Source organism: Meriones unguiculatus, chromosome 1 (genome assembly GCF_030254825.1).
Source record: "Meriones unguiculatus strain TT.TT164.6M chromosome 1, Bangor_MerUng_6.1, whole genome shotgun sequence".
NCBI classification, from domain to species: domain Eukaryota; kingdom Metazoa; phylum Chordata; class Mammalia; order Rodentia; family Muridae; genus Meriones; species Meriones unguiculatus.
The window spans coordinates 63,337,834-63,914,549 of NC_083349.1; the positions used below are offsets into that span (position 1 = coordinate 63,337,834).

The window sequence follows — 576,716 nt, forward strand, 5'->3', positions numbered from 1 at the left end:
ATACATTAGTTTGGCTAGTATAGATATTTTGATAATATTGATCTTGTCAATTAATTATGAACACTAAATATATTCTTAACATTGTTTCCTTCACAATTTCCATCACCAATATAATTTTAGTTTTCACTGTAAAGACATCATCTTAAGTTTTATTATATTAAGTCCTTAAGTTTGTTTCTTTGTTTGTTTTGATATAGGAAATGGGATTGGGTTCTTGGTTCTTGTTTCAGGTAATTTACTGTTGGCATATACAAAGCTGCTGACTTCTCTGCTGATTCTCAGCCATTCTCTAACTTATGATGATAATGGATCCAGTATGGTTAGCATTCTGTTAGAGAACTACACCATTGATAACATATTTCAGGTAAAACAATACTGATTCAATCATATTTGCAGAGACTCTGATACTGGGAATGAGGGATGAGCTCTAACAGTATCAGCCCAATGGTGTTATATGTCACTTCCTCTGGCAGTTTGCAGAGAAGAATTAGTGACTTTGATGTCTTGATTGCAGTAACAGTGGTGAGACATATTACTGACATCTTTCTCAGTTTCTAATATTTTCCAATCAATATCATTGCTATGTGGAACCAGCCCAATGATGAAATAAAATAGAAACTAGTAAATCCAGACTTGTAATGGCCAAGATCAAACACTCAAGTGACAATACACGCTGGAGAGGATGTGGAGAATTTTTTAACAAATAAAAATAATAAAGTACTACCCAGCTGTAATGAGGCTGTAACATCACAGGGCATCCCAAAACATGGCCAAACCAAACAAACAAGATGTGTGATCATGTAGCAATCATGCCCTTCTTGCTCCCTCTTTTTCTATCACTCTGGGTGTGTGTGTCTGTCTGCATGCATCTCTCGTACATCGAGCATAAAATATACTCAGCCACCCTATTTCATATGAGCTTAGAATGAAAAAAAAATAAGCTGAGATCCAATTTTAAGAACTGCCACCGAGTTAATGCTGCTCTTACAGAAACTTATCTACTTGTAGCTTGTAACTTGTCCTGTGAATATCTATGCTAAACAGCAGAAGAAATGGATTATTTAGTTAATTATAAACCGGGAAAATAAAGCCAGACTCAACCTCTTTCTTCATTCAGTAATTGTCTAGGATAATAATGTGTATGTGGCTTGCTAGGTTAATGATAAGCTGTCAAAAGGAATTACAGGCAACCGGCTTCTCTTTGCCATTGGCACCACCTTAAAGAATATTTGGGTCCATGTACAGTTACTTTTAAAAAGAATTTCCAATTCTAAAGTTCATATGAAAGTGGAGTCTGTCCTTACTGAGTGCCACTATGTCACAGGAATTTTACCAAATGATTTGCTTAATTCTTTCTATCAAGTATTACAATAAAACAGTGAGTTTGGTAATATTATTGTTCATTTATGTAAATCAGAACATGGCCAGAGAACTATTTCATAGTTTGGAAAAGACTAGAGAGAATTATAACTCAAGGAATAAAAATCAGTAATTTGTGTGCCAAATTAAGCTGTACACAAGTATGCATACTTTGAATGTTTATCTTAATATCTTTCATGGGTTACAAATTTCATCTGGTAAATGTTTAAAAGTTTTGTGTTTTGATATTAAAAATTAGATTCCAGTTTTAAGATAAAAAGAAAAATAACTGAAAATTGCTAGTTTTTTTTTCTTAGAGTCTTCTGGAAAAAAAAATCTCATAATGAATCCTAATAGTGAGCAAAGTATGAAAAGTAAAAAGGAAATTGGCAAGCCCAGGTAAGAGGTGATAGAGTCTTATGGGTTTGAGCTTGTTTCAGAAGAATTTCCTTGGCATGAGGCTAAGCGCAAGATCTTTTGATGAAATAATGGGAACCTGAATCTCTGCCCACCCACTTCTCTAGCCACAGGACTTTTGGCAAGCTAACATTTTTAATCCTGGCTTTTTCTCACCTCTGAAAGAAAGCAATGATAATGTTAACTGTGTTTGCCCTGTAGGCATATCATGGTTATTAAACAGGATAATCTATGAAAGGTGTGCGAGCCTCTCTAGCATACTATGCGGATTTATGCAATGCTGCTGATCATCACCATTATCATCACCATTCACCATCGTCAGGATTGGCACAGTTGACTGTAAGTACTTCTCACTGAGGCCACTGACTAACTAGGGTCAATGGCCAACTCTGAACATACGTTTTAATTCTTGGACTGAACTATTTTGTCAACTTTTTTTTAGGTTTTCTCTAATTTTGTTATTAAGAAAAAAAACAGTATTCAAAGTTATACTTATGCTAATAGACTATAGTGTATTTTAGCAGGTAGAAGCTCCAGCTTTTTGAGACCTAAGCACAGGATAACTGGGACATTGGTTCAGATTTTGGACAGTGTTGTTGTCAAAGCACATAAACAACAAAGGAGACCAGCACATGATATTTGCCATTAACAGAATGCCATTGAATGTTGTTTACAGGTGGCTTGAAATTTCAGCTTTATTTAACCACAAATCCACTTATTTGCTTGGAGTGAGCAACCAGACAATTAAACTAAAAAGGGAAAAGAAATCAAGATATATCAGTGACATTGTTAACTAAGCAGCTGTGAATCCTCAGGCATAAATCCTGCACAGCAACTAATAAATGATTTCCTTGGAGGTACTCTCTGCTCTGAAGTTAGAGTATCTGGCTTTTCTTTCTATTTGGGAATTGAGATTTGATTTCTTCAACCATTTCATTTTCTTTTCTTCCTCTCTGTCTTTCTTTCCATTATAGTTCAGGGATATCAAATTGCCAGAAAACAATTTCCCTGTCATTTGTAAACAATTACATAGTGAAGTGCATCAGGGTAAACAGCCATGATAGTGTAGATGAGTGTTGTCATGGTATATGCTAGTAAGCATAGTTGTGACCTGGGTTCATGGAGAATGTTTTGTTTTGTTTTTTGAAATTTCATTGCAATTCTTCCATTAACAAAGTTTTCTTTAAGGGTCTGGGCACAGAAATCTGACCATGCTCCAGGAAATATAATTGCACCTTCTTCTTTCTCTTCCTCTTCCTCCTCCTCCTCCTCCTCCTCCTCCTCCTCCTCCTCCTCCTCCTCCTCCTCTTCTTCTTCTTCTTCTTCTTCTTCTTCTTCTTGTCTTCCTTTGGTGACATGGGAGGACTGGGAAGTGAGTGTGATCAAGGTGAACAAGGTGAATAAGGTGAAATTCTCAAATGATCAATATATGTTGTAAAATAAAGTAAGTCATATTGTATACAAAATGCCATGTGACAAAAGAACTAAAATGTATAAGAAGGAGCAAATATCCATCCCAGATAGAAAAGAGACATAACACCATACTCTTACAGTTGGAGTATGAGTTTGGAGGTAATGACAGATGACAGCTAGAGGAGTAAGGGGAATTTTGAACTGCCATACGATTGTAATGGTTGCACATTCTAGAAAGACCATTTTAGCCAGAGTACAAAGACAAATTTGAAGGATATGAAGCAAACTTAACAACAGGCGAACAAATGAATAAACTATTGTAGGAATTCAAGTAATAAATTTGATGGCCTAAGTGAGAGTAAACAAAGTAGGGAAATAAACATGGATTTTATGAAATAATGCCTTAAAATCCAAATAATTTAGTGATTCCTTGTGAGAATATCATGTTTGACTAACACAAACTCAAGGACTCTCCTGATGATTGGCTTCAGAAAAAAAGACAGTCCTCCTTGTGGTGACCATGACCCCACAAGAAGCTGCATTTGTGACAAACATAAAACCTAGAGGACATCCCACAAAAACATGACATAAGGTGAGAATGAACACCAAAGGGTAGGAGATGAAGCAGATAAGCATACTGTCACAACATTTGTGCGAGAAGGCTTTTAGAAAGAAGACTCTTTGTATGTGGATAAATTATTTAAGAGTAAGAGTCTTAAAGGAAGAATCTGCTGAGGAGTCAAAATAATATGTGGAACAGGAAGAGTAGATGTCAATGACTTTTTCCTCTGTTGTGGCAAGGAATAAGGTGAGATGCTTAACAGAACTGAGCCAGATGGAGGGGTGTGTCTTCCCAGATAAACCCAAGGAGGGGGAAAACTATGAAACAAAACTTTTTGGAGAAAAATGAGCTGAGATTATTCACTTCTAGGATCAAAATTCCCATTATTCATACTAATAAATACTCGGGTATGTGTTCAGTGAGAAATAAATAAAGAAGAAAAAGAAAAAAAAACAAAGAAAGAAAGAAAAGAAAAAAGAAAGTAAATAAGAAAAAAGAAAAAAAAAGTAGAATGGACATTTTCCTGTGTTAAGGAGGCGGAGTTGTGAATTCCAGTGAAAATTCTCTTGGTCAAAAGTCTTTTCACTGACATTGCTCTCCCAGTACAGAATTACACCATCAGGCTTGCTACTTTAGGACCTCAGCATCTGGGTTGGCTGAAACAGTTGAAGTGGTGAAGAAAATGTGGAGATAACTGCTCTAGAGAAGTCTGTCATTTTCCCCAAAACTATGCAATGGTGATGATGATAATGATACTCATAGCCCCACTAATCAATTTTAATCATATTTATTAAGTGTGTGACTATAGTTCTATCATGCAAAGGATTTTATACGCATTAGTACCCGATGTTCAAAACTTCCCAAAGATGTAATTACTATCATTAGCCTAATTTTACAGATGAGAAGATAAGATTGAGATTCTGAGATACTAGAGAACTTGCCTGAGCCGGCAGAGCTGATCCATGCTAGAATGAGAGAAGAATCTTGCTTAATCCAAAGCAGACATTTAAAATTATGTAAACTCTGGGTCAACTTTAAGAGACAGCAAAATGAAGGTCCCAGATCAATTTTCATTCCTACTTCTACATTCCTACTGCCTGTCTCTGCAACTTATGACACATGCATTCTTGTACTACATTTTAACTTTGATAAGTGATGGGATGTATGATAAGTGATAAACTTGATTATTCTGATAAAGCTACTATGAGCCAAGTCAGATTGGTAGAGAAGGAATTGCTCTAAATGGCTTATAGCCACCATTCTGTTTAGTAATAGCAGACAAATGAGGCAGGGTCTATGGCATACACATTATATATAGCTTAAATCAGTAAGCAAAGATGACTTGTATATCATGGTAGAATTATGCACTGTACAGTTACATTTGATCTAGATTATCTAACACTGGATCCAATACACCAAACCATCTCTCTGCTTATTACCTGTTAGCTTGTGCTAACTTTGAGTGAAGAATGTGTGGGTCCTGAATTGCACAAAGGCAGGCATTATGTCGCAGTGGAAATGAAGAATTGTGTAGGCGCCTTCAAAATAAGTTGTCTTTTGAAGTTGACCTGAAGTTCTGATTTGTGCTGAAGGGAAACGAAATGTATTCTTATGGGATTTGGGTACCAACTTATGCTATGACCAGTGCTAGACTTTAAGTGATGGAGTCAGAAAGCTACCAGGGAAGGTGACGAAATCCTGTTCCTAGTAGTAGATTCCGAACCACTTTTCCAGTTGAAAGATATTTTGAAGTAAGGTTGTAATTCAGATAGGAGACTGCTAAATAGTCTCCAATTCTACATTTGATCTAGAAAATGAGAGTCTTGATTGGTAATTTGGGTCAAAGAAGGGTCTGAGCCAAGCTTTTGAAGTTTTTATTTTTTTATTTTTTTTATTTTTTATTTTTCTGTCACTGAATTGGCTAAAAGTGGTATAACCATTAATGCTCTTTTAGGGGTGTTTTGATCATAAAGAACTAATCTGCATAGTTCTTCCTGCTAAGGAAAGAGAAAAAGAAGCTAAATTCTTCTAACTTTCTACCTCTTAAGGAAAGCAGTTACAGCTAAGGCTGTGATGTTTCTCATCTAGAAGCTAAAGCCAGGACAAGAAAGCTTTAAAAAAATCATTATCATACAATTTACACTAAATAATAAATGTGGAGGGGATTCTGTCAAGGATGCTTGTAAGAAATACTGTCAATTTGGGTTCTAGGGAGTTCTGCTAATATAGAACAAAGAGGATTCATGGCATATTCTTCTCTGAAAAATAGTAACAGTGACTTTGTATGCCCATTTTGCTATTTCCCTCTCCTATGCTATGCACAAGAGTCAAAATAATGGACAACCACTATCATGCCTGCTAAACTCTCCTTGAACTTTATATAAAGGCCTGTGCAAGGTGCACACGCGTGCGCACACACACACAGAGTCCTAGAAATGGGAAATAAAGACAACAAGAACAACAGCAGGGCATTTTCACACTTTCTTCTGATTTGTTTTCTGTAAGTCAAACGAAATTTATGGAGCACATTATTCTGATCATCCACTCACTAGATATTATGGGCGATAAAACAATGAATAAGATATGGTCCTTAAACTCAAGGAGTTTATAATTTATCGAGGTAGAGTGTACACTTTTTCATAGCACAGAGCAGAATGTGCCAGTTGTTATTCTAATAAAAGCACACGTAAAACACATAGGGAGCTCAGAAGAAGACATAATAAAATTTTAATAGATTAGTAGGTTGTTAAGAGTTTTGACCCTATGCCTCTGCCCATTTAACTAGTCCTTTAACCTTGAACAAGTTCTTAATTGCTTTCATTCTTGATTTTCTAACCTGTAAATGAAGATAATGAAACAAATCGTTTCATCCAAGATGACGTGAAAACTCAGCAGCTAATTAGTATTAGGATACCGAGAAACTTTTTCTTGGAGTACTTATAGCTTGTTTGGTTGACCCCTGAGAGAAACCAGCGTTTTTGATCTGGACATAGGCGTGAACTTGATTTCCCGGGAGAATGTACAGTGTGCATGCCATTTGATATGTGCAGGAAGCTGAAGGTTGGTGTGCCCTTTCTAGACAATGCTCTGCTAGGATTTGACTTTGTCCTCTGGTTCTATGTAAAACAACAACTTCTAGTGACCACAGTCCAATCTGACAGTCAATGTCTAAATGGTGCATAATTCTTTATTTTGAATTGTTTATTGGCAATAAACTTATTTATCACTTTGTTCATGGTTTCAATCTGGAGCTATTGGAAGCAGAATGGGGTGTACGTAAAAATTCTACATATTAGTTGCTTTTCTGCTGTTGTGATAAAACACAAAAAGTAACTCATGGAAGGTTTTATTTTGATTTATGGTTCAAAAGGGGTGAATCTGTCAAGGCAGGCATGAATAGCTGAAGGGAGGCATGACTGCCAGTGTGGGAGGCTGAGAACCTGCACCCTCCAAACAAGCAAACAGTGCACTGGGATTTGAATGAGGCCTTAAAGCCTCAATTTCTTACCCAGTGGTATATTTCCTCCAGAGAAACAGTGCCTTATAACCCTCCTCAAATAGTGCCACCACTCGAGACCCTCTGTATCACCAACCCTATATCTGACAGAGGGCTAATATCCAGTATATATAAAGAACTTAAGAAGTTAAACAGCAACAAATCAAGTAATCCAATTAAAAAATGGGGTACAGAACTAAATAGAGAATTCTCTATAGAGGAATATTGAATGACAAAGAAACAGTTAAAGAAATGCTCAACATCCTTAGCTATCAGGGAAATGCAAATCAAAACAACCCTGAGATTTCACCTTACACCCATCAGAATGGCTAAGATAAAAAACTCAAGGGACAACACATTCTGGAGGAGATGCAGAGAAAGAGGAACCCTCCTCCATGGCTGGTGGGAATGTAAACTTGTACAACTACTTTGGAAATCAATCTGGTGCTTTCTCAGACAATTATAAATAGTGCTACCTTAAATCTAGTTATACCACTGCTAGGCATATATCCAAAAGATGCTCAAATATACAACAAGGACATTTGCTAAACGAGTTTCCTTTGTAATATCTAGAATCTGGAAACAACCCAAATGCCCCTCAATTGAGAATGGATACAGAAATTGTGGTACATTTACACAATAGAATAGTACATAGTGATTAAAAACAAGGATATCAGGAAATTTGCAAGCAAATGGTGGGAACTAGAAAAGATCCTCCTGAGTGAGATATCCTGGAAGCAGAAAGACACACATGGTATATACTCACTTATAAGTGGATATTACACTAAAATCTATACTCCTAAAGAAGCTAAGCAAGAAGGAGGACCCTGGGTAAGATGATCAATCCTCACTCATAAAGGCAAACTGGATGGATATCAGAGGAGGGAGAAAACAGGGAACAGGACAGGAGCCTACCACAGAGAGCCTCTGAAAGACTCTACCTTGCAGGGTATCCAAGCAGAGGATGAGACTTATGGCTAAACTTTGGGCAGAGTGCAGAGAATCTCATGAAAGAAGGAGGAGATAGAAAGACCTGGAGGGGACAGGCACTCCACAAGGAGAAGGAAAAAAAATCCAGTCATAGTGATCTTTTCTGATATTGATTCTCCAACCAAGGACCATTCATGGAGATAACCTAGAACCTCTGCCCATATGTAGCCCTTGGCAGCTCAGTGTCCAAGTGGGTTCCCTAGTAATGGGAAAAGGGACTGTCTCTGGCATGAACTCAGTGGTGTTCTCTTTGATCACCTCCCCCTGATGGGGTGCAGCAGCCACTCCTGATGAGACTTTATAGGCTAGGATCAGATGGAAGGGGAGGAGGACCTCCCCTATTAGTGGAGTTGGGGAGGGGCATTGGTGAAAAAGAGGGAGGGAGGACAGAATTGGGAGGGAACTAAGGAGGGGCCTACAGTTGGGATACAAAGTGAATAAACTGTAATTAATTTAAAAAATAAATTAAAAAAAAAGATTTAGCTAGCTGAGCACCAGAATTCATTGCTCTCTGCTCCCTGACTGTAGTTTTAGTGTAATCAACTGCCTCAACCTCTGGCTGTCTTGACTTCCTTGTTGTAATAAACTGTTGGCTGAACCTGAGAGCCAAAATTAACCCATTCTCCCTTAAGATGCTTTGGTAAGGCTATTTTGCCTAGCAATATCAACAACAAAATAAGTAAGACAACCTGCTTCCAAATCCTATCATGACTGAGTTTTATTTATGCTTATTGACTTTAGCCAGAGGGCACAGGGATTCAAGAAAACTCAAGTATGAGGAGCCTTTCACCAATGGCCACCACAATAACTCTTCATTTCCATTTAATGCTGAACAAGATTTTCAGGTTGATTAAAGCTACTTTTCATGTAATTTTCTGTAATTCCTAATAAAAGTTTTCAGCTGTGGTCCAGTGACTCTATCCTTGATCCTTGGCTTGGGTTTCTTTTCACTTGGATGTACAGTTTTTTTTTTTTTTTTTCATTTATCCAAAAGCAAAACTACATTTATTTTCCTCCAAGGTCTATCTTTACTCACATATATTCCCTTGTCACTTTGTATCTCTTACTTCTGAACTCAATGTTCACACCACTTTTCAGATTAAACAGCCTGTTACCTAGTGGAGAAAAAAATATTGTTTATCTTGGCAGTTCTGTTTCATCTCTCAAATTTGAATCTAATTCCTTTAAGTTCAAATTGTTTGTGTGTTTTGTTTTGTTTTGTTTTGCATTTACAGCACCTAGGCCAGACCCTTGAAGCTTTTCCTAATGAATTTGCAGTAGAATTATTATAGATGCTATAAACACATTTTAAAATGTGGGTGCATGGTGGATTAGGTAATAAGAGTGCTTGAAACAAATCTGTTTCAAATCTGTGTTCAAATCTCCATCATAAACATAAAGTGTGAATGTGGCTATACATGCATATAAACCCAGTATTTGGGGAAAGAGACAGATCCTGGGAGTTTGCTGGCCAATTATCCTAGTCAAAACCAGGAGTTACAGGTTTAACGAGAGACCTTGTTTCAAAAATATAAAGCTGATAATGACAAGGGAAAACACTTGACATCTTTCTCTGATCTTTGTATGTGTATATTTCAGACATACAACACACACACACACACATACACACACAGAAAATCTCCAAATTCTAAAGAAAGGTTTTCCATGGCTAGTTAAACCTATTTGCTTTTGTTTATGAATATTTCCCTTTCTTCTTTCTAAACTGATTTTTCTTACAAAATACGAAAAAGGTAGAAATTAATTACCAAGAAAAGTTCAAGTATAGCTGTATATGTGGATTCTGCTTTTCTTCTGTGTGTAAGAAATTATATGTGATTATCCTGGCTCACTCTTAGAAGCACATAAGCTCCTTTTACTAATACAGATCAAATATCCTCTAATATTCACCACATCCATTTCGGAAGGAAGAAAATTAAGTTAAGAGATGCTAGTTAAATTATCTAAGTAACAAAGACTCAGCCTAGAGGCCAGCCCTCTTCTAGTAGATGCATAGGTTCAACTATTGAACCTCATTATTTCTTTAGAAGAAATTTCAGAACTTAGGAATCTAGTACTGCCATAGGTACCTGCTCTGAAAACAACAACAAACAAACAAAAAACATCCAAAAAACAGTGAAGCTCTCTATTCATCAGGATAAAAAGAAACGGTAAAAAATGAATCAATACTAAAGTCTCAGAATAATTCTTTATCTCTGGCTGTATGACATGCTAGTGAGTGTTCATCCCATTCATCCTTTCTTAAATAGCTTTATTCATATTGAGTGCCAATTAAAACTTTTGTTTCCAACACAGCAGTCAAGACCTAAAATTACCCCTTCACTTCTTATGATGCTAGGGCACCAGGCCAAAGAAATATTTATGACTACTCCAGATCAGTGAACAAAAGTCTGCCATGGCAAAAGATGAGTCAGAAATACTCTTCACTCTGAAAATATGTCTATGTGATGGACACTCCTGATAGAGATGAAAACGTGTTCCTTCCATTTCTATTTTCCACAAGTGGAGGGAAGAAAAGAGTAACTATTGCATATATACCTAACAATAGAATTTCTCGACATATTGTCCTGTGAGTATTAAGCTTGGTATATATTTAATGCTTATAATTAATCAAGCAGTTGTCAAAGCAAAATGTGAAAACAACTCTGTGTTGTTTCTGTTTTCCTGATAAAATAATGCAAAGTTCACAGGTTAAGAGTTGCCTTTGCTAAAGGTCATATAAATCATTAGTGAAGGAATGGAGACAAAATTCAAGGTGCTCATGCAGATGTGTATCTGAAGCCGTGCAAATTTAATGGCCTCTGTGGGAATGAGCAGACGAGACTGGTGTAAAATGTTTGCAAAACAATCTGCATTAATGAAAATCTCTTTGTCTCTCTCTCTGTCTCTTTCTGTCTCTATCTCTCTCTGTGTATCTCTTTTCTCTCTCTCCTTCTTCTTTCCCCCAGCTCTCTCTCACATGCATAAATATGGTTTTATTTCTACTGTGCACACGTTCTTGTGATTTCTAAAATAAAAAATTGCTTTATAGTATTGTTTAAGTTTTGGTAACTCCCTGTCATTTATTTTCCCTGTCAATATCTAAATGTTGAGGAGGTTATCTATAAAATTCTTTTAACATTGTGAAAAAGAGTATATACATAAAATTTGGAAGATATTATCTGAAATATTGAATATTGGTTGCCACAAATAACCAATAGTTCCTTTAGATTGTGACTCTTTAGGTTGTGATTACAGAGAATCCACTCTTTTTGTTATAAAGATAAGAAAGTTATGCTCATTTAAACAAGCAAAAAGTACACAACTCCATCTTTAATTTATTTTTATTTTTTTAATAATTACACTTTATTCACTTTGTATCTCCCCTGTAGCTCCTTCCTTCCTCCTCTCCCAATCCCTCTTTCATCCTCCTTCTCCACTCATGCCCCTCCCCAAGTCCACTGATAGGGGAGGTCTTCTTTTCCTTCCTCCTGATCCTAGTCTATTAGATCTCATCAGGAGTGGCTTCATTGTCTTCCTCTGTGGCCAGCTGGTAAGGCTGCTCCTCCTTCAGGGGGAGGTGATAAAAGAGCAGGCCAATCAGTTCATGTCAGACACAGTCCCTGTTCCCAATACTATGGAACCCACTTGGACTCTGAACTGCCATGTGCTACATCTGTGCAGGTGTTCTAGGTTATCTCCATGCATGATACTTGGTTGGAGTATCAGTCTCAAGAAAGACCCCTATGCTCAGATTTTTTTGGTTCTGTTGCTCTTCTTGTGGAGCTCCTGTCCTCTCTAGATCTTACTATTTCCCACTTCTTTCATAAGATTCCCTGCATTCTGCCCAAAGGTTGGCCATAAGTCTTAGCATCTGCATTGATAGTCTGCAGGGCAAAGCCTTTCAGAGGCCCTCTGTGGCAGGCTCTTGGCTTGTTCCCTGTTTTCTCCTTCTTCTGATGTCCATCCTCTTTGCCTTTCTGGATGGGGATTGAACATTTTGGCCAGAGTTCTCCCTCTTGATTAGTTTCTTTAGGTGTACAGATTTTAGTAGGTTTATCCTATATTATATATCTATATGAGTGAGTATATACAGTGTGTGTCTTTCTGCTTCTGGGATAGCTCACTCAGGATATTTTCCAGTTCCCACCATTTACCTGCAAATTTCATGATTTCCTTGTTTTTTATTGCTAAGTAATATTCCTTTGTGTACATGTACCACAATTTCTGTATCCATTACTCAGTTGAGAGGCATCTAGAATGTTTCCAGCTCTGGCTACAGCACAGGCTCTAAGATCAACAATCAATAAATGGGACCTCATGAACCTGAAAAGCTTCTGTAAAGCAAAAGACACTGTAGTCAAAACAAATGACAGCCTACAGATTAGGAAAGGATCTTCGCCAACCCTATATCTGACAGAGGGCTAATATCCAGAATTTATAAAGAACTCAAGAAGTTAAACAGCAACAAGTCAAGTAATCCAATTAAAAAATGGGGAACAGAGCTAAACAGAGAATTCTCAATAGAGGAATATTGAAAGGCAGAGAAACATTTAAAGAAATGCTCAGTGTCATTAGTCATCAGGAAATACAAATCAAAATGACCCTGAGATTTCACGTTACAACTATCAGAATGGCTAAGTTCAAAAGGTCACATGACAACACATGCTGGAGAGGTTGTGGAGAAAGGGGAACCCTCTTACATTGCTGGTGGGAATAAAACTTGTACAACCACTTTGAAAATCAATCTGGCGCTTTCTCAGACAACTAGGAATAGTGCTTCCTCAAGATCCAGCTATACCACTCCTAGGCATATATCCAAAAGACTCTCAAGTACACAATAAGGACATTAGCTCAACCATATTTGCAGCAGCTTTATTTGTAATAGCCAGAAGCTGGAAACCACCCACATGCCCCTCAGTGGAGGAATGGATACGGAAATTTAATTTATTTTGACTTTGCATTGTATAACAATTTTCTCCAAGTTGAAACATTCCATGCTGGAGGAAATCTCATTCGACTCATAGAAGCCTAAATGGAAATTAAGCTTTTCAAGGGGTAGGATATAAACAACTCAAAAGTCTCAGGAAGTCCCCGATTCTTAACATACATGCCTGCCCTCAGTCCCTAATTATATAACAGAAAGGGCTTCTGAAGACAAGCTCTTCTCTGACCAATTGAGCTGCCTGCAAATCCTGCAGAGAACTCCAGGATCCTAGCTTTCACCTATATTGGGTTGGGCTTTCAGTAATTTAGCTGCTTTTATATTGACCATGCTTTTGTAGGTAGGTAATCTCTCAACTATATTCATGAAAGTAACACCAATAAACTGGTTGATTTAAGAAGTTGGCTTTGATAGTTCTGATAGCATTGTCACTTTAATCTGTCATTGTTTATTGTCTAGGATATTTGTTTCCCTCTCTAGGAATTGTGCCAATAAACCCCTTATTTTTATTTGCTTAGGATAACTCTCTATATTAATTAAAGGTACAAACAAGAGTTTGAAAATCACCACATTCTAAGAAATAACCACTCTCTTAACAAACATAAGTACCCTCATGGAGCTTCCTGCATCTTATGTCCTCTTTTATTTAACTACTGTTGATTTGTCACAGAGATGGCATTCATGCCAATGATAGGAAATTCTAGTGACTGAACAGAAACAAGGCAGCAAACACTTCCTTGTCAGAGCCTGATTTAATGGAAAGAGGCTACACAGTTATAAGATAAATGACAGGAACGAAAATATATAAAGAACTCAAGAAATTTAACACCAACAAACCAAAAAATACAATTTTAAAATGGGGTACAGAGCTAAGCAGAGAATTCTCAACAGAGGAATATCAAATTGCCAAGAAGTACTTAAAGAAATGCTTAATGTCCTCAGTCACCAGGGAAATGCAAATTAAAATGACTCTGAGTTCCATCTTATACCGATTAGAATGGATAAGATCAAAAACTCCAGTGATAGCTCATGCTGGCAAGGTTGGAGAGAAAGGTGAACACTCCTCCATTGCTGGTGGGAGTGCAAAGTCGTGCAACAGCTTTGGAAATCAATATGGCACCTTCTCAGAAAATTGGGATCAACTCTGCCATAAGACCCAGCTACACCACTCTTGGGCATATACTCAAAGATGTTCTACCATACATCAAGGCCATTTGCTCAACCATGCTCACAGTAGCTTTCTTTGTATAGCTAGTAACTGGAAATAACACAGATGCCTCTCAAATGAAGAATGGCTAAAGGAACTGTGGTGCATCTACACAGTGGAATACTATTCAACTATTAAAAACAAAAACATCATCAAATTTGCAGGAAAATGGATGGATATGGAAAAGATACTCCTGAGTGAGATAACCAAGACACAGAAAGACAGGCATGGTATATACTCAAGTATAAGTGGATATTAGATGGCCGGTCACATGGGCTATGATTATGAGGACACGAAGAACTCTCCAGTGTTTCACTGTGAAATAATACAGGATAACCATACTACAATCTAAAGACATCACACACCTAAAGAAGATGAGTAAGAAGTAGGATCCTAGGGATGATGCTTCTCTTTCAGAAGGACAAGCAGAATAGAGACCTGAAGCAGCTGAACAGAGGAAACAGAATGAGAGCCTACCATAGATGTCCTCTGAAAGACTCCAGCCAAGCAGTGGATTGAAGTAGATGCTTAGACTCACAGCCAAACTTTGGGCAGAGCATAGGGAATCTTATGGAATAGTGGGGAAATAGAATGACCCAGAGGGAACAGGAGCTCCACAAGAAGACCAACAGAGCCAACAAATCTGAGCCCAGGGCATCCTGGGAAAACAGATGCACCAACCAAGGTCCATGCAGGGAGAGGGTCTAGGGCCCCCCCTGAGATGCAGCCAATAGGCGGCTCAGTCTCCATGTTAGTAAGGGGAGCAGGGCTGTTTCTAACATGGACTCTATTGCCTGCTCTTCAATTACTTCCCCTTGGTAGGATGGCCTTGTCAGGCCTCAGAGAAAGAGGATGCAGAAAGCCCTGATGACACTTGATATGCTGGGATCAGTTGCTAGAGGAGGAGTGCTCTCCCTTTCTGAGGACTAATGGGGAGTGGAGGAAGAGGGAGGGGCTATGATTGGGATGTAAAAATTTATAACTTTAGAAACTAAATTAATAAATATTTAAACCCATAAATTTAACAAGATTTTCTTCTTCATAAATCTTAAGGTGTTGAAAATATATGAGTAAGATAAATCATTAAAATGTGAGATGATACATAGAATTAAGGGCTGAGAAGTACATGGATGGTGATTCAGTTTTGACAAGATGAGTAGTTAAGGCCTCAGGGAGAAGACATTTGAGTGTAAATTAGAAGAATAAAATATGGCTTTTGAAATAAATGAGATAAGAGCCTCAAGCAGCAAGAAAGGGAAAGATGTCAACATCATGAACAAAACAATTACAATGCAAGATTTTGTCTGTGATGCCAAGTGGTGAAGCGGTGCTGCGAACAGGTGGTGAAAGGCAGAAAGAGATGGCCGGTCACACAGGCTATGGTTACGAGGACACGAAGAACTCGCCAGTGTTTCACTGTGAAAGAGCGAGGGAGCCACTTTATTATTTTCATTTTGAGAAAAAAAAAGGAGTATGATAAAAATATTCTATTTATGTTTTTGCAGTCATTATTTAAAACCTTAGGGTAATGAGAGCTGGTCTTTTGTATTTCAATCCCATTTAACATTCTCTTACCAACGTATCCTTTCTTTTTATCTTATTAACATTTTGATATATAAATGTGCCCAAGTACCTACAGGTGCACCATACGCACGTAGCACTGCAGAGGTCCTGAGAGGGTGTGAGCTCACGCAGAGCTGACGCTCGGGGTGCTGTGAACCACCCGACCTGGGTGCCAGGAACTGAACTCAGGTCCTCTGGAAGAGCAGCCAGCGTTCTCAACCATTGAGCCACCTCTCGAGCCCATGTCAGATTTTGAACTAAAGGAACTGGGAGTAAAGAAGGCTTAACTATATATCAGAACAATTTTTTTCTTTTTTTTCAGTTTGGGCAATGTGTTGAGGTGTGTGTGTGTGTGTGTGTGTGTGTGTGTGTGTGTGTGTGTGTGAAATGTACATCAACACATGTAATGTTTGTAAATGTTCAAACATCACCTCAAGGTAAAAGACTTAAGAGCTAATTTCCATGTATTTATTAACAGTGAGAAATACCATATTTGCAATGACCTCTACAGTTCTTTGACCTCATATTACTCTCCCCTGAAGATTCCTTTAACCCCGAAGCAGAAGGATTGAGCAGGAAACAAATACATTTAAAAGCCAGCAAGTGTTTCTACAGACAGAATCTTTGAACAAGTGGCCACAACATTGCATTATAGAAGTGTAGGTGAATCACAATAAAAACGTACCTCTCTTGGCACTCAAATATCAGAATTTCTTTCTAGAAATGTGTACTTTATCTATTTAAACATTCCTAGGGCTAAAAAGATGGGGTAGTGGTTGCTGTTCTTACAGAACACGTGGGTTAAGTTTCCAGAAATCACATGGCAAATAGAAACTACCTGTAACTCCAGTTCCAGGGGATCTGAAGCCTTCTTCTGGCCACTACTAGCTAAACACATACATGCAGACAAAACACTAAGACACATACAATTAAAAAATTAAATAATTTAGAATCACAGAAGCCATTTCAAATTCCTCTGAGATGCAGTAACCTACTATGGGTAAGATAAGTTATTAAACTGGGTGCATGTTAAATATTGCAAATTAAGGACTCTAAAGGGCTCAGCTGTAAAGCAAAACCCACAACTTCCTAACCAACTCTTTGAAGCACCAACCAATGCATAAACAGGAATTGTATAATACTGATGTGTTCTTATTGACATTGGGGTTAGCTGTCTGAAATCACCTCTGCACCAAAGGATTTGGTAGTTGGTATAAAGTTATGACCCACAATTCCCAAAGTATGCCATGCATGGTAAGTTGGAATGGCTCGGGGACAGTCAATGATTTTGCTTTACAGACAGAAAACTAAGTAAATATTTCGGGATGCATCAGGGGAAGAAAAAGGTTGTGACTCCTGGTGCCTTACTACTTCATCCAATTTGCTACTGCTTCTTCTCTCCTCACCTGGGGTGCTCCACAGGGATGTGTGTGATTTTGAAGAAAACCAGAGGGTAAAATGAATCAAACTAGGCTTTTGCTCCCAGTACCCCAATCCTTGCCAACTGAGTGTCACTAAGGGAACCTAGTCTTATTAAAGTGCACTAGGTCAGGACACAGAATCTACAAGGCTGCCGTCAAGGCCCAGCGTGCTGCCCAGGTATAATTATGGTCAAGAGCATCAGTAAAATAACTGTGCCATAGATCTGTTGTCCAAAACTGTAGTAAGTTGTATTGCTGGAATGTAGAAAGCTTTAAGCATGCAAATAGATCTGGTGCCCTGGTCAAATGCAAGCCCCAAACCTTTCTCTACCATCTTCTAAATTTCACCACACAAGCTGAGCAGGCATAAAGAGTGGTTTAAATGTGTACTGTTCCCTTAAACCCATGCTCAGATAGACACTCCACCTCAACTTGGCACCAATGTCATGAGCGGCAGCATAAATTTTTCTTGTCAAAGGCTGTTCTTTTCCTACAGGATGCTGAGCAGTGTTCATAGATTCTATCCACCAGGTGCCAGTGGTTAGTACTGACCATCAAATGTGCCCCTTGACACTGCCAAATGCTCCCTTGTAGGGGAACATTGCATTAGCAGTTGAAACTGATGGATTGACTAGTGCCCTCTGCAAGACAGTTCATGGTAGTCACCGCTTCAGGCTTTTCCCTTTAGTGTGAAATAAAAAATAACAAAACCTGGACAGTAATCTAACCAGAGAGAATATCATTCACTATTCTTGAACAATGAAACAAAATTATGATTGGTCTTACTTGGGAAACATGAAGTTTGGCAGGTAAGAACTGTTATGCATAACCCATGTTCCTATGAGAAGAGTAGGTGCCACTCACTTGAAAAGTCTGCAGTCTGTTTCCCTGGTTTGTTGGGTGACTTGTAATAATTCCTGGGAATTCATTGTGTCAATGGTTTAAGATGCCTGGTGCCATGTAGTGATTCAAAATCATATTCATAAAAGTGTTTGAGTCCTTGGAATGAGAGTCCTATATCAAAATAAGGTGTCACAAGTGCATTCATGGTTAGCCACTTGGCTTAGCACTTGAGCCTGTCAGCACAAGAGTGAAATGTCTTCTATTGCAGGGGTTTCTGGAAGGGAGCATCTGTTCATTTGTACTAAGAAAAAGTATGTAAGAAAATATTCTAATACTAATACTGCAGCAACACTACTTTACTCTTTGCATATAGTGAGTCGTTTCATTTCCATTTTAACAGGAATAGCATCTTCTATCTTCAATTAAGATCTCTTTTTTTGATGTGTGATTTAGTTTTATTTTTTAAAAATATCATTTATTTATTATGTACACAATGTTCTGTCTGCATGTATACCTGCACACCAGGGGAAGGCACCAGATCTCACTATAGATGGTTGTGAGCTACTATGTAGTTGCTGGGAATTGAATTCAGGACCTCTGGAAGAAGAGGCAGTGCTCTTAACCTCTTAGCCATCTCATATATATATATATATATATATAATGTATACAATGTTCTGTCTGTATGTACACCTGCATGCCAGAAGAGGGCACCAGATCTCATTACAGATGGTTGTGGGCCACCATGTGGTTTCTGGGAATTGAACTCAGTACCTCTGTAAGAGCAGGCAGTGCTCTTAACCTCTGAGCCATCTCTCCAGCTTTTTTTTTTTTTTAATATTAATCACAGGTTATTTACTTTGTATCCCACCCATAGCCCCCTTCCTCATTCCCTCCCAATCTCACCGTCCCTCCCTCATCTCCTTCCTGCCCTTTTCCAATTCCACTGATGGGGAGGACCGCCTCTCCTTCCATCTGACCCTAGCTTATCAGGTCTCTTCAGGACTGGCTGCAATGTCCTCTTCTGTGGCCTACTAAGGCTGGTCTTCCCTCAGGAGTGGGGAAGTCAAAGGGCTCACCATTGAGTTCATGTCAGAAATAGTTCCTGTTCCCCTTACTAGAGAACCCACTTGGATACTGAGCTACCATGAGCTATATCCCAGCAGGGGTTCTAGGTTATATCCATACATGGTCCTTGGTTGGAGAAACAGTGTGATGAAAGACCCCTGTGCCCAGATATATTTGGTCCTTGCAGAGCTCCTGTCCTCTCCAGGTCTTAATAACTCCCCCTTCTTTCATATGATTCTCTGCACTCTGCAGAGAAGGTTTGGTTATGAGTCTTAGTATCTGCTTTGATACACTGCTAGGTAGAGCCTTTCAGAGGCCCTCTGTGGTTGGCTCCTTTCCTGTTACTTCTTTTCTCCTACATCCAATGTCCATCCCATTTGTCTTTCTAAGTGAGGATTGATCATGTTACCCTGGGTCCTCTGTCTTGTTTATCTTCTTTAGGTGTATATATTTCAGTATATTTATCCTAAGATTCAATGCAATTCCCATAAAAATACCAACACAATTCTTTACAGACCTTGAACGAAAAATTCTCAAGTTCAATGGAGAAACAAAAAACCCAGAACTGTTTTCTTCTTCTGATGTCCATCCTCTTTGCCTTTCCGGATGGGGATTGGACATTTTAGTTAGGGTCCTCTCTCTTGCTTAGTTTCTTTAGATGCACAGGTTTTAGTGGGTTTGTCCTATGTTGTATGTCTATATGAGTGAGTATATACCATGTGTGTCTTTTTGCTTCTGGAACAACTCACTCAGGATGATCCTTTCCAGATCCCACCATTTGCCTGCAAATTTCATGATATCCTTATTTTTCATTGCTGAGTAATATTCCTAGGAACCTACCACAGAGGGCCTCTGAAAGCCTCTGCCCTTCAGACTATCAAAGCAGATGCTGAGCCTGATGGGCAACTGTTGGGCAGAGTGAATGGAATTTTAGGTAAGAACTGGGAAATAGTAAGAGCTGGAGAGGACAGGGTCTCCACAAGGAGAGCAACAGAACAAGAAAATTTGAACACAGGGAACTTCCCAGAGACTCATACTCCAACCAAGGACTATTCATGGAGATAACCCAGAACCCCTGCACAGATGTAGCCCAGGGCAGTTCGGAGTCCAATTGGGTTACATAGTAATGTGAAGAGGGACTGCCTTTGACATAATCTGATTGGCCTGCTCTTTGATCACCTCCCTCTGGGGGGGAGCAGCCTTACCAGGCCATAGTAGAGGACAATGCAGCCACTTTTGATGTGAACTGACAGACTAAGATCAGAAAGGAGAGGAGAACCTCCCCTATTAGTGGACTTGGGGAGTGGCATGCAAGCAGAGGGAGGAGGGAGGGTGGGATTGGGAGGGGAGGAGGGAGGGGCTTATGGGGGGATGCAGAATGAATAAAGTGTCATTGATGAAAAAAAGAAAAAACAGAACTTCCAAAACAATCCTGTACAACAACAGATCATCTCCATCCCCGACCTCATACTGTACTACAGAGCAATAGTAATAAAAACTGCATGGTGTTGGCATAGAAACAGAAGGGAGGATCAATGTGACCAACAGAAGACCCAGAAATAAACCCACACATCTATGAATTCTTGATTTTTGACAAAGAAGCCAAAACCATTCAATGGAAAAAAGACAGCATCTTCAACAAATGGTGCTGGTCCAACTGGATGTCTATATGCAGAAAAATGAAAATAGATCCATATTTATCACCCTGCACAAAACTAAAGTCCAATGGATCAAAGATCTCAACATAAAGCCAGACACATTAAATCGGTTAGAAGAAGAAGTGGGGAAAACCTAGAACTCATCGGCACAGGAGACAACAGAATACCAAAAGCACAAGCTCTAAGATCAACAATAAATAAATGGGACCTCATGAAACTGAAACACTTTGGTAAAGCAAAAGACACTGTCATCAAAACAAAATGACAGCCTACAGACCGGGAAAGGATCTTCACCAACCATACATCTGACAGAGGGCTAATATCCAGTATATAAAGAACTCAAGAAGTTAAACAGCAACAAATCAAGTAATCCAGTTAAGATTTCAAGATTGTTGTTTCCACCTTTTCACTAATAAGGAAGCTCATACACAAATTAAATAGCTTAACAAATTGCATATAGCTATTAAGTTGTAAACTTGGGGTGTGCACACTGATCTGTGGATCAAACTACTATAACATATATAAGGACATAAGGTACATGTTGGCCAATTGAAGATGAACAGTTCATGTTTTCTGCTACTAGGGTGACTGGAACCTAGTATAGAATCCACTATGCCAAAGTCATCCCAAGCATCAGAAAAGCAGCACTTCTTGTATGATGCAACAGTGGCTGAAAGAGAAGCAGCTCTTTGCTCAGACTTTGTGGTGCTGGAGTGAATATCTGGGAGAGGCAATGTAAGAGCGGAAGGATGTATTTTGGCCCATGATTTTACAGGTTTCCATCCATGGCTGTCGAGTTCCTTTACTTCCAGGCCTAGGACAACAAAGAAAATCATGGTGAAAAGAGAGATACTGACTACATTACAACCAGGAAGCAAGTTTGTGTGTGGGAGGAAGGGGTGGGGACTTGTCAGGGACTAACAGAGTTTTTAAATCATGGTGTTTTTTACCTGTTTCTTCCAACAAAGCTCAACCTTCTATCACTTTGTCAAAAGATTATTGAATTATGAACTATTAGATGGGCTATGATGAGATCATAGCCCTCATGATACCCTCTCTTCTTGGTTATTTCATCCACCAGCCAAGGACCAAGTCCTCAACATATTAGCCTTTTAGAGAGAGAGAGAGCCTCTCTCTCTCTCTTTTTATCTCTTTCTTTCTCATTCCAAAATATATTAATAACATAAGAAAGGAGGATAGTAAGGAGTTCACAGCAAGGAAGCTCGGCACAGGGCCTGGAGGATAAATATGAATTCATCAGAAAGCCTGAAGTATGAATATGCTGTTGCGGAGGAAGGCATGGCCTGAGCCAAGCTCCATCCATATCCAGTAGTCTATCTATCTCTGGGCTGAATTTTAAGGTTGAATTCATGTGCTGCATACTTTAGGTGAAGTCTTTTAGCTATATATGTGTTTGTTCTTGTTCCAAACGTTGATTTTAGCATGTGCTTCCTTTTGCCTGTGGACATGGTATTCACATCATTCTGCCAGACTGGAGTCTAAAGCTCCCAAAGGGAAGTCCATCTATTCGCATGCCTTGCCTTGGAGTGACAGATACCACATCATGTTAAACAAATTATACGGAACAACTCACTCATTGTATCCTCTGATTTTTTAAGGTGTAGTTTAAGTTAAGTATGTTTTGGGATGCATTTTTATGTCTAGCATCCATGACCCACTGTCAGTCAACTAAAAGAAAAATATAGTTTTAGTCAGTTTATAACCCCATTGGATAATCTCTTGAGTATCCCAAGGGCAGTGAGGAACACTCAAATTCAAGCATACATTTGGTTCAACATATTAAAGTACAAATTCTGTAGATTCTATGCAGGGCTCTGGAATGGTTTCAGCACGAGGGATCATTATTTTCTATGATACTAGAAGAAGGGAAAAATAAAGGCAACATGATGGAAGAAGGTAGAGGCACAAGAAATAGCACCTAAACACTGATTAATTAAATTGTCCTCATACTGGCCAGCTGAAAATATTCATTATGCTATTACAGATTCTAAAATCTCCAAAAGCAGATATTTAAGTCCAGGGTTGACCTTGTGTCTGACAGGTCTCTTATTTTGTCATGGATAGCAAAGAATAACGTACATGAGATGATAATAATCAGCGTTTTTGGCTGAAATCACTGTGTATGGAGGTCTTTGGATTAAAAATGCAAACATCACTGAATGATTCACAGCTTAGTGAACCAAGGTTCTATCAGTGTTAATACATAAGGGTAAACTAAGTTAGTAGCTATTTTGAAGACAGTCAAATGTATCAATTTCCTATAAGAAAAATGGATTTAGATAGGGGAAGTTCAGGTGACCTTGAAAATATTTGTGTCCTGGGACTACCCTCGGATAAAGAAAATGTCCAGAATGAAGTATTTAAAAAGAAGGAAAAAAAAATGTTGGAATGTCAGAAGCAGGCAAGGAAGCTCTGCCAGTATTTTGCTTGAAGCCCAAAGACTACTTAGAAATTGAGTGAAGATGGATGTGTTGTCAGTTGAAGATGGAAACAAGCTAATGGAGAAGTTTGAGAATAGAATTGTTTGTTCTCTGGGAATTATCAGCTTTGGGTAGTAAGCTAAATTCCTGGTGTCATGTTTTTTAGGTCTTTGTGAACCAGGTAAAGGAAAACAGAGTCCTGATTCCTCTCTGAGCGAGAAGACCTGATGCTGTATGAGAAGAGGTGGCGTTCACAGAAGAGAGAGAAGTGCTATCAAGTGAAGATGGCGTACCTGAAGGAGAATCACTGTGGATGTGATTATGACTCTGACTGTAACTACAAAACTGGCTTGTTCTGAGCTGCTATTTGTAGCTAATCACTTCCAAATAACAAATGAATAGCACAGTAAATGTTAGCAGGATAATTTTCTATTAATCAAGAATAATGAGTGAGTGCACTAATTCCCTCTTCAAACACCCCTAATTTTAATGCTGTTGCATGTTGCTTCTTCAGATTGATTACTCAGTGATTTAGAGGGAATTAGATGTAGGGAGACTCAAAATAACAGACAGGATATTATTATTTCCTGCTTCATTCATAGAGAAAGCAACCTCTCATATGTAAATTCTTATAGATGGTGAAGATTGTCTTTCCCAAAATAAGTTTTATCCTGAAAGACAGAGGGAGATAGATGATATATACATAGATAGATAGATAGATAGATAGATAGATAGATAGATAGATAGATAGAGAAAGAGAGAGAGAGATAGGTAGGTAAGTAGGTAGGTAGATAGATAGATAGATAGATAGATAGATAGATAGATAGATAGATGACAAAATGGTAAATAGAAGATAGATGATGGACAGATAGATACAGAGATAGATATAGATACATAGAGGAAATAAGAAGAGAAATTAATGAGTTAAGTCTTTATTGCAAAATTATCTTACAAAATATAAATATGTAAAATTTGGGATGTCTGAGTCTCTGGTGGAGATGTTCAGTGGTTTGTGACCATCACCTGTGATTTCTCCGCATGCCGTCCATGCCATTTTAGTTTCTTTGCTAAGCTTTTCTTGGATTATTGTATTTTGAGAATATTGGAGAATATTGTCACATCCCGTCTGGATTACTAACCATGACACAGACATATGAGAGAATAAAAACAACCTCTATTATGTATTAAATTCCCCATATTTTGCAAAATGTAAGGAACATTAGAATAGTTCACTCTAATGTTAAGTTAAACGCAAATAAGGTGTAAAAGTCACCTGAGTATCATGAAGAAGTTACATTTACACACTTTTCATAGACATGACCTTACTCCATCTGAGTGACATCATAAAGAAGTGACCATTACACAGTTTGCAGAGATGTGATCTCACTTATCTGAGTGACATTGTAAAGAAGTCACCATTACACACTTTTCGTAGACACGACCTCACTTCCTTTGAGTGACATCATAAAGAATTTACAGTTATACAGTTTTCATAGATTTGACCTCATTTCCATTCTGTGTTTTAAAATCAATCAGAAGGGCTCTTATAAAACCTTCCTACTTTAAGCAGCAGTCTGATACAGAATTGGAGGAGGCTAAGAAGACATCTACATAGGAAGGCTTGTTGCCTTGGAAGCTCATGTTCACTTAGAATCACTGAGCAAACCTCTTGAGCCATACTAGAAATGTAAGAATCAGCAGGCATTTGCATGGATGATAGTTGTGGCATGCTTTCCCTTCAGTACTATATTTTGAGGTGAAAAGAGAGGAAAGTGATTTGAGATCCTCCTTATTTGTTGTTGTTGTTGTTTTTTTTTCCATTCATAGTTTTATGCATTCACCTCTATAATTAAGGTGCCAGATCTAACTGCAGTCACATTTGGCAATGGTATTTATTCTCTCAATGGTCGTGAGGGTAATAGAGTCTCTTGTAAACAGTGGCAAGTCCATGCTTTCTTCAAACAGGTCTGAGACATTTGTTTACCTTGATAGACACTTTAAAGTGATAGCTCTGTGTCATCTCTCCCAGCAGTGAGAGACCTTGAGAAGCCCAAGACTGAGAGAGGAGAACCATTGCAGATAGCCAAGCAAATTGGAAAATGTCTGATATTAATTGCATATAGGAAGCCAGTAAGGTCCCCTAAAATTCTCTACCATTCTCTAACATGTTCAGGATATTTTCAAGGTGACGCTTTTTTTTTTCAAGAGTAGAGTTAAATTTACTTTTGGCTAAAAAAATGTTGTGAATATTTTTTTCTCAGCAGTCTTCAAAACCATGGCATACAGATGAAAATATGGACTCTCCTTTGAGTTGGGCAGATTAGAATGCCAGTTTTAAAATATCCCACCTGTAAGGTATCAAGCAAGTTTTATTTCCTCTCTGAAATTAGTTTCTCTTACTTCAGAAACAGGACAATAAAACCACCTTTCAGGCAAGTGCTAAGGTCTAAATTGGTAGAGTTCATAAAGGGCTTATCTAAGGAACGATAGTTTAAAATGCCATTTCAGGGCTGGCTGTGACTAAGTGGTAACATGCTCCCTAGCATGTGTGAGACCTTGGGTTCCATCCCAACATGTTAGGCTGCTACAAAGAGCTATTCATATGCGACTTCTAACAACCTGAGCACAACAGTGCTGACCAACACAGACACAAACCCTAGATGCTGATGGGACCTGTAACGAAATTGCAGTCCCCACACATAGGAGCATCTCTGTACTACTTTGCTCCTGGTGTGTGTGGAAGCTTGAAAGTCACTCATCAAGTGTGGTGGAAATCACTGATGCCATTTGCTTGAAAAGTGACCACAACAACTAAGAAATATCTTGGGTCTAATTGTGGCTATTGGCAAATACAAAATGGTATTTTTAATTTTTTTATTTTTTTAATTTTTTTTAGTACACAGCTTGAAACGTTTATGAAAAGCTATTCCCTTATAACAAATATTTAGCATTTTTTATTCTGATTATTTATTTTATTCACTCCATAGAAGAAAAATAGGCATTCATACACAAGAATGTATCTACCATGTGGCTTGGGAATATATATATATATATATATATATCATATATAATAATTTATAATATATATAATTTAGTTGATTCCTCTTCTATGATCAGATTTTTTCTTGTGTATCTCTTTAAGGGTAAATAACCTCTGAGCTCTGTCCTGTTCCTGCAGGACGTGATTGCTAGGAGCTCAGGGGAAGAGATTTCAGTGTTTGTGTAGGATTAAAGAATATAAATCGACTTTATATAATATTCAAATATCAAGGTTTGGAAAGCAAAGGACCTTCCAGAAAGTGCACTTTGGGCAATACATCTCTATGACTTGCATTTCCAGACTAGCAGACATCACATTAAGATGGAAGAAAATGAGTGTCTTATTCGCGCAATAAATCTTTCTTATGTAACCAGAACTCCTTGAAAGCCAGGCGCTAAGAGACAACACGCCGTATTATTATTATCTGCCTCACAAACAGTGCAGGCTAATTTTAGTGACCTATTTTGCCTGTTTTCATCCTTCATTTGTATACTTGGCCTTGCGAATAAAGTAGTTTGAATACACATTATAGTTATATTTATGTGTATTCTTGCTAAGTGCTTTTCTTGAAGATGCATTATCCGGCATTCAACATAAACCACAGAGATAGAGCCATTTATCCTTGTTAGGCAGGCAAACGGAGAGAAGTTGTTCTTAGCAATATCCTGGGCCTTAGGAGCCTTTATTTAAGGCTAAGGTAATGCAGAGAGAGGAGTCTGTAGCAGATTACCTAGGGTGTTATAGAAAGAAAAAGAAATAATTTTAAATATGCATGCTGGTCATTCAAATGTTGAAAAGAAAGCCATGAAGTGGCAAGGAACTCAGCCCAAGTGCCTAAAATATGCCGGAATCTGCAATAGAGGATTCCCTCATGGTGTAATCTGTAATGCACAGATCTGAGGGGTAGGTGTTATTATTCCTAAATTCCTATTATTCCTATCCTATGTATATCAGGATAAAGGCTAGAAGATTAACAATATGTTTAGCTGCAATGAGTATGTGGTCCATCTGCAATGTGAAATGTGAATAGAATCAAGCTTGTCTCATTGCACCAGCTTCACTTGAAGTGCCAGGCAGGTAAAAAGAGCAATGCTGGGTACAAATAGAGGAATCTCTGTTCCTATATATAGGCAGTCTAGTGTCTACAGAAGGTCTTAGAGCTTTTGTCTGGAACTCTAAAGAAATTTATAAAAGGGAATATATAAACGTAATGGGAAAAATTGATTGTTTACGCATTGAAAGTTCAGACAAAGATGTGGAAACCACCAACATGCAGGTTTTGGAACTACGACAAGAACAAAGACCTTAGTATTTCCCAACATGGTGGAAAAGAATGTAGGGAGAATGAAAGGGATAACGGTATTGAGGTTGAGAAAAAATGGTCACCAAGGGGCCAGGGAAAGGAAAAGGCTCCTCATTTTCCCTCCTTGTGCTTCTATGGCCCGTGTTGCTAACTATTGTCTCTAAGTGATTTTGGTGGTTTTCAACTTTTCACGACTTCTAAGCAATTGAAGAACTTATAAATCAACTATAATATGAGCCATGTATCTTTAGAAGAAGAGAAGAAGAAAAGGGGAAAGAAAGAAGAAGAAAAGAATGGAGGAAAAATAAAGAAAAGAGAGAAAAATTAAGGGTAAAATGAGAGAAGTGGGGTGGGGAAGAAAGGAAGTAATGATCTGAACAAATAGTGATGGTTTCAGTATTGTCAACTTGACAGGATGTAGGATCCTGTGAAGGTATAAGCCATGAGACATGCCAGTGAGGGGTTATCCTGTAACAGCAGCAGTAGCTGTTCCTGTAGAGAGGCCAAGATTGCTCAAACAGGAGAGCATGAGCTGAGCACATGCTTTCATAGAGCATCGCCTCCTTCCTGTGCAAACACTGTGTCCATCCACCTCATTCTTGCTTTCATACTTTTCTTGTCAAGTTGCATTTAATCTCCTGAAACTGTAAGCCAAACTGTATCTTCCTTCCTTCTGTTTCTTTAGTCAACCATGAGATCATTGCCCACTGAATCAACTAAGCAGGGCTCATATGGGCTCACTGAGACTGCAGTGGAAACAAGTCCCCAGTGTGTGTGTGTGTGTGTGTGTGTGTGTGTGTGTGTGTGTGTCTGTGTGTGTGTGTGTATATGCTAAAAAAACACCTTAGCTTGGTATTTTTGGTAGTTCTAACAGTGGGAGATGATACATCTCTGTTTTTGCCTGCTATTGGGACTCTTTTCCTCCTATGGGTTTGACTTGTCCAGCCTTGAAAGGACTTTTGCATTGTATTTATCTTGTTTTGTCTTGTTTGTTGGTAACCTCTTGGAGGCCAGCTTTTTCTGAAGGGAAATGGAGGGATGATCTCCGGGAGAGGAGAGGCATAGTGAGGGCAGAGCTGTGAGGAGGGAGAGGAAACTGTGGTTGAATGTACTGTATGAGAGAAGACTCTATTTTCAATTTTAAAAGCTTATATTATCACAGTAACAAAAAAACTAACAAATAACAGAAAATTAGTACCAAAAAGTGGATCATTTGCTGTGATAAATGATCCATGTGGTTTATAGGCATTTGGAATTGTTTGTCAAAAGGAATGTGGGAAAGCTTACAATTTTGGGCTAGAAACATCTCTACACTTCTACAAGCAGACCTTAACGGACTCTTCTGGTGGGAGCTTGAAAAACAGAATGCTAAGAAAAAGATGGATAGGGGAGACCTGATCCATGAGGATTAAACAAACAGGAAACAATGATCTTATCAGGAACAAGGGCTAGGGGCTGTTTGTATACTTTGGTAAACAAGCTGGCTTCACTCTTCCTGTGTCCTAAAGACCCTAAATGAGGGTGAATTTAAAGGTAACAGACAAATTTGTTCAACAGAACAAGTTTCAAAACTGGAAAGCATTCAGGCTGTGGCATGGGTGTTTCCTGCTGCTGTTATCCAGTAGGAGTCAATTGGAAATAGTTTCTCGGTTAAGGGTGGGACCCATCTCAGTACTCAGACCCCCAACTTGCTAAACCTTCAACAGAGAAGCTCTTCTTGAAGTTGATGGGTCTTAACACAGAGACCCACAACTAAACAATGTTCAGAGAGGGAAAAACTTTGGATCACTCAGTAATAGATGGAAGTCTTCATCAAACTCCTCCACTTGGGCTCAGGGATCTATGCAGAAGAGGAGATAGACAGATGGTAAGAGCCAGAGGTAATAGAGGACTCCAAGAAAACAGTGTCTTCCAGACACAAAAGGGTTGATGAACATATGAACTCACAGAGACAGTGGCAGCATGAACAGAGCATGCAGTGGTTGTAATTATTAATAGTAGGAAAGCTGTCCTACTGACAAGACCTCACCTCGTATCATGGTGGCAAAACTTGGCAGCATCATCCACATGGTACTGATCTTGAAAGCATTGAAGATGCAATATTGTGTGAGTCATGGAGTATGTATCATGGTTTCATAAAGTTGCTGAGGCTAGGAAATCCTTGATGGCAGCTTGCAATCTCTGCAGTGAGGGCCTTGGGAAAACACTATGTAAAGCATGAAGGTGAAGCTTAAGTTAGAGTGGAGACATTAGGATGCTGGAGATGGCAGAACCATGGATAGTTGCTGAGAAAAACTACATGATTGAATACAGCCAGCTAAAGAGAGAGGCCATGTATGTGGCAGGCAGCAGACCTTGAGGGTCATTGTTGTCTGAGACCTTGGGAGTTAAGATGATTCCATCGTGAATAACATGGTTCTGCAGAATTCAATGTTTGTGAGGCTGGGATTTGTTCTTGGCCCATTCTTTGGTCTATTTTTCCCTGCTTTTTCTCAACACTTCACCCTTGGAACTGGAACATTTACTTTGTGCCATTATGTCTTAGAAGTCTAGAGTTTGTTTTCTGATGTTCCAAGGATTCAAAGTTAAGATGAAATTTTAAATAGGGTTAGAATTGTTAAAGACTATAGGGACAAGAATGGAAGGTTATGGCTCAAGAGTGATTTGTTTGGTGTCAAGTTGAAAAGCTGTGGGCTGGTGGTTAATCCTGACTGGCCAGATCTAAAAATTACATAGAGGACAAGCCTCCAAGCTCAACTGAGAGGGATTATCTGAATTACATAGTTGAGGTGAGAAAACCCCTCCAACCCACCTGCAACTTAGTTGGGTAGCACTGCTCTCTGCACTGGTGCCCTTGACTGAATAAACTGGAAACAGTGGGCTGAAAATGAGCTTCCATTAATCATTGCTTTCTGACTGTGGGACTCAGAGGAACCAGTCAACCCCACCCCTTTCCTGCCACAATAAACTGTCTCTCCTGCAACTGGGAGACAAAATTAGCTGTTCTCACCAAGAATATTATCAAAGCAATAAGACAAGTCACTCATATAAGCCTCAAAATACTTTCTATGATATCATCATCGGCTGAAATACCTTGTGCAAACCAATACAGACTCACTCACTAGTTTCTCCACAGTGCCCAAATCAGTCTTTGTGACACACCCATAGGGAGGAGGATTGTTGATCACTGTTTTTCTCCCTCCCACGACAGTAGGCCATTTGTTACCAGATGCCCGTTGTTCATGTCTGCAGTCAGCACCTAATCATGTCTGAGCAGAAAGGAGAAATTCAATTCTGTTGGATCATAATATATTGTCAGTAAAATTGAATATAACTCCAACATCCAAAGAAAAGTAGTCAATAAATCTATGCAAACGCCTTGTAAACTATCTTATGGTTGTTTATTTTCCTGTTAAATAAATACAATTTGATTTCTATAATGACACTAATTCTAATACGTTTTATTTCTTAATTCCATTTATGTTTAGCCATCCTGAGGAATAATCACTTGGCAGGTAGCTTGGGGTTAGATTTCTCATTAGACATTAGTGCATGTTGTGTTCTGTGGTAGCTTAATGCCTCCATCTCCAGGTAATCCACTCAGCCTCCTCAGTTCTCTTTGCGTTCTTGCAAGGCTGCTTGTAGGCATCTGCAGGTTTGCCAGCTCCCTGATCTGAGCATTATTTCAGTTACACTTGGCAGTTGAATGGCTGGTGTGAGACCTAGACCGCCTCGTTAGCAATTTTTCTATTCAAACATATTGTGTTGCAACTTCCATTTAACATTCCAGTGACTTTTGCTTTGGATGTTCATAATCCATTATACTTTGATGCGTTGGCAGGAAGAAGGGTCAACTGATGTTTCTTTGACTTTGATAATGTCCTTTTATAGTTACTTTTTAATATATATATTATTTTTCAATTTATTCACTCTATATCTTGATTGTAGCCCCCTCCTAACCTTCTGGTCGAACCCTCCCTCCTTCCCCACATCACCCTCCCCTAGTCCACTGAAAGGGAGAGTCCTTCTCCTCTACTATCTGACCCTATCCTATCAAGTCTCATCAGGATTACCTGAATCCTCTTCCTCTGTGGGCTGGCAAGGTTGCTCTGCCAGGGGAAAGTGATTAAAGAGAAGGCAACTGAGTTCATGTCAGAGACAGCCCCTGGTTCCCTTACAAGGGAACCTACATAGAGTCTGAGCTGCCTATGGGCTATATCTGAGTAGGGGGTCTAGGTCCTTTCTTTGCATGGTTATTGGTTGATGCATCAGTCTTTGCAGTCCCTCCCTGGGTCCTGCGTTTTTTTTTTTTTTTTTTTTTTGTTTTGTTTTGTTTTGTTTTTTTGTTTTTGTTTTGGCTTTGGCTTTGTTCATCCCCTTGTGTGGCTCCTGTCTCCGCTGGGTCCTTCTGTCTCCCCCTTCTTCCTTCAGACTCCCTGTGCTCTGCCTAAAGTTTGGCTGTGAGTCTCTGCATCTACTTCAATCCCCTGCTGTGTGGGATGTCTTTCAGAGGACATCTATGATAAATTTCCTGTCCTGTTTCCTCTCTTCCACCCTTTCCTGTGTCTATCCTGTTTGCCTTCTGAGAAAGAATTAAGCATCCTCTCTAGGGTCCTCCTTGTTGTTCAGCTTCTTTAGGTCTGTAGATTTCATTATGTTTATCCTATATTATATATGCCTAGTATCTGCTTATAAGTGAGCATATACCATGAATGTCTTTTTGATTCTGGGACTGTCTTTTTGATTCTTTTCTCACTAGGGAAAATCTTTTCTAGTTCCATCCATTTGCCTGCAAATTTCATGATTTCCTTATTTTTAATAGCTGAGTAGTTACTTTTCTAAACAAAAAGTATGTATCATTATTTGTTTCTCTGTGAATACAGTGTCTGTGTGTATGTGTGTTTGTGTCTATCTGTTTATCAGAGGATAACTTCCAGAAGTCACTTTTTCCCTCCCAATGCAAGATCCATGGAATCAAACTTAGGTTATCAGGTTTATTCAGCAAGTTACTACATGTATTGAGTCATCTTGCTTGTCTTTTAAAAACTCATTCATGCAAAGGTTTGCTGTGTTTTATTGATATATTTTTTTCTTTTTCTTTTTGTCCTAGCTTCCACATGACCCCTTGTCTATGTGTTTATGTTGTGACATAATTTCAAAGTCCTTTTAATCTGAGGATTAAACTTAAACTAAACTACTCTAAACTTATTAGAGCTTAATATTGGTTAATTCATTAGAAAATCTTTTTCAGTTTAGTTCTTTTTAAGAGACAGCCCTAAAAGGCTATTATTGTTTTGCTGTGTTGCTGGAGTTATTTAAGAATATTTAAGTCTGAGTCTGTATAGTTAGTAATTTCAAGAACAAATAAACACCAAAATTTCAAGGTTTGTCCAAATAAATGCCTAATATTTTTCACTTCAATAGAAACATCCTAAATTATGGTGTTCTCTCTGTAAAATGTTCTTGGAGACTGTGACTCTGAGATATGTGTTCCTTTCAGTTTACAAATTCTGCATTCTCCCAAGTTCTTAGATTTCTCTACTATCTAAATTAAGTGGAAAGAAGGAAAGCAGAAAGGGAGAAGTGAAAGCAATATTTTATATAAAAGGAAAGTTTAGTAAGAGATGTTTTAGAGGCCATAATTGGAAGAGACACATCATTTACCTTCATATTCTATAACCCACAGCCAATCTACAGCATCATACCACCTTATAAGGAACTTGCAAAGGTATTTACCAATGTGCCCAATGGAAAATGAAAAGGTGTAAAGGGCAGAAAGTGCATGTTTGCTACATTCTTTCCACATGTAAATGACATTTGGCAACATGCAAATACAGCCAGCTCCACATCCTATCAAGCCATGCATCCAGCAAGTTCTCTGATTGGAAATGGGCTTTCTCAGTCTCCTTGGCTAAGACTTCATGGCTTGCTGCCTGTGGTTTAACAAAATAGACAACTTATTTCTCTGCCTCAAACACTTAATTAATATGCCTTAGTAGAACAGAGACAGGGTAATCACAGCCCTGGGAAAACTGAGGAAGAAAGCACAGATGTCCTGGATTTCTCTGAGGTCTTCTCCTATGTATTGGAATGGCTCTCCTTTGTACCTTACTATGAACAAGCGTCTACCCTTCCAGGGTTTACCTGCTAGTACATTGGATTAGGATGACATGATGCCCCTAATTTAACATGATGAGATTTGTAAACACAATTTCTCCAGCACATTCTACAGTGTTGGAAGGCAGGTTTATAAGGAATAGGAAGTTCAGCCCTCACTATTGCATGTGAATTTTTCTTACAGTTACTTCCATGTGCCAAAATACATACCCATATTTTTTTCAAAAACTTTTTTTTTCAAACATCCTATAATTTTGTTTTAAACCTTTGCCCTTTTCTCTGAGGGTAATAATGACTTTCAGAATGCAATTAAATACCATAGACCCAATTTGATGTTTGTTTTTAGACATTTTATTTACTTGGATTTTCCTAAATTAACAGCATTCAAAATTTTAAAAACTTATTTCTCTCACTGTTTTTGTCTAGATGCAGCTGGCTTTTCTAGAAAGAGAGCTACCATTTTCTGTCCCTCTGTTCCTTTTCATTTCTACCTGTAAACGGGCCAATCATTCTCGCGTTATCTCTTTCTTGCAGTGCCTTGTTAAAGCGACTGATAGTATCAAGCACACGGTAGTGTTTTGATGCTTCTAGCTATTTTTACTAGGATTGCTGCTTTAGAGGAGATTTGGACTGCTGTTAACCCCATTACAGGTGAGAGTTACACCAAATATTTGCTGCTGAGGAACATGAGTCCTCTTTTCCAGCTGTCATTTTAAATTTTCTTACTGACTTTTTCAATCTTTGAGTCTTATGTTCATTTTCAGTTCTGCATTATAACATTGTCTCTTTCTCTGGTTACCAGTTGCTATATATTGAATGGATTAAATAAGTCTTCCATTGCAAAGTAACAATGAAATCTTAGTAGCTCAGCATTGTTTCATTTTACTTATTGTTAATGAAAAGTCATTGTTTGGCATAACCACCATTTGCTTTCTTGAATGGGTCCTTTCTATGGAATCCAGGTCCTGAATCCTGGTAAGTCATCTCATTCTTCAAGAAAATCTAGTTAACCAGTGACCTGTGTGTGTGTGAAAGAGAAAGTCAGAGACAGAGACAAAGACAAAGACAGACACAGTGACAGACATAGAGAGAATCAGAGAGACACAGAGATACAGAGACAAAGAGAATATGAAAAGGCATATAGAATATAAAAATGGCATATAGTATACCTGCGAGCATTTCATTGACTACAACTTATTCACATGATCCAAAGTGACTTGAAAGGTGCTAAAAGTGATTTGGTAAGCACATAACTCTAAGACATGGGAAAGCCAAATAAAATAATGTGTAGAACTCCTGGCAGAGTGCCTGACACATAGGCGGTATTAAATAAATATCGCGGACTGATAGAGAAAGCATTTTATGTACTGACTGGTCTCAATAAAATCCTAAAGAATTTTTAGTACTTTCCACATGATTTGATCAAATATATCACTAGAAATAAGATGGCATTTTCAATTATTGAGACTTTGGCAATATATATATATCCCAAACCACAGGATACTTTGCAAAAAGAAGGAAGAAATAATGCATTGCATTCAGTTTTGTATGCAAATAGATGTGTGTATGCTTGAACATATGGATGCATATTCTAAAAAACAATCAAAAATTACTCAAATTTCTTTTAGTATGAGTTAATAGAACACATCTTAGCACATCTAACTATGAAATGTGGATTTCCATAAGTCTAAAGAAAAGATAGATACAATACATGAAATGGTTCTACATTGTCCAAAAAAAAAATATGTGGAGAAAAATGATTTCTTATTCTCCCTTGTTCTAGAATGTAAGTATGAAGTGAAAGCTATTAGTGAAAACAGGCCCCTTTGCCTAGAGGAAGACAGGGGTCCTTGATATCTGACCTACCTTCACTGTTTGTGCATACATTCTATTCTCTTTTGTGTATAAGTTGTGTGTGTGTGTGTGCGTGCAGACGTGTGTATGTAAAGAATTTTGTCTTCAAAACAAATGTCTTTTGATCTTTATAACAGCCAAAAGTAATAATAATGTTAATGAACATAATGGCTTAGGAGTACTTTCTGGAGAATGTCAATCATGAGGAAAAATGTCAAAAAATATAATAATGTCTTTATGCAGAGGAAGCCTTAGATGGAAATGGCATTTGAAAAAGCTAGCAAAGGGCACATTTTCTACAATAACATCCCATTTGAATCAGATTTACTATGGGCACATGGGGACCACCAAAAGGTTTAACTGAGTTTTCTAATGGTTTGCAAACTAAAAATTTTAGTTTGAGAATATTTTAAGCATTCAGCAATATTGCTTACATCTCAAAAAATGAGATGCCCAAGTATAGTGTTTGTGCCAGTATCTTCTCCCATGAAATTATAAAAGCATACCTCTTTCTTACAGGCAATTGTTTCTACTCTAATTGTTTTGTTTCCATCTAATGTACATTATCTCATTCAAGTCAAAATCTTGAATATATGGACAATTTCTGAAATTTCAACATATCTTGATATATGTTTACCATAAAGTTAGGACCTTTAGAAGCAAAAACATGATATCAAATACTGAAAATTTTTATTTCATACTCCAATGTCACTCACATTAGTGATTTCTATATTTAATTGACTCTCCTGGATATCATTTGAGAACAATAAGCTTCCAGACATCAGAAAAAAAAAGAAAAGTTACAGGAGCAGAAATATTTATGGCTAAGTTCAGAAGCTCATATGACAACAAAAGCCAAAGGCATCCATGAAAGAAATCCAAAGAAAATCATAGAAGCAAATGTGAAAAATAAAAACAAATTATAATGAGATGAGGATTAAAATAACAGATGGAAATTGAGGGTGAGGTGAAGATAACCCAAAACTTATAAAGATTAGGTCAATGGAAACAGAGAGATCTCAAGAACATTACAAGATTTTAAAGAAAGATCTATACATCTCACTAACACCTTGCCAACCAAAGAGGATTGTGGGACACTTCCTCAGCGAAAGAAGTTTAAAGTATTGATACCAAAATGAAAGTCTTTCTCTCTTAGGATATTCAACCATGGAAGCAACAATGTTTTGAGCTGACAATCTATAATTTGTTATAGAAATTGATCTCTCTCTGTGTTGTATGATGGTTAGCAATGTCACTGACTGCTACCCATTACAAGCTACAAACACCTCCACATTGATAACAACAAAGGCATCTCCCAACAGGGATAAGTTACCTTTGGTAACAAACATTCTCTTGTACAGAAATACAGATTTAAAAAAAAATCCCATCTTCAATAGAAAGGATAACTAAGCACACCTCTTCAGGTTTTTTAAAGCTCTGTGTGTGTGTGTGTCATGAATCCTCTTTTAGCTAAACAAGTGCTCTTTGATTTTCTTCTGTGTTGTAGGATATTTGATTCCATTGTGAATCAATAAATTGATTGTGAACTGTAAAATCTTGTTTCTTGTTTGGTGTGGTTCAGCCCTAACACACACCTTTAATCCAAGAATTTTCTGTTTATTATAAACAAGTAATTGTGGTTTTGACTTAGCTCTAGCACACACCTTTAATCCAAGAGCTAAATAAAGTTAACCCTGTTTCAAGAGCAGGAAAACCAGCTGACAGGGATCAATCAGAAAGGAGAGATTATGAAATAAGGGTATTTAAGACAGGGTGGGGAGAAGAAGGAGCTTTTGGCTTTTGGCTTTTGGCTTTTGGCTTTTGACTTTTGACTTTTGACTTTTGGCTTTTTCCATCTGGGATGTGAGCTGAGTAGGAAGGTCAGCTGGGTTCTTTCTCTCCCTCTCTGAGCTAGTAGGTTTTCACCCAAGCATCTGGCTCCTGAGTTTTTATTGGGATTTTCATTCTTTCTAACAACACTGTGGTAGCCATTGGAAACATATCAGTGGTTTTCCTGGCTACTTCCTGATACGTTTGTGTATGGTGGGAATTTTTGGTTGTGTTATTTGTTTTTTCACAATTTTGGTAACTTCCTACTCTTCTTTATTTTAAGTCATTAACTTTTTGGGTCAATAGATGTTCCATATTATTTATTTTGTTACATATTTCTAGTCTTTTAGTCATTTTCTACACAACAAAAGTAAGACCAGTAACACATAAGATTTAACACATTTGCTTTGTCTAGGCCAATATAGAAACTGTGAAAATGTTATCACAGAGACACAAATCATTGGATCAGCTGAGGTTCATATTGTTAAATTCGTAGATGCCTTGTTTTATTCACCTTCACATGTATTTCGTTCTTTCTTTTTGTCACAAGGAGTTTGATTGCCTGTTTATGGACCCATTGACATGCAGACAAGTGCAAACATTTTCTATTATTTATAGTTTGTGATTGTCATAGCTGTGAACTGCCCAGAAGGTGATACTTGGCATTCATTCTCCCTATTTTCCGGATGTTACATTATTTCTATCTTTTTAATAATATTACCTGGAGAGATTGCATAAATGTCTTGTTTAGGGCTGAACACTCAGCTGTCAATTATCCTCACCACCCTATGCAGCTGTGAATCTCTTTATTTATCACAGTTCATGGGAAAGAGAGGCTTCTCTGATCAAGACTGAGAGGTAACTACCTCTGTTTATAAATGTGTGTGTGTGTGTGTGTGTGTGTGTGTGTGTGTGTTTAGAAGGCAGTTCAGTCCTATTTGAGGGTAGCTAAACTATAACACTGAGTTGTTTCCTAAAGCCTATGCCCTTCTCTATTAGAGATTTTTCATTTGTGTGTTTGCAGACTTGTTTTATTTTTTCTTTTGTTTTGTTTTTGTCTTAGATTTACAGTGCCAGGTATAGATTCTCTCCATTGGATGGGACCTCAAATCCATTAATAAAGAAATTGGTTACCGCCAGAACAGCTGTGCCACAATTGTGCAAAAAATACCTTTTACCTGGGAGGGTTTTATGTACTTCATAGGGCAGCATCAATGGTCTTATCTCACTGTGAGCCATACCTGCACATTTCTAACAGAATTCATAAGAAATATATAGCTTGGGCTGCTATAGTGAATTTCTCTGACATGAAATAGTTCACATTCCCTGGAACATAGAAGTATCATGTCAACACAAGATGAATGTCATGTTGGTTCATATTTTTCCCCTGAGCACTTTCATAGCTGTCCTTATTAAGCAATAGTAACTGAAAGTGTATGAATGCAGCTGAAGACCTCAGTTTGCTGAGGAAAACAGTATAACAGCCCACGTCCTTTATCTTCCTTCAATTTGGTTTCATGCTTTGGCCTCGTGTTCTAATTGGTCATTTTGCATGATTTGTGTATATCTTATTGTTAACTTGTAAATTTCAAACTGTATGGATACAAGTATTCATCAGTCTTATCGGAAATCCCCTATCTCTTTTTGAATAGTCTTCAAAATACAATTTCTTTGTTCGGAATTTAAATTATTTGCAGCCATGTAGGAATTTTCATTAGCGCTATTCCTTGATCTTATAATTTTGTAGCTCCCTGGCTACAGAATTGCATATGCTATTAGTGAAAAGACCAATGCTGCATTTTCCTGTAAGTTTTGTGATAGTGCTTGATTGTACAGAAAGTAAGGGTATGTTTTCAGGAATGTACATGCCACTTTAGAACAGAGACAGTTGAATTTAGGAATGACCTTATGATGACTGAAGGGCAGTCTTAATTCTACTATCCCTTTTGTGGGTGTGGAAACTGAGACCCTTGGATTGTGACAGCAATGAGTCTCACTTTTGGCTCCATCCTGGCTGTGAAACTTACATCAGCATGTTTCCAGTTTCTCTGAATTCCCTTAGCTTAGATTTGCAACTATAACTTTCTTTGTCTTCTCTGCTTTTTTTTTTTTTTTTATCTGTGTTATTACCTTGTAAAAGAGTTCTGATACATTAGTGGTTTTTATTGAAAGCCACCTCCAATCTGTTTTGGAAATAGACAAGGTATAAACAGTAAATAAATAATGAACTAGGGAAGAGAGAATTTTTATAGTTTGTTGGCAGCAGAGCAGAGACTGGAAGCTCATTTCCAATTCTAGTCCCAATCTTCACTCTTTATTACACCCTGTCTCCCCATGCATTTGTGGGTCTACCATCTTTCATTATTGTTGCCTTGAAGACTCAATGAATATTCACCAATGCTAGATTTGCTGTCAGGTGTTTCATTCACTTATGTGCCTTTTGAGGCCAAGGCTTACCTATAAGAGAGCTTGGTCTTAGATCTTACACAGTTATAGGTTTTCTCACTAACTAGTAGGCATCAAATTGGTTTTTAACACTGGAGTATAAGGTAAACATAGTAATCTCAGTATCTTACACTCCAGTTAAAGAAATATCTTTCTTGGTATTTACTCTTTGGAAGTTCATGTAGAATTAAAGTTTTAGCCTGAGTTTCACTATTATGGTATCATAGCTGGTCCAGGAAAAGGAGATATTTTATTACAGTTTATGCTTCAATCCACAGGCGTTTTCTCTCCAACTACATGCTCATATATTAATTTTCATCCTTGTATTCTCTTTGGCAAAATATTTGCCAGAAATGTATCATTTAAAAATAGCACATATTTAAAAAGTATCAGTGAAGGATTAAAAATAGGACAACAGGTTATAAAACAATAAATTGAATGAAGTAAACTATTTCAGTTCATCCTGAACAAAATTGAGTGCTGTGGTTATTTTTATAAAACTTTGTTTCTCAGTTTCTCTCTCTCTTTTTTAGTATCATTTTGTAACTGTGATTAGTTTATTTTATGTATATCAAGCAATGTGAATTCTGATATTTATTAATACATTTGAATGTTACAAACAACAGATTTTTATATGCTTTTTTCCTTTCATTTTATATTTTTATTTCTATTAATTACAGTTTATTCACTTTGTATCCCCCCTGTAGCTCCCTCACTCCTCCCTGCCCAATCCCACCTTCCTTCTCCCTTCTCCACGCATACCTCTCCCGAAGTCCACTGATAGGGGAGGTCCTCTTCTCCTTCCTTCTGATCCTAATCTATCAGGTCTCATCAGGAGTGGCTGCATTGTCATCTTCTGTGGCCTGGCAAGGTTGCTCCCCCTCAGGGGGAGGTGATCAAAGAGCAGGCCAATCAGATTATGTCAGAGACAGTTCCTGTTCCCATTACTATGGAACCTACTTGGACACTGAACTGCCATGGGCTACATCTGTGCAGGGGTTCTAGGTTATCTCCATGCATGGTCCTTGGTTGGACTATCAGTCTCAGAAAAGACCCCTGTGCCCAGATTTTTTGGTTATGTTGCTCTCCTTATGGAGCTCCTGTGCCCTCCAGGTCTATCTCCCCCTTCTTTCATAAGATTCCCTGAACTCCTCCCCAAGTTTGGGTATAAATAAGTCTCAGCATCTGCTCTGATACCCTACAGTATAGGGCCTTTCAGAGGTCCTCTGAGGTAGGCCTCAGTCCTATTCCCTGTTTTTTCCCCTCTTCTGGTATCAGTCCTCCTTCTTGATTAGTTACAGCGAGGGAAACAGCAGGGCTGAGCTTAGACATTCAGTTTCTCTCTTAACCTGGTTATCACACAACTAATTGAAACTCTATTATATCATTTTAACAAGCTTTACAGCACAATAACTGAACAGTTTCTTAACCCTCTAAGCCAGTCTGGCTTCCAGGGTAAATCCCCCAGATACTTGCTTGCACTTTGTGGCTTCCCCTGCTCCAGATCCTGTCTTGATAGCTCCTGAAAATCTGCCCATGGCTGAATCCCCTACTTCCTCTTTTAACTTCTTCTCTCCTGGATGGGAGGAAGTCCAGTCCCATTTTCTTTTTGCTCGAAGACTGGTTGTAAGTTGCTTTATTGGCATGTCAGGGGACAATTGGGCAGCAGTGTTTAAACAACATTGAGAAAGGAGCTTCTCAGAACAAGGACTGCAAACAGATATGAGGTGTACAGAAATCAACAGTTGAATTACACAATAATCTTATGCCTACAATTAATTATCAAATTCATGGGAGGATGATGATACAAAATGATGAATATTAGGTTTGAAAATATGTGATTCCCAGACAGAATATGGCCAACTGGTGTACATTTCAGTCATAATATTGTCCCACAAAGACTATCAGGAAGAGATTTTACCAATGATACAAATTCGGAATAATTCATAGACTTATTATTTATCGATTTCTGGGTGTCTCTGAAGATATGAAAAGACAAAAAAGCTTGTGCTTAACTTCTGTGACTGTTGGCTTGAATGAAACTTCCGTGGCACCCTGGTTAGGACCACACGACTCAGGTTTGTCGATCTCTCTCACTTATTCACATGCCCAGGTCATCATTGAGCCCATGTCCATTTAACTTCCAAGTGACCATAATTATTTACCGCTCGTATTTGCATGCAGAGCCATAAAGAAGGGTCCCCTTAATTTTCTTAGAGACATGTTGTCTATTTTTTCCTACTTAGACAAGATGCCAAATGTTATCTTGCAATTGTACCTAGAAGTCCAATTTTCAGATATGAAGTCTATAGTTTCAAGATATACTCTGGCTCGTAAGCGTGTTTAAAACTGTTGCCTGCTATTTCCACATATCTTTTTACTTTGTTTTGATAGATTTCTTACTGGCCCAGAGCTAAAATGCATATTATATCATATGGAGGATGGTAATTTTTTTGTCCAAGCAGTAGGCTTCTTCTGAATCTGGCCTAAAGTTCCTGCCTACATCAGTTCCACATCCAGGCTTTCATTTTTCAGTAGACTGTGCAAAATTTGACCCTTGTCTAATGAAATCATCTTTAAAAGTAATGGGAGGAAAAACTATGAAAAATATAATTTTAATGAGGTATGAAAGATAAATTGCTTTCTTTTTTAATTTAACTTTTATTAATTACACTTTATTCATTTTGTATCCCCCCATAAGCCTCTCCCTCCTCCCCTCCCGGTCCCACCCTCCCTTCCCCTTCTTCATGCATACCCCTCCCCAAGTCCACTGATAGGGGAGGTCATCCTCTCCTTCTTTCTGATCTTAGTCTATCAGTTTTCATCAGAAGTGGCTGCATTGTCAGGGTTCTAGGTTATCTCCATGAATAGTCCTTGGTTGGAGTATGAGTCTCTGGGAAGTTCCCTTTGTTCAAATTTTCTTGTTCTGTTGCTCTCCTTGTGGAGACCCTGTCCTCTCCAGCTCTTACTATTTCCTACTTCTTACATAAAATTCAATTCACTCTGCTTGTCAGTTGGCCATCAGGCTCAGCATCTGCTTTCACAGTCTGCATGGCAGAGGCTTTCAGAGGCCCTCTGTGGCAGGTTCCTAGGTTGTTTCCTGTTTTCTTCTTCTGGCTTTCAGAAGCCCTCTGTAGCAGGTTCCTAGGTTGTTTCCTGTTTTTTTTTTTTCTTCTTCTGATGTCCATCCTCTTTGCCTTTCAGGATGGGGATTGAACATTTTAGTTAGGGTCCTCTCTTTTGCTTAGATGTACAGAGTTTAGTGGGTTTATTCTATGTTGTATGTTTATATGAGTGAGTATATACCGTGTGTGTCTTTTTGCTTCTGGGACAACTCACTCAGGATGATCCTTTCCAAGACCCACCATTTACCTGCAAATTTCATGATTTCTTTATTTTTCATTGCTGAGTAATACTCCATTGTATAGATGTACCACAATTTCTGCATCCATTCTTCAGTTCAGGGGCATCTGGGCTGTTTCCAGCTTCTGGCTATTACAAATAAGGCTGCTACAAACATGGTTGAGCAAATGTCCTTTTTGTGTACTTGAGCAAATTTTGGGTATATGCCTAGGAGTGGTATGGCTGGATCTTGAGGAAGCGCTATTCCTAGTTGTCTGAGAAAGCGCCAGATTGATTTCCAGAGTGGTTGTACAAGTTTACACTCCCACCAGCAGTGGAGAAGGGTTCCCCTTTCTCCACAACTTCTCCAGCATGTGTTGCCACTTGAGTTTTTGATCTTGGCCATTCTTATGGGTGTAAGGTGAAATCTCAGGGTTGTTTTGATTTGCATTTCCCTAATGGCTAATGAGGTTGAGCATTTCTTTAAGTGCTTCTCTGCCATTCGATATTCCTCTACAGAGAATTCTCTGTTTAGCTCTGTTCCCCATTTTTTAAGTGGATTACTTGGTTTGCTGCTTTTCAGCTTCTTTAGTTCTTTATTTATACTGGATATGAGTCCTCTGTCAGATAAAGGGTTGTTGAAGATTCTTTCCCAATATGTAGGCAGTTGCTTTGTTTTGATGACTGTGTCCTTTGCTTTACAGAAGCTTTTCAATTTCATGAGGTCCCATTTATTGATTGTTGCTCTTAGAGCCTGTGCTGTTGGTGTTCTGTTCAGGAAGTTTTCTCCTGTACCTATGAGTTCTAGGGTATTCCCCAACTTTTTTTCTAGCCGATTTAATGTGTCTGGTTTTATGTTGAGGTCTTTGATCCACTTGGACTTCAGTTTTGTGCAGGGTGATAAGTATGAATCTATTTTCATTTTTCTACATGTAGACATCCAGTTGGACCAGCACCATTTGTTGACGATGCTATCTTTTTTCCATTGTATGGTTTTGGCATCTTTGTCAAAGATCAGGTGTCCATAAGTGTGTGGGTTTATTTCTGGGTCTTCTGTTCGGTTCCATTGATCCACCATTCTGTTTCTATGCCAGTACCATGCAGTTTTTACAACTGTTGCTCTATAGTACAGCTTGAGATCAGGGATGGAGATACCTCCAGAAGACCTTTTATTGTAGAGGATTGTTTTAGCAATTCTTGGTTTCTTGTTATTCCATACGAAGTTGAGAATTTTTCTTTCCAGGTCTGTAAAGAATGTGTTGGCAATTTGATGGGAATTGCATTAAATCTGTAGATTGCTTTTGGTAAGATGGCCATTTTTACTATGTTAATCCTGCCAAGCCATGAGCATGGGAGATCTTTCCATCTTCTCATATCTTCTTCTAATTCTTTCTTCAGAGACTTGAAATTTTTTTCATACAAGTCTTTGACTTGCTTGGTTAAGGTTACACAAAGGTACTTTATGTCATTTGTAGCTATTGTGAAAGGTGTTGTTTCTCTAATTTCTTTCTCAGCCTGGGGGTGCCGCTCTGGTCTGGAGGCTGAGTGCCTCAGTCTGGAAAAGAAGCTGTGTGTCCCTGTCTGGGATGTTGGCTGCAGGCACTGCTCTGGTCCAGATGCTGTGGGTGCAGCTCTCTTGAAGGACCAGGGGTTCTCACAGTTTTGTCAGTCTAGCTAGGAGTAACTGGTTGATCCTTGGCACAGTATCTGAGAGCTGCTGTAATGGTTCTCTGGCTTTTTGTAGGTCTGAGGATGCAGCTGTGTGCCCCAGTGCCCTAGGTGTACGTAATAATGGCGGCTGAGCACAGCGCTCCTGCCTGCAATAGAAGGCTAGAGCCTAGAGTCTGCGTGAATCCAGAGAGTCTTTTGGTGCTGGGTGTCCTGAGCGTTAGACCTGATGATTCCCCCCCTGGGGGTTTCCTTCTGCCAGGGACACCCAGTTTTTGCTTTGGGGACCGCCGTTCTGTCTGGGGTGGTGGCGAGTAGAACCCACAGGCACAGACACCCGCCCATGGCTCCGCCTTTCTGGCTGTTGTGAGCATGGATGGCTGCCTAAACTGGGTAATTTTCCAGAGACCTTTTTGGGGTGGTGGTATCAGTTGAGTGCTCTGAGATCAGACCAGCCGTTTCCCTCCCTGTGGGTTTGCACCTGACAGTGAAACTCAGTCTCTGGTGCCCTGGGGCCACAGTTCTATCTGAGGTGGCGAATCAGGCACGCAGGCAGGGCTCTGTGCAGGTGCCTGGGTCCCCGGCTCTGGCTCCAGGCTGGCTCCTGGGGCACCCGTGGAACCCGAGTCTCTTCCAGGGGATGCCTGGGTGACCAAAGGTCGGTCCCAATCGTTTCCTGCTCCGTGGGGTTATGTCTCGACTGGAAAATCCAGTCTGTGTTGTTGTGGGCCCACAGTTCAGTCTGGGACAGTGACCAGATCATGCTGGTGTGTAGCTCTGGGCTGGTGACCAAGCGCCTGGCTGAACCAGGGTCTCATCCACGGTTTAGCCGGGTGAGTTAAAGCTGATTGAATCCCCCACCGTGGGGTATCTTCTCACCTGAGAAACACAATCACTTGTGTTTTATGGCTGTGAGTTCTGCTTGCTGGTCACTGTGCCAATCCTGCTGTGCTGCTGTTCAGAATGAGAGTCCTCTGGGTGCCGCCATCTTGCCCCGCCTCGATAAATGCTTTCTTAAAAATATTAAGAAACTTGTGTTTAAATTCCAATTTGCCTTTGCATTGTTAATTCTCTAAAACTGTACTTCCAGTTTTATGAGGTTTTAATTTTTCAAAGCATTTTCTCTCATTGAGTTTGATTTCAAAACTCTTTACTTCCCTGCCATTACAACTTCTTGCTTAAGCCACAGAGGTAATTTATAACTTGGTATGATAATTTGGCTGTTTTTTAATTCATTATTATTATTATTATTACTATTATTATTGCTGGGCTCAAGCCTAACTTTCCTTGTTATGTGCAAATTATTCTGTACAATTTTCATGAATTCATTGATTTATCTGTCTGGACCATTTGGGCCTTTTTGTAAAACCTGGAAGTCATACTTATTTGTCTTTTTAAAGTTTTAATCATGGAAATGTTCAAAAGCACACAAGGGTAGGGAGACTGATGTCATAAACCCCTGTATGTCTGGCATCCAGTTTTAACAACATATGGCTAATCCTGTTTTGACTCATATATTATATTGTTGTAGTCCTCATTCAGTAAATAATTCTATTTGAATTTTTAAAAATAATGACTTTCATTAACCTAATACTATTGCCATAACACAGCCATTTAGGTTATCAATTCTACTAAAGCTAAAGTTTATTTAATATTATTTATTGATGATTTGACCAGAATATTGTTATCTGTTTTCCAAAGTATGTTAAGATACCACTAACTATTCTCTAATTATATTCAAGCGTACCTAGATTGCATAAGAGTTTAAATATCACCCTTGGTTAATTTTAATGTATTATTGTTGTCTTTGATGTTGATTTCAACAACCACAGTCCTAATTCTTTTTTTCCCTCACTTTGTGTTTATTTCTAACTTTACAAACTATTGAGGAAGACTGCAAGTTCTAAATAATTTTCTATAAGAAGCCTATTTGAGTTTCCTACCATCTAGATTTTGATAATTCAGGGAGCTCATTTATTTTTTTGTAAATTATGAAATGGTTATAGGGCCTTGATGAAGTTCTGATATAGTTTTTATCCATTTACACTTGCAAATTGCATGATGTATATTTTTAATACCTGAGTAGTATTCCACTATGTAAATATACCACCTTTTCTTCATCCCTACTTCAATTGAGGTGTATCTAGCTTGTTTCTAGTTTCTGGCTTTTACAAATGAAACTTCTATGAACATAGTTGAGCAAATATCCTTGTAGTATGGTGGCACATCTTTTGGATACATGCCCAGAAGTGGTATAGCAGGGGCTTGAGGTAGAGCTATTTCTAGTTTTCTGAGAAACTGCCAAATTCATTTCCAAAGTGGCTGTAGAAGTTTGAACTCTCACCAGCAATGGAAAAGTGTTCCCTCTGCTCTACATCCTTGCTAGCATATGTTGTCACTTGAGTTTTTGATCTTCACCATTCTGTCAGGTGTAAGATACTTTGATCACCTCCCCCTGAAGGGGGAGCAGCCTTACCAGGCCACAGAAGACAATGCAGCCACTCCTGATGAGATCTGATAGACTAGGGTCAGAGGGAAGGGAAGGAGGACCTCTCTTATCAGTGGACTGGGAGAGGGACATAAGTGGAAAAGAGGGAGGGTGGGACTGGAAGGGGAGTAGGGAGGTACAGGGGAGATACAAAGTGAATAAACTGTAATTAATAAAAATAAAAATAATTGAGCTTCAAAAAAAAAGATAGAATCTTATAGTTGTTGTTTTGATTTGCATTTCCCTGATGCCTAAGGATGTTTAACGTATTTTTAAGTGCTTCTTAGCCATTAGAGTCCTCTGTCGAGAATTCTGGTTAGCTCTATACTCCATTTTTTAATTGGGTTCTTTGGCTTGTTGTTATTTAGTTTCTTTTTTAATATAAATTTATTTATTTATTATGTATACAATATCTGCATATATGCTTTCACATCAGAAGAGGGCACCAGATCTCATTATAGATGGTTGTGAGCCACCATGTGGTTGCTGGGAATTGAACTCAGGACCTCTGGGAGAGCAGCCAGTGCTCTTAACCTCTGAGCCATCTCTCCAGCCCCCGCTATTTAGTTTCTTGAGTTCTTTAAATATTTTGGATATTAGCCCTCTGTTGGATATAGGATTGGTGAAGATCTTTTCCCATTCTGTAGGCTGCCATTCTATCCATTTGATGATGTCGTCATGTTACAGAAGCTTTAGAGTTTCATGAGATCCCATTTATTAGTTGTTGATCTTCGTGCCTGAGCTGGTGGTATTCTGTTCAGGAAGTTGTTTCCTGTGCCAATGTTTTTAAATCTATTCCCCACTTTCTTTTCAGTCAGATTTAATGTATCAAGTTTGATGTTGAGGTCTTTGGTGCACTTTGACTTGAGTTTTGTGAAGAGTGATAGAAATGATCTATGTCTTCTTGTTCATGCAGACATCCAGCTAGTTCAGTACCATTGTTGAAGATTTTTTTTTCCGTTGTATAGTTTTGGTTTATTTGTGAAAACTCAAATGTCCATGGGTGTGTGGGATTATTTCTGGATCTTCAATCTGATTTCATTGTTCAACATTTCTGTTTTTATGCCAATACCATGCTGTTTTTATTCTATTGCTCTTCAGTACAGCTTGAAATAAGGGATGATGATGCCTTCAAATGTTTCTGTTGTTGTTGTACAGGATTGTTTTAGCTATCCTGAGTTATTTGTTTTTCCATATGAAGTTGAGTGCTGTTCTTTCAAGGTCTGTAAAAAATTGCGTTGGAATTTTGCTGGGAATTGTGCTAAATCTGTAGTTGCTTTTGGTAAGATGGCCATTTTTACTTTGTTAATCCTGCTGATCCATTAATATGGAAGATCTTTTCATCTTCTGATTTCTTCTTCAATTCCTTTCTTCAAAGACTTGAAGTTCTTATCATACAGGTCTTTCAGTTGCTTGGTTAGAGTTACACCGAGATATTTTATATTATTTGTATCTATTGTGAAGGATATTGTTTCCCTAATTTCTTTCTCAGCTCTTTTGTCATTCGAATACAGGAGGGCTACTGATTTTTTTAGTTAATTTTCCACCCAGGCACTTTACTCTAGGTGTTTATCAGCTGTGGGAGTTCCCTAGTGGACTTTCTGGTGTCACGTTTGTAGATATCTGTAAGGTTCATTTGATTCATAACATGTTAGTTCCCTTATTTCTCTGTTTAGTTTTTCTCTGATGATCTGTCCATTGGTGAGTGTGGTGTTGAAGTCCGCCAATATTAAAGTGTGGAGTTTGATGTGTGAGATAAGCTTTAGTATTGTTTCATTAATGGATATGGGTGCCTTTGCATTTTGAGCATAGCTATTCAGAAATGAGACATCATCTTGGTGGGTTTTTCCTTTGATGGGTATGCAGTGTCCTTCCCCATCTCTTTTGATTAGCGTTGGTCAACAGACTATTTTATTAGATATTAGAGTGGCTACTCCAGCTTGCTTCTTGCTACTCCATTTGCTTAGAAAATATTTTGCGGCCCTTTACTCTGAGGTAGTGTCTATCTTTGTTGTGAGGCATGTTTCTTGTGTGCAGCAGCATGATGAGTCCTGTTTTCACACCTCTTGTTTAACCTGTGTCTTCTTATTGAGCTTATTGATGTTGACAGATACATTAATGACCAAAGACTGTAAATTCCTGTTATTTTAATACTGGTTTTCTGGTGTAGAATTATTTATTTGCTGTGCTTTCTTGGTTGTATTTAACCTCCCTGGGTTGGAGTTTTTCTTCTAGTATCTTCTGTAGAGCTGGATTTGTGGATAGATAACTGTTTAAATTTGCTTTAGTCATGGTATATCTTCTTTTTCCCTCTATGGTGATTGAAAGTTTTGCTTTGCTGGATAGAGAAGTTTAGTGGTCTTCTAGAGATTTCAAGATATCTGCCCAGGCCTATCTGGCTTTTAGAGTCTCAGTTGAGAAGTCAGGTGTAATTCTGAAGGTATGCCTTTATATGATTTTGTTTTGCAGGCTTTTAATATTCTATCTTTGTTTTGTGAATTTAGTGTTTCCATTACTAACTGGTGGAAGGATTTCTTTCTGGTAAAATGTACTTAGTGTTATGTAAGCTTCTTGTATGTTTATAAGCATCTCTTTAAGTCAGGGAAAATTTTCTCCTACGATTTTTTAAAATTTATTTTAAAAATTTTTGCAACTTATTCACTTTGTATCCCAGCTGTAGTCCCCTCCTTCTTCCCTTCCCAATCCTGCCCTTCCTCCTTCTTCTCCTGAATTCACGGTCTGTAAAGGGAAGGATTTTATTGTTAGAAGACAGATGATAACATTCCAAGGAAGTAACTATTGTAATGAGTAACTATACTCATTAACAATCATTGTCCTCTTTTCAATATGGGGAATTAAAAAAAATGAGAAATGGAAGATGAAGGAAAATGCACAACACAACAGAGGAGAAAAGAAGGAATGCAGAGAATACTACAGAGACGGTTCAGGGGTTATCAGAGTCAAAGGTGGAACAGAGGGCAGGGAGATGTGGAGCAGAAGTGCTGTTAGGTGTTTCTTGTATGGCCCCCATACTACATACTCTACACTTCCTAACTTGTTCTTTTCTACAAAAGAAGATGTCCAGAATCTGCCTAATCTTGTCCAACCTTAAGATATCATCACCGTCATCAATATCACTGTCATTGTCAACAACCTAATCAGCCTCATCAATGTTTTATTCATGCATGTAACACTTTTTTAAGCATCTACTGTATGCCATAAATGGAAATTAATGGATGGAATTAATGACATGATCTCGCTGGTAATATGCCTGACATTTTAGTTAGAGTGGCCAGCAGTAATTAAGCATGCAAATACATATGAATTACAACATATCATATCATGAAGCAAAGGCACACAATACAAAGTTGGAAAGGCCAGTCTAATTGTAGCAGCAAGAGTGGCTCCTGAAGGAATCTGATAACTAAGTTAAGTGGATGGAGAAGAGAAGTGCATGGAACCCAGAGTTGATGACTGTTTGGCTCCTTGACACCTGTGAAGGCCAACTAGGAAGGAGGAATCATAATGGGGAAAAATGCTTCTGTCAGATTTGTCTGCAGGCAACTTTCTGGGGCATCTTCTTTTGGTTGAATGATTGATGTGGGAAGTACCTGCCCACTCTTGGTAGTCCAGACGGTAATCAGTTATTCTGGCTTTAATTAGAAACCATGCTGAGAGAGGCATGAGAAACAAGGTCCTTAGGAATGTACTTCTACGGTCTTTGCTTTGGTCCTGGACCCAGTTCCTTGACTTCCTCAGGTTTCTGCCTTTGTTTCTCTCAGTGATGGGCTGAGAGTGTTAAGGTGTGAAAGTCAAGTAAGCCTCCTTTCTCCCAAGTTATTTTGGGTCAGTGTTTTATCACACTGAATTGAAAGCAAACCAAGGCACCAGGTGTAGGCACTATTGTGTGCCAAGGAGCTGAGCTGGAATGGAACGGTGAACTGAAGGTCCAGTCGGGTGATGATGACAGCAACATTTGAAAAAATAAGAAACAAGTAAAATACTAGTTTTGCATTGGAAAAGGAAGTGACAGCTCATCTTCCTTAGTAAATATCATCTAAGATGTTAAGCAGACACCAGATGGAAGGCCAAATAGGAAGCCTCTGGAAAGCCCTTTGCCTGGGGTAGCATCTTTGAAAAGAGTAATGATTTGTGTGACCAGTAATGAATAAATGCAGACGAGATTGTGATATCCATGTCATAGAGGAAACACTACAGACTTATCAATGAGGTTAATTTGAGTCAATGACAAAAATAGCAGTTCTGAGTTCTGAACTCTTTCTTTCTACAGTGAAAATTGCATTTGTATTCAACTTCTACTTGCCTAACACATTTGAATAAAAACACAAGCCTGTTGCTGGGTGGGGAGACCACGTGTAGAAGGGTGAGACTTCATAGGCTGCTGCTGAGGAGACGCCATTTCACCACACTGCGTTACAGTTTAGGGCTGTGCTCTACAGTGCTGGGTGAGGGAACAAGAGGGAGTGCCCGAGACACTTCTGTGATTCTCAAATAATGTTCTATGGTAGACCTTTGATACCCTTGGTCTTCTCTTTTTTTATAATAATTTTTATTTTTTATATTAATTACAGGTTATTTACTTTGTATCCCAGCTGTAGGCCCCTCCCTCATTCCCTCCCAATCCCTCCTTCATCTCCTCCCTGCCCCTCTGTAAGTCCACTGGTAGGGGAGGTTCTCCTCCCTTTTCATCTGACCCTAGTTTATCAGGTCTCATCAGGACTGGCAGCAATGTCCTCCTCTGTAGCCTTAACTCTTAACTCTTAAATTATTTTTTAATTATTTTTTAAATGATTTCCCCACTGTAACAGTTATGAAGTATAGTGTCTGAATCCATACATACCATATTCCTATTATCTGTTTTACATGATGAATTTCAGTACAGATTTTACTAAAGAAAATTATTTTTAGAGCATGTTTCAAAGTCATTGGCCTTTTACAAGTATCTTTGTTCTGTCATGAGGAAAGTTGAATGCTTCAAACAAAAATTGGTTAAGTTTAGGGAGCCATTTATCCCTTGCAATTTTTCATCTGAGTTCTTTCATCTGTTAGAGGGTCTTGCTTACCTGCTCTGTGGATCTCACAGTTTTTTTTAATAAAAACCCAGAAATATGACATTTTGAAAGTGTTTTTCATGATATGTCTGACACTTCTTTATTCTTCTAAAGTTATAGGCATTATATATAACACAGGGGGTTTAAAATTGTAAGACTCCACTTAGCTATGCAGGCAGACATAAGGCACTATAAGGAAACATGATATTCAGCTCTGAAAAACAGAGTAACACTAAAGCACAACTTATATTCCAAGGCTAGATGCATTGTAGAGACTAATCGCATACTTCCGAGGAAATCTGTTTGTTAGGGATGTCAGGAAATTTAAACTTTGCAGCAGAGAACAGCAACATGTGTCCTTAACTAGGATGGGAACATTGGTAAAATGCCCTGAATCTATACATTTAACATGCTTATAGGAGGAATCTTACAACTGCTGGTATGTGCAAACCCAGAGAGGAGAGACTCAGAGCTTCCTTCCCTATATGCTGTTAGGAATTCAAACATTTCAGTCTCATATCACAGAACAGTTGTATGTACTCCCTGTGGTTTTCTGTTTAATGTCATTATCTTTATCCTTAGCTACTCAGTCACACCACAGTTCCAAACTTCTTATAACATCTTACAATTCATCAAGTGACCTTGTCAGCTTATCTCCCAGGTATTTAAGTATTTAAGTATCCCCTTAGCTAGTCATTGTGTCTCAATGACTCTATGGGTTAAACTTTGTATTTTGTCAACTGTTTTCCTTCTCTAAAACAGAAGCAATTGTAATGAAATGAGTAAAAATCGCCATGATATCTATAGTCATTGTTTACGTAAGTGACTACAAAGACTCACTGAGATCAATTAGTTGCTGGTTTCAGTTGTCACATAGGATAGGCTATATTATGCACTGAATTTGTTTGCGTGCTGTTCTCTTTTGGAAGGTGCTGGGTTTGTGTTTGTAGCTGTTTACTTGACCTGTGTAAAATGCTTATATTAGCATATTCTGTTTTGTGTAGACTAGCTCACTGAAGGGAGAATCCACATGCTGAGGCAAATAGGTATGATAGATGGAAAGTACACAATACAGGAACAAATAATGATGTGTTTTACAGTTTACAGAAATGAGCACTAGACATGCCTTTTGCTCTATTAAGTCAAGGAATGTCTCACAATGAACCGTTGTTTCTCTGATGTCTAGACCTTCATAGATTGGGATAGATTTTTCTCTCCTCTCCTTTATGGATCACATAGCTGCTACACCAAGCCTAGTTTGAAACACCCTGCTGCTGATGGGAATGAGCTCTGGCCTAGCAGAGGGCCTATCCAGACCATAATATTGGCACAGAGCTTATCATGGGTTCAAGTCAAGAGCAACTTGAACTGAAGGAAAGGTGCCTTGGCATTAGGTTGTGTCACCAGGAGCATATAAATACTGAGCTTGTAGAAGTTACACTTCCCTAGAGGGAAGTGAGATGGACACCCAGTGAGAAGGATGAAGGGCAGTCTGGATTCTCATATGACCTTACGCCAGAAAATAGAGCTTGTTCTATTTTCCTCTTACAAAAAAGCTATGAATTCACTTTTATCTTTTGAATGATCTTACAACCATGAATATTAAATAATCAACTTCTGATATATGTTTTATTTCTATATTATATAATGATAACATTCTTACATATTGACACTTTCTATATTTGTGTACATTAATATTTAGTTTGACTTCAAACATCTGTCTTCACTGGTGATAGGAAATGAGAGAGTATGAGGCTTCTTGGCCAGAAAATATGAGTGAATCAAAGGCACCATATATTCACTTTTCTGGTGAGAATTTTAGTCTAGTACTTATCTAGCAAACAAACTGTGTGTACCAAGGTGTGTTATATAGATGTCAAGCAAACTGTTTCTTGAGACTTGTGTCATAGGATGTATTATTATGCTTTGAAGTAAAGAAATATAATTCTTCCTTTGAAATATCTGACATGACATTGTTTCCAGTAGGATTTTCAGATACGGTCTTGATTAGAGATAACATTTGCAGTCTTCATAATTAATTCCCATAAATTGAAACAGGAAAGGATTTGTTAGAAGGTATTAAGTAGCTTATAGCAATTTCCAGGGGTATTAGGGGATTATTCATGAATGATATACTGATGAATCGAACAGGCAAGAAAAATAGGGAAAAATCTGATGATTCAGGCTGCAGCCTGAAAAGCTCTGGACTGTATCATCAGAACTTCCTCCACAGGTACCATTAGAACCAAATGCCAATTCCCTTCCCGTTTGCAATAAGAAACCTTATGCAAGACAGATAGAGCCTTCCTCAAGTCTGAGCCTCACAGAAATAAACATGTACCTCTGAATGCAGAGACAATCAGTAGGCTTAATTGTTTTAGAAAGCTTTTGTATTTTGTAGTCCCTATGACACAGAAATTTAGATAAGAAATACCTGTAATGTGAGTTGCTACTTCGATCTGAATTGTCTGCTACATCTTTTATCTGGATTGTTTCATTTCAGCATCTGGGGTAGACATAATGGTTTTCTAAAGAGAAGACTGGGCCCTGACAATGGTTAGGAATCCTGATCTACATTTCATGTTTCTCTCAAGTTTTTTCCATTTATTTATTTATTTAATTACTCTACAGCCTGAATGCAGATCCCTTCTTATGTCCTCCCTGTCCCACCCACACACTCCCTAACCCCATTGCCTCCATGGGTACCAACCCACCCCAGCATCAAGTCACAGCAGGACTAAATGCATCCTCTCCCACTGAGGCCAGACAAGTCAGCCTAGCTAAGGGAAAGGGATTCAAAGACAGGAAACAGATTACATGTCAGAGACAGTCCCTGCTCCAATAGTTAGGTGATGAACTTGAAGAACAAGCTACACATCTGTTATATATATATATATATATATATATATATATATATATATATATGTGTGTGTGTGTGTGTGTGTGTGTGTGTGTGTGTGTGTGTGTGTAGGGGGCCTAAGTCCAGCTCATTCGCTCATTCATGCTCTTTGGTTGATGGCTCAGTCTCTGTGAGTCCCTATGGGCTCAGATTAGTTTGCTCCATAGGTCTTCTTGTGGTGTCAACCTCTCAGGCTCCCTCTATCCTTCCTCCCACTCTTCCACAAGAATCCTTGAGCTGGGCCTATCATTTGGGTGTGTGTCTCTGCCTCATTTTCCATCAGCTGTTGAATGAATCTGCTCAGAGGACAGTCATGCTAGGCTCCTATGTGCCAGTCATAGCAGAGAATTGTTAATAGTGTCAGAGTCTGGCTCTCTCCCATGGGGTGGGTCTCATGTTAGGCCAGTCATTGGTTGGCCAATCCCTCATTTCTGCTCCATCTTTATCCCTGTGCTACCTGTAGGCAGAACAGGCTTTACAGGTGGTTTGGGGATCCCCTCCCTCCACTGGAAGTCCTACCTGGCTACAGGAGGTGGCAACTTTGCAATCAATATCCTCCTCTGCTAGGAGTCTCATCTATGGTCACTAAAATAGACTCCTCGGAGCCTCTTCTTTCCCAGAGATGCCTTCCAGTCAAGTTCCTTTCTTTCTCCTAGTCCTCCTTTTCGCCTCTCCCCACACATGATCCCTGCTACCATTCCCCTCCTCACCCCTCTCCCAGATCTCTCCTCTGTCAGCTTCAGCTGTCTATTGTAATTCTCCTTCTGAGTGAGATTCAAACATCTTACCTTGGCCCCTCGTTATTACTTAGCTTCTTTAGGTCTGTGGATTGTATTATGACTATCCTGTATTATATGGCTAATATCTGCTGATGAGTGAGTATTAACCATGCGTGTCTTTCTGGATTACCTCACTCAGGATGATATTTTTTAGTTCCATCCATTTGACTGTGAATTTCATGATTTCCTTGTTTTTAATGGTTGAGTAGTGTTCCATTGAGTAAATCTATCACATTTGCTTTATCAGTTCTTTGGTTGAGGGACATCTAGGTTGTTTCCAGTTTCTGGCTATTACGAATAAAGCTGTTACGAACATAGCCGAGCAAGTGTCCTTGTGGGATGGGGGAGCATCTTTTAGGTATATTCCCAGGAGTGGTATATCTGAGTCTTGAGAATCACTACATTTTTTTCCTATCGTTTCTTGACATTAAGGTTATACTTCATTAATATTTCACCCTCTTGTTATTTCTATGTGAATCAGAATGGCTGTCTAATTTGTCATATTTAAAAATACATCACCCACATCAGTAGCTGTTCAGGGAATAACACTTTATGAATGGAATAAAAAACTTTTTGTGGTCTATAATTTGGGGTTTGAAATTCTATGCAAAACACACAGATATACTAAATCATTAAAACTGGTTAAATTTTAATGATTACTGAAATAAATTAGTGGACAAATTGATGTATTGAAGCTCTTCAGCTAGTTTTAGATCTTGCACCAATCACCTTGTAGTTGAAAATTTCTCATGGAATATGGGAAAGAGAACTGTAAAACAAATGCTGCATAAACAAAATTTTAGGAATGATGAACTAGGATAGATTTGACCTAAACCATAGATTTTTGTTGTTGTCGTTTTTTGTTGAATATAATTACAAAACTACCTTTCTCTGTTTTCCTCACTGCAGTCTACTCCATGTCCACCTACTCTCAAATTGATAGCCTCGTTTTTATTATTATTGTTATACACAGAGAGAGAGAGAGACAGACAGACAGACAGACAGAGACAGAGACAAAGAGAGACTGAGAGACAGAGGCAGGCAAAGATAGGCAGACAGACATGTATAAATTTTTGAGTCTTTTTCACTGTTTGTGTATATACGGTTTCAGAGCTAACCACTTAGTACTGAATCAGGGGCCTCATCCTGGGAGAGGCTAACCTGCCCTTTCTTGGCAGTCTTTAGTTGTCTGGTTTTTGTATGGTGGAAGGACTCTGAGAGAATTCCCCTCAACATTAATATGTCTACTAATATTGTCACGACTTAGGTCTTAGTTATGCAGCCATTTATTTCTAAAAGAAGCTGCTGTCTCAGTGCAGACTTCTTGATCGTTTGGCTCTTACAATGTTTTACCCCCTTTTTCTGGGATGTTCCCTAAGCTGTGTAGATGTATTCATTGGGTTGGTCTTCTGCTGATCTCTGCATTGTGTGCATTTGTGGCTTTCTGTGATGGTCTCCTATTTCTGTTAAGAAAAGCTTCTTGGATGAAGAGTGCATTCTAAGATTTAGAATGCAGTTCAGCAACATGCTCTAGCAAACCGGGAGACCTTCTAGCTCCAAGACCTCAATAGCCCCAGGAATGTGTCTGTGTTTCTAGTGCTGTGTATGATTTATCTCCAATTGAGTAGGCCTTAAGTACAGTCAGACAACTGTTGGTTATCATCAGTGAGTGCCACTGATGATGGTTATCATCAGTGAGTACCATGAAGGACATCTTGCCATGATGTCATGTGATTCATGGATTTCCTTGGTTGCCTCTTTGAGATTGAGGGTAATATCCTATTTCTGAAGACACTGCTGATTTAGGCCACAGGACCTGGATTATTTGAGCTGGATCTGACCTGGGGTACTTCTTCCTGTGGTCGAGTTTCCACAGTACTGGAAAGTGCCACCAAGAGAGAGAAACAATAGTGTCCTATCTTGCTATGATCAAAATAATAGCTTTTAACCTTCTTGCAAAGATTTTACAATAAAAAAATTTACTGTTGAGGTGTCTAACCAGTTAAAATTCCTCTATGCAAGTATGAGGATCTGAGTTCAAATCCCCAGAACCCATATAATTCTGTTGTTCTTATGATGAGATGGAGAGTTGAGACAGGAAAATCTATCTGCGTGCTCATAGGCCAGAGCACCTCATGTACACATGGAAAACTACAAAAGAAGCAAATGTTTCTACAATTTAAATTTAATGGCTGTGTGGTAAACTGCAAATTAACCTACATATACTGAAATGCCATTTGTTAAGTAATGGTCAAAAGTAAGAGTGTATCATTAGTATTTCAAGAATATGTTAGGTTTTGTTTTATTATTCTTCTTAGTATCAATACATAATCCATTAAAAAGTAGATTTGGGACCCTGAGTAGCCTAAAAGGTTATGTTGATAGGTATAGCAGGCATGGCAGTAGCAGGAATAGATTTGATACAAGCCTTGTCAAGTTAACTACAGCTTTGTAATTAACCTGAATGAGTTTCAACAGTTACACGCTATGATTCTCAGGGTGTTGTGGAGTTTTAAATCTTATGCCTCATAAACTCATCCTCTACCTTTTGGGTGTCAAATTAACCATTAACCATACACCATACCAGAGAACCTACTTAAGCCAGTTTGCAATAGAACCAAGTTCTCTTAGCCATTACTGAATTAGGGATGGGGCTGTAGGCTTAACTGTCTCATATCATTTTGCATACTACAATGAAAATAAGATACAGAACAAATTCTGAGGGAGACAGTAAGCTTCTGGAGAAGTATCACAGAATCATGAATTATCAGGCCATTTGCAATTGCTCTTAGCTCTAAGGTACTCCTGACAAACCTCTTGCATAAACAGCCCTTTCAAGATGGGTAGAAGTCTCTTGTGAGCATCAATTTACAGTGAAATTTAGTCAAATGGTGGAGTTATAAAGGTTTGTGAGGCCACCAAAGCTCTTGAACTCTTTTGTTAGTTTGATGTTATTGTAATTAGGCTTTTTTTTCCCCAAGCACAATAAAAGCTTATGGAACCTATGCAATCATTATAGACGAGTATTGATTTCCAATATCACCAGGGTAATTAGTTATTTTCCTCAATAAATTTTAATAAAGATGTATAAATTGTTACATAACCACATTTGAGTGTGTAGGCACATGCCAAGGCATATTTCTGTTGGGGTAGGTTGTATGACAGATAAATGCTCTTGGATTATCTTTGAACATATCTTTCTGATAAAAATGATTCAAATTTAAATCCTAGTGGGTTCCCTAACAAGGGGAATAGGGACTGACTGTTTCTGACATGAACTCTGTGGCTGGCTCTTTGATCACCTACCCCTGAGGGGGGAGCAGCCTTACCAGGCCACAGAAGAGGACAATGCAGCCCGTCCTGATGAGACCTGATAGGCTAGGGTCAGATGGAAGGTAAGGAGGACCTCCCCTATCAGTGGACTATGGGAGGGGCATGGGAGGAGATGAGGGAGAAAGAGTGGGGTTGGGAGGGAATGAGGGAGGAGAGTACAGCTAGGATACAAAATGAATAAACTGTAATTAATATAAAAAATAAAAAAACAGACCCAAGGTTGTAGATAATTTAATTTAAATTAATTATACAATTATCTAATCATGTATAAGCATTTCACTATTTTTATATACTTATTTTAAGGTAAATTACCATGAAGACTGTGATGTTGGAACTATGTCATCCTTTATGCCATTTCTACATCTGTTCCTCTGTGCATAAAATGTTTTCTGTTTCCTCAGAGAATAAATGAAATGGAAATTGACACAGTTCACCACTGGGCAGTCCGTCCCTTTGCTCCCAGGCCACAGTTACGTGGTAGCTCTTCCCATGCACACCTGCCGCGGACATTCTGTAGTAGTCACCCCACCCCTTCCTGTGTTTACATCTTATTTCCCCTGTTAGAAGTCAAGAGCTGCCTCCCTCCGGCCTGAGTTCATCTACCGCAGCCTGCATGTGTTGCAGGTGCTCAATAAGTATCTGCTGAATAAATAAATATGCAATGACCTGAAGGAACCATTAAGGGCAACCTCAATATTGCTAGTAGTGCTTCTATACGGGAGAGATATTGCATCTTTTTGACTTTGTGATTCAGAATTCTGAGCCTGAAGAGTCTTACATTTTTTGCCTCTGGAAGCAATATCTTTTGAAGTATTCATTTTGAACATGAACCATGGGTGCCTTAATGTTCCCCAGCTATAGCCCATAAAAATCATCGCCATGGGAAAGCCTGTGGGGACAACACTGGGTAAGCGCATCATGATTCTTGTCATTTTTGTTCTTGTCAAACACACAGACACACACACAAAATGTGTGTGCACACACATGCACATGCACAGAGAGATGTGGAAAGGGGGAAGGAGAGAGAAAGAAAGAGAGAAAGAATTATATCCTGTGTTATTTACTTTGTTGCTTGGTATTTACACAGTGGCAGATGTGCTGTAAATAGACATGCAGCAACAGGGATCGCATACCAAAGGACCCAGAGGTGCAACATCTGGCAGAACAGATGCCACATGGCGGTGGGGTACAGACTGCCCAGCGAGCGCTCATCTGCCGAGATTTGTGCCAAGGATCTGACCAAAGCTTGCTGGGCACCAAGCCTTCCAAGCAGATGGGAGTAGATTTGAATCAGTTTGAATATATGGAGAAAGTGCTTAGATTGCCTCTAAAATGGAGAAATGTCTGCGCCAGGAGTGTCGACTCTGCTCATTTCTGTAAAACTCTGCCTTCCCTGTCACCCGAACACCATAGTGGCATCAAACACTGTCACCCAAACACCACAGTGGCATCAAACACTGTCAAGTCATTTTCACCCCAAGTTTCATCACGGTAGAATGTGCCTTCAAATAGATGCCTCACCTTTCTCACAAAGATGACAGGAGGATTAATTAGTTAATGTTCACTGGGCTCATGCAATAACTATGGCTGAAAGAGCTCACAAAGTGCATTATTAATAATGGAATGAGGTGACACCCCACAGAAACCTTGCAAAATGCTCCATTCTCTATACAAAGAAGTCATTTTGCAGTAGAATCTCACTTTTGCCGAAATATTTAACAAGTATAACACAAGTTTATTTGTGTTAACTATGAAAGAAGAAACATACCAAAAATGTGTGAGGAAAGCGTGTAATCCACACATCTTTTCACTTCTGTGCAGTCTAGGAGATTTTTTTCTTCCTCTAAAAACCATTGTTTGTTCTTATCTCTACTCCTTACTTTTGATTCATAGTATCCTTTCAGCTAACTGTTAAAATGAAAGAAACAGAAGCTAAATATGAGGCGCACTTGAATCCTTGCATATACGTCGAAGTACAGTGTAAAATAATGCCAAAATACTTGAGGAGATTCTCTTATTCTAAGAAACACATGACCTCAGAAAGAGACTAACAATAGCCCTCTGAAGAGTGAGTCTCCAGGGGAACTGCACTCAGCAGCAATAAATGCAAGATAAACAGCAATGAGCCCAGATAATAGGAACTTGGAATTAGCATAATGTTTCCCACCTAAGAATCTTTTAACTTTTAATTCTGACTTTCTAAAATTTCCAAAATTTAACTTCCTAGCAATGCTGCTTAACTTTCACAGTCTTTTATGAGCAAATTAGGTAGTCTTAGCCTAGCAAGACTCTCTTGAACCTTAAATCTGTTACCTTATTTTTTATTTAATACTTGCCATTTCTATTATTATGTATACCCATTTCATTTAAGTAGTCATAATCTCAGATAACACACAGTATTTTATCTTCAATAGTCTCATTTGTGTTATAACATTCTAGTTTCCTAAAGACTTATTTATTGATGCGTCAAATGTTTACTGGTAATACAAAAAAACATATAAACAGTGAATTGAATGTAATAGCTTTTACATTACTTGCTTTAGTAAATTGTCTTTCACTTGTATATACTTTATAAGGTGGTTACTATTATTTTTGGAATTTTAGAAATAAAATACTAACTATTATATAAACTCACTAAGATTTTAAAAAGAAATTAATCTTAGAAGATGGGGGCCTGGGCTTAAACCACAGACTGGCTGATACTAATAATGTATATTTAGAAAATATCTTTCATTACACAGTACTTTATGGATAATCCTAAATTCTTGAATTGAATAAAACATACACTCAGATTATGTTTTATTGTTTGAGTAGTGGATACAATACACTGGACATCACAGATTTTAAAAGAAGTGTAAACTTTCTCTTTAAACATACAGAGCTTCATTCATGTACAAAAGGCACTCAGCTGTCCCTAAGGCCGTTTGTTGCCGCTGCTCCTAAGCAAAGATTCTGTGGGGATTAATTAGGCATTGCTAGCAATGTATAAAGCAATAATATAATTAACAATAGACTATGTAGGAGCTCTTATGCTATTATGAGACCATTTGAGCATAGCCATCTCTATGGTCCAAAAGCAGTAAATAACTCGCAGCCAAATAGCTATGACATTCAGGTTCCAGGCATTTTAATATATGAGGTAATTCAATGTACTGTAATAGGCTGAATTGTAGACTTACTTTCTTGATTGACTCTCTTAATGGTGAATTGCTTAGTTAGTTAACAGGATAACTGCTGGGAAATGTGAAGTAAAATCATAATAGCACATGTTTGCAGAAAATGGCTTTTTTAATCATAAAGATTTATAATTGAACACATTCATCTATTAAATAAATACTGATTCACCATTATCTGAGTATTAGACACCTTTTTCCTGCCACAGAGATTAAGATGAGGAGCACAAATTTTCTAGCCTTGTGGAGCTTATATTCTCTCAAGCAAGACACAACATCTATGTGGTTAATTTTGCCACTGTCATTTAAGATAGTGATAACTGCTATCACTATAGTGAAAAGATGAAATGAAAAGATGAAGTGAAAGTAGACATAACAGAGAGAGAAGGGGTAAATTACCAATGAAGGATTCTATGTAGATAATGTAAGTAAGTGAATACCAAGATGTCAATAATAAAAATCTGAGAGAAGATATTCTAAATAGAGGCACCAGCAAGCAAAATATACCAAAGTAGGAAAGAAATTAATTGTTTTGAAGTCTAGAAGGTCGTAGTGGAATCTAAAGATAAAATCTTCAGACAAAGACATGGGAAATTTGGAGACCCATCTCACACAAGCTTGAAGAACATGTGGAGTTGCGGGAGACCTTGGGGGCAAAGTAGTATCCTGGTTAGAGCTGCTTGTTGGAGCACACAGACTGCAGTGAAGGAATCACTCTACTGGGAGGGAATTGGGCAAATGCCTGTCTAAAGATGTGACAAGCTGGGGAGCAGCAGTTTAAGGATGGAAAAGATGAGAGTCCAGATTCACTTAGAAATGTCGTTTATTGATCTACAATAGAAGACTGAAAGGATTCTGATGTATGAGGATAAGATGATGTTGGAAGGGTAGGAGACTTAAAATGTTGATATAAAAACCAGACTTTACATGGTATTTTATTCTTTTCTGTATTTCATTGGTTTAAAATACTGTATTCTGTGGGAATTTTCAAAGTCTAGAACATAGGCCATTATTATTTTAAAACTCTTGTATAGATATTGAAAACAAGCAAACCCCCATGAGGCCTTTAGATCTTAGAATATGGAACAATCCATGTAGCCCACCTTTCCTGTTACCTACAGCAGGCTTTTCAGCCTCTCTAAACTTCAGTCTCCTCTTTAGAAAAGTGTGAGTGAAAAGAAGGAACTGTCAAATATCTGATCTTCCTTTCCTTGTATTCTTTAAGTGAATGGCTATATTTGATAAGTTGTAAAATTTAATTTTAATATGAATAGATAGTCTAACATGTTTATGTTGAAAATGATCACTGATTAATGATTTTCACACACAAAAATATAGAAGTCGATGTAGTTAGGCAAGTAAATTCAGAGGAAGGCAATAATACCCACCCTTGAATCCTGTTGGGGGGTGGTGTCTAATACCAATGGTTTCTTTATAGAAGTATTCCAATGGCCTCTTCACCCAGCATGTGAACTGTCTCTACTGAAATGGTTTTCATTATCCTCATCTTTCCTCAAAAGAATGAGGTTTTGTTGTTATTGTTGTTGTTAGAAAGACATTTTGACACTAGATGTAATTGTCAAATGATATAGCTTCTGAATAGTATCATTATGCTCAATGCTTTTTCACCAATGTAAAAAATCATAGGCAACTAACAACACAGAGATGAGGAATTCAAATACTCTAAATGAAAGAAAATACATTTTGGACAGAGCATAGTCTTCATAGTCATGACCATGCTACAAATGTGGTCATCTGCACAAGACTAGTACAAGATTAGGCCAGACAACATTTCAGAATGAATGGGAGAGGGACCCATGTTTAACCCTCCCTGAGGGACCATTGCCAGTTACATACTATTGGAGGAGGATGTAATTTCTCTCCAGGAGGGTAGCCACGGAAAAGTTGCCCTTGCTTCACTAAATGACTAAATAATAATGCTCTAGCAAGAAAGCCTAATTTAAAAATCAATGAGTCACAAATAAGTCCTGAAAATAGGATGGCTGGTGGAAAAATGGGTTTCAGGCAGCTAAACAGGAGATGAGATAAAGGAATGTGAGAGAAAAATGACTAAAATTTATTATTTAAATGTATAAAACTGTCAATTAAAAAGCTAATTAGAATCTGTTCAAGTTTTGAATGTTTCAAATCTTAAATAAACATTGAGATAGATAACCACAGTAATTGGTTGTAGAGTGGAGACCAGGAAACCAATGCCTGATCCCAAAGCTTGCACATTACCATTTTATCAATATATAAAATAAGAGATAAGTGGGGTAAATGAGAGGAGAAAGATGCGGCATGTGATAGAACTCTGATACGGGGATGGTTATTGTGCTAACACTGATGAGAATGGCTATTTAATATCAGGAACCATTCTTAGGAAGCCATTAACAATGTGTTTCAAGCAACCAGTGCAGTATGTGGACTAACCCATCAGCACCAACCTGCAGTTGTACAAAATTAACTCTCACATTCTTGGTTTGTACAAATGGAGGTCAGGGGGACCCTTGCAGTGCCCCAGTCCTGACTACCAGTAAAATCTGTGGTAGGAAACAAAATGTAGGGGCTAAGAGAAGAGAGGCTGATGAGTACGTGTATTTTTTAAATATCAACTGTAGGTGGATTGATGTATAAATGTATGGCTGAATTCCTAAGTGGTATAGGGATTTCACATTATTTTTAAACTTGGGTTTTGGTGGACAGTACTGCTCAGAAGTAGCTTCTGCAGCTGTGGCTTGAAGCAATATATGAAGTCTCATATCAGGCACTGACCCCACTAACTTCAGATGCAAGATCGACCTGAGGAAGTGCTTCCTTAGCTGCATGTGTCTTAGGGGATGGAGGCAGCAGGAAAATCTACATGACTGTGTCCTGTGGCTTCAAGGAAAAAGGACACAAAAGGAAAATGTTCTACACCCAGCAGCCCTGACAAAAAGAATCAGCTTAAAACTGTGAGGGTGTGGATACAGTTCTACTCTATGCTAGTTACATTACCAATAGAGCACAGAATGATTTTTTCTTTTTGAAGTGGCCTTTATAATTAGTCAAATTATGGTCATAGTTAAAGGAATGGGGATATTTTTACTTGTAGAACAATGGTAAAATGTGGCAGTCAGTGTATATCTTAATGTATTCAGGCGTCATATAAAAACAGTTGAGAGGTCTCCTTTGGAAACCAGTGGGTGCAAATAATAACACAAGCTTAAAGCTGTAAGCAATGGATGCACTTTCCAGTAGAAGGATGTTCATGTATGGAATGTGTGCCTCCGTATATAATACTATAAATATTAGTACTCAAGAGACACACACAGAAAAAGAGGTTTTTGAGTTTGAGGACATATATTCCCAGCTGGGTAATGACTGATAAATTACCTGTATTTTTATCTCTGATTGAATTTTGGCAATACTCTCAGGGTTAAAGTAAGAATTACAAATGTTATAACTATTTGCATGTGGCTCTCCAGGAGCACTAAACTTACAACTTTATGAACTAGTAAGTTTGAGAGGTATAAAGCGTATATGAAGGGGAGAGGAAGGACTTCTTAGTTTCAAGAGGTGATCTTCACCATCACACACATAGCAAGTATTCTTGGATACAAAAGCAATTTGAGTTCTATGGAGAAAGTCAGTGTTCTCCAGAGCCAACACTAATTCAGTGGCAAAATTGCTGTATTTTAAAATGGGACTCATGTGACTGAAAAGGCTTAAGTTATAATGAGCCTCTGAGGCATCTTGTAAAATTCTCATTAGAAAATAGCATGGCCTCAAGGCTGCAGGGACACTAAATCTAAGAACAAAGAACTTGAATGACATACTAAACATTTAAATCCTGTACAGTTGGCTAAAAAGCATGAATTTAGTTGGTCAGATGCCAAGCTAAATGTAGGAGAGAAAAATACAATATTACCATAGCAAAAAACATTATTCAGAATTAAGCAAATAAATAAACATGCCCCTCTCTGGTGGATCTTTGTACCAAATGTTGATAAATTTTGCAAGCATGTGATATTTTAACAAAGCTTAGCTTTATTTGATGTATAATTGTATGGAGCTCTCGGGTGTTTTGCTCTGAAAATTGAATGGTGCTCTGTCCTTGTTTTTAATGAGAGGCAAGTAAATAATGGAAAACATCAATTTGGTACGCTGATTGTGTTAATGAATGAGCAGAACCAGCTGCCAGCTCTTCTCTGTGGGACAGGTGACACCATGCGTAGCAAGCTGTTCTTTCATTCTGATGAGAGACTGGGCTGTCCAACAGCTTCCATGAAATGCAGACACTCATAGAAGACATGTTTGTAAATGGCCCTCTTGAGAAAAAAATCTTAGTAACCAAAAATAATGGCATTAAAATAAACACAGAATCAGGTTTTCTAGTAGCTGATTGCCTATGGTACTGGAACACCACTGGAAAAAAACAATGAACATATTTATCAACCAATTCAATTACCCTTTCTATTCCAACTACTTTATCAATCAATCAATCTATCTATCTATCTATCTATCTATCCACCCATCCATCCTTTGATGTGGTTATTTACAGCACAATGTTTCTTAAATCTGAGTAGTACAGTTAATCATAGTAACAATGTGCCCTTGAAAAATTATTAATCTTGAGTCATAGCTTTCTAAAGTAGAAAACAGGACTAATACTGTTTACTTACTCCTGTAGATTGATTACTGTGAATTAGGAAGTTAAAGAATTTTAAATGCCTTGTATTGTGTTTGAAATACATTAAGCATTCATTTAGCATTAGATGTAGTGGTTATTTCATTATAATTGTGTGTCTGTTGACACTAAAATTCAGCAATGTGTCTAGTATTCTGCTGATAGGTTTTCTTCATTAACTACTATCAATATTATAGACATCAGAGGAAGCAATCTTAAAATTAGCTAATTCTTACCTCTTTGAATACAGCCAGTTTTTTAAAAGTCCCTGAGTCCCTGTAATTACCTGTAACTTACCAACTGTTTCTTTGACTAGGTTGTTTATTTTTAGAACTTTTAGGCTTACTTTCTAAACTTTGTCTAGAATTCAAGATATCCTACCTCAGATAGGACAATCAAGAAGAGGCAGAAAATAGGCTGTGTCTAAACTTCTTTGGCATGCTTCCTTTCAAATGAGCATCACTCTGAAGGTGCTACCTGCTGCCTCTCACCAAACTGCCCTGAAAACAAACATGCTTTCCCAAGAGACCCAAATAATAGAAAAGTCTCTGGACCAGCCCTCACTATGAACATGTTTATAAAACATGCTTACAGTTTGAATCAGTTTTCATTTTCTTTACTTGAAAACTCTTCTGCACTGTTCATTCTGTGACAGAAAGACAAGTGTCAAAGCTGGCCCTGTTCTCTAAGATAAATTCTGCAGAATAATTTGGACCTAACTACAGGGAATTAAAGAATGCTAAGAGTAAGAGAAATAGTCTTCTTCAGGAACAAGCATATAAGTTATCTAGTTCCTAATGGTCATCAATAAAAAGATGCATACAATTAACATTATACAGATTAAACAGTTTATATTTAGGAATATATATATATACATATATATATAAGGACATATACATTTATACATGTAATGACATTTTTTAAAGGTCATGAATTTGAAAAAGAGAAATGAGAAGCATATTGGACATTTTGGATGGACAAACATGAAGGGAGAAATGTAAATATATTGTAATCTCAAAAATAAAATCAAAAATTAATGTTGTTACTGTAAACTAAGTAGATAATAAAGGACATAGAAATTTAAACTCTACAGTAAGATTTAGGAAGAATTCAACTGTTTTTAACCACAAGGAAATATAATATGACGTCATCAAGCAGGTGGGGTCTTGAACTTTAAACATCCATAATGAAATGAAGCTTGAGTTCTCCTGTCATGTAGACCACATAAATCCATGCTGATGAAACACTGGAAAGGCACAAAGGCAAAAAAAAAGAAAGAAAAAGAAAAAGGTTTCCCACTGGACTCTGTATAGAAGATAGACTCAGATAAAACTGTGAGAAAGTGTGGTAAATAAGTACGGCACTTCTTGGCATTCTTTTACTAACATTAATAAGGAGAAGTCTATGAGGAGATAAAGATTTGAGCACAGCACCAGCAGTAAAGACTAAAGTTGCTGGGGAGATGGCTCAGCAATCAAGCCTACTTGTTGCAGTTCCAGATGACCTACAATTGCCTATAACTCCAGATGCAGTGCTTCCAATGTCCTCTCTTGGGACTACCACTCATGTGGCATACAATAATGTAGAGACATACATGTATTCATTAATAAAACAAATCTTTCATAAAAGCTATTTCCCACCAGTCTTGGTGGCCCACACCTTTAATTCCAGCACTTGTAGGCAGAAGCAGGTGAATCTCTGAATTCAAGGCCAGATTTCTAAACAGATTCAGTTCCAGGAGAGACACAGCTACATAGAGAAGCCCTGTTTTGATCCACTCCCAAAAATTATTTATCAAACTACAACAAGGAGTTTTCTTTTAACTGGTCCATATTTTGAACATACGTACCAAGTAAGCAAGAAAATCCCAAATACAAGAAGAAAGGTAAGAGCTGGAGCAGGATAGGAGAACATGGGAAAATGAGAGAGAGAGAGAGAGAAAAAAAAACAGCAGGAACCTTTCAGTCATTTGGATTCCAACTTTAGAGTGAGATGTAGATAAGAAATTAGTATGACCTGGAGAAGACAGGAACTCCACAAGGACCAAATATATCAGAACACAGGGGTATTTTATGAGACTGTTTCTCCAACCAAGGACTATGTATGGATATAACTTAGAACCCCTGCTCAGATGTAGCCCATGGTAGCTCAGTATCCAAGTATGTACTCTAGTAAGGGGAATAGGGACTATTTCTGACATGAACTGAATGGCGGGCTCTTTGACCTCCCCATACTCCAGGGAGGAACAGCCTTGCTAGGCCACACAGAGGAGGACATTGTAGCCAATCCTGAAGATATCTGATAAGCTAGGGTCAGATGGAAGGGGAGGAGGAACTCCCCTATCAGTGGACTTGGAAAAGGGCAGGGAGGAAATGAGGAGGGAGGGTGGGATTGGGAGGGGCTAAAGCTTGGATACAAAGTAAATAACCTGTGATTACTATTAAAAAAAAAAATAAAAATTGGGGAGATCCAAGATGGTGGCGCCAGGAGTACACTGCATCTGAGGAGCAGGACAGCAATGTCAGTACAGCAACCAAGAGACAACTCTGGACCCTAAAACAATAGCCATTATATTTCCCAGGTAAGAGGAAACTCCACACTATGGGAATCAATCTGGTCCACTCTCAGGTCGCACAGCCAGAACCTGGAAGAGACCCCGGGTCGTGCAGTCACTTGGTAGCCAGACCAGAGCCACACATTTGCATGTCCTGATCACATTCCCAGGCTGAAAGGTGGGCACAAAAACACCAGATATTGGGAGTCCTAGTCCTGAGAAAAACCCACAGGGAAGGAAGGAAATGGGACTGACCTCAGGTCACCCAGTGTATCGCTGGAAAAGTTCCCACCAGCCCTGAGTGGAGCTCCTGCCGCCAGCACAGAGACATGCTGCATCAGACTATCCTTCACAGACAGAACTGTGCACCCCAGGGCATCAGAGACTGGGAGTTCCTGTCTGGAGAAAACACCACAGGGAGGGAAACAGCTTAGAGCACTCAGCCAACTCCCCACCACCACCAGCACACATGGAAAGTTCTGGGGAAAAGGTCTCAGGTTCCTGCCCAGTCACCAGCTTGGAGCCACCACCCACCAGCACCTGCATACCCTATGCACCAACCCAAACACCACATACTGGGCCTTCCTGTTGGGAGAAAACCCCATGGTGGGGAAAACATCTGGCCCTCCCTCAGGACACCTAGCTCGGGAAAAGTTTCTGACCATCCACAGACTCTTGCCTCTAGTTTCCAGCTGCACGCAAGAGAGCAGAGCTCACCTACCACTGACTACCGCTTAGGTACTGGGGCATAGAGCCCCAACCTCAGACCTGCAGAAGCCTGGGATCCCCGAGATCAACTCCCAGATACTTCTCTAAGGGGCAACAAGTTATCCTTAATAAAACTGACCAAACCCCAGGCACCAAGTTTATAGCAGCAGGTCACTAAATTTACAGCAAGAAACCCAAAAGCAGGGCAGCTGTCTTCAGGACTTCTCTGGGTGAGAGGAGAGCCCTAACAGACATCTAAAGAACCTTACACCCAAACACAAGAGAATTTGCCTTTTTCTCAGCACCTCATGGAACCTTCTCCACAATAGACCGTATGGTTGGTCACAAAACAAGCCTCAACAGATACAAGAAGATTGAAATAATCCCTTGCATCCTAACTGAACACCATGGACTAAAGCTCGACCTCAATAACAACAAAAATAGAAAAAAGACTACACACACATGGAAACTGAACAACTTGCTACTCAATGACAACTGGGTCAGGGAAGAAATAAAGAAATTAAAGTCTTACTAGAATTCAATGAAAATGAAGACACAACATATCAAAACTTATGGGACACAATGAAAGTAGTGCTAAGAGGAAAGTTCATAGCACTAAGTGCCTTCAAGAAGAAATTCAAGACAGCTCATTCAAGCAACTTAATGGCTCAACTAAAAGCCCTGGGGGTTGGTGGGGGGGAAGCAGACATACCAAAAAGGAGTAGATGGCTGGAAATAATCAAACTCAGTGCTAAAATCGATAAATTAGAAACAAATAAAACAATTCAAAGAATCAATGAAACCAAGAGCTGGTTCTTTGAGAAAATCAACAAATTAGACACTTAGCCAAATTAACTAGAAGGCAGAGAGACACTATGCAAATTAATAAGATCAGAAATGAAAAGTGGGACCTAACAACAGACTCTGAGGAAATCCAAACAATCATTATGACTTACTTCAAAAGTCTGTATGCTGCAAAGTCCTCCTCTGTGGCCTAGCAGGACTGCTCCTCCCTTGGGGGGTGGGGAGGTCAAAGAGCCTGCCATTGAGTTCCTGTCAGAAACAGTCTCTGTTCCTTACTATGGAAAACCAATTGGTTACTGAGCTACCACTGAGGGAGGGAGGGTGGGGTTGGGAGGGAATGAGGGAGCAGGATACAGCTGGGATACAGTTAATAAAATGTAACTAATAATAAAAATTAAAAAATAAAAAAAGACTATATGCCACAAAATTGGAAAATCTAAATGAAATGGACAATTTTATTGATCGATTCCACTTGCCAAAGCTGAATCAAGACCAAGTAAATCAATTAAATAGTCCTATGTCACCTAATGAAATAGAAGCAGTCATCGAAAGTCTACCATCCATAAAAAGCCCAGAACCTGATGGTTTCAGTGGAGAATTCTATCAGACCTTCAAAGAAGAGCTAACTCCAGTTCTCTTCAAACGATTCCACAAAATAGAAACAGAAGTAGCACTACCAAACTCATTCTATGAAGCCACAGTCACCTTGGTACCTAAACCTCACAAAGACCCAACAAAGAAAGAGAATTTCAAATCAATCTCCCTTAGGAACATTGATTCAAAAACACTCAACAAAATACTTGCAAACCAAATACAAGAACACATCAAAGATATCATCCACTATGACCAAGTAGGATTCATCCCAGGTATGCAGGGGTGGTTCAGTATACAGAAATCCATCAATGTGATCCACCATATTAACAAACTTTCTGAAAGACAAAAATACACATGATAATCTCCTTAGATACAAAAAAAGCATTTGGCAAAATCCAACATCCATTCATGTTTAAAGTCTTGGAGAAATCAGAGATACAAGGCACATACCTAAACATAGTAAAGGCAATATACAACAAGCCTATAGCCAACATCAAACTCAATGGAGAGAAACTTAAATCACTCCCACTGAAATCAGGGACAAGGCAAGGCTGCCCACTCTCTCCATATCTCTTCAGCATAGTACTTGAAGTCCTAGCTAGAGCAATAAGACAATTGAAGGAGATCAAGGGGATACATATCAGAAAGGAAAAATTCAAAGTATCACTATTTGCAGATAATATGATGGTATACCTGAGTGACCCCAAAAATTCTACCAGGGAACACCTACAGCTGATAAAAAAACCTTTAGCAAAGTGGCTGGATATAAAATTAACTAAAAAAAAAAAAAAAAAAAATCAGTAGCCCTCCTGTATACAAAAGACAAAAGGGCTGAGAAAGAAATTAGGGAAACAACACCCTTCACAATAGCCACAAAGGACATAAAGTACCCAGGCGTGACCCTAACCAAGGAAGTCAAAGACTTGTATGAAAAAAAAAAATTCAAATCTCTGAAGAAAGAATTAGAAGATATCAGAAGATGGAAAGATCTCCCATGCTCATGGCTTGGCAGGATTAACATAGTAAAAATGGCCATCTTACCAAAAGCAATCTACAGATTCAATAAAATTCTCATCAAATTACCAACACAATTCTTTATAGAACTTGAAAGAAAAATTCTCAACTTCATATGGAATAGCAAGAAATTGCCAAACAATCCTCTACAATAAAAGATCTTCTGGAGGTATCTCCATTCCTGATTTCAAGCTGTACTATATAGGAAGAGTAATAAAAACTGCATGGTACTGGCATAGAAACAGACTGGTGGATCAATGGAACTGAATAGAAGACCCAGAAATAAACCCATACAATTATGGACACCTGATTTTTGACAAATATGCAAAAACCATAAAATGGAAAAAAAGATAGCATCTTCAACAAATGGTGCTGGTCTAACTGGATGTCTACATGTAGAAAAATGCAAATAGATCCATACTTATCACTCTGCACAAAACTAAAGTCGATATGGATCAAAGACCTCAATATAAAACCAGACACACTAAACCTGTTAGAAGAAAAAGAGGGGAAAGATCTGGAACTCATTGGCACGGGAGACAACTTCCTGAACAGAACACCAACAACACAGACTCTAAGATCAACAATCAATAAATGGGACCTCATGAAACTGAAAAGCTTCTGTAAAGCAAAAGACACTGTAATTAGAACAAAACAACTACCTACAGATTGGGAAAGGCTCTTCACCTACCCTCTATCTGACAGACAGCTAATATCCAGTATATATAAAGAACTAAAGAAGTTAAAAAGCAACAAATTAAGTAATCCAATTAAAAAATGGGAAACAGAACTAAACAGAGGATTCTTGAAAGAAATATCATATGAATGGCAGAGAAACATTTAAAGAAATGTTCAACGTCATTAGTCATCAGGGAAATGAAAATTAAAACGACACTGAGATTTCACCTTAAACCCATCAGAATGGCTAAGATGAATAACTCAGGTGACAACACATGCTGGAGAGGATGTGGAGAAAGGGGAACAATCCTCCATTGCTGGTGGGAATGTAAACTTGTACAACCACTCTGGAAAACAATCTGGCTCTTTCTCAGACAATTAGGAATTGAGCTTCCTCAAGATCCAGTTATACCACTCCTAGGCATATATACAAAAGATGCTCAAGTATACAAGGACATCTGCTCATCATTGTTTGTAGCAGCTTCATTTGTAATAGCTAGAATTTGGATACAGCCAAGATGCCCCTCAGTTGAGGAATGGATACAGAAATTGTGGTACATCTACACAGTGGAATATTACTCAACGATGAAAAATAGGGAAATCATGCAATTTTTTTTTTTTGCCAGTAAATGGTGGGAACTGAAAAAGATCATCTTGAGTGAGGTATCCCAGATACAGAAAGACACATAGGGTGTATGCTCACTCATAAGTGGATACTAGATATATAATATAGGATAAACATACTAAAATCTGTACACTTAAGAAAGCTAATCAGGAAGGAGGACGCTAGTTAAGATGCTCAATCCCTATTCAGAAAGGCAAAGAGGATGGACATCAGAGGAGGGAAAAAACAGGGAACAGGACAGGAGCCTACCATAGAGGGCCTCTATCCTGCAGTGTATCAAGGCAGATGTTGAGACTCATAGCCAAACTTTGGGCAGAGGATGGGGAATATTATGAAAAATATGAGATAGTAAGACCTGGAGATGACAGGAGTTCCACAAGGACAGTGACAGATCCTAAGAGTCTGAGCACAGGGGTCTTTTCTGAAAGTGATACTCAAGCCAAGCACCACTCATGGAGATGGCCTGGAACCCCTGCACAGAGGTAGCCTATGGCAGTTCAGTATCCAAGTGGGTTCCACAGTAATGGGGACAGAGACTGTCTTTGACATGAACTGATTGGCCTGCTCTTTGATCACCATCTCCTGAGGGGGGAGCAGCCTTATCAGGATACAGAGAAAGACAATGCAGCCACTTTTGATGAGACCTGATAGACTAGGATCACAGGGAAGGGGAGGATGTCCTCCCTTTTCAGTGGACTAGGAGAGGGACATAGGTGGGGAAGAGGTAGGGTTGAAATTGGGAAGGGAAGAGGAAAGAAGGTACAAGTGGATAAAAGGTGAATAAAGTGTAATTAATAAAAATAAAAATTATAAAAAGAAAATGAGGTAAGATATATATATATATATATTCATCCATTCAATATATTTATTATACAGTCTTTAATGTGTCCTCAGCAGTCTAAGAAGCATTGAGAGAAACAGTGGCCCCTTATTCAGAGAATTTTGTTTTAAATGATGAAAACAGATAACGCAGACATAAATTGACTTTATTTCAGATGACACTAAATGCTTTGAAAACTAGAAAATAATCATGTGACAGGGCCAATTTCCGAAGTACTCTCTGAGGGCTACAGTTGGAGCGAGGTCTCAGAAGCAGTGATCTGCAGCAGGCAGCAGGTGCCAGGGTGTGAGGGTGAAGTCACTAGAGCTTTGCAGCAAAAGGGAGAAAAAGAAAGGAGTGCAGGTAAGCAGAAATGGGCCACTCAAAGCTTCATGAGACAATGGCTTTTATTTAAGTTAAATGGAGGAAAATTGGAAGTTTTGGGCTTTCACATTTTTCTTCTTATTTTTAATTGTTCATGTAACATTTATTTTTAATTACTACATATTAGTCCAAATGTGGGCCTCATTGAGCTCCAAGTAACAAAATGATATAGGCCATTTCTCTTTTTCACAATGCTATGAAAGAAGTTATTAATAATAAAAAAATACAGAAAAATAAACCAAAACCTGGGTGATTTTGGAAAAAAAAATCTCTCATATAAATCCATTAACTCATGAGAGTCAAAAGTATAATTTTTAACTAATAAAATAATAAAAATTTTAAAAATATTTCATTTTAGTTAAGGGTTAGACTTGGTACCATGTTCAACTCTTCTCAAACAAGTAAAACTCCTGTGTAAGATTTGTGGTAACCGCTCGGTATATGTTCACTCTCTGTTTGATCCAACTAAGCTGTGCTTAAGTATCCAACTAAGTTTCCAACTAAGCCGTGTTTCTTTGCACTCCTAAGTTTAGCAATGTAGATTTTACCTATGGAACAAAAATGGCAGTAACTGTTGCTTCTAGTCATTTGAATCCAAAAGTTTAAAACCTATTTGGTTTGTGTTTTCTTAACTCTCTGTGTTTTCAAATTCTCCACTCACCTGTCTTTACACATATTGAGTGAAGCACATCAGGGTGATTTGATCCCACCCCCACCCCCAGAAGGAGGAGCAGCTTTGCCAGGCCACAGAGGAGGACATTGCAGCCATTCCTGAAGAGACCTGATAAGCTAGGGTCAGATGGAAGGGGAGGAGGAACTCCCCTATCAGTGGACTTGGAAAGGGGCAGGGAGGAGATGAGGGAGGGAGGATAGGATTTGGAAGGAATGAGGGAGTAGGATACAGCTGGGATACAAAGTAAATAAGCGCGATTAATATAAAAAATAAAACTTATTTTTAAAAAGGTGTCAGTAAAAAATGACAGAGCTCTTTCTCAGACAGTTAGGAATAGTGCTACCTCAAGATCCTGCTATACCACTTCTAGGCATATATCCAAAATATGCTCAAGTATACAACAAGGATATTTGCTCAACCATGTTCATGTCATCTTTATTTGTAATCGCCAGAATCTGGAAACAACCCAGATGTCCCTCAGTTGAGGAATGGATACAGAAATTGGGGAATATTTACACAATGGAATACTACTCAACAATTAACAACAAGGAAATCATGAAATTTGTACGCAAATGGTGGTATCTAGAAAAGATCCTCCTGGGTGAGGTACCCCAGAGGCAAAAGGATACACATGGTATGTACTCACTTATATTTGGATATTAGACATATAATATAGGATAAACATACTAAAATCTGTACACCTAAGAAAGCTAATCAAGAAGGAGGACCCTGGGTAAGATGCTCAATCTTCATTCAGAAAGGCAAACAGGATGGACATTGGAAGAGGGATAAAACAGGAAAAAAGACAGGAGCTTACCACAGAGGGCCCTTGAAAGACTCTACCCATCAAGGTATCAAAACATACACTGAGATTCATAACCAAACTTTGTGCAGAATGCAGGGAATCTTATGAAAGAAGGGGGAGATAGAAAGACCTAGAGGGACCAGCATTGCCACAAGGAGAGCAACAGAACAAAAAAAAATTGTGCACAGGGGTCTTTTTTGAGACTGATACTCCAAACAAGGACCATACGTGGAGATAACTTAGAACCCTTGTACAGATGTAGCCCATGGCAGCTCAGTGTTCAAGTGAGTTCCCCAATAATGGGAACAGGGACTGTTTCTGACATGAACTCTGTGGCTGGCTCTTTGATCACCTCCACCTGAGGGGGGAGCGGCCTTTCCAGTCCACAGAGGAAGAAAAAGAAGCCAGTCCTGATGAGACCTGATAGACTAGGGTCAGATGTCCCCTATCATTGGACTGGGGATGGGGCATAGGAGAAGAAGAGGGAGAAAGGGTGGGATTAGGAGGGGAGGGGCTATACAAATTAAATAAACTTTAATTAATAAAAATAAAATAAAAATAAAAAATATATGTACTTCAAAAAATGACAGCTTCAGCATAAAAGGGCCTTGAATAATTGAGTGAAGTTATCTATTTTCCATTGACCTACATGACACTGATATAAGAGATAAATAAGCCTTTCTGTGTTTATCTATAGAGATAAAGGAATGACTCATTTTAGTATCTGCTATTAGTTACACTCTCTAAAATTTGGATACTTAGGGGTAGTTTATTGAGCATGGCAAAAATGGCAGTAGAGGTATTAAAGTAGCAATAACAGATTCTTTTCTAACTGTCCATGGCGTCACTAGGCCCAGGGAACTGACCCGGTTTCTAGTACCGAGTGTGGTTTTCCTCTTCTAAGTAAATTTTTATTCCAAGTACACAACTCTTTCATGAGCTTTCCTTTTCCAAAGAGAAGGGTGTGAGACTTACACAGGCTTTGCACCACCCTATATTTTGACTCTATACCAGTCTATGTTTTCACTCTGAATCAAGCTGTATATTCAGCTTGTATCATGCTATATACATTTATTCTATACCATACAAAGCAGCTTGTTCCACCTACATAACAACTCTGCACCACCATAAGTGTTAAACCTGCTCCACACTACAGGTTGAGTATGTCAATTTCCAGAATGATCGAACACAATGAAAATGACAGTATATCTCTGGTAATATTTGAGATGCATGAATACAGTGGTAGGAAAACAACTCTGGATAGAGTTGGGTAATTAGGATCTTCATAGCTGCATTGTTGTTTTCCTTATGCTTTATGTCAAAGGGTAGAACTCAGTCTCCTTTTCCTGAATTTGAGCTGAACTGAATGCCATTCTTGACCAGAAGAACATGGTAGAGAGTAGTGTATTTGACCCTCTGAAACCAGACCACTGGATGCTTAGATGTTCTTCTGATGCTTCTTAGAGCACTTAAGCATAGAGATGTCAGATGTATAACTATTCTAACATTGAAACTACCATGCATATGGAGAAAACCTAGAACCCCTACACAGATGTAGCTCAAGGCAGCTCAGTCTCCAACTGGACTCCCTAGTAATGGGAAAGGGGACTGTCTCTGACATGAACTCAGTGGTCTGCTCTTTGATCACCTCCCCCTGATGAGGAAGCAGCTTTACCAGGTCACAGAGGAAGACAATGCAGCCAGTCCTGATGAGACCTGATAGGCTAGGGTCAGATAGAAGGGGAGAAGGACCTCCCTTATCAGTGGACTTTGAAAGGGGCAGGGGAAGAGATGAGGGAGGGAGGGTAAGATAGGAAAGGGATGAGGGAGGGGGGCTACAGCTGGAATACAAAGTGAATAAACTGTAATTTATTAATAAATTAATCAATTAAAAGAAAAAAAAAACTACCTTGCCTAGAGAAACCAGAGTCTCCCAGAGGCATCGCTTAGAGTCTGCAACTATGTGGAAATGGAAAAACATCCCACCAAACAGACTTCCAGACATGCCACAGAATACACATTGTCTTATATCCTCCACTCTAGCCCAAGCATCCCATAATGCTAGTCGATACCATTATGGCAAAAACTGCACCGTGAGCTACTTTTCAATTGCTTATTCATCAAAATGTTTTTGTAAAGGTAATTATAGCTATTCATCAGTGAAGAATACTAATAAAAATAGTAAATACTGTAAAATATGAAATTTAAAGTAATGCTTTCTAAATAATTTATATCTGAAGAAAAATACAATTTAGAAAACTTAGAAATAATTAATAGCAAAATGCTTTATTTACAAAATATTATAGTATGAAATGAAAACAATAGTCAGAAGAAAACCTGTAGGTTGAAATACTTAAGTTTTTTTATTTAGAAATGAAAGGTAAGTTAAAATTTACAAACCTAAGCACCAAATCTAGGAAGTAAAGGGGGAAAAAGCTGAAATAAAGAAAAATAAATCAAGTAGCAATGGCAATAGAAATTAACAAATAAAACATGTATGTTTTTATTTATTAGTGCAGAAAAATATTTAAAAGTAAGCTTTCTCTTCTACCCTTTCTTCCTCCCACACTTCCTCCCACTCTCCCTCCCTTTCTTCCTCCCTTCTACTTTTTATTTTCTTCTCTTGTTGTCTTTTCACGGAATTGACACTTTGTAGGACTTAGCAACCAAAAATGTAAAGGGGCGAGGGGATGTAGCTCAGTGTCAGAGTGTTTATCTGGCAAGTGCAAAACCCTGGGTTCAATCACCTATATTTTCAATACTCTAAACAGCAACCAAAAACCTGCAAAGAGAATAAAACGACACTAGAAAAAGTGCTGCAGACACAGGGATTGGTCTCTGAATAAAAGGATATATAAGGTATTTTTTAGGATAATTTTATTCCAAACTTGGAAAATCAGCTAATTACTAAGAAACAACCAAAACCGTCTTAATAATTTATCAAAATGTAATCAAGAAATAATAAAAAATAAAAACACCTCTCAGATAGGTATATAAATTGAAATACTTAACATAATTTAACATTGTTTAGAAGGGATAGATTGACCATGCTTTCCAGTTTTCACAGAATGGTTCCAATTCATGTACAATTTGCTTCCATATATTGGTTATCAATAAAATAACAAAAAATTGTGCTAGCAAGCGCACTAACATTTATTAAGTTATTCTCTCTGAGAAATATTATTATTAGGACTGCTATAGCTGAAAACAAGATTTAAATTATCATCACAACTGTGGCAGGGAGCTGATGTTCCTTCTCTTAAAGCTCAATAGCCAGTCTGTTCACAAAGATGTCCCCTGAGCTGTAGGGTTAACCCACTTACAACTAGGAATATCAGGTACCACTTGACCTCCATGCTTCCCCCATTCTCAGAGCTCTCAAGTTTCCATTCATTTGACAATTCTCTCTCTCTCATATATATATATATAATGATATATATATATAATTCATATGCAAAAGAATGCACATATACAACAATATTCAGACCAGCTTCTGCTGGAGTTCTTACAAAGTTTGAATTTGTTTAGACTAAATTAAGAATGTTTTAATGTCTGACTGAGAGAATTTGGGGGCACATTAACAACTTGGAGTGAAATGCTATTTACATTGAGCTTTCAATTTTAAAAGTATGTTGCCATAAGCCTTCATAAGTGCCTAATAAAGTAGGTTTATACCATCATTTGCATTTTTATGGATAAAAGGGATGGTCATGTGACTGCCTCAGTTTCACGTAGGAAGGAGTCATCACCATGGATACAGACATTTTATCTTTTTCTCTCAGTCATAGGTATTCACACCAGCAGTGTCATACTTTCCAGACTTTTTTTCTTCATAATGAAAGCAAAGTATGGCCTATTGAAAAGACCGTATTAACTGACAATGTCACTCTTCCTTGAGATACTGGTTTTAAGTCAATGATGACCAGTGAAGAGAAAAAGTGATCATGTTTAGTGGTTAAAAGGGATAGGCATGTCAAAGAAAACAACGTATTGATAAAACTGTAATTTCATATGAATTTCTTCTTCCCATAGTGCTGTATTTGGCACTGAAACTCAGGAAACCTTCTGTGGTTTAAAAAAGACACATTGTAAATTTGAAAGTTCACCTTGTATGATCTCCTTCCTCCTTTTAATTTCTTCTGTTGTTCTTAATTACACATTCCTTTGCTTTTGACTGCATGGTCCCATTGCACTTTGTCACTGCTCCTGCCTCAGTCACTCCTTCAATCGGCTGGCATTTTTAAGCATTGACAACTGGCGATCTGGGCACACTGGTTTGATAGCATGTTGGTAGGAAGTCATAAGACTTCAGTTTGGGGCTCAATTCTGCTAACTGATAAAGAAATGAATATTACATCTTTTTCTCTCAAACTTTTTTCCAGCTCTTTAATGTGGAGAGGGATGAACCAGACAGAGTAAAGGGAGTGGGGAGTGTGGATATTTCCAGAGTCTAACACTTGTGTTTCTACTTCTACAGTATATAATTAGAAATTTTCCTAAGTTCTCACTTTTGCCAGGGTCATCTACAAGTGTAATGAAAAGACTTCACAATTTCCTCATGTTATTCATTTCTTTATATCCTGTAATTGACTGAAACAGATTTTCCTTACATCAATGGCCCTCTTCATCCCTCTATTTTACATATTATGATAAAAATGAATTCTTTTACTACTGACTCTTCTATCGTACTTCCACACAGGTTCCTCCATGGTAACAATGTACTTAACTCAAGATATCAATGGGGAAGTGGTCAAATGGAACAATACAGACAGAGCCAAGGATTATAGTATATATAATTGACAGTGAATGACCCAGTCAATGATAACTACAACATTACAAATTTGTTGGTAATTCCAGTATGTTATTTTTACTGTTAATCCAATTTTAAAGGCATCTCTTACCTGCTTCTAATGCACCTTCCCATTTTAAACTCCAGTAATTCATTCCCTAAGGTACCACGGGGCACCTGAAGGCTTGATGGTAAGGTCTACTGACACACTTGTTCTATTTGTGTCCATTTTGTATGTTTGACTCATTTGATAATGTAGTAAGACTGTAAAAAGTTTTAAAGTGCCCATTTCCTTGTCTCGTCCTCAGTTCAACAAGGATTTTCTCATATTGATATTCCTTTAAATTGATTTATACTAAGCCTAATATATTTCTTCCCAATAGTGGCATGGTTTCCATTCTTATGAAAATCCAGTCTGTACCTACAACACTGTTCATCATTGTTCAATAACCCACCAGTACCCTTATAAGTTGGCAGTTACAATCCTCTGCACTCTAGTTCCAAACTAGGCTTAACTGCATGCAGTATGAAATAGACTCCTTGTCATTATCGCTCTTCAATCATTCCCTTACCCTAATTCTACAAACATTAGTTAGGATTAGTCACTTTTATCACTTGCTTGGTCCTATGAGTGGTATGAATTTCTAAAAATTTGCGATGATTAATTAAACAATTTAAACATGCATTGGCCTAAACAATTTTAGAACAATTGCAAATTATTTCTCCGTGCATATTTTCTCATAATTGCTGCTCTCATCATTTATATGCATGCCTTTGCTTACATGCTTTCTAGAATGTGCAATTTGACTTCTCCTTCTACATACTGAGATTTTTCTCATCTTTTAAAGGTCAGATAAAATGCTACAAATCTGTGCAGTCTTCTGTGAAAATCATGGTCAGAATTAAGTGTTCCCTTTTGTGCCTTATCATAAAGCTTTAGTTATGTTTTGGTTTTAACTCATATTAAGATTATTTATTTCAGTCTCAATAATTAGATAGTAAGGTTAATGAGGGCAGAGACCAAGGACCATTTCTTACTCATCCTCATGATCCCAGAGTGCCTATGACTGATTATTTAAGCCAGAAATACCTTTAAGGTGAACTTGGGACTTAGTCAGGCCACTGACTATAATGCAGACACATGAGCATTTCAAAACGTTTTGAATCTGTGGCCCTCAATGAGAGTTAACTTGATTTCTATGGTGACATACACAAGGTCGCTACGTCATTTTTTTTCTGTCTTAGCAAAACCTTGCAAAATTAAAGAAAGCCACATCAGAAAAGGAGTTATATATACTTATGCCTGTGTAGTTATAATAAATTAACATATTATGTACGTAATTGTGTCTGTGTCTGTTTGAAAAAACTGAGTAGTCAGCTTATCCTGAATACAATGGAATAGTTGGGTATTATACATTATAAATTACATATTACATATTACATGCTATATGTTATATATTATATATTACATATTATATATTATACATTATATTACATATTGAATATTACATATTGTATTACATATTACACATTACATATTACACATTACATATTACACATTACATATTACATATTATATATTATATATTATATATTATATATTATGTCTACCCTCAAGAAAATTGTTAGCCCAAATCAAGGACAGGCACATGCACATGTATTATAATAAAAAATTAAGGGCGGTAATGATTTTTCTTAGTGCTAATAATTGCTAATATTTATTAAATTACTACTCTATAGATTTTATACTTAGAACTTCATGTAAATTAACTCCTCACGCTGAACTGCATCAATCAGGAGGTAGGGCTCATTGGTAGAAAACATTGTGACAGGATAGGTGAGGAAAATGTTGATTCATTTATAAACTGTATGTCAGTACTTTTACCCAAAGAATAAAGTGTGGGAGAGAAAAAGAGGAGCTTCCCAGTGGAAAATCTAACAAATGATCTTTTGGCCAGGGGATAAGTTATGCTTATGATACTATGTGTGTTAGAATTTAAATTGTCTCCTCTGACATTTATATGTCAAAACCTTGATCACGGTCCTCTGGGACTACTGGGAATTGGTGGGACCTTTAGGAAGGAAAGCCGTAGAAGGAATTTAGGTCTTTGTGGGCATAATGTTGAAAAATGTTTTGGAATCTTGCCCTCTGTCTTCTCTTTCCTTCCACGGGCCCTGTGAAGTGAGCAGAATTCTTTGACCATGGCCCTGCAATAATGGATCCTCCCTCTATAGGCTCAAACCAACAATGTGTGAATCTCCTGGAACTATTCACCGAGCCAAGCTATTTCTTCTCATAAGTTAATTTTCTCACAGCAATGCGAATATGTTGTCAGAGCAACGTAAAGCTGACTAACATGAGTGTGTGACCTCATGAGTGTGTTATGTAATGCATAACAATCACAAATCCATAACATTACAAATCATGAAAAAAATCAGGTAAATTCCAAGGTGGTTGACCATCTTGAGCAAAACAACTGCTCAGCAGTTATCAAAACTATCAAGGTCATTAAAAGTAAAGAATGTTGAGAGGAAACTGCTAAGCCAAGAACAGCGGACGTGAACAAGAGTAGGTATGAGGTGGTGTCATGATAGGATACAAGAGCAAAACAATACATTAAGTAAAATCTAATGACATCTGACTGAACTTTGGACCTAAGTTAACAGTCACTATTATTAATATTAATGCAGCAATATTCATTCATTAATTAAAAATGTGGGCTGAAGTTTGTCCCACGGAAGATATGATGAAATTCTAATATGAGAAATAATAAATGTGACTTTCTTTTTTTTTTAAAGAGTGTTAGTAGATGTAATTAAGATGAAGTTATGTTGGATTGGGATGCGCCTGATACAAGGACTGACATCATTATGAATAAAAGCTGTAAGAGAAGCAGTCACACTTAAAATGGAGATGACCAGGTGTACATAAAAAAGCAGAAACTGGAGCAAGCAGCCACAGGCTAAGAGAATCTAAGAACCACTGCCAACTACCAGGAGCTAGAGATAGACAAAGGAAGATCTACCTCTTCAGAGCCATCAAAAGGCTCTCGACTGTGAGACCATTTTGTTTACAAAGGCCTCAGAACCGTAGGAGGATAGGTTTCTCCTAGGTAAGCCCAACTAATTTGCTGTAATTTTATAGTGACCCCAGGAAGCTAATATATTACTGTAGTAACGTACGACGTTTATAGCAGAAAACGCTGCACCTATGTGTTGGGTTAAAGGTGGGAGACGGATGCTTTCTGTACTATATACTGTTTCTTCTGTCAACATGACCTGCCTAAAATATGTAGTTTAGCAAGTAGAACCAAGTCGAGCAAACAAAGGAAAAAGACCATGAAATACCATGTCTTTAATAAGTATTACAATAAAAAACAAAACAAAACACGTGAGCATGAATGTTAGTGAGAATGTAGAGAGAGTTAAATTTAATACACTGCTGGTGGGAATGAAAAATGATGTTTTTGAGGTTGAAAACGATGTGGATTCTGAACCTAAACATAACATTTGATCTAGCATTTCCATTCCTATCTGTGTGGGCAAGAAAAATGAAAATATATCCACACAAAAACTCACAAATGTGCATAAAAGAATTATTTATAAGCCACAAAATAGAAACAATCCAAATGTCTACCAATTCACGAATTGCCAAAATAATACAATATACTCATAAAATAATATAGTATTCATCATCATAAAAACGTATACTTAATGCACTAATATAGAGGGGTTTTAAGAGCACAGACACAGGTCCAGGTATTACTTTATGTTTGTATTCATGTGAAATATCCAGAAGAGCAAAATCCATAGAGAAAGAAAATGGAATAATCATTGTCTGTTGTGGAGAATGGCTGCTAATGGGTACAGGTCTTTGGGGAGGTGACATTTTTTAAAATTTGTTATAGTGAGGGTTGCACAACACTGCACCTCAACCATAAACTGTGGGGTATGTGGACATACCTTATATCCTTACATAACTTATATCTCAATAAGGTTTTTGTTTGTTTGTTGGTTTTAAGTGACTCAGATGGAACATGTAGCTTGTTCCAGGTCACATGGCTATTAAGTGACAGAGGCAGAATCATCACGAGAGCAGCCCAATTCTCTGGTTTTCACCCTCAGCCACTTTACATAGTATATCCTTTCTAAAATGCACATGAAAGCACCAAGGCAGAGCAAGCTCAACAGAAGAAGGCAACAGTCAGAGTTGCTCCTGGTAACAGACAAGGATAGGCTGTGAAGGGGAAAATGTCATTAAATCCCTGATTACACTCACAACCTTCTGGGGGGAAGGAGACATTTTTTTTCTCCTTTTGCAATTCTGAGAAGGGTTATATTTAGGGGGACAAGAAAAAAAAAACATATTCAAAGCAATATGATAAACAAATTCCTGGTACCTACTTGAGTTATTTAGATGCATGACAAAGCATCATTTAAAAGTAACTTAAAATTAACTCTAATGAGGAAGCATTGCCTTCCATTTCACAGTCTGTCAAACTTCTGCTTCTCTTTCTTGAGAGGTGCTGCATGTCTGTCAAGCAAAATCAAGATTTTTTTCCCCCGAGTGGCTAAAATGTTTGTACATCTAGGAAGGAATTGTCGGGGTAGGTTCTGTTCAACAGTGATGCTTTTGCAAATGATAGCAACTAGACTCCACAGTCTGAATGAACCTCAGTGCCAGTATAGTCTCCCTCAGGCTTATAGAGTAGAAAGAGGAGTGAAGAGGGGCTTTCTTCTGAACCATGATGCTGAATTAACTGCCCAGCCACTGAGGCTAGGGCAAGCCCCGTAGGTAAGAGAATGCGGGGGAAACAGGATCTTATAAGGCATGTTTAGGAGTGTGTAGCTACAAGCAGGCTTTACATCAAGAAATGCTGTATAGGTCATCCCAAGGATCCAGGACATGCCCTAGCAGGCCAGGGAGGTCAATCTGTGACTTTTGAACAGAGAGAAACTATTTAATATTGGAAAATTATTAATGAGTGATTTCACAATGTTAATTTGAGGAAAAGATGGGGCTGCATTACATGGATATCACTTTTGTTTATTGAGTAACTATATAGATTTCCATATGCAGAGTTGTGTTCAAGTTATATTCTGCTCCTGACAAGCTATACATGTTCAGAAAATAGAAGTTTATGATCTATAATCACTGTTTTAATTCTCTTAGTTTAATTCTCTTACTATAATAACTGTATTCTCTTTCTAGGATTTGAATGAAAGAAAAAATAAGATAAAGTACACAAAAATTTATTCTACATATATAAACAAGATGATTAGGAATTGTGAGCTGGCTCTTTTTAAAAAATATATATTGACTTTAAATTGTCTGTAAGCATGTGGTTACAGGCACGTGAGTGCAGATGTCCATGGAACCAGAAGATGTCCGTTGCCTTGGGGCTAAAGTTACAATCGGTGGTCAATCATCTCATGTGGAGTTTAGAAAATGAACTTATGGCTTCTGTGAAAACAGGAAGTACTATTAAGAGCTGAGTCCCGCTCTCTAGCCCACTAAGAATGGTTCTCAGTGCATTCTCAGGGAGCTCAGTGATGGAGAATGCAATGATTCATTGACCCACAAATAATAAGATGGACTTCATCCTGGTAGTCATTGCAATGTCATTGAAGAATTTGTCAGATATTTGTGTCACAGAAGTGTAAGATTTTGTGTTGTTAAGGAATGAACTCTGAATTCCCAAAATTTCAAAAATTCATAGAATAGTAAGAAATTACATTGATAATAGGAACCAATTAGTTAATCAACCAATTAAGTATAAGTATCTTATTTTCTTTTCAATTTGACATCTGGAAATTTCCTGTTAGTACTAGATGGTAGCACTGATGAAAAGCACAAATGGCCTTTGTTTTAGGCAGCAGAGCTGCCAGGAAAACGCAACAAGGCAACTCACACTGAGAACTTAGGGCCCTTCTCAATGAGGATCCCCTGAACAAAGACCTTAATATAGGAAAGTGTGGGAGCTATTCGTGAAGGAGGTGGAGAGCTGACTGGTGTGTAAAGGTTCAGCAGTCTACACAGGCAAGTCTCAGCCTCAACTACAAATTTTGGATTTTATGTATGATACAGATCTGTTGTGATAGAAAAATGGGGTTCTAATGAAGGAGCTAGCTTCCTCTATTATTTCTGACAATCTCTTGCAGGATTCTAAGAGTCAGAGGCAGAGCCAGAAAGTGTGAAACATATACAGTGTCCTAGGAGCAAGGCAGCAGGGACCCTGGATTATTGCAACAGAACGAAAAGGAGAGCATATGAAGCAGAACACGACAGAAATGATGATTTATTGCTGTGAGAAAAGGAGGTGGCAGGATAGCAGGAACTTCACCTTTGTATTATAAGTGATAACAATTTCTTTGTAAACTAGAAAACGTTATGCAAATGAATGAATATCCACACACTTTCATTTTGTTTTAAAGAACAAAACATACAGATACACAAAAGAGAATAAAACAAAATGATACAGATACAATTCATTGGGTTTTTTTAGATTTTGAGGAAACCTCCCAGAGAGAAATTGATGTCTTCAAAGCTCTAATGTGAAAAGGCAAAGTTGAACCAGGATAAACTCCACTTTAGAACACAGTTTTACACACACCAGTGCACCTATTTCAAGTATGACTGCAAAACAACCTCCGAGTTGAAGTCAGTGAACACCAGTGAGGTTCATTTTGCAATTGTAAGTTTCCTCTGAGCACACCTTAAGCCTATTGATAGACACATTGCAATGGTAAAAAACATCTCTTTTCTCACGGGAATAGTCTTTTACAAAGTTACTTAAGATATTGACCATTTGCAGGCAAGTGGTGGAACCTGGAAAAGATCATCCTGAGTGAGGTATCCCAAAAGCAGAAATACACACATGGTATATACTCACTTATATAGACCTATAAGATAGGATAAACATGCTGAAATCTATACACCTAAAGAATATAAACAAGAAAGAGGCCCCAAGGTAAGATGATCATTCCTCACTTAGGAAGACAAATGGGAAGGACATTGGATGTAGGAGAAAACAAGTAACAGGACAGGAGCCTACCTCAGAGGGCCTCTGAAAGACTCTGGCAAGCAGTGTATCAAAGTAGATACTAAGACTCATAACTAAACCTTTGTCAGAGTGCAGGGAATCATAAGAAAGAAGGGGAAGTTAACATGACCTGGAGAGGACAGGAGCTTCACAAGAACCAAATATATCTGGGCACAGGGGTCTTTTATGAGACTGTTTCTCCAACCAAGGACCATGTATAGTTATAACCTAGAACCTCTGCTCGGATGTAGCCCATGGCAGCTCAGTATCCAAGTGGGATTCCCTAGTAAGGGGAACAGGGACTATTTCTGACATGAACTCAATGAGGGCTCTTTGATCCCTACCCCCCAGGAAGAGCAGCCCTACTAGGCCACAGAGGAGGACTTTTCAGCCAGTCCTGGAGATACCTTATAAAACAGGGTCAGATAGAAGGGAAGGAGGTCCTCCCCAATCAGTGGACTTGGAAGAGGCAGGGAGGAGATAAGGGAGGGAGCCACAGGACATGTTTGCTGTTCTTTTCTTCATGTTGAAAACTCGAACTTAACTATGGCGTGCTTGTTACTTTAAAGCAGTGATTCTCGATATTCCTAATGCTTAAATACAGTTCAGTACAGTTTAATACCCTTACAGTCCCTTAAATACTATTCCTCATATTGTAATGACCCCTACCATAAAATTAATTTTGTTGCTATCTCATAACTTTAACTTTTACTACTGTTAGTTATTGTAATGTAAATATCTGTGTTTTCTGATGGTCTTAAGCAACTCCTGAGAAAGGATCCTTAGGCCCCCAAAGTGGTCACAATACACAGATTGAGACCCACTGTTAAAGTCTCCTGAAGGATTTCTAGTTTCTTGGGATTCATGTGCATTTGACAAAATAACCTCATTTAATGTAGATATCTCTTATTTTACTTGATAGCTTATTTTAAGTGCTAGTTTGTCAGTAAAAATACAAAGGTTAATTCTCATGCTTTGTATGTATGTCACTTTCTTCCTGATCACAAAGGTGAAGATATGTGGCCCTAGACAACCATGAACTATCAGGAAACACAGTGCCTACAGTCCCTTTCTGTCCAGTACTTCAACTAAGACAAGTTCTTCATTGCTGAACTTCATAAGCACAAAAGAACTGCAAGTCCTTTACTAGTGTGCTCTCTGGAGCTGTTTTTATTTGTTATTTTATTTTTAAAGAGTCTACACTAGAAAACAGGTCAACCTAGGTGTACAATAAGCAGAAGAATGCCTAGTCTACTATGTGGGAAGTTCAGCTCTTTTCCTTTCCTTCCTCTCATTCTCAGCAGCCTGGATGATTTGCAGGGGAAGGGAAGTTGTGATGGAAAAAATGAGAGGACTTGAAAAAATATTTGCATCCTAACCAACTAGTTTCTAAGTGTGTAACACAGAGAAATTACTTTATATCTCTGAATCTGTCTACACCATCCTCTTCTATGAAATGGACAGACTGTATTATTATCACTATATATTAATACTGTAAGAATTAAAGAGAAAACATAAAGATGTTGGCATGTGATTTTTACCTTTCCACATTTTGTTTTTCCATTTCCTGGATATCTTTGAAGGTAAGGTTGAAAGTTAATCAAGAAGAAGTAATCATGAACCAACACTTGAGGACTTCTGTAACCCCTTAAGGACCATGTATAGTTATAACCTAGAACCTCTGCTCAGATGTAGCCCATAGTAGCTCTAAGGTAAATGTCTGAGTACACAGAACCACCTTTAGCATCTGTTTGAGACCATTTAGTGAGACCTGCACAGGGAAACTTGAAACTGGTTTCCTGTTCATTAATACCCAATAGTGTGTGAAATACAAAGTAGGGTTTAACTGTTGAAATCTAATTTTTAAAATAGTATCTGCTCTGTTTTTCCCCAGGGACCATTGTCTTGAGAATACATAGCCTGTTTCAGGGTTGCCTGCTGTTGGGGAGAGAGGCTGTCACTGACTTCTTGTCAAATCCATTGCTTAGCATTTACTCCGGAGGGACCTACTCTTGGGAGAATCACAACAGAGAGGAGCTAAATAGACCATACTGGCTTCTTAGCCCCATGGTTGGCCCACACAGGCCCAGTGGGATCCTTCCCTCCCTAGACCACTCAGGTGATGTTCTGTACTCCTGGCTGCATCCTTCACAGCCTCTGCCTTAATGGCCACTGGGTTTCCCTAATGTTTAAATAATGACCTCTCTCAGCTAAGTTCTGTACGTGTTCTGTCATTGGCCCTTAGAATTATCTACTGAGGGATCAATGAGTAATTTGAATATAAACAAGAAATTCAGGTTTTAGAAGTTGAATAACTTGTGCAATCACCTGTAATAACTTTGCAAAACAGAATTCAGGCTCACACCAACATATAACACTTTGAGACGAATTTTGTGGTTTAAGAGCTCTGAATCTTGCCAAGTTGGGACTCTGTCTTAATGTTAATGATATCCACCCTTAATTTTCTACTAACCTCTGGAAAATACATCCTTGTTAACTTTTCTGTCTACTTTTCATTAATTTGATAAGTTTTATTTTGACTTAACTTTGAAAGATGCTTTGAGTACCAAGTGATACAAAAGCAGAGAAACAATGTATTTCTTCTTTGCCCACTTATGGGATAATGATAGGTGACTTTTCAACAACTCCCTGCTTGATACTGTTCAGATTTATTTGTGAATAAGAATTCATTGAAACCTCATAACTTCTCTAGGAGTTAGATCTTGCTATATTGTAGTTAAAGATTTAAAAGCAGGAGCAGCAGGAGGAGAAGAAGAGGAGGAGGAGGAGGAGGAAGAGGAGGAGGAGGAGGAAGAGAAGGAGGAGGAGGAGGAGAAACGGAGAGTAAGCAACTTCTTAGCTCAAAAAAATTCTGCTGATAACCATCAGAAACATGATTTGAACCAGCGAGTTTGATTCTAGGAGTTTGTCTAACTGTGTGGCTCCTGTCTTCTCTGGGTCCTTTTATTTTCTCTTTCTTCCATTAGACTCCCTGTGCTCTGTCCAAAGTTTGGCTGTGAGTGTAAGCATCTACGTCAATCCACTGATGGTTGGAGTCTTTTGAAGGACATCTGTGGTAGGTCCCAGTTCTCTTCCCTCCCTTCCACTGCTTCTAGTATCTATCCTGTTTTCTCTTCTGAATGAGAAGTAAGCATCTTCCCTAGGGTCCTCCTTGTAGTTTAGCTTCTTTAAGTTTGCAAGGAGACCAACAAAGGCAAAAAAAAAAAGGAATTGCAGAGACTGATGCATCAACCAAAGGCCATACATAGAGAAAGAGGACCTAGACCCCCTGCTCAGATGTAGCCCATAGACAGCTCGATCTTTATGTGGGTTCCTTATTAAGAAGAGAAGAAACAGGTTCTGACATGAACTCAGTCGCCTGCTCCTTGATCCTGGTGATATGACCTAGCCAGCCCACAGATGAAGAGAATACAGGCAATCCTCATGGGACCTGATAGACTAGGGTCAGACAGTAGGGGAGGAAGACTTTCTCTATCAGTGGACTAGGGAAGACAGATAGGGGAAGAAAAGGGAGTGAGCATAAAACCTGGAAGAAATGAGGGAGAAGTCTACAATTGGGATACAAAAATAAATAAACTGTAAATAATAATAATTATTATTAATAAGAAGTGAAAAAAGAACCTGTCGACCCCTCAACACCTCAACCCCCGGAGAGTTGGGAGAAGAAGTAAATGGGCCTCTCTCTCCACTAGCCTTCTCTCTCCTATGTTGGGTTGTGAGGTTGGAAGGGAGATTGAGACCTAAACACCACAAATAAAGTAGAGTTTTAAAAATGAGTTGCTACATACAACATTAGAGGGAGAAATGAATTTGAAGAGATAGTACCCTTTCTTTTGTGTAATTTTATAGCTTCTTAATTTTTTATTGTTCTCTTAAAGAGGATAGGGCAAGCAAAGACAAGAGAAAGGAAATATCTCAGAAGCCCATTTAGACGATGGAATGCCTGCCAACGAAAGGTTACTGAGGCAACATTGCTGGAAATAATTTTAAAACAGATTAGCCAAGCGCATTAGGGGAAAGACATGAAAAGGGTTACGGGAGCTGCCAAGAGTCGTATTTGATTAGTTTTGGAACCTTCCCTTTCTAGGGGTTAGGATACACTGAGAGTTGTCCCTCTATCTCTGCCATTGACTGTTTGCCAGGGGAAAGGGGCATAAAGATCAAAATCATAGACCTGGTGTTCACTGGAGATACTAAACAAAAATGTTATGTTCTCAGAGAGTCTTCTTGAAAATCAGGCCCTTCCCTTTGACTACATACGTAGAGATCAGGGAATGGGGTCCAGATGTGAAGCATGAGTGGATCGTAATATTTGCTGTGTATCCACTTTGTTTCTCTTTCAAATCACACTACTCACGGCTGCATGTGGTACAGAGAGAAGAAATCCACAGTCAGTATGAAAGGTCATGACCCTTTATCTGCTTGGCTTTTGGAAAAATTAATACATTCCTGAGAGCCTGAGGTTAGCTTCACTGCTTTAAGACAGTAGTTTGCAGTATAAAGACCAGGAGGAACTTGTTAAAAGGCATATTATCAATCTCATATTCTGAGATTGATATATGGAAGGGTCTTAGAGAATTAAGTTAAAAGACCCAATTAAAGAATTTCTGCTCATGAAGTCTTCAGAACTCATTTTAGGAAGAAAACCCTGTTAATGGGTTTTCAACTATAAGCTTCAGGATTTTCCTACCTCCTCAGACGTACTGTCCTCAGAGTTCTATAGAAAGCTGCCAGTTTAGCACAGAAGAACAATGTGTATTAAGCAGAGGTATATCAAGAAGGCACCTGTGATAGTCACCCAAAGGGATAGAGAAAGATGAGCTGTGAAGAAAGCCCACCCAATCCTGCAGCCACTCACAGGGACAAATAGGGTGTTCTTACAGAGCAGCATGTCACTACGGTGAAGGAACTGCCCTCCTAGCCTTATGTGCACAGGAATGGCATGCCAGCCTGGAAGAAAACGAGGCCCTAGTCTCCAGCCATGGTGATCCACACAGAGCTGTACAGTTCATGGATCTTTGCTAGCAGCCCAAGATGGACTTCTGCAGAGTTCTCCCAGCATGCACCCCCCTGCATATGCATTTTTTGCTGCTTTGATTTTTTAGTCTCATTCTTGCATGCACCCAGGCAGTGAAGCAAAAGTGCAGATATGACATGGTTATAAAGAAAAGAAAGGATGTTTTCCCAAGGGCCAATCCTAGCTCTAACTTCCACAGAACTCCCACACATTCCATGGAGCACAGATTTGTCCCAAAATCTCTCTGCAGACGTTTATGATACTCATCTCATTGCACAATTATTTATTTTTGAGGCTGTCTCTCTTCAATTGAAACCTCCATTGGTGTGCCTCTCTTAGCTCCTAGTAGGTTTATTTTGTAAGGATCTTGTCCAATTAATTGCTGTATCCCAACATCTAAAAGGTCTACCCATAGTGTTTTCAGCATGAATGAATGAATAAATAATGAATGAATGACTCATTTCCTGGCTGCTGCAGGATTCGGAGAGAGGAACACTCAAGATAATCTTCATAGGCACATAGCCTCTTCTGTAGCCTAGAGAAAGATTTGTGTAAGAAAAGGTATTTCAAAACAACTACCTTAAACAAGGTAGTTAAACACAGGGATCCTTGTATCCCATTCATGGTCATTTGACTTAAAATTGTGGCCAGGAAGATGGAAAACTTGTGTTTTCTAGCAATTATACTGTCAGCATACTTCTCAGTTTATTCAGGAACAGGTGGCGATTGAAGAAAACTACCTAAATTCTAGAAACGTTTTTAGGAAAAAAAAAATCTTTTCGAAGAGCCTCAAATTACAGAGTTCCTTTCTACTCTCCTTCTCTAAGAGCAGTACCTGCCATGCCGACTTCCTGCTGTGAAAGTATTGGTTTTCCAAAGAAAGACGTGAAATGGTGAACAAGCAAGCTGGTAGTAGAATTGGCAAAGGTCCGTCTAGTGATTTTAGCAAACTAAAACTTCCCCTACTTTCCAAGTAATATAAATTCTGTCCCCAAAGTTCCCAAGCCATGCAGTGTACTCATGACCTGTATTACTAAGCCCGGCCATACATATGAATTCCCAGCTAGTTGTCTTTCCTTTATTATGCTACAGCCTCTGCTCTCCCTCCAATCACTTGCATGAGCAACCCCAAGACAGAACAACCAGTGATCAACTGCAATAGCAGGACACTGAACATGTAGAGAAGGGAATGCGATGAGTCACACAAGTTCCTTATCCTTCCTTAGAAATGCTTGGCGATGCCATTTCTCTTAGAGGCTGCTGCCATTGCAGGCTCCTGACAGTTTATTGTAGATGTGTCTTAAGGGAGTGAGTATCAAAATTTCCTACTGATGGCTTGTATAGGTGAGTAATGCTGCTGTTTGTTCAAGCAGAAAAGAAGAGCTTACAATCATAATGAGGACATTGGCTTCCCCTCCAGGGTATCTATTATGTAAAGTCTACAGAGCCTGAAACCTTCAGGAGGCAGTAGAGGGGAGAGAGAGGACTCAGACTTCTGGCATCCACTATTATGCCTTGCTTCACCTTGAATGACTGTTTCACTACAAACCACTGTTTAACATAGAGATTTACCAAGGAGAAAACTAACTCCTCTTGAAAGTTATTACTACTTTATAAAATCAATAAGAATTCCTATTGTTTAAACATTGACCACTACAAAGACAGTAAAGGAGAAACTTATCAATGTTGAGTGAAATAGTGTATGTGGTGTGTGTGTGTGTGTGTGTGCGCATGTGTGTGTATGAGTTCTTGGGTGTGTTTGCCCCGTGTGTGTGTGTATGTGTGTGTGTGTGTGTGTGTGTGTGTGTGCATTAAGGTGTACTTCACAGGACAAGAGACAAAGCTGACACATGAAAAAAAGCGAGCTAATATCCCCAAATGTCTGATCCTACATTTGAACACATCTCTTCACTTCTCTCAGTAGCAGAAATTCCCTCTGCCTACCAGGGACTTAAGGCTCACTGATTTAACTCATTTATAGAGGGAAATCTTCATATTCCTACTCAGCCTTTCCTATGTGATTCATCCAAATGTGGGGGTGAAAAGAGCTACAAGTGGGAAAGAAGAGGATACATGATGGAGGTAGTAAAATGAACTGCTAAGTTTTATTCCAGGATAGTGATTTGAGAACTCCTTCGACATTGCTATATCATGTCCTGTTTCAGCCTGTATGGTTTACAACACACCAATTCAAAATGTAATGTCGTAACATGGAAACAGGCTGTTGTTTTCTCAAAAATCTGAAAGCTGACCAGGAAGTCCTGAGTCGAGGGAAGTTGTCAAAGGTACTGGGAAATTGGAAACTTCTCCAAAGGTCTCCCAGATGGAGCGTTGTTGCTAGCCACCAGCTCCACTGTGGCTATCAGCTCCTACTACTGTTCTCCCTGTAGGCACCTCCACACCGCTACTAGGGTCTTCTCACAATTGTGTGTTGCCTTCCTCGTGGGAACGTCTTCAGGTGACAAGGCCTCAGCAGTTAAGCATGGCTGAAGTCTTTGTTTCACATAAATGCCCAATTACTCTAGGGCATTCTGGTGGATAGCCCCAGAGTCAGCCTGAGGGGACTCCACAAGAGCACTGATGATGGAAGCTGTGATTTCTGGGGCCTGCCTGATGCTGAGTCAGGCTCTGTCTCTTCCTCTGGGTCTGCTGCACGGAAGTCTTCAGAGCCTGGATACAGACTATCTCCAGTTTTAACAGCATTTTATAGCATCACTCAGTCCCTTACTCCCCATTGTTGGCTTCTGACTTTTCCCCTTTAAAACTTGCCTCATGCTGAAAAGAAAAATCTTGGTTAATTTGTTAATCATCAAGGCAATAGGTTTATTGATTATGAGAAAGAAAGAAATTCATTGATCTAAAGAGAAAACAACAGTATTAACAACCACAAAATTCCACTAAGAAAGCTTTTTGTGGTTACCAGTGACCTCTTTGTCACTATTAAATAAGCATTTTTAGTCCAAGCCTTAGTTGATTTCTCACAAGCACTCAGTATTGTTGATTACAAAAGTGGTTTTGCTCACTGTGATATCTCTCTCTGTCTCTCTTTCTCTAACACACACACACACACACACACACACACACACACACACACTAGGTTTTTTGTTTGATTGGTTTTGGTTCTTTCCTCAGTTGTCTCAAAGGAATTCAGACATGAACTGTCAAATTGAACTCAAGCCACCTTCTATCCAGTTTGAAACTCTTCTTTCAGGGTTTGTTGTTCTCATCAATCGAACCATCATCGTTCATGGAGTTCTTCAATGAAAGGCCAAGGACAGTTGTTCTTTCATGTCTGTCCTCATCAACTGCTCCCACAACTCATCCGTCCGTTCCAAGGGACTTGGGCTTTTTGCCCTTTCTTATTGCAGCACAATAATCCAGGCCCCTCACTTCTCACCTGCAGTACAGAGACAGTTTTACAAGCAGTTTCTCCATTTTGTCCCACACTTCTGTCCTCCTGTGACCTTTCCTTTGATTTCAGTCAAAGTAACTATTTAAAAGCATACCAAAATTAGTCATCATTTCATTTAAAACATTCAGTATCTTTCTTTTGATTTCAGAATAAAGACTCAAATTCAAAAGATCTTGTATGACCTAGTTTCTACTTCCTCTTTGGCTTCTTTGCCAGTTTCCCTCTTGTTTTCTGTGATCCACTTGCCCTAGTCTTTTCATTCCTCTGAAATATAACTGTTTTCCATTTTAGGCTTCCCATGCAGGATCTCTTTTAAGATTTTATTTCTCATTTTCTTGCTGACTCTGCAGATCTCAGTTTACAGGTATCTTCCGTAGGGAGGTGAGTCTTCATTGTATCCCTCAAGCTTCTTCAGGACCTCTTGCTTTTGTGCTCAGAGTCCTGTGAAAATTTGGTTTGTAGAATTATCAACTAAGAGACATACAATACATACATAGACCATATATTTTTTATTTTATATGTACACACATCTGTATATTTTTACATGTGCTTGTTGTTTATGACACTACAAAAGGGAGGGATTCTACTTTTCACTTGCTGTGATAAAGCAGCATGGCCTAAAGCAGCATAAAAAAGAGAAAGTTTGCTTGGGGTTACGGTGGCAGCGGGATAAGACTGTATCAGAGTGGGGTGACATAGCAGGAGGCAGGCAGGACAGCTAAAGCAGGAAGCTGAGAGACGATGGCATCCGTAAACGTGATCATGAAGCATCCAGAATGATCTGGAAGTGCTGTGGGCTGTACAGCACTCCTACAGTGATGTGATCAAGGCTGTGCCTCCTCCGAACTTCTCGTGGCAGAGCCGCAGCCAGGCATCACATATTCAAATGCCCGGGCCTTAGGAGGCCATTTCTCAGTCAAACTACCAAAGTAATGGAATACATACAGTAGAAAAGAAGAGAAGAAGCAGCAGCAGAAGCAAATCAGCTAGAGTGGAGGAGGAAGCATCATTGAAGACAGGGGGAGAGAGAGAGATGAGAACCATGAATGACACATATGTGTGAAGATGCCATGATGGAACACATTAAGTCATACAGTATTTTAGGTTAAAAGCCAGGTAAAACATAATCAAACCCTTGAATGCTAAAGTTGAATAGAATGAAACTACTAATACATGTATTAAACTGTAGATGTAGGCCTTGGAGCTCATTGTTAGAGGAGAGAATTTCATTAAAGTGAACTGGCATTATTACTATTGAGAGATTTATTCGGATAATTATAAATATTAGGATACTTCATTGTTTGAAATCTCAATGGGATCATCTTTCTGGTTCCAAACAAAGCTTGCCCTTGAGAAGCATAAGTGTGTTTGGTTTTGTCAGGATGTGAATTGAATTCCTGCCAAGATAGCCTTCTGCTTAGCCAACCTCGAGAGGCTGCGCTGACACTTGGGGGTGTCTGAAGCATAGTGAGGGCAATTGATCAGCCCACGTCGTTGTTCATTCACCTTGATGAAGCCTTTTGGCCTCTGCCTCTGCCAGGGAGGATTACTGAGGAATTTGCTTGGTGCCACTTCTGAAGGTGGAGCTTATGCAGCTCCTGATCATTACTGCACTCTGCACTTTCAATGGATGTGTGCTGTCTTGGCAGTCTCCTTTTCTTCCCCTTTGCTCACACCCTGAATTGATTTGTGTATAGATGGGCTTTACATCTGATGAATTGGAAAAACAGTGCTCAGGAGTTTTGCATCAGGGAAGCTAATCTATATTTTATTAAGAGTGAAGTAGTTATTTACAAGTGAAAATTCTCAAAGTGATTTTACGGGGTCCTCTGTGAAATTGCTTGTTTTATTTGATAAGTTAACCTAGTGAGGCTTCTTTTAGTTATGTTTCACCATCAACTTGATAGTGATATGGAGTGCTCACCAATGAAGACAGGGCTTTTAGCAATTCATGGGCTATATGTTAGGGAAAAAACCCTCAAACATATTGTTTTAATATTTGCCAACTAAAATGATTAAAATTTAACAACAGAATGTATAAAATCCAGCCACCCATTTTCTCCATTTATTCACCTTTTATTCATGCAATGTACACTGAGCACGTACTCTGCCCCACGCACAAACTTTAACGTAAGACATATAAATGCTGAATAAGCAAACACAGTTCCCAAATTGTATGCTGAAATGGCATAAATCAAAAATATGCAAGAAATGTAAATTTATGGTTGCAATCTCTGAAATTAATGAGAGATATACTTTCATATGAGAAAATATAGCAGGGCAATCTCACCTCAGATAATAACGGCAAGAGAGAGAGAGAAAGTTTCAAGTTTTGCACACAGTCCTAATGTTTTTCTAGTAGAGTTTTGAAATGGAGAGAAACTTCCTTTATAATTACTCTCTTGGGTTATAAAACTTTTGTTTCTTCCCAAATGTTGTCCTAGCCCTTCATATTACCACCTGAGGTCCTCAATACCTTCCCTTACCTCTTTGAATACTCTCTAATAATATACAACTCTAAAAATATACTTATTCAGAACTGCATATCTTTAATCCCACCACTCAGGGAGTCAGAGGCAGGATGGTCGAGTTTGAGGCTAGCCTGATCTACAAAGTGAGTCCAGGAGAGCCGAGGCCATACAGAGAAACCCTGTCTCAAAAAATCAAGAAACAACACCCTCCAAAAAAAAAAAAAAAAAAGAGAAGAGAGAAAGAAAGAAATTTATGATGTCATATATTTCCTTGTTTTCTCATGTTCCAAATGTCAGAAGGTGAAGACACACAAACCTCTCCCTTCTCTTTTTTCTTTTATACATATGAAAAAAGAAATCTGCTATTTGTAGAAAAGCAAAATTTTAGGAGTCCTCACTGCAGTTTGAACAGAAACACTAAGGTTGATAACAAGATTCATTACCAAAAGACCAGGGTTCACACTGAAAAAAAAAACAAAAAAAAAACATGTCAACTGTTAAGATAGAAATAAAGATAATACTGAGAAGTCAATAATAATAATAATAAAATGTTTCATTAATTACAGAATATTTATTATATCTAGGTAATGTTCTAATAATGTGACATTTTTATTTTATTTAAGAAATTTGGACTGGAAAGATGGCTCTTCTTCCGGAAGATCCAGCTTCAATTCCCACCACCCATATCACAGCTCATAACCGCCTATAACTCCAAGGAATCCAATACCTTCTTCTGACCTCTGTGATATGCAGCTATGCACATGGTGCACATACATACATACAAACATTCATACATACATTCATATATGCTACATACATACATGCAGGCAATGAGCTTACACAGATATAAACAAACAAACAAAGAAACAACTCTTTTTAAAAGGAGAAAATTAAAAGTCAGAAGCTCCACTTTACCAGGTCAGTGATGCATTAATGTAGCACACACACACAAAGATAGGGGGATGGAGGGAGAAAGAGAGATGCAACTGGAAGTGTTTCTAAAGGAACAGTTGGATGGGAGGAAACCACAGATTTAAGAATATTTGCAAGTCTGTCGTGTTTGAACTTTGTCTCTTCTTCCTCCCCTCCCACACTGTGAGAGAGTATAGAAGGAATATCTTGTCAATTGTATGGATGTGGCACCTGTCCATAGTAAATCTGATGGCCTATAGATAAGGCAGGAAATAGGAAGTGGGACGTCTGGTAGGCAGAGAGGATTCTGAGAGAGAAACAGGTGCACAAGATTCACTCATCAAGATGTGAAGAGGACAGATGCATGGTACCTGAGTACAGATGACCAGCCAGGTGACAAAATGTAGATTAGTATAATAGGTTATTTTAAGTTATGAGCTAATCAGAGAAGAGCCTAGCTATATTTTCTAGGTGTATGTAAAATAGTATTTTGAGTCTCATGAGATATTCCAGGAGATAGGGGTTGGGAAAAATGCTTCTACCACGACAGGACAGAGGCTCCCCTCCAGACTCAGGGCTCCACCTCCACACAGGGCTCACCCCCCAGTCGACATGCTCCCATAGCTCCAGAGGTATAGGTAACTTTTAAGAATATCAGAACTTCAACATCTTTCATTCTGATGCAAACATCCTCTTGTCAAAGCCAAATTATGGGAAGTGCTACTGATATGACAGTTTCTTTTCCAGATCATGGAGATGCTTTCTGAGGTTCACAATATTGAAAATCCTAGGGCTGTGTTGACCACGTCTTTACTTGTGAGGTGAAGTTTAGATATTTTTCCTTGGTGAGAAACAGCTAACTGAAGATAGCTCTTATTTTTTTCCTTCAAATAACTGAGTTTCCTAGTGCAGAAAAGTCCAGTCCCTTCAGTCCTACACAAAGTAAAGTTTATAACAAAAGGTGTATACATCAGGTCTCTACACTACAGGACCCAGATAACAACCTGCACACACTACACGGCCTAGCTGACATGCTATATTGGTTAACGCTGCCTGCTAGCAACAGATTCTCATCTGGGAATATCTGCCTTTTACCTTTGATTTTGAAAGAGAGCTTTGCTAGATACAGGTTTTGTTTTGTAGTTGGAAAAAAAAAAACAAAACTTCCAAAATTTACTACTAATAAAATATTCAACAACATACAGAAGGAATTCAATGAACTCCAAATAAGATAAACACAACAATATTGTCCACAGACACAGGAAAAAATGCTGGAACTCGCAGATAAGAAGAAACCCTTGAAAAGCAGCAAGTGAAATATGACCGGTCACTTACCAATGATCTTCAACAGGTAAAAACTTACTTCTCAGCAGAAGCCATAGAGCCAGAATGAAGCAGTACAGCACATTCAATGTGTCCAGAGAAAAGCACTCTACCAACAACAGCCTAGAAGATGTTGGGAAAAGTAAATCTCTATTAGACTAAGGAAATAAGAATAATGAGGTATTAATTAGAATAATGTGCTATCAAGTTTGGGATACTAAATATGTTGTATTAGTGATCTTGGATTGGAATAACACAAGACCATTACTAGACAGCTCAAACAACAGAAATTTATTTCCTCAAAACTCTGGAGGTTGGATTGATAAAAATAATGGCTGTCCAAGTTGCTTTCTTGTAAGCTCCTTTTTCCTCTTCTATAAGTAGTCCCATTATCCTGTGTCCTTAAATGATCTATCTGTTGTTGCTTGTTCATCTGAAGGGTAGGTAGAGGAAAATGAGGTATTTCTCCCTCTTATTTTAAATGTCTCTGGTCCTGAGCATCAGGACCTGAGATGATGTGTAGAGCATCATCTCTGTGACATCACTTAATGTTAACTATCCCTTTAATATTTCTGTTTTCAAATACAGTCATATTTGGGGGTACAGATAGCGACACTCATGACATTTTCCTGACCCTAGGAGCTATCCAGAAAATTAGCCAAGTTGCAAAAGTAATTAGAGCCCTCAAATCTGTGGTTGATTGGTCAGACCTGGGGGTGCCTTGCCATGATGAAGGTCTTTGAGAGGACTATGCCCTTAATGCGAGAGTCTGTGTTATTAGACTGAAACTTAAAGCAGTCACAGAATTGCATTCCTGTGTCCGGTGAATGTTGTTAGAGCCAGAATGGCAACATAAGGAAAACTTACATGGCTTGCCAGAACCACTGCTGGGGGTTTTCCTCGATCATCTGATTTCTCAGTGACATCCACTGACATAGTTTTCTTTACATGTCACTGTACCTGGATCATGGACTCTACAGATATTTTACTAAACATTATTTTGGGTGTGTCTCAGAGGGTGCGTCTGCATGAGATTAGTGCTTGAGTTAATAGACTGAATACAGCAAATTTCTATTCATCAAGTGGGTGGGTATCATCCAGTCTGAGGTCCTGTTGGAACAAAAGACGAAGCAGTGAAGAGTTCTTTGTCTCTGCCCACAGGCTCTGTAAGTGAGACATTGGACCTTCTCCTGGAATGTGAAGTCCAACCCGAATTTACACTATTGAATCTCTTGTCCCGCACACTGCCCTGGAGGTAGATGGAAAAGTCTCAGTTTCTTTAAAGGCATGAACCAATTTCTCACAATAAATTTCATGTCTCTTTTTCTACCTTTATCTCTATCCTGTTTATCCTCTAACAAGCCACTGTGACTAATGCAACCTTTCTGAGGTACTAATTCTCAGAGTGTAAAACTGATAATGTCACCTTTTATTTTTAAATATCTACGTATCCATCCATGCATCTATCTAATTAGCTTATCTCATTTATGTTAATAAGCCTTATTAAAGTGACTTTATGTGAATTTACTACCTAGTATGACTAACTTATAATTCTATATCCTATAAACAAAAGCTCTGTAAAATGTATTTTGGCACTTTCATAGTAAATTCCATAATCAGGCATAAAGTGTAAGTTGCATGATCTTATACTCTCTGATCTTAATAGTCCTCATATCAAGCTATTTCAAATGGAAGGTACATTTTGTATCATTTTGGGTAATTGGGCCAAAAGCTTTTTGTTTTACAAATTGTCAGGTTGAGTACCCCTTAGTTCATAAGAAATTCTCTTTAAACAAATCCAAGGTTCACAAACAGTGTTGAATTTGTTTTTAAATTATAGAGTTAATATAACTTGATTTTCTTTAGTAGCAGGGAGCACAAAACCACTCAATGAGCTTTCAGAATTAAATTATATCTGACAAGATATGATGGAATGCATAATGTTACCTATATTACATACATGAGGTTATTAGCATCAGTTATAGAAAGAACAGAGTGGCTTCTCTGAAAATAGGATTATAGGAACAGTACAAATGCCCCTAATGAAGCACATTTATTTTGGCATGTTCTTTCCTTAAAGGAAATATTGTCTCTAGTTCAAAATAACCTTCTCTAAGTTAAGGATCCCTAGGGTCTCAGTGTTATATTTCATAATTTGAATTTGATTAAACCTGAATGTTTCCACTGCACATGCTCATTTTTCAAGCACTGAATAAATATATCAGTATCTTTCCTTTCTCTTATGTCACATGAAATGTCCTTCCCTCACTCTCTAATGAAATTATTCTGCATTTATACACACTCATTTGACCCCTTATAAGTGTATGTGTGCATAAATTAAATATGAGTAGATAACAGTTATAATATAATAAACAAAATAAAACAAAAGACCCCAAACTTTTTTGAAAAAAAAAAAAGTTTTCTTGTGGGTCCCATAATAGTCTGCTCCTTAGGTCTTCCTTTGATGACTTTGCATTCTTCTCTAATACTGTGATCCAACACAGATTTCTCATATGTGGCTAAGATTACAGTGACAATAATGTTAATTCTTGACTGAACTAAAAATCCAGATATATTGTGGAAATATACTTTAAGCACCTATCTTTCTTCTTTCTCTTTCTTCTTCCTTCCCTCCTTCCTTCCTTTTCCCCCTTCCTTGTCTTTTCCTGCTTTTTTCGCTCTCTTTTCTCTCCCTTCCCACCTCCCTTCTCTATCCTTTTCTCCTACTCTTTTCTTTACCTCCCTTCCTCTCCCCTTCCCTTCCCTTCCTTTTAAATATTTAAAATCATTATTTTTATTTTTTGTGTATGGGTAATTTGGTCTTATATATCTTTTTTCACATGTGTTCAGTGTCTGAAGAATCCAGAAAAGGGCATTGGATGCTCTGAGACTGAAGTTACACATGGTTGTGAGTTATGTGGGTGATGGGAATCAAACACGGGTCCTCTCAGTGAGCAAAGAATGCTTGTAACCATTGAGTCATTTCTCCAGTTCCTGAAGAAGAATTCTTAGTTACTTTAGTTACAGCAAAGAAATATAAGAAATTTCTAACAACTGTTAGTTCTTTTATTAGAGAATAACTTTATAGACTTCAATCACATTAAGGTTCGGGTCTCATTTGTCAATCTGCCACATGTCCTGTCTATGCGAGTGAGTCATGACCACATACCAAGCACAGACTCAAGGAATACATGTGAATCATGATGAACAGACATTTACTGTTTGTTTAAAATTAGGTGGCTTTTTTCTCCTATGCCCCTTCAGAGGAGAAGAGGGAGGGATGGTGGCTCTAAGATTGGATGAGGGAGGGGGCTACAGCTGGTATACAAAGTGAATAAATTGTAATAAAAATAAATAAATAAATGAAAAAATAAACTAACAAAAAACATCAGGTGTTTTAACTTGGATGCGTGTGAGTCTATATATTTGGCAATACTGAAAATTGTCAGTAAGTTTCTCTATAGGATTAAACTACTTTTGCCTCTATTAGAAGCACAGTACCTACCATGGACCTTCATTTTCCTGCTTATCGCAAATCTCAGTCATTCCATTCTGCTGAGTGTGAGAACCCTCACATTCAATTCCACCACTGCTTTTTCTGCATCCTCCTCTCAGAATCTGAACTTGTCTGTCTGGATATTTGGCTTTCTGGATCTTTCTAGGCGTGGTTAAGTTCTGCTGGGTAGACAAAACTGGAATTGTCTCCTTTGCTGGGCTCACCGTAGATTCTTGTCAGTGAGAAGTAGTGCCTGGGTTAAGAGAGGAACTGCAACTCAAAGTCATATTAAAGCAGAGTGCAAGAAGACTGGGTGGTAGTTGGAAGCTTCAAAGTGGTAGTATATGAAATAGGCGCCATGTTAAAAAGGCACGATACATCGCAACTGCAATCAGATGTACTTGCTGTTGATAATTTTGATTAAGGAAGTTGTTAATAGAGTTGTGTATTCAGGAAGGATATCATGACTTTATTTTTAGAAGCACAAACTCTTGAATTTACAAGTCATATGAATTAAATGAATCAAATGATCTACATGTAATTGAAAGCCATCTTTCCAGTGCCAGAGAATAATTTTAATTGCAAATGCTATTAAACTGTCCTTGCAAATGTGCTTATGTGAGTAAATTTCCCTAACAGTCGTAGTATTTCGTTGTTTCAGTGCATGTCAGAAAGCTATTAAAAGCCACCAGAACTTAAAGCACTTTGTCTTTCATTTATTTCCTAAAATATTCACTTCAAATTAGTCTTTTGATATCAGGCAATGTGGGCTTTCCATGCATGGCTCTGCCCCTGCATTATCATCAGTTAAGGCCCAATTTTTCAATATAAAGAAAGCTTAGAGCTGAAAAAGAAATATGAGTCACCCATCTCATGGCAACTATGTGTAAACAAAGTCAAGAATTGGTTTGGGGATGTAGACATATCTCTGCAATATAAGTGCTTTGCACAAAAGAACACAATCTTTACTTCAAAGGATTCAGACAGTATCTGGCAAAATTTGAAGGTTATAGGTTATATCTACTCAGCTATGTGTGAAATCATTTGACCTTCTGGAGAGGTCAGATATCAACTAAGGTCATAACTTAGAATTGTATCAACCAGTTGAGTATTTATCCAAGTGTTAATTTACTTTATTTAAATTTCATGGCTTCAACAAAAATGTCTTACCCCTTTGAAATGGAAATTTCTGGTTTCTCTGAAGACTCAGTTTTATCATGTGATGTTTTGCTGCTGGTTGGCTTGTGAGAGGTCACATGTTGTTTTGCTTTGAGTTATTATTTGTGAGGGACATGACTTTGGTCAGCTGAGAATATCCCTGGGTGGACTCTGAGGAGAGTAGATACAGAGAGGCCTACACAAAATGAGAAAATGTTTTGTGGATCCTCATTGCTGCACTGATCTTTGTGCTTCCACAGCTGACTTCAAAGAGAGAGACTTTCCAGAGAACTTCTCATGGCAATCCACTGAGTTTTGCAGCTTTCCCTGACTTCAAGTTGCTGCTTGGTGGTAGCCTTTGGACTGGACTGCTGGTACCCAGAGGACTAGTTTGGTAATCCCCTAATGATGCATCAGCTCTAATCAGCAGGAAGTATATAAAAGAGGTCTATAGCCTTTCGGCCTACTAATCTTCTACCTAAGGCCTGGGGATTGGAAGGGAGGTAAAGGTTTAAAAAAAGACCCTGAATAAACCGTGTATGTCATTCTGCTTCTGGGATACATCACTCAGGATGATCTTTTCTAGTTCCCACCATTTACCTGCAAATTTCATGATTTTCTTGTTTTAAATTGCTGAGTAGTTTTTCACTGTGTAAATATTCCACAATTTCTGTATCCATTCCTCCATTGAGGGACATCTGGGCTGTTTCCAGCTTCTGGCTATTACAAATAAAGCTACTAAGAACATGGTTTAGCAAATGTCCTTTTTGTATATTTAAGCATATTTTGGATATATGCCTAGGAGTGGTATTGCTGGATCTTGAGGTAGCGTTATTCCTAATTTTATGAGAAAGCACCAGAATGATTTACAAAGTGGCTGTATAAGTTTGCATTCCCACCAGCAGTGGAGGAGTGTACCCCTTTCTCCACATTCTCTCCAGCATGTGTTTTCACTAGAGTTTTTGATTTTAGTCCTTCTGATGGATGTAAGGTGAAATCCTAGTGTCGTCTTGATTTGTATTTTCCTGATGACTAAGGACGCTGAGCATTTCTCTGTGATTCTCTGCCATTCAATATTCCTCTATTGATAATTCTCTGTTTAGCTCTATATCCCATTTTTTAAATTGGATTACTTGACTTGTTGCTGTTCAACTTCTTGAGTTCTTTATATATTCTGGATATTAGCCCTCTGTCAAATATAGAGTTGGTGAAATCCTTTATCAGTCAGTAGGCTGTCCTTTTGTTCTAATGACAGTATCCTTTGCTTTACAGAAGCTTTTCAGTTCCATGAGGTCCCATATATTGATTGTTGATCTTAGAGCCTGTGCTATTTTTGTTCTTTTCAGGAAGTTGTCTCCTCACTTATAAGTGAATATTAGACCTATAATATAGGATAATCATACTAAAATCTGTACACATAAAGAAGCCAAGCAAGGAGGACCCTGGGTAAGATGATCAATCCCCACTCAGAAAAAACAAACAGGATAGACACTGGAAGAGGGAGAAAACAGGGAAGAGGACAGGAGCCTACCACAGAGGGCCTCTGAAAGACTCTACCCAGCAGGGTATCAAAGCAGATGCTGAGACTCTTAGCCAAACTTTGGGCAGAGTGCAGGGAATCTTGTGAAAAAAGGGGGAAATAGAAAGACCTGGAAGGGACAGGATCTCCACTAGGATTGCAATAGAAGCAAAAAGTCTGGGCCCAGGTGTCTTTTCTGAGACTGATACTCTAACCAAGAACCATGCATGGAGATAACCTAGAACCCCTGCACAGACATAGCCCATGGCAGCTCAGTCTCCAAGTGGTTTTCTTAGTAAGGGGAACAGGGACTGTCTCTGACATGAACTCAGTGGCTGGCTCTTTGATCACCTCCCACTGAGCATGTGGGGGGCAGCTTTACCAGGCCACAGAAAAAGATAATGCAGCCAGTCCTGATGAGACCTGTTTGGCTAGGGTCAGATGAAAGGGGAGGAAGACTTCCCTATCAGTGGACTGGTGGAGAGACAGGGAAGCAGAAGAGGGAGGGAGGGTGAGATTGGGAGGGACTGAGGGTAGGGCTAGAGCTAGGATACAAAGTGTATAAATTTTAATAAATAGAAAAAAATTAAAAATGCTGGGAAAGGAAAGAAAGAAAGAAAGAAAGAAAGAAAGAAAGAAAGAAAGAAAGAAAGAAAGAAAGAAAGAAAGAAAAAAGAATCCTGAATAAAGTAGGTTTGGTGAAAAATCTAAGCCTGCACCTCTACATCCTTCAGGCACCTTCCTCCTTAAACTTTCACCTCCAAGACCAATATTCCCCTTCTTCAGTGGATGTAGAGCTAACTACCAGAAACTTCGGGAAAGTCACTGGACCCTTGAGCTGACTAAAATCATTAAAGCCAGACACAACTGAGACAGTTTACTGTTTTTTTTTCCCTTTTGTTTTCTCTTTACACAGAAATCTGTCTTATCTATAATCTGTCTATGTGTGGGCAAGGAAGATATTAGCTTACATTTTTTCAGGTTCCCTTTTCTGCCACCTGTCCAGTCTCCCACTCTGGTACCTCTTTCTATGTGGCTTAGCATCTCCTTTCTTTTGAGAACTGTGATTAATATTATATTTAACAATGAAATTAATGAAAATTGTTCATTAATTTTCTTTGTGTTGCCATATATGAATAATATATGCCTTTCACTTATTTCCTAAAATATTCATTTCAAATCAGTTCTCTTATATCAGGCTCTACAGGCTTCCCATGCATGGCTCTATCCCACCATCATCATCACTTACCTGTGGAAGCATTCAATTTTTCAATAGAAAGAAAGCTTAGAGCTGAAGAAGGAATGTTAATCACACAGCTTAGGGAGGGAACCACAGGGGGGATACAAAGTGAATAAAGCATAATTAGTAAAGAATTAAAAAAAATCACACAGCTTATGGCATCTACCTGTAAACAAAGTCAAAAAAGTCTGGTTTTAACATTTTAAACATTTAAAACACTCTACATGACCTGTTTTCCTAAAGACTGATGGATTTATATTTTGAATCAATGAGACCTGGTCCCATTTTTGCTGTGGCTTCTTGATTGGACGTAGAAAATTTTTATGTTCCAAGGAAAGAAAAACTGATCAAGTATATGAGCACTTCCTCCATTACCTCAATAGTTGTCTTTGGGGTTTTAGTATAAAGAAATTTACAGACAGTGCTCATTAGCCGTCTTACATCTTACAGGACTTAGGTCAGGATCTAAACTTATACGTGCATGAGTTTCCCGCATAGCATTTGTAAAATACAAAGAACCATGTTCACAATTAAGTTAAAATAAATGCCACAGGGAAACAGAAAGACTTAGAAATCTAGCTATTTTGTAATAATGACTAAAGACAAATATCCATAATGTATCTGCTCTTGTGAACTGTTACAAAGAACTCACGAAGTCTGATAAGCACATTATATGATATGCAAGTCAAAATATAAGCATTCAAACACCCACAGCACACAGACACACAGACACACACAAACACAGAGACATACATATACAGACACATACACACCAGCACACACAGACACACTCACACACACCAACACCCCCCTTACACATACACACACAATGTGGAAGAGACAACTTTGAGGCAGACATGCTCAGATTTTTTTTCTTATATTATAGGCTTTAGAATATTCTTCCTTCTAATTTTGGGAAATTAAAGTGGTTAAATCATATACACATGCATAAATGTGCTCAGTGTAAATGAACACGTGTAGCATTATTAATGTCTTTGTTTGTGAAAGGCAGAAGAAGCGTCTGCTTCCATCAGCCTATGGAATGCAAATATCCTACCTCAATCCAAACAAGAATGTTGTAAGCAAATATACACCCTAGGGAAATCATTAAAAATCAATGACCCAGAGCTACAGTGGCATGTGTTTTTTAAAGTGTTGTTTATCTGCCCTCATTAAAAAATATCTTTACACAAAGCAGTAATCCTCGCAGTGTGAATTAATAACTATGTTCCTTTTGAGTTCTATTGTTGTCTTACTCACGGTTTACTGCTTCCTGGGCCCGTTTTGTGTACCATGCTATTTACATAGGCGCTGGTTTATTATCTGCCTTCTGAAGTGACAGGAAAAAAATCTGGGGCTTCTGGGAACAGTGGGAAATTGCTTGTATAGAAGAATGTGTGCTTTTTTTTTTTTTTTTTTTTTTGGAAAACAGCTATCCAGCCAGTATAAAAATAAGCATTGTGAAGCAACAAGGACAAAAGTATTTATAAAAAGGTAGACAATAGAGAGGAAAGGACACTTGTTTCTTCCCTTAAGTACGACTGTGAGACACAAACAAGTATGAGATTATTTCACTGAAGCCCCTTAAATTCTCAAAAGGCTGGTTGCATATTTAATAACACACACCCATTGGCTTCCCTGCCACACAGGAGATGAGTTCTAAGCCCGCCAGGGATGACTGGAATCATGGATAGGACTACACTCTATGAGTACTATATTGTTTTAATACTTAGTATAAAAAGCAATTGGTAAATTAAGCAATGCAAGAGACTCATTCTTTCCATGTGCTTTTAAAATGTCGGTTTTACAGTGAATTGTTTCACATTTTCACTCAGAAGAAACACTTTACATCTTCTCATTGTTAGGGTCCTAATTTCAGTTATTACCCTTGCACTGTGGAGCTATTTTTAAAAAAATATATGGGCTACCTTAACACAGCATTATAATACCCCCAGTTAGATATGAGACTCTCAGGTGGGCATGAGTCAGAGATGTACACTGTGTGCGGGTGCTGAACTGGGGTGATGGACATCCCATGCTAGGAAGGTCAAGATGGAGAGATTCCATTGTGATATTCAGAATGGCACATAATTTAAAATATGAGTTGTTTATTTCTGGAATTATCTGATTAATATTTTCCAACCACAAATGGCATGTGGGTTACTAAAACTATGAAAAACAAGACCACAGAGAAGGCATAATGGCTGTACTCTGTGAGGCAACTCGACCCTGGGGATGGAAAAGAAAAGTGAGGTCCCCGTGACTGAGGAAAAATCCCTGTGCTGGCAATGCATTCAGCAGGCTTACCCTGACTCAGCCATTTCCCTGCTTCCTCGTAAGCATGTGAGGACCACTCTTGTTCTGAAGTGTTATTGTAACTAAGAATCAGATAAATGTGAAACGAAAGAATACAGCTCCAGGGACCCGTGAAGCCCCTGTTCTAAATGACAAGTGATTTGAGCCCAGCCAGTGCATTTAAAGCATTCTTGGTTTTATAAACTATTACCATCATTGTGTCCACAGGAACAGGAAAGTGTAGTGGTGGCTTTTTAAGCCAGGCTCCACTTTAAGCAGCTTTTTTTTTTTTCTTAAGTCAATTGAAAAGTTAAGTTTAAAATAAATAATTCATAAGAAGGAAGCTTTTGGACAAATCTTTCTGGAAGGCAAAAATTGTACAGCTGTAGAACTTTGAATATAGAAGGCTTTTATTTTATTTTAGTAAAGTCACGGAGAAACTATCCTCCCATAAATATATGAAAAATGACCGGAAATTCCCTAAGTTTTACTTTTGACTTTCTGAGTTCTGAAAAACATGGAGGACACCTTTTGTCACAGCTACCTTTCTTTTCTTTTTTCTTTCCTCTATTCTTTTCTTCTTTTGGTTCCTGTACAGTCGACAGGGTAATGGCCTCATTGTCAGTTCAGATCTCACTGCTCTGAGATGTACTTTTTCTGGGAGAGAACAACACTGGGGCATATGCATAAAACTTTAAAGGATAATTGTGTAATCACATCTGATTTTTCCTGGGTCACTTGAAGCCATAGCTGGCACCAGATTTTTCTTAGCTGCTGCAAATTAGCGGCTTCATAGCAATTCTAAATTATATGGTTTGTGAAGGCAACGAGTCTAAAGTTTTCAAATGTAAATCACCTATGTAATAACTACCTTTAAATTATCTACACACATGTGTGGTTGTGTGTGCATATATAAAAACACATATTCTTCAGTTACTTTCAAAATTCACAGTCTGTTGTTCTCATAATGTATAATATAATTTTTAAAACACATGCTGAAAGTCAGAAATATCTTCACTGAAATGGTGAAGAATGGTGAGGAAACTCACATGTTGACTGGAATAAAAAATGATACATTAGGATTGTAAGACTCAATCAAGTCTTAAAAAGCAGTAAAAATATGCAAACAAAACTAAATGATCAGACCTTTACCTCTATATACAAGGTGGAAGACAAGAAAACTGTGCTTCCCAGTGCTGCTTTGTGAGACGGATTCCAATACTGGGAAGATTCTGTTTAGATGAGCAGTTAGTTGAAACGCCATGTCTATTGGCTATTTCCCTCATCACAATGATACGCTAAGTGACACGTCTGAGAAGGAGAGATGTATTTGGGCTCATGGCATCAGAGGGCTTTACCACATCATGGTGGCGCAGGCTGTGTGGAGTGGCAAAGTCACAGAAAGGTAAGCTAGGAGGCAAAGCAAGGGGGTGTTGGCACTTAGCTTTCTCCCTTTTCTCCTTATTCTGTACAGTCCTCGAACCCTGAGACAGTGCCTCCGCCATTCAAAATGAGTCTTTTCCCTTTATTTAGTCTTTGGAGGTTCTCCCTCAAACACACAGCAGGACTCTCCACTCAAACATTTCAGTCAATTTGGCAATGAAAATTAATGAGTACCTCATGTCACTTGATTGAGTTTTGACCTACATACTTTTTAATAACTGAGACAAAATACATGACCAAAACAACCTACAGTTTGGGTTTACCACTCAGAGGACGAGTCTGTGGCAATCCCGTTAGGGAGTGTGACAATAGGGAGACAAGCATGGCACTGTTTCAGCAGCTGAAAGTTTACATCTAATCTGTAAACACCAGGCAGAGAGAGCTAACTGGTAATGTGCGGGCTTTGAGGCCTCAGGTCTGGCCATCAAGACTCAAATATCTGAGCCTAGAGTGGCCATTCTCATTCCAATCACCACACCAGGTTCATATAAAATTCTAGTTCTTACATTAAGGGCTATAAAATACGCACACTGTAAGTCAGGCTCTAATGCAGAGATTCCCTTTTTCACTCCAAGAGGATGAAGACAAAAGGATTGTCACTGAGAACCAACTAAGCCCCCGGGTTCCCTGATGTTTAAAAGATGAACCTAACGTTATACTTAATGCATGCTCAAGGATGTGTCTGATTTATGACACTTAATGTGTGCTTAAGACATATCTGATTTACAAAGCTTTCTTGATCAGAAGGGAGTTTTTTTTCTTGGTCTATTATGATTGGATTGTAAAACCCAGACTACGTACTAAAAGCAGCCTTTCTACTTAAAAAAGGTTGCTGCATAGAGCTTAAGGGCCCAGCCTCAAACATCATTGTCTTCTCCTTTACCAGCTATGTGCTCTCAGGAATCCCCTAAGCCCTATAAGACTCAGATTTTCTCATTTGTAATATGCAGATAACATGAATAACTCCCTAATAGGTGTTCTGACACAATTAAGTGGAACATTGATTCTAAAGCCCTTAGCAGAGTTCCTGAGACATATTGCAAGCTCACAAATTCTCATGTTTTTTCTACTATTACTATAGTAGTACATTTCATATAACAATCATAGGCCCCTTTAAGAAAAGAGCTAGATGATAACCTCCCAACCTTAATTGTCTATGCAGTTAATTTCAGACATCGACACTGGATTTTCACTCCTTTTACTTACTTTGTAATCTCTAGAACTCACATGATAAATGGAGAGAGCCCATTTCTTCAGATTGTCTCCTAACTTCCATAGGAATACTGGGGCTTGCACTTCCCAACACACATAATACAAACAAACAAACAAAAACTGGTTTTAATTAGGCTTTCTCTTCTGTTATTCAGTTGGACTTCTTGTGATGGCATTAGCTGAGAGAACTGGGCTGCTGACCACATCCCCTCTCATTGGGCCCTAAGGGTAGAACTGACTTGCCAAAATAATGATTTGATAAACCTGGAGGACCAGAGAAGCCTATGATACTTGATGGGTTCTTGGTATGTAACTGAGCATGTCCTATCCCCTGGTTTCTATTGACCAAGACAAGACACACCACCCATCTTCAAAGAGTAGGGAAAGAATATCCATAACTGAAACAATGAAGTTCAAATCCCAAGGGCAAATCTGTAAGTATGAGCAGGTGTGTGTGTGTGTGTGTGTGTGTGTGTGTGTGTGTGAATGTTTTTGCAGTCAGTTCTTCACAGCAGCTGTTTGATACCTTTGTTCTGCTTCTGTGATTTGAGTGCTTACCTATGCTCATTCTCCCAAAGTTTCAAGAGCTTGACAGAATATCAAAATGCTTACTTACTTGTCCTGGTCAAAGCAAAGGACAACAACTGACTCTATAAAGAGTAAAATATTAACGACAAAAATTCCCATTTAGGATGAGTTTAGCTGAGTGTCTTCGACAGTGCATTGCAGTAATAGGAAGAAAAGCTTTGGAATTACTTCCTAGCCATCTGTCTTTGTTTTGCTAAACTACTATGCTGACTTCCCCAAGAAAGCTATGCATGAGGTAGCATTGGGGGAAAAAATCTACACAATAATTTGCAAACACACATTTTTGTGCTTTTTATGGTCAAAAGAGGAATTGAGCTTGGGCTGCACAGCCCTATGGCAACTCTGCAAAACCATTGCAGGTACCTACTTCCAAATTTATCTTTGCCTAGAGCCTCATCTGATTTATTTTAAAGTGTATTTCTCCAAGATGCCCAAAGTCAAAACATTATTTACAACGTGGGCAGAGAAACACAGCATATTGCATCTATTTTCCAGAACAAAAGGGGGAAGGAAATTCATTCTTATGAAGGCAAGAAAATATAGCTCCTAATTTATTTATTTAGAACTTTCTTCCACTTTGAATGAGTAGCTTGCACAATTGGCAGCAAGTTAAGCCACACATGTTCAAAATGGAAAATCAATCCTTTGTATTAGTGTTTCCCTTGATTGAGCAGCACCTGTATGTTTAGGGAGAAGAAGGAGAGAAAATCTGCAGATATTGATCTCAAAGTCATTATCACCCATGTTCAGTGATAGCAAATCAACTTTTGTTTCCACTCAACATTTGTTTGAGTTACTAGCAAGGTATAAGGAGGCAAAACACAGCAGTTGTCTTTATGGGGAATGACAGACATTGACTTTAGACCATTGAATCTGTTCCTCTGAGAATCAATGGTTTTTCTCTGAATTTCCCGGCGACCCATGTAGACACACTTGACCACAGACATTCTCATCACTGTGAGTGATTGGAGTTACTTGCTAGAGGAATATCATTTTTCTCACAGGAAACTCTGAAACTTCATAAGCCCAAATCTGAACACCAGTCCTTAATTTTCTCATTTTTATTATATATCCACTGTATGTTGACTGAATTCCAACAAATGCCTCATATAATTTTTATTGCCCACAAAAGGTGCATATAATGAATATTCTAAATTGTTACTAGGAAATTTGCGCACAGAGGAAGACATCAGGAAAATATTCTCTATTGTATTTCTTCAGTCCCATTCTAAAGAACTGATTATTAATGTAAATTCAATAAATGCCTATTGGCCACCAGAATGCCCTAGACATCCTCCAAACTACCTTTGATAATATGAAGATGTAGAACAAAATATTTTCTGAACTCAAAGAGATTATGGAGTGGCACAGTAGAGAGTCAGTACAATGAAATTTCTGGTGATACCATTTAAGAAATAGAATTAAGTGAATCCGAATCAGCAGTCTGAAAGTTTGCCTTGAGTTAGGAATAATGACCAGGTGCTCCATGACAAAGGTGGTATTTGACTGGTGGTCCTCTGATGATTTAGAGCCGCTGCCATCTTATTCACTTCATATTGGGCTATACCTCATTCTGTCCTCAGCTCACCTACACTATGTGGTGTGGATACTGTCACTGTCTTGTTTTGCATTGACATTTTTCTAGACTGTGCACTCTTGCTGTGTGTCCCTTCTGTTTATAAAGAATGCCTCAGCAGAAATGTGCTCAAGTTATACCTATCTTAAAACCAATGAGGCTTTTAGTGGAGGGAGTAAAATAACATTTCTCTGCCTTTATGTTTCTTCACTCACTTGCAGCTGTCCCCCTCAACTTTTCTGTCCTTAGGGCTATAAATAGAACATTCTCTAGACTTATTCCTTCTATACTGGCAAGAGGACAAATGTGTTTTCTTCTGCTGTATAAAGCATTGTTTGGGATGGTAGTTTTGTTTCGTTTTCTGTAGTTTTCTTTACACAAGTAATAGCTCAAGCTCAGAGTCCCGAATAATATAAGAGAATCGGGAAAATAAAATGTAGCTATGCATTAACAATAATTTCTGATCATAAGAAGGTAAAACAAATTGTTAAAATATGTTCTTCTACATGTATTCATATTCTTCACACAACTCTTTCTACGAAGTCTATCTAAGTAAACTTCGTACACCACATCTGCTAATCAGGATGAATTGCATATGTGTAATTCCTGATTGATATATTTAGCTAAAGTAGAGTAGGCTGGCTATAGATCAATTGGCTCTCACCCAGGAGAGTGTTTATCAATGTCAGAACATACTAGAAGGGAGCTTTAGTAAACTATAGTCTTATCTCATAATTTACAAAATCATCATCACTAGATGTGTGTTCCATGCCAGATGGAACGCTCAATAAAACACAGAAAAGCAATTAAACTGGTTGAATTTGCTTCATGTGATTTATCTCCAGTTGCATCCATTTTCCTTTTAATGACATAATTGTGTGTGTGTGTGTGTGTGTGTATGCAAGAGTACATGTATATGAACGCCATTTTTTCATGACTGAAAGGAATTGTATTGTGTGTGTATATGCTACAGTTTCTTTAGCCATCTCATTGTTTCTAGATACCTAGCTTGGTTCTACAACTCAGCTATTGTGAAGAGTGCTACAATAAACATATTAACATGCAAATATCTTTTTGCTGTGTTGACTTGGAGTCCTTTTGGTAGACATCCAAAGTCAGAAACACAAGCATTATATGTTTTCTCTCATTTATGGTTTCTAGGTTCTAGGGATACATTAAATCATGCAAGTTTGTGTGAAATAAAAGTAGAAGTAAAATTGTGTGTAGGACAAAGAAGTGTAACAGAGTGTGAAAGCAAAGTGGAAGGCAGCCACATAGCATTCCAAGGGAAGTATGAGTTCTACTATATCAGACATGATGGCGGAAGAATCTAGGGCTGGGAACTAATGCAGCATCTGATTCAGCAATGCTGAAGTTGAGTTAATGAAATCATTAAATGAATGTTTGCAAAAATTTGTAAAAAAGTAGAATTAGAAACTGGTACTCCATGCTGACTAAGGTAATGGCAGCTTAGTGAATATCCATACTGGAGAGTGGCCAGGATTGAAGGAGGGACAGGATAGATTTAGAATCTCTAGGAAAGACAGGACTGTGGAAGGCAAAGCCAAGTGCAAGGATCAAGGATGGAAAGAATTTGAGGAAGCACAGTGCGGGCAAAGAGATCAAAGGCAACAGAAAGACTAGGTAGCACTGAGTTGACTAAAAATATATCGGGGTCTGAGGGCTTAAGATCAGTAACTCTGCTCTGGTGGCCTGTGAAGGCTACAGCGGAGTGAGGTGGTTTAACCAGGGGGACGTCAATGCTCCTCAGCCATCAGGGGCATAAAGTTGCCTCTGACACCTCTGCTGTCCAGTGCTACGGTGCTGTCCCTTCTTTCAGAGACTGTGGGAAAAGCCATTGTACGAGGGACTGGCCAGGAGGTTTCTCAGGAATGAAAATGAAATCCCGCACATTTCCATCAGGCAGCTCCCACTCCCACGGACTCCTCTAACTCTTTCCTGAAACACAGCCCCGACAGCAAGAGCGGAATTCCTGAACACAAAGCTGGATCTGCCGTGGATGTTCACACATTCAGGAGTCCCATAAAAACACGAAGCTGGAAGCCGTGTGTACAGTCTTACCGGCCCCATGCATGCTGTCTCAGTCTCTGTGAGTCTCATACGAGTTTTGATAATGTGGATTTTGAGGATCTTGTTTTCTTGGTGTCCTACATTACCTCTGGCTCTTAGACTCTTTCTGCTTCCTCTTCTGCGGAGTTTGCTGAGCCCTGAGGGGAAGGATTTGATGGAGACATCCCATTTAGGACTGAGTGCTCTAACGTCTCTCACTTCTCCACATTTTCTCAATCTCGATCTCTGTATTTGCTTCTCTCTGCTGCAGGAGGAAGCATCTCTGATGATGGCTGAAGAAGGCACTGATTTATGAGTACAGCAGAATAAGGTTAACAGTCGTTTTACTGGTACATTGTCTCTTTTGTGTTTGTTTTAGAACAATAGTATTTGTTTTTTTTTTAATTTTTATTAATTACACTTTATTCACTTTGTATCCTCCCTGTATTTCCCTTCCTCCACCCTCTGCATGCATGCCACTCCCCAAGTCCACTGATAGGGGAGGTCTTCTTTTCCTTCCTGCTGACCCTAGTCTATTAGGTCTCATCAGGAGTGACTTCATTGTCTTCATCTGTGGCCTGGTAAGGCTGCTCCCCCACTCAGGGGGAGGTGATCAAAGAGCAATCCAATCTTTCATGTCAGAGACAGTCCCTGTTCCCATTACTATGGAACGACTTGGACACTGAACTGCCATGGGCTACATCTGTGCAGGGGTCTTAGGTTATCTCCATGCATGGTCCTTGGTTGGAGTATCAGTCTCAGGAAAGACCCCTGTGCTCAGATTTTTTGGTTCTGTTGCTCTCCTTGTGGAGCTCCTGTCCTCTCCAGGTCTTAATATTTCCCACTTCTTTCATAAGATTCCTTGCACTCTGCCCAAAGGTTGCCCATAAGTCTCAGCATCTGCATTGATAGTCTGCAAGGCAGAGCTTTTCAGAGGTCCTCTGTGGCAGGCTCCTGGCTTGTTCCCTATTTTCTCCTTCTTCTGGTGTCCATCCTCTTTGCCTTTCTGGATGGGGTTGGAGCATTTTAGCCAGAGTCCTCACTTTTGATTAGTTTCTTTAGGTGTACAGATTTTAGTAGGTTTAACCTATATTATATGTCTATATGAGTGAGTATATACAGTATGTGTCTTTCTGCTTCTGGGATAGCTCACTCAGGATGATCTTTTCCAGTTCCTACCATTTACCTGCAAATTTCATGATTTCCTTGTTTTTCATTGCTGAGTAATATTCCATTGTGTAGATGGACCACAATTTCTGTATCCATTCCTTAGTTGAGGGCCATATGGTTTGTTTCCAGCTTCTGGCTATTACAAATAAAGCTGCTACAAACATGGTTGAGCAAATGTCCTTATTGTGTACTTGAGCCTCTTTTGGATATATGCCTATGAGTGGTATAGATGGATCTCAAGGAAGCACTATGCCTAGTTGTCTGAGAAAGCGCCAGATTGATTTCCAGAGTGGTTGTACAAGTTTACATTCCCACCAGCAGTGGAAGAGGGTTCCCCTTTCTCCACAACCTCTCCAGCCTGTGTTGTCACTTGAGTTTTTGATCTTAGCCATTCAGATGGGTGTAAGGTGAAATCTCAGGGTCCTTTCAATTTGCATTTCCCTGATGACTAATGACGTTGAGCATTTCTTTAGGTGTTTCCCTGCCATTCGATATTCCTCTATTGAGAATTCTCTGTTTAGCTCTGTTCCCCATTTTTTTAATTGGATTACTTGATTTGTTGTTTTTAACTTCTTTAGATCTTTATATATACTGGATATTAGCTCTCTGTCAGATATAGAGTTGGTGAAGATCCTTTCCCAATCTGTAGGTAATTGTTTTGTTCTGATGACAGTGTCCTTTGCTTTACAGAAACTTTTCAGTTTCATGAGGTCCCATTTATTGATTGTTGCTCTTAGAGCCTGTGTTGTTGGTGTTCTGTTCAGGAAGTTGTCTCTTGTGCCAATGAGTTCCAGGCTCTTCACCTTGTTTTCTTCTAACAGGTTTAGTGTGTCTGGTTTTATATTGAGGTCTTTGATCCACTTGGACTTTAGTTTTGTGCAGGGTGATAAGTATGGATCTATTTGCATTTTTGTACATGTAGATATCAGTTAGACCAGCAGCATTTGTTGAAAATGCTATCTTTTTTCCATTGTATGGTTTTGGTATCTTTGTCAAAGATTGGGTGTCTGTAGTGTGTGGGTGTATTTCAGGGTCTTCTGTTCAATTCCATTGATCCACCAGTCTGTTTCTATGCCAGTACCATGCAGTTTTTTTATTACTGTTGCTCTATAGTACAGCTTGAGATGAGGGATGGAGATACCTCCAGAAGATCTTTTATTGTAGAATATTGTTTGGCAATTTCTTGTTATTCCATATGAAGTTGAGAATTTTTCTTTCAAGGCCTGTAAATAATTGTGTTGGTAATTTGATGGGAATTTCATTGAATCTGTAGATTGCTTTTGGTAAGATGGGCATTTTTACTATGTTAATCTTGCCAAGCCATGAGCATGGGAGATCTTTCCATCTTCTGATATCTTCTTCTAAATCTTTCTTCAAAGACTGGAATTTTTTTTCATACAAGTCTTTGACTTTCTTGGTTAGGGTCACACCAAGGTACTTTATGTCCTTTGTGGCTATTGTGAATGGTGTTGTTTCCCTAATTTCTTTCTCATCCCTTTGTCTTTTGTATACTGTAGGGCTACTGATTTTTTTGAGTTAATTTTGTATCCAGCCACTTTGTTGAAGTTTTTTTATCAGATGTAGGAGCTCTCTGGTAGAGTTTTTGGGGTCACTCAGATATACTATCATATCACCTGCGAACAGTGATACTTTGTCTCCATACCTCTTCAACATAGTTCTTGAAGTCCTAGCTAGAGCAATAAGACAATTAAAAGAAATCAAGGGGATACAAATTGGAACGGAAGAAGTCAAAATAGTATTTAGTTTTACTATATGTTCCTAGGCTGTTTATTCTCGGGGTCTTAATCACCCAACTAGTATTGGGTCTGGGCTCTAATTCTGGGGTGGGCCTTAGTTCAGATCAGATTTTGGTTGATTACTCCCATAAGTTTTGTACCACTATTGCTTTAGCATATCTTGCAGGCAGGACACTATTGTACATTAAACGGCTTGTGCCTTGGTGTTTCTGTTCTCTTTGGGTAGTGTATATAGTTCCTTCCTGTACCAAAACTGTTAGAATGTAGGGGTGAAGGTTCTATGTAGGAACCACCTCAACTTCCCCATAGTCGATGAGTTGTGTAGCTGTTGTCTTCAGCAACGGAAACTTGCTGTCAACTTGTAGAGAGCAACTTATAGTCTTAGCCACAGCCTGGCTTGTTTAAGGATTCCCATTGGGCCCTTTGGCCAATAACTCCATTAGAAATAACCCAAACCTGGGCATGCATGCAGAAAGGGGAGGAAGGGTGGGATCGGGAGGAGAGGAGGGAGGGGCTTATGGGGGGATACAAAATGAATAAAGTGTAATTAATAATAATTAAAAAAAAACAAAAACAAAGAAAGAAAAGAAATAACCCAAACCTGGTACTGGCAACTTCATTTGGTGACAAGAGATGACAGGTTGGAGCTTTGCCTCCCCCATTGTTTGGTGATTTCATTTTAATTGATGTCATAAGTATGCATTTTATGAAGTGTCTGCTGTCTTATGTGTCCATGCTACTCCTCAAATGGCCCTTAATATTAGCTGTCTTTTCCCATATTCCCTCCCTCTTTTTTCCTCTCCTTTCTTCCACTTAATCCTCCCATCCATCCATCCGTCCATCCATCCATCAATCTGTTCATAATAATCTATCCTATTTTCTTTTCCTAATGAGATCTATATTTTCCTTTTAGTCCCTTAATCTATGCATAACCTCTATGGTTCTATCAAATGTAGCTTGTGTTATTGATTTAATAGCTAATATACACATATAAGAAATATATACCATATTTATCTTTCTGGGTCTGGGATAGTTCACTCAGAATAATTTTTCTAGCTTCATTCATAGGCATGTGAATTCTTTCTTTCTTATTTTAATTGCTGAGTAATTCTCCATTGTAGAAACGTACCACATTTTCTTTATCTGTTCTTCTGTTGAGAGACATCTAGGTCATTTCCAATTTCTTGTTATTGTGAATAGAGTAACTATGAATATTTGAGTGAACTGTGGTAGGAAGAAGCATCTGATGGATATATTCCCAAAAGCAGTATAGCTGGATCCTTAGGTAGTTCAATTTCCATCTTCCTGAGGAACTAGGACTCTAATTTCCATAGAGGCTGTACCAATTTGCAACCCCCAATGAGTGAGTGTTCTCTTACAACACATCCTTGTCAGCATGAACTGTCACTTGCTTTTGTTGATCTAAGCCATTCTGACAGGAGTAAGATGAAATCTCTCATTAGAAACACCAAGAAACAGCAACAAGGCTTTGATACCATCTGCCTTCTGATTTGGAGGAAAACATTCACAGTAGTTTGTTGGACTTGATGCCACACACAGTGGGGTCTCCTCCTAAAGTAGGATTACATGATATTTGAAGAAATTAGAGGTAGAGAGAAACAAAATATAAAACCACAAATAAGTATTATTAAGGTACTCTCTACAAAAAAAAGTTGTGAGGATAACCTAAATCTCTTAGATAGTAGTTATGCAGACACAGGCTGGGGAGCACATTTGAGCATCAACTAGGAATCTGAAAGTGGCAGTGATGGAGCAGGCAGAGAGTGTAATTGCCTCTCTCTCTCTCTCTGATTATGGCCAACAAATATGAATGTTTTGGGGTTCTACAAGGCACTAGCACCTGGGAGAATGTGGCTATGGTGGTAAAGATTCTAAATTGAGCAAATAGTCATTGAGGAAGTGAAAAAAGTCATTAGAAAAAAAAAGGATTTCATGCATAGTAAGTATAATTGGATATAACTTTTATGGGATGGAGGATTAAAGATTTCAAATCTAGGGCCAACAGAATGGCTCAGTGGGTAAATCCACTTGTCCTGCAATACAGAGACTAAATTATGTCCTAGAATATGTGTAAAAGTGGAAGAAGAAAACTGGCTTTAAAGATGTCCTCTATCCATGTATCCTGCCTCCAGTGCAATCTGCCTCAAAAATAATAACAAACTACAATTCCAAAAATATGACCACAGAATCAATCACAAGGCTTCCCAATGGGACAGTCTGAGAAATTCAGCAATGGAAACAGATGCCCAGACAAGCAACAAGTTCCAATAAAAATTGAAGGAGGCTACATAACACTATGGAATGATACCTACAGAATGTGTTGAACTCAAGAGATATGGATCTGACAAAGAATTGTCATGGAAGAGGTCTACATTATCTGATACCTTCACCACAAACAGGACAACCAACAGTTTATAGCAAAACAAAACAAAACAAAACAAAAAGACATGGTACTGTTGTTGAGCAGAAGTATTATGTTTACTTGTAAAGGAGAATAAGCAAGCCTGTGAAAGCCCATTTGTCAGTCTTCTACAGACATTTCCATTCCAAATACAAAAATCTAAACTAAGCATTACTTTATATCATCAGAATGAAACAATGCAGATGTAGAAGGGGACATGAATTTAATTTCTAACCAAAGTAAATGAACTTAGTTTTACAGAGACAAATAAAATTAAATCAAGGTCTAGAGAAAATTAATAGAAGCTTCAAATGTTAATCCTATCAATGCTCTTTGAGAGGGTTTGCAGAGAGAAGAGACATCCCCAAACTGAAAGTATTCATTATTTTCTTTTCTTGTACTGCATGTCTTGCCATTTCTTTTCATGCCATGCCATGACTTCCTGTCTTTCTGTCTGTCGGTCTGTCTGTCTTTCTAGCCCCTTGTATGCGTGTGTGTGTATGTGTGTATGAATGTGATTTGCATCTACATGTTTTTGCACAGGTATGTGATTTCTACAGTTGTACAAGTGTCAAGAAGCGAAAAAACTTGGGTATCCATTATTGCCTCCCATTGTGTTTGAGATAGTTATCTTTCTTTTCTCTCTTGTTGGCTGTTGTACATGCCAAACTAGCTGGCATACAAGTTTCTTCAGAGTCTGTCTGCCTCTCTTTTCTTACTTTGGGTCTGCTGAGATTACAGATACATGCTACTCAGCTTTAGTGAGTTCTGGGGAACTGAATGCAGGTGTTCACACTTGCCTGATATGTGCTTCCCTGCAGAGCCATCCCCCAGCCCAAGATGTTCATTTTTAAAGGGCAAAAAATACATTGTGGTAAAGAAATATTCATCAGTCAGCTTGCTAACAGTCTACTGCCAAATTTCAGACTGTATAAACAGATGTCTGTATGCATTTGGAGAAGTTCTCTGTAGTCATTTTGATGTAACAGAAATCTATGAAGGACAGTATTGCCAAACCATCTCTACCCAGATGATATTGACAATTATTATGGTTGAAAAATAAGGCAGAGGAGGCAATGTTCACATATGTGGAGAATATGTTTAATTTTGATGTCATCATAAAATAAAACATTAATAAAACAAGGCATTAAATATTTTTTCTTTTTTAAAATTTTAATTTTTATTAATTACAGTTTGTTCACTTTTTATCCCCCCTTAGTGCTCTCCCTCTTCCCCTCCCAATCCCACCATCCTTTCCTCTTCTCCACCCATGTCCCTCCCCAAGTCCATTGATAGGGGAGCTCTCATCAGGAGTGGCTGCATTGTCCTCCTCTGTGGCCTGGCAAAGCTGTTACCCCTTCAGGGGGAGGTGATCAAAGAGCAGGCCAATCAGTTCATGTCAGAAACACCTAAAGAAACTAATCAAGAAGGAAGACTCTGGCTAAGATGCTCAATCCCCATTCAGAAAGGCAAAGAAGATGGACATCAGAAGAGGAAGAAAACAGGGGACAGGACAGGAGCCTACCACAGAGGGCCCCTGAAAGGCTCTACCCTGCAGGGTATCAGAGCAGATGCTGAGACTCATAGCCAAACTTTGGGTAGAGTGCAGGGAATCTTATGAAAGAAGTGGGAGATAGTAAGACCTGGAGAGGACAGGAGCTACACAGGGAGAACAACAGAACCAAACAATATTTTTATAAATAAGAGACATGCTGATAACTCTAGACTTCCATTTACCAGGACTAGTTCAGTTTTCTTCTGTTCTCCCTTAAAAATGGACAATGCTCTGATTTTTTCATATGATTTTCCTGTTTATGAACACATACATATACTAATTAGTAGGCAAAATAAATGCTAATATTTGGAATATTTTCACAAAGTACAATTTAAAACATTTAACTATTCCATTGTTTTAAAATACACATATTTTGGGACTCATAAGGACTTCATCGTCCATCCTGTAAAATACCACCACTTGTTTAGTTGAGACAACTGAAAGCACATTTTGTTCCTTTGTGAATGAATCAATGATTAGATTATTTTCTTCACACAAAGTCCTCCAGCATCGCACTGCTCATTGCTGTATGCAGGCTTCCCATCTCCTTCTACCACTATTCAGTTACTCTGCAATGTGTTTGCTAAGACTTATGCTCAGAGCACTTCATTATTTATCATCTTGATGGTCCTAGCTATGAACATGGAGTTAACTTGCTATTTCTAATCAGTCATGAAAATTATATTCTGGGCCAGATTCAGGAACATGAACATCTTTGCATCCATGAGGTCCAAACTGAGTGATCAGTTTTCAAAATTCAAAATCTGAAAACATGCCTTGATATCTCTGCACAGAAATACTCAATATCGGACATAACGCTTTAGTGCATGCATTTTCATTACACTGTGCTTTACTTGACATTGTGGAGAATTTACCAAGTGCCAGATGATATTCCTGGCCAGATATATGCAGTTATATAAACAAACATTCCCTCCTGGCACTTACTGACAGTTTGAGGCTTACCAAAATATCAGCAAGTAAAACAATGAGCTGTGATTTGAGATAGCAATGATATTATAAAGAATAATTTAAAATATGTGAGAAAGATTATGAGGAAAGAATGAAGTGTTTCAGATTATAGCATCAGCAATAGCAATAATAGTTTAGGATGCAAACATGCTGTTCTAAGTTAATTATATGTTAAACCTTCTTATCACAAAAGCTCAGAGAGTGAAGTTGCATTTAAGATTTTCCTTTGATAGAAGAGAAAACAGAAATCCAGAAAGTGTAGGTAGCTTGCTGAGGTCTCACAGCTTGTAAGGGGTTGAGATAGGCTGGTCGGAACAAAATCGTGAAGAGGACACACTTGAAGGAAGGGCAGGCTGCAAAGCATCCCATGGAGTCAGGGAAAAGATCAAGTACAGATGTGTTGCAAGCAAAATACTTGATCTATTCCTGGAAAAGAGAGGCCAGTATGGAGAAGTTTCTGGAAAATTCCTTATCACAATATCCTATTAAACAACTTTGAGGCATCATGTATTTTATCTGAATTAGTGCTAGAAAATGTGTGGTCTCTAAATTTAAAAAAAAATGCTGTACATTTTAATGTCATTAATGTCATACTTCTGGGCTCTATCCCTGCCCTTAGTTTAATCAACTTTCACCAGTTCCTTGAATAAAAATATATTATTTTACTATTGAACTTGTGGGTAACATGTGATGAAATACTAATAGAGAATAACAGAAACAAATTTAATATGAAATAAATAGCCTGAAATTGGATATTACATTTACAAACACTTTAAACTGTAACAGTAAAACTCTAAAGTTTTATATTGAGTTTAAGTACATGTATACATGTGAATGTATGTGTTCCTGTGTGTGTGTGTGTGTGTGTGTGTAGGTGTGTGTGTGTGTGTGTGTGTGTGTGTGTGTGTGTAGGTATGTGTGGGGGAGGATTATTTGTGAGGTGTGTGAATGTGTGCCTATACTAATAATTATATATCCAAAGAAGGGAGTGTCTCCTGACTTAACAGAAAGGTGTCAGGTGCAAGTTAAGTTTTTCATTATCAGTTGAATGGAATAATTTAAGAAGGCAAAAATCAAAGAAGGTCTCCTATGGAGCTACCTCTTATCCCTGATCCCTGATATGTCATGGTATATGGAGACAAGAACATTTAAAATACTTTGCATGTAAAAAGCTTCTAGTCATCTTAAATGGTCATGCACTCTAAGAGATTTATGTTTCTAAATTTGGTCTTTATACTTAGTAAGATAGACATTTACATGTAGTAAATGTCCTTGGGTATGAAAGTAAATGCCTTTAACCCAGGACTTGGGAGGCAGAGACAGGAGGATCTCTCTGAATTTGAGGCCTACCTAATTATAGAAGGAGTCAAGATGAGCCTTGGCTACATAGTAAGACCCTGCCTGAAATAAACAAACCAAAAACTAAACAGAAAAAAACAACCAACCAACCAAACAAACACTCAGCTCTCAATTATTTCCCATTAGTAGATTACAAGTCAGATCTGTCAGTAGTATACACACTTTCTGATATCATTTTGAGGTGCTATGGCCAAGAAGAAAGACTAAAGTAAGCCACAGTGAAAATGAAAGTTTACATGTCTTTCTGGGTTTGGGTTACCTTACTCAGCATGATCTTTTCTAGTTCCATCCATTTGCTTGCAAATTTCATGATTTCCTTGTTTTTGATAGCTGAGTAGTATTCCATTGTGTAAATGTATTTATACGTCCATTCTTCAGTTGAGGGACATTTAGGTTGTTTCCAGATTCTGTCTATTACCAATAAAGCTGCTATGAACATAGTTAAGCAAATGTCCTTTTTGTATGGTGGAGTATCTTTTGGATATATGCCCAGAAATGGTATAGCTGAGTCTTGAAGTAGAACTATACCCAATTTTCTGAGAAAGCACCAGGTTGGTTTCCAGAGAGGCTGTAAAGTTTACACTCCCACCTGCAATGAAAGAGGGCTCCCCTTTGTCTATATCCTGGCCAGCACTTGTTGTCTCTTGAGTTTTACAGTATATATTCACTTATAAGTGGATATTAGCCATAAAATACAGGATAATCATAATATAATCAGAAACCTAAAGAAGCTAAATAACAAGTAGGACCCTAGACAGGATGCTTAATTCTCATTTAGAAGGGCAAATAGAATACACATTGGAAGCAATTGAACAGAGAGAACAGGATAAGGGCCTCCCACAGATGTCCTCTGAAAGTCTCCATCCAGCAGGGGATCAAAGCAGATGCTCAGACTCACAGCCAAACTTTGGGAGGAGTTTCAGAAGTCTTATGGAAAAGTATGGGGGGGCACAAGGGGATAGAAGGACCAGGAGGAGACAGGAGCTCCACAAGGAAACCAACAGAGCTAACAAATGGGCCTCTTGAGCCTTACAAAGACTGATGCACCAACCAAAGACAACACATGGGAGGACTTAACCACCCTATTCAGACATAGTAGATGGGTGCTCAGTCTCTGTGTGGGTCACCTAGTAAGGGGAGAAGGGACTGGCTCTGACATGGACTATTTCAGGCTCTTTGATCACTTCTCCCTGACAGGGCAGCCTTGACAGGCCACAGAGGAAGAGGATGCAGGCAGTCCTGATGAGAGTTGATAGACTTGGGTCAGATGGTAGGGGAGGAGGGCATTCCCTTTCTAAGGACTAGGGGAAGGGAAAGAGGTAGTAGGAGTAAGAGTGTGACTGGGATGAAACAGAGAGGGAGCTACAATCAAGATGTAAAGTTAATTAAATTATTAAAAAGATTTAAATACGAAAAAAAATAAAAGTGTGGTTGGTTGGATGAACAGTGTTCCCCATAGGCTCAAATATTTGAACACTTAGTCCCTGGATTGCAAAGCTATTTTTGGAGGTTGTAGAACCTTGATGAAAGAAGTGTGTTGCTAGGGTTTGTCTTAGGGAGGGAGTATATAGCTTCACATCACTTGCAGTCTGCTTTCTCTGTTTTCTGATTTGATCTCTTGGCTTCCTGCTCTGGCCACCTGCTGCCATAGCCTCCTCCATTATTAACTCTCCTCTCTGGAGCTGTAACCCAGAACAAGGTCTTTCTTCTGTAAATTGCTTTTGGTTATGGTGTTTTATCACAACAACACAAAGTATCTAATGTAAATGATTATGGAAATGAGATAACTTGTGCATAACCTGAAGAGACAGAGAGAAATTTAGAATGATTATAGAAGTTGGAGTTGAAAACCTGCCTTTACAAATGTTTGCCAACTGTTGGGTCAGATAAGGTGCAATGTATACCACAAACAGCAGTGGTTAAAGCCTGGGATCACTGTAATTATCTTAGAGCAAGATCTTTGCATTTATCTTGTACCTAACCAAATCATTTATACAGTTAATTATCTTCCTAACATCTAATATCTATAGAGCTGAACCAAGGTGAACCTTAGAGCTTGGTGAGCCATAGTTCTATTTAACATACACACACAAAAATTAGTTTTGCCCAACAGTAGATTTAGATGCCTTAGAAGTAAGCAAGTTCTCTTACACTAGAAATACTATGGAATAACTGGGAAATGGACCCTTGAAATGGGTTGGTAATTTGGCCAGGTGATCAAGGTAGCCCTTCCCCATGTTCTATTCTCATACTCAACATCAGAAATAAAGGTGGCAGGAAGAGGTTTAAAAAATGTTGGGAAAAGAATTTGGGGAGTGTGTTTATAAGCTGCCAGGACATAAGAAGAAAAGTAAACAAAGTAAATAAGAATTTCGAGGAATGCCCAGGAGACAATTGGAATAAATGAAGATACAAATGATAGCCCTCCATTTCCGAGACAGTCATAAACATATCTTCAACAATTGCAATCAAATGAGGTGTAACCCGAGCATCTGTCTTGATGAATTAGGTGGCCACCTAGAAAAATAAAAGCATATTTTCTTCCTGGTTAAAACACCAACACCAGCTCCTGAAAGGATGACTTCCCCAGGGTCTCAAATCAATATAGTAGAGGTATTTCCAAAACATGATTGTCAAATCATTTGTGGCCCAGGGTAGATTAAGTCTGATCTGGTTTTAATCATTGTAATTACCAAACTGTTTGCACACTGTATATTCTCCTTAATCACAAAAGCAACCAGACATGCTGACAAATAGATTCAATTTGACTGTGTTCCCTTCTTTTATGTCTTAGCTTTAGCCATTTTAGAACTCTTGTTCCAGGTCCTTACTTTCACCAAATATGGTTCATACATCATGCTTAGAGGAAGGGAAGAATGCAATGGCTCTTTTTACAGGTTATGAGATCATGCCAATCTATGCAAATTCACAGAACAGTGAGAGGAAAACAGGATGAAAAGACAATTCTCAAAGAGGACATTTCATTTTGCTGTTTCATATTGTGTATGTACTGTGGAAAAGTTTTGGACTTCAAACCAATGGGTAGTCATCTTGTTCAAATCTTCTTTTACTTTCTTTAAAATAAATATGAAACAGTGAGAAAAAATATTGAAATGTTCTCCTGACATACCAAAATTATAGATAAGATATATATATTTTTTTACATTTCCATTACATTTTATAGAAAGCACTACCAGCAGAACATGTGAAAAATACAATTTTCTGGGCACCTCTTTAGACCCTGACAGCAGATTCCTAGACAAGAGTGGCCTGGATATGCATATTTTAAGAGTCTGTTGCATAAAGATTCATGACAATTACTAATTGTAAAGCTGCCCCTTATTTAGAAAATGTTCCACATTTCTGTTAATGGTTTGGGGATCATCAGAATCAACAATATAGGTTGTATGTGAAGTGTTTCTGTGCTTTGTTATAGATGCTGAAAGCTTTCAGAGAAATTCAGTTTTTAAAAAAATCTTGATGAAGTGATTGTAATGTATTGGGGGAGGGGAACAAGTGAATATATAAATGGTTTTACCTTTAATAGACTATCTTGATGCCATGGTGCTTTGCTAACTGCCTACCTGTGTTATATATGTGTCCTAAAATCTTCCTTTGAGCCTACCCAAAGGATGACCTGGGCAAAGCCTGTAGCGTCTCTAGTCTTGCTATTTACAGAAGAAGAGAAATGTATATAGGCTGTTTCATTTCCTGGGAAGGGAATTGAGTACCATTCAGTGGTACTGAAAATAAGAAAGAATTATGATCCAGGTAGTAAAGCTTGATAGATGGCTTGGGGAAGGCCAGTTGGCATTTTTATTTACCCTCTCCCATAACAGAACAACAGGAGGGTACTCATTCAATTGGAGGAATCAAACAGCAGGCACATTCAGAACAAATGACAGGAAACTTCACAGTCCATAATGAACTGAAAACATTGGCTACTGATTGTCAGGAGAGATGATTTCTGAAGCAATTAAACATTTGTGGGCACATAATGATAGTATTTTACAACCCAAATAGGTAAAAGAATAAGTTTGACAATTTTGGCTAAGGAGGTTGACTTATTTTTCTTTAAGAAGTATCTGTCTTCCAAAAAAAAAAAAAAAAAAAAAAGAAAGAAAGGAAAGAAAAAAAAAAAAGATCCTTAAATACAAAAAGCATTGGTCGCACTCAAATAGATGATGGAGCACTCTTACCGAGAATCATTAAATCTATGAGACAGATGAGGGGTTCTCCAAGACCTGGTCACCCTCACATTTGAAGATTGGCTGCAAAGGGCTCTTGGGATACTGCAGATTATTGTATTTGCAGCTAAGATTTATTACCACCGCATAACAGTAAAGATACACACCTGTATTGGAAAAGGAAAGCCACGCACAGAATCTGGGTGGGTTCCTTGGGCAGGGTTCCTTATGCTTTTTTCTTTCCAGGGAGGATTTCACAGAACATGGTTTTGTCTCTGAAGTGAGAATGAAGAAACACACAGGCAACGCTTTTGTCCAGGAATGTCTGTTAGAGAGTGAGTGTCTCCATGGTCTCCTGGAGGCTGGCCTCAAGACTCTCCCAGTAGACTCCAATAAATAACATTGGTGTTGGATGTAAATAATACGGTGTGCACAAACAGCCCAGCAGGGTGATTCTCCCTTCTCAGTGAGCACAACCTTGAAAGCCACTCTTTGTAGGGCTTACAGTCCCAAAGCTCCTGTGGCAGCTCCTTTCTGTGCAAGTGTGGTTAAAAGAAAAAGCTGTTGAGATTTGGGGATTAAAAGGACTTTCAGTTGTAGCAGAAATCAATGTTCATCCCTCTATATATCACATTATGGGAAACTGAGTTGCTGAAGAGTGTAAGAGAACAAATCATTCCAATTGCTTTACAGCAAAGACAAATATGCATCATCCATTTCTGGAAAACTTGGTTTTCCTAAGTTTCTCTTTATCAGTTGCCTTATCCACTTCTCACAATGATGTATGTGCGACCTGAATCTTGACATTAATTAAACTCTGAGTGAGAATAATTCGGGATCTTCAGAGATGTAACCATAATATTTGTTCACTTACTTTGTTGCTTCGTTACATTAGAACAAATATGCTTTCTGTGAAAGGTGACCTTTTAACAGCATTTGATAAACTACCACCATAAACACAGAAGAAGAGAAATGTATATAGGCTAGATATACATCTATGTATATCTATATATACATAGAATACAAATGATTCCTAAATTTCCAGTTTTTAAATGTATCGTGAATCTCCAGATCCCAGTATTGAAATACAACACTGGATCTATTTCGAGGGTGAAGAAGGAAGGCAGGTGGACTGGGGTGAAGACAGTAACACACCTGCAGCTCTGATTAGAAGAGGCTCAGCATTCTGAGGGAATAAGGGTGGACACATCTTTTTAAGATAGTTGGCTCTCCACACATTTAATAATTGAATTTATGGGTCTGAAACCAAGAGCTCAGCTTGTAGAGCACCGGTGGCTTGTACCGTTTTTGTATGTGTTCAGCTGTGTCTGTACATACATGCATGCATGTGAATGTGAGTGTGGAGGCCAGAGTGAGACCTCAGCTGTCATTTCCCAGACACTAACCACCTTTATTTAAGTATCCCTTGCAGGTTTGGAGTCAACAATTAGGCTAATGTGGGTAGCCTGAAAGCCCCAGGAGTCCTTACTTCTGCCTCTAACACAGTGATTACCAGTGTGCAGGACCACCTCTGGCTTTTTTACCCAGCTTTTGGTATTTAACTTAAATCTTCATACTTGTAAGGCAAATGCTTTACCAACTGATCTATCTCCCAAAGCCCTTGTATCATCTCTTACATCTAGTTATAATTCATTGTAAAGTGATTTATTTAAAATAATTGCATAGAGTTTTAAATTGTATTTATTTATTTTTATTAATTATAGTTTATTCACTTTGTATCCCAGCTGTATCCCTCTCCCTCATCCTTTCCCAGTCTCCCCCTTCATCTCCTCCCATGCTCCTCCCCAAGTCCACTAATAGGGGAGGTCCTCCTCCGTTTCCCTCCGACCCTGCCTATCAGGTCTCATCAGGACTGGCTGCATTGGATTCCTCTGTGGCCTGGTAGGGCTTCTCCCCACTCAAGGGGAGGTGATCAAAGAGCCAGCCACTGAGTTCATGTCAGAGACAGTCCCTGTTCCCCTTACTAGCAAACCCACATGGAGACTGAGCTGCCATGGGCTACATCTGTGCAGGAGTTCTAGGTACATGAACTTTTTTTAAAAAAAAAGATTTATACTTCCAAATCTGTTTTAGAATTTGGATGTCTTGAGCCTGTGCTATCTAAAAATCAGCAGAATGATTTCTCTATTTATTGAGACCTACTTATTTGAGTACATTTCTTTGCTAACCAATCTTCCCAAACATCCTGCTAATATTAGTCCATGTTTCAAGTTTTTTGAAAGGCTTTTTTTTTTCTTGAAAATAAAGTCCTAAATCGTCATAACTACCATAACACATAATCTGGTCTCAATTTAAGTCTCCAGTTTAAGAGTAAACCAGCTTCATAGCCTACGACAACTGTGTTGGAACTGTAAATTCATTGGTTTATTCCATTGTGTCTCTAAACAAGAGAGAAATAACCAGACTGGCCTACAACCATTACCATATACTGCAAGTTTGCCGATTCTAGGTTTGTAGAACATGGTGTCTCATAGTGAATGCTGTTCTTACCCCACCGAGATCTTCCATATTGCTTTCATGAATATGGGTGATCTTAAATGATTTAGTTAGGTGTTGTTTCCATGGCTCTTGGAGATTTCATCAAAACATTCATACCTCCATGAATCTCCCACTTTTTTGCATGGTGCTTAAGACGCTTCAGTGCCTTAGCTCATCTACAGGGTTAGCCATTACCCTGGCTGTTCCTACTATATTTCTGTTCCGTGGAATCCCACACCATGGAAGGATGTTTCCATGTAATGCTCTTCCCTCATAACTCCCATGATGTACTACCATACTCTCCTTCTGAGGCTTTTCTGAGTACATTAGATAAGCCCTTTGACTATCTTGGCAAGCAAGCTAGTCTTTCTCTATGCAATAGGGAATGTTTTCTTTTCCAGGTAATGGAAATCCTTCCTCAATAATTAATTAGAAGGCCCTAAGCAAAAACCAAATTGAATAAGTGTGGTCTTGAAAGCAAACATCAGGTGTGGTCTTCTGTTGGCCCTCCAGGCAAATGAAAACAGGTTTGCTGCGGCGAAGAGATGAGCGCTGTTTCTGTCAGCTGTTGTCTTTAGGGCCATCTGGGGCTCAATATCCTCCTGCTTGTCAGTTAGATGCCTCAGTTTAGATCACAGTTCCCAAACCCTCACTTAAGAGATCTGATGCAAGACCTTTATTCAGGGTAAGTATTCAGTTTCCTTTGCAATCCCACTAACTTTACAACTAAATCCACTTGGAATTTCAGTCTTATTTATTTGCCTTTTGCTATAGAAAATAAAATGTTTTTAAACGTAGCTGTGCATGCCTTCTGTCAACCCTCCTCCCCCCCCCAACACCAAGCCTGTTTAAAATGAGATTTTGAAAGCAACTGCTTTTGAATAAAGTCAATAATTTCCGAAATCCTTATAATTATTGCTAACTCTCAGAACTGGCTTTCATGAATTACTATATAAACTCTTACTTCAACTTTCCCTATGACTTCACAGCAAGCCATCTCAGGTTAGCATTTTAATGCTTTTATTGCTTCAATATGAGACAGAGGTGGAGAGGGGAACTCACCTCTCCCTGGGACACCTTATATATGATTTGTTTCCATGAGGCGATGGTACTACGTGGCACCACGGTTACTGGTACCTGCTGACTCTTCCTGCTCATTGCTGCCAAACATTGAGGGATGTTGAAGCTGCTACAGGGTGCATTTGAGAAATACAACTAAGACATACATTCCAAGCCTTCCTATGATTTTATTTTTGGAGAGAGCAAAGAAATCCTTGTTCATCTTGTGGCAAGTATGTAGGGAAATGTCATACTTGGTTACTTGAGCACCACTGAAGACATTGTATTTGTTTGAATAATGAATGATATTTCCCTAGAGTCCCACAATTTGATGCAATATATCCCGTAAAAAATGAAAGAACACAGAAAAACGTACTGCAAATTTTTAAAATAATGGACATTTCATCCTTTTTTTTATTTCAAAGTGCTTGACCAACAGAATGTTTGTATTAATCAGCATGGCCTTAAGTATTTTTATTTCTTGACCACTTTGAATGTTCTGGAGAAAACAAAAACTCAATGATATTAATAAAAGATAAGTTTCAAAATAAATGTAAATAGATACAAATGAATCTACATCTCTACAAGACATAGATGCAACACTTCTTCCATGGTCAGTTTTCTGGTAAATATTTTAATGAATATCTACAGTTGTAAGAGATTTTTCTGGAACAAGCAAAGTTAGAAAAACTGTAGGGAATTATTTGCTTCTTTTCTTCATTATTCTGCACAATTTTATTAAATGAGAACCATGTCATATAGAAAACTATACATTCTTGTTTCTGTCCTTCTTAATAACTCCTCCTACACAAGAGGTAAGACTGGGTGTTGAGTAAGATATAGAGAAGGCCTTTGAGATTCATCCACTTCATGTTGTGCTACTGGAAACATGAAGTATAATAACTCTCTCTGAGTAAATACTCATCTTTGCTGTGATAACAATGGCACTGATTTCGGAGGCTTGTCTGGCTGTACAGTTTTCTCCCTTTTGAGTGTATCTGAATAGGTGAATATTATCTTTGCTTAGAAACTATCTAACCAGTTCTCAACTTAAGTGGTTCCTCTCTCTGGAGCACATTGTGTCGAAACAAATTGGAAATTCTATACCCATGCTATTCTGTGGTTAGAGAAGAGGAAAGTATTTATAGCTATATTATCAATTTACAAACACTAAGTAAATTCTTTTTCATATACATTTAACAACTGGTAGTTAACGATGTTGTGGAAATTTTACGACTACTACAGTTTTGGTAAAAAAGAAAGTGATTATTAAATTCTTAGAGAAACAATGAATGTTTTCTTTCATAGCATCAAAAAGTTGTTACACTGGAGCATAAAACTTATACAGGTCAATGGGTACCATGTATTATATAATCTACAAGTCAGGTTAAATATTTCTATCTATCAAATGTTCTGATATATAACATTCAAAAGTATTTTCCTCTAGCTTATAGAGACATACAGTCCATAATTATTGCCTAACTAGCTGATGACCTCAAACAAATTAATTAAATTCTACCACTGAGCTATATCTCTAGCCTTGTAGCAAACTGATTTTTTGGCAAAGATGCTAAAATGCTGGAGTAACATTGGGAAAGAAGAAACCTTTTCAACACGTAGTACTACGGAAAATGGGAATCCTCATTGAAATTGAAATTTCACTGAAAAACGAAACTAGATCCCTGTCTTTTCTCAATCACTAAATGAACTAACATGGATTAACTATTTAAATCTAACACTGGCACTAGAAGAAAAAAGTGCTTTAGGATATTAGGAAAGGCAAAGATTTAGCACAAGAAATGAAATTAAAAAAATAGATGAAATTTCAGCAACCTTAAAATTTTCTATAAAAATATATGAATAAAAGAAAGGCTCAAGGGAGAAATGCATGGATCTCCTTGGGAAGAGGAAATAAAAAAGGGTTTGTGGGTGCTCTGGGGGTGGGAGAATCAGAAGGAAGGAGTATGGAGAGAGACAACTGAAATAGGTAGACATTTAGGGGGCAACGTGGAAAGCTAGCGCAATGAAAACTTCCTGGAACCTACGACAGAGAGCCTAGCATGTCCCCCTGTAATGGAGGAAACAGAGCCTGAAATGGCCACCTTCTGTAAGCAGGCTAAGCTCCCAGTAATGGGAATGGTACCACAACTTAGCCACAAAACTTTCGACTTACAACCTGTCCTGCCTTCAAGATGTGCTGGGCAATGGTGGCGCAAAACTTGTGGGAGCGGCCGACCAATACTGGTCTAACTTGAGTCCCAAGACACAAGAGGAAGCCCAGGCAGAGCATTGCCTAGCTAGCCAGGATCTGGAAGATGAACGGCTCAGAGAGAAAAAAAAAATCAATAAAATGATTCCTAATGATATTTTGCTATACTGATAGTATGTAGCCCAATCATTATCAGAGAGGCTTCCTCTGCTAGCTGATGGAAGGTGATGCAGAGACCCATTGTCAGTTTGGCATGGCTTGGGGAACTTCTAAGAAGAGGGACAGGAAGGATTGTAAGAGCCAGGGGACACAGGGAGAACGCAACCCACAGAATCAACCAAGCAGGACTTACAGGGGATCACAGAGACTGAAGCAGCAACTACAAAGCCTGCATGGGTCTCTGCTAGGTTGTTTATGTGAGACTCCTAACAGGAGATTCAGAGTGTCTGACTCTTTTGTCTGCCCCTGGGACCCTTTTTCTCCTGTTGGGTTGCTTAGATGTCCTTTACTAGGACACCTACATGGAGACTGAGATGCCTATGGGCTACATCTGAGCAAGGATTCTAAGTCCTCTCCATGCGTAGTCCTTGGTTGATTCATCAGTCTCTGCAGGCCCCTCTGGGCCCAGAATTTTTTTAATCATCCAGCTTAGATATGAGGGTTTATGCCTAGTCTTATTGCATCTTGTTAGGCCATGTTTGGTTTACATCACTGGGAGGCTTGCTGTTTTCTGAAGTAGCAGTGTATCTGAGGCAGTGGGGCGGGGGGGGGGGGGGAGGTAGGCAGGCAAATGGGAGGAGGGGAAAGAAGGGAGGCTGCCTTCTGAATGTATTATATGAGAGAATAAAGAAAAAGAAAACTGCAAAAACCCCAAACAACAACAAAACAAAAACCAAAAAGGAAAACACTTTTCTGACTGAAGAGACAAAGTACAGCGACTGAACCACCAACCAAAGAGCTTGAACGGACAGAACCTAGACACCCCTATACGTACATAATGAATGTACAGCTTGGCCATCATGTGGGTCCCCTAACAATAGGAGTAGGGGCTGTCTCTGAATCTGCCACCTATTGCTGAGTCACTTTCCCCCAGCTGGGCTGCCTTGTCACTCCCAGGTGGGAAAGGATGAGCTTAGTCCTGCAGTGACTTGAGATACCAGGGAGGAAGGAGAGGAGAAAAGGCTGGGGGAGGATTTTCAGGGTGGGACTGGGATGAGAGAAGGAAGGGGGCTGGTATCAGATGTAAAGGGATTAAATAAGTAAATGGAGAAAAACTATTTGTATGATATATATTTTAATGATATAAAGGATAAATTTTAATGATATAAAGAATACATGGGAAACTCAGAGTCAATATAAAGGAAAGATAAACCCCAATTTTAAAATGGTCAATTAATTTAAATAAACTTCCTTAAAAGACACAGATAACTGAAAGTAGATGAATATGGTTCAGTGTCATCTGAGAGATAAAAACATTTTAAGTTCCTTTTTTCTTTTTCTTTATTAATATTTATTACAATTTATTCACTTTGTATCCTGGCTGTGTAGCCCCCTCCCTCATCTCTTCCTTGTTTCACCCTCCCTCTCTCTTTTCCTCCTATGTCCCTTCTCTAGTCCACTGATAGGGGAGGTCCTCCTTCCCTACTATCTGACCATAGCCTATCAGGTCTCATCAGAACTATCTGGATCCTCTTTCTCTGTGGCCTAGGAAGGCCATCTTGCCAGGGAGAGGTGATCAAAGAAAAGGCAACCAAGTTCATGCCAGTGCCTGCCCCTGCACCTTTTACTAGGACACCTACATGGAGACTGAGATGCCTATGGGCTACATCTGAGCAAGGATTCTAAGTCCTCTCCATGCATAGTCCTTGGTTGATTCATCAGTCTCTGCAGGCCCCTCTGGGCCCAGAATTTTTGTCTCTGTTGGTCTCCTTGTGGAGCTCCTGTCTCCTCCATGTCTTTCTATCTCCCTTTTCTTTCAAAACATTCCCTGCACTCTGACCAAAATTTGACTATGTGTTTCAGCATCTGCTTCAATACCCTGCTGTGTTCTTCATATTATCAACCTAAGTTTAAGTTTGAAACCCAATAATATTTTCATACATCTCTGTGATTTTTGTTCAACAGAGAAAATCATAACAGATTTATAATACATATAATCAATACACAATTGTCTGAAATTCAATTACAGAATTATTTGGTACAGAAATATTTGGCTACCATTTTTCATTGATCTGTTAAAATAAATGATGTTAGCAGTCTAGGATTAAGTATCTGTGGTAACGTTAATTCCATTATTCCTTCATGGCTTCATTAATACTTCTAAGCCCACGATTAAATATATATCAATGTTATTTTTATATTCATAGCAGAATTTTAAAATACATACTCTGTAAGTTTCAGACCAGCCTGAATCATCAGGAATACAGAAAATTCACCATTAATAAATACTTCATAATTGTAACCAAGACTGATTTGACAAAATTCTCTTTTCTGTCTACCGAAACAGGGCATTATTTTAACTTCTGTGAGCATTTCATTGTTTGGTGACATTTTTTTAGAAGACTGACTCCATATTTTCTACTTTATCTCTCTTTTCTTTTTCCTTCATCACAGTACCATACAGGGGACATCGTCCTCACTTACATTGTTGTTGTCTGGTGATTTAGTCTGTGTCCCTTCTGTCCTCGTGGGAGAAAAGCTTGCAGAAGAAAAAAAATGTCATGACACTATTATATATCACTCTAAGTACCACAGTTTACACAGAAAATTCTCAGAAGTTATAAATGAAGCCAGATAAGCAAAAATGAGACTTTCATATAGACATTTATGAATTGGAAATTGTTTGTTAAAGTTTTAATTTTCTCATGCAGGCAATTAAAAGAATCAAAGAACTTGTTGGGTAGCTCAAGGAGACTCAGAATTGTTTAGGATAACCATCAACTATTGTGTTTTTATATTCATTATTGATACAGAAAAAAAATGGTGCCAATAAGAAACACAGAACTTGGGTAAGAGGATGGTTCAGTGAGTAATGTACTTGCTGCATGAGAGTGAAGGCTCAAATCAGGTTCCCAGAACTAAAGTAAGGCCAGACTCAGTAGCACATCTGTAATCCCATCACACCTCTATTAATAGATAAAAAGCGGTGATACGAGAATCTCCTTGAAGTGTGTGGGTTGGCTAGTCTGATGTACACAGTATTAAACAACAAGAGACCCGTCATAGATGGATGTTAGACTCGAGAGGGATTCGCTACCCCAACTAGTTCCCAAATAATTGAGACAGAGACCTCTTGGATTTATAAAAGATTTATAAAAGTGTTAAAATGGGTATCAACCCTCTAAGCTATTTGGCTCTTTCCCACCTACACACGCCCTTGTTACTTGTTTTGTTTATGTCTGGGCTGCTTCTGTTCAATCAGGACAGCCCTCATGGCCATATGTTCACGCTCCATATTGCTGCATAATGACTTCCTTATGTCTGACTTCCTCTCCTCCTCCACCCTCTTCTTCCTTTCTATCCTTTCCCCAGCCTTATGCTTTCTCTGAGACCCCTTACCAGGGAACCTAAACTCCAACAGCTATTCTTCTGTCCAGGAACAGGCTCCAGCAACTTTGTTAACCATCAGCTATATTAGGCAGAGCAAGGTTTACACAACAGAGAGCAAAGACTGGAGTCTGTAAGAATGAACTCATCTGGGTGGCAACCAGATCTTGGGGGGCGGTAATTAGCATTAGAATACATAGTGCCAGACCAATCCAAACCAATCGTGGCTCAAATGAGAAGTTGTCCTCTGACCTTCACATGTATAAGGTAATATGACAGTGCTCCCTCACATGTTACATCTCCACTCTCACAGAAACTATTATTGACATGATTATTGTGATTAAAGATTTTGTTGTAGGGATTGTTAGTTTATTCATGTTATTGCTGAACTATAACAATGTGAAAATACTACAATTTGTTTATGTCTTCTTCAGTTGGTAGGCATTTTAGCATCATTTGGTTATTTTAATGAAGTGTTGGCGTGAACCTTTTGGAGACATATTTTATCGTTATTGGATAAATACCTAGGGATAAAAGGTTTGGGTAATAAAAGAAACATATTTATTTATGTAAGAAATTGCTGTTTTTAATATATGTTATGGTTATGTAGCTTAGTGTTCCTATGGGACTCCTAACAGTGGGAATGGGGGCTGGCTGTCTCTGACTCTTTTGACTGCTTTTGGTTCCCTTTCTTCCTACAGGTTTGCATCATCCAGCCTTGGTGTGACAATATGCGCCTGGTCTTATTGTAGCTTGTGATGCTGAGTTGGGTTTGGTGTCTCTAGGAGGTCTGGTCCTTTCTGAGGGAAAGGGGTTATTTTAGCCACTTTAATAAATAGCAGATATCTCTCACTGTGATTTTCTTTTGGTTGGCTTGATGACTATGAAAATTGAATATCTTTTATGTGTTTAGTGATCTATATGCTACTGGCCATTCTGCCGAGCTTTTGTTAAATGGATGTCTAATTTTATTTTCAACTTTCAAAATTGTTTTTATCTCCTTATTCAATTGCAAGATTTTTCTTTTATAGATTTTGAAAAATGTTTCTGTAAGATATGTGCATTAGACATGTTTATGCCCAGTGCATACCTTGTCTTATATTTTTTCAAAAAGCCTTTTAATAAACGTGGGTTATTAGAAAAGAGAAGTTTACTTGCAACTTAATACCAGGCATACTCACCTAATGATAAATATTTGAACAGGATTCTTTCAAAAATAATCCCATGAAAAATGTTCTGAATGTGAGTCCAATGAGTTAACTCTTCTGTGACATTATTGCCAAGTGTCATAGGAAACTTTTCAGTGGCTGCTATTCCTAAAGATTGTGAGGATGGACATGGAAGCTGAGAGGAATGCCACTGCAGGTAGCTTTTAGGGATGACTCCATATAGAGGACATTGTGTCTTCAGCTAGAAAATGAGACTCTGGGTAAACTTACACCAAAGGGGATATCATATTAGGGCCTAATTTGACAAAATGCAGGCTTAAAGCAGGGCTGCATCAGGGCTGTATCAGCTTGTAGAGCTGATATTGGGTCTTTGGTGCTGATGTGGTATATGAGACAGGCAGGTTAAAACAAATTCTTATGAAACTCATCCTTGGCTACTCTTCAGGTGTTGGTGACCCCCTACTCCATATAAAGATAGAAAAAGAAGATATTCAAATTAAAGCATTTTGTATCATAATTTCCCACTGCGATTTTCTCCCCTTGTTTACCTTCCCCATTTATCAGTTAATTTGGAGTCTCTTGAGCTATTTTGCAAATTAAGCAAGAAAAGTTAAATTAAAGGTACATTTAATTTCTATTTAATCAGTTGTGTCTTTGGTGTGCACAAGTACCCACAGTTTAACTATGAGGTTGTTAGTTATCTTGGCAAAGGGAAGCCTTCTGGATGTAGTGTTATCATCCAATATATCACTTTCTCTGGTGTTGTGACAGGACAAGGAAGGGCCCAGAGGTTATACAGTGGTGTTACTGTGGTGATATTTTTATTCTACATCCTACTAGCACATGCATAATGAAGAAGAGAGATGATGTGGAGTAGAAATGCCAGAAACTCGCCTGTGAAATAGCAGCTGGTGTTCAGACACGCAAAACTCATAGGTGCTGGATCCAGCTTTCCTCAGTACTAAAAAATTATCTTACACGTGTGAGAACGATGGCCACTAATGTACACAGTAAAAGATTAAAGCAAAGTTTAGTGTTTTCTTTTTCATTGAGATGGTATAAAATATAATAAAAATATATGCTTCTAAGGCACAGGACTGCATAAATCCTACAAAAGTTAATGTTTGCTTTTGTGTGGTTATAGGTTTTATATGTCTCAATATTTGAGACCTTGATTTAAAATATTTTACATTTGAACCTAGGAAATTCGGTCATCCAGCCCAAAGGACAAACAACGCTGCTAAAAAAGAAGAAGAACATGTTTTCAGAAGAAATATGCTGGATACAAATCTCCCAAACACACTCACTCATCAGTGCTAAGTGGATTCATGATAGTGAGAATGACCAAACTCTATAATCTTATGGCTCAGTCCTTTGCAGTGATGTTTTCCACAGATTTGCTTCTCTGGGTAACCTATTTACAGATTTTAATGAATTTTTAGAAAAATAATTAAATCAATAAGGCTTTGAGCTGTTTAATAATCCAGTTAATGGAGAGAAGTGATCATATAAATGCATTGGAAAAGGTTAAATTTTGCACATTTGAAATAAATTGTTCACATAAATAAAGATAACTTAGGCTCATGGAGTATCTGAACAGAATAAACTGACTAATGAACATGATCATTTAAAAATCTATTAAATGTTAGTCATTCATTAGAGTATGTTAAGCACTCTCTAATTCTTTAAATTTGTACTGCATTTGTGTGTGTACGTGTGTGTGTCTCTATATGTATCTGTGTTTGTAGTTGCCTTTCTATGTACTCAGGTAAAATCTGCATTAGAGCCAGCCCTCTCCTATCACTGTTCCACCTCTAGGCTTGGTAGAAGGTTAGGGAGTGTTTTAAGGGTATATCGATCACACTCTAGGACAGGCCCCCATGCTCAGCAGGTAATGAAAATAAATTAAATAGTAACTTTTAGACTTTTTTTTGCTTCTTTTTGCTTTCTTCTGGCTTTATTTTTTTGAGGGGGTGTGAAAGGAGAAGTTGGCTTTTGTTTTTTTGTCTTATTGCTCTTTTGCCTATTTTGAATAGCAGTTTTGAGGTTTTGTGGAGTTTTTTGGGTTTTTTTTTTTTGCTTTATTTTTGTTTTTGTCTCCTTTTCATTTTTTGGGAGAGAGTAAGAAATAAAAGAACATAGTAAAGAGAGTCTCTGAGGAATATTGTAAGGGGTAAACATAATCAAAATATGTTGTATGAAAATAAAATTAATAAATAAAAATATATATATCCCAAATTCTTAAAGTATGTCAATGTCTTGATATAGACACACAAAAATCATTAAAGAAAACTCAAAACATGTGTCAAATAGCCCATTTCTGGTTCTGATTTACAGTAGACGCAGGCAAAAGTACTAAACAGATACCAAATCCAACTGTCAATTAACATCTGTGTTTCTTAAACAGAAATGCGTTTTCAGTGATTGCTTTAGTTTTAATCCTGGGCTCCCTTTTTGTTGATTGTAGTCTTCCCTAAGAGAAAATATTACTCATTTGTTCACCAATAATCTCCTCAGATCTTGGGATAAAACAAGATCTAAGAAGTGTTAGAATATATCTTCCATTTTTGTTGATTATATCCAAATGCTAATCATTTGATAAAATGACAAAGTAGGATAGACAAAGGTTTAAAGTCATAAGACAGAAATAAAAAGCAGTGTGCTTTTTAGAAGGAATCTCTTGTGTATTGTATGTATTACATACCTGTCAGTTAAAAACAAACAAAACAAAACAAAAAACCAAAAAACTCTGGCTTATGGCTGAGTCAGGAAATAGGGGGGACATCCAGCAGGGAGAAGAAACTCTGTGAAACTTTGAGTCTGGTGTGTGAGATTCAGCCTGTGAGTTGTGAGGAGGATGGGCACATAGTACCTGAGCTCAGGTAACCAGCCAAGTGGCAGAATGCAAATTTACATTGTGGGTTATTTTAAGTTATGAGCTAGTCGGAGAAGAGCATATCTATATGGCCTAGAAATTTGTAATAAAATAATTAAGTTTCATGAGTCATTATTCTGGAAGGTTGGGAAGGGAGAAAAAAACCCTCCCTACAATCTCACTTCATAAACTAAATGCATGTGATGTTTCTGAACTATATGAAGTATGGCAGTCATATGGCTCATTGTCTCCAAACCTAGGAGTAGTATCAGTTTAATAAAATTAAAGGTACCTTTTTCCAGCAATATTTTGGATTTAATAAAGTGGTTAATACTAGTAGAGAAAAATAGAATTTGAATAGTGTAAGAGAAAGGAGTGCAAAGAGAATACTGACTGAGGATATGAAATGTTTCCCAATCCCAGAAATTATTTTCTTCTTTCAATTACACAAAAAGACTATCACAAAAAATGTACAAGAAAGAGCCACAGTATAACAGCTTCAAGTAAGACACATAAATTAGAGTAGGTTCTATTGGAGTTGTGGTAGTTACAGCTATAACATTAACTCTCTGTGTGAGGATTTAATAAGTTTCTTAGTGAACTGCTTTCAGTTTTCTATTGATTTACATCCTAGAATTTTGTATAGCTCTAAAATCTGTATGTTTTATAGACGTTTCTCACATTTATCCCTGGATATACTACTGGAGGCTATTCCAAAGTTTGTCTTTACTATGACTGCTTCCCTTTTCCGTTGGTGTCACCCCCATCCCAACCATGGTTATTTCTTTCATAGATTCAAAAAGGATGTGATAAATGGTCCTCTTGTTTCAATTGTGTTTCCACCATAGCACCTAGAGCATTGTTTCTTTTTTTCCATCAATGTAGCACCTAGAGCATTGTTTCTTTTTCTTTTTTTAATTTATTATTATTATTATTATTATTATCAGTTACATTTTATTAACTCTGTATCCCAGCCGTGTCCCGATCCCTCATTCCCTCCCAGTCCCTCCCTCCCTCATCTCCACCGTGCCCCTTTCCAAGTCCACTGATAGGGGGGACCTCCTCTCCATTCATCTGATCCTGTTTTATCAGGTATCTTCAGGACTGGCTGCAAAGCCCTCCTCTGTGGCCTAACAGGACTGCTCCTCCCTTCAGGGGTGGGGAGACCAAAGAGCCAGTCATTGAGTTCCTGTTAGAAATAGTCCTTGTTCCCCTCACTTTGGGAAACCAATTGGTTACTGAGCTACCACAGGCTACATCTGAGTGGAGGTTCTAGATTATATCCATACATGGTCCTTGGTTGAATGTCAGGCTCAGAAAAGACCAATAATAAATGAAACTCTTCAGTGAGTCCAAAACACCATTTGAATGAAATCTACATTCTGTGCCAATAATTAAAAATCCCATGCCTTGTTTTTAACTCATCTCTCTGCATTTGTCCACAGTGCTTCCATGTTTTGCTACACAGAAAACATTTTCTAAACACTGAAAATGATAAGCTCGTTGTATGTCAATGCTACTGCTATTAACATCACTTCTCAATCATTAACCCTATTTTTTTAATTTACTTTAATCATAAACTAAAATCCTATTTGATGTTCTTTTCAGAATCTACCAATATTAGAAAATCATCATCATTATCAGTACACAATATATTCTCTTCTACAAAATATGAAATTCATTAAGAGTATAGAATTTCTTGTTCTCTATTACTGCAGCTCTTGTCCTGGATAAAGCTTGCTTTGAGATTAATGCTTGAGAAATGAAAAGAACAACTGGTGTTGGGGTGCTCAATCCCAACTGATGTAGCTATACTTCAACATCTATACTTAAGATTCTTGGAATCCTAGAAGAGATAAAGAAAGGTTGTAGGAATCAGGGGACCAGGATATTTGCTATGTTATTGTATCTTCTTTAAAGAAAAGAGAAACTGTGATCAAGAAATCTCAATATTATAGTAGCCTACACTTGACAACCTAAGTTGACAGTCAATGTGTATTTAATAAAAAATATCTTAGAAGATCCTGTCTCTAAAATAAAAGCCATAAAAAATTAATGACTTTTTTTTCTTCTTTAGGTGTACAGATTTTAGTATGTTTATCCAATCTTATAGGTCTATTACCTACTTATAAGTGAGTATATACCGTGTGTGTCTTTCTGCTTCTGGGATATCTCACTCAGGATGATCTTTTCTAGATCCTACCATTTACCTGCAAATCTCATGATTTTCTTGTTTTTAATTGCTGAGTAGTATTTCATTGTATAAAAGTACCACAATTTCTGTATCCATTCTAAGGTTGATTGACATCTCTGTTGTTTCTAGGTTTTGGCTATTACAAATAAAGCTGCTGCAAAGAAAGAGGACCCTAGGTAAGATGATCAATCCTCACTTAGAAAGACAAATGGGATGGACATTGAAAGTAGGAGAAAACAACTAATAGGACAGGAGCCTACTGCAGAGGGCCTCTGGAAGACTCTGCCTAGCAGTGTATCAAAGCAGATGCTGAGACTCATAACCAAACCTTCGGCAGAATGCAGGGAATCATATAAAAGAAAGGGGAGTTAGTATGACCTGGAGAGGACAGGAGCTCCATAAGGACCAAATATATCAGGGCACAGGGGTCTTTTATGAGAGTGTTTCTCTAACCAAGGACCATGTATGAATATAACCTAGAACTCCTGCTCAGATGTATCCATGGTAGCTCAGTATCCAAGTGGGTACCCTAGTAAGGGAACAGGGACTATTTCTGACATGAACTCAATGGTTGACTCTTTGACCTCCCCATCCCCAAAGGGAGGAGCAGCCCTGCTAAGCCACAGAGGAGGACATTGCAGCCAGTCCTGAAGAAACCTGATAAGCTAGGGTCAAATTGGAAGGGGAGGAGGTCCTTCCTTATCAGTGGACTTGGAAAGGGGCAGGGAAGAGATGAGAAAGGGAGGATGGAATTGGGAAGAAATGAGGGAGGGGCTAAGGCTGGAATACAAAGTAAACAATCTGTGATTAATATAAAAATAAAAATTATAAAAAAGAATACAAAAAAAGAAATAAGTTAATGACTGATGATCATCTTTTCCGGGGATGATCCCTCTAATCAATTATCAAAATACAAGTGGTCATATACACATAAAAATATATGAGCCATAATAAATGTTTTCAGAATGTTGTATTTATATAATTAGATATGTATATATGTAACAAAATAATTAAAGAGAAAGAAACAAGGGATGGAAGATGAGGGTAGATTGTGAGGAATTGGTGGGAGGTATGGGGTAGAAATGAACATAATCAAAATACATTATATGAAGTTTTTTTCAAAAAGTTAATAATAATAAATATTACATTACATGTGTTTGAAGGAATGAATAATGAATGAATCACAAAAGAAGAACAATAAGAAAATCTCACTTGGCTGGAGATTAAACTACATTTTCTGCATCACTAATAACACTCCGAGATTCTTCTGTTAGCTATCTAACTATAGCATTAATCATGAGAGTCAAGACACTTCTTGTAGATGATTAATCCTACATTTATCATCGGAGAAATATCTTTTGAATTGTTTCTCAACTTCAAAGCATAGACTGTCATTGTCGCCATTTCATTACAGTACAGTAAGAGTAAAGCTCTAATTAGAATAAGTGTCTATAACTAGATACTTGGCTTTATGTAGGGATTACTCAGTTGCTCACACCTGTGTTCCTTTCTTCAGCTTTCAGTGTGGTTTACTCCACTGGCACTCACCAGTGACTCATAACTGACTTTTGTTCCCTGAACCTTTTTAAGGTGCCAATGACTAAGGAAGAAGATGGAACTTATGATCAAGGCTAGGCCACCTCAACACTTTTACTTGACAAAGACCCTTTCTTTATACAATGAATAGAATAAGAATTAGACAAAGATTGCAGAGCAAGGGCAAAGTGACCTAGGATAGAATTGTAACCAGTGATCCTAGATTTAACACTTTCTCAGACAAAGGGTAGAATAAGTTTTAAGAGTCAGAACAAGTAATATCATTTTGGATTTCAATCTCTAAAGCTAACTCTAACTTGAGTGGGCAAGTTATGTACACCAGTCTTGCTACAGCTAGGGCTGTGTTACACTTGGATGTAACACTGTTGTCTGTGTTCCTAAGATTGAGAAGATCATTTCTGTATTGAGCATCTGCTAGCTGAAGATAAAAGAAGTTACACTTCATTGTGCACTAATGTTCTCATTATTCTATTTGTTCCCAGAATAATAGAGCACTTTTCATATGAAAGGGTGGACTGAAAGAGCCAGAATGTCTCACTCACAGAAATGCCAAAATTCAGTGTGCTGTGACAAAGAATTTGCTTCAAAATTAAACCAGAAACTACCAGATCTTGCTTACTTCACTAAGCAGTTTGAAAATGAATGACAGTTTATGCTTATGGCCGAATTGTTCCAGAAACGGTCCTTTGCTACAGCAGATACTTGAATTCTGTTAGAATAAAGTCCATCAGAGGCAAATTTCTCTAAGCATTTGTGCTGTAAGCACCCTTTTTCTCATAACAGCTAAATCTAGAGCTTTTCCACGAAGCTGTTAAGGTTTAGTGAGTAAATAATGCCCACTTTTCCATGCTTTAACTAAGCATTCACTTCACAAACAAGGGGTAGAAAAACAAAGCATTGTAAAGAGCCTCTGAAGATAACATTCTTCCAAGGACAAAACATCCAGACAAATAACTTTTCATATCTTAAGTGCTTATCAGAAATATTGTAAGACACTGGGAATGCATTAAAACAGAAAAAAAAGTTTAAGTTGAGTAAAGTTTGTTTGGTTTCAGTATATGTAGAATGTGGGGACATTATTTGCTTATAATGCTCACTGTTTTGTTGTTGGTTGGTTGGTTTTGTTTTTTAATATTGTATTTCCTGATTAAAATATTCACTCAATATTTTGTCAAATGTATTGTCCCCAGTTAAGCTAAACTTGACCAAAGGAAAACAAAACAAAAAAGAAAAAGAAAGAAATAAAAGAAAATGTTCCTCTTCAATTAAGATTAAAAAGGAATTGTGGAACTAAAGAACTTAAATAGTTAATTATTAACTACATCTTTTTGCTACCTCATGTATGAAACTTGTGATTGGAACCGCAGAGCTTGCGGCCATAATTAATGTTACTTACATGGCTATCACTAATTTTCTGACAATATTTGTGAAGAAAAATTAGTTCTTACTATCTGCTATAAACTGCAAAGCTTATACTGACACAATATCAGGCTGTTTTTCCAATACCGGTTTATACAGAAGTAACTTTATTGCACACAGTCTACAAATACAAGCACATGAATTCATGAACACAGTTGAAGAAGGTTTGGGTGCAGTGAAAACATATGCACAAACACAAAACCATTAAAGCTCCCCTTGTTTTGCCCAAGGGTAGCATGCACGGGCACGCACAGCACAGAGTTATTAGCAGCCACACATCTCCATAGACATTTTGCAAGTCAAATTTCTCATCTGCTTTCAAACCGTGATTGTGTTGCTAGTAATCTTTGGCAACTAGTTGACAATAATGATTTCATTAATTATTGTTCTACGTTTGTAATATTTCCATCTGACTATAGAACTGATAAGAAACATGTCTGATTACAAATACTGTTTAAAATTCTAATAATGGCCATGATTTATTAATGCACTGGTCTGAATTATTAGAGAGAGATTTTGCATGCCTCAGTGGGACTCTCTTTGCTTTGTTGAATGTGAGTGAAGACAAAACAGGCATGTAAATATGATTGCTGCCATTATGCAACACTTATATCTTGTGTTGTGTGGGGGGAGAGAGACTAATATTTTCTTGACCTTATATCAATCTGACCTTTCTATGTAACTTAATTAGTGATCAAATTAGACATTTCTGCTATAACTTAGTTGGGAGAAAATCAAGGCTTAGAGCTTTCGTGTCCAGTCATCTTGATAAATTCATGCGAAGGCTTGTTTTTACAGCAAGATCACTGGTGTAAAGACAACAGCTTTATTTAGACATCTCCCAGTGGGCACATAGTAAGCAAGGGCTGTGGCCCTAGGCTGTGCCAACACTAATTACATCCCCAAATATAGTTGGCTGTCTTCTCTTCCATTTTTTTCACTTAAGTAAAATAATAAATAAATAGACAAATAAATAAATAAGTTTGTATGACAAGGATTACTTGTAAGTAACTTAAACAATAAGGTTGCCAAGTTTTTGCAATATTTAAACATAATAAAAATCAAAACAAAATCCACAACTCTGTACGTTCCTAAAAACAAGGAAACAAGTTTTTAACCACAGTTTCAAAGATATTTATAATGGAAAGTAAATAAAATGCAGATACCTCATTGGAAATATTGAAAAATGTTTTTAAAAGATTTTAAAACTATTCATTTTCACTCAGTATGAAGAGCAACTATCTCAGGAATAAAAATGGAGTGGTTTCTTGTTCATAAATAAGATAACTGAATTATTTTTGAAATGAGCTGTACATGTGGAGTAATGTAAATTATCTATTAAAATACAAAGAGCTTAATTGTTAAGTACAATTCAGTTGCTATGGGAACATCGGCAGCTTTCTAAAATGAGTAACTGATACTTAATTATTTTAGGGGTGTGTGTCTTCAAAATATTTGTCTTTGTCACTTGGAAAATCCGAATCTTGGTGGTAATTGCTTGAAAATGTGATTTCATTGTTTCTGTGGTTGGTACTGTAGTATGCCACCTAGGCCTGACTTTGTGGACCAAAGACTCCCATCTTTTAAATACATGCAGAATGTCTACTAAATAAAGTGGGCTCTCTGAAGAGTGTGCCTTGCGGGTAGTCCATGTCCAGTGGCCACACAATCAGAGGATATAAGCCCACTTCTCTTGTTATACCCAGAACAGCCACAAAAAGAAAGCTTTGCAATCAGAATAGGTATTCCTTGGATATGGTCTAAGATTGTACAGAAGCTCAACTTACTCTCTGCCCAAAACACCTGAAGGACATAAAATTATGGGAATAGTCATAATAAAAATAATAATTGTAATTATTTATTGACAACAGGGCCCAAGATTAAGTTGTTTCATATACCTTGTATTAATTTCTTATTTTTCTCTTAAAACTATTATGTTATAATCAGAAGTAAAGGAATGGCCTGATTTTCAGTGAATAGTTTTAGAGATTGACTAGGATGTGTGAAGCTGAGCAGAGCAGCAAACCTGAGAGAGCATCAACATCTAAAGAGAAATGAGATAAAAGGATTGGCTCAGCCCAGGGCTGTTAACATCACTAGGAAAATCGTTAAAATTATGTGTTTTTATGGATTCAAAGAGTTTCCAGATTTTCAAGAATGTGTTTCTATACGCAGAGTGATTGAATGAGGGACAGAGGACAATAGATAGGAACTGATGCCCTCACAGTTTGAAAATCCAGAACTATCAACCCCAAACCAACAGCTATTCTTTTTCTTTGAGGTTAGACTCTCTTCCAAAGATGTTCTGAGGAAATTATATTCCAAGATCTTTATTTGGAGAAATGAAACAGGGATGGGAAGGAAGTCCAAAAGAATGTGAAATTATGAAGAAAATGACTGGAGTGGAAATTGGAGCTTTCTAGAAAACTGCTGAAAGAGAGGGAAGAAGATATACTGGATGGAAACCAGGCAGTATATTAAGATTACCACAAACATGTTAATTCTCTGATTTCCATCTTGCTATGTACATGAGATTACATGTCTTTGTATGGATATTTAGAGAATGAGTTATTGAGCTTGCTGATAGTCAAGGATTCATGAAAAAAAAAAAGAGTGAATAGCCTGTGTGTATGAATGAAGAATGAAGTCACAGAAACTTCTGCGAACTCTAACCTAATGATCTCATTTCTAGGTGTGTATTTAATAAAGAAGCAAGAAAGTGTGTATTAAGGGCACATGCAATGATCTTAAGAGCAACATTGACGTGAAGAACTATCAACTGAAAATTACAATGTCCATGATTTCATAACAGAACAGAAAACAATAAGGAAGAATGAAGATGCGTAGATGAAATTCAAAAATATCGCATGAAAGGGAGATACGGAAGACATGAGAGTGCTAGAGAGATAGCTGAGTAGTTAAAGCACTTACTGCTCATGTAGAGAACTAGAGTTCAGTTCCTAGCATCTTTGTCAGGAAGCCACAACTACATAACTTAGGCTCCAGAGCATCTCACATCATCTGCTCTGGAGTTTCTGGGAATCCACGTATGTACACAGACAGACAGTCAGACACACACACACACACACACACACACACACACACACACCAAAACAAAGCAAAGCAATGTGTGTGTGTGTGCGCACGCGCGCACAGGTGCGTGTGTGTATGTTTGTCTCTGCGTGTGTGGTAACTGACCAGAGATGTCAGGTAGCATGCTTCAATGTATGAAGGGCTCTATATTTTCACCAGGGTGACGGCGGTTCTTTGTGAAAATCTATTGAGTTATACACTTACTATATAGTCTTTTTCTCTAACTATGTGCTCTTCTAACACAGGACCTATTTTAATTGTATAAGCATAAACCATTTAAAACCTGATAGGAATACTGATTTTATATGCCTTTAGAAGGAGAATTTGTGACTATGCAGAGAGTGAATGGTGCAGCCTTTAATTATACTGTGAAGCAATTGTGTTGGAAAGTATAGATTTCAGGGCGTGGGTCTGTGATGTGATAAGAACACTAGAGAAATGGCTGGGAAATGCCAAATGTTACATCTTCATTATCATATGTTCTCTTTTGAAAGTTTCCTGCTTCTGTTCTATTTTTATGTTTCTTTTAACAGTTCCATAGTTCTGGGCAACTATGGCTGGTTTTAGTGAAATCCACTTTAATGAAACCAAAAGAGAATGTGTTTGTTTCTTCTGCTAAGTTCATTTCGTAGACATCCTTTGTGCAAATGCCATCTCCACACATATACCTTTCATAACATATAAAGCATTTGCTGAGATACTGGTAGGTGGGTGCAATTGCACTTTTCTGGTTTTAGAGATGTGTGATGTGATTTTTGCTAACTATCTTTTAAAAGCATGTGCCTTTCATTATCTTTGTAAGAGGAGTCCTAGACAGGATAAGCAATCATCTGGGTTCATATAGAAATGGAGTCAGAGCCCACGTATCTTTAGAAATATAGTCAAAACCAATGGGAGCTGCTTTAACAATGAAAATGAGAATTTTATTGCCAGAAGGCAGATGTTGTAAGAAAAACAAAAAACAAAAAAAACACCTATGCTATGCAACATGACACCCTGCCAGAGCTCATGGTTGTGATATCCCTTTTCTGATGGGGATAAAAAACTCTCATTAGGACTAGTAAAAGTGCTCTCTCTCTCTCTCTCTTCACCTTCTTCAGTCACTTGAGTTTTGGGGGAGATTCAGCATGGTTACACACATAGCCTTCGTTCATGTTACAGTCTAGAATAGATTTCCACATTCTTTTCAGGACAAAATACAATAAAGAACAAAAAGGTATCCAAATGAAGAAAGGAATATAACAACAAATAACATGAGTTAACTTGGAGTCAGCAGTGTGATGTGTGATAATAGAGCAAACAGAGTGGTGATCAATCCATAGTAACAGTTTCTCTTTAGCAAGGAAGAAAACTGAGCTTGTGTAGAATGAATAACCATTTAGAAAACCTGCCAGAAAGTACTTAGCATTTAATCTTGCACAAAACTGCTAGGAAGAAAGCTGAGTTTTTGAAATAGATACAGCTTTGCAGTTTGTATGCCATAATATGCTAATGAGCATCAGCATTAAACATGAAACTACCTGTTTGTCCTATATGCTGGGGATTGAGATAGAAGAGGGAATCAACTCTTTTGGTGTTACATGGGGAAATGGATAAAGAAAGAGCCCTGGCTTTGTGGAGTAGTTTTTAGTGAAAAGTTGTTGGATTTTCCACCTAATTTTATTTTCTTTGAGATAAGTAGCACTATTGTAACAAGTAAATATTTTATTTACTTTTTAAATAGGTAGCAATATTGGAACTTGAAAAATGGCTCAGAAGTTAAGAGCACGTACTGTTATTCCAGAAAGTGCAAGTTCAAAGCTGGCAGCCGCAGAGTGCCTCATAACCATCTGGAACTCCAGTTCTAGGGAGTTCAATGCCCTCCTCTGGTTTTGGCAAACACAGGCAAAACATTAACACACATAAAAAAAATTAAAAAATATATATACGTGGTGAATCTCTTTTAATTACGACTTAGCCTCACTTTAAATTTATATTTAAATGAATAAAGGAAACAAGGGCTTTTTTGAAGGTGATGTTTAAATATCTATGCAAAAACTAATTCAGGGACAATTGCCAATAACCATTCCTACCCTGGCAATGATGAATGCTGATAGCTCTGTGGAGAACAGAGAGAAACTAACCAGACAGCCTCAGTGGTTCTCCAGGCGTAATGATCCTCTAAAGTTGACTAAAGTTTAGTTAAATTTCATCCTTACTATAATACCCAGCCCCCTCACATATTAGTATCTACCTTAGAAAATTTTCGGCTATCTATCTGCTCTCTGCCCTTTGTGTATGAGAAAAATACAAACTATGAATGCAACTAGGAATCATCCATATAAACTGTAAAAGTCAAGAAACAGCAATTATAAACCTCCTAGACTCTAAGGGCTGGTGGAGGCTGGTTAGTACCAACCAGACAACGCAGAGGGTCTAAAGATGTAGACTTCTCCATAATGTCTCTCAGTATTTTTTCACTAGTCTTTTGTTTGGTTGAGTTGAGGTCAGACTCTGCCCTCTGTTGCCTTAGTTCTTTGTAATGTTTTCATTGTTTTTGATTTGGTCTGGTATAATTTTTCTTTTGTGCACACTTTTTAAAGGTTTCTTATAATTTGAGTGCATTTGAAGAAGCAAAGACTCTGAATTGTACAGGTGTAGTTTATGCTGACATTGGAACATGCCCCCTTCCCTTAGGGCAATGGAAATTCAATATTTAACAACTCTGTAACTCCACGAAGAGATTTCCCTAAAGTTTCATCCAGGGATCTGTCCAGAATTGATCCTTCTGACCTTAAAAGAAAATGAACTAAAAGCACCAAAGAAAATGTGAATGATGGGGGAAGGTAGGGAGCCACTTCTGTGAAGGACTTTTGTTTCTATAAATGGAACCAGTTTCAGAAGTTGATTCTTACAATAAACTCAAACAGCTTCCCTGCTGTGGGCATCGATATTAACAGATTGCATTCTGTTTCCACCTTTCATGTGTGTAGAAAGAAGCAAGACTTCAACCCCATGTTGGCTTCTCCTATAAATAGGGTCCAGCTTAACTTACAACCATTAAAAACATTATCTTTTATAACAGATCAAGAGAATAAAAACATAGGGTTTATTTTGTTTTTTTTTGTACTTTGTATATTATGAACAAATATAATTTGATATACAACTGAATATTTGTTGAATAAATGAATGTATTCTAAATGTAGATGTCCCCTCCTTTGTTTGTAGCTTTTTTATTAGCTAACATGTATTAGGTACCTAAATACCTCATTGTTTAAAGCTTTGAAGTTTAGAAATATAGTTGTGGTTTTCAAATTAGCTGTTATTTATACAAACAAGAAGCTAATTGCTTCACTTGTATTTTTAGTGGAGTGGGGAGGTCTTGTCTGTTCCTATTTGCTTCTCTTCTCCTTCACCGATAAACCACTGCCCAAAAGCAACTTGGAAAGAAAAGGTCTTGTTCCATCTTTCATTTTTAATAATATGTCATGGAGGCAAGCTAAGGCAGGCACTTAAGTCAGGATCTTTAAGCCATGACTGAGACAGAGATCATGGAAGAATGCTGCTTAGTGGATTGCTCCCAGGCTCTTGTTCTGCCCTCCTTTCTCATACAGTCCATCTACATAAGAATGATGTTGTCTACAGTGAGCTGAGCTCTCCTACATGAAATCACAGCAGAAATATTCACTGGCCATTCTCAATTTCTCAATTTTGATTTCACAATTGTTATTTCCTCTTCAAAGATGTGTCGATTTAACAACGAAGATTAGCTATCACATCTTCCAAGTCTTCCATTTTCTCTTTCTCCTTAGTTCGTTGTAGTTATAGGTAGGAAAAGAAAGCAAGCCTTCCAACATTGCTGACTCAGGTTTTCTTTATGAAAGAGGAAGGATTAACAGATTCATTTACTAGATGAAACGCACAGTGATCAAGGACTCTCTCACAGAATGAAACTCGAAAACCATTTATGTTATTTTCTGTTTCTCCTCATTGAGAATACTATGTTATATTAAAGTACATGTGTCACACACACAGTCCACAGCATCAAGCTATGATTCATTGCGTTGATGCACCAGTTGGAGTATGCTAACTGCCAGAAAGTTTTGCTTCAAGATTAAGCAATAGCAACTCTTCATGCCCAACCAGAAGTCTGGAGGTAGGTAGCCTGGTGAGGCCTTAGTGGTTCTGCTTGAACTCTATTTGTCTCCTGTGGAATGACAAGATTGTTTTCCTTCCTCTGTGGTTGGGGTGACTGGATGGCTATTTCCTTGTGTAATAATATAGGCAGGAACAAGTGGAGAGTAAAAGAATAGAGGTCCAAGCCAGCCAATCATATGTTTCTTTTATTAGAGAAAGGGAAATTATCTGAATCCACATTCCAGGACTTTCTATTCTGTGTCGCAGGCCACCCCTTAGCCTCTAGTCCAAGCATTAGGGAAACAGCATAAAGGAGCATCTTGTTTATTTCCAGAGCTACAGAAGAATCCCACCCCCTGGGATCAGAACACTGTACGAACAGGATAAGTATGGATTTGGTTAGAGAGAGAAAAAGAAAATGGTGGTGGAGGGAGGGGGAGTTGGAAGATTTGACTCTGAGAGGACAACGTAAACTCCATTTTGTCTCTATTTTAGTAGGACCAGGCCTGACTTTAAATGAAAACTCATCAGTCCCAGGAATTGGGCCATATGTAACAATGCTAGGAATAAGACTATACCTACCCAAGGAACAGCCTGGAGACAACCTCAAGAATGAGAAAATATGTTATCTCAGGATGGGGCATCTGGGCTGGGCAGTCTAACCTCATCTTGTAGTTAAACATTCATGGCACAAGAATGTAGCCCACCAATGACCTGGTCACAAGCCAATGAGGAATTGACCTTTGTAACTTCCCCAGCACCCACCAATGAGATTACCTGACCATTGCTGGAATTCCCTAGTTTCCTATAAAAACTCCTGCATGCCTTTGTCCATGTCACCATTTTGTAAAATGGTTTGACCCTGCATACAGGTTTTCAAGAAATAGAGCACTCTTGCCAAATGCATATGTGAGTGGTGGTGTCCCATGTGGTGATTTCCGATTTAACAAATCTTATTTGACCAGCGTAAGTTTTCTACCACACTTCTTTTAACAACAAACAGTGGGAGCTTACTATGCATCTCACACTAGAGCTCAGCTGAGCTCCTTTACTCAAGCTGTCCTGCAGTCACAGCCGTGGGTCTCACTCTCCAGATGAGGAAAGTGAAGAATTTGGTACTGCACCAAGCTTCACAGCTAAGGAGGGAAGAGCTTAGACTCCACCCCTCCTTCCAAGGCCCTTCAGTGTTCATCTCCCCCACCCTGTCCCCACCCCGTGCTGGGCTGACTCCTCTTATCCTAAAAGCCTTACTTAAATAAAGTATTTTGCATATTCCAAGCTGGTTTTGATTTCTGAAGCATCTAGTGGAGATAGTGGAGGCCTTTTTTTTTTTTTTTAATGAAATGGGTTTTTTCTTTTCTTTCTTTCTTTCTTAGCTCAAAGTGTTGAAGGCTTCCCCTTCTAACATCGCTCCATTGCTTTAAATTGAATTGTACAACGCTTTATAGGTTGCCTCTCATGTGCCAGAAACCACAATGTGTGTTCTGGATAATAAAATTACTCTAGACAAGGATATAGGCTCATAAACAAATAACTATCATTATGACATGATAAATGTTGTCATAAAAATATCTACAGTAACATACTATTAGGCTGGCAGATTAGCCTAAGGCTAACTATCTGAGTCTGGGGACAGTCTGTGGGAGGTGATAATTGAATTGTTATTTCAAAGAATAAATATATGAAGCCCATTGGAGTCACTAACGATCATCCAGTATTGAAACAGAAATTTGGAAAATTGAAAGCTTTAACAGGATTAGATAGTTTATTTTGTAAAGCATGTATATTCTGCATATAATAATCATTTCCTGTTACTGGTAAGGTCTGGCATGAACATTTTTCTTTACAGATTAATTACGTAAACACATTTTCATTAGTCCATCCAAACTTGGGTGTAAACCCTATTTCTCTAGAGGTTGGAATTCTTACCTTTGAAAAAATGTGTAGTTTGGTGATTAACTTTCAATTACTCTTCTCAGGAAAGCTCTGAAATCCCAGGACACGTAGTTTAACCATGGAGCTCTTGCATTTATGGGACAGTAAGTCCAAACTAACCCAAGAACTAAATCTTTAGCTTTACATATTGGCTTAAGTAAAAATGTGCTGATAAGATAGGGGTAAAATTGTTGATAACTTCCAGCGAAGCAATCATTTCGTTCTTTTGAATGAATTTTCTCAAACACCTGATCTTTCTCTGGATTTTTTTGGACTCAATTTTATGATAAAACTTTTGAGCGAGGCAGAAGGCCATCAGGGCTTACAGTAGAGAACTGCTGAATCACGGCTTCACTGTACCTTATGTTTCCCATTAAGCAAATAAGTTCCCTAGTAATTTAAGCCAACTTGCATTTCTTTGAAGAAGTGAAATTAATATAGTGTAATGTTCAGAGAAAGCGGGTAATGAATGATGGTAGTGTACACTGACAAACAAATCATAATTGCATGTGTATTTGAAACTACTCAAAAGAATAGTAAGACCTCAGCTGTAGGAAATCTTCTCAAAGAAAATAGATATTTCTGACTTAATATAAGAAACTAACAATGTTGGCTTGACAAACTGGCACAGTCGGTCCGGGTACGTGCTAGTAAGTCTAAGGATCCAAGTTCGACCCCTGGAACCCAGATGGTAGAAAGGGCTCATTCCTCCAGGCTGCCACACGGCTTCCATACATGCACCGTGGAATGTGCAAATATGTACACACACACTCAAATAAATAAATGTAAACAAACAAAAAAACTGCTCCTGATTGTTCAAAATGCACTTTTAAAACTTGAAGCACTGTGCAAAGTCTATTTCTAGAGCTTTACACAGCAATAAAAATATTGAAATCAAAACTGGTAATAACTATTTCAGTATACTGTAGAACCTCCTGCTTTATGAGATCACATTTCCATGTTCATATATTATATGCATATATATTATGTAAAATATGTAATAATTATTCATTAATTAGTGGTGAGGCAACTTTGTAATTTTGAGAACATCACAGGAATGTATTCACATGTATCTAAACCCCTGTTGTCTGTCCTACCATGTATAAAACAATTTGTTAGTTTAAAATTTTATCATTTTTGTTGTTGTTCACCATTTATTCACTTTGTAACCTGGTTGCAGCCACTTCGTTATTTCCTCCAGGTTCCATGCTCCCTTTCTCTTCCTCTCCTATCCCTCTCCCCAACTCCACTGAGAGGGGAAGTCCTCCTCCCCTAAGGTCTGACCCCAGCCTATCAGGTCCTATCAGGACTGCTGGGATCCTGTAACTCTGTGGGCTGGCTAGTTCTCCCCACCAGGGAGAAGTGATCAGGGAGCAGGCGACTGAGTTCATGTCAGAGACTGTCTCTTCTCTTATTGGGGAACCCACATGAAGACTGAGCTGTCCATGGGATACATCTGAGCAGGGGGTCCTCTCTATGCTTAGTCCTTGATTGATGCATCAGTCTCTGCAGTACCCTGGACCCATCAATTTTTTGGCTTTGTTGATCACCTTCTGTGACTCCTGTCCCCTCTGTGTCCTTCTATATCCACCTTTTTCTATAAGACTCCCTGTGCTCTGTCCAAAGTTTGGCTATCAGTCTCTGCATCTGCTTCAGTCCCCTGCTGGGTGCAGTCTTTCAGAGGACATCTGTGGCAGACTCCCTTCCTGTTCCGGAGTCTATCATGTTTTCCCTTCTGAATGAGAATTAAGCACCTTCCCTAGGGTCATCCTTGTTTTTTAGCTCCTTTAGGTCTATAGATTTTAGTATGTTTTTGTTATTTTTTAAAATGTATTTAGTTACTTACTTTACATCCCAGCTGTGGCTCCTTCCCTGCTCTTCTCTCATCCCATCCTCCCTCCTTCCCTTTCCCCCCATCCTCTCTTGTTTAGTTGTGTCAGTACAGGCTCCAAGACTCCACAGCTTGTGTAATGATTAGCGATCAACATTGCAAAGTTGATTCTCTCCTTTTACCTGTACATAAATTCCAGATATTGAATGAACTCAGGTTGTCAGGCATGCATAGAAAGTGTCTTTTCCTCTATGCTTTGTTGCAGACCTTTTGTATCAGCTTTAGCATGTGGGTCACAATCTTAGAAGCAGGTTGTAAACATATGTGGGGTTTGTAAAATATCTGATCATGGTAAATGTCTCTGCATGTTCAGTGCCTTGAAATTCAAAATCAAATGTGTCATGAACCTGGAGCAATCGTGGCAAAGCTCATCCTCTTGCACTGTATAACTTCACTCTAGCCCTGATTCTGAACCAGCGTTTGCACTGTGTTCTCGCTGCGTGTTATCATGCTCCACAATGCCAGTCAACCCTGTCTGGCTTCTGACTGTAGATGATCTCTGTCATGTGTTACTCTTACTGTACACACAAAGCTTTCTGCTGTTACAGAAAACTATGATTCAAATGTGTTCTTACTCTCATCCCTCAGCATGTAAATAACCAATTAATACATATTTGAATTGTATTATGTTAGAATGTCTCATTTTAAAAATTGTTGTTTGAGTTACTGATTTGAGTTTAAAAAAAAAAACAAAATCAATAGTAAGTAAATCAAGAATTACTAACAACTTCTGAAACAGCTCCAAACATAATATATACTCTGGCATTTTGTACTGCTCAGTTATACAGAGAAGTATTCTCAGCATGAATTCTGGAAAAACCAACTGATCAACTCTGAAAAACATTAAATATTCTCTATATCAATACAATATCAAATACACAGCCAAGATTTAATCCCTTATATAAAAATAATCACATTAAATTTATTAATATGCAAATGTTTCATCTTTAAGAAATGGTAAAATTATATACACATACAATAATATGTGTATGAAATACTTTATTTTGTAAAGTATTTTTATAACTTACTATCAGTATTTTTTATAATTATTTTATATGATTTTTTATATTTTATTTTTTATTAATTACACTTTATTCACTTATCCCCCCTCTCCCTCCTCCCCTCCCAATCCCACCCTCCTTCTCCCTTCTTCATGCATGCCCCTCCCCAAGTCCACTGATAGGGGAGGTCCTCTTCTCCTTCCTTCTGATCTTAGTCTATCAGATCACATCTGGAGTGGCTGCATTGTCATCTTCTGTGGCCTGGTAAGGCTGTATGAAATTATACTTGGGTCACATAAAAGTTTCACAGGCAAAACAGAGCACAAATGAAAAAAAAATATATAAGAAGACCTGATGTAGATTATACAAATTAGCTTTAATATTATATGAAGCATTTATATGTACAAAATACATTTTAAATTTTTATTTTTTTATATATTAATTACAGTTTATTTATTTTGTATTTCAGATGTAGCCCCCTCCCTCATTCCCTCTCTATCCCACCTTCCCTCCTTCATCTCCTCAAATGCACTTCTCCAAGTCCACTGATAAGGGAGGATTTCCTCCCCTTCCATCTGACCCTAGCCTATCAGGTTTCATCAGGAGTGGTTGCTTTGTCCTCCTCTGTGGCCTGGTAAGGCTGCTCCCCCCTCATGGAGAGGTAATCAAAGAGCCAGCCACTGAGTCCTTCAAAGACAGTCCCTGTTCCCATTACTAGGGAACCCACTTGGATTCTGAGCTGACATGGGCTACATCTGTGCAGGGGTTCTAGGTTATCTCCATCTATGGTCCTTAGCTGGAGTATCAGTCTCAGAAAACACCCCTGGGCCCAGATTTTTTGGTTCTTTTGTTCTCCCTGTGTAGCTCCTGTCTTCTCCAGGTCTTACTATCTCCCCCTTGTTTCATAAGATTTCCTGCACTGTGCCCAAAGTTTTGTTATGAGTCTCAGCATCTGCTTTGATACAGTGCTGGGTAGAGTCTTTCAGAGGCCCTCCGTGGTAGGCTCCTGTCCTGTTTCCTGCTTTCTCCTTCTTCCAATGTCCATCCCATTTGTCTTTCTAAATGAGGATTGAATCTCCTACACAGGGTCCTCCTTCTTGTTCAGCTTCTTTATGTGTACAGATTTTAGTATGATTATCCGATATTATATGTCTAATATCCACTTATAAGTGAATATATAATGTGTATCTTTCTGCTTCTGGGATACCTCGCTCAGGATAATCCTTTCTAGATCCCACCATTTGCCTGCAAATTTCATGATTTCCAAATTACATTTTTGTAGAATCTTTATTATATATTGTGTGTAGGATATGTATATATTCATGTGCGTATCTATGTGTGTGTCTGGGTTTCTGTGTGTTAGGGTCACTTTCTTGGTATATATGTCTATGTTTCAGTGAGTGTGTGTTTGTGTCTGTATTTCTGTGTGTGCAAGTCTATGTGTTTGTATGGAGTGTGTGTGATTGTGTGTATGTGTTTGAGTGTGTATGTGTATATGTGCATGTGTGTGTGTATTGTGCATATCTGTCTCTGTGTGTTTGCATGTGAGTGTGTACGAATGTGTGTATATATGCATGTGTATGTGTGTAGGTGCGCACATGTGACTACACTTGCATGCGAGTATGTTTGCATACCCTACTGGTTCTGGGCTGTGACAGAATAGAAAAAAAGTAAGTCATGCATAGAGGAAATGATCCAATCACTTGACATATGCGTGGGTTGAGAATGGCAACTGACAACCTAATACATCTTGACATGTAAAAAAAAAAAAATATATATATATATATATATATATATATATATATATATATATATATATAATCTTACCCTATATGGTTCAGATGTCACAAGAAATAAGATTTTTAAAATATATTATAAATCTTATGGGACTACTGTCATGTCTACAGTCCAGTATTGACCACAATGGCATTATACAAACCCATCAGTCAATCAATCATCAATCTCTCTCTTTCCCTTCCTCCTTCGCTCCCGTCATCCCCTGTGTCATGCTTGTGCATGTGTATGTGTGTAGTGTGAGTGTGCTCCCTTAACAAAAGTACCAAAAATAGCTTAGGTGATCAAAACATTAATTTTCTCATAGTTCTGAAGGCAGCCACTCTAAGATCAAGATAGCAGGTAGCATTGGGTTGTTTGTTTGTTTGTTTTCCTGTGGAGCTAGGTTACAGGCATGTGGCTTCAGCCGCCTCACATAGCCTTTCCTCTGGACGTGCAGGGAGAAGAACAATTTTCTGGTGTTTCTTGAAAAAACACTACTTCATTAGATGGGGCCACATCCATATGACCTCATCTTGCCCCCATGAAATCTCTCCAAACAGAGTCACTCTGGAAGTAGGATTTTTAGCATTCTAACTTTTGGGGTGTCTTTCAGATCATACATGCACATGTGTGTATTTTTATTTCCATGTTCTATCCTTGGTAATTGTGTGAGCTTCAACTGAAACACTACACAAGGTGAGGGAACCTGGGAACCCACCGTTTTGTTCTTTTTCTCTACCCCACCCCCACTACACAATCACACTAGAAAATAGCTTAAATGCTGTACTGGCGAAAGCTGTATCATGGACAGAGATGCCAAATATAGCAAGGAAAACAAAATGATCCCATTTAAATCTTAATTTTAAATGAAAACAATAATTTCGGAGGAAAATATTCACAGAGTACCTGCTATCCACCTGAAATAGAGTCCTGTGAATGGCAGGACTAATCACGGGTTAGGGACTTTCTGTATATCAGCTTTTTGTAAGCATAATATTTGTCTTGCGTAACAACTTTTGTCACACGCCGTGTCTGACTCCAGTTGAGTCTGCTGCTGATTATAAGGCACTGGAGTCTCATTTTATGTTTAATTTTACTCAGTGTCAAGTGATGTTTGGGCTTCAGAAGGATGGCTATGAGACAGGATATAAAATATCATGTGAGATAAGACACAGGTTCTGCTTGTAATCAGAATCACTTTATAGAAACATGTGGGCACAACACATGCTTAATGCTAAGACCTCTCATGCTGTGGTTATGTGTGTGGACCATGCCATCTTTGCATTGTTACACTTTCACAGTGAAAGCGTATAACTAAATGGCATCTCTTTTTATATACTATGTATTTTATAATTATATATATATATGGTAGTCCTTAAAACCTCATAATGTAGCCTAATTTTGAGTCAAGTCTCTGTAGATGTGAATTAGCTACCCTGATATGAGGTCATTCTAAGGTAGGAGTAGGTCCCTAGTCTAATATAACTGATGTCTGAGATAAGAGGGCATACAGGAACAGAGTAAATAATTGTGACTTAAGCAGTCACGAGCCAAAATAATAATAATAATAATAATAATAATAATAATAATAATGCCAAAGACTGCTCCAGAAGAGAAGAGATATAGGAAGGCTCCAATTTTTTTCTTTTTGGCTGAAAGTCTAGCTTTAAAAAGCAGAAGACAGTTAGTTCTGTTTTCTTAAGCTTTGTAATTTGTAGCTCTTCACAGTTGCAGGCAGCTCCAGGAAACTAATAGGGATGGCTCTACTCACTTATTATCAGTCTCATAAAGGTGACATTGGGGCTACACTTTCATAGGCCATCGCTACAACTTATCAGTCTCATAAAGATGACAGTGGGACTAGACTTTCATAGACCATAGCCACATCTTAGGGTTGTTGGATTTACCAAGAGAACAAAGTAAAACTGCCATTTACATTTCAATTATCAAATAAACTGGTGTGTGTAGTTTTAAGGCATCTCTTTGAATCTACCTACAAGAGTTGGAAAGATTGTTACTTCTTGAGAGGGAAAGCCCAATCTGAAAGAGCACACTAATTTCTAACATCCCAGAACTTCTTAAAAAAAAGGATCAGAATAGGAAGAAAAACTCATTTCCTTGGTGGTACTCCTTATTTCATTTTACTGAAACATTCCAATGAGAAGTGTAAGAAGCTTTTTATCGTCATATCAGATTTACATGGTAAAATTTAATGTACTTCTTGTCAGCTTTAAACACTGGAAATATCAATAAAATGTCAAATTATATTTGACTTCAAACCCAAGTGGTTATAAAAATGCAATACAAATTTACAATCGTTTAGTCTTCCCCCTTTCTCACAATAAAACCCTGTTTTATTCTTTATGGGAAGCTAAAATTATTTTGCTCAAAGCTGGTAATTTATTAGGGCTTACATAAGATCTGAAGTGTGTTTCCCTTAGAAATCAATGGTGAGCCTGGAACTGGGACCGAACTTTTTAATTACGTCTTTGAAGTAATGTAACTGTGGTTTTTAATGCCTCATACATCTGCTTGAAGGGTTATATGTGTTTGTTCAAAGTTCTGGCAGCAATCAAATTAAATCTTTGGACAGTGAGCTAGCAAAGGAATACCAGGGATGCTGGCTGGCAGGTACAACAGAATATCTTCTCGTGCATTTTGTGATTTCACTCACTCAGAGAACACCTCGTCCCGAGTGTTGGCATGGATGACATCAAAGGCAGCTTGGTTAGCCTTCTGTTCAAAACCTTGTAGTTCACTTCTCTTCTCCGTGTTCCTGGTATTGAAACGATTCATTCCCTATGTGAAAGGCTCAGCGGCATGGAGCTGATGCGGCTCACTGCTGATTATGAGCATTTGAGCCTGTTTTCCAGATGAACCAGAACGTCGGCCTTTCCTCTCGAGGGACCACAGCTGAGAGTAAAGAGAACAGAATGGGGGATTTCAGCAGCAGAAGACAGGGGGTAACGGAGGGAACAGATAAGCAGTCATCAGCAGCTTCGGTCCTAAGACCCCTTCTTGGGCTTCCTTAGGGAGTGTCTCTCTGTTATTTCAGAACATTGAGATCTCTGATCCATAAACTTCTCAGAGTAAGACCTAAAATTGATGCCAGAAGCTCTCGTTTTCCATGCCTTCTCAATCTGCCTATATCTATCTTTTGTTTCTTTTATTTTTATAATTATATGACATCATTTTGGTCTCTCAAATGTCAATGAAATTCCTCTTCATTCTCTTTCTCTAGGAAAGTGATGACATATGTTATTTTGATGATATTCTCTTTTTTATGTCCTCTCTCCCTCCCTTCTTCTCTTCCTACCTCTCCCCATCTCTCTGTTCCTTTAGCCCTCCTTTTTCCCTCTCGTTTGTGTGTGTGTACATGTGCATGCATGCGTCTGCGAATGCATGTGTTTCTGGGAATCTACAAACAGTTCACAAAATAAATTTCATACAAGTGTAAGCTTGATCTGTGTTAAAAGTAAATATAAGACAGACTAGAAATGGAGATTCATTAAATAATTCCAGTAGCGATTACTAGTTGTAACAAGTGATTGGGAGAGTCAAATTGTTGCAAATGTTCTCTCTCTCTCTCTTCCTTCTTCTCTTTTTCTCTCCTCCTCCTCCCTTCCATTCACAGCACTAACCTCACATCTTTTCTTCTTGCCCTTTTTCTTCATGAAGTAGAAAAGCCATCAGATAAGAATTTTCTCTCCTTCTGTTGTGTTCTGGGGGCTCTTGATCAAGTTTTGAAAAAAGAGCTTCAATTATCTAATGTATCCCCTTTCTTATAATTTTAACCAATTCTTTTCTGTCAATTGATTGACTTTTCTCTTTTTTGTGTTTTTTTTTTTTTGTTGTTTGTTTGTTGTTGATTTGTTGTTGTCGTTGTTGTTTTTGAGACAGGGTTTCTCTGTGTAGCCTTGACTGTCATTGACCCTGAACACACAACTCACAGTAATCCACCTGCCTCTGCCTCCCTGGTTACTGGGATTACAGGCATGTGCCACCAAGCTCAGCTGATTTTCTATTTTTATATCTAGCACAAAATAATTCTTTTGAATTGGATATTTTAATTTCATTTCCTGTCCTGACAAATGTTCACCTCTTGGTCTCTGGAAACCAAGTACACTAGGATGCATGGTAAAAGCTCTTTGAGTTTAAGGATGGCATTGTAAATGAACTTGCCCTAAAGTACGAAGTTACCCTAAGCTGCTCAGCTAACACAATGCTTACATGTGCTAAGAGAAACCGGATAGACAGCACAGGCTGTGAAGTGCATGGTGTGCAGGCAGAAGGAATGGGTTTGATCTCCACTGTCTATATAAAAAGTTGTATATAGTGTACAAGCCTATAACCTCAGCAAAGGGGAAGCAGAAACAGGATTGTTCTAAGGCTTGTTGGCCTGTTAATCTAGACCAGTGGTTCTCAACCTTAATGCTGAGACTCTTTAATACAGTTCCTCATGTTATGGTGACCCCAAACTACAATATTATTGCTCCTTAATAAATGAAATTTTGCTACTGTTATGAATCATGGTATAAATATCTGATTGCAGAATATCTGATATGCAACCACTGTGAAATGGTGATTTGAATGATTCTACCCCCAAAGGGGTCATGACTCATAGTTTGAGAACCACTGTTTAGTCTGAGAACCACTGGGTTCAGTAAGACAGCCTTTCTCAAAAGTTAGGTAGAGAGTAGACTCTGCACAGCAACCTTTGGCTTCTACACATGATCAAGTGTATCTGTACACACTTGTATACTCTTATGAACACACACAGACATATTCACACATGCATGTGCACATACACACACAAAATAGAAGAACAATGGGTGATATGCTCTAAGGATTCAGTTCATGTTCACTAGCTTTGAGGATGGAGAAAGGGAGCCATGATCCCAGAGACATAGCAACTGAGATGGACAAGAAATTTTTCTTAAAGATCTTCAGAGAAGCAACGCATCCTGAAGACACCTTTATTTTACCTTGAGAGAACTGTGTCTAATGTGTGACCTCCAGAACTTTAGTATAATAAAATTGAGCTGTTTAATCTTGCATTCATTTATTAGTTTAAATTTGTGGGAATTTATTATGACAGAGAACTCAAAGCTAAACAACCATTAACCAAGAAAATGACAAATTTAGTTGACACAAATCAAACAAATATAGTACAAAAATATCTGTTCAGCAAACTTTCACTGCTTGGTCTTCCTGTACCTCCATCAGCATCTTCCTCCTTTCTTCCTCAATCCTTACCTTGTGGTTTGAGTATTAAATACCTGGCCCAGAACCTTGTGTTTGAATTCTTGGCCCCAGCTGATGGCACTGTTAGAAAAAGTTATAGAACCTTTAGTATATGGAGCCACAGTGGAGAACAGGCTCGAGGGCAGATCTCATTGTCTCATATCTCTGCTTTCCTGAGTGTAGAGGCGATGTGGCCAGCCAGCTCCTTGCTCATGTGACAGCGCCTGCCCTGCATGGGGTCAAGTCTTTGTCAACATGATGGAATACATCTCTCTGAAATGGTCAGCCCAAATAAACCCTTTCTTCTTAAGTTATTTTGGTCAGGGCATATTATCAGAGAAACTAACTCTCCTTCCTCTCATATGTAACTCAAAATCACTGTCAGATGATTTCACTGCTCAATAATTACAACATTAAAACCAAACACTTGAGGTTTCCTTTCTCCCTTGCCCTTGATCTTTTTTGGTGTTTTTCTGGCTTTTCTTATTCTGTTTTGCTTTGTGTGAACAGTTCTGTGCTCACAGCTCGACTTTAGGCAGAGCACATCCATAAAAGCAGAAACCACAATAAAGACTTTGAACAAATGTAACTTCAAATATTGGTTTGGTTATACAGGTGATTAAAAGAGTAAATGAGTTATACAGAGACAATCAAGACAATGCAGGGATTTCTAATAGCAGGATTCAGCAGTCACTTGTTTAAGATCCCTGTGGGCTTAAGCCATTATTTAACTTCCATCTTTTCATAATATCATAAGGCAAATAAAAGCAAACAGTTGATTACAAAGTCTCTTTTTTTCTCCCTGTCCTTCTCTACTGGGTCTTCCTCTTGTTAAATGGAACCATTCCTCTGTCACTTAAATGAGAATGCCGCATGCTTTCTTTGATCATAATTTTCGTGATCTCATTTCAAACCATATCTAGTAAAATATTCTCTTATTGTAAACTATCTCTAAATCTGAAAAGTCTTCTGAATCTTTACAGTCAGGTGCCTGGAATAAATCAGCACCATTCTTCACTCTGCAGCAGGAAAAGAAAGGATTTCTTATTCTTTTGTTCATGTACAATATCTAAAGTATGAATCTAAGTATGTTCACCTGTTACTGAACAATTAATTACATTTAATACAGGCCATGAAGTGGACAAATTCTAGTAGGACTTATAACCCTTTCTTGGCCTGGTCTTGTTCTTATTGGCATTTCAAATTTAGTTCATCTTTTATAACAGCATGATTGCCTTTTTTCAGATGGATCTCCTCTTTACATCCATGCTCTCATTTTTCATTCCAGAGAGTGCTACTGTTTCTATCTTCTCTGTAGCCTGGCCTGTGTTGTTTAGGATATGAGGATTTACTTGCCTGATTGGTGAACTTTAGAGAGGCAAAATGATAGTTAAGATTGCTAACTTGACAGGATCTGGAATCACTCAGGAAACAAGCCTCAGTTCATACAAGTGAGGGGTTCTCTAGATTAAGTAAGGCTCTACGTATGCTTGTAAGAGAGTTTGTAGATTAAGGAAACTGAAATAGGAAAAACCTACATTACCTGGGCCCAGGGTTGAGCATATGCTTTCCTGACTCTCTTCTTCCTTACTGGAGATACAACATAACAATGCAGCTGAGGTTCCTGCTGCCATGATTTCTCCACTATGATACATTATGTACCCAAGGACTGTGAGCCAAAATAAACCCTCCCTTCCTGAGGGGAGTTTGGTGAGAATATTTTGTCACAATAACTGGAAAGTAATTGTTACAGACAGCCAGTATAGTTCAACTAGATTTTTATCTGCTGGATTTCTGCGATTTACTATTCCAAAGAGTTATCCAAAGCTCTGCTTCTCCACTGAAATACTAACCTAGTTTTATTAATTATTATTATTATTATTATGTTAATTGTAGGAGTAGCAGTAGTAAATATTATTTTGAAACCATCTGCACACTTTTGCCTCTTCTGTCTCCTATTTCAAGTACAGAAGAGAGCAATTTTTATTTTTTGTCTTCCCTGTCTCCAAATGCATACCATTTTAGCTGAGTTAACCTTCCGTGCCTTACACTCTCAAAGCTTCGCATAGGACACTCCCTCCCATCACTCGCCTCTAATGTTACCTAATTTCACCATTTTGTGTTGCACCTGATATCTACCTTCTTTATCTTCACAACATTGACTTCTGTGAGGGTGATGCAGTGTGTTTTCCACCATTGTGTCTCTCAATGTCTAGGACATACTGTCAGCTCGAACGTGATTTTGACAGAGTATATGGAATAATTATTCATTTTGTAGGAAGCATCAAGGAGATCTCAAGGGGGATCACTGCTTCAGACAAGCAATATCCCAAAAGAATCCCTTGATGAGCTGAGTATGTGAAATAAAATGGATTAAAAAATAAAAAGCCTTGAAGGCATTCTGAAATTTTGACTTACAGTGTGGCAACAACTAGCCTACGAGAGAAGACCAAAGATTTATACGCATGAGGAATCTGAAAAAGCATGAACCCTTAAACCTTTGCTTTCTCCCACTGTATTTGCCAGGATTTCATTGATTGAATGTAGTGCTTAGGATGCATGCTGCCAATCAATGCACATATGTAAGTACCGTCGATATGTAGTAAGTGATGAGAATTATCAAGGATCTAAGTCATAATCAAAATTTCAGTGATTTGTATGAAAATGTCCTTCATACACTCTGGCATTTGAATAATTGATCTCCAATTGGTGGCACTGTTTGGAGAGGGTTAGAACATATGGCCTTGTTATAGTTTCTATGTCATTGAAGGCTGGCTTTGGGAGTTTAAAAGACTTATGCCATTTTCAATTCTCTCTCTCTCTCTGTGTGTGTGTGTGTGCGTCTGTGTTTCCTGTTTTTGGTTTAAGATGTAAGCCCTTGCCCACAGCTTCCAGCTCTAGTGGTATGTCGTCATGCTATGATGTTTCTCTACCATGAAATTTGGAAATAGATTCACAATATTGATCAGTAAGTTGAATTATATACTTTACAAGTTATCTAAACATATGTTCATATGCCTAAGAACATCATAACCTAAAAAAAAAATGATATTTAAAATCTCCAGTTTGTTTTTCTGTGCAAAGCGGTCAGTCTTTCAAACATATATACAAGTAACATTATCTGGACAGAGCAGGTTACATTTCAAAATATGTATGTACACACACATAAATTCATGCAATAGCAATTAGTGGGGAAAGAGACCATGAATTTGAAGGGAGGGGAATGGAAAATTTTGGAGGTAAAAACTGGAAGAAAGAAATGTTTAATGTTGGCTATAGGCTTGCTGTATATTGCCTTTACTATGTTTAGGTATGTGCCTTGTATTCCTGATCTCTCCACGACTTTAACCATGAATGGATGTTGGATTTTGTCAAATGCTTTTTCGGCATCTAAGGAGATGATAATGTGTTTTTTCTCTTTCAGTTTGTTTATATGGTGGATTACATTGATGGATTTCCATATACTGAACCACCTTTGCATGCCTGGGATGAAGCCTACTTGGTCATGGTGGATGATATCTTTGATATGTTCTTTGATTTTGTTTGCAAGTATTTTATTGAGTAGTTTTGCATCAATGTTCATAAGAGAGATAGGTCTGAAGTTCTCTTTTTTTCTTGGTTCTTTGTGTGGTTTAGGCATCAAGGTGACTGTGGCTTTATAGAATGAGTTTGGTAATGTTCCTTCTATTTCTATTTTGTGGAATAGTTTGAAGAGAATTGGAGTTAGCACTTCTTTGAAGGTCTTGTAGAATTCTGTGCTGAAACCATCTGGCCCAGGGCTTTTTTGGAAGGGAAACTGTTGATGACTGCTTCAATTTCCTTGAGAGATATCATGCTGGAGATGTTGTAGAGAAAGGAGAACCCTCCTCCATTGCTGGTGGGAATGTAAACTGGTACAACCACTTTGGAAGTCAATCTGGCGCTTTCTCAGACAATTAGGAATAGTGCTTCCTCAAGACCCAGCTATACCACTCCTAGGCATATATCCAAAAGATGCTCAAGTACACAAGGACATTTGCTCAACCATGTTTGTAGCACCTTTATTCATAATAACCAAAACGTGGAAACAACCCAGATGTTCATCAACAGAGGAATGGATACAGAAATTGTGGTACTTTTACACGATGGAATACTACTCAGCAATTAAAAACAAGGAAATCATGAAATTTGCAGGCAAATGGTGGGACCTAGAAAAGATCATCCTGAGTGAGATATCCCAGGAGTAGAAAGATACACATGGTATATACTCACCTATAAGTGGGTACTAGACCTATAAGATAGGATAAACTTACTAAAATCTGTACACCTAAAGAAGATAAAGAAGAAAGAGGACTAGGAGTTAGATGATCAATCCTCACTTAGAAAGACAAATGGGATGGACATTGGAAGTAGGAGAAAACAAGTAACAGGACAGGAGCCTACTACAGAGGGCCTCTGAAAGACTCTATCTAGCAGTGTATCAAAGATGCTGAGACTCATAACCAAACCTTTGGCAGAGTGCAGGGAATCATATAAAAGAAGGGGGAGTTAGTATGACCTGGAGAGGACAGGAGCTCCATAAGGACCCTGATATATTTATCAGGGAACAGGGATCTTTTATGAGACTTTCTCCAACCAAGGACCATGTATGGATATAACCTAGAACCCCTGCTCGGATACAGTCCATGGTAGCTCAGTATCCAGGTGGGTACCCTAATAAGAGGAACAGGAACTATTTTTGACAATAACTCATTGGTTGACTCTTTGACCTTCCTATCCCCCAAGGGAGGAGCAGCCTTGCTAGGCCACAAAGGAGGACATTGGAGCCAGTCCTGAGGAAACCTGATAAGCTAGGGTCAGATAGAAGGGGAGGAGGACCTCCCCTATCCGTGGAATTGGATAGGGGCAGGGAAGAGATGAGGGAGGGAGGGTGTGATTTGAAGGGAATGAGGGAGGAGGCTATGGCTGGGATATAAAGTAAATAACCTGTGATTAATATAAAAAATAAAAATTCTAAATGAGGATTGATCATCATACCCCATATCTGCTTTCTTGATTATCTTCTTTAGGTGTATAGATTTCATTATGTTTATCATATCTTTTAGGTCTATCTAAGCGAGTATATTCCATGTTTGTCTTTCTCCTTCTGGGATACTTTGCTCAGAATGATCTTTTCTAGATCCCACCATTTGCCTGCAAATTTCATGATTTCCTCTTTTTTGATTGCTGAGTAGTATTCCATTGTGTAAAAATACCACAATTTCTGTACCCATTCCACCGTTGATGAACATCTGGGTTGTTTTCAGGTTCTGGCTATTACAAATAAAGCTGCTACAAACATGGTTGAGCAAATGTCCTTATTGTGTACTTGAGCAAATTTTGGGTATATGCCTAACAGTGGTATAGCTGGGTCTTGAGGAAGCACTATTCCTAATTGTCTGAGAAAGCGTCAGATTTACTTCCAAAGTGGTTGTACCAGTTTACATTCCCACCAGCAATGGAGGAGGGTTCTCCTTTCTCCACAACCTCTCCAGCATGTGTTGTCACTTGAGTTTTTGATCTTGGCCATTCTCATGGGTGTAAGGTGAAATCTCAGGGTCATTTTGATTTGCATTTCCCTAATGGCTAATGATGTTGAGCATTTCTTTAAGTGTTTCTCTGCCATTTGATATTCCTCTACAGAGAATTCTCTGTTTAGCTCTGTTCCCCCTTTTTTAATTGGATTACTTAGTTTGTTGCTTTTCAGCTTCTTTAGTTCTTTATATATACTGGATATTAGCCCTCTGTCAGATAAAGGGTTGGTGAAGATTCTTCCCCAATCCGTAGGCTTTGTTTTGATGACGGTGTCCTTTGCTTTACAGAAGCTTTTCAGTTTCATGAGGTCCCATTTATTGATTGTTGCTCTTAAAGCCTGTGCTGTTGGAGTTCTGTTCAGGAAGTTGTCTCCTGTCCTCATTTAGAAAGACAAATGGGATATGCATTGAATGTATGACAGGAGTCTACCGCAGAAAGCATAGGAAAGACTCTACCTAGCAGTGTTCCAAAGTAGATACTAAGACTCATAACCAAACCCTCGGCAGAGTGCAGGCAATCATATGAAAGAAGCGAAGTTTGATGTGGAAAGGACAGGAGCTCCACAAGGACCAAACATATCTGGGCACAGGGTCTTTTCTGAGATGGACACTCAACCAAAGACCATGAGAGGATAAAACCTAGAACCTCTGCTCGGATGTGACCCGTGATAGCTCAGTAATCAATTGGTTTCCCATAGTAAGGGGAACAAGGACTATTGCTAACAGGAACTCAATGACTGGCTCTTGACCTCCCCACCTCCCAAGGGAGGAGCAGTACTGTTAGGCCACAGAGGAGGACTTTGCAGCCAGTCCTGAAAATACCTGACAAATCGGAGTCATATGAAAGGGGAGGAGGTCCTCCCCTACTAGTGGACTTGGAAAGGGGCAGGGAGGAGATGAGGGAGGGAGGGTGGGATTGGGGAGGGAATGAGGGATACAGCTGGGATACAGAATTAACAAAATGTAACTAATGAGAAAAAAAATAAAAAAAGAACATACTATATGTAGAAAAATCTATTTTTAATTTAAAAGTTCAATTTAATTCATAGTAAAAAAAATACTGATTATTTCAATTACAAATTTAACAAACTCAAAAAAAATAAAATTTATAAAAAAAGAAAAAAGAAATATTCATTTATTATAAGACCATATCTGAAATTAAAAATTCAATCTTTACACAATATTATTTTGTTTTAATTACAGAACACAAAAATAAATTCAGTCACTATCTCCTTGGATCTTCTTTGCCATACTATTTCAGAGGTTTCTTTCTGTTTTGTGACAGAGTGTCAGTTGCTGCCCCTGTCCCCTTTCTCTTCTTCCTTCTAAGAGAACACAGTGGCAGTAAGCTCAACTAACGTCCTCAGTCGCTAGAATCCCTTAGAGCTGAGACTGTCCATATGCGTTCATTGTGGCCAATGTAATACAAGTACAAGGTCCTGGGTGTTGTGACTCAAATTTTTTTTTTTTTAAAAAAAATCAAACTTGGCAGGGTTGTATCTTTTTCCATATTTTAGAATACATTATTTGTGCTCAGGGAATGAAAGTAATGCTGAGATGCATTAGGCATTTTTTGAATTATATGCACTAGTGTGTTTGTAATTCATGTAGACATGCACATTCATTTATATTAGCAAATTTTGTTACAACTCTATTGAGAAATGATTCACACATTGCATTACTGAGCTTTTAAAGTAAAGATTTGTTATTTTTTTATTATTTTAAATTACGTGTGTGTGTGCCTGTGCTTGGGTAGACACATTTCAGTGCAGTTGCCCCATGATTCAGAAAAAGGTATTGGATCCCAGAGCTGAAGTCACAGGTAATCACGAACTGTCTGACATAGGTACTTGTAAACAAACTTTGATTTTCTCTAGTAGCAGTCCCAGTTTTCCAGCTCACTGCTGGTTTTCTAAAAGTAGGAAATTTAGTGGTTGCTAGTATGGTCAGAATTGTGCAACCATCACCACAATTCATTTTGGAGTATCTTCTTTGTCCCTAGATAATCCAATTGACATTAGCAACCACTTCCTGTCCCCTCAGGTCTCCCACAGCTACTGCTCTGGACAATCACTGATATATTTTTTTGCCTGTAGAAATTTGCCTATTTTGGTCATTTCAAGCAAATAAAATCATACGACATATAACTTTATTTTAATTAGATTTTTATTTTTTTATATTAATTATAGTTTATTTATTTGTATCCCAGCTATAGTCCCCTCCTTCATTCCCTTCCAACCCCAACCTCCGTCCCTCATCTCCTCCCTGCCCCTCTCTAAGTCCACTGATAGGGGAGGTCCTTCTCCCCCTCCATCTGACCCTAGTTTATCAGGTCTCATCAGGACTGGCTGCAATGTCCTCCTCTGTGGCATAGCTAGGCTGCTCCTCCCTCGGGGATGGGGAGGGAGGTCAAAGAGCCAGCCAATGAGTTCATGTCAGAGACATGTAACTTTTTACAACTATCTTCTTTCCCTTAGTATACTTCTAAATTCATCTTGTTGGAGTATATATGGAGACTTTATTTCATTTTATGACTGAATAATATTTCATTGGGTAGCCCAGCAACATTTTATTTATTCATAATTCCTTAACATATAGTTGGATGGTTCGTTTCTTAGGACTGTGATAGATATGTTGTTGTGAGCACTTCACCATGTGTGACGTGTGCCTTGCTCTTGAATAGATACCTGGTAGCAGAAACAGTGCATATATTGAGAATAGGAGAACAACAACACTGACAAAACTTTTAAATAGAGCAAGAAGCAGAGGTGGTGGGACTCTGATGACACTCAGAGTCCCTAGATCTCCTCCCTACAAAGGGAAATGAAAACACATTTTTTTTTATATAAATGTCTGGAAAGTTTTCTGCTATGTATGTTTAAGAGAACCTTTACTGAGGCCAAGTCTAACAGGGATTTTGTCAAGCACAGAGTGTTATGTCTGGTACAGAGTAAATTTCACATACGAAGCTAGCAACTCTTCCCGTTCACACTCAGCAATTCTTTTTCAGAACACAATCAACCCTAAATAACATGTCTGCTCTTTCTGCTTTTGTATTCTCAGCCTTCCTCTAAACTCCTTGAGGACAATGTACCATTTATAATGTGGTTTTATTGTGCCTCTTGAGAACCTACCAAGAGCTCTGGTCCACAGTAACCCTGAGGAAATACTTTGAGTTAATTCTACTTTCAGTAAACTCAGGTCTTTTCTTAGCAAGGATCCTATTCTCTGCAAGTGACACTTACCAATGCTTGGAGAAGGCTAATGCCCTACAGAACCAAAACAGTAAATCTCTAGTCGAAATTTCAGAACTGTCGCCACCTGGTATGCTGAAAACAGAATTCACACTGCAAATACCTATTAACTCTCAAGAACATGTGCATGGCTGCTTCGAATTACTCTGTCAAACAGCCCCTTTCTCTTGCCAAATCTAACAGGGAAGATTAATTAGCAATAAGACTAGCAGTAAAGATTGATTAACAAAGACAAACATTAACTTCTCTGTATGCTTATACATTTTAAAACTAGTTCATAAAAACAAAGTGACACATCTGAAAGATAAGTTACAAATAGAATTGTCTATAAAAGGGTTCTTGAGCCTGTCTGTATATTGATTATGTGGGTGGTTGCGTGACTATCCATCTGTTGAAGCTTATAACATAACTAAAAAGGGAAGAGTTAGTTCTATGTAAATTATACCTCAATAAAGATGACCTTACCTTTGATCTTCCCTTGTCCAAACAAACAAATGAACAAATAAAAAGACTGAAATCTTTCTCTATGCAACTTATAAATTAATGAATAAATAAGAAATACTTCTCATATCAAATTGCAAATTAAATGGCACATTGGAAATTAAGTTGGAGAAATCTGAGAGACAGAGCAGGCAACCATGTTCATGCCTGGGACTGTCCCTGCTCCCCTTTGTAGGGATCTTCCTTGGAGACCGAGCTGTCCATGGGCTACATCATAGCAAGTGGTCTAGGTCCTATCCATGCTTGGTCCTTGGTTGATTCATCAGTCTCTGTAGGCTCCATTGGCCCCCAGAATTTTTGGCACTTTTGGTTTTCTTGTGGAGCTCCTGTCTGCTCCAGATCTTTCAGTCTCCCCTTTCTTCCATAAGATTCCATGAACTGTCTTTGATCAACTCACCCTGGCAGGGTGGCCTTACTAAGCCACAGAGAAAGACGATCCAGACAGTCCTGATGAGACCTGATAGGATAGGATCAGATAGTAGGGGAGGAGGACCTCCCCTATCAATGGACAAGGGGAGAGACATAGGAGGGAAAAAAGGAGGGAAGGTGAGACTGGGAGGAGATGAGAGAGGGGTCTACAGCCAGGATACAAAGTGAATAAATTGTAATTAAGAAAAAGAGGAGGAGGAGGAAGAAAGTAAAAGAGAGAGAGAGGAAAATGGAGTGAAGTGTTAAAAGTACATACTGCTCTTGTAAAGAACATGTGCTTGGTTCCTGGTCCCCTCATCAGATGAGTTACAACCTCCTTTAACTCCTTTTCCAGGGCTCCTGGCCTTCTCGTGCTGCCCATGCTCATGTGCATATATCCATCCCCTACATTCACCTTATCAAAAATATTTTAGTAAGTGGCAATATAAAGAAAAAATTTTTAGAAAAAGAAAACATTGAAACTGAATACCCTGTATAAAGCAATGCTTTGTGGAACTTATTTTTATCATACACATTTATTTAAATGTTCAGAGGATTTGCCGTTTAAATCTATGTGTATGCACCATGATTTGGGATAAGCATTCCTCACTTTTCCCAAGACTGTGCTGATTTGGAAAAAAGGTTCCATTTCCTTGGTAATACTTCTTCATCTCTTTTAATGCAAAACAGATAGTCTTTTCATTTCTTACCTACAACTGTAGATGCAAAGATATGGTTGAAAATTGTCATGCTTAATCTGTTTTTATTTTAGGACAAATAAGTAAGTGAAATGACAGAATTGGGGTTGCAGGATTTGTATTCCTCCAATTTGTGCTTAGCTCTCTATATTCTGAGTGTTTATATACTTATCTCAAGTTGTGACAGCTTCAGAGAGGGGTCTTATCACAACTATTGCATGTTTTGACTTGGTAGATGGTGCATTTACACCTGCTCTATACTCAGAGGTGTATAAACCTGATGGCCATTATGGTGTATGTGTTGCCTGCACAATTAGGAAGCAACAAACTGTACCGTGGAATGGAACTGGAAAGTGAGGAAAGGATCAGACCATGCATTGACTTTGAGACAGAAGGAAAGGTTTTCATTTTCATACTAAATGTACTGAGAGATAGAAACAAGCAAACAAAAAACTAACCAACCAACCAAACAATACCAACAACACACACACACACACACACACACACACACACACACAAAAACCAATAATGGAGAATTCAAGTGAGAACATGATCAGATTCACTTTTTTTTCCTTTTCATTTTCTCATTTTACTGTTTGAAGCAAATCTTCACTACCAGAAGGCAACGTCATGTGTTTTCTTAAAATGTCATTGATGTATCCTGATAAGCAATAATGTCTTACTGGCCCAGAGTTCTGTGGGTTGTGCCACAACTATACTACAGAGTTCTCACCTAGGAGACAGCAATATTAAACATGGAGCTATGTCTAATGTGTCTAGAATATAACATGATAATATAATAGTTTCTCAAATACTATTGTGAATAATAGTTACATTACATGAAAAACAGCTTGGATTTAAGCGTGGAGCGGCAAAAAACTAAATGACTGTGGCCATAATATGAATCAGACATTTGGGCCCTTTGTAGTGAAGAAACCTATAAATCCATTAGTTTGTTATTGATGCTGAAGAAATAATTAAGCATAACAAGACAAATTAATTACCTCAGGTTCCTCAAGTCAGCAGAGTAAGCATAGCAAGGTGAGGTTCTCTGCTGCCGTCTCAGAGGCTGAAGTAAAGTAATCACAAGGAGCTGTCATCTCATGTGAAACAGGGTCTTAGTCCAGCCACTGGTTCTTGGTAGAGTTAAGATTCTTGACGTTTTAGGAACAACACCTTCAGCAAATAGAAACCACCCATAGGGTGCCACAGACCCTTCTGAAATCACAAAATTAGTTTAATTCTTAAAAATGTACAGAATTTCTCTCATGTTTCAAAGCAGCTTTCAATTTAGAAAATATGGAGTTCATTTTAAATACTCACCTGAATAGGTCAGGCCCACTCAGTGTAATTACTTCTAATCAAATAACCATGAACTAACTGGGGCCCACAATGACATCTGTCAAGCCTCTGTACCTTTGTTATATAATACAACTTTTTCCCAGTGGGATTGTAAAACAGGGTCTCCTATGCATAGAAAGCTGGCTATTAACTCACGATTCTCTTGCCTCGGCCTGCTGAGTGCTAGAACCGCATGTATATGCATCCAGACCAGCTATATTCTAACTTAATCACAGGATTGAAAACTAAGCATGCATGGCCCTACTCAAACTTATAAGACAGATTACACAAAGCAAGCATACAAAGGGGGAAAGTCTTCTGATTGTGTTAGAACTCCGTCTATTGGCAAAAAATAATTATATCCTCATGTTTCATGAGCCAAAACTATGTTGTTAAATATCCCTCTGGATACGGCATGAAGGAATTAGTGGAGGCTGATTAGGAAATAATAACACAGTGAGAGCGAATGGTCACAGTCAAGGTGGAAACGACAGTAGTTTCTGAATACGATGTACAAGAAAAAATGAGATAGACCTTGGCTGTGTAGATTATGTAGATCTTGCATGAGGAGATGAGTGTATGCCAGTATATTTTATCAATTACTATGTATAGAATACCAAAGTTGCTAATTTGAAAGGAAGAACATGTATCAGGACTTAGATTTTATGTATCAGGACTTTGGATAAGGTTGCTGGACTGCTGTATCTTAACTTATGTGCTCACACGGCTGCTTTGGTGGGCCTCCTTTCTCTACACATAGATCTCTTCATAGAGACATTTTAGCATTCTTGCTGCACATAACAAGGCTTTTCCTGGAACAAGTAACCCAAGGGAAAGAGAAATGCAGATGTCACGGTGTCTTTAATAAACGGATGCAGAAATCATGCTGTCGCTTTTGTTATATTACAAACGTTGAAAATTCAGAAAGTCTGGTACACACCCAAGGGACTGAGAGTTAGGTTTTGAAGAGAAAAATTGTGAAAACAATTGTGGATGCACTTTCAAACTACTACAAGTGTTGTTAAGATCCCATTCTACATACTGATGCTGTTGCCATGTCTAGATCCGCTTTCAGGAGCCTAAGAATCCTTTTAAAGTGACAATTTTTAAAAATAGGTATCAAAAGTTTTTATAACAGTTTAGAAGATTAAGTGTATGTGAACTTGAGTGGGCAAGAGAGGTTTAAGTTGAAGCTAGGATTTAAAGGGTTATGAGGATTTGCTATGGAGACACACAGTGGTTAACCAAGTTTGGGGCACAGCACAGACTAGAGCCCGGAGAGGCACATCAGAGGAAGAAGCTTGTGAAGCTGAACTTTTGATTTGGGGCAATAGGACAGAAGTCAGTGAAAGGAGAGAGCCTCTTCCTAAAGAACCCTAAATAATTTCAAGCTAAAGAATTTTCATTTACTTCAGGAGTTGAGGATTTATGGTGTTTCTTCGTAAAGAATTGCTGACAGAAGGTCAACGTGGCACAGTCTTGGCTCACTCAAGGGGTATTTCTGCTGTTTACTTGTGTTCCAGAGGCAAGGCTTGCTTCTCAAACTTAGCAATACCCAGGAATCTCGCTGTCCTGTGTACTGAAGGGACTGACTGTGAATCAAATTATTCATCAGGTTTGGAAAGATTTATTGAGGAATCCTGAAGGAAAAATCCCCTGTCACCAAAACGAGATTTAAACTGCTTAAGTGCACATAAGTCAAGCAGAAATTATGGTAATTGGAGTTAGGCCTGCTTTCCTCTCTGCATACTGTAAATAAAAAAAGACAGTTTAAACAAAGGAACAAGATGTAAATACAAGAGTGAGATCAAAGCAAATCTGGAATTTAATTCTACACAGAGAAAGCAAAATCGAAGATATATGACCAGCACTTTGTAATGCATTTTGCAGCACTAAAACCTGGCAGCCTAAAATATGATTTGTTCAACTTGTCTAGATAGAGTTTGCAAAACAATTTAGAATTCATCCATTTTGGTGTTTCCCAATTATCCTGCATTTAATGAAGTCGTTTACTAATTCTCCACTGAAATATGCACAATGGTAGCATATTTGCATACAAATGAATTACCCACAATTCACAAACTTTTCTTTATCACTTACCCTACCCGTGTTCATGGTGTACAAATGTCATTTTCTTTAGCAATAATATAATTCTTCTTGAAAACTGATGAACAAAATTAAATGAATAAACAATTTTAGTCACAAAGTTAGGCCGATGATGCAAATTTCAGGTAGAATCACTAATCTTTATAAATTTATTCTAATGAAGAATAATTTAAAAGTGGATCTCTGAGTAGATAAAGCTAAGATCAAAGTTTGAAGCAAGAGCATTCTGAAGATTTAAGAAGCTGATGCTGACAAGCATATGCAGAACAGGGAATCAGATCTTCTGAGAAGAAGGAGAGGGATGAATGGGGTGGGGAAGGGGACCTTAAGGACATGACTGGGAGGAGAATGGGAGGGAGCTGGAATCAGGCTGTAAAGCAATTAAATAAATAAAATTATAAATAAATGAAACTGGGAAGTGGTAGAAAGCCAACATAAACATGCTAGTTTATCATTCTGCATCAAGACAGTGATGAATATAAAGAGTTAACACTCACCTAGTTACTCCAGGTATGAACCCTGGTTAACCATTATCAATAGAATATTCTCTTTCTATCCCATGTCCACACCTTCATGCCCTGCTTTTATAAGGCAAGTAATATTTTTCCAAGTGGAGTTAAAAATGGTTTTGGGGACCTGATAGACTAGGGTCAGATGGAAGGGGAGGAGGACCTCCCTTATCATTGGACTGAGGAAGGAGCATGGGAGAAGAAGAGGGAGGGACCGTGGGATTGGAAGGGATTGTGGGTGGGGCTACATCTGGGATACAAAGTGAATAAACTGTAATTAATAAAAATAAAATAAAAAATGGTTTGTGAATAGCAAACATCTTGCTTTTCTCAGTGTGAAATCAGATATAAATATAATAGCTGAATATACAGCAAGCAGGTACACCTTATATCTGTGACATTAGAATTTTAGGCATAGGCTTATTAGATAAAATACTATGCAAAGGACTTCTGGTAGTACATAAGTGAAAGACTTAAAATAACACTTTAGTAGATATGTTTGTATGTCATATGCTTCTATATCTTATGGAGGTGCGCACTATATTTTAAGTTCCGTAAGGACAATTATTATTTTTTTCTGATTTTGCTTCCCATCCTTGATATATTTTCAGTGGCTAGAAGCAAAATGGGGTGTCTTATTGGTTATTTATTAATTAATCCAATACTTTTGCGATTGAAATAACCGGGCGATGGTGATTGTGGCTTCATAGCATTACTCTTACGCTCCAAGAGAGTGAGCACATGCACTTGGTCAATGTCCTCTGTGATCTAGTCCTTACGTTTTTTCCAGACTCACGTTGTACCAACAACTTTCTTTTGTGGCTTTGAAACACTTACCCTGCCAAATCCTTTCTCTTTCTGTAGCAGAGTCTTTGAACATAATATTCTTTCTATTATAAATTTCCTCTCCTACATTCTGGTCAACCCTAACTCAGATTTTACTCCCACTCCTAAATGACTTACAGGATTCCAGACTTGCATCATTTTTCATTAGAGTAAACACAGGGGTAATAAAACATACAATATTGCTAGTTTTCCTGCCAGACAGTAAGCTCCATCATGTCTGCTTGGCACATTATTTCATCCTTTATAAACAGCACTTATCTTAATACCGAAGTCAGTTAAAATTTCCAAATATTAAAAACATGGATTCCTGAAAACTTCCAGGATTCAATGGATGGAAATGTCTCAGCTGTGCTATCAAGAAATAAGAGGAACCATACTAACTTCAGTTAACCCAAGAAGCAGTTCTTTTCTACCAATTAGTCGTGATGAGCCACTTGGAAATGAAAATGCATTAATCAATGAGTACTAATTGAGAAATTGCCCTGTGTCCAGCATTACACAAGGACTTGTGTTTAATCAGCATTTTAGTAGCTTTAGACCTTAAAATGTGATCTGATCACTTGGCATTCACTCTACCTAGAAAAATTAGATGATGAAGGTTAGAGCAAAACGTAGTTCACTTTCAGACTGTGTAGCGCTGGCTTAACTGAAGTGTGTTACCTACATCAGGCTATCCTCAAGCTCACAGAATTCCTCTTGTCTCTGCCCCTTGAGTTTTCTAATGTGAATTCATATGTAAAACTGAACTGTTGTGTCCAGGGAAGTTTCCTTGTAGTAATCCACTCCCTTTGGTTCTTAACATCTGTATATCTCTTGTTCAGTGATCCCTGAGCCATGGAAAGATTTGATACTATAAGAATAGTCAATTATTCTCCATACATAGAAGAGTAATGGATCTCTATTTATTGATTTGATACTATAAGAATAGTCAATCATTCTCCATACATAGAAGAGTAATGGATCTCTATTTATTGTCATTTCCCGAAAGACAGACAGACAGAGGCTGTAGGCAACTGATACCTACTGGAAAAGAAGAAACAGATTTTCTCCAAGGGAGTGTCCCTGGGTAAATCAACACACTCCAGAGCAAGCCCCACATCCAGTTGTAGGTGGGCAACACAAAACCATCTCGTGTTTGTTTGTTTTCTCTGCTTGTGTATGTGTGCATGCTCTTTGTTTGGTTTGGTTTGGTAGTTTTCATCTTATTGTTTTTGTTTGTTTGCTTCGATTTTGATTTTTTTGAGAGGAGATAACATGAAGTTAAGACAGTGGAAAGGTAGGAAGAACCTTGGAGAAACAGGGAAAAACATAATAAAAATGTAATGTATGAAAAAAAAGAGAGAAATTAAATTAAAAAACAGAAAAATAAGAAAGCTTATCACCACTGTGAAGGTGGTAATTTTTTGTGTGAGCGGGTACGGGTAGGGACTTTGTAAAGATATTAACTACTTCAAAAGGAGAGAGTCCTTGCAAACTATTGCTAGGATGACGTTCGTTCATTTATAAAGCATATTCCCAAAGCCCTTGATTACTCATGGAGCTCTCTTGTATTGCCCTCCACATGAGGATCCGGAATGTGCCATCTATAAACAACAACAACAACAACAACAAAAATCAGTTCATCACATACCAAGTCTACACTCATTGTTTTTTTTTTTTTTTAGACTTTCCAGCTGCCAGATGGTGAGAAATGTATTTCTATTGGCTATACTCTACTTACTTATGATAGATGTTATAGAAGAAACCCTGATTGACTAAGAACATCTGCCAAGATAAAATAGTCTGTACATAAACCAATATGACATTTTTGCTCATTATAGTGATCAATGTAAGAGACATACAATAAGAAAAAAAAAAACAAGTGTTTTTTGACAAAATATGGTTCAATGATATCCTTTTCAGCTCTCAACTCTTTCTTGTTGCTCAGTAGTTGTTATAAATAAATCCAAAACCAATAAATGTGCCGATATTGGCATAACATTACTTGTGGACAGTGGTTTTAAATTTAACACAATTTCTCTTGTTACAAAATATTCTTTGTACTTTTTTCATCCATTCAAGCTGCAAGGCAAAAGTACCTTCTCACAGGAACTGTAGAGAAAATAATCAGTAGGACAGTTTTAATCCATGGACTATAGTTTGCTGAGACTATTCAATTTAGTAACAGTAGTATTGCTATCTATCGTGAACATTTATTGACCTTTAACTATTTTCTAAGTAATTAGTGCCACAGTCCTTAACAGAGTTCAATATTCATTTTCCTTTCTAAAGATAGGCTAACATTCCCACTCTTACTTGCTCCAGATTACATAGCTATGGAAATGAAAGGATCAGGAAAGCAAGGCAAAAATCTACATTTATGAATGAAAGCATATTCATTTAAAGTATAACTATTATTATATAACGGATTCACACAGCATCTAGTATACAGAATAGGAGCTTATGAAGTAGTAATTCCATTACAATGGTAGTAAAAGGCAGAAAAACTGTAAGTCAACTTGGGCTGTCACAGGATTATGAAAGCTTTTTATCTACAGTTAGGAAGGAGGCCGTGGGTGGAGTAGAACCTAGCATAGAAAAACAGAAGAATAAGTACAGCTTAGCCCTCCTACAAAGCTGGTTCTGTGATCTTGCTTGTAGTCATTGGATGTCTGGGGCTTCAAGGTGTGTACTTAGCACTTCAAAAGATTTTGAATGTTGTTTTCCTAGTTTTGACAAATACACTATGATAATGGAGTACATTAAATTAGGGGGAAATTGGGTGACAGGCTTTAAGCAGCCTATTATTTTTGCATTTTATTTCCCTGAGTCTGAAATTATTACAAAATAAGAGGGTTTTTACAAAAATTGCTTTAATAGCCATCATTTCTTAAATGCAAAGTTAAGAAACCTATCTGTTCTATCTCCCAGCCCAAATAAATGATTGTTTTCTCTGTGACTATTTTGAGCTTAATCCAAGGATGTAAGATTCCCAGGGCTATCTCTGATTCATTTCCAGAGGTGGAAGCCTTAGCGTGGTTTAGAAATGAGCCTCTAAGATGTAATACTCCTATTGCTCCTGCTGTCCCTCTGAAACTTTTTGACATCACATCCTTGGCATGGTTGCTTTTTGATGTTGAATCGATGATATAAACAATGATTTTGAGTGACAGCTTAATCAAGTTAAAACTCCAACAACTGTAGTTCAGAGGCACAAAAACATCTGCTGGAGAGCTACTGAGAAGCAAAGGATGAAGCTGAAAGAGCTTGCTGTTATAAAAGAGGCTGCCGAGAGGCCTTCTCTCCAAAGGGTTTCTTTTCTGTTAGGGAAGATTGATGACAAATCAGCAAAAGGGAAGCCCTTTTCTTTGAGCCAGGTGAGTTCAATGCCAGTGAGATTCGATACACCTTTGAAATCACTCCTACCACTGCTCCCTTAAGTTTCTTTGGCACCATAGATAGACACAGTCAATCACTATTACTTTAACTATACTCAGAATGTACTTAACTGCAAAGGAGCAGTTCAGCACATATTGCAAAAGAAATCCATTCCCCAGGACTCAGTTTAAGTAAATAAGGAAACAAGCCATATATCCATTGACTATAAAGGGCACATATTTTTACACATTAATTTTTCTGGAATCTTAAAAATTAGTAGTGTGTTACAGTTGCTGTTTGTTTTGATTAAAATTAGAGAGGACAGAAATGGTTGCTTTCAGTCATGTGGGGTGTTATCCACCTGAGATCACTTTAAATTTAATTGCATTATTTTAGATTTCATTGTTGCTTGCTTGATGAAGTGTGTGTGTGTGTGTGTGTGTGTGTGTGTGTGTGTGTGTGTATCTGTATAAGTAGTTAGGACAGATTTTTCTTGCCCTTCTCTCTACTTGACCTGCATGTTTTCTTAAGCATCTTTTGTGCATAGTAGCGTTGGATTTGGCTTAGCTTTTCAATAGCTAAGCATTTCACAACTATCTTTTCAAAAGCACAACTTTCCCTCTACCTCCCCCACATTGGCTTTTTTGAAATATAGAAATATGAAATATAGAAAACAATGGTTCAGTTATAATAGCTATCAGCTCAATAGTGAACTCCACAGCCAGTGGAGCATAAATGCTTATTTCCATAAGCCACGGCAGTAATAAAGGATGAACTCTGTATCATCACACTTCCTGCAGAACAGCATGAGGACTGTCATTTGGTCTGTGTATAGTCTGTCCTTGAGTGTGAAAGAGCATCATATATGCATGCGTGCTTTCATTGTTATATGTATTACTGTTTGCTCATGTCTAGGTGGTTAAGCTATCAAAAAGAGAGTTAGTAATTTAATCAGGAATCTTTCAACTTTATGGATAATGATTCTAAGCATTTTTGATATTCACCATCAATAGAGACTAAATGCTTCAGTAATTAGCAATTTCAGAAATAGTCTTTATTGATGGAAGCTTGTTAAAAGCATAACAAATGTCAGAAGTGGACTCTTATTAATGCTACAAAAATCTCAATAAATAAAATAGCTACAGTACAGACATTCTCCCTTCTCTTACTGAACAGGACATAAAAGTGTTCTGTGATGCTGGGTTGCCGTCTGGGACTATCTTTAAAGACACTCACGCCGGGTGAGGTGGGTAGCTACCTGTCTTTGTTAGTAGTAAGGAACGCAGCAACATTCTTAAGGAACACTGCTTCTCTGTCTTCCATTTTAAACAAGGCATAGTTAATAACAACTGAGAGACTTTATGCTTATTGCTCTATGTGCTTTCTATGGAATATTTAGTCCATTTCACTTTGTAAAGAAGTTTCCTTTGAGCTGACTTTACATCTCATTAGTGAGTTTGTGACCTTGTATAAGCCTCCTAGATTTGCTTGTATTGTTTGCATGTTGTTTTGGGGCTTTGGAACAATGGAGAACATGGAGGCTCAATACAGACTTACAAAAATCTTGGTCAGTCAGGGCTTCTAGAAGCAACAAGAAACTGCCTAAATTAGCTTCATTTCTCATTAATGTGATTGAATACCTGACAAGAAGCAAGCTAAAGTAAGAAGGATTTATTTTGACTTATAGTTTGGGGCTCATAGCCTATCATAGCATGGACGCCATGATAGTGGGTTCCCAAGGCAGCTGGTCTTAGCATACCAGTAGTTAGGAGGCTGAAAGACACAAATGCTGGTCTCAGCTTTATTATCATTTTTATTCAGGCTAAGACCCTAGCAACAGAATGGTGCTGCCCACATTGAAAGTGAGTATCTGAAAACAGTTTAATAGCAAAATCCAGAGGTCTGTTTCCATGGTGAATCTAAATCCAGTTGAGTTGGCAGTGAAGTTTAAGCATCACAGTATCCATTTCTACATTGTCTACACAGAGATGGAAGGGATGCTTTCCACTCTTTACACAGAGGTGCTATAGATGGGCTAAAATCTTAACCTGTACTTAATATCAAATTTTTCAAAGACTAATTTTGTTTAATAAAAATGACCTAAGGAATATAAATGATACAACAGCAAGATCTGGATTTTTTTTTATTTTACAAAAAAAAAAAAAAAAAAAAAGATGTGAGTGCATTTTTTCAAAGGTTTGCATAAGGTCATGAGCTCAAGATCATGTCCCTCAGGCTCCTGACATTGAGTCCTTAATCAGGTCTCTACTGAGAAATTGATAGCAAACCATCATGAAGATTTTCATGAGTATAACAGACTTTGAAATAAAATAAATAAAATACTTTTATAATTGCTGCCTTATTGGTACAGGCATATTTCACTTTTAGCAGTAGCTATAGTCCTGGAGGGATATGTGTATTCTAATTTCAGCAAATTGTACTTGATTTTGCTCTCTGGCTTATAATAGAATACCAAGAATTGTATCTCCATCCTGTGTTCTCAAAAGATACTTTAGCCTTCTGCTGCATTTCTACACTCTGCATCAAATCTCTCCCCTAAAGAATGGACACCTCTTAATCCTAATTTCAACTGAGTTATGCAAGCCCTTCTATAGGTATTTTAAAACTATATTATTAAAAATTCAAAGAGCATGTCAATGTGCCAAGGCTTTGATTTCTACCAACAGTTAGATGATCCATTGGCATAAAGTGAATGGTTTGTTTGTTTGAGATGAGAATAGCATGCTGGAGGTTAAGTTAGTTTGAAACTCACTCTGGCTATTACAAATAAAGCTGCTACAAGCATGGTTGAGCAAATATCCTTATTGTGTACTTGAGCCTCTTTTGGATATATGCCTAGGAGTGGTATGGCTGGGTCTTGAGGAAGCGCTATTCCTATTTGAGAAAGTGCCAAATTGATTTCCAGAGTATTTGTACAAGTTTACATTCCCACCAGCAGTGGAGGAGGGTTCCCCTTTCTCCATAACCTCTTCAGCATGTGTTGTCACTTGAATTTTTCATCTTGGCCATTCTGATGGGTGTAAGGTGAAATCTCAGGGTCATTTTGGTTTGCATTTCCTTAATGGCTAATGACATTGAGCATTTCTTTAAGTGTTTCTCTGCCATTCGATATTCCTCTACAGAGAGTTCTCTGTTTAGCCCTGTTCTCCATTTTTTAATTGGATTACTTGGTTTGCTACTTTTCAGCTTCTTTAGGTCTCTCTATATACTGGATATTAGCCCTCTGTCAGATAAAGGGTTGGTGAAGATTCTTTCCCAATCTGTAGGTGGTCATTTTGTTTTGATGACAGTGTCCTTGGCTTTCCAGAAGCTTTTCAGTTTCCAGAAGCTGGAAACAGCCCAGGTGCTCCTCAACTGAAGAATGGATGCAGAAATTGTGGTACACCTACACAATGGAGTATTACTCAGCAATGAAAAATAAGGAAATCATGAAATTTGCAGGTAAATGGTGGGACCTGGAAAGGATCATCCAATAGTGAGCTGTCCCAGAAGCAGAAAGACACACACAGTATATACTCACTCATATAGACATATAACATAGGATAAACCTACTAAAATCTGTACATCTAAAGAACCTAATCAACAGGGAGGACTCTGACTAAAATGCTCAATCCCCATCCCAAAAGGCAAACAGAAGAAGAAAACAGGAAACAAGTTAGGAACCTGGAATGCTCAATCCCCATCCTGAAAGGCAAAGAGGATGGACATCAGAAGAAGAAGAAAACAGGAAACAACCTAGGAACCTGCCACAGAGGGCCTCTGAAAGGCTCTGCCCTGCAGACTATCAAAGCAGACGCTGAGACTTATGGCCAACTGTTGGGCAGAGTGCATGGAATCTTATGTAAGAAGTGGGAAATAGAAAGATCTGGAGAGGACAGGAACTCCACAAGGAGAGCAACAGAACCAAAAAATTTGAACACAGGGAACTTCCCAGAGACTCATACTTCAACCAAGTACCAGGCATGCAGATAACCTAGAACTCCTACACAGATGTAGCATATGGCAGTTTAGTGTCCGAGTGGGTTACATAGTAATGGGAAGAGGGACTGCCTCTGACATAATCTGATTGGCCTGCTCTTTGATCACCTCCCCCTGGGGAGGGGGGGAGCAGCCTTACCAGGCCACAGAAGATGACAATGCAGCCACTCCTGATGTGATCTGATAAACTAAGATCAGAAGGAAGGAGAGGAGGACCTCCTCTATCAGTAGACTTGGGGAGGGGCATGCGTGAAGAAGGGGGAGGGAGGGGCTTATGGGGGGACACAAAGTGAATAAGGTATAATTAATAAAATAAAATAAAATTTAAAAATAGAAACTTACTCTGTAGTCTACTCTGAACTTGAGTATGTGACAATCCTATCTCAGCTTCCAGTTGCTGGATTACAGAGTTGAATCAACACACATGGCCAAAATCTAAGTAATCTTGATCAATCAAGATAAGGCATGTTTTCAGAGATTCTGATCTCAGGGATCAAAGATACAGGTTATTACTACAGGCTCATATGAAGAAAAGAGTTTAAAATCTGCCTCTCAAAAGGGAAAACCTTCTTACTATCATTAAAGTTACTCGATAAAATCATTACATAGAAATAAAAGAAACTTTGAAGAACACATTGGCAAATCTTCTCCAGACAGAACTCCTACCTCATTCTTCATAAAATAGTTGATTTGAAGGGAGATGGAAAAACTCTGTAGAGTTGTGTATTTTAAAGTATTTTGGGGCTTGAGGGATAAGGATACTTCCTGCCATGGCTAATGATCTGAACTCAACACATAGAACTCACATGGTTGAAACAAATATCTGACTCCCTCAGGTTGTCATTAGGCAAGACACATATGTGTTCCAGTACACACATGCACACAAAATATAAAATGTGTATTAGCTATGGACTAGATTTTTTTTTTCTCTGATTACATACTGAAGACTTAAATTCTGATAGGATGACCCTTGTAGCTGTGATGAGTTCCAGTGTTGATGATTTGTCTGGCATTCATAAAGCCTTGTTTTTTTAAATTTTTTATTAATTTTACTTTATTCACTTTGTATCCCCCTGTAAACCCCTTCCTCCTCCCCTCCCAATCCCATCTTTCCTTTCCTTTCTCCACTGATAGGGGAGGTCTTCTTCTCCTTCTTTCTGATCCTAGTCTATCAGGTCTCATCAGGAGTGGCTGCACTGTCTTCCTCTGTGGCCTGGTAAGGCTGCTCCCCCCTCAGGGGGAGGTGATCAAAGAGCAAAGCCATGTTTTTTGTTTGTTTGTTTGTTTTGTGTGTGTGTTTTTTTTTTTTTTTTTATCTTTAGCAGTATAAGAAAATAAGTACATAAATAAATATGGAGCTGAGAACTTTGGGAATTAACGTGATTTAGATTAATTCATGAGTGTTTAGCTTTCTCATTAATTTTCTATAGTAAAAGATATTATATGTCCATGCAATAAGGAATAGCTAAATTGATACACACAGATGGTGTAACTATTTTCAAGCCAAAAGAAAAGATCTCACTAGGCTCCAATGGCAATGCCCTAAACTTGGACTTTATAGCCTCCATAATTGTGAAATATTCATTTTTCATAATTTAAGACAACTTTGTTATTTTGTTATGGCATCCTGAAGGGATTGGGATATTTTCCTAAACAAAACCAGGTGGCATGGTTTGATTTGTCTTTTGATGATGTTTCTAAAATACATACTTGATGCTTGAAAATATAAGTACTCAAAAGCTTCCAAGGGAAATCACCTTTTAGTATTAATTATTAATATTTTATGCTTAATTTATACAGAAAGTAAAAGAATATAACAGATTCTGGAACCAGACTCCCTGGAAAACAATCTAGGTTCCACCACACATTATTTGTTTAGTTTGTTGCCTCATCCTAAAATAAACATTAAAATAACATTAATTTCATATGTTTGGGGAGATTAAAGAAGGGAGAACACACATGAGTGAAATGAGGGCATATATGCTCGTCATCATCATCATTAACGTTGTCATCATCATCATCAAAGCAGCAGCAGCAGCAGCACTTTCTTTTAAAGTAAACATGTGTCGCTTTTCCTCCGCTGCCGCCAAGGTGCTCCGTCCTTCCGAGGGAGCTAAGGCCGCTTTGGGGTGAGTCCCTCACTTCCTCCTGCGACTAGCACCATTCCGGCAACCGCAAAATGGCCTCAGTCTCCGAGCTCGCCTGCATCTACTCCGCCTCCGCCCTCATTCTTCACGAGGTGACGGTCACGGAGGATAAGATCAATGCCCTCATCAAAGCAGCCGGTGTCAACGTTGAACCATTCTGGCCTGGCTTGTTTGCAAAGGCCCTGGCCAATGTCAACATTGGGAGCCTCATCTGCAATGTAGGGCCTGGTGGGCCAGCTCCAGCAGCTGGAGCTGCACCTGCAGGAGGTCCTGCCCCAGCCGCTGCTGCTGCCCCAGCTGAGGAGAAGAAAGTGGAAGCGAAGAAGGAAGAATCTGAAGAGTCTGATGATGACATGGGCTTCTTCGGTCTTTTTGACTAAACCTCTTGTTAACATGTCCAATAAAAAAGCTGAACCTGAAAAAAAAAAAAAAAAAAACAGCGTGTCAGACATTTTGAGGGTAAATTTCACTATTTATTCTGTCTTTACCAGGATACACATTAAATAGTTGCGGTAAAAAGAAGCAGAATTTCCTAGCACATTCACCTCACTGCCCAGAAAGATGGAAATGTCCTAAGCTCACAGAAGAACCACTTTGTCACTGTTTGATGTTTACAAAGAAATAAAGTTTATCTATAGGTTTATTAAGAGATCCTGTACACTCTGTATTTTCTATTATGTTCTCCCAAACATTTATCTGTGCCTTTTACTGTATAGAAGGAAACACTAATGAGGTCAAGAAGCTACATGTCTCTATCTCCTCAGTACTCCAATTAGAAATGTGGACCATCATGGCCAGTTTTCCTCAGATGGATTCTGGGTGTTGAATTCAGGTCCTCATGCTTACAAGTCAAGTACCGTATTGACTGAGCTGTCCCCTTAGTCTTCATCACCAATTCTTCATTCTGCTTGTGAAAGCCACATTTTAATTACCCAAAATTGATTGATTCATGGTCAACAGTTATTTATAACTACAGTCTTGGAAGAAAATCGAATATTAATCATTATTTGTAGAAAGCAAAATGGAATCAAACAAATCCAGCTGTATTTTAATATGGGACTGGAAAATAGAATTAAACTATTCTAATCTCAATATTTGGAATATTATTAAAACATTAGAATAATGGTTAGAACTAAGTTTTAGCAAGAAGATATGTTTGACATAAGTGAAAAAGAAACTGTATAAATAATTTTACCTATCTGTAATTAAATCCAATAAATTAAGACTATCCTCATCTTAGATCTACACAGGAACACTGAAAATGATTATGTTTGGAAAATATGGGCATTGATTTATATTTGATTCTTTTGTTGGATATATATATATATATATATACACACACACATACATATGTATATATATGTATATATATGCACATATATATATGTATGTATATATGTATGTTATATATATGTATATATACATATATATATTTGGCTCATATATATATGAGCCAAATGAAAGCAGAGAGAGGAGGGTGGAGAATAATTAGGCCATATACATTTGGAAATATCATTTTTTAAAATTTTTCTTGGTGTATTTATGTGCACACATGTATACATGTATGCATGTGTGTACCACTTACTACCATGCTGTAGTTTATTAAAGCAAGAAAATCTGTTTTCTATCAAGCAGTTCTCTGGACGGATAAAGAGTTCTCTTGACAGATAAACATTTCCCCGATATAATTTTTACTGTAACTTCAGGAGATAGGCATTACTGTGCTTTCATCTGGCTGGTACAAACACTCATGAAAATGAGGTTCTGCATTTACTCAGTACAGACATTTACTCAAGACAGCCTAGCTGCTCTGCAGCAGATCTAGGGTCTGAACTCCAACATTCTGGCAAAACAACCCTTGTGCCCAACACACTGTGCTATTTGTTAGTCATGGCCTGAGCTCGTTGATTTGTCTTGGCAGAAAGATTGCTGGGTTTTGTTGTGTCTTCTCTTTGACCAATCTATACATCCTTAATGCTCCTTGAAGTCACCTCTACTAAATATGAATCATGCTGGTCAAGGACCACAGGTCATCAGGAGATCACGGGGAATGATTGGGGCAATCACATCTTTTTCCCGGACTTGAAGTTCAGATTGAGAATGATCAGACTGCCTCAGTGAGATCGAATGGAAAAAAATTTAGGTCTGTTTGAAGTTTTTGTTTTTGTTTTTTAATTTAACTGTTTGTTGTTTTTTTCATGTATATTCCAGGAGACATGAAACTAATCTGCAGAAAGTGTGAAAAGAATGAAGTCAACATCTCAATACTGCCAACCAAATAATAGCCAACTAACCAACCAAAACAAACAAACCACTTTGAAGTTCCTGCTTCAATGCCAATCTTCAGGACCGAGGTTGGGTTCCTTATACTATCATTTATCCTTAATTTACCATTTTTTTTCTGTTTTTTTTCTCATTAAAATAAAAATAAGCCTAATAATATTTGAGTTAGAATAGGAACAGAGCAGTTAAAATAATATAATTTTGTGGTAATATAGTAATGCAACTTGAAAAATAGAGATCTGGATATTAGATGCAATAAATAACTTGTTGCATGACTAAAGGCACAGATGTTGTAAACCGTGCTCACAGAGATTGAACTGGCAACCATGGAGCTAGGTCCTCTGCATAGACATGCTGTGCTTGTTTAGCTTGTGTTTCAATTGCTCTCCCTAGGAAGGCATGCTCTTAAGGGAAATGGAGGAGGAGTGGATCTGGGAGAGAGGGGAGATAGGAGGTAGAGGCTGTGAAGAAGGGAGGGAGGGCAGGCTGCAATCAGAAAGTATTACATGAGAGAAGAATAAAGAAAACAATGAAAAATTTAACATAAAATTTTTAAATGATCTTTCAAGATTATGATTCCTGAATAAAAGACGTCTTTTCCCAAATTGTTTAGATTGTTTTTGTGATACGTAAACTAAAGCACTGAACTCAAGATTCTACTCATAATATGGTGCATATTATTCTTACTACTTATAACAATTTGTTAGAGGCCATATGGAGTATAATATACCAAAGTCTTAAAGGTTCTGATATTTTATGCAAGACTTCTCAATAATGCCTATTTTGATCACCAAAGTCATGATTTTGAAGAAACTGCTAATGCAGTCGCCGTGACTAAGAATCCAGGCTTTCCCTAAAGGTTTCCGCAGTGCTCCTTCCAAAAGAACTCATAAATGGAATTATAGGCTTGTAGCTGTTTAAGATAGCAAGCATGGAATTTCCAAGAAGAGAATTATATAATAGAGTCAGGGTAAATGTAACAGCAAACTTGGCAGATGTTGTACAAGCAGATATAATTTAGAGGGCTTGGAAATTATCATTTACGTTTAGCAGAACCATGCAGCTTTACAGTTTAGAAGTTTGCTAACAACATCATTGACTTTCTCATATACAGATACCAAATCCCCTTCTATAAAATCTTGGGCAGAAATAGAGTCATCTTTTTCTGAGGCTCATCCCAGTCCATAGCTGGGCAGCTCAAAGCTTAGAATGTTTATTCTTGATTTTTCAATTATTTCTCTTATAAATCCTCATATTTATCCCTTCAGTTCCTGAGGTAAACAAAATACAGTTCTATTCTGTAGGTATGAATGCTCTTATAATAAAATCTTCCATTTCGCCAACATGACTTTGTGTGGTGCTTTTACTGGGAATTTCCAGAGAAGCAGTTAAAGGCAAAATAGGAATGGCATGGGCACAGAACTTGCTGACCTAGCTTGGAGCAATCTTGGCCCATTTTACAGGGTCAATGTGGGAAGTGGATATAAAGTTTATAAAACACTTAGCATAGTATCTCACACATGGCAGATATTAAAAATGCAAACTAGAGTTATTTATAATTCACACCCCCATATCCTACTTTTTGAGTCAAACTATTTAGTCCCTGTCCTACATTTTTATTTGAGGAAAGAAAAACTATAGCATACATTTTCTCATCTCATTTTGGAAATTAGTTGAGAGTTCTCTGCAGTAGAGTGCTATCATCTCCCTGTTTTTGAGAGAGGTAAAAATACTGTTCATCACACTTCTCTTATTTAAGCCTTGATGAAAACTTGGCAGGTAGAAGACTGTTTTCCTGTAGTGAGGAAAAGTTTAACATCACACTTATTCACACAACCACACACACAATAATAAACGTTAAGTACACAAGTCTGAGATTCCATAACACATTAAAAAAAAATCTGTCAGGAAACAACTTAAGGTCTTTCTCAAGATACTGTTTTTAAGGAGGGGGGGAATGAAGCAAGCATCAATGAGAAACTTAAAATGGAGGGACTAGTTTCTGGATACAGATTTTAACCAAATCTTCCTCTAGACATGCCATTTTTTTTATCTTAATAAACATGAAATACTTCAGGCATCACAGGAAGAGAAATGCATAATTTGAATAATCCTAGCAACATTAGATAAGTCATCAGTACCTGTAATATAATACTAATATTTAATCATTGTATTTGTCAGAAAAGAAGTTGGGGGAGCATAAGTGTTGAGGTTTAGATAGAGAACAAATGTTGCTATGAAAGATACACAGGACTTCTGCTAAAGGTAAGGTATGAACACATTATATAGGTATTCTCATATTTTTGTGCAGGTACCAGCTTGCAAAGGATACATGTAGAATGGAATCAACTACCAGACATGGCACCTTGGTTTAAAGGGAGGGTGAGATAAGGGTATTAATGACAAAATAGAGGCAGCCAAGGATGACCTCATGATTTATTTTATTTTTTACCTTATGAAACACTAGAATTTTAACATAATTGTGACAAATCTCTACCTCACTTCCTTCCTTAAAGAATGCTCCCTCTGATGGAAAGAGAAGGACCTTGAGGACGAGCAATAGAAGCAGAGAAAGAGGTGGGGCAGAAGGGAGGTTGTATTATATCTGAAAAGCTGAAACTGGATTAGTCACATGACAACCTCATGATGATATGGTGAAACACTGGAGGTGACACCATTGCCTCTCCAGCAGTGCTTCTGTGTCCTGACTATACAGTCATAAAGTACATCTTTCCCTAAAACCAAATTACAGGTTGAGGATATACTAAGACTCTGGTATCTTCAAGAAATAAATACTTGAAACAAACAAACAAACAAACAAACAAACAAATAAATAAATAAATGTATATATATTTATAAAAAAATAAATATATATCTTACATATATATATGCAAGATAGAAAGAAATCTAAATTTCATCTATGTAGAGATTGTGGCACCCTTTGAGCATCATCTTGACTCTTCAGAAATTTTGATATTATCCTTCCACTTGTTCGTAAGTTGACAAAAACTGTCAATGAATGCTACTCCAAGGAGAAAAGCAAACATGAGGGTTAAGGAGGCTATGGACGGTGGAGATGGGTAATTGGAACCTTGATTGGTATCGTCTTACAGTCATCACAGAATCAAAGGACTCATCGGAGGACAAGCAGCACTGACACCTTTCTGTGCTGCACTGTGTGTGCTGGGAATTCAGAAAGAACAGGATCATAATAGACTGAGCCAGGTAGATGGCTCTTACGTTGTCCCATTCTAGCAGAACTGTCTAGACTGAAGATGAGCATAGTTTTAAATACATGCCACTCTCCTGTTTGTAGCGCCCTTTTAAAACTCTATTTTACTTCTGTTTCTTAAACCAAGATGGTTAGAAGGGGAAAGGGACATAGACCTCTTTAGACTTAGTTTGGGAGAGTAAGGGTCATCAGGTTCTTTGGGGGAAATACCAATCTCAGTCATCAGGATATCCAGCAGTCCAGCAAAACCAGTAGCCTTCTTCTTTCTCCATCAAAGTCTTCTCAAAGTTTCTTTTCTATATCTGAGCTCTGGTATTTATACCCTCTCAGAGTCCTCTGAATTAAACTATCTGCAACTGGCAAAGATCATGCCCCTCTCAGAGTCATGCAAAGCAATTACAAGCTAAACTATCCCATATCCAACACTTGAGATTAAAACAAAAACCTTTACATAACATAACTGAGTTCTAAAAAATACTAAAACTTCTACTACACCTGTTTAGAGCAGGAGATCCTGAAATATGATGATCTGGGTTCACTCTGAAACCATCAGTTTTTTTTTTTTTGTTTTTTTGTTTTTGTTTTTGTTTTTTTTTTAATAATGCCCAAGATAAGGAACTTATTCATTGCATGACACAAATCCAGTGCTTCCACATTGTAACAAACCTTGGAAAAAATTGCTAGTATACATTACTGGAATTGTCAATTATAAGAAGCCTCAAATCTCTGTAATCTAGATTAATAAAAATTTACCTATAAAACTTTCTTACTGTTGAGAATAAGCAATGTTTCCCCTATGTCTATAACCCATTATTATTCTTTTTTTAAATTTTTTATTAATTACACTTTATTCATTTTGTATCCCCCCAAAGCACCTCCCTCCTCCTCTGCCGATCCCACCCTCCCTCCCCTTTCTGCATGCATGCCACTCCCCAAGTCCACTGATAAGGGAAGTTCTCCTTTCCTTTCTGATCTTAGTCTAACAGTTCTCATCAAAAGTGGTTGCATTGTCCTCTACTGTGGCCTGGTAAGGCTACTCCCCCCTCAGGGGGAGGTGGTCAAAGAGCAGACCAATCACATTATGTCAGAGGCAGTCCCTCTTCACATTACTATGTAACCTACTTGGACACTGAACTGCCATAGGCTACATCTGTGCAGGGGTTCTAGGTTATCTCCATGAATAGTCCTTGATTGGAGTATGAGTCTCTGGGAAGTTCCCTGTGTTCAAATTTTCTTGTTCTGTTGCTCTCCTTGTGGAGACCCTGTCCTCTCCAGCTCTTACTATTTCCCACTTCTTACATAAAATTCCATTCTCTCTGCCCAACAGTTGGCAATCAGGCTCAGCATCTGCTTTGATAGTCTGTAGGGCAGAGGCTTTCAGAGGCCCTCTGTGGTAGGTTCCTAGGTTGTTTCCTGTTTTCTTCTTCTTCTGATGTCCATCCTCTTTGCCTTTCAGGATGGGGATTGACCGTTTTAGTTAGGGTCCTCTCTCTTGCTCAGTTTCTTTAGATGCAGATTTTAGTGGGTTTGTCCTGTGGTGTATGTCTATATGAGTGAGTATATACCGTGTGTGTCTTTTTGCTTCTGGGACAACTCACTCAGGATGATCCTTTACAGGTCCTAACATTTACCTGCAAATTTCATGATTTCCTTATTTTTCATTGCTGAGTAATATTCCATTGTGTAGATGTACCACAGTTTCTGCATTCATTCTTCAGTTGAGGGGCATCTGGGTTGTTTCCAGCTTCTGGCTATTACAAATAAAGCTGCTACAAACATGGTTGAGCAAATGTCCTTTTTGTGTACTTGAGCCTCTTTTGGATATATGCCTAGGAGTGGTATGGCTGGATCTTGGGGAAGCGCTATTCCTAGTTGTCTGAGAAAGCGCCAGATTGATTTCCAGAGTGGTTGTACAAGTTTACATTCCCACCAGCAGTGGAGAAGGGTTCCCCTTTCTCCACAACCTCTCCAGCATGTGTTGTCACTTGAGTTTTTGATCTTGGCCGTTCTCATGGGTGTCAGGTGAAATCTCAAGGTTGTTTTGATTTGCATTTCCCTGATCGCTAATGAGGTTGAGCATTTCTTTAAGTGTTTCTCTGCCATTCGATATTCCTCTACAGAGAATTCTCTGTTTAGCTCTGTTCCCCATTTTTTAAGTGGATTACTTGGTTTGCTGCTTTTCAGCTTCTTTAGTTCTTTATATATACTGGATATGAGTCCTCTGTCAGATAAAGGGTTGGTGAAGATTCTTTCCTAATCTGTAGGCAGTCGCTTTGTTTTGATGACAGTGTCCTTTGCTTTGCAGAAGCTTTTCAGTTTCATGAAACCATTTATTGATTGTTGCTCTCAGAGCCTGTGCTGTTGGTGTTCTGTTCAGGAAGTTTTCTCCTGTACCAATGAGTTCTAGGGTATTCTCCATTTTTTTTTTCTAGCCGATTTAATGTGTCTGGTTTTATGTTGAGGTCTTTGATCCACTTGGACTTCAGTTTTGTGTAGGGTGATAAGTATGGATCTATTTTTATTTTTCTACATGTAGACATCCAGTTGGACCAGCGCCATTTGTTGAAGATGCTATCTTTTTTCCATTGTATGGTTTTGGCATCTTTGTCAAAGAACAGGTGTCCATAGGTGTGTGGGTTTATTTCTGGGTCCTCTGTTTGGTTCCATTGATCCACCATTCTGTTTCTATACCAGTACCATGCAGTTTTTATAACTGTTGCTCTATAGTACAACTTAAGATCATGGATGGAGATACCTCCAGAAGACCTTTTATTGTAGAGGATTGTTTTAGCAATTCTGAGTTTCTTGTTATTCCATATGAAGTTGAGAATTTTTTTTTCCAGGTCTGTAAAGAATTGTGTTGGTAATTTGATGGGAATTGCATTGAATCTGTAGATTGCTTTTGGTAAGATAGCCATTTTTACAAGGTTAATCCTGCCAAGCCATGAGCATGGGAGATCTTTCCATCTTCTCATATCTTCTTCTAATTCTTTCTTCAGAGATTTGAAATTTTTTCATACAAGACTTTGACTTCCTTGGATAGGGTTACTCCGAGGTATCTTATGTCATTTGTGGCTCTTGTGAAGGGTGTTGTTTCCCTAATTTCTTTCTCAGCCCTTTTGTCTTTTGTATACAGGAGGGCTACCGTTATTATTCTTATGAATATGAAATGTAAGAGACCGGACAAGTTTCATTCTTCCTCTCTGCTGTTCAATCTTTTTGCCTTTTCTGGAAATAATAAAGAATAGATGACATATGTGATTACTACAGCCCGTTCAGCTCCCAAATTCTATGAGTCTCGCTTCCCTGCAATTCCAACCAAGTCAAATGCTTCTCCATATCTCGGAGCATGAACTCTATTCCCCATTCTTTTCTCATGAATGCAAAGAACTACTTATTAAATATAATCCCTCTAAAGCTCAAAGGCAATACTGCCTCTTTGGAAGGTTTTTATCACTTCCCCCAAACGAGCTATTTAATTTCATGGTTATTATTTGTTTGTCAAAGCCCCACTGTTTATTCAAATTAATTAAAAACAATTGTCCCAGCTGCAGAGTGGTAGTGCTTCTTGTAATAAAAATATCTGCAATCGCACATCCATCAGCTTACATCTGATCCCATTCAACAGTCTTTGACCTTCCTCTGTGAGGCAATATCACTCAAATGGCCCCATACTTGTGTCTGTAGATGAGGAAATTGAATCCTTAGATGTACATCTTTTATTGTTAGGCTCTCACGCTATAAAGCCCTTAGAGATGGCATCCAACATGATATTTCTAAATAGAAAGCCCTCAATCAGGCCAAAATGAGACAACAAGAAGGGAAAGTGAGTTGCTAAATCTTAAAATCATTTAAAAATCATCTTTTAGCAAATGATATTTCTAGAAGTGTTTTGCTGTTTTGATTATCAAGAGCCCTTATATGTTATAGATTAGCAGATGCTATCATTTCCAAATAAATAAAGACAGCTAATAAGAACTAAATAACTATTCGATGAAATAAGCTTTATTTTAGTTTGTGAAATCTGCTGAGTCCAAGTGTCTTAACCTGCAGACAAGTTTCTCCCATACAAAATAATCTCCACATAATGGAAAGCTGCACATTAAAAAGGTGATCAGGTTCACTTCCAAAATATTAAAAATTGGCTTCCAACATATTCTGGAATATGCTGAAGAGAAGAGGATGGAAAGAAAGCTATTTTCTCCCTGAATATAAACTTTTAAATGCACCTTAAAATCTCTAATGTACTTTTCTGTTTCCCAAAAGAACACAAACACTTCAGATAAAGCTAACCCTTCAACATTTCAAGAGTCTTACAAATGTGAAATGTTGTGAAATACTCTGCTAAGTAAGGGGCAAATGACCTCAACCTCTCTCTATCATTACTGCTTCTACACTAACCACTCTTGTTTGTAATGACATCTATAGTGTTATTTGTGAGATATTTACTTCTCAAAGCCAGGTTTGCATTCTATGGTTATTTTTTTTTTCTTTTCAGCTTGACTATTTTAATTGATGCTTTTCTCCTATTCATTAATTTCTTATAATCGTCAGAGCAAAATTATTTTCTCTTCCAAATGATTCAGAAAGTAAAATAGCATAACTGTACCCATGCCTAGAGCAGCACTTGGAGAAACTTCTTCAAAGCAAAGCTCCACCTGTGTTGTAGAGATGGCCAGAAACAGAAACAGGCACACACGGTCAGTCCGTCCTCATTCAGGTCCTAGCTGTCTTCATGTCTGTTTTTTCCAATGCTGTTCCTCTATCGTTTAGTCTCTGGGTCCCCAGCTCATGCTCCACTTCACAGTAGTTTCTCTTCTCAGGACTTAATGCAGTTTTATTTATGGAATTCATTAGGAAACATATCTGCAAAAACAACAGTTTTGGTGAGAAAACATAGATACAGACACAGATACACACACACACACACACACACACACACACACACACACACACACACCAAGCAGCTAAGCTGAGGGCCAGCCTTCTCAGACAATCTTATCTTCTTCTAAGGAACACTCTGAGAAGCCATCGCCATCTTCCATAAAGGTGATTCATTCTGGGGGCTTTAAACGTTTTACCAATAACTCTTCTCCGGGCTGCTTTGTTCCAGTAGCATCTTTTATGTCTTCCTGTAATAAACAAGTACGCTTGTCACATTGCTGTCCCAGCATAGGGGCAGGCCTTCCTCTTCTACCTGGAAATATCCTCATAATATGTGCAAACTTTATTATGGGGAATACAGCAAAGAATCATGGTGAGTCCAGAGCACCTTGCACCGATATTTTTTTTTTTTAACATAGGAAAGTGAAATAAATTTCCTTTATTTATTTTATTTTTTTTTTCAATGCAGTTTATTCAGGAACATTGAAAAGTCCTCGGACCCCGGGGAAAGCCAGCCCACAGCTTAAATAGCCTCTGGGTAGCCAACCCAGGCGTGCCACGGGGGCAATGCAGATAGGTCCACATACATGGAAGCAAGCCAGATCCTCGGCCTTAGCCAAATGTGGAGTTGTTCGTGACAGAGAGCACTCACCATCGGGAAGGTGGAAGGCGGAAACCAGCTCCATCTTTAAGGCATAGCATTCCGCAGCTCTCTACAGTTCCTGAAGAATGGATGCAGAAATTGTGGTACATCTACACAATGGAATATTACTCAGCAATGAAAATTAAGGAAATCATGAAATTTGCAGGTAAATGGTGGGATCTGGAAAGGATCATCCTGAGTGAGTTGTCTCAGAAGCAAAAAGACACACATGGTATATACTCACTCATATAGACATACAACATAGGACAAACCCACTAAAACCTGCGCATCTAAAGAAACTAAGCAAGAGAGAGGACCCTAACTAAAACGTCCAAACCCCATCCAGAAAGGCAAAGAGGATGGACATCAGAAGAAGAAGAAAACAGGAAACAACCTAGGAACCTACCACAGAGGGCCTCTGAAAGCCTCTGCCCTTCAGACTAATTTCCTTTATTTTTAAGAAGTTGTCTTTTAACTCTGACTCCTCTGAATCTGTTAGGGATCATGCCACTTCACAGAGCAGTGGGGACCAGGATCAAGTGTTTGTCCATCTCATGAGGTGACTATTTCACACAGACAACTTTCCCAAGAAAACCATGAAAGCACATCACTGCTGACAGCTGTGCAAACGCCTGGAGGGATGTGCTGCAGAAACTAGACTTCAACATTTCTGCTGGTTTGCCAGGGGCCTGTGTGACTGCTGCATAAGTGAGATGAGTTTGGAGTTTCAGATAATGATGAGGATTGTGTGAGAGGGAGGCAGGATGACAGCAGGAAGCCTGAAAACAGCCTAAACCCTAAAGTGATTTCAGGATGCTCTAAAAGTCCCAGTTTTAGAAAATGCACAAATCTTAACTTACACAAGCACAGACACAGCTTATAGGACCATCACCACCCACAGGAGCCAGCCAGCGTGCTCGCAGAATGTTAGAAGGGTTTCTGGCTTCCAGGATACCATTCCACCTGCAGTCGGTTTAGAGTACTTGACTCTCTGAGAGGCGACCCAGGGTGTCTTTCCTCCAGGCGCCCAAGTGGCACAAGTAGCACTCACATGAAAAAGGAAAATCATTAACGTGGGTTATGGCTTAGCATGCTAAATCTGCTTTCCAATCCAAGACCTCATACTGTATACTCTTGTTATATGGCTAGAGAGGTAGCAACTGCAATTTCAGAGACAGTTACTGCTGTAGTTTTAAATATCTCCTCCCAAGTGCACAGATGCTCAAGGCTTGGCCCACAGTTGGTTGCACTAATATAAGGCATTCTAACCATTGACCACTGACTTTATAAACGGGCATTTAGGAAGTAAAACATGACTGAAAGGAGTAGGCTCTGAGGTCTGTTCTAGATGGGTATAGCTTGTGGTCTCTCTTTTTTTTTCATTTTTAATTAAATTTTTATTTTTTACATTAATTACATTTTATTTGCTTTGCATCCCAGCTGCAGCCCCCTCCTTCATTCCCTCCCAATCCCACCCTCCCTCATCTCCCCCCATGCCCTTCTCTAAGTCCACTGATAGGGGAGGTTCTCCTCTCATTCCATGTGAATTTAGCTTATCAGGTCTCATCACGACTGGCTGCAATGTCCTCCTCTGTGGCTTGGCAAAGCTGCTCCTCTTTTTCTCTCCCCAATTCCCCTTTTCATTCCCTTCCTTCCCTTCAATTCTCCTCTTTTTGCTCATCATTTTCCCTTCCTACCCTCTGGCTGCCGTGAATAAGTGCTTATTGTCCACCCTGACCTGCTACAATTCCCAAACAGGAAAAATAGTTGGGCACAGACTTAAACCTAAGAAACCATGAACCCAAACAAATCTCCCCTTTAAATGGTTTCATTCATGTATTTGTTGCAGCTATGAGGAACTGAGTATTGCTGTAACCTTTGAAAAGTCCTTAGGCAGGGAGATGAGAAGAAAGACGCCTAGAGTTGGCAGTTCTCTGTGATCAACACTAATAAGACCCTTAGCCCTGGGCTCCCACTTCAGCTTCCATCTCTCAAGAGAGACCAGAGAAGGGCAGGTCAGCCTCCAAGTAAAAATCTTAATCACTTTCCTGCAAAGTAGTTATCTGACAAAATGACTTACATTTACCCAAAGATGCTAATTCACTTTCCCAGCTCTGAGAAGCACAGTGGTCGCATCCATACTCTCCTAGGGAACTAAAATAGGACACAGCAGTGCTAACCAAAACAACAAAAATTCTCTCAAGGAAAAAAAACAGGATTATACACATATAGTCCTTTCTTTACTCTCCTTTTCACAAATTGACAGAGTGGCATGTGGGTTGAAGAGGTTGCAGTAGTGAATATTTTATCAGATTTCTGACAAGGCGTCTATCTCACTGTAGGATGAGGCTAGATCTTAAATCACCTCAGACAGCTTTGCTTCTTAATTACACAGTCAATACACTACCAATTGGGAGATCTGGGTTATACTTGGCATCTGAAATGGCTGAAATCATTGGAAAGTTGAATCTGGTCCAATTAATTCTCTTGATAGTTACTATCTCTTCAGTTGTGTTAGACAATTGGGTACTGACACAGCAAACAATATTAATTTTAAATGAGTCAAGACAGAGTAGAAACAGCAGAGGCTGTTTGCAGCCTAAACCAAGCACTGTTTGCTGCCAGAACCAAGACTTCAGTTTAGAATACAATTGAATTGACATATATACTCACTGTAAACATATACATTCTAAGGTCAGTGGAACCCATCCCTTCATTAAGACTAACAAATCCTATTGCCATGCAGCCTTTGCAAGTATTACTTCTGTCAGAACGATTGTCAGTCAGTAAGTTCGTGGCCATGCCTCAGAGTTCCAATTAAATTTGAGATTTTGCTTCTAAAACCAATAGAAAATAGTTTGCTACTGATTATATTTTAGTTAATACCAAATAGCTAGTTTTGTAATGTCTTAAAATGAAAAAGTCAATATTCATAATCTTTTTCAACCACAACTTGATAGAACAAGAGTCATTCCCCCAAAATATTTGAGTCAAGACAGCTACCATATAGTATTCTTTATTTTCTAGAAACATAATTCTTTAGAAAAACAATTAGTAAGAAAAGTTGGAAATAGGTGATATTTTAAAATATGTTAGATCTTAACTTACAGATTACTCAATGTCCTGATATTCATCACATAAGCCTAAAGCAAAGAAACTGAATAATTTGAGCACAAAGTGCAGAATCTCGTGTAATTAAAATAAAATAACGAAATGTCTAAATGTGCTATAGTTCTGGTTAGGCGTGGTGGTTTTGGAAAAACATTTACATGCTTCCAAAGTTTTAGTTTAAAAAGTGGTCACTGGAGAGATGGTTCAGTGAGTCAGACCATTTCCTTTTGCAGAGGAGGAGTTTGGTTTATAGCACCCACATGAGGCTGCTTACAACCTACAGAAACATTTTCCAGGGTTTGGAACCTTCTTCTGGACTCCAAAGGCACGCGTTTCATACACACACACACACACACACACACACACACACACACACACAGACAAAAGTACACACTGACGCACTCGCAAACATATTTACACACACAATTAAAAAACAAAATAAATTTCACAGCTAATATCTACTTATAAATGGTACATAGTATATTTGTCTTTCTGAATCTGGGTTACCTCACACCCAGGATGTTTGTTATTTTTGTTTGTTTGTTTGTTCCTAATTCCATCCATTTGCCTGAAAATTTAATGATGTTATTTTTTTAACAGCTGAGAATATTCCATTAGGTAAATGTACCACATTTTCTTGATCCACTCTTTGGTTGCGTTACATCTAGGTTGTTTGTAGTTTCTGGCTATTACATAAAGCTGCTATGAACAAAGCTGGGCAACTTCCTTGTGGTAAGATTGAGTGTTCTTTGAGTATGTGCCCAAAGGGAATATAGCTGAGACTTGAGATAGATAAATTGCCAGTTTTCTGAGAAACCAACATAATGATTTTCAAAGTGGTTATGCACATTTGCACTCTCACTAGCATTGGAAGAGTGCTCCCCACATCCTTACCAACATGAGCTGTCACTTGTTTGATCTTAGCCCTTCTGACAGGTATAAGATGGAATCTAAGAGTCATTTTGATTTGCATTTCCCTGATGGCTAAGAATTTTGAATATTCCTTGGGGCTGGAGGTTTGGCTCAGCAGTTAAGAGCACTAGCTGCTCTTTCAGATAACCAAGGTTCAAGTCCCAGCACTCACATGGCAACTCACAACTGTCTGTAACTTCATTCCCAGGGATCTGACACCCTTCCCTTCACACAGACATACATGCAATCAAAACAGCAATGTACAAAAAGTAAAACTAAATAAAAATCTAAAAGAAAAAAAAACAGGAAGAAAAAGGATCTTGAACATTTCTTTAAGTGCTTGTCAGCCATTTGAAATTCCTTGGCTGAGAATTTTCTATGTAGATCTGTATCCCATTTTTAATTGGATTAATTTATTTTTGATGTCTAGCTTCTTTAGCTTTGTACACGTTGGAAACTAGCCCTCTGTCAGATGTGGAGTTGGTGAAAATCTTTTCCTATTCTGTAGGCTGCCATTTTGTCCTATTGACATTGTCCTTTGCTATACAGAAGTTTTTCAGTTTCATGCTATCCCACTTATTAATTGTTGATCTCAGTGCTTGTGTTACTGGTGTTTTGTTCAGGCACTTGTCACCTGTGCTAATGTATTAAAGGCTATTCCCCACTTTCTTTCCTATCAGATTCACTGTCCTGGTTTTATGTTGAGGTCTTTGATCTACTTAGACTTGAGTTTTGTGCAGGGTGACAGATATGCATCTATTTGCATTCTTTTACATGCAGACATCCAGTTAGATCCGTATCATTTGTTTTATCCATTGTGTAATTCTAACTGTTTTATCAACAATCATGTGGCCAAAAGATGTGTAGTTTTATGTATAGGTCTTTGATTTGATTACATTGATCAGCTTGTCTGTTTTTTATGCCAAAAGTTTTTATTACTGTAGCTCTGCAGTAGAGTTTGAAATAAGGGATGGTGATGCATCTGAAATTTGTTTTATTTTATCTCAAGGAGGGTTCATGGGGGAACACATGAATCTCCCTGGGAAGAGATAATAGGATATTGTGGCTGGACTGGGGTGAGTGGGGATGTGAATAGGAAGAATCAGGTAGGAGTATGAATGGAGGGAGAGAGTACTTGGAGAGATAATTGGAATTGGGTGGCATTTTGAAGGGAATAACTAGAGAGACCTGGTACAATGGAAACTCCCAGGAAGTCAAGAGGGTGACCTAGCTAGACCTCTAGTAACTGGGTATACGGAGCCTGAACTGGCCATCTCCTATAATCAGGAAAAACTTTCAGAGGAGGGATTTGGAATCCCAACCTAGCCATAAAACCTTCAACCTACAATTTTTCCTGCCTGCAAGATGTGCTGAGGTAAAGTTGGTGCAGAAATTGTGAGAGTGACCAACTGTTGTAAGAAGTTATTAATATTTACTATTGGTTTATCTTCTAGTAAAACTTGCTGCTAATCTTAAACAGCTGTATAACCAAATCAGCACACAGAGACTGGATTTTTAGTTAACCTAGAACACAATGCTGGGCAATATTTACTCCCTCCTAAACCTCCAAGCCTCAGTTTCCCAAGATTTAGATTTCCTACATTATACTTGCTTTTTGTGAAATCTTAAGTCTGTTTCATGCTCCATGTCCTCCAAGATCTCTCTTCCCACTCTGCTCTCCTATCTCTCTTCTTGCCCCTTCTCCTCCCACTCATTTCCTGCCTTCTGTCTCCTCCTCTCTTTCCTGTCCTCTGGCTCCTCCCTGCTCAACATTGTGTCTAGTTGCTTTATTTTGTCCTATTTACACAAGAGTTGAGACAGGATGCTTAGAATGAGTATCACAATGCAATATCCAGATTGAAACCAGAGAGTTGGGGGTGGGGAGGTGGGGAGAAATCAGCATTTGAATGAACAAGGGTGAGGTGTATACATTAAAAAAAACACATTATACCAACATTAACCAATGACTGTTACAGCTACAAGGGAGAGCCCACTCCTGACATTGAGTGGATGGCCAGGAACCAGGGCCTGGATAGCCCAGAAACATAAAATAGAACCAAACAACACTAGCCAAAAAACAAAAACAAAAAACAAACAAAAAAACAAAAAAACAATGAAATGATTCTGTTGTACTCATAGACAGGAGCCCAGCATAATTAGTCATCAGAGAAGTTTCATCCAGCAACTGATAGAAACAGATACAAAGAACCAAACATTAGGCAAAGCTCAAGGGATCCTGCTTAAGAGAAGGAGGAAGGAAAACACAATAAAATGGTCCACAGAATTAACTAACTGGAGCACATAGAGACTCACTGAGACCCAACCAAAAATGCATGGTTTTGACCTAGGCTCTAGGCATATATATTAAGATTGTGTGTTTTGTCTTTTTTGTGGTACTCCTAACAGTAGGAAAGGGGGCTGTTCCAGATGCTTTTGCCTGCTTTGGGGACCCTTGGTCTCCCACTAGGTTGTCAAGTGGAGGCCTATTACATCACCAATAGGCCTACCCTGATGTAGTTGACAACTCATGAAAACTGAATCAGCGAGTTGCATTGCCACTTGATATGTCATGTTTGGTTGATATCCCTGGGAGGCATGCCCTTTTCTGAAGGAAAGCTCAGGAGGAGTCAGTGGGGTTGGGGAAAGAGGAGAACATGGGGCAGGAACTGGGAAATGAGGAAGGAGAGGAAACTGCAGTTAAGATGAAATATATGAGAGAAAAATAAATTTTAAAATTAAAAATAAAATACAAACACAAATATATGAGATGAGGTAATAACAAATAAGAGGTGTAGATGGAGTTTTAAAAAATAAAATGAAAAGAATCAAGTCATTCAAGATAAGACAAGGACTACAGAAGGTGATAAATATTAAGCCATGCAATTGAATTGAGTTGTCCTTGAGTATTCTGAAAAGCTAGATTCACAGAGGTCCCCAGACTTAGAAAACAGAAGTTGAAACATATGTGTTGTCTTCAATTGTATTCCCGAGACCCTCATTCTTATTATATCTTTCAGCTAGCTGATATGATAATCATGTTTTTAGCAACAATTGAACAGAGTGGAGGGCCAAGCTTCACAGGTCAAAACCCGGTATAAAATCTACACTATTCTATGGGCTTCCACAGTCAGAAGGGCCTGCATGGTTATATGCATTAGTGTTTAATGCTCTGCTGCCATAGTTCTCAACAGTTTTAAAGAGGAGCTCCAGATTCCTACTTCCATCTGGAAATTTTTACAGCTTCCTTAGTGTTTGTGAATGGTGAGTAGTGTGGCAGTGTCAGGAACAATGCAGCCATTATGAACAGAATGCAAAGTAAACTCTAAGTCACCCGGTCCTCCTATACTACATGGCTTTTAGAGTAAGGTTTGTGAAATAACTCTTCTGATCATCCAAGGCAGGAGACCTGCCAAGGTAACAAAGCAGAGTAATTTTATAATAAAATGGAATAACTTCATATATATGTCCTATATATCTTATATGCATCACCTATGTGATATATATGATATATCATACATAAAACATGTTTTATATCATATATGTTTTATATCACATACATATATATATATATAAAAGCATTTGCTAAACCTATGATGACAATAAAAGCAGGCATCCACCAAATGTATTCTGAGGACCTCAGAGAGGAAGGTAATGTAGTGACTCAACAGACTATCTGTTACCTTATCCTTATTAAGGATGATCATGTTTTCAGAGATCCTGAGCATGTAGGAAAAAACAAACAAACAAAAAAGTTCAGAGTCATTGATTCAATACAGGGAGAAGAACATAATTTCAAAAAGCGAGGCTACTTTTGATTCTTTCAGAGAATTAAGATAAAATGTTATTGTCATGAAATACAAAATGAAATGCTCTAAAGTCTAGAGGAAGGAGTGGTTAAATGGGAGAAAAAAGTAAAAGTGAACCATTAAAAATTAAAAATATAATAGCATAATGAGAAATAATGCTCATTTACTAAGATAAAATCAGATTATCCTAGAAAGAAATAGCAAACATAAAAGGATCACAAAGAATTATCAAATCAATTGTCAAGAACATTTTTCAGATCGCAGGATATATGTCCACAATATCAAAAGTGATCATTCAGGAGAGCAGGAATTCATCCCAACAGTAACAGGACAACAATGACACTGCACTTCCTTAGTGATTTCAGACATGAACTTTTTGCTCCATTCTGCTGTGCCTTTTCCTAAACAGTCAATTTTCGTTCACCCCAGAGAGGAATGACCGGACAACAAGAAGGAAACAATTTCACCTAATCCAGCTTGGTAAATTAATGAGTTTGAGGGGTCTTGCAGGAACACAACTGACAAAATCAGTTACATCACCAATAGCCCTACCCCCAGGTGGTTGACAACTCATGAAAACTGACCACTGAGTTTTCTGTGCAACTTAACCAGAAGTAAACAAAAACGAAACACTGAGTAAAGAAAAATGATCTTAGTAAATATTATTTATGAAGATGAAACAATGTAGAAGAATGAACAGTTGAAAATGATAACGTTTACTATAGATAGATAAGGGATTATTTTATTTGTCTCTTTGTTTGGAGATGGAGTCTTACTAGGTATTCCTGCCTGTCCCAACACTCATGCTACAGACCACACAAACTTGAACTCAGAGATTTGCCTGTGCCTCCAAGCACTGAAGTAAAGGTGTTCACCCCTATGCTGTTTATGATAAATATCACTTTAAGATTTAAAATTTGGATACTGGGCTACCATGGGCTACATCCAAGCAGAGGTTCTAGGTTATATCCATACATGGTCCTTGGTTGGAGAAACGGTCTCATAAAAGACCCCTGTGCCCAGATATATTTGGTCCTTGTGGAGGTCCTGTCCTCTCCAGGTCATATTAACTCCCCTTTCTTTCTAATGATTCCCTGCACTCTGCTGAAGGTTTGGTTATGAGTCTTAGTATCTGCTTTGATACACTGCTAGGTAGAGTCTTTCAGAGGCCCTCTGTACTAGGCTCCTGTCCTGTTACTTGTTTTCTCCTACTTCCAATGTCTATCCCATTTGTCATTTTAAGTGAAGATTGATCATCTTACCCCAGGTCCTCTTTCTTGTTTATCTTCTTTAGGTGTATAGATTTCATTATGTTTATCCTATCTTATAGGTCTATATAAGTGAGTATATACCATGTGTGTCTTTCTGCTTCTGGGATACCTCACTCAGTATGATCATTTCTAGGTTTCCCACCATTTGCCTGCAAATTTCATGATTTCCTTGTTTTTAATTGCTGAGGAGTATTCCATTGTGTAAAAGTATCACAATTTCTGTATCCATCCCTCGACTGAGGGACATCTGGGTTGTTTCCAGGTTCTGGTTATTACAAGGTACCCTAGTAAGGGGAACAGGCACTATTTTTGACATGAACTCAATGGCGGGCTCTTAGACCTACCCCTCCCCAAGGGAGGAGCAGCCCTGTTAGGCCACAGAGGAGAACTTTGAAGCCAGTCCTGAGGATACCTGATAAACCAGGGTCATATGAAAGGGGACTTGGAAAGGGGCAGGGAGGAGATGAGAGAGGGAGGGTGAGATTGGGAAGGAATGAGGGAACAGGATACAGCTGGGATACAAAGTTAATAAACTGTAACTAAATTAAAAAATAAAAAAGATATTAATTGATAAAGAAAAAATAAATCTCTGAACAATAAAAAAAGATTTAAAATTTACTTTAAAGAAGTTTAATGTTAAGAATATCTTTTTTTATTGACCAGAATTTTTATAGTGCTACTAAGGAAACAGTTGATTACAGAATAAGATTTATGATTTCTTTAAAGTTTTTAATACATGTGTCCTCTGTCTTACAGTGATCATATTGATCTGTTGGGTGGGGTTCAAATGGTCCTAAATAATGTGGCATCAATAATAATGAAAATACTGAAATGTGTGACTCCAATGTTCTATCCTTCCCACAGTTGACCCTCATGAACATGATGACAGTGAATCAAAGAAATAAAGCTGTTTTCTTCATTTCTTAATGGCTGTTTTGTTCTTAAGGAAGTGAAATGAAGGCTTCTGAAACATGAACAACACTCAAAGACTTTTCTCTAGAATGGTCAACTCATGAAGCAGAGTTTGCTTTGATGTGAAATTGAAAACATTAAGTCTGATAGGCAAAGTTCAAAAAAAAATATTCTTGTTTCCACAATCCCTTAGAACCATGTTTACAGCATTGTGTGTTGGATTAAAAGGCTGAAGGAGGACTGCTAGTTAAAATACTATGTAACCACCCAGTGCTATATTCCATAACATCAGAAATAATAAAAGAGATATAGGGATGTTTCTAGAATGAACACCGAAATACATAGCTAAGATAAAACCCTGGAACAGACCAGATAAAGTCACAGAATGACTATATGATTTTCCATCTCACACAGTCCTGTTCTAAAGGGTTATTGGTGATTGCTTTTGTTCACAAGCTCTGAGCCCAGAACTTTGGGGTAGAAGGATAAGATTTGATTTTCCATAATTTTAATGTTTATGATATGTTCAATTTATGTAATGTGCTAACCCTGTTTAGAACATTGATAGTTGCAATCAAAATGCTACATTAATCAAATTTATTAGCAGCCCACATCTTAGTTTTAGAACATTCACTATAATTTAAATTTTATCCTAGGGCTTTGTGTTTAAGAAAGCAAGACAGTAAGATCGAATTTCATAGACTTTGGTTCAGGGATTCTAATTCCTTTCTTCTGTATAAAGGCTGGGCATGTTTTCAATTTTGGTTAAGTGATCTATGAAATGGGAATAATGTTAGCCACTCCTCTGACCTCACAGTTTGATATGATGATGAGCTATTGTAGAGTAGAGGAAAGGACTTTGGGTATTGAGAAGAACCAAGTACTGCTTTATTGTCTTACACAAATTGGCTTTTCCATTGCAGCACACTTTAGGACTGACAATAGCAATAACTGAAAATTTGCTGCTGTTTCCACACACTGACACTACCTGCCCTTAAGGGATGGGAAGTATGAACCCAGGATGCAAAACTATAGAATCCTTAGTGAGTTCCCTTGTGGTCCCTTTTCCAGAAGATGATGCTGAGAACCAGGCAGCTTACAGGAAGTACCCAAGTCACATATCCTTAGTGGAGATCCTGAATCCTCCGCTCCACAGTCTGCTGTGCCTCTGATCTGTTGAGAAGAGCTCACCTCTAATGAAGCTTCTGAAACACTGACAGACTTGCTGGGAAGTAATGTGGGTTTTCTGTCCTTTGTCAAGGCAGAAAGCTTTGTTCTGTTTTTGAAATTGTTCACTCAAGTATTGCCTTTTTTCCTTGCAAGTTTTCTCAAGTTTCTACTCTAATTCCTCTTTAAAATCGCTTCCGCCCGTCACCACTGCTGCACCACATGATCTGCAGGGAATAAATCAGAAAGTTACAAATGTATAAGATGAGGGTAACCAACTCAGAAGCTGCCGACATCTATTTTTGTTCTGCTTCAGCTCCAGCAGATGGCTTCAGAATTAACTCACGTAAGAAATTAACCTGATGCACAGAATAGCAGTATTTCAGGACTGGAAGAACCAGGGTGCTTTCACAACTCTTCAATCCAAGTGAGAAATAGGAGACTGGCATAGAGAAGAGCATAAAGCTAAGTGTGAACGTTGAGGTTTTTGTTTAAGCAGGTAGGATTCTCTAACCTGAGTTTCAGGCTGAAGGCAATGCTGTGAGGACATGACAATGCCACAGTGGACAGAGACGCTGTGGAAGCAGCAGCACCCTTTACTTCTCTGCTAGAATTGCCTTCATGACCTTGGAAAGGTTATTTACATCCTCCAGGTTAAACTTCCAAGTCTGTAAAAGTAAATTGGAGAAAGAAGGCGTTTTATAAAACCTTTTCTAAAGTAGCCGCCCCACCCCCTACCCCAGATCCTGTCAGTGTTGTTCTATCAGTATCTCTACATGAATTATTATCAGCTTGTGTTGGGGATGGGGATAGAAGTAGATCCTGAACAGAGAGTTTCTAGGTAGGAATAAAGACTCATCTGAAAGCTACTTAGGAAACAAAGGCATGAGAAGAGGATTGAGAGCTCAAGACCAGCCTTGGCAACTTAGTAAAAGCCAGCCTCAAAATACACATACACACACACACACACACACACACACACACACACACACGAACACACACACACACACACACACACACACATATAGGAACACACACACACGAACACGCACAAAGTAAAAAGGCTGGAAATATGGCTTTGTGGTAGATCACTTGCTGGAGACCAAAGTATGTAAGGCTATTGGGCTACAGGAAAGATCTAGATGACATATTAGTGCACTTTCAGAAAGAAGTGTCTTCATATTCTTAGCCTCAAGAAGTACCTGCAGGAAAGATACTTCCTAACCTCTTCCTTGCTCAAGTACACTAAGAAGATAGATACAAACTCACAGCTCATTCTTGAAACACGTTCCATTTCTAAGCTCCCCTGCCTGCATTTATACGACATTTCAGGTTTTTGCCACATACAGGCATATGCAGTTTAAAATGATGTTCTGGGATGCTTCAGTGACTTCTAGTAGAATAAATGCAAATAAATGTAGATTTCTGTTATTATCAGCTTCATCAAAACAAACAGGCAGAAGCAAGAACATTATTAGAGTTTGATAAGAGTGTATATTTGAATGATTTCCCCGGAGAACTGGGGAAGAGCTCATCTTGTTCCATTTCCTATTGAAGAGAAGCATCAATTGCTTTTTGTGGAATTACCTGCATACACCACCTGTCAGGCCCACACCCAACCCCCCCCCCTTCAGACTTTTTCTCTCCATAGCTACTCTCTTGGTTTCTCAAATGCAATTTCAATAAATGGTACACTGGAATAAAAGTATTTGGGCATAAAGCGGTAAAAAGAAGGATGGATAACATAATAAAACAGCACCAGAAAAAAAAAGTTTCTAAAAACAGAATTTACAACATGGAAGGTAAAATGAAGAACAATTCAGATAGCTAACATTCCTATTAGAATCAAATGGCAAAGGGAATCTTGAGACCTCTCGTATTTCCATTATGTTCCACATTAGTTAGCCTTAAGTATAGTTTGCTGTACCTCTATTTTGTTCCTTAAGCAACAACAACAAATTCTTTGTGGATAAGAGATGTATTTAATCCAGTCTTCTTGGAAGTCCAGCAACATTCCCTACTAGAAAGAACACTATTAATCAATGAATATTGACTGAGTGATTCCTAATCCAAAGGGAAATGATCATTTGCTAGCAGAACAGTAAATGTGATCAGGGAAATGGTCATTTGATAGTGGGCCAAAATATGTGATCAGATTCATTCTAAACATCTAATTATTCATTCTAGAAACCCATATCCTTTGTTTTGCTGCGATGCAAACAATCAATTAGATGCAAAATCATGTCTCCAAAGTTGCATAAGACTACATTCTTAAGTGCCTATATAAAAAGATATGCCTAAAATAAAATGTAATCGACTTGTACTTCAAAACACTATTGGATTTCAGGGGCAATTCCATACCCAATGTAAAGTTTGGGCTGATTTCTTTCATGTTCACTATTGATAACCTCGGGAAGTCTGGAAGAGCATCATTTCCGTACTGATTGTGTTAGTGTTTCCTTAGTCGCATTAAATCACTGAGAATGAAATGATTAGCTTTAGTTCTGATCTTAATTAACAAATCTGAGGGTCTGGATTCTGGTTTCTGGGTTCTTGGGACTGTGAGGGAAAGTGCTCCTGGGGAGGGGCTCACTCCCTGGGACAGAAGATCTCAATCTTCACAGTGCTTAGAATCCCTTGGAGGAGTGTTAAAGCTGATTGCTGGGCTCCACCCCCAGAGTTCTTGACTCTGAAGTGAAGGTAAAAATTTCATTTCTAATGAGTTCTTAGGTGATGCAAATCTGAGTACAAAGATGAGAATTTCTGCTTCAGTGCCAAAGGCCAACTGGGAACTTGCTGTCTACAAACACTTTTACTGCCTTCTTGCTCAACTCCTTCTCACTGCCAGGTTTACAGAGCTGGATTCTCTCTCAGGCCTACTTCATTGGGGAAGTTCTTGGTGGGTACCACTTCCTTCTACTACTCTTTTTAACGAAACTTCACATTTCTGGAGCATCCTCATACTTCTCTTATCTTTGTGTGTTTTCCACCAAAGATTCAGTGTTCACAGTAAACTGCCAGCCCTCTGCAAAGACTCAGCGTGAAGTTGTCCCATAGCTGATTCATTGCCTCTGGCTCTTCACACAGCTTACCCAGACCCCTCAGTCTGAGCTCCTCAGGGAAGCTCTTTGCTCAGACCTTCCTGCCTGAGGGGATGGAGAGTAACAGGGCTTATTAGTTGTGTAACACATTCAGTCTCAGGGCAATTTCAGCAAGTTGCCCTTTCAAGCTTTGGTGAAGCAGATTTCCCAAGATCTCTGGGAATAGAGTAAGTTTAAAGATGCTGGGAAGAAAGCAGGCTAAATCTTTGTAGAAGGAAAAATGGAGAAGGCAGGAACAAGGCTTCTTGTTAGGATTGGGGAGATCTAGTTTGCCTCTTAAATAATTTAATATGACGTGTTGCAATAAAGCGTTGCAGCATGTGACTTGCCAATGAATGCTTTGGGGATGTTCCCCTTTGGAAGAGAAACAGAATGATAAGAGAAGTGCGCTGCAGGCCTGGATCCTGGCATCCTACTCTTCTTGTTTTTCCCACGTACTGTTAACATTTTCTTTAAGCCTGTAAATTTGTTTTTGATTCTTTAAAAAAAAAACTAGAATTTTTCTATATTATAACCAATAACCTTACTTTATGATTACTCCAGGCTCTATTTTTGTAACTACACCTTAGTGACCCCTGAATGTATGTGACTCCAAATGTATGTGGCTGCAAGCACAATCCCAGCCTCCTGGCTCTCTTCCTGCTCAAGCCTCAATAGAGTCTTTGTAATATTCTAGCTGACCATGTAAATATTCATTTGCTGTGCTAAGATATCATAACCAATGCAACTTGCAGAAGGAAGAATTTATTTGGGCTTTACTGATTTAGAAGGCTAACCTCGGGCCCAGCATTGCAGGAAGCAGGACAACAAGCAAGCAGGCATGGTACTAGAGCAGTAGCTAAGAGCTCACATCTTGTGACATAACAATGAGGCAGAAAGGGGTGGCTAGGAATGGCAGGAGAGGTTTGAAACTTCAGTGCACCTCCTCAAATAGTGCCTTACTTCCTAATCCTTCCCAAACTGTTAAACTTATTTTTTATAAAACTATGTTGTTTCTAGTTTCTATCACCCAAATAATTGAGACTCTAGTATATTAACAAGTTTTACAACACAAGAACTTAGCAGCTCATAATCTGTTCTTAGCCCTCTCTATTAATTTGGCTTCCTCTCAGCATACATCCCAGAGATACTTGTACTTTGTCACTCTCTTTCTTAGTCTCTCCTGGATATCTGCTGATGTTTACTAGATGTTGTGGATGGAAGTTCAGCAGTACCTGTGGGTCTCACATTGTGTTGAGTGTGTTAGGACTGTTGTAAAAGTACCTCTTATTCTCCTGATCTAATTGTCAGTTAGGAGGCTTACTGCCTCGTCTGCTAACCTAAGCCTACTCCTTGGAGCTTTTAACCTCTGTACCATCTTATCTAGGCCTAGAATATTTTCAGGCTCTGGGACTTACTGCTGAATAAGTAAGTCCTTTCTAGCTCTTTTTGAACCCTTGCTGGTTGGTTCAGCTCAGCTGTTCTGGCTCAAACTCCTCTCCATGCTAACTGATTCAAACTGGCTTCTCTTTCTCCTCTGACTGAATTGCTCTGCTTGGCCTCAAACTAACTTTGGCATTATGTTCTAATCTTTGGGCTCCTCATTCCCTGGCTCATTCTGTCTTCACCTGTGTCTAGCTTATTGTCTCTGCAACCTGCCTCTGTACAACTATAAACCTGCCTCCTTCTCTGTCTCTGTGTCTCTCTGTCTGTCTGTCTGTCTTTCTGTGCTGCTCCCTTTTAAGTTACCTCTCCTTCCTCTCTGTTCTTATGAGAGTTGGGCTTATCTTATTCTGTCAAATCTTTAGTTACTATGTCTGCCTCTAACTTAAACATGGCTGCTTTCTTCCACCAACTAACTTTACCTTCATTGTTTGGGATTAATGGTATGTACTAAAGGCATGTTTATATTCCAGCCAAAGTAGCTGTGTTGCTGGATTAAAAATTCTTTTACAAATTTTTATCTTCCTTTTATAAAATTCTTTATGAAACAGGACTTGATCTTTTTTACCTTCCATTTTAATGAAGCTGAGTAAGGTCTTTGGTTTGGTATTTGGTGAGTAGAAAATGTACAATTACAACTTGATGACTTCTTCAGATCACTTTGTCCATATTTCTTCTGCCCATGTACCCATTATGTAATAATTATAATATGTTACTCAAAGTTTCTTTAGAGATCACCATCTTAGTTAGTCCCATACTTGCCTAAATACCATATGAAAAGGTTCAGAGTTGTAGGATACATGGATTAAGTAAGCTGACTTCTAATTGGTGGATTACAATACCCTGTGTTCATCTCACTTCCAAAAGTGTTCCTTCTTATCAAAGCCAGCTGGTTCTGGATTAGATTCTCAGGAAACTTAGAAAATATGGTGTTCCCAAGGTAGCACTGCAAGCAATCTATTGAAGAGATAATTTTTAAAAGTATATTAAATTAATCATTCTTTTATGTTGCATGTAGGTAGCAAAACCCAGAAAATCAATCTTCCTAGCATTTGGGCAGCATTTGTGCTGGTGAATTCCATTCCCAAATTGAGGGCTTGAGCTCTCTGCTGGCTTTTGTTGCTTTTTCACCCCTAACAAAGCCTCTCTCACATGACATATGAGGTGATGATAATTTAGATCTTTTTACTGGCTGAGATGAATCTATTTTAAATGAACAGGGATTTTTATAATGCTATTGCCTTTTGGGTTTGCAAAGGAGAAACTGCCTAGAACACCCTGCTTGCTGCTCCCATGGGAGAGAGGGCCTTGTGATTATTTATGAGAAGTTCCTGCAACTGCTTTAACTAACAACATTTTAATTTAATGCAATTCATATTTCCATAGTTATTGTGCTCCTATCATGTTTTATGAAGAGCGTGAACATGGAAACTAGATGTAACTGATACTTAGTTTGTATGTAAAGCGTATTTTCCTTAAGAAGTTCTCCTGCTGAGTGCAAATATAAAACAAGTGCAAATAAATTCAACTCCATGATAGGCCCCTGGAGTGCCCAGCCCAGCTGGAAACGCTAACCCTTTTTCTCTCCACTCAGAGACTTTTCTCTAGAAGCAATCTGATTATAACCAAATCCCCTTGGAAAAATTTTTCTTTCTTTCAGGCTTCCTAATCTGGCTCAATTCAGAGCCATGGCTCCCTCCAAATAGAACCAAAGGCATGATTCCAATTCTGCTGCATTTCAGGCCGAGAAGAGACTTGGAAGGAAGGAAAATGAGAAGAGAAACATTGTTGTAGGGCCAGCCCATCCATCTTAAAATTGGCACCAGGAAGAAACTGATTTGCAAAGAGGACTATCTTGTATAGCATCCAGGCAGGGACCATTAGAGAGATTGGAAGGAAAAGATGCTTGAGTTTTAGAGACATTCAATGAGACAGAGGATACACCAAGGTAGAGCTACAAATTATCATACCAGTTCTCAGAAAATGGTGATAAATATATACTTCATGCCAGCATAACTGCAGGATAACCTTTTCTATTTATTGTACATGCAAGAATTTTACAGCTATCCCACACTGTGGTTTTCTCCACCTTCAAAATTAAAACTCAATGCTCTTTGCCATTTTCAAAATATAGATACTTCTAGATATGAAATAATAATCTTATTTCCCCTTTATTGAGTATATTTTATACTCAAGAAGAAAACATTCATGGAAAATATATATTCAAAATCATGGAAAGTGAAATATTCTTTAGTTGAACTTGTTATTTTTAAAAATATCATTTCCCACTTAAAGAAATGTTTAATGTCCTTAGTCATTCAGGAAATAGAAATTAAAACCACCCTGACATTTCATTTCACACCCATCAGAATGGCTAAAATAAAAAACTCAAGGGATGATGCATACTGGGGAGGTTGTAGAGAAAGGGGAACCCTCCTTCGTTGCTGGTGGGAATGTAACCTTGTACAACCATTTTGGAAATCAATCTGTCACTTTCTCAGACAATTAGGAATAGTGCTACCTCAAGATCCTGCTATATCACTCATAAGCATACCAAAAAGATGATCTACAATACAAGAAGGACATTTGCTCAACTATGTTAATAGCAACTTTATTTGTTATAGCCAGAATCTGGAAACAACTCTAAGTCTCTCTATGGAGGAATTGATACAGAAATTGTGGTACATTTACACAGTAGAATTCTAGTCAGTAATTAAAAAACTGGAAATTGTGAAATATGCAGGCAAATGGTGGAAACCAGAAAAGATCATCCTCAATGAGGTACTCCAGAAGCAGAAAGACACATATGGTATACTCACTTATAAGTAAATATTAGACATATAATATAGGATAAACATATTAAAATCTATAGTCCTAAAGAAGCTAAACAAGGAGGACCCTAGGGAAGATGCTTGATCCTCATTCAAAAAGGCAAACAGGACAGACATGGGAAATAGGAGAAGACAAAAAACAGGACAGGAACCTTCCACAGAGGACCTTTAAAAAACTCTACCCATCAGGGTATAGAAAGAGATACCGAGACTCAGAGCAAACTTTGGGCAGAGTGCCAGAAACCTTATAGAAGAGGAGGGAGATAGAAAGACCTGGAAGGGACAGGAACTCCACAAGGAGAACAATGTAGCCAAAAATCCTAGGCGCAGGGGGGGTCTGCAGAGACCAATACTCCAACCAAAAGCCTTGCATGGAGAGGACCTAGCCTCCCTGTTCAGAGGAAACTTTTAGACTGCTCAGTTTCCGAGTGGGTTCCCTAGTAAGAGGCTGTCTCTGACATGAACTCAGCGGCTGTCTCTTTGATCACCTCCTCCTGCGGGGTACAAGCCTTACCAGGCCACAGAGGAAAATGATGCAGCCAGCCTTGATGAGACCTGATAAGTTAGGGTCAGATAGAAGGAGAGAAGGACCGCTCTTATCAAGGGACTGGGGAAAGGACATAGGGGGAGAAAAGAGAGGGTGGGTTGGACTGGGAGGAGGAATACAAAGAGAATATATTGCAGCGGGGATACAAAGTGAATATATTGTAATAAATAAATAATTAAATAAATAAATAAATAAATGTCGTTTCCAATATCTTCAAGGTATTTGTTTGAAAGAGTAAACAGATTTCATTATGTTTATCCTATCTTATAGGACTATATAAGTCAGTATATACCATGTGTGTCTTTCTGCTTCTGGGATACCTCACTCAGGATGATCTTTTCTAGGTCCTACCATATGCCTGCAAATTTCATGATTTCCTCGTTTTTAATTGCTGAGTAGTATTCCATTGTGTAAAAGTACCACAATTTCTGTATCCATCCCTCGACTGAGGGACATCTGGGTTGTTTCCAGGTTCTGGCTATTACAAATAAAGCTGCTACAAACATGGTTGAGCAAATGTCCTTGTTGTGTACTTGGGCCTCTTTTGGATATATGCCCAGGAGTGGTATAGCTGGATCTTGAGGAAGCGCTATTCCTAATTGTCTGAGAAAGCGCCAGATTGATTTCCAAAGTGGTTGTACAAGTTTTCATTCCCACCAGCAATGGAGGAGGGTTCCTCTTTCTCCACAACCTCTCCAACATATGTTGTCACTTGAGTTTTTGATCTTAGCTATTCTGGTGAAATCTCAGGGTTGTTTTGATTTGCATCTCTCTGATGGTTAAGGATGTTGAGCATTTCTTTAAGTGTTTCTCTGCTATTCTGTATTCCTCTACTGAGAATTCTCTGTTTAGCTCTGTACCCCATTTTTTAATCAGATTGCTTGATTTGCTGCTTTTTAACTTCTTTCGCTCCTTATATATTCTAGATATCAGCCCTCTGTCAGACATAGGGTTGGTGAAGATCCTTTCCCAGTTACACCTAAAGAAGATAAACAAGAAAGAAGACCCTGGGTAAGATGATCAATCCTCACTTAGAAAGACAAAGGGGATGGACATTGGATGTAGGAGAAAACAAGTAACAGGACAGGAGCCTACCACAGAGGGCCTCTGAAAGACTCTACCTAGCAGTGTATCAAAGCAGATATTAAGACTAATAACCAAACCTTCGGCAGAGTTCAGGGAATCAAAAAAAAAAAAAAGAGGGGGTGGGAAGTTAATATGACCTGGAGAGGACAGGGGTTCCACAAAGAACAAACATACCTGGGCACAGGGGTCTTTTATGAGACTGTTTCTCCAAACAAGGATGATGTATGGATGCAACGCAAAGCCTCTGCTCAAATGTAGCCCTTGGAGGCTCAGTATCCAAGTGGGTACCCTAATAAGGGGAATAGGGACTGTTTCTGACATGAACTCAATGGCGGACTCTTTGACCTCCCCCCCACCCCCAGGGAGGAGCAGCCCTGCTAGGCCACAGAGGAGGACTTTGCAGCCAGTCCTGAAGACACATGATAAACCAGTATCAGATGAAAGGGGAGGAGGTTCTCCTCTATCAGTGGACTTGGAAAGGGGCAGGGAGGAGATGAAGTTGGGAGGGTGGGATTGGGAAAAAGAGAGGGAGTGGGATACAGCAGGGATACAAAGTTAACAAACTGTAACTAATATTAAAAAAAGAAAAATTATAAAAAAAGAAATAAAAGAGTAAACAGAATGAAACATTTCTAATTTACTTAGCTTTCAACATTTTTGACAGAAACTTCAGACATAGTAGCAATGGTAGAAAAAAAGTGTGTCTCTTGGCATTCACCACTGTTAGAGGAAATCCAAGGTCCAAATTTTGAAGGGAGGCTCTTGGAACTGAGCTCAAATCATTATCTTTCCACAAATAAATAAATAAATAAATAAGAGCCTGCAATTATACAAGGGTTGTTACTCAAGGGCTTGATGCCAATGAGGGTATTCCTTGTCGACAAAGATCAACATTTACTACCTACTCAGGCCACATGATAGCATTTTCTAAGTGTCAAATAAGAGGAAGAAAAAGCAGAAGTGAATGTAAGCTGTCTCTCTTGGTCCAGGAACTCCGCTGTAAGGATTTGTTTCTTCCTCCCCACACTGGTGTCATCTTGTCATCCATGTTGCCACAAAACAAAGCTGAGAGGCCACAGGAAACTAAATAAGTGGCAGAAGTGGCACTGAAATCAGGAATGTCTGACTCCGGGCTCTCTCAGCCTCATACTAAAGCACCCAGAGCAAGATATTCAGGGAGAAATGGAGTAGAGGAGGTCAGCAAGATGTCTCAGAACTTCAGGGAGGAGGGGGAACTTGGGTATGAGAGGAAAACAGCAGCCAAGTAACCTAAACAGCAGGCTGGGGGTAACATAGTAGCAGAGGACCCTGGAAAACATGCGCACGCGGCATGTTCAGGGGAAGACCATGTGCTGTGTGGTTGGGGCAGAAACTGTAGAGGAAATGGAAGGCGCGAGAAACTACATTTCAGATTGTATTATTCATATTTGGAGGACTTAGACGTTTACCCTGCGAGGTTAATCATGTTTGTTTGTTTTCACAAGGTTGGTGTCATTGGATGATGCGAAATTTATATCCAGATTGGCAGACCAACATTGGATAACGTCAGGATGTGAGGAATCCCTGAAGATATGACATTTCGCTAACATGCTGAAGAAAACCGTCGTTCACAAAGGCAGCATATGAAAATTCATTCACAGGGAGAAAACATTAGCTAGGTAAAATAATAATAATAATAACTGTGCTTAAATGTGCTGAAGTGTAGTGCATGGGAGGCAAAAATGGAAATGGTAAGTGAGAGACTATACATGGACCCATGGTCTAAGATAAGAACTTTGGTTGTGGAAAAAATTGGAGGAGCCATTGAATGTATGTGAACCAAAATAAGAAATAATACATGCTACCAATGTGCTGAGGAGAGTGTTAAAAACGAATGCCGACTTCATTCTGGTCAATTGAATAAATTAAACCAGGAAAGGATGAAAATGTCCCAGACAAAAGGAGACTGGAGTGAGGACGGAGAAAATGTGTGGGATTTAAGATAAATATCGATGATAGATTGCTTTTTACATACTGATAAATTAACATTGGCAGTAAGGGGGAGGCAGGAATCAGTGAAGATTTTCCTGAATGACTCCAGAGTTCAATTTGCAATAACTCATGTTGAAAACCATAAATAAGGGATGGGGAAAAGAGGGAGGGAGTATGGGACCAGGAAGGAGGGAAGATGAGGGAGGGGCTACAATTGAGATATAAAGTAAATATTTTTATAAAATTATTAAAAATGAGAGGGAAATGGTAAGATATACAGGGAATATTTAGATAAAAGGCAGTTAAATGAGATAGATTCATATTCTATTTATATGCCCCATGCAACACAAACAGAGTATAATACATTTTGCTCCAAATTTAAAGTGAAAAATAAAAAATATGAAGATTACTGTAAAAGAGTCATATTATTTAGGTAAAATATAGCAAATCTGAACATGGAGAAAAAATAGAACTATGAAATAAAATTTTATATTTTCATAGATCCATATAATGGATAAATGCAATTTGAAGTAAAATGTTTAAAAAAGTAGTCCTAAACTCATAGAACAGCAGAGGGAATGATCAATAAAAATGAGTCCATGAAAACTCATTTTTGTGTCTGCTTGGAAATTTTAGATTTTCATCAAATAGACCCTGTGTGTGTGTGTGTTCCATTCCACATGTGCACTTAAAACTGTGTTGTGGTTGGTGTTGATGCTGCTATGTATCTCTTCTTTTTTTTTTTTCCAAATTTTTACAACCAAACTTTTTATTAAAATTTTCTTAGCATTTCCCTGTTATGCTTTTTCTGCTGAGGAGTCAATCAAGAATGACATACTATGGCACATACCATGAGTCACAAGCCTAGGTTCCTTCTGGTGAGCGATTTCTCAGACTTTCCTTATTTATGTTGACCTTGATCTCTGTTCCTTTGTTGAAGCTCAGTGTTCCTCTGAGGGAAAGGCTGAAGTTACATGTCTTTTTAGAAGGAGCACCAGAGAGTGAGGGTGAGTTTTCACCAGGGAACATCAGGAGTTCATGCTATTGCTGACTTGTGCCTCGTGTGCTGAACCTGATCTCTCTGCTGCAGGGGAGTGCTCCAGGATTCTCTAACTGCTAATTCACTTGGGTCGTTCTTCATGTTGTACCAGGGAAGAAAGGCATGATACACAGCCTATCCTTATGAAATGTGGAATTATGTTTTATATTTTATATGAAGTGTTTACATAAGCAAATGCTTTAGATTAGACAATTGATAAACATTGGCTTCTTGTCTCTTTCAGTTCTGGAGGGTAGAAATCTAAGTTCAAGGAAGTGGCAAAACTGTAGCTTTATCCTTAGACATTGATAATATGCAAGGATTAGTTATACTTCCACAGCCTCTTTTATAAGGTACTATTCTACTCATGAATGGGTCACTGTGACACCATCATTTCTTGATGGATTGGATCCTCTACAAGAAGATGCTCAGGTTAGTTACACTCTGCCTGCACATTGCCCTTGTCTCACTATAGATGGGGGCTTTTTGGCCCAAACTCATTTAAACTCAAATAGTTTACTCAGTATAGAAGCTGGTTTACCACAGTTCACCCTGTTCTATATGCAAGATCATCTGTATCTGTGTAATTGAGTTCAATTGATGTCCTTAATCCAAGGTCATTACCATAACAGTTACCGAATTTTTACACTGACCTTCCACTCCATAGTAAACCTGGTTTCCTTCATCCTACAACAAGAATCTCCTTTAATGTATAATATGATTATATATGTCTATCATATTGAAATTGTTTGCATGTGTCCCTGGGGAAAACAATTTTATAATGTAAAGCACAACATTTATACACAGCTTATTTTCTGTTTATTTTCACGGACTCTGTTTCCAAGGTCAGCATTTTCCACTCATCAGTTAGGCTGTACGTTCCAGCTGGCAATCACTCAATGTACTAAATTATATTTTTAATTTGCAAACATTGAAGTTTACTCTGTGAGGTTTAATGTCCTATGGGTTTTCACACAGTCGAATGTCATGCATCTATAATGACAGCAGCAAACAGAAAAGATGCAACACCTTAGGTTTTTTTCTGTGCTTCAGCTATTCTACTTTTTTTGTGTGTGTTCTTCCTCTAAAAGCCTGCCCAATGGTGTATTCACCACCACTATATTTCTGCCTTTTACTCATTACTGTACAATTTCCATCAAAGGTTGACCAGCCTTTCAGATATTTCTTATTTAACAATATTAAGGATCCATCCTTCACTTCTCTTGTGAGTCAATACATTGAATGTTTGAGTGATTAGTGGTCCACTGCATAAACCAACTCTGGCTCTTGGCTGATCATTTAAAAATGCTTAGGTATTCTTCATTGCGTGAGTGTTCTATCATTCATCTATCCACTTACTTAAGCACAACGATCTGTTCCAGTTTGGGACAATTCTGAATAAAACTGAAGTATCTGTGTCCAGGTAGTTGTATGGCTATAAGTTTTCAAATCAGTTGAGTAAATATTGAAGAGTTTGAGTGCTGATAATTTAATATTTCCAACAAATTATTTTCCAAACTTTGACTCAGCAATTTTTCCTTCACAATAGCAGTGATTTGATTTCTGTGGCTTCAAATCCTCACAGCCAACATTATTATAGTTATTAATGTTTTTTTCTGTGCTACTAGGAATATTATTATAATCCTCCTTATATTAATTGTTAATTTCCTAACGACAAGCGATGTCAAACTTATTTGACTCCTGTATATTTCTTTGTTATTTCTTCTTTGGGAGGCCTCCACCCTACACAAACAACTATTGTCAACTGAGGAAAACTTAGAAAAGGAAAGGTGGTCCTCTTCAGGAAAGAGTGTATTAATTGGTTGTCTAGTGCCAAAAGACCAGCCTGTGAAATTATAAAGACTGAATAAGTAATATACATATTATATGTGTGTATACGGTATTATGTGGTCTGTCATATGCCTTATACCCTTCCATATAAACTTAGCAATCAGTTGTTTATAAAGCATTTTGCTGAGGTTGTGTGGAGGCTATAGGTTGACTTAGGGAGAGTTGGCATATTGCTACTGTTGAATTTTCTTGCATCTGAGTACACCGTATTTCCTCTCCTCCTTAGGTCTTTAATTTCTTCCCTCCATCTGTTACAGTTGTTTACATATAGCCACCACACACCTTAGTTTTTCAGATATTTATTTCTTGTTATTCCATGCATACGAGTGCTGTGCCTGCATGTATGCAGTGCATTATGTACATGCCTGGCACCCACAGAGGCCAGAAGACAGTCCTGGAAGCCTTGGAACTGGGTTACCAAAAGTTGTAACTGCTCCTGGGTCCTGGGAACAAAGCTCAAATCCTTTGCCAGAGCAGCAGGTACTCTTAACTGCTGAGCCATTCCTCCAGCCCTGTTACACATTTTACAAGTCAGATTTATACCTACTTTAATTTTCTTTATAATCACATTGTCTTTCTAAAGTTTGAAATTCCAATTATTCATTGCTGATACAAAGAGAACAATTGCTTTGAATATTAACTTTTTGGAAAAATGACTTTTGCATTTTAATATATTTTGCACCTTACAGTGTTCATGTATTAGTTTCGGTAGTCTTTCTTCCTGTCTTGTTCAATCTTTAGACTTCTCTGCATAGACAATCATGTCATCTTTGAACATAAAATAGTTTGCTTCTTCTTTCCATTCCATAGGCACATAAATATTTTCCCCGTTACCCTGTTACTATAGCTGGGTAGGTGATGTTGAAAAAGGGGTGCCCTGATCCAGAACTTGGAAGGATATCACAGTTTCTCATCCTTAAGTGATATGAACTGCAGGGTTTTTTAATTTAAATTTATTTTTTTATAATTTATTCACCTTTCACCCTGATTATAGACCCATCCTTAGTCTTCTCCCAGGCCCACTCATTCTCCCTCCCCACCCCCATTGCCCTCCTCTATTTCTCAGAAAAGAGGAACCCTTCTCCCCTACCATCTGACCCCAGCCTAATCAAGTCTTATTAGGACTTCCCGAATCCTCTGTGACCTGGCAATGCACTCACACACACACACACCATACAGACCAGGGGGAAGTGATCAAAGAGCAGGAAATGTAGTCCATGTCAGAGACAGCCCCCTGCTCCCTTTACTAGGGAACCCAGTGAACACTGACCTGCCTATCAGCTACATCTGAGCAGGGGTTTATGTCCTCTTTATGCATTATTTTTGGTTGGTGTATCAGTTTTTTCAGGCCCCCGTGGGCCCATATTTTTTGGCTTGGTTGGTCTTCTTATGGAGCTCCTGTGCCTGTCTGGGTCTTTCTATTTGTCCACTCTTTCCTAGGACTCCCTTCGTTTTGCTCAAAGTTTCGCTGTGAGTCTTTGCATCAGCTTTGATCCCCTCCTTGGTGGAGTCTTTCAGAGGATATCTATGGTAGGTTCCCATCCTGTTCTCTCTGTTCAGACGCTTCTGGTATCTATTCAGTTTGCTCTTCTGAATGAGAATTAAGCATCCTCCTTAGGGTCCTCCTTGTTATTCAGCTTCTTTAGGGAGTATGGTTATCCCATATTGTATGGCTAATATCTGCTTGTGAGTATATTCTATGTGTGTCTTTCTGGTTCTGGGTTAGCTCACTCAGGATTATCTTTTCTAGTTCCATCCATTTGTCTGCAAATTTCATGATTTCCTTGATTTTAATAGCTAAGTAGTATTCCACTGTGCCCATTCCATTCCATTGATCCATTCTTCAGTTGAGGGACATCTAGGTAGTTTTCAGATTCTGGCCATTATGAATAAGGCTACCATGAGCATTGTTGAGCAAATGTCCTTGCTGTATGGTGGAGCATCCTTTTGGTATATGGCCAAGAGTGGGAACTGCAAGGTTTTTACAGATAATTTTACAAAGCTAAGAGTTTCTATTTTTATTTTGCAAAAGGATATTGAGTAGATGAGTTGTGTCTTATGCTTACTAGTTGAAAGTATCATGTTCTTTCTCTTTTCTTCCTTAGGCCATCGATTTTGCATTTTCTATTTATTTTCCCATATTGAGTCATTCCTCTACATGTAGATTAAACTCTACTTGATTCAACAGTGTGTAACTCATTTTATATCCTTGTACATCATGTTCTGACAGTTTATTGAACACGTTTACATCTATGATCATGACAGAAATCCATGGAGCAGCTGAAGGTTTCCTTATCTTGTAATGTCTTCACCTGGGAACCATTACACTAATAAGAGGGGTTCATAATTACACCCTCGCTTTCCTGTGAAAATGATTATAGATGGTTTGTTTTGTTTCTTCCTTAAGTATTTTTAAACAATTACCAGTTATCTATGAGTTGATATTGCACTGAGGAGTAGGAGAATATTAGCTACTAATTAGGCTTTAATACCTATAAAATTAGTCATATTGTATCAATTGTTCTTTATGTGAGTGTCAATGAATGTATCTTTTAAGAAAAGAATCTATTTCTTTCAATATAAGAAATTTATAAGGTGTGTAGTTGCATGTGTGTGTGTGTGTGTGTGTGTGTGTGTGTTTACTGCTTCTTGTGGCTCAGTATCTGTCATTAAATCCAGAAAAAAATATTTTCTAATGTTACTTTAATTTTCTTCTACCTTGTTTTCTATTCCTTACTATTCCAATTGCATGAGTGACTATATATATATCCAATGGATACCCAGTGTATCCATTGGCACTGGGCTCAAGGTCTCTGCATTTAGATTGGGTGTGGGTTTATGCTATGATCTCCATCTGTTGCAAAGAGATTTCTTAATATTCTCTTAAAATTTCCATCTTGTGTCATAGTTAATCTAAATATAATTATCTACAGTATATGTCTGTTCTTAACATAATAATCACATTATTTTAAATTATTTGCCAGATTCCCAAATCTGTGTGATGTTTGAGAAATCTGACAGCTTTTTTCTTGTCTTCCAGCAAGATCATAATAGCTTGTTTAATGATGGACATAAGGTGTGATGTAACAAAATGTCTTTTTCTTAGCCTTTAGTGTGCAATTCATTTCACTCAGAGCTTTGCTAAGTATTATATTTACTTTAGCTGAGGGTGACAAAAGGCTCCAAATTTGAGATCCCAATTTTCATCTCACTTACAACTTTGAGCCCAGACAAAGCTCCATCCTGCAGCAGTTTCAGCCATGCTCCATTATTTTACTCAAACGCTGACCTGGAGGTAACTGCAGACAGGGAGATCTGTTCTGTAATGTGATTAAATCTATGGTTTTTTTTATTATTATTAGCCTATATTCCAGGCTTGATCTGGTCTGTCGTATTTTGTTTTCTTGCTCAGGTGAAAGAGAAGAGCTAGTGATAGCTAGGATGAGAGAGATGTTCCTCTGATGTAGTGATGTAGGACTCTGGTCATGGTTTTTCCCTGGAGAATGCAGACTTTATTCTGTAGAATACTCTGAATATTTCACAGTTATTACTATTTTTTTCCTTGACAAATCTAAGAACTTATCTTTTGCAGTATTTGTTTTTTTTAATTTTTTTATTTATTCTACATCCAGTTCATAGCCCTCCCTCTCCTCTCCTCCCAGTCCCATCTTTCCTCCCTTTTCCATATCTCCTCTCCCCTTCTCCTCAGAGAAGGTGAGTGCCTCCTACTCACTCACCTCAGTATATCAAGTAGCATCAGGATTGAGTACATGGTTTTCCCCTGTGGCCTGGTGGGGTAGTCCTGCCAGAAGAAAGTGATCAAAAAGCAGGCAACAGAGTCCATGCCAGAGTCAGCCCTATTCCCCTTACTAGGGAACCAATGTGGTCCAAGCTACCCAAAGGCTACACCTGTGTGTGTGTGTGTGTGTGTGTGTGTGTGTGTGAGGGGGAGCGAGTTCTAGCCCATGCACTGTCCTTGGTTGGTGCTTCAATCTCCACAGGCTCCTGGGCCCTGGTTAGCTAGCTTTGTTGGTCTTCTGGTGGAGCTCCTGTCACCTCTGGGTCCTTCTACTTTTCCCCCTACTCTTCCACAGAACTCCCTGCACTCCACCCAATGATTGGCTGTGAGTCTCTGCATCTGTTTCCATCAGCTGCTGGGTGGAGCCACTCAGAGGAGAGCTTTACTAGGCTTCCATCTGCAAGCACGGCAGAATATCATTAATCATGTTAGGAGTTGGCTGTGTCCCATGGGGTGAGTCTCACTCTGGTTAGGTTAGTCATTGGTTGACATTTCCCTCAATCTCTGTTTTATTTTTTGTCCTTGTCCATCTTGTAGGTGGGGTAATTTTAGGTCTAAGGTTTTGTGGGCATGTTGGTATTCCCCTCCCTCTACCAAGAGTCATGTCCAGTTAGAAAGTGGCCTCTTCAGTCTCCATGACCCCTGTTACTAGGAGTCTCAGCTAGAGTCACCATCATTTCCTCAAGATGCCTCCCCTGTGCTAGGTCTCCAGCTTGTCACAGAAAAGTCCCTGCTCAAGGTTTCTCTTTCCTCTGTAAGCCCTCTGCCCTTCCCCTGGTCTCCTCAGGTCTGATATTGACCCTCATTTCTCACCCTTCTCCCTCTTTTCAACCACTTCCACTATATATTTTTACTTCTGAGTGGGAATTAAGCCTGCCTTGGGTCTTCCTTGTTACTTATCTTCTTTGTATCTGTGAGTTGTAGTATGGTTATCCTGTACTCTATGGCTAAAATCTACTTATAAGTGAGTACATACCATGTGTGCCTTTCTGGGTCTGGATTATCTCACTCAGGATGACTTTTTTTAGTTCCATCAATTTGCCTCTAAATTTCATAAATTTCCTTGTTTTTAATAGCTGAGTAGTATTCCATTGTGTAAATGTACCACAATTTCTTCATCCATTCTTCAGGTGAGGGACATCTAGTTTTTTTTTTTTTTTTTTTTTTTTTTTTTTTTTTTTCCAGATTCAGGTTATTACAAATAAAGTTGCTATGAACATATTTGAGTGTGTGTCCTTCTTGTATGGTAGAGCATCTTTTGGGTATATGTCCAAGAGTGGTGTAGCTGGGTCTTGAGGTAGAGCTATTCTGAATCTTCTGAGACAGCACCAGATTGATTTCCAGAGTGATTGTACAAGTTTTCACTCTTACCAAAAATGGATAAAAATGGGGGATATAGACAAACAGGTGTGGGCTTATAGGAAATATTATGAGAAGCCTTAACCCCTCATTGGAACATCCTGCGTCAGTTCTAGAACTAGCAGTGGTGGTGTCCGAGGTCTGAGTAGGTTCAGGAGACCATTGCCCCCAGGGGCGAGACGTGCTCCATGCCAATTGACTAACTCCATGTTTTCCTCCAATTTTGAAAGTCATTTAAGGTTCTTAAATTATTTTTCCCCTTTTTTCTTAAATTTTTCATCAATTACACTTTATTCATTCTCCATCCCCCCATAAGCCCCTCCCTCCTCTCCTCCCAATCCCACCCTCCCTCCTCCCTCTGCTTGCATGCCACTCCCCAAGTCCACTAATAGGGGAGTTTCTCCTCTCCTTTCTGATCTTAGTCTGTCAGTTCACATCAAAAGTGGCTGCATTGTCCTCTACTGTGGCCTGGTAAGACTGCTCCCCCCTCAGGGGGAGGTGATCAAAGAGCAGGCCAATCAGATTATGTTAGAGGCAGTCCCTCTTCACATTACTATGTAACCTACTTGGACACTGAACTGCCATGGGTTATATCTGTGCAGGGGTTCTAGGTTATCTCCATGAATAGTCCTTGGTTGGAGTATTAGTCTCTGGGAAGTTCCCTATGTTCAAATTTTCTTGTTCTGTTGCTCTCCTTGTGGAGACCCTGTCCTCTCCAGCTCTTACTATTTCCCAGTTCTTACCTAAAATTCCGTTCACCTGCCCAACAGTTGCCCATCCGGCTCAGCATCTGCTTTGATAGTCTGAAGGGCAGAGGCTTTCAGAGGCCCTCTGTGGTAGGTTCCTAGGTTGTTTCCTGTTTTCTTCTTCTTCTGATGTCCATCCTCTTTGCCTTTTTGGATGGGGATTGGACGTTTTAGTTAGGGTCCTCTCTCTTGCTTAGGTTCTTTAGATGCACAGGTTTTAGTGGGTTTGTCCTATGTTGTATGTCTATATGAGTGAGTATATACCCTTTACAGCCATTGAAGCAGGACATTCTCCCCAAGCATGGTTGGATACCATAAAAAGCTAAAATGATACGCTCAGGATGCGAGGCTAAGCACTGCACTCAGGGTCAGCCGCTTTGGACCCAGAGAAGAGCATGTCTGATTGCATGCGGGTGGATGCCCCAGGTCCCGCCTCTGAGAAAAAGGTATCGGACGGTCTGATGCTCTTTGGGTGGATGACACCTAAATGAACATCTGTACAAAGTCCCAATTTATTTCTAATATCAGAGATCAGACCTCTACTCTTGCCTGATGCGTCTAAAACAAAAAGGGGGTACTGTAGAGAGCTGCGGAATGCTATGCCTTAAAGATGGAGCTGGTTTCCGCCTTCCACCTTCCCGATGGTGAGTGCTCTCTGTCATGAACAATTCCACATTTGGCTAAGGCTGAGGATCTGGCTTGCTTCCATGTATGTGGACCTATCTGCATTGCCCCCGTGGCACGCCTGGGTTGGCTACCCAGAGGCTATTTAAGTTGTGGGCTGGCTTTCCCCGGGGTCCGAGGATTGTTCAATGTTCCTGAATAAACTGCATTGAAAAAAAAAAAAAATGGAGACATGTTTCCTTTGCCAGCATGTACTATCACTTGTGTTTTTTATCTTAGCCTTTCTGATGGGTGTAAGATGGAATCTCAGAGTCATTTTGATTTGCATTTTCCTAATCACTAGTGACCTGTCTTTCTTTCTTTCTTTCTTTCTTTCTTTCTTTCTTTCTTTCTTTCTTTCTTTCTTTCTTTCTTTCTTTCTTTCTTTTCTTTCTTTCTTTCTTTCTTTTTCTTCTCTCTCTCTCTCTCTCTCCCTTTCTTTCTTTTTCCTTTTCTTTTCCTAATGAAGTTTCTTTAAGTGTTTCTCAGCCATTCAATACTCTCTTGTTGAGATTTCTCTGTTTAGTTTGGTACCCCATTTTTTTTTAAATTGGACTTTGGTTTGTTGATGTTTAATTTCTTGAGTTCTTTATATGTTTTATATATTAGCCTTTTGTCAGTTGTAAGGTTGGTGAAGATGTTTTCCAATTTGTAGATTGCTGTTTAGTTCTATTGACAGTGTCCTTTCTTTTTCAGAAGCTTTTCAATTTCATGAGGTCCCATGTATTAATTATTGATCTTAGAGCCTGAGATTTTGGTGTTATGTTCAGGAAGTTGTCTTCTGTGCTAATGAGTTTTAGGTTCTCCCCCACTTTCTCTTCTAATAGATTTAGTGTTTTTGGTTTTATGTTGAGATCTTTGATCAACTTGTATTTGCATTTTGTTCAGGTTGATAGATATGGATCTATTTGCATTTTTTTCTACATGTAGACATCCAGTTAGAGCAGCACCATTTGTTGAAGGTGCTTTCTTTCTCCCATTATAATGTTTTGGCTTTTGTCAAAAATATGTGGGCTTATTTCTGAGTCTTAAATTCAATTTCATTGATCAACTGGTCTGTTTCTATGCCAGTACCTGAAGTTTTTATTGCTAATGCTCGATAGTACAGCTTGAAATTAGAGATGGAGATACTGCCAGAAGATCTTTTGTTGTAGAGGATTGTTTTAGATATTCTGGGTTTTTTGTTTTTCCATATGAAGTTGTGAATGGTCCTTTCAAGGTCTATAAAGAATTGTGTTGGTATTTTGATGGGAATCACATGGAAACTGTATATTAGTAAGATGGCCATTTTTACTATGTTAACTGTACTCATCCATGAGTGTGAGCGATCTTTTCATCTTCTGTTATTGTTTTTTAAATTTCTTTCTTTAGAGAGTTGAAGTTCTTGTCCTATATGTGTTTGACTTGCTTGGTTAGAGTTACACCAAGATATTTTATATTATTTGTAGCTATTGTGAAGGGTGTTGTTTCCCTAATTTCTTCTCAGCCCATTTATCACTTGTATAAAGAAGAATCACTGTTTTTTCATTATTTTATTATTTTTTTAAGTTACATTTGTATCCAGCCATTTTGACGAAGATATTTATCAGCTGTAGAAGTTCTCTGGTAGAGTTTTTGGGGTCGCTTAGGTATACTATCAGATCATCTGCAAATAGCAATACTTTGGTCTCTTTCTTTTTAATTTATAGTCCCTTAATCTCCTTTAGTTGTTTTTGGTATAATGTTCTTGTGGAATGTATACAATTTACCCTTGTTCATTCAAATGCCAATTTCTCTATCCCCCTCCCATTTGGTTTCAATCTAGACATTGAATTGTGATGTTTATTCATCTGTCTCAAGTTTGTGTAACCATGCCACCATCTATTCTCTGTATTGTCAGAGCTGAGCAATGGAGAGAGTAGGGTAGGACATCCTGGTCTAGAGAGGAGGAAAAAGGAAGCAAGTGGGAGGGATCTGAGAGGAGAGATCAGAAGGTGAAGACTTAGAACCAAGAGGAGAGATTAACTAGAATTAAGATATTACTAAAGCAAATATAATGTGGGAAATCTGAATGGGAGTAAAGTATGTGGGCTTGGAGGTTTAGGATGGAGTAACTATTGCTCAGCATTTTGCTCTAGGTTAATTGAATAAATCCTCGTCTCTGTGTGGTGTTTTAGGTATACAATTGGTTTAGGAATAACCACTGTTTAAATAACAGACAGATCAATAATAAATGTTAATAATCAACGACAAGTCATCTTATTGCTCTGTCTAGGACTTCAAGTACTATATTGAAGAGATATGGCCAATGGAGTAGATGGCAGGAAATAATCAAACTCAGAGCTGAAATTAATAACTTAGAATCAAAGAGAACATCATTTCAGTAACTGACTGATAACAGATCTATTTTATTTTATTTTATTTTAAAGATGAAAACATAGCTGCTACCATCCCTCTAAGATGTGGATTGTAACTAAAAAATTCTTATATTTAATAAAGTTTATTTGTTATCGACATTCCATTAAAAATAATCAAAGAGAACAATACAAACACTCAAAGAAATCAAGAGCTGCTTCTTTGAGAAAATGAACAAGATAGACAAACCCTTAGTCAAACTAGCAGAGAGACAATATCGAAATTAACAAAATCAGAAATGAAAAGGGGGACATAACAACAGACACTGACAAAAATCCCAGGAATCATTAGGTCTTACTTCAAAAGCCTGTACTCCTACAAAATTGGATAATCTAAATGAAATGGATAATTTTCTTGATAAATTCCACTTACCAAAGTTAAATCAAGATCAAGTAAACAAGTTTAGTAGCCCCATAACCCCTAAAGCAATAGAAGTAGCCATTAAAATCTCCAATGCAAAAAAAGCTCAGGACCAGATTGTTTCAATGCAGAATTCTACCAGACTTTCAAATAAGAGCTAATACCAATACTCCTCAAACTATTCCACAAAATAGAAACAAAAAGAGCATTGCCAAACTCATTCTATGAGGTCACAATCACCCTGATGCCTAAACCACACAAAGGCCCAATAGAGAAAGAGAATTTCAGACCAATTTCTCTTATGAACATTGATGAAAAAATACTCAATAAAATATTTGCAAGCCATATTCAAGAACATATCAAAAATATCATCCACCATGATCAAGTAGGCTTCGTCCCACATATACAGGGGTGGTTCAATATATGAAAAATCATCAATATAATCCACAATATAAACAAACTAAAAATAAAAAACACATGATCACCTCACAAGATGCTGTAAAAGCATTTGACAAAATCCAACACTCCATCACGATAAAAGTCTTGGAAAGATCAGGGATACAAGGCACATACCTAAACATAATAAAGGCAATAGCAAGGCTTTTAACAGCTATGCTGCATTGTGTCTTGGGGCAATAATTTAAAAATTACTATAATTATATCACAAACTTAATAGGAATAGCCATTTCTTTGTTTGATATTAAATAATTTATGGAGAAAAAATTTAGAAGGAAAGAGGTGTCTACACTGTGGAGAAAGGAATCTTACTGGATATTTCTAGAATCTCCTTTCTCACTCATTCTTGCTGATGCCAGTGGGTGTGTTAACTGTGCCCTCTGCTAACAGGGCTAATATAATTTCATTTGGTTGTTTGCTACTTTCCTGTTAAGATTTTAATGTTACTCATATACTTCTTTCCCTCATAGACCTAGATGTTTGAATATTTGGCCTCTGTTGACCCTGTTTATGACTTTATAGAACCTTTAGAAGGTGTAGCTTCATTGGAGGAATTCAGTTCCTGATGAGGGAGGAGCTTGAGGTATATAGCTTAGCTATGCTTCTTGTCATTGTTTGGCTTCCTTTTCCATTGAGAGAGTAATGAATCCTTGCCATATGTTCCTGTTGCCATGAGCCTGCCTGCTTCCATTCCTCTTTCCAAGAAGACATCCCTTCAAATCAGGAGCTCAAATAAATTCCTCCTCCCTTAAGATGCTTCTGTTATGTATTCACAATAAAGAAAAAGCAACCAGTGTTCTCCCCTTACAGTGAACCTTGATAGGATTCTTCTGGACCAAGGACAGACACTGTCAGTCCCACCCAACCAGGTCCTGGTCCAGTCTCACTCCATTACTGGGCCAAGAGAGCAGAGGTGTCTACTGTGTCGCGTACAGTGTTTCTCTATCCCGGCTTCTATTCTGCAGGCTGGTGAAGTGGCCCTGATAATCAGAATGCGTGGTCTATGGACTACACGATTCTGAACACATTGAGAGCAGAATGATTTTATGTTGTTGTTTTCTCTGTGCTGAGCATTAAGCACTGGTTGGCATGGATGCTAGACTATTACCTACCACCACAGCTATTCAGTTCCTCGCCTACATAGCTATGAATGGCATTAGGAAACATGTCCGTGTTGCCTTTTAAATGCATGCCATGTGAAATAAATTGTGAACCTACAAAACTGTTTTTGAATAACGCGAGTTTTAAACCACATTTTCTGGTCATTACAAATTTAAGTACTTGAAATATCTATCATATGCTCAGTGCTATGGCAAGTAAATTTTAACCTGTAGTAGGAAGCTTAGACTTGATCATTTGCTTTACATACTTTAAGATTTTAAAAAAAATTAAAAGTCAAGTAACCAAAAATTAAAATGATTATTGTTATTGCAAATTTCATTTTTAAAATTAAACATTTTTAACCTTTGAAAGAAAAAAAAAACAGCAACAACAACAAGAAATATAATCAAGAGATTAAATGTTACTTCTAGGTCTTCTGAAGAATTTTTGAAAACTTTCAATAGTTAAGGGAGTCAAGGCTTATGAAAATATAAATCAACATTGCCAAATACAGGCCATTTATTAAAGGACTGTAATGAAATCTGTTAGGAACAAGAAAAGAGTGGATATCACACCAGTGAAAACAGTGACACTGAATTGGACATGGAGTCCCCCATTTCATCAGTAAGTTAATTTAATTAAATCAGTAAATCTTTTATTTTTTATTTTTTTATTATTAGTTACATTTTATTAACTCTGTATCCCAGCTGTATCCCACTCCCTCAATTCCCTCCCAAACCCTCCCTCCCTCATCTCCTCCCTGCCCCTTTCCAAGTCCACTGATGGGGGAAGACCTCCTCCCCTTTCATCTGATTGCGGTTTATCAGGTATCTTCAGGACTGGCTGCAAAGTCCTCCTCTGTGGCCTAGAAGGACTGCTCCTCCCTTGGGGGTGGGGTGGGGTCAAAGAGCCTGCCATTGAGTTCCTGTCAGATCTTTTAAAGCAAAAAAAAAAAAAAAAAAAAAAAAGTCATTGCAAAAACTTTTTGTTTTTCTATTATAAAGAAACCATTGAAAATGTTTTGAAATAGCCACTCCAACCATGGAAAATTTACAGAGCAAACTGGCTATCTGTCTTTATGGGCTACAGCAACCCAGGAACCAGTGAGAAACAATTTACTATTTCTACATTTTATTTTGGTTATATGTGGCCAGGAAAGATTTGTTTTAAGCACACATAATAACACTTATGGTGACTGGAGTGTGTTTGGTGGTTTCATTGTGAAAATTCCAGCATTTTAAAGTTCTCTCCTGCAGTGGAAGATTGCTGAGCCCTCATTAATTTGTCTGGAGCCATGGCTGTGGTCCAGTTAGAGCTGGTTGTCAGTCTTTGCTCTGCATCTCCCTCTGCCATACTGATTCTCAGATCTCTCCACCATAGATTGTCCAGTCTCCAAGATCCATCCTGATAGACTCTGAGGATTCCCTTGCTGCTGCTTCCTGTGCTGTTCTGACAGAAGAAACATCTCTCCACCATTTAACTACCAAGGAATTCACTAAGAGCTACAGTTAATGCTTTGTTTTCCCATGTCTTTGGAGAACTGAGATTAATGACTCCATTGTGTATAGATCGGAAAAGTTGCTTGTTACAACCAATCAATCTGTTTGAGTACAAATAAGATTTCTGAGCTCATCTCAGTCTCTTAGCACTCTCCTCTGCTAGTCTCCATTGCCTCCTGATTCGTTTGAAGTCTTGATCCCTGGGTCTTGGGTTTGAGAACAAACCGAACAACACTGCGTAGCTCCAGACCTGTGGAAATAGACATGGATGTCAGCTGCTGCTCTGCTACATACCAAGCAAAGGAACCACACACACATGAAGTCAGAACTTTCCAAGTGCTAGGCAAACTTGTTAACAGTACTACGAGGGACATGGAGATTCAGTCATTCTACAATTTTGAGCTTTCTATAAATATTAGAATAGTTTAGGCTTTTGCATAAGGAGATCAAGTGTTTTCCCATTTATGTCTGTTTTTTATTTATATTTTCTGTGTTTTTTTGCTTTATATGTTCTTGAAATTTAATATATCCTTCCCTTTATTCTCCACATCAATCCAATTTTCAAGTCTAATCACAACTGTACATTATACATAGCAGAAGAATATTTTGTGCATACACACACAGATAAGGACACATACACATATATAGACAGATAGATGGTTACACTTTATACTTTTTCTATAGTAAGTGTTTGCTAGTATATAAATAAAAGGAATTGTAAGATTTGCTCAATTTGCATAGTGTGGCACACGGAAATCTTAAGCCTACAGCCCCCTCTGCTGGGTAGATTTTTCTAGATTTATTGTGTATACCTTAAGCATATGCCTTTCCCAACCTTTGACGGCTCTTAATCATGTGCTAAGTAAGAACGCCAAGTATGTTCTGATTTATAAAATGCTGCGTTGACTCAAGTATGTAAAATTTATGGATCCTCCTTCTCAGTAAGTTCCGCCTCTACCTGTTTTGAAGATTTGGTAATGCATCTAAGACACTGTTCACAATAAAGGTACTGTTACCTACACTCCCTCCGCCACACACATCTGGCTCCATTGGATAATGAGGCTGTTTATGTCCAGAGCCTTGGTAATTACCCATTAGGCACAATCTGTTAGGTAAGGGCCATGTATACCATATGCTGAATGACACTTACTGGGAAGTCTAAGTCTATTCACCTCAAGTAAGAAAAGACAGCAGCATACGAAAGGAATGAGTTTGCCCAACCTAGCTTGGAGAACCGCGGAGTTGAATTGGAATTGCTTCCAGGAGCATGGTTGAGTGTTTTATTATAGGGGCATAGAAGAGAGATTACTCTGAGATTACATGGGTGAGGGGTCGCTTACATGACTTGGGCAAGAAATTGTAGTACCATGGATGAGGGGTCTCTTAGCAGGCAGCGCTGAAGATGCGTCATAAACATTTCTTTAGAAGTTGGGCACTACTGCTAAATACATGCTCAGTTAACTCAAAGGTGTTGTGATAAAAATCCTTTTCTGGATTACATTTTCTTAAGTTACTGCCATGTTTTTAGGCACACCAAAATGCCAAAGAAACTCCCTGCCTCACACTTGAAATTGGGCTCCTTATACATGACACTAGCTTCCTTTACCATTTGTTTTCATTCTCCCTGCCAAAAGACACCTTTTAAGAAAGCATTAAAAGGTTACTGTCATGAACATGACAGAGAGAAAGGGATTACAGTTTCCCCTTTACGGTTACTGATGATTTTTGCAATGTTTGAATCAAAAGGACTGGAATGTTTATCCTAGGATTGCATGCCATTTTGGGGTATTTGTGGGCAACATATGTGGAAAGGTTATGGACTCTAGTCATTAATTGTTCTTATTTTTCCCATTCTGACTAAATCTTTATTGTGTAGACACATATCAACACTACAGACACCCAAATCTGACTAATAGTTCAGCCATTTGATAAGAACGTACTCTGGGGCAAATTATTTTGCCTGGCATTGAATATCACATAGCTTATCTATGCAATGAGTAATAACAAAGAAAGTCACATATGACATGTTTTGTCTGACCCCTAATGCTAGGTCTTCAATGTGCTGGATAACCATTTGTTTTCCATCTCTTCTTTGTGACCAAACTAGAACCCTGACACCACCATCCATCCATTCTTCCATGTCCAGATAACAGCTTGAATCTTATATGAATTACTTCTAAACAAAAAAGAATGGCAAGTATTACGTTATGATGTTAAGCCTTTGATATGTTACTTGGAGGACTATTGATAGGTAATATTATAGAAAGAAAATAATTCACTGGGGCCTGGAGAGATGGTAAGATGGTAAGAAGTGGCTAAGAGCACTTGATGCTTATACAGAGATCCTGAGATCAATCCCCAGCACTCAAGTAGGACAGTTTGCAGCTTTCTGTAATTCCAGCTCCAGCGGATTGTAAATGTACTTCTGCTCTTTGAGGGTATACCCCTCCCCAACAGACACATTAAAGAAAAAGTAATTGAGATGTTCAAAATAGATGAAGGAATAAGGTACTAAGCCAGCTGTAAGGAGGGGGCTGGGAGATGGTAAGAAATGAGGGAAGAGCCACATAGGCCACCCAAAGTCACAATTAGCTTTATAGGTGGGTGAGAGGAAGCCGGACTTCTCAGGCTGCTTTAATATTTTGTTTTATATCGGTATGTGCTTAGGTGTGTGTGCATTACATGTCTATGCCTGTTTTCACACTGTGGGCACATGTACAAGGGTACCAGTGTATGGTATGTGCCTGTCATGCCCTCCCAGGACTCTTTGTACCGTCTTTGCTTTCTACCTTATTAATTTAGGCAGGCTCTCTCAACCGAGTCTAGAGCTCACTGATGCAGCTCGTTCAGCTATTCATTTCCCTCTGAGTATTCCCTTCTCTGTCTTCTGCCTTCCCAATGCTGAAACTATTATAGGCGGGCCACCACACACACACACATACACACACACACACACACACACACACACACACAAGCACTCACGCACGTGCACGCACCCAAGCACACACACACAAGGACTGGAGAGCTGAGCTCTTCACAGTTGCATGGAAAGCCTTTTATCTGCTGAGCCATCTCTCCAGCATGGAGCTTAACACTGGAGGCAAGGACTTTCCAGCTGAGGAGATCTTCCTAAAAGAAAAAGGATGCTCATCCATTTCTGCTTGCCCAGCCTCTTCTGAAGACTGCTTTCCAGGCACTTCAGGCTCAGGGTGTGCAGATGCAAAGCAAAGTGACAGAAGTAGCCACACATTTCATTCTGAGAGCACATTTCCGCAGCATAGCACCCAATTGTTTTGATCCAGTATTTTTCTTCCTCTATTTGTTTATTTTTTCCTTGGGCAACTCAGCCAGCTCACAAGAGTGAAGGCTTTCTGTTTGAGAAGGACACATGGCAGGCAGGCAGTTCCTCAAGCTTGCTCTTTGTGTCAACCTTTGTTAGTGGTGATGTGGCTTTTTCTCTGTTTCAAACCCCAAGTTAAAGCTAGGCATCAGCATATTTTGAAAATCATGTCATTTTTTATTTTTCTTGCATTAAACATACAGATAGTGAACCATTTTGACAAGACAGCCATCTCTAGTGTCCTGATTGCCTTCTCATATCATGGTCAGTGCATCAATAAATTATCAGCAATTTGTAATGTAGATAATAAAGTCATTGAAATCTCTGTTTTCTACTCTTTGGCATATGAAAGCTAAGATAATGTAAAACATGTTCTTTAATGACAGCAAGATTGTCTTGGCTTGCGGGTCACGGTTCATTGAAAGACTCAATCAGTAGAGTTAGCAGGGTGTGCTGGTATGCTCTTATTTCAGGGCTAGGTAGGGCTTGATCTATAATGTTGATGTGAATTTTATTCCAGGTGAATCAGGGTGGGGGATGATCAATTTCCATGGAGTTGTCTCCTGAATCATTGTGTTCTTTTGCTTTGGCAGCAATACTCATGACGTTTGTGCCAAGTTATTGAAAGAGACTGTGTGATACCAGCAATAAACAATAACTAAGAAGGAAGCTATTGACATGACAGAAGGTCTTCATGGAGACTTTAGCTATATCTTGATTGTAAAAGATTCCCACTTTCATATAGAGGACATTTTTTTCAAGACCTACATGGTGGGTCTTGTGCAGAAGAAACATTTTTTATTCTAGTGTCCTCTGTAAAAGGAAAACAAAAACCTGTGTCTCAAAGCCAGAGCCTCAGCTTCAAAGCAGCATGTTAGCTGAAATTGGGATGGACTAGATTATTCTCCAAACAGCAGATTGGCATATTGTCATAAGTGGAAATGAAGGAAATCAGTAGCAACAAATTCTCAGATTTTGGGTTGAATTTTCTTCATCAAACCAGAGTTATAGGTAGTCAAAGGAAGTTAGAAAAAAAATTTATGTTCCTTCATCAGGATGTTAGTTTATATTTTCTTGACTTTTGTACCTTTAGTTTAGACAATATTCATTTATGATCTCCTGTATTTGCTTTTCCCAGCTTTTCTCCAGGAGTGTAATGAGTTTGAAATAGATAAACATACCTTATCAGTATCTTGATACTATTTGTATCATGGATGAATTCTAGGCCATATCAACTCTACCTGAATCCCCTCATTGAAAACACAAGAAGACATAAGTGGAATTTACAGATTCAACCAGGATCTGCCACTTTGTTTATTTGTCTCTTCATTGAACAAGTATGCATTAAGATACCAGGGCAAAGGAGAAGGGAGGCTAAGAGACAGCGCTTTATTTATCTTATATAGGTATATGTGAGAGAGACTTCGGGATCATTATAATGGAGAGTAGAGCATGCTGCCTGCTTGGAGGAAACGGCAATCCAGGGAAGTACATAGGAGGGAAACAAGGAGATGGTGAATACACTCATTATTCCAACAGAAGTGTATCTGCAGCTATAAATAGAGAAAAATGTCTGGAAAATTTGCAGAGGCGCTGAGAGGACATTGAGTTTCTTGGCTTTGATCTCTGGTCAGAGGCAATGATGGTGTAGGTCAGAATTTCCAGACCAGAAACAGAAGAAACAGAGACACTAAAGGTCTCATGTACAGTCTTGTACATTACACCATAGCAAGTGAATGAATGAATGAATGAATATCTGCTTTGCATAGCACATTAACTTCCCAATGAGCCTCTATTGCATACACACAGCCATTAGAGAATTCTTTTCAGGGTGTTTCCCTGTTATAGCCATTTGGGGATGTGAGAAATTACATTCAACAGCCTGGAAAACTACCCCCAGAGCTTCCATTAGCATCTGTGTCTCATCTCCTTGTGCTGGTGAATATCTTGATTCGGATCTCCAATCACTCTGCCCCACTTTTAATGCTGGCTAATAAAACCCAAGTACTCATTAGAAAATAAAAATATTTGCCTGGCATACCACCATAAACAAAGCTATTGGAATGGTACATCATTTTTATAACTATGTGCACATGAATATAATGAGATAACAAACGTACTTTATCCCCCAAATAAAGATGCGCTAGTAGTGATTGGAGGAAGAGTGGGGAGCAGCCTTCCTCAGCACAGTGCTGTGGGTATGCTCTGCTGACGCAGTTGAGTATAGTTCTCTGTCTTTACTACATTGGCTGTGTCTAGTTTTAGATAATCTGTTGTGGACTATGTGTGATAATGAACGTTAATTGCGAAATTGGTAGGATCTCACATCTCCTAGCAGACTAACCTCTAGGCATGCTGTGAGGGGTTTCTAGATTGGGTTAGCTGAGATGGAAATACCCACTCTGAATACGGGCAGCACTAGTTCCCGGGCTGAGATGACTGACTGAACAAAAACAAAGCTGCAGAGAGACAACATTTCATCCCTCTTTCTCTGCCTACTGATTGCGAGTGTCATGTGGCCAGCTGCTTCATGTGCCTGTCACTGTGCCTTCCTTGCTGTGATGGACTGTGCCCTTGAAATGCCCTGGAATAAACCCCTTCTCTCGGGTTGCTTTGAGTTGTTTCATCACAGCAGTGAGAAAAGTCACCGATACACAGTTGTCACTGTGCTCAGCACCCCAAAGTTGACCTAGGAGCTAGGTGCTCTCCAGGAGGGAGAAGACGAGGAGTCTTTGGTGCCTTGTGTGTGTATGTGTTTGGGGTGGTGTATGGAGTCTTCTTTCGCTTTTGAAACTTAATTGAACATTGAAGAATGTAAAACAACAAGAACGAAATTAGTTAATTTTGAGCTTTAAAAAAAGCTACAGTTAATCTATGTTCACTGTATTACCAGGATTCTAAGAGTTCTGATGTAGCAAGGGTTTGAGGCTTTTCATGAAAAGGTCGCTTATTACAGCATCTCTTCTAGCCTTTGAATTCCAATTTGCCTTCTTCTAAATAAGCTACACAGTTACAGAACTTCGTGCTTTGATCAATATGGTTTCTGTCTAGGCAAACTCTTACTCATCCACCAAGAACCATGAATCCCAGAGTCAGAGGACAGATGGAGCAGCTGATTCGTAGGGAGTTCCTCTGCCAGTATGCATGCTATGTGTGGCCATAGACCGAATTTGACTTGAAATTCTCCTGACATCGAATAGATGCCATCTGAGTATTTATAGAGTTAATAATCGATGTTAAACTTTATCCAGAGATTGCAAGATTGTTCTTATGGGAAAAAAAAAAGAACAAAAACAAACCAAACCAAATGCCTTGTGCTTTCTGGCTACAGTTAGTGCTTATTCAGAAGCATAGGTGTTAGGTAGCGTTCCCCCAAGCACTAGCTGATTTATTCCCAGCTTCTGATGTATTATGTTTATACTGACTCAGACAGCTGAGCTGGGCTTTCCACCCCTAGCAGATTGCTGAGGTCCAGAAGGACCGTATCACACATGCTACCTGCCTTCTACTGCTGTCTCCACATCTCTAGTCATAGCCATCCTAGTGAGATGGATTGTTGCCACTTTGGAAATCATGAGTGAAGGAACAAAATCTCCACATGATAGATGAAGGTCTTTCCCCACAATATGAGCAACAACAACAGCAAAAACAGAGGCAAGGCTGAACCCTTCATGATCCTTCATGACTCACTAAATAAAACTCTGATAGGTGGCAGGGCATCAGTCCTCCTGGGACTAACCCCTCTCCTGGGCTGTCCGTATCAAAAGCTGTCAAATAGGGAAGAAGAGGGGGAATGGGTCCTTGGCAAAACAAAAGAGATTTCTGGCAGATCTGGACCACAAGCAGAAAAAAGCCTGGGATTAGGAGTGAGAAAAGACGCTGAGGACCAACCCTGTTATGATCCGTGAGAGTCCCCAGAGGAAGGCTGGAGGCACGTGAGCCCTGAAGCAAGGTAGTGGGCAACAAGTTAGAGACAGAGCAGAATCGGAGACCTCGAGGGGAGAGGAACAGTGGGCACCGTGCCTAGCGCGAGTCACACCCAGTGTTCTCTCCTAAGTCCTGCACCGTATCTGAGATGGACTCTCTAATTTCTAGATGCGAATCATTTGAGGAGAGAGACGCAGGAGGTCTTCTTTGGGTGGTTTTTCTCCAAGACTGAGTTCCTTGCATAACAGCAGGAAGCTAGGGCCTTCACTGATGTAGTCAGTAAATATGCTCAATTAAACCTTCACTATGTCAGTTAAAGACGGCGCTCGGTGCTGAAGATCAGTGTTTCTCAACTTTCCTAACACTGCGACCCTTTAATGTGGTTCCTCATGGTGCGGCCCCACCCACAAAATTATTTTCATTGCCACTTTATAACTGTAATTTTTCTACTGTTATGAATCATAAAATAACGTAAATATTTTTGGAAATAGAGGTTTGCCAATGGGGTCGCTCCGCGTAGGTGGAGAACCACCGATCTACACACAACCCACGGTTTTCCTATGCCCATGCCTCTGTGGATCTCAGAGATGACATTGGCAATCTTGGCCTGAGGCCTGAGTCAAGTCTGTTTTTCAAGCCCACTTTTCATGAAAGATTGTTTATTCATTTGAAAGTTATAGAGAGGGAAATTTCAGTGTGACGTCACACTGAAATTCTGGCACCGGCATTCTCAGAATCCCTGTGTGCTAATCTTGGTGGAGCTGAGAAGCACATATGGTATAAAATGTGATCACAAATAAAGGTGTTGTGTGAAATATTATTACGCATATACTATTGCCTCGGTAGTTCTCTGTGGCGTGTCGGCTTAACTATCAGAGAATTTCACAGCATGTTTATAATAATATCAACATGAATCAATACTTTAAGCTTGAGGCTGATTCCTCAATTACTGTAACTACCAGTTGCTAATTGGAATGTTTTTTACAGAGGCTACCCTCCCTTTGGACTGTCCATGCTGCCCATGCGAGTGCACCCAAGGATCACAGATAAATTGAGCGTGAACAATTACACTTTCGGCTTTGGATGATCTGAGAGGGATGTGAAATACTATTTGAATCTGGGGCTGAGGCGTAACTTCAGTTTCCTGTATATCTTAGTTCTGCCAGGAGTGGAAGATGAAATTCTAAAAGACCTGAAGCAATTTTGAGGCATCTGATGCTTTCAAATGGTAATGAAGAGTTTAGCCAAGTTGCTTTACATAGCATCTGACGGATCTATTATCTGTCCTGATGTTACTCACAGAGGCTGCCATTTGAAGCTGCTTCCTTTAGGCTAAGGAGATCTAGCTTTGAATGGTGAAGGGTGCTGAGCCTCCTTTGCTACTGGGAGAGGTCTAACATTGTACTCTAATATATGTAAGTGGCTCTAGCCAGAGGACATGCGGGACTAAATGTGGTTGGGGAAGGAAAAACAAAAAGATTTTAGCTCTCTTTTTCTCCCCTCAGTTTGGCTTTAATCTGAGACTGGTTTGCTGCCCTTTAGGGAGGAGATAAAAATCAGAGTAGCAAAATAACGGGGCTCCAGAGAATAGAAGATATACCTGACAGTTTCCATCGTCTGTAGAAGCAAAACAAATCAGGGATACTTCACTAATAACTAAATATAGCAATGGCTTTCTCCCCCGCCCCCACTCACTATTACTGAGTCAACATTTTCTGGAAGGTCCTAAAACAACTGAGTGCTTACTATATCATCTAGGATTATATAACGGTCCGGGGTGGCATGGAAGGGTTGTAAGGTTTATGATTAACACAATGATCAAGTCTGTGGTTTCTGTTTACTCCTCCTGAGTTTTAAGGTAAAGCAAGCCCAGAGAGAGGGAACTGTCCGCTAAGCCTGCTTCAGGGGTACAGAGCTCACAGTAAACCGGAGTTAGGCTGATGACCATGTCAGTGTCAGGTAGGGCTGGCTACTCAGGCTCTTCTATGCACAAGAGCTGCCTGTTCATATTGTTAATTCCCTATGGCTGCGACTTTCTCCCTCAGAGTTCTGATTGGATAATGGGCCAGGGAATCTGTAGTTCTAATATGCAGACAATGCTGATATGGACTGGTTCCCCACTCTGAGCAATATGAAGCAGGACACAGGCCTGAGAGGACTCGGCCGGGAAAAGAGGTTGGCTTCTTCACATGGAAGGAAACTGATGAAGTCGTTTGAGTTAGGGTGGAATCTTCATTTTCAGGGGGCTCATTTCCCACAATATTCTGTTCACACAGAATAAAACTCATCTAGATATGGTCAGCAAACGACTAGTTTGAGATACTTGACCTTGCTGTGTATAGTATAGGAAGTAAAGATAATTATTTAATTTATCTGTGTAAAACAGATTACAAAATAATAAAACGGCTGCATTTTCAAAGTATGGGAGAAAATTCCCAGAATTAGAGTCTGGTACTTTGAATGTCTAAATGTTTCCTTTTAAACATCAAGTGTGACAAAAGACAGTATAATCTTTTTTTTTTTTTCTTTCAGAAAAAGAACATGGTCTTTCATATAATTTAAGAAGACAGGAATTTGGCATTTTCTGTTTATATCTCAATTAATTATCTTTAGCTGAAAGCCAGGCTCATTATGGGCATGACTGCCTCCTTGAGGGATGTTAGGAAATAAGGTTTTATTTATTCCTTTTTTTTTTTTTTTTTTCTGCTGACAGCAAAGCCAATTAGTGTATCTTGGTTGGATCAGGAAACTGAGCTGAAACGAGAATGACATTCAGAAAGGATTTCTCTTCAAGCTCTCTGTCTTTAGGAAGTCTCGGAGCAGTGACCTTATATTTGGAATTCAGCTTTCAGCCGGTGTATCCAGCATTAGAGGTGACAGGGAAAATAAAAGTCTTCCTTCCAAAGATTGTGTGTGCCTTTGGCAAAGGTTATAGATGTGATGTCTTTGAACATCCTTCTTCATGATGGCTCTGTCGCTGGAAATGGGCAGAGAAGACGGGAAATCTGCAGCTAGCTAACGTTGCTTTCAGGGTAATGATTGTCAAATCCTTTACCTCTTGAATGCAGAACAAGTGTGGGTTTTATATTTACATCTAAATATCTGGTTTGCTTACCATTCTGTTTCTTCCTCCTTCTTTTGCTTCAGATATTCCTAGACACAGATTTAAAATAAATAAATTATATATATATATATATATATATATATATATATGATAATTCTCAGTCTGAGTTGTCCAGTCTTACTCTAATCTAGTACTGTGACTTTTAAGATTAGAAACAAGTCATTAACTCTTGGTAGCCCTGGACTCTTTCCCTGGCTCACCTTGCCGTTTTAGTGGGGACAGCAGAGGGCGGAAGTATAACGTGCCCTTTCCAGTCCACTTTTGAGCACCTGGAGGGATCCAGATGCTCAAAACATGGCAGGGTTATAGGTTATTTTCACTGTGTTCAGGAATTATGTATTCACTATGCAGAGTGTTTTAGGGACTGGAGACAGTGACAAGAAATAACAACAACAACAACCAAAAAAAAAGTTAATTCACATGAACTTTTCTTCAAACTGATTTGCTGCGCTCCAGGACAGGCCACTTCAAGTGTGTAGACCATTCCCAAGGCTCCTGCGATCTACCTCCCAGAATTGTACAGACTTATTCAAGCCATGCCTTCTCTTGGAAGAGTTTTATGGCTTTCCATGCTGGCCTACTCTGGAGTCAGGTTCATCAGTGGAGCAAAGGTTAGAATGTGCCACCCCTGGAACTTCTGCTAAGCCAGTATTGAATGGTGTACCCTTAAGCAGGGTTTGCCTCTTCCGTCACCACAATCATCACATTGCATTTTCTATTGTTAACTTGGCATTAAGACTAGCCCTTTCTACAACTGTCTTCTGTATAGCAGAAGGATAATTCCAAATAATATGATTATAAGACTTTACATGGTTCTGAGGAAGACTTCTCTAGGACTGTGAGATTGAACCCTGGATGAGGTGACAGGTTGTTGCTCTACTGGAATGCGTAGGCTGAAATATGGACTTCCATGTTACAGCAGTGTCTTCAGGTACTTAGAGGATCACTCATACAGGTGATGTGGACAATGGCCTTGTTTGCTGCCTTTTACCAGCGATATTTGCGTCTCCTTGGAAGTGAGCACATTTTATACCTTATGCAGCATCAGTGGTAACTGACGCCTATGGGAAGGTTTTCTGATGTTGGAATCCCACTGGAGACTGATTTTTCTTTCTCCTTCCCAGAAAGCACCCTGTTTCAATATAGGCCTTGAATTTTTTCTTAATGCACGTGTGCTGTTTGGCCTCCCTGCACATTTCCGCAAGATAAGTAGTAGTGTGTGAGCAACTTTGTCTTCCTCATATCCTTTAAGATATAATGGTGATGGAAACAATCTCGACTAAATAAACAGATATCTGTGCCTAGATATTTAAGACTTGAAGAAAGAAAATACAAAGACAACAGTATGGAATCAAAGATTTACTGAGACTATTCTACAAATACTTATGTAGAGTATTCAACAAGATCTTCGATACAGATTTCAAAAGCTTAATGTAGTCAAATCCTTTACAGTGGGTAGGCTTTATATATGAAACAGCCTACAGTCTTTAGGAGAACGTTTGGCCTCTTCTTGTAACTTTGTGGATCAAGTTGGATGGAAGTAAAGTATACCTAAGCCACGATGTTCCTTTCTTCACCATCTACTGGAGAGGATCTGGCTCACATATAAAAATGCAAAATATAAAGCAGAAAACAACTGCTTTAAATTTGGGGAGGGAGAAAGAAATTTGAATGGGTGGTAAGGAAAGCTTCAAGAAAAGTTAGTGTAGAACCTTGAAGCTTTGAATACCACAAGGTAGTGATGCTGATAAAAGAGACAGGGTTGCCTAGCAGAGAGAGATAGAAGGGGGAAGAGTTAAGGGATACATATCCCAACTTCAGGAAATGCATGCATAGGAATAACTGCTGGTTTTTATTATGGTGCACCAACGAGAGAGAGCTAGAATTGAAATGAATTGCTTAAAAACAGGAAACTGCTTATAAACCGTGTTGCTGACGTTGACTTTCCAACTTAATAGTCAAACTGAATAGCTTAGGGGATCTGAGCTCTTGCTTTTCTTATCCCTGTTTCTTATGAGCAGTTATTTCCCTCTTTGTTTCTGGAATGGAACAAATTAAGAATAAAATGCTGCTCTGGATGTGTATTGAATGAAGAAGAACAAATAACTAGAGAATGAATGTGAATCCTTCATGGTGAGAGAGAGAGCAGAATAAAGAAAAGAGAAGATGTCATATGTGACAACCAGTCCCAGCAAAAACATCACAATTAACAATTGCGTGATACTGGGAATCTTCACCCATTGTAAGTATAGAAGGCACCAATTAAGGTCAGAAATATTCTTGGCACAAGCTGATTTTTCAAGGGGCACTAACTATAGATTTATTATTATCATAAAGTACACATATCATTTTATGTAAGTTTTCATACCTGCACTATGAGGTAGATGGTATATCTGTCATGGTTATACAGATGCACAAATGAAAAACTAGAGTAATTAGTTTGCTCAACAGGATGTAGCTAGTGAATGACTGAGCCAAATATTTAAGTCCAGTTAATTGGGAACAGAGCTCAGGATATTCCCATGCTCTTCTGAGCTTGACTTCTTAAGATCTCCATTCTTGAGGATCCAGGGAGTTTATATGAGCCAAATGTGCAGAATATATTTTGTGCATGTGAAAAGAGCCACAAAGATATATGCAGAAGGGACTGACAGATAACAAAGGAAGAAAGAAAAGAGTAAATCTCCATGTGAGAAGAAACATTTTCCCAAAAGATGTAATATTTGGCCTGAACCATGGGGCTAGATAATTCTCAGCAACTGCAGGTATCATAGGGGAATACAATGCCAGGAAAACAAACAAACAAAAACATAAAAGACTGTGCTCTTGCATTTTTGTTAGCAGATTCCATCAGCATCTATCACAGCAGCAATGGGTCAAGCCATTATATTTGTAATTCACTATTAACTATAAAGTTGGCAAAAGAAAAATACACAAATACTAACATGATATATTGTATTTAAGCAGTTAAAAATCAATACTATGAGAATTATCAAAGGTGTGACTTATATGGAGTTGTAGTAAAGGTGAGTGATGATATGACATCACCAAGTAGTAAAGGCAGATAAAAGTTATCAATTGTATATAAATTTATATTTGTTTATGCAATTGACAGAGAAAAATCTGGAAAAATTTACCAAAATGTTAAGAATGTTTACTTCATCTAGGTAAGTGTGAGGTGTTTTGGTTCTTCCCTTTATTTTTCTGAATGGTTTGCAGTTAGACAATAGGTAGGCATCCTCAAATAATCAGTTAGCAAAATCACCAGAAGTGTGGGAGCACAGACAATACAAACCTTAGTTAAAAGAACTACCATATATGTCTGTTAGTTGAAGGCAGAGGAAGTAGAAAAACAAGACAGACAAATGTGACGTCCCCCACATCTTTCTTTCACCACATATGGCAGCAATTGACTTGATGACAGTGTGGCTTCAGGAAATAGAATGATTCCAAGCCAAGAAAGGTCACCTGTGAAGGAGACTCTCAAGCTTTAATCCCAGTGAAACTCTTTATATTGATGTTCTCCTGGGTGTGCCCAGGGACATTGCTGAACATTCTGAGCACAGGTGCTCTTAATCTTCAGAGTGGACGAACACACAGTGGCCAGGGTTGTAGAGCCTGTGCTACTGGAACCACTGACCAAAGGCAAAGGTACAAATTCATGAAAGTAGAAAGAAGAATATTTACAAAAGCAAACAAAAAAAAATCAAAAAGAAAACAGAAGTTTAAAAAAAAAGAACATAAAGGAAATAAAAGAAAAAAAAAGGCAAACAAAAATTACTGACTCAAAAATAGTATGAGAAATATCCCAACATTAACAGAGGACCCCTTGTCCTGAACTCCAGGAACAGACAGCCAGAAAACTTCCTGCTTCCAAATACCCTGTTTTGTGTGTCAGAAATAAAAGGATCAACAGATATGAAATGAATACTGGGAAATGCAAAATCTTAGCAGAGTTCACCAAACCTGGTAGTATATGTTTTCCTTCATCATCTACTCTTTTGTTTTTCCTTCCTAACAGTTTCTATGTAAAGGGTCTTAATCTTCATCATGTTGTCCTCTGCTAAGAAGTTCAATTCTTGCTATTGATTAGGTATTATATTTATGCCCATGTTTGTCTTCTAGAAAGTGGTGGGCTTACTTGGGGCACAGCTGCCAGTAGCTGCACAGATAAGAGCACTCAGAGTTAAGGGAGTTCTGGAGATAAAGGGTTGGCTCTGAGTTGCTTTGTTATGCTTTGTGGAGGCTAATGCCCATTTCCCACTTAATAACACCCATCCTTCCTATGTTAGGTTTTTTTCAAAGCTGGCCTCCTCAAAGTCTTCCTAAAGTTAAACTACACATGGGATGACAGTTCCTTCCTCACCCCACAGTTCACGTGTCTGCTCAGTCCTATGTGCTGGATCACCGGTCACAGGTTTTCCCAGTGTTTCCTTCCCTAGACAAGTGAATACACACGAACTCTCTGTATGCTAGACTGAATAATGACCCACAAAGGTGCCTACATCCTAATCCTCAGTTCCTCCAAATGTTACTGTATATGACTAATAGGATCGGCAAATGCATAAATTAAGGATCCTGATCTATGGAGATTGTTCTAGATTATCTGAGCCAGGAATCAAAACTTAATCACAAGTGTTAACTGGGCAGCAGATAAAAGAAACTATTTCAGAAGTAGGCACACAACAGTGAAAGAAAGTGGTTAGAGCAGTTCAGAGAGGGGCCGTTGTGTAGTGATACAGTCAGCATCCAGAGTGGAGGAAACTGATTCTCCCCAGAGCCCGCAGAGGCAGGAGCCCTGCCAACATCTTGACCTTGCTGAGTGAACCTCATTTTGAATGTCTGACCTCTCAAACTACAAGAAAATACATTTGCAGTGTTTCAAGCCGCTCTATTGGCGGTAATTTTTGTGGCAGCAAGTGGAACAAGCAAATGTCCTTTCTACCCTATTCCCACACAGCTACAAGCTGCCATAAAAGGGTAGTTAGAAGTTATTTCTGTCTGGCAGTGATTCTGCTTATGATGGTTTCTGTAAATTGTCAACTTGACAAAGCCTTGAAACACCTGAGAGGGAGACAGCCTGGACGCATGTCAAGGGGGTATTTTTGTTAGATTAACTGATATGGGAAGACCTAGCTAAATTGTGGGTTGGGCTATTTATCCGGCAAGGGGTTCTTCATAGTAAAGATGGGCAAAGGAATGAATAGCATACCTTCTTCATTCCCTGCTCTCTGACTGAGGACTCAGTGAGACCAGCTCTATCCAGGTCCTGCTGCCATGGACTGTGTCCTGGACCAGCAAGCCAGAATAAACCCTTGCCCTTGAGTTGCTTTTGCAGAGTACCTTACCACAGCAACAGAAAAAAAAACAAACAAACTAAGATACCATATCTGTATTTTCCCCATTTTAATATCTACTATGTTACAAACAAAGAACCGAGACTTAGAAAGTAATGGAAGTTTCTCAGAGAGCACGGTTCACACTGACAGGGAACTCTTTTTCTCTCTCCTTACAAAGCTGAGTTTTTCTAGTTCATTATGTCTTCGCCTGAATTTGATGCCTCCCTTTCACTCTCTATGATGAATGCAAGGCCGGGAGTCCCTTTCCATTTGAGTGTTTCTTGCTGCTTGAAATGTCAATATAACCACGACTCTCATAATGATGAGCTGTTGACTTAGAGATGCTTTGAGATGAGACTTCCTGGAACCTCCCTATTGATTCTGGAGATGGAAATAGAATCTGAGAGACAGAAATACCATCTTAAAAATTATTTTTCTGTGTGACCTCTAAGGTCCGGGGGAACTGGATGAGTAAAAGAATCTGTCGAGAGGTTTGGATCAGTGCCACAGTGTTGATCATCTGCAGGGTCACTTTCATACTGTTTAAATGGACTGTTTTTTCTCTCTCAAGGCTTCTTATCTCCATTATAGTTATTCTCCCTCTCCTATCTCCTTCTCGTCCACTCAGTTGCAATGTTCCTTTGATGCATTATTGTAATGGTTGTCATGTTAATGCTGGGGTCTGGCATTTATTAAATGCTTGCTGTGTGTTAGACCCAAGGCTTAGCTTCTTACACTAATACAGGATTTAATTAACAAAATCACTCTGCAACGAGGGAACTTTTATTATTGATCAGGATTCTGGAACTCAGGTCATGTTGCTTATTCAAGGTTACAATATTAAAGAATGTAAAAATGCATAGGTGATGGAAAGCTATGTCTTTTTAAGACATATGTGCTTGTTTGCAAATTCCTCTCGCTTCTATTTCCCTCTACAATTTGTCTCCCTGTCATCTTGTTTGTGCTTACACTTATGGGACTCTATGTATCAACCCCACTCTAGGCCCCTCCCAGTCTGAGCCACAGCGTAAGTTAATGCTTACAAATAAGCCATTTCAACCTTTTTTTTTTTTTTCCTCACACTTCTCTAGTCCAAGTCTATCAGCATCCCTGCACCCTCAAAGAAGCCAGGTCAATACAGACATGCAAAGGAGTCTCCATCTGCATCCACCTCGAATATGTGTGAAAGCTGTTTATGCAGGCAGAAACAGCCAGAACTGACTCACAGCCTCAGTGGGTGCAGAGGGGAATGGCATCACATGAACAGCTACTGATGACATTTCTTCTTATTTTGTAAATTTTTTCTTTACTGTGATTATGATCTTTTCATAGCATTTCACTAGTCAGTGTTTGGCAGAGGGCCCATTCTCCTCCACCCTTTCTACCAATGGTTAGGAATTACTGGACACAGCAGAATATTTCTAAAGCAGGTACCTGGTGATGGATGCACGGAAGCTGAATCTATTCCCCTTAAAAATCTGGCCAAGTCACAGGACTTCCCAGAAGTGTAATATCACAAAATGCAAACGAGCCTTGGGGAAGAATTTTCTGATGAAGGGGAAGGTCACTGCCCAGTGCTGTTTGTTCACTGAAGGGGTCCTACACACACCATTGTCCTCTCTGGCACATAAAAATGTTCTTTTAATTGAGCTCTGTGTTCACCACCTAGGAGAACGAGTGAAAGATGAGAAATAAAATACCTCCATTCTTTTCCACTGGCTATTACCCCAGTAATGGCACTAATAAATGGGGCATTAGTTAAGAACTGAGTGGGGAAAAATCGCCATTACTCTTGGAGTCCTAAGAAATGAAGATTCAAAAGGTTATTACAGATAATAGATTCACATTCTAACATGTGGAATAGGTCTGGGCTTAGATTGGATGCGTTTGGCTCAGTGATTTTTTTTTTTTTTTTTTTCTGATAGGGGATGGGCTGATTTGAATTGAAGTGGGACCCCAGGCCCTGGGAGTGAGAGTGAGCTCTTTGTTCATACAGGGCTTCATTAAGGAGCCTTTCTGCAATGTGTCTTCCCTGAAAACAATGATGTCTTTCCAAAGCTGCCCTGAGAAGCCTCTCTAAGATCAGTTTCTGTGCTTGGCAGAATCTCAGAGGACATGAAGAGAGATGGTGCCGGATGAAGACAAGGTGAACAAATGAAAACTGTCTAGCCCGAGCGAGAGCATTATGCAAAAGCTATTTCGGTCTTCGGAAAGCAGCCGCTCTCTGGATTGCTGTGTTCACACCTCAACTCCAGCTGATGCATTACCCTTCTGCTAAAAACCGGTTTACCATACCAGGTTCCTAAGTAAGAAAAACGTTCCTCTTCCTACCTTGAAAGGAGGGATCCTGGGTTTGATTTCAACACCACTTCTCATATGCAGCATTTGGTTACGTAGCCCCAATCTATCATCTGTCATGCTTTTTATTCCCCATTCCTTTAGCAAATCATGTGCCATCAATGTTGAGGTGACTATTGTCTTTTCATAAAGTTCCCAGAATGCTCTTTACAAAACTAAATCCCTGTCAGATCACTTTCTGCTCCAGACCCTCAAGTGACAGAGCACAGGCACTGAACAAACCCAGTAACTGTTGATCTCACCTCATTCGGCACCAACTTTACGCTAAGGTCTTGGATTTTAGGGATTCTAAAATGTTTTTTTTATTCTGTGTTGTATAATTGTATAACCCTTATCTTGTTCATTATTCTGTTTTTGATGCATGGTCAAAACACAGTAGCAGAAACAGATTTTGAACAAGAAAAAAAAAATAAAAGTAGACAGGATCAATGTTTTAGAAGAACTTCTCCAGCTCTTTCTGTGTGTAGTTTTGATTTTTTTTTTCCTGATCTTGGGATCCTGGGTTGCTCAGGAATGAATTCTGAAGCATTAGATTTATTTTGTCTCACAATGTTTGAGCTCCTGGCCTGCACAATATCTTCCACACATGGAAGATGGACAATAATCATAATCTCATGGGTAATTTTGAAAACTGAATCAATACAGGTAAATAATTCCAAACATGGACTACCTAAACGCCATGTGGCAAAGACTGAACAGATTGACCACTCCTTGCACTTGGATGCAGTTATAGGCTACTGTAATCTCTGGCCTGCTTGAACAGGACTGTCTCCAGAATTCTTTTCCTTGTCTCCCTAGTGAGCTTTGATGGTCTTGTCTGCAAGGCGATTTGCTCTACATGGTTCAACCATTATCACTAAGATTCAGCACCTAGCAATAGTGATCAAATTTTAGCTAAATTTGAATGTGGCTGAGACAGGCTACAAAGAAGTTTAAATGTTGAATGTTTTGCTCCTGAGCCATGCAACATACGTGTGAAATGATGGCATTTACCAGGAGTAAATGAAGTACTGTTGCCACAACACCATTAGTTTGTATTAAAGGAATTTTGAGAACTTGTGCTAGTCTGTTTTGGCTGAATCCAGGCTTCCATTTTTCTGTCTCTCTCATATCATCTTTCCATTTTCCTTAGACTTACCCTGTAACTACTTAGCATCCTACAAATCAGTTATTCCAAACTAGTTTCTATCCCTCAAATTCTCCATAATTAAGTTTTATCTCTGAGATGGTTTTTTTTCCAGACATAAGATGCTCCCATCTTTTCTATACTCAACTATCTGCTATGTAACTCTAGGGAATCAGATGAGAAGGGGGCATTTTATCTGGGATTTATCATCTGGTCTTTGGGTTTGGCATCCATTTAATCTATTGCCTTGGCAAATTTAAACATTTTAACTACCCTTGTACTTTTTTAAAAACCTAAATTCTCTACCTAAACTTCCCTGTGGGAGGTCAACTGAACCCACATTACCCTTTTTTATCCCCAACCCAATTACAAAGAAATACATTCACAGAATGTGGGTTCACTGTAACTCTACTGAACAAATGTCTCCAAATGCACCACTGTTTTTGGAGAACTATTCATTTCAGCTTAAAAGCCTCTACTTAGGGTCACAATAACGTATCTTTTTACTACACCAAGTCGACTCTAATGGCCAGCAAAGCAGAGCTTGCTACTGATACTAGGGTCTCGGTTTTTAAATTTGTCTTCTGTGTGTTTCGCTTTGTCTGAGCTTTCCCAGGCTTATACAGGAGCCAAATCTATTCTGGAAAAAAAAAAGTGCCTGCTTTCCTGTGAAAATATCTATGGATTCCTCAGCCCTGAGCAAGTCACTATCTTGTCATGCTTCTGGAAAGGTACAGTTAGCCTGTTCTCTCCCTTCTGCAACCTCCTCCATCTCTTTCTTACTCTAGCACAGCTATTAGAGAATTCAAACTTACATATCTTTCCCTATCACAAACATATTTACCATAAATACTAACGTGTGGAGAGACATGGCTTCTGAATGCAACCTCTTTTTTGCCAGTCATTATGGTCAGGATCTCATTCCCAGGGCCTGGTTTATTCTGTGTGCATTTGGGTACAGCAGAAACTTTGTAGAGACCTAAATTTGGTGCTCCTGCCATCTCAACTGCGCTGTTTATCACTGTACTATATCTCCTAAGTAATTTCTCTTTATGTTTGGTTGCCTGCATAGAACTTTGTTTGCTTTATTTTATTTTATTTTTTCTGTAGTACTGATTATTGAATCATCCTCAAAGCTGTCACTTTCTGGTCTTTCTAAATCAACTTCTAACTCTTTTGGGGTCATGGCATGTCAAACTTCATTATAACCACAGAAGGATCATCGTTATCTCTAATATAGAAGACAATCTCAGATGCATAGAAGCCAGCCAATTCTTCAAGCTATATGTGTTTGTAATCACCAGAGAAGAAATCTTGAAAGATATTTGTTATTCAGTTTAGTCTGCTATATCAACTTGCCATAGACTAGAATGGCTTCAACAGCAAAAGTTCAGTTCCCACAGCTCATAGGCTGAGAGGGTCATATCTTCTTGAATCAAGATACTGTCTTAAGAACCGTATTTTGAAGATAGATATCTTCTTAATTGATTGTTTCATGGATGATGGGAAGAGAAAAGAGAAGGGAAAGAAAATTGACATTTGTTTAGATAAGCACAGGTGGTTGATAACTAGGTAGATAGAGAGATAGAAAATAAAAGAACTGTATCTCCATCAGTTTTTAATTGGGCCCTGTCCAATTCTTTTTTTTTTAATTTTTCATCAATTACACTTTATTCATTCTGCATCCCCCATAAGCCCCTCCCTCCTCCCCTCCCAATCCCACCCTCCCTCCTCCCTCTGCTTGCGTGCCACTCCCCAAGTCCACTAATAGGGGAGGTTCTCCTCTCCTTTCTGATCTTAGTCTGTCAGTTCACATCAAAAGTGGCTGTATTGTCCTCTACTATGGCCTGGTAAGGCTGCTCCCCCCCAGAGGGAGGTGATCAAAGAGCAGGCCAATCAGATTATGTCAGAGGCAGTCCCTCTTCACATTACTATGTAACCCAATTGGACTCTGAACTGCCCTGGGCTACATCTGTGCAGGGGTTCTGGGTTATCTCCATGAATAGTCCTTGGTTGGAGTATGAGTCTCTTGGAAGTTCCCTGTGTTCAAATTTTCTTATTCTGTTGCTCTCCTTGTGGAGACCCTGTCCTCTCCAGCTCTTACTATTTCCCAGTTCTTACCTAAAATTCCGTTCACCTGCCCAACAGTTGCCCATCCGGCTCAGCATCTGCTTTGATAGTCTGAAGGGCAGAGGCTTTCAGAGGCCCTCTGTGGTAGGTTCCTAGGTTGTTTCCTGTTTTATTCTTCTTCTGATGTCCATCCTCTTTGCCTTTCTTGATGTCATACTTGCAGGAACTAAAGTAGCCATAATTATTTCACAAAGGTTTTCCCCTTAAATATAATCATGTTGGATGTGGAGAGGAAACTTCCAACATATTGTTTGGTGGAAAACACCATGTAGTTTATGATAGGTGACAGAAAAAAATTCCCAAAACCTTTTTACCTGCTGATGTACTTTGTTGTTCAAACTGCTTATCAAACCAGGGCAAATTTGCAAGATCCTAAGAGTTCTCTTTCTGAAGATGTTGCATGCAACAAAATATGCTCTCTTCTTTTCATCTTTCTCAGCCAGACCTGAGATTTTGCTGTATAGCTGATACGTCTTTGACAAAGGGTTATTCATTCCTTCTGGCCAGTACTTCATGCCCGCATGCCAATTACTGTCAGCTCTTGTGTAGACATGTGTGAAATCCAGGCTTGATGCTAATACACCTGGACATCTCACTGTCTCCAGCCCTTCGCCTAGAGAATGATCATAGGCTGAGATTGACCCCAGAGAACAAGATGATTCTGTTTAACTTGGTGGCTATAAATGGGACTCAGGGACCTATATAATGCTAATGGAAAAAATGCTTTTATTAATTTTTAATTTCTAATCTCTGATTCCATATTATTAGCTCTCTTAACTCACATAAGGTAATAGCAGTTGGAAACAACAAAGAATTCTAAGACAGGTAAACCTTTTAAATTAAATCTTCTTGTTGTTGAGACTTCTTTGTGTATTTATTTTTATTTTCTCCCTCCCCCCTGTTGTGGAATATTTATTATACTCTTATGAGCTATTCTATGTGTTGTATAATGAGGTGGTAGGGGCATCATGGCTGTCTCGTGCCAAGGTATAACCCCCTGAAGAAATACACTCAAGCCACAGATCTTGTATAAAGGAGTGAGGGCTTGGGGAAGGGGTCAGGACAGTGAGTGAGCCATAGGGCAGAAATTGGGAGCAAAAAGAGAGAGAGAGAGAGTGGCAGAAGGAAGAGAGAAGCTGGAACAGAGAGAGGAGGGGAGATAGATAGTTCGAGTGGCAGGGCAGGTCTTTTTGTCCCACCTAGCAGCACCCAGTGATGACATAAGACATTTCTAGGTCCCTGGGACAGGCTAGTGGAATCACCTGTAAACCAATACTATGACCCTACTACCTCCCAATATAAAACAGAGACCTCGTGGTTTATTTAAACAGCTTTAACACAAGACTTGGGCAGGTATGATTTCAACTAGTAATCTGAACTTATCTGGTGACCTTCCACCTGAATTTTCCAAGCTACTTGCTAGTAAGCCATTTTGTCTGGGATGGGTCTGCTCCCATCAGGCCAGCCACATGCTTTTTCGCCATATTTTCCTCTTTTTCTCACTCTCCTGCTTCTCCCAGCCTGTGGCCCCTACCTGAGACCCCCTACTCAGGAATCGAAGCTCTACATACCTCTATTGTACCTAGCTACAGGCTTCAGCCTTTCTTTATTTTAACCATTCACAGAATTTTGGGAATCAAAGTTTACACAACACTGTTACATCATTTGCTGTAAGAGAATGTACTTCTCTGGATCTTGGAGGCCAGTGTTTAGATATTGGGACTGGAGTAATATTTGAAAGTATTTTAGGTTAACACAAAGAAAGCACCAGATCAACACTCCCCCCACTGTATGTTTGTGTGTGAGTGTGTGTGGTTCCTGTAGCTGAATAGGTATAATGTCATGTACCTGTTGATGGTTCTGGGATTTTATAGCAAGCCCATGATATTCAGCCTCAACTACATCTTCTGTAACTGAGTTCTGCCAACTGATTCGTGGTGCCTATCATTTTAAATTTTGTTTTGGTCCTTTCTTGTCCTCCATCCCCCACCCTCTACCCCCAGTTAGGGTTGCAAGACTAGCTTTGAACATGCTATGTAGCTAAGTATTGCCTCGAGCTTCTGGTCTTCCAGCTTCCACCTCCTGAGTGCCTGGCAAGTTCCCCCTTGCCCCAGCACATGAATCTTATTCTCTGTTATCCTTGAACACTTCACTCTACAGCTTTAATACTTACCTCGTCCACAACTGTCTTCCACCGTTTCTGTATTGACTGAAGGAAATAGTGAGTATGCACTATGAAGTAATGGAGTGAAGTGAAGGATCCACAGAATAGGGATAAGCTTTAAAATACAGGCAAACAGTTTGAAAAACCACTACTCTAATGTTAGTCAAACTGTACCCTTTTGGGCATTGCACTCGACTATGAGAAATGAATGATCATTTTCTTCTTCTTGTATTTTTAAATGTAGGGAAAAATATCCTTTTGAGGCATTGTTTAGTTCCTTAAGAAGCATCAGGGAATAAGAGAGGCAAGCACTCTTCTTTGCTGGAAACTTTATAATTGAAAAGAGATAATATCTATTAAAAACAAATATCATAACAAGGTTATTTTAGACAACAAAGAGCATTGTGAAGAAAATAAAGTTCATAAGCAGAGAGGATAAATACATGGTGTCATATTGTTCTGTCAATTATACTGTACCTCTTGACTATTCAATGGCTAAACTAAAAGTTTATCTTTGACTTTTGTTACTTTCATATCCTCTAGCAAAGCTCTCAACATCAGGGCACATATTTTTTCTTAACTGGACAACAGGGAGAAATTTAGCTGTGGATCCAATAATGGGGCAGTCTAGGAAGTGAAAATGTGAAAGGCATTGGGGGTTGTTTCTATTTCCAGTGTGAGGTTTAACAGTGTCATCAGCTGTGGTTGCGAAAGAAAGGAGGAAAAGAAAAAGGGAGATAGAGGAATATATACATATATACATATATTTATATATCTACATGCATATGTAGATATATCTATATATACATATATCTATATATGTATAGTTTTGGAAAATAGAAACACAAGACTGTGGAAGAGAGGTTAAAATCCACCTATACATTTGACACAGTAATTTAAAAGCAGAGAAAGTGGGATTTTAGTAATATTTGAAGGTATTTTAGGTTAACACAAACGAAACACATTGCCCATTGAATGGTATGATAGGTTCCACAAAATTTTAAGTTTTATGAGTAAGAAAATGAGAGTGATGAAGAGAGTGGTCAGTGGACAGAAAACTGCTTGGTTACCAGCCTTTTGCTACTGATAGTTCATATCTTACTATTATATTATTCTCACCAATGTTCTCATCAATGCATTAATTTACTGAGGACTTCATAATATGCCAAAGGATTCATTATGGTCATGTGAAACAATGAGTTAAGACTGTGATGAGTGCAAAGCCAAAAACAGTTATAGCAAAATACTGGTAGAAAGATTTTTTTAAAGCCTTGTTTTTGCATCAGGTGGAGAGCAAGGAGAATATTTTTAAAGTAGCACCCAACTTCAGCAGAGCAACTGCGGATCCTCTATTCAGGAATCCTTTACATAGCATGTCAGGGGCACAGCATTCCTGAGCATTATTACTTTAAGGTCTTAGGTCAGAAAGAAAACGTGGCTGACTCATATTTGGACATGCATGCTCAAACTGTGGATCCCATGTTCAAATGGTTCAAATAACGGCAGGAATACTTTTGGGCATGCCCAGTTTGAATACCATTATAAAATGGTGGTCAGGAACGGCCCTGGACATGATCACTTTGCTTTATATTTGCTGAAAAAAGCAAAGGGCGTTTTAAAGGAAAGTGAAAATGGGAGTTTGTCCCTGGAGTCACCCCTTCATTCAGTGGCTCAGGCCACCACATATTCAGCTTCACTCTGGCCACAAATGCCAAAGCCACTGGGACTTGAATCAAAATGTTTAAATCGTGAGTCAAAATTAGCTTTCCTCTTCTCTTTACATTGCTGTCAAGTATTTTGTTCCAGTGTTTTCTTTCTTTTTTTTAAGCTGACAAATACAGTCGATAATAGTTTGCTTTCTGTGTTTACTGTTCAACCAAACGTAATGCTCATTTGGTTCATCTCTGACAGTTTGGTTTCCTAGCTACCTTTTGGAAATCCCTTTTGATTTATGTCTTTTATTGTCTCCACGGTTCTCCTCAGCTTCTCATCCCACTTGTAAGATTACTTTTACTGTCAAATCTCTTCTTGCATTTCAGATGCAAGGCCCAAAAACTTCTTAAATCAACTAGATAATAATCATCTGACTTCTAGTAAGACCTCTGGATACACAAGAATCTGAGCCTCCTGGTACCTTCAGCAGATTTCCTCCTACCTTCCTTCTACTTTTACATTCTCCTGAATTTAAACTTAAGAGAAAAAGAAAGCCTAGGCTTCATTCTTTTTGTATATGTCAGTAGGATTATTTCTATTCATGATACCCCTCTTTTCTCACTTTGGGCATCAAAATGCCAGTGCAAGCTGTCTCAGTGTGCTTGTGCATGTGCAACTGTGCATGCACACACAAGTACGTGCACATGGAGGCTGGAGGTCGCCCCAGGGGCGTGCAAGTGAGCTGTCACCCTGGCGTTTGCTGATTACCTTAGGCTGGACAAGCCCCAGGGATCCACCTGCTTCCACTGTGCCAGATCAGGGGTTACAAGCATGTGACACTGCTTACCTCACGTCCTCAGGCCTGCCAAACAAGTCCTTTACGAACTCAGCTATCTCCCCTCCTCTCTCATTGTAATTTTTGCTCCTATCTCAAACAATTTTTCTCACCTGCTGTCTTCTGTTGGCCTAACTAATTCACTTGCATGGTCACCAATCAAATTTAGTCACTCAAGAATTCTGCCCTGTTAAGGGGAGAAGAGACAGTCTGTGACATGAACTCAGTTGCCTGCTCCTGCCCACTTCTCCTGGATGTGCAACCTACCAGCCCACTGAGGTAGAGGATCCAGGAAGTCCAGATGGGACCTGATAGGCTAGAGTCAGACAGTAGGGGAGGAGAACTTTCCCTACCAGTGGACTAAGGGAGAGGAATAGGGGAGAAAGAGGGAGGGAGGATGGGATGGGGAGGAGATGAGGGAGGGGGCTACAGCTGGGATACAAAGTGAATAAATTGTAAATAATGAAGAAGAAATAGAAGAGGAAGAGGATGAAGAGGAAGAAGAAAAAAAGAATTCTTCCTGGTCCATTTTTCTGACTGCTTTGTGATCTCTTGGCCTCTAGCTGTTTCTTCTAGTCAGTTGCCAGTGTTGATTTTTTCTGGATTTCTAAGCATGTATATGACCATAGCACCATGACATCTAATACACTAGTGTAGCCTCCTATTACTCAGTTATATATAAATTATTTCTAACTCTTTAGTCAGGTACCGTGTTCTTCCTTACGTAATCCTAGACTCTCTTTTCAAATTGAATTCCCTTTTGTTATGTTTTTGTTAATTTTCAATTTGAACATATCATAGAATCTCTTGAGAGATAGGTCTCTGGTATGCCTGTTGAGGGTTGCCTTTACTGCATTAACTGATGACTGACTGAACAACTACCCACTGTGGGTGGTGCCATTCTTGCTGCTTGGAATCCTTGACTTTGTAAGTACAGAAGAGAGCTAAGCAGCGTGCACTTGTTATTTTCAATTTTCTGGTAATAGATATGATGTATCCAGCTGCTTCACATTTCTGCCATTTTGACTTTCCTGACATGATAGTCTGTGAGTCAGAATAAACCTTTTCTCTTAAGTTGTTTCTGTTGAAGAGTTTTATCACAGCAAGAGGAAAAGGAACTAAAGAACCTTTGTACCAGTAAACTGTAATAACCCATAAACTATTCCTGTTCTTTTACCTTTAGCATCGCTTATGGTTTTGTTCTGCTAACGAATCTTTCTTTTTTATTTTCCAATCAAATAAAGTGCATTTAAGCCCTAACACATTCTCCTGCTCTTTTTAGCCTCTTTAGCTCCTCTTCATGACCCTTTCTCTTATCCCAAAATGATGAGCAAGGAAGAGAACAAACAACAATGCTCAGAGTTTCTTCAGTATTACATGGACAATATGAGCAAACACAGATTATGTGCATGATTTTATTCATTTTCCAGTATAAATAATACATTTCATTTCTGTTTTGTAAACAAAGACACATATTTAGTAATTTGTTTCACTCTCCATAACATTTTTGTCAAAAATCTAGGATTTATTTCTAGGTCTATGTGTCTCTAAAAACCAGTAATTAATCCAGTGCAGACCTCCATGATCTGAAGATGCTCCCAGACCCCTAGGGGGTAACTGATCTGATATGTTATGAAATATTATGTGTAATATATTTTTGCTTTCCATGGATTTTCCTATAGGAAACATTAAGTTACAGTTTAGGCAAGAGCTTAAAGTTCACTTGGAAATCAGAACATTCATACCACTTCAATAGACAGCCTGTGAAAGTCATTTCACTTTTTGAGACAGTTAAGGCCAGTACTGGTTGTTTCCACTTACAATTGTCCATAGTAGATGAACCTGTGTATGTGGGGTGAGCAAACATTGTACAGACATGACTTCATAGGTAGTATTATGTTACTTTGAGTGTTCACAATTCTCTGTCTGAACTCTTAGCATTCTCATCTTCAATATTGCCTAACAAGGAGGTGAGTAGGCATTTCTTTTTCTTTTTTTTTTTTTCCCTTCATGATCCAAATTTTTGGCTCATTTGATTTGAGTCTCCCTGAGCACCTAAATAAAGAGCTCACACATTCAGACTAAAATTTTCAGACCTGATGGAAAGATATGCTTTTGTTGCTTTGCACATCAGTATTGAGCTGAGCTCTAGGTAAGAATTCTTGTTTCAGAGGCAACTACAATGATTGCTATTTCTAAGCATCTCAGCATGAACCTCTGACCTCAGCACAGAAACAGATATCCCTGTGCTTAGGGTCAGAGCCACATAGCTTTGTTGTTGTTGTTGTTTTCTCCTTGTAACATAACAGCTAAATTTTGACCAAGAGGCTTTCTTGGATAGTTTTTTTCCCCCATTGGAAAATTAGACTCATTTACAATGTGGCGCTATCATAGCAAGAAATTATCTACTCTGTCTGAGAGAAAGATCCTGGGCAATATACCAAACACATTGAAAAGAACCTAGAGTCAATTCAAATCTCTTCTTTACTTGTGTTGCCTGAGAAAAGTTTTATGCACACTATCAGGCTCAGTTTAGTTTTCTGTAAAACTATAACTTTTTCTTTTAATATCTACCTCATACACTCACTGGGGAATTGATTGGAAAGCATATAAAATATGTTCCAGAGTAGACAATACAGACTTATAGCTCAACAAATGATAGTTATAATGTTAATGTGGAAGAAAAATTTTATGTGTGGAAAAGAAAGGGAAGTAAATCAAGAAACAGGGGGCCTTCAAATCAAGACTGAGTTTTTACTGGTGATGTTGCCGGGTTCCAGTGGGTAGACTCAATCCAAAAGCCATGGCCTTTTTAAGCTAAATAAGTTGCCAATTAAGATCAGAAGTCATTAATGTGGGAGAGAACAGATAGGAAAGAGGAGGTCAGACAGGGATGGGAGACAGATATGAGAAAATGAGGGAGTGTCTTGGGTACTTTTTGCTTATTGGGAACAAACCTAGACAAACCTGGAAGAAGAAATCTGATTCTAGGAATTGTCTACATCAGATTGGCTCATGGGCATGTTTGGAAGGCATTTTCTTGTTTGCAGGTTGATGTGGAAGGGCCCAGCTCACTATGTGTAGTGGGTGAGGGCAATGGCTTTCAGCAAGCCAAGCCAAACAAACCTGTAAGCAGCATTCTACTTTGGATTTTGTGTCAGTTCTTGCCTACAGGTTACTGCCTTGAGTTGGTAAATTATAATTTGCAAGCCAAATAAACCATTTTCTTTTCACGTTGTTTTGGTCAATGTTTAGCACAGCAACATGAAATGAACTAGGAAAGGGAGTAGGAAGCAGAATGCATTATATACCTGCATGTAATTATAAAAGAGTTAATTTAATTTTTTTAAAAGAGAAAATAAGTAGGTTTTTAATTAAGTCATTTTTGGTCATGCTTTGTTGTTTTGATTATATGTCTGTATCTGTGTATAATCATACTTTTATACTAATTTCTGAAACATATAATAACCATATACCTCAAGTAGTACAGTGTAAACCTCAATCGCACATCAGGAAAAGTTTCTCTCATCAAGTACAATACAATGACATCTGATATGGCTATGAAATTGCTGAAGTGGCCAAACTTTTTCACACTGCTGTACTTTCCCCTTACCTTCTTTTCCTTTTGTTAACCACAGCAATCTGGGTGGATATTTTGAAGTACCTCAACAATGTTGGCAATTATATTTGATAATTTGGCCTAAAACCACTTAAATGTGCTCCTAACTTGTCAGATGATCTATGACTTTGTTTCTTGTGGCAGATGGTAAAATATCCTCATGTTAGGATAATAACCACATTACTCTTAAAATGATCCATTATGGGAACAGCAAGTGTAAAAGTAACTCTTATTCGCTTGTTTCAGATGTTGTCTTTGATTCTAACTTCCTATGTCTGCTAGACTAGGCCTAGTCCTGGAAGCTTCTAGCTTCCATATAATCTAATCAAGGCCTAGAACATTTTCAGCCTCTGAGATATATTGCTGAATAAGATCATGTTTTCTAGTTAATTGCCCTACTTGGCCTCAAACTAACTCCAGTAATCTGTTCTAAACTTCTGGTTCCTTCTCATTCTCTGGCTTATTCCATCTTCACCTATATCTAGCTTATTCTCTCTTTAACCTGTCTCTGTAAAACTTTCGCAGTAAAACTGCTTCAGACTTCCAAGAACAGCATTTCACTGTACTGCCTTTCAAGTCACTGACAAGAACTCAGAGACCTGCATGCCTCTGTCTCCTGAGTGCTGGACTAAAGGCATGTACCAACATGCCTGGCCCTAAGCTTTTTTTCTACTTAAAACTTCCTCTTTACCAGGCTGGCCTTGAACTCAGAGATCCATTTGCCTGTGTCTCCTGGGATTAAAGGCATGTATTGATCAGGATCAAAAGTGTGTGTCATCCCACCTCAAGATCCAGATCAAAAGCCTGTGTCATCCAGTTTCAAGATCTGGATCAAAGGCAGGTCCAGACCAAGGCATGTTGTCTTCCTGCCTCAAGATCCAGATCAGAGGTGTGCCCTCCATTTCTGGATTGAAGCCATCACAATCCACCCCTTGTCAACTTGACACAAATCATATCTCATGTCCAAATGGAAACAATAACCAGGTCATAATAATGCATAACATGGTAGAACTATCCCTCAAACAACTGCAAATTAACAAACAATAAGCTTAGCTGGGTGGGATCTTGCCCCAGGTCACCACTACCTACTGCTATTTAATATCCTTGAACACAGGATTTAGCTCTAGGCTCTGGCTGACTCCACTCCATTGCTGCTATTGTTCTTAGTGGTCCTCTCATGGTACTGGCATCTCCAACACACTGGTGTCTTCCACTGCAACTAGACTGCACTTTCACCAATAGCTTCTCATAGGTTCTCTTCATAGTGCCAAACCTCAATTAAGTAAATACTGAAAAGCCACAACTTAAGAATGATAGTGTTTATGACACAGGAGAAATTTGAGATCTCTTTTGGGGTTCCTAGTCACAGTAATAAAAGAAATTAAAAATCAATTTAAATGGAAGCTGTAGTACAATTTTATAAGCTTAAAAGAAAAATACCATCAGGGGAGACAAACTATGAATATCAGCAATTACCTAGAGAGGAAAACCAAAGGGAAGAAGGAAATAGTCATGAAATTTGAGCCATCATGGAGAGCAGAGGCATAGTAGACAAGCAGCCAGGTGGGAGTTAGGAATGATTTAGAAAAAGAGCAAGGAAGCCTAGAGTGTTGGGGAAGGCATGCTTAGAACAGAATAAAAGAATAAAAGGAAAAGTTACAGTTTTTTGAACAACTCAAGAACTTGAGTAGACTTACACAGCAACATTTTGTGGCTCTGTAAACTATTCCATCAGGATCAGGAATTTTGAGATAGAAAAGCACAGCATCTCATTAAAGGAACACGTGGCCCACCTATCTCTTCAGGTGATCTACCCTAAGCGTGGCTTCTCCTTTTGCAGTAGGTAGAAAGCTAGGTCTCCATCCAGGCCAGTGATTCCATTTTCTTGACCAGAAGGAATTTTCCCTTAAAGGGCCTCAACTGGTATTTGAACAGCTTTGAAGAGGTTAACTCTATCCTCCGTTAGGAAATCAGATCAGGAGTCAGCCACTAAACACCTCTAACCTCTCTGCTTTCTGACCAGGATGAATGTGTCAAGAACACTAAAAACATTTATGGCTTTTGAAGACAAATAAAACTGCTTAGTTTCCTTTGGGGTCTTTTTATTCTTAATTGGGTAGCCAATTTCTGCCTACTGTACTTGTCATCGAGGGCAGCCAGCTTGTGAATGAATCACAAACATGTGGCTTGCAGGAGCCAGAAAGGTAGAGGACACCATGAGAACACAGCCCACAGAATCAACTAAGCAGGACGTGTAGGGATTCATAGATACTCAAAGGACAAACACAGCTCCTGGCTAGATCTGTGATAGGTCCTCTGCATTTGCCTTCTAGTTGTGTAACTTGGTCTCCTTTAGGGCTCCCAACAGCAGGAGTAGGGGTGTTTCTGACTCTTTCGTCTCTTTAAGCTTTGATATGAGAGTTTGTGCCTAGTCTTATTGTAACTTGTTAGGTCATGTTTAGTGGATAACCCTGGGAGACCTGTTTCTTCTTTTTGAAGGGAAATGGAAGAGTGATGGGAAGGGGAGGGAAAAAGAAAGGTTGTGGGGAGGGGCTGGGGAACAGTGGAGAAAAAAGTATTGGTTAGGAGTTAATGTTGTGAGAGAAGAGTAAAAGAAAAAACTTAAAACAAAACAAAAAGAAAAGTGGGGGTGAGGGTGGGATGGAGGTGGGGTAGGGGGTGGGAATGGGGAGATGGCCAATGGCCAAGTGATGGTCAAGGTGATTTAACATTCCAGTGAGAATACTGGAAGAGAAAAGACAAACATTATCAAATTGTTACCACTTTGGAACAAGGATTTATTTTTTAATTTTTATTAATTACATTATATTCACTTTGTATCTCCCCATAAACCCCTCCTAATCCCACCTTCCCTCCTCATTCTTCACGTATGCCCCTCCCCAAGTCCACTGATAGGGGAGTTACCCCTCTCCTTCCTTCTCATCAGGAGTGGCTGCATTGTCATCTTCTGTGGCCTGGTAAGGCTGCTCCCCCCTCAGGGGGAGGTGATCAAAGAGCAGGCCAATCAGTTCATGTCTGAGGCAGTCCCTCTTCCCATTACTATGTAACCCACTTGGACACTAAACTGCCATGGGTTACATCTGTGCAGGGGTTCTAGATTATCTGTATGCCTGGTACTTGGTTGGAGTATGAGTCTCTGGGAAGTTCCCTGTGTTCAAATTTTCTGGTTCTGTTGCTCTCCTTGTGGGGTTCCTGTCCTCTCCAGCTCTTGCTATTTCCCACTTCTTACATAAGATTCCATGCACTCTGCCCAACAGTTGGCCATAAGTCTCAGCATCTGCTTTGATAGTCTGCAGGGCAGAGCCTTTCAGAGGCTCTGTGTGGCAGGTTCCTAGATTGTTTCCTGTTTTCTTCTTCTTCTGATGTCCATCGTCTTTGCCTTTTGGGATGGAGATTGAGCATTTTAGTGAGAGTCCTCCCTGTTGATTAGTTTCTTTAGATGTACAGATTTTAGCAGGTTTATCCTATGTTATATGTCTATATGAGTGAGTATATATTGTGAGTGTCTTTCTGCTTCTGGGACAGCTCACTCAGAATGATCCTAAAGTAACCCAAATCTGTGTTCCTTGGCATGATCATTTATATTTGGTTCCGGCATAAACTGTCTCTTATCCCCCTTGAGGATTTTACATCCACATATGAGTCTTATTTTTAATGACATTGAGCATATGACAATCTCTGCTCAAAATTGAATCCATAAGCTATCATCCCACAGTTTTCCAAAATATGTTTGATGACAGGGCGAGAAGGGGTTGTGGGCTGAGTCTAACAGGAATTGAAGACATTAGTCCAGACTACTGCAGTAGAAGGAGAGTAGAGAGAGGAGAGAAGCAGTAGAGAACTCAGACCTCTGTCTGAATTTGGCTACAATAAAAGTTAGTGAGTTTGTAAGGAAGAGTTGGGAGAATGTGAGGCCATAGGTGCACACTAATTGGCCTTAACTCAAAGAAGTAAGTTTGGTCCTTTCTTCGGAATGTCAGGCACTTTTTCAGTTTTGGGGCAGTGAATCCAAGGAAGGCCTCGGCCTCCTCTTCTCCCACAGAAATTTGGAGACTGGGGCAGGGTTTTTTTTATTATTTTTAAAAATATTTTATGATTGCATTTCAAAGGACTGGTGTCCAGGCTATTAAGAGAGACACTCCTGAACTGTAGAACTGAGGGGAGCTTGCAGAAGATTTACAACACAAAAAGATGGTTAATATTATAATGTGCAATTGCTAGTTTTCTGAAATAAAAAGGATGGCCAGGGAGACAGAGACAAGGGTGAATCTGTCCATTTGGTCAGGCTGATAGAAATGTTCTCTTTAAGTGTTTGACTTTGCCAGAATAGACAGAAAAAAACTTGAAGTAAGCACAACATTTTTCCAAAAACACATTTAAAAAATATTATAGTTATATTACATTTAAAATAACATATTCATCTAATGCAAAGATAGTGCTTTGGTTTCCACTCCATTAATAACAGAGCTAAAGACTAACTCATGCAGGGCTGATTTCATGCTTCTTTTCCTTATGAGAGCTTCTCTCCCTCTCTCTCTCTCTCACACACACATACATGGTAATATTTGCCTTGTTACCCCCCTTTTCTTTCCCTCTGAATTCTGTCTTTTCCTCTAGTCCACCAGTAGCTACACCTTTACAGAAAACGACACCCTGTTTCTAAATGCAGCTATACTCTTAGCTGGAGGGATGAGACTAGACCACAACCTCTCTTTCTCCTGCTCCCAGCACAGTTTGCCCCATTCCAGTCAGTGCTGACTTCCACAATAACCTTCACAGACTGTGTCTGGAGAACTTTCGTTTCTCACACTTCTGGGGCCCCAAGAGTCCAGAGCATGACACCGTCCAATTCTTTTCATGGCAATGGCCCTTTTCTGTTTTTCAAATCACTGTCCAACTGTTGTCCTCCATGACAGAGTAGAAAAGCTAGATCATCTCTGGCATTTCCTCTTGTAAGAACATACTCCATCAGAAGGGTCCCACTCTCGTGAACTAATTACTTCCCAAAGACCCGTGTTGAAATACCATCGAATCAGGAATTTTGACAGAAACACAAAACTCAGGCTACTTTGGCAGCATAACTGCATATTCAAGGCCAAATAACTGAATACATTTGTAACTTTGGGTTCAATGGATTTCTCACTTTGTCTTCTAGTAGACATATTTCTTTCTTGGAAATAAGACTCAGTCCAGTAAAGCATAACATTGTGGAGCCAGAAAGCAACATTTTACAAGTGGTTGCTGGGAATAATGAAAAAAAAAAAAAAAAAGGCCAATTATATCTTCACATCAGTTGCTCTAAGAATATTTTTAAATACAAGTTTATTTTCAAATAACATTAGGTTTGTATTGCATTTAAAATTGTATGTGTTAGAAATATTAAAGATAATGCCGTGACTTGTAGACCACTGTGTCCTAGACCACTGTGACCTTGTCTCCCACTTTTGTGACTTTATTTCTAGTGTTTTTAAAAACCTGAATTATATAGGTCTACCTTTCTGTAGGCTGAGGAAGATCTCCAAGTGTGTGAAACAGAAACAAAAATACACACACAGAGAGACAGACAGACACACCTACAGACAGGTATAAGCAGAGACAGAGACAGAGAACAAGCTCAAGGAATAGAAGTATGATTCTGTAGGGAACCGATGTTGCTGCTGTGCCTGAAATTAGATGAGAACTAGCTAGACATGACGTTGGGCATGAAAAGCACATTCCAGTGGATCTCCCTCAGTCACGTGAAAGCAAGCAGGCAACATCAATGAAATTAACAAGCTAGCTAAGAACCCATTGCATTGTGGAATGATGTATTCAGGCTGTACTGAGTCTCAATGATAACCAAGGTATAGCTGTTCATCACACTTTTGCATGCCCAAGTTTGAAAACCAGAAGTTTAGAGAGACAAGTTTTCCACCAAATACGTATCCTGACTTGGCAAAGGAGTGGCAGTGTTGGATTCCTAGTGTTTCAGGAGGCATGGGCATGGAAGGATTTCCTCTCAAAGAAGTTTCTACAGAAGGCAAAGTATCGGGTAGTGCAGAGGACAGATAGGGAAACATGGTGAGTTCTGTAGGGAGAGAGATGTCAGTCTAGTGTTCAAAGCTTAGGATCTAATGATAGAAGTGTTGAAAGAACCTGGAAAAGGGTGAATTGTCAACTTCAACTGAAGTGGCTACATAAGCAAATTAGGATGTTTCAGGGTGTTTGTCAGTATCAAGTAAATACCAAGTAGTTCTACCACTTCTACCACGGCTGAAACCAAGATGAATTTACTTTTCTTTTTTCTTTTTTTTTTTTTTAAGATTTATTTATTTACCATTTATACAATATCCTGCCTGTATGTGTGCCTGCAGGCCAGAAGAAAGCACCAGATCTCATTATAGATGGTTGTGAGCCACCATGTGGCTGCTGGGAATTGAACTGTGGACCTTTAGGAAGAACAGCCAGTGCTCTTAACCTCTGAGCCACCTCTCCAGTGAATTTACTTTTCAAAATGAGTGGTATGGGAAATATGCACTGCCCACAATGATTTTGTGTGCTGTCTGTAAGTCCTGGTGAGGCATCTTGGTATTAGTTAGTACCAGGGATATCATTCACTGGAGAGCATACAAGTGTGTGTGTGTGTGTGTGTGTGTGAGAGAGAGAGAGAGAGAGAGAGAGAGAGAGAGAGAGAGAGAGCACCAACCGAGAATGCCTGTATTTTGAATTGCATGGACTTAGAAGAAAAGATGAGATCTTCATTTCCCATAATGTCAAGGTCTTTCCAAGGAGATTACAAAACTGGTACAGGCAGCTAGGCAGAACGGTGATTTTTCTCTAATTATTCACTCTTGGAACTTGAGATTTTTCTCAAAGCAGTGCAGAACTGCTCCTTTTAATTTATTTTTCCCCCCAAGGGCTGGGCTGAGGTTTTAACTTTAAAGTCCAGGTGGGCTTTCAAGTTACAGTATAGTGGCTCTCCCTGTTACCAACAACAAAATTTCTTTCATCAGCGTTCCCCGTTCAAAGGGGAGAAAAGCTTCAAATGCATATGTTTTCAAAGGCACTAAAGGGACTGATCATCTATAGAAGTGAGAGCACCTGTGTGCTCAGGCCAGCTTGTCAGTCTATAAACACAGTTGGGAGGGTGGGTCTCTTAAAGGGCAAATCGCTGTTTCTCTGGTTCATCCTAGTGTCTTGCAGGCACTCAGCTCCAAGGTGGAGGTGGAAACCTGGGTCACAAAACCTTTGTATTCTTTATCCTTTTCTTTTAACATTTGTTATTAACATTGTCATTATTTGAGGATGCTGGAGGAAATGAAGGAGACAGCACCAAGGAGAACTGGCAGAGATGTCCCTTCTAATTAGAGGTGTGGCTGCTATGTCAGGCTCAGTTCTGGAACTGAGCCAGTGGAAAACTTTCCTCTCAGTATACCAAATGCGAAACATGGCATCTAACACTGGACTCTATCCCAGAAGCAAGCGTAAGTTCAGCATGAAGCCAATTGGGTCCTGGCCCAATAGATAATGAAGCATCCTCATTAAGATTTTCCCATTAGGTATGTTTCTATCTAATGAAGAAAAGAGGGGAGGCATATTCAGAGCAAGAGAATCTATTGTACTCCATTCTCTGGGTCAGTTTAGGCTACTCTAGCATCCGGGTCTTTCTTGTCATCTTAGGATAAGGCTGTCCTTTGGGGTAGTGAGGAGCATTCCTCCAAGAACTGCTTCTCCAAGAGAAAATTATGGAAAGGCTCTGCTGGAACAGAAAGATTGCAGTAGCATACCATGGAATGCATGAGGCACTATGTCATTTTCTTCACTGACCCTCTTTTTTTCTACACTGAAGAGGGTCTGTGGCATGAATAGAGCCTCCAGCAGGAGTTACATTTGTTTCAATACAGGTTCCCCAATTTTTTGGGAAATCAACACACTAAATATTCAATTTGATTCTTCAGGGCTTCTGGGTTAACTAAATTTAAGTTGAGGGACCATCCTTTAAAATGTTGCTTTTATAACATTCTACAGAACTTTACATGAATAACAATAGGAATTATATGTATGTTAGTTATTCTCTGAGATATGAACATGTTTAAGTACAGAAGGCAGCAGGAAACTGTACTTCAAATATAACTATTATTGTTCTAATTGCTTTCATACTGACTTTGTTTTTATGCCTCGCTTTCCTCTGGATTATAAACAACCAGGAGTTTGAATCTTGTTTAATCAATACGTTGATGTTTTGATTACTTCATCACTATTATTTAAAATAATATTTGACTATAACAATAATAGTGATAACAGTATTTAACTTAATATTTGATATGTACCATCTGACATTTTATGTGTTCTTTATATGTGCTATGCCAAGTGATATACCTAACAGATGAAAAATCTGAAGAACACAATGCAAACATATTTTTTTTTTTACAAAACTCCCACACTTGGTGTACTGAAAATGCATGAACCCTGATATTTTGACTTCAGAACGCTTGCGCTTAATTACCTTACGCTTCAGCCTTTGATTGAGTTCCCTAAGAAGGACAGTCTTAGTTGAATATTTGAATCAAAAGAAGTTTAGTTTGGAACTTATCCCAAAAGCACTGGGGAGACTGATGAATTCAAAAGAAAAGGGGATTCCAGGCATAGGAAGCATCCTTGAGCAAATTACTGTAGGGATGGTTGTTCTTCCTTGCTCTGAACCTTGTATTTGTTGCTCCAGCACAAATCATGCATCATACTCTCCAATTATCAAGCAAGTAGAAACTATTACTTCCAATTTGAGGGATGCTCTTGAGCTGTGAACACTTCAACACAGTCAATCCTAAATGGGGACTGAGTATCAGTCCGTGACCAGAAGGTCACTAACACAAACCCTTTGTAGAAGAATTAAGGCCAAGGAACAATGAATGGAATAGCGGTGTTGTCCATTGCAATGGATGGGAATAGGGTGTTTTTGTACTGAGCACCCTGTTTAGAAATTTAGTGCAAGGTCCTAACGAGAATCTGCAATTGTTCATGGGCAGACAGGCCAATTCTGTGTATTTCAGCCATGTTGTTGGGAGATGGAGGTCTCTCTCTCTCTCTCTCTCTCTCTCTCTCTCTCTCTCTCTCTCTCTCGTGTGTGTGTGTGTGTGTGTGTGTGTGTGTGTGTGTGTGTTTGACATTTAAAAGCTGTTCAGACAATTACACCATGGACATTTTCTCTTTCCAAAGATAGTGAGTCCAGCCTTCCTTGGCACCAATTAAGTAAAGAAAAAAAATGGAAGAGAAAATTTAGAGCTTCCTGTCCTGCTTCATTGCTTTACTTAATTGACTTGTTTGAATGTGTGCCAGAACTGGATATATCTTGTTAAAGTGGCAAAGTTTAAAAATCAACTTGAATTTCAATTCACTGCAGCTTTGGCACAGGGAGATATAGTTGTTGTTGATGGGTGGTGCTAACCGTGTGCTGTGCCCGAGAATGTGTGTTTAGGAAAAGGAAACAAATTAGTAGCTTCATGCTCTGAAGTCTTTAATAATACAGTAATCTAGAGCTGACATTATAAATTCTGAATAAGCGTTGTCTGCTGTTTAAAATTTCCCATGGCTTACTGTCAAATATATTAAAATGGATTTGGAAAGTCTGTAAGCCTTCTAATCATGGATAAAATATATTCTTTTATGGGACTCTAAATTTGTGGTAATTATGTGCCATTTAGTTAATCTTCCTATATTATTTACCAAGCATATTTTGTAGTCAAACACTTGAAGAGTTGACACTGTAATGTTCAATAGCGACCATAAGCAAAAATGAAAAAAAGAAAGAAGTTATGGAGAAAAAGCATCTGGATATAAAATAATCTGTTTTCGTGTTGTTTGTGGATGAAGTCAGTAAGATAGTCAATAGTGTCCTGTATTCCATTAAAACCCCCAGAGAGAGGTGGGGAGGAAGGAAAGGAGAGCAAGAGGGAGAGAATGAGTGGGTGGGTGGATGGATGGATGGATGGATCGGTGAAGCTTAGAAACACAGGGTCTTATCCTGGCTGGGAGCAAAGATAGTAGGAGGTTGAACAACGGGCACCAAAACACAGCTAGATAGAAAAACTAAGTTCCACTCTTTCACAGTGCTGTGGGGGTGACTGTAGTTCACAGTAAACCATCACATACATATTAAGAAAGGAGACACTAAATTTCAAACAGAAATGACAAGGAGAAGGAAATTCTAATTACTCTGGGTGGTCAGTATATACTGTATACACGTGTTGAAATAACACACTATCCCATAAATATTTCTAGTTACTGGGTGCTAATTAAAACAATAGCATCCCACTTATATCCCTGAAACAAAAATCTGGCATAACCCAATTAAATGTTCTAAATCCATTGGAGCACCAGTGCTGGCATTAGGCGTCAGCTGGAGCTGCTTGAGAATGGAGCTGCATAGATATTCTGGAGGCTCCAAGGGATTGATAATGATGAATAGTATTTCTGAAGCGTTTTTCTAAATAATGATTATCAGAAATCCAGAATTCTTCCATGATGTACTTATAACCTTCTATTTCCAGATCTTTCTTCTGCAGGTATAGATGCTAAAACAACGTGGGAACTTTTAAATGTTCTGCTCATGTACAGGTAAGAGGGGAAGATCTATACAGTGTGGAAAGTAACTGGTGTGTATAAATCTAAAGATTATATTAAATGAAATAAGCCAGATTAACAGAGATCAGTATACAATGTCATTTACATATAGTCTGAGAATGTTTATCTAATATAAAACTGGAGTAATAAAAAACAGAGAGATACTGTGGAAGATGGAGTAATGGTGAGATCTTGGTCAAAGATATATTGCATTCTTTAAAAGTGCTAAGACAATGGATATTAATAATGATTATCACAAATGTTAAATATATTGTGCATACATTAACTAGTTAGATTTTTATATTTTATAACATATCTTTCAAAACATCATGCTGTGTTTAATAACGTTGTATACATTCAACTTTATGTATTTATTAAACAACAAATTTGAGAAAAGGATGTTCCAGTGCCTTCATAACAGAACAAAGAAGTGGAAATATGGTTGTAACTGAAATTTATTTTTGAGTCATGAACATTCCCCATGAAATATATCCTTATAGCAGAATTTTAATAGTACAATATAATATTATTAACTATAGTCAAAATTTTATATAAAGGATCTCTAGAACTTGTTCCTTTCACATTAATGAAACTCTGTGCTTGTTAATTGGCAACTTGCCTCCCCTACTTGCCTATTTTTAATATGCCATTTAGATAGAATCATCTGAGCATTTGAACTGAACTAGAAATTTTGAAATGTATGTAACTATTGGTAGACATTCAAAAACATATAGGAATTGTGGGAAACAACATAAAGAAAATTAAAAGTAGAACTATTCTATGCTTCAGCATCCATATGAGGGAAGTTACACAGATGAACTGAAATGTAGATTTCAAGGCAATATTAGTATTCCAGTAGTTACTTTTTATAATAGCCAAATGTAGGAACAATATCCATGTTCATTGACAGATGAATGGATAAGGAAACACACACACAATTTTTGAGATTACAATATAATTATATCATTTTTCTCCTTCTCCTTTCTCACTCCAAATTTTCTCATGCACTCCCCTTTGTTCTGTGTTTAATGCTTGGCCTTGTTTGCTTTAACTGTTATTGTATTCGCACAAACACACACACTCACAGACAGGCAGACATACACATACACACACTCACACACTCACACACACTCACACACACAGGCACATCTCCCCATATACATAAATACACCCCGTTCAGTCCATAACGTTTTACTTGTCTGTATGTTTTCAGGGCTGACCATCGGATAAACAATTGGTGTGCTTTTTCCTGAGGAAAGCTGCTTTCAGCTTTCCTTAGTTGCCTGTAGTTCTTTGTCTAGGATCGAAGCTTCATATGCATGTCCCTTTAACATTAGCTTGAATATAAACTTTGGAAAAACATCTCTAACCAAATACTCAGGAGAATATTTTCCTATTAAAAGGGATATAGGCAATATTAGGATACACTGGGGCCTGAGATGCACTCTCGGGTTTTTCTATGGCATGGCACAAAGTAAACACAAAACCCAAACATGAAAGAAGTAATAGAATATTCCTCTCAACATCTAAAAACTTGCAAAACAAAAAGATTAATGAAAATTATTAGTAAGCTTATCTTTCCCATGGGACTTACTTCATGCCTAACATGAGCTTCGTGTGCCTGCACCTGAGCCTAATTCTCACTCCTTATCTTGAAAGGAAGCTTGGCGAAACTTGCACAGAAGTTGCTACCTTCTCATGTCTTCAAAACAGTTCATCTTGCTCTTTCTGAGCACTTCAGCTTCTGCTTTCAGATGGTCTTCCCACACCTTTAAGGCATCTTACTTATTTTTCAATAGGCTAATGATACTGAAAACCATGACTCTTACTCTGGAAAATGGCTCCCCTCCTGGCTCCCATGAGAGATCTCTGCATGGCTGTGCTTCTTCCTTTTGAATATATTTTTTGAAGAAACAGAGTGAAATTGACTGCCATTTTGGATGGAAAGTCTTACTGAATTTTGTGTATTTCTAAGTACCTGGCACAAGACATTTTTAAGGCTGATGGCAATCAAGTATTGTGGGAATGGATGGAAGCATTATGGACAGACAAATGTTTCATTATTAACAATTAAATGTCTAAACTGTAATTAATAAAATTAATTAATAAAATTAAAAACAAACAAACAAACAAACAAAAAACAATTAAATGCCTACAGGATAGACACCAGAAGAAGCAGAAGAGAGGGAAGAGGAGGGGAGCCTACCACAGATGTCCTATAAAAGACTCCACACAGTAGGGGATCAAAGCAAATGCTGAGACTTGCAGCTAAACTATAGACAGAGTGCAGAGAGTCTTATGGAAGAAGGGGAAGATAGAAAGACCTGAAAGGGACAGGAGCTCTAAAATGAGAACAGAGCCACAAAAACTGAGTCCTTGGGCCCCTGAAGAGAATGATACCCCAAACTAGGACAATACATGGAGAGGACCTAAAATCCACGCTCACATGAAGCCCATGGTTCAGTCTCCAACTGGGGTTCCTCCTAAGGGGAGCAAGGAGAACTTCACATATGTGGCCACATCCTACCTCACCTACAGATCAAACAAGCACATCTTGGATGGGAAATACAAAAGGAACCTAAATGTCTACATTTCATTTTGAATATTCGAAGGCAAAGTGGAATGGATCTTTGTAATGAGTACTTCTGCTGCCTTGTAAGTAATGACAGTGTTTACTAGCCTGTGCAATGTGCTTTATACAAATGGGAGACAGTCCAGAGGCGATAGCTGTATGGGAATTTGTATAATTATATGTGTTGTTTAAACTAGTCAGCTCACTGTTACCAGAGTAAATACTGGGAAGGGATTCAATCTCCCTGTCTTTTATGTATTATTTAAATGCAACATAACTCACTATGGGAAATAAATGGTGATTTTATGGATCATTTATAAGTACTCTAGAATCACAAGTTTTCTTTTCCTTCTCATCTGGACTACTAGCTTTTAAATTTTTAATTAAGAATTGTTACATACATGTGCATTATGCATTGAGCATATTCCTTTACACTGCTAACTCCTCCCACCCTATGTGTCCCATTTGCTCTTCTGGGAAGTTACAACTGTACTTTCATGTCACATACATATATGGCTTTATGTATCTATGTAAAATTGTGGCAACATAAATTAAAGAAAATATAACGTATTCTTTTTGAGAGTATCCCAGCATTTTCCTAATATATTTTCTTCTTGAGTGATATTCATTATGTTGTTTTTAAAGAACATTTTCATTTAATAATAAACACTACTTACAGGGAATAGCCAAAATATTAAATATATATACAGGCACACACAAACACAATATAACGATGTCCACTAGATATCATGTACTATGAAGAAATGATAATTAAGATGGCCTAAAAGAAATTTAATACATTTCATGCAAATTCATTCTTCTCCCCCCTACTCTTTCTGTAATATTTATCTGTCAGCTATCTATCTATCTATCTATCTATCTATCTATCTATCTATCTTCATCATCATCACCTATCACCTATTTGTATTGTATTTCAAGTCTCTGAAGTATAAACAAGGTTAATCTTATAAGGAAGAAAATCTGAATGCACTCTCACCATGTGCCTAAAAACCTGACATGGCATAGATGGCCTTCTTTTAAAAAAACGACAGGTCCAGAGGTCTTATGTACAGCGTGAGAACTATAGATGATATTTCATATTGACTTAGGTATTGTGCTAAATGTGTATATTTTAGAGGCTTGTCTTACTTAAGTTTCTACTACTGTGATATGACACCCTGATTAAAAGCAACTTGAAGAAAAATAAAATTATATTTCAGCTTACATGTCCAGATTGCATGAAGGGAATTCATTGCAGGAATTAAGGCAGAGGCCATGGATAATTATTGCTTACTAGCTCACTCCTCCTGCTTTCTTATATAGCTAGGACCACTTTCCCAGAGGTGGCATGGCCCATAATGGGCTAAGCCTTCCCTCATTAACCACTGAAAAATGACCCAGAGGACTGTCTTATAGAAACATTTTCTCAAAGGTGGCTCCCTCTTCGCAGATAACTCTGGTAGTGTTATCGTGCCACATTCTTACCATAAGCAATGTCCTTATATGAGCTTATAGCTATTCTTTTCATTTTACCATATGTAACTCCTAATATCATTTCACATATATCCAATATATATACATACATATGTATGCATATATATATATGATTGTCCATAGAGAAAGTCAGTGAAACAATAAAAGCTATAAAACTAAAGAACAAGGATGGAATGAGAAAGAAAACATAGTATTACTAAAGAGAAAAACTTTAAAAACTTGCATTCTAACATGTGGTGTACAACTAAAGTAAACCAAAAATGTCTTTTTAAAAATTAAAAAGTAATTAATCAGTTATACTGGCTAGTAATAAAAATATGATAGGAATATGTTAATAAGGATAGACCTAAGAAGCTACACATTAAATAATTTTCTTTACTTGTCATTTGAAAATTTAAAACTATGCAAAAGAGTTACTTTCACAATAACATTAAAACAAGAAGAAATCACTCATAAAATAAAGAGAATAAATGACTTTTTGTGCAAAAGAATAGTAAACTAGAATGCTTCAGCTCAAGTCCATGAGATATTTACTTTCATATTCATATGAAAATACCCTTTTTTTAAAAAATAAAATATACACAAAATTTATCCAAAAAGACTACAAAGTAAGATAGTCAAAGAAGTGATTGAATAATTATTCAGTTGCTGAATAATAATTATTTAGTGTCAAAGGGCACTGAGATTCTGTTAGCTGAGTCTTAGAGACACCCTAGGAATAAACGAGCAAATATTACTTAAGCTCAGTAGAACCTACCAACAAATACTCTACATCTCCATTTTGAAAACTAAAACCGTTAAATAAAGACCATATAGACAACAAGTCACTGAGGAAAAGAAGAACACTTTTTCTTTATGGCCAGAATCAAGACCAGCATTCCACTCTCACCACCTCTACAACATTGCCAGAGGGCCTCACCAAAGAAATGAACAGGATGGGAAATAAAAGGCATCCCTGATAAAGTTATTTTTATAAAACTGTGTTTGTTTCTAGGTTTTCCTCTTAAACAAGTTACTCTTTTAACCCTGCTATTACACAAATAATTGATACTCTTTTATATTGTTTAATAATAAGTTTCACAACACAATAGCTGAGTAATTATTACGCTATTCTTTTTTTATATTTTATTTTATTTTTTAATTCTTTATTAATTACACTTTATTCACTTTGTATCTCTCCTGTGGTTCCCTCCCTCCTCCCATCCTAATCCCTCCCTTCCTCCACCCTCTGCATGCATGCCCCTCCCCAAGTCCACTGATAGGGGAGGACTTCTTTTCCTTCCTTCTGATCCTAGTCAATTAGGTCTCATCAGGCGTGGCTGCAGTGTCTTCTTCTGTGGCCTGGTAATGCTGCTTCCCTCTCAGGGGGAGGTAATTAAAGAGCAGGCCAATCAGTTCATGTCAGAGACAGTCTCTGTTCCTCTTACAATGGAACCCACTTGGACACTGAGCTGTCATGGGCTATTACTCTCTCTATTCTTAACCCTCTAATCTGGTTTTCTCCCAAGATACATTCCAGAGATACTTGCAGTTTGTAGCTTTTCCTGATCCAGCTCCTCTCTTGATGTTTCTCCTCCATGAATCTCCTACTTCCTCCCCTAACTCCTCCATCCCTGACTGGAAGGAATTCCAGCCCTTTTCTCTCTCCTGCTCAGTGATTGGCTATACATTGCTTTATTGGCATATCAAGGGACAATTGTGGAGCTGTGTTTACATGGCATTGAGACAGAAGATTCTCAGAACAAGGACTGCAACCAGATATGAGGGGTACAGAAATCAGCATTTTAATTATTTTAATTATATAGCCATAATTACCTTATGCCTATATATCCAAATTGAAAAACAAGAAGTACATTTGTTTCTGCTTCCAGGTGATATACCCTTACACAAAAAAAGTTCTAAAGGTTACACACACACACACATGTTATGCCCAGATCACAAGACTCCCAAGAGACCACCAGGAACACAAGTCCAATGCAAAAACACAAGGGTCTTTATTCAAGCTCGAGCTTGGGCCATTAATCATCCCTGATGTAGCAGTTCAGAAAGAGTAGCCCCGAGACTAGGGAGGGCAGAAATTTTAAGGGAAAAATTGCAAGGGGGGAATTCCAAGCGTTGTTCTTACAGGATTGGGTAAGAAGGGAGTAGGTAGATTGACCTTTAAGGTGATTGGTTCAGGCCAGTTGGTCAAATAGTAAGGGGGAAACAGGCTATTGAAAAGAGAACACCTTGACCTGGGCAAGACCACAAACTATGTATGTACTTTTATTTCACTGGTTGGCTCCAGGTGCAAGGCCTAATTATTCTTGCCAATTTCCTCAAGTGGGCCTATTTGCTCTTGCCAAGTTCCTCCTGTGATTTTTCACTTGCCAGTTTCCTTCTGCTTTTTAATTGCCAAGTTCCTGGTGGGAGAACTTGGGTCACCTAAAGGACAGAGACATTCAAAATTGTGTCTAAGAAAACATATGGATTTAGTTCTTGCTCTCTCAACACACACACACACACACACACACACACACACACACACACACACACACCATGGTACAGCCATTAAATTTTGTGACACTACAAGATAAAAAATGAGCATACAAAACCAGCTATTTCCTTATAACAATCTGAAAAATAAGTTTTATTCATATTAATATCAAGAATAAGGGTTATTTTGAAAAAAATTAAGAACAGATTTGTGATACACCAGAATTAACTATCTGAAAAATAAAAATTTTAAAGTTCCATTCCTAATAGTGTCAAAATGGGAGCTAAAATTTTATGCTCAGGATGCGAGGCTAAGCACTGCACTCAGGGTCAGCTGCTTTCGACCCAGAGAAGAGCATGTCTGATTGCATGCGGGTTGATGCCCCAGGTCCCGCCTCTGAGAAAAAGGTATTGGACGGGTCTGATGCTCTTTGGGCGGATGACACCTAAATGAACATCGGTACAAAGTCCCAATTTATTTCTAATATCAGAGATCAGACCTCTACTCTTGCCTGATGCGTCTAAAACAAAAAGGGGAAACTGTAGAGAGCTGTGTAATGCCGCACCTTAAAGATGGAACTGGTTTTCGCCTTCCACCTTCCCGATGGTGAGTGCTCTCTGTCACGAACAACTCCACATTTGGCTAAGGCCGAGGATCTGGCTTGCTTCCATGTATGTGGACCTATCTGCATTGCCCACATGGCACGCTGGGGTTGGCTACCAGAGGCTATTTAAGCTGTGGGCTGGCTTTCCCCAGGGTCAGATGATTGTTCAAGGTTCCTGAATAAACTGCTTTAAAAAAAAAAAAGGAAATAAATTTAATAATAGATTTGTGGTACACAAGAAATTAAGGAAAAAAAATTGAGAGCAAAAAAGTGCCACAAACATAAATGACTAGAAATCCTCACTGTGCTTATGAAGTACAACCTTTAGAATGTCCATACTGCTCAAAGCAATTTAAGATTCCATTTAATACCGTTATTACTCCAATGATACTTTGCTTTTTCATAAATAGAAAAATAAAGTCTTAAAGTTAATATTGGACCAAAACAAATGAGAAAAGCCAAGGTAACTTTTGAGCAAGGAAAACAAGCTCGAGGCTTCTGACTTCAGAATTTTACAAAAGTCATGGCAATCAGGGCAGTGCTGCATTAGCATTGTAAACTAGATGTACAGAACCTACATTCACAAAAGAAGAGAATGTGTGCAGGTGCTGACCACTGACTTCAACGATGGTATCAAAACTGCACATGGGAAAAGACAGGCTATTCAATAAGCGATGTTGGAAAACTGGCCATTCACATACAGAGAAGAAAGGGCATCTGTGCCCAACAACATATATAGAAATCAAAACAAATGCATTAAAGACTTAAATGTAAACTCAAAAATGAAAAACACACTGGACAACAACATAAGCATAAAAGCTTTTTGACACCCACCTGAACAGTAATATTGTAGTCACTACACCAAAAGTACATGCAGAAAAATAAGGAAAATAGACAGTAGAGATTGCATTCAACTAAACAAATCTCTGAAGACAAAAGGCAATGTGAATGTGAGGAGACAACCTAGAGATAGGAGCATATATCTGAGAACAGATAACAACCAACAAACCCATGAAATCAAGCAGGCACTAATTCACCCCCAAATAATCTGATACAACTGTGCAAAGGATTTGCTTAAACTTTTCTCTTTAGAAGATATGCACATGATAAATAGGTGAATTCAAAAGTGCACAGTGGCCTTTCTTCTTTGTGTGTGTATTTTTATTTTTTACAATTTATTCATTGTAGCACAGTGGTCTTTCAATCATGAGAGAAATGCAAATTGAAGAGGATATTTATTGCTGCAACTTCTAAGATTTATAAAAATCTGTATCTTGACAATGCAAATTGCAGGTGGATGGTCCATGAAAAGTAGTTTGTTGTGAATATATGTTTTGTCACAAATAAACTTAATATCATAATAAATAACAAGTATTGGCATGAATATTTAGTTACTGACAACAAGTAAACTAGACCTTGAGCCTTAGGAGAGAGAAATGAGAGAAACATACATTTAGTGAAAAGCAACCAGAATGAATACAAATAAAGAAAATTCCACTGCAGCACATCTTAGTTAAATAACAATAACTCAATTGTAAACAATTATCTAATGCTCAACTGTGAGAAAAAAGACCCTTTTAACATACAAATATAGATATAAATAGCAATGTGATCTTCTCAGAAGAAATACATTTCATATGATGATGAAATGTCAGTTATCATGCTACAAAATAAACAACCAAATAATAAATACAAATAAAGAAATCTTAATCCAGAATTCTAACTAGTGAAATAACTTTTGAAATTAAGAGTGAAATAATTTGCTACAGTAATCTTTGACTTATTTGGTATGTAATGCATACAGTTTTTTTTTTGTGTGTGTGTGTGTGTGTGTGTGTGTGTGTCTTGTTTGTTTTGTTTTGCTTTGCTTTGCTTTGTGAAGAAGGAGTTTCTCTATGTAGCCCTGGAGGTCCTGGAACTTTCTTTGTAGACTATGGTGGCCTTGAAATCACAGATATCCACCTGCCTCTGTCTCCCAAGTGCTGGAATTAAAGGTGTGCACCACCACGCTCAGCTGTGAAATTCACATAGTTTAAGCACATCTGATATTAATGAAAATGTTTGTACTTTCAGTAAGTTAAAGCAAAGTCAGCAGCATGTTTCTTCATCAGTCAATGCACTTGAGATGCTCTCTTCCCCCAGATGTATTCTGTTATTTCCAAGCCTCCATCTGCTGGGAAATGCTGACCTTATTGGAAAGCATCAACAGGCTCACTTGCATTCCACCTCCCGTGTGCCTGCAGTTCAAGGAAGGAGCAAGGCACAGGATGGAGGGTGCAAGGAGGGAGTGTGGCTGTTGTTTCCTCTTTGCTTAGCCAAGCCTTACCTGTTGCTTTCTTTCCACATTAGGGGCTAGGATGTATCCATATGCAGCAGCTGCTAACCTCATTCTGATTCCTAGGTCTAGATTTGGCTTCCTTGGAAATGGACAGGGTCCTTAGAGTTTGTTATCATTATCGCTACTTGTTATGTGCCGTGATACCTTTTGTACGTATCTTTTAACATCTTCTACCATGTTTTCAAAAGGGTCTCGTTAAACTAGTTGCAATGACTGTATTGATTTTATGTCATCTGCTTCCTATAAAAATCTGGGCTGATGAAGTCAGAGTTATTACTTGCAAACGGTAAGAAGAAAACACAGGAATTTTGAGGCAAAGGAGGTATTCTTAAAGCACTGAGTTCTAAAAAGCCAGGAACGTTGCTCGCACGTAAGAGCGATGCCAAATGTGCTGTGTCAGATCTAGCCCACATACACTCTAGTGCCATCACACCAGGTCACTATAGTGTGCACTGAGCATGCCCTCAGTGTCAGGGTCTGGACATTAAACACCACTTACCTGGGCCTAAAGTGAAACAGTAACAGGTTTCAGCAGTAATATGTAGCCACTTCCCAATTTATAGTTCTTTTTATTTTTGCAACTCACGTGTTGTCTGACTTTTCCCATTTTTAAATTAAACCCATTAATTGACTAGCTGGGTGTGTTGACAGACACCTTTAATCCCAGCACTTGGGAGGCAGAAGCAGGTAGATTTTTGTGAGTTCAAGGCCAGCCTGGTCTAGAAAGCGGGTTCCAGGATAGTCAGGGCTGTTAAACAGAAAAACGCTTTCTAAAAAACAAATAAAAAAAAATAACCCTCCAAATCTATTTATTGACAACTTCATACACACACACACACACACACACACACACACACACACACACACACATATATATATATAGTAACACTTTCTGATCACACTCCAACTTGTAGTTCAAAGAGACTGACTTTAGGATAAGACAGTTCTTACCTAATTTTGTATATATAATTTCTTAATACCTGGGTAAAACTGTCCATTCTAGAAATATCATTATGACTTCTAATTGTGGGCCCAGAATCTGCCCGATGCTGATGTTTTATTCTTATATTAGATTTTTTTTTCAGTTAGTTTGAAAAGACAAAAACAGCATGGTCCTCTTCTTATGGTTTTATGTATATTCAAATGTCAAGGATAACTTTGTAAGAGATTGCCATGGAAACTCATACAAAAATTGAGGAGAAATCTGGGCGATGCAAAGAGGGTGTGAGGGTGTTAAGGTATGGTAAGAGGCCCCTGTTCATCCAGAATAGTGGTTCTCAACCTGTGGATTGCACTCCTTTGCAGGTCGAACAACCCCTTCACAGGGATTGGCTAAGACCATCTGAAAACACAAATAATTACATTATGATTCATAACAGTAGCAAAATTACAGTTATAAACTAGCAACAAAAATAATTTTATGTTTGGGGATCACCACAACATGAGGAACTGTATTAAAGGTTGCAGCATTAGGAAGGTTGAAATCTACTGATCTAGAATAATGGGAAGAAATGTGTATTCTAAGAACTACAAAGCCTAAGGAAAGTCTGGCAAGACCCTAGAGGCTCTGAACTGAAGGTGTTAGGTAGAAAGCCATGCTTTCTAGGAAAGGGCTTTTTTTGGTGCCACTATTGTACACAGGCACTGGCTTGAGGCAGTCGGAGGAAATGTGTTTTGGATTTCAGAACAGCATCTAGGGACCTAGGTCAATTATATTTCCTGTTGCTGTAAATCTCTGGGCTGATTGCTAGGGCCACTTCAGTGACCCTGTATTAATGTGCTGTAGACTGTGGATTGTACTGTGCTCAGCTGCTGAAACAGTAACATGTATCAACTTGTGTAGCAAAGAAGAATAAGCAAGGAAAAGCAATTACAGGAGACGACTGTGAAAATCGATGAACATACACAAACACACACACAAAAATATAAACACATACACACAAATACATGCAAACACACACCAAGCATTTACTGACACAAACACACAAATACATAGTGATACAAATGAACACTCCTACATACACACATATGCGTAGAGACAGACACATAGATATATTCTAACACACAAACACATGTAGACACACACATAACCACCTACAAACAGGTATGCACACAAACAGATGCAAACACATGTGCATCCAGACACATGCACACAAACACACACATAAAAACACATATACATAAGACTCATGTACACCCAGAGAGACACATACAGACAAACAGTGGTAACCATAGGAAAACTAGCTAATGTATAACCTGACTGTAGAGTTCATTGCAAAGAAAAGTTATCCTAAGTACTAAATATATCTTTGGAGCTAGTTACATAAATTAAGACTATGTTATCTACTGGTCTGTTTTCCTCCCCTTGTTTGTGTGTGTGTGTGTGTGTGTGTGTGTGTGTGTGTTTTCAGGGTTTAAAGGTGAGGTTCTATAAATGCCATTCCATGAAAAGGGGTAGGGGAGAAGATTAAACAGACTTTGCTTAGACATACATGAAAGCAAATTTCATATTCATTTAAGAGAGATTGGAGATTATTCAGGGGGACATTAAAGTAGCAGTTAAATATTTTGTTGATGGGTATTGATATTAGAATTCAGACTCTGTTACTGACTCTATGAACTTGGTAAATAAGCTTTTTAACTTTTCCAAATCTTAGTTTTCAAATCAGTAAATGAGTCCCTGCCTTATAAGAGTGTTGAGAGATGTTTGCAGCCATCTCTACACAGTCTTTTTTTAAAACTTTTTATTGATTCTTTATGAATTTCACATCATGTACCCTAATCCCATTCATCTCACCGTCCTGCCATATCCACACTTCACCCTTGCAACCTCCCCTACAAAAGAAAACAAAATAATAACAATTAAAAAAGCAAAAAATAACGCAAAAATCTCACCATGGAAGCTGTGGAACACTGTGTGTGTGTCACCGTGGAGGCTGTGGAACACTGTGTGTTACTGTGGAGGCTGTGGAACACTGTGTGTCAACGAGGAAGCTGTGGAACACTGTGTGTGTGTGTCACCATGGAGGCTGTGGAACACTGTGTGTTGTGTCACACAATGTACTCTTTTGCCCCAGCAGCTTCACTTGCAAATGCTCATTGCAATGAGTCATTGGTCTGGTGAGAGGCCTCTGGCTTCTGCTACGCCATCAATATTGGATCCTTACTGGGACTCCTCTAGTATATCCTGTTGTTGCCCTGTGTAATTGAGATTCTGCAGCTTTGCTTCTCCAGGACTGACTCCTTCATGTGCTCCAGTAGCTCATATGTGGATTAGATTTTGGGTTGGGCCAGCTCAAAGCCCCGGATCTGAGCCTGAGTGGTGGCTGTGGTGTTCAATTTACCAACACTCCTGTGCTCACACCACCAAGATCAGCTCTCTAAGTCCAGGCGAGGGGTAGGGACAGCTCTCCTGCTTGCAGCAGCAAGGAAGAGGTGGGACTAGCTCTTGATAGTCCACACAACCACTCTAGAGCTCTTTGGAGTGGCTCTACTGTGCCTATAACTCCAGTGTCAGCTCAACCATGCTGCCCAGATGAAGTGTGGAACCCTCTTCTTTCCTGAGTGCTGTAGCCAGGGAGGGGCAGGGACAGCTCACCTGCTCTCATACTCTTGGGCCCTCCCACACTGCCCAGGTGAGGGGTCTGGACCAGCTCTCCTGCCTGCTCCAGTCTGCATAGTTGTTAGTGAGAGACACATTTTAAGGTTTTAATGATGGAACCCTCAATTTCTAAAGAAGTAATACATCCATTTAAAATTTTCACAGCTTAATTAAAAATTAATAAAAAGGATAAGCTTTGAGTAATCCATGGCACATATTCTCTGCTTCCCAAATGTGAATGATATTTTATTTTCTGTAAATTTTCTAATCACTAGAGATTTACACCTAATCTACCAGTTGGCAGACCAGTTCATCAGAATGTTCTATAGTTAAGGCAATATATTTTTCTATAGGAAAATTATAATTTTTTGCCTTCTAAACAATACTCTACAGACCTCTGGATTTTAATTTTAAAGATCAGCAATTCTGAGAACAAGCTTACATCATATGCTTTTCTTTTTATTTACCTTCTCAATCTCTCCACTCCACCTTCTCTTCAATTTTGTAGAAAATTACTTACTAGCAAAATCTAAATTACCTTCACTTATGATTTTCCCCTACCTCCAAACTCTACAACTGAATATAAATGGTGTGTCTTATAGAAAGCATGAAAACTCAAGTTAATCTTTAAAATCAAAAGGGCTCCTGAATTCTGAGATATATCTTGTGTCAAAGGATTGGGGAAGAGTAGTACACAAAATTACAAAATTGGCATTTCAGAGTTCTTGACACTTTATTGAAGTGGTCTGGAAACTATGCCTCATTTAAACAGTCTCCTCACTCAGTCTGTAGAGAAATACCTCAGTTTTCTCACACTCATAGCTCTAACTTTAGGTAGTGCCAAATCCTCATCAGTATGGCTAGCAACATGAACAACAACTCAAGTGTACCATGAATCTTCAGCCCAGGCTTCCCCCTCAAGTCATTCTCTGTATTTTCCTCCATTTCCTGAACAGCAAAGCAATGCCAACAAATACAGGGGATTTTTGGAGGAACAGATTGAAATGCTACATGTCAGATTCCAATTGAAAGTTCAGTGTTCCACCTGCATCAAAATAAGCTCACTCAGCTGTCTTCTTTCTCTTTTACCTAGGCATCCAAACTTATTTCCAGAGTAGAACTTCAGGAATTCCAAAATGTACCATTATAAACTTCAAACAGGTTACACATGCAGTTTAAAATATGCACACATGCTCCTATATTACTTGGCCAAAGCTGAACCAATTCATAGGTCTTTCCAAGCCTATGAACTTTGACTGAAAAGAGGAGGCAAATGAAATAGTAGTAGTTACAATGATAGTGGTTAGTACTAACAGCTCCAGCAGCAGTAGCAGAGATGGTTCCTTGATAGCCTTGATGCAGACACCATCCCTGACTGTGCAACCTAATGAATATTCTGCCTGCTTTACTTAGGATAAAATCATGTTTGAAGACTTATGTAAATTTCTAAAGTTCAAGTGGCTATTAGATAAGACCATGTTTTGAACATACCTGGGTGGAAACAAAACAAAAATATTCAACCTGCCATTTTGTCATGTGTATTTTGTTTTCCTCTGCTTGTCTTATGCAACTTTACTCTTTCATTGGCAACTTTATAATTAATTGTTTTACTGCCATTACTGCTCTTAGATCGCTACCTGCAGGTTAAGCTGCTCAGCCCCTTTCCTTTGTGCCACCTCCTCACCCACAGTTTAACACAGGCCTCTCTACCCAGCAGTACTTAAATAAATATTTGTTAACTAACTTTCCCTTTTCTATTCATGTGAAAGATTCCCCACAGTGTTCGCTGCTCTGCCAATTACCTTGTTTCAAATCTCAAAGCCACTCCATAAATTAAAGCTTAACCAAGGCTGACAGAATCTACAAAGGCTTTGTTCATTTCCCCAATACTATTGGAAAAAGAAAAAAATACAGTGAAGTTCTTAAAGGGAAAAAAAAAAATGAAGAAAAAAGTTTGGGTTAAGTAGGTAAAAAGAAAATTCATAGTGTTCAGTAAGGTAAGTTAAAAAATAGAGCAGTAAAAATAACAAAAGCAAATAAATAAAAGAGTTGGAAATTAAAATATACAAAGAGGCATCAGAACACTTTGACATTGCTCGGAGTGAATTTCCTGTCTAGGCTGAGGGGTGACAGTATATAGGTATTTTTTTCGTTTCTAGTTTTTAGCTAACACTGAGTAATAAAATTCTATTTGCTGAAGAAGCCAGAGATAGATACAAATATTTTCACTTTTGTTACAAACAAGAGAACCTTCCAAAAAGTAAAGATGTTATCTATACTAAAACTTTTCTTCGAGAACTGTAGTTTAAAAACAAAAACAAAACACTAAAGTTCAACAGTTTCTTTTAGAGTTTGAATTCAGTGTTTGATATTTCACACTCAGGTTGAGGTTTACGATGCTTTAGAGAAGCACTAACAAATAACTTACACAACAGCCAACTTTGATTGAAGGGAAGTAAGAGAGACATCAGCCTTGGTGCCTGGTTGCAGGTAATTGAGACATAAAATAATACTTGTGGCTGGCAGTTGATACATTAATCCCAATCTCTTAAAAAAGAAAGGCCATTTCTATAATTAATCCCTCCCCTCCCTTGTCACAGATTGTCTCTTTTCTAAACTAAATAAATTACCTTAAAGGACCCTTTCTATAACACCTAGAATTTCAAAAAGGTTTTATTGTATTTTTAAATTTTATATTTTATTTAATTGCATTATTTGTAGTTTTGTGAATATTTTATTTCCCTCATTTTTTAAATTTACAAAAGCCATGTCCAATTGAGAGAAACAGTTCCTTCATTATTCCAGTTCTTTACTTGAGCCACAGTGATGTCATTTATTGATGTTATTTATTACCCCCTCCAGAACTGGCAGTGAAGTAATGGCAACAAAACAGTAATGACAACGAAGCAAGTTGTTCCTTTAAAGTTGATTGCACACCATTTCTATTGCATAATATTACTCTCTGTCACTTGACTAAAATGACCAAATGAAGTGTTGAAAACATGAATATCAAGGTCTATGGTTAGGTACATATGTATGAAGAGTTAATAAAATGATTGCAAACATCACTGTATGACAGTCAAACATAGAAATGTAAAGAGATAGTTTATTGGTCTGGAGAGATGGCTCAGTGGTGAAGAGCACTGGCTGTTCTTCTAGAGGTACTAAGTGATAGCTCAACAGTGTCTGTAACTCCAGTCTGAGACCCTCACACCAATACATGCAAAATAAGGCAAACAAATTATAAAAAGACATAATTTATCACGAACAAACATATAACATGTCCCCTTTGGCCCATGCACTTATTTGATCTCTGAGAATTGCCTGGAAGTGATTTATAGAGAACTCAAAAGGGAGTATCGCACAATTGCTAATCTATAAAATATGTCCAATATATATTTATTAAAAACTCAGCAGGCTAACTAAGCTTCTTTTCTGTGTTCTTCAATCCTATTCTATAAAAAGGAGAGGACTGAATTGAGTCAGATATTAGTTCATTTTAAAAGATAGCATAGAAAGAGACTGAGCAGAGAGAAATTCCTGATCAGTCACTGTTCTGACTGGCTGTGTTATTGAGTAACTTAGTTCACTTTTACAGTCAGGAACATTGTGGTTGACACGGTAAAATGATATCTTGGTTTATGGATAGTTGTCTTAAATTTAAACTTCAATAATTAGCTATGAGGCACAAGTTAAGCTCAAAGAAATTAGGTATGTTTACATTGACTTCTGAGAAAAAAAAACTAGCATCATGGGAAAGGATTTTACAGTTGACAAACAGTTCAATGATGAGTCACTGTCTTATAGCTCTTCTTACTCCATGGACTCCACTTTCTTCTCCAAGCTACAAATCACATTAATACATAGGGCTGAACCCTAGTCAAAGAGGCATATATGACCCACTGCAGATATAACCCTGTGAAAACCCATGGGGGTGGGAACAATTTTGTCATGTGTTAATACTCAGTAAATATAATAGCAGAGGCAGGGTAGTCTGTCATGTCCAGGAGTAGAAGATGCACAGCACAGGGCTATCAGTTTGGAGAACTAAGATTTTATTCCACTGTGTCATGAACTTGAGGTCTGGTTATATAAGATCATCCATCATTTCTGTTTTCCATTGTCATCTTTTGTCCCATCATAACCAGTTAGGACCAAATAAGCAAACCGCACAACACAAAGTATGACATCCTCTGAATGAAAAATCATCCAACCTGTGAAAAGCATGTCAATAGAAATAAGCGTTGTGCCATAAACCAGGCTTCATATAAATGGTGGTTCTCTACTTTCCTGAGACGATTGGTTTTCGCTATGTAAATTAAACAAGTGATTCTTAAATGAGAATGAGGACATGACCACTCCAATGGATGGTTGAGGAGAAGGGCTTTATTGTAGAATGAAGAAGAGTACGATTACAGGCATCTGAAAGATGTCTGAACTGGGACATGAGGGGAGAGAGAGAAAGAGAGACAGAGAAGAGAGTGGAGGAGGAGAGACAGCAAGCAGACCAAGAGAAGAGCTGAGAACCAGGAGATCACATGGCTAAAATGGCAGGATTTCGTGGGAAGGAGAAACTGGGGGAAGAGAAATGAAGCCCTTGGACTGAGGGAGTTTGAGGTAGGGATTTGGGTGAGCTGTTCTGGGAGAAGCCACGGGTACTGAGTGAGCCTTGCCCTGGCTTTCTTTGGTGCCTGACAGTTCTTAGGTGATACTCTCATCTAGTTGATGGAGACCACGAATATTGGCAAGTGTACTACAAAACATGTAAAAGCTATCCCACCACCTGGAAAAAATTCTGTAGTCCAAACCTCAGGAGTGACAAGATTTGGAAACCTTGGATTAGACAAAAGTACAAATAGGTTGGGAAGAAAATAAAAATGAATCATTGTAGACAGGCAGGATTCATTCACTTCTACCCTTTAGCTCCTCTCTAAGATGGAGCAAAAATTGTGACAATGTTTTGGACGCTAATACAAGAAGATTCAGAAAAACCCACACTCCTTAGATGATGAGTTCAAGGTGTGTATAGTTCAACCCACATGAACATTCTCCAATGAGGCATGGAGTTAGAAAGTACCACAAACACTCCTGAGGCACTAAACCCCCTTTCCTCTGACATTTTTAGGCTTCTTCAGAAAGCAGAGCTTTCTGAGGCTCTAGTCCCTGAGGCTTTGTAATTTATCGAACTGTTTGTTTGGCTATCCACAGGCCTGGGGTTAGGGCATGGCTCTTCTCAGCTTCAAGTGTAGGTGAAGGTTAATCTTCTTAACTAAATTGTACTGAGAAGCACCTAGAAGGCATAAAGCACAACACTGAATATGTCTGGGAGAAGATTCCAGAGAGGATTTACCACAGGCAGGAAAGTCTATCCTGAAGGTTGGCTTCACTATCCCCTATACAGAGGACTGAGAAAGAAACAAAAGGTGGAAAAAGGAGAAAGCCATCGTCTTTGTATGTCTGCATTCTCTTTGTTTCCTGCCTACCAGTGAAATGAGTAATCTGTACCACATGCTCATTCTACCAGGATTTTTGTGTCATCATGGGCTCCGAACCAACAGAAACAAGGACTGTGGACCAACACCTCTAAAATCACAAGCCAAACCAAATTTTTCTTCCCCTAAGTAGTTTCTGTCAGGTATCTTGCCACAGAGATAAAAGTTCTGACTAAGAGATATTTAAAGAGAAGTGTTCAGACTACCAATAACTGAGGCTGTTTACATCCATCCAAGATACACAGAGCCAGGGAGAGAAGAAACACTGAGATGCTGTGGAAAGAAAATCAAGAAAATAACCAAGGGATCCTGGGAGACGGTTACCTTCCGTGGTATGCTCTCTCTAGCTGGGTCCAGGCACTACAACAAGCCTTTATCTTCAGCAAAAATAATAGAGTTGACAAATAATTCTGGGCTTCTGACTTGAGATGTCTTTTCAGTATAAGCAATTAGCTGGCACCCTTTGCTGTGGGGAAGGTTTGCACATTCACTGTGGGAGATTATTGTACTCAGCATACTACACAGTGGGAACACAAGTGTCCTTGACTGTCCTTTGTTCAAATTGAATTCATCAGATTATTTGGGCACAGGTTGGCTTGAGAAGAACTGTCTTAAGACAATAAGTTGCTTTGTTTCATCATCCGTTTCTTCTTCGTTTTCTTTGTATGGGGTGTATGTATGTATACATTTATGTATGCTTGCTATGTGTGTTCAATCTCAGATGTCTTCCTCTATTGCTCTCCAACTTTTCTTCTGATACTGTGTCTCACAAATGTGGAGCTTGGTCTTCCTACTGGACTGGCTCTGCAATAAGTCCTGGGATTCACCTGTTACCTTTTACCCTAGCACTACAGTCAGAGACATTACCTACTGTGTCCAAACTCAACATGGGTAGTGAAATTCTGAACCCAAGTCCCCAAGTTTGTACAGCAATGTTTTTACTGTCTGGTGCCTCTTTCTCATCTTCTGCCACTTTCCCATCTAGAACTGTTGGGATTAGTGGAATCCTAACTATTGGGTTATATTAATATTTCTTCAGTCTCCCTAGCGTTGAAGCCCATTGCTTTAACCTCTACAACTATAATCTGGTAAACTCTCCTTATACATTAATCCTGTTCAAATGGTTTATCCTCCCTTTTCTGCCATTACATCCTGGTTAAAAATGTTCATGGTGATAGATAAATGCTCCATATTGATTAGAAGGAGCCCATTCATTTCCGTGACCAGAACAACCATGCAGTGGCATCCAACATGTGTCCTGGTGGTAAATTTTTTGGCAGGGAGTTTTTTTCAAAGGAGAAACACTCTTAGCGAACTTGACGATTTAGCAACTCACCCTAGGTCAGGGTCTTTATCATTTGGAGAAGCATAAAATTTATAGCCACCCACTTATTTTTTTTTTTTTTTGATCCACAGATTGACAAAATAGATGACTTTTAATATGATATTCTGTGGCAGACTGGAAAGGAAAAAGATGAGACGTGGAAGTGGAAGAATCTTTCTTGGTAATTGTAACAACCTACAATTAAAAACTGAGTGAAAAATTTTCCCTTGAACTCAATGAGAAGGATTATTTAAATATTGCCAGAAACTGTTGGCACTGGACAGAAACCTGAGACTTGCCAGGGGAACTTCCCCTGCAAGGATAAAAGTGTGTTTCCTTCTGGGGGCTGGGACCAATGATGGCTGATATAAGGCCCAATGTCTTCTTGGACTTCAGGCTGTAGAAGGTTAGAGAGAAGCCAAAATGTAGAGCGTGGCCCTGGTTGAGTAACAGAACTGTGTTTCTTATGACTGGTATAATGCTGCTCTTGGCTTCTCATGGAGCAGATGGGATGCTCCAGAGCCAAGGGTAGCATTTCCCAGCAAGGTTTAAATTATAGTGTGCATATTCAGTGCACTTGTGAACAGCTCTGTGGGGGGCTTATACCACATTGTGTATTTGCCACTATGCACCTGTGGCAACACTGCCAAAGCCTGATTTCTGACAAGAAATTAAACACAGATTAAGTTAAAACAAAACATTGTATGAGTTTGTTGTCTGATATTAAATTTTTATGAAAACAGATGAGCAAGCAGAATCTGTCTAGAAACACATCTTAACAGAGGCATGTTCTCCAGGCTGCAGGTGTAGACATTTCAAGCACTCCCTCTGGGTCTACTGAGGAAGAACAGAAGCAAAAGCCCAAATACATCAGAAAATCACACAGTAAGTGGCTTCCTGCACTAGCTCCTATGAAAGTGCCTGAATGAGGGGAGAAACATTATTTTCATATTGCAAAGATAAAACATGCAGATCTACATCTATTTGACACATCCATTCTTCAGATGAATTTATAGACTTTCTTGTTTTAAAATCTGAATTACATTTATATGCTTCTTTATTTATTTGTTCTTTAACTGGTGTGTAAGTGTGTGTGTGTGTGTGTGTGTGTGTGTGTGTGTGTGTGTCCACAAGTGCAACTGTGCACCTGTGGAGGGCTGAGGACATCTTCCAGGAGCTGTTCTTTTTTTCCTCCTTCTGGGTCCTGGTGTTTGAAGTTGTCAGGCTTGGAGATGAATGCCTTTACCCATGGGTTTATCTTGCTCAGTCCCATAGAAGATGGCGATGGTGCAGCAGCAGGCTTAGAAGCCACCAGTGCATGTTCTAAATTATCATGACCCATCAACAGAAGACGTTAATGTCAGTGATTTGTGTATGGTTTTATGTATTATGACCTTCTGCAAACAGAAACAACAAAATACCTCTTAATCATTATGATAGGTAACAATCATAATGTTATCATATATAATAATGATTACATAACAATTTAAAACAGAACAATAATAACCAAATGACTGGTGTACTTTTAGGCACTTAGATATGTTGATGGTATAGTTAGATTAACTAGTATTTAGATGTAAATGTTCAAATGCTGATGTAATTTTGATAAACTGAACGCACAGAGAGAATAATTAACACAGCGAAAAGAGATAACTCACTTTTAAAATAATGGTTCATCCAGTTTTTTAAAACATATTAAGTTATATCAACATATTTTAATTTTTCTCATTGTTGCCTGTTTTACCTAATATATTAACTCCCTGACTTTTATGGCCTAGGAAAATGGAGTATATATTAAACGCTTTACTAAACTGTATTCCTCCCTTGCCCTGACCTAAAGATCACTGTTAATTTATATTAGTTCAGTTAAAATTACAGCACTCTCACGAGTGTGCAATATAATGATGGTTCAAAGTAATAAGACCTGGTCCTTGTCCTAAACAAAAAAAAATTTACAAGGATATATTATTTCTAATATGAGGCAGAATAGAAGTGTTCAGAAACAGAAACCCACTGGGCATGAAAAGAAGGACAAATGACTTTGTCCTGGTGAGATTAAAAATACAGCCTGGAAGATAAGATGACTTTGAAGAAGACAGGAAGGATATACTAGTACACTTTCACAAACAAATTCTCTAGGTATAGACGTCAAAAAGAACAATAAGACTTTAATTTGAAGGTTTCAGTTAGATTGACATAAAGATTGCATTTCAGACCCCCAACCTTAGATTATAACAACTGTGTTTGTGTGAACAGCATTCACATGAGAATAAGTGATGAGAAAACCCTTAAAACCTTTAAAAAAGTGGAAAGTTACCACAGGATATTATAAAGATGAATACAAATCTGGAGATTTGAGTGTTTTGTCACCAAGGATATAATATTTTATACAAGAAGCACTTGAAGCCAGAGCTTTAGGTTAATATATAAAAAAGAAACAGCAGGATGAGAAAAGCACAGTGATTTGATGACTTAGAGAGGATACGGAAATAGTGAGAAAGAAGAGATAATCTTCAAGTCTTAGGAATAGGTGGTTCCTTCTCACCCTTGTGGTCAAGAAGTTGAGAAAAGATACAGCAGCGTAACCGTACAAGTTTAGAGGTGGCAAAAGCACAGCAGTAGCTGAAAAGGAAATGACTGATCACTGGAACACATTATGTTCCTTGTTGGGAGGAAGTCAGGAGAAGGTGTATCAAATAGAGGAGCAGACAATAATACTCAACGCTGGACGGTGACTGAAGACCACAGAGGAAGAGCATCCAGGCAGGCCTGTTGTCTGGCTACCTGCCTACCTACCTCTATGTATATAACGAGGTAAGATGATCAATCCTCACTTAGAAAGACAAATGAGATGTTCATAGGACGTATGACAGGAGTCTACTGCAAAAGGCATCTGAAAGACCCTACCAAGCAGCATTTCAAAACAGATACTAAGACTCATAACCAAACCTTCAGCAGAAGGGGAGTTAGTATGACAGGGAAAGGATAGGAGCCCCACAAGGACCAAATATATCTGGGCACAGTTTTTTTTTTTTTTTTTTTTTCTGAAACTGTTTCTCCAACCAAGGACCATATATGGATATAACCTAGAACCTTTACTCAGAAGAAGCTTGTGGTAGCTCAATAACCAATTGGTTTCCCATAGTAAGGGGAACAGGGACTATCTCTGACAGGAACTCAATGGTAGGCTCTTTGACTCCCCATCCCCCAAGGGAGGAGCAGTTCTGCTAGGCCACAGAAGAGGACTTCCCAGCCAGCCCTGAAGATACCTGATACAACAGGGCCAGACAAAAGGAGAGGAGGTCCTCCCCAATCCATGGACTTGGAAAGGGTCAGGGAGGAGATGAGGGAGGGAGGGTGGGATTGGGAGGGAATAAGGGAGTGGGATACAGCTGGGATACAAAGTTAATAAAATGTAACTAATAATAATAAACAAAAAATATATTTTTCTCATTGTTTTTAGTTGTTTATCTATATGAAATTTATGCTGGTGAGGATAGGGTATTGAAATTTCACACTATGATTGTGTGAGATCAATACATGATCTCAACTGTAATAATGTTTCTTTTATAAACTTGGGTGTCCTTGTGTTTGGAGCATAGATGTTAAGAACTGAAATGTTTTATTGGTGTTCTTTTCTTTTGATGAGTTTGTAGTGCTCTTCCCCATCTCTTTTTATTTGTTTGGTTTGAAGTATTTTTTTTTATTAAAATGGCTACACAAGCTTGCTTCTTAGCTTCATTTGCTTAGAATATCTTTTTCCAACAATTTACCGTGAGGTAATGCAAACCCTTGATGTTGAGGTTTGTTTCTTGAAGGCAGTGAAAAGATCAATCCTGTTTTCGCATCCTTTTTGTTAGTCTGTATCTTTTTATTGGGGAAATAAGACTGTTAATATTGAGAAATATTAATGACCAATGATTGCTAATTCATGTTATTTTATTGGTGATGTTGGTGTTAGTAGTTTTGTTGTTGGTGTTGGTGGTGGAGTGTGTGTGTGTGTGTGTGTGTGTGTGTGTGTGTTTCCTTTCTTTTGGTTTTCTAGTAAGAAATTATTTCTTTCCTGTGTTTTTATATGTATAGTTAACCTCCTGAAGTTGAACTTTTTCTTTTCACACTTTCTGCAGGGCTGGATTTAACTTTCTTGTAGACTATCTTATTTTCTTCATCTATAGTGATTGAAAGTTTTGCTGAGTATATTAGTTTAGGCTGGCATCTGTGACCCCTTACAGGCCACACAGCATTTTTCAGGCTCTTCTGATTTGCTCTTTAGTTTTTTTTTTGTCTGCATTGAGAAATCAGGTGTAATTGTAATAGGTCTGTCTTTATATGTTATTTGGTCCTTTTCCCTTGAATCTTTTAATATTCTTTCTTTGTTGTGCTTGTTTAATGTTGTGATTACTATGTAGTAAAGGAAATTTCTTTTGTGATCCAATCTATTTGTTTGTGTATGCCTTTTGTAATGTTATAGGTATCTCCTTTTGTAGATTAAGAATTTTTTCTTCTATGATTTTGTTCAAAATATTTTCTGGGCCTTTGAGCTGGGATTCTTCTCTATTTCTATTATTCTTAGGTTTGGTCTTTTCATAGTGTTCCAGATATATTGAATGTTTCATGTCAAAAAGTTCTTAGATCTTGCCTTTTTTCTGACCAATGTCTTCATTTCTTCTGTTGTATCTTCAACGCTTGAAAGTTTTTCTTCCATCTCTTATATTATGTGGGTGAAGATTGCCTCTACAGTTCTTGTTCATAATCCTAAAATTTTCATTTCCAGGATTCTCTCAGTTTGTGTTTTCTTTATTGTTTCTATTTTCATTTTTAAGTACTGAAAAATTTTATTTGTTTCCTTCAACTGTTTGTTTATATTTTCTTAGTTATCATTAAGGGATTTATTCATTACTTCCAAGTGTTTGTTCCTATTTCCCTGAATTTCTATAGGGGGTTTATTCATTTCCTCTTTAAGGCCCTCTATCATCTTCATGTATTTGTTTTATGGTCTTCTTGTGCTTCAGTTGTTTTGTAATAATCAGGGCCTGCTGTAGCAGCTGGCCTCTACTGGAGACATATTACACTGGCTGTTATTGATTGTGTCCTTTTGCTGGAGGGTAGGCATTTGGGATGATTATAGTTCTCAGTGACGATTTCTGGGTTTGTGTTTGTTGGTTGGGTGTTTTGTTCTTTGGTTTCTGTTTCCTTTCTGGATTTTTAGAGTGTGATGGCTATGTGTTACCTTTTTTATGGGTTTGCTCAGCTGGTGTGTTTACCAGTTAGTACCAACTGATATTGGTGGCTGAGATGCAGCAATAAGTTGTGTGTATGTGTGAGGGGTAGGTGAGGCTAGCTTGTGGGCTCTCTAGGAGGTGTGGGAGCAGGGAAGAGAAGCTGCATCTGGTGATCTATTGTAATACTGAGGATGAAACTGTGGGATTGGGTTTGAGGGAACACAAAGAGGTCTGCAGTGGTCTCTTTCAATAGAGGCAATAAACAAAAGTCATATTTGACATTCTCTGTTTTTCAGATAGGAAAATTGGCATACCATGCAGTCATCCAAAACAAACAAAATTAGAATGATTTGTGTCATGTCTGTACATTCCTAAAATTAAATGTTTTATCAGTGCAAACAGAAACAAATTGAGGACTTTAGTCATGAATTCTGTGAATTCCTTTTCAGGAAACTCTGGCTAAACTAATTATTGATTGGGACATTAGTCGTGTTAAAAATAGTAGAAATATTTTACCAAAATTTAAGAAACATCATATTGAACCTCATTAAACAAACTTAGGTCCCAAGAGAGAAATGAATTTACAAGTTGCCAATAATAAGCAATCAGATTCTCTAGGCAAATTACTCAAATCTCAGTGACCATGGTCTTAAACTCAAAAGAAATGTAAAACAAAAGAGGATATTTATTTTCATGCCTCTGTGTGACACATATAAATGGGGTAGATTTGTTTATTTTCTATCCTAATCAAAGACAATTTGTTTAGTTTATCAAAAATAAAGAAGTTGAACGAAGTATTAACTTATTTTCTAAAAAGATATAACAGAAGTTCTGTAGTTCAGTGGGTGGTTAAGTTTCCTGGTTCAGTGGGTTGAAAGAGGTAGGTGAGCTTTTGTTTCCGAGAATCGTAATTTTCTGGTCTCTCAATCCAATTCTCAGTAAAAATAATCTCTTTATTACAACTTCTGACAAGCTTGTTTTATACTTTTCCAGTTTCAGTTCAAGTGACTTACAGAGAAAATTAAACCATGCTTTCATTTTCTGCAGTTTAAAAGCTGAGGAGACAAACAAAAATCTGATATTGTTTATTTTTGACCTCTAATAAATTCCACATTAGCCAACACCTCAGATTAACAAGTTTACTATTAGTTTGGCTTTCTGAAATTGAACTAAGCCAGACCCAGATGAAAACTAAAGCATTTTTAAAATTAAGTATCAGAAATCCAGGCAATATTTGAGGAGAAATACTTTACCTTGATTGTTATAGCTGACATATTAAATATGTTTGTTTTCAAACATTTATTCATTCTCAGTTTATTTGTTCTCATTTTCCCTATCAAGTCAAGTAAATGTATTCTCTATGTAGAGTTGAATCTAGAATCCTCCCAGGCAGAGTAGCTAGGAAGAGAGCTCATTGTGGTGACTAACCAACCTCACATACATAAACATACATGATTTAATTTTCAGACAAGATCCCCAAGTAGGGTGCATACTTCCTGTAGTGTATAGTACCAAACCCAGGGTCTTGCGACCCAGCATTACTGTGTAGCTTCGCAGCTTCTTCCACTTTTGTTGTAGGTTATTAATAGTTATTATTGATTTATCTTTTAGTTAAGCAGCAGTTATTCCTAAACCAGCTGTATACCCAAATCACCACACAGAGACTAGGATTTATTTAATTAACCTAGGGCACAATGCTGGACAAAATTTACTCCATCCTTAACCTCCAAGCCTGCATAGCTTCCTACCGTTCAGATTTTACCCATCGTACTTGCTTTTTGTCATATCCTAGGTCCAGTTCATCCCTCTTCTTGGTTCCAAGTCCTCTCCTGACAGATCCCTGCTCTCCTTCCTCCTATCAGCATGTCCCACCCTATTCTCCCCATGGCAAAGCACTGGGTGGTTGTTTTATTGACAACACAGAGAACAAATGGTGGCATGTTTACACAAACTTGAGAGAGGTGATGCTTAGAATAAGCTTCACAGTGCAATGTCCGGATTGAAGCTGAAGTAGAAAATCAGCATTTGAATGAACAAGGGTACATTCCACGAGCATATTATGCCAACACACTTTCTTTATTGGGATATTTTTATTCCATCTCTGAAGAAAAAAAATGCTCCTTTGAGTTTGTGCCTCTTGTACAGTAGAAGAATAGCAAGCACACATGCTCTTGATTTTAATGTTTTGCCAAACAAGGTTATGTGTCCCTGATTTTTAAAAGCACTAGAAAAACACTGAGCTTGTTCTAAATTGATAAGTGACAGATGACTGATTTTAAAGCTTAGGTTAACAATAAAGAGATGTAGCAGAGTATTCAGCAGATTTGTGATTCAGTGTTAGGTCCAGCTAGCCCTAGGCAAGTCTCTTAGCAGCTGTATAGTCATTGGAAAAGTCATTTAATTCTGAGGATCATAGTGTTCAGTTCTGAAAAAGCAAAGCTGAAAGTTCTAGCTTTATGTATATGATCATGTCAAAGAAAAACAATACATTTTTAAGCACTTGAAAGGTTTTAAAGTGCTTTAAATGTTATGCAAATATTTATGACTATAGTGTTCTGCTCCTTCAGCTAGTAAATGCCTTGTAGCATTTGTAACCAGACCACTTGTGGATAGACACCAGGATCACAAGCATAAGGCCACCCTTGAAAACCACCATCAAAAAACCCACAGACAAAAGTGAAAACAGAAACTAAACTCTGAGAGAAATGTTTCCTGCTTTTAAGGAACTCACAACCTGTGTAAAAAGACAGTCTTGAAAAAGAAGAATTAGCTCTGACAGAGAAGATCATTTTGACACTAAGAAAGGAAGAGATACATACTAGAAAAATAATTTGAATGGTTCACTGGGAAGGCAAATTTAAATTACGGTAGGTTAGTACTGTTAGGGTGAATACTTGCCAGGCAAAGAATTTAAGATGTCACCTCTTTTAAATTTCATGTGTATGTGTGTATTTCCAGTGTGACTCTCATATGATATGTGTTTTCTGGAGCCTCTGGAAACCAGCAGAGGGCTCCAAGTGCCCAGGAGTTAGACCTGATGCCAGTTGTCAACTGCCATTGTGAGCTCTGGGAACTGAACCGAGGTCCCTTGTATGGAAAGTAAGTGCTTTTAACTACTGAGGCATCTTTCTGGCCCCAGAAAACTCTACATAGCACAGAGATGCTGCATGGCACATGCTTGTTGACTCACTGAATACATAGAAGTCAGTGTTGACTGTGGCATGGGGTGGGATAAGGAATGGATGGATGAGGTGTTACACCGGGGGCTGCTTCTTGCAGGGGATGCTGTAGGGAATCGGGATGCTGCAGCCCTGCGAGGAGGTTTCACTGGGAGAGCCAGCCCCAGTGGAGGAGAGGGTAGTAGTTCTCACTTAGAAGACCCCTGTCTCCTGGATTACTGTTTTTGTTGTCTGGTGTCTTTGGGGACAGTGATGACTGCTTCATCACTTCCTTGTAGTCTGGTGCTCACTTCCTTATGAGGTTAGTTGGTCTTCTTTCCTTTAACTATGTGCAATTGTGGTCTCTCTCTATGTATGCGCGGACACGAGTGCAAGGACCTGTGGAGTGCGGCTGTCCTTGGGTTTCCTGGAGCTGGAGTTCTGGCCTGTGAGCCACCGGCAGGGCTTGGGAGCTGAACTCAGGTCCTCTGAAAGATCAGCAAGTGTCATTAGCAACTGGGCCATCTGGCCGGCCTGCTAGCTACTAGTTTTAAGACAGATGGTCAAAAGCTAATTCTGCGATTATAATTGATATTCAAGAGATTTATTACAGAAGTGTTCCCTGATGAAACAAGTAACAAGGTGGCAAGAACAAAGAAAGAAGCTGCCAGGCAAGAGAGCGGCCAGCCTTGCACAGATGAAGTCTGTACAGGGATGCCAGGCTATGATCTACATTGCAGACCTTATTATGGGCAAATGGATTTTAATTTCCATGACTCAACAGTCAATTGCTAAGAAATATCCTGGAAAGGGGAGTAAGATGGTAAAATTAGCATCTCTTGCATTCTGAGCTGGCAGACAAAACAGTCCCCATGCAGTCTGCTGAGGAAGACCAGGAGATAGGATTCGGCCCTGGAAGATATGCAAGGATGGCTGGAAGGGATCTTGGGTGAGCTCCGCAATAGAATCTTCCTTAGGACTCTGGTTTCATCAGAGCAAGGTCATCATTTCTCAGTATATTTTTGTATTGGCCTAAACTTGGCATTTCATTCCCACTATAGCCTCTCATCCAAGAATCTGAAGCAGAGAATTGGGAGGTTCCAAGCTTCCAAGACAAACCCTGTGGGGAGAAGTGTTCAAATTTAAACCTGTATCACAGAAAATAATTAGGTCTTTAAAGCCTATAAATTACATTTGTCAGCAGCAGAGAAAATAAATGGAGTTTCTGGTCCTCTGGTGGCAATGATGAATAGCAGTGTTGGGCTTTTGCTCTAAGAAGCTTGTGTGGATCTAAGAGCTTGCTTGTGACTCTTAAGGAAAACGACTATTCATCCAAACCGTCATAGATGGTGGAGGCCAAGCTCCACGCACTGGGGCAAAGGAATCCTACCGGGCTTGGAAGGTCTATGTGGTTGACATCCCTCCAGTGACAAGAGGAAAATGCTGAGCCTCGGTTCTGTGTATAATACGTGACAGAGACATGAATTAGACCACCCATTAACTAAGATTTCTATGTAGCCCACAGTTATTAATAGGACTGATAGTATCTGTGCAGGACATCAATTTCTGGCTACCACACTGATTTGAAGCCTTTCGCTTTTGACTCCAGAGTGTAGTCAGGAAAATTTTTCAATGTTTAAGGTAACATATAATTGATTAAAATAATGCTCCTGGGGATTTGGCATGTATGCTGAGAAGCAAAGCAAGATTCATTCTAATCCTGCACAAAGGCTCCTAAAACCTATATGCACTATTTGTGGTCTCTGAGGACTGCAGGGCCTGGAAGAGCAAACTGCTCAGGGAGGTGAGCAGACAAAGCCTGAGGGTGCTGGGAAAACAGATAGTTTTTGGAATTGCTGAAAATAGATAGAACTTTCCACCCTAGTCTTACCCCGTCAGCATTCATTATCTGAACAGATAAAACTAATTGATCCCGTGCTTCTGATGGACCAGGACACAGCCTATCCTTTCCTCTGGACCACAGAGTGGAACATGAGACCAAGACTATGTTTAGGCACATATATGCCTGGAAGAGTTTTCAGCCAAATTTAATTTTGCATTCTGCAACAGCCTTTGTAGAAATCACATTTTCAGTGTGCCTGTGAAAGGTGGTATTTGATACAACAAACAGAAAGGAAGAGCAGAAGAAAAACAGCCAGGCAACGGGAATCACCCAGGCAGCAACCCTGCATCGCAGCTTGCTTCTAAGCAGTGCCCATAAGCAATCAGCAGTACAGGCTCAGCTCTCATGCAGGATGTTCTCCTGGCTTAATGCTCACACAAAAGGAAAATCCACTCAGACCCTTCCTTGATAGGGTTCAGACAAAAAACCTTGTTGAATTCACATTTCTTCACAATTTTCTAACCCTGTCATACCTAAAAACCTACATTTGCATTCATGCGTTAGGAATATTATAGTAAAATGCCAGAAAAGTCTTGAGATTCTGTGCGCTGTATGAGGGATAAACAAGCTGTAACCCTGTGAATTGATGAAAGGGCGTGATAAAGGAATCTAAAAAGCCTCTTAGGAGCCATATAATTCTTCATCACTCTCTGCACTCTCCAGGGACAGCACTGGTTGAGTCTCAAGCATTTATTCAGCCCTGCACTGTGCAATGGAGGCTGATGCAGCCTATGGAAATCATAGACAGAGGGGCCCTATTTTTATTTTCCTATGAAGCTTGCCTTCAAAGGCAGGGAATCTGAACAAAGAAATAATTGTCAGAGCAGCCATCCTGTAGGAACCAATCCAGACAGCAGCAGTTAACGTGCAAACTACGGAGTGTGCCGGGAACATACCCTGTGTTCACAGGCTGACTGCTATATGTGGACATCCTAGGTAGGCCAGTGAATGAGCTTCTTTACAAACTTCGATTCTCTCATACTTAGGCAGTATTTATAAGTGAGTTTGGGGAAATAACTTTTTATTCAGGAGACAAGTTTATTCTCAATATTTTACAACCACTGGGCAGTAAGAGCTCTGAAAACAATTAGCAAATCAACTGCTTTTATGTAACTTTTATTTTAGCTTCAGTTTTCCTTTCCATGAACTTCTTATGATTCATAATAAAAAATATGTAACATTTATTGAGTGCTTATTGTGTGTCAGGGCCTGTGGTAATTGAGTTATCTTTTCATAAATTTCAAAATGACTTGGTATTGCCAATTATGCCACATTAATGTTAAAAAATAACACCTCCAACTTGTGAGACCTATTAGCTTCATTAAAATAGAAGATCTCAATTGCAGCTAGAAAAATAAAAGAAATTGAATATTCCTGACAAGGAACATTAAGTTGTATATAAACTGCGTATAGTCTCAGCTGTGGTGTATGCAAGCCACAAAAATGAAAAGTTAAATAGATTTTTCCAAATGAAGTAAGTTTCATCCTTCCCATTTCCTTGAAAGAGCTGGATACATCAATGGATCCTAGAACTTGGGTCAATACTCATTTGACAGGGGTGGCCTGACTTTAAATTTGATCTGAAAACATTATATTGACACCCAACATATCCAATTGATTGTTTTTAATCTTGAAATAATTTCCTGATTGATAATTCAGTATTTTAAAATTATTTTTATTTAATTTTTTTATATTAATTACAGTTTGTTCACTTTGTATCCCAGCTGTAGCCTCCTCCCTCAGCCCCTCCCAATCTCATCCTTCCTCCCTCATCTCCTCCTATGCCCCTCTCCAAGTCCATGGATAGGGGAGGACCTCCTTCCCTTCCATCTGACCCTAGTTTATCAGGTCTCATCAGAATTGGCTGCATTGTCTTCCTCTATGGCCTGGCAAGGCTGCTCCCCATTCAGGGGGAGGTGGCCAAAGAGCTAGCCACTGATTTTCTTGTCAGAGACAGTCCTTGTTCCCCTTACTAGGGAACCCACTAATCACAGAGGGCCTCTAAAAGACTCTACCCAGCAGTGTATCAAAGCAGATACTGAGACTCATAAACAAATGTTGGGCAGAGTGTAGGTAATCTTAGGACAGAAGGGGGAGATAGTAAGACCTGGAGAGGACAGGAACTCTACAAGGAAAACAACAGAATCAAAATATCTGGGCACAGGGCTCTTTTCTGAGACTGATACTCCAACTAAGGACCATTCATGGATATAACCTAGAACTCCTGCTCAGATGTAGCCCATGGCAATTCAGTATTTTTTTTTAAATGTGTAACTTCAAATTTCAACTATAATAACCCCAAGCTCTGAAAAAACAAACAAACAAAACCACTTAACTATCGGTAGGATTTGACATTAAGACAGATAAAGAAACAAATTCTGGGCTATATCTGAGCAGAGGTTCTACATTATATCCATACATGGTCCTTGGTTGGAGAAACATTCTCATAAAACATACCTGTGCCCAGATATATTTGGTCCTTGTGGAGCTCCTGTCCTCTCCAAATCTTACTAACTTCCCCTTCTTTCTTACGATTCCCTGCACTCTGCAGGTTTGGTTAAGAGTCTTAGCATCTGCTTTGATACACTTCTAGGTAGAGTCTTTCAGGGGCCCTCTGTGGTAGGCTCCTGTCCTGTTACTTGTTTTCTCCTACATCCAATGCCTATCCCATTTGTCTTTCTAAGTGAAGACTATTCATCTTACCCTGGGTCCTCTTTCTTGTTTATCTTCTTTAGGTGTATAGATTTCAGTACGTTTATCTTATATTATAGATCTATATAAGTGAGTATATACTATGTGTGTCTTTTTGCTTCTGGGATACCTCACTCAGGATAATCTTTTCTAGGTCCCACCATTTGCCTGCAAATTTCATGATTTCCTTGATTTTAATTGCTGAATAATATTCCATTGTATAAAAGTATTGTAACTCAGTATCCAAGTGGGTACCCTAGTAAGGAGAACAGGGACTATTTCTGACATGAACTCAATGGTAGGCTCTTTGACACCCCCCACCCCCCGGGAGGAAGGAGCAGCCCTGCTAGGCCACAGAGGAGGACTTTGCAGCCAGTCCTGAAGATAGCAGGATACAGCTGGGATACAAAGTTAATAAACTGTAACTAATAGTAAAAAAAATAAAAAAAAATTTAAAAAGAAGCAAATTTTGAAAAACTTCTGCACATAATCCAGACCATGAATTACATTCCAACATATCAAGAACTGGCATTGCATTTGCAACATGATTTTTAGGAACAGGGTATTAGGACATATATGCTTTGTAACATATGCACGTTCTATGGCATCCTACAGGACTGTTCTTGCATGGCCAATTTTATTGCTCTCTGTTAGCTAAGACTAGATGCTAAATCTTTTATTTTATTTTATTTTTTTCAGTAACAAATGGCCTGTGGAGGACTATTATTTTATAACATATAAAGAACCTATGGTAGTAAGTGGAGAGGCCAGGTTTCAAACTTGCCATTTTCCACTTATTTTCTCCTAAATATCTACCCTAAATACTTTGATGCTAAGGCCAAATAGCCTATAACATTGTGGACCACATCATGTACAAATGTGTAGCCAGATGCAGGTTTTGAAATAGATACTTCTGTTTTATCAGGTATCTTCAGGACTGGCTGCAAAGTCCTCCTCTGTGGCCTAATAGGACTGCTCCTCCCTTCGGGGGTGGGGAGACCAAAGAGCCAGTCATTGAGTTCCTGTTAGAAATAGTCCTTGTTCCCCTCACTTTGGGAAACCAATTGGTTACTGAGCTACCACAGGCTACATCTGAGCAGAGGTTCTAGGTTATATCCATACATGGTCCTTGGTGGCATGTCAGTCTCAGAAAAGACCCCTGTGCCCAGATATATTTGGTCCTTGTGGAGCTCCTATCCTTTCCCCCACAGACTAACTTCCCTTCTTTCTTATGATTCCCTGTACTCTGCCAAAGGTTTGGTCATGAGTCTTTGCTTTGAAAACACTGCTAGTTAGAGTCTTTCAGATGCGCTCAGTAGACTCCTGTCATACGTTCAATGCACATCCCATCTGTCTTTCTTTTTTTTTTTTTAAATTTTTCATCAATTACACTTTATTCATTCTGCATCCCCCCATAAGCCCCTCCCTCCTCTTCTCCCAATCCCACCCTCCCTCCTCCCTCTTCTTGCATGCCACTCCCCAAGTCCACTAATAGGGGAGGTTCTCCTCTCCTTTCTGATCTTAGTCTGTCAGTTCACATCAAAAGTGGCTGTATTGTCCTCTACTGTGGCCTGGTAAGGCTGCTCTCTCCCCCAGAGGGAGGTGATCAAAGAGCAGGCCAATCAGATTATGTCAGAGGCAGTCCCTCTTCACATTACTATGTAACCCAATTGGACTCTGAACTGCCCTGGGCTACATCTGTGCAGGGGTTCTAGGTTATCTCCATGAATAGTCCTTGGTTGGAGTATGAGTCTCTGGGAAGTTCCCTATGTTCAAATTTTCTTGTTCTGTTGCTCTCCTTATGGAGACCCTGTCCTCTCCAGGTCTTTCTAAACGAGGGAGGAAATGAGGGATCGGGACACGGAGTTGATTGGGATACAGAGTTAATAAGATGTAACTGATAAAAAAATAATAATAAAATAAAAAAATAAAAAAAGAAAGTAAAAAAAAATAAAATAAAATAAAAAGAAAAAAAAAAGAAATAGATACTTCTGAAAGAAAGCATATCCTAAAGACGAGATGATTGGACTAGGAGCCAAATCCTGGCTCAGAAATTCCTGGGTATGTGTGCTTGCATGAATGACAACAGTTTGTGATAGGTACAAAATAAAATTCGATTTATTTGCTTGAAGTGTTTTGTATATCAGTGTTTACGTCTGTAAGTTCCATGCCTGTATTTGTCACAGTGTTATTGTTGTGTATTATTTTATATTGGCTTCAACCACACACACCTCAGCCTCCCTGCTTCAATCGAGAATGACGGCTTTGAACAGTGTCCTCTGTGTTTATTCCCAATGCACTGTAGCACTCAGAACAGCGTCCAGAATAACAGCTCTGGATTCATTCACCATATATGGGATGGATCTCAGGATCTCTTCCCATCGTGGATGTTGTTTCCTCCTCATCACACTTGAAGATGGATACACCTGTGTCTTTCACCTCACCTACAGATTTGGGCTTTGGTCTCATTTTGTATCTTATCCATAGATTTTTTTTTTCTTTCTTTTTTTTTTTTCAAAGCAGTTTATTCAGGAACCTTGAACAATCTTCGGACCCTGGGGAAAGCCAGCCGACAGCTTAAATAGCCTCTGGGTAGCCAACCCATGCGTGCCACGTGGGCAATGCAGATAGGTCCACATACATGGAAGCAAGCCAGATCCTCGGCCTTAGCCAAATGTAGAGTTGTTCGTGACAGAGAGCACTCACCACGCTCAACCTGGCTGTCAATGAAAGTATGCTGGACTTTGTGTCACTAGCATACAACATGAGAATTTTTCCTGTGCTGCAAATCTGTCTAAACAATTGTCGAGCTATATTTTAGGTAATTGGACTGGAGAATTCGATACTATGATGGAGCAGCTGAGAGTGGCCATTGTCACAGTAAATTCTACCAGAGTGGACACAGGACTAGCCACAGGATTATCAACATGGATTGCTGCAGCCATGAATCATCTGAAGGAATGGGCGGGCATGGGAGCGTTATCCATAGATTTTTGTCACTTTCAGATTGTTGATCTTTTTCACCATCAAATGTATATTACATCTAGGTACACCGGAACGTGAAGATAAAGGCTGGGCATAGAACATTCACTACCACTAAGAAGCAGGCACACCTTTTGGTTATAATTGTTCTTTGAAAAACCATGGTGTGAAATAAGTTGATGGAAGCTTGGGCAGATTTTAATTCTTATTTTTGTTTTTGGCAATTCTCTATTTTTTTTCTCTTGAGATAGAAGTATAACTTTGTTGTTGTCACTCAGTCTCCAGGTAACCTGGGAGCAGATAGTGATGTCAGAATTCATAGAAGGACAATGAAAGTTTTGTTTTTCCCTTTGAGAGATCATATGTTCCATCACCTCCAGAAACTGTATTAAAACTCCTATAAATCAATTAGCTTACTGGGTTCCTGGAGCCATCGTAGCTTTGTCTCTTCTATTAGACATTTCCTGGGAGGGACCACACAATTTGGAACTGGTTTAATAAAACACAAAGAATAGTCTCTGTTTAAATTCCTTACTTCCTGGAAACCCAAAGCATATATTTTATTTAGATAAAAGTCCTGCCACCCTTGCAATTTTATTATTGCCTAGACCTTAATAGATAAATAGCAATATGAAAATAGATTTTCATCTGTTTTCCTGTAGCCTGGGGATAATAAAGCTGGAAAAACCCCAGCATTTCATTTGTTTTTCCTGAACTTTTCCTATAAGATTCTTTTATAAATGCAGTGACTGAGAGACACTACATATATTTTAGACCACGCTGCAGGTGAAGATGGGTACTTGAAGAGGATTTAAATATGTTAAATTCTTCTAAGGTTGGTATATAAACTACCATGTAATTGTCAACCTTATCTCAAATTTATCTTAGGAGAAAAATAATGTTGCTTTCATCTACACAGAGAGTATAATAATACTTATCTAAACCATCTCATAAATATTTTACAGCACCAAATTTCTACAGAGCAAATTAATCCTGAGGGACTGGCATACAATGTGTCTTAAACACAGGCTTCAAGTTAAATATAGTGATAAAGAGAAGGCTGGATTTTTTTTTTTCTGAAATATTTTAAATCGGATAGCTTTGTAAAAATTTAAACTTTTCATGAGATATCAATGTGTGTACCAACTTAACTCAAAGCAACTTCATTCTAAGACAACTAGTTAGATACAAATTAAATAACTTCCAGAAACTGAAAGGGCCTCTCACTTTGTAGTTTACAAGTTACTCACAGATACCCTAATTCATCAGAGGCTTGTCAAGGCCTCCTGGAAAAGGTTGAGAAAAGAAATGTTTTCATCTTTTAAAGTAGGTCCAGCTGAGTGCCAAGGGCAAAATGACTTAATCCCAGTTTCACAGCCACAAGATGGTTCAACTGAGAATATATGTTAGGTCTTGATTCTCTCTCCTCTCTCTCCCCTCCTTTTCCCCTTTCTCTCTGTGTGTATGTGTCTGTATATGTGTGTGTGTGTGTGTGTAAATGAAGACAAATTTATTTGAAGCAAAGCAGCAGTAGCAGAGATTATAATTTTTTAAAGATCTTGCTTCAAATAATTCTCTCTGTGAATTGTAAATTTCCTATGCAGAGATATGATCGTCCAACTTTCAGTTCTTGTTTTGTTTATATGTTAATCCTATGGACACAAGAAGAAATATTGTTGACTTAATTATGGCCAATTTAAAGCTCAGTTTATTTGGGTATGCATCGGAGCCCTTTTGGCAACCCCCTCCCCATAAGGCAAGGTTCATGAGACCAGCAGCAAGCCAATTTCTCATGCCCTTTTATTAGGCAAAACTGTAGGGTAAAGGATTTTATATGTTAGCGTAGTTATAGAAGTCAGTCAGTTAAGGAAAGTGGATCATGGAAAAATGGGTACAGAGCATTTCCAGGAACAGGTGGCTCCCAGGGGTTGGTTTATGTTACATTCTATAGTTACTGAGGAGGGAGCAGCCTAATTCTGGGTAACATAAACTCAAGTTTTAGAGTGAACAGAAACAAGACTTAGCTACAAACTCACCATAACTCCTAGGAACAAAATGGAGAAGGAATGGTTTCTTAAGTACTCAACAAATACTCCAGCAGGCACTTGTGACTAGTCAATTTATGGCCAGTCTCAGAATCCTCAGCAAGGTATTACTAGTCCAAGAAAAAAGCTGGGGTTTTGAAAACCATCTTGAAACTCACAGTGAACCCCACTTGAAGATTTTCATGAGCCACTGAAGGTCTTCATGACCCCATCAACTCAGTCAGATATTTTAGTGTCTGTGATTAGACCATAATTCTGTGACCTCCAACCTACTCAGGCACTTCCCTTTCTTTAGGTTTTTAATATCCATTTCCCCATTATTCTACCACAGAGTATGTTGGCCTTTTTTTTGTAAGCCATACGATTTAATGCTCCTATAGTTTTCTGGGAACTTCCTGGATTAGAAGAATGAAGAGACAGTCTTTTTCTCCTTACTATGTTCTTCCTCTTGCTGCTATTCCTTTCCAAGTTTTCCACTTACCCTTTAAGGATGCTTCTCTCCTTTGAATCTTTCTGGTGTTTATTGACTCTGCTCATTTTTTCAGTCTAAGTACATGGTGGGTAATCTCTCCCAATTTTTTGAAAATTTCTTCTTAGACAGTTGGTTGAATTATTTTATGTCTATGACACTAACTTGAATAATGCATTGAAATCAGTAATGCCAGATAAATATCTACAAAATGCTTGATTTTTTTCCCTTCAAACTAATCATCTATAATAAGGGCATAATCATATTTCATTTGGTGGAGAATATTGCTAATCATGCTCAAATAGAAATGCATAATTTTCTATGTATGTATATCAGCAAGGAAGCCCAAATGTTTAAGAAAGAACATTTTATCCCTGAAAAGGGTCTTTTTTGGAGAAACATATGTAGTAATTTCAGTCTTAAAGTAGTGAGTAGAAGCTGGAACGATGTGTCAGTGGTTCAGCATTCTTCGTGCTCTTGCAGAGGACTTAGAACCCATTCCCAGCACTCACTTCCAGTGGTTCACAAACATCTTTAACTCCACTTCCAAGGAATGTAGTGCCACTTGGCCTCTGTAGGAATGTGGTGCAGATATACACAAACACAAAAAAGTAATTAATTCACTAAATTAGCAACTAGGGTAAATGTTGTTTTTATTTCCTCAGATGAAGGGATGAGATAAGCGCTGTACCCAAGCTTTAGTAATACATGGCTTGGCCTGAGCCCAGGGCATTTCTATCTAACTGTTCCTAGGTCTAGGCCTGGAAGCTTTTAGCCTCCATATAATCTAGTATTCTGTAAGGCAGGTCCTTGAAGGCCTCAGCTTTCTACCTCCATCTGCTAATTTAGGCCTAGAATCAGTCTTTGAGAATTACTGCTGAATAAGCTCACCCTTTCTCCTTCTCTCTGAACTCTGATGACTGGTTCAACTGAGCTGTTCTGACTCAAAATGCCTCTCCAAGCTAACTGGCTTCTCTTGGCTTCTCATGAATTTCTCTCCTTGGAAAAACTGACTCTAAATGCCATACATTCCACTGCACAAAATCAACTGAACTCAGCTGAATTGCACAGAACAGAACCAAACTGTGTGGTTCTCATGAAAGTTACTGTACTTTCTCCATGAACTCTGTCAGATTCCTGTACTGTACCCTCCTCCACTGTACTGTGCTATTTTTACAAACTCCTCTGCTCCCTCTCTGAGCTGCTCCTAAGAGCTTCTCTTCCCGGTCTGTTCTCATAAGAACTATCCTATCTTTTGCTCATTTTATGAAATGTTTCTCTGATTCCTCACTTTGTCTGTCCCTCACTTAGACATCATTGTTTGGGATTAAAGGTATGTACTGAATTTCATCAAGAGGGATTAAGGTGGGTACTAAGGATGTATCTTTATTCCAGCCAGATCACACAGACCTGGATTTTTGGATGTGATCCCTTGCCACAACAAACGTTGTTGCTGGATTAAAAATTCCTCTACAAGCGAGTATTTACTGTTTATTGAGTTGTTACACGTGGTACAAATGCTCCTAAATAACTTACCTGTATTATGTTACCCTCACAGGAAACAATCTTTGAAGAAGGAGAATCATGAAGGGATTGATAGGGTAGTCTGCAAGAAGGTGTACGTATGGGGCTCAGTGTGGGACTTGGCTGCCACTGACTTTTGTGTAATTCCACACAGTCAACCACAATTCTCTGGGAACGATATCAATGTGAATTAGAATCTTTTACACTTGTCCTTATTAACATTTTTGGACTGGGACTGGATAATTCTTAATTATCCAGGGTATGATGTTCCATGGCATTATTAGTGACTGGATCACCAAATATCAGCATCATCATCACCTCCCCTGATGGCTACAGCCAAAAATATCTACCACCATTGAGAAAGGGCCAGTACAATGAGCTATGGACAAAATTACAAATTTCACCATGGATCTTGATCACCATTGTAAACCATTTGAATGAGCAGCAAATGTTTCCATGACAATTCCACCCAAAGGTGTCAAGAGATGATTTGAGAAAGAACAGAATCTTCATAATGAGTAATATTCTTCCCCAGAGGTGATGAAAGTGTGGAGTCAAATATCAAAAGGAGCCAAACCTGCTTTTTTTTTGTTTGTGAGCTAAGTTAAAAATCTAAGCCAGACTCATCATTTCATAAGCATAGGCTTGTTCTTTGGGGCAGCAGCATTACTTCACCGGTACTCTCATTTATTGAATGAGAAGGAGTCTCGGGGAACGTCCTGTTGACTCAGCCAAGTTGACTGTGCCCAGGTTGCCTCCCTACGAGGCTGCATTTTTCCTCTGTCTTCTCTAGCATCTGTTTCTGCCCTCCAGTGTGTGGCTGACACGGAGTCATCCTATTATCCAGAATTGCATTAGCTTCACAGTTCACCTCAGATGCCTCCCCGCCTGTCAGAAAGGATGAGCATCTTTCCAAGAGTGGCAGCTGCTGACCTTTCCGCAGACACCTCCCCACAATCACCAATGAAGACACTGACTACCCGCAGCTGTGGGGCTGAGGGGCTGGTTATGGCAGATTGACTGAGGTGCCTGAGTAAACACAACACTTCCTTGGCCTTGGAGCCCCAAATGAAAAGAGCAGACTGCAGACCAGCTCATGGCCCTTAGCTTTCAATTTGATTTAGCAAGTGTGCTGCCACCCCGGCAGCTCTGCAACCAATTAGTGGGCACAAGTCATCAGCATTAATTTGTTCACATTTCCCCCTGCAAATTGCTAATTGGTTAAAGTAAGCAGTGGCTGGCTGGACTGCTGAGCTGGGAGGAAGGCTGGAGCTGCATCGTTTTCTGGCTAAGTATATTTAGATTAAGGGGATGCTAAAGGACAAACTTTTCTGAAGTCTTCGCAACTTTGATCGTTTTCCACAGCAAGGTGTTGTTAGGTTTTGTAAATTTTTGATGCTGTTCTGTTTCTTTTAGGCCAACAGTTCTCAACCTGTGGCCTGAAGGGGTTGGCTAAGCCCATCTGAAAATTCACACAGGATTCATTATGATTCACAACAGCAGCAAAATTACAGTTACGAAGTAGCAACAAAACTAATTTATGGTTAGAGCTCACCACAACATGAGGAACTGTATTATAGGTCTGTAGCATTAACAAGGTGAGTACCATTGTTTTAGGCTAACCCACATCTAATTTCTAACAGTTCCTTAAAGGATGAGTAGATTCAGAAATGTTTCTCCCTCTCCCTGATTGTTTCTTTAAGGGAATATTGATATCAATAGTATAGTGTGTAATAATGTAGGTGTGATGCTTATTCTTCACAGCAAAACTCTTTCAAAATTGCTTCTCCTCCAATCTTTGTGTTTAATTCCTTGCTTTTTTTTCACAGGGAAACTGCTTCCACTACTGCATAGCTTTCTTTGCTCATCCTAGTTCCTTCCCATGAGAGTGCACATGTCTGGTACTGTCTGCACCACTCATAATGATGCCCTCACTCTTGATCACTCTCTGCTGGTTCTATTAGTCATCGGGTACTGGTTATGCTCTTTCCTCCTCCTAATTCTTCACCCCTATATCCAGGAATGAGTTTCCACTATTGTAGGTCCCTGGGTGCTTTAATATAGATTAATGGTCATTTTAAACCCACTCACATATCTGCTGGCTATCTTTGCATTAAACTATATTCAAAAGACCAGTTGGTTATGTTATTATTCAATTTATGCATTCAGTATTCTTCACAAGCTCTTATAAAATATGTTTATCTTGTTATTTTTATTCAAGTTGCTAGGTAATAAAGCTCTCAGTGATAGGCATACTACAGGAGAAAATAGTGAAACAAGTTTTGATGAAAGCTTTCAAAACTACTAATTCAAGTAAGCAACTTACAAGAACACTTATATATTCCAAGGACAATGAAGATACATCTTTTTAATTAAATTTGTATTTTTATATTAGTTATAGTTTATTTTACACTGTATCCAAGCTGTGCCCCCTTCCTTTATTCCCTCCCAATCCCACCCACCCTCCCTCGGCTCCTTCCATGCCCCTCTCCAAGTCCACTGACAGGGGAGGTCCTCTTCCCATTCCATCAGGCCCTATTTTATCTGGTCTTATCAAGACTGGCTGCATTGTTTTCCTCTGTGGCCTAGCAAGGCTGCTCCCCACCCCCTTGGGGGTGAGGGTCAAAGAGCTAGCCACTGAATTCATGTCAGAGACAGCCCCTGTTCCCTTTACTAGGGTACCCACTTGGATACTGGGCTACATCTGAGCATGGGTTCTAGGTTATGTCCATAAATGTTCCTTGATTGGAGTATCAGTCTCAGAAAAGACTCTTGTGCCCAGATTCTGTTGCTCTTCTTGTGGAGCTCCTGTCTTCTCCAGGTCTACATGTAGCTAGAAGGTGATAGAAATGGAAATGATTAGTGAACAAAACCAGTAGTTATATCAGTATTGTTGTCACAGTCCATGAAATGTAGACAAATAAGACAGATTTTCCAACATAATAAACTGAGTAGATAACAGTGTGGGACTCAGTCTTGCTCAGGTCTTTTTATCCAATGACTAATGATTTTAGACATTAGAGTCCAGGGAAATTCATCCCCATATGATTTAACTTGTTTAACTTATAGATAAGTTAACAGATACTTTAAAAATATATTCTATTTAATCTTAAAAAGTAAAATAAAGAAGTTTGAATGGAAATACCTCCTATCATTTTCTTTTATGGCTGAAATAACAACATGTCTGCTCTTTATTCAATCCTATGACTAAATTATGTACTCACAATGAAGGGAAATTTTGACGTCAAACTCTACTTTCTCTTCTGTTTTCTCTTCGTCTTCTTTTTTTGTTGGCTTCTTTTAGTATGAACATTAATATTTTAGGTCCAAGAACATGAAAAATCTGGCAAGGCCATTCACTAAAAACAGAATCTTTTAAGATAGAGTTTGCAGAATTTGGCATTTTCTTTTTCAGGAGTTCAGAGATGTACCATGGTAACTGAGCCCCTCAAGCTCATGCCTTTGAAAAGTAGAAATAAGACTTTCAGCTATGTAAAGGGGCAAAGATGTAAATTTTTTAGCTCCCTTTATTTCTCTTCAATATTGTAAGAAGATATCAAAACAGGTTTTGAAAATAGGTTGCCATGAAATATATTGTCAATGAAAACTACCCACTTTTCAGAGACCATTGAGTCTGTTTCCTGTATGTCCCAAAGTCCAATGTTTAACAATCTTGAACATAATAATTTCTATGACTATTCCCTTTTAAAGAAAATGAGACTCTTCTCTTAGTTGAAGTGTTTTGTCTACTGGATACAAACTCTGAGTGGTTGTGATTGCTCTGGTTGTCATATGATATATGGAGTTTTCTTTTTGTAATGAGGCCTCACTATGTAGCCTAGGCTGACCTTGAATTCATAATGGAATCCAGGCTGCCCTCTAGCTTGTGTTGATCCTCCTGACTCACCCTCCTAAATCTAGGAATTACAAACATGCACCACCATTCCTGCCTTCTCTTACTTATGCTGTCCTTTGCTTGGATGAATGTTTCTCCCCTACTAGGGAGTAGTCACTTTATAGCATCATCTAGGGAATGGGAAAAAGCAACTTTTCTGTTTCAGTTTTTGTAGTCAGAAAGTAAACAGTTGGTACTTAAATAAATGATGGAGTTAAATAAGTTTATGCCAAAGCCTCAAGTGCCAGCATCTCCCCATCCTAAGGAAAAGAGAAGAGACTCTTTTTGAGGAACAAAACCAAAACTTGAAACCAAGTTCAAAATAAGAGCCTGTTGTATGCAATGAAGTAGAACAAATGAACTTGGATGGCCTCCTTAGGTTTGTTTCATCTGCAAGCTGAAGACGGTAAAGATGACCTACATGTGACTAACCACTCATACTTTATACTACCAACAGTCCCTTCTAAGCTTCCCCAGGGATGCCTAGAAATTTTATAACAATTTCCCATATTCTTTCATGGTCCAGTTGTCATAAAGGACTTACATTTCTCCTTTAACCTCCAATACTCTTTTCCCTAGCCATAGTCTCAATTGATGGCTTCAATTTCTAACTGTGGCAAACATGTAAATAATGGAAAAAGGATGATGTAGATTTTTGCTATCCCATATGCACTCCCCAGTGCCTAGGTACCCACCACTCTTTGTCCTGGAAATATAGATAAGTTCTGTACTCTGAAGGCCAATCTTTTCTCTTTGTAAGATCCTACTTCCTGTCACTAATCTGAGTGAACCATTCCAGATGTCTCTCTCTCTCACTCTGTTACCTCCCTCTCTCCTCCATTCTACCTTCCTCCTATTCATCAAATATTTCCTGAGAAAAGCTCTGCCCTGCAGACTATCAAAGCAGTCAATGAGACTTATGGCCAACTGTTGAGCAGAGTGCATGGAATCTTATGTAAGAAGTGGGAAATAGTAAGAACTGGAGAGGACAGGGTCTCCACAAGGAGAGCAACAGAACCAAAAAATTTGAACACAGGGGTCTTCCCAGAGACTCATACTCCAACCAAGTACCAGGCATGGAGATAACCTAGAACCCCTGCACAGATGTAGCCCATGGCAGTTTAGTGTCCAAGTGGGTTCCATAGTAATGGGAACAGGGACTGCCTCTGACATGATCTGATTGGCCTGCTCTTTGATCACCTCCCCTTGAGGGGGGAGCAGCCTTACCAGGCCACAGAAGATGACAATCCAGCAATTCCTGTTATGATCTGATAGACTAAGATCAGAAGGAAGGAGAGGAGGACCTCCCTTATCAGTGGACTTGGGGAGGGGCATTCGTGAAGACGGGGAAGGAAGGGTGGGATTAGGAGGGGAGGAGGAAGGAGTTTATGGGGGGATACAAAATGAATAAAGTGTAATTAAAAAAATAAAATTATAAAAAATATTTCCTGAGTTCACATCATACTATATATTTATGTTCTAAGATGGAATGTATGAGAGTCTTACTACCTCTCTAGCTAATGCAGCTAGTCTCCTATTTTTTAATGAACTATTGAGCCATTTTCTATGTTTTATTTACAACTCATCTTCTCCAACCTAGTGTGAAACCCAAGCAATTAACCCCATCCTCATAATTCTACTGAGCATCCTTTTATGGAAATTACCAATGCATATGATGTACTCAATAATTAATTCTTAGACTTCAGGTTTGATACTTTTAATCACAGTATCCTTTGTAAAATATTTTCTACAGGTGCCTTGGGGTTTTATACTCTTTCAAATTCTCTTCTGAACTTTGGAATTTTTCTTTATTATTAGTTCTTCTGAATCTCTTTGGCAGTTATGTATTAAGGATATTTTACATCCTATGCCCTATGCAATAGTCCTTTTTGTAAAACTGTCCAATGTCATGACTAAAAATATCAAATAATATGTGTATGTATATATTTATATTATCCAAATTCCACATATCATATAAGCAGTGAACACTTATACACACAACCATCTGAACACCACTACTTAAATATTGAAAAGGCATCTCAATGTTAATATACTAAAACATGTGATACTGTACCCTGCTCCTTTTATAGTACTCATAAAGGCTGTCCCTATTTTTTATGTTTGTAAAGTTAAAATCCTTGAAAATGATCTTGGGGATCTGTTTTTTGTTTGTTGGTTTTGTTTTGTTTTGTTTTTTCCTTCCTGGACCCTGTATTTTAATAAATTAGGTCACTGCCACTTTCAGAATCCACGCAGAATCCTTTTACTTCCTCACTCTTTCCACACCACTGTGCCATAAATTAATATGGTTGTTCATTTGATTTATTATAAGTCTCCCCTTCTCTTTTCTCTCTTATATCCTGTTTTCAATCTAATCAGAAGAATGATCCCATGAAATCATGAATTATATCATATATACTTCAGCTCAGGATGTTCCATGTTATAATTAATCAGTGTAGAGTAATGAAAATTTCTGTGAATGAAAATGAAGTAACCAGGACTAAGGCTGTTTAAAGGACAGTGTGATGACTGTCAGAGGACTGTATTCACATCTGCAAAAGTTCAACCCACAGGAAGTCTCTACAGACTTAGAAAACCACCTGGAGTCAATGTTCAGCTGAGAGTCAGCATCACTCAGCTGGAAATACTTTAATTACTTTAATCAACAACCCACGAGAACACGAGCTTGTAGTGAAAGACTTTGGCCAATGCTGTGGGATGGTCTTGAACACTGTGTCCTTGCGCACTGTGTGTTCAGATGCTACTTTCTGTGCCTTGAGATCTGCTTGCAGTCTGGATGTGGGCTTTATCACCTATTTGAGTATGTGTGTGTGATTTAATTTTCTATTTGTTTGGATTTCAGGCAAATAACAATTTAGTCTACTATTTTAAGCTAAGCTTTATACATTTGTTCAAAATATCTGTCATGCTCATATTTTTGTTCACTTTAAATCACTATCAAAGCCCCCTCCCTTCTCTCCTCCCAGTTCCAATTTCCCACCCTCTTTCCCCTTTTCTCCCTTCCCTTTTCCTCAGAAAATGGGAGGCCTTTTCTAGCAGCCCACTCTGGTACCTCAAGTCTCATCAGGACTAAGTGCAGCCTTTTCCACTGAGGTACAACACTGAAGCTCAGCTAGGGGCTATTGTCATTTCTATGAAGAATCTTCTGTATCAAGGTTATGTAAAAACTGTTCCCCATCATCCTGATTGGTTAATAAAGAAGCTGATCAGCCTATAGCCGTACAGAGACGACTGGAGGCAGGACTTCTGATCCCCCCACCCCCATTCAGGGAGTCTCAGGTAGGGACCCAGAAAGGAAGGAGGAGGAACAGAAGAGAAGGAGGTTGCCATGAGGAGGTCAGCATGAGGGCGTGAGGAGTTTGTTGTGAGGACAAATAGATGAGTGGAAACAGCCATCAAGAGATTAAGATGGTAAGCAACACAGAGCACGTGGCTAGTGTAGATGGGTTAGAATAGGGCATTATCTGCCCTGCCTTAAAGCATATTAATAAATAAGTCTCTGTGTCATTATTTGGGATCTGGAAATGGAGTAGGAAAAAACACAACTTTATGTTCTTTTACAGGCCAACCATTACTAAGAAAAGATCTTGTAAAATAAAATCCTTTTCTATGCAGGCTTTCCTCACTGCTGTGATTGAGTGTAATTCTACTGTATGTCTCTTTATTCACATAAATCCTTTTCTTTCATGTCCCTACCAATCTTTGATTTATGTTCAAGTTCTTATAACAGTTCATCAGTCCTAATAACCAAGTTCTTTGTGTTCTAATGCCCAATAATTTTCCAGCCTCTTCCTTTGTCTTCTTCAAACACATGAGCTCGTGACCTCTGCAGTTTCTCTTGTATTTGAAATTGTCTTCTTATGATTAGATGGTTCATTTCCTTTCTACTTTAAGTTCTCTTGAAGTGTACCTTCACTGAGAATCCTGCTATCTCCAATTGTATATAGCATACCCTTCCCCTCACCTTGCCCTATTTCATACTCAGTGTTTTATTACATATTTAGAGGATCGTGGTCTCAATTGAATAGAAGCTGCTCAAGGGTAAGAATTTTGTTTTATCTTACCATGGCCTTAGCATCTGTGAAAATGCCTGAAATAAAACAAACTTAAGAATGCTTTGTTGATAAACAGGAAAAAAAAGAGGGAATCAAACCCTGATAGCAAAAGACATTGCAAAATGCTGTGTGTCAACCAGAGAAGAGATAAGAGAACAGATGAATAAGACCTGAAGCCTCCCTCCAGCTTTCCCATTACCTTTATCCTGTCAGTTTCACCTACATTTAGTTATATATTACTACAGCTTTGTTTTTAGCCATAATTCAAGGGGCCATTCCTGTAATTTACAGAGTAAGAGAGCCCAAGGCTAAACTGGACATATTTTCCAAATATAACAAGGAGACCACATCATGTCAATGTTCTATAAAGTTAGTAGACTCAAAGAATGTACTCTTTAACAGAGGAATAGCAGAGAATACAAATTTCCAGGGGAGAATTAACAGAAGAATTCTGTCAATCCACTGAAAGGGGCCCATGAGACCTGACAGATTTGGTTATTATTTATGGGTTCATCCACCACACACACACAGTTTCCAGGGAATATAAATTTGAAGCCATTATCCAGGTTAGAAAGCATTGATAGCGTCCTCAGTGCAGTAGAAATTTTGCCTCTAGTTCTGCAGTGGAGGGTCGCATGGGCAGTGGGGTCACTAAAGAGACTGATGATCATGGAAGTTTTCATTGCTGAGTAATAGGAAGGTGTGTCAAGCAGGCAAACAGGACCCTTTGATGGAGAGCTTCATATGTCAGACGAAGGTACTTTGGCTTGATTCAATAGGCAATAAACAAGGAGCCATTGTATTTTCCTAGATGGGATAGAGGTGGTGACATGGTGAAAGCATTGTTTAGAGTGATTGAGAAAGCCAGCTGCACCTGTCAGAGCATAGTCCTTGAACAATGTGTATCAGAAACAAATTGGAACAAATGCATCAGTCGGTCTATAGTAGGGCTGGTAATCTACTTTCCAATTAGAATCTCTGTAGGTGAGGCTGGAGAATTTGCATTTTAAACTCACTAAGCCTACCTAACTTACACTAGTTTATGGTATGCATTAAAGCAAAATATTTCTTTCAAGCTGTGAGCTGCAGCTCCTTAGTGAACTAGAGAATGAGTCCAAACGAATATATTAGGGAGCACAAAGGCATAAATGTAGTACGATTACATTTATATATAGTCCAAAAAATAGCATAATTCATCAATGATTGAGATTAGAACGATATTTGCTGAGGCGAGAAAAAGGGATGATCAAAAGAGAACACAAAGAAGAGTTAGAGTGTTTAGAATTTCACTGTCTCGATTTGAGGGTTACATAAGTATGAATAGTTGTAAAAACTAATTCAATTGTACAGTGGAATTCTGTACATTATTCTGTGTCAATTATTACTCAGTAATAACAATAGCAGAAAATTCTGTGTTGTGTATGTATATCTGTATGTGTGTGTGCTTGCTCAGTGCTATGGATATACTGATGTGTATGTATTCTTGTGGTCTGTGTGAGTGTGTTAGGTGTGTGGAGTGTATGTGTTTGTGTGCCTGTGTATATGTATGTGTGCGTTACATAGTGCTATGTGTGTGTATATATATATATATATATATATATATGTATATATATGTGTGTGTATGTAATGAGCGTTTGTATAGTGTGTGTGTATGTGCCTGTGTAAGTGTGTATTTGTGTGTGAGGCATGATGTGTGTATTTGTGTTTCCATCTGATGTTAAAAATTGTTCTTTAAAGATCACTGAAGAATTGTGTTGGAATTTTAGTGGGAATTGCATTGAATCTGCAGATTGCTTTTGGAAGCCTGTACTCTTTTTTCTATCTTAATCCTAATAATCAGTGAGTCTAGAAGATCTTTCCATCTTTTGATATATTCTTCAATTTCTTTCTGTAAATACTTGAAGTTTTTATCATACAAATCTTTCACTTGCTTGTTAGAATTACTCCAGGGTATTCTATTATTTGAGGCTATCATGAAAGGTGTTGTTTCCCTGATTTCTTTGGCAGCCTGTCATTTGTATATAAAAGAGCTACTAATTATTATGAGTTAATTTTGTATTCAGCTGCTTTGCTAAGTATTTATCAGCTGTAGGGGTTCCCAGTGAAATTTTTAGGGTCACTTACATATACTACCGTATCATCTGCAAAAAGAGATACTTCTTCCTTTCAAAATCTATCCCTTTGATGCCCTTCATTTGCCTTATTTCTCTAGCTAAGACTTCAAGTACTATACTGAATAACTATGGAGAGGGTCGACAGCCTTGTCTTCATTTTGATTTTAATGGAACTGCCTTGAGTTTTTTATTTGTTTGTTTGTTTTTTTCATTTAAATTATTATTGGCTATGAGATTTCTTCAAATATTATATTTTGGTATATCCCTAGTATACCTCTCCAGGACTCATAACATGAAGGGGTCTTAGATTTTGGCTAAGGCCTTTTCTGTATATAACAAGATGATCATGTTTTTTTTTTTCAATTGGTAGATTACATTTATTGATTTTCATATATTAAATCATCCCTGAATCTGTAGGTTGATTGTAGACTGCTTGATCGTGGTGAATGATCTTTTTGATGTGTTCTTGGATTTGGTTCACAAGTATTTTGTTGAATATTTTCACACTTATATTCTTAAGGAAAGTTTACTTGTAATTTTGCTTCACTATGTCCTCAGTTGTTAACCCACTAAATAAATATGCAATAAAAAAGAATATATCATACAATAGAATAGATGCACAAAACACAACTGTACCTTTTATATATCATATCCATACTCCACAAGCTTCTTCCTTCCTTATGTCACATTCAAGTTCCTGGGATGAGGATGTGGAGAAAACTGAGATTTAGTTCTCCCACTCATGCTTTCTGGATAAGAAATCTGAGATGAGCAGATCTTCTGCATTCTATTTCTACATCAAATCTAGAGGTATAACATTTGTTAACCTCTTTTCTGTAAAGTGAGCACATGAAAAATTTCAAGTTTAAGTAAACTTGAGTCAATTAGTTGGTTAGGAGCAAAAAAGTAATTTATTGTTTCATAACTGTAAATTTTTCAAGAAGAAGATGGATAGGCTATTGCAAATGAACAATGCCCTGTGTTGAAAAAAAGGGATTAGAAGACCCTTCACTACCAGCTTTTGGTATGAAACTAGTTTCTCATGTGATATGGGGACTGGGAAGCCACTCAACATAATTGTTAAGTTACAAGACACAGCTGCGGAGCCCAGTGTTACTTTGTGTATATGTTTCAAAGACATTCTGCTTACACTCATTAGAGCCCTGTTGCAGATCTACATTTTTACCACACTTGAAGTGTGCCATCCAAATCACAGAGAAGCTACCTGATTCTGAGTCAACCTTTGAGATGTTCTTGCTTTCACAAATTTTAGAGATTGTTACAAATTGTATTTGGTATACCCATGATTCCAGGGACCAGGTAAAGAACTAACTATGGTCAGACTTACAATTCCAGTCAACACTAAATAAATAAATAAGCTGGTAAATAAAACACAGTTCTTTTTACACGTGCTCTAATTTAAACATAGGATTCTCCCAAATTAAGATTCTCTGGACATTTTGTTTTCCAACATTAACCCAGGCATGTTACACATGCACACACACACACACACACACACACACACAAACAAACAAACACTAACATACACACATATAAGGGAGGATATAAAAATTCATATGAATTCTGGTTGGTTGACACATCAGGACTATATTAAAACATCAACAGAATTTGTAGAATGAAAGCATTAAGAAGGTTCAGTATAGGTGTTTAGATTTTTGTAGGTTTATCCTATATTATATGTCTAGTACCCACTTACAAGTGAGTATATACCATGTCTATCTTTCTGTTTCTGGAATACTTCACTCAGGATGATCTTTTCTAATTTCCACCATTTGCCTACAAATTAAAGAAGGTAAGCTAGAAGGCGACCTTGGGTAAGATGATCAATCTTCACTGAGAAAGGCAGTAGGAACTGACATTGGAAGAAGGAGAAAACAGGAAACAAGACAGGAACCTACCACAGAGGGCCTCTGAAAGACTCTACCCAGCATTGTATAAAAGCAGATAATGAGACTCATAAACAAATTTTGGGCAGAGTACAGGCAATCTTAGGAAAGAAAGGGGAGATAGTAGACCTGGTGAAGACAGGAGCTCCACAAGGCGAGCAACAGAACCAAAATATCTGGGCACAGGGGTCTTTTCTGAGACTGATACACCAATCAAGGACCATTCATGAATATAACCTAGAACCACTGCTCAGATGTAGCCCATGGCAGCTCAGTATCCAAGTGAGTACCCTAGTAAGGGGAACAGGGACTTTCTCTGATGTGAACTCAGTGGCTAGCTCTTTGACTGCCTCCCCTGGATGGGGGAGCAGCCTTGCCAAGCCACAGAGGAGGACAATGCAGCCAGTTCTGATGAGACCTGATAAGTTAGGGTCAGATGGAAGGGGAGGAGGACCTCCCTTTTCCTTGGACTTGGAGAGAGCCTTGGGAGGAGATAAGGGAGGGAGGGTGTGATTGGGAGGGGAGGAGGGAGAGGGCTACAGCTGGGATACAAAGTGAATAAACTATAATTAATATAAAAAATTTAAAAAGTTTCAGTATAAATAAAATACTTAAAATATCTGGAAGATTTACTCAGTCCCCTTTGAAAAAAATAGTAATATTTGAATTTAAGTGTTTTGTCAATACAGTATCAAAGAGTTGTGCCCAGGACTGTATTTCACTGCAAAATGAGTAAATCCTGCACACTCATACACCATTGCACACGTAAATCATGGTTCTTGCATTTCAGCTTTATCTCAAGCCCTGAAGGTCCAAACTGGCTAACTCAGTTATAATTGTTATTGCTTATTACATTGTTATTTATTATTGTTGTTGTTGTCATTGTTAAGAGTAATTTAATTAATTGGTTTATAAGTTTGGATCAAAATAACCCAATACGTTTTTGTCTATGAACCAGAAACCAGTAAGGCAGAGAAAATTTACTGGGTTATTTTGATCCCATCTTGTAAACCAATCCAATAAATTGCCCTTAATAGTAATGATGATGATGACAAGAATAACAACAACAACAACAATAACAATAAACAATAGAAATCCATGGAGCTGAATGCCTCAATAAACACCAACCCAGTGCAGAAAGCTTGGAGGGTCACTGGAGAGTCAGTGATGTTGAGTCTATGTTAAAGACCAACAGAGGTGTGAGGTCATGTTGGGAGATGAGAGTAAGAGGCACACACTCTAAAGGAAAAGAGTTTGCTTGAATGCACATGCTGGCTTCCTCCCACTTCTGTCTGTGCTGCCAGCCTATTGGATAAATTAATCCACATTCAGGCAGATCTTTCTCCCCCAGTCACTGTCCCACTTGTCAGCCTTCTTCAGAAATGGCTCTACAGACACTGGAAAGAGGTTTTGCCAATCTTATCTTTTTAGTAATTCAGCAAGTTGTAAACAAGGCTAATCAACACAAGACTGTATTTGTAATTGAATTTCTATCACATTTCTTATGAGGTACTTAATTTCTAAATAAAGATAATAATTATGTCATAAATTTGTGTAAGATGGTCTAACTGTCCTATATAAAACAAAAAATGTAGGTAGTGATCTTTCCTATTTGTGGATAGTAAATTCAATTACAGAGTGTTTGTCCTTCTAAAGTCTCATAACTTAAATATGTTAACATAGATTAGTGGAAAGTTAAGAGAGAGCTAGTATTAACTTAATCAATGTCTCAACAAATCAATAAGAAAATAGGGTATCTACTGAATGCATATATATATATATATATATATATATATATATATATATGCAAGTCAACTAATGACATGGTAAGGAGAGTCTCATGGCAATTACTATTCTCACAAAAATAACTAGTCAAAAATGCTATCATTGATATCCATAACTGCCTTCTACCCATTCTATATTCTTTCCACTTTTAACAAGACCATCAATAATGTCTTACCTCTGTAAGTGAAATATATCAAGCTGTTTATCATCCTGTCAGGATTATATAGTTATAGTTTCCCTTTATCCCAATCAAAAGAAATTGTAATAATAGGAGATACTCTATAGGGATCTTTTATAATCCAGACGTTGTCTTCCTTACTGCCTCTGTAGAACAGTGGTTCAAAGTCCCCCTAGGAATCTTGATAATCATCACCACCAATACTGTAACTCTGTTTTTAGACAATTGATTCAAGGGTATGATCAGCCCAAAGGCTTAGCTACCAATTCAATTAAAGGATTGTATCATTTGGGAGAAGCATTACCCTTTCTGGAATAAACACATTTAGGCCAGCAGAGCATACATTTATGGGAACAGGAAAGAATTTTCTCTAGTCAATCATGAGGAGTGGTGGTGAGCACTATGATTCTCCTTTTCATCCCTTGATTCCTGGATACATGAATCCTGTTTGTAAGAGAAACAGTATTACATATTGGCCATTGATTGGGAACACATACAAATTTCAGAAGAAGCTTTCTTGAGCCTTGCAAGTTGTTTCTGGTTGAGGTTTTGTTAAGGATAAAAGCTAATCTGTAGCCTTCATTGTATAATGGAAGTTTCTTCCTGTCTTGACAAACTATCAGTCGCATAATAATTCAATATCAAGTTGAGTCAGTTTTATACTTCATGGGCTGGAAGAAGCCTCATCTTGTCCAACCAAACGTCCTGAATTCTTCTTCTACTCCCCCCACCCCATGTGTTTTCTCACCACAATCTCTCATTCGCTCAGTTCTCAAGTATAAGTGTCCCTTGGAGAGGATAAGGTCATGAGCACAGAATATTCCTGAAGGACAAAATGTTGTGAGGTCACTGTATCAATACCTGGGCTATCAGAATAGCTTCTGACCTTCATCTGGCAACTTGCATTCAGACATGGCAAGGACGGCTGCTGCACTTCCTCCTCTTCATTTTGTCATAGACACCCACATTTCATCCTTGTCTGTTCTTCCTTTCCCTCATTCTTCAATACTTACCTCATCTTCATCCATTAGAAATGGGAATATCCATATCCCTTCCCCTTCTCACCTTATTATTCATGAAGAAAGTGGAGAAATAAAGATGCACAAGACACGTAACTGATGTTTAAGAGAACAACACTAAGAGAGTTCCCTCAGCCTTTCAATGCTCCATTTTTCTGGAACTGTAGAGAAAAGAAATAAAGCAGAGTTCCTGCTTTTCTTTTTATTGCTGCCATGGGGATAAAGATCAAAGTCTCTATCTGTGATTATCATTCAGATAAATGTAATCAAATATCCAATTTTCAGCCAAGGCTAACTGTGTGTGCTGTCTTTCAGAACACATCCGTCTTCTAATCTTGATTTTTTTATATTCCCTAAGGCTTTCAGGGACTGAGTAAGTATCCCTGCCACCATTAGCTAATAATGTATGGATTGCTACTAAACATTTGGACAAAGTTCTGGCCCTACCCTAGGATAATGAGAAATTCACATGCCCTGTGAATGTAGGCCTGCCTGGAAGTTTTAGGGTGGCCTGGTAGAGACTCCCATGGAAAGAAGGATACAGCACCCACCAATGTTTTTGCCTCAGTAGGATTTTTCCCTGAAGGCAAGTAGGTCATAGATATTTGGATCCATATGTTAACAATATAGGCAAAGGAAGAAATTACGTGTTAGAAGCCAAGGGCTATGCTTGAATTGCCTGATTTAGATGCAAAGACTATATAACCTTCCCTCTGCAATTAGGTTTTCAGTGATCTCACTTTGTAGAAATAAGAGAAGCACACAGAAGATGATGAGCCACAAGACAAAGAAACTATGATTTGTCCCAACGTTGTTTGTTAGGGAGAAGGACAAGGTTCACTGTGCACCTGAGCGGCCACAGGAAAGGCAAAAGGTTAGAAGTTGGTTTGCTTAAGGGGAATCTTAATGGCCTCTTCACTTCCTGTAAGTTTTCGTTCTGACTGGTTGTGGAGGTGGGTAGATTTTTGGGTGATTCTTTAATCTAAAAGGACCTGCCATTAACAGAATGGTGGCCAGAAGTCATTCTTCTACTTTCTAGCGCACAGATGGGGTGTGTTGGGTAGAAATTTCTGAAGTGAAACATTTTACCCTAAAGGGAGGCTTATTAGGTCCCTAGAAGTAAACAAAACTTACATAGCTCAGAGTAAACAGACCACAAATCTCAAGATTTGCCAGGTCCCAAATCAAGGTTGTATGAGTAGAAATGACTGCTGGGGAGTGGAGTCTCTGACAAGCCATCAACAAGTCCTGCAGGAACCTCCAGGGATGCAGCTTGCAAGACTCATCTTCCTAGCTGTGTTGGGCTATTTGGTGGCGCAGTTTTGAGTTATCCATGTTCCAATCAATAACCCTGTACCCTCACGGGTGTAAGGAGCCCTGAAGCACTCCCTAGACCTCTAAGCTGACTTGGGTGAAATCATTTCTTTGCTCTATTTTTTATGCCCTTTACATCTGGGGCAAAGAGACATTTGCTCTTGTCTTCCCAGTAAAAGTCGCATATTTCTTCTCTTCCCCTCTCCTTGTCCTGTGCCTCCTATGAGTAGGAAGAGAGAAATTGCCTGGCACCACATGATAAACAGATTAAGTGGGATTTGCTCTGGGGAGTCAATGGATTGTTGCTCTCTTGGTCTTAAATTCTCGGTCTGCCTCAATTTGACTAAATTTGCAGAAAGATGTGGGAAGGTCACTTTTGCCAAAGGATAGTTTTCCCCAGTAGTTAAAACATAGTGAGTGTCAGTGACTGATTTAACTGCATTCCAACTGGGATCTGAATGTATTATGCTTGGGACCTTGGCATTACTCAGCTTAGACTTTTATTTTCTAAATAAATAATGTAAAAATCAACCAGCATTTGTTATGTTAATATATAATATATATATATATATATATATATATATACATAATATATAAATTTTTATTCAAACCATTTTAAATGTAAAGTTTGGTGGTATGAACTACATTCACAATATTCTGCAAACTTCACCATAATCCTACTTGAGACATTTTCACTTTCTCAAACTTCCAATACCCCTCTCCTCTCAACCTTGACAATCAGCATGCAATATTCGGCAGTGTGCACATGACTATTAGTTTTACAGTTGTAGAATCAGACAATTGTCATTTTGCCACTGACTTCCTTCTCATGTCTTTAAGGCTCATCTGTGCTGTAGTGTGTGTCAGAAATTCTTTTATTTTGAGACTGTTTTATGTCTGTGTGTGATATGTCTGTGTATATGCTCATGTGTGTGAGTGCAGGCGCAGATGTGCCATGTCATGCATGTGGAGGTTGGTGGACAGCTCCCGTGTTGGCCCTCACCATTTATCTTGTTGAAGCCGGTTCCTTCTTGTTTACTGCTGCATAGTGAAGACCAGCTGGATTGTATGGGAACTTGTGGGGTGCTTCTGTCTCTGCTTCCCAGCTTGCAGTAGAAGTGCTGGGCTTATAGATACAGACTACCTGTGCTTGCCAGGGTTTACATAGGTTTCTGTAGATTCAAATTTAGGTTCAAGTTTGGAGAATGAATTGCATGGCTATCCTTTGAAAACCACTATTCTAGGATCTTCATAGCTCCTGTAATTGAATTCCTGCCCAGAACAGGCTTAGGGTCCTTCTCTGACCTAAGCGTTACCTCGGGTCACTAAAGCACAAGGGGAGTGTGACAGTGGGTGGGGTGCTCCTGTTTGAAGGAAGCAACAAGACTTGATTTTCACATAACTGGATGACTGTCTTGTAGACATCACAAGGTAAGAGACATGTCTACAGGAAGTCAGTTTGAATAGGAGAGCCTGCCTAACAAGTATGAGGAAACCAGAACAGTTGCTTGTCAGAAGTGGCTCTGTAACATCTGGAGGAAAAGAATGGCACAGCTTACAAAGGAATGTGCACATTTCTTCCTTTCCATTCTGGACCAAAGCCTCTCTCAAAAGCTGTTAAGGGGGAAAGGGGTTGTGTGATTTTCGATTCACAGAGATTTTCCCAAAGAGAATTTGCATCTTTTGTTGATGCCATAAATAGGAGAAGCCATCTGATCATATAACTGCGGGGAGTTTATTTCAGTTCAACAGATGAGACTTGGCACAGAAAAGGGATAATAGCTGGAGAGGCCCAGTGTGAGCTGTTGGGAACTTCTGAGATCCCAGGAGGAAGACCTGAGTTGCAGTATTCTGAGCCACAGGGGTACCCATCTTGCATCAAGGCTCTGAAAGCACAGAGCTGCTTTGGATGTTTGATTGGTGCAGCCGTATCCCCCGCAGGTCCATTGAAGACACACTAATAAATACATCACAATAAATGAGTTAATAACAAACACTGATCCTGTCCCCGAGTTCCCTGAAAATCCAGGTGTTTCATCAATAAATTTTCTTGCTGTTATTTTAGAGTTATGTTGTTTGATTTCCAACAGCCTGTCTTAGTGGGGGATGCTGTCTGGCTTCCCCCTGTAGGAAGAGAATCAAGGCAAGAAGCGTTCTGGCTCTTCAAAGGAGTTTCATGATTAACAAAAGCCAGGTTAAAATTGTATCGTAATTATTGTTAAGTTGCAATGGCTGCTGGGGGCATGAGTCCTTTCATTGTTACAGTTCAAAAGCAAAACAAAATTAGAAGGCGATGCTGTACATGAACGTAAGAGTCAAATACTTTTAGGACCTGTAGCGACGATGTGAACTTTTCACCCAACCTATGTCCCTGTGTTTCCTTCATCTGCAGCTGGAGAACATTTCCTGGTGTCTTAAAGCTGATAGAAATGCAGTGACTGAGCCCCAGAGCAGAAGAAGCACAGTTCCACTCTGTTCTGGCAGACTTTCCATGTACCTCCTTCCGGGCTCTCTGCTTAAACCATTGGTCTTAAAGAGTGATAAAACTGATTATTTTTAAAACTCCTTTTTAATTTTTAAATTACTTTTTATGTGTTTTGCTCACATATATATTTATACACCACATCTATGAATTAAAAATGGATGTAATCTGCCGTTTGAGTGACAGGAATTGAACCTAGGTCCTCTGGAAGAAGAGTCAGCACTCCTAACCACAAAGCTATCCCTCCAGGCACGATTTTTGTTGCTTTTTAAGTATTTTTGAATTTTGTTGTTGTATGTGTGTGCATGTCTGCATTCCCATTGTATGGAGTCAGAGGGTGTCTTTGTGGAGTTGGTTCTCACCTTCCCCTCTTTGGATGTTTTCTGGGGATTAAACTGATGTTAAGCGCACATAGAACTGTTTTCACGCGCCTGATCCATTGCCTGCCCCACGGACTGATTCATTAAAGGCAACGCAATGTAGCTGATACAAAGATTTATTTCTATCAATAAAGACACAAGGAGAGATAAGTAGGCAAAATTTAGAATATGTTTTATATCAGCACACAAAAATTTAAGTATAAAAAACTTATTTTAAATATGCAGCATCTGTTTGCCCTACTTCAAGAGGGTCAATAGTCAGAAAGATGCAAAGAAAAAGTCACTGATCAAATATAAAAAGTATCCATGCATAATTTTATATTCTGACATAAAACATAGATACAAATAAATATTTACCCAAAGGCAAAAAAAGTAATAATGTTTAGCTGCCCCACCCGTGTGGTCAGTTTCTTAATCTTTACTGAACTCAAGTAAGAGAGCCAAATCCATGATACAGAGACACTAACAGTGGCTGTTAACTGACTGACACGGAAGCCTAAACTTATATTATACTGAAGCCATATGTATCATGCTGCATACTGCAACTCGAGGCTTACGCTGGCCTCTCTAAGGCCGATAGCTGTTGCAAACTCCTCCTATCTCCCTCATCTGCTTGGCCCAGTCAAACATTTCTTTCTTTAAAATGCTCACTTCGGTATTTACAACACAATCTCCCAATAGCAAGCTTATCTGGTGGGTGCTTTTTTCCCCAGTTTTTATGAACTCTTGACTTCTTCAGAAATAGCACATGGGCACCCCTCCCCCTCCCCCAGCTGAGTACTAATGCCCAGCTTATTTTCTCTGATCTCCAAGACAGTTGCAACATAACTTTGTTTGCATTAATATTTATTATGTAAAATATTCTTCTTCTGCTGAGACTGATCATGGGTGAAACTTGTGAGTACAAAATTAGGTCATTTTCCCCCTTTCTGGTGGAAGAGTTTGGTTTTGTCCAGAGTTGATAATTTACTTTCCAACCTTTTCATCTTCTTCATTAATTTTCTTTCTTTTGTTTCTTTTTGTTTAGTTTCTCTTTATCATGATTGCACCTTCAAATCTTTCAATAACTGAGTGAATTTTCTCTTAGTACCTCCAATCGAGTTAAAATTGTATCTTATTTTTTAAAAAATATCTCTAGCAAAATGATACATGCTGAGGCAGGAGGATCACATGTGAGACTAGCCTGGGCTGCACAATGACCTTATCTTTATTTCTGTTGCCCCACTCCACACCCTCCTCCCCACTCTCCTGATCCTCCTTCCTACTCCTTTTCCTCCCTGGTCCCTGCATCCAACCCTTTAGCTAGGAATTGCTTCCCTCACAGTCAGGTAGGTTATGGTAGATGGTCTTATTCTTTCCTAGAGAGATTCTTCAATACTCTGTTTAGTATTGAAGAACTAAATGGAAAACTCAATTACTGGCCTTTCTAGGATTCCTCTTGAGACTGTGTGGCCTTCTCACCACAAAGACAGAATTCAATATTCTTGGTTCTGCTAAATTAGTTTGCCCTTGTCCATTCGCTCCCAGTTTCCCAAGTTTGTGTGTTTTTTTTTTTTTTTAATTCTACTTTTATTCCTTAGTTTTTTTTTTTTTATTTCTTTCATATTTTGGGCCTGAGGAAAGGATCAAATAAAAAAATGTATGTATTGGACCTGCTATCTGTAGCTTCCAGGTGAACACAGCTTAATTATCATCAATAATGCCTTGAAGCACAAACTTCTAATGCAAGAGAATCACTTGGATGTTATGAGTTCTAACCTGTCACCAAACCCAGAAAATTTTCCTTGCTAAGAAAAGCTAAATGGGAAATTAATGCAGATGTATTTAAATGACTTGGCTAACTTAGAATTCATATGACAGCTATTTGGAGATAGTGGCATCTCAACTACTAAGAAAGCACCCATCAACAAACAACCCAAAATTTTGCTTTTAGGATTCACCCAAACTGGTGTTGAGTTCAATCTAATGTGACCAAAACAGCTAAAAGGCTTCAGTGGAATTGACCACAGGAAGGTTTAGAGGTGGTAAGGATGAGATTTAAAGATACATGAACAGTTGGCATTTCCAAGAGATCAGAAGAATATATTCTATCCAGAAAAAAGAGAAACCAGGCAATCCTAGGGATACAGAAAATTAAAGTGAGTTACAACTCTAATTGCAATGTAACAAACAAACAGAACAGAACAGAAAGTTTGATGTGAGCCAGACCGTAAGTGTTGTTAATGTTAAATAGCTTAAATATCAAGCTATGGACAACCACCAACCATAGAAAAATATTAATTCTATATGAAAGAGATAAATGGAGCCAAATAAGGAGAGATCACAAGAAGCCCACTGATACCCACAAATGCGGTCCTGAAGAATTCTGCTCCCTCTATCATTGCCCAACTCATTGACTTGCTTTTTCTCAGTTATTTTGGATTTATTTCAGTCTTCCTGAAAACAGCCAAGAGGGAGTGTGCATTCTGATCCAGTGCTCAGTCAGTCATCATAGCTGGGGCTGAAGAATTCATTCTCACTTTCAGTCTTTCTCTTGTCAGTTCTCTCCCTACAGTTCATGGTGTAAACCACTTTCAGTCATGCTGCACATGAGCAACTGTGTTCGGGTAGAGATTCAGTTCTTCTCTTTGTCATTCAAAGCTTCACACTGTAGGAGAATCCAATTTTCCTTGTATTATTTAAAAGTTCCCTTTACAGAATGCATGAATAATACCTTATGTGGTCAGGGATGATGAATCTTAATTTTGTGTTCTCCAAAGAGATCAGAACGGTGCAAAGGACACAGCTGGACTGAGAAAGAATAGGGCAGACAGGGATTGAAACCCTATCATCACCACATGATTGTTATGGTGGAAACTAAGTCTCTGATTCTTTTCCATAAAATGGTGAAATATGTATATATTCATAGTTTATTCTAAACATTAAATTAGCAATTTAATTGGAAATAGATACTAAATTTTTAAATATGAGAGTCTATTAAGTATTATACATTTTAGTTTGTAAAGTATATTTCATCTTAATATTTGTATTTCCAATGGTTTAATATAAGAAAATAATTTTATAATTATTGAAGTTAAAAAACCTGTCTAGTCTGGGTTTAATAGTGGCTCATGGAGAAACTGTGACTCCAGTGAGGGCTTCCCTTGAGCTCAGCTCTTCTCTGCTCTCTATGTATGACCTTTCAGCTCTCCAGTCACTTTTTTTTTTCTGTCCTTCCATGCCCTTGTTTATAATTTCCCCTTCTCTTTTTAACTGCGGAAAATAAAAAGTAGTTTTAGTGTCAAGATATTCTTTGAGATCCAATTTAGGAAGATTTTGGCTATGAGTATGTAAAAATGCCTTCTCTAGCTTCCTTAAAGATTATAAAATTAATGTTTAAATGTAAATCAAGTATCAGGGCATGACTCAATCATGGTGCTTCCACAGCTCATCCTGCCAATTACAGTGCTTGCTTACTGGACAGGTTCTCTAAGGAAGGAAGAACCACACTGAGCAGACCTACTTTTTTTTCTGTTCACACCAAGTATATAAAACCAACAACACTAAAAGGTTTAAGCCTAGGGGGTCCTGCAGAGACTGATGCGCCAACAGAGGGCCATGCATGGAGAGGACCTGGGTCCCCTGCGCAGATGCCAGGTATTATCTCAGTCTCCACGTGGGTCTCCATGTGGAGTAAGAGGAGCAGCGGCTGCCTCTATCATGAAGTTGGTTGAATGTTCTCTGATCATTTGCCCCTGATGATACAGCCTTCCCAAGCCATGGAAGAAGATCCAGGCAGTCCTGATGAGACATAACAAGCTACGGGCAGATGGCAATAGTGGAGAACTACCCTTTCATTGGATTAGGGGAAGAGGATGAAGGGAAGATGGAGGGAGGGTGGGACTGGGAGGAGTTGAAGGAGGGAGCTTCAATCGGGATATATAATGAATAAATTATAAATAAAAAATAAAATAAAAAATATATAAATTGGGCTGAAGAGATTGTTCAAAGGTTAAAAGCACTGGTTGTTTACCTAGTGGAATCAAATTCAATTCTGGACACACACATGGCATCTCACAGCCATCTGAAACTCCAGTTCCACAGGATCCAATGCCTTGTCTGGCCTCTAAGAGCACCAGGCATGCAGGACACACAGATGTACGTGCAGACAAAACACCCAAATATAGAAAATAAATTTTAAAAAATCAGAAAAATAATAAATTAAAATTATATATGTAACTATGTATAAATATATACACACACACACAGACAGACACACACACACACACACACACACACATATATATATATATATATATATATATATATATATATATGACCACAATTACAGAGCATTTGATTTTTCTTCAGGCCTGTTGGGCCACACAAAATGTCTACTCCTAGATCAAACACTCACTGCCTTAAGAGTGTTACCATTCCCTGCCAGTAGCTCAACTTTTGAAAATCTGAACGAAACTCTTTCCCTCTAGGCTCAAAGACTGCCTTGGGACTTTGTTAGGAAGGAAGAATGGAGACATGGTACTATTTAGACAGCAGTTCATGTCCAAAATGAGTCATTTTTCCTTGAAAAAAAAAAAAAACATTCTCTATGAAAAGGCCTTTCCATCCAGTGAGCAAGCACAAAGGTTAATTGAAAGGACAGTAGAGTTACATCTTCCACAAGATGAAGCATGCTGCTTGAAGTCTTTCAGCAGAGAACTCAGGCTTCTGTGCCTGGCCTTAAAAATGCTAGTTTCTCTTGCATCTGCATGGATGAGAACTGAAAAAGAGAATACATTTGTTCTCTAGAGAGATTACCCCCTTATCAATTAATTCAGACACCTTTTCCCTCAAATCTTTCAGAAGCATTTAGAAAACATAACAGGTGAAAGCAAACAAGTTGACTTGAAAAATGCCTTTCAAAACACAGAATCAGATGGCTTCTGTATTCTCCAGAAGTACAGGATAAACGGCCTTTCCCTCATGTTCCTGTTTGCAAACAGGCTGTGGGGTGGAGATAATGCCTAGGATTTGATAATATTTCGCATTTGTACATAAGCACATCATGCAGTTTCTTTATAGCCTTGAAGGTGATTTGAGCTTACTACAGTCACTATTATTTTTACTCCTTTGAGTTTAGTTCTTTATTCCTCTCTCTTTCCCTCCCTCTCTCCCTTTCCCCTCTTTCTTCCTTCTTCCCTCCCCTGCCCTGTTGGGGTTCATATGAAGCTACTATGTATTCAAATGTAATTGCTTGCCTCCCAAGATCCTTTACTGTCCTGTGAGCAAATTCTTATGTATCCAAAATTACATTGTTTGACCTTGCCTCCTAAATTACTCCTGATTAACTAATAAAGTTGCCTACAGCCTGGAATTGGCAAGAGAGAGGTAGGTGGGGCGAAGATTTGTGAGCTTGTGGGGCAGCAGAAGGACCACGAGGAGCAGAGAGGAAGGAAGAGGATGGACACAGAGGATGTGACCAAGAGTCCCTTGCTCCGAGGACTGGTCTGATGAAGCAAAAGCTGCCCAGGTGGAACACTTGCAAGTTTTTATGGGGATTTTGGATGAGAAGCTGACAAGGTAGCTTACAGGTTGATATCTCCCCATTCCTGTGTTTCAAGGATTGTTGTAAATCTAACAGTTTTCTGTGCCTTTGACTTATGAAAGAGCAGATTGAAAAATAACTGCCACTGTATTAATAACCAATATTAACTAATATTAATAGAATATTACTTTCTTTTATGTTTTAATAATTATATAAATCATATAAAAATAAATATAAATTATATTAATTTTGTTTTAATAATTATATAAATAATAAATATTAATAATTCCACACCACTACCCCTCTAGATTTAAGGATTAAGTACAAAAGAACTTGAGAGAGAGAGAGATTCAGTACAGGTTGTCTCACTAGCTTGGAAATCATCAGGTATTCTAGGCTGTCTGGCCACCAGGGCCCTGAGAGATAGGTACTTTATTGATATCTTTGCGAACAGGAATGTTTCTACTTCTTACAAATTGCATAATAATGAATGAAAAGTACAAAACAGAACCTGTGTTTGTATGAATTTGGGGCAGAAAGAATCTGCTTTTGTATTTGGTTTTATTGCAAAGTCACAGATTATTGCAGATAGTAAAATTAAACATTTTAAATGGGGCAACACACAAAAAAGAAAATTATTTATCTCCGAATGATTTGTGTGATAGATCACCTACATAGAATCTCAGGGTTAAAAACAAGTTACAAGATTCTAATTTAAATAGAATCTAGAAATTAGAGGATTAATTAGAAAAATAGCATAGCATTTCAATGTTGAGTAGAGAATGGAGCCACCAAATTTCAGAGACCAGAAACAGGGCAACAGTAATAATGAGTTTAGGCCTGGGGCACATGAGTTGGAAAAGCCTGACTAAACTTCAAGAAGGTCTTGGTTTGGACCCTCGTATTACTAAGCCAAGCCTGGTAATATATGCTTTTATTCCAAGCATTCAACAAGTAGAAGAGAGAGGACAAGATGATTTTCAGCTACATACTAAGTTCTAGGCAAGCCTAGAATAAGAAAGACCTTGTCTCAAAAATCCAAGCCAAACCACAGCAACAAAATACTCCAAACAATAAATACTGAGTTTGTGAGTTCATGAGCCACTGCTGTGAACAGCCTACTATTCTAAATTTTTTTAGCTGCTTTAACTTCTTTAATCTATTAATATAATGACAGCTATGTTAGGGCAGCTAGATGAATTAAAGCACTGAACATTTTCTTACATTTCCAGATCATGTGTCGCAAACATAGACATAAAGTGATTCCATGCTTTACTCAGTATTTCATGAGAGGCAGTCAGTTGTTTTACTTGGAATTTCCTTAGGCCTTGTAAGTCTGTAACATACAGAGTGTTTCTGCTTATATTCATAGCATCATGGGAGGAATGGCTGGAAGGCTGGATGCAACTGGGCCAGGTCTACTTTCTGTGCAGTGTAAGCACTGTTTTGTGGTCTCATTAGTACACGAGCTTGATTAGGAATATGAAAAGAGGTCTTTCAAGAGAGAGAAACTAGAATCTGCCAGGTTGATAAGATCTGAGTGAGGACGTATACCTTAAGGTACATTCTAATCCATTCACAGAACCCGCAGTAGTTTAAGGAGTCTAAGTCCCAGCTTTCCACAGAAGTACTAATGCCTTGGGGGCCACCTCTAAGCTGCCATAGCCGTGAGAGTAAAGCATTGCCTTCCCACATGTTCATGAATGCTGTGTTGTATTAGAGAGAAACTGCATGACTCTTTCAAAGCCTTACAGATTTGATAAAGTGTGAATTTGATCACAAGCTGTCTGTCTCTTCACCATGTTCTTAATCACAAAACAGGCTTAATCACTCCTGAACACTGGCATCCTCACATGACAAAACTACTTTCTTTCTTTCTTTCTTTCTTTCTTTCTTTCTTTCTTTCTTTCTTTCTTTCTTTCTTTCTTTCTTTCTTTCTTTCTTTCTTTCTTTCTTTTTGAAGAGCCTGACTTGAACTTTTGTTTCTCTCTATAGGCAGGAAGAGCTACCGCCAGCTCTTAGCTCAGATAATCTCAGATTTTAATTTAAAAGGCCTGGGGAATACTTCAGCTGGCCAGTGAGGGCCATAAGAACATCTTAGGATCAGAACATGTGGTCAAAGGGTAGACGCATTCCATTTGGCTCCGACTGGGTTCTGGCAAATTTTTTATCACCAAGCATGTAGTCTTCTACTAAGAAGTGTAGAGAAGGATAACAAGGCAGCCCCCTCCACACACACATACACACACACACACACACACACACACACATACACCCCACACCAAGGCCCAGAGCAATGTAATTTGAACTTGTACTTTAACTCCACATTTGAATCAACACTCACAGACTTCCAGAGAAATACAAAAATAGACTAGTTTCAGCAAGAGCTCATTGCCTACCAAGGATGCCCATTACTGTTTAAAGAACTTCAAGCTTCAAAGAGCAGATGAGAGAAGTACTTTCTAGTGCTAAGGCCAGTTCCAGTCTTTGTATTAGAATTGTGCCACAAAGACCCATCAAAAGAGGATATGCTCTACTTAAACCTCCTATGTTTTCACTATGGGATCCCCAGAGTCTAGCACCATTGGATGAATGGGTGAAAAAACCCAGTTCAATGCAGTTAGAAAGCATTTATTGAACCATCAAGCTGATGGATTATCTCCCCAGTTAGGCTGATACTTTTGACAATGAGGACACAAGTAGATGCAGGAGCTGTGGAGGAGTCCTTGGAGAGTGCTGGTTCCTGAGTCAACTGTGTCTATTGGAAGTTTCCACAGGAAGAGAAGGGCTGCATAGGTGTGTGATCATTAATTCAGGCAGAGCCCCTCTAGGTCCCTGCACACTACAGAGTCAAAGGCTTCACATTAGTTTTCATGAAGTTGAGAGTCTGAACTGCCAGGCACTATATTTGTTAAGTACTTTTCTTCAGAGATAAAATATTAAAATTTAAGATGCATGATCAATAAAGTCTCACCTAATTCAACCGTTTATGATTTATAAGCTTAGTGCCCAAAAGAACCATTTCCTGGAATGTTCTTTATCATTTTTGTTTTGAAAATTAAGTTATGCTGTAAATGTACTTGATGTAACACAATTTAAAGGAACTCTATCACTAAATCCACAAAATGAAGACTTATATTCTATAACCTGTCCATTATTCAGGGTTTCACAGACTCTCTGACTCAGCTGCCACTGCACTGTCCCACTCTCAGCAAGCCAAGTGTCTGCACGCTGGGTCACCCCACCACAATCACCGCACCACAATCACCCCACCACAATCACTGCACCACAATCACCGCACCACAATCACCCCACCACAATCACCCCACCACAAGAGACTGAACACTGTTTGCTGAGAGTCTGTCAGTTCTACCCCCAACAACTGACCACAGATGTGCTAAGAAAGCACACTGGGTTGGGAAACCAGATGAGTTCAGAACCAACACAAAAAAGGAGTGGACTTGCATCCCAACTGCCCCTGCACATTGGGTTGACATGGATTATAATAACAGTCATATCCACTGACTTTTCTCAGGCAACAGTGCCCATTTAATTACCAAAAGTGGGCAAGAGTCACAAGATAGAAATGCAGACTTTATTTACTTCCACTTGACACAAAGATGATTCCTATTCACTGGGAATATTAATATTAATAGCCATAATAATAGAAATGGATAATACATATGCATGAGTGGACATAGTCATATAGATATGCATATACATATATATATGCTTATATATTCACACAAGCATAATACATAAATGAATTTACAACAAAAAGTTCTAATTTCATTGTTTCAGGAAAATATAAATAAAACAGTGAAACAAAACAAAATATTTTCTGAATAGGAAAATATGTGTGATACAAATCAAATCAAATTAGGCCCCTGCACATATGTGGCCAATGGGGTCCTTGGTCTTCCTATGGAGCTCCTGCCGAGTGGGGGGAGGGGCGCTGTTTCTAACATGGAGTCTATTGCCTGCTTTTGGGTCACTTCCCCATGGTAATGCTGCTTGGCCTCAGGGGATGAAGATGTGCTCAGTCCTGATGTGACTTGATGTGCTGGCGAGGGTTGATATGGGGGTCCTGGGAATCCCCTTTCGTGGGGGAAAAGAGACAGGGGAGGGGGAAGGAGTGGAAGGGGAACTAGGAGGAGAGGAGCTGGGATGCACCCTTGGGATGTAAAGTAAATAAACTGAAACAACAAAACAAACAAAGCAAATCTACTTAGGTGTGAGTGAGAGTGACATATACATATATAAAGATGTTGCTAGGCATAGGTTGAGCAAAGAAATTAGAAATGGCTGTTTGACTCACTAAAGGGTGTGAAAAATCAGCTCAAAAAGAAAAAAAAAATATTTTGGTTCATGAAGTGTCACCTGCAGTTGTTTTCTGAATATAGGACAACAAGTGTTGACAGCTAAATAATGAGACTTTAAAAGTAAACAAACAAAACAACAACAAAACCAACCAACAAACAAACACTGAAATCAAAGAAACTCACGGAGACACTCTTTAGATCTGCAGTGGGGTCAATAGAACACGACTAAGACTATATAGAACTGTTATTGCAGTGAGTCTGAATGTGATGGCAGCTGTGGAGATTTCCAAGCTCTTGTGTCCCAGAACAAAGAGCTAGAGTATGGACAGTGATAGAAATAGAGAAAGTTTATTAAGAGAACACTCTCAAAGTGAAAGTCAGCTAGAGACCTTGGAGAGAGAGCAAAGTGATAATGAGCCACAGATGCTCACACTCTGAACGCTCAGTTGGTTGTTCACATCCCCTGAACTTTGCAAAGCCTCTTCTCAAGGCTTTCACTCGTGGTGTTGTGTTACAGAGAAGCCCGGTGAGGAGGCACTCCCAGTATTTCCGGGAACTACCTTCTTTCTTTTTTTTTTTTTCTGTCAATTTTTATTTATTTATTTATTTTTTTTTATCAGTTACATTTTATTAACTCTGTATCCCAGCCGTGTCCCGATCCCTCATTCCCTCCCAGTCCCTCCCTCCCTCCCTCCCTCATCTCCACCGTGCCCCTTTCCAAGTCCACTGATGGGGGGGACCTCCTCCCCATTCATCTGATCCTGTTTTATCAGGTATCTTCAGGACTGGCTGCAAAGCCCTCCTCTGTGGCCTAACAGGACTGCTCCTCCCTTCGGGGGTAGGGAGACCAAAGAGCCAGTCATCGAGTTCCTGTTAGAAATAGTCCCTGTTCCCCTCACTTTGGGAAACCAATTGGTTACTGAGCTACCACAGGCTACATCTGAGTGGAGGTTCTAGGTTATATCCATACATGGTCCTTGGTTGAATGTCAGTCTCAGAAAAGACCCTGTGCCCAGATATATTTGGTCCTTGTGGAGCTCCTATCCTTTCCCCATCAGACTAACTCCCCTTCTTTCTTATGATTCCCTGTACTCTGCCAAAGGTTTGGTCATGAGTCTTTGCTTTGAAAACACTGCTAGTTAGAGTCTTTCAGATGCGCTCAGTAGACTCCTGTCATACGTTCAATGCACATCCCATCTGTCTTTCTAAATGAGGATTGATCATCTTACCCCATGTCCGCTCAATTGATTATCTTTTTTAGGTGTATAGATTTCATTATGTTTATCATATCTTATAGGTCTATATAAGTGAGTATATCCCATGTTTGTCTTTCTCCTTCTGGGATATTTCACTCAGAATGATCTTTACGACCCTGAGATATCACCTTACACCCATCAGAATGGCCAAGATGAAAAACTCAAGCGATAACACATGCTGGAGAGGTTGTGGAGAAAGGGGAACCCTGCTCCACTGCTGGTGGGAATGTAAACTGGTACAACCACTCTGGAAAGCTATCTGGCGCTTTCTAAGACAAATAGGAATAGTGCTTCCTCCAGACCCAGCTATATCACTGCTAGGTATATACCCAAAGTTTGTTCAAGTACACAAAAAGGACACTTGCTCAACCATGTTTATAGCAGCTCTATTTGTAATAGCCAGAACCTGGAAACAACCCAGATGTCCATCAACGGTGGAATGGGTACAGAAATTGTGGTATTTTTATACAATGGAATACTACTCAGCAATCAAAAAGGAGGAAATCATGAAATTTGCAGGCAAATGGTGGGATCTAGAACTACCTTCTTTCATGTGTTGATCTTGATGCCTCTCTCCATACCTTGCTTTCCAGAGCAAGTTCACACCCACACAAATTAGAGGAGTGAGCCTGTCCTGCAGCACAGTTTCTCAGTGGTGGCACTGTTCGGACCCTGTGAGTGTTTGTTGTGTTGGAATATCAAGGGTGTTGAAGAGGTTCACTGGCATCTTACTGTGACACTAGTGAGAGATAAGGTAGCACCCTCTGATGCACCCACTCCATCACAACCAGAACCATTTCCATAATCTGCCAAATGTTTCTTGCTGGGCAAAGTTACTTCTCATTGTGAACCACTAGTTTACAGCCTACACCCAGACTTTCTGACAGTCATGTCTGCCGTGAATGCTGTTTCCATCGTTCCTTATCAAGGCACAGAGTCTAACATTAGAGTCATTTGTTTAAAGCTTTAGTCCAATATAAAGATTCATGTGCAGCTCAAAGGAGTATTCCACAGAGAGATCTATGAATGAAGAGGAAAAGTAGTAGGTGAGATTTAGTCTTGGAGTGACTAAGCATCAGTAAATTGCAAAAGAGAGTTATTGTTTTTGAGATTTGACACCACAGAACTGTACCTTTGTACCCCACAGTGGTCAGTTATTGTATGACCTCTTCTGGTGGTGGTGGTTGTGGTGGTGGTGTGGGGGGTGGTGGTTGTGGTGGTGGTAGTGGTGGTTGTGGTGGTGGTGGTGATGGTGGTGGTGGTGGTGGTTGTGGTGGTGGTGGTGGTCGTGGTCGTGGTGGTGGTGGTGATGGTGGTGGTGGTGGAGGTGGTGGTGGTGGTGGTGGTGGTGGTGATGGTGGTGGTGGTGGTGGTGGTGGAGGTGGTGGTGGTGGAGGTGGTGGTGGTGGTGGTGGTGGTGGTGGTGATGGTGGTGGTGGTGGTGGTGGTGGAGGTGGTGGTGGTGGAGGTGGTGGTGGTGGTGGTTGTGGTGGTGGTGGTGGTCGTGGTCATGGTGGTGGTGGTGATGGTGGTGGTGGTGGAGGTGGTGGTGGTGGTGGTGGTGGTGGTGATGGTGGTGGTGGTGGTGGTGGTGGTGGAGGTGGTGGTGGTGGAGGTGGTGGTGGTGGTGGTGGTGGTGGTGGTTGTGGTGGTGATGGTGGTGGTGGTGGTTGTGGTGGTGGAGGTGGTGGTTGTGATGGTGGTGGTGGTGGTTGTGGTGGTGATGGTGGTGTTTGTGGTGGGGTGGTTGTGGTGGTGTTTGTGGTGGTGATGGTGGTGGTGGTGGTTGTGGTGGTGGTGTTTTTGGTGGTGGTGGTTGTGGTGGTGATGGTGGTGTTTGTGGTGGTGGTGGTTGTGGTGGTGTTTGTGGTGGTGGTGGTTGTGGTGGTGATGGTGGTGTTTGTGGTGGTGGTGTTTATGGTGGTGTTTGTGGTGGTGGTGGTTGTGGTGGTGATGGTGGTGGTGGTGGTAGTGTTTGTGGTGGTGGTGGTTGTGGTGGTGATGGTGGTGTTTGTGGTGGTGGTGTTTATGGTGGTGTTTGTGGTGGTGGTGTTTGTGGTGGTGGTGGTGGTAGTATTTGTGGTGGTGGTGGTTGTGGTGGTGATGGTGGTGTTTGTGGTGGTGGTGGTTGTGGTGGTGTTTGTGGTGGTGATGGTGGTGGTGGTGGTTGTGGTGGTGGTGTTTTTGGTGGTGGTGTTTGTGGTGGTGGTGGTTGTGGTGGTGATGGTGGTGTTTGTGGTGGTGGTGGTTGTGGTGGTGTTTGTGGTGGTGGTGGTTATGGTGGTGATGGTGGTGTTTGTGGTGGTGGTGTTTATGGTGGTGTTTGTGGTGGTGGTGGTTGTGGTGGTGATGGTGGTGGTGGTGGTAGTGTTTGTGGTGATGGTGGTTGTGGTGGTGATGGTGGTGTTTGTGGTGGTGGTGTTTGTGGTGGTGGTGGTGGTAGTATTTGTGGTGGTGGTGGTTGTGGTGGTGATGGTGGTGGTTGTGGTGGGGGTGGTGGTGGTGAGAGTCTGTGTGTGCTGCTCACACTGTCTGTGCCAGGTTCTGCTGAATCAGGAGCTTGCCTGGTTTATTATATCCTATCTGGAGATAAATGTAGTTATTAAAACAAGCACACTGGGAACAACCAACACTGGCATCACCCTTCCCTCACATAAAATTCATCTGTTTAAAATACAGTTTCTTTTGATAAATTTTGTTTTAATAAGTCACAGAAGATTTAGGAAACAACAGTTGGATACAAATGTTGCATTCCTTTTGATATAATCAGCATTTTTCTATAGCTCTTTTTTAAAGTTTTATAATAATTACAGTTTATTTACTTTGTATCCCAGCTGTAGCCCCCTCCCTCATTCCCTCCCAATCTCACTCTCCCTCCTTCATCTCCTCCCTGCCCCTCTCTAAGTCCACTGATAGGGAAGATCCTCCTCTCCTTCCATCTGACCCTAGAATATCAGGTCTCATCAGGACTGACTGCAATGTCCTCCTCTGTATCCTAGCTAGGTTGTTCCTCCCACAGAGGGTAGGGAGGTCAAAGAGCCAGCCACTGAGTTCATGTCAGAGACCGTCCCTGTTCCCCTTACTAGGGAACCAACTTGGAAGCAGAAAGACACACATGGTATATACTCACTTGTAAGTGGATACTAGACCTCAAAGATAGGGTAAACATACTAACATCTGTACAACTTAAGAAAATAAACAAGAAGGAGGACCCAGGATAAAATGATTAATCCTCACTTAGAAAGACAAATGGGATAGACATTGGAAGTAGGCATAAACAAGAAACAGGACAGGAACCTACCACAGAGAGCCTCTGAAAGACTCTACTTAGCATTGTATTATAGCAGATGCTGAGACTCATAACCAAACTTTGGGCAGAGTGCAGGGAATCATACGAAAGAAGGGGTAGTTAGTAAGACCTGGAGAGGACAGAAGCTCCACAAGGACCAAATATATCTGGGCACAGGTGTCTTTTCTGAGACTGATACTCCAACCAAGGACCATTCATGGATATAACCTAGAACCCCTGCTTAGATGTAGTCCATGGCAGCTCAGTGTAAAATACAGTTTCTTAAAGAAGAATGTTTTAGTAGAAGCTAAATTAGTGACATTGCTAAGTGCCCTTTGCATGTTGCTATGCCCCTAATCATAAATTCACAAAATATCTCCTCTTAACTTTGTCATTTTATACACTGTGGGGAAAATTATATATATGGACAGGAACAACCCAGATCTGGATGCATACTTGAAGTTTACCTCTTGTCCTCACTTCTCTTTAGTTGGTTTGTACCCAGCGAAAGTGAAAATTAAAATAAGATTAGCAAGGACAGAAGAGCATGACCTTAGACAAAAATGAGTAGCTTTGCCTGAGAGCAACAAAAAATATGTTACAAATAAATATGACTCACTCTAAAAGCTGAAACAAATAATTCTCCCCTCATCACATGGAGCTGTGGTGTCATTATTCTTCCTAATTACCAGGTACAAACACACACACACACACACACACACACACACACACGCACACACACAAGCACAGTCATGCAAAATACCTCACTAAATATATCTTGTTTCGTAAAAAAAAAAAAAAGTATATGTGTAAGACATTATGGATGTGTTTTGAAACTACTTACCATTTGGCATTTATAATTTAATGGGATCTATAATATAAAAATGAACAAAAATGAACCTGTCAAAGTCATGGAAGGAGAAGCAGTTGAGGAGAGAGGCATTAAGATTAACATAGGAAAGGGACCAATGCCAGAGAAAGAGATTTGACTTGGCGCTCCACCTTTATCATTGGTTGCTTGTAACAAAACAGAGTGTGTATGGAAAAGTGAGTGGTACGTAAGTGACCCACAAAAATGTCCCAAGGTTCTCAGTCCAGGTTTATTCCCCCTTAATAAAGAATCTCTGTTTCTACCATTGTCCCATGTCCCAGGACACAAAGCCTGAGAAATCCCAGCAGGCACCCTTCTACCCTCCAGGCCCCACTCTACGACTATAACAGACAGACATGCTTATCTCTGTTTGGAAAGGTAGAGGGTTCACACAAGAGTATTTTAAATCACATGCTTACAAGAACATTAAGAGTTCTGCTAATTGTGGCCATGGGACACCTTACTTTCTCAAAGTTTACAGTCTACTTCGATGAGAAGAATAAATAAACAGGAGTGGATGACAATTAATTCCAGGTCATAAGCAGTTCACAGATGGTAGTTATAAGGCTGTGGTGCCATAAGGAATCCTTAAGGGAGAGATTCTGCTCTTTTGAGGGAGCTGGAATGAGTAGAAGAGAAGACAGTATTTAAATTCAGTTTGGAAAGTGCAGACAGTAATTCACCCGCTTCTATACATTTAGCTATTGTGAAGATCAAGAATTTATTTGGATATCTTAAAATTACTAGTAGTGTTGGTGTCTGGAGGCAACCTAAAAGAAATAATTTGGCTTTCTCTTCAAAATGCATTAAAATCACGTGTTTACTTAAAGATATTATAAAGTCTAAGGCAGAATTGAACAATCAACCATGATGCTAACTCCTACTGTAAATCACTACCCATTTTGGCAAACATGAATAACCTTCATTTTTAATTTTGAGGCACATATTTGCCAGACGCAAGAGTCTAGAGACTTTGAACAATGGAGAAGTTGCTGTCAAGCCTGTACTAGCTGCAGCGCTTCTGCTCTCCCAGGAAGAGAGCCATCCAGCAGTGAGCCCCGGGGAAACCCAGGATACTCTCCGAGATTTGATGTGGTTTTAAAGTGTTTCAACATTTTGTCTACCTCCCCTCCCCCAAATTCTCATATATTTCAGATTCTAACTCTTACCCTTGAGTTGAAGTTTTTGTGACTTCTTGGTCCCCTTTACTGTTTTTCGTTCTGGCTTCCATTTCTTCTCTACTGCTTAGTCTTTATTACATCCAAAAATAAGCCTGTAGTTTTAATCTTATCAGGAAGTTAAGTAATATCCAAATTTGCACAGATAGATAAGAATTATGTTTTTGATAGGACATAAGTGATAACTAAGGTTATGCTGTAAGGTATGAATAACAATATTGCTATTATGCTAGAAATGCATCCTTCCTTATATCCACCTTATCTTTCCTTTTTCAAACAGCTTCCATAGTATTTCCTAGCGTCTTTATTCAGTATATAACAGGGAATAATTATTTGTGTCAGATTTTGCCCAGTGATAGACAGAGAGAAGATGATTTGTAACAGAAAATTGAAACTCAATAGTTGGTTAGTTTTATGAATTTCTATATTCATATGTTGTTAGGCAATAGGATAAAGGTTATTGAAATTTTTCTTTCACTGAGTACGTACCAGTATTTCTGTGACTACCAAGAATGCAAAAACATTTTGTATAAGAAAGAAACAAGTAATTCTTTTGGAATAATTTATTCTTGAATAATGACAATAGAAACTACCCTTAAACCTATATTGTGGGAATTACATGATTACTATCTTCTATTCTTTGGTATTCTGCTTTACATCTCTTTCTACCCCAGTATCTCAAGATCAAATATCCATGAATTTTAAACGAGTAATATATATGAACAATAAAGATAGGCAGGGTCAATGGAACCTGGAGAAGGCTTGGGACATTTAAACTCATCATCAGATGTTGCTGGCTATATTGGATTTTGATTCCATGATCACTGACAGAATCTGGATAGTTTTAAAGAGATACCCCTAATAATTATTTTTGTGTACTCTCTGATTTTCTAAATTAGATAAATAACTTTTTTAAAGCCATATTTATAAACTTGTAAATTTGCAAACATTTGAAATCAATCTGGCTCTTTCTTGGATAATTAGGAATAGTGCTACCTCAACATCCAGTTAGGAGGGAATGAGGGAGGGGGCTACAGCTGGGATACAAGGCAAATAACCTGTGATTAATATAAAAAATAAAATAATAATAAAAAAGAACTGTCAAAGGGCAGGTTGCAGGCGGCCTTTGTGCAGGAGAAAGCCACATTAAAAGGCTTGCAAGCTGACACAAACACACACACGTATATGATTAAATTAAAAAATTATCAGCTGGGCATAGTGGCATACCTTTAATCCACTCAGGAGGCAGAGGCAGGTGGATCTCTGAGCTTGAGGCCAGCCTTGTCTACAAAGCATGTTTCAAGACAGCCTGGGTTTTAGAGCGAAACTCTGTCTCCAAATAAACAAAAAAGTTATCTAAAATAATTTAATATTAAATAAACCTTTAAAATGTTATCACAAAAAAGATCCAGCTATACCACTCCTAGGCATATATCTAAAATATACTCAAGTATATTCACAGCAGCTTTATATATAATAGCCAGAATCTGGAACAACCCAGATATTCTTCAACTGAGGAATGGATAGAGAAATTGTGGTAGATTTACACAATGGAATACTACTAAGCAATTAAAAACAAGGAAATCATGAAATCTGAAGGCAAATTGTGGGAACTAGAAAAGATCATCCTGAGTGGGGTAGCCCAGAAGCAGAAAAACACAAATGGTATATACTCACTTATAAGTGTATCTTAGACATATAAGAAAAACATACTAAAATCTGTACACCTAAAGAACGTAAGCAAGAAGGAGGACCATGGGTAAGATGATCAATCCTCATTCAGAAACAGGCAAACAGGATGGGCATTGAAAGAGGGAGAAAACAGGTAACAGGACAAGAACTTACCACAGAGGGCCTCTGAAAGACTCTGCTCAGCAGGGTATTAAAGCAGATGCTGAGACTTATAGCCAAACTTTGGGCAGAGCACAGGGAATCTTATGAAAGAAGGGAAGAAGGGGGAGATAGAAAGATCTGGAGGGGACAGGAGCTCCACAAGGAGAGCAACAGATCAAACAAAACAAAACAAAACAAAACAAAACAAAACAAAACAAGGGCCTTTTCTGAGCCTGATACTCCAACCAAGAAACATTCATGGAGATAACCTAGAGCCCCTTCCCCAGATATAGCCCATGGCAGTTCAGTGACCAAGAGGGTCTCCTAGTAATGGGAACAGGGACTGTCTCTGACATGAACTCAGTGCCTGGCTCTTTGATCACCTCCCCCTGAGAAGGGAGCAGCCTTACCAGGCCACAGGGAAGACAATGTAGCCAGTCCTGATGAGACATGATAGGCTAGGGTCAAATGGAAGGGGAGGAGGACCTCCTGTATGAGTGGACTTGGGGATGGTCATGGGAGGAGGTAAGGGAAAGAGGGTGGGATTAGGAGGGGATGGGGAATGGAGGGTGGGCTTAGGAGGGAATGAGGGAGGAGGCTCATCAGGACTGGCTGCAATATCCTCCTCTGTGGCCTAGCTAGGCTGCTCCTCCCATGGGGGGTGGGGAGGTCAAAGAGCTAGCCACTGAGTTCATGCCAGAGACAATCCCTGTTCCCCTTACTAGGGTACCCACTTGGCTACTGAGCTGCAATAGGCTACATCTGAGCAGGGGTTCTAGGCTATGTCCATGCATGGTCCCTGGTTGGAGAATCAGTCTCGGACAAGCCCCTGTGCCCAGATATATTTGGTCCTTGTGGAGCTCCTGTTCTCTCCAGGTCTTACTAACTTCCCCTTCTTTCATATGATTCCCTGCACTCTGCCCAAAGTTTGGCTACGAATCTCAGCTTCTGCTTTGATACACTGCTAGGTAGAGTCCTTCAGAGGCCCTCTATGGTAGGCTCCTATGCTGCTTCTCATTTTCTCCTACTTCCAATGTCCATCCCATTTGTCATACTAAGTAAGGACTGATCTTCTTACCCTTCTTGTTTAGCTTCTTTAGGTGTACAGATTTTAGTATGTTTATCCTATCTTATAGGTCTAACTTCATATGGAAAAACAAACAAAAAACCACAGAATTTCCAAAACGATCCTGTACAACAACAGATCATCTGGAGGTGTCTCCATCCCTGATCTCAAGCTGTACTACAGAGCAATACTAATAAAAACCATATGGAATTGGCATAGAAACAGAATAGTGGATCAATGAGACCAAATAGAAGACCCAGAAATAAACCCACCCACCTGTGAATACTTGATTTTTGACAAAGAAGCCAAAACCAATCAATGGAAAGAAGGCAGCATCTTCAACAAATGGTACTGATCCAACTGGATGTCTACATGCAGAAAAATGAAAATAGATGCATATTTATCACCCTGCACAAAACGAAAGTCCAAGTGTATCAATAACCTCAATATAAAACAAGACATACTAAACTGCTTAGAAGAAAAAGCAGGAAAGAGCCTAGAAGTCATTGGCACAGGAGACTTCCTGAACAGGAGTCATTGGCACAGGAGACTTCCTGAACAGAACACCAACAACACAGGCTCTAAGAGCAACAATCAATAAATGGGACCTCATGAAACTGAAAAGCTTCTGTAAAGCAAGGCACACTCTCATCAGAATAAAACGACAGCCTACAGACTGGAAAACGATCTTCACCAAACCTATATCTGACAGAAGGCTAATATCCAGTATATATAAAGAACTTAAGAAGTTAAAAAGCAACAAATCAACTAATCCAATTAAAAATTGGGGTATGGAGCTAAACAGAGAACTCTCTTTAGAGAAATGGAGAATGGCAGAGAAACACTTAAAGAAATGCTCAACCTCCTTAGCCATCAGAGAGATACAAATCAAAATGACCCTGAGATTTCACCTTCACCCATCAGAATGGCTAAGATCAAAAAAATCAAGTGACAATACATGCTGGAGAGTTTGTGGAGAAAGGGGAACCCTCCTTTACTGCTGGTGGGAATGTAAACTTGTACAACTACTTTGGAAATCAATCTGGCACATTCTCAGACAATTAGGAATAATGCTTCTTCAAGACCCAGCTATACCACTCCTTGGCATATATTTGAAAGTTGCTCAAGTATACAACAAGGACATTTGATGAACCATGTTTGTAGCAGCTTTATTTGTAATAGCCAGAACCTGGAAACAGTCCAGATTCCCCTCAATGCAGGAATGGATACAAAAATTGTGGTGCATCTACACAATGGAATACTACTCAGCAATTAAAAAACAATGAAATTATGAAATTTGCAGGCAAGTGGTGGAACCTAGGAAAGATCATCCTGAGTGAGGTAACCCAGAAGCAAAAAGACACACACGGTATATACTCACTCATAAGTGGATACTAGACCTATAAGATAGAGCCTTTCAACTGCAGTATCCTGGGTCTTCTTCTTTCTGTCTGTCACATTCCTTCATTCTCCCAGGCCAGGAATATTCTCTAAGCTCTACACTCTGCACTCCTCTAGGATCTTAATATGAGATACTCATGTCACTTTTGCTTATGTGTTTTCCAAGTGAATTAGACATGAGGATGAACTTTTCATTAAATTTTGAGATCAACAATATAATTTAATTTCTCTTCTTACCTAAAAATCAAGAATTAACTTAGAAAGCACCATTTTCACATCTCGGAAGAACACTTGTTTAAGAATCTAACAGTTGTCTCTGTTAAGATAGCTTCCAGTTCTTACATACCGTACAATATGAGGAGGGGGATCGATCTCAGAGCATCCCAGGGGTCTTCTTGAGAATGTTTTCCAAGGAGGATATGGCTGATCAGGGAGGATTATTAAGTGGGATAATCCAGTGTTTTGGCTCTTTCTGTTTCAACAATGGCTCCATGACAGGTACACACTCTTTCTTGCATTAGCGTGGGAGTGCTGGGCACAGCTGAGTTGTTGGTCTCATTATGGAAAGAACTCTTGAAGTCTCTTTCTAGCTCTAGAGCAACCATTGACTGACCATTTTTCGAGCCTGTGTGACCTCTCTCACATCCCTATGCTCAGTTGGAGTCAGTTCAGGGATGTGCTCCGTGTGTTGACCTCAGTGCCACCGGACCTCACGGCATCCATGTCTTCTTTCAGATTTACCACTTGTGTTCAACACAGATACCCCAAAGTAGATCTTCTTCCTCCCCTTTTTTAATATACCTAATTTTCCCAGCAAACATTATTTTAAATAAAATTGTTATGCATGTCACTGAGTAGAAGTAGCTGTTAATCGTTAAATAGATTTCAGCTTACTCCCCAAGCAGAGACTTGAAACAGCATGAAAATTATTTATAGATCAACCAAGGTCAACAGTAGAAATAATGGTGCTTGCTGAGGTAAGAAGGGGATAGCAGAGTTCAGCTTCTCCATGTGAGGTTTATGCATTATCTGTCTTCTGCAAAGGCCAAATGAAAGTATAGTTACAGATAAACATAAGCATACCCCAGTAGTATCAACTCCCTACCATCTCAATGTTAAGTATATAACAAGCACTAAGTACTTGTAACTTGAATAAACCAATAATCTTCAACAAGAAATTAGCAGCAGCAGCATTTCTGTAGACATAATGGGACTTTGTTGGGTACAGTGATACTTAGCTAGATGATCGTTTGTTTGTTTGTTTTCTGTTTGAGCAAGGTTTAAAAACCACAGATATCATCCAGAGCTGTATGCAGAGGCCACTGGTATGTTCTTCTATAGTAACTGAGCCACTGAATTATTATTTCCAGCATAATTTCTATTTTCATAGGAAAGGCATTTTGGAGGATCAAGCATTTGAAAAGAATTTATCACAAATATGACACTTCAGCTACACAGAGGAGAGTTAGGATAAAAGGTTAATATCCTGTACTTCATTGTCTCCTTACTCCTGATTCACTACCATGACCAAATAAATTATCTCTTCTAAATTTTAGAAAATGATTTCAATGACTTAGAAAAAATTAATTAATCAAAGATTGGGCACAGTAGAAAGTAAACATAATGTACTTTTGTAAATTAGATAACATGAATATATTTCCAATAAATATTTTGCCCTAAGTTGGGAGAATAGCTCAGTGAGACCTGATAATACTCATGAAGACCTGAGTTCAAATCCCCAGAATTTATATAAAGCAAGTATAGTATGGGTCTGTAATCTCTGTGCTGCTACAGTAAGATGGAGGCAGAGAGAGATCCTGAAAGCTCAGGGAACCAGCTAGCCAGTGGGTGAACACCAAAGAACCCCATGTTTAACAAGGTGGAAGGAGAAAAATAATTCCTAAAATATTATCCTCTGACCTCCACACCATGGAAAACATGTGCCTCTCTGAGACAGAGGTGAGGAGAGAGGGAGAGAGAAAGGGAAAGAGAGAGAAAGAGAGAACCTTCTCTTAAAAATTATCTTGTCCTTTAATATCCCTAGAGAACTTTTTCCTGAGCCCCGTGTAGGTACAAAAATCTACAGATGCTCAATTCTTTTATATGAAATTGTACTGTCTCTATTTAACATTATATATAACAATTTTCATATATTTTAAATCTTTTCTTGAATATTTTTGATAATGCAACATAAATTCTATATACATTATATTGTTTTGTGTTGTATTGTATTGTTTAGTATAAGTAAATGACATTTTTGTTTGACGCATATGCTACTTTTTTCTGAATACAGTAGATCCAATATTGGTCAAATCTGCAGATGTGTAACTCAGTGAAACAATAATAGCTGCATATATTTATATACTTATGCTTCCAATGCTGCTTGAATATGAAGAAATCTTGAAGAGATTCACTTTACTTCACAAAGGCAATACTCTAAATTGTAAAGGTAGGTGCACACATCTGAATTATGTTAACATGAAAAGACAATTATCTGCATAAGTCTGAAATGTAATTATTCCCCTCAGTTGAGACAGAATAATGCATCACACAAAAAGTCATCACTGAAAAATTTGAAATACTTTACGAGACATTGAATCTGGCAGGCACCCAACAATACTGACACTCTTTCAATTTTAATATTTAAGACTATACCTGGAGCAACCTTGCTGACAGACTATGAGCAAAATGTCTGAATACAGAAAGACAGAAATGTTCTATTTTTAGTAATTTCACTATTACCTGGATGATGTCCAAGGAGGCTATCTATTTTATTTAAGACCCATTGAATTATGGTTGCTGGCTAATAGTGACACAGTTAGGTGTAGAGAATGTTATGGAAAAATTTTTAAATATAACCACTGCTAATGTAGTCTACATTAACACAATATCAATAGTAGTTGGCAGTAAAGATTTAAAAACATTCTATGTGAAGTAGTTCCAATTCTTAGGCCTTTGTGGCCAAAGACATGAGAACCTATATCATAACCTAGAGCTATAACACAGCATCAAGGTTCTTATCCATGGAGAAAAATCTCAGCTGACAGGCTTAGGCCTTCAGCTTGTTGACAGTCACTGCACTGATGTTTAAGGACAGGTATATTTTATAAAGTACAGGTCCAAGAGATGGAAGATCTTAGAAACCATTATGTTCAACGACATTTCACCTTGTGCTTTTTTTCACTGGACCTGGGACAAAAGACTACATTTTAAGGCTGAAGATCAAACTAAAGATCTCCCCCTGTCAGACCTGAGAGTGTTTAAAAAATGTTATAGGTTGACAAATCCATGCCTCAGCTGCAAGTCCGTGGACTCAACCAAAGAGGTATCTAATGGAGGTCTTATATAGGCTCCATGTTGCCATAGTTTTATAAGTCAGCCAAATACCAGTCTTGAAGATTATTCCTCAAAGTCTATGATAACAGTACATTGAGTTACTATTATAACATTTTACAACAGTGTAAGTATAATAAAACATTTAAATTTTTACAATAATGGTCATTCAACTTAAACTTTTGTTTGTTTCTTTTGGTCAGGATTTCAAGTCACACAGAATGGCCTCGAACTCAGTATGTAGCTAAAGCTGGTTAAGCTTGAACTTGGGATTCCCCTGCCTTCACCATGCAAGTGCTGAGATTGTAGGTGTGCCAGCTCTATTTAATTCTCATAAAAACTCCATGAGGTCCATATATTCAATGCTCCAGCTCATATGTTTTGATAAAGATCACAAATGGTGAGGCTACAATTAACTTTAAGCAGTCAGATCCTTGGGTACCAGGTTTAAAACATTCTTTGAAGGTAACATGTATCAATCAATGTTTCCACCTTAGCCAAACTTTTTTCTGGTAGGTGAGGACCTAGCTTTGGTTTCAGGTTACCACATAACTCTAGATGTGTTCTCTAAACAGGAAAACAAAGACCAGACAGCTACCTGAGTGTGACTTTCATAGTTAGACAGTAAAATCATTTCCAGTGAGGTTTCAGCCTGAGACTCAAGGCCATCAGTAAATAGATGTTTGATTAGGAGAACTCAGTGAGGGGAGATATTGGAGTTTGAGCTCTCTCTAATAGAGAGATATTGATACTCAGGCTGGATTGCCATGCCCAGAGGAGCTCTACCAAGGGGCCTTCCTGTGTCAATCTGTGGACATGTGTCAGTGTAGGTGTTCAAAATCTGTTACATTACCCCAAGAGAAACTTTGTAGACTTGGAGCTTACCTCTTTAAATACCTACAAGAAGCAATGTTAGCCTGTGGGCTCAAACACTCAACATCAACAAGGCCAGCACATTTCCATTCTGTAGGCAGACCAATGTGAGAAACCAAATTATAATTAGAAGGCTGCTTGATTTGGAGGGAATTAGAACGAGGAAAATGAATTGGATGATTTTAAGCTTAGTGGTGTAAGACAAAACTGCCTAGTATGTCCGTCTTCACAGTGGGGCTGCTCTTTCAAAGGCTCTTTCAAAGGCTGCTAAACTACACACATTTCACTGATGATTTTTCTCCACCATCGTGAAGTTTAAGAGGCCAGTCAACATTTTACTTAAGATTGTAATTTTTCTCTATTTCTGGGTAATTTCTCTTATGCTGGAAAATTATCTTTTTGTTTTAAACTCTTAATAGGTTGAACATTTTTAGTTCAGCTTAGCACTTAGACAACTAAATGAAAATTATTTCAAACAATTCTTACTAACTCTGCAAATTCAACTTCAAATTCCTGCTTAGAATACCATATAGGTTTAAGGTGTTTATGTATATTATCCAACTAATGGACTATCTATCTAAATATATAGAACATAAAAAAATAGGACTCCCTTTGTGTCCTTATTATGTGTGTATATTTTGTCTATTAAAAACATTAAAAATCCTGAGGAGGAAACAATATGGATCGGCAGAAAATACCACTTTGTGTCAAACTTGAAATCCTAGGCTTGATCTCGGGAATACAAGTTATCCTTTGACTTCTACACGTATTGTGTTATGTACACATACAGACACAAGGAGAGAGAGAGAAAGAGAGAGAGAGAGAGAGAGAGAGAGAGAGAGATGCACTATTTAACCAACTAAATGTAAAAAGAAGCTAAAAATTCCTCAGCATCATTTTTAGAGGGTGAAGCTGTATATAACTAGGCATACATTAAAAAATTCCACCTATATAAAATGTCCATAATAGAGCAACCTATACTGATCCTCATTAAAACTAGTAGCATAAAGAAGGAAGAATAGACTGACTTACTTCCAATGAGATTTACTACAGGAATGATAAGAACATTCCAAAATTTCATAATAGCAAAGCTTACACAATGCAGAAAACAAATTTTAAATGTATATGTAAAGTTTAAAAAAGAAAATATTATGATATAAAATATATCAAAGTTTTACATAGAAACTTTAGCATAGGCAAAGAAATGAAAACTTAAGGAAAATTTAAAACCTGTGTGTTATCTTAGATGCCATTAACTATCCAACAGAACTCTTCATTTTTCTTCCTAATGTGGACAATTGACTGATCTGTCAAATGATGATGTGACCAACAGTGTCCTACAAATGAAACAGCATTTTTTTATCATATTTATTGTTCTTATTGAAATCAGCAAAAAAGGCTACAGAAACCTATTTTTAATATAATGCAAAACTCAACTATTTAATTATTTTAAAAGTATATTAAATTCAACTTGAAACTCAGCCAGATTTTTTTTCATTCTGAAGTCTTTGGTTCAATTACTATCATTAGATTTTATGTGATATTTATATTCTCATAGCTCTTTATCAATGAAAAACAATGTTCAGAGCTTAACATTAGACATATCACTAAAGGAAGGTGCTGGATTCTCAGATTCATTCTTTCTATAGAGTGAACATTTATTAATACAAATTCTTTATTCCCAATATGTCAGACACTGCACATTGTTTTCAATTTCTAAACTAACTTATTGCTTCAGTGAACACTTCTTGACCATCGTAACAGCTTCTCAGGGCGCAAGATTGAACTTATTTCTCTGATAAATTTCTCTAGTGTCTGGAGTGAGGCAGCCTAAAAATGCTAAAGGTTGACAAACCCAAGGTAATCTGATTGAAGATAGCAGAAAATACCCAGCAACCCCAGCCTCTGCGGGAGGTGACTATGTAGCATGCCTTTCACATAGCTAAAAGCCCCAGAGGGAGATGGGCCAACTCTTACCTTTTCAGCTATCCACAGTTTATTGACTTCTTCCATTTTATGTATAACTTCAGCCACTCTTTCATTGCAGATCCTGGCAGCATCTAAAATAAGTTGTAACTAGCTCGTTATCTCAGGGTACCCTTTGTGGGATTCCAAGGACAGGGCATACCTCACCTGGTCTATGATACATCAAAGTAAAATTAACTATTTCATAAAAAGAAAAAAATCATGACAACATTAATTAACTTCATTCTACTATCTAATATATAGACTAAATCTTAATTTAAAACCTGTTTTATATAATAATTTCCTCTTAGGACTTCCTAGAATTCCAAAAGAAAAATTTCTTCCCAGTTTATTAAGATTTCCAAGAAACAGTGATACTTTTTAATTTTGTTGATGGTCAGTGTGCTTCCATTATGATCATGTAAGATTTTGAGCAATAAGTTTGTTGTCCAATTATAGCTTAAGCCAACTATCTATTGATAGTTGATAGATAGATTCACAGAGATAGATAAATTCACAGAGATAGATAGATAGATAGATAGATAGATAGATGTAGTTAATAGTAATAGTGGGTTTTGTTCATTAAATTATGTTTGTGAAAATTAAGCCAGTTACTTTGTATCAACAAAAGCATATATGTTATATGCTTGAAGGTAGTAACATTTGGGAAGTTTTTTACAGTAGCAAATGAAAAGAACTTTAAATATTCTAAATACACAGTACCATGGGATGGACAATTATATTCTAGTGCTTTAATTATTTGTAAATTTTTATTGTTAGAGGAGAATACACTAATAGGCGTGGCCCTGTTAAAATGATAAAGATGGTTAAGATGGTAAAGTAAAATCCCACTTGTGCTATTATTACCACACATATGGACCGAAGACTACTATCAATATAGCTATGTTATTTTTGTCTATCACTACAATCAGATATGAAAGGAAAATGATTTTATTATAGTTATAAATACAAATTCTTTAATGCCTCAAGTCCTGTCTCCCATCTGTCACCAGTACCAAGTATAGCTGTGAAAAAAAAAATGTGATGTATTTGAACTTTAAGTTTTTGAAGAATGGAAGCAATTAAATACTTAGTTTTCTTGAATAGGCTGTTTTTTGTTTGCTTTGGTTTAGTTTGGTTTGTTTGTTTTAACAATAACTCAGTGGACAAGGAAGCATGCTAGTTGATGTTGAAGCATGCTAGTTGATGTTGAAGCATGCTAGTTGATGTTGAAGCATGCTAGTTGATGTTGAAGCATGCTAGTTGATGTTGAAGCATGCTAGTTGATGTTGAAGCATGCTAGTTGATGTTGAAGCATGCTAGTTGATGCTAGTTGATGCTAGTTGATGTTGATGCGAACATATAGATCTCACCTCAAGAGGAAGAAAACGTAGTTTGTTGTGGAGTCAAATATGTGACCAAGGATGAAAGCACCAATGTAAACTGCGTCAAATACCCCAAAAAGCATTTTCCAATGTGGTAATAATGGTTTTATGACGTTTTAATAATAAAAGAAGGAAGAGAATCATGTCATGACATTTTTCAAATAAATTGTTGGAAACATGAGGTAGGCCAATTAGAGCAAAGTGGTGAGACAGCTGCTATAGGCTACTGACATTATACCCTGACAATCTTAGCTTTTAGGTTGGTAAAAGCGGAGGGTCTATACATTCCAAGGGTACATTCCAGGTCACAAGGTTGCTGGATCATATACAGAGTATGCAGTGAATGGCTACTTCTGAGACTAAAGATAGTCCAAGAGAGTTTGGATCTGGACCTGCAACATCCATGTTCCAAGAGCTATAGGTTCCCACCATTCAACCAACCTGGGATATACAATGGAGATGAAACTTTCTGGGAGGTCTGGTTAACAGTTATAGATAACATTGGTTCTTAAGTTACAGGTGCATGCCTAGAGGGATGGCTCAATGGGAAAATCATTTGCTGCTCTTGCACAGGATGCCTTTTTGCCTCCAAGTACCCACATGGCAGCTCACATATGTTTATAAGTATAGCTCTAGGGGGATCTGTTGCCTCCTTCTAGCCCCAGGCATGTGCATGGTACACATATATACAGACAGACAGACAAAACATGTATGTAGAATAAAAATTTTAAAAGTCAGTGATATTGTTTAGACTATAACTCCTGTAGCATCAGCTTAGAAATCCTACAGTCAGAATTCTGAGATGACAAAGTGCACGGAATAAAAGAGAAACTGGTTTTGAAGGTAGAAGATGGCTTGCTAAGGTGAACTGGTAGGAGAGTCAGACACAGCTCTAGCATCAGGCTAGAGAGAACATAACCAATTTCCATATCTTCAATTAGAGAAACAGGCTTTACACAGGTACAGATCTATGTGTCTTGTAGGAGTTGAATGCAAAGAAGCTTATGAAGGAGCTTTGTAATTGCTAACACAGTCAGTTATGAAGCAATACAGAATTTAAAACTCAGATGACTTGTGATCTGATTTACAGTTGGCAGAGGTCAAGGGCATAATCTCATGGATAGATTCATTATCTTGTTCAGGAGACACAGATCATTGGCTGCTCCTGTGACAGAGTCTGAGCACTGTGCCTGGGTCACAAGTGTTGCATGTCAGCTGGATGGCGCTGATGCATGGCTGCCTTTCCTCTGCTGTGACAGGCTCCATTCTTTGTTTCTGCTCTACCTGAAAATGATTCAGACAGCAGTGAGGTAGAGCTGGCAACCTGAAGTCTAACTTCTTCTGTCCTCATTTTTCAGCCACATCACACACACACTGGTTCCCCTGACAGTTAATCCTGTTCTCACCAACTTGGTCTGTCTCGTAGGCCAAACCAGGGGCGCTTCAAAGCAGGCTTTTAGAAAAATCCCTGTTGAGTAGCTGAAATTCTGTATAGGCTCTCAGAAACAATTATCCTGTTATGAGCTTTTTGAATTCAGAAAGGAATGAGTCTCTTCATATAGTGAATTACCAAAAAGAGCTTCAATCAATTCATTGGCTAATACAAGAAAAGGAAAATTCCAGAATAAACCACTCAACATGCTCTAGACACATCACTTCAAACTAATCAATGCAACATCCACTTCCTTTGAATGAATTCCGTTTGAATGCAGCTGCAGACAGCAAAGAGTGTGATGAATTGGATAAATTTGTCAACCTAATGTTTAAGCATGGTGCCTTCCTTTTTACTCTTTCTGCTTTCATCTCCAACCACTGGTGTGATATACATTATAAAATTAGTTCCTTAGCTCACTGTCAACATTTGCTACTAGCTATGACCTTTGAAAATCACTTAGATTTTCTGTGTCTCATGGAAAGTAACCACAGTGCCTATGCTTCTTTAAAAGGTGGTTAGGTGTCATTATGCATGAAGTTGTTGAAGAAAAAGAACATCTTAGCACACATTAATTATTTCACTCTTTAAGGCTTTTACAATTAAAATACAAGTACACAGTCCCCTTTTCTTTGTTCCCTCTAAAAATCATGATCACTTTTTAAATTGTTATTGTTAAATAACAATATTGTTAAATATAATGTGTGTGTATATATATATTATATATATAATATATATACATATATGTGTAAAATGTATATATACACACACACACATCTCCTTCTTAGTCTACTTAGTGTTACGTATATGTATATAGTTTCAAGGCTGATGACTTGGTACTGGATAACCAAACAATAGGCTCATCCATAGGGATGCCATCCTTCTCTGAGCATTACTTAGTTGCTTTCAGTTCCTTCTTTACACTTAACCCATAAAAGTATAATTAGATCGGCCGTTCTGAAGCCGTGGAACTTTGTGGAAGTTTTATACTTAAAGTGTCTATTACAAAAAAGGAAAAAAAAAAAAAAACTAGCTAATTGAAAATACAAAAGCAACTAGCTTTATATCCTCTTTCATGTTTGATATGCAGTTTTGCCTGAATTTCATCCTGCCTCATATAGACATATAGATTCCTGGTCCCTTTCTAAAGGCTGTACTATCAGCACAATCACATGTGATGACACATAAACCTGCGTACATTGTAGGCTGCAGGCTGCTCGGAAAAACGTTCACTGAGGTGAATGGTTTAGGACTGAGCAATTGTTTGAGAGGATGTTCTCCTCCAGTTGTCTAATATTTTAATTTGTCAGTTCATTATAATCAAGTGATTTTAGAAAACAGCATGGTCAGTGTACTGTTATCAGGATCTACTTTCTCTTTGCAGATAAGGAACCAAATCTACTAGAAAAAAAATTTCCGTGACACAATGGATGCGACATGTCTGCAGGATCTTCAAATAGCAGCTGTGTATAGGCAGTTGAGATTTTCAACAGTATTTCTGGGACAGATCCCTCTTAGAGGCTTATGTGACATTGGTTTCATACCTGCAAATGATTGGAGTTAGTTTATTAACCAAAATGTGCTTCATGCAGGCAGAATAAATCAAAGTATACAATTTATTTTGTGACAGATATTAGTTTTTTACAGTTTTATCAAACTACAACTAATACAAAGTTGTATATATTCCAGGTGTTTAATGTAGTGTTCATACATACATGCATCTTACATAACTGTGCTCACCATTGGGCTCTAGCCCATTTTTGACTTCACGTAAGTCTTCTGTTCCTCTCTGTGGTGAGAACCTAATATGTGTTCGTTCATAGATTTCCCAGTATTCCTTATTCTCAAGGTTATTACCACGCATAGTACAAATTTAAGGCTTTTCGTCGTACAACTGGGCATTTATACTCTTTGACCAATATCTCTCCATTGTGTCATCCCTAGCCCTACCCAAGCATTGTTTTACTGCCTGTTTTTATAAATTCAACTTTTTAATATTCTACGTGTTTGAGATATTTGACTTTTGATAAACTCCTAATGAACAGTTTCAAGTAAAAGAACAATAGGAACTACTGATGAAAAACAAAGCCAAAAATTTAGGAAAACTGAAGGATGGCAGTAGGTTCATAAAATTAAAAATTAAAAGTAGTCCATTCTAAAAGTCAAATATTTTTGAATGGAAACCATAGAAACTCAGAGTAAAAATCATTGCATCAGATGATACAAACATTATTGCTAACCTCAGTTAGAGGAATAGAAACATGAGCAGTAGAATAAATGAATGATAAAAATTTCAGGTATCATGTTAGTATATTGCCAGGGACGTGGAGGTCATATTCCTACAGTGTTAAGAACAGAGAACAACTCTCATTGGTATAGAGCCATTAGCTTTGTAAAGGTTTACAATATAACTTCATGTACAGAGCACATAATTTGAGATAGTTCTTTGAAAAGATGATATAGATTAATGGTCTAATTGCAAACTGGGTTAAAGTAACCATGACAATACACAGGATTTCAGAAGATGAACATTAAAATATATACTTAGTAAGCAGCAGAAACCCTTCACCCTTAGCTTGATGCTATGGGACCAGGCCTATGATACACAAACAACAACAAACTTGATAGAAAAACCTGGTCATCCCAACATTTTATCTGTGTGGTGGCAAATATTTGCGTTGACAATTTATCTCCCTATATTGATTCCTTTATACATTTGTGATGGCATTATTTAGAACAAGAGAGTACTGCTTTCTAAACTGGGTAACATGACCAGACTTTATTCTTCTGTGAAGGCTTTGAACAGAGATACACACACAAACTCACACATAGCTTTATATATACAACTATGTTACGTCTATGCATATAGACTATGTACTTCTAAAATCTTGCTATAATATTATCGTTTAGCTGTCTGTATAATTTAAGGTTTTTTTTTCTGACATAACATTGGAAAGCTTGTTTTCTCTAATATTCTTTATATGTCAAATGAAAGCGAATCAAATTTAATCCTTCTAAAGTGAAGGGAAAGAAGAAAGGAGGGAAAAGGTGCTCAGTACTCATGCTGTCCATAGACTATAAACATTTTAGAGTCAGAAGAGTTGATGGGAAAAGGCATTGCTTCTGGAGACTAGAGAGAAGCTGTGGGTAATCCTTGCTGCTGGGATCAGTTCTTATCCTGGATATACTTTTCAACTATCAAGGCAAGATATTTTGAGGAAGACTTCTGGGGTCATAGCTGAAAATTTCAAATCAGGATTAGTTTAAATCTCTAGATTTCTGAGCTGCAACTTCCTAAACAGAATACACAGTTTTCTCATGGATGATGGAAGACAACTTAGCCCAGTGGGATGTTTTAAGTAGCTTCCCATTAGAAATACTTTTACCCTTGTAATTTAAATGGGAGAAGGAGCTAAAATTAGCCTTAACTGACCTTGGGATTGTCTAATAAGGACCACTGTAACTGCTTTCAAATAAATAGCCCACACTGAATCAGAAAGTCCAAAGAACATAGTTTGCATACTATTATTTCAAATGATTAACTTAGTTTAATACACCATTTATTGTTATTTCAGCTCAGAAGAACAATGTTGTTTATCAAACATCTGTTAATGCAAATATTTTCCTATGGAAATTACTCTCAAACTAGATTTTTGAAAAGCATAACCAATGTGAATGATTGTCATTTCTCTGTCATAGAAAAATCTAGTTAGTGAGGAAATTTCAAGAATGGGAACCTTTCTCTAGCATGAACGCAAGAGACACCAGTGAATGTGCCTTTTCCTATTTATGCAGAAGCACATGGCCCAGTGAGCATATGTGGTAGGATAGAAAGACAACGGCCTGGCCTCATTCTCCCTGTCCTGTGCTGGAGCTTGCACTGTTTCTGTGCCATTCCACCTTCTCTGCTGAATGTTAATTTTCTTCAAAGCAATCTTAGACAGGAATGTAAACTATATTTTACTTCTCACAAATGTAAAATGAAACCAACAAGCATGGAAGGGGACATATAGGTTGGTTTACATATGAACATACATGTGTGGGACAGAGGATTAGCATCAAGCACTGCTGGCTTCAGTGTTTGAATGTGTCATCTACAGTGCTGTCATAAGAATGCAGCCAAGAGTTAGAAACACTGCCATATGAAAACACATAGATAAACACTAGAGTCGAGGAAGGGGAAGGCAGCTTCTATGTACGGTCAAAACTTAAATGGTTTTTCTAGGCTGTGTGGTTTCTTGTGGACTCTGCTACATTATGGCTAGAATCATGGACTCAGCTACATAGATCTTGCAGGTACACAAGTATCACATAAAGATTTGTGATATTAGATCATGATATCTCAGGTGGAAAAATTGCCTTCCAAGTTTAATGAGATAAATGATTATTAAAAGATGAGCACTAAGGGCGTGTCTGCTTTCGGCCTGGATCACAAAGACCTCTACGGTCTTTGGAAGGAGAAAAGTCATGTTGTTGGATTATAATTCTTCTGCAATAATTCTCTTGCAGCTAGTAAATGAAATCACTGAATGAAAAAAAAATCAGCAAAATGGCCTACAGATGCGTATTTAAGAGTCTGGTTGAGATTTCATCTGTTTGGGAACTGTGTCCTGATGTCCCAGCAACGAGGGGAAATTTCCTCTCCAAACTTTATTGAGCAGTCCTGACATGTGATCTCATATTTAGACTTGTCCACATGCCTCCTCCCACCTTTATGAAGCTTTATGAGAGTCAGTGGGCTCTGTTTGCTCCTAAATGAAACCTGTCACAGAGCATGCATTACACACAGAGAGTCTCCTTAAGGAAAAAAAACACCATTGCTTATAGAGAATTGAATTTCTGAGTTTGAGTTTACATTAACACCACTTGTTTTGAGCCATGGAAATCAGTAATGAATAATTCTGATGGATTTTCAATACTATAAACTCCATTTCAATATGCTTTTTGTTTTCAGCTTACATTTGTCTTGTTCTGAAAATATTAAATAATATTGGTTAGAAACTGTATAATTTCATTTTATCAAGATAAGGCCTAGCTTTACTGAATCCATTTTCGATGTTAAAAATAATATTTTTAAAGACTAAGAAACAGTCTATTTGCAGAGTAAAATAGGAGGATTTGATTTCAGCCCTGTCTGATTAGAAAACATGAATGATTTCACTAGAACATACATGTTTTAGCCCTTAACACTGTTATTTCTAGAACCCTATCATATAGCATGAGCTGAAGCTTTTCCTCTGGCTCTTACTGCAAGGTGGGAGCATGCTTGTGTCATTGATGACTTACTTTGTTAAAACCTGTATTCAAGGTGAACCTTCTTTGCCTTTTTCTTTCCCTCTTCTGTTATTTTTCATATCTCCCATTTTTCTGTCCTTCCAGTACACCCGTCATTTCAGAAGGATTGATGCTAGCGCCTTCAGCACTTAAAAACGAAATGGCATTGGGCTTTCCTTGGTTTCCTAGAGTAGATATAACTAGGCTCAGTTCTCCTTGTTTGTAACTTTTTACTGCAATCTCAAAGATGACTGCAAAATTTGGTTTCCTTTACTTCTATGTGGACAACAACTATGTAATAATTAGAGTTTCTATGAGAATTAAATGGAATACTTCCTAAAAATAATTATCTGTGAGTCCAGCATGCAGTAAAGACTTGATAAAATATTTGTTCTCTTTGGCTACTGTTTATTTTAGTTAATAAATTTTACGTCCCAGGCATGATATGCAAGCTGTTTTAGAAATTTGCATATATATTTCCAGGATGAGGAAGTTGAACTTTTTAAATCACCAGGAGATATCAATCACATAAAGGTTAATAAGAATTATATATATTTATATGTAACACCGTATGCAAAGAACAATCAGCAGAGTCTTGTAGTATCAGCCAGTCCTAAAGGGAGGCAGACATTCATAAAGTGAAATAAAAATCAGAATCAGTTTCTAATAAGGTCAAAATGATCCTATAAGGAACAAAACATATCTAAATGCACATTGCAAAATGAAATTTGTAAGGTAAAAATTAGCCAATGAAACCATTGGAATATTTTGTTTACAAGCCATTTCTTTCTTTTTTATCATACCGAAAATGTGAGAAAGGGCAGATACATGGAAGTGAAATGAGACATTGTTGCTATTAACCATAGCATTGTGCATCATGTGAAATATCACTTTTATTCAGTTGGGTCAGATCATTGGCTTGATAGTTAAAGGACAGAATAGTAAATCCTGAGTTCTGGGTGGCAGTAGCACTTGCCATTTGAAATGACCGATAGATAGGCAAAATGAAACCAAAGAAGACAGAGGATGGATCATATTTAACATCTTCAGAATTAATGATAGTTCCTTCTTTCTGTAACCTGTTTTAACATCACCCTCTCTCTCTCTAATGTCCTGTGGTTGCTAAGCAACCTCTCATAGAAGTAGTGGAGTGAGAAAGATCTGTCAAATTCATTATTTTTACCTTAAAGAGGCAGTGGCTATGATGAAAGTAAAATACTCCTTTTGTTTGTAGTAGTGTGGTGTGGAAAGGGAAAAATTTCTCTCAACCTCACCCATTCCTCGTTCCCTGCTTTCAGTATGAATGCCCTTGAGAACTAGGAAGGCTGGAGATACAAACTGACCAGTAAAGCAATGCAGAGGAGGAAGCAATGTACCAGGGTGTTTGTGTGTGTGCGTGGTGGGGTACATTTCTGAAATTTAAAAAAAAAAAATCATTTCACTTACTCTGGAAGCAAGTTGTAAAATTTCTTACTATCTTGGATGCAGCACAGGAAATAAAGGAGAAAAATTAATGTGTGCTCTGTGGAAAGGGACAGCAACTTCAAGGGGAGAAGAAATTGTAGCTTTCCCTGTCCATTTATTACACGCTCCTCAGAAACTCTGGAATATTTGCTGTGTGTGAATTATAGGTCTAAGACAATCTTCAAGCCAGACAGTGATGACAGGATGGTGAAGACAAAGGGGGCTCTCACACACAAAGCCCTGTTTTTGCATTTACTTTCTTCTAAATATCATGTTGAAAGTTAAATTCCTTATGTCTTCACCCCCCCCACTAGAATTAACCTCTTTCCACAGTAGATTGTTCTGCACCTCTTTATTCCACATAAATCCAGTAGATCTATTTAAAATAAAGGCTTGGTCTCATCTTGAAATAAGTAGGAACACAAGACTAAATGGCCCCATACACAGATATGAAATTACAGTTCCACTAAAATTAACTTGTTTGATGGCCTTAACTGTATCATTTAAATCTTGATAAAGTATAATTTATCTGTAAGATAAGAACACTTAAAATGGCATGGCCTGGAGTTATAGATTAAATTAAGTCCTCTATATTTAAAAAAATGAATCAAACAAAGTATGTGTCAAATAAACATTTCATTATAATTATTATAATATATAATTATTAATATATTTATAATTAATGAATGTTATAACCATTTATTTATTATATGTAAATGATAATTAATAAATAATTATAAATTATAAAAAATCATAATGATTATTTACTATTTATTATTAATTTTGGTGACTTTCAACAGTTGAGTGTTTTACTTTGAGTACATATTAATTCTATAACAATATTAAGTATCATGATAAAATAAAAAACAAAAAATAAATATCATTCAACGCTAGTGCCATCTCAACATCACCTTCTTATGGTAGACATTTCTATACCTTATTATAGCTCTCCAAGTTAATATTTTTAAAATGGCAGTTTTGGTTCCATTGAATGTCAGAGCTTCCTACCGAGAAGAGCTGGTACTCTGCTCTGCTGGAAGTCCATACCGGTGTGATTAATCAGGGCTGGTGACTTTGGCTTCCTCCCGCTACCACTGCACTCCAGCTCCCCAAAAGAGCTAGACTACACCAGTGGATGTCCTTACACTTAAACAATAGTGCCAAGGGAACCATGAAGGCAGAGTCAGTTTGGGAAGATTTCTGAAATGAGAGGAAGAATTCCAAGCAGAGGATTTTATTAGGTTTTTAATATCACTGGATCAGCTTGGGAAACCCGGAAGTCTATGCAATGCTTGCACTACTAAAAATACGAGTTAAATATCTTATTTCCCCTCTCCTGGCTTCATCCCAACTCAGTGTGCTCTTCACATGCTTATTTTCTCTATAGGAACACAGTACTCATTAACCTGTTTCAGGAAGCAGTGTGCATGGGGATTTATTGATGCCTTTGAGAGGGAAAGAATTCCAAGTGAAAATAAATTGTGACTAGGAAAGGATCTTTAATGGGCTGATTCTATATTTTCAATGTGGTGCACATAAGTTTTTGTCGGGAGACACTTAAGCAGTGAAGATGTATGTGAGTTAGAGTATTTCAGTTTGGGACCATCATTGTTCTGTATTCCCACTTTCTCACCTACTAACTTAACAGCAATAGTGGACTGTTCTTTGTAGCCCTCAAGCAAAATGTGTTGAAGAAAAAATAGTTTTATCTCTTTTAGAGGAAAATATAATCAAGCAAGTGATATCTGAGACAATTTCCAGCTGGGTTGAGGTTGTAGAAATTTTTTCTGGTTTCTGCTTGAAAGCAGTGATATTTTATTGTGGTTATGGTTACATATTTTGAACCAGTCATACCTGATTTAGGTCTGGATTCTTACATGGGCTTGCACAAGCTCTCTTTGCCTTGGTCTCTGTTTCAAATAGAATCGTGCAGACTCTGTGCCTAGCAGAGACTGGAACATGTGTGCCTCCATAACACATCAGGATCTGCATTTTCGCATTGTCCTTCTCCTGTTCAAGTCTATATACATGACCCGTATTCAGGGGTTGAGCAAATAAGTTTTTGGGAGGCATGTGACTTTTATGAGAAGATGGAATCATACAAAAGCAAATTTCTGTGTTGAAGTCAAGGAAACAGGAAAGTTATTAGTGAAGAAGAGAATGAGAAGAGATGCTCATAGCAGTGCTGATTAGCCAAAGCCACAAAATGTTCCTTTCAAGCCTTGTGGTGGTTCCTCACTGTGATTTTCCAGCTCAGGAATTAGCACAAAATATGCTTTGAAAGGGAACTCAGAACAGATAAATTTCAGGCTTGATTCTTCATTCCCTTTGAGCTCTTCTGCTTTTTACATTTGGCATTTGTTCAGGGGTTATTGGTTCTTGGACCTGACAGAAATGTTTCCTTTTGAATTAATTGCAGTATATTTGGTAGTCACAGTAGTACATACCTTGGGACCAAACATTACTTATATTCCTATCTCACTCAATTTTGACTAATTAGATGAAATCAATAAATATCATGTCAAAGTGCTGGAAATTATTCTTTATTTTTCCATCAAATATACTGTCCATTGTTTCAGAACCATGAAGACTGTATGGGAATTATGCCTGCAGGAATTTTCTCTAGACTGTGCCACTGAAGGCTCATTATGATTGAATCTAGCCTGAGAACACAGAACATAACTGTTGGACATCTGTCTCTGCAGTCACCCTCAGCCCAACCTAAGTTTACTCTTATTTACTCATGAGAGAAGTAATCAGAGACTTGTCTGTGTTTTTAATTCATTTACCATTGCTCTCCCTTCCTTTCGAGCTACATCCTCCAGACCAATTTCCAACCCACTGGGAGTAGTGTCATTTGCTACAACATCTTGGATTTCAAGGAATTCTCTTCAAAATGATTTTTAGTTCAAATTAATTCAGCAACAAATGTCTAGTATAATTATTCCCTGGATGAAATTAATTTCATTCAACTAACATTTACTTTATACTTAGAGTAGGCTTAAATAAGTTTCTTGTTCAAAGCAAATTTTAAAACACGTCATTTAAACTAATCTTTGTTTCCTAGGTCCTGCAAGCTCACAGTAGAGGATCCAGGCTATCACAGATGCTACCACGGATTGTCCTCAGAAAGCCTGTAACTGTGAGCCTGAAAATAAATATACAGAACACATTTGCATTTATCCTATTTGGTAACACATTCCCATTATTAGATATAGAACCACAAACTTCTAACTTTTGCAAGAATAAATTCTAATAATAAGGTCCCTTCCTCTTTTTTTCTCCCTAATATCTTAGCCATTCTAAGATAATGTATGGAACACATATTAGACTATGTAGCTTTTATGTGTTTCTTTCATAATTATGCAGCTTTAACCTTTACACATGCATGCTTCATTGTGTGGGAGGTAAGATGAACAGCTAAAAAGCACTGCTGTTACAAAGTGTGGAAAACATAACAGCACCAGGACTTAAAAACTTCACATTTTCTCAAATGGCTTTTTATTGGGCTTACATCAGAACAAGAGCTCATAAAAGATTACAGATATCTTTGTTTTTCACAGTTGCCTTTCTTTCTTAAGGAAGTTGCAAATTTCTTAATCTCATTCAAGGAGATTTGTATAGCAGGATTTCCTCTTTTTAGAATGGTTACCATACATTCCTTGGACCAGTGGGCGATTCTGTACTGTTTAAATGTAAATAACTAAAGAAGCTCTTCCTTTCGTGTGTGTTTTGTGCATGTAGAAGCCAGGTGACAACATTTGCTATCATCTTCAGGAGCTGTCCATCTTACTTTTCCTGATAGGGTCTGTCTCTGCTCTATAACTCACCCTAGGTAGACTAGGCCTGCCAGTGGTATAGGCTTGTGTGTAGCACCACACCTAGTTGTGTAAATGGGTTCTGGTGGGTAGTTCTTGGGTCCTCATGATTGCAAAGCAATGCTTTACAAACTCATTCATCCCCAGACCAAAGAAATTCTTATTGTTTACTAAATCAAATTGCTAAAACCTACTTAAGGTATAATCTTTAGAGAACTCTGGAGTCATATGTCATATTGAAATACTAGCAACTATAACATAAATGATAGTAACAACAAACTCAGTTATCAACAACACAAAGATATTTATGTGTGAAGCTGTTATGTGTGTGAACTGAGGGTTAACTAGCTTTAGAATGACAGTTATCAGAAAGGAAATGTGCCATATTGCTTTATGTGTTTCCTTTATTGCATATTTTGAACTCTTATTTCCAAGAGATGGCCAAAAGCATATCGTAAAAATATACTTAAATTTTTTGCTTCTTGCCTCAAAGTTATTAAAAGTAATATATCCCCCAGATATGTGGACCTGATTACCTGTTGGAGATTTGACTAGAATTTAGATGATTAATACCTCATTAATTTGAAAAAATGCTATTTAAAGTCACTGCATTTCATTGAAAGTATCAGAGTAAGTTAAGAGGAAAAGAGGTGATAAAGGGCAGAGCCTTTGCATGATACAGATAAGGTTTATTGAAAGAATGAGTAAATCTATTAAGTAAACTGTTCTTTAAATGAAATGTTTGCATTATGAGAGATATTAAATAGACCTTCTGAGTCAATTTAAACGTAGGCACTTAAACTGTCTATTCACTCACTAATGGTTACTAGTGATCACGAATGGCTAACATTTAGGAACATTTTCTACATGCAAAATTCATGTGTTACGTTTCTCATTAAGCATGTGAACTGGAACATTACCCTTCACCTGATACTTCAACTATGTGTGAGCCTTCCATGTTCATAGTGGTTAGAATCCAAATCAATTCTGGCATAAATAATAAAATAGGTTACGTATGTAATCATGATAAAATCATAAGAACTGACTCTCCATTTGACTAAAGCTATAAAAAATGCATGCCAACATTCATCTTTAGGAATGAACATTCTCAGGAACGCATGGTGAAAGATAGAGTAAGCCTAAACAGAAATGATTTTTACTTTTGCTTGTGTTTTTATTACATATTAGGTGGTTTGTCATTGTTTTGATATTCTTACTCTGGTGGATTCCATGACATTTTCACAGATGCACATCACTGTGCTTTTTTTCACATTCATCCCTATTGTTATTTAGTTTTTGGTCAGTCTTTCCTGCTCCCTTGCTAGTGTTTCCACTCTCCTTTCTATTTTCTCTTCCCATAAACAAACACATATTTAAGTCCTAGATTTGGCAGGTGTGTGAAACTGCCTTATCTTTCTGGGGTCTGTCTTATTTTGTTTATGAGTTCCACCCAGTTCCTGGCATGTTTGTTCATTCCCACTTGCTTAACACCTAATTGTTCCTTAGAAAGTTTAAGGACATCTTCTCCCCTTGACTGGCACTTGCCCTTTGGTTAGGAACCTACATGTAAAATGCAGCTCTGTCTTGGAGATGCCGGAGGCTCAGGCTTAATTGGAATGCTGGTTATCTCTCCAGTCACAGTGGATCAGCCTCACACTTGCTCTATCAGAACTTAGACACTGTAGCAAGCTTATTAGATTTTTGTAGCACCCAAAGCCATTGTATAATAATAGTAATAATAATAATGGCAAGCAAGTTTTTAGTTGATGGCCCTATTGGCATTCAGGATGAAAAACCTAATTTGTCCTCAGTCTAGAGTTGACCAACTCTTAAGATGCACAGTTGAAATCATGTAGACTGGGAACGTGGATTTTAAAACATCTTTCCAACTAAGAGACAAGCAACTGCTATCCTAATCAATAAACACCAGTGAAATTTACACTTCTGAAATGATTCTGCCTTACAGCTCAGCTTTAATCTGCTACTGAGCTTGCTGTGACTTCTACACTATGAACAAGCAGTGTTGTAAAAACGTTAATTTTATGAAACTGTGAGAAAGGAAGAGGGGCAGCCAGACAAGAGCCATGCGTTAAGGTACAAGCGCTTCATCTTTGATACTTCTCATAATCTTCGCTTTCTGCTGAGGTTTGAAGCCCAGATTCTCTGTGAAGGTTGATTTTCACATGCTCATGAAGAATTCTGTGAGGCCTTAGGTGTTGGGACAGCATCAGACACCTGTGGATTGTCTGGACAAGAAGAGAACAGGTGGCAAACAACCCAGCTTTTTTTTTTAATTATTTATTTATTTATTTATTTTTATTGCCAAGCACACATCCCTGATTCTGAACGCAGTTTGCCTCAGCCCACATTAAGAGTGAGTCCGCCTGTTGTTTCTGCTGTCTGAGCTAGACAGCAGTTTCCCTATTTTGTTTTTATTGTAGGATTCTGTGAAAGAGAATTTGTTTTGTTGTGTAAAAGTGCTTAGTTGGCAAGCAAGTTTTCCCTCTGTCCGCTTCTCACAAGCACCATAATAATAAGGACCGAAAGAGGCAAATTTTGCCAAACTAACTTATTCTACCAGCCAGCTCTTCCCAAAGATTGCCATGTTATTGCAAAATTAGACTTTTTATTACTGGAATAAATACTGTGCAGTCTTTGTAGCCGGCACTTAATGAATTCCTTTGCTAATTCCTCTGAATAACAAGGATTCCTTGTGAAAATAAAAGCAGACAAGGTAGAGTAAACCAGCAATTACATATAATGTGCCGCTGTTAGCCTGCCAAAGCGCTTCATAAACCCTGCAGGAAAAGACTGGGGTATTTTTCAGGGCTTTCACCCCAACTGCCTTGCTGAAAGCCTCCTCCTTGGTGAGCTGTTTACACGGCGGTGAATGGATCCTGCAGCTGCTTCACTCTACAGCCTGTTAGGAAGGCTTTATTACCCACCTGCCTTGTTTTCTTTCCTGAGAGAATTCACTTCCAGCCTAAATACCTTCTTGGCCTATAAGCCAATGCCCTGAGAAAGCCAGAACTAGAAAAGAATACTGTGTCAGAGCAGGGACTGCATTGCATCAGTTCAGATCCTGGGTATTAATGCGAGAGGGCCGTGAGTCCTTACTCAAGCAGAGTTCCTTCAAGGAAAAACACCTGATTGCTTTTCACCCCCTTGACTGTTTGTATCTTTCAGATGTAACTGCAGGGTTACATAAATATTGGGATGCATTGCAAGCACCTGGAGACTTTGAGAAATATGCCAGGCAAATGTTTCGTCTCATTCCAAGTCTATGATCCAGAAATCCTGGGATGAGCATTGTGAATGTGTGCTTTTAATATTTATCACATGGTACTAGCATGATCTAGAGCACAGTGCCATCACCATTCTGAGCACTCCACTGAATAATGTACTCATGTTGAAGGATGTTTTTGTTCACTGAGTACTCAAATGCTGATTTCTGGACCAAGAGGTATGGTTGCAGTCTGGGACTTTGCCATTGTCATTATTATGAAGCATCTCCTGTCTTGGTATGTTGTAAACATCGTTATCCATCACCTTCTGATTGGTTAAATAAAGAGCTAAAGGTGGGACTAACAAGCTCAGTGGCTGGATCTCAGGTGAGGATCAGGGAGTCTCCATAGAAACATGGATGAAGGAGAAGCAGCCAGAGCAAGATTAAAGATGATAGGTAATGGGCCACATGGCTGGGAAGTAGACCAGGCCAGAATTGTCAGTTTAGAATATATGGGTATCCACCCAGCTATAGTGTCTGAAGCTTTTAATGAATAGAAAGGCCGCCATGTCATTATTCAGACCAAGGGTGGGTATAGAAAACCATCTATCTATCTGTCTATCTATCTACCTATCTATCTGTCTGTCTATCTATTTCTTTGTTATTTATTTATTTACAGAGTTACTCTACCATAACTCTATTAATATATTATGTGCATACAAGCTCTCACTATAGCCCAGGCTTCCTCCAACTTGAAATCTCTCTGCCTCAGCCTGCTTCCCAAGTGATGAGATTGCATGTCTCTCCCAGTCTCTTTTTACAACTTTTTTCCCTAATATTATTGACATTTTATTGTTATTTATTGTGAGATTCATGGTCTAAATGGGAAAATCTTTACCTTTTCTCACAAGTACGCCATATGGTACGATTACTTCACTGGATCTTAAAATTTACTTTTCTTAGAAACTATCATAGCTTGCTTCTCTGTTGCTGCGATAAAACACTGACCAAAAGCAACTTGGGGAAAATTCACACATCTATGCAACAGCCTAGCATGGAAGGAATCAAGGCAGCATTGGGAACCTGGAAAAGAGACCATGGAGGACTGTAGTTTACTGGCTTATTTCCCCTGGCTTGCCTAACTCTCTTTTTACACCCCAGGCCACCTGGCCTAAGGGTGGTATTGTCCACAGTGGGCCCGGCACATCTCTAACTCCATAGCTAACAACGCTCCATTGCCATGTCTATCGGCCAGTCTGACACTCAGGTGAGGGTTTCTGGTTTGTCAAATGTTTACAAAGACTGAGCATCTGTCACAGGCGATGATTTCCAAAGGAGAGAAATGACCGTTATGGGCAGGGGAGGAGATTACTCTCTGACTTACATTTCTATGGTGCCTAAGATCGGTTGTAGCTATACCACTGTCATCTATTCGCAGTTAACCCAGGTCAGTGTTACAGCTACAGAACGCTGGCTACTACAGGTTCCAAGGGTCTCAAGGGCACTCACAGAAAGATGATTATATGTTATTTTTCCCATATTTATCGCTATGGAAACAGATCCAGAAATAAAGACTCAACATTTCTTAAGGGAGAGTTAAGGTTCATTCCTGGGTTGGGGGAGGGGGCAGTAACTCCAGTGTTTTAATACTATTGTCATATTCAAATTCTGTATTGATGACTGGTTTATTGGAATAATTAATAAATATTAATTGTACAAGTTAATGAATTTTCTTCCTAGGTCCATTTGTGAACACCTTTCTCCAATGTTATCCTGCTCTCCTTTCTCTGCACCTTGTTGTGGTGAGTTTTCCTTTTGTAGTAATCCTTCATTCCCTGTTATCTTTTCTATACTTTAATACATGTGAAAGAAAACATGCCATTCTTGTCTATAGGTGTTAATCCATTTACTTAATATTCTTGCTGCCCATCCTATCAACTTCCCTGAAAATTCCAACTTCATTTTCTTTTTTAAGTCCACTCTGGACATGTATCTAATATTCTTTATCTGTTAACTGCAACGTAGCTCTTCCCTGTTGTGAATGTGTCCTAGTTAAGTTTATTATTGCTGTGATGAAACTCCATGACCAAAAGAAACTTGGTGAGGAAAGTGTTGATTTCATTTACATTTCCAGGTAATAGTCTACCACTGAGGGAAGTCAGAGAAGAAGCTCGAACATGGCAGGAACTTGGAAGAAGGAGATGATGCAGACACCATGGAAGGATGCTGCTTATTGGCTTGCTTACAGTTTCAGAGGTTTAGCCCATTTTCATCACGGCAGGAGGTTGGCTGCAAACAGCCAGATGGACATGACTCCGGGGCAGTAACTGGCAGCTACATCCCGACAGACAGACCAAGACAGAGACCTTGGCTCTGTCAAAGGCTTTTGAAACCACAGAGCCTTTCCCCAGTGGCATGCTTTCTCAAACCAGACCACACCACACAATCCTTTTAATTCTTTTGACTAGTGCCCCTGCCTGGTGACTAAACATTCAAGTATATGAACTTATCGCGGTCATTCTTATTCAAATCACCACGGGCTAATATCATAATAAACACGCGTATGGAGCCTTTGTTGGCTTCACTTCCTTTCGATAAGTATCCAGGAGAGCTATAGCTGGATAAAATAAGTCTTCTTTCTTCAATCTGGAGGAACCTCCATACCGTTTTCCATCACACTTGTACTAGTTTACATCTTAAACCACACTTAAAAAAATAACATTCTAAATTGGCCTGATGGAATCTCAATGTAATTTTGATTTTCCTGTTCCGAAGAACCAAAGATGTTAATCATGTTCATACAATTACTGGCGATTTGTACTTCATTGGCTACCTGTCCATCATGATGATTTACTGTTTTATTTTTGTTTAGGATAATTTTTCTTTGATATTGTTTGAACCCGTCCTTTATCAGATTTTTCTCCAGCTTTGTGGGTTTTCTCTTCACACTCTTGTTTCCGTTGCTGTGCAGAAGCTTCTGAGTTGATGTAGACACTTTTCTTGATTCTCCATCTTATTTCCTAGGCTAATGGAATGTTCCCCAGAGAGGCATCACTGTTAACAATGCCTTGCAATTTTCCCTTATATTTCTTCTATTAATTCAAGATTTCTTTTTTGTCTTGCAGTAAAGTCTTAAAATACATTTTGAGTTTTGTATGTGGTGAAACAAAAAATGAGTACTATTTTCAGGGCACTGTATTTTAGGAGAGATTTTATTACAGGTCACAAAATATGATATTAGTCAATAAAGCAAAACTAAATATTACTCTAAAAACTTCTCTTAATAAAAATATAACAGATAAATTAGAGTGTGGTTCTGAGTTCCACTCCATTTCTTAGGGTGTCTGGGGGCCTCGAACACTGAGCCAGGAAGAATGAAGCAGACTTTGGAACTAATGGGGTCTATAGGATTCCAGTCCAGCAGGGGGTGCCAAGTGGAGAAGACCTTCTCTGGTGAATTTTAGCATTACAGCTCTCCCAATGAAAAAGCAACTCTTAGACAATATTTAGTGAAACAGTGTCAGGGGCCTTCTGGCACCTTGCTGCCCCCTGAATTTTGGCATCTGGCTTGACCGGACTACTGCCCGGATACAATAGTGCATTCCTGGCTGACCTGGGACTTTCGATAAGATCATCTTCCTGAAATACCTTAAATCCTCCTCTCCCTCAGGGCTTCCTAAGTAACTCTTCTGAGGAACTTTCCAAATTACCATTATTAGCACATCTTGGTGGGCCATCCTGTGATTTCTAGTCACTTAGTAACCCTGCCAAAGGCAATTACATTCCTTCTGCTTCTGCGTATATAGTTGTATGGAAAACTAAACGGAGATTTTGATCAGAGATACTGTCTTGGTCTTCATTTCTCACGCCCTTGTCCCCCTTTTTCATTCCCACTCCCCCATTCAGGATCTCTGTTGACAGACCTGAGGGACAGGTCAAAACAGCTTATGTGTGTGTGTTTATTCCATGGTGAGCAAGTAGTATATGAACCTTGGGGAATGGGAAGAGGTTTTTGGAGTGAATGTATTTCATTGGCTGTAGCTGGGAGGCTGCTGATGCTCTATTTGCATGTGAAGACCTATGAGGACCTTGAGAGCTGGGGTTGCCAGCTGAAGGGCATGCAAGCAGGGAGGAAGTGGCCCTACTCCTACTAGTCTCAGGATGAGATTTTTCAGTGTTTGGACACGTCTCTGACCTCACTGTATTCCCATGCCTGCTTTCCCAATCTGTGTGGCTCAAATTATAGTATAATACTGATACAGCAAAAGAGTCATCACAATTTAAAAACCTTTCACGTAGCAAGATGTTTGAAGGAAAGTAACAAAATCAAATGGACAAAAAACTTGAATAGACCCATCATAAAAAATAAGTTTTCTGAATGATCAAAGTATATGATAAGATCCTCAACTTCATAGTCATCAGGAATATTAGATATCTCATTCTCTTCCAATGAGAGGTGAATCTGTGTAACCACTTTTTCAGTTACTTGTAGGTTGAAAATAAAATTCATATATGCCAATTGTGTGTGTCCCCACTTTTGAAAAATGTTTTGTCAGCTGGGCGTGGTGGCTTATGCCTTTAATCCCAGCAGTCAGGGAGGCAGACAGGCATATTGTTTCGAGTTCAAGGCCAGCCTTGTCTACAAAGTGAGTCCACAACAGCCAAGGTTACACAAGAGAAACCCTGTCTTGAAAAAAATAACAAAACAAAATAATAGATAGATAGATAGATAGATAGAAATAAAAAAATTTTGGCAAGGTCTACCAAAGATGACCACATATATTTAATTTTATATATGATGTATGCGTTTCTGTGTCCATATTGTTTACAAGAAGTTGGAATACATAAATTTATTAAAATACATAAGATTGTTTATATGCAGCTTACAAGCTGAAGGCCACTCAAATGTTCAAAATTAGAGTGCATAAATTTTGATATATTCTTATAATAAAATGAACTGAATGAGAACTGTGTTCTATTAAAATAAAAATGTACATGAGTCACACAATATTGACTATAATTAATATGACATAAGAGTAGCCATACTATACAATCCCATGTATATGAGAGTTAAAAAATAGGCTAAAATAATCAAAATGATCAATGTTTTTAGTAGTTGTGGGTACTTATTGTTCATGGAAATTAGTAACATAAAAGTTAAATGAGAAAGTTAAAATGTAGGGGGAGGTTTCCAGAGTAATGTAAGCTTTTCTTTATTGATAAATATGTATATTAAAAGAGTTTTTAAAAATTTATTTAGTTATAAACTTGATTTATGAAATGTATGTAATGTCCTGTTTAATTCAGAAAAACACATACTTAAAAATAATACTAGCAACAAAAGCCATGACATTAGACTGATTTCAGTAGCTTTCACTAAAAAGTTCTCACATCTTCTGCATGGTAAGGTACCTGTGCTTGCCTTGCATGAAGTCTTTTGTGTCTACGGACTGGGAGATTTGTAAGCTCTGGGTGCCGGGATTGATTTCTAGAGGACAGGCGCTTTATTTGCTGATGCTTACCCTCTTGTGCTGCATTAACAAGCTGGTTAAACAGACTCCATACAGAATGTTGTGAAATTTACTGTCATCTGCACATGCTCAAGAAAATGATGGAAAACATAAATCTGTTTAACTATGGCATACGAATGAAGCGCCTTAAAGATAGCCAGTGTGTAAAGCAAACAGTAGGGGAAAATTCAGGCAACCTATGGTTAAACCTTTGGGAGAAGTGGTTGCCTAAATCTTTCGCCTATGACCTCTTTATTCCTGACATTAGGATTTAAAGTTAAGGCAGATTTCCAAAACCTCTGCTTGCAAATAAATATTAAATTGCCGCATAAGGTGTTATCCCTGAAGGCAATGCGTAATAAGGGAAAGAAAAGAGATAAGGTAGGCACAGCCTTGAGCTGGGGACATTCACTGGGTGCTCTTTCTGTTTCTGAAAGGCCAAAAAATGTCTTGCATTTACTAAAATGAAGGTCACATTTTGAGCCAGGAAGGACTGTGCTGTCTGGAATTTAGACTCATCCTAGGCATATAAAATAGGTTCACAATGCCCTTCCCTACATGTCCTCACGACCAGATAGGATGCTTTGGATTTTATCATTCACCTATTTATTACATCTTCATCCTTAAACTGTAGTAAATCTTCTAACACAGAACAGACATTGGTTCTCACAATAAAATATTAAACCAGAAAAAGTATGCATCCCAAGAAAAAGTAAAACAGTTGTGTTGAACTTTGCCCTCTATATTTGTGGTATTGCGCAGTGATGCTTGTGGTCACTACACATGTGACAAAGGCAGAAACCAAGCTTGTCTGCAGCCTGGAGGCCTCACTGTTGCTGGCCTTCCCATTTTTCTGATCAATTCTTGAGGAAGAAATGTTAGCCTCTAATTAAACCAAGCAGTGAATAGTATGTTGCGGTGGGGCTTGAAAGGTAAAAGGTAGGGCAAGAGAAAGACATTTTAATTTTGTTGAAATGTTCAAATATATGAAGAACTAGAGAGTTACTAAGTCAGGCAGCTTTAGTTTCTGGCTACATGATTGAGAGAAATGCCAGATTTTTATTATTTTCTCATACTGCATGCGTGTTGGAAATTTGATGCAGAAGGGATGAGCATGATTCAGCACAAAGAGAAATGAAAGAAGATTTAGGGTAATCCTTATTATTATTATTCCTTTACAGAGTAGCAGCTGCAATGTGTCAGCTCCATGCAACAATGGGTTCTGTCTCTGCTACCCATAACTATTTAAAAGTCAAACTCAGTTTTTCTTGTTTGAAGATCAGAAAGTTAGGCACCCAACAGCACTACTAGGGGCCATTTTCAGTCTAAGTACAAGTCTGGGCTGAACATGTGCCCTACAAGGTCAATGGAAGTTCAGAAAGAATTCATACCATTGGTAAGAAAAACCTCATCCGGTTTCATTCATGGACATGTAGATATATAAATTAAAAAATGAAATCTCGTCATGTTCATCAAGAATTAGGGTACTGGATAAACCCAGTGGACTCTACAAAGCATGTCTGGACTGTCAGTGCATAGAATGTATGCATAAGGAAGCAAAACATAAACCAAGAGGAAATTATATGTATTTAGCCATTTTGGCCACACTTATCTATAATGGGAAGTAACAGAAAGCAAGAGAAGAGTAATTTTGAGTCATGTTGAGTTTGATCAGTAGTGTGGTGAAAGACTCTGTTTCTAGGCCAAAATCCTCTGAAATCTGCCAGATATAATTGTCTCAATGTAAATTCAGTGTTTCCAAGCCTCATCTAAGGGGGTTGCCCTCCATTCTCCAGGCTGATATAAAAATGTATGGCAGTCTTCTGGAGCCTCTAACAGTTGAGAATGTGGTCCTTTATTCAAAGGCAATCTTTTAGGGAATTTTAGCAAGGCATTATCTGGTGCCTTCATCAAGTCAACCTTAAATTGAATCTTGGATGGGGAATATTTTCAATTCAGATCAGTTGCTGGCTATTTCTATCCATTTTTCTATTTTTCTTGACTCTGCTCAATACTCCATAAAGATCTTATATGTGTGCACATCTGGGTATGTGTCTATATGTATACTTCTATATAGGTGTGTGTGTGAGAGAGAGAGTAACATATTCATGCATACATGTGCATGTCTGTGCATGTGTGTGGATGCATGAAGAAGGAAGCCAGGGCATCAACACTGGATTTCTTTCAACATCACAAACGACCTAATTTTTCAGAGAGAAGCCGTCACTGATACTGTCGTCTACTGACTCAGGAAGAGTGGCCACGGAGATACTCCTGTCTCTACCCCCCCCCCAGACTTGTGATTTTGGGCATGTCTCACCACGCCTGACCTTTCATGTGCATGCATGGGATTGGATCTCAGGAACTCATGACTCTGGGACAAACTTTTTACTGGATGTACCAGTTTTCTAGCCCGTTTATGGCTTGATATGAGTTTATTTAATCATATTCTGATAAAGAAACTAATCAAGCTGAAATAAAGAATGAATTTCACATAAATTTATTTATAAAAGTAATACTTCAGAAATATAAAGATCTTCTCCAGACAGGAATGAGACTGAAAGAAAGAAGTTGATATTTTAATTTTTTTCAATACCTAGAGATCTATTTTTATTTTAAAAACTTTTTCACTTACAATTTAAAATTTTTTTTCTTCATAATTCATTCATTATATATCCCAATTGAAGCTCCCTCCTTCAACTCCCTCAGTCCCACCCTCCCTCCGTCTTCCCCTCATACTCTTCCCCTAGTCCACTGAAAAGGGGAGTTCTCTGCTATTGACATCTGCCCATAGCTTGTTAAGTCTCATCAGAACTGGTTGGATCCTCTTCCTCTGTAGCCCGGCAAGGCTGCATTGTAGCCAGAATCTGGAAACCACCTAGATGTCCCTTAGTGGAAGAATAGATAGAGAAACAGTGATACATCTACACCACTCAGTTATTAAAAACAAGGAATCACAAAATTTGAAATCAAATTATATATATATATATATATATATATATATATATATATATATATATTACAAAGGTTTATTTTGTTATGTTCAGGCCTTCTTAGCAGTGATTTGAACTTCATGATTCTCCACTGAGCTCTGCTGACCCTTTGTTAGTCAGGTCCTCAGGAAACAGAACTTTGGGGAGCCAATGCTGCCAATGATCTCTTGACAAGATTGTCACAGTAAGGGAACAAAGGTATGGTTGTCACAATCAGTTGGGCTAACAACAACTTTATATGAATCTGAATGATGAAATTTAAAAAGGAGAGCAACTGCTGCTTTCAGGACCACTCACCCCTACCAGTTCTATGGAGAACCACTATAATGGAACCTGAAACCAATGCTTGAAGGTACAATAGCAATAGCCAAGGTTAAGAGGTCTTTAACCTCAAAATATTAGTGGTAGAGTGTGGAAAGCCAGGCATTCTGTGCCATAATTTGCCTCAAGGTATTTGTTATTGCTGAACAGCACTGGGCAGGGAGGAGGATCAAGAGTGTTAAAGGCAAGATTTTACTAATCTCATAGCACTGGAATATGAAAATTGGAAATTAGTTACCAAGGAAGACACTGTGGGCATGGGAAAAACTTATACTCAACATGACTTTTCTTCTCAAACCACCTTGTGACTTAGGGTCTTCAGGCAGCATTGGAACAAGAAGTCAGGATAAAACAGAGTGATGGAAGCAGAAGGCTCAGCTGGGCTTTTGAAAGTCTCTGGTGCAGAGAGGACAACAAGGGAAGATAGATCAGCTAGGATTTGGAGTCCTGGTACAATCCAGGTTTTGAGAATGTGAAAATGAAACCACCTACTATGGCCAGTGTTTCAGCAACCAGTACTCACAGACAGATTGGGGTCTGAGTCATTGAAACAGCTTTCTGGATCAGCATCATTGTCTCTTAATCTATATACAGAGGTTTCGGGGACAGGACAGGATATTCTCTGTGCATAAAGAAAGCATCCAAGAGTCTTTGAAAATTCCCTTCCCTGTGGCTGGAATTTAATTTAAATTAAAATACATATCCATGGAAATTAAAGAAAAAGAGGCCACAATTTGGAGAGGAAATAGGGGTGGGATACATGGAGGTGCTGAAGGGAGATAAGGGGAAAATGAGGTAAGTTTTAATTTTAATTAAATTGACAGTCTTGTCAAGAGACCATCAGCAGCACTCACTTCCCACATTTCTGTTCCATTGTTCTCTGTCGACCTGGACTAGGAAAGGGCCAGGGGAGCTCAGTGCAGGCACATGAAGTTCAACCTGCTGGACAATGTGAACAACAATAACAACAACAATAACAACAACAAAAGTCGGGGGAAGGAGCGTGCAGGGCTCCAAAGGAGAGAAACGACCAATAGTCCTACAGAGCTATGATGCCTGAGAATTATAGCAATGACCAACATGGCACAGTAACCCTAAGCGTGCAACATTGGCACTCACTGACTTAAGACACTCACAACAGAAGAGAACTCATGCCTGGTACTTGAAATCTGGCCAACCGCTCCAGACTTTTGAGGTCAAGGATCTTAGAGGAGAATCTACAAACACCCACTTTCTAAACTAGAATAATTCCTGACTGCATTCTAAATATTATCCTTATGCCTACAGAAAAGTATAGTTCTCGCCTCTCAACAAAGAAGCTTTTCTTTGCAACAGATGGAGACTGTTATACTAAACTATAAATGACCAAAATGCAATGAACCAGTGATCACGTGGTATCCATCTCCATCCCATCCGTCTACCACACAACTTCTGCAAAAATCTCAAAAATGTGGATAGAAAGATTTAGTCAGAGCTGTAAGAGCGTGTCTTCTAGAAATGTCAGAGAGGCTATACCCTTGAAGGAAGCACATGGGTATCTAAATAATACTAGAATAAGGACACCATCAACAGATTTGGTAATATAAAAGGGGAAAGTCTCATGGGGAGCCAATCATGGACAATGAACTACAGAAAACTACGGAATGTTGAGATCAAGTAAAATAGTCCTCTCCAGGGAAGGACCCCCGATTGTTTCTCTAATACCAAATTGTAAGTCCTGAAGTGATGTGTGTGAGAGTGTGTGAGTGTGTATATGTATGTATGTATATGTGAGTTTACGTGTGTATGTGTGTATGTGTGAGTGTGTGAATGTTTATATGTGTGAGTGTGTGTACCTGTGAAACATATACAGACTGAGCATATTTTATTTATATATTGAGGAATGTATATATGTGTAGCTATAATTGAGGCAAAATAGGCCAGAAGCCATGAAAAAATTAAATACAATTATTCAATTTAAAAATTAAACTATGTCCCCAGTTAGAATATCCTAAGGCAGCATTTAATTTTCTATCAGTAAAGCAGACTTTATGGTTCACATGTGTGCATAGAACTCCACAAATTTTATAACATGAAAATATTGTTACTCCTGAAAAAAGTGCAATTACATACATGTTTTTTTTTTTTTTTTTTTTTTACAAAAGAATACATATCTTTGGAGACTGGTTCAGTGATGACAATCATTAATCAGTAGATAATAGGGGGTAAAATCAAGCAAAAAACAACATAGTGGAAATAGAACCAAATTTGGGTTTCTATAATACAGGCCCATATAGAAATTTTTAGATGCACAATTTAACTGAGATTTAATTATTTTTTAATGAAAAGAAGATGATAGAAGGAGAATTTTATCAAAACTGAGAGCAATCATATGATAATTAATTAAATAAAATGCCAGAAGTTAATTTAAAAAATTGATTAGGTTTAATACAGTATTAAACACAAAAGTAAACACGCTTAATGAACTAGAGAATTCAAGAAAAAAAAAAAACCTTTCATAAAGACAAGATTTCAGAAAAGTTGAAAATTTAATGCAGGTCCAGGCAGATGATTCAGTTGGTAAGATTACTTGCTTTGTAAGCATGTGGACCTGTACCTCCACGATTATCATTCAGTATCAGAACACCCAGACACATATTCAATAACAAATGTCCAAATTCCCAGCACCCATATAAAAACCCAGCTGTGGATATACATTCTTGTAATGCAGATGAGCAGAGATAGATAGTCCCACGGTGTTGCTGGCCAGCCAGTAGAGCAGACACAATGAGCTTTCTATTCAGTCGGATACACTGTCTCCAAGGAATGAGGGAGATTGAGCTATAAGATGCCCCTATGTGTGTGCATAAATGTGTGCACATAGGAGAGCTTGCACAGTCCTCTGTGTGTTCTGCACGCACAATTCCATTCTAATTAACGGGAAAATCCTACTAAATGTCTCTGTGTGTTCACTTCTAGGTGTGTTTCCTGATCAAATGAAAATGAAATATTAAGGAGAGCAAGAGAACCAAAAAATCTGAGCTCAGGGGTCTTTCCTGAGACTGATACTCCAACCAAGGACCATGCATGGAGATAACCTAAGACCCCTGCACAGATGTAGCCCATGGAAGTTCAGTATTCAAGTGGGTTCCATAGTAATAGAAACAGGGACTGTCTCTGACATGAACTGATTGTCCTGCTCTTTGATCACCTCCCCCTGAGGGGGAAGCAGCATTACCAGGCCACAGAAGAAGACAATACAGCCACTCCTAATGAGACCTAATTGATTAGGATCAGAAGGAAGGAAACTTCAGTGGACTTGGGGAGGGGCATGCATGCAGAGGGTGGAGGAAGGGAGGGATTGGGATGGGAGGAGGGAGAGAATCACAGGGGGGATACAAAGTGAATAAAATGTAATTAATAAAACAAAAAAAATTAAAAAGAATGTTCAAGATGTATCCAAACTCATAAAAAAGTAGATATCTGTCAGCCAGCTTGGGTACATTTTGATTTATTTATACAGTGAATAAAATACCACCCTACTCTAGCGACAATTGGTATTATAAAAAGATTCAGTACAACAGATGCTAGCAAAGTTTTAAAGAAGGAAAAACACTGTTTGGCTGTTGGTGGCAATGAAATTTAGTCTAACCACACGAAGAACAGTATAAAACAAAACATGGGAAATAACATGAACATGGGAAAGAAACTTATCAGGAAGAAGGAGTTTGATGTGATGTGAGTGGAGAGAAGATAAGAGAATTTGGAAGGAGCATATTCAGAATGCATTGTATATGTGTAGGAAATTGTCAAAGAATAAATTTAATAAGAAGAAAGACCCCATAAAACTAAGACGTGAACTATAATACACTCCATCAAACTTCTACTGTCAATCTGTCAAAAAATTTAAGTCAACACACAGATAAGATACCTGCACTACAAGATACCTGCACACACTCTTCATAACAGCCCCGACACAGACTCGACAAAAATGAGTGAAGTAGATAAAGAAAATGTAGTATATGTAAATAAATGGTAGAACCCTGTTCACTGATAAAGGGAGTCTTGTCATTTGTGACATGAGTAGTGCTAGATGTTGTGCTAATTGAAATAAGTCAAAGACAGGAAAAGAACTATTGTTCTGAAAAACTTGATGGCATAAGAGTTGAGCACTGACAGTGAGCCCCACAGACACCAGGGCAGAAGGAAGAGCTAGGAGGTGATCAATAGCAGCAATGATCTTGTTATGTAGGAGTGAGTGCAGGGGTTCTATGGCAGAGCAGAATGAATGCAGCTAACATTTATATATTTCACAATAGAAAGCAAGATTTGAATGTATTTGCTGTAAAGTATGACAAAAGCTTAGGAATCTTCTAGATTAGGAGTCCCTGTAAATACACACAATGACCAACAGGCAGGACCCTCTACTCCACAAGGGTGCCCAAAATGTTGATGGAGACACTTGTGTTAATATGCTGAGAGAAAGTAGTTACTGATTCATAGTTCATAGCTTAACTATGATTTGGGGTATCTGTAGAGATACTCTTGATACTTTGGGTAATAATCCAAAATTTGAAAACTCTGTTCAAATTAACAGTGACTAAAGGATTTGTCATAATTTAATAGTTACTGAAGTATACTCATTAGGGTTTGAGTGGAAGAAAATGATTTCCTGTTCAAAAATAGTTCTAAGAATATCATTTGAGGGAAATTAGCACATTTTTTTTCATTCTTCTCTACAGCGCTACTGCTAATATTCTAGCTAGGAACAAAATATCTTACAGGAAATTTTAACTTTGGGCTTCATTTGCAATCATTGAAGGGACCTTATAAAAGTGTTAAACTTGATTTTCACAGCATGACAATTAATACCTTGATTTTATTATTACATACTATGCTAAACACTTCACACATCAGCACATTTACAACAGCCTGGTAAGAGGAAGCAAATCTGCATCACTGTCTTAGGTCAGTACATTCTGTCATTGATGATGACTCCAAGTCGCAAGCTCACAGAGTCAGGCCACAGAGTTAGGAGGGGTCTGACCATTATTCATGCTTTAGATTTCATGGATGCTTCAGCCAGAGACACAGTTAATACAAAGATTTTATGGAGCCACATGTGCTTAATAGATCAGAAATACAATGGAGGCAATGTCCCCTGGCTTTCATTCCCTCCTCACCACCATCCCCAACATGTAGTTACAAAAAGCAAAAGCAAAAAACAAAAAAACCGAACACAAACCAAAAAACATGCACTTGTCTTACTTCCATAATTAAAAAAAAAATTCTCTATCTTTAAAATTTTAGTGACCTATTACTGCTCTGTGTTTGAGATGAAACCAAACCACACTGACATTCCTCAAAACAGGGTCCAGTTTTTATTCTTCAGGGGTTGGGAGTGGGAGATGGAAACAGACACAGAATAAGAATTTTCTGAGGATAGATAGATTGATTGATCGATAGATGATAGTTTGATAGATTGATAGATAGATAGATAGATAGATAGATAGATAGATAGATAGATAGATAGATGGATAGATAGAGGGGTGTATAAGTACTCTACCCTCATTCCATTTTGGGTGAAGGGGAAGAAGGATCCCAATTCAGATCCTTCAGGTACTGTTGCAGTTGGCATTACTGTAAATGGAGGTCTACATAGTAGCTCTATTACCTGTGATTTTGATGCTTTGGTATTCTCTATTTACCTGAGCTATGAAATACTCAACAAAAACATTCAAAGACCTCCTCCTATTTCTTCTTTCTCAGAGGTTTTGGGCTTGGCTTAGCCAAACATCTCTCTCTTTATAGGAGAATAACATGAACGTTTAAATTGTTTTTCAAAACATCTCACGTGGATGGAGCTAGCCATTATCCTTGGTCTTAGGATCAGCCAGTACGCTAACATCAGCTCTTGTTAACAGACCCTTGTGATTTTTCTCTTTCTTATATGGGCTATTTAGAAAGTGTTTTCTCTGCAAATGCCTATTGAAAAGTAGAAAACACAGACTGTCACTTAAGACACTGAGAAAAAAAATGTTGTGGAGTTTATTATAACATTTACAGGGCTCTGTTTTCTATATAGATTTTTTATAGGTATTTAACTATGTTATGTTTGTCTCATTAAAACCCTACAGGCTTTCTACTACTTAAATCCCCAATGTACAAATAGGGTTTTAATCCAGAGTCAGTGAGCATCAAAGTCAAGACTAAAAGCACAAAGCCTTATACTGTAACCACTGTTACTTACCCCTGCTTCTCGTACACTGCAAACTTCAGGCTATAGTTCAACTCATTGTGCAAATGAACAAACTTCAAATGTTTAAACATGTATTGAACTACCTTCAAAAAGTTCTTTTCTGCCAAGTACTGTGTATAGGCAATTCTCTGGTTATCCCAAAGTGAATTAGATTAATTCAGGTAAGATCAAAAATAATATATAATCAATTACTATCAACTTCATGTATAAATTTCAAATAGATATTTTTTTTAAAAAATGACTTAGGAACATCCTTATATTCAAAATACCCACTAATGATTTACTTTTGTTTTCCCAATATTGTCATACAGCTGATCACCTCTACTGGGTTATTTTAAATTAGTTAAAACATTTGAAAGCAATAGCATTCTTAAAAAGGCCACACAGCCACATCAATAAAAGCTCTTGAGCATATCCTCAACTGTGATAAAGTGGGGCATGCCAGTTCCTATTTTATTGGAAGTAATTAGCAAATGAAAATCCTTCTAATACAGCAATAGTTGGCTCATCCTGAATGTGTGCTCAAGTTTCAATTCTGGCTGACTTCAACTTTTAAACCTGGCTGGTGGATGAAGATAAAGCTGTCGGCCCAGTCTGCCATTCCCAACGCTAATAAAGACAAGGGGGATCACATATATCAGGATAAAATCAAACGAGAAACAAAACATTTTATTTTCACAAGTGACTACATTTTTGTCATTTCTAGGTATCTTTGTAGATTAAATGTATGGTGCAGTACTATAACTTAGAATTGCATTCTAAGTCCCTTGCCTGTATTATTTATCCACGCCTCATGGATGGAGACCAAACTTCATTGTATATTATCTGTGATGAGATTAGTAAAGAGAAGTTGATATTGATCTTCATGTATCTTCTTCTTATGCCGTTTGTTACAGATGCATTGAGCACCGCATGACGTTGGTGTCAGTAGCACTTGTTATTGACATTCCCTATGGAAGTGCTCATAAGAGATGTGATGAGATGACCTGCAACTGCTCCCTGAGATGTGGCTGTCTTCACAGGACAGTTTTTCAAAAGTGACTTGGGCATTTCAAGATCCAAGGAAACAGAATGCTACGTGTGCACAGAGAGAAAAGTGGTTCAGTATCCAAGGTAACCATTTCAAACCACAGGCATAACACTCAGTCTAGAAGGAGGAAGCAGCATGTGGTTGGTAAACACGCAAGGTACAACGTCAAGAGGTGGCAGAGCCAGCACTGAGCTTGCCTCTGGCTTTTCTCAGCCTTATAAATTGGACAAAGCACACAATCATTTTATATCTGTTTTTCTGAAAGTGGAGATACTCTCACCTCTCTCAAAGTGATGCTGGGAAGAGGAAGGTTTGCAAGAAGTGTAGAAATGTTATTCCATTTGCCAACATATATTAGCAGCTCCCATTGGTTGAATGATTCTCATTTCCAACGACCCATAGTCTAGAACCTGAATTATTAAAGCAAGTGGCTATGAGCCCTGAAGTTGATTAGTCCAGACTTGGAGGCAATTATTTGTTAATGCTGAACACTTTGCTAACATTTCATTATAAAGTTTTAAAAGCCATCACAGCATGTTAAACATGTTTGAATTAAAATATCAGGTGTGAGCTGGTGAAATACTCAGTGGATAAAGGTACTTGCCAGACAGGTCTGAATTAGATCCCCTGGACCAACATGGTGAAAGCAGAAAACTGATTCCCACCAGTCTATCTCTGACCACCACATGTATACTTTGGCACACACACACAAATAAATAAATGCAATATTTTTAAGTGCCAGCTATTGTTAGCTGAACAAGGAGGGTATCAGTATAAAACTGGCTCAAGAGCACACAGGACTAGAGAAATGTAGAGCTCAATCACCATTTTGACTTTGCCTGTGTTACCCACCAGCTCCAGCATTTGATTTAGTCTTCCAACCACTGTGAGTTTTAGTTTCCTTGAAATATATTATAGATAAATTGGTGGAGTGGTCCACTGGGAATTGTGATAGTGCAGAGATGTGTAACAGCAGATGCCGTGAGTCTGGTCATGTGGGTGTTTAGCATACAGACACTGACTCTTACTACTGCTTTAGGGTTGACAGTGAGACTTCTGGCTTCTCTCCATCTGGCTACACAGCCATTCCAGTCACCCCAGTGATGACTCATTTCGGTAAGTAAACATGAATGGAAGTGCTCTGTGCTTCTTAGAGCAAGGTGTAAAGAGGACACATACTTGTCTCTGTTCTCCTGCTTTCTCGGCTGTAACTACCCACATCATTGCAAGAAGGAGCCTCAGTCTAGAGCACAGAAAAATGATGCAGAGCACAATCCTAAGGCAACAGCCAAGAAACTGCTCTTACTTTTTTTCCTGGTGTGTAAGGCCTACTGCACACTAGGAAAACACTCCACCACTGATCTACATCTTCATCTTTTTAAAAGCTTTTTAGGTACAGTCTTACTAGGATGCTCAGGCTAGCTTTTCTCATTAGCATTAATTGTCAGCCTCACAGAACTGAGAAGGGCCTCTGAGCACACTTATAAAGGTAATCCCTTGATTGTTTTAATTGTTGTGGGGAGGTTTGTCTGCTATGGGTGATACCATTCCCTGGTTGGGCATCTAGAACACATAAGTCAAGAAGCTGAGCAGTGTCAGTCACTTTCTGCTTTCCAGTGTGGATGCCATCTGACTAGCGGCTTTATATTCTTGATGCTCAACTTTTCTGGAATGATGGACTATAGCCTGAACCCGGAAGCCCAAACAATCCTTCCTGTAAGCCGCATCTGTCAGCATATTTTGCCACAGCAACAGAAAGGTAAAACACTAACCTTGAACCCCCGTAGCCTTGGCAGCCTATGACCTTGCAGTCTTCACCTCCACCTCCTGAGTAGTTTGGATTAGAGCCCTGCAACATTAGGCTGAGACTGGATCTGGGCTGTTTTAATTCATGAAAATTTGAGTTTGTTACCGTAGCCGAAACTATCTGAACATTTCTGATAATGTCACATTTTGGTTATTGTTTATCATCGTTGTCAGGGACCTTACCTTTACTTCTTGGTTCATGACACAAAGGGAGCTAATTGCTGTATGATGAAGGAACACATCTCTTGAGTGCTAGCTAATAATAACAACAGCAGAAATAACAATGTTAAATAGCTGTGGAAGGATTTTATATGTGGTATCGTATAAGAATTCCTTAGATAACCAGCTTTAATTTTACAATGATCCTAGGACGTATCATTATTTGTTTCCCATAAAAGAATATTAACACTACAATTTGAGGTTGAATCTTGAGAAACCACCCATATACTTATTTGTACAAACTGCTTCAAGTTAATTGATTTTTTTTGACCCTAGTAGAGAATATTTTCTCTTTGGAGTTGACAAAGGATGACAATCTGAATCTAGCAATGACTTATATTGAACATGAGTTAAAGAATATAAAGAAACATACATAGAGATTTTTAGAAGTTAATTTTGCTTTTTATCTTATTCTTTCATTTGTAATAGATTGATTGACATTGTTTTTAGTCATTTTCTGCTATCCATTTTCCTACCCTTTATTTCAGTTTTTAAATGGTCATCCTTTGACAAGGATTGTGGTTCTTGCTTTGGATCTGTAATGGTTAAAGTGGAATTAGGTGCTTACACATGTACATGATTCAAATTGATTTTCTATTATCTGCCTGTTTCTCTTCATGCTTCTATTTTACTTAGGACCTTTTTCTACTTAAAAGGCAGTAAAAGCTGAAGTGATGGTAAGGCTTCCTTTTGTATTACTTTCCACTATGGAGGTTTTAGTGGCTAAACATGAGGAAGGGTAATTTTCATTTTCTAAACACACTACATGATGCTCTCTTCTTGCTCATGAAGATGCACAAGTCTTCCCAGAATGGACGGCAATGCACCATCATTTCTGCTAAAAGCTTTTCGGAGTGATAATATTGAGCAGGCATAGAGAAACAGGAAGTGTCCCCAGTGACTTGAATGGTCATAGGGAAGATATGTTCTATGGAGAACTTCAGACTTTTGTAAGTCAATAATTACAACTAGATTCTGACAGGAGATCCATATTTGTTCAACAATTGTTTGTACTTAGGAACAGACTCAGTGAGTATGTAGTTGTGCATGTATGTATATGCCTGCAAATGCCAGAGGACAATCTCAGATGCCATTCACAAGGCCCGGTCTACCCTAAACACTGTAAAACTACAACAACCAAAACCCAAAACTGGGTCTCTTTCTGGCCTGTAACTCACCAAATAAGGAAGGCTATCTGAGTAGATGGCTCCAGGGATCTGTTCGTCTCAGCTTCCCAGAACTTGGATTGTAAGTTCATGCTAACATGCCTGGCTTTTTTCATAGGTTCTAGGAAATGAATTCAGGTACCCACACTTGCAAATCAGGCATCTCCCTGACTGAATCATCTCCTCAGTTCCTATCAGTGCAGCATTTGTTCATTAGTATGCAGTGACTTTTCTTCTGGTCAGGACATTTCATGGACATAAAAGTACAACACATCTAGTTGGAGCCCATCTTTACAAGTTCTCACCAAGATCATTCGCCCTCTTGCTCACAGTTTCAGTCTTTCCCCTAAAATTGTTTTTTCTTTCCAGATTTACAAAGAGGTTTTTGTATTTCCTTTCCAAAAACAAACACAATACTTACTCATCAGTGAAAGTATCAGCAAGGGATTATGTAGCGTTTGTGGCTTAAGTTGCTCAAGTAAAATGTTTAATGGTATCTTTTTTGCTTTGTTTATTTTCTAAGAAAACTAATTATACATGAATGATTCAGTGCATTTTTATACATATGAAACAAAAGTATAATCTCAAATAACCTGTGTAACAGCAAAAGCAGTCGAGTGAAACACCATTTCTATTGTCAAAGAGAATATGTTCACAGATGTCATGTACACATATTTGTTTAAATTTGTCAACCATATCCACATCCCTCAAATGCAACCTTCCATGAGCATCTGAAATCCCTCTGAGAGAAGATTTTTGTGTTTGGGCATCAGAGAACTTGATTGGTTGCTTCCAAGTGGAAACTCAGAATTCTCCTAACCCGAATAAGATGGGGAATCTTTCTTTCCCTAGTACAGCCATGGGTAAAAAAAAATATTAGACAATACTTTATAAATATTATCCAATTATTGAAAGTATCTTTGAATATTCATCCAAAAATAAAATGTAACACTTCGAAGTGTATTGCCTTTTCTATCATAAGACAATTAGGCAGTACTACGTGGCACTTTAGAGATTATGGCCAAGGAAATAGCTAAGTGTTTTAAAGTTGATCAAAGCTGTCCTTTGATCTTGATACCTCTTTATGTCCAGTTTCCTCTTGAGGTGAGGGATCCTTTGCTACAACATATCAGGGTTTGTTTTCTGAATGGCTCTTGGCCAGAAGCACTGAGCAGGGAAAATATTTCAGCAAAGCCTGCTGATTATGCACTGGCTCCTTTTTTACAGTGTACAACTCTGATCTTTCTCATTCATGAACCTTCCTCTTTCTATAAAAGCAGAAGCATCTAATGCTGTGGGAATCCAAGGGAGTAATATCAAGACTAAAACTCTCAAGTGTCCATAATAAGAGGGCTCAGTCCTCTGATTTTCCATAAAGTTGTGCTCTGAGTTAACAGGTGGATGTTCATCAGAGCACCAGAGAATGTCTTCCAGATCATGAGAGCTTTGTCAATGCTATTCTAGTAATTTGAGTGAGTAAGTCTATATAGAAACCAGAAATACCAATACTGCTGCTGATCCAAAATTCTGAACGAATGTAAATGAAGACAACATTGGAACTTAAATGTAAATAATTTGTTGTAGTAAACTGAAAAAAATGAGTGTTGGGTTATATAATGTTTATTATTTTTAGACCCAAGATTATCAGGGAGTTATTATCTAACCCACTATAACAAATAATAGACACCTGTTAAATTAATAACTGCCTTATTTACCTTGGGCCGGACAGATATTTCTACCTCACCATTCACCTCTCAGCCCCAATCCAATGCAATCAGCCTTAATCATTCTCATCTGGACTATCTTTCATCCACAATCTTATAAATACTTGCTTGTATTTATCTTTATCTATCCATGCCATCCTCAGACTTCTTCCTCCTCTCCCACATGGGTCCTTCTCCACCTAACCCATCATGGAGTCCTCCTTCCTCCTCTCTCCATCCATCTCTTTCTCCATCACATATCAACAAGGAGGTAAGCCAAAATAGCCACAACCAATGTAAAAACCCAGGTACAAGATGCTTAGGGTATACTTAGGTAAACTCTAAAGGTAAAAGGGAGTTTAAGATGCTTAGGGTATACTTAGGTAAACTCTAAAGGTAAAAGGGAGTTTGTATAAAGTTTGGCTATAAAGGCATAACTGCCCATTCCATATTGAAAAAAAGGGATAGGACAAAAAAAGCTGCAACATATATAAAAATCCAGGCCTAATCCTCTAAGCTGATGCCTAGGGTATACTTAAATTCTAAATTAAAAACGAGTTTATATAAAGTTTATTTAAAACATATGCCTTTTCTATTGTTCAAGGCAACTGGATTGTCTTTCTAATGGGAGACCTACTCTTAAAAGACAGGGAGTTTGGGACTTTGTACCGATGTTCATTTAGGTGTCATCCACCCAAAGAGCATCAGACCCGTCTGATACCTTTTCCTCAGAGGCGGGACCTGGGGCATCAACCCGCATGCAATCAGACATGCTCTTCTCTGGGTCAAAAGCAGCTGACCCTGAGTGCAGTGCTTAGCCTCGCATCCTGAGCGTATCATTTTAGCTTTTTATGGTATCCAACCATGCTTGGGGAGAATGTCCTGCTTCAATGGCTGTAAAGGCCTGAATGATCATGGCTGCATCACACTGTTGTGAGACTCTAATCTTGTACAAAGTCCCAATTTATTTCTAATATCAGAGATCAGACCTCTACTCTTGCCTGATGCGTCTAAATCAAAAAGGGGGAACTGTAGAGAGCTGCGGAATGCTATGCCTTAAAGATGGAGCTGGTTTCCGCCTTCCACCTTCCCGATGGTGAGTGCTCTCTGTCACAAACAACTCCACATTTGGCTAAGGCCGAGGATCTGGCTTGCTTCCATGTATGTGGACCTATCTGCATTGCCCACGTGGCACGCCTGGGCTGGCTACCCAGAGGCTATTTAAGCTGTGGGCTGGCTTTCCCCAGGGTCCGAGGATTGTTCAAGGTTCCTGAATAAACTGCATTGAAAATAAATAAATAAATAAATAAATAAATAAATAAATAAATAAATAAAAAAGAAAGACAAAAAAAAAAAAAAAAAAAGACAGGGAGCAGCTTGACCTAGCACAACAGGCACCCAAGAGCCCAGAGAGGATATTTAGGCCTATACAACCTTGTTTTAATTTCAACATGATAATGATTGTGTGTTCAATAATAATGGTAAGTTATATTGCTGATCCTGCTACATGGGAATAGTTCTAAAAACTGACTGAGACATGATGTCTATGCATAGGCCATCATTCTTCTTGGATACTAAATCCCCATGACATGTATGTTCCATCTTTTCATATGGTATGAATAAAGATTTACAGTTGTTTTTCTTCTGCTCACACAAAGAGCAGAGAAACATTCTTAATTGACCTGTGCATCCTTCATATATCTATGATCATCTATGATTTTAGAACTGTATAATGCTAGTGAGAAAATATATTTTTTTTCAGAACAAAAGAACCAGACATCAGTGATGTTGGATCAAACTTGACAGGATTCATCCATTCAGCATGGTGAGATGCTGACACATCTGTTCCAGCATCCTGCTTGTTCCAGCTTCAATTGCTTCATGAAGTCGCTGTTCCTCATCAAAGCCGGCTCCCAAGAAAGCTTTGTAGAAAGCTACTGATATCAATTGGTCCAGCAGCTCAGACTGTTCCAAACAGAACTTCTATTAAGCCTAGAATTTCTCAACATTTAGAGACTGAACCACAAATGTTATTGCTAGCTTAATTAACCATTTTCTCCAATTTCCTTTGGGCCCCGAAGCAGGATTTCTTTGTGTCCAAAAATTCAGCTAGAAGAAATCCATGATAAGGATGTCCAATTTCCCTTAAGAGATGTTGGGTAGGTTTTTGGTTGTTTAGGGGGCTACAAATGTTTATTGTCATTGGCGCTGGTTATAAGTTATTAATGGTCTTATTCAGAGAGAAAATGAGGTTAGACTCAGGGATTTCTCAGTTTTTGTTTCTCTTTCTCAGGTATGGAGATAGGGGTTGAAAAAAAATACAGAACTATCTTATAAGTATAAGACAAAAGGTAGATTATTGAATCTACTCAAATTAAGGCTTTATTTGTTATTCTCAAATAAGATTATTCTTTAGTCATTGATATAGAATTTTGTATATTTGCAAAAGTAAGCCTATTTTTGATGCATTGGAATGTATTTTAGTATATTGATTAAAATTTAAGGTTTACTTCCAATACTTTTAAAACTGCTATTACAAACTGTTTAGGATATTAGATAATGCAAGTTAATTGTTAGTCATTCCACTCATAAGTCATGTCAGGCACTAGTTTAATTTATCACAAAAATATACATTCTAGGTTTAACAAATAGATATGATTTTATAGATAGATTATATGCAAAGCTAGATAAATAAGTCTTCAAAAACCTCAGAGACCTACAGAATATGGCATTTAAAAATGTTTTTATTATTTTAAGGATTCTTTGACAATGAGACATGTCATCTCCTGGCAGCACCCAGCCTACCTCAAAGAAGATGATGAGCATTGTAGAACCTCCATATGCAGATGGCTTCAGTGTGGCAAACCAGCCCCACCTAGGCAAAGAAAATGCCCTTGCCTCATGACAGACAGAATTGTACCTAAAATGGGTAAGCTTAAATGAAGGAAAAGTCAGCTGCCAAACTCTGCCAAGACCAGGTAAACAAGTCCTAAATAGTTCCTGTTTCACATATATGTCTCTTAGATATACTGTGCCAGGAGAATGAAGGTGATGCTCCAATGTTTAATGAGTTTAGGGTGTTTTTTTTAGGCAGCAAACTGTCTCTGTCAATTTTCTATTTTTTGAAAGCTGCTAACATGCACTTCCTATTTACTCAAATAGGAATTTGATTAATTTTGCTCCTTCTCAAGTCTCTGATGGTGTTGAAGACTAATAGTCATAGTTTTACAATTATCTTAGTTGCTTAAAATTAAAGAGATGTTTTGATCTAAGTAGATGTTTTTAGGTTGAGAGATACAAACTATAATAAAAATAACTTAGGTACAAAACTATAAACCCTCCTAGATAAAATAGATATTTTCATCAAGATTGTTAAATACATTTAGACTAGACTAATAGTCTTACCTATTTGTTTTTAAGATTGTTTCATAATTATTCTTACTGTATTAAAATGGCTTTTTTTTAAAGAAAGGGGAAATTATTGGGGGTTGCTCTGATGCTAGCTCTCAAGATCTGGTTAAACCTATCTTTGTGTGAACCTATCCTTGTTATGTAAACCTGCCTAAGTCATTCTATCTGATTGGTTGATTGCACAACCTATACCTGGGCATGGCAGAATGGGTAGGCATGGATAAGGTTCCTGGGCTTGGAGAGTTCAAGAGAATCACAGGAAATGGTCCAGGAGAGAGGAAGAAGGAGGATACTAGGATGGGTTAGCATGGAGAAGAAAGCACATGGACTGTGAGTAAGAACACTAATAATAGTGTGAAAAGATGAAAAATATAAGCAAGTACCATGGGATGTTTGGAAGGTAGACCAGATAAGGATGATTTAGGTGGGTGGAATTGGATGAGGGCTGGGAGATGAATGGTGAGGTTACTGAGACAGCCAGCCTAGATAGAAATATCTGCCTGGCTCAAGAAAAATAAGGCAATTATAAAATCTAACCAGTGTCTGTGTCTTATTATTTGTAATAGTGGATTAGCTAATACATCTGTGATAATCTTAGGACTAATAAAAAAAACTTTTTATAGCCCAACAGTTCATTTTTTTTATTTACTACAACAACTCTCTAGTTAATTTTGTTGGTGACTATGTTTAGAGCCCAATGATTTAATCTAATCTTTTAAAACAACCTGAGTTAGGTGTGGTGCAACATCCCTTTAATCCAGCACTTGGGAGGCAAACACAAGCAGACTGCTGTGATGTAGAGGCCAGCCTGGTCTACAAAAGGAGTTTAGGATAACCAAAGATACCCAGAGAAACTCTGTCTCGAAAAACCAAAACAACAACAGAACACTTGAAATTTCCTTGACCATAATCTCTAAAATGCCATCTAATACTGTTTAATTTTCAAAAATGAAAGCAAATTAAACAGTACTAGGAGGCAAACAAGGAAATCATGAAAGTTGCAGATAAATGGTGGGAACTGGAGAGGATCATTCTGAGTGATGTATCCCAGAAGCAGAAAGACACACAGGGTATATACTCATAATTGGATATTACACATATAATATGAGATAAACATACTAAAATCTGTACACCTAAGGAAGATAATCAGGAAGGAGGACTCTGGCTAAGATGCTCAATCCCCATTCAGAAAGGCAAAGAGGATGGATAATGCAGGAGGGAGAAAACAGGGAACAGGACAGGAGCCTACCACAGAGGGCCTCTGTAAAGCTTTTCCCTGAAGGGTATTGAGGCAAATGCTGAGACTCATGGCCAAACATTGGACAGAGTGCAGAGAATCTTATGAAATAGGTGAGAGATAGTAAGACCTAGAGAGGACAGGAGCTTTACAATGAGAGCAACAGATCCAAAAGGTCTGGGCACAGGGGTCTTTTCTGAAACCGATACTCCAGCTAAGGACCACTCATGGAGATGGCCTGGAACTCCTGCACAGAGGTAGCCCATGGCAGTTCAGTGTCCAAGTGGGTTCCGTGGTGATGGGAACAGGGACTGTCTCTGATATGAACTCAGTGGCTGGCTCTTTGATTGCTTCCCCCTGAGCGGGGGTGCCCTTGCTAGGCCCAGAAGAAGACAATGCAGCCACTCCTGATGAGACCTGATGGACTGGGATTGGAGGGAGGGAAGGAGAACCACCCTTATTAGTGGACTGGGAGAGGGACACGGGGGGAAGAGGGAGGGTGGGATGGGGGGAGGAGGGACGGAGGTACACGAGGGATACAGAGTGAATAAACTGTAATTAATAAAAATAAAAAATAATTAAAAAAATGAAAGATAGGCTGATGGCTTACATTTTATTTTTGGATGGATATTCATATATATATATATATATATATATATATATATATATATACCTTCAATAAATAAATACCACTTTAAGGTATGGTCTAAAGTCTTTTACACATGGATATACTTGGAAAAGGAAGATTCTCCAATTTAAATTTATTCCGGTTAGGACAATTCCTATAAATTCCGGTGAGTGTCCACTTGGAAGGAACCAAACAAGTTCCCTGATGCCTAAGGATAAAAGGCAACCCATAAATCCATGTTGCTATAGTTTCAGAGACAGCCATATCTTTCCATGCATACAAGAAAAGTCACAGGACCCATGTATTCTGTAGAGTTACACCATAGCTAGATCATAGGACTGGACATCCAGTGAAGATGATGTCTTTTGTTGAGCACACTTGTTTAGAGACCAAAATTCAGTATAGATCAGCTTAAATTTGACAGATTCCTTCATCGACAGAGGAAGAACAGATATTTCCTTTTAAGCAAGCATTCTACAAAACACAAAGTATGGATGAAAGAAAAAGATGACCTTTTAACTTTCAACTTGTAATAACAAAAACTACCAAAGTATCTGAGTCTCTAAAGAAATGACTAGGATTGCACCTTCCACATCCAGCACCTCAGAGTTCCATAAAGAGATCATGCTGAACTCCATAGAGACAAGAAGAATAAAGGGCATTATGTTTTGTTTTTTTTTTTCACATCTGAGTGTGCCTCTTTAAGAATGTTATGCCTGGTATATGTTAAATTAAATTGACCTCCATTTTTATTGTGCCTTCTGGAGTCATTAAGAATGACTTTGCCACGTGGCAGCCCCATAGACATGGACAGACAGCTCTTACGTACTTCAGACCCCCTTTCCAGGTGAACATGATCAAAATAACCTAGCTCCTCATCCTGCTTCTGGACGCCAAAGCTTTCAGTACAGACATTTCTTTACTGCCTGAAGGCAGAAGAGAATCAATTATATCTCCCGGGATGCTGGCACAGAATCCATCACCCTTCCTCTTGTCAGTGCCCCATGCAAATATGCTGAGTGAGAGAACCATATCAAGGAAGAATTCATGGATCTTGTCGGAGAGACTGACAAACTTTGGTGCAATGAAGCAAGTGGTGGGGAACATAGAATTTCTCTAGAGACGCCATCAGGGAACCAAGTGGGGGTTATCACATTTGAGCAAGGAGTCAATGTAAATATATTAAAGAAATAGGATGATTTAAAGCAAAAAGAGACTGGTATGTGTACCTGAAGATGGAAAACTCCTTGTCTGCAAATTGAGGTGCATCAATCAGCTCAGTACAAAACCTTGGAAGAACTAATCATCACATTAGTTTAAGGTCACATTAATTTGCAGGTCTCATTCAGACCTTCAAAACACAAAGTAAAAGCTGGACTAAGGGCACAAAGACGAAGTGTGGTAAGTTAGCATTATTGCTCTGCTTTGCTAAGTCTCTTCACTTACACTTAGAAAATCAGCGTTTCAAATCTGCAAGCATGCTTACCCTTTTTCCTTAAGAGATACTGGTAAAATGCATATTCTAATGCCAGAGATGTGTAATGGGGTTTTAAAATGCCATGTGTATATGATCTTGCCTCATGATAAACATTTCTAATTCTAGGCAGGCCACATGTGAAATAGCAAAACACCGTAGATACATCACTAGACAGAAAAATGTTCTATATTATAAATCTAAGTAATGAAAAAGTATCCAATTCTCAGAAGGCAAAACAACAGAGCACAGGGTTAGAAGGGTATTTTGTCAACTCTCCCCCAGCTTACCAGCACAATAAGGAAGAAATTTTGTGCTAATTGATTGTAATTTGCCATCAAATTATGATCAGCAGAGAATATTAGAGCAAAGCTGTACATAATGATGCTCACTGACATGGTGTATGTGGTTGGGCTATCCATCCATCACTGCCTTCTATTGTCATTCTTTCCAAGGAACAATTTTGTTATGGGATCCATTTTATCCCTTTTTACACACGAGTCCACTTCTATGAGAGAAGCTACAAATAGGAAGAGTAAATATGGATTTGCTATGTGAGTCAGGAAGACTGCCTGTCAGACCCGCTCACTCAGCTCCCATTCTCCTTGGCTAATTTATCCTACATAGGATTCATGTGCATGTCGAGGAATATTGGAACAGATTGAAACAGGGCTTTCCATCCAATTTCACTGCAAGCTTCAAGCAGCAGTGTTAGATGGCTTAAGCAAAGCAATCCCAGCAATCTGCATCAGTTCACATTGAGAAACCTACTCAATTTTAGACATATCAAATGCTTAACAACATGTGACTGTTTAAAACTTAAAAAAGACAGCGTCCAGATTTTACAGCCTTCTTCTGGATTTCTACTTTCTTTGTCATCAATGGTCATATCAGGTCTATTATTCTGCTTGTCATCACTCTTCTGCACTGTGCAGCAGATAGGATTGTACCATGTTGTCAGTGTGAGCCAGGTTCTCAATACAAAGATCAGTTAATGATCTATCATTAGCTTGGGTACCGAAGCTGAGCATCACTAGTGCATTCTCTAGCAGAATATAGCCTGCTCATCCCCTAGGTATAGCACACCAGGGACCCTGGCAGTTCAAAAATCCTATAGATAATTTCAGTGACCTGTGATAGCTTGTATTATACACAACAGCTTTTTCTGATGGTTTTGAGTTGTTGGATATTGAAACAGCAAGCAGAAGATTTCTCTTTTTTTCTCTCTCTCAGGGCTCTAAGATCATTTTTTTTCTGCAGATATTAGAAGAAATTTTACATGCACTAGAGGACTGAGAGCTTTAGGTCAGAGTTTTTGATTGGCAGTCTACTGATATTTTACCCTGCTGAACACATTCAAATGAAAAGTGATGAAATCTTATGGCATATCAAGATAGAAATGCTATACAATCTTTTATCCACAGAAGACTGGATAAGATCATAAGTGAAGAAAGACTATTCTTCAATAAAATAGTAATAATAAAAATATATAGAATATGCAGTATATATAAATAATAATTAAATGAAAACTATTTTACAATGGCTCTTTAAGCTCTTTCTTTCCCCCCTCTCCCTCTTCCTCTCTCTTTCCCTCCCTCTGTGTATGTGTGTCTGTATGTGTTGATTAAATCATTGATGTAGATAAAAGCCTCTTTCCAAGGCAAAGCCTTCACTTAGTATATGAAAATTAAGGGAAAAGAGAGTGAAATTCAAATCCAGTGCAAGTGTATCAACCTGAACAACTGGAGGTAAGACACAAAGCACATCACACTCACACCAAAGCACATCACACTCACACCAAAGCACATCACACTTACACCAAAGCACATCACACTTACACCAAAGCACATCACACTCACACCAAAGCACATCACACTCACACCAAAGCACATCACACTCGCACCAAAGCACATCACACTCACACCAAAGCACATCACACTCACACCAAAGCACATCACACTCACACCAAAGCACATCACACTCACACCAAAGCACATCACACTCACACCAAAGCACATCACACTCACACCAAAGCACATCACACTCACACCAAAGCACATCACACTCACACCAAAGCACATCACACTCACACCAAAGCACATCACACTCACACCAAAGCACATCACACTCACACCAAAGCACATCACACTCACACCAAAGCACATCACACTTACACCAAAGCAAATGCAGGCGATGGAGTACATGGATCTCATTAAGATTTTTGCTTTATCTCTGTTATTTGGTTGTGTAAAGATGTCTCCTCACAATGAAATGGTAACATTTTGACAGAAAATAACTCCTTTATAAAATTACTAAGATGTGAACGGAATTAACTCTGCTCCAGTGAGAGTCCAGTGGGACTCTGACATCCCATACCATAGCCTGAGCTACAGTTACTGCTCATAGCTGGTGCTCTGAAAACAAAGCAAAGCAAAGCAAACAAAACAACATGAGTCCACTGAGAAGAATCAGGTAAAGGGAGGTTACTGTGATGTTTATCTCATGTTTTTCTCCAATTGCCCACTCATTCCTCTCTGTATTGGATTCTTCTTTCATTTTTTTTTTATCAGACAGGATTTTTCTGTGTTGTCTTGACTGTCCTGGACTTGCTTTGTTGACCAGGCTGACCTAAAACTCACAGTGATCCCTGAGTCCTGGGATTATAGGCATGTACCACCATGCCCATGTTTTTATTAATTTTTAAATTATGCTTTTAAATTCTTGATTTTCTTGAATTATTATTGAGATTTTCAGTAAAACCAGAGATGAAGTTTATAAGTATGCATTTTCCCTTCACCATACACTATTTAGAATGTGATGTTGATTATGTATTCAAGATGGTCTCTCAAGAACTAGCTCCCTTGTCACATGTCTGAGAAATACTGCTCAGTTCCCCCTTCAAACATGCAGAGAACAGGGACGCATAATAAAACTAATAAAACCTTTCTTTCATCCTTTATTTTTCAACTAATATGGCCATAGGATGTTTGCTTTGTAAGACAGTTTCTTACGTATGATATGCTCTGCTTTTCAGAATGTGTTTAGTTCTTACATAAAGATGGATTCAATGATCAGCATCTAATGTTATAAGATCTGGATGAATCCCTGGCTATTCTTCCTTCGTCTGCTGAATATAAAAAACATGATGCTATAACAAATAAAGTCCTTTTTACATTTAAATGTTTACTATTCCATTACTTGTATTTAGAGAAGCAATTGGATTGAAAATTCTTTAAATGTTGTAGCTAAAAATTAAACAAGCTTTCTTCATGTGGACAAGAATGTTCACATAATTTCTGCCTATTTCTTTTGTTGTAATTTCTTATTTCCTGGAATTTATTAAAACAAAATGTTAAACCTTTAAAGTTGTCTGCCAACACTGTTGTTTCATTTTAAAATTTATTTCTTTTCTCCATGTGATGGGTTGAATGCTGAAACTGAATCCTTAACAGATGTGCGACGTCGTGTTTTTGCAAAGCTATGGCCTTACTGATAAATGGAGCCTTGGAAATATGATTAAATTCAAGATTTTGACATAATATTGTCATGAATTTTTCAAATAAGTTCGAAAGTGTTAAACGTTATCATAAGAGACACATAAGGAAGAGAGACCCAGTGAGAAGGGGATTTGGCAATGAGTAGAGAGAGAGGAAAGGTTTGGAAACATAAGAGTTATGAAGTACCTGCAAGTAAAGGAATCTCAAGGGAAAAGAAGCATTTGCTCTAATCCACTAAGGTAGTATACCCAACTCTACCAACATCTGGACTAAAATTTCTGGCTGGTGGAACTGCCAGAAAAAAGCCTTTCTTTTTTAGGCACCAAGTTTGTGTAATGTTGGTGACAACTCTAGTTAACCATCATTCTCTCTCTCTTTCTCTCTCTCTCATTCTTAGTAAAGCCATTGCCTTCTAGTTTTTCTATTCTCTTCATAGCTTTCATGGTATTATTACCATGTTCATCATTTTACAGGGTAGACAGTTTGCTTTACTTATTTTGAGATAGTCTTCTACTCTTTGACAACTTTCTCCAATTAATTTCTCTATAATTTTCTTATTGAAAGCTTGACTGAAATGTTTGGTGTAACTACGTATATAATCTTAGACTAGAGCAGGCCACTTAAAAGTTCACTGAGAGATTGAACACTGCCCCTCACATGTGCTTGGAAAGTGTGATACCTCACATGCATACGCTGAGCTCATTGAAGAATCTTGAAATTCCGTGTTTAGTGTTTGAAGATTAACCAATTTATCTTCCTCTGTAAGGTAGCATGTGCATTGGCCCCATTTGTAGAGAGGTTTTAATTCAGCAATAACATGGCTACTCTTGGCTGGAATAGAGACATACCCTTAGGACACCCCTTTAATCCCAAACAATGAAGGTAAAGTTAGTAGGTAGAAGGAAGCAGTCATGTTTGAAAGCAATGATCAATTGAGGCAGATAAACTGACAAATCAGATAAAATTTTAATCGATTAGGGTATGCCCAACTCTCACAAGAACAGAAAGGAAAGAAAGGTGACTTAAAAGAGAGCAGCACACACACACAGAGGGAGAGAAAGAGAGAGGAAGGGAGAGAGAGAGAGAGACAGGCAGTTTTACTGGACAGTTGTACAGAGACAGGTTGCAGAGAGAACAAGCTAAATAAAGGTGAAAACAGAATAAACCAGAGAGTGAGAATGAACCAAAAGATTAGAACAAATTGCCATATTGAGGTCAAACAGAGAAATTCAGTCAGAAGCTGGGAGAAGCCAGATTTAATCACTCAGCTTGGAGATGAGTTTGAGCCAGAACAGCTGGGTTGAACCAGTCAGCCAGAGTTCATAAAGAGCTAGAAAAGGTGAGCTTATTCAGCATTAAGTCTCAAAGACTGAAAACATTCTAGGCCTAGATTAGATTGTATGGAAGCTAGAAGCTTCCAGGACCAGGCCTAGGTGAGCAGATGGAGGCAGTAAGCATCAAAGACGACATTTAAAACAGACGAATAAAAGTTACTGTTACCTAGTGCTTTGTGAGGTCTGTAGGTAGAGTGTTAGTACAACTCTGGTTGTCAGAAAACTACACTATTATGCCTTCCAACGTCTGATTTCCATATACTTTTCAATTATTATTCTCCAAGAAGTCCTAACTGACACACAATGACGCTGTGTCTGACTAACCAAAGTGAAAGCAGCTAACTTTAATAATTTAGTAGCTGATTATATAAAATTTCAAGGACTCCTCTTGCTTTTAGCACACTATTAAATACACTAAGTATTTCTAAGTGCTGGTGTATCCATGACCTTTCTGTATATAAACATGATTAAGCTTCAGTAATGGTGCCATCATTCCAGTCCAGGCACTCACATTTAAACTTTCTTCTTTCTGTTAAATAAGTTTGCATTCTTACATCTTCTTTTCATTTAAATTTCTCAATTGCTGTTGTCTACTCTTTCACTCTATCAATTGTTTAGTATTTATTACTTTTATTTAAAATTTAACTGCACTTTATGTTGTCCATTAATATATAATAGTCACAAATATGTGTGCTATACTTACTAGATAATGTATGGATGCTATGTCACTATCACAGAGAGAATAATGCAGCCCCTTCATAGGGTGTACAAATTTTCTTCCTTAAACCCTGTCAGTATGCCATGTTACATGACAAGGAATAATCAGAAGAGATGACTTATTACATTGGAAAAACAAAAACATATTTTCCCTTTTCCGGAAATGTAAATGACAATACTATTGTTAGCCTTTAACCTCATAGCTAGTTTACATTCATTCATTCATTCGTTCATTCATTCATTCATTCATTCATTTTTTAAAAATATAAAAAAATAAATTATAGTAAGATAAAACAAACACTATCACTCTGAAGTTGAACCAGACAGGTCAAGAGGAGGAATGAGCCCAAGAGAGGGCACAAGAGTCAGAGACGGACTCTTTCACACACTCAGGAATCCCATAGGAATGCTGAACTGGAAGCTATCAGGTAAGTGTAGAGGATCTAGTGCAGATGCCTGCAGGCTCTTTGAATGTAAGTTCACATGAGCTTTGCTCATGTTGATTTAGAGGAAGAGCTTTGTTAATGCTGACTTAGATAACATTTTTGTTTGGTTTTGGTGCCATTCGTCCCCTCTGGTCTTTACATTCCCCTCCATCTTCCGCAGAGTTCCCTAATCCCTGAGAGGGAGGGATTTGATGAAGTCTTCCCTAAAGGGAGACATTTATGTTTGAGTGTTCCAAGGCCTCTCACTCTCTACATAATGGCTGGTAGTGGGTCTGCATATTTGTTTCCATCTGCTGCAGAAAGAAGCTTCTCTGATGTTGGTTGAACCAGACACTAAACTATGAGTATAGCAGAATATCATTATGAGTAATTTTATCACTATATTATTTTATTTTTCAGACCAGTATTATTTGTTTTTACCTAGGTCCCTTGGCTATCTAGTCTCAGATTACTGATCACCCAAATAGTGTCAGGTACAGTTTTCAGCTCTTGGAGATTGGTTGGTTGCTCCCATAGGCTTTGTACCACTATTGCCCTAGCATATCTTGCAGGTAGTACACTATTGTAGAGCAAAGGCTTTTATGGCTGGCTTGGTGCTTACATTTCTCTTTTGATAGTGTGTGGATCACTTTACTGTAACAGAGGTGCTAGAACCTAAAGTGAAGGCTCTGTGCAGGCACAACAGCAACATCTCCTTTAGGGAGATTGATTCCTATCATCCTGAGGAACCATAAAACTGATTGCCATAGTTGCAGGACAAGTTTGCTCTGCAACTAGCAATACAGGAGTGTTCTCCTTGCTTCACATCTTCACCAGCATGAGCTGTCACTTGTTTTACTGAATTTAGCCATTCTGACATGGATAAGGTGAAAAGTTAAAGTAGGGGTAGGGATGTTGACCATTTCTTTAAATGTTTTTCAGGTAACTGAGTTTCCTCTATTGAAAATTTTCTGTTTAGATATGTACCCCACTTGTTTTTAGAAAGCCAGTTTTATTCTAAGACTCCACCATAAACTTTTAGTGTGTACCAATAGTCATGCTATTGTCACACTCACACTCACAACCAGGTTGTGTGTATAGCCAGCAAACAGAGTCTGGCCATCAGCAGACCAAAGCAGAGAGGTACACTGGGATGCCTCTGCCTTGCTGCTGGTGCTCATAATTTCTTGCTTCAGTTCATCTACAGTGATCTTGCCCTCCAAGTCCCAGATCTTGATATTAGAGCCAGTGGCTGTACAGAGCCAGTAGCAGTGGGGGATAAAGCACAAGGCACTGATGATGTACCAGCCAGCTAGGGTGTACAGGTGCCTGCCTTCACTGAGATCCAACAGCATACCCTGGCCATCCTGGCCTCCAGAAGGACAGAAGGATCCATCTGGAGAGACCACCACTGTGTTCAGAAAGCCAGTGTGGCCCATGTGGTTGGTACTCAGCTTGCAGCCCATGTGGTTGGTCTTCAGCTTGTGGCTGGCCACATTCCCTACCCTGTCCAGCTTGTGCCATCCACAGGAGACCATGGTGGCTTTGCTGCTGTTGGGGGAGAAGCAGACACAAGACACCCATTCCTAATGGCTCTCTTCTTGGACAATGTACTTGTAGACACCCAGAGTATTCCGTAACTTTATGGTCTTTTCTTGGGATTCAGAGACAATATGTTGGAGTTGGAGGAGAAGACTACACTCAGCTTATCAGTGGTATAGCCTACACATTTTTGATGGTGGGACAGGTTGTGCAATCCCAGAGGTGCAGGGTTCCATCCCAGGAGCCAGAGAGGGCAAACTGACCATCAGAGGAGAGAACGCCACTCACAAAGTTGGAGTGACCTCGCAGAGCTTGCTGTGGAATAGTTGGTCTCACCGCAGCTCAGCTTCCACATAATGATGATCTTGTCTCAAGATGCAGATAGGATCATGTCCCAAAACTGAGGGGTGGTGGCATTCTGTGTTATGCAACGTTATGGCCCCTTAAGAATCCCATTAATTTTGGTTCTGTTGCTCTCCTTGTGGAATTCCTGTCCTCTCCAGATCTTACAGTTTCCCACTTCTTTTCTAAGATTCCCTGCACTCTGCCCAAAGGTTGCCCCTACGTCTCAGCATCTACATTGATAGTCTGCAGGGCAGAGCCTTTCAGAGGTCCTCTGTGTCAGGGTCCTGACTTGTTCCCTCTTTTCTCCTTCTTCTGATGTCCAGTCTCTTTGCCTTTCTGGATAGGAATTGAGCATTTTAGCAAGAGTCCTCCCTCTTGATTAGTTTCTTTAGGTGTACAGATTTTAGTAGGTTTATCCTATATTATATGTCTACATGAGTGAGTATATACCATGTGCATCTTTCTGCTTCTGGGATAGCCTGCTCTTTAATTACCTCCCCCTGAGGGGGAAGCAGCATTACCAGGCCACAGAAGAAGACAACGTAGCCACTCCTGATAAGACCTAATTGACTAGGATCAGAAGGAAGGAAAAGAAGTCCTCCCCTATTAGTGGACTTGGGGAGGTGCATGCATTCAGAGTGTGGAGGAAGGGAGGTATTGGGACAGAAGGAGGGAGAGAACCACAGGGGGTATACAATGTAAATAAATTGCAATTAATAAAGAAAATAAAAAGAATCCAATGAAGTGTCATCTGCTCAGTCATGATTGCAGCCAATGTGAGTGTCGCTGCAGTGATAAAGGAAGGCACTGGATGGTTTAGAACTGTACCCCCTTTTAAATTTATTTTAACATTTATTACAATTTATTCACTTTGTATCCCAGCTGTAGCTCTCTCCCTCCTAATCCCCCCTCCCTCCCTCTTCTACTCCCATGCCCCTCCCCAAGTCCACTGATAGGGGAGGTCCTCCTCCCCTTTCATCTGACCCTAGCCTATCAGGTCTCACCAGTACTGGCTGCAATGTCTTCCTCTGTGGCCTGGTAAGCCCATTTTTTAATTGGGTTATTTATTTTCTTGATATTTACTTTTAGGAGTTATTTACATATTTGGAAATAAGCCCTCTATCAGATATGTAGTTGATAGAAATCATTTCCAGTTCTATAGGCTGCTAATTTGTCTGAATGATGGTATTCTTTGTATGCAGAAGCTTCTCAGTTTCCTGAGGTCCCATTTATTAATTGCTGATCTTAGTGCCTATGCTAATGGTGTTCTGTTCAGAAAATCTTTTCCTGTGTCATTGAGTTCAAAGCTATTCCTCCCTTAAGGTTCAGTGTACCTGGTTTTATGCATTTAGAGTTGAGTTTTCTGCAGGGCAATACCTATGAAATTATTTGTATTTTCTGCATGCAGCTACCCAGTTTGATCAGCACTATCTGTTGAAGATGCTGTCTTTTTTCCCTTGTGCATTTCTGGCTTCTTTATAAACAGTCAGGTGTCCATAGGTATGTGGGTTTATGACTGGGTCTCTAATTTGATTCAATTTGAATCATGTTTGTTTGTGTGACAATGTCATGCTGTTTTTATTACAATAGCCTTATAGCATAACTTGAAAATGGGGATAATGATACTTCCAAAAATTTTTTGGAAAAATTATTACTCATTGTTTTAGCTATTCTATTTTGTGTGTGTGTGTGTGTGTGTGTGTGTGTGTGTGTATTGCCTTATCAAGCTAAAAATTGTCCTTTGATGGTATGTAAAGAATTTTCTTGGAATTTAGAGGGGATTGCATTGACTCTGTAAACTGCTTCTGATAAGATGGCCATTTTAAAACTATGCCAATCCTACCTATCTACGAGCATGTGAGATCTTTTCATCTTCTATCTTCTTCAACTTTTTCTTTAACAATTTAAAGTTTTTACCATACAATTCTTTTATTTGCCTTGTTAGAGTTACCCCAAGGTATTTTCCATTATTTGAGGCTTTTATAAAAGGCTATTTCCCTTATTTTTTCTAACTGTTTGTCATTTTTATATAGGAGGTCTACTGAGTTTTGTTAAGTTTTTATTCATCTACTCTGCTAAATGTGTTTGTCAGGTCTAAGAGTCGCTAAATTGTATATCATTCATTTCTTTTAGTTGTCTTATTGCTCTAGCTGAGATCTAAATACTATATTTAATACGCATGGAGAAAGTGGAAAACCTTGTCTTCTTCATGACTTGGTGAAATTTGTTTTAATTTCTCTCCATTTGATGTTGTCTATGGGTTTGCTGTAAACTGCCTTTATTATGCTTAGGTATGTCCCTTATATGTAATTGCTTCAGGACTTTTACCATGAAAAGGTATTGGATTTTGTCAAATAACTTTTCTGAAATTAATGATTTTTTTTTTGTCTTTCAGTTTGCTTATATGATGGGTTACATTTATTGGCTTATATTATCTTGAGTCATCCCTTCATTTCTGGGATGAAGCCTACTTGATCATGGTAGATTATATTTTTGATATGTTCATAGACATGGTTTGTAAGGCATCTTTCTTCACAAGGGATATTGGTCTGTAATTCTCTTTCTTTGTTGTCTTTATGCCATTTTAGTATCATAATAAGTGCGACCTCATAAAATTCATTGATTATTTTTTCTTTTGTTTCTGTCTTGTGTAGTAATATGAGAAGTATTGGCATTAACTCTTTGTTAAAAGTCTGTAAGAATTCTGCACTCAAGCCATCTGGATCTGGGCTTTTTTTTTTTTTTGGCTGTGAGTGATTTCTTCTCTTTCAATAGGGGTTCTAGGTATGTTTGAATTGATCTTGATTTAATTTTGGTAAGTAATATGTATCGAGAAAATTATCCATTTCTTTTAGATTTTCCAATTTCATGGGGCAATTTACATTTAAATTACTGCAGGCAGGAAGTATGACAGCCAACTTAGTCACATTCTTTGTATTCTCTCACAAACCATTCACTGAAGGATAAGGAAGGAATGCCAGGAAAAAGAATGGAAAGAGAAAATAGGCTTCTGAAATGGTTATTATTTCTGACATCAAAAAGGTTCATTTAGTAGCACTGGATGACTTTACGACTCAATTCTCTTATCTCGAAAATAATATCACCTCATTTGCACAAGCATACTTAGATTTAAAACTTCCTTGTTAGCTATTAATTATACCATCTTGAAAAAGAATTATTTCACAAAGTCTTCTTTAATGTTTTATAAGATAAAAAGAATAGTCTTTTTTTAAGATTTTTAAAAAGTCACAGATACAAATGTTTTGTCTGCATGTATGTGTCTGTAGCACATTGGGGTCTGGTGACCTTGGAGGTCAGAATAGGGACTTGGATCTTCTGGAACTAGAGATGGGATTGATGTGAAGCACCCTGCTAATGCTAGAAGCTTACCCCGTGTCCTCTGTAAGAGCTGCAGATGCTCTCAACTGCTGAGTTATATCTCTACCTACCATGAGTGTCTTAATCTATCTCCTAAAGATCATGGCATTTGATGTGGCATAACAATAAGCAGGGTTTCAGCATATAAACAGCATTCTCAAGGTTGTCTTTTACTATGTCATTTTCCCCTGTCTTAAACAGTAGTCAAAGAATCCACTTTTTCTTCCAACTTACAGGCTAACTTGACAAAACTAAAAATATATGCTTATGAAATAAAAAACCAGAGGAAATGGAAAAAACTAAAAATCAAAATGGAATAGAAAAGTGGGCTTGCTCTTCTTTTTCTATGTATAAGTAGGTGCAGTCTTTCTCAAACACATTAAATAGGTAAATTGCACTAGAAACTAAATGGACTAAATCTTTGCCTCTGTCTTCACAGGTTGGAATGTATCCTGAAAGTGAAAGTGTTTGGTGGTAATGTGGAAATAGGTGTGCTTAGAATGAGGAACCAGTATATGATATGGTAAGCAGAATGTCTTTCTGCTTTTGAGTTACCTCACTCAGGATGATCTTTTCTAATTCTATCCATTTGCATGCAAATTTCATGATTTCCTTATTTTTAAGGGCTGAGTAGTATTCCAGACATGCATTGTATATACTCACTTATAAGCAGATATTAGCCAAATAATATAAGATAAATATACTAAACTTTCAGAACTAAAGAAGGTAAACAAGGACCTTAGGAAAGATGCTTAATTCTCATTAATAAAAGAAACAGGATAGACACCAGAAGCAGTAGAAGAGAGGGAACAAGAATGGAGCCTACCACAAATGTCCTCTAAAAGACTCCACCCAGCAGGGGATCAAAGCAGATGCGGAGACTCACAGTCAAACTTTGGGCAGAGTGCAGGGAGTCTATGGAAGAAGTGGGAGATAAGAAAGACCCAGAGGGGACAGAAGCTGTACAAGGTGACCAACAAAGCCAAAAAAGCTGGGCCCAGGGGGCTTTGCAGAGACTGATGCATCAACCAAGGACCTAGAAACCCTGCTCAGATGTAGCCCATAGGCAGCTCAGTCTCCATGTGAATGTCCTAGTAAGGGGAGCCAGGGCAGTCACTGGCATTAACTCAGTTGCTTGCTCTTTGATCACTTCCTGCTGGCAGACTGACCTAGCCAGCCCACAGCGGAAGAGGATCCAGGTAGTCCTGATGATACTTGATACAGTAGGGTCAGATAGAAGGGAAGTTGGACTTTCCCTATCAGTGGACTAGGAGTGAGGGATAGGGGAAGAAGTGGGAGGGAGGTGGGACCAGAAAGAGATGAGGGAGAGGTCTATAACTGGGACACAAAGTGAATAAATCACATAATAATAACAATAATAATAATAAAATAAAGAGGCACCAGGGAGCTCCATTATTCTCCCTTAGAAGGAGAGAATAAATATTAGTCTACAAACTTTAGAAACAATCTTCATCAGGCTGTGACACTGTACATTTCCTGTGCATTCTAGAATTTTGAGAAATAAAGTAATGGTTGTGGGTGTCCCTGTTAGCTCTACTGCTGGCAGAGAAATGAACTGTGAAAAGCAAAGAGGGGCCCTGGTTCAGCACAACCTAATCAGCTTGGCTGATTTAAACATATGGAGTCTGACCCCAAGCAGCTTATTTTTTATATAAAAGGTTTGCTCATGACAATTATCATAATAAAGCTTAGGGTATGACTACATAGAAACTGTCAGGTAAAGTACTTGTAACTTCTTCCCCAAGAATGGGTTCTGTTGACTAGAAATAATGCTCAGGATAAGAACTGAGGGAGGAATGGTTTGTAATAAACATAAAAGTAAACTTGTTCAAAGGACATAGGACCTCTTTTATAAGGATTGGTCCTGTTGCCTAAGAAACAATGATCAGGATTAGGGGAATCATAGTGAAGTCTGTCTCTACAAAATAACAAGAGATCACCAGGATATTAAACATCTGTTCCAAGCCTTCTGGGCTAAACATGAGCAAAATCTCTCCTGTTGAAGAGAGAAGTCCATGTGTGTACCAATTCTGGTTTCTCTATTTCTATCTGTGAGAACAGGGACTTTGTGATCTTCTACACACAATGACCCCAAGTCACCTTGTTCATTATGGTGTGTTATAGCAACACAAACAGTCTGAATACAAGCTCTCGACTTCTTTGTCATATGCATTGTTGTAACACATATTTTGCCTCATGAATTACCAGGCTGCTTTCTGGGTGTATCCTTCCAAGAGCTGGACAACAAGATGCTTGAACTTGGAACGCTAGATGTTTCCATATGAAAAACAAGCCAGTACTGCTTGGCATTTTATACTTTTTTTTTTCTTCCCATCACTGATTGTATAGAAGAAAAAAATGTCTGTGTGGTACCCTTTATTTTTTGTGATGAAGAAAGGAACATTTCTTTCCTCTATAAGACAAGTCTTCTATTTTCATAACAGTCATGAAGGAGCAAATGATTATTTCCTATTATACTCAGCTATTCAACCTAGCATAAGAAGGAGAGATGCTGATTTGTAACAATGTCATCACATTATATTTATCACCAGGAAGGGATACTGCATGTGCTTTTAAAAGCTCCTTTGTTTTGCTTTTTTCTCTCATCATTCTATTTACTTTCCTCAGCTACTTTGCTTCAAGGTACTTGAAACTATCCCATAAATTTCACTCAGACTGAAGTAAGTCCTTCAAGCATCCTCTCTTTGTTTCATGCGCATGTTTTCTGAGTGAAGCTTGTAATAATCCTGAAGATGTTACAAATAATTCAAATTGATAAAGCCTCTTTCCCTTCTTTGTTGTGGCACATGCATGTGTGTTCGTGTGTATATATCTTCATCTCCCAAACTACAGCTGGAATAATGCTGCGGAGTGTCTCCATGCTTAATGGCACATTTATTTGCCATTGTCTGAGACATTTCTTAACACTCATGGTTATTGTTTCAGAAGTAGGTAATCTTCCTTAGGAGAAGAAGAAGAAAAAAAAAATAACAAAGGAAAGAAAGGCAAATCAAATCAAACACAAAACTCTGGGTTCTTTTATAATAGTATGCTTTATGTCCCCAAGTTGGTCAGAGCACACCTTCGATATATAAAAATTTGTCATTCTTGGATATGTTTCATTTACTGAAATGCTATTTGGAAGCAACTTTATTAAAGATGCAAGACACTGGAACAATGATGCTTTATTGTATATCAGTGCTTTCACATAAAATCCTTTCTCCAAACACTTTGGAGAATTAAATAATACAAGACAGGGGAGTGCATTCTGTATGAATTATACAATACTATGGCATAAAGAATAATTTAAAGAATCACTTAGAAACTCAATAGCTAAGTCTCAGAGAAATCGAAAGAAAGAAGAGAGATTTTTTCAGATTTTTTTCTTTGTATGCTAGTTATGTAGAGTGCTTGCCATGGTAAAGAAAGATGAGAATCATCGTAGAACATGGTGTCAGAATTTATTATTGAGAAATGAAACCTTTCAGCATGTCTTGTCGAAGAGAAACAGTTGTTCTTGGTGAGATGACCTTGTGAGGAATCTGAGTAATAATAATAAACGCTGCTCATCTGCTATTATTTAAATTATATGGAAGCCCTAATATGTCAAATTTATTATTCACATCCAAAAGTAAAACTCACTGAGGTAGTTACCTAAGAACATAATCAGATAGCTGCCAAAGAGTAACCAAAGAGCAAATCCTTGAAACAAACTCAAGTTTAACTGTATCCAAATCCTGGCACGTGCTGCTACTCAAGAGTGCTTAGCAAGAGCTACAATTAATGAGCCACGTGCTCATTGAGTATATCTCTGCAGATTTTTAAAATGCTGTGCAGTCAAGGACTCTTGATCTTCATTCTAAGAGTGTTAATTCATAAAAACAAAAGTATCTAGAGTGTCATGACCACCTAGCAGAGAATCTATAAACAATTTTCATTGACCTAAAGTACATCCTATTTCTATACTCTTACATTAACCTCTGCTGAGTATTGGGCAACACACAATTTATTAGGTGCACTAAAGGAACATCAGCTTTCATCTCACAACATAGACTGAACAGAAGCCAGTGGAATGGTAAATGTTACATTCATTTTCTTCTTTCTTCTGGTAAGAGTGACAATTATTTCTGGGAGAGAGTACACTCACTATAAAGAAATGAACTCATCTTAATCCATCATAAAAATTCCAATTCATAGCTTCTCAGCTTCACCAATTCCCTCTGGCTTTGAGGAATATCCATACCTCACCATCTTGATCAATAAGAATAAATTTCACTTACTAGCCCAAGCCCCCATCCTTTCTTCCTCCATTCCTTCTTTTTCCTTAATGGGGTTTGTGGCAACTCAAAATGGAACAGCCTTTGAACAAACATGATGGCTCAAATGGAAGAATATAAGCTCAGGACTAAAGAAAAAAGAAAAAGTATTCTGACTTCAGCAATATCACTCATCAATCAATCTCCAAAGGTTTGATATGTGAATAATAGAAATTCTCTTCCAATTTCATCAGGGAAGGTAATTTATTTAAGGCAAACAATCTGGTTGATCTTTGTATATATTTCATTCAATATTAACAGAAGTATATTCCAGTAGATAGATTAATTGACATGTAAAGGAAGGTTGGACCTGAGTTTTTACAACTTGTTATAGTTAATTTTCACATTACTTGACAAAAATCAACTTAAAGAAGGGAAGATTTATTTAGTCTCACAACTTCAGAGGTCTCAGTCCTTCATAATGAAGAAGGTATGGTAGTAGGTCTCTGTTCTGATGGCTGGAGTGAGAGACAGCAAGTACTTACATTGTAAAGGATCAAGAAGTAGAATCCACTACTCGAACTAGGATATGTATATATAATTTGATGTAGCTCATGGCAGTTCAGTGTCCAAGTGGGTTACATAGTAATGGGAAGAGGGACTGCCTCTGACATAATATGATTGGCCTGCTCTTTGATCACCTCCCCCTGAGCGGGGAGCAGCCTTACCAGGCCACAGAAGATGACAATGCAGCCACTCCTGATGAGAACTGATAGACTAAGATCAGAAAGAAGGAGAGGAAGACCTCCTCTATCAGTGGACTTGGGGAGCTGCATGCATGCAGAAAGGGGAGGAAGGATGGGATCGGGAGGGGAGGAGGGAGGGGCTTATGGGGGGATACAAAATGAATAAAGTGTAATTAATAATAATAAAAAGAATAGAAAAAATAATTTGAAGGACTGTCCTCAGTAACCCATTATTTTTTCATCATGTACTACTCTTTAATTTGTTTTTTATTTATTCACTCTGTATCCCAGATGTAGCCACCTCCCTTGCTCCCTCCCTATCTCACTAGCCCTCCCTCTTCTCCTCCCATACTCCTCCCCCAATCCACTGATAGGGGAGGTCTTCCTCCCCTTCCATCTGACCTTAGCCTGTCAGGTCTCATCAGGACTGGCTGAATTGTCTTCCTCTGTGGCCTAATAAGGATGCCCCCTCCCTCTAGGGGGAGGTGATCAAAATGCTGGACACTGAGTTCATGTCAGAGACATCCCCTGTTCCCCTTACTAAGGAACCCACTTGGAGAATTAGCTGCCAAAAGGCAAACGAGATAGACATTGAAAGAGGGAGAAAACAGGAAATAGGACAGAAGCCTACCATAGAGGGACTCTGAAAGACTCTACCCAGCAGAGTATCAAAACATATGCTGACACGCATAGCCAAACTTTGGGCAGAGTGCAGGGAATCTTATAAAAGAAGGGAGAGATAGAAAGACCTGGAGGGAACAGGAGCTCCACAAGGAGAACAGGAGAACCAAAACATCTGGGCCCAGGGGTCTTTTCTGAGACTGATACTCTAACCAAGGACCATGTATGGAGATAACCTAAAGCCCCTGCAGATATGTAGCCTACTTACTACTTCTAAAAGTCTCCATCCACATCTGTCCAAACATTTCTACAAACCAGAAGCTCAACATTCAAAACAGCAGCCTGTGTTACACATTTCAGACAATAGCAGAACCTAATGTAAAACTATAAAGTAATAGAGGACTTCTATCTGTGATCACAGAATTTGACAAGGTCACCATAGTGAAAGTTTTGATTTCTTGTATGATTTTTGTTGTTGTTGTTTTGGTCTAAATGTGGTATGTGGAAATGTTTTTTGGTTCATCCTCAGTCGAAAACAAACTTATGAGAAGGCACATGATCTTGGTCAGCTGAACACAGATACATGAGAGGGCCTAGGATCTTTGCTGGAAGCTGTCTTGTGCAAGAGCTGTGTTTTTTGCCAGCTGGGAAACAGCCCCCTTCTGGGGGCTAGAAGAATATAAATATTAGCCCATGGACAGAGACAATGCTTTCCCCCCAGCAATGCTGTGCAACGAATGGTTCACATAGCTTCACTGATCTTCCTTTTTCTACATGCCACTTCACAGAGATAACCACTCCAGAGAACTTCTCCTGGCCCTCTGGCAGAGTCATGGCACTTTCGCTGATCTGTGGCAATTCTTTCTGCCGAATAGTACCACTGCTGTTCATTGGTCTTGCTGTTTGCTGTTTATCGTTTGACTGGACTGTTGGTATCTGAACAGCAGAAAGCAGAACTCCTCAAGAAACTATGCTTGAAAAGGCCCACCACCCTCTTTCTCCCCTAACTTTGGTCAGTGACTGGAAAGGGAGGTAGAAGCATTTAAGAATCCCCAATAAAGTGGTTTTTGAAGAATCTAAGCCTACAGGTCACTTTTCTCTATGACATCTAAGCTGTAGATGTTTATAGCAAAGCTATGCATGATTTCTGAAGCCAGATTACCAACTAGCCATGAACAGTATTTATTAAGCATACATATTTACTGCTCTATTTCTCAGCCCAGGTGACTGGATTCATGAGAGGGCTTGCCTAGTACACCTTTCTATTGGATAACAACAAACACACCACAACAATGAAAATGGGATTCTGTTCTTGAATATTATAATGTTTCATGAGCATATCAATCACTATAAATTAGATTATGTTGTAATGAAAACATAGTGAAAAATAGGAAGAACAGAACTGAAGAAGAACTGATTGATATTCTTCAGAGAACAAACAGCAAAGACCAAAGATTAGGCAGGCTCACTGTTCTCTCCAGTTCCCAGCATGCTCCTCTCATAACAAGCCATCCCTGCTCTCATTTTCCATCTGAAAAATTCAATTCATTGTAAATTGAAACAAATAAAACCCTACATACTACAAATGCATTTGAGGTGTTCGGTGATTTGCAGGCTGATGATATGAAGAGATTGTTTAACAGTCATAGGATTTTTATGGTTTAAAAGAATAAACGGCTTATTAATCACTCCCATTCCTGCTCATTATCAGTCAACAAAGATGCTTTTTTTTTTTTTAAACCACTCTTCTTAAATAGGAATACGGTGACAAGGAAATGTACTTCTTGCTCTTCTTGTTTTTTAATAGTTTGTTTGATAAGAGAATGAGTAAAACCAAAGGCTCCTCAATGTGACTTTTAAAGCTTCCAGCACAAAGTAACATATCTATTGCATTTGTCAAATTTTCATTAGGAAACAATCACATGACCACTTTTAACATGTTGAACATGAGCACTTTTGAGGGAGATTTGTAAAACCTGCCCTTTCACAGCTTCCCTACTCCTGTCACTTCCCTTATTTGCAGACACATTGTATTTTTTAGCAACAACAGTGATAGCCATAATGCCACAATAGTAGAACTTATTATTTTAATCCTTCTTCGAATTCCTCAAAGATATGCAGCCTTGGAAATAGATTTACATGAATCTTGCTCATCATAAGATGAGCAACTGTTTGTCTTCACGGAGGCAAAGCCTGAGTAACTTTCTTTGACCTAGGTACTTAGCAATTTGGAAGTTTAGGTAGCTAAAGGAAGAATATGAGATGTGGATGCTAAACAAGACAGGATGCTTTGGGCTTCTTGTAGCTAGCTGCTCTGCAGGAAACCAGCTGGTGAAATGAGTTGTTTAGGCATGCTGGCTAAACAGCAGCAGGTGTGATAGATGGGAGCCAGGCAGAGTTCTTCTAAGCTTGGCATGAGGCAATGTTTCTGATTTCTTTTCTTAGCAGCCCAGGTTCCACGGGAGTCTTTTAGCTAACTCTAATTAACAATTCTGTTTACTGAAAGGTGACCTGTGGCTGTTATCATTTTTGCCCAAACTACAATTTGGCGTGGATGGGAAATTCATGTTTTGTATAAAGTCACATAGTGCCATTAACTGTAGAACTGAGAAATGGCTACCAGATTGTAAATGTATTTTAAATAATTTTTAAAAACACTTCTGTGAACTTCGCACACAAAAATGTCACTTTGTAACCAGTGTATAAGAGATGCATCTAAATGAGTTTGTCAGTTTGTTTGATGCAAAATCTTCCTCATGAGAAGAAATGCCTTCAGATCAGCTTCCCACTCACTTGAGACTGAGCTAGGCAAGGGTACTGAAGCAGCAACTTCAGCTGGACCAAGCTTTGTCACTAGCACGACTTGATATTTTCTATATTCTGCCTCAGGGAAAGCAAAATCATCACCTACATGTTTACAGGGCATGAGATAACAACCCGGCCTTGACATTGACATTTTTGGGTCAGGGTTACTCACTACTCTTTATTTTTAGTGTAAGAAGCTGAACAAGGAAACGCAGGTGACTCAACTTCTACACCATTACTTGAAGAGCTTGCTCCTGTCTTTTCTACTCAGTTAAATCTAAAGGATGCTTCCAAATCTGAGTGACAAAGCTGCCAAAATGGTGATGAATATTTCCTTCATAGCTGATAAAACAATCTCTCAATATCATCAGCCTGCAAATCACCGAACACCTCAAATGCATTTGTAGTATGTAGGGTTTTATTTGTTTCAATTTACAATGAATTGAATTTTTCAGATGGAAAATGAGAGCAGGGATGGCTTGTTATGAGAGGAGCATGCTGGGAACTGGAGAGAACAGTGAGCCTGCCTAATCTTTGGTCTTTGCTGTTTGCTCTCTGAAGAATATCAGTTCTTCTTCAATAGCTACCAATCAGATCTGGGCTGCATATTAAAAAATGAGAGGGATGAACTCTTCCTGGTTCAGACCTCATGAGAACAGTTTGTTAATGATGACCTAGGATAGAAGAACGTAATGTCTGTAACCAGTGTCATTATAGTTAGACCATGTTTGCTGACCTGATTTTAGTCCATATTTGATTTTGTGCAAATCTGCATTGCATCTGATTGAACAACTCACCTTTGGCTTTTCTTCCCCAACCTTGTCATTTAGCATTCTTGATCCTCTTAAATTCCATTTCAAGTCCTTATAGCCATATTAGTTCTTTCTCCTGATAGTGTTACACTCCCATCTATTTGAAGACTCCACTGTGGGGGTTGTTAAAATAGAGAATTCAAGGTTAGCGTTTTTAAAAATGAATGTATCTTTTGTTCATATTCGTACTCTTTCCCTGTATGAGAAAATATTATCCTTATCTTTTCAAAAATGTAAACCAGAAACCTAAGAGAACCTTCTTGATTAAATATGAATAGTGAGGGAAAGAGTAGATTCTGTCTCCAAATATTGAATGTTTTGATATTAAAATGTAATTTTTTTCTTTTCTACATCCTTAATATCAATCCCTTGCCACAGTTGAAACTCTATTCCTCATATCCTGGATTATTAAAATGATCATCCAACTGTTCTTATTTCCATTCATCACTATCTCATAAATGCCATAGCCTGCATCACAGAATAAATTCAGGAACACAAATCTTTTCCCGTCACTTCCTTTCATAAAAGTCTGCATTGTCTTTCTAGTTATTTCAGAATGAAGTTTACATTCCTTGGCCTGTCATATGGGAGGGCGTGTATTAAATAAATGTCCCATCTTCAGGGTTTGTAGTGAGAACACAGCAGTATGTGTAGGAAACAGGAGCATCTCAGTGGATGTACTCCTACCCCGTGGGTGGGATAATGCTGTGATGTGTGCTTGTGGAGCAGAGGGATTGGCAGACCAGTAAGGGAGTTGGAGGGAAAATCTACAAATGGTAAAATATTAATTGAGGGCAGGAGAGATGAAAAGATGTCCCAATGGGTGAAGTTCTTGCTGTGTACAAATAAGATCTGTATGTGGGTTTGCAGTGTCATCTTAAAAAACAGATTTGGTGGTATCTTTGCAATTCCAGTCCAAGAAAGTGAAGACAGACAGAGCCCAGGATTTTGCTGGCAGCTAGTCTAGCCAAAATGATGGCCTCCAAGTTCACGGAGAGACCTTATCTAAAGAAAAAAATGTAATTATGGAAAAGTGATTGAGACTATTTAACATCAACCCCTGTACAAGCAGACACACACGCACACACACACACCATAAATAAGAAATATTTAAAATATAAAAATAATACATTAATGGGTTTTATATAATGAATAGAGAAAACTTAGCAAATATTCAAATGATATGCAATATTTGATAAATTGTAAATGTTTACTATGACAAATCAATGAAGGCTAATGTGTGTGTGTGTGTGTGTGTGTGTGTGTGTGTGTGTGTGTGCTTTCATGGGTGATTTCATGCCATGTCATGAAAATTTATCTTGAATAATTAGGTTATCCACCAACCACTTATGAAATGGGATGGAATGGTCTACACCTCAGCTTTTGCAGGTGAACATTAAATTCAATCCTTGTCTTTCAATGTCAGCATGAGGGAACAGAAAATATTACCAGGTAAAGGTGGAGAAAGCCAAACATGGAAAGTTGAAATAACACATATGGGTATAATTTTATGATTATGCCTCTCCTTACAAGCAATAGAAATCTGGAATCACGTTTATATAGGCCTGTTTCTCTCCCTTGCCATTTCACAGAAAGCAATTTAATAATTTCTCAGCCCATGTCTTTTTATCTATCAGATATAGCCACAACATGACAACCTTCTTTTCAGGAACACTTCGTGTTTCTCTTATTAGAAATGTTTTACCTGTGGAACTCTGAATATTTGATTTTATAACCCAAATCTTTGGTGCTTATTAGCAGATGTTTAAGACATTAAGAGATAATCTCTCTCTCTCTCGTTTATGTATAGTGTGTGTGTGTACTTGTGTGATTGTGGTCTAAAATCTGAAATTTATCGTCCTGATAATTTTATTCTTTATCCATACCTGCCACCTACAGCCTTCTATATGAGAACAGCTGTGACTTTTTGCTAGAGGACTGAAATAAGAGGAAAGTGGAAAGTGTTGGGCAGAGGGAGACTTATTTTTTGAAAGTTTCATAAATCTTAAGAAGAAGTGAACCCCTGTTTGACTATTTTATGTTCTGCATCAGCTCATTGGCTATACAGGTGAAAATGAAATTTCCCTAGTGACAGATTTGACTGTATAAATCATCCCAAGGCTTTAATGGGACAGATTAGCAAAAGGGGAATCAGCCATGAGATCCTGGGCGACATGTTACGGGAAAGTCACTTTACTTCACTCTCATATTCATCTCCTTTCACAGTGCTCTAGAACTAAGGACTGGCCGTGTCCATTACAGATGAACTCCCCATCAGGAGCCCAGGTCACTTACTTCTACCAGGCTTGTCTGCCTGTTCACTGATTGTACTCCATACTGAAGGAAAGCCTAGAAGGCACGCACAGTTTGCCTCTATCAGGCCACTGTCCTGCCAGGTATCAAGGAAAATATTTTGGTTTCTTAACTGAATTGTAAACAGAAGAGTTTTACAGAGCACATGTCACCCTCTCCAGATATCAATGAAGCTTGACTTGATGTTTAATTTAAAAGGTAGCTAGTTAGAATGCAAAAAGAAAAAAAAATGCAGTGTCTTATTATAAAAATTCTTACTAAAGACAGCAGGCACAAAGACAAAATTTCATTCTTTATCTGTTCAATGTTGAGAAGAATGACAACCATAAATAAATATTGAGTAATGCTTTTTTCCTCATACACTGCTTCCTTCCCAAAAGATTATGACAAATACATCAAGATGAAATACTGGGTATAGGGAGGGGAGGGTATAGTGACGTTGACTGTTCTCATTGTTTTTTGTTGTCCTTTATCAACCAGGATGATGGCATTTCTCATTAAAATGTCATATTTCATTTTGTTGGAATATAATGTAAACTAAGTTTTTTTCAGGATTTTTAATATATAAAGGCATGAAAATTTAAGACTTAGTGCCACCTTGCTTTGATTCTACAATCATTCAAGATATATCCTTGATGCTATTTATTTTACCACTTTGAGTAATGTATTTCCATGCCTCCCTCAAAGGTATAACTAAAAAAAGTCACATCACCCTTCTATTGAAGTCCTGAAGTAGATTCACAATCAATTTTACATGCTTCTTTTATTTTCTAGTTAATATTCCCTGCCATTCATGGAGCTATCAGCTTCACAAAATGAAAGGCCATGTACTTTATTATTTTCTGTAACTGGGATAATGCTGTTTTTGCTGATAAAAGAGAATCTGTGTTGTATAAAGGGTCGGTGGCGTGGTATCATATAAATGAGAGGAAAACTACTGTGTGTGAGCAACTTTCTCACATGGGAACCTGAATTCTACCAATTGCCTTCAGAGCCGCACAGGACTAGCCCTTCTGACATGTCTGACAAGTGCTCCCGTTACACTCACCCACACTCATGCTGCCACCGCTATCTTTTCCTCTGTGCTTTCCCCCAGATAGCAAAGCCACACGTCTGCCTTGAGATTTTGCTCATGTTTTTCTGCTTCCTTGTGAGTCTGTTTGCCTGGAGACCCACAAGTCCACAAGTCCACAAGTCTCATTCTTTTAGTTCCATGGGGAACTTTTTCAACTCACATTCTCAATCAGATTATTTCCTGGTCAATCTAAATAAAGTATCATGTTTCCCCTGAAAATAAAAATTTAATTATGTTCATTTATCTAGTGTCTTCTTACTTCTATTGGTATAATATGTTTTTGTCTCTGAATTTTTCTACGTGCCTATCTCGCTTGTTAGCACATGAGTTCCAAGGTGATGGCGACAGTGGTGGTAGAGTTTTGTGTTTTATTCTCTGTTGTCTTCTTGTGCCTAGAGAAGAATTTGAAATTGGCTTGTTATCACCTTTTCCTAATTAAAACATTCCCTCCTAGGGAGAGGAAACAGGCTCCTAAGATTAACCTGACTTACTCATTTACTTCACTCTGAAGCTCACAAAAGCAGAACACTCAACGTGTCTTTTTCTGAGTCTCTATAAACAGTAAACAATTTCTGTAGAGGAGAGTGTCTTGGGTGAGCCTTGCTGAAAACTAGACAAAGATCTCCAGGAACAGAGATTTCATGAGCTGTCACACATCTTGGGTAGAGTTTTAAGTGAAGCGTTTTCTTTTGTGCCACACATTCTCCTGCAAGAACCACGAACAAACTCATTGTTTCTGCAAGGTAAGTTTATGTAGAACCATTTTTGGGAGTGTGTGGTATCATCCTAAGGAAAAGCCAAGTGATGCCTGAAGAGACACACCAACCTGCCCTTTGATGGAGAGAATCACTCACTCAGCCGCTGAGAGAGATTATAAAATATATAACCATAGTTGACCCATATGCGAGGAGAACATTCGTGAAAAAAAAAAAAAAAAAAAAACTTCATGGAGAGAGCTTTTATGAATGGTCAAATGAGCTTCTTTTTTTAACAAATGGTGAGATAAGCTTTTCAGTGAGTTGGCTGATTTTGAGCCACTAATATTCCTTTTAGTAATTCCTCACCTGTGAATCTAAGTAGCATCAATAAACACATTGGTTCACTAAGGTAGACTTGTGAAGAATATTTCTTTGTTTATTGTCAGCTATTGGTACTTACCTACAGTGAACAAATGTTTATTCTTTTCTCTCTAAGGAAAGTCACAAGACAAGAACATACTAAATGCTCAATAAAAAATTAATGAACAGATTAATATGTGTGTGGACAAATAAATGATTTAGTGAATGAATAATGAAATGAGTGAAGAATTCTAGATATGTATGAGTCAGAAGAACAAAATTTCAAATACAGCTCAATACAAATTTGATTGGTGATCTTGAATAATCACCTAAATTACCAGGACCACAGTTTCTGCATTAAAAAAAAAAAAGAAAAGAAAGCCTTGTAAAGTAAAAATAGTAAGTAAAGCTGTATACCCCTTGATTTTAAAATAAAATGTTATCTTTTGGGGGTAACCTATCTGTGAACTCAGTGATAAATGTGTGTGTGTGTGTGTGTGTGTGTGTGTGTGTGTGCTCGCACTACATTAACAAATGCAGCATCAAAATATCTCAGTATTTCCTGGTAAGGAGAAGAAATAAATACTAGTTCCTCTGGAAAGTAATTCAACTTTTTCTAAAAATCTGTTTTGTTTTGTTTTTCATGAATGTAAGTTTAAATTAATCAATTAGTTTTGATGTGAGTTCACAAGTGATTGTACTGGAAATTAAAAAATGGACTGACATATATATTTTCAGATGTTTTGAGAAAACTGTAGTTTCTTTTGGAGAAGATATAACTAATTCTTCAATAAAAGATGGTCAGAGCACTATTCTTTGCACTCCTTGAGCCTATTTCTTCCACATCCTTTGCTATATAAATTATTTGAAAACTACTAATCAAAGAGAATATATATGTTCATATATATATATATATATATGAAGATTTTATGACTTGTGGTAAGACTTCAGTAGATGTTGATTAGCATCAGGATCATTGTAACTATTTTACATATTGCTCTTATTACACATTTTTACTTTCTTGGCTCAGAACTGTTTGAGAGTAGAGTAGATGTTATTTCATACTTAACTGAAGACATTCCATAATTTCAAAGGCTCTGTTCATTATACTCAGTAATGAAAAGGCAAAATATTTTTCCTTATAACCAAGAATGAGACTTCTTACACTATTTATTTCCATTCAACATAGTACTGGGAGTCCTAGCCAGAGCAACTAGCTAAGAAAAAGAAAGAAAAGACATTCAAAATGAAAGAGTCGAAGTTAACTTATTGCTAGTTAAAGTCTCACATATTTAAGTACTTGACTGTAATTGGTGGTACAATTTGGATGAGGCTTAGGAATTTCAGCCTTGCCAGAAGAATTATCGCACCAGTGGGCAGGCTTTGCACTTTTTTTCTTTTTTTTTTTAATTTTATTTTTTTTCTTATCAGTTACATTTTATTAACTCTGTATCCCAGCCGTGTTCCGATCCCTCATTCCCTCCCAGTCCCTCCCTCCCTCCCTCATCTCCACCGTGCCCCTTTCCCCACTTTTGAAACCTTGTCTCTCTGTTTTTTGTGTTTTTTTTTGTTTTTCTCTCTGAATCATGTTTGCAGTTGATGAATAAAACTTACCAAACTTTGGGCAGAGTGTAGGGAATCTTATGAAAGAAGGGGGTGATGAAAGACCTGGAGGGGACAGGAGTTCCACAAGGAGAGCAAAAGAACCAAAAATCTGGGCATAGGGGTCTTTTCTGAAACTGGTACTCCAACCAAGGACCATGCATGGAGATAACCTAGTACCCCTGCACAGATATAGCCCATGGCAGCTCAGTCTCTAAGAGGGTGCCCTAATAAAGGGAATAGGGACTGTCTCTGAACTCAGTGGCTGACTCTTTGATAACCTCCCCCTGAGGGGGAGCAGCCTTGCCAGGGCACAGAGGTAGACAATGCAGCCAGTCCTGATGAGAGCTGACAGGCTAGTGTCAGATGGAAGGGGAAGAGGACCTCCACTATCAGTGGACTGGGGAAGGGGCATGGGAGGAGAAGAGAGAGGAAGGGTGGGGTTGGGAGGGAATGAGGAAGGGGGCTACAGCTGGAATACAAAGTGAATAAATTGTAATAAATAAAAAATAATAAATTTAAAAAGTGGCATAGGACACATATATCAATGGAATAGAATAAACAGTCCATAAACATAGCTAGACATTAGGGCCACTTAACCTTGGGCAAGAATGCCAAGTACAATGCTGTGAATAATCTCTTCGATCAGGGATTTTGGGAAAACTGTGTACACACACACACACACACACACACACACATGCAGATTCACCTTCATCTTGCAACAAATAAAGACAGTAATTGAAATTGATTAAAGGCATGTTTGTAAGTAAAACCATAAAAGTCCTTACTGTTCCAACGGGAAGAATATTTGTTGGATAGAGTCTGAAAGCCTCAGGTAACAAACAAACAAATAAACAAACTAAACAAACAAGAAATGGCATTTAATTTAAAAGCTTGTGGGCAGCAAACAAAACAGTTAACAAAATGAAAAGGCAATCTTCAGATAATTGTCATCCATAATCTGGTAAGTGATCAGTATGTGAAATATATGAGGAATCCATAAAACTCAAAAGCCAGAAAATAAGCAACGTGGCTAACAATAGGGAATTGACCACAATAATCTTTTTTTTCAAACATACATAAACAGCTAACCCTAACTGATATGATAAGGTGATCAATATTGCTAATCATCAGGGAAATACAAATAAAAATTACAATGAGTTATCACCCCTCAGGTGATGAGTATTATTGATAAATGCGAAGCGAAAGGTTACTTGATAGAAGAATATTAACTCGTTGGGCAGGGCAGCATATTTGCAACATTATTTGCATTCCTTCACCCTCTCTTGAGCTCAGGAAGCCTTGGTGAAGAAGGTGTTGACAGAATGTAAGCTCTGGACGATATGGACAAGGGCTGAGAAATGCCAACGTTCGCGTGTGACACAGCCTTTGCAATCACAAGCTCACAGCAGGTGTGACTGCACATGGATCAGACAATAAGAGCCCATCAGTCCTTAGCCATGGATGCCTGAGGGCCTCATGTGGCTCTACTCTCCCCTGATGAACGACTGGGTACTGATGAATTTTGGTAAAGGGTGAGTCATTGTGTTTGGATGATAAATACAGAGTGAAAAGAAAGGTAGTTCCCCGTCTACTGCGACCATCCTAACCCAAGCTTTTGGCACAACTTGAGTGCAGTAGTGCGAAAGCTCTGTCTGATCTTCCTGCTTTTCTTCTTGTCTCCAAAAACTCACATTTTCAGAGTTCTCATATTAAAACGCAGAGTTGAGATCTTACGTTGAGAGTCCTCTAATGACTCTCCAGTGGATTTAGACTAACAGATTTATTCACAGCCTGCAAGTCCCTCGGTGCCTCAGTCTTTGGCAACTTCCCAGGTTCCTTTCAAAGCCCCTCTTCCCACTGGAGCACATGCTCTGGGTGTGCTGGGCTTCTTTCTGGCCTTAGCACTTTTGATCAGGCTATCTTGGACTACTAACCCCTTTATCCTCCCCCTGAAAAGCTCTACCCTTGGATTAATTTGCTTCCTGTTCTCTTGCACCACTCAATGCTCCGGTAAATCCTGCTCCTAACTGACATAACCTGAAGCAGTGGCTGCTCTCCCTGATTGGTACCCATCACCTTGCTGACAATATTTAATATTTCATTCATACAAAAACACCCAAAAATATGCAATAAAAATAAATGGATCGACTAAATTCCTGAGCATTGTGTTAATATAGAAGCGTCCGACTTCATAATTAATTTCTTAAAAAAGCAATGATTAAATAATGTTGACACTTACACAGCTCTAAATATAGCAAAGGGTACTAAATTTTGTACTTTAAATAAGTGAATACATTTTATAGTACGGATGTTATAGTTCAATAAAATTATTATGTAGACAATCATGAAATGTAGTATTCTTCTAGCCCTACCTTTTAAATTATATCACATTAATTATTCAGTTTAATTTAGTGGGGTTCTGGAAGCCTATTAAGCTGTTTCTCCTCTACAAAATTGACTCCATTAATTATATCTCACATCTCTACTCTCTCGGCAATGCTTCTTTGTCTGAAGAGTCTCTCTGGGCTTCCTCATTAGAAGCCACTCTAGATGTATTCTATCCTCTGGGAAGTTTTTCATATGTTACATACAATGTATGCTGGTATATTAGTTTTCTAGGCACTTGAAGAAACAGAATTACATCTTCAAATTCCCTTTAGGGAGAAGCCACTTATTTACCAGGAAGTAGGGATATATTCTGTGAAGATGGGCTTCACTAAAGATCTTAAGCACTTTTGTTCTCAATGGGCTATGCCATCAATGGGTAGCATCCACACCCAGTGGTGCTGATGGTGGTGTCTTTGTCCATTAGGTCCCTAGCCTTGTTCCTTCCTGTATCAGAGGCCTGTATATCTCCTCTGTGTGGTATGCTCATGACTGCTATTGAGAAACCAAACTTGAGCACCGAAACTGTCTGAAAAACTACATTCTACTGTGCAGACCTTTATGAAGAAGCTGCAACTCAGAACGCTGCAGCCAGCAGACATTGTAGAAGACCATTTCTCTGATCCCGCTGCATCTGCTCCGCTTGAGTATTCGAGACCCCTTGGGTATCTGGTAGGAAACGGTGCCTGAATTTATTTGACCAAGATACTGAAATAGTTCCTTCTTAGAGAGAAGATCAACTTTGTTCACCCTTCTACACACACACACACACACACACACACACAGTCGGAGACAGAGACAAGAGGGACAGAGAGGGAGGGAAACAGAGAAGGAGAGAGAAATATATAGAAAGATTATATTTTAGAACAGATTGCAAATTTTTCATCAAGTGTCCTGATTATGTCTTTCCTGATAGATTATAATCCAGAATACTGAATGCAAAACATACCACAGAAAGTGCTAAATGTTTCAGGTGAGAAAACTGTGATAGAATATGGGAGTTGATTTTAAACATGGCACTAAGATACAGCATCATTTTCTTTGTTTTTAAATAACAATAATTAATAATAATTACTATTATTGGTAAGCCAAGTACTTCAATTTTTCTGCATGATATCTTAGGTGTAGGATTTTCACTTGAAAACTAAATGATTCTAACATGTTTTTATCACTTAGATCTCCAAAGACATGCCTATTTATAACCTAGATTACCTTTCTCCAAATGATAAAACTGATTCCCAAGTTTCTGGATTTCAGACAGAAAACTTCAAAATAGATGGTTAGAAAAATATTGCTATAATTTAAACACACACACATGGTGGGGGGAGGAGGAAAATAGACCACAAAACAGAAAGAGGGGGAGAGAGACAGTAACAGAAAGACTTCAAGAGAGAGAAGTGGGGAGAGAGAGAGACAGACAGAAAAAGATGCTCTCAGGTTCTTAGTAAATATAATTATATTCAAAGTGATTTCATTTGAAAAGCTCATGCAAGTTCATGGAGTCTAATGGTGAATCAGGGAGGAGGACTAGTCAATCTCAATCTGTCTGGAAACAAAAATAAAACCCAGGAAGTCATTGTTCTCCACTAGAAAAGCCCGTGAGAGTCTCATATAAAACACTTATTTTTGGTTTCCCTGCTCTCTCTCTCTCTCTCTCTTTTTTATGGTCTCTCAATGCACACTCCAGTGGATTCCACTGATCTCAATCACTAATTTCCTTTCTTGCAAAATTACCATTCTGTAGTTAAGCATCTCTTTCCCGCTCTTCTCTTCTGTTCTTAGCTGCAGCCCACCTGTGGGGTCTAAACACATGCCTCTGCTGAGATTTTCATAACAGACACCTGTGCAGTCTAAGCAGCTCTTGACTTACTTCTTTCAAAATGTGTTAATAATTGTGGCCACATTTATTTTCCTCCAGATGTGAATTAAAAATACCATAAGGACCAATTTCCGTGGAAATTTGGAAGTGGATTGAGCTACTCCATCACTTTCCCCACACACCGTTTTGCCATCTTCCAAGCACAGCAGAGGGCATGCTCATCAATCAGAAAACTGCTGGGCATCCCAGGAGCACGCGGCAGGTGGCGGCTCTCACAGCACACACCTTCGAGTGCATCCTCACCTCACTGCTCCAGGCAGCAGGCACTCTGCCATTTAGACAGCAGCCATCATTTCATGCAGATACAACAATGTCAATTGACTCAAGTATTCAAATTGGTCCCCAAAGTAGCTGTCACAGAATAACAAGGAAGCCTGTAATCCACCCTGCTATTTACATCCCTTAGAAACAATTTTTAATCAACATTTTCAGCCTTTCTAACATTTCTCTTTCCTTAGCTTAATATGTAAAATATCTAGTCAATTTGTGAGACACCGAAGCTGGCATTAAAGTAAGTTATTCTCGGTTTTCAAATATTCCTCACTGTGTCGAACCCTATCTATGAGGACTGACCCTACATTATATATTTTGGAGGATTTTTTTTTATTTTATTTTTTTGCACACAACTTTGCACATTTTTATCCATGTGAGACCAGATCTCCTTTTACAGGTTAACTCACAGCCAGAACTGTTATCGATTCTGAAAACTTGTAAGAGAAGAAATTCATGGAAACAGCTGGTAGTTAAATCAGCAGTTCTACTCTGTACCATGTTTTTCATCCAACTTCAAGAACTGCCATCCGCCTTTACCCAAGCATTTCTTCACCCAAGCATGACAAGGCATCCTTCATTCCGTCCTCATCCCCATGCATGCATCCCTGGAAAATCATATGAACACGAAGTCAGAGAAAAACATTAGTTCCTGGAGAATCCATGAACAGCACCGATGACAAAGAATTAGGAACAGGATGATTGGTTGTTTCTTTCTTTCTATTTGCAGGAATCTGCCCTTTTCTTAGCAGCTGGATTTCACTTGCTAAATGACCTCCCTGTGAAAGGAAGCAAAACCCAGAGGAATGAATTATGTCTCTCACTCAGAAATATTAAGTACTCTCCATGCTTCATGCTGTACACAAGACAGGGATACAGGCATTGCATTTCTTCAGTGCTCATTGTTATGATAATGCAGTGATTTTTGTGATTTGCTATTCCATTCTCACCCTAGGGGAAAAGATCTAAGCTCCAGAAAGAACTCTGTCTGCTCCTGTTAAAGATTCTAAATTCAGAAAGGATCTTCATTCATGTAAAAATCTGGTGTTAGGCTTCCTGTGTTTTCTAGTGAGCTGTCCATTAGAAGGAAATACTTAATCCCTGCAAAAGGGGCATTCTCTTTTTTTTTTTTTATTTTTTTTATTTTTTTTTATCAGTTACATTTTATTAACTCTGTATCCCAGCCGTGTCCCGATCCCTCATTCCCTCCCAGTCCCTCCCTCCCTCCCTCCCTCATCTCCACCGTGCCCCTTTCCAAGCCCACTGATGGGGGGGACCTCCTCCCCATTCATCTGATCCTGTTTTATCAGGTATCTTCAGGACTGGCTGCAAAGCCCTCCTCTGTGGCCTAACAGGACTGCTCCTCCCTTCGGGGGTGGGGAGACCAAAGAGCCAGTCATTGAGTTCCTGTTAGAAATAGTCCCTGTTCCCCTCACTTTGGGAAACCAATTGGTTACTGAGCTACCACAGGCTACATCTGAGTGGAGGTTCCAGGTTATATCCATACATGGTCCTTGGTTGAATGTCAGTCTCAGAAAAGACCCTGTGCCCAGATATATTTGGTCCTTGTGGAGCTCCTATCCTTTCCCCATCAGACTAACTCCCCTTCTTTCTTATGATTCCCTGTACTCTGCCAAAGGTTTGGTCATGAATCTTTGCTTTGAAAACACTGCTAGTTAGAGTCTTTCAGGTGCGCTCAGTAGACTCCTGTCATACGTTCAATGCACATCCCATCTGTCTTTCTAAACGAGGATTGATCATCTTACCCCATGTCCGCTCAATTGATTATCTTTTTTAGGTGTATAGATTTCATTATGTTTATCATATCTTATAGGTCTATATAAGTGAGTATATCCCATGTTTGTCTTTCTCCTTCTGGGATATTTCACTCAGAATGATCTTTTCTAGATCCCACCATTTGCCTGCAAATTTCATGATTTCCTCCTTTTTGATTGCTGAGTAGTATTCCATTGTATAAAAATACCACAATTTCTGTACCCATTCCACCGTTGATGGACATCTGGGTTGTTTCCAGGTTCTGGCTATTACAAATAGAGCTGCTATAAACATGGTTGAGCAAGTGTCCTTTTTGTGTACTTGAACAAACTTTGGGTATATACCTAGCAGTGGTATAGCTGGGTCTGGAGGAAGCACTATTCCTATTTGTCTTAGAAAGCGCCAGATAGCTTTCCAGAGTGGTTGTACCAGTTTACATTCCCACCAGCAGTGGAGCAGGGTTCCCCTTTCTCCACAACCTCTCCAGCATGTGTTATCGCTTGAGTTTTTCATCTTGGCCATTCTGATGGGTGTAAGGTGATATCTCAGGGTCGTTTTGATTTGCATTTCCCTGATGGCTAATGAGGATGAGCATTTCTTTAAGTGTTTTTCTGCCATTCGATATTCCTCTGTCGAGAATTCTCTGTTTACAGACCTTGAAAAAAAGATTCTCAGCTTCATATGGAGAAACAAAAAACCCAGAATCTCCAAAACGATCCTGTACAACAACAGATCATCTGGAGGTATCTCCATTCCTGATCTCAAGCTGTACTACAGGGCAACAGTAATAAAAACTGCATGGTACTGGCATAGAAACAGAAAGGAGGATCAATGGAACCGCATAGAAGACCCAGAAAAGGGGCATTCTCTGTTGGAGAACTTCATCTACACTTGAGAATAGTGGCATCAATGGGAGAAGCTACCACAGTGCAAACTACAGAATAAGCATAAGGCAAGGGTTGATTGACTTTAAAATATATATATTAATTTTTAAATTGTGTATGTGAGGTGGGGGATGGGTATGTACATGTGACCACAGGAGCTCATGAAGGCCAGAGCTCTCAGATTCCCCTGAAATCAGCCTGACACAGGTGGCTGTGAAGCATCAATCCTGGGGATTGAACTCAGGGCTTCTGCAAGAGCAGCACATGCTTTTAAATACTGATTCATTTTTCCAATCCACGGTTGAGAAACTTTTACTCTAAGGACTGTGGCTGGAGCTGAGGAGATGGCATAGCTGGTTATAGCTTGCAATGTAAGCCTGACGACTCAAGATCAGTCCTTGTAGCCATGCTAAATAGCAAGACGTGATGGCATGTATGTGTAACCCCAGCACCCCCAGCAAAACGAGAGAATCTCCCTGAAGCTCGCAGGACAGCTAGCCTGCCATACTTAGTGCAGCAGCAAAAGCAAGAATGAATCTCCCTCAGTGAGGCAGAAGGTGAGAACTTATTCTCTAAGATCGTCCTCTGACCTCTGTGTTCATGCTAACCCCTCACTATTCACACATATGTGCAAATGAGTGCATGCACACACGCAAATCCAATAAAAGTAATACAATAAAAATAAGATTTATGAGCCAGGCGTGGTGGTGCATGCCTTTAATCCCAGCACTCAGAGAGGCAGAAGCAGGCAGATCACTGTGAGTTCAAGGCCAGCCTGAATCTACAAAGCAATTCCAGGACAGCCAAGGCTACATGGGGAAACTCTGTCTCAAAAAGCGAACAACTTATGACCAAGGTCTTTTGTTCTGTTTTTTGTTGTTGTTTTGTTTTGTTTGTTTGTTTGTTTGTTTTTTTGTGGTGTCTATGGCCAGACTCAGGGCCTTTTTCATGGTGGGCAAATAGTCCACCACCTGCCCTAGGCCAGCCATTCTCCAAGGTCTTCCTCTTTCAGCCATAGTCATCTTAACAGCCATTCTGCAATCTCCCTGCTCCACCTCATCCTCTTCTCTTTTGCAGCAGGCAGAACGATCCTTCCACAAAAACTAATAACACCATATCAAATTTCTGTGACAAACCAAGTCAGGATTCACAAAGAGTGGGGCCCAAACTCAAAATTCTTTACTATATCAATGACTTTCTATCTGATTTTAGGCTCACAGTTTGTCATCGGCTACTTTTCTCTTAATACCTTACCCAGATGGAATTGTATTTGAGGATGAAAACAGAAGCCGAGGAAATGAAGAATTCAATGGGCAAACATGACCTTCGCTGGTCCTCTGGTAACATGATAAGCTACTTATTTCTCCAGTGCTGCTGGAAGCACACGCAGCCACCATGGAAATCAGTATGACAACTTCTCAGAAACATGGGAATGGATCTACCTCAAGATCCAGCTAAACCACCCTGAAGCCTTTACCCAAAGGATGCTTCATCCTACCACAGATATGCTTGTTCAGCCATGTTCATTGCTGCTTTGTCATAATAACTGGAAATTGGAAACAACCCAGATGTCCCTCAATAAAAAATGGTTCAAGAAAATGTGGCCCATTTACACAATGGAATATTATTCAGCTCCTTAAAAATTGGTAGCATGAAATTTGCCATCAAATGGATGGAACTAGAGAAATATTATCCTGACTGAGGTGACCCAGAACCTGAAAGATAAATATGTTACATATTCACTTACATCTGGATATTTTCCATTAAATAAGTGAAAACCAAGTTATAATCCATAGATCCAGAGTAGTTAGCCATAGAGGAAGAGGCTGGGAGTGGGGGTGGGGCACACAGATCTCTCTTGGAGGGTAAAATAGAATAGATTTCATGGGTAGACTGGAGCCAGGGGAACAAGGACAAGGCAATATAATAGGAATTTTGCCGTATAGAGTTATAGTAAAAGTTAAATGGAAGCACACAAGGAAAATCTGGTGACAAGAGAAAAATATAAGAACATTAAATATGTCATTTTTTTTTCTTCAAAGTTTCTTTCATGAGTCATGGAGGGGAGAATTTCCTATTCTCAGCGGTTTTTGCCCCTTTATAAGGTGAAAATTGCATAGTCATAAAAGAAAACTTTTATTGCTTTTAATCTCAAATCAAACCATACCAACTCCTCTCAGCTCTTTGATAATCTTACATCTAAACAGAAAAAAACAAAAAAAAAACCCACAAAACCTGACAGTTTTGGGACATGTGCTTAAGAAGTTACAAGGCCTTGGGTTTAATATTAAAATTATATATAGATATATAATATATAATATATACGATATATGATATATATATATATATATATGTTGAGAGACCTGAGTCAAATAAGTGTAATTGATGAAGGATATGTGCTTGGTAGAAAGCCACAAGCTAGAGGGATAGCTCGTCCTTAAAGGTTAGACTCACAAACATAAGGCTCCAGAGACAAAAGTAAACTGCAAAATCTCATACAAGTTCATTGTATAACATGGCAGTAACATTTGTGATAACTGTGAATTGGCCTATTGCCAGGGAAACTAAAAGGCACATCTTTTTTTATTATTATTAAATTTTTCTTTTTATATTAATTACAATTTATTTACTTTGTATCCCAGCTGGAGCCCCCTCCTTCATTCCCTCCCAATCCTACTCTCCCTCCCTCATCTCCTCCTTGTCCCTCTCTAAGTCCACTGATTGGGGAGGTCCTCCTCCCCTTCCATCTGACCCTAGCTTATCAGGTCTCACTAGCACTGGCTGCAATGTCCTCCTCTGTGGCCTAGCTAGGCTGCTCCTCCCATGGGGGCTGGGGAGGTCAAGGAGCTAGCCATAGAGTTCATGCCAGAGACAGTCTCTGTTCCCCTTACTAGGGCATCGACTTGGATACTGAGCTGCCATGGGCTACATCCGAGCAGGGGTTCTAGGTTATATCCACGCATAGTCCCTGGTTGGAGAATCAATCTCAGACAAGCCCCTGTGCCCAGATATACTTGGTCCTTGTGGAGCTCCTGTTCTCTACAGGTCTTACTAACTCTCTCTTCTTTCATGTGATTTCCTGCACACTGTAAAAGGCACATTTCTGAAATTGTAATTAAATGATCATTCATCTCAAACAAATTTTACCCCAACCTTTAAAACTGCATTTGTTTGTTATTACCCAGAAATATATACGCACAAATATACATATGTTTCCCCAGTGAGATAATTGTAGCAGAAATAGATATAAACTTTACTTGTAGTGTTCCCTAGCTTTCAGAGATGTCACTTCTATTTTTGAAGTGTCAAATTCGATTTTAGGGTGACTTTGAGGCCAACCAAAGCTCCAAAACCTCTCAGGTTTCTGAAAATCATGTCATTATCCAATGGCTAGAAAGCCACGGAAGAAAGCATCCACTTTTAAATACGATTTACTTGTGGTTACATGGGACCTTTGGATTCATTTGTATGGCTTTTCATTACCACATATTCTTAACATATAGTTAATATATTGCATACAGTATGCATTAAGCCTTTAAAACTAATGCCTCAAATTATTCTTCCCTTCATCCACTATCTAAGGTTATTCCTGGAAAAGTTGTAGAAAACTCTATATTTTACACAATTTAATATACTAAGAGACAGAAATAAAGTCAATTTTTTTCTTAAAGATGAGACCTAAGTTATACCCAACTTTCTTTAATGGCCTTATTTGAATAAAATAAATGAGAAATGAATCAGGGTTTTCTGCATCATCCCTTATTTTTCAGAATGTGAGGTATTTCAAAGATTTTCATTTTCCATAGAATTTCATACATTATTTGAAAATTACTTTGCTTTGCAATAATTGTCTGAAATCTAGTGGATGTGGTAATATATGTCTGTAAGCCCACCTTGCAGGAGGCTGATGTAAGAGGATTACAAAGAATCTAAGGCTGGCTTGTATTCCAAAGCAAGGCCTTCATACTCCCATGAAAGTAATTAAGTCCTACTTTGGTCTCTTTGATACATATTGTTTCTGTAGACAGGTTCTACTTGTTAAAGTTCATTTGAAAAAAAAATATTAGTGAACCTCTCTATGAGAAAGGCCTTGAAATTGCTCAGTATTTCGCCCAGGCTGGCAACGTCTTCTCAATTAATAGAATAGAGTAAAAGGTGGAGGCTGGCCAAAACTTTCAAGTTTTCTTCCAGATGTCACAATTCAAAATTAACCAAGATTTCTTTAGTGTTATTTTGTAGTTTGCTTGTTCACATTTCAATAGTAATGTCAATCATCTTCATATTTTTCATGAAATAACTATAAATGAAAGAAGTGATACATGGCAACAGAGGACCATAAAGACTTAGAATTGACTTATTCTTAGAAAGCAGAGCATGCCACATACTGAGTACTTTGAGGTAAACTCAATGAATGATCTGACTAGGGTAGAAGTATTACTAGGAGAGGTAAAGAAGCTAGGTGACGGTGACAACTTAAAATTATTTAATTTGTACCTAAAGAAAATTACTAGCCTTTTGAGATGCTCTTTATCCATACTAATCAAATGGCCATATTGTGCATATATAAATATGTACATGTATATATGTATGTATATGTATATTTGGACAAAAGTTTCAACCTGGTAAAGAGTATATTAAAATAAGCTAGACACAGAAAGAGATATTTCAAGTCTCTCAAATCAGAGGGTACAACGGAGATTGCCAAGGCCTGAAAGAAAAAAAGGAGTAGTAAAAATATTAGTGAAGAATCCAAAATTTTAGTTACTCAACTGAAATAAGTTCAAGAAATGCATTGTATAACAGGGTGACTATATCTACTATAAAATTCTTAAAGATTACTAATAAATGATGTTTAAAATATTTTTATCACATTGGAATACAGTGTACAGTGATGAGTATTTTAATTAGCTCAATTGAGCCATTTTACAACATCAACAAATTACAAACAGCATATTGTATACAGCACACAAACTGTACTTGCTAAGTAAAAATTAAAAGGTAATAAAATTATTAATATATAGCAAAAAAGAAAGATATAAAAATAAACAAAAATAAAATTTTTCATTTTCACAATAAAACTACGTGTCCAATAAAAAGACAGATGGAGCACACTGTTGTTGAAGAAAGTTTAAAATGGGCACATATCTTTACTTGTTTCAACTCTAAAAATTTTTATAATGTCTCTAGAGAATATTTTATTTATCTTGAAATTTTTATATGCATCAAATCAGCATTTTCCAAGAAAATATTAAAAATGTACAAAATATTACATTTTTACATTAATAAAATGTACATTTTATGTAATGTACATTACAAAATGTACATTAATGACGGCATTAATGTGTATAACAACAAAAAAAAGACATGGAACAGCTCATGCCTACCTATAGAGGGAAAGGCAAACTAGTCATATAACAAAACACAGTGTAGCTGGATGAAATCACTCTAGTAGAGTTCTATAAAGATTTTTGAACATATGGAAAAATAGACAATCATATTTATTAAGTATCATATGGCCAGTGTATGTTGCCACACAAAATCTCACAGAAAAGACAAATTATAGTCCAGAGAAGCTTGTTCAGCTCAAGGTTTTAGAAGTTGTAATGTCCAAGACCAGGGTGCCAGGATATAGGATCAGCCTCCTCATTGTTCATAATATAATGGAGAGCATTGCAGGATGAGACACAGAGAACATACCCTTGTCTGTCCTGTTCTTAGAAATCCCCTTCACCCAACCTATGGGAGTTAATCTTCATGACCTCATCTAACCCCACTCCTCCCCCCCCAAGACTGCACCTCCAGATAGTTTACTATTAAGTTTCTATTATATGAACCCTTGTGGGGATACATTCAAACCACAACATTGAAATATGCAAATGGAAAGGGAAATAGTTCACCAGAATAGCAGTGATGGTTTTCTATATAAAGAGAAGACTCTTGGTAGATGGAATTGTTCTCCTATAACTTTGGCTTTTGCTTTTCCTACACAAGCTTGGCCATCCTCTGAAAATTCATGAAATGTTGCTTTCTGTTTGTCTTCAATTGTGATTACAAAATGATCTGAAGAGAAGGGAAGATGGTGATTAGGCAATAGATCCAAACATATCCTCTTCCCCAAGCATTATGATTAAAATGTAGGTAGCCCTTTATAATGTTTGATGTCTACATTAATAAATACATGACCTCAAAATTAGGTAATGAAACTTTGAAACTCCTGTCTTGGAGTTTCTAATATCTCAAAAGTTGCCAAAGTATGAAGGCGTCTTTCAGGCAAGATCTACCTGAGTAATTGATTGTAACGCCCCGGGTTGGTGTGTGATCTTAATGTACTTTGGCTCTCCAAGTCTCAGGTTCTTCTGATTTAGCAATGTGAGATTCTAAATCATGTATTAGGTTGAAGGTTATTTATGTGAAACACTCAGAGAGCATAGTAGGAATTTAACATTGTTCATTTCTGAAGAAGAGACATTTATGGATATGTTTAATCCTTAAAATCTGTACCAGGACATGGTGCCCTTGAAGAATGGATGTTTCCATCTTGCATCGTACGAAAGAGTCATTTGTTTATAAAATCTTCACAGACAGCAGTAATTTAACATTCACAATTATTAATGATCTGAGCACTACACTGGAGTTGTTATACCTAATGCAGGAAATTAAAGTCTTTTATTCTTTGATTCTGAAGATGTATCTTCTCCTGTTTATAGGGTATAAACCATCTGTTTCTGAGTATTTGTGATTGTTTGGCCTTCCATTTGTAAAACCAGACTTTTCTGTTGGACTACAATGGATCAAACTTGTAATTATTTTGTTTTATGAAGACTTCTTAAAGACATAGAAAAACAATGATTGTACACAATTTCATCAACTTTGTGAAATTTTACTTAACTCACACTTAGAAGGCATAGAAGAATCCATTCTTTACCACAGAAAAGGGCACCCAAATAACTTGTAAAATCTGATTTGCTCTCTTTGCTGCATGCAAGATGCTTGAATTGTCTTTCATAGTACTCAAGACACCTCCAAGTAGTTTTATAGTGCTGCTCAAATACCATTGGTAAAAATGTTTGCAACTGAGTTCAGAGATATGCTTTCTGAGTGACAGTAGATAATTTCTCCTTTGCTTTCATGAGTCTCAGGCTTGCCACCTCTCCCTCCTCTTTCTTCTCCTCCAACCTTATTAGTTTTGTGTCCATACCTAACTTTTTATTGTATTCTACTTTGACCTTTATGTTTGGAGGAAAGAAAATACTTCTATGTCATTGTATTTGATTTTTTTTTTTAATTTAGTGAACTGGCCTTTAGTGTTTATTTGGTTTTTGTATTCTAACTGAATCACCAATATCCTTTATTTCTTCATTGCTTTTATTTATGTTGAATATATAAATACTTATACACATATGAAGATTCTATATTCATTAAAAGTAGTATTTATTATAGCATGGATTATCTAATTCTTAGTAAATAGAAAAGGGAATCTATGTGCAAGAAAAAAAAGCATGAACTTTATAAATACAATTGCAGCAACTGTATTCACTGATATAGGGATTTCGTTTTAGGGTTGCAAGACAAACCCATGTTTCATAATTTCATATTGGAAATCCAGACATTCATACAGACAAAACAATTTAGGATTTTTTTTATCTTGTTAAAATAAGATGACCACACAGGGAGTTCTGGGGGGGCCAGATCTTATGTAGGCTGCAGGCATGTAAAATCCTTAGTGAGAATGACTATGGATTGCCTTGTCTCCAGATGCAGGTGGAGACACTCGGGTAAGAAGGGAGAAAGTTATATTTCCTTTTAACGTTGGTAATTCTAATTATACAAACCGCTACGGCTGCTACTTTTTAACTCTATTTGTGGCTCCTTAATGTCTCTACCTTTCTTCCTACACCCTCAAGCCTAGGTAGGAGAGAAAGAAGGTTAGAAGAGAAAGAGGACGTAGTAGACCTATTTACTTAAACTTAGTTCCGGGTGGTTGGGGTTATCGGGTTCTTTGGTAAAATGTCAATCTCAGTTGTCAGGATATCTAGCAGTCCAGCAACAGCAAAAAGTAAACACAGTAGGGCTTCTTCCTCCATGATCATCTCCTCAATGCCTCTTTCTCCCTCTGAGCTCTGGTGTTTAAAATCTCTCAGAGTCCTCAGAATTCCACTTAGTCCAGCTGGCAAAGACCATGCCCCTCTTTAAGCCATAGGAGGCTGTTGCCAGCTGTGGATAAGGCAGTACCATACATCCCACCCACGACATAACTGAGTTTTTAAAGAAATCAAAACTCTCACTACAAACCTGTTTCTCAGAATTTTGTTGGTTACTGTCTGTCACTGGGACAGTATCTCCAGGATAAAAAATTCAATGTAAGAAAGATTTATTTTGTCTCACAGTTTCAGGCCATGGTTTTCGGTTTAGTCAAATCTCAGCCCATGGTGAACCAGAACATTGTGTTGGCAGCAGAATCTGGAAGAAGAGGTTGTTCACCTGTACATAGGAAGGGAAGACAGAGTAACCTAGGACCAGATACAGCCCCAAAGCCATCCTGCTAGGATCTATTTCCTGCAGCTAAGTCATGCTTCTTAGGCGCTTTGGACCCTCCTAAAATTGTACCTTCACCTGAGGAGGGAGAATCTAACATCCAAATCTAGAGGACATCTCACATTAACAAATTTAAAGTTTATGTTTGGAATGAAGTCAGTTACTTAAGCTTGTAGTGCAAGGGAAGCAGTGTTCAGCAATTTATCAAAATTTCCAGGTTACTATACCTGTAGTTAGTCTGATAAAATACTGAGAAAGCATGCGTTTCACAATGAACTGATAGCAAAAAGCCCTGGGGCCTGAGATATGCTATCATTTGCCTTAATGGTAAGTAAGTGTCTTCACTTCTTTATCTTTCTGTTTGAACACCAGGCTATGGGGCGCCACAGATATTTTTCCACAACTTAGAAAAGGAAATACAATTAGATAATATAAAAATTGCATTTTCTCATATCTAAACAGAATATCTGCACCATTGGCACCTAACTACAGCCAGAACCATTTTGTGTGAGTTACATCCAAAACCTATTAGTGATGCGTTTGTCTGTGTTTATGATTAAGGCAAATTAAACAGCAATTGTATGAGATCACCTTATGTCTCTATGGCTACATACTATGCCCTTCTACATAATCAGGTATCTTGTACTGTGTATGCATGGTCTGCTAATTATGGATGAATTCATGTCAAAATTCTGGACAGGTGCTTGTGAGTGACATCCATGTGAACACTAAGGAGTTTACCTGGAGTCACAGTGTTAGAGTAAATACTAAGAAAATTAACTATGATTGGGTCACTAGTTTGATGTTTAACTTCAACATTTTTCTTTTGTACTATGGTGTTTTATGAAAACCACATAGTTTGGACTTAATAAATAGTACCTTACACTGTCATAAATTTGTAAAATACTAAGAAAGGGCACAGTCACTTAGAAGTTGGAAGACAAACTACAGTGCATGCACAGAAAACATTTGAGCTTTGAGAGGACAGTAGGTAATTGTTTTCATCAAGTTTTGCCAGAGAAAGCAGTAAGATATAATTGTGGATGTAGATGATAGATAGATAGATAGATAGATAGATAGATAGATAGATAGATAGATAGACAGACAATCAAACAGAACATGATATCTGTGGAATTTACTAGAGGAAATGAGCTCATGATGATCAGAACTAAACAGTCAGATTATATTCTGTTTTAACAATAGAATCAGGCAAGAGGCCTCACTAAGTCTGTCCTTAGCACCAGGAAGGTTAATCATTTAACCCTTATTTGAAGGTCAAAGGCCCGAGAATCAAGGAGTCTTCTAATTAAGTTCCAAATAGAAAGGCTAGACAGTCAGGAGTCTGATATTAAAGGGTAAGAGAAGAGGGCCATCCAGCTTTAGGAGAGCAGATGGGAACTCTCACTTTCTCTGCCCTTCTGTTCTGTCAGAGCTTCCACTCACTGCACTCAACGAGGGCAGCCTTTCCACACTCTGTCCCTGACTCACATGCCTTGTCGTACAGAACACCCCCAAGGACCTCACTAGAAATACCGTACTTGGAGAAATCTAGGGGACCCTTCATCCGAGGGAACTGACATCTCAAACGGACCATTGTAGTTACGTTGGTGGATTAATAGCACTATTGAATAAACTTCCATATTACTCCAATTAGTATCAAGTCCTACTGTGGCAGAAGCAATGAGCATGAGGAGGGAGATTGAAGAACAGCCTGATTGCCCTAAGAGCTGATGTGATATAACAAGTCCCTCAGGGTGAGTTTGGAATCAAATTGCTGAATTGAACCTTTCCTATGTGGGATGCTGGGAATCTCCATGCATTGGTACAGGTAGGAGTACCAAGAGGATTTAGAGTACTAGTGCATGGTACTGTACTTGCCAATAGCTTGTGCAAGTCAATTACCTATATTTGGCTGCTAGCACTATAAGAGAGGGTGGGCACGATCATACTGATACTTTCTGTAATATTTTGATGAAGACACTTCAAGAGTACCCACCAAATCCATATTCAGTATTGATTTTATAAGAACAAAAAACAATGGAAATGATGTGAATGTAGCTTCCTACAATATGATGTTTCTTTATTTCCTTCCTTCCTTCCTTCTTTCTTTCCTTCCTTCTTTCTTTCCTTCCTTCCTTCTTTCCTTCCTTCCTTCCTTCTTTCCTTCCTTCCTTCCTTCCTTCCTTCCTTCCTTCCTTCCTTCCTTCCTCCTTCCTTCCTTCCTTCCTTCCTTCCTTCCTTCCTTCCTTCCTTCCTCCTTCCTCCTTCCTCCTCCTTCCTTCCTTCCTTCCTTCCTTCCTTCCTTCCTTCCCTTCTTTTATTAACATTTTAATGATTCTTTGTTAGTTTCACATCATGTACCTCCTCCTGACCATCACTCATCTCCCCATTCTCTCATATCTGTACTTCACCCTTGCAACCTCCCTCCCCTCAAAATAGAACACACACATAGACACCACCTCACAAACACCACCACCAACAACACCAAATCATCAGGAAGCGATAGTATGTAACAGTGTGTCTGACAGTATATCCCGTCTACACATCTCCACTTGCAAATGTCGTTGCAATTAGTTATTGGTCTGGTTGAGAGCTGTGACACCATCAATATTGGACACCATTAATTTTGCACTCCTACAAAATTGTTGTTATCCTGTTGTTGCCCTGTGTTATGGAACAGCAGGACTGGCCCTTTCACAAGCCCCAACCATTCGCTGATGATACAGATTTTGGAGTGGGCCAATTCAGAGTCAGGTATCTAGCCCTGGGTGGTAGCTGAGATGTTCAGCCCACCCAGATCTTCCTTCTCCACACCACCAAAGCAGGTTCTCCCCACACAATGCTGCCATAGGCAGGTGGTTTGGTCAGCTCTTAGGCTCTCATGCCCTTGGGGCTGACTTAGCTGCACCCATACTTCCAAAGCCAGCTCCAGGGTGCTGCTCAGTCAAGGAGCAGAGCCCATTTTCCCAAGTGTTACAGCCTCTGAAAGGCTGCTACAGGTCTCCTGCTCTCACATCCTCAGCGCTGGCTCACTTATGCCCTTGCTCTCAGGGCCAGCCCCATCATGTGTTCCCAGGAGAGGTGCAGGGCCTACTCTCTTGAGTGCTATAGCCAGTGAGGGAGAGGGCTAGCTATCCTGCTGCCTTGACCTCTGGGCCAGCTCTTCTGGCTACTACAGGTGGTGGAGGTGGCAGGGGGAGGGCATCACCACTGCATCACTCTTATCCCAGATGAGTGGTGGGGTCAGCTCTCCCTTGCTCTGTTCAAGGGATGGATCACCTAATCCCCCTCTACCAGGGCCAGTACTAATGTGCTGCCCAGGGGAGGTGCTAGTACATTTTCCCAAGTACTGCAGCTGGCTTGGGGCAGGGCCAGCTTTTCTGACTGCTACAGGTGTTGAGGGGCAAAAGGAGGAAGGCATCATATCTGTGCCACCTCATAGCAAATGAGTGGCAGGGGCCAGCTCTCCCATGCTTTTGTCTTCAGGTCTGGCTCACCTGTGTCCCAGCCACCAGGGTCAGCTCTGCTGTGCTGTCCAGGTGAGGTGCAAGGCTTGCTCTCTGGAATGCTGCAGCTGGTGAGGAGCAGGGCTAACTCTTCTGAGAACCTGAAATTGTGGTCAGTTTTCTGACTCTGCTGGAGGTGTCCAGGGGCATGCAAGTTTGGGAGTGGGGAACAGACATCACCACTGCAACTGTGCCACCCCATAGCAGATGAGTGGTGTGGTCAGCTCTCTCACACTCATGCCTTCTAGGCTGGCTCATCCATACCCTCCCATCACCACAAGGGCCAGGTTCACTGTGCTGTCTTGGCGAAGCATAGGGCCTGCTCTTCCAATTGCTGCTACTGGTGGGAGATGGCCAGCTATCCAGACTACCATAGCCAATTAGGTGCGGGGCCAGCTATGCCCAGGTCCTGAATATCCATGTGGTCTCTGGAGGCTGTCCCACCAGTAGAGAACATGGGGACATCTCCATGTTCTCTACTGGTAATATGAACCTTGGATATCAGTCCATGATATTTTATAGTCACACACTCAGACATGGCCCTTGGAGGCAGCTCAGGCTGGGACTTCCTCATCACCACAGATGATGGCTGGGCTGACCAATCACAACAGGCTATCTCTCTCCACCCTCCTGTCTCCAGTTCCATCTTTCTTCACAGTGCTCAAGCTGCTCTACTTCTCTTTCTCTCCCCTCTGACCACCACATACTCATACTCGCACATTGTGGTGGTTCCTGTTGTAGGCTGACCACGTAGATGGTGGGCTCCTGGGTGGCATCCTCCCTCAGTGTTTTGTGGCATGGTGGCAAGTGGGTGCCATGCACTGGAGGGCAGATCTGAGGGTGGCATGGTGGTCTGCAGTTCTCTGTCTTTCTCTTCCCGCACTGCGCTGCCTGGATATGATTGGGTTTGATGTGGTGTTTACGAGTCCTAGGCATGAGGCAGCTTTGATCACAAAGCCAGGAGGAACAAAGAACTGCCGTATGTTCTAGCTTAAACTCCTACCCAAGCTGACTGGTTCAATCTGACGTCTCTCACTTTCATACTGAATTGCTCTGCTTGGCCTTAAGCTTACTCTAACATCTATTCTAATCTGGCTTATTCTCATTCACCCGTGTCTAGCTTGTTCTCTCTTCAACCTCTCTCTGTAAAACTCTCCCCATAACGAAATTGCCTCTGAATTCCACAAACTGAACTGCCATGAACTCAGCTCCCCTGCACCGCCTCTCAACTTCCTCTCAATGGAACTGCCTGAACAGCACTAAAACTCAGAAATATGCTCACCTCTGTCTCCTGAGTGCTGAGATTAAAAGTCTGTACCACCACACCTGAACCTAAGATTTTCTTTACCTGAAACTTGCTTTTTAACAGTCTGGCCTTCAACTTAGAAATCTGCTCGCCTCTGTCTCCTGGAATTAATTCCAGCAGGATCACACAATTCTCAAAAGTCTTGGGATCTCGAAAGTCTTGCCGGAACAGCCATGTTCTGAAGTAAAATTATTCTACACTTCCTTACGTAGTCCTTACTACTATTCCTATCTCCATACCATAACAAAAAAAAATAGAGAGAGAGAGTCACAGAGAAAGGGAGTGGAGAAAGCTTTGAGTGAATATATAAAGCATAAGTGAAGTCCTAAGTGAAAAAAAAAAATGTATATATTTAACTATGTCAAGGACCAAGGTCTTGTACCCATGGGGAATTGCCCAAGTATTTTGGAAAGACCCCCCTCCCCCCAGGTCAGGCTCAGAAAGGCAAAGTATTCCTCTGGTCCAAGTATGAGTGTTTATAAATGATTGACCTATGTGTGCAAAAACTACAGCCTTCTCTTCCCTGATTACCTATAGACACCTCCAGAGACTGTCTACTCTCTGTCTCTGTATCTCTGTCTCTCTCTCTCTGACTCTCTCAGTCTCTCTCTCTCTCTCAGTCTCTCTCTCTCTCTCTCTCTCTCACACACACACACACACACACACACACACACTGCTGTATCTAGTATCATGATGAGGTTCTGGGTTGGTGTGTAGTTAGAGCCACTCAATTAGATCCCAGCTGGGATCCCCACCCCCACCCCCCAGATCCCAGCTTTTCTACACATGTACCTGTTGTGTCTTCACTATCGCTGTTCTGTTCTGTATTCTCTCCCCATCACCACTCAAGTTAAGGCACCAAACCATGTAGGTCATAGTATACACTCACTAAGAAAATGTCTATACTGCAAGAAGAGAGATAAGGTATCAGAAAAACAAAATGCTCTTCATATAACGAGTATTAAATAATTTAGTTAATAAAATAAAAGGGGTACATAACAGGAGAAAAACACATAAAAATATGCAACAATGAAAGAAAAAATTGAGATATTCTTTCTTTCTTACAATTTATTCATTTTGTATTCCAGCTGTAGCCCCCTCCGTCGTCTCTTCCCAATCCCACCCACCCTTTCTCTTCTCCCCCTATGTCCTTTTGATAGTAGCCGAGGACCTCCTCCCCTTCTATCTGACACTAGCCTATCAGGTCTCATCAAGGCTGTCTGCCTCATCTTCCTCTGTGGCCTGGCAAGGCTGCAGCCCATTCAGGTAGAGGTGATCAAAGAGCTGGCCACTGAGTTCATGTCAGAGACAACCCCTGCTCTCCTTACAAGGGAGCCCACTTGGAAACCGAGAAGCCAAAATTCAGATATTCTAAGGTTAACTGCAAAGGCCAGAGGTAAAAGAGAAAAAGGTAAGAAAAATTAATCTGTTAGAATCTATGGGTCACAACCAATAAATGTTGACCCACATTTTAAAATCTTGACTTAAATGTCTGGTACCTTGTCAAATACCAACTCCCCTTGTTTATGTTTTAACGTTTGGGGCTGTGCAGTTCCAGACCACCCAGAAGCATCATTTAATGGTGCTTACTTGTATTGAAAGTTTACCAGAAATAAAAGTAAGTATTCCACACATTGGTGAGCTCTAGAAGCTTCCATCCTCACTTATGGGGACTAAGAGGGACAATATAGATAATATAACATGGAGGGAATTATTTGGGGAAGAGATGGGTGGCAGAATAGGGACAGACAACTTCTCTCAAGACTGAGCATGTCGTCTTATCTTCTGGAATAATAATTTAATTTTTACTGCTTCGCAAGAGTCCCTAGGAAGAACCTCAGGGCAATAGAAGCCCTTTGGGAGGTATCGTTTTCAGGTGGGTCAGGTAATTTCGGACAAAGCCCCACCCTTTATTTTCTGTTATTTAACAAGCATGGGTTGTAACTTATCTGTATTTAGAACTGCTATACTTGGGGCTGCCCTATTCTTAACCCCTTCAGGAGAGAGTCAGGTTGGTAGGGCATTGGGTTCCCTTCCCTAAGTATAGACAGAACAGGTTATTCTGTGTTATAGGCTATCTTTTTGTGGAAAAAATGTAAAACTTCATTGGAAACATATCTCTATTCAAGACAACATTTCAAGTGAATATGCACAACCAATATTTCACTTCATCCCCAAATCAACTGATACTATCGACAGTCTGTCAGGCTAGAATCACTACTAAGAAAAGTTATACAAATTCTCTAGGCTCATTAGCTATCAGTTCAATTGAAAACCACTATTCTTTGGAGGTTGTAGAGCAGGCAACACATTATTATTTTGCCACTTTTGTTGCTGTAGCTTACACTTAAGAGGTAAGGGCTACTGATTACTTTGCAGGAACCCCACATTTTTGTTGTTGTTGTTTGCTGAAAACACCGGTTCTTCACTTGAATCTGCAGAGGCCTGTTGAGTGAATGGAGCAGGACTATCTTGGTGTCTGTGTTTTCATATTGTGCTTGTGTCTCTTTTGCTGCCTTGGAGCATCAGATCCTATTGGACTCTGTAAACACAAATGGTGAAGAATGACAGACACTTTCTTCTGAACTGGAAACACCACACCACAGAAAGATGTACAAGAGCATATATGAATGTGGTTACCCTTCATCAGCTTGTCAATCTCCTTTGCTCTTTTTGGCTTCTATCTGAGACACCCCAAGCCTCCCAGATAAGAGAAACTGGTTTGTTAGCAAGGCTTTCTCTTCTCTATTTATTACCACAAATAAAGCCTCTCTTTATTTTCGGACACTTTTTCTCAAACATTGTTACTTTCAGGATACTAGCTATAAAATCTGGGTCCAGAAATATACTGTTATGTACTTTTTGTAATAACTTAATGCATAGCATATGTTATTTCAAGTTACACATATATGCATTTCTCTTTGTACACATATCTTCACTCATCTATTCAACATGTTTCCTTGAAAGAAGAAACACTGTCAGTATTGGACATTTATATATTTCTTTTTCTTGACATCACTCTCTGAACAATCTAACAACAAGGCTAACACAGAATTTACATGGGATTGCTGTTAGAAGTAATCTGTATGAATTCAGGGACACAGAAGGATGCATGTTGGTTTTATTCATGCGCTCACTATCTTCTATGAGGGACTTGACAACAGAGTTTGGTATCAGTGTATGTGGGAGGGTCCTAGAATAAAGGTCCATAGAATGACAGTCAGTAACATCTTTCATTCCCTGAATATTTTCAATATTTAGTTGAATCCCCTGAAATATAACTTATGGAGACAGGGGGCCAGTTGCTTCAGTACATGCATATGTAAAATAAATCAGTGACCATTCATTAAAGTAGATGTGCACTTATAATATGTGACTTCATTTCCTCAACCAAAGCTATTTAAAATAACACAAAAATGTGTTCAAAGTAATTCGGACTAGCACAGAGAACGGAGGGAGCCAGCGAGCTGCCAGTAAAGCTGAAAGAGTAAACAGCACTTACAAATCAGAGGTTAAATTGATAGGTTTATCACACCAGAAATGACTTGAAATTTTGCAAGTCTAATGTGTTGTTTTTCTTTTACTTTGTTGGTTAACTAGTAGAAAACAATACACGGTGTCACTTTGTTTAATCTTGTGTGACTCAGTGGGCACTAGTTAATGTTGACATTTTGTTTCGAGTGGCTATTCATTTTATTGCATTGAATTGTCTATTGATTTCTCTTCCTTTTTGTGAAAATCATATAGTAAAACCATTTTATTGTTCATATTTCAATTATCATTGTTTATATCACTAAAATTTTCTTTAAGTGATTTTACTGATATGTATTAATTAGTGTATTAGTGATAGTGTATCATAAAGGAATATGAATTACTTGTTCTCAAATGCTAGATAATAATATATGTATGTAATAATATAGGTATATATGCAGATATTTTTTAGTTTTCTATTTGCTTTTTTAAAATTAAATTTTTATTTTTTTATATTAATTACAGTTTATTCCCTTTGTATTCCAGCTGTAGTTCCCTCCCTCATTCCCTTCCAATCTCACCCTCCCTCCTTCATGTCCTCCCTGCCCCTCTCCAAGTCCACTGAAAGGGGAGGTCCTCCTCCCCTTCCATCTGACCCTAGCTTATCAGGTCTCATCAGGACTGGCTGCGTTGTTCTATTTGCTTTTAAATTTTTTTTAAGGCAGTGTTTGTCAACCTGTAGTTATTAACCCTTTTTGGGTTAAATGATCTTTTCACAGGGGTCACTCAAGACCATCTGCATATCAGAATTTACATTACGACTCATAACAGTGGCAAAATCACAGCTGTGAAGTACAGATGAAAATAATTTTATGACTGTGGGTCATCACAACATGAGCAACCTTATAAAGGATTGCAACATTAGGACGTTGAGAACCACTGATTTAAGAGGCCTACATTTTCTCTGTGTATAGTGCTGAGAAAAGCCTTGGACATTTACTAAATCCACATCTATGCTCTTGTAAAGACTTTGCTGAAAACACCTGTTCTTCACTTGAATCTGCAGAGGCCTGTTGAGTGAATGGAGCAGGACTATCTTGGTGTCTGTGATTTCATATTGTGCTTGTGTCTCTTTTGCTGCCTTGGAGCATCAGATCCTATTGGACTCTGTAAACACAAATGGTGAAGAATGACAGACACTTTCTTCTGAACTGGAAACACCACACCACAGAAAGATGTACAAGAGCATATATGAATGTGGTTACCCTTCATCAGCTTGTCAATCTCCTTTGCTCTTTCTGGCTTTTACTTGTATTTCAAAGTAAAGAAACCCTTCACAAAAACATCATGGGAAGGTACATTATTACTTTACCACGTACACCACTGCTACACTAATAACCAGTGAAAGCTAATGTTGCTGATTATTATATGTCATTTCTAGGCTGTACGAAAAGATTGACTCAACCATCCTCTTCAAACCCTTTAAAATGTATGCTATAACCGAGACTTTGAATATCTCATACATCATAAGAGAATACATTTAAAACATTAGTGGGTTTTTTTCCTTTAATTTGACAGTATCTTTCATTTTTTTAAATGAATGCAATTAACTTTGGTTAGGAAGAGTGATAATTCACTCAAAATGTACTTTGAAATTAAATACATTTCAAGATAGTGTGGGCAGTTTATTGGCTTTGGTGGGCTGTTGATATAAAGAGTAACTTAATTTAATCATTATTGTTTGAATTATTGCACATAGGCTTGTTATTCTTCCATGGAAATGCTTTCAATGGGGTTTGAATGGTATGTGAAAGGCGCATTCTCACATGGAGAAAACTTACACGTGTCTAAGAGTCATTCTTTTGAGTGCTGCAAGTACTACCAGGATAAACAGTCAACAACTTGGGTACCATATATGATGAAGTCAGTATCCCCAAAGTCCTTTCCAAAGTATGAGAATCCCTCTGAAAATGGATTGCTTGTATTATTTCCTATAATATTCATTGTCATAAAGCTTTGAGTGAATACATTAAGCAAAAATCTTATGTCTTCATGTTTAGTGCTATGGTAAAAATGTCAAGTCATCTTGTTGTAAGACTCCAAGCATTTAAAAAACAACTTTCTTCTATTTGTATATGCTAATGTGCTCAATAATTGAGTTTTTTTCTGATATTTTTGGCTAAAGTAATTCAGTCTTCTTAAAATATAAGCAGAATTGATAGCTGCATGGCTTCATTCTGGCTTTCAGTGACAGCATCGTGAGTTGGTCTATCTTTTCACTGACTTTTTTATGTACTGACCCTTTATCCAAAGGCAACATGGTCAAGTGGCTCAAAGCCAGTATGTAGCCCGATTGGCAGTGTTGGAGCAGGGGAACACTTCACTTCAGCGCTTCTGGAAAAACATTGCAGGAGAGGATTTGAATCGCATGCTTGCATATAAATAAATCAGCTAAGGAAAGGGAAGAGATAAGGGAATTTGATTGTTTAAACCTAGATCACCATCCATTGCCGAAGCCCAAGAATGATGTCATGTGAAGCGAGAGTGGGTTGCCTGAAGAACAATTTAGGTTCTGGTGTCAGAGGGAGAAACACACTGGGCAGCCAAATGTGTAACCGCCAGACACCATGTGCTTGTGTCTCTCAGGAGTTAGCCAGGAAATCCATTGAGATTTGCCAGGTAAGAGTAAGTTCTTCATGTGCCTGGGTCAGGGGACATAGACCCTGTCTGTCGTTTTGACAAGTCAAGCTAACCTTTAGAATATACCAATACTACTTGGGCTAAGGACCTGTGCCATGTAAGTTCTTCCAAGGCTTCGAGGTGTGCAAGGTATTAGAAGGATTTGCTTGTAACATTTACCCCACAAATATAAAGCGATGTGAACATTTAACATCCTAAGACATTGTGTTCAGTTTAAGGAAGGGGAAGATTAACCGGTATGTGTTACATAAATCCATCACTTGGATTGAACTGTAATGTGTGGAACACACATTAATTAACCTATAAAACTTGGGGCTGTGGAGGTGACAGGAAAAGAACCCGCCCATCCTTGTCTACATCTGCCTCACATAAGCGCTCTCCACCAAGCAGAGTGATGTTCTTAGTGACCCACTAGGATCACTATTACTTCTCGGAGCAAAGCTTCTGGTGGTGGAAAGGAGCCCAGTAATCTTTTTAAAAGACTGTTGTATCGGTCATAACAGACCTCCGCCTTTACCAGTGTCTGAGCTTTTATTTTGACAGTGAAATCTGTTTTCAGAGCAGCCGGAGCACATTAACCCTTCTTTATAGACGACATTATTACTTTAAATTACCACATAAAGACCAGGTTCCCCAGAGATGTTTCAGTTTATCTGTTTTATTTTTCTCATGCAGTAAAACTTTAAATGAAAAGTAAATATTTCTTTTTTCCATAATGACTTCTAGAATCTAAATAATTGAGAGAAAAATCAATCACGCCAATTTAGGCTTAACAACAACAACAACAGCAAAATACTTTTATTGTCTATCGATTTTCATCTCCCTAATCAAATGAACATAGAGAAGGATGATTGGACTCCAACATGGTTGCCCTTCATCTGTTGGTTGCATGAGCTTTGGGAAAATTACCAATGGAATCTCTGTTCTATCTGCATTTGCTAGTCATCACAGGCTTCATCACAAGTATATTTCATCTTCCTGATTAGTAGATGGCTACCAGGCTAAAAAAAACTAATAACAATAACTGCAATTAATATTTTAGATGGAAAACTTCATTATAAGTCACACATGTATGCCAGTGGTAATAGGTAAGTTGTTTCTGTGACAGGGAATTTTGTATTATGTCAAATTGTTTAGACTGGGCAACCTTTCCAGGCCCCTTTTGTAGGTTTCTTGTGTGAGTGGCTAATGTGAGAGGCTTTGCTATCTCCTTCCTTCTGCTTTGTGGTACTGAGATCACAACCGTTCACCCTGTCCTCATATTTAGCTTACTAGACTCTGGAGTTAGGGCGTGCTGTGTGTGTGTTTGTGAAGGATAAAGAATCCTAATGGACACCCATATCCCCAGTGGCAACAGTCAGCAAAACCGACAAAGCTGTGTTTTCCCATACAAAGTTGTGTTCTTGCTAGGGGTTCTGTTCTGTCCTTGTCTTCACCTTGTTTACATGTTTCCCCTTCCTCATTGCTTGTCTGTGGACTTCAAACTGCAGCATTAGAGTTAGAAACAATAGTTTCACAACTCTCACAATTACCTAAGGGCCAGTCCTTATGGAAATGCTTGTGTGCATTTTTCTATATTTTCTTGTTCTGCATCATCATCTTCATCTATCTGCCTTCCTTCCTATTGTTTCTGCTTAAGCTGTGACTAATATGGTTACCATGTGCCAGGGACTGGAAATGATTCAAAGTCACATCTGTTTGATTCTCAAATTTCTTATCTCTGTCTATTCCATATTGTCTCCTGAACTGCATTTTTCCCTCAAAATATTTATAAAATAGAGCATTTCTGGATCTAAATTATATTACTATGAGTCTATGAGATTCTGCCAAAGCACACAGAAAAAACTGATGGAAAACAAAACACAAACAGCAGAGTGTTTTTTCTCCCTGAGGTCCATCTAGGAACTTTTCCAACATGAGCTTTGAATACTTGGAGGAATTCTGATTTGAAGCACCAGTTCTAACACTCACTTAGAATTGGTCCTAATTTAGAACTGGAAGTTGCTCTTCAAGACCCTCCCTTCACAAAACCACATGTCCATAATCTTAGCACTTCACTTGGGAGTTTTAAGGACCAGAAATCGAAGGTCATTTTTAAACATACAGCAAGTTCGAGGCCAAAGTGAGACCACTGTCTTATATAAGAAAACAAGACCAAAATCTCATTTGCCTGTATAAAATACCAGCCTCAGTTGCATCACCTCATTATTTGTAATGTACTGTGGCCTTTCACTTGAGATAGTCTTACTTGATTTTAAACATGGATTTCTTTCTAAATCTTCACTTTAAAATTGAAATAACCTTTTTTTATAGTGATGAACCTAATGAGACATTCTAATTGTTTTTGTTACATGACCAGACAACAGTCCTTCCACATTCATATCTCTAGTCAACTCGATGTTATCATGATCTCTTTGCCAGTCATAGGAAAAACTGCTCAGGAGAAAGGGATGTTAAGTCTTGTCTGGAATTCATTTCCTAACATATATTTGTTCTTTTATCATCATTGTCATCATCATCATCATCATCATCATCATCATCATCATCATCATCGGACCTTACTTTGTTCAACCCATAAGAGACTTGATCTCAACCAAATGTATTTTGTATCTCAAAGGTCCTTTGTGAGTCCTGTTTTCACTCCATTGAAAACGGCAACTTCCCAGGAGCCTACACTGACTCAAGTGTCCAGCTTGTCGTGGAGATACCCGCCCCCAACTTAGTTTCTCTTTTCTCTGTAGGCCTTCTGTCCTCTCTCCCTCTCTCTCCCCAGGTCTGATCGCCACCATCTTATCTCTCTGTGAACCCTCTTCCATCTCATTCCTGTTCTTCAACATTACTTGTCTATTTTCTCTTCCCTTCCAAGTTAGATTTATGCATTCCTCCCTTGGATTCTCCTTGTTATTTATCTTTTTTGGGTATGTACCTCATAGTATGCTTATCCTGTATTATAAGGCTAAAATCCACCTATGAGTATATATCATGTGTGTCTTTCTGGATCTGGGGTTACATCACTCTAGTTCTATCCATTTGATTGCAAATTTCATGATTTCTTTGATTTCAATAGCTGAGTGGTATTCCATTGTGTAAACGTGCCACTGTTTCTTTATCCATTCTTCTGTTGAGGGACATCTGGGTTGTTTACTGCTTCAGTCTACTATGAATGAAGCTTCTATTAACATAGTTGAGTAAGTGTCTTTTATTGTAGAGACTTCTAGTAACAGAGGCCACAGAGATGGAAAAGAACACCCTCTAACTAGAGGATGTTCCCCAGTAGAGGAAGGGGAACACCAAACCACCCACAAAAACTTTGACCCCAAATTTACCATGCCTACAAGATGTGCAGGGATAAAGATAGAGCAGATAGAGCAGGGACTGAGGAAATGCCCACCTAATGCCTGGTTCAACTAAAGATCTACCCTGTGGGAGATTGAGAACTCCTGACACTATGAAGGATACTCTGCTAAGCTTGCATACAGGAGCCTGTCAGAGTTGTTCTCTGAGAGACTTTATCCATCAGAGCCTTAAAACTGATGCTGAAACTCACAGCCAAACACTGGGCTATGCCTAGGGAATCTGGTGGAAAAGTAGAAAGTAAGAGAAAAGGATCCGGAGTTGACAGGAACTCCACAAGATGACCAACAGAATCAATTAACCAGGGCTCAGAGGTGCTTCCTGAGATGTAAACATCAACCAAGGCCCAGGCATGAACTGGACCTAGGCTCCTTACAAAGATATTGCAGGTGGGCAGCTTCGGCTTCATGTGGGTTCTCTAGTAAGGGCAGTGGGGACTGTTTTGGATACCAACTCACTTACTAGCTTTTAGATCACTCTCCCCTGGTAAGAATGCCTTGTCAGGCTACAGGGGAAGAGGACGTGCTCAGTCCTGATGCAACTTGATGAGCTAGAGTGGATGAGAGAGGGAGCTCCTTCTCTGAGGAATAGGCGGAGGGCAGGTGAGTAGGAGAGGAGGAAGGATGGAGCTACAACAAGGATCTAAAGTGAATAATTAAATAATAAATTAAAAAAAGAAAGGAAAGAAGGAAGAAAGGAAGGAAGGAAGGAAGGAAGAGAAAGAAAGAAAGAAAGAAAGAAAGAAAGAAAGAAAGAAAGAAAGAAAGAAAGAAAGAGAATGGCAATTTCCTCTATATATGGTATCCTCTGCTCAGCCAGCAGAGGGTAGGTAAGGAGTTCCTTATAGAAAGTAACTTCTCTTTTTGAAGGGCAATGCAGCACAGATTAGCTTCATCTTTGATCAATGATTTCTCTTCCAATTCTGTGATGAAGAAGGCATACCCTCTCTTCTTTCTTCCAGTTTTATGGACCAGTGTCTCCTCTATACGGAGCTTATTGGAAAGCACGATCCAGCAAGAACTGTTCCTGTCTGTCAAAGAGGACTCATCACCTCACAGTCTCTCAGTCATCTGCTCACGCATGCGCACGTTCCTTCACATAGTCACGCAGGTGAGTGTTTCGCAAAACCTTGTAAGACTGTAACTGCGCAATTAGAAACAAGTCACGTTTGCAAGAGTGCGAAGGAAGGTTAGGAAAATAACAAAGGACTATAGAAATTCAAGAGCTTTGATATATCTTTTAGATGCCAGCTTGAAGTTAGCTCCAGAATGATGCTAACAAGCCATTTAATTATCTGGCTTCTCATTAGTGATAATTCATTAACAAGCCAATATTGTTCACGTCTGTTAATCACCTCCTGGATATGGCTCCCTCTGGATGAGCACTGAATGAGAGTTTTAATCCTTCTGAACAGCTTCCGTAAGCTAAACAGCTCATGCTTCTCAAAGCAGCTTGACATAGTCACATCTGATGCTCCTATCTGTCCTGCGTGGAAATGTCACTTATGCGAGACCTCCGCTGTCCATATAGAATAGGGAAGTTCAGGTACAGGCAGCTGCTGAGTAATCTGAAAACAGTATATATGTTTCTGATTTCTAATACAATCTTTCAAACACGTCCTCCAAAATTCATGAGCTAGAAACTTTGATGGGGATAGGAGCTCCACAAGGACCAAATATATCTGGGCACAGGGTCTTTTCTGAGACTGACATTCAACCAAGGACCATGTATGGATATAACCTAGAACCTCCACTCAGATGTAGCCTGTGGTAGCTCAGTAACCAATTGGTTTCCCAAAGTGAGGGGAACAAGGACTATTTCTAACAGGAACTCAATGACTGGTTCTTTGGTCTCCCCACCCCCGAAGGGAGGAGCAGTCCTGTTAGGCCACAGAGGAGGGCTTTGCAGCCAGTCCTGAAGATACCTGATAAAACAGGATCAGATGAATGGGGAGGAGGTCCCCCCTATCAGTGGACTTGGAAAGGGGCACGGTGGAGATGAGGGAGGGAGGGAGGGAGGGACTGGGAGGGAATGAGGGATCGGGACACGGCTGGGATACAGAGTTAATAAAATGTAACTGATAAAAAAATAAAAAAAAATAAAGTAATAAAAAAAATAAAACTCATATTGATGGCATTTGGAGGTGGGGCTTCTGGAAGGTACTTGTAATTAAATGATGTATGGAGCCTCTATGATATGATTAGTGGCTTTATAAGAAAAGTAGAAATTAGAACAAACTTGTCTCTTCTGTCACTAGTGGTGCCCTCGGACATATTAGGACATGTAAAAAAGGTTTGGAATCTGGAAATCCAACACAGGGCTTCTTAGCGTTCAGAATTGTGGAAAAAAGGTGGAATATTTTTGTTGTTGCTTTGTTTTTCTTTTCTTTTCTTTTTTAATCAATAAGCCACTCTGTAAGATTCTGCTATAGCAGCAAAAAGTGGAGTGAGTCACCTAGCCCTTGTGTATTAAGAGAGCCATCCAATACTTAAAAACTTCATTTCTATAGTCTGCTAGAGAGAACCAGGCCTTTCTTCTCCTTTAGTGTGGTGATAAACTTATTTTGCATTTATAGAGTGCGGGCTATCTAGTTTCTTACTTGAAGCTAACAACATTTAAAAGGGGGCTTTAAAGAGGAATTCATTTCTATAATGTGAGAAATTAGGCACATTCTGCTATATTTAGCATTTCCTTATCAATAACATTCCCTGTAATGTACAGACTTGAAAATCTTTTCTGTGCTGTTTTTGACTTTCAGGAATGTAGCCGTGTATACACTGCTCCTATGACAAGGTTATTGAAAGACACACTAAGACTCATTTCTGAGGTTCACCTTTAAGTGGGGTCAGGGAAATGTTTTCTGCCCCCTGTACTTACTTCTGATGATGCTAACTGTGAGAAGCAAAGCCGAATGGATCAGGCAGAGCTGATTGTTTCAATTAGATTGCTCTTACAATCTGTTTCTTTTGCCTTACTCTAATCCCTTCTTATGCAAACTCATTGTCATATTGTTTAGTGCATGTTTGAATAACAAAGTTTGGTGCCACATAGCATTGAAAGTATTAATGGTCCCGTTGAAGGCACCTGCTCACTGGTCTATAAGAGAAGGTTAAATTTAGTTCTCAGACGAAAAGGTACTTTGTTGGATCCTTTGTGTCTTAGCATTTTCTGTCATTGAGTTTTCATTCTCTGGCTATATAGAATGGAGAAGTTCAGCAGCAGAGTGCTAATGGACCTTAGACAGTAGGTTTCTTGCTTGGTTTCCAGAAACTCTGCTGTTAGCATGGAGAAAGGTACACTTCATCTCCTGTTGATGTCTCTGGAGATTTGACTGCAGGCCAAGCACTTCATTAGCCACAGAAAATTGCTTTTCTTCTTCCTACACATGTACTCAGAGGCCTCATTGTTGATCTATGCAGGAATGGGAAAAGAGTGAGAGGATGACATTGCATCCTGGGTAGCAAAAAACTACTCAACTGAACGGGAAGAGAAGTAGGAGGGTATGATGTGAACAGATGTACAGGCATAATGTGAAGTTGTTTCTGTCCCAACTGCATCGCAATGCCCTGTGCTGGTGACTGGCTGTGGAATTGCCACGGTGCTGGCTATATATTTTGGATGTCATCTCAGCTTCACAGTCTTTTGTTGAAATGCTCTCCAGTATTTCACTGTCTTCAGTAGCTACAGGGAGAGTTCTGGAGAATGCTGAAGAAATGAGTCAGGTCTTCAGAAGAGGCCCCTTTCTCACTCTTAGCTTCCTAATCTAGGATACAAAGGATAGCAGTTGGATCCTTTATATAGCTCCTAAAGCTCAATCAGTGACCAAAGCAGTATTTCTCTGATACCTGTTTTCTAAATAAAAGCATACAACCGAGGAAGACCACTGTGAGTCCTTCGCAATGGAAAATCACAGGGCCCTTCCCCTTGTATGTTTATATGCGTAGGCACTTACTGCTTGAGGACACCCCCAGCTTTCAGGTGCCGAGCTAGTAGCTGAGCTTAATGGCGAGAAAGAGCACCCTTAGGCCCTGCTTTAAGTGATTGCCGAAGCTAGGGGGGATAGTGGGAAAGATAGCACAGACTCTAAACCCAAACAAATTCAGTGTGGAATTATGGGCCTGTCCTTCCTGCTCCCTAGAGCACCATAGGATGCCAAAGTTACAAGGAGATATTCTGAGTAGTTTTGAGAATAAGGCTTTGTATGTGTGGTTGTAATAAGATACTTGCTCATTTTCATATGGCAGAGAAACTGGCCTAGCTAAGAATTTTTACTACAAGCCTTCCTCATGGGAAGAATCACCCATTAATTCTACTAAGTTGGTAATTGAGTTATGACTCCAAGTAGGGAGATGTAAGCTAATGGATTCCTGATGTATGGGTTTATTAACATTTGAGCTCTAGTTAATTTGAGGACTATTTAAGACTAGCATTCAGAGCAATCAAAAATGCAGCAGTAGATAAAGGTAGAGACTTTCTATTGTGAATAGATCATAGGAGAAGGTAAGATGAGAGACATGATCATACCTGCCCTGTAAACACTCTCCCTTAAATACATGCTAACCAGAATATTTATTATGTGGTGGAAAAACCTGCCTATTTCCACCCCTCTTTTCTTGTATTTAATAACTGAACTATTCATTTCTTCAAGGCTAAACTGTGTCAGAAGTCTTTGAGTTTGAAAGGGTCATAATTGAATGGTGTAGGGAAATACAACAATATATCTGGGTTTCTAGTTGATTCTAAGCAACATGTCTCTTCAGGAAGTATAGTCAGCAGGAAATCAAAGGAGATAAGAAAAAAGCCACACATTTTTTATTCTATTAATTAGTAAAATGTTATTCAGTTGCATATTAGGATACATATATCTTTATATGTGTTATTTCACCCTCTTTGTGCATATTATAAACATATACACATACATATTTACATATTTATATACATATATAAATCAAAGATAAATAAAATGGTGACAATAAAAAGTCTAAATCCTAAAGAATAATGTTGTGCCTTTTTCCAGGTACCTGCAACAGTAACACAACCTGAAGGTTTATAAACATATGTGAAGATGAAATCCTCATGAGAAACACAAGATGAACAGGAAACTAGCAGTAGCCAAGTCAGCCTTGAGTAGTGAAAGGCATGGTGTTGGTACATATATAGACTCCATTCTTACCAAAATGGTGGTCTTTAATAATATCACTGTACCAGCACTAGAGTGGCCCATTAAGAAGACTGATTGATAACAGATGACCAAGGCATCCTGTTTGCTTGTTTGGCATCTTACCTGTGACAGATATTGCCTGGCTAGTGTAGGTATTACCATGAGATATTAAAATCTTTCCCTTTATGCTGGTCCTCATAAGCTTATTATAATTCTCTTAGCTGGATTCATGGAGTCTTTTATCCTCAAATACCTTGGTGACTAGTAAAGCCAATTTTTCATCCTTGCCTCTGAATATGTTCTTCTCACTATCCAGAAAGAGTCAATTAGATGCACTAGCCAATGGTTTACACACTGGGTGCACTTCCTGTGATGCTGCCTCTTAGGTTAACTTCGGGATCCACTGTGTGTACCAGCACTCCATTCCTGGCTTCTATGTACTTACTGAGAGAACCGACCCATGAGATAGTCTCCCTTTGTTAGCTGGTTATAAGCAACTCTTTCACTACATGGACATGGGGATCAAGTGAAACAGATAAACTTGCCTCACAGTGATGCCTAATACAGGATCTGGGCCACTTGTTTTGTTTTTAAATGAACCCACGAATTCTCCCACACATACAATGTTACTTATTTGCTTCTGAGGTAGCATATTAACATTCAGCTCAGAGTATTCTCAAAATTGGGATCTTCTTGCTTCTATAAATGAGGTTCTGTGATTATTGTCATGTATCATCACACCTAGCTGGATGTAACAATTTTATTTTAAGATCTGGTGGTTTTGACAGACAGTAACTTATGATGGCTAGTTATATTTAATACTTGGTGACTTTCTTACTTATTTATCAGTATTCTATAGCTTTAGGGCTCAGAAGCACATTAGGAAATTCATAAAACTAACAAAAAAATTTGTGTAAAACTGGCATCAATTTTGCATCTGCTCTAATATACATTATTTTGATAGTTAAATCATCTCTAAATTATCTTTGATATTCAAAACAAGCTAAATGTTATCAATATTGTTATTATATTAAAGTAAAAAATGTGGCTATGCATATTCAATAAAGGTATGTTTCCCCATGCTAATTTTTGATCCGCAGTTGAGTGAATCCATGATTACGGAAACCATGAATATAAAGACAGTACATTTTGTTATGGTAGTTCAAACTGACTAATATGTTAAGGACAACCTGCCCAGCTTGATTTGAATGGAAGTTCTTCATAGCAGCACCTTTTTTCCTTGTCTGTTATTCTTATTGCTATCAGTAAGGGAGATCACAACATCTATTATCAGCCTTGTCTATAAAGAGGAGCCTCCACTGAGATTCTTTCTGTGGTTAAGTGAGTTTCCTTGGGGCCTTCCTGTTAAACTCTCCAGATGTCCTATTTCTCATACATACATACATACATATATATATATATATGTATATGTATATAAAAATAGCAAATGATGATGGTCATATATATATATATCCTTCAGTTTCTAAATCCTTCAGTTCTGTATTCTTTCACCTACTATTCTAAGCATAGAATTTTTACCTACAAAGTCTTCCAGGAGTCACCATAGCTTACATTAATGATGTCTTTTGAGATTCACACAAGGTATTAAATCCTGTGTCATAAGAGAGTATTCAGACATCAACTCTCCATTATTCTTTCCTAAAGTCTGCCCTTACTGATCCATTGCCTTCAGGATCCAATCCTATACACACTCTCGACTCTTTTGGCACATGTTACTACATTCAAAAGTTCTTTCAAGTTTTAATCTCTTTTCTCCTTTAGGTGAGCCAGCACTTCTATGACCAAGTAATAAAATGATATGAATTATTCTTGGTCAAGAAGCCATGTAGACATACGTTCTATAATGCAATCCGCTCTAGACTGTCTTTACGCAAAGAGAGAGCTCTAGCCACCAACAGGATATAATGAGCCACTTTATCACAAAAGGAGTTTAGAGGAACATGGTACTTCAAGGTATTTTGAGTGCTCAGGTGTCCCTATGCCAACACTCACGGACTTTTACCTAACGAAGTAAGCCTCTTACCTTTACATACTAGGTCATCTAAATTTGACAATCCAACATTCTCTGGAGCTCTACTGCTCTTCACACTAAATCGTTAATTTGACCCTTAACGTCTTCTACCTTCAGGATCAGGAGAGCAATGGTGCCCTTGGGCTTCCACACATCACTTGTTATAAGCAGTGGTCACAGCCAAAGTCTCATTATCTCTCTCCAATACATAAGAAAAAGAGCAAAAGTCAATTGTGTTCTCTTCATTTTGATGCTTCTATGTGTCTGTTTTTTCATACTGCCCCTGAAAGAACTGTTCTCTTCCAGTTTGTGTTCATAATATTGCTTAGAAAGTTTTAATAATTGAAGCACTATATCATACAAGGTTTGGTCATTGCTCCAGCTACTACCAGGGCCACCACTACAAGTAGCCCAACTCTAAACACCACTTATGAGCTTTCGGAGGACAAATCTGGAGTCATTTCATTTAATTTATTTAGTATAGACAGGCTTTATAAAGATTTGGGTGCAAGAGCTGTATAAGGGTGAACCTCCAGAGCAATTCCTACAGAATGTAAAGTCAGTGTGCTTGCGTAGAAAGCAGAGGTGCTGTGTGGTACATCTGCATCTATTGAGACCAGCTTCAACAACAACTGGGAAACTGAGGTAGGGCATAGCTTCAACTGCTGGCTGGTCACCCAGCAGACCTTTTTTCTGAGAACAACTTTCCAGACTGGAACTGATAGTTACCAATCTCAGCTTCCACTGATAGTGGGAAACTGAAGGGCCAGAATTAAATTGCTGGTGTCAGCCGGTGCTCATATCTGTATGATGTGGACTTATACCTATTAATTTTAGACATGGACTATGGCCGTTGCTCCAGCATGGGCTTTCCACTGATTTTGGCAAAGCTTCTACAAAGGAAAGGAAAGAAGGAGAGAAAAAGACCATATACACACATAAACTTACACTTGATGAAGTGAGACAGACTCCAGCAGGTAGGTTCCAACAAACTTCTTTCAAGCTTCTTTTACTTTACACATACACATGCATGCATACACACACACATTAACACATTGGGTGGATAGAAATGGATTCCAGTCCAACCATATACATATACATATACACATACACACATTTGGGTGGATAGAACAAACTCAAAAGTGTGAGTTCCAACAACCTGCTACTGTGCCTACACACATACATCTATGTATACATGTATACATTTGGTGAATGGAACAAACTTCAAAGAGCCAGTTCCAAGCCATTCTTTTATTCTTTTTCCCACAGCTTATATATTCCAGCAAGACCTTTCAAGCAGTGCAAAACTAACAATGTGGTCATATTCTGTTTTTCTTTAAGTGAATGATTACAATGAGTATATGCAAAAAAAATCATGTTCCTTAGTACCGTCACATGATCAGATGTTTTACGTATTATGGGTAAAAATAAATATGAAAAACAAGTTATTGCCAATAATCTATATACATTTGTAACTAAGCAACTTGTTATATATTAACATACAATATACAAGCAAGGTAATTTCTCAGCCAGCTTTTTCTTTACTGGCAGGCTGCTATTTGTGGTTACAGAGAAAGAATCAATTATCTTAAAAAGGTAATCTTATAAAAATATTAAAAGAAACACAAATCTAAGCTTTTATATTAAAAATTAGTCTTTTATACTTTAAATCTTAAAGGTGTGCATCTACTTATTAATGTTTTTCATTAAATGCTTCCAGGAAGCTGAGGACAAAATCAAGTATAAGGAAATTGTCATCTCAGTCACCAGTCCAGCTTGATAGTGTCACTTCAGCCAGTGTTACCTTGAGTATTGTCTTTGCTCACCAACCCTAAGTCCCTGGCTTTACTAATAAGAGTGTACTTTTCTAAACTTTAGATTGTTCCCTAAGATTTTCTGCATCAGAGCCAATAGTAAAAACATCTTCACCTAATCTGGCTAAGCAATCCATTTTTCCCTAAGATTTTCTACCTCGGAGCCATAGCAAAAACGTCTTTACCTAACTTTGCTAAACACTATTTTTCTAAATTCTTCCTAAGCATAGTGGTCACTGCTAGCAATCTACATCTGTAGGTTCTTTTCAAGGGTGGTAGTTAAATCATTAATCTTCTCCAGCAGCAATACCTGAATGCGATCAAGCATTTTATTGTGAGTACCAGCGATACTGCCCAGTGAGGGGTTGCAAGCTCCCTTAGAATTTTCATATACCTCATAGAGTCTGAGGGATGTGTGGTGACCACAAGGGCAACAAGCAGAGCTATGCTCCATAGCAGCATGGAGTCCTCAGGACATGGAGTTTCCACGGTTATGCCTCTCCTAGATGCCCGTTGTGTTTGCGCTATTGGTGGGCCTCATTCCAGAAGTTTGAAAGCTGTTTTGCTGTTTCCCCTGTACAGTCCCCCACATGTGTCATAATCCCAAGATCACGTTCTAGAAGTTATGCAGTAACTGCTGAGGAATGAATAAGTCTTTGGGTTATGTTTCTTCTGAGCTGGGGAAAATGCTTAGGGAGGGAATCATCTGTGGACAGTCACTCACTCATGGTCTACCAGATGGAGGAAGAAGTATGTTCTCATTCTTTTTTCTTCCTTCTTCCCTTCCTTCCTTCCTCCTTCCTTTTTTTGTTTTTGTTTTTGTTGATGTTTTTTGAGATATGGTTGCTATGTGTACTCTTGGCTGTCCTGGAATTGCTTTGTAGACCAGGCTTGCCTTGAACTCACAGCAACATGCCTGCCTCTGTCTCTCCGAGTTCTGAGATTAAAGGTGTGTGCGCTGAGTATTTCATTCCTTTATTTGTTCGTCTTTTAAATTTTATTTTTAATTTATTCACTTTACATCCAGATCATAGCCCCCCCCCCTCTCCTTCTGGTCTCTCTCCTACCGTCTTCCCTCATAACCACTTCCCTTTTACTCAGAAAAGGGGAGCCTACCCAACCCACCCTAACATATCAAGTCACATCAGGACTGGGCTCATCTTCATCACTAAGGCCAAACAAGGCAGCCCTGTTAGGGGAAAGTGATCAAAAGCAGGCAACTTTTCATGATTTCCTTGTTTTCAATAGCTGCGTAGTATTCCATTGTATAAATATACCACAAAATGATGAGAACTAGAAAAAATCATCTTGAGTGAGGTATCCCAGAAGCAGAAAAACACACATGGTATATACTCACTCATAAGTAGATATTAGCCACATAATATAGGCTAAACAAACTAAAATCTATATTCCTAAAGAAGCTAAACAACAAGGAAGACCCTAGGGAAGATGCTCAATCCTCATTCAGAAAGATAAGCGTGATAGACATCAGAATCAGGATACAACAGGGAACAGGAGAGGAACCTACCACAGAGGGCCTCTGAAACACTCTACTGATAGAGGTATCGAAGCAGAGGCTGAGACTCATAGCCAAAGTTTGGGCAGAGTTCAGGGAATCTTATGAGAGGAGGGGGAGATAGAAAGATCTGGAGGGGACAGGAGCTCCACAAGGAGACCAACACAGCCCTAAAAACTGAGCCCTGGGGGCCCTGAAGAGAATGATACCCCAAGCAAGGGCAATGCATGGAGAGGACCTAAAACCCCAGCTCAGATGGAGCCCATGGCAGCTTAGTCTCTGAGTGGGGTACCTAGTTAAGGGAGCAGGACTTTCTCTGGCATGAACTCAGTGGCAGGCTCTCTGATACCCTTCACCCTGGGGTGGGGGGTTCAGCCTTGCCAGTCCACCTAGGAAGACAATGCAACCAGTCCTGATGAGACCTGATAGGCTAGGGTCAAATAGAAGGGGAAGAAGACTTCCCCTATCAGTAGACTACAGAAGGGGTATAGGGGGAAAAGAAGGAGGGAAGGTGGGATTAGGAGGAGATGAGGGAAGGAACAATGGCTGGGATACAAACTGAATAAATTGTAATAAATGATAGTAATAAAAAAAGGAAAGAGAAACTAAAGCCAATTCAAGAAACCATGCAAATGAAAATAATGTTTAATTAAATGAAATAGAAAAATAATAAAATGAAGCTCATTATAAAAAACAGCAAGCAATAGAGTTCATGTCATAGACGGCACCTGCTTAGCCTACTAGGAGACCCATACGAAGATCAAACTGCCCATTGTTTGCATATATGTAGTCCAGTCCATGCATGCTCTTTGGTTGGCGCTTCTGTCTCTCTGTGCACCCATGGCTCTAAATTACTTGACTCTGTTGAACTTCTTGTGGCATTCTTGTCCCCTCCAGATCCTTCAAACCCCCCTCCCCCCCGCACACACACACTCTTCCAGAGGACACCCAGAGCTCTGCCTGATGCTTGGCTGTGAGTTTTAGCATCTGATTCATTCAGCTGCCGAGTGGGATCTCTCAGAGGATGGTTATGCTAGGCTCCTGTTTGTAAACAAAGCAGAGTACCATTAACGCTGTCAGGGGTTGGTGCTCTCCTATGGGATGGGACTCAGGTGGGACATTCCCTCAGGCTCTACTCCATCTCTATCTCTGCACATCTGTAGACAGGGAAAATTTTGGGCAAAGGCTTTGTAAGTGGATGGGTGTTTCCCTCCCACCACTGGAAGTCCTGCCTGGCTAGAAGGCAGCTTCCTCTGTATGTGATTGTCTCCTGCTGCTAGGAAGCTTAGCTATAGACACATCACATCATTCTTGTAGCTTACCCTGTTTCAGGTCTCCAGTTTTTCACATTGATGCACCTGCCCTCAGTTTCCCTTTCTCTCTAAGCCCTCTCACCTCTTCTCTCCACTCTTCTCAGATCTGACCTCCTAACCCCCCATTTTCCTCCATACACCCTCTCTTACCCCGTTCCCTCTCTACATCCACTTCCACTACTTATTGTACTTTCCCATATGAGTGAGATTCAAGGAGGGCCTTCCTTGGGCCTTTCCTTTTACTTAGCTTCTTTGGATCTGTGAAATGCACTGTGGTTATCCTTTACTATATGGCTAATATCTGCTTATAAGTGAGTATATACTATGTGTGTCTTTCTGGGTCTGGGTTATCTCACTCAGGATGATCCTTTCTCGTTCCATACATTTGCCTACAAATTTCATGATTTTCTTGTTTTAAATAGCTGAGTAGTATTCCATTATGTAGATGTGCCATATTTCCTCATTTTTTAAGAATATTCTTGGCAGTATGTACTGTCCTCATCTCTGTGTCTCACACACTTAGCAATGCATTTAAAAAAATAACCATCCTAACTTCTTATTATTATTTATCTGTTTATTCCTATGTATAAGAACATGTATCTCTTTCTTTTTTAAATTAATTTAATTTTATTAATTATACTTTATTCACTTTGTATCCCCCCATAAGCCCCTCACTCCTCCCCTCCCTGTCCCACCCTCCCTCCCCCTTCTTCACACATGCCCCTCCCCAAGTCCACTGATAAGGGAGGTCCTCCTCACCTTCCTTCTGATCTTAATCTATCAGATCACATCAGGAGTGGCTGCATTGTCATCTTCTGTAGCCTGGTAAGGCTGCTCCCCACTCAGGGGGAGGTGATCAAAGAGCAGGCCAATCAGATTATGTCAGAGACAGTCCCTGTTCCCATTACTATGTAACCCATTTGAACACTAAACTGGGCTACATCTGTGCAGGGGTTTTAGGTTATCTCCACTCCTGGTACTTGGTTGGAGTATGAGTCTCTGGGAAGTTCCCTGTGTTCAAATTTTCTAGTTCTGTTGTTCTCCTTGTGGACCTCCTGTACTTTCCAGATCTTACTATTTTCCACTTCTTACATACGATTCTATGCACTCTGCTCAACAGTTGGCCATAAGTCTCAGCATCTGCTTTGATAGTCTGCAGGGCAGAGTCTTTCAGAGGCCCTCTGTGGCAGGTTCGTAGGTTGTTTCCTGTTTTCTTCCTCTTCTGATGTCTATCCTCCTTGCCTTTCAGGATGGGGATTGAACGTTTTAGTCAGGGTCCTCTCTCTTGATTAGTTTCTTTAGACGTACAGATTTTAGTAGGTTTATCCAATATTATATGTCTATATGAGTGAGTATATACTATGTATGTCTTTCTGCTTCTGGGACAACTCACTCAGGATGATCCTTTCCAAGTCCTACCATTTACCTGCAAATTTCCTGATTTCCTTATTTTTCATTGCAGAGTAATACTCCATGTACCACAATTTCTGCATCCATTCTTCAGTTGAGGGGCATCTGGGATGTTTCCAGCTTCTGGCTATTACAAATAAAGCTGCTACAAACATGGTTGAGCAAATGTCCTTATTGTGTACTTGAGCCTCTTTTGGTAAAGTGACTGAAAGGATGGGATATTTTAAAATGGCCAAAGCACTTAACGAGTGTATAGGAAACATTCATAAAAATGTTAGATTTCAATAAAACACAGTAGTGTTTTAGTGATCATATTAACTGTAATGAATCTGAGTAAAAACTGCAAACTTAACGTGATATTTGGTATTCCACATTTCATTAAGTAACCCCACCAGATAATCTTAAATGATTCAAATTGCTACCTAAATCAATATAAATAAATATAAACAATGTCATTGAGGATTACTCCAAAAATGTCTTTTCATTTGGGAGCAGCAACAGAGTAACAGAGAAAGATAGAGTTTATGTGTGCTGCATTTATTTAATGCAGGATGCACAGAGGGAAGTCATTGGGTTTCCTCAACTGAAGTTACATCCATTTGTGAGCTTTCTGATATGGGTGCTGAGATCTAAACTTAGGTCCTCTCTGAGAGAATAAGCAGTCTTAACTGCTGAGCCATCTCTCCAGACCCAGGTAGACTTCTTGGTATCATCTTGTCAATTATCTGTTAGGCATTCACAGAATAATACTGTCTTAGAATAGCCTAGGACTATCATTTAAAATGTGCTTTCAAATTGTCTTCCTTGTTGGGCATAGTGGGAGATGCTTTCAACCCCAGCACACGAGAGGCAGAAGTTGGCATATTCATAGAAGATTTATATAAGGCCAAGCTATTCTACATAGTGCCAGTACACCCAGAGCTATAGAGTAAGAATCCATCCTTTTTTTTTTCTTTAACACAATGGATTTAAAGTCTGCTTCACAAGATAATACCTATGCCTGGTATTGTTAATGAGGAGAAAAACCTAGATAGGTCAGAGGTTCTAGGAAGGAGCCTACTACTATTATTCTGTTAAATGGATATAATATTAAACCAACTTTGATCGACTTCTTGTTATACTTATAGGTCATTGTATCTATCAACCCTCACCAGAAAAGCTTCACTTTGTGGTAGATGGCAATTGACACAAAGACCCAGAACTGCTGTCTGCAGAGAATAAGAGATTGCTGAGTCCTCTGCCCTAAATTTGACATCTAATCAAATTCCTTACTGCAAAGGCTCAGGGATTACTGCATAAGATGGGCAGAAAACCAGTAAGAGCCAGTAGATTACTACAGTGAGTCAGTATTTTTCCAGACAAAACAGGGCTACGTATGGCACATACAGTTGCAGCTGCTGCTTTATGCACAGACTTGTAAAACTTCAATCCAAAAAATCCCAAGCATGGGGAAAAGCAGTAAGGAAGTTCCACTTTTAGCTGAGGAGCTATGACAATTGATGGCTTCCATAGAAGTATGAGAGATAGTTATTTTGCCCCATAAGAATGTGACACACGAGTCTAACAATGCTCCAACAGTTGGCTCTGTAGACATGTCTACACTGGTGGAACTAAGTGGACTCTATGAGTATAAACACAGAGAGTATATGAAATTGGGAAAGAATAGTGGTGTTAGGGATAGGGGAACAATTGGAGGGAAAGGAATGGGGAGTAGACTTAATTGAAACATACTGTATTTGAGGTTAGAGCAAAGGCACAGCAGTTAAGAGCACTGGCTGTTCTTCCAAGAGATTTCGGTTCAATTACCAGCACCCAGGACGATTTCTATCTACATTTCCACGGACTCTGATGTCTTTTTCTGGGCTCCATGGGCCCCAGATATGCATATGATACATGGTCTTACTTATAGGCAAAATACCCATACTCATAACATGAATACATACACAAATTTCAGAAACAGCTTTTGGACACACGCACAAATTCTTGACCAGTAAAATACTTTTGTCTTTAATACAATTATTTATTCATTATGTGTTTGTGTGTGTGGAGAGGTTATTACGTAATAGTGTTGGTGATTGAATAAAGCTTATAGGAGCTTATAGGAGTCAGCTGCCTCCTACCTTGTGGGCCAAGTGATCGAGATTAGGTTCTTAAAGCTTGATGGAGCATGTTCTTACTCTCTAAGTCCTCTCACTAGTCACATAGGGCTGCCTATTTATGTTGATTTCCAACATGCAGTAATAAATATGCTAATTCTGGGTTAAAGAAAACACAGAAAGCTGAGGGATCATAGAAGAACTAAACTGATGGGATCAGTGCAAAGAGCTGTTACCAGGCAGGACCAAGACAGACTGACCCACACTTATTGAATGAAAGCACAACACGGATAAACCTGGAGATACGTGGCCTGTTGTGAATTCGGAGTTAGCTTCAGAGTCATATATCACCATTTTTACACCTTTATAAAGCAGAAAGTTTTTCTAATAAAACATAGAATGCATTTTAATTAAATATAATTACATTACTTCCTTGTCCCCTTCCTTCAATACCTTGCAGTGTGTCTCATCACTCTCAGCGTGATGCCTCTTTTTCCTCGATTGTCATTGTTACACGTATATACATTTACGTTTGCATATTCATTTATTTCCTGTCTTAGTCACTGCTGTATTGTTGTGAAGAGACGCCATGACAAGGGCAACTCTTATAAAAGAAAGCATCGACTCAGGAGCGTGGTTATATTTAGAGGCACATTATCACAACGACAAGGTACCTGCTGGCATGTGTGGTGCTGAAACAATATTGAGCGCTACATCCTTGTCTGCAAGGCAAGAGATGGATGGTGAACTAGTATGGGTCTTTGAAACCTCAAAGCCTGCCTTCAGTGGCATGCTTCTCTATCAAGGCCACACCTCCTAGTCCTTTTATTTTTTTAAATATTATTACTCTATGATGCCTAAGCAATCAAATATATGAGCCTATGGAAGCCATTCTTATTAAAACCATTACACTTCCTGCAGAAATTGTGGTATTTTTACACAATGGAATACTACTCAGCAATCAAAAATGAGGAAATCATGAAATTTGCAGGCAAATGGTGGGATCTAGAAAAGATCATTCTGAGTGAAGTATCCCAGAAGGAGAAAGACAAATATGGTATCTACTCACTTATATAGACCTACAGGATATAATAAACATAATGAAGTCTATACACCTAAAGGAGATAAACAAGAAAGCAGACATGAGGTAAGATGATCAACCCTCACTTAGAAAGGCAAATGAGATGTTCATTGGACGTATGACAGGAGTCTACCATAGGAGGCATCTGAAAGATCCTACCAAGCAGCATTTCAAAACAGATACTAAGACTCATAACCAAACCTTCGACAGAAGGGGAGTTAGTATGATGGGGAAAGGGTAGGAACCCCACAAGGACAAATTATATCTGGGCACAGGGATTTTTTTTCTGAAATTGTTTCTCTAACCAAGGACTATGTATGGATATAATCTAGAACCTTTACTCGGACGAAGCTCGTGGTAGCTCAATAACCAATTGGTTTCCCATAGTAAGGGGAACAGGGACTATCTCTGACAGGAACTCAATGACTGGCTCTTTGACCTCCCCACCCCCTAAGGGAGGAGTAGTTCTGCTAGGCCACAGAGGAGGACTTTGCAGCCAGCCCTGAAGATACCAGATAATACAGGGCCAAACGAAAGGGGAGGAGGTCCTCCCCAACTAGTGGACTTGGAAAGGGGCAGGGAGAAGCTGAGGGAGGGAGGATGGGATTGGGAGGGAATAAGGGAGAGGGATACAGCTGGGATACAGAGTTAATAAAATGTAACTACTAATAATAAACAATAAAAAACGAAAAAAAAAATCACACTTCCTAAAGTGGAAGTGGGATACTATAAATTCTCAAAGCCTTCATCTAGAGATATACTTTCTTCAAAAACATTGCTTTCCCTAAACCTCCCCAGACAGTAGTACTGGTAGTACTCACAATTCACAGCAAATGGTGAAGATAAATATTTATTCACTGTTAGAATTATTACCAACCATCTGCAAATAGTGAGAAGGTAGGCTAGGGCCAGTAATGATGACAAAGATGAATGAAAACATTTCATGAGGATCAACTCACCAAAGTTTTGTGTTAATGTTATTTTTACAAAACTGTATTTGTTTTTCAGTTTCTCTCTTAACTTGACTATCACACAAATAATTGGAACTCTTTTATATTTGTTTAGTAATAAGCTTCACAACACAATAACTGAACAGTTACTACTGTATTTTTTAATTTTTTATTTAAATTTTATTAATTACACTTTATTCATTTTGTATCCTCTCCCTCCTCCCCTCCTGGTCCCCCCTACCCCCATTCTGCATGCATGCCCCTCCCCAAGTCCACTGATAGGGGAGGTCCTCCTCTCCTTCTTTCTGATCTTAGTCTGTCAATTCTCATCAGAAGTGGCTGCATTGTCAGGGTTCTAGGTTATCTCCATGAATAGTCCTTGGTTGGAGAATGAGAAACTGGGAAGTTCCCTGTGTTCAAATTTTCTTGTTCTGTTGCTCTCCTTGTGGAGTTCCTGTCCTCTCCAGCTCTTACTATTTCCCACTTCTTACATAAAATTCCATTCACTCTGCCCGACAGTTGGCCATCAGGCTCAGCATCTGCTTTGACAGTCTGCAAGGCAGAGGCTTTCAGAGGCCCTCTGTGGCAGGTTCCTAGGTTGTTTCCTGTTTTCTTTTTCTTCTGATGTCCATCCTCTTTGCCTTTCAGGATGGGGATTGACCATTTTAGGTAGGGTCCTCTGTTTTGATTAGTTTGTTTAGATGTACAGATTTTAGTGGGTTTATCCTATGTTGTATGTTTATATGAGTGAGTATATACCATGTGTGTCTTTTTGCTGCTGGGACAACTCAGGATGATCCTTTCCAGGTCCCACCATTTACCTGCAAATTTCATGATTTCCTTATTTTTCATTGCTGAGTAATACTCCATTGTATAGATGTACCACAGTTTCTGCATCCATTCTTCAGTTGAGGGGCATCTGGGCTGTTTCCAGCTTCTGGCTATTACAAATAAAGCTGCTACAAGCATGGTTGAGCAAATGTCCTTTTTGTGTAATTGAGCCTCTTTTGGATATATATAGGAGTGGTATGGCTGGATCTTGAGGAAGCACTATTCCTAGTTTTCTGAGAAAGTGCCAGATTGATTTCCAGAGTGGTTGTACAAGTTTACATCCCCACCAGCAGTGGAGAAGAGTTCCCCTTTCTCCACAAACTCTCCGGCATGTGTTTTTGATCTTGGCCATTCTCATGGGTGTAAGGTGAAATCTCAGGGTTGTTTTGATTTGCATTTCCCTAATGGCTAATGAGGTTGAGCATTTTTTTAAGTGCTTCTCTGCCATTCGATATTCCTCTATGGAGAATTCTCTGTTTAGCTCTGTTCCCCATTTTTTAAATGGATTACTTGGTTTGCTGCTTTTCATCTTCTTTAGTTCTTTATATATACTGGATATGAGTCCTCTGTCAGATAAAGGATTGGTGATGATTCTTTCCCAATCTGTAGTCAGTCACTTTGTTTTGATGACAGTGTCCTTTGCTTTACAGAAGGTTTTCAATTTCATGAGGTCCCATTTATTGATTGTTGCTCTTAGAGCCTATGCTGTTGGTGTTCTGTTCAGGAAGTTGTCTCCTGTGCCAATGAGTTCTAGGCTGTTCCCCAATTTTTTTTCTAGCCTATTTAATGTGTCTGGTTTTATGTTGAGGTCTTTGATCCACTTGGATTTCAGTTTTGTGCAGGGTGATAAGTGTGGCTCTATTTGTGTTTTTCTACATGTAGACATCCAGTTAAGTCCAGCACCATTTGTTGAAGATGCTATCTTTTTTTCCATTGTATGTTTTTGATATCTTTGTCAAAAATCAGGTGTCCATAAGTGTGTGGGTTTATTTCTGGGTCTTCTAGTTAATTCCATTGATCCACCATTCATTCTATTTCTATGCCAGTACCATGCAGATTTTAATACTGTTTCTCTATAGTACAGCCTGAGATCATGGATGGAGATACCTCCAGAAGATCTTTTATTGTAGAGGATTGTTTTAGCAATTCTGGGTTTCTTGTTATTCCATACGAAGTTGAGAATTTTTCTTTTCAGGTCTGTAAAGAATTGTGTTGGCAATTTGATGAGAATTGCATTAAATCTGTAGATTGCTTTTGGTAAGATGGCCATTTTTACTATATTAATCCTGCCAAGCCATGAGCATGGGAGATCTTTCCATCTTCTCATACCTTCTTCTAATTTTTTCTTCAGAGACTTGAATTTTTTTTTCATACAAGTCTTTGACAAGCTTGTTTAGGGTTACACTAAGGTACTTTATGTCATTTGTGGCTCTTGTGAAGGGTGTTGTTTCTCTAATTTCTTTCTCAGCCCTTTTGTCTTTTGTATACAGGAGGGCTACTGATTTTTTTGAGTTAATTTTGTATCCTGCCACTTTGCTGAAGGTATTTATCAGCTGTAGGAGTTCACTGGTAGAGTTTTTGGGGTCACTCACGTATACTATCATATCATCTGCAAATAGTGGTAATTTGACTTCTTCCTTTCCAATCTGTATCCTCTTGCTCTCCTTCAACTGTCTTATTGCTCTAGCAAGGACTTCCAGCACTATGTTGAAGAGATATGGAGAGAATGGGCAGCCTTGTCTTGTCCCTGATTTCAGTGGGATTGCTTTAAGTTTCTCTCTGTTCAGTTTGATGTTGGCGATATGTTTGCTGTTTATTGCCTTTACTATGTTTAGATATGTGCCTTGTATCCCTGATCTACCCAATACTTTAAACATGAATGGATGTTGGATTTTGTAAAATGCTTTTTCAGCATCTAGGGAGATTATCATGTGTTTTTGTTTTATTCTTTCAGTTTGTTAATATCGTGGTTCACATTGATGGATTTCCGTATATTGAACCACCCCTGCATACTTGGAATGAAGCCTACTTGGTCATAGTTGATAATATCTTTGATGTGTTCTTGGATTCGGTTTGCATGTATCTTGTTAAGTATTTTTGCATCAATGTTCATAAGGGAGATTGGCCTGAAATTCTCTTTCTTTGTTGAGTCTTTGTGAGGTTTAGGTACCAAGGTGACTGTGGCTTCATAGAATGAATTTGGTAATATTCCTTCTGTTTCTATTTTGTGGAATAGTTTGAAAAGAATTGGTGTTAGCTCTTTTTTGAAGGTCTGGTAGAATTCTGCGCTGAAGCCATCTGGTCCTGGGCTTTTTTTGGATGGGAGACTTTTGATGACCGCTTCTATTTCTTTGGGGGATATAGGACTATTCAATTGATTTACCTGGTCCTGATTCAGCTTTGGTAAGTCAAATCGATCAAGAAAATTGTCCATTTCACTTAGATTTTCAAATTTTGTGGCATATAGACTTTTGAAGTAAGTCCTAATGATTGTTTGGATTTCCTCAGTGTCTGTAGTTATGTCCCCCTTTTCATTTCTGATTTTGTTGAGTTGGATGGTGTCTCTCTGCCTTTTAGTTAGGTTGGCTAAGGGTTTGTCGATCTTGTTGATTTCCTCAAAGAACCAGCTCTTGGTTTCATTGATTCTTTGAATTGTTTTATTTGTTTCTAATTGATTGATTTCAACCCTGAGTTTGATTATTTCCAGCCGTCTACTCCTTTTTGGTGTGTCTGCTTCTTCTTTTTCTAAGTTTTTTAAGTGGGCCATTAAGTTGCTTGAATGAGCTGTCTCGAATTTCTTCTTGAAGGCACTTAGTGCTATGAACTTTCCTCTTAGCACTGCTTTCATTGTGCCCCACAACTTTTGGTATTGTGTCTTCATTTTCACGGAGTTCTAGGAAGACTTTAATTTCTTTCTTTATTTCTTCCCTGATCCAGCTGTCATTTATTAACAAGTTGTTCAGTTTCCATGTGTGTGTAGGCTTTTTGCTATTTCTGTTGTTGAGGTCTAGCTTTATTCCATGGTGATCAGAGAAGATCCAAGGGATTATTTCAATCTTCTTGTATCTGTTGAGGCTTGCTTTGTGACCCACTATGTGGTCTATTTTGGAGAAGGTTCCATGAGGTGCTGAGAAGAAGGTAAATTCTTTTGTGTTTGGTTGTAAAGTTCTGTAAATGTCTATGAGGTCCATTTGATTCATGACCTCTATCAGAGTTATTGTTTCTTTGTTTAATTTCTGTTTTGTTGACCTGTCCTTTGTTGAGAGTGGGGTGTTGAAGTCTCCCTCTATTAATGTGTGGGGATCTATATGTGGTTTAAATTTTATCAATGCTTTTTTAACAAATGTGGGTGCTTTTGTATTTGGGGCATAGATGTGATGTCTTCCTGGTGGAATTTTCCCTTGATGAGTATGAAGTGTCCTTCCCCATCTCTTTTGATTAATTTTGGTTAAAAGTCTATTTTATCAGATATTAGAATAGCTACACCTGCTTGTTTCTTGGGTCCATTTGCTTGGAAAATCGTCTTCCAACCTTTTACCCTCAGGTAATGTCTATCTTTGTGCCTTAGGTGTGTTTCTTGTATGCAACAGATTGCTGGGTTTTGTTTATGTATCCATTCTGTTAATCTGTGTCTTTTTACTGGAGAGTTGAGTCCATTGATGTTGAGAGAGATTAATGACCAGTGGCTGTTAGATCCTTTGATTTTGATATTGGCTGTGGTCATAAGTTTGTGTGCTTGATTGCTCTTTGTTTTACTGTAGTAAGGTTAATTATTTCCTGTGTTTTCTTGACAGAAGCTAATTTTCTTGGGTTGTATTTTTCCTTCCAGTATCTTCTGTAATGCTGGATTTGTGTGTAGGTATTGTTGAAATTTGTTTTTGTCATTGAATATCTTGTTTTCTCCATCTATGAGGACTGAGAGTTTTGCAGGGTATAGTAGCCTGGGCTGACATCTGTGTTCTCTTAGGGTCTGCATGGTATCTGTCCAGGCCCTTCTGGCTTTCATAGTCTTTGTTGAAAAGTCAGATGTGATTCTTATGGGTTTGCCACTATATGTTACTTGGCCTTTTTCCCTTGCAGCTTTTAGTATTTTTTCTTTGTTCTGTATACTTATTGTTTTGATTATTATGTGGTGGGAGGATTTTATTTTCTGGTCAAATTTGTTGGGTGTTCTGTAGGTCTCATGTATTCTTATTGGCCTCTCCTTTAACTTGGGGAAATTTTCTTCAATGATTTTGTTGAAAATATTTTCTGGGCCTTGGAGAAGGGAGTCTGCTTTTTTCCTCTGTACCTATTATTCTTAGGTTTTGTCTTTTCATACTGTCTTGGATTTCTTGGACGGTCTGTATCAGGAATTTTTTGGATTTAACATTTTCTTTGACAGATACATCGATTTCTTCCATTGTATCTTCTACACCTGAGATTGTTTCTTCCATCTCTTATAGTCTATTGGTTATGCTTACCTCTGTAGTTCCTGTTTTCTTCCCTAAATTCTTCCTCTCCATTATTTCCTCCATTTGTGTTTGTTCTATCTTCAGGTCTTGATTTGTTTTGTTTACTTCCTTCACCTGTCTGATTGTATTTTCCTCTTTTTATTTTAGTTCCTTCAACTCTTTTTCTTTTATTTCTTTCAGTGATTTAATTATTTCTTCTCTGAAGGCCACAAACTGGCTGCATCTTCCTGTATTTCTTCATGGATGGCCATAATCTGCTTGTCTTTAACTTCCTCCATTTCTTTATGGATAGCCATGATCTGTTTGGTTTTATCTTCCTCTAATTCTTTACGTATTTTATTTGTTTCCTCTATTATCCTCTTCATCAGCATAGATGTAAGGTCATCTTCTTGATTTTCTATTATGCTGGGTTGTCCAGGGCTGTTCGCCCCTGGATGGCTGGGTTCTGGAGATGCCATATTGTTCTATCTTTTGTTGGTTGAGCTTTTTTGCTGACCTCTACCCATTGGGCTGTTTTAGGTGTTGGCTGTTAGTTTCTGTGCTTCCTGGAGTCCTGAGGTAGGGAGAATCCCCTTGGCTGGAAATGATTTTTCCTGAAGGAATCCTCCTCTGCTTTTTGGGTATGGTCACTGTATGGCCAGTGTTTCTAAGGAATTGCCACTGCTCACCTCAGGTGTATAGACCTGAGTAGTAGCTGTGGTCTTTGTTAGACAGGGGGGAGCTCTCCTCTTACCCATAGAAGTTCTCAAGCTGCCCCACTGCTGGGTTTCTCATTATAAATTTAGTGAGCTGCTGCTGTTGTTACAGTTTTCCAGGTACAGTCCTCTTGAAGAACTTGCTGATTCCCTTGCTGTGGGGTTTTCTCTCAACAGGGAAACTCAGTCTGTTATCCTGGGCCACACAGTTCTGTCCAGAAAAGTGAGATGAGCACCCAGCAAGTCTCTGGGCCAAAGGCTGAGTGCTCCACTCTGGGCCTGGAGAATGTGCACCTAGGTTGAGTTGGCCCCTTTGGGGCGCCGCTCTGGTCTGGAGACTGGTAACTGAGGGCTCCACTCTGGTGTGAAGGCTGGGTGCCTCACTCTGGACTGGAAGCTGTGTGTCCCTGTCTGGGATGTTGGCTGCAGGCACTGCTCTGGTCTGGATGCTATGGGTGCGGCCCTCTTGAAGGACCAGGATTCCCACAGTTTTGTCAGTCTAGCTAGGGATAACTGGTTGATCCTTGGCACAGTATCTGAGGGCTGCTGTAATGGCTGTCTGGCTTTTGCATCTGAGGATGCAGCTGTGTGCCCCAGTGCCCTAGGGGTACTCAATAATGGCGGCTGAGCACAGCGCTCCTGCCTGCATTAGAAAGCTAGAGCCTAGAGTCTGCGTGAATCCAGAAAGTCTTTTGGTGCTGGGTGTCCTGAGCGTTAGACCTGATGATCCCCCTGCTGTGGGGTTTCCTCCTGCCAGGGATACCTAGTCTTTGCTTTGGGGACTGCCATTCTGTCTGGGCTGGCGAGTAGAACCCACAGGCACAGACACCCACCCGTGGCTCCACCTTTCTGGCTTTTGATTGCCTGGACGTCTGCCTAAACTGGGTAATCTTCCCAAGACCTTTTCGGGGTGGTGGTATCAGCTGAGTGCTCTGAGATCAAACCAGCCATTTCCCTCCCTGTGGGTTTGCACCCGACAGTTAAACTCAGGTGCCCTGGGGACTACAGTTCTATCTGAGGCATCGAATCAGGCATGCAGGCAGGGCTCTGTGCTGGAGCCTGAGTTCCCTGGCTCTGGCTCTGGGCTGGCTCCTGGGGAGCCCATGGAACCCAAGTCTTTTCCAGGGGATGTCTGGATGACCTAAGGTCAGTCCCAATCGTTTCCTGCTTCATGGGGTTATCTCTCGACTGGAAAATCCAGTCTGTGATGCTGTGGGCCCACAGTTCAGTCTAGGACAGTGACCAGATCACGCTGGTGTGTGGCTCTGGGCTGGTGACCAAGCGCCTGGTGGAACTAGGATCTCTTCCATGGTTTAGCCAGGTGAGCTAAAGATGATTGAATCCCCCACCATGGGGTATCGTCTCACCTGGAAAACACAATCACTTGTGTTTTATGGCTGCGAGTTCTGATTGCTCGTCACTGTGCCGATCCTGCTGTGCTGCTGCTCAGAATGAGAGTCCTCCTGGCGCCGCCATCTTGCCCTCCCACTACTGTATTCTTAACACTTCATGCTAATCTAGCTTCCTCCCAACATTCATCTCAGAGATACTTGCACTCTATAGCTTTTCTTAATCCAACTCCTCTCCAGATGTCTCTTAGACCTCTGCCTATGGATAAATCCCCACTTCCTCTAACTTTTTCTCCTCTGGTGGGCAGGAAGTCCAGTTCTATTCTCTCCCCTGCTTAGCTATTGGGTATAAGCTGCTTGATTGGCATATCAGGGGACAACTGGGGAGCAGTATTTACACATCATTGAGACAGGAGATTCTCAGAACAAAGACTGCAATCAGATATGGGGAGGTACAGAAACTAGCATTTGAATTACACAGTAATCTTATGTCTATAGTTTTCCTCTTAAGAATTAACCCAGAAAAATACTGCATTCAAGAATCAAACTAGTATACTTTCCTCATAAAAGATGCATAGTTATTTGCCTTTTGGCCAATTCTTTCTATAACCTATGGTCCCATTCTTGTATATCCCTTTTAAGAAAACACTAAAACGCCCCTCCCCCTTTGTTAATGACAGGCAGTGCAAGGGCATGGCATTTCTTTAAAACCCAACTAAGATTTGTTGACATTGAGCTGAACTGGATAGTCCATTCATTATTTATAGACCTGTTACATAAAGGAAAATATTTCTCTGCCTTTTCTTAAAAAAAAAAAAAAAAAGCTACACAATAAAAATCTTTAATTAATGGCATGTTCAAGACTTAAATAAAGGTTTACTTGCTTTATGGGGGTTAGCAGACTCATTCTGCTTCTTCCTCCTGGATGCTGAATTGTCTGTATTAATCTGCTGTTCAAGAAGCTACCATGTATTTGGATTATTTCTGAAGCAGCTCAGCAATCTCTTAATCAAAGGACATGATGTCTTCAAAATTTTATCCATTACACACAAACCTTCCCAGGGGAATGTCAGGCTTTTAAATGAGGGGTTAGGTAAACAAGCTCTGGCTTGCTGGAATACATAATGTAATGCTGAGTGTACATATAAAGAAAACTTGCTTTTAGTATTTTCACAGTGCATTTTTTTAGTCATTTAAAACATTTCTTTATTTTTGGTTGAGAGCAAGGCCTGGTATTTCTTTGAAAATATCTTTTCACAGAATTAGTGTCTGCGTTTAACCAGTGTCCTTCATTATTTCTAAAACCAAGTACTCATACACCTGCATTTCGTGTGTGTGTGTGTGTGTGTGTGTGTGTGTGTGTGTGTGTGTGTGCAGAAAAGGCATGGAGTGTCAAGGAGAAAGAGTCCTGGGATTAGTCTTTTGTTTATAGTTGTTCATTATTGGTTCTTTTCCATGGACTTGGGAAGGGATTTCCTCATTCAGTTCCTATACTGACATTCCCTAGAATTGGAACTGGCCCAGCCAGATTCTAACACCTGAATCAACAACTATGCAAATGTCCCGCCAAATATTGCTAACAGCCAAAAAAGATTTGTATTTTATGTTTGTACTTCTGCATATCATATATTCATTTTTCAGAAATATCCCTGATGTAAGAATATTTAACTGCAGAAGTATATTGTACCATAGGATTAGGAAAGAAATGTATCTAATTCAAATTTAAACATTATCCTGTATTTCAAATAAGGAACTAACATGAAAAAAATATATATATATACATATATTACCTTGGCATATAAACAGAATTTTCCTTTTATTTACACAAATATGTATGCATATACTCTTGCTAACTTAAAGTAGCATAGTATTGAAAAAGAGTAATAAATAGCAATTTTGAGTATTTTACTAATGTTTTGGAGAAATGGAGGAAATACACCGAAATACTTGTCAATCAGAATTTGAATGACAGTTTTTATATCTCACCTTCTGTGAATTAACAAATGACCTCATAAAAACTGATCTTTTTCACATATTCTCATTCCATGGTCAAGCTAGAATGGTGATTTATCTCAATCTGACCTCACTCAGAGTTGAACATATTTTATTGATTTCAATTTAAAAAATATTTCACATGAAGCCACCAATACACAAATAATTAGAAAAAATCTTTAACTTCTGTATAGGTATGCCAGACTCATGAATGTTCATTCTAACAATGTACAATGGAAATTATCATAATTTCAATGTCTTTTTCTTTTGAGTCAATTCTGTCAGGCTTTAGATTTTATGTCTAATTAAATGTATTTAAACAGGAACAAGACCTTCTACATTGATAACAGAATGGTAGAGTTACACAACTCAAGTTCCATTTGGCAGCCTTTGCAATCACTTTATTGCTGTTAGTCTATAGACATGCAGGCACTCCTGCGTTCGTGCACACACATTTTTAGTCTCATTTGCCAGCCAGGCTGTCCTCGAACTTGTGGAAAGTCCTTTGCCTCCACATCCTAAGTACTGAAATTGCAGGCATAAGTCACCACTCCAGCTCCATTTTTAAGATATTTAATTTTTTAAAGGTAAATTTGTGTTAGTTTTTTTATTAGTATTTTTTTTTACAATTTATTCACTTTGTATCTCAGTTGTAGCCTCCTCCCTTGTCACCCTCAGCCAGTCCCATCCTCCCTCTCCCTTCTTCCCCTTTTCCTCTCCCCTATTCCACTGATGGGGAAGTCTTACTCCCCTATTGTCTGACCCTAGTCTATCAGGTCCCATCAGGGCTGCCTGGATCCTCTTCTTCTATGGGCTGGCTAGGTCTCTCCACCAGAGAGAAGTGATAAAGGAGCAGGCAACCAAGTTCATGTCATAGACAATCTCTTCTCCCCTTACACACATGGAGACTGAGCCATCTATGGGCTACATCTGAGCAGGGGTTTGACACACATGATATATACTCACTTATAAGTGGATATTAGCCATGTAATATAGGATAAACATATTAAAATCTAGAGATTTAAAGAAGCTAAACAAGGAAGACCCTAGGGAAGATGCTTAATTCTCAATGAGAAGGGCAAACAGGATAGACACTGGAAGAGGTGAGAGGGAACATGATAGGAGCCTACCACAGATTCTCTAAAAGACTCCAAGCAGCAGGGGATTGAAGCAAATGCAGAAGCTCACAGTCAAACTCTGGAAAGAGCTCAGGGAGTCTTATGGGAGAAGGGGGAGTTAGAAGGACCCGGAGGTGACAGGAGCCCCACAAGATATTTAATTTCTATTTTTCAATTTTCGTAGCACTACAGCTGCATCATGGGGTTTGACCATGCCAGGAGAGCAGACTCTCATTGAGCTACATCCCTCTCCCTGAATCTGTGTTTAACTGCAGAAATATATGTTGCCATAGGGATCAGGAATAAAATGTGCTTACAGCAAAATTAAACATTCTACTAATTTCAAACAAGAAACTAACATAAACAGACTGGCGAGATGGCTCAGCAAATAAGACTGTCTGCCACTAAGCCCGGTGACCTGAGTTCAGTCTCTGGGACCCACAGGTAGAAGCAGAAGTTGCTTTTTGGCCTCCACATGTGAGCAGGGCATGTCTCTTACCCACAAAAATAAAGAATAAGTACTAAAAGTATGTTGATTAGCTCTTATATACATACACATGTATATGAACACACGTGATCCACAGATAGGTTGCTTTTGCATATGCCACTAGTAGCATTGCTTATTTTTAAATTCATCAGAAATTGAGAATTAGGACCAATAAACGATCACTTTTTTCAGGTAAGAGTATTATGTCACTGACATTGTTTAAAATATTCACTAGATGGCAATTATTTGGTTCAGTTATATTTTAAGATTCTCTAGACTAAACTACTCTTACCACAGTCATTTCCTAGTATGAAACACTGCCCCCCACCACTGGTACGCAGCCACTGCTCCCCTCCTCTTGGATTTCATCTCCCATCACATTAGAGCACTGTCATACAAGCTCCACGTTCTTGTGACACATCACAAAGACAACAGGACTAATGCATTCCGTTTTAAGACAGTCTCCATACCTCTTGGTAAGTTTGTCAAACCTAGTAACCAAGGAAGAGGAGTGTGGGGAAGTTTAATGTACTTAAGTAAATGAAAGAGAAATATGTCTGAAATTGGTAGAGTGGCACAACTTAACAGTAGACAAGTAGACAACTGCAGAGGCTGATGATGTCTGCTACCTCTAATGCATCAAGAGAAAGACGCAGGGGAAGGAAAATGGCTAAGTGACACTGGCAAGTTTCACACCTCACACTTTGTCACTAAGCATAGGCCTCACCTTACTTATCTCCTCCTGCTCCAGCACACACAAACAACACAGGCATGATAGGGTTGTGGGGGAAAAACTGAATATAAATAAGTGCACTTTTTTCTAAAATAATGGAAAATCAAATATATATATATATATATATATATATATATATATATATATATATATTTCTGCTAGGGTGAGACAATGAAAGGTCAAACACTTATTTGAAAAAGAGAAATTTTTAGTTCTTGAGGCTTTTATTCAATACTTGGCTCCCTTCAGCCCTTTCAGCAGAACAGAGCAGCCATTGCTAGGCATGGCCGGACAAGCTGAAAAGCACAAGCACACAACGCCTTCTGGTGTCTGCCCAAGTCTGAGTTTGTAGAGGCCAGAAGTCAATATTGGATGTCTCCCTTGGTTGATTTCCATCTTAATTTTGAAAAACTATGTCACAAACTGTCTTAGGAGCTCACCAACTACGCAAGTTTGTCTGGAGAGCAAGCCCTTGGGAGCCTTCTGTCTCTGCCTCCTCTGGGACCTTGCTTTTAAATGAGTCCTGGGATTTTAACTCAGATCCTCGTGTTTACACAGCAAAAACTTTCACCCACTGAGCCGTGTTCCTAATCCTGTTATTAAACTTTAAAAAATGTTATAAAATATGATTGCTATTTTTCTATCTGAGTAGATCCAAGTAGTTCTCTTAATTCATTTATGTTTCATCATTATTCACTTTCAAGTTCCATAATAGAACCTCTCTGCTGCCAATATCTTGAATATTTTGTGTGCAAGCTATTTCTTACATCCACATTTAGATTCCTTCCTTGAACATAAGATAAGCCAAGGCACAAAAAGAATGTTACGAAACCATACAACATTGATGGTGAGCTTGGCACAACCAATTTAATGTCATGTATAACTGGTTTGACAATAAAGCCAGTGGAGGATTTTGTGACATCCAAATGAACCAAAATGTGCTTTTTGTATGTTTTCTTATTTAAGAATTGGTCATTTGGGCATGCTGGGAATATAGATTCTGCTGTCACAGTGTTCAAGTCTCTACTGTGACTCAGGTGAAGAGTTGTACAGCCATTTAAAAAAAATAATCTGTGTCCCAGATGGAGTATCTCAAAGTTTTTTCAGTAAAAAAAAAATGCAGATTAAGAGTTCATTAATTGGATATTCTCTCAATTTCTGCTCTGTCTTTATCCCAGCACATTTTTGTGGGCAGGGTAAATTTAGGGTAGAAGTTTTTGTGGATGGGTCGGTGTTTACCTCCCTCCACTAGGAGTCCTTTCTAGTTAGAAGGTGACCTCTTCATCTTACCCTGTCATAGGTCTCCAGCTTGTCTTAGAGATGCCCCCACCCAGGGTTTCTGTTATTTCCTCAAGTCCTCTGTCCTCCCACCCCTGCTTTCTCCACATCTGATCCCAACTTGAGATCCACATAAAAGGACAAAGCCAACCCCTGATACTAAAAAAAACACTCTGCCATGCTTGCAGATGAGAACCTAGAAAAGCTATGGTCTGAGAGGATCCCCCCAGCAATGGATTGAAACAGATGCAGAGACCCACAGGCAAACATTGGATGGAGTGCAGGGAGCCTTGTGAAAGAGTGAGGGGGAAATAAGGACGTAGAGGGGCAGGAACTCCATAAGAATACCTACAGAGCCAACCAAGGACCATGCATGGACTGGACCTATACTCCTTACACATATGTAAGCTACTTGATGGGTAGCTTGATCTTTATGTGGGCTCTCTAGTTTCTAAGGACTCTCTTGCATGTTTTTTGATCACTTCCTCTGGCAAGGCCACCTTGCCAGACCACAGAGGAAGAGGATGCATTCTCTCCTGATGTAACTTGATGTGTTGGAACTCCCTTTTCTGAGGGGTGGGGAAAGGAGGGAAGGGGGAAAGGGAGGAGATTGGGTGGAGATGAGAGAGGAGGCTATGATTGGGATGTAAAGTGAATAGAATAAACAAATTAATTATTAAAAAGCATTCATTAATTTTTGAAGTAGCTCTGACTGACTGTTCTGATGTGCTACTTAACAGTGGTACTAATACACATACAGCTGTGTACCAAATTCTGGGCCTTCAGCACGTAGGAGATATAGGATTTTCTGGCTGACCTTTTCTCTATCTCATAGTATGACACCTATAAAATTTTGTGGAAGGATTATATGTCACAGTGTTGCCAGCCAACTTTTGGATATATTAGGATCAACATTTTTTTGGATTTAACAATGTTTGTTAAACAAATGTTTAAAAACCAAATTGATGATCATTACAAATACCTTATTTTTTCAATAGTGTTTTATTTTTATTTATGGGTATGTATGTACCTGTGTGCATGTGTGCAGGCATCAGCTCAGACCAGAAGAGAAATTCCAGACCTATAGATTTGGAGTTACAGATAGCTGTGAACTGCCTGAGGTGGCTTCTTGGGATTAAACTCTGGTCACCTGCCAGATCACTGAGCACTCTTATCTCTGAACCATCTTTCCAGTCCTATCATTATTAATCTTTTAAATGATGCCTGATTACATACAATCTAAGTCAAGAATATACACATCGTTGAAAACATACAAAAATTTTAAAGATAGAACTGACAGAATAGGGTTATAAAAAGTGAACCTTTCTTATAATATAGACATGAATTATTATGCTCACAAGGGATACTTTCTCAGAGAAATGATGGCTCCTTTTTAAGGAATTCTGATACATCAAATCTCCCAGTGTAGTATGAATGGGATGAAGACAGCCAACTAGAAAATCCTAAGAAATACTCCCTTTCTTTTTTAATTTATTTTATTTTTGAGATTATAATTCCATCATTTCACTTTCCAAGTCCCTCCATATATACTTCCTTGCTCTCTTCCACACTCATAGCAGTTCATTAATTATTGTTGCATACAGATACATATTATATTCTACAATACTTTACTGTACCATACAATACTATACTATACTATACCATAAAAGACCATACCGTACCATACCGCATATAAGCTCAGGCTGTATGATGTTACATGTATGTTTTCAGGGCTGACCACACTGAGCATTCTTTAATTGCCTGTAGTGTTTTTTGTGGGGCTGAGGCCTCCTAGGCACTCCCCATCCATTTTACAATGCCCATTGTTTTTTTCTTGTTCAGCTCATGTTTCGGAAATCATGTTGGTGAGAATTTAAAAGGTGTAACTACTGATTTTCCTAGGAGACATATCTCACAGCAAACTCCTGGGTCCTCTGGCTCTTACAATCTTTCTGCCCCTTTCCCTCTTCTGTGATGTTTCCTGAGCCTTACATAAGGAGTTGTTTTCTAGATGTATTCATTGGGACTAGGATCCACAACTCTTCATTTTGATTGTTTGAGGTGTTCTACAATTGTCTGATACAAAGATAAGTCTCCTTGATGAGGAATGAAGACTATACTTACCTGTGAGTAGAAGGACATATACTTAGAGTAAAGATAATGTTTATGGTGGTTTAGTAAAATGGCAGCTTTAAATTCCTATCCAAGATCCATGACGCAGTAGCCCAGTAGTTGTCTAGACATGATTTTGCTCTTATTGGGATTTCTTAAATCCAATTAGAAAGCTGTTAGTCACCATCAAGGTATGCATGCCACATTTTTTTTTTGTTCTTTGAGAATTTTACATATTATATTTTGATCTTATTCAACCCCTAAATTCTTCTCCTCCCTTTAAAACCAACACAACTTTGTGTATTCATTTTCTTGGAAGCACGTTTCCCTCCATCACTGAATTATTCAAGAATTACCCTATAATATTCCAAGTGGCAGAGCTTATAATTGCTTTGGGATGGAACACATGCTGATGACTGTTGCAGGTCTGAATTCTGACATTGCAACACCAGTGACTATTCTGAGCAATAGTTATTTTGATCTCATTAGTGGTCTCCAGGTTCACAGCTGGTGTATTGGAGACATGCCAGAGAAGACTGCTCCTGTTCATAGCACTGTGGCTCTAATTCAATCCTATCAGGCTTACTTTACAGGTAAAAGCCTTCAAGCATCAATTAGTGGTGACCAGAATAAGGCAATTCTAGGATTCTTTTCTTTTAAAACCAGACTTAAGTGTTTGAATATCCATGTGAACACCCCATTGGTCTATTCCCCAAATACAGACCAAATGTCCAACAGAAAGAAACACCATGGACTTAATATATCTCTGCAAACATAGCAGTTGCTACCTTACCCAGATTACATTGTTTCTGGTGAAGACTACTTTGATAGAACCAACAAGATGATATGGCTAGCCTGCCATGCAAAAGTCTGACTTTCTCTAGAAGATTCCTAGAATATCAGATAGTAAGCATTTTCCTTACCATGCCAAAATGTCTGGACTACTCAGGCACTGAGAAACCTCTGAGAATTTTTACCTCAGAAATTATTTATATTTCTGCTGTACAGGAACTTTGCAATCATAGTGGGTTAATAAGGAGCTTCAAAAGGTATGTTTATGTCAGATCCTTGGAAACTGTTCAACATGTGTTTATCCCAGACTATGTGTATAGAACCTAAATTCAATGAAAATTGTCCTTAGACAAATCTCATGATGGGATGAATCCATTTTGAGGATGCAAGGTTTGGGATAATGACTACAGTTAGTATAATTCTATCATACAATTGAAAGGTGATAAGAAAATAAATCTTAAATATCTTATTCTCAAACAAAACAGTGGTAACCACCCTATTAGTAAATGCATCCCTTAGTTTGATTGTGATAATTGTTTTATATTGAATAGATACAACAAATCGCCACACTTTATACTTTAGGTATATACAATTATATTTGTTAATTATACTTCGATGAAGCTGGAAAAGAAACAGATAAAGCATAACAGAATTTGATTGGACAACACGGCAATGAGACATGACTAAAAGCTCTGTGATCTAATGAACGTGGAAGGTTTGAATCAGATGAGAAGAGACTTGTGCAGAGCCTCTCAGCACAGCATCTTAATACCATGATTTCAAACATCTAGACTCCAGACTGTATGGATAAACATCCCTGTAATTTTTAAGCCACAAGTTAGTAAGAGCTTCTTGTGGTAACCACAGAAGCTTAATGTTACTGTTGACAACATCAAGCTGTGTTTTATATATATGAATAAATTTTCCAAAATAATATTGTGCTAGCTAGTTTTATGTCAATTTGACACAATCTGGAGTCATTGGAGAACAGGGAACCCAAAAGGAGGAAATGCTTCCATAAGATCAGGCTGTAGGCACAAGTAGAGGGCATTTTCTTACTTAGTGATTGATGTGGGAGGACCCAGTTCTTTGTGGGTAAGGCCAACCTGGGCAGATGGATTTGGGTTTTATAAGAAAGAAGGCTAAGCAAGCCGTGGGGAGCAAATCAGTAAGCAGCCCACTTCCTTGGCCTTTCACCAGCTCCTGCCTCTAGGTCACTACCCTGTTTGAGTTCCTGTCCTGTTTTCCTTCAGTGATGGACTACCATATGCAGGTGTCAGCCAAATAAATCCTTTCTTCTCCCACTTGCTTTTTAGTCACGGTGTTTCATCACAGCAATTGAAAGCCAAACTAAGAAGTCTATGGAAGGAAATATAGGTCCAGGTCATATCTAGACGATTGCAATGCAAATGTTCCCTTTTAATACGGAGGATTTGATATCGCTTTTCTTTTTTATGTGTATGTTTGTTTTCTTGTCTTTTGTAGAAAACTATATACATGCTATTGTGTAGTGTTAAATAGATTTAAAAAAAGCCAACTAAGATTAAAAAAAGATATTCAATTAGTACAATATGAAGGGGCATTGAAAGGGAGATGATCCTTACCTTTTTGGTCTGTTTATTTGTTTGTTTGTTTAATCTGCTGACAAAATTTTCCAGTATACTTCTGTGTCCTAGATGTTGAACTAGGCATAGTGGACTAGCAATGAGCAAAGCAAAATATAAAGAGAAAAAATAAAAAGAAGTACCACAATTTCTGTATCCATTCCACAACTGAGGAGCATCTGGGCTGTTACCAGCTTCTGGCTATTTCAAATAAAGCTGCTATAAACAAGAGCAGATTTCATTGTTGTATACTTGAGCTTCTTTTGGATATATGCCTAGGAGTGGTATAGCTGGATCTTGAGGCATCACTATTCCTAATTGTCTGAGATAGTGCCAGATTGATTTCCAAAGTGGTTGCTTAAGTTTACATTCCCATCAGCAGTGGAGGAGGGTTCTCCTTTCTCCACATCCTCTCCAGCATGTGTTGTCACTTGAGTTATTCATCTTAGCCATTCTGATGAGTGTAAGATGAAATTAAGAAATGGATACGGAAGTTGTGATACATCTATACAATGGAATATTACTCAGCGATAAAACAAACAAACAAAAAACAAGGAAATCATGAAATCTGCAGGTAAATGGTAGGAACTGGAAAAGATCATCCTGAATGAGGTATCCCAGGAAAGACACACAAGGTATATACTCACTCATAAGTGGATACTAAACATATAATATAGGATAAACATACTAAAATCTGTATACCTAAGGAAGCTAATCAGGAAGGTGGACTCTGGCTGTGATGCTCAATCCCCATTCAGAAAGGCAAAGAGGATAGACATCACAGGAGGGAGAAAACAGGGAACAGGACAGGAGCCTACTACAGAGGACCTCTGAAAGGCTTTGCCCTGCATTGTATTGTGGCAGATGCTGAGACTCATAGCCAAACTTTGGGCAGAACACAGGCAATCTTATGAAAGTGGGAGGTATTAAGACCTGGAGAGGACAGGAGCTTCGCAAGGAGAGCAACAGATCCAAAATGTCTGGACACAGGGGTCTTTTCTGAAACTGATACTCCAGCCAAGGACCACTCATGGAGATGGCCTGGAACCCCTGCACGGAGGTAACCTATGATAGTTCAGTGTCCAAGTGGCCTCCATAATAATGGGGACAGGGACTGTCTCTGACATGAACTGATTGGCCTGTTCTTTGATCACCTCCCCCCTGAGGGGGAAGGAGCCTTACCAGGCCACAGAAGAAGATAATGCAGCCACTCCCGAAAGACTAGAATCAGAGGGAAGGGAAGGAGTACCTCCCTTATCAGTGGACTGGAAGAGGGACAGGGGTGGGGAAGAGGAAGGGTGGGATTGGGTGGGGAGGAAGGAGGGAGGTATAGGGGTGACACAAAGTGAATAAACTGTAACTAATAAAAATAAAAATAATTTAAAAAATGAAACAAAAATATAAACAGAAGAAAGAGAGAGAGAGAGAGAGAGAGAAAGAAAGGAAGGAAGGAAGGAAGGAAGGAAGGAAGGAAGGAAGGAAGGAAGGAATGCTTTGTGGATCTTACATTCAAAAAGGAAAATCCCATAGTGGCCTGAGTAGAATGTGACCTTTGGAGAAGGTATTCTTGTGAGGGATTTGAATTGCACCAAGGGAATGATGCTTTTAAACTACATGAACAATGTGAAACTGTGTTTTAGAAAGGAACACCTGTGTTATTTGCTGAGTCCAAATTTGAGAAAAAAACTCACACTACCACATATGGAAGCTAAGAAGCTTAAGTTGTGAAGAGCAAGATTATTATAAGCTGTCTCTTAAATTATACTGATTAAACAGAAACAATGGAATACTTGAGATACACCTGAGGCAGAGAAGAGAACCTAACAGAGATGGATAATTCCTCTGGGTATGGCCAACCAATCAGCTCCTTTTCTACAGCTTATGCCCACTGCACGTAACTTGCAAGAGTTACACCATCCCTCTCAGATCATAAGCCCTTTGCTCTTGCTGTCTCAAATGATTAAGAAAAATAATTTCACATACTAATTTTTCAAGTCACAGATTATCTTCCATAGTTCCCTAACAAAATGAGCACAGGGTAACAATGGGAATGTTTTATGGATAATTATCAGGATATATTTGTGAATTGACCTAATTATTAATAATTGTCCAGCCAACTATCAGAAGCACTGAATCAACTATTGACAATCAATTGGCCTCTGGTCTCAGAGACAACAACATAATTTAGAGGCAGAGTCTTGCAAACTTTTTCTTGAAGTTTTCCTACTTCACCCACACACATACACACAAGTGCATGCACACACGCACACATGCAAGAACACATCCAAATTAAAGTTTCTTTTCAAATATATCTCAAATATCACCCATCACTTGGAGTCTTTTCAAACACCAAATCCCATGGACATATAATTACCAGGTTTACCTGAGGTCACTCCCATTCTCTATCCCTATCACCTCAAATTGAAAGGAGGTTCTAATTACCCACAGCATCTTTATTTAGGATTATACATTTTAGTTTTCTTATGCAAGCAATTAAAGTAAAGTTATGAAGTTATGTTTCTGAGAGAAGAAAAACTGTATAATTAGCTGGCCTTACAAAGAAGTAGAGGAGATGCCCTGAAATGGAGGGAAAAGGCAATAAAGAGCTTCATAGTCACTGAAATGAACAAAACAAGCTAAATATATGCATCTAAACCAGACCAAACTAGGAGTCTGGCAAGTTGAATATAGACAACCCAATTCCTAGGTTAAGGGGTTAGATTCAAGTCTAACAAGCTGTACTCCAAAGAATTGCTAAAAGAATAAGATGAAAACAACAACAACAAAAGAATAAGATGCCTGTGAGAATAAAACTTCCTAGCCATTGGGGTTAATTATAAGGAGAATGATTAATGAATAATATCCAGTCAAGTATTTATGAAAGCTGTATTTTGTTGGCCCTCTTAGTAATTATAGGCTTAAAATCAGAAATCTATCACTAATTTAGTTGACACTGACCTGAGTGGTTCTTATCTCCTGAAGCTCTTGTGGCAGTCTCTCTTTTATCTTACAGATATTGGAGTTTCGTAAGGCTCCCCCTTAAATCTTAAGTTGGGGTGTATTCACCACCTTTCCCCCTTGCCTCTGTACCCAATCTGCCTTAACCTTTTATCTAATATTATCTCTTCTTTAACCATATGGTATGTTTTATCATCTCCTCTAATTATACTTTATATGGTTGTGAGAGTATAGAGTCCTTTCATATTGTACTTCTAATTTGAGCTCAGTACGGACTATGTTCAACTTATTTTAACATCAAGCAAGTGGCTTTCTATACTGCCTTGTACATAGTAGTAAGTTGAGTTGTTTCCCCAAAAGAAGAAAGCATAGGAAAATATAAAGGTCCCACAAAGACTATAACAGGAGATTACCTCTTTCTAAATTTGAATACTACAGGTTAATGCGACAGCTAAGATCTACTTGAGGAATTTTATTTGCACTCTGCCCCCAAGTCTCTCTTTAATGTGTGCGAGCTCCATCTGAATGTCTATTCACCATAGGTTGATAATCAAGTTATGATTGCATATGTCTAACATAACTTTCTAAGTGGATCTTTGAGCCATCCCAGTCACCCAACTCCTTATGCAGATGTTCCAAAACTACCCTATTCTTCTTAATTACCTCATCTCAAAGGACAGCAGCTGTACAGAAAGGCAGTCCACAGATCTATAGTGTTTATAAGGAACGGCCTTTCCTTAGGGTCTAAGGAATGTTAGGCATGCAATAGATCATTATAACAAGCTGAATTTCTTCCCCCTCCAGTCATGACCTGGTTATATAAAATAAATTCTAACCTTATGGACATGCACCTTAAGGCCATATATTTCTGTTCCCCCTCTCACAGGACTTTGTGAGCTGGCAGAGTTCATCCTTTAAAAACTTAATAACCACAGAAGGTTGCTAAGGTGCCACTAAGCACCTTGAATATCTGTAGTATTCAGCTAAAGAATTTGAGAATGAATAGGGTACTTCACACAGATAATTTGGTCCTCATGGTCACAGACTCTCATGGTCTTCAGTTTAGACTAGACACATCAGATTGACTACCACTTATGGATCTGGCGAAGCTATATTTTTAACAAGCCCTTGAAGTGAAAAATGAACATCCATAACATTGAGAACCATTGCTTTGGATATTTAAACCAGTAGTATTTTGCTGTAAACCCAGGAATACTATGCAACATTAAAGGGCAAATCACCAACTTAGCTCTATAATGTCTCATAATTGTGGGATTTAATGACCTCATTGTGCAGGAATGATACTCTGAAGTCTGAGTAGCTGGCTGTGTATATATGGAAGTATATAAAATCTCTTTCTGTGTGGTGTAAGGAAGCCAAAGAAAACCACAAGTTTCTTAATATGTACTGATCAAGCATGGGGCTGGCAATGGAAGTAACAGGTGTCAGAAAGATCAGGAGTCTCACAGACTTAACAATACTTACTCAGGCTCTGTTCTTCATGCTTCAATCTATCACAGAGTTTGCTTTTCAGTGTTCTTCACAAGACTTAAAAACGTCCATCTAAACCAAGCATAAACAGACAAAACCCACAATCCACAAAAAACCTAGCCAAGATTCCCTGCACTCTGACCAAAGGTTGGCCATAAGTCTCAGCATCTGCATTGATAGAGTGGGAAACAGTAAGATCTGGAGAGGACATGAACTCCACAAGGAGAGCAACAGAACCAAAAAATCTGAGCACAGGGGTCTTTCCTGAGACTGAGACTCCAACCAAGGACCATGCATGGAGATAACCTAAGACCCCTGCACAGATGTAGCCCATGGCAGTTCAGTATCCAAGTGTGTTCCACTGTAATAGGAACAGGGACTGTCTCTAACATGAACTGACTGGCCTGCTCTTTGATCACCTCCCCCTGAGGGGGGAGCAGCCTTACCAGGCCACAGAAGAAGATACTGCAGCCACTCCTGCTGAGACCTAATTGACTAGGATCAGAAGGAAAAGAAGACCTCCCCTATCAGAGGACTTGGGGAGGGACATGCATGCAGAGGGTAGAGGAAGGGAGGGATTGGGATGGGAGGAGAGAGGGAACCACAAGAGGGATACAAAGTGAACAAAGTATAATTAATAGCCAATTAAAAAAAACTAGCCTAATTTTAAGGCAATCCACCAAGAGCTTTTCTACTGTGTGTAAATATATTACAGGGAAACATTATTTAGAAATCAAACATAACTCATGCACTTGATGTCCATCCTTGCTGCCATAACTACAGCTTTCTGGTATAACTGAATAATGTGGGACTCAGTATTTACTTGGAATACTGTGTATTCATCTTACTTTTCTTTTAATTCAATAATTTAAGCTCATTAGAGAAACTCTTTAAAAGTTTTTTTTCAGAGGATCTGTTTAAAATGCACTCAATGGTGCATGTTTTATTTTAAGAAATCTAAGTTCTCACACTAAATTAACATAAAGTAGGATTTAATCAAGTCAACATTTAAGAAGAAAGAGACCATGTTCATATAGCTGAGAATTTACAGAAACATTTCCTGGGATTCTACAATTTGAGAAGCCATATAGTCCCATGTTCAAAAAAAAAAAAAAAACTGGAATACTTACTGCCATAGACTTGTATTTGAACCTAGAAAATTTAGCTTCTACTCATACAAAAGTCTACATAGTCATTTATATGTAAACATTATAATGTGTGTAAGTTTTAAATGTATATATCTTATTTTCTGAAGCTTATTTCCTCACTGATATGCAGGTTTTGATTTCATGTCAAAGGATGAATCTATAAAAATTTTATTTATAGGGTGTATCATCCTGAACTTCAGAAGAGGAGACTAGGATTGGGAGTTCAAGGTCATTGTTGTCTACAAAGCATGTTAAAAACAAGCCAACAGAGGCACCCCTAGAACAAAGAGAAATCCTCTTGAATTCAGAGACACTTAGACTTTTCCTTATGGCTTACAATGGCCCATTTCTGCTACCCACATAAACTCCCTCATTCTGGACTAGTTTTAAAGGGAGCAGATGCAATTGTCCATAGAAGAAAGCATGGATATAGACTCAGGATCCTTTCAACACTAATGCCCAGCTATTCTCTGTAGGATCTCTGTATGCCTGTGTGTTTACCTGTGTCCGTGTGGAGTGGGCACTGGGCAAGACAGTTAATCTGAGTTACAAACTAATCTGCTGAATTGCTGCTAGAGAAGAAAACCGGCATGTTTGAGTGAGCAGTGGTAACGTTACAAAGACTGTAAAGTGATGAGTTGTGCTCACAGCACAGGCACTTGGATTTTGTACTCTCCCCAAATGTATGCCTCCCCCAAAGGGAGACTTAAATCGACCTTATCCTCTGCTCCTCAGACTTGAAGAGCATTGAGCTGTAATCTTTCCTTTGGTTTCCTCTCTGACCTCAGGACTCAAGTTCAGAATCATTTTTCCAAAGAGAACATTCCCTCAGCATATTCTGTAGCCTTCTCTGCTGAAGCACAAGTCAGATATGATTCCTAGAACCATCAGGGAGAAGCTCACAGTCAAGCAAAGCACTACCACTAGGTCTGGCCTCTGAGCTTGTCATATCCAGCCCTCAGTCCTGGATGCACAAGAAAATGATTCATAAACCCATGTTTGAGCTGCAGATAAAACAAGGAACTGGCTCTTTGCACAGGATGATTTCCCAGCTGTTTCCATTTACAATCTGCTTCTGAGCAGACCAACGAAAACACAGTATGAGGCTGTGCTCAGGCTCAATTATACATTCAAATTGCCTGTATTTAAAAAACCCTAAAAACTGTAATGACTTAATTAAGCTGGTAACTTTATAGCATGCTTCTCCTCACAGCCTAATTCCAAGCCTTTTCATTCCACTGAGAGTAAAGTGTGGCAATTCTGCTGTAAGGAGGCAAGGTCTAAGATGGGAAAGAGAGAGAACTTGGTCTTGGCAGGATCTATACTATACTCCCCGGGAAGCAGACGGTCTACGAATCTCTAGCCCTTTGGAAATCATAAAACAAGGCTCTGGTGAAAGGAACAGGGATTAATTTAGGTTCCTAATCAATTAACTTAGGGTGAGTTCTCATGTGGTGAAGTCAAGCCCCTGGAGTCCCTCAACCAAAAGCTGCCTTTCAAAGAGGAGAGACTCAAAACAAACAAACAAAAAACTAAACTAAACTGAGAAAGCAGCACGGCCCCACTCCTGAGCCTGTCCCAAAGATATCCTTCCTTTCCTGGCTTTACATACCCACAAGGTACATAGTAGTACAATTTAAATGTCTTTGAAGGGCCTTTTTGTCTTCACATGGTTTGGTTCATCTGAGAGATGAGCACAGGCATTATGGAAAGGGCTTGTTGTGCTTCAAGCATTCCCTTTTGGAATATTGTTTTGTGGGGTGTTCATAAAATCCATTATTAGAGGCTCTCTTGAGGTCTTTATGTATTTAAAGAATTAAATTCTTAAGAAATTTACCTCTGGGCTGAAGAAATGACTCAGCAGCTAAGAACACTTGTTGCTTTTCTAGCGAACCCTGGCTCTGTTCCCAGCACTCAAGTGGTGCTCACAGCCTTCATAACTCCAGATACGTGGGGTCCTTCATCATCACGTGATCTCCTTGGGTACCTGCCTTGCATGCAGGTGGAACAAAAAAAGAAAAAAGAAAAAAATAGATTTTTTTTTAAAAAAAGAACATTTCTCCTCACCAAAATTATTAGACTTTTTTCCTCTGCAAGATCTCCTGTCTTATCTACAGATTCAATGCAATTCCCATCAAAATACCAACTCAATTCTTTACAGACCTTGAAAAAAAGATTCTCAGCTTCATATGGAGAAACAAAAAACCCAGAATCTCCAAAATGATCCTGTACAACAACAGATCATCTGGAGGTATCTCCATTCCTGATCTCAAGCTGTACTACAGGGCAACAGTAATAAAAACTGCATGGTATTGGCATAGAAACAGAAAGGAGGATCAATGGAACCACATAGAAGACCCAGAAATAAATCCACACACCTATGAATACTTGATATTCGACAAAGAAGCCAATTCCATTCAATGGAAAAAAGACAGCATCTTCAACAAATGGTGCTGGACCAACTGGATGTCTACATGCAGAAAAATGAAAATAGATCCATATTTATCACCCTGCACAAAACTAAAGTCAAAGTGGATCAAGGACCTCAACATAAAACCAGATACCCTAAATCAATTGGAAAAAAAATTGGGGAACAGCCTAGAACTCATTGGCACAGGAGACAACTTCCTGAACAGAACACCAACAGCACAGGTTCTAAGAGCAACAATCAATAAATGGGACCTCATGAAACTGAAAAGTTTCTGTAAAGCAAAGGATACCGTCATCAAAACAAAACGACTGCCTACAGATTGGGAAAGAATCTTCACTAACCCTTTATCTGACAGAGGATTAATATCCAGTATATACAAAGAACTAAAGAAGCTGAAAAGCAGCAATCCAAGTAATCCAATTAAAAAATGGGGAACAGAGCTAAACAGAGAATTCTCGACAGAGGAATATCAAATGGCAGAAAAACACTTAAAGAAATGCTCATCCTCATTAGCCATCAGGGAAATGCAAATCAAAACGACCCTGAGATATCACCTTACACCCATCAGAATGGCCAAGATGAAAAACTCAAGCGATAACACATGCTGGAGAGGTTGTGGATAAAGGGGAACCCTCCTCCACTGCTGGTGGGAATGTAAACTGGTACAACCACTCTGGAAAGCTATCTGGTGCTTTCTAAGACAAATAGGAATAGTGCTTCCTCCAGACTCAGCTATACCACTGCTAGGTATATACCCAAAGTTTGTTCAAGTACACAAAAAGGACACTTGCTCAACCATGTTTATAGCAGCTCTATTTGTAATAGCCAGAACCTGGAAACAACCCGGATGTCCATCAACGGTGGAATGGGTACAGAAATTGTGGTATTTTTATACAATGGAATACTACTCAGCAATCAAAAAGGAGGAAGTCATGAAATTTGCAGGCAAATGGTGGGATCTAGAAAAGATCATTCTGAGTGAAATATCCCAGAAGGAGAAAGACAAACATGGGATATACTCACTTATATAGACCTATAAGATATGATAAACATAATGAAATCTATACACCTAAAAAAGATAATCAATTGAGCGGACATGGGGTAAGATGATCAATCCTCATTTAGAAAGACAGATGGAATGTGCATTGAACGTATGACAGGCGTCTACTGAGCGCATCTGAAAGACTCTAACTAGCAGTGTTTTCAAAGCAAAGACTCATGACCAAAGCTTTGGCAGAGTACATGGAATCATAAGAAAGAAGGGGAGTTAGTCTGATGGGGAAAGGATAGGAGCTCCACAAGGACCAAATATATCTGGGCACAGGGTCTTTTCTGAGACTGACATTCAACCAAGGACCATGTATGGATATAACCTAGAACCTCCACTCAGATGTAGCCTGTGGTAGCTCAGTAACCAATTGGTTTCCCAAAGTGAGGGGAACAGGGACTATTTCTAACAGGAACTCAATGACTGGCTCTTTGGTCTCCCCACCCCCGAAGGGAGGAGCAGTCCTGTTAGGCCACAGAGGAGGGCTTTGCAGCCAGTCCTGAAGATACCTGATAAAACAGGATCAGATGAATGGGGAGGAGGTCCCCCCTATCAGTGGACTTGGAAAGGGGCACGGTGGAGATGAGGGAGGGAGGGAGGGACTGGGAGGGAATGAGGGATCGGGACACGGCTGGGATACAGAGTTAATAAAATGTAACTGATAAAAAAAATACAAAATAAAAAAAATTAAAAAAAAAGATCTCCTGTCTTAGTAATAATGTAATATTAAGTCAGTAATTTCATTTTTCTTATGTTAAATTGGCACCATAATATTAAGGATTATACCACAAATTTTCCAGAATATACATTAGACATTTAGTACACTTAGCTTAAGTGGCTAATTCTTAATCAGTCACAATCATGTGCTGTTAGTATTAGCAGCGTTATTATTATTTCATGCCACATATCTACTACAAAGCCTGCAGATATCATAACATCTATGAATAATGTGTCTGATCCTAGGACAAATAAAAGACATATTTGAAAAGGATATTCCTGTTCCTCTGAGTTACAAAGGAGTGACTCTTAACTAAGTTTCTCAAAGTTTTACTTATTTGTAATTCTGGTATCTGTCTTTTCATATCTCCTTAGCAGCTGTTCATGTTAGCCTTTTGGGAATCAAGCAAAGGCGTTTTTCATTTTCAGGAAGCCACATGTTGTCTGTCATTAAATTACAGGTGAAACATAGCATGCCATGGCAACCATCCAAAATTTGGAGGCCACACGGACTTTCTGTTTTAATCTCATTTTCTGTGTAGTCAAAATTCATCCTTTAAGTTTGAAGGCATGGGAAGTGATTAGCTACGACAGCAGAAAACAGAAATGAGAAGGAAGCCCCTGGTGGCCAAAATGAGGCTTCTCCCTCTCTGGCTTTTAATGCCATGCGAAAGGCATTAATCCACACTTTCATTTCCTATTAAGTGAAAAGAGAGGCCTGAAGATTTGGTATAAGTGACTTTCCCCAGCAAATTATTGGAGTTCTCTAGCTCTATAAATTAGACAGCATTAGCATTTGACAGCCAGGAGCATATGCATAAAGGCTGACAGTTGGGAGCCGCACATACAAACGTTAGTCCGAAGTACCACCTTTGAAACCTAGAAGGACTTGACAGTTGGTTCCTTTCCTCCAGCTCGCTCCCTGTCATGTCATATGCTGGTGCATTCTTGGCAGCAGCCTTATGTAAAGATGAAATCAGATTTCCCAGATGCCTCTCAAGCACCATTAGGACATATCAGACTGTTGGGAGTAGAATTCAGGATAAGGGTGTTGAAGCTAAGAGAAAAAGTTTCCTCCTCAGAGTCTTCATTATGCTTCTGGGAATGACAATATAGGATTTGAGGAGCTATGTGTTTTCTTCTCAGTAGCCAAGTCGTAGAGCGAACTTAGGTGTCCATCCACAGATGTATGCATAAAAAAGATGAGATATGCGTACACAGAGGATGTTTTTTTCAGCCATAAGTAAGAACAAAATCATGCCATTTGCAGGAAAATAGATCAGTTGAGATAATTCTATTGAATAAATTGGGTCTATGAGAAAAACATATACATCTTCTGTCTGATTTGTGGTTCCTAGATTTTGTAATATAAAAAAAATCATGTATGTATACAGTATGTAGAGGTAGATGCAAAATCGAAAGGGGAGGGGAAAATGGGAATGTGGAATAGGAGGACATGTTTTACGTATGGTTTCTTCTTGTATGCAATGCTATCATATAAGTCAGTTTCATGTATAATGAATACACAGGAATGAAAATTTTAAGAATGCCTTTTCAAAGGAAGTTGTTAGGGATGATAAAAATTATTTTACATTTATGTATTCAGGTGTGTGTCTGCTTTGGTGCATATTTGTTGGTCAGTGGACAATCTGGGAATTTGCTCTCTACTGCTACCATTCTTGTGCTGGGGAAGAGCTCAAGCCGTCTGACATGCTGGCAAGAATCCTGGGTCTTTTCCCATTGCTGTGATACAATAGCCTCACAGAAACAGCTTTAAGAGCCAGTTTCAGACAATAGTCCATCCTTTCAAGGAAGTTCAGGCAGAAACCTGATGTAGCTAGTCACATCTGCAGTTAAGGACAGAGAGAGAAAGGAGGGATAAGTGCTACTCACTGCTCAGCTCATTTTTCTTTTTACTTTTTTTTTGTTTCATTTGTGTTATAGTTTATTTAGATTTATTCACTTTGTATCCCTGCTGTAGTCATCTGTATCTCTTTCGAGTCCCACCATCCTCCCTCTTCTCCCCTATCCTCCTTCCCTAGTCCACTGATAGGGGAGGTCCTCCATCCCTTCTATCTGACTCTAGCCTATCAGGTCTCATCAGGCTGATCATCTTCCTCTGTGGCTTGGCAAGGTTGATCACCTTGCCAAGGGGGGAGGTGATCAAAGAGCCTGCCACTGAGTTCATGTCAGAGACTTCCCCTGCCCCCCTCACTAGGGAACCCACTTGGAAACTGAGCAGGGTATGATATAGGTCCTCTCCATGCATAGTTCTTGATTGGAGTATCAGACTCTGCAGGGCCCCCTGAGCCCAGGTTTTTTGGCTTTGTTGGTCTCCTGGTGGAGTTCCTGTCCCCTCCAGGTTTTTCTATCTCCCTCTTCTTCCATAAGTTTTCTTGCACTCTGCCCAAAGTTTGGCTATGAGTCTCTGTATCTCCTTCAATACCCCGGTGGGTAGAGTCTTTCAGAGGACTCCTGGGGAAGGCTCCTGTCCTGTTCCTTGTATTCTCCTACTTCTGATGTTTATCCTGTTTGCCCTTCTGAGTGAGGTTTCAGCCTCTTCCCTAGGGTCCTTTTTGTTGTTTAGCTTCTTTAGGGGTACAGATTTTATTATGCTTATCCTATATTATATGGCTAATATCCATTTAAAAGTAAAATATAGCATATGTGTCTTTCTGCTTCTAGATTACCTCACTCAGGATTAGTTCCCACTATTTGCCTACAAATTTCATGATTTCCTTGATTTTAATTGCTGAATAGTATTCCATTTTGTAAATGTAGCACAATTTCTGCATCCATTTTTCAGTTGAGGGACATCTAGGTTGCTTCCACATTCTGGCTATTTTGAATAATGCTGTTATTAACTTCCTTGAGCAAATACACTTGTTGTATGGTTTAGCATTCTTTGGATATATACCAAGAGTGGTATAGCTGGATCTTGAGGTAGCACTATTCCTAATTTTTTGAGAAAGCACCAGATTCATTTCCAAAGTTACATTCTCCCAAGCAATGGAAGAGGGTTCCTCTTTCTCCACAACTTCTCCAGCATGTGTCATCCCTTGAGGTTTTGGTCTTAGTCATTCTGATGGGTGTGAGGTGAAATCTCAGGGTCATTTTGATTTGTATTTCTAAGGACATTGAGTATTTTTTTTTAGTTATTTTATTTTATTAATTACACTTTATTCACTTTGTATCCCCCCATAAGACTCCCTTCCCTTCCCTTCCTGGTCCCACCCTACCCCCTTCTTCACGCATGCCCCTCCCCAAGTCCACTGAAAGAGGAGGTCCTCCTCTCCTTCCTTCTGATCTTAGTCTATCAGATCTCATCAGGAATGGCTGCATTGTCATCTTCTGTGGCCTGGTAAGGCTGCTCCCCTCTCAAGGGGAGGTGATCAAAGAGCAGGCCAATCAGTTTATGTCTGAGGCAGTCCCTCTTCCCGTCACTATGGAACCCACTTGGACACTAAACTGCCATGGCCTACATCAGTGCAGTGGTTCTAGGTTATCTCCATGCCTGGTACTTGGTTGGAGTATGAGTCTCAGGAAAGACCCTGTGTTCAAATTTTCTGGTTCTGTTGCTCTCCTTGTGGAGTTCCTGTCCTCTCCAGATTTTACTATTTCCTACTTCTTACATAAGATTCCATGCACTCTGCCCAACAGTTGGCCATAAGTCTCAGCATCTGCTTTGATAGTCTGCAGGGCAGAGTCTTTCAGAGGCCCTCTGTGGCAAGTTCCTAGGTTGTTTCCTGTTTTCTTCTTCTTCTGATATCCATCATCTTTGCCTTTCGAGATGTGGATTGAACGTTTTAGTCAGGGTCCTCTCTCTTGCTTAGTTTCTTTAGATGTGCAGATTTTAGTAGGTTTATCCTATGTTATATGTCTATATGAGTAAGTATATACCATGTGTGTTTCTCTGGAATTTTATATTCCTCTGTTGAGAATTCTCTGTTTAGCTCTGAATCCCAATTTTTTTTTAAATTGGATTGCTTGCTTTGTTGGTGTTTAACTTCTTGAGTTCTTTATATATCCTGGATATTATCCCTCTGTCAGATATACGGTTGGTAAAGATCCTTTTCCAGTCTGTAGGCAGTTGTTTAATTCTGATGACAGTGTCCTTTGCTTTACAGAAGCTTTTCAGTTTCATTAGGTCCCATTTATTGATTGTTGATCTTAGTGATAAACTACCTTATGACTCTAACCAAAAGACAGAAAGATCTCCCATGCTCATGGATCAGTAGGATTAACATAGTAAAAATGGCTATCCTTCCAAAAGCAGTCTACAGATTCAACACAGTTCCCATCAAGACACCAACACATTTTTTATAGATCTTGAAAGAACAATTTTCAATTTCATATGGAAAACAAAACAAAAAAAAAAAAACAGAATTGTTAAAACAATTCTGTAAAATAACAGATCTTCTGGAGGTATCTCCATCCCTGATATCAAGCTGTACTATAGAGTGACAGTAATGAAAACTGCATGGTACAGGCATAGAAACAGACTGGTGAATCAATTGAATGAAATCGAAGTCCCAGAAATAAATCCACACACCTACGGAAACTAAATTTTTTAACAAAGAATCCAAAAGCATACAATGGAAAAAAGAAAGAAAGAAAGAAAGAAAGAAAGAAAGAAAGAAAGAAAGAAAGAAAGAAAGAAGGAAAGCCACTTCAACAAATGGTGCTGGTCTAACTGGATGTCTACATGTAGGAAAAAGAAAATAGACCCATATTTATCACCAAAATAAAAGTCCACAAAAGTAAAGCCCAAGTGGATCAAAGACCTCAACTTAAAACCAGTCACACTATATCTGTTAGAAGAAAACATGGGGAAGAGCCTTGATCTCATTGGCACAGGAGACAACTTCTTTTTACTTCTTACATGACCAGGACCCAAAACTAGAGAGGGATACTGCACACTTTTAGACTTGGTAACCTCACATCAGTTAACAAAATCAACACACACACACACACACACACACACACACACACACACCTACGTGGCCATGGGTAGAAAAGAGTGAATTGCAGCTGCAGGTTTGCCTCACCTTGACTAAGGAAGAGCTGCAGATTTTGGTCCAAGTGAAACTCTGCTTGTTTTTGCCCTTTTGGGGCACAAACAACTCTGCTTAGACCTCAGAACTGTAACCCATTAATCCTCATACGAAATCTCCTACTTCCGCTCAGCTTTACTTAAAAAGAAGAGCTTTTTTAAAATAATTTTATTTTCCCAGGAGACTCAGTTAGGAGCTTCTAGTGTTCAACACCTGCCCTACTTTCCTTTCTTTATTGTAAACTTTCTTGTTACAGGACTGTCTTCTTGAAAATGTGTATTCAGCAACATGTCATTTTCTTTGAAAATAGATTCAACCATTCCATAAAGATTGGCTGACCTCTATCGACAAGACCAGTATACTTCCATCACAAAGTGAAACTTGCTTTGTTTTTAGTTGTTTTTGTCTTAGAGTTTTATGATTCAAGTTGCTTTCTTAAGCTGTCATTTGATTTTTTTAAATGTTAGCTATTTATCTTGCTATATAAATCAATTTTTCTACTCTTCTCCTCATCAATACTGCTGCTTTTCAATTCCTCCCATGTATTTCAGGTAAATGGTTAAAGCAATGTGTCCACAGGTAGAGATGTATCAGATGTCTCCTGCTGAGGCAAAGAAGATGAACACAAGTAATGGATGAATAATAGGCCAACACTGAGGTCAATATTTACCTCATGCTGCAATGCATCTTAATACTTGTAAAGCTCCCAAAACTTACCTGTCAATAATCTGCATGAGGATTCTAGAATAGTTCCATTATAATGATTCATAAATGCAGGGGATAAAGACTGCAATAAATCTATGCTATAACTATAGTACCAAAGAGAAAATATTTTTAATAATATTCTGTAAGGTAAAGATCTTACTGATTTCCAACCCTCAATATACATGAGAATCATCTGGGGTGAGCTTAGGAAAGTGTGAATTCTTGAAGTCTATTCATAGAAATTCTGGAATAGTCTAGTTGAATCTTTTTTTAATATTTTTTTTTATTTTTTATATGATTCACAAGTTATATACTTTGTATCCCAGCTATAGCCCCCTCCTTATTCACTCCTAATCCCACTCTCCCTCATCTTCTCCCTGCCCCTTTCAAGTCCACTGATAGGGGGGGACCTCCTCCCTTTTCATCTGACCCTAGTTTATCAGGTATCTTCAGGACTGGCTGCAATGTCCTCCTCTGTGGCATAGCAAGGCTGTTCCCCCCATTGGAGGTATGTGTGTCAAAGAGCCATCTATTGAATTCCTGTCAGAAATAGTCCTTGTTCCCCTTACTGGGGTACCTACTTGAATACTGAGCTACCATGGGCTACATCCAAGCAGGGGTTCTAGAGTTATATCCATACACGGTCCTTGTTTGGAGAAACAGTCACATAAAAGACCCCTGTGCCTTGATATATTTGGTCCATGTGGAATTTCTGTCCTCTCCAGGTCAAACTAACTCCCCCTTTTTTCATATGATTCCCTGCACTCTGACAAAGGTTTGCTTAAGAGTCTCAGCATCTGCTTGGATATGCTGCTAGGTAGAGTCTTTCAGAGGCCCTCTGTGGTAGGCTCCTGTCCTGTTACTTGTTTTCTCCTACTTCCAATGTCCATCCCATTTGTCTTTCTAAGTGAGGATTGATCATCTTACCCCAGGTCATCTTCCTTATTTAGCTTCTTTAGGTGTACAGATTTTAGTATGTTTATCCTATCTTATTGGTCTAGTACCCACTTATAAGTGAGTATATACCATGCGTGTCTTTCTGCTCCTTGGATACCTCACTCAGGATGATCTTTTCTAGATCCCACCATAGCCGAATCTTATTCAGACAAATTGAACACTCTATTTTGAAAAAAAATCTTCAGCATGATTAGGGAGTAATTACCTAAGAAACCAATCAAACAAATAATTTTAATATACTTAAGAACAGCTGTGTTCACAAATGTATGTGCAGAGACCTAGAATTGGATTTTCTTCCCTCTTGCCATTTCCCTGTCCAATAAGATAGTTAAGTTTGGTCTGTTATATATGATATTGTATATAGTAAGAATATGGCTTAATGGCATATTTTGCCAGTGAAAACTGCTAAATAAAAACAAACAAAACAAAATATTTTAAAAACTCAATTGCTCAAACCAGGAGACTCAACACTCTAAATACAAATGGAAAGTAAACAAAATTATCACACTATCTTACAGACTTAATACAGTACTCAAAAAATAGCAAAGTACTGACAATCTTTTGGGGAAAGACTGGGGTCAAAATATTTTACATATAAATATTTACATAATGTTTAACTAAAGTTATTAAACATATTGAGATTAATAAATACATATATAATACGGTGATTTGAAATTTTCTTTCTGTCGCTGTTACTCTGCCCAAATAAAATTTGGGGAAGTGTTTATTTCATCTTACACATCTAGGTCAGATCCATTATTGAGGGAAGTCAAGGCAAGAAACATGAAGAAACATTGCTTGCTGACTTATTCTCTAGCCTGCTATTGGCTCATACTCAGCTAACTTTCTTATGTACAGCCCAAGCCCACCAGTCTATTGATTATGCCACCCACAATGAGCTGGAACCTTCTTCATCAATCATTAATGCAGACAGTATCTAACAGATATCACCACAGGCTAACATGATCTTGGCAAAGTTGAAGTTCTCACTTAAAGTTCAGTTAGATAACTGAAGGCTGGATCAGGTTGATATTTGAAACCAAATAGGACATGAGTGCATCCTTACCAGTAGAATGTTTAAATTTAAAGATAGCAATTATTTATTTTTCATATTTATTCTAGACTGTCCAAATATATGATTATAATGAACAATATGTAGTGCAAAATATACTGAAACAAATTTAGTTTATACTATTTTCTTCCTGTAAACCCAGGGAATGATAAGATAATATATCCTCCTTTGTTCTAGGAACGTTCTTTCTCTTGGCTTCCTTTGTATGTTTGGACTGCGTGACTTTCTGTCTCTATTTCTCTCTGATGGTAATTAGTTGTTGTGCGATTATAAAATTGTAAGCATAGAGAAAAACTTTATATTTTTTAGCAGTGACATAACCAACCTACAAGATTTAGTTAATAATTTCTAGGTACAATTTTAAATTTGTTAAGTCTATTTGACCTCAAATGCCACTGGAAGAAATATATTACTAATCGTATTTCTCTATTTCAATGTAGGCATTCACTATTTATATCAGACATTTTCTAGACCTCATAAATATCTACCACTTCCAAAAGTGTAGTTATATACCTTAAGTTATGTTGGACTCTTTTGCTATTGCTTGTTATTAACTTTTTGTGTTAAACTTTTTTGTGGTTTCCCCTATATTTACAAGCCTGTTAATATCCTCCAAATATTTCCTTCAATTAACCATCCTCCTATATATCAAGTTTTATGTGCAAATAAGTTGTCTGGTTCCTTGAGAAAATGCATATTCTTAGTTGGAGATGGAGGTACATACCTGTAAGCCCAGCATTCAAAAGGTTGAGTCAGGAGGATTACAAATTGGGCTAAATCTTGAGAATTTGTATGAGGAAGAAGGAGGAGGAGGAGGAGGAGGAGGAGGAGGAGGAGGAGGAGGAGGAGAAGAAGAAGAAGAAGAAGAAGAAGAAGAAGAAGAAGAAGAAGAAGAAGAAGAAGAAGAAGAAGAAGAAGAAAAGAAGAGGAGGAGCAAAGCATTTTTATTCAATGTGTCTACAGTAGTGATAGAATTGTTACATTCCAAAAGAGCTTCTGTGCATATGCCCAGTCCCTCTTGCTTGTCTATTAACCTAAAGGTCGGCACTGTACATTTGAGTCTCAGTAAATGTTAAATTCTATTATTGATGACATTTCCAGATAGATACCCTTTATATTCATCTGCTTGTATTTTATGAGAGTGGAGCTGTCCTTCACAGAATCTCGTTGGTAATGATGAAAACATTCTCAACATCAGCCCTGTAGTTATTAAAATACCCTTTTTAATGTCTAAAATTCAATCCCAGGAAAGCATCTGGCAATCATGTTTTGAGTTGGATAGGTGTCAGCGTGGAACATGGAATGAATCGCTGATTTCTGTCTTTCAAAGGCTATCCTGGATGTTGTTTGTTGTTGTTTTGTGACTTACTTCACAAACTTCAACTAGCATAGAAAATACTTACTACACCATAAGAGAGAAGGGCAGGAACACAGTTCAGTGACAGACCCCAGCTTTTCAGCAGGAGTGTTTCTGATGACATTATAACAGAATTTCCCCTCTAAATTCCAAATGTCTGTTTTTGTAAATGGTTCAAACAATAATTAAGACTTTTCAAAAGCCAAAAATAAATTACTTTTTAATGTTGTTATATATATATATATATATATATATATTATAGTAAGTCTCTCTGTATATATGTGTGTCTATTAAATATATAAATCCACTATGTGCATTGTTCTTATTCCTTGCTCCTTTATTGTTTGTCATCCTTTACTTGTTTTTCTAGCAGTACTCATGAGCATCAAGTGTCTTAACACTTGTATTGAATATACACCTGTGGATAGATTTTCAATTCTCTTTTGCATTTCTAAGTGAATTATTCTAATGAAGGAAATTTACAATACCACCAATCTTTAAAATCAATAAATGTAAGATTTGCTCTTTCAGTGTTATGTCATTCCTAAAGTTTATGTTTAAAAAATGATCCTGGTCCTATGGCCTAGTGTAGGCCAACAGAAAAAGCTTGTTAGTATTTCTTTGAAAGTTGGCATGTAAGAGTTAGTGATTGTGACTCAAAACTTTTCATACTCCAACTCAACTATCTACCCACTTGAAAACGACCATAATTTTTGACTGGCCTAAGGTATTGATGTGCAATCACTGGGGAGGTTCTAGGATGATGAATAAATTATGGAGAAGACACCAGAGCTAACATGAGAACTACTTGTGGAGGCTGCAAATCACAATAATATTTCCTATTTTTATGCCAAAATTCTGCCAATATGTTTAACTTGATTTAAAGGGAATATGACAAAAATGGAAAATGTTCTAATTATAGCTATTAATTACTGAGAACTAAATTTAAAGAGATTTTCTAATTAAAATGTCATAGAATACTAAATATAAGACTTGAATGATGAGTCAACATAGGGTACCTATATATTTTTTTCTTTTATACAAGGGAAAATAGATTTCTTTCCCACATATCCTGACTATGGTTTCCCCTTCCTCTTATCTTTCCAGTTCCTCCCTACTTCCCCACTGATCTGTATCCTCTCCTTGTTGGGGTAATCAGTTTGTGCCCTGTATAAAAGTTGTCTTTGTGTTATCCAAATGAGCACAAAACAAACTTTGGTATTGTTATTTTTAATGGATTATCATCTTCCTTAGCTTTTTGGAAACATACATCTCTCTCACCTTTTGATTGGTTTAATAAGGGTCTGATGGCCAGTAACTAGGCAGGAGAGAATATAGTCAGGACATGAGACAGAGATAGGAACTCTGGGAAAGAAATGACCAGCCAGAAGTTGGATATCTTGGAACAAAGGAGAGGTAATGGCCACACATGGACTAGTATAGATTGGAATAATTAAGTTATAGGAGCTAGTTGGGGCCATGTTTAAGCTATAATAAACAATAAAAGGTCTCTGTGTCATTATTTGGGGGCTGACGATATTAGACAGATCAATGTTATCTCCTTTTCTGTGTCTCAGAAGAAAAAAAAACAGACTTCTAAGATACAATATTAAAATTCAACAAAAATAATAAGGTAAAAAAACCATCATATTAATATTGGACAGGATAGACCAAGAGAAGGGAAAGAACCCAGGAGAAGGTGCATAGAAATCAGACACTCACTGGTTTACACACTCAGGAGTCTCATAAAAAACTAAACTGGAAGCCATAATATACACGCACAGGCTCTGGTGCAGACCTGTCCAGGCCCTGTGCAAGCTGCTGTAGGCTGTGTGAGTTCACATGAGTTCTGATCACTGATTTAGACGTCCTCGTTTTCCTGGGGTTTCCTCCAACCCCTCAAGCACATACACTCTTTCAGTCTCTTCTGCAGTGCTCCCTTATCCCTGAGGGGAGGAATTTGATGGGAACATCACATTTAGGGCTGAGTGATCTAAGGTCTTTCTCACTTTCTTACTCTCTCTGTAATGTCTAGATTCAGGTCTTCATGTTTGTTCTCAGTTTTTGCAGGAAGAAGTTTCTCTGAGGATAGCTAAATCAGGCATTGACATGTCTATGACTAAAGCAGAGTATTGTTAGGAATCATTTCATCACTATTTTTTTTTTTTTTTAGAACAGTAGTATTTGCTTTTACCCTAGGCGCCTGGGCTATCTAGTTTCTTGTCATTGATTAACCAAGTAGTGGTAGACATGGGTTCCATCTTGTAAAATGAACCTTAAGTCAAAACAGTTATTGGTTGGTTACTCCCACAGGTTGTGTGCTACCATTGCCCTAGTATGTCTTTCAGGCGAGACGCCCTTAGAAGGTCAAAGGTTTTGTGGATGGTTTGGTGTTTAAACTTCTCTTTTGGAAGCACGTATCATATTTCCCTGTACTAAAGATGCTAGAACATAGGGGTGAAACCTCTATGTAGGCGCCAGCTTAACTTCTCCATGTTCAATGAGATATGTAGATGTTGTCTTCAGCAATGGACCTTGCTGTAAGCTTATTGAGAACACGTGTTGTTTGGACAACAATCTGGGTTGTTTGGGGGTTCATCTGGAACCCCTTTTGCCAACAACCCATATAGATGTAACCCAAATCTGGTAATGGAAGCTTAGTTTGGTGACCAGAAATAGCAGTTGGGACTCTGTCTCCCCCACTATTTGGTGATTTCGTTTAGATGGTCTTCATATATCTATACATTTTAAGAGGTTTCTACTCTGTTTGTCTTCTGTATTACCCCTCAAGTTCCCCTTAATTTTAGCTGACTCTCCTGTATTCTCTTCCTCAACTTTCCACTTTCTCCCCTCCCCTTCCACATTTAATCTCCCCAATTCAAGCTCTCACTCAATTCCATCCATAATGAAATCTATTTTCTCTAATTCCTATACTGTCTATGGTTCTCTAGATTGTAGCTTAATTATAATTGTTTTAACAGCTAATATCCACATATAAGCAAAAACACACCATATTTGTTTTTTTCTGGGTCTGGGATACCTCTTTCAGGATATTTTTTTTTCTAGTTCCACCTACTTGCCTGAAATTTTCTTAGTGTAATCTATTTTAATAGCTGAATAATGCTCCATTGTGTAAATGCACCACATTTTCTTTATCCATTCTTTAGTTGAGGGACAAGTAGGTTGTTTCCAATTTCTGGCTGTTACAAACACAGCAGCAATAAGCACGGCTGAGCAAGTGTCTTTTTGGTAGTGTGATGTATCTTTTGGTATTTCTTTATAATAGCCTACATTGTAAGTCATGAGTAAGAGCCTCTGTGAAGAGAGAGGGAATTAAATAGCCATATAGCAATATATATGCTTCTTCTAATTCTAAATCTAGCAAAGTGAAGCATCAAATTGTTTTAAGCAATGAAACACATTTGTAAAGTCCTATGTGTTATGTAAGCCATGGCATAAGATCTAAAAGTAATAAACATAATAAATGAGTTGGTTGGCCTGTTATACATTGAGTTCATCTTTAGGTGGTTGGTAAATACCAGCAAATATGATAGAAGAAATTATTTGTTCTTCTTAAAACCATATTAATGCACATATAATTGATAAGAAATAATATATTAGATAAATAAAGAGCTGGAGGGATAGCTCTATGGGGAAAGCACTTGCATACAAAACTGAGATCCTGAGTTCAAGTCTTCAGGAGCCAGATAAAAGCAATCATGTTAGCACACATGGAACCCATTTGCTCTGATGGCAAGATGGTAAGTAGAAATGGGAAAATCCCCAGATGCTTTCTGGCTAACTAGAGTAAAATCTGCAGAAACAAACAGCAAAGATGATAAAGCTTTTCCAGTCAAGGGTGGAAGATAAGAACCAAAGCTTGAGGTTGTCCTCTGACCTCTACACATACTATATCACGGGCATGCTCACACTCATGTGAATGTATTTGCACACGTGCATACCCACAGAGCATACTCGTACATCATTGGTCACATTGTTCTAGGTGTGGGAACATTAAGTATTCAAGGTCATAATACCACAGGAGGATAGAGAATTGTTTGCAAGATCAGTGGCAATGAAGTGGGTCACAGTGTTAGTATAGCATCAAGTAATTATTATTGAATAGAAGAATTTATTTTAAATTTCTGAAAAATTCTTTCTTCTCCTTGTGGAGTTCCTGTCCCCTCCATGTCTTTCTATCTCCCTCTTCTCCCATTAGGATTCTAGCATTCTAGCCAAAGTTTGGCGATGAGTCTCAGAATCTCCTTCCATACCCTGGTGGGTAGAGTCTTTCAGAGGTTCTCTGTGGAAGGCTCCTGTCCTGTTTCTTGTCTTCTCCTACTTTTGATGTCTATCCTGTTTGTCCTTCTGAATGAGGAATAAGCATCTTCCCTAGGGTCCTTCTTGTTGTTTATCTTCTTTAGGTTATGAAGAAAACAACAGAACCAAAATACCTGGGCGCAGGGGGACCTGCAAAGACCTATACTTCAACTAAGGACCATGCATGGAGAAGACCTAGACCCCTTGTTCAAATGAAGCACTTTGTCTGCTCCATTTCCAAGTGGGTTCCCTAGTAAGGAGTACAGGGGCTGTCTCTGACATAAACTCAGTGGCCATCTTTTTGATCACCTCCCTCTGTGGGTGCAGCCTTGCCAGGCCACAGAGGAAGACGATACAGCCAGTCCTGATGACACCTGACAGGCTAGGGTCAAATAGAAGGGGAGGAGTACCTTCCCTATCGGGGAGATAGGGGAGAGGCATAGAGGGAGAAGAGGGAGGAAGGGTGGGATTGGGAGGTGATGATGGAGGGAGCTACAGCAGGGATATACAGTGAATAAATTGTAATAAATAAATATAGAAATAATTTTTAAATGTTTTACTTTTTATTAATTAGAGTTCATTCATTTTGTAGCCTAGCTGTAGTCCCCTTTCCCATCTCCTCCTAATCCCATTCTTCCTCCTTCTTCTTCTCCAGTGCCCCTCCCTTAGTCCTGTGATAGGGGAGGTTCTATCAGAAGATGGAAAGATCTCTCTTGCTCATGGTTTGGCAGGACTAACATAGTAAAAAAAGGCATCTTTCCAAAAGCAATCTACAGATTCAATGCAATTCCCATCAAATTACCAACACAATTCTTTACAGAACTTGAAAGAAAAATTCTCAACTTCATATGGAATAACAAGAAACCCAGAATCGCTAAAACAATTCTCTACAATAAAAGATCTTCTGGAGGTATCTCCATCCCTGATCTCAAGCTGTTCTATAGAGAAACAGTATTAACATCTGCATGGTACTGGCATAGAAATAGAATGAATGGTGGATCAATGGAATTGACTAGAAGACCCAGAAATAAACCCACACACTTATGGACACCTGATTTTTGACAAAGATACCAAAACCATACAATGGAAAAAAAGATAGCATCTTCAACAAATGGTGCTGGACTTAACTGGATGTCTACCTGCAGAAAAACACAAATAGAGCCACACTTATCACCCTGCACAAAATTAAAATCTAAGTGGATCAAAGACCTCAATCTAAAAACGGTTACACTAAACCTGTTAGAAGAAAAAGTGGGGAAGAGCATTGAACTCATTGACACAGGAGACAACTTCATGAAAAAACATCAACAGCACAGGCTCTAAGATCAACAATCAATAAATGGGACCTCATGAAACAGAAATAAAGTTTTTAAAAATTCTGAAAAACATGAGGATGACTCCCATAGCTTATAGCAGGGACTTGTTTTTTTTTTTTTTTGTTTTGTTTTGTTTTTTGTTTTTTATTTGTTTTTTTTTTGTTCTGTTTTGTTTGTTTGTTTTCTGTGCAAAACCTTAATGCTACTTACTACACCCAACAGAAAGCAGAGTGCACAGCTAGCATGTGGTGGGCAGGTGGTAAAGTTACAGTGCAGAGATGTGAAACTAAGAGTGGCAGTGATCCAGCAGTCATCTCTGTACATTTCCTCTGAGGATTCATGTTCACATAACTGATAAGCTTCAAGTCCTGCCCCTTTCTAACTTACACCTTTCATATTCCTTCAGGGAAATCTTGAATTAACACTTTGGTTCAACTCAATTCACATTAAATTTCATAAGCAGATTTGTTGAACAATACAGGCTTGTTTTTGCTTCTTAAATTAAGTCAGAACTCTGCCTTGTTGAATTTGTTTTCTCTATATACTTCAATTTGGTAATTTCTTGTGCACTTTTAAATCATTTCTCTAATTTCTATGTCTTTGTTTCTATCATCTAAACATGAACTGATTCCCAATATCTTTTGCCAACAACATATACATTTTTCAGTTCTTCTAAAATCTGTCATTTTATAATCACCCTTAAACTCAGCAACAAATAGTTTTTTACTTTTTCAAATACTCACCATTTTGACTCTTATAAGAGCCCGTGCTGTCAAATATTAATAATGAGTTGGCTCAAGATATATTGGAAAAAACTCTTATTCATGTTTTAATTTATCCCAAAGAAGAAGGAAAATATAAGAATACTGAAAACTAGAAAGAGAATATATTTGAGTGCTCAGTATGTAGACATTAAATTGGAAATTTTAGCATTATTGACACAAAAGCATGTTGAATTTAATGGCCAGTTTTTTTTCTTCATCATGACCCATGAACATTTAATTTCATGATTATGGATACATCTGTTCTCCTGTGACTTTCCATGTTTCAAGCCTAATACAAGGAATGTGGGATTAATTTAGGAATCCATCATATTTTTAAAGCCATGACAACTAGCTATATCATAAATACAGCAGATCACCCAGCAGCATAAATAATGGAAACTCTGCCTTTGGGTCCATAAAAATGATTTATGTTGTGAATTACTGTTAACCCTGGTTATCCTGTTTCACGTTGGTCTTTGCAGCCTGCCTTTGTGCTTGGGGATGGTACTTAAAGTAACATATGTAAAAGAAGAAAAATATATATATATATATATTTCAGTCATTCAAGTGCACTTCTCTGTCTGCATTTGCAAATGAAGAAGAAAGGGGTCTGGTCACATGTAAATTAGATCCGCAGGCAGAGGTATCCATACTCATATTCATTTTAATTATTGAAGACTTCTGCTGATACTTGACATATAGGATAAGAGTTAGACCCATTTGGTTTACTTTAATTTTAAGAAACAAAAACTCTACTACTGAATTTCTTTGGCTTGGATATTATAGGTCAGTGGTTCTTATCCTTCTTAATGCTGTGACTCTGTAATACAGTTTCTCATGTTGTGGTGACCCCTAACCATAAAATTATTTTTGCTGCTCATTCATCACTATAGCTTACCTACCATTAAGAATCAAAATGTAAATATCTATGTATTCTGATGGTCTTGGGTTAGCCCTGTGAAAGGGTCATCCAACCCCCAAAGTGGTTGCAACCCACTAGTTGAAAACCGTTCTTTTCTTAACTTTTCAGAGACAAACATAAGAATTTTAATTGGGGTCTGACATTCTCAAAATGGATTTCTTTGTTGTTGTTGAAAATCTTCTCCAAAAAAAGCATCATCCTGGAGAAGTGGCCTTCTGAGTGACCAAGTAACCTGGCCTCTGACTGTAGTTCTGCCACTATTTAGCTTCATGTGTGAGGTATTGGACTGGTTTGATGCATCTCTGTTCAATTAAATATGGAACTACAGAATGAAGGAGAAAGCCTGCTTGACACTAGCTACCCATTCTCTGAAAGCATTCTACCAACCTCTCCAGCTGCCAGTACATTGACTTTTACCCATTTTATAGATTGGAGCTCAGAGAGAAAGCATACGTTTTTCTAAGGTTATATGCAATAAGAGGAGAACTTAAATCCTGGTCAGTCTGAATCTGAAGGTAACAGTAAGGGAAAGTTGGCTGTGCCAAGTCCTCAATCTTTAAATAACTCTAGCAAGAATTATTCGAAGGGCTCCTGTTGCTCTGAAGCGAGAGATGACTAGTGACTGCCACCCTAGGTTGCAGAGAGTTGAGATTTGTTGCACAGATAAGTGTGAAACAGGACAAACCTGTTCTTACACTGCTCCTTAGGTCAGCTCAAGCAGAAAAGACAACTCTCGGAAGACGAGAGGAATTTAGAATAAAATCCAGCTTTCTCAAATTGAAATCATTTGGGGACCTTGACTTTGAGAAATGTCCACCGCTGGTCTAGGCAGGCCTTTCCTTGTGTGGTTTTTCTATTGATTGTCGCTACTCCTTGTGTGTGTGAAGCAGCAGCGGAGTCAGCGTTTCTGTCTTTAGGTCTGTGTCCATTTTATGTCTGTTTCAAGCATCACAGCATACTCCCTGTCCACTTAACTTGTTCACACATTCCTTTACAAAGTTTATGCTGCCCTTCTAGCCTCCAGAACATTTGGTTTCCACTAAAGTTACTCATGCATCTTTCTTCTAGAAAATATCCTTTTATTCTCAAAAGGGCTTGATACACTAAAAAGGATAGACTACGTAGTGAAAGGAGAAAATACTCCATATATTAGCAAAAGCAAGTTTTCAAGGTTATTCTATCTATATAGTACAATTCAAAGAGGAAAAGAGATTCAAATGAATACATCTTGTGTGTTTACACTACTCTGGATACAAGCTTGACAATTTCTATAAAGTAGCTATCATGTATTCTTTCCAATTTTTGCACTACCTTTTCACTTTACATTTAAAAACAAATAAGCAAAACCTTATGAGACTTTACTATTTGAGTCAAATAGCTAAATCAAGGTCTGCATCTGTGGCTTTTCCCCCTGAAATGAGCCAACCAATAAAAAGTGTATTTGTAGAATAGAAAGTGAAAGACTTTGCCTTTCACAGGGAGTAAGTAAACAATCTGGCATAGCTGACTTCCAATAAAACTTTCGTTACAAAACAAGGTCATGGGTTACATTTGGCCTATAGGTCCTAGCTGGAGGACTGATGCTTTCAACCAAGTGACCAGCTGAGTTTTTTGACTAGAACCTGTAGTCTTTGAAATCCTAGAATATATTTTCCATGCTCCAAAGACTCAAAGTACATCACCCATGCTTGGAAACCCTTTTTCCTTAAATAGCATAGATTTTTTTTTCCTTTACTAAATGAAAGCAATCTGACAGGACTTCCATATCTGAGGACTAAATGGTGGAGGAAAAGAGGAACAACCATAATTCAATAAGTGCAATGGAAATGTTGCCCCTATGTTGCCCAAGCATGACCTTCCTTGTTGTTTCCATGGCTTGGTTTCTGGAACTGTCTGGCATCATTCTTGCTCAACCATAATGCATACAGGTCATGATATGGCTATTTATATCTATTTGATGAAACATAATTTGAGAGATAAGTGGCCACGTGGCCATAGCAATAACTTTTACTGAGCACCCTGCTCCTTTGTGTCCTCACAGATTTAATTATTGTAATCATATCAAAACTGGGGAGGGTAGTCTCCTGCCTAAGAGCCTGGTACAGTATTGTTTTGTTAAAAAAATCACCTTTCAAAAAACTAGAAAGCTAATCATGTCTTTGCTGTAGCACCGGATGTTCAATACCACGCATTTTGTGCAATCCAAAAACAGGTTGGGCGGTGCTGCTGCTCTGCTACATCCTGTGATCTGTGAGAAATACCGCTTAACCTCTGATCTTTATAAAGAAGTGCATTAAGACAGGGAGTAGATGAACCCCCCAAAAAATGTCTCTGGGAGACAAATGTGAGGGCAGGAGAAGGAAATTCAAACACTGGAGGGTGTTCACAGCTCCTCATAAACTCAGCTTCAATCTATCTCTTAGAGCCTAGAGTATTGCATCTAGTAAATGATGAAAAAAATTCAACAAATTAGTATGATCCCTTCCCATGCATAATTAAGCTAGGAAAGGCGCTAGCATGTCTAAGTAACTTTTTTAAAGTATATTTATTTATGTATGGGTGCTTTTCGGTAGTAACTTTCAGTCACTCTAATTTGAAACGGAACAAATCTTTGTACTTTGAACACAAAACTCTAGAAGAAATTATTCTCTTCTGACCATGAGAGACATCTTTCTTCCTCAAGGTAGGAGAGAGGCACTTCTGTCTCTATATAACTGCTTCAAGGTACCAGTCCAGAAACCCAGTCTCCTTGGTGTATCCATAGCCCACACATCTAAACATAACTATTGTTGGGTACACACACTGAGCCCTTTCTTTTTTCCTTTTTGTTTTTAATTTTTATTTTATTTCATTATTTATTTATTTATTTTAATTATTTTATTAATTTTTATTTATGTATTTTACATCTCAAGGGTGTTCACTCTTTCCTCTCCTCCCATTCCCCCTCCTCTCTTTTCCTTCTTCTCTCCCTTTCCCCCCAGAAAATAGGAGCTACTCTCTCCCCAAATCATCCCTCCCCAGCACATCAAGTTGCATCAGGATTGAGTCTGGCTTAGTTGTCTCTGTTGGTCTTTTGTGAGGTTCCTGTCCCCTCCAGGTCTTTCCACCTTTCCCCCAACACTTCCACAGGACCTCCAAATCTCCACCCACTTACAACTTGGCTGCAAGTCCCTGGATCTGTCTCTGTCTCCTTGCTGGCTGAAGCCTCCCAGTGGACAGTCATGTTAAGCTCCTGTCTGCAAGCATAGCAGGGCATCATTAATAGTCTGACCCTTTTCTTGACCATTTTCCTTCTCTCTCTGTCTCAGGGAAAGTCAGAGAAGGAGGAGTTTGGACAGGTAGCCCCCATGCATATAGATAGAGCCTGTGGTTGTTGAACACTGATGATTATAATTTTAGTCCTGCCCAACCAAGGACCATTCGAGGAATGGTGGTAGGCCAACTACACAGATGTAACCGATGGGCACCTCGAGTTTTATATGGGTTCCATAGAAAGGGGGAGAGGGGGCTGTCTCTAAAACGGACTCTATTGCCTGCTTTCTGATCACTTCTTCCTGGTGGGGCTGCCTCACCAGGCCCCATGGAAAGAGGACCAGCTGGGGGCGGTTGGTAATGTGGCAGGAATAGGGGAGGGAGGTTGGGAGAAGAAGGATGGAGCATGGGACTGGGAGGAGAGGAGGAAAAGGTGCTATATGGGGCTGTAAAGTGAATATATAAATTAATTAAATAAAAAATAATCTTAAAGCATCACAGTCCTTCATTTATCCTCTTCTCAAAAGAGTCCTTGACATTGCTTTAAAAAAATAGATTTATTACAGGAATGACTGGCGTGTGTGGATGGCTCAAAAGGTCCATGAGTAAACTGGGTTAGAATTAAAAAAAAAAGTCTTTAAATCTGTGAAGTTTGTTTTCTTTTCATGTCTCTGTTCTTATTATGGACATTATGGTTTATTAGGAAATTTATTCTAAATAAAAGAAATTTATTCTTCTCTGTAGTTAACACAGAAACAGACACAATTGCTAATAATTTCAAACTTGTCTTTCAGTACAGATTTTCTGGTTCTTCCAATTTGTAAGGTCTAATTAGAAACAATAACCTTCTCTTCCAAAGGGATTTTCTCAACACACCAGAGCTGAGTGGGAACTGCCTACTTGACTGGCTCTGTAACTCTACAAGAGTCTAGGGAGTTAACTCCTCCCTATACTGCATCAGTGTGTGATTAAAGTATTTCCCAGACTTGCTCGCACTCCCAAGCACTGACAGAAATGAGATGCTGCTGCCCTTTATGGCCTTGAGCCCACATCCATTTTCATCACTAGAATGTGAAAATCCAACATTTCATGACAGGAGAGATTTAAAGAATACTCTTGCAATGTGAGAACATTGACTGTCATGAAGCATTGTCTTATTTAAGATACATACGAGCAACTTAAACCATCAAAAGGACATATTCTGTAAGCAGAAAACAAAAAAAAATATACCAATTCATGGGAAATGTGGTTATTAAGAGAAAATGAATTAGAGATGGTTTAACAAACAATGACCATTTGTTTGGGAAATGATCAGAGTTTGAGGGACAGAAGTCTGAAATGTATTCCATTCTAACAGATTTTGAACAAGTTTTAAAGGCAAAAAGAATAAGCAAGTTAGGAGCCTGCCACAGAGGGCCTCTGAAAGGCCCTGCCCTGCAGATTATCAAAGCAGATGCTGAGACTTATGGCCAACCTTTGAGGAGATTACAGGGAATCTTATGAAAAAAGTGGAAGTTAGTAAGACCTGGAGGGGACAGGAGCTCCACAAGGAAAGCAACAGATCAAAAACATCAGGGCACATGGGTCTTCCTTAAGACTGATAGTCAACCAAGTAGCATGCATGGAGATAACCCAGAACCCCTGCACAGATGTAGCCCATGACAGTTCAGTCTCCTAGTGGGTTCCATAGTAAAGGGAACAGGAACTGTCTCTGACATGAACTGATGGCCTGCTCTTTAATCACCTCCCCCTGAGCGGGGGAACAGCCTTACCCGGCCACAGAAGAAGACAATGCAGACACTCCTGATGAGACCTAACAGACTAGGATCAGAAGGAAGGAAAAGAAGACCACCCCTACCAGTGGACTTGGAGAGGGGCATGTGTGGAGAAGGGGGAGAAAGAGAGGGATTGGGAGGGGAGGAGGGAGGAAACTACAGGGGGGTTACGAAGTAAATAAAGTGTAATTAATAAAAAACAATTTAAAAAAGAATAAATGAAAAAGGAGATTACTTCAGTTTTGTTTTGTTTTGGTTTTTTTTGGAAAATTTAGGATGGTATAGACAAGCTTGCAGATGTTATTATTTAAAAGCAATAGTGAAGTTAAAAATATGCATAAATCAATTTTTGGAAAAGGGAGGGAGAAAGGAATAGAACAAAGGGATTCTTTAGACAAGAGGGGCAAGATGACCCTGCAGTTCTTTGTAGGACTAGAGCAGTCCGCTCTGATGAATGTCACAGTATTTTGGCAATAGGATGTTACAAGTTCAAATATTTATTTGTACAAAAATGTGACTGAAACTTTGTTTCTCTCGGGTATTCTCAAATTAGAAAGCATTTTGGGGTAACTCAATCTGTCTTTATCTCTTCAACTTCATATTTTTTCCTATAAACCAAATGCCACTGAATGAGATACAGCTATAATGGTATAATGGCAAGCCATGTTAGCCAACAAATGTCCCATTGGATCTTCACCTCTTGGGCAGAAAGCCCAACAGGAGATAGATGGCTTCCATAGTTCCTCTAAGCAACAGGAAAGCTAGAGGGGTCTACTTTGGTCTCCTTTGATTATTGCACATTAATACTCTTTCCTGTAACAGAGAGTCTGCAGCAACTTGTTCATGTGTTTTTTTAATCTACACCTTGTTCTGTCACTTAAGCATTTGTTTCATATATTTGAGTATCTACATATTGCAAAATCATAAGAGGAGGAAAATATTAAATTTCTTCATCCTAATGTTTCTTCAGGGCCATTATTTTTTAATTTATTTTTATTTATTGCAATTTATTCACCTTGTGTCCCAGCTGTAGCCCCTCCCTCATCGCATCCCAATCCTGCCTTCCCTCTCTCTTCTCCTCTTTCAGTGCCATTCTTTTTTAATTTTTTATTATAAGTTTCATTTTTTAACTCTGTATCCCAGCTATATCCCACTCCCTCATTCCCTCGCAATCCCCCCTCCCCTCCTCATCTCCTCCCTGCCTCTTTCCAAGTCCATGATTGGGGAGGACCTCCTCCCCTTTCATCTGACCCTGTTTTATCAGGTATTTCAGGACTGGCTGCAAAGTCCTCCTCTGTAGCCTAGCAGGGCTGCTCCTCCCTTGCTGGGTGGGGAGGTCAAAGAACCTGCCATTGAGTTCCTGTCAGAAACAGTCCCTGTTCCCCTTAATATGGGAAACCAATTAATTACTAAGCTACCACGGACTACATCCGAGCAGAGGTTCTAGGTTATATCCATACATGGTCCTTGGTGGAGTATCAGTCTCATATAAGACCCCTGTGCCCAGATATATTTGGTCTTTTTGGAGCTGCTATCCTTTCCACTCAGTGCCATTCCGAAATGGCTTTCAGTGTTCTTTCTATTGCTTTACAATATTTATTTATATCTGAAACAGCTCATTTGAAAACATTTCTGAAATACAACTTAAACCACCCTTTTAAATAATGCCATGGAAAATAGTTTAACTTTCAAAAACATTCACATTGATGTAGATGTTTTAATGTCACATAACTCCCTCTTCCCCCACAATTATCTCATGTGCCTCATTAATCTGCCTCACAGCAATTAAAAATGAAAACAACTAAACTCTACAGTTAGGATGCTAATTTTCTACAAGGATTTTGGTGTTTTCCATAGTGTTGTTAAGGTAAAAATGCAAATGTTCTTATTATAAAACAGAGTAGGGAGATATCTGGGACTATGGCAAGCTGCTTTCTTCCAGAACAATAAACTCATGAAGCTGCAGAAATTGACTTCTTGTGTGCAGGCTATTCCTAAACTCTGCCACTGATAGTACTGAATTCCTTTCACTTAATCTGTTCTCTCTTAGGCAAATTTAATGTTTAAAATTAACAACTTTGTGCTCCAAATTAAATAACAACAAAAGCCCAGTGGTGCTTAAGATTGAAATTTACTAATGGAAGAGAAAAAATAAACACAGTATCAACAAGCAACAAAAAATGAATTTTTTTTTATTGAACCATAGCTTTGACCAGCCTCATGAGATAATGTAATAAACCCTTTATTTAGAAGGACCCACCCATAATTATATGAAGCAGAAAGAACATTTGCTATAATAATTAATAACAATTACCTTTATTCAGGATAAAAAACAAACATTATTTACTATGCTTACATACACTGATCTCCACGAATCTGACATTCTTTAAAAGGGCATCTTAAGCAAAGGACCCACAGTTAACTCAGAGACCAGCAAAAGGAAAGGAAAGCTGGATGCTGAGTGCTGTCTTCCTTAAAAGCAGTAGAGTGTGGGCTGGATATCAGGTGGAGAATAATTGTACCTTCCTCTTCTGTAATTAATTTGAGTTTTCAGAGTCCCAGAACTTCCAGTGAGGGAGAACTCAAGCTGTCACTGGCAATAAATTTTAACTAAAAAGTATAAATTTTGGCCTCAATATGACAAGCTGGCAGATCAGGTTTAATCTGATTATTTTAGGCCACCCCCATCCTCTTCAGAAATTATTGATTTTGGCAAAGATGATGGATGTCTACAACTGATGCCCAAAACATAGCTTATGCTAAATGTGTGGCTCATTTTCCTATATCAGTTAATGATTTGAAGTAATTTTTTGTACAAATGCTACATAAATCATTTATATGACTATTAAATACCCAGGATGAAAAACGTAAGGGAGATAGAGAACTTTCCTATCAAATTCTCCTTTAAAGAGAGCTGGGTGATCAAGGCTTCTACAGAGCAAGGGCTTCAATCCTTCAAAATTACAGTACCATTTGTAGATATTATGTTCTTAAATAATGATTTAATGGGCTGGTACATATGGTTTTTAATTTCAGAATTTATTGACTACAATCATGACTCTCATTTAGAATTTCCAATGATGATGGTGATCTTAGTGTGCAGCTCTAGAAAGAACTTCAGAGAACATAAAATCCATGTAGGCACTTTTTTGTACTGATTCTCTCTCCCTCTCTGTCTCTGTCTCTCTCAGTTAAGCTATTTATTTACTTTATATCCCCGTTGCAGCTTCCCCTCCCTCTCTTCTCCCAGTCCCTCCTTCTCCTCACTCCTCCATCTCCCCTCTTCTTCTCTTCAGAAATGGGGGAGGGGGCTGTCTTCCCATGGATATCAAACAGCCATGGCCTAGCAAGTTGCAAACAAGGAGCCTGAAATCTGCAGACATTTGGTGAATGCCCTGAACTCCCCTGCCTGCAGCTTGAGCCAGAAATGGAATTGCATTCTACTTCTGTCCTGCTTTTACTCCATCCTGTTTTGTAGAAGCAGAAAACATAAGGCCACAGGTCAAGACAGTTACAACTACTTGAAGAACATGGACATTTTACTGCTTGGTTGAACCCTGGGGAAACTTCTCAGTGACTCCCATAGAATGTACTTGAAGGAAGATTGGTCACTTCCCCTTCTAGAAAAGAAACCAAGGCAGGTGATTTGATTGTTACTAGTCTTTCCAACACTGAAAATATAATCTGCACAGCAGCATTATGTGTTTGCTGATTGTCACCCAAGAGGGAAGCATGCACTGAAACGGGGAACTCAGTTTTCCACGTGGGGCACAGAATTCCCTTGGTTCCCAGGGTTGGTTTCCAATAATCTTAGATCTTGTTTTTGGATAATTCAGGAATATAATGTGCAGCATCAAATTTAAAACTAATGATGTGACCACCATTTTAAAATAACTCGGATGTCCTCTAACTAATTCATTTTGAGAAAATCTTGCATGCTCAGAAATTATTTGCTGCATGTGTAGAAAAATAAATTATCAGAATATGGCCATTCAAGTTTAGAAAAGCAAGACCAATTCTTGTGTTGACAATCCTTTTCTCACAGTAAAGTAATGATGAAGGAATCTCTCCAAAAGAGAGTTCCTCTTACTCTGTTATCTTTGACTATTATTCATCCATAAGCATGCCCATATAAGTTGCTGGAATATTTCTATCTTAGCAATCCAAACCACACCATTCATTGCTTTCTTTTCACTTAAAAGTTTGTGTATGGGGATTACTCACTAAGAATGAAAAAAGGTACTACAGGTAAACCTCACATTATTTGTGGCTTGAAACTACATTCCACCATCAAGTCTTGATGTAACAAATACATTTTGGAAGAATGAAGCTATCAGCAAAATGCCCCAGAGGATAATAAAAGCCCGACATGTAGGAGAGTGTGTATACGAGATGATGGATCTGTGACCTGCAAAGCAGACACTATAAATTTTGGCCATCAACATCACTGTAGGAACAGTTCTCCTTCCCTAACGAGCTTGGTGCCCTCTAATGAAATGGCTGGTCCCACCAGCCCATCAAGTAGTGCAGGGACTCTGAAAATCTAGTTCAGTGGAAGTAACTCACCCATGAGACAGAAAGATCTCCTGGGAAAGCATAAAAGGACACATTCGAGCTAAAGAATCTCAAGAGACCATTACAGAAGGAGAAGAGGCAGCTATAATTGGAACTGTGGAAATAGGGTACAGAGGAGCTGCTAGGTGCCCTTAAAGAATTGAATGGGTGGTGAAGGTTGTTCCTATTTGATTGTGATAATCATGATAGGATACAGGTGTATATCAAATGGATACATTATACTACTTGAACACATTCTAATTATTTTCTCAGTGAAATATTTTAAAATAAAGAAGGCTTATAAGTCTCAAAACCCATATGGCAGACATGATATTCATAACATTATTTTTAATGAAAACAAATGCAAATTTCCTTATTAATAATACACTATATGAATCCTTTATTACAGTTAGCTTCTATTTTATTTACCTGGAATAATCATGAAAGTATAAACAAATTGAAAATTGCTCCTTAAAAATTACTTTTAGTTTCATAAAAGAGATAAATGAATTTGACATCTTCAATTAGAATCTCATATTATTTTCTCCTTTAAATTATGGAGTACTATAAAGATTTTTAAAATACTTACATTTATATAGAAACTAACAAAATCCTATATTTAATTAATAAAAATGAACATAACCAAAATGGTTAAGTCACATTTTTCTCTTTCTGATATATTTCATCTAACATCTAAATTTTATGTTTATTTTTCTGAAACATAAGAATTTCTATGAGTTTGCTATAATGTATATTATTATCCTTATGCAGAGTGCACATGTGAAATAATTCACTCTTGGCATTCCTAAGTAAATGACTCTCTAGTTTTCCACTTTGGGAATTACAGATACACTTACCTCACCTGGAGTTATACTAGGGAGTTATTGCTATGCTGATATGTGTACAGTAACCTATTTCATTTCAGTTCCTTCCTGAAGAGAATTGGATGGACTTTCCACAAAGTGCTTGTAGGTTCATTACCTTTTAAGTATGCTTGTGTAATATATACATGTAAGTACTGTAAAATGGTATGAGGTATTTGAGCCTAGAGTTTTCTTAGATAAAAGTCCAGCAGTATAACTATGTAAATGTAAGATTCATGCAGCTTTACCTCAAGTAGATGACCCCTCCTTTCCTAAGACATGAAGAAAAGACAGTAGCCAGCAACTTGTAATGATGTCTACCAGCCTTCAAGCTTACCAGACCTCATTTTTTACTTTTCATTTGTGCCAAGTTGAGGCATGTATATTGCTATACATTATTCTGATTTTTCTTGATTGATTTTTTATTGTTATGAATACATTTGATCAATTTACTCTGTATTCACTCAATTTACTCATTGTTTCTCCTTGTTACTTTGTAAGAATCCTTTTTACATGTGTACATGATTGAAACTTGGGTTTGCTTGGTTTTGTTTTGATCTGTCTTGTTGTGAAAAGGTTGTACTTTTTCTTGGTGAACTAAACTCTTCGTGCAAAAGAAATTAGGGAAATGGCCAGCTGTGACTTGAAGTGTGTTTCTGTGTTGCTTATACTGCCCCAAGTCATAAAAAGAGATACTAATACGAGATATCTAGAATGAGAAACCATTCACCAGGATATTTTGGGCTATATTTGGTCATTTGCTTTTTAACCTACCATTTAACATTTTTCATCCCTCTTTCTCTACCAGCCTACATGGGCAGAGATAAACCTTTAATGTGCCTTCTGTCAGAAACAAATTTAAATTTAAGAAGAGAAATTAGACAAATCAGGATTGTATTACATTACTCTCCGGAGTCCAGAGACTACTATTGAAGGAGATAAGGTCCATTCTATTCAGTTAATCACAATCCTTCAAGTGTTGATGAAATATTATACTGCAATGAGGCTTCCTGCCATTCATAGATACCAGGAGAGTGAAAGTCAGTTTTTTTCAAAAGAGTCAAGGGAATGGCACTGGTTATGTCAACCACACTCCAGGGGAAGTCTAATACTCAGGAGCAGGAGTAGTTGACCAACACAAAATGGACTTCATCTTCATGGTGTGTGTGTGTGTGTGTGTGTGTGTACGTGTGTCTGTGTTTTTTGTTTGTTTGTTTTGTTGTAAGAGAGAAAGGAGGGGACTTTAGGGGAGTTTGAGTAGGGAAAAGAAATATGATCAAATTATATTGTTTGAAAATTTAAAAAGAGAAATTGAATATTTGCTATTGTTATTTTTCATTTGCTGTATCTAAATTATCATTAGATATTAGCCTTCCCATATGAAAAAACACCCACAACACCCACCATCATCCATGATTTAATATTGGAAACTAATGATTGCATCTATTAGAAAGATTAATGGAACCCTTGTTCTTATGAAATGTGGAGAAAGGGGGAAGTGTCTGGGTGCCTAAGTTTGGGTTTTATTGCTACAAAGAAACAGCATGACCACAGCTCCTCTTATAAAGAAAAACATTGAAATGGGCTTACAGTTTCAGAGGTTTAGTCCATTACCATTATGGCAGGAAGCATGACAGTGTGCAGGCAACCATGGTCCTGGAGGAGGTGAAAGTACTCCATCTTGATCTGTAGGCAGCAGAAGGAGACTGTGTGTCACACTGGTTGTAGCTTGATCATAGGAGACCTTAGAGCCCACTTCCACGGTGACACACTTCCTCCAGCAAAGCCATACCGTCCCCAACAAGGCCAGACCTCCTGGTAGTGCCATTCCGTATACATCAAGCATTCAATTGCATGAGTCTATGAGGGTGACACTTACTCAAACCACCACACTGGGGCTCAAGAACTGCATAAATATACTCTGATTTCACTTACTAGTTCCATCCCCAGTGCTTCAATGAGCTGACATTTGAGTGTGGAGTTGTCTTCCTAAATAGTCCCTCAGCCAGTCCAGTATAGTCAGGACAAGAGTATGAATAGAGAATTCGAGATGACTTCACCAGAAAAGCTCTGGGCCACGTCTGTGCTTGCAAAAATGCTCTATTGAAGTCCCAGCCAATCAGCTCAGATGTGCTTCTCAGTGCTTTTTTATATAGCTCAGCTGACCTGTCTTATCAATTGCAATATTTCTTGTAGGGAAAGGTAGCCACTGATTATGGCTCCTAGACATTAATTGGTAATGAGCACTGAATATGGTTCATGGAGTAAAAGAAAAGAATCTTTGTAGGAAAATGTTTTAGGGAAAAATTGTGAATGAATAGAAGAAAGAATGACATTTTTGATGTGGTCAAGATACAAATAAATTTTTGCTAAAGGGCATATTTTTTGAGCAGTGCAATGGCAGAGTAGAATGAAAATGGAAGATACTTCTCAAGAATAGTGGAATACGGCTGGCTGGGTGATCATAAGAATTTACTGAGGTACCTTTTAGAGTATATATGAAGAGGAAGATATTGAAGTGTTTATATAAAACATTCACATATGCATTTAATAAAGTTAACTTTGACGTTGTTTGAAAACAGGTATGAATGAGGGGCAATATGGAAGACACGATAATAGACTTTTTTTTTTTTGGGGGGGGAGGATTTTAGATTACCCAGGTAAGCAGAAGGCATCAGGAAAAATCTGGCAACATACCCTCTCTCTTGCTGGATTTTACAAGGCTGGGAGATAGTTTTTAACCTAAGAAGGAATATTAGCCTGTAGAAACAGGAATAGTCAAGAGGACAGACTTACCCAGTAAAGCCAGCGGAGAGGAAATAACATCACCAGAGTCTTGCTTTTAATCATGTGAGACCCTTGTTAGACTTGTAATCTACACAACTGTTAGAAAATAAATTTGCATTGTTTTAAGCCGCTGAGACTGTAGTAATTTATTTCAACAGAAAGAGACAACTAACACAGATGGCTAAGCTTCTGGCAGGGAGATAAATGAAGAAGCCACTGTAATCCATATCAAAGGATATATTTTATGGAAGGTGGTCATTCATTCTGACAAGTGTACGGTTTCCCTAGAAAGAGTAAATATAGATGGAATTTGCCCTAATGATTAAATCTTCCATAAGGACATGAAACATAATTTTCTTTGAACAAAGATGAATTGCATATTGCAGTCAATATCTCTCTATGAAGAACGATGTCTTTTTGCTTCCAGGATGAATGGGGCATGAGAAAATATGTAGCAAGTTCTCTAGATGTCACTGCCCAGACAAAAATCCCTTCTAATTAAATTAGTATGAAATTTACCTGATATTTTGAGAATATAATTATTTTAATTGTCTACCAATTAATGTCATTATTAATTTATAATCAGTCTCTAAAGGACAGCATTTTCTCAAAGCCTGACTTTAATGGAATTTTCATGTAACTCCTTTTGTCATGGGTCAGAGGTTACCAATTTATTTCTTTCAGCGACTATTTTATTGACTGAACTTATAAAGTCTAAGGAGAGAAATAATTTGGAAAGTCTGAAAATCTGTATTTCAATCTTCACTTTCTTCTATATTCTCTGTGTGTACCTCATTGTTTGTTTCTTCCTCTACGAAACAAAGAAAGAGTTAGAAGCTCTCTACAAGGAGTCCATGTTAAGATTGTCCAGGGTAGAAGGTGGCATGGCATCTTGCACATGTAATAACTTTACAGTAACACGTACTGATCATTACCATGATATACTTTCATTTACAGGCACAAAAACATGTCAACTACAAGTTCAATGTGCTTCTCACCTGACACGCTGAGTTCCCGTTTGTCTGTGTGAGGCATGCTCCTCTTGCTACTCAACTATGCATTTCTTTGTAGCTGCCTCAGACTGCACTGTTCCAGTTTGCTGGGACAGGCAAGAATAGTGGGATGAACAATTTAGATATTAGTATAAAAGGAGAAATGGAGGGATAACCAACCCCCAAGCCAAGATATCTAGAATTTTGTGCTTTGGATTTAAAAATAGAAGACATTTCAGAATAAATGAAATTTTAACTGCAAAGCCCTATGCTATCAAAGAAAGGGTGATGTCTGCTTAAACTGTGGGAAGTTCTTATAAGAAGAAGGATGGAACACTTTGCTGTTAGACTCAGGATGAGCTAAGTGTTTTCTGCAGTGCTTATGGTGGGAGAGGGCTCCCTGGTTAGCTGACCTCTCTTGTGCTGGCCTTACTATCCATTATCTGTTAGGATACAGAGTTGGCATTGTGTGCTATTCAGAGCTAGAGGACCCTTTACTGAGTTAAACCTAGAGGTCACAAAACATAAATGTGTTTATTAATAATAGATGTAGATGAGATATTATAAAAGTAGAAAAGTAATTATTATCACAGGAAGGAATTATAGTCATTAAAATGCTAAGAAAAAATCTTTTCATATTTAAAATAAGAAATGATCGTTTTCTATAGAGAAAAGGAGAGCAAATGCAAAATGAAGTAGGTCAGATGACATCATTAATGTAAGAAAATTATGTAACCATTTGAATAAAAATTTCTTGGAATATAGCTGAGGAGAGTGCTAATATTTTAATTCCTATAATAAGGTTGCTATTGGATTTTTAGCAAAAATATATTATTTAACTGTAATAGTTAACTGTGAAACAATGATGAGGTTTGTTACTAGAGAATACCAATAATATCATAGATGTCCAAGTTCCCTCAAAGGATTTATACAAAGCAAAGACTCTTGTTTAAAAAAAAAAAAAAAGATTGACTAAACTTTACTGTGGAATTCAGAAGAAAATGCAAACAAATCTGAAATCACTCTTGAACATAAGAACTGATTTTGTCAGCACGAGTCTTTGTAGGTTACCAGAACAGATTTTAATCAACACATAAGTTATTTAACCTGCCACATCAGAATTTCTCTTTCTTTGCTGAAAAAAAGGTAAGGAAATCATGCTGTTTATTTAATCTGCCCAATCTAAAGTCATCTATAAATGTTTACAGTTCAAAACTTGAGACTTGGTGTTCTGCTACCCAGTTTCCCTGCCTGAAGGCACATAAATTGATAGCTGCTGGAGTAACAACCCTGTTCTATAACTCAGTTCCAGGCATGGGCCTGTTGCACTGCAGTAAACTCAAGTCCCTCACGGTACAACACAGACAATTCTGCAGCCCAGCCCTTGTTCCTTTTACACATCTGTGTTCTAACAACAGTAAGGTTCGAATTATATTTCTTCCAGGAAATTATTTTTCTGAATAGCAATCTCTTTGGAGTCACAGACACGATAATGAATTATAAAATAAGTATACATATTATTCTATCGATATGGTTTCTATTTCTTTACATACTTGTAACTATGGAAACAACCAGAACCTGTCATTCCACACAAATTCTCTTCTGCCAACTTACCAATCCAAGGTACCACACAACATGCAACTACAAAAACAGCCTTCATGTGAGTTTAACATGAGTCCTTTGGCCATTGCCTATCCCATTTACTAAATGTCAGTCCACTTTTGCTTAGCTACAAAATAAAAGTTGTTCTCAAATCTTATCACTTAGCCTTCTTAAAATGTCCATAGGGCAATTCAACTGTTCCTAGTACCAAATTTAAAAAAATAAATACCCTAAAATAGAACATCAGAATGAATCCATCAAAGAAATATAAAAGAAAACGATTTTTACCCTCAAGGAAAAAAAATACATGAAAAAGAAATCAGAAACAACCAACTAAATTAAATGTGGTGTTTTCCTCACCTGTCCCCTGAAAGGAAGAAATGAAATGACCTCTTGCAAAAGCAGGTTGATCTTTTTCACTCACAGTTGTATACACAATCAGCTGTGAGTTACGACAGTTCATACTTTTATCAGTTTGTAGAGAGTGAAGAAAGAGAGTGGAGGGCTCATGAAGGCTCTGGGCTCATGAAGGTTGCAACAAAGCAGGGGCAGAAAAGCTATATGAACAGATCATTAAAACGGAGTGTTGGTGCTGAGAACTTCCTTAAATACTCCAAGAAAAAATGATGTCTTCCCTGTGTGATGACCTGAAAAGTACTTCTTCCTCACCGCTGTCATCAGCTCTCTCCTGGAATCTGAGTGTAGGAACATGTCCTTTCTTGGGGCCATTGCTGAGCTAGCCATACTTACACATCTGATTAAACTAGAGAAACAACTTTAAATGTCTTTCCTTCCACAGAAAAAGTTTCTATGTCTTTCAAGGTGATTTTACATGTTAGAGGCAATTTTGCTTCACCAGTGGAAGAATTATTTAATAAAACATGTATTATGTTAATAATACTACTGTAATAAATATAGTTGTAATTATACTAAAATAAATGCCCATAGCATCATTTTCTTTGAGAAACAATGTTAAAGATCTTAGAACACCTCTTTCTAGCTTTGTTCTTTACAAAGGCTTTATAGTAATAAATATTCTATATTTATAACACTATTCCTTCTTTTTACTTGATGCAATCCTGTAAACAATTACCATATTTTTGCAATCTCCTTAGCAACACAGGCTTCTGGCATCATAAAAATACATGTAAATGAATGTATTAGTTTTATATAAATGATCTGTAGCTGCAGTCATTTAGGTAATTTTGAATCTATCACTGAAATGCTGCAATGACCATCTTAATATAGAGACGGTGTTGAACATACATCATAATCAGAAACACATCAGATACTCTCAGCACTTTTGCATGTTATTCCAATGCATGTTTAAAGTACTTCTCAGTTTCACTAAGGCGGCTCTTGAGAACTGTCTGGAAAAAATACCAAGTCAAGGGTACAGAGCTCATTAAAAGCAGAATCTGCCACACATTGGCTTTATATTTCTTTATAATTCATCATTCTGGGTCTTTCTTTTTGTTTTCCATGAAAAAACACATTTTCTTCTCTCCAGACCTAGAATCCCATCACTTACAAATCTGCAATGCAGATCCTGACTTTCACGCGGTCTATAATTTTATTTCTAGATTCCTGGTGTAATTTTCCCTTAGATATCTCCATGTGGTTTCACATGTTATCCCTCCCCTGCAGAACTGTCTCTGATTCTCTGTTCCTTCAGTTTCCTCGTGTCATCTGTCCCAGACTGCTACTGAACTTCTTTTCACCTTTCTCACAGGCACATTGTAATTGCAGAAGGTTAGTTTCCATACTCTATTCTCGTTGCTTGGTCTTTAGTGGTTCATTATCCCTTGGGTTGCATGGCCAAAACACTCTGTGTTTCATCATTATATTTTGCCTCTATAAACAACTCTTCATGGTCTTTCTTAGAATAGAATATTCAGTAACTCACATTTGCATTCTTATCCTTGTCATATAGGTGCAATAGCTTACAGTCTACCGCCTTCTAAGGGCCCAGCCTCATCTTCTTTCCTCCCATTCTATCAAGCACATCGGGGTGTTCACTGAAACCTACCAACTTCGTCATCTTCAGTCATCAACTCTCAATCCCCACATATGTTTTAGCATTGCTTTCTTTGTTTCCTCTCTGTCAAAATTACACACCTCTTTACATCACCAACCCAGTCCCATTGAAATTCTATATTTTTCCACGCAGTGTTATAAAGTTTATGTCACTATATGTATAATCATACACTAAACTACAAATTAGAATCTCTTTCAACTAGTTACTTGATTCTCTTACCTCTGTGTATGCATTTTCTTCGATGTTGGAGTCAATTTCAGTCATCCACATGAAGCTAGCAAGAGTCATTGTTACTCAATACATAGAAGTTACCTAGTGCTCTTTATGAACTAGTAGAGTTGACTATAAATACTTTCTATCAACAGTAACATAATCCACCATAAAGTAGAATATTTGAGTGTGACAGAAGCTTTGTTATCTATGATGATACATTATAAAGACACAGCAGGGAAGTTGAGCCTGCCTCAGAAATTAGTGAGTTAAGGCAGGACGGTATCTGTGAATATCCAGGACACAAGGAACCCATAAAGAATGAGTCAGTAAGTGACAGGAACAAACAAATTATATGAGTGGATATGTGACTACCAAAGACAAATGAAATGATATATTAATTTCTCTGCTATGTTGCAAAATTTATACCACTCCTATATGTAGCAAAGATATCAGAAAATGCCCTAGCATAATTTATATAAAGTTATCAAATGTTCAACCCATAATTAAGTCTTTATGTTATAATTACTAATCTATTCATTATAAGCTATAACAGTCTCAGTTCATAAAATCCAGAAAAAAATATCCCTCCTGTTCATAATGTGGTTAAGATAAAAATGTTCAAACAAAGAACTCCGCTCATACCCAGAATTCCCAGGCAGTTGCTGTACTGGAGCCAAGTGTATTCTTGAGCTAACCAAACCTTTCTTCTTTGTGCTGTACTGTACGAAACTCTGCAGAGTGCTTAGCTTCTCCAAGATCCTTGTCTTGTGAAAGTGTTTTTTGTTGTTGTTTTTTTTTGTTGTTTTTTTTTTAAGGCAGGGGATATAACTACAAGTTTTAATGTTCAGAATAAAGCGCAACACATGGTCCTCTCTAATCATAATGAGACATCCAGTCAGATGAACTGCAAAACTCGCTTATTATCTTGCCCGTCGGGCATCAGCAATCCTGGATTGATTACTGGCCAACAAATATAAAGCTTCTTTCTTTCCCCTAATGATGATGTTTATACTTCCAAACAGGAATGTTACTTGAGCCATCTATCAACTGAAAGGCAAACATGGAGTTCACCCAACAACAAAATAGGGAGTTAGCCAGACAATTGCTTCATTTTCAGAATTTCTACATTGAATGTAAATGTTATTCGAGGTTCACTGCCATTCAGATTAAATTGACATTTAGAAGGAAAATATGCATTCTTTCCTAACCTTTAGAAATAACATAGGATGTAGGCATTTCAATCTTGTTTCTTTCTCTCTTACTTGTGTTTCTTATCCATTTATTCAGTGCTCAAACAATTATGTCTTAACCTTTGATAGAAAGAGATGAGCTATTCAAAGAGCAGCAAGTATCAGAGATGCTTCTGGATAACAAGAGACCTGCAGAGAACCACTCCATATAATTCTATTTATTTCCATTTTTGAAAATAAATTAAAATGGGAAGAACCAAAGGTCATTATTTTTGTAAGCCAGAAAAGAGCAATACTCAACATTTTCTTAGATGAGACAAACTTTTAAAAACCAAAATAAAGTCAATATTTTAACATGTGTAGAGTAATATCAAATTATTCTGCCGAAACTTTGACAGAGAGTAAATAGATAATTGCCCTATTTCTTTTACTTGAGATGTTAGCACATGATTGTGGTACTCCTTGGGCAGTGATAAAACCATAAAATTCGGGATGGGGGAGAATGCTGGCCAAGTGTTGGATACATAGTGAGCATGAAGCACTGACAGGGTCAGGACTTAGGTTTTCTAGAACTTCATTGATAGATCATTGATGTGTGAGACTGATAGTGTAGCAGTCACATGGCAAAGAACTCATAAAGAGAAAGGGATATTTTGTAAGAGTCAATCTGAACAGAACTACAACTCTAGAGGCCACCCACATAGCCGTATGCAATGATCCACAGTTAGTTTTTTTTCCTGTTAATTTTTTTTTATTAATTACACTTTATTCACTGTGTATCCCTCCATAAACCCCACGCTCCTCCCCTCCCAATCCCACCTTCCCTCCCCCTTCTTCTCGCATGCCCCTCCCCAAGTCCACTGATAGGGGAGGTCCTCTTCTCCTTCCTTCTGATCTTAGTCCATCAGCTCTCATCAGGAGTGGCTGCATTGTCATCTTCTGTGGCCTCGTAAGGCTGCTCTCCCCTCGGGGAGTCGTAATTAAAGAGCAGGCCAATCAGATTATGTCAAAGGCAGTCCCTGTTCCCATTATTATGGAACCCACCTGGACACAGTCAGTTTTTAAATGTCCCTGAAGCACAAAGGCATCCCGTTTGGATAAATCAGAAGTAGTGGAGTAGATGGATGGGGACTTGCTCCAGAGGATGTCCTACTAACTTGTTCCTATTTTGACATGTAGATGAGTAGGAAGAGACCAGGCTGACACAAAGTTAAAGTAGAAAGAGACGTTCAGAAAAGCTGTGTTATGAGCTGCACTCTCTTGCCTCGGTCCTGTAAAAAAATCATGTGTTTGTAAATTGCCATACTTAAAAGTCATGACTGTTTTTTCACTAATTGTTATTGTTGTTACTATGTTACTTACGTAGATAAGTAGGTAGAACCTGCTCTGTTAGGATAATGGAACTTGTATATATGATCTCAGGGTTGACTACTTGGTGTGGTCTCCCTCTGGGAAGAGTATTTATCCTGATTTTAGTACTTCTTATTTGCCTGTAGTCCTTTGTCTAAGGGTGAGGCCTCCTGAGAATTTCCCTTCCACATTATCACATATAGTGGTATTGATGTCATCCTTGTTCACCTCCTGTTTAGGCAGTCATGCTAGTGAGTCGATTGGTCAAGGTTCTCTAGAGGAACAAAACTTGTAGGATGCATTTCAGAGCAATGTCAATAGATGTTGTCAACCCTGAAAACATATATACTAGAAACATTATATAAACGAAGCAGGTTGCATTTATTTATTTAAGCATACGTGCAACAATAACAGTTATATATATATATATATATATATATATATATATACACATACATACATACATATGAATACATATGGAGATTTATTCATAAAATTAAAAGGCTGTGGTCTAGCTAGTCTGACAATATCTGACTATGAAGGGAAAGTCCATGAATCCAATAGTTTCTTTGCTCAGTCAATGAGACTGTATACACTGGAATCCCAAAGAAGTAGGGTCTAATACCAGTGAAGGAATGAACTTGCTAGCATGGTAAGAGCAAGCAGGCAAAAAGCAAAATCTTCCTACTTCCAAGTCCTGATATAGGCTTCCAGCAGAAGGTGTGGCCCAGATTAGCGGTAGGTTTCCAGCTCAAATCATCTGGGTTAAAGTTGTGTCTTTCCAACTCAACAGATTAAAAAGTTGTCTTTCCCAGTTCAAAATATCTCAAGTAAAGATGTGTCTTTCAACCTCAAAGATGCTGCTTAGAAGTGCATATTTCTACTTCAAATTAAGCAAAAATCCCTTACAAGTATGTCTTCCATTTTGTCATTTCAATTACTTCCAGACTCAGTCAAGTTTACAACCAAGAATAGCCATCACCATCACAATTCCACCTTTTCTCAACTTGACACTCAACCACACAATCATATTGCAGTGTGATGTGAAAACACTGTAACCAGTTCATAATAATGACTAAACTTGATATAACTATCCCACAAACAATTACAAATGCATTATATATTTAATAATTTTATTATTATACCTAAGATGACACAAGTATCCCTCATACAACCTAAATTTATGATAGGTCACAATGTCTCTTGAGGGACATTATTTTAATATCTCAAATATGATAACCATTTCTGTCATCTCAATTGATTTCATATCACATAATAAAGAAATTGAGAAAAAATACAAATATCTGTACAAATGTGTTCTTATCAAAATGCAACAGAAACACTCATGTCAAGAGCTTAACTCATATTTATAACTACCTTCCTCTACTACACTTTCTGTATTTCCTCCACACTTGGCAAGAACCTTAGAAGGTTATGGCTCCTTTCTTGGAGGAATAAGCTATGTCTTCCTTCCTGGTGGGTCTGTGCCCTTTGTCATCCTGCATGGATTAAGCTGTTGTGGTTTTCCATTGACTTTAATCACAGGACATGTTAGCACCGAGAGATACCCCAAAGGATCTTCTGTAGCCTAGACATAATCCTTCTTACCTCCATTGTGAAGAAGCAATCCAATTTCCCCATGGTAATCTTGATAAATCACCCTTCCTAACACTGTTATTCCTTCGTTAGCCTGCTGCTTTAAGGGTATCAGAAGCCCAAATTGTCAGAGGAAAGTCTGAGCTTACAATACACTGGGAAGTTTGTGGTAGTCATTGCAGTTTCTGGCATTCTGTAGAGACAGTCTCACAGAAAATGTCCTATTTCTCTGGCTCTTTTATTCTCCCATCCCTATTTTATGTAGAGGACTGAACTCACCAAGAAAACTGCCTATAGGTTGGCTGTAAACATGGAAATGACTGCCTCTGAAATATAATTGGAATTTAATGGCGCATACCTTGTGCACGTAGCTGTGACACTGTTGCTTTCATAAGCTATATATACTGCTGTTGTGATGAGAATAAATATTGACTCACTTAGCTCTTTATGTAATGTGCTAGATCTAAAGAAACAAAACTGCTTTAACAATTATTGCTTCATTTGAACTTTCAGGGAAAATCTGTGTTTTAAAAAAGGCGAGGTTATGCATAATGTTCAACTTAAGAAGTACTTTTTGCACATTAAAATATTTGAATATATTTACTTGTAGATAGCTGGGATTTTGAAGAAAGAAATCTATGTTGTGTACATGGTGTGTATAGAAAAGTCTAATAGAAATCTATCATCTGTGAGAGAACTGTGGAATTTGTATGGGGATATTACCAAAACAAACAGATGAAACCAAGTAAGGATCATCTCATAACTTGCAGCTGAAGAAATTCATAGGTTTTTATTTGTATGTACATTAGTGTCTTTCACCTGTACACACAACATGTGCATGCACATGAACACACACACATATACACAGACACAAAACACACACACAAATGCATGTATTCACACAGTGGGTATCATTTATTCAAGTGTGGTCTACATTGATGTATTTTTGACACAGGGTTTTCCATTGGCCTAGAGATTGCCAATCAGGTGGCCTGTTTGGCCAGCGATCCTGGAGTTCTAATTGCTTCTGCTTCACAAGTACTGGGAGTCTAGCCAGCACATGACACTTGGATATCCACCCCTCCCCCTATGGGATCTTGGGATCAAACTTGGCTGTGTCTTCATGCTTAGGAGGTAAACACTTTACTGCTCAGGTGTCTCCAAGCTCCCAAATTTATGTACTTAAATGTCAGGAGCTAAATTGTATTAGGAATTCAAGATGCAGTGTTCAAATTTATATTGCTACTAGACTGAAATAATATTACAATTCAAACACTAGAAAAATCTCTTTCCACATGAGGACTGAGAATTTATTTTTTATTCACTTTACATCCTAGTTGTAGCCCCATCCCTCTTCCCCTCCCAGTCTCACCCACCCTCCCTCTATCCTCCCCAACACCTATTCAGAAAAGGGAGCTCCCTTTCCCATCAACCCCAGCTTATCAAGTTGTATCAGGACTGAGCATGTCCTCTTCCTCTATGACAGTGATAAAAAAAAAAAAAAAAAAAAAAAAAAAAAAAAACTGGCAAGTAAGTCCATGCCCAATGCAGTCCCCACTTGCTTTACTAGAGGACCCACATGAAGTCTAAGCTGACCATCTGCAACATCTTTGTAGGGGCCTCGGTCCAGTTCATGCATGGTCCTTGGTTGATGCTTCCGTCTCAGTAGGTCCCTCTGGGCCCTGGTTAGTTGGCTCTGTTGGTCTACTTGTGCAGTTCCTGTCACTTCCATGTCATTTTCCATTTCTTCCCACTTTTCCACAAGACTCCCTACTCATTGCCTGATGTTTGGTTATGAGTCTCAGCATCTGTTTTGAGGCGCTGCTGGGTACAGTTTCTAAAAGGACAAACCTGACAGGCTTCTGTCTGCAAGCTTAGCAGAGTATCATTCATAGTGTTAGGGTTGGCACTCTGAAATGGTGAGTCCTTGGTTGGGCCACGCATTGGTTGGGCATTCCCTCAATCTCGACTCTATCTGTTCTATCTTTACCCCTGCACATCTTGTTAGCAAGGTAAATTTGGGGGTGAGTTGGTGTTCCCCTCCCTCTACTAGAATACCCTCTACTAATCTAGTTAGAGGGTGTCCTCTCCAGTCTGTGCTAGGAGTCTCTGCTTGAATTCCCCTCATATCCTCCCAGGAGCTTCCCCTGACTTAGGTCTCCAGCTTGTGACAGGGGTACACCCACCCTCATTTTCTCTTTTCTCTACAGGCCTTCTGTCCTCTCTCCATTTGTCTCCCCAGATCTGATCTCCACCCTCTTAACTCTCCATGCCCCCTCTCCTACCTTGTTCCCTACTACCTCTGCTCGTTCTGACTCTCCTTTAAAGTGAGGTTTAAGTAGCCTCTCTTGAATCCTCCTTATTATTTATCTTCTTTGTGTCAGTGCCTTGTAGTATGCTTATTGTGTATTATATGCCTAAAATCCATTTATAAATGAGTACATACCATGTGTGTCTTTCTGGGTATGGGTTACCTCACTCAGGATGATCTTTCCTAATTCCATCCATTTGCCTGAAATTTTCCTAATTTCCTTATTTTTAATAGCTGAATGGTATTCCATTGTGTAAATGTGACACAGTTTCTATATCAATTCTTTGGCTAAGGGACATCTAGGTTGTTTCCAGCTTCTAGCTATTATGAATAAAGGTACTATGAACATAGTTGAGAAAGTGTCCTTGTGGTATGGTGGAGTGTCTTTTGGGTATATTCCCAGGAGTAATATAGCTGGGTCTTGAGGTAGAACTAGTCCCAATTTTCTGAGAAAGTACCAGATTGATGGCGATGCCTTTTTTGGTGCAGATAAACAGGCAGAAAGATTTTCACCAGCATGTTAGGATAAAAAAGTGAATATAGTCAGGCCAGGCAGGTTTTCAAATGGAGTCTATTATGAGACTTCATAGAGTTTTTGTTTGGGCTGTTCACTGACTCTCCCAGACATACTGCCCTTTTTGTGTGTGAAGTTTCTAATGATAACTGTATTTAAAGGCACAGCGTGACAACAATGACTCCTCAGGAATAGGGAAATAGGAAGAAACTGGACCTCTGAGAAGTAAGAAATGAAATCAAGTCATAATTATAAAGAGGTCAAGATCTCCAGCTTGGAGGCAATGCTGCTTTTCTCTCTCTCTCTCTCTCTCTCTCTCTCTCTCTCTCTCTATGACTTTCTTTTTTTTTCCTATAGCATTCTGTAGCCAGAAAAAATATATAAATTCGTCAAGACCTGCTTTATGATTTGTGAAACAAGGATTAACGCAAAGCACCTCTCTCAAGGGTTGTTGAGAAAATTAAATTTTTAAAAAGGAAAATGCTTGGTGCGGTGTTGCGTTTATTACTACAATGAATAACAACTTATGTTGTTGTACTAGTTCACAGTAGAGATATTTAAAATTGACTGCCTTATGGAGACTCTTGTCCAGAAAGCTAGGGGAGGCTGAAGATATTACCACACAGAGAGGAAGACTGCATCAATCATGAGGAGCGTAGATCATCACTGCTGATAAAGGCAAACTTAAAATAAGACACTGGCAATACATATTCACATTGGCCAGGGGAACAGATGCTGCATGACAGTGACGTCAGCATATGGGCTACCTGGCAGGCAATTAGAACCCACAGCATTAACTCTACATCCCATACGATAGTTTCAAGTTCCCTCTATCTAACAGTGATTAGTAACCATACTGATAATTGGTATAGAACTAATATAAAGAGACAGTTTTAGTGAGACAATTGCTGTTGACTTATCCAGAATGTTAAATGGCTCCCTTACGATTAGAAAAAATTTATCATTTTAGTTCAGCATATTGATTTTTGAATGTGTTTCATATTAGGGTAAGCTAGACTCATGGAACGCAGTAGGTTCTGGGAATCTGGTGGTGCCTTCTTGGCAGCAGCTAGATTTAAGAACCTTCCGCTTGCGTCACCTTGGCTTCGACACACATGCTACCCGGTATTTATTGCAGTGATAGAACTCTGAACCAAGATAGATATAAAAAGTCCAATGTGCATCTGGAGATGAGGTTCAGTTGGTAAATTGATTGCAATGTAAGCCTGAAGACCTGGGCTTAAATGCCCAGAACCCACATAAAAGGCCGAGTGGCACATCGTGAGAAGGAAGGTGACGAGAGAATACCCAGAGCTGGCCAGAGAGCAAACTAATCATTCAGCTCTGCCCCCATAATACAAGATGGAGAGTCCAGGAAGAACAAGATCTAGGTTTGACCACTCTTCTCCATGTGCATGTATGCATGCTCACTCATATGCACATGACCTTTATTCATAATGCAATCACACCCACGTGAACACACACACAAACATGTGTGTGCACAACTGAGTATGTGGTGCTATAGGAAGCAGCAAAGAAGGTAACTTAAATCTAAACGCGGTTCCTGGAGAGGTACATGTTAGGAATCAGTTAAGCTCAGAGTCTCCAGAAACTGTGTCCTCAGGAAAAACATCAACGGAGAGCAGAAAAACAAAACAGGGCATTGATTAGGGCTTTGATTGTTTGTTCCTGTAAGGGAAACTTTTTTTCCTGTCAGAAGGGAAAGTTTTATTCGAAAGAGTTTGGTGAACGTTTAAAACCATGTCACTGTCTTCCTGACAGTGTATGTGCAGGTGCAGAAACGAAGTTTATTTTCCTTATGTCTTCCATCGTTTTATCAGCATAGTGATTGTGTTGATGGATTTTCTCTTGAAAGCTCAGAGGAGCCAATTTAGCAACATTAGTATATTAATTATGATTTCTGTTTGTTATGCACAATTCAATTTTCAATGTCAAGTAAAGTTTTTGCTTGAAATAAGATGGAACAAATTTTCAATGAAAGATGGTTAAAAGGGCCTGGAGAAGTCAAGTGAATTTGTTACCATCAATACAGAGGTGTCAGGAATACATAAAAACAAACAGACTAGTTATAAATTACTGATGCATTTACATCATAGGTAAACAGGGTCACATCATCTGTCTAATTAATTTATATAACTTAAAACCTTACCGCTAAATTAAAAACTTGAGTAGCTGTTGTGAGTCTACTTTAATTCCAAGCTATTATACAACTTTGAGTAACACTGAGAAATTTCTACAAGGATATCTTGTCACCATCATTTCAAAAGCTACAGTGCCCATGGCCATCATTAATCTTGGCTTTCAGCACTTCAGCACAAGAGATAAATAGAATAGGTGAAATCAGGAGCCATGATTGATTAGACTAGGCCATTGAAAGGAAGACCTTGAATTGGGGTTGTATGTGGAACCCTATTCATATATAATTTTTAAATGATCCACACATATTGTTCTCCCTGATTGATTTCTTTTGCTACACAAAGAACAAGCCATTCACGTATGTGATTTAGAAAACATCAAGAATACTCCAGGGAATTGACAGTCACCATGGCTGTGTTGATAATTAAGCACTTTCATGTGGAACAGGTTCTAATAAAGCAAAGCAGTTCTCCAATTAAAATCCAACATAATGTCTAGGTTGGAGTGATATTATAAACCAGAAATTAGAGGAAGAAAAGCACATGCTGGCTGCTGACAATGGGGAAAGGAAAATGCCTGCCTTTTTCTGATGGTCTAGATCTCTATGTTATTAAAATATGTCAACCAGGTGACTTTCCAGACATTTAAAACTAGAAGGAATGGAATAATGATTTATTTGGAATATGTATCCCATCTGCCTCCAAGCGCTGGGATTCAAGGTTTGCTCCACCATCTCCCTAGAGGTTTCTTAGTTCTCACAAACAGCATCTCCACCTGGGGACAAAATTTTCAAAAATTTGAGTCTATGTGGGACATTTCATATTAAACAATAACGATCTGAGACTGAGACTGGACAAATAGAAAATCTTCCAGTCTCCCACCATAAGCAAACACAGCATCATCTAATAAAGCGGACAAAAGCCTCAGCTGTGGAGATGTTTAATAACTGAAAGATGAGGGTACCGCACAAAGAAAATCTTCAGTAATCAGAGCCCCCTTTACAAACATCAGACCTTATTAATAAGATTTGAGATACATGGTGAATTTACAAAGACTTACAATAAACTGGGCATGCTGGCACATAGATGCAATCTCAGATCATGGGGAAAAGAGCAAAATGATTATAAATTCATGGTTAGCATGATTAGATACACAGGTATCTGCTCAGAAAAAAAGTGAAAGGCTTTGTGTACAGTTTACTGGTAGAATGGTTGCCTCATCCGTACAACCCCCTGACATCGATAGCTCAAACTACAAATAGTAAACAAATACATATAAAAACGCATACAGACATAAGTAAATAGTAACAAAACTATGTTTAAATTCTTATGAAATTTGTGCAATTATATGCATTGATTGAAAAAAACAAGATTTCCATAACATTGCTATATATCTCATTTTCTAGCACATAGCATGAGATGTTACAATATTTCATGCTGAATTAAAACTAAAAGGCACAGGAACATTAAGGAAAACAGAATCAGCTGCCAACAATTACCAAAAAGAGTTCAGTAGGAAGGAGGGCTACATCTTAGTGATGGAACATTTGATCAGCACATGCAAGGTCATGTGTTCAAGCTGTAATAAGTTATGTATAGATAAAGAAAAGTCTAACTCAGAGTTGTTCTAGTTAGGATTTGTAAATATTAAAATATTTATAAAATATAAAATATTCAGTATGGTCAACTTTGTTTTTAATTTAGAAGTTCTTGAAATTATGCATTTTAATCTTTTTTTTTCCTACAAAATGGTATAGATGTTTTTGAGTTTTTATGTCTTTACAGAGTGAAACTGGCTCCACCAGAAACCACCTCAGGCTTATCCCTTGGAACCTCATACAACCCTACCATAACTTTTAAGGAGCTATTTGAAGAAACTTTATATCATTCATAATAATTTGGGAAATTTTATCAGAGAAATAAAAACAGTAGAAGTAGGAAACCTAAAAAATAAGTCTACACATTATGTAAACGTTTTAATAGATTCATCACACTTGAAAATACTAAAATAGAATATATGCCAATTAAAGTTTCCTAATTTGTAATACCAAGAAAAAGGAGGAAGAAGAAGTATATGTCTATTACAGAGATAAATGAATGATGTAACAGCTACTGACACTTATGAGTCTATAACTCATTGCATTGTCTGTACTGAGTAATTCTTTCCATGTATGTCCATGCCTCTTAACTTAATTGAATCTTTTCTGGTTTTCCATGTGAGTTTTCTTGATGGCTGTAGGGATTCAGACCTATAGTCTCAGCACACTGGACATGAAAAAGAGAAGATTGTGAGTCTCAGGATAGCCTAGAATATATAGCCACATAGTGAGGCCAGGCCAGACTGGACTAGTGTCAGATCCTGTCTCAACTAACCAATCTAAAATCAAATAACTTTTATAGTTTCTTACATGTAGCCCATATATATATTATATATATACATATTCAACAAATAATTAGAATTTAAGTACAAGATGACTCAACATTTACATTATTTTGCCACCAAAAGTTATTTAGGAATGAAATATATGTATGTATATATATACATAAAAGAAAGAAACAGACTTATATATTAATCTTGAATATTGCAACTGTGCTATAGGTGCTAATCACATAATAACTTCAAGGAGTTTTCCATGTTGATTCTGTTTTTTTTTTCCACCTATTGAACCTTTTTAAAATTTTTATCATTTTTACAGTTTATTCATTTTGTATCTGAGCTGTAGCCCTCTCTCTCATCTCCTCCCAATCCCATTGTTCCTCCCTCTTCCCCCCTATTTCCTCACCATAGTCCACTGATAGAAAAGGTCCTCCTCCTCTTCTATTTGACCCTAGCCTATCAGGTCTCATCAGGACTGGTTACATTGTCTTCCTCTGTGGCCTGGCAAGGCTGCACACACAGACACACAGTGGGGGGGGGGGTGATCAGAGAGTCTGTCACTGAGTTCATGCCAGAGAAAATCCTTTCTCCCCTAACTAGGAACCCCACTTGGAGACTGAGTCTATGGGCTACATCCGAGCAGGAGTTTTAGGTCCTCTCCATGCATTGTCCTTGGTTGAGGTATCATTCTCTTCAGTCCCCAAGGCTCAGTTTTCATGGCTCTATTGGTCTCCTTGTGGAGCTCCTGTCCAGGCCAGGTCTTTCTATCCCCCTCTTCTTTCATAAGATTCCCTGCACTCTGCCCAAAGTGTGGCTATGAGTCTCAGCCTCTGCTTCAATACCTCCATCAGTAGAGTCTTTCAGAGGCCCTCTGGTAGGCTCCTGTCCTGTTCCCTGTCTTCTCCTGCTTCCTTTGTCTATCATGTTTGTCCTTCTGAATGAGGACTGAGCATCTTCCCTAGGATTCTCCTTGATGTTTAGCTTCTTTTGTAGTATAGATTTTAATATGTTTATCCTATATTATATGGCTAATATCCACTTATAAGTGAACATATACCACGTGTGTCTTTCTGCTTCTGGGTTACCTTACACAAGATGATCTTCTGGTTCCCACCATTTATCTGCAAATGTCATGATTTTCTTGTTTTTAATAGGTGAGTAGTATTCTGTCATATAAATGTATCACACTTTCTGATTCCTTCCTCTGTTAAGGTACATCTGGTTTGTTTCCAGGTTCTGGCTATTATGAATAGAGCTGCTATGAACATGGTTGAGCAAATTTCCTTGTTGTATAGTTGAGAATATTTTGGATATATGCCTAGGAGTGCTATAGCTGGATCTTTTTCAAATTTAATTAAATTTTTATTTTTTATATTAACTCTATGCTTCAAGTCTTTTTCTTGTTGTATTACATTATCTAGGACTTATTTTCTCTAGTTTCTGATACTATTAAAAAAATTGACTAATTTCTCACTGCTATCTGAAATTTTATCTAGCTGTTTTGCCAGTGTGTACTATCAAGTTCTTTCTGGTTGGCTGTGTTTTTATGATAAATGATGATCAGATTTTCTCATATTCTTTCTACAGCATTCAATGACATAATTATAAATTGTTTTATATCAAACAAGCCTTAAGATAAGCCTTGGTCCTGGTTTATAACTCTTTTGCTAATCTTGTTTGAGAATTTAAAATCATAGTCATAAGATATATTGGTCTGTGGTTTTCTTGCAATATGTTTTGATTGTGGGTTTTGATGTTAATATAAGCTGATTTTAGATTTAAAATATGTCTCTCTGCATTTCTTTTTACTGTAGTAGATCCATTCTTGCTAAATTATTTAGTAGAATTCACTGGTAAAATTTTCAGAGCCTGTTTTGTGGTTTTAGAAAAATGTAAATTAGTAATTCATTTAAAAAATAAATGCAGACTTACTACGATTGTTTTTTTTCTTCTGGGCAACTGTTGGGCAGAGTGAATGGAATTTTAGGTAAGAACTGGGAAATAGTAAGAGCTGGAGAGGACAGGGTCTTCACAAGGAGAGCAACAGAACAAGAAAATTTGAACCCAGGGAACTTCCCAGAGACTCATACTCCAACCAAGGACTATTCATGGAGATAACCCAGAACCCCTGTACAGATGTAGCCCAGGGCAGTTCAGAGTCCAATTGGGTTACATAGTAATGTGAAGAGGGACTGCCTCTGACATAATCTGATTGGCCTGCTCTTTGATCACCTCCCTCTGTGGGGGAGCAGCCTTACCAGGCCATAGTAGAGGACAATGCAGCCACTTTTGATGTGAACTGACAGACTAAGATCAGAAAGGAGAGGAGAACCTCCCCTATTAGTGGACTTGGGGAGTGGCATGCAAGCAGAGGGAGGAGGGAGGGTGGGATTGGGAGGGGAGGAGGGAGGGGCTTATGGGGGGATGCAGAATGAATAAAGTGTAATTGATGAAAAAAAATAAATGCAGACTTACTACGATTGTTTTTTTTTTCTTCTTATGTGTTATTTCATAGATTGTGTGTTTCTTGGTTAATATAGGCTGTTAAATTTTGAGACATAAACTTGTTTATAATAATAATACATATTTTTAAATAAATATGGCATCAGTACTGATACTACCTTAATCACTTATATTATTAATATACGCACACCCTCATTCATTCTTTTTCTTGATTTCTCTTTCGTTGGTGTATTTTCAAACTGTGTAGACATTTTTAAATTTTATTGATATTTTCAAAGAACCTGTTTTTATTTTCATTGATCTTTCTCTATTGATTTTCTGTTATTAAATTCATGTTTTTTTTCCTATTCTTACTTCTCTTTTACTTGGGATTAAATGTTCCCACAAATCTTTACTTAACTATGATGCATAATTTGATTAAATGGCAGAAAGTATAAACTGTCTCTCAAAAGTTATCTGTCTTCTAACTGCCAGAAATGTGTCACAAGGTGCACACATGTACATGGTCCTCAGCCACATACATTGTCTTAATTTATATAAAAGGGAACTCATCAGTAATTTGTAGTTTATAAACTTGAGCTAAATTATATCTTTTTGAACTTGATTAAAATGCTATTCATCCTAGCTTTTAGTATACTGTAGTCATCATGGCATCTACTTGACATAGTTATTCTTTCCTTTATTTTTTCAGTACCCTCCGGACACACATGAACACGATTTCTTAAAGTAGGTTCAGAACACAACAATAAATTAGCATATTTGGGAGACTTATGAACACACTACTGCTTCTGCCAATCTAACTTGGTTCCCTTCCAAAAGTTTTCTCTTCCTAAATGGCAGCAAGTTGAAAGACAATTTGTCAGCTCACTAAGGAGATGAGCACAGCCATCTTCATGACCTGAAACTTCCTGCTTTGGTGCACTAGAATAAATAAGAAGAAATGAAGCAAGACTCTTCCCACACGTCTGACGTAGCACCATTGGCCTTTTCTGCTCAGGTGGTGATATTAGCAGTCAATAGTGCATCACATCTGAGTTCACATATGCAATAAAATCATCCCACCTTACAATCTTGTCAATCTATCTTAAAACCCTACTCTTCAAACTTGTCCAGTCACACACTCATTTGTGGGGTGTTGCCCCAGTGAATCTAAAAAGAATAACTAGGTCAGCTGCCCTGCAATTGTAAGGCAAATGAATCACCTGTGGATTTCTTAAAATGGAGATTCAGACCCAATGAATTCCAAAGAAGACACCCAAGGTTCGAAATCTGAACTCTCGGGTGCTGTGAACGACTATCACTTTGTAGGCATTTATATGATCATTTACTCCCAAGTTCAGCTTATCTCATTTGCTTGTATATCTCATTATAATTTAGTTCACAAGGATAGAATTCCAGTAAAAATCCATTGTAAATAGTGTGTGCCTCTCAGGTGGATCTTCTGCTCTACTTGTTTGGAGATCAGGAGCTCTTTGGTCTGATCTCCCTTTTTAGTTATAGGAGTATAAACACAGTATGTGGACCCTTCTTATCTGGTCCATTGTTCTGTTTATCTCCCCCCAAATCAGTGGGTTGTGATGTTCTATTTATAGCAGTTATACCTGATGTATTACCTTTTCTGTAGGTAAGATTTTTTGTCTTGTGAGTTCTATCTACTATTCCTACAAGAATAGTTAAGTGATTTTTTTTTCTTTCTCCTTTTCCCTCTGAGGACTTCTACCAATTATTGGGTAGAATGTACTTCAATTGTCAGTCCAATTCTACTCTCCCAGGAGTATAATAGGGAAGCAGAAGGCAGGAAGAAAATAAAAGGATGAAGTCAACAAAACCTCATGGAAAAGGAGAATTTTGAAATAATAGCATGCTTTGAAAGCTGAACTGTGAAGTGATCCCAGTCCAGCCATTTGTTAGGTTTAAGATCTACTGTGAGAATTAATGAGTCATTTTATATATGTGCATTGTACCCGGGTTGACACTCTGCAGGTTTTCAGCCCATGGCAGTCCTCTCTTCCAGAGTGAGCACTATTGTGGTAGAATGACAGAGGGAACAAAGCTATGTAATGAACTACATATGAGTTGATAGGGTTATGTCTCATCTAGTCTTGTTTCTGATAATGGAGGAATGTTCTATATCCCTCCAAATTGTCAGCTAACAATGAAATGGGTCTTGAGGGGACAGCTTTTCTCTTCTGAAATAATAAAATGCATTAGACAACACATTTACCAATGGATTCAAAGTGTTTGCTTCCTCACATCTATTAGCTGAAATTATCCCTACAGCATGATAATGAAGCAGAGACTATTATACAGTCATTTAATGGACAAGGAAACTGAGGTTAGAGAAATGAAATGATTTACCTAAAGATAGATATAGAAAACTTTAGCACTAAAATGCAAACTGAATTTGTGTGGTCTTTGAAACCCATCTACTGAATCATTTGCCTAGAAAAGAGGAAGACCCACATTTATACTCAAGGTGCCTGGATATAGTTCCCAGTATGTCTAATGAAAATGTTACTCTACAAAAGTTATATTGATGTCATATTACTACCTCTAGGTAATAGGATCTTGGTGAGAATTATAAGCTTCCATTATATAAAGAATACCTATGTAATTATTTTTCATATAAGGGAAAACATCTAGAACCTTCCTTGTTGAGTAATCTGGAGCTTCAAAAGCCTGACATCAAAGTTGGACACTAATTGTACTTAAACTATGAGGATAGTTGGTCTCTGACAACTCTGAAAATCATGATGTTTAAGAAAAAAAGAAAACAAAGCAAAACAACATGAAGTCCTGTTTTTGAGAATCATGTCACCTCAGAAAATCTCAATATGGCATGAAAAATGAAGTGACATTAGCAATGTCATGCTTCTCTTCAGAACATTGTTTTAAGGGCATCAGAGATGCTTCTCCAAATATTCTGCTTCAACTCATGGTTACCGAACATAAGAGTGAGCATATATTTCAGTGTAGCAAAACTGCATGTCTTCTGTCATCTCCTCCTTCCTCTTCTTTTTCTTCCTCCTCTACCTCCTCCTTCTCCTCTTTTTTTTTTTTTTGAGATGAGTTTTTTTCTTTTAGCCCTGGTTGTCTTAGAACTCACTCTGTAGACTAGGATCGTGTAACCATTTTTCTCATGATTACTTTTGATGAAAACTTCTTTTACAAAACTGATGGCTATTGTATACATTTTCCTAAGGAAAAAGCTTTTCAAAGTTTTACAAATCATGATCTCCTCTTCTTTAATTATTATTGTTTCACACACATACACACACACGGGTATGTATATGTATTTATGTATGTATGTGTTGTTTGTGTATGTATGCATCTTGCTGAGTTCATTTTGTGCTGCTCATATGTACATACATGTGTTTATGGTGACAGCTTGGGATAAGATAAACTATCAAGAGCTTATCCTTAGAGGAAACTGATACTCCCTCTCTCAGCAGCCAATGGCTGCCCACAGCTATTCATCTAGGTGTAGGACCTTGTAAGAATCTTTCCCCATTTACACTTAATGTCCTCTGCTGTTATGATTACACGCTTCTTTATACATCCATTCTGCTGAGATTTCTGGGCTGAAGCTTCCTTGTTATGTCTAGGAGATGCTAACCTCAGAAGATGACCTGATCCTCTGGCTCCTACAATCTTTCTGCCCATCTTCTTCTATTTTCTGATCAGTCAGTGTATCAGGTGTTATAGATCTACCAGCTAGGGGAAGGCACCTCACAGTCACCTATTGTTGATTGTATATCTCTGTAATAGTTTTCATCTACAGGAAAAACATGTAGGAAAGAACTTTCTAAAAGGATTTTATGCAGTTTGAAATTTTGTTCAATTGACAAGACCTCATAAAGCTTCTGTACAACAAAGAAAACAATCATGTGAGTGAAGCATAAATCCACAGAGTAGAAGGGAATCTTGTTCAGTTATATAGACAAAAGAGGATTAATAACTAGAATATATAATGAACCTCCCTCTAAAATCAAAGATTCAAGAAAACAAATGATCTAATTAAAAACATGGACTATATAAATCTAAACAATATTCTAAAAATATGTAATAAAGTGGCTTAGAAATATCTTACAGAGTGTTCAATATCTTTAGCAAAGAAACAAATGTAAATTAAAACTACTTTAACATTTTTTTCTTGCCCCAGTCGGATTGGCTAAGTTTAAAAAAAGAAAAAATCAACCAATAGCAAATATTGGTGAGGTTGTGCGGAAAGGAAAACCCTCATTCACTATTGGTTGGATTATAATCTGATGTAGCCACAGTGGACATCAGTATAGGAAATTCTCAAAAATGTAAAAGTTGATCTTTCATATGGCTCAGCTATCTATTTCTTGAAATATGCTTAACTGGCTTGACATCCTTCTCCAAAAATACTTGCTCAACCATGTTCATTGTCATGCCAGACACAATAGCAAGGAAATGAAAGCAACCTAAATGCCCTTCAACTGATGAATGGATAACGAAAATGTGGTACATACACACAATTGAATTCTATTCTAAAGAAAATGAACTCATGAGATTTGCAGGTAAATGGATGGAACTGAAAAACATTACAGTGAGTGAGGTAATCAGATCCAGAAAGACTAATGTCACATGTTCTCTCTTATTTATGGATCCTAGCTCCAAATCTGTGTGTGTGAATATATTACCTGAAGTAACTGCAGAAACCAGGAAATTATTTTTCTTATAAAAGTTGTTCATAAGAGTGAAACTGTAAGATCATCTAATGAGGTGCAGAGTTTTATTTAAGATGAGAAAGGAGGGGCTAGAGAGATAGCTTAGAGGTTAAGAGCACTGACTGTTCTTCCAGAGGTCCTGAGTTTGATTCTCAGCAACCACATGGTGGCTCACAACCATCTATAATGTGATCTGGTGCCCTCTTCTGGCATGCAGGTGTACATGCAGATAAAGCACTCATGCATAAAATAAATAAATCTTTTAAAAAAAAATGAGAAAGGAGTGTAAATACAGGTAAACTCATCCTGGCTCTACATAAGTACAGTTTGCCTGATATATCATATAGGAAACCAAGGATTCTCTCTGTAGGTCTTTCTGATTTTATTAGTATTATTCAAGTTTCTGATTGACAGCTTGCAGCCGCATGTACTCTGCCCCGTGGTGTGAGGCCACATCCCACGCTTGGTCCTCTCAGCTCCCCTCGCTTTATACCCACCTCCAGTAGAAAACGCCTTTAACCTTCCCCTGTGTCATGTGACATAGGCTGTGGATTTATCTTGCACAGTGCCAATTGTTTTGAGTTTATGCCTTCCATATTTCACTTGTAGAGCTTTTTATTCACAAAATAAACGTTGAAATCTATCAAATTATTTTTCTCTTTATATTGAAATTACCATATGCGTTGTCTGTTATTATATTAATGTGAAATACTGGATTTATAAACTTGCATGTTGTGACTCATTCCTGCTTCCATGGGAAAATATTTTTAATACGCTGGTGAATTTGCTTTGTGAATGTTTTTCTGGGAATTTTGTATATTTTCTCATCAAGATTATTTGACCTATAATTCATTGTCTCTGTGGCACCACCACAGATCTGAAAAAGATCTGTACACTGTCTTCTAAGATCTGCACTGAGTTTTCTGAGATCTGAGGCAATGGTGGGCCTGGTGTGTGGGGAGCGGGCACACCCCTTCCCACCTTAGTAGAAGCCTCTGAAGAACAGACTCCAAGAATTCATTGACAGCCATGGATACAAAGAATGCAGCTCCAGGGCCGGGTCGGAGTGTAGGCTGACTAATTATGGCTTCAGTGCCAGGGGCATTGGAAGGGCTGATGTAACCATGGGGCCAGATTCTAAAGCTCAGCCCTATCCAGAGTAACTGCAGCTAAAGCCTGAGAACAACTTTGTGTGGTGGCTGAGCTGTTGCTAGGGGCATGGGCTTTCAAAATAAGAGCTTGGCTTCTGCACAGAATGCACACTAGGTCATCATGGCTGCAGTTACTGAGATGTAGAAAAGCTGAGACTAGCTGCAGATTCTGGGTCTGTGTACAAATACGCTTAGAACAAACTTGTCTCTATGGCAAGATGGTTTTCATGTTGGGGAAAGTGGCGATACTCCTGCTGCAGTGGCTCCAGAGAGGCTATTTGTTTGGGGTGGTGAGTGTAACTGTCTTACATCCAGGACTCCTCAGAAAGTATTACTGGTAACCTCAATGACAAGAGAGGTTGGTGTTTTCTCCAGAACAGCTTGCTGGGTGCCATGGTAACTGATACTGGTAAGGTTTTTCTCCCTTTCTTCCCTCTTTGCATTTTAGATATGATAGTATCATCAAACTTATTTTTGACAGGGATCTTATGGATTTTGGTCCAATGCACAGTTTCTTTAATTTTCCCTTGAGACTCTGGGATGTCTTGTCTTGTCATACTGTTTAAATCTGTGGATTTTTTTTTCCAGGGATGGGTGTGAGAAGTTGGTTTCTTTCAGTCCTCCAACTTGATGATTTTACTCCCTGGACTCTTATATTGTCAGTGACACATGTATGGATTTATCACTTCTACAAAGGTATATGGAGGAGTATAGAAGAGAAAAACTGAAATATGTGCCCTATGTATAATGCTAAGCGAACAAATACTATATGTCATGCTTTGGGACAAAAAATTTCATCCCCTTTTCTTCTTCTGATTTTAATACTTGTCAGTCCGGTTTTGGTATGCCCCACAGAAAAGAAAACATGAGATATTCAGCGCTAATCCTGGCGTGACAGTATATTTAGGTGGTCCAGTTAGAAGATAGAGGAAGAGAGAATAAATCAGTGCTTACTGCCTCCTAAGAGACTAATTCCTTCCTCCTGAAAAATAGTTCAGCAACCACATGAGTCTCTCTCTGTCTTTGGGGATTTGAGGTAGAAGTCAAATGACAGACTCTCTTTGTCACTCCCGGGGGATTCTAGCAGGTGTATATATTCTATTGAAGAATAAAGAAATATTCGATGCTAATTTTCAAATACTCATCCCCCCCTGTTCTCTCCTTTGCATCCTGCCATAATATCTGGCCAACAATGTTAAAAGCACACTAACAGTCACTTGGCATCAATTATGTGCTTGTAGTACTTGTGCATTTTCATTGGCAGTGCATATTGATTCCTGAGGTTACTGAACACACCCTCCTGACATATGCACAATAGCATGCAACCATGCGCCTCTGCCAACAAACAGCGCGTAGAAATCCCCTTTATGCTTAGTTCTCCTCATTTTGGTTCAACTGATGTTTTCTTTTGTTTTGCTGTTTTCTGATCATTTGGAGCTACCGAACCCCAGGGTGAATTCTAAGGAGCACAAAAATGGAAGAAAGTCTTATCAGACTACAGAAACTGGAGCTATCCATCAGAAATAGTGGATTTTCAAGATCCTCCTGCCCGTGAACGTATTCATTCTGCTTGTCATCTGCATGTGTTTGGTGCAGACACAGCATTCGGGGATGGCAGCATCGTTTGGCGAACACTGCAAACTTGTTTACTGACATTGTGTCTTTAGTTTGTATCTCTCTTTGCCCTTCAGGGAAAACCTGCCTCTGTTAGCTCTCATCTTCCGAGAACTAGGATTTGGTCCAAAGCAAATATTGGAGTCATCTCCACCTTCTTTTGCTTACACAGGTAGTTAGAATGTTTAATGGCAAGATTTAGTTCTTTAATGCATCTGGACAGGGCCAATTACTATTCCTTATCCCCAAACTCAAAGATGGTTGACAGGAACACCTAATATGCAAAGTCTACTCCTGCCACTTTGAAACTCTTCTCTTCCTAAAAAGTAAATCCAGGGATGTTTACTCCAGAAATTAAATTATATATGTATATATGTGTGTATATTTATTAGTTATTTACTCAATATTTTTTTTAAAAATTAGGGGAATATCAAGAGGCTTCTTAGGCTATAGAAAGAAAACATCTAATTCTAGTTTCATGTTTGGCATGCTTGGCTTTGAGGTGTTACAATATCTCCTGGTATCTCATGTAAAACATTTCAAACTCTTTGGCATGGACTTTGCTGCCCTTCACAGCTAGGTTTGTTTCCTTCCCTTTCATACTCACTTAAAAAAAGTTGATACTGTGACTATATTTGCCATTCCTCCAACACAGCAGTTGTTCACATCTCACTACATTTATGCTTTTATTATTTTATCTTAGAAAAATCCGAACCCTCTTGGCAGTGCTTTCTGCCTGTCCAACTCCTACACAGTCTACCATAACTAGCCATTGTTGTTTTTTATTATATTTCTACACTAGAACATCCACTTCTTCATCTTTAGGTAAACTTGATTTACACCATAATGAGACTTCCTTGCACTTATTTGCTTTGACTTTAACGTATAATGAAGGCATCTGCACCCTTTTGATTCCTTTGGTACACTGGTTTCCACAAGGACGAAATCAGCCTCTGATTCCCAGGAAAATGCTGTGACTGAAGCATAGAGCATACTTAATATAGGTTAGCAGAATTAAATCAAACAGCAAAATAATAATGTCATATAAAACGGTGCATGGACAGGTGAATAATCACTGCTGAGATGTGAGAATTTTTAAATCCCAAGAGGGCCAGCCACTTCACAGGCTCTACTCTGCAAAGTACTATATCAATCAAGGACCTATTTTCGATTGTGTGGTGACAGGTTTACTCTCGGGCTATAACGATATGAAATATGCTGTATGTATAATTTATTGTAGTTCATGAAAAATCTGAAGCTCAAATTTCTGACAGCAAAAGATACATTCACAGAACATCAAATTGGCTAATAAGAAGGATGCTTACAATGAAATATTTTAATGTAGGTAATGTCGTTGGAGAGCTCCAATTGGCTCAGAAATTCTAAAGCCAACATAAATACAATTTTAGATTGCCGAAAACTTTTGAGGAGAGACAAAGTGTTGTAATTTAGCCTGGGTAGAGAATAATTATACTCTATCTCAGGGGATAAAATTCAAACTCCTCAGTGGAACACTCAAGCTTCCACATTAGCCAGAGAAGAAAAATGGTAAATTAGATTTTTCCCTCAAAGACACCATGCAAGCCAGCTTCCTGTCACCATAATAAAATACCTGAGATAAATTGCAAACAGAAAAGATTATTTTAGTTAACAGTGTTAAAATTTTAAGTCCAAGACTAGTTGTGTTGAGCTTCTGATGGAGATAACAAATAATAAAGGCATCGGTGTTGGTGGCAGGGAACATGGAACCAACTGCTCATGCTATGAACAGAAAGCAGAGAGAAAAAGAAGCTGGGATAACCAAACTTTGTTGAAAAGACATTGCAATATCCAAAGAACTTCTCCATGTCCTCATGTCCCTAACTCTACCTATTTTCCTAAAATACTATGCTTGGGATAAAATCCTTGAAACACGGACTTTTAGAGGGTCTTCATCCAAATGTAAACAGTTAATATGGAAAATACATATATACATGTGTGTATCTCTTCCTTGCCTGAGTTCCAGGCTACCTGTATTTTATCCTAAAGAAATATTTCGAAACTCGTAGAGGGATCATTATTATGTTGGATTATTTTCTCTCTTTTCCAATTCTAAAATCTAGATATAACCTTTGTGTGTTGCTAGTCCTGATAATAAAGTATTTATTGGTAATTTTGATGGTACATACAATCACAAAAACATACAAAAGAGTAATTTTCCAAAACTGAGTATCTTCTTTATGAGCTCTAATTCTGATCATTATGTTTGCAGTGGGTCAAGAACTATGAATTACCAAACAAGATTTCACACTCTTCTGCTACAACATGATCACACAATACAGAATTGTGTGCATGTATGTGTATTCACATGTGTATACATGTATGAGTGTACATTTATGTGCACATGAGTGTGTCTGCATTAATGACTACATATGTGTGTGTGTATGCTCATGTATGTGTGTATGTGCATATGTGTGTGAGTACATGTGTGTGTGTGTGTGTGTGTGTGTGTGTGTGTGTATTCTGATTGCATTCAACATTTAAGAGTAGTGTCCAAGAGAGTTCCCCAACAATAGGAACAGGGACCATCTCTGACATGAAGTCATGGGCTGGCTTTGATCACCTCCACCTGAGGTGGAACAACCTTACCAGTCCAGAGAAGAAGACAAAGAAACCAGTCCTGATGAGACCTGATAGACTAGGATCAGATGGAAGGGGAGGAGGACCTCCCCTATCTGTGGACTGTGAGAGGGGCATGGGAGGAGAAGAAAAGGGAGAGAGGGTGGGATTGGGAGAGGATGGGGAAAGGGGCTACAAAGTCAATAAACTGTAATTAATAAAAATAAAATTTAAATTAAAAACAAAAACGAAAAAGGAGTTTCTCCTCTTCCAATTCTTTATGAAAACCCACTGTGGGGAATAACATTTGATTCTAGAAAATGTGGGGTTACTTTAGTTTATGGATCAATAAAGAACACTATTAAAAATAATGCTGCTATGAGCACAGTTGAGCATATGTCCTTATTGAATGGTGGGGGAATTTTTCGGTATATGCCTAGGAGTGGCATAGCGGGATCTTGAGGTAGCACTATTCCTAATTTTCTAAGAGGCAGATTGCTTCCCAAAGTGGTTGTGCAAAGTTACATTCTCACCAGCAATGGAGGAGGGTTCCCCTTTCTCTACATCCTCTCTAGCATGCATTGTAATTTATTACAATTTATTCACTTTGAATCCTGGCTGTGGCTCCCTCCCTCATCTCATCCCAATCCCAATCTTCCTCCCTCTTCTCCACCTATGCCCCTACCCCAGTCCACTGATAGTGGAGGTCATCCTCCCCTTCCTTCTTATCCAGGCCTCATCTGGAGTGGTTGCATCATCTTCCTCTGTCCATTGAGCATTTCTTTAAGTCTTCTTTTTGTTTGGTTGTTTTTTGTTTGTTTGTTTGTTTTGTTTTTGTTTTTGTTTTTTTAGTCTCTGCCATTTGATATTCTGCTGTTGAGAATTCTCTGTTTAGCTCTGTATTCTATTTTTTAATTGGTTACTTGGTTTGTTGGTGTTTAATTTCTTCAGTTCTTTATATATTCTCTGTCAGATGTAGGGTTGGTTAAGATCTTTTCCCCGTCTGTGGGCTGTTGTTTTGCTCTGATGACAATGTCTTTTGCATTACAGAAGCTTTTCAGTTTTATGTGGTCCCATTTATTTAATTGTTGATGTAGGAGAAAAAAAATGAACAGGACAGGAGCCTTCCACAGAGGACCTATGAAAGACTCTAACCACCAGGGTATAGAAGGAGATACTGAGACTCATAGCCAAACTTTGGGCAGAGTGCAGGAATCCTTACAGAAGAAGAGGGAGATAGAAAGACACGGAGAAGACAGGAACTCCACAAGGAGAACAATAGAGCCAAAATACCTGGGCCCAGGAGTCCTGCAGAGACCTATACTCCAACCAAGGACCATGCATGGAGAGGACCTAGATCCCCTATTCAAAGGAAGCCCCATAGACAGCTCGGTCTCTAAGTAGGTGGGTTAGTAAGGGCAACAGGGGCTATATCGGACATGAACTCAGTGGCAGGCTCTTTGATCACCTCCCTCTGGGGGGTCCAGTCTTGCCAGACACAGAGGAAGATGATGCAGCCAGCTTTGATGAGACCTGATAAGCTGGGTCAGATAGAAAAGGAAGAGGTTCTCCCCTATCAGGGAAAGGACATATAGTGAGAAGGGAGAGGGTGGGTGGGGCTGGGAGGAGACAAGGGAGGGGGCTACACCAGGGATACAAAGTGATACAAAATTGTAATAAATAAATATATAAATTAATTTAAATTAAAAAAATAAATTATGTGCATGCAAATGTGCATGCAAATGCCACAATAAAACCTATAAGTTTGTATGTTGACTGTTTTGAAATTATAAAGATTTTTATCAATAGGAAACTAAAAGTCTTGATGTGTTTTAATCGGAGAATACTATGATTAGAGTTTCCAAATCACTCCAGCTGAAGTTGGGAGAGCACACTGAGGATGGCAAGAGAAGAAATGAAAAAGCTAGTTGAGAAGTTGTGTCATTTGCCTGACATAAAGACGTGGCATGTTGAAAAAAAGGTGACAGCAATGAAGAAAGAAAGTTGTATATCGATTGAAATATTTGTTTCACCATGTGGATGCCTCATTTAAGTGGAATCAGCATTTGTCCTTCTGTGGTTGGTTTATGTCTCTTAGCATAACATCTTCAAGAATTATCTGTGTTCTCATAGTTTGAAGTGTTTCCTTCTTTCATCAAGATAGTCTAATATTCTATCGTGTGTGTGTGTGTGTGTGTGTGTGTAGCATTTTCCTTATACATCTATGTGCAATGCTTCCATCTCCACTGTGTGAAATAAAGAATTTTAGCAAGAAAAAAGAAGGAGGAGGAGAAGAACTATTTTCTAGGTATTGCTACTATAATCCAGTCTTTGGAACTGAATTTGCTAAGGGGCAATAGAGATGTCTATCCTATCTTATTTTCTTATAAGAACTTTATATAGTTATACATGTATTATGTTGACATCTGTCCTGTGTCTTCCTCTCCCTGTGTGTGATGTAATTTGAATGTGCCATGGAGGAATTTAGCTTGCATTACCTGGATGTAGAACCAAACTGTTGTTTGGCTCAACCTAAATTGTAGCTCATTGTCTCTCTTCTAACAATTTGGGCAAATATAAGTGTATGTTTGTTAGTGTTAAAAATTTCAACTACTTATTTTATTTAGTGCTTTGAACAGGAGCCCACTGCAATCCCATCACCTTTGCCATGGAGACTATCACTGGGAATGTCTGACGATATTGGGCCTCCGTATGCCTGCCTGTAGGGTTTTGTTTGTTTGTTTTTGTTTTCACCTTCACAGACTGCTTCTGAAACATAAGTTCATTTTGGTCACTTCTGCATTCTTTTTTTTCTTTTTTTTTTTATTGAAATAATAATTTTGAGGTAGAGTCTTGCTGTGTATTCCAGGCTAGCCTGGACCGTATTCTGTAGATTAGGCTGATCTTGAACTCATGGAGTTGATCCTTTCTGAAACTCCAGCCTGCTAGATATACAAGTGTGAGCCACCATGCCCAGGTATTGAATTCCTTACATACTACATGGAGGAAAACACAACAAAACAAAACAAAGCAACAAAACAAAAATCAAAACAATAACAAAAAATAGTTTAATTTCAGGACTGCTGACCTAAATCTCTCTCTCTCTCTCTCTCTCTCTCTCTCTCTCTCTCTCTCTCTCTTTCTGTGTCTGTGTGTGTACCTGTCAGACACCATTCAAGGCACTTTCTTCATACTATACTTTATACAATGCTTTACCATAGTATTGGCTAAATAACATTTAGGCCTTCAATTGAAAAGACATAAGAAATGCATACTATATTCATTATATAGTAGTAGAATTGTAATTATTTTTTAATTCCTACATTTTTTTTTCAGATCTGTTACTCTACTCAGAAATACGTACTGTGATTTTCCTTAAGAAAAAATGGATTAAGACAAAGAACAAGAACGATATAGAGAAGACTGACACCCTACATTGGTGTGATGACACATATTTTTGAGATATTTTTTAAAACCCAACTGGTTGAACTAGAGAAAAAGATTGGGACTAGGGGGAGGATTTTCATTTTTTATTACCTACCATCAAGCTGACATTCACTTTCAAAAGGGCAACTAATTAGTAAACTCTATTTGATTTGATATCAGG

General features: G+C 38.6%; 1 protein-coding gene and 1 pseudogene across 1 annotated transcript; one reads left to right on the top strand and one right to left on the bottom strand.

Annotated features, from left to right (window-relative positions):
- Positions 1 to 194,281: 194,281 nt before the first annotated feature.
- LOC110544454 (large ribosomal subunit protein P1-like) lies at positions 194,282 to 194,787 on the top strand. Its single transcript, XM_060368869.1, has one exon. The coding sequence runs from the start codon at positions 194,386 to 194,388 to the stop codon at positions 194,731 to 194,733; it is 348 nt and encodes a 115-aa protein (XP_060224852.1). The 5' UTR covers positions 194,282 to 194,385; the 3' UTR covers positions 194,734 to 194,787.
- A 225,566-nt stretch (positions 194,788 to 420,353) lies between these two features.
- Positions 420,354 to 433,845, bottom strand: LOC110560504 (small ribosomal subunit protein RACK1-like; annotated as a pseudogene).
- Positions 433,846 to 576,716: the final 142,871 nt, after the last annotated feature.

What these genes read in the sequence shown, in the direction of transcription:
- LOC110544454 (XM_060368869.1), top strand. Translation starts at nt 194,386, where the DNA reads ATGGCCTCAGTCTCCGAGCTCGCCTGCATCTACTCCGCCTCCGCCCTC.